At 32.3% G+C, this 539,060-nt stretch overlaps 11 protein-coding genes across 33 annotated transcripts in view; 7 read left to right on the forward strand and 4 right to left on the reverse strand.

Annotated features, from left to right (window-relative positions):
* The window catches only part of LOC145320267 (galactosylceramide sulfotransferase-like), a 16,665-nt gene extending 2,595 nt beyond the window's left edge, over positions 1 to 14,070 (reverse strand). The window contains exons 1-10 of the mRNA XM_080162694.1: positions 13,965 to 14,070; positions 12,291 to 12,402; positions 8,747 to 8,874; positions 7,857 to 7,935; positions 6,753 to 6,845; positions 6,261 to 6,332; positions 5,552 to 5,682; positions 4,736 to 4,786; positions 4,050 to 4,129; positions 107 to 240 (exon numbers count right to left, since the gene is read on the reverse strand). Coding sequence (XP_080018820.1) covers positions 107 to 240; positions 4,050 to 4,129; positions 4,736 to 4,786; positions 5,552 to 5,682; positions 6,261 to 6,332; positions 6,753 to 6,845; positions 7,857 to 7,935; positions 8,747 to 8,874; positions 12,291 to 12,402; positions 13,965 to 14,032 — 948 coding nt within the window. The 5' untranslated portion in view covers positions 14,033 to 14,070. The remainder of the gene's footprint in view (positions 1 to 106; positions 241 to 4,049; positions 4,130 to 4,735; positions 4,787 to 5,551; positions 5,683 to 6,260; positions 6,333 to 6,752; positions 6,846 to 7,856; positions 7,936 to 8,746; positions 8,875 to 12,290; positions 12,403 to 13,964) is intronic.
* Positions 14,071 to 18,569: 4,499 nt separating this feature from the next.
* On the forward strand, positions 18,570 to 19,464 carry LOC145318903 (uncharacterized). Its single transcript, XM_080160588.1, has 2 exons — positions 18,570 to 18,740; positions 19,078 to 19,464. The coding sequence occupies exons 1-2, from the start codon at positions 18,698 to 18,700 to the stop codon at positions 19,362 to 19,364; spliced, it is 330 nt and encodes a 109-aa protein (XP_080016714.1). The 5' UTR covers positions 18,570 to 18,697; the 3' UTR covers positions 19,365 to 19,464.
* Positions 19,452 to 60,319, reverse strand: Tmem131 (Transmembrane protein 131). Of its 6 annotated transcripts, none has more exons than XM_080160584.1 (21): positions 60,109 to 60,319; positions 59,190 to 59,284; positions 58,571 to 58,644; positions 55,001 to 55,124; positions 53,584 to 53,690; positions 45,337 to 45,466; positions 44,596 to 44,673; positions 43,344 to 43,432; positions 42,741 to 42,828; positions 42,286 to 42,444; positions 41,410 to 41,625; positions 40,498 to 40,644; positions 40,097 to 40,255; positions 39,530 to 39,634; positions 37,671 to 37,915; positions 32,711 to 32,777; positions 25,669 to 26,117; positions 22,657 to 24,679; positions 20,578 to 22,061; positions 20,316 to 20,430; positions 19,452 to 20,109 (listed from the first exon to the last, which is right to left on the reverse strand). In XM_080160584.1, the coding sequence occupies exons 1-19, from the start codon at positions 60,212 to 60,214 to the stop codon at positions 20,613 to 20,615; spliced, it is 5,910 nt and encodes a 1,969-aa protein (XP_080016710.1). In that variant the 5' UTR covers positions 60,215 to 60,319; the 3' UTR covers positions 19,452 to 20,109; positions 20,316 to 20,430; positions 20,578 to 20,612. The 6 variants fall into 6 exon arrangements, with proteins under 6 accessions (XP_080016710.1, XP_080016709.1, XP_080016713.1 ...); XM_080160583.1 differs by having other exon boundaries at positions 19,452 to 20,154; XM_080160587.1 differs by having other exon boundaries at positions 20,316 to 20,440.
* A 5,406-nt stretch (positions 60,320 to 65,725) lies between these two features.
* LOC145318904 (uncharacterized) lies at positions 65,726 to 80,714 on the reverse strand. Of its 2 annotated transcripts, none has more exons than XM_080160589.1 (20): positions 80,561 to 80,714; positions 78,836 to 78,949; positions 78,413 to 78,458; positions 77,963 to 78,043; positions 77,648 to 77,758; positions 76,992 to 77,399; positions 75,776 to 75,946; positions 75,373 to 75,516; positions 74,938 to 75,175; positions 74,307 to 74,653; positions 74,132 to 74,213; positions 73,431 to 73,607; positions 70,838 to 70,983; positions 70,386 to 70,535; positions 69,413 to 69,616; positions 68,817 to 68,966; positions 68,503 to 68,637; positions 68,025 to 68,128; positions 67,688 to 67,746; positions 65,726 to 67,010 (listed from the first exon to the last, which is right to left on the reverse strand). In XM_080160589.1, the coding sequence occupies exons 2-20, from the start codon at positions 78,946 to 78,948 to the stop codon at positions 67,000 to 67,002; spliced, it is 2,877 nt and encodes a 958-aa protein (XP_080016715.1). In that variant the 5' UTR covers position 78,949; positions 80,561 to 80,714; the 3' UTR covers positions 65,726 to 66,999. The 2 variants fall into 2 exon arrangements, with proteins under 2 accessions (XP_080016715.1, XP_080016716.1); XM_080160590.1 differs by lacking the exon at positions 80,561 to 80,714 and adding an exon at positions 80,344 to 80,402.
* A 16,359-nt stretch (positions 80,715 to 97,073) lies between these two features.
* Positions 97,074 to 274,246, forward strand: LOC145318909 (sodium-dependent dopamine transporter-like). 4 transcript variants are annotated; one of them, XM_080160596.1, is made up of 20 exons: positions 97,074 to 97,218; positions 98,367 to 98,443; positions 100,573 to 100,639; positions 244,998 to 245,102; positions 246,077 to 246,181; positions 248,509 to 248,605; positions 249,026 to 249,099; positions 251,649 to 251,734; positions 261,392 to 261,463; positions 261,970 to 262,038; positions 262,579 to 262,675; positions 263,201 to 263,369; positions 264,016 to 264,147; positions 264,600 to 264,704; positions 265,928 to 266,009; positions 266,610 to 266,673; positions 268,032 to 268,151; positions 268,665 to 268,757; positions 271,859 to 272,053; positions 273,108 to 274,246. In XM_080160596.1, exons 1-20 carry the CDS (start codon positions 97,150 to 97,152, stop codon positions 273,222 to 273,224), a joined length of 1,995 nt encoding a protein of 664 aa, XP_080016722.1. In that variant the 5' UTR covers positions 97,074 to 97,149; the 3' UTR covers positions 273,225 to 274,246. The 4 variants fall into 4 exon arrangements, with proteins under 4 accessions (XP_080016722.1, XP_080016723.1, XP_080016725.1 ...); XM_080160597.1 differs by having other exon boundaries at positions 244,998 to 245,090; XM_080160599.1 differs by lacking the exons at positions 97,074 to 97,218; positions 98,367 to 98,443; positions 100,573 to 100,639 and adding an exon at positions 181,240 to 181,644 and having other exon boundaries at positions 244,998 to 245,090.
* A 2,846-nt stretch (positions 274,247 to 277,092) lies between these two features.
* LOC145318910 (dnaJ homolog subfamily B member 9-like) lies at positions 277,093 to 280,000 on the forward strand. Its single transcript, XM_080160601.1, has 2 exons — positions 277,093 to 277,592; positions 278,736 to 280,000. The coding sequence occupies exons 1-2, from the start codon at positions 277,502 to 277,504 to the stop codon at positions 279,290 to 279,292; spliced, it is 648 nt and encodes a 215-aa protein (XP_080016727.1). The 5' UTR covers positions 277,093 to 277,501; the 3' UTR covers positions 279,293 to 280,000.
* Positions 280,001 to 288,525: 8,525 nt separating this feature from the next.
* On the reverse strand, positions 288,526 to 391,930 carry Orp8 (Oxysterol-binding protein-related protein 8). 5 transcript variants are annotated; one of them, XM_080160592.1, is made up of 30 exons: positions 391,886 to 391,930; positions 383,501 to 383,548; positions 372,359 to 372,405; positions 345,069 to 345,130; positions 344,699 to 344,780; positions 335,411 to 335,497; positions 332,616 to 332,664; positions 332,332 to 332,414; positions 328,777 to 328,889; positions 328,283 to 328,375; positions 323,380 to 323,417; positions 322,060 to 322,130; positions 321,264 to 321,374; positions 319,217 to 319,282; positions 318,575 to 318,688; positions 310,535 to 310,595; positions 310,124 to 310,239; positions 309,358 to 309,516; positions 308,679 to 308,756; positions 306,015 to 306,182; positions 304,666 to 304,755; positions 304,107 to 304,175; positions 303,558 to 303,613; positions 303,009 to 303,076; positions 301,781 to 301,869; positions 300,597 to 300,680; positions 298,311 to 298,415; positions 290,704 to 290,835; positions 289,464 to 289,553; positions 288,526 to 288,695 (listed from the first exon to the last, which is right to left on the reverse strand). In XM_080160592.1, exons 1-30 carry the CDS (start codon positions 391,917 to 391,919, stop codon positions 288,645 to 288,647), a joined length of 2,514 nt encoding a protein of 837 aa, XP_080016718.1. In that variant the 5' UTR covers positions 391,920 to 391,930; the 3' UTR covers positions 288,526 to 288,644. The 5 variants fall into 5 exon arrangements, with proteins under 5 accessions (XP_080016718.1, XP_080016717.1, XP_080016720.1 ...); XM_080160591.1 differs by lacking the exon at positions 308,679 to 308,756 and adding an exon at positions 308,960 to 309,037; XM_080160594.1 differs by lacking the exons at positions 300,597 to 300,680; positions 308,679 to 308,756 and adding an exon at positions 308,960 to 309,037.
* A 3,115-nt stretch (positions 391,931 to 395,045) lies between these two features.
* On the forward strand, positions 395,046 to 403,537 carry LOC145318911 (BTB/POZ domain-containing protein 7). Of its 6 annotated transcripts, none has more exons than XR_013879584.1 (9): positions 395,046 to 396,029; positions 396,321 to 396,475; positions 396,640 to 398,322; positions 399,536 to 399,706; positions 400,006 to 400,226; positions 400,490 to 400,695; positions 400,829 to 401,006; positions 401,292 to 401,376; positions 403,270 to 403,537. XR_013879584.1 is itself a non-coding variant. In XM_080160604.1 (9 exons), exons 1-8 carry the CDS (start codon positions 395,645 to 395,647, stop codon positions 401,345 to 401,347), a joined length of 3,024 nt encoding a protein of 1,007 aa, XP_080016730.1. In that variant the 5' UTR covers positions 395,046 to 395,644; the 3' UTR covers positions 401,348 to 401,376; positions 402,944 to 403,537. The 6 variants fall into 6 exon arrangements, 5 of the variants coding, with proteins under 5 accessions (XP_080016730.1, XP_080016731.1, XP_080016729.1 ...); XM_080160604.1 differs by having other exon boundaries at positions 401,323 to 401,376; positions 402,944 to 403,537; XM_080160605.1 differs by having other exon boundaries at positions 401,323 to 401,376.
* Positions 403,538 to 403,541: 4 nt separating this feature from the next.
* LOC145318914 (uncharacterized protein B0272.4-like) lies at positions 403,542 to 415,585 on the forward strand. The gene is made up of 10 exons (XM_080160612.1): positions 403,542 to 403,706; positions 404,309 to 404,375; positions 405,051 to 405,112; positions 405,850 to 405,889; positions 407,464 to 407,570; positions 407,754 to 407,909; positions 408,197 to 408,275; positions 408,788 to 408,837; positions 409,677 to 409,814; positions 410,244 to 415,585. Exons 1-10 carry the CDS (start codon positions 403,548 to 403,550, stop codon positions 410,340 to 410,342), a joined length of 957 nt encoding a protein of 318 aa, XP_080016738.1. The 5' UTR covers positions 403,542 to 403,547; the 3' UTR covers positions 410,343 to 415,585.
* A 585-nt stretch (positions 415,586 to 416,170) lies between these two features.
* On the forward strand, positions 416,171 to 430,695 carry LOC145318915 (1-acyl-sn-glycerol-3-phosphate acyltransferase alpha-like). The gene is made up of 10 exons (XM_080160614.1): positions 416,171 to 416,238; positions 417,015 to 417,069; positions 420,687 to 420,764; positions 421,280 to 421,329; positions 425,589 to 425,678; positions 426,908 to 427,000; positions 427,108 to 427,227; positions 427,491 to 427,559; positions 428,163 to 430,297; positions 430,416 to 430,695. Exons 2-9 carry the CDS (start codon positions 417,049 to 417,051, stop codon positions 428,248 to 428,250), a joined length of 609 nt encoding a protein of 202 aa, XP_080016740.1. The 5' UTR covers positions 416,171 to 416,238; positions 417,015 to 417,048; the 3' UTR covers positions 428,251 to 430,297; positions 430,416 to 430,695.
* On the forward strand, positions 430,676 to 482,450 carry LOC145318912 (transmembrane protein 120 homolog). Of its 5 annotated transcripts, none has more exons than XM_080160608.1 (21): positions 430,676 to 430,804; positions 431,376 to 431,438; positions 435,305 to 435,400; positions 436,329 to 436,379; positions 437,474 to 437,538; positions 441,685 to 441,794; positions 444,382 to 444,518; positions 446,876 to 446,955; positions 451,951 to 452,023; positions 453,893 to 453,980; positions 459,834 to 459,937; positions 461,459 to 461,632; positions 471,873 to 471,934; positions 472,408 to 472,474; positions 473,805 to 473,861; positions 477,730 to 477,811; positions 478,235 to 478,328; positions 478,998 to 479,186; positions 479,515 to 479,597; positions 480,171 to 480,267; positions 481,539 to 482,450. In XM_080160608.1, exons 1-19 carry the CDS (start codon positions 430,775 to 430,777, stop codon positions 479,591 to 479,593), a joined length of 1,701 nt encoding a protein of 566 aa, XP_080016734.1. In that variant the 5' UTR covers positions 430,676 to 430,774; the 3' UTR covers positions 479,594 to 479,597; positions 480,171 to 480,267; positions 481,539 to 482,450. The 5 variants fall into 5 exon arrangements, with proteins under 5 accessions (XP_080016734.1, XP_080016733.1, XP_080016735.1 ...); XM_080160607.1 differs by having other exon boundaries at positions 480,171 to 480,262; positions 481,544 to 482,450; XM_080160609.1 differs by having other exon boundaries at positions 478,235 to 478,318; positions 478,988 to 479,186.
* The last annotated feature ends 56,610 nt before the right edge of the window (positions 482,451 to 539,060 follow it).

Below are 539,060 nucleotides of genomic sequence, written 5' to 3' on the forward strand. Positions count from 1 at the left end.
TTGGTATATTCCCTAAAGAGTAGAGCCCGGTCGGTTCAGTGGTTGCTGAGGTCTTAAGCTTCTGACAGACAGACATCTTTCTACTTCGTATTATAGATAACCTTACCATTATTTGTTTGTTATATTCTTTCAGGATATTAATTTCTTTCTCCATTCTTTCCTTTCCAAAATTATTTATCTGCGCGTCAAATTTTTGTTTAAAATAGTTATACAGCTCTATATCTGCAGCTAAATAGGTCTCTAAAATCATTTTTATATTATAACTATAAAATTGTTTTTTGTGATAGATAGGTTAATGGAAGGTAAATTTAACTTAGCCCCTATAATCAAGTAGCATTAAGACTAGGACAAAAAGGTATAGCAATTTAATATGCGAAGAATCTCTATAGTAAAGTCCTAAAAAGTAGGTATGTCCTCATATAGTATCCTATATAATATTTAACCAGTTATCTAGTAAATTTACATACAATTTTGTTAGACTTCTACATATATTAATGTTCTGATACTCAACAAGTGTCAATGTTCGTTTGTCCTACCATATCAGGCTTTCCTTTCATGGATGCTTGGAAAAGGGAATTTGATTCTGACAAACAATTCTAAGCCAAAATTTCCCCACAAGCCCCTTTCCTTATTTCTCCCTCCTTCTTATCCACTTCCCTTTAATTACATCAACAAAAACAAGTTATACGCCAACAAAATATTAATTTTTGGCAATTTCAAATGGAATTAATAGGCTGAATAGCAGCTCCTGCATGGATGTTGTCATCCTTCATGTTAACTAGACAACTAACCGATTTTGCCGATTTTCCTTACATAGAAGTAACTTATGATGTCTTTCTGTCTGTAGCTTAAGATCTAGCTAACTGCTGGTCCGATATAGTTCTCATTTACAGTTAAGCTTCTTATAGGTCCAGGAAAGGTTTATAACTATTTTTGGAGAAAATACCCACACCCTTCCCAATAAAATCGCTCCTAAAAAATAAAAATAACAATTTATAAAACTTAAAAAAAACTTAAAGTTGAATGTCGACTTAATCCTTGTAAAGTACCCCTCTGTTCAGGGAGTACACTGTGAAGATAAGACTGCAAAACCAACACGCACCAAATTTCCTGTGAAAGAAAAGCAACAATCATATCAATCAATTTATGTGCTTACATTGTTTTCTTTTCAGAAAGCACATAAATAAAATGACTGTTGCTTTCCTATAACAGTGGCTCACCTACTTTTGCAAAGAGGTGAGATTTATATTGTAAACAAGTATCTGGGTGTAAACAACTTTAACTTCCCAAGTACTTTGATAGGGCATTCTTCCTATTATAAATCTAACTGTCTTTAAGGGAACCTTATTCCCTTTAATAATCTTCACTATTAACTGTCTATTATGTATTATTTATATTGTATAATTAATTATCCTATTTTTTAGGAACTTTTCAACCTTATTCCTTATGATGTTAACCATACAATTCATTTTTCATACTAAAGAACTAAAGATGTGAAATATGATATGGTACATTGATGTTGAAAGACAATCGATTAGAGGTTTGTTCAATTAAAAAGCTGAGACTCAGGTATGTGTTATCTAGAGAGCAACCTACTCTATAAGCATCATCTGTCTGCTTAGAACAATCCTTCCCCCCTCTTTCCTCAAGTAAATTGATGTTAAATTATTTTTTTGGCTTTTCTTAGCCTCTGCTAGCCGTTTTAGCCGGTCCTGGCTGTGAGGCAGCTGGTACCAGAATTTTGTAATAGTTATTTATCATATTTTCGTAATATTGTGAATGCTAGAAAGGATATTAAAATTATTTCAACAATTTTGGTCATGTGATCAAAATTTGAATTTTCCTTCTACTATTGCCCCCTCTGGGGGCGAAGTAGGTGGAAATTTAAATTTTTGTCACTTGACCTTAATATTGGTGAAATAATTTTGAATGACCTTTCTTGTATAAGCAATATTAATAAAATATGATACTTGGTTTTGTCTCATTCTCTATCTTTTTCTTAAATTCAAAAAAGTCTATCAAAAAATTTACATCATCTAAGGGTGAACAATAAATATCTCTGCCTATTTTTCTCTATATTTCTTCCCCCTCCCCCACTTTTCTGTCTATTTCCTTCTCTCTCTCCTCCTCTTTTGTACGTTCATTTATACAACAGAGATAACCTAGAGACAGCACAAGGGAATTTTGTTTACATTATGTATCAGCTATAAATAATTTAATTTCTTATAATAAAGTTATCTTTCTAAAAATTATATCATTGCAAAATTTAGTTGCAAATAATGTTGCCTATAGGGCTGTATTTCATATACAACAAAAAGTGAACAAAGGTTTCTTTTAAGAAAAAAATGGGGTCAGATTGACCATCTATGTCTAATGTTTATACCCACATCAAATATTAAATTATAACAATGTACAGTAGAGTGGATCAATTTTGGACATTGAATTTGTAATCAACATCTACAGTTTTAACGTCATATAAGAAACCTAAATATAAAAAATTGATTTTGTCCTTGAGGGGAAATGGGGGGAAGGTGTTTCCATGCATTAAAAATTTTAGAAGTTTATTCTGGAGGTGCAACTTTTTTTTCTTTCAAAGTATTGCTTTATGCATCTTTTTGAATTTGTCTTGTTGATTAATATAAGAATATCAAATTGGTTTTAAAAAATATTCATCCAAGCATGAAAAATCTTAAATTAAATGTAAAATCTCTTGGTTTTTAAATTTATTTATGGATTTTTCTTGCTAGGATCAATAGTTTTAAAAACAGATTTTTTATTCTTATTCTACTCTTCAAGACAAAATTGGGAAGGTGCATAAAGCTATACTTTGAAAGAAAAATAATTGCCCCCCCCCCAAAAAAAAAAAAAATTCTCCCCACAAGTGTCTTTCTAAAAGTTTACATGCATCAGCGAGCCTCCCCATTATTCAAAATATTTTCTTTTCATTTTTTGGTCTCTTATATGATGTTCAGACAGAAAGTGTATGTAGTACATTTAAAATTAGAAAATCATTGAAAATCAAGCCACTCTAATGTACAGCATTTATTTCTTCAATTCCACAGTACAAAATTATTCCTGTATTTAAATTTAACATATCATATAGGAAAAAATATTCTTGTATTTAAAATTAAAAATCATGTTGGAATTTTTTTTACAATTTTTTAATTTTTTAATAATGTACAGCAAATTATTTCCTTTTTATCTCATGTTTTGAAATTTATAAGATAGTTAGAATAAATTACAGAAATAATGAAAGATTTAAAGAAGAGAGCGTCAGGGGGGGGGTCGAGGGGGGTCTCCCCCCTCAGAAAAAGCTTGGGCTTAAATCTTCAACAAATAAAGAAAACAAAATTATTTTAAAAATTTCTTTTTTATGTTAAATATTATTATTTTTGTGACACTTGATTTTGAATGACAAAAAATGTTGAAATAAATATTACCCACTGTATGAAATGTTAAATTAGAAATCAATAATGATTTTGGAAAATTTATTCTCATTTTATACTCTGAAAAAAGGAATTGACAAAAAATAATAATTTTTATTCCAAACTTTTAAAACAGCATGCCTATTTCTTATTGGTTGACACTCGAATTAAAATAAAATAATGAATATTATTTCAAGACCAGAAATAAATTTGAAATAAATAATTTTCTTTCCCCTATATTTTTTATTCCAAAATGCCAAGAATTAATTTTGAAATAAAATAATTTTCTTTCCAATATTTTTATTCCTTTTTCTTATTGGATGTCATTTTGTGTCCAATGAGAGAGTAGTGTTTAAATATTTTAAAGCTTATTACAGCATTTATTTTGAATATGATAATAGCAACATTCTCACATTAAATGTGATAAAAAGTTTATTGGTATCATTATTGATGATATTGATCTGAAAATAACCCCAAAACGGCTCAGATTAATTACTCAATGTTTCATAACGAAATTCTGATTCTAAGTGCCATTTGCGCACTGATTACGAGATAGTGGCATTACCCGTCCCTTTCCTTATTCTTTTTTTTAAAGAAAATGCTCTAAAAATATAATATATATTCCTAAAAATGTTCTTATTTCTTGAGATATTTTTGGTTTGCTCTTGGGATTCATTTTATTCAGCTCTAAGCTCACTACATCTCTGAAAAGTTAATACAAGTAAATATATTTGCAGCTCATAGAATTAAATTTTAACAAGGATGAAAACATCCATAAAAACGAAGATCTGAAACGATGGGACAAAGGAACACTAACACTTTTAGAGTGTCAATGTATAAGTCAAAACAAAATTGTAAGTAAATTTGTTGCAAAACTGCATAAAAAAGGATACTGTTTAAGTATATATTTACATTTTTAGGAACGATTATTGAGTTCCTAAACTTCCTATTTCGTAATTGTTATAGGAATCATCATGCAAAGTGTGAAATCGATACCTTAATTATGGAAAAGCTTCGCTTAGTGAGGATGGGTGATGGTTTTCGTTTGTTTTATTCTTTTAGGTCAGAATAGTTTAGGTTATATTGGGAACTGGGTAGCCCTGCAAGATTTGGGAACAATTGATAAATCCTTTAGGTTTAGAGCCCATAGCAGGGAATGGGCATCAAGAAAAAACTTCTATCCCTTTCTATTTATTTTGAAATTAAGAAAGGGAGTTTTGTATTCGCTTGTTGGCGACAGCTATGACGGATAAACCAATGTTTTGTTATACTTGTAAAGTAGCATCGCTCCTGAAATAAAGGATGATAACCTTGTTTCCCAACAAAGTTTATCTTTCAATAGAACCATTGACTCAGCAAACCTAAATAAAATTCCATGAGAATCCTTTCGAAACAAAAAAATGTCTTACCGATGAACCGATATGGTTTTCCTTTACAGGGTAGCCTATTAGGTCCTGGGAAGGTTTATAACTATTTTTGGAGACAGTACCAACCAGCTCATACCAATAACGAAATTAATTCGGAAAAAAATCACGAAACCTATACGTGTTTTTCAGCTGTCGTTGGGGGGCAACACATCGTAAAATTGACGACCTCTCCATTTGCCCCCCAAATATTATTTTAGATTTAATTCCCTTGTTGGTTATACCTTATTCCTGAGTACCACCACCCTCACAATTTAAACTGCCCCTTGAAAAAAATGATCACCGATAAGATTTCATTTTACTTTTTCTTTTTAAAACTTAAATTGAATTTGAAGGGTTCGAATCCCCTCCGTCATCCCAAGTGCCCCTAGAGGTACTTTGGTTACCAGAATAACTATATACAGTTCAATGTCCCCTCTCTTGTATGCGTAGGTGTTATTGTAGCTGCCACACCCGAATTAAAGGTTAGCTGCGCTCTCTCCTAATGTTCGATTCCTTGTTGAAAATGTGTAATATCTGATAATTATGGTTATTGAGTTGTTGTATTAATTATAGCCTAGGATTTCTTCCAAAAATTCAAAATGAAAGGAATCTGACAATAATCCTGCTTAACCCATCATAACTTATAAATACAAAGTGTATTAGACAAACAAACCAACAATTGTACTCTGTAGAGTAGCATCTCTAAATTATAATATTTACCTTTCCCTTATAAGAACCAAATCAAAATCTTGATCAATTTGTCTAATTTTATCGTTGACTTTGTTTGTATTATTAAAATATTTTTCTTGTAAGCCAAGATCTAACAGCTGGGTGTTTTGAAGGATTCCTGTCTAAAAAAACAAAACAAGGATGACATCTATGAGTAAAACACTAAAGTAACAGCATAACAGACGGACAAAGTGAGTTTTGATTAGATGTTCATTGGTCAGTACAATCAAATGTAAAATCAGTAATCTGTCTTTAATATAAGCAGAGAAAATAGAATTTCCCATTTGAAATTATTATCCCCTGGAGCAAAAATACATACTAACAGACCAAATAAGTTAGAGTTTTGTTTTAAAATTGTCTTAAGGGAATAAATTTATGGAGCGACTTTTCTTGGGAGGATGATGCTACACTCTTCCAAAATAGTTATAAACCTTCCCAGGACCAATGAGAAGCTTCCCTGTTAAGGAGAACTAAATCGTTCGAACGGTTAGCGAGATCCTTCAGTACAGTCAGAAAGACACACACACACAAATAGACATTCAGTTACTTTTATTTAAGAATATAACTTTTAAATTCGGTAGGTAGAACTGAATAGGTATAAAGTAATTTTGTTAATAGAATTTAAAAATTGGGTATTTATCATTCCCTTTTTATGTCTACATGAATATTTTCTGGTTGTAAAGTAATCATGCTTTTTCACCTGATTGGGTTTCTTTGTTTGGAGATATTTTATGATAACTTCAAGTGGAGCTTGATTATTGCCCCTTGTTTTCTAGTGGAATATTCCAATATCATATATTTTTTTTCCTATCGTTATGCAAGTGTATCCCATTATCCCCCCTTCCACCATGATTACTTCTTTTGAAGTTATATGATAGAGCAGTTAGAGTTATAGTTAAAGCAGGGGGAATGCCTTAGCCCAAAACAGGCGCATCTCATTGCTATGCACAGTTAAGACTTCTAAGACACAGGTCGTGCAATTAAAGGGTTGGTTGTCTATAGGGTGAAAGGACGCTTTACACAGCAATAAAGAATAGGCGTATGTTTCAAGGTGCATCAAGAGGTCTAGAACCTGAAGTGACTCCAAGTCCCTAGAGGTCATCATCAATACATTATCTTCCAATTACCTTAGGACAACTTTGTTCATTTATAATTTTAATTCTTTTTAATTTCAAAATATTGGAATATTTCCCTTGTATTCATAGAATGATATAAATAAATCAATAGGATGTCTAAGCATAGTAAAATAAAATACTCCATCACCCAGAGTCGCCGAGATTTCATCCTAAAAAAATTCCATCCCTGTCATATTGCCTGGAACTTACATAATAAAAAAATATATACTTTTTCCAGCAAAGTGCTTTGCGAGAACTAACCCCACCATCCCATCCCTCCCCCCCCCCTCCCTTCTCTTATTTTGGAAATAAGATGGAAGGTTTCCTATATTAGGTCAGGTTATATTGGGATGAAAAATAAACACTCAATTGGAATCAGGATAACCCGCTGGAATATGCCACTGCAGGTGTAGAACCGGCATATTTTCCAATTTTAACCATTTTTCATTATTCTTATGGGTATTTGCTTATGATATAATGATAATTTAAGATTTATGATTTTAAAAATAAAAAAACACTTTTCTTCTAAATGGATCTCATTTAGTTACCCATGTATCTGTACTTAAGAGGGATATAAATAATTATAGCCAATTTTTTGACTTTCTGTCTGCACTCATTTGTAGTTGGCCTATTAAAATGTTGGGTCATGGAAAGAAAACAAAGTTGCGGGTTTCATCGCATTTTCACAGTAGCTTTTGAAAGGTTATTTTAGGTTAGGTAAGTGTTAATGATTGCCTTGCAGGGTTAGAAAATAGGCCCTGCAGGGGCTAGAAATAGAAGAAAAGCTACTGTGAAAATGCAACAAAACCCAAAACTTCGGTCCTATGACAAATGCAGAAGTCCCAAACGTCGGAGTGGACAAACGCAGGAGTGAAAACTAAACTTAACATAACCTATTTTTGACCATTTTATAGGTTTTTTAAATGCCTAACCCCTGCAGGGGGCAAATTTGTACATTCATATCTTAACATAATCTAATCTGTATAGAAATACTTATTTAAATTTATATTTTAACACTCCTGCGTTTGTCTACTCCAACCTTTGGGACTCCTGCGTTTGTCCTGGAACCAAAACTTCATTTTCTTTCCATGATCCACAATGTTCTATGTAAGCAAATGTAATAACAATACTACTTATCTCTCTTTCTAACTATCTATCTAAACCAAATATCATCTACCTACCTGATCCCAGATGGCATGAAGACAGAAGATATGATACTCCATGCCTGCCTGTTCCCAAGGTGTGTCTGCTATAAAATTTCTAAGAAAAGTTTATTTTAAGATACATAGTACAGAGTTGGATTTTTAAGACAAAAAGATCATAAATTGATTTTAAGGCAATAAAGTGGTTGTTGGGTGACTTCTGTCATATTGTCATGAGAAAAGGACAAATTGTCAGAAGTTTGACAGTCCAGATGTTTGTATAAAGCAAATTATCTCAGTAAAGGATGTGTTCCTATTAGATTAGGCATTCCATTACAGAAAAAAAACTTTCACCCAACCTCAACTCTAAATCAAAAGAACAGTTTTCTGAAGATGAACACATTACAGGGGCGTCCAAGCTTTTTATTTTGGGGGGGGTAAAATTTTTTTAAGGGGGGGGTAATTCGGTTTTGGGGGGGGTAAAATGGCGCGCGAAGCGCGCCGCAAATTTTTTTTACCCCCCCCCAAATTTTTACCCCGGGGGTAAAATTTGCTTGAGGGGGGTAATTACCCCCCCTGAAATCTGTTGGCAGGGGTAAAATTTGTTTACCCCCCCCAAATTTTACCCCCGAGGTAAAATTTTTGGGGGGGGTAATTTAAATTTTATCAAAAATTTAGTATTAAAAATGCGCGCGAAGCGCGCATAAATTTTTTTTGTTAGAGATTTTCTATTTTGGGGGGGGTATTTACCCCCCCAAATTGTTTGGGGGGGTAAATACCCCCTCATAAATGGTTGGGGGTGCCTACGGCACCCCCAGGGTAGGGGTAAATTTTAAATGGGGCGGGTACGGCACCCGGCACCCCCAAATTCGTTTGGGGGGGGTAATCGCCCCATTACCCCCCCCCCTTGGACGCCTATGACACATTACCTGTTAAATTTCTGGTATTCATCCGGGAAGTAACCATCATTTTCAGCGGCATCCAGAGGGAGGACGACATTTAATTTGTTAGCTAGAGCAAATCTTAGCATGATATTCTGGTTTGTTGTGCTGGCGGCCTTAACATAATAAGATACTAGTATCAAATTATTTTTCTTAGAAATTAGAATTTCCCTATAGGTAAATTGATTATACAAAATAACAATTACTTTTTAATTTCCAAGAAATTTATTAGAAAATTTTTAACATGTGAGCCAAAATATGCCTAAAGAATTGTTGAGCTCACTATTTAATAACAAAAATTTCTTCCTAATTGGCTACAAATGGTATAATTCATACTTGCAGTAAGGAGGGACATGATGCTCATAAACAAAATTTTATGTAAATAAGAACTAAAAGTTTTCAGACAAGAAATTATCAGCTCAATTTTAGTAGTTTAGACCAATAATTAATATTTTGCAGTGTGTGTTTTTTTAATAGAATAAAAATATTTTTTTTACCAACCTACTCCTGACATTAGCTTATTTTCTGATATAAAACTCCTCAAGCCAATAAAGAAAATAAAGCATTTATGATTAATTTATGTCAAGGGTAAGTGGGTTAGATAAGGCATTACATTTGTTCTAACAAAAAGTACACCCTGTAATAATGCACATTGATCCCACTGTTCATCCAAGTAAAACTCATAACTTTGGGATTCTCATTAGGGTTATAATGTAACATTGAGTCCTGTCCCACCAAAGCAACCTGGATGGAATAATGCTATATTTAACCAGGGGTAAATCTTTACAACACAATATTTTATAGTTTAATAGGTACGATGCATGTTTTGAGCGCGTCAAAATCTCCAAAAGTAGAGAAGGTGTGATAGATTAATTTAACTGCCAATTTTTACAAACATAATTATCCCTAAAGATTTGAGTAGAAAGGGTTCTACAGTATACGTTACGAAAAATGAAAACTGTAGAAAGAAAATATTCAAAATGAAAAAATTCCGACCCTAATGTATTTTAATTGAATTTTGGTTAAGCCGAAAAATCATAGATTTTGAGGTCTTGATACATACTTTTTGGGCTTAAATGACTTGTATGAGAGCTAGGAAGTCGGGTAAGGGGTCTATAGAAGCAGAATTTTATGCTGAAGATAAAACTTGACACGACCCCTATGCTTATTTCAATTTTACTATGTGATTTTTCGACTTTAGTAAAATTTACTTTAAAAAATAAGGGTATGAATTTTTTCATTTTCAATTTCTTCTTTTATAGCCTGCTGAATGTCTGAAAATGTTCTTTGAACTAATTTACTGCAAAAAACACCATTATACATGTATATAAAGATCACACATACAAAAAATAGGGTTACAACTTCACTACAGGGGGGGCTAGATCATTTTAAAGACCGGTCATTTTTCGTAACGTATACTGTATATATACTGTTACTTTGTTTAGCCCAATTATGATTCAACGTTTACTACTAAAATGTTCAAAATAATTATCCTCTCATTAAGCTAGGACAATAATGCTATTAAATAGCGTAGCTTTCACAATAAAGTTTAGGGTTTGTACATATTTTATACAAATATACAGTATGACTTATAAATAAGTATTCTTTAGTATCTGCAGCCCATATTTCTCAATGAATTATGAAAAGATGCATATGTCCTTGTTCTATATACATTTCCACATCAGAGAATATAATCAATAATTAGTTTTTTACATAAAATAACAGCAGACATTTTTAAAGCCAAAGTTTGGAAAAATTGCTCAAGAAACTGGACATTGCTAAATGTTTCTTAGTTTTTTATATTAGTAAAATACATTTTGTCAACCAATTAAAAACAAATCTGAAAGAAAAGCAAGTTTACAAAAGATATCTTTTTCTCGTATTCATTCGAAACCGGTGGATAGGAACCGGTTCTCATGAATACGAAAAAACTATGTCTAGCATCGTATTACATCCAGCTTTCTACGAATATAAAAATGTACAATCACAACCCGCGACCGTGGCTCAACACGTAGCGCATCCGCTCGTCGTCGGGAAGGTGATAGGTTCGAATCTCGGTCCGACACCGCGTCATAACTACAGACGTTAAAAATGGTTCCTACTGCTGCTATGTCAGGTGCGCGACATAAAAAGTAAGAGTAGGGGGAATGCCTTGGCCCAAAACAGGCGCAACTCACTACCATGCACAGTTAGAACTTCTCAGACAAAGGTCGTGCAATCAAAGGGTTGGTTGTCTGATGGGCATATGGACGCTTTTCACCGCAATCATAGGGCTTAGGGCTGACAACCCTATCCCATATCCATAAAAAAAGCCACATTGTTACAGAAACACTGACAAATTGTCAGCGGCCTATGCTCCCCCTGTGGAGTGAAAAGGGCTTGTTACTGTTTTTTTACAATCATAAGATTAAAACTAGTTTTTTTTTAGCCGGTGCTTTCGGCACCTCGGGGCTAAAAAACTAGTTTTAATCTTATAATTGTACATTCTATATCCGCGGAAATCCGTTTATAATACGATGAAAGAAATAACTATTATTGCATTAAGAAATGTTAGTTTTAAATATAAAAAATTACTTTTGAAAATTTTGTTGAATGCATTTTTTCTTATAAATATTTACCTACAAACCTTATAATATCCCCTACTTCTTAATATGACCTTGAATGAACCCCTCCCCAATTTATGCTTATGACCGATAGAATTAGCGCAACCTTGACCCAATAAATTCACGCCCACTAATACAAATTATCTAAAGACACACATTAAAATTATTAAAATTGTTAAATTTTAAATAAAAGTTTGTTGCCATAACTTTTTTGTTTTTTAACTTATTTTAATAAAATAAAAAGTGTTTGATTTCTGTTTCTGTAAACTTTTAATCTGATACTATGTTTTATAGGATTTCTTTGTGTAAGGTTGTTTTTGCAGTATACACTATTCTAAAAATGCCTTTTAGAACAAGTGAAAAAAGTGCTTTCGGCATGAAATAAATTTCCTGAAAACATCTTTATATAAGTTTTGAAAAAAAAGTTTTGAAATTGTGAAGAAAACGCGTCATTTCACTTAAAAAAAAAAACATTTTTCTTGAAAAGTTACTTTTCCTTAGCCACTTTTTCAAAACTTTAGCTCTAAAAATCTCAGCTGTTGATGTAAAAAAAAATATTTTTATATCTACTTATGTGGAAATCTATGGAGAACAAGGACATATACATTTTTTACTAATTCATTAAGAAATATATAGGCTGCAGATGCTAAAAAATACTTTGTCGTGGGTCAATCTGTACATATATATTAATTAAGCTTTTTATGATGAGAATTCTAGTTGTAACCAAGATCTGAATTAATTCCAAATATTTATTCGTGAATTTGGGAGGGGGGGGGGGGGGGGTCAACGTTTCGTAGTATAGTCGACCTTTTTATCAAATATTCTTGCTATACCTTATTCTTGGCAGAATTATAAAAAGATATATTAAAGACGGACTTTAAGACATATACTTGTTATATTATAGCTACGCTGCTTAAAAAAAGGCAAACCTTGTGAACTTTCGCGTATCCAATTTTCAGTTTTTTACTACATTGATTTTGGGGGTATTGTTGTTGTACTGTTTTTTCATGCTTCATAGAAAATGCATTTCTCTCTATCATACTTAAAAATATTTAGATAGTAAAACAAGGATGACAACATACATAAGTAGCAAAGCAAATTATAGAGATAAGCTGTTGAGCTGATATAAAAAAGCGAATCTTCACAAAAAGTTTGGCTGTCTAGCTTATATGTTAGCTGAGATAACAGCATTTCCGCTATACCGTTGTGGACGGACTGAAATGGACAAACAGACAAAGTGAATTATAGAGTAGCATCAGTACAATAAAAATAAATAAAACTTGACATATATTATAGTTATATAATTATATCGCATCGTATTACAGACAGCTTTCCTCGCACAGTGAAATGAAAAATTAAAAGATGTATTCCAGTTTAATTTAGCTGGCATTGATTTTATCATTTTTTGTAGAAAGTTGTCTATAATATGATACGATACATGATTTTTCAGTATGGGTGAAAACCAGTTCTAATCCAGCGGATATTGATCGGCAGGAATCTAAATAAATCTAAAATAATATTTAGGGGCAAATGGAGAGGTCGTCAATTTTACGATTTGTTGCCCCCCAACGACAGCTGAAAAACACGTGTAGGTTTCGTGATTTTATCCCGAATTAATTTCATTGTTAGTACAAGCTGATTGATTGGTTTCGAAGCCACACAGGAATAATCTTTACCGAAACTAAAGCAGTAACCTAACCTAACATAACCCAAAGTAATAAACAAACAAAACAAAACCCACCCTATCCTCCTTATTTTCAATTTATTCAAAAATTAAGGAGACGGGGGGGGGGGGTGATTATCAGTGTTCAGCAAGGTACTGTGTGTGAAAGCGCCACAATTACAGTTTAAACTTCCAATGTTGCTTTAAAACCGATTAATATCCGCTGAATTAGAACCGGTTTTTAGTCAAACTGCGAAATCATGTATAGCATCATATTGCAGGCAATTTTTAACGAATATCAAAATAAAAATCATAAAATTAATACCAGTTTTGTTAGTTGGGGCCTCAGGCCCCAGGGGTTATAACAAAACTGGATTTCATCATATAAGTTTTCATTTTGATATCCGCGGATAAATAACTAATATTACTTAGGATTTATATATTATAGTTTTTCTAATAAATATAATTGTTATAAAGATATCACAGTAAATTTATAAATAAAATTACCTTATAGAGAAAAGTAAAGTAAATATCAATATTAATCTCACAAATTCTTTACTAATACTTCGCATTTTATATGCTTTAAACATATCTAACGTTTTAACTATGCTAGCACCATTGAGAGAAATTTACTTTTTAAACAGCGGTTACGAGTATAAAAGTGAAATGGCTAAACCTTGGTTTCCTTAACTATAAGTGTCAGTTGTGTAACATCACAATATTAGTGCAAAGATATTATATGGAAAATGACCTAGTTTTTGCTTTTTGCGCAAGCTGAAAAAAAGTTATAGCGTCCAAGCTTTTTTATTTTGGGGGGGGGAAATTTTTTTTAAGAGGGGGTAATTTGATTTTTTGGGGGGTAAAATGGCGCAAATTTTTAAAAACCCCCCAAAATTTTTACTCCGGGAGTAAAATTTGCTTGGTTGGTACGTACCTATACCTGGAAAATACCTCTTGGGGGCGAGGTGTTGCCTTAGGCTTGAGTCCTTCAGCTTCACCTTGGTCCATTCATCGCTTGTGTGAAACTGCAACGAAACGCGTCCATGAAATATCCTAAATAGTCATATTATAGTATTGATATCCCTGCAATTAAGTTCAACATTGAGATTTAAGGTTTAAGATAATTGATTCTCTATCCGGTGACTAGATATTATTAAAGTTTTAAGATACTTGTCCCTCTATCCGGTGGCTAGATATCCCTGCAATTTAAGTTCTTTATTAAGATTTAAGATATTTGATTCTCTGTCCGGTGGTTAGATATCTCTGCAATTTAGTTTGTTGTTAAAGTTTTAGATACTTGTTTATCTCTCCGGTGGCTAGATATCCCTGCAAATTAAGATTTTAAATTTTAGATATTAATTCCTCTCTCCGAGTACTAGATATCCCTGCAAATAAGTTTCATTAAGATTTTAGGGTTAGGATTTTGGTTCTTCTATCCGGTAACTAGATATCCCTGCAATTTAGTTTATTATTGAAGTTTTAAGATATTTGTTTCTCTGTTCGGTGACTAGATATCCCTGCAATTAAGTTCATTATATTTCTTAAACTGTAACTATCACTATTTCTCTGCTCCTGAAAATGGTTAATATTAATTCTGGTTTTGACTGGTTTTCTATATGTGTTCGTCCGTGGTTGTGTGTTGTCTGTCTGTGTCTCGCCTGAATTGTGCTGCAAGAACAGGTTAGTGGAAAACTTTCTAGCTAAGAAGACAGAGTTAAGATGTCTTGTTATGAGAATGAAGAGTTATGGTTGGTACGTAAATACCCCCCTCCTAAATGGTTGGGGGTGCCTACTAGGGATGGGAATCCGTCGAATTTTTGGGCCGGATTCGGATTCCGGATTCTGAAGGAATCCGTCAAAAAAAGTGACGGATTCTTGCGGATTCCGGATTCTTATTTTTGGCGGATTCCGGATTCGGATTCCGGATTCTAGCAGTATTTTAAAAGGCCGTCCGTCACAGAGGGATAGCTTTTTTCTTTAATTTATCACTATGTTACTTGGTTGAAGCCTTGATTTGTTTAAAGTGTTGACTTCCAGCATAACTAAAACATTTACATCACATTAGTAATTATTAAAATTTGTTATGTAGAAATATTTTTTTTATCTTTGCCTTCAAACAGAGGGAGTTGTAAGAAAAAAGACGGTAATTTTAGCCTACCAATTTAGAATCCGGAATCCGCTATAAAAAACGGATTCCGGATCCGGATTCGGATTCCAAAATTGGCCGAAAATTGGGCGGATTCAGGATTCCGGATTCGGATTCCGGATCCGGATTCCCATCACTAGTGCCTACGGCTCAAATTTTATACATATAATTATTAGTTAAACATCAAGAAGTTTCACCAGGGGAAATGTTAACCCTTGGGGACTGGGGGGAGGGGATGGGGGAAGGAAAGCAATTCTTCCTTAAATCCTATTTTAAGGGGGTTTCCACCCCCTTATGCACCTACTGAACATGAAATTTTACTTTGGATAATCATATTTTTAAAATAATCTAAATTATGCTTAATACTAGTAAGTAAAAAATCTTTTCTAAAGTTAAAAATTATATCTTTAAGAATATTATGTTTTTCAGAGTTTTTCTATAAAAAAAAACAAAGTTTTTGCAATAACCACCCTGCTAAGAAAAAATTATTATTATCATGGTATAATTGTGTACAAAACCATCCCATATCAATAATAAAGCAATTCTTCGCCAATTTTACTCTAATTACACCCTCCCCACTTTCATATTGGATAAAATTTATTGCGATGTCCTACTTTGGTTAGGTTAGGTTGTATAAGGTAGAATATTAAAGGATTTAGTGCTTTATTTACTCATACTAGCGGCTACGCTAGATGGAACTAGTTATGTTTTTTTCGATTTCGGTGGTGGTACCCTCCCCCTAAATAGTTAGGAACCTTCCAGGACCTATGAGAAGCTATCTTGTAAAGGAGAACCCTATATCGGTTTATCGGTTAGCGAGATCCTTTAGTACAAACAGACAGACAGACATTTTTTAGTTTTTTGGTGAAAAAAACCAAAGTCCCCAAAGTTGTAGGCCCAACGAATAAGAAAAAGTTATTATAAAACTTTGGGGACTAGTGTAATAAACAGCCCATTGTCCCCTCTCTTTCTGCTAGAACTACAGACAACTTTTTTTGATAGGGGTGTGTTATTGTAAACGAAAATTTCACAATGATTTCGCATATGAATAGAGAAAGTGGCAATTAAAGATAGAAAAAAATCTAAAAAGTTAGGACACGTTCTTTACATATATTTTTGTCAAAACGTTTATATTTATGTTTTGCACATACTTCAGAGCTTAATTCACTTTTATGGATGTTGTTAATTACAATTTTTAAAATAAAAGGATAAATTAATAAGTAGGTTTTGCAATATGAAATACAAGAAAAGTTTATTTATCTACCTATTAAAACTTTTGCGGGTTTCGTCGCATTTTCATAGAAAGTTTTGAAAGGTTATTTTAGGTTAGGTTAGGCTAGGTTAGTGCCCCGCAGGGTTAGAGCCACACAAAAGGGCTAGAAATAGGAGAAAATCTACTGTGAAGATGTGACAAAACCCAAAACTTCATTTTCTTTCCATGAACCAAAACTTTACAGAAACAATATATATTAAAACATATATGTACATCATTATTTTTGAGAAAAATATCTTATTTATCATGCATTGAGCCCACAGATAAAGAAATGAGTTGATAATTTTGTAATGTCTTACAAGGTTTTCTTTGCAGGGAGGGGACAATGGATCGAATATTCAATTTTTAAGAGTCTCAGACTTTGGGTACTGGCTTGAAGGGAATGTGCACGAATTCAGCAGGTTCAAATCTTTTCTATAATATGAGTCTGAATGAACTCCGTAAAGATTAGCTCTTTTCTTTATTCTAAGCAAGTAGAAATTTTTTATTGAAAACTTTGGTTGATGATTCCTGTAACAATAAGGGTTTAGAAAGTGAAGCAACTCTGCATTCGGTACTTCTGCTTTATAGCTTTAGTTTTTGATATATTGAAGACGTAAGTTTAATGCAAATTATTGCCAGTTTCGCAAGTGCCAAGTCGAGCACATACCCCCCCCCCTCTAATCTCCCGACCTTGAAAAGAGGAAGGGTTAGTTTCTTAATTATGTAAGGTCAGGTTAGGATAGTTTATATTGGGTACCAGGGACCCTTGCAAGTTGATATAAGGAGGGAGGGGTTGTCAGTGCTCAAAAGACGTTTTGAAGGAAAGCACCGAAAATCTTTTATAAGCTAAGACATCTTTTTCCATTAAGTCAATACAAAATTAATAAACAGAGATAAATAATGAATAATGACACATAAAAAGAAAATGTTAAAAATTATCTAATTTTCACAAGAAGAGCTTCTCTGTAGAACTTTCTAGTGGTAACGCTCCTAAAGGACTCTTGGGGCACCTGAGAGAAGGGTTGATCCTCTAATTTTATTTAAATGTTAATAACTGTAACATTCCCTGGATCTATCAGAAACTTCACTGTAAAGAAGAAACAATTGCATACATATATAATAGGGTTGGGCCGATACTTTTTTGGCTGGATACCGGATATCCGGTTGATTTCTAATGACAGATAATCGTTATATGACAAATAACCGGATATCTGGCAAATAACCGGATATCCGGTCGAATAACCGGATATCCGGCCAAATAACATATATTTGCCGGATATTGTGCATTATAAATATATATATATAAATATCCAGTATCCGTCCAAAAAAGTTTCCGGCCCAACCATATCATATATTTTGTATTTGGAAGATTACTTGCTACACCTTCATATGTTATAATTGAGACTGCCCCCATTTTTTTTGGTAAATTTCAGGTATATATCAACACACTTAAATTGAAATTTTGTAAAAATCTTTAAAATTGGAATGGTACAAAAGCCCTTAAAACAGGTTTTTTTTGCAGATTTTAAAAACTTTGCAGTGCTTATACCATCGCAATTTTTGCATTACAGAAAAAATATTTTGCATGGGTGATTTTTTTTCATATATCAACCATATTTTGGCTGGGGGCAAAAATTTTAACAAAATTTTTCAAATCCGGGACGGGGTAATGTATATGTGATAAGTTTAGAATACGGATGAGATAGTTCTATATGGATAAGGAAATCACAACATTTAAAAAACAAGGATGACAACATCCAAAAAAAGTGAAGCAACTATGAATTATGGATGGACAATCGGACAACGTTAGTTATAAAGCAGAAGTTCAGCGTCATAAAAAATAAGAATCTAGATAGTAAAAACTACGAAACCTTTTTACATAAAATGTTCATTGATTTTTTTTGTAGCTTAACAGACAGACCGACGGATAAAGTAAATAATATTCTGGATGGCAATTAATAAAGGGAAGCTACACAAAAATTGTAGTCGTCTATCTTAAAAAGCCGCCGAGAAATTAATATTTAATCCCTTTCGTTTCAGACAGAGAGAAATTCAAGAAGAATCAAAGAGGAGCTTCGCTACTTAAAAAAGACGGAGCTTGTATAGAATTTCCGGAGAAGAGTGAGGTTATTTTTTAGGCTGATATAAAAAGGGTTATTTTAAATCCAGCTATAAAAGCCAGGGTAATTTGGTTTTTCTTACAGTTGATATAGAATTGGCACACCAGTATGAAGTTTCTGACCCTGCTGCTTGCTGTTATCAGTTATTATCAATGTCGGCGTTTCTGCTGCAGCTACCAAACACTGTTATTATGGGTAAACTCTTTATTTTTAAACAAGGATCCATAAAAGCGAAGCTCTGAAACGGTAGTTCAGACGAAATTAACTCTTGTTGAGTGTCAGAACTGAAAAAGCAAAAATTATGCGTAAATTTGTTGCAAAACTTTTTAAATGCAGAATACTGTTAAAGGATATACTTACATTTTTAGGACTTTATTATAGAGATACTTCGCATATAATATTGTACATTGTTGTAATAAGAATTAATAGTAATACTCAATAAATCAGATCAATCGGATTATTACATCACATAAAAATTTGTTGTTAAAAAAAATCTGACCATCTTTCCAACTAAATCTTATTTCTTTTTTAGAAACAGCATACAAACGACAGAAACCCTTGCCTTGCTCTCAATTAGCTCACGTACGTTATCCTGTTCCTTACAGATCCTGGCAACAAGGAAGATTAAGTACAGGAAGATTTAAAAGAGGATTATCCGGACTCGCAGGATTTGAAGATATACCTATCACAAGAAAAACAACCACAGTGCTCCGTCATAAGATTACATTTAGTTGGATAACCTTACAGTCCTTAGCATGTGCTATAACACTTTCTGCCATTTGTAAAATCATAGCTGAAAATAAGAACGATTCTAATTGATGAAAGGAGCTATCCGTTACTAACAAACCTACCCTAATTAAAGAAAAACTTCGCCATATCATAATCAATTCATGAGAAAAAGATCCATTGATTAAAGAACAATATATTATTGGTGTTATTTTCATTTTGTATTATAATCTAACATTTATATGAGTAACATTGTAAAGAAATAATAATAAAGATGAAAATAAACAATTAAAGGATACATTTAAATACAAAATTTCAAACCCTTACTAGAAATGCCCAAATTTCAAGAAATTGAGACAAAATTCTAGATTTAAGTCTGAAATTGTTGGTTTTCTCGATAAAGGATTATTTTCTGTTCATCAATTTACCATTTATACATAATCCACCATTCAAAATCTACTTAAAATATTACATTTTAGGATATTGCAGATTTTTTAAGGCGGTTAACTTATGAAAAAAAAAACATAATGACAACAATTAAAGAATAACAAAAATTGAAAGATTTCAGATAGTGTTGAGTCATTGCCTGTTTAATTTCAATTCCTATACAAAAATAATATAGAACAATGCAGATGGAAAAATGAAGTAAATTACAATGATAATTAAGTACTGAAAAAGTAAAATAAAGCTCGTTAAGAAATCACTTAAGAGAAGCAAACTGAAATAAATGGTAACTATTATCTTTGCATTTTTAAGTTGTTACAGAAAATGCAGTTGTTTTAGGCAGCAGATTTTATGAATTTAGGCTTTTATTTGATTTTTTTTTCTGTTTATTAAACTTTTATTTTTTTTATAGATTTTGGGAAATTGTTCCATGGAAATTCTTAATAAAATTTTTAGTTACAGATGATTCTTTATACCTTGCTTAATATAAATTTATTTCTATTCAATTATTATGTTTTTTTAAAGTAAGAAATGCCAATCCCTTCAAATCAATTTTTTTCTAAATAATAGTTTATGTTCTGATCTTATACATGGAACAACCTCCTATATGACGCTGAAAGTCAATATATAATCTACATCATTAGAATAATGGTGAACCAAACAAGAGTTATAACCACACTAATACTATAATATAATATGTATCAATACAAGTAATCTGATAATAGCTTTTATGTTTTATTGTAGGTTTTTTTATGGACATTTAAGATTTTACATTTTATTTTTCCTATTAGCCTAATATAAGCTAACTAAACAAAGAAGAAAATGTCACTTTTTTCCAGTTATTATAAAGCTATTATCCTACATATGGTTAATTATAATAGTTACAAGGAAAGTAATCTACAGATCTTTATTCTTATTAGTACTGAACAGCGCAGCGCTCCAAGTATTACCAGCAGCCGCCGCCTCCTTCCGTTGCTGCCCAACTTGTTGATTGTTGCCGACACTGTTGTTCTTGGCCCAAATGCTAGCAATTGACAAAGGATCCATGGCGTTGGTAGCATTGATCATTTGTTGTTGTGTTAAAGGAGGAGGAGGAGATGTGTGTTGCATTGCGCTAACACCCCCAAATCCTGATGTCATCAAATTGTTCTGCTGACTAACAACCGCGGCTGCCTGTTGCATCTGCTGGGCCAACGGCGGTGGCGGAACTGATGTAGTTGTAGCTGTATAACCTGCCATATGTTGTTGTGATGCCGTGTAGCTGCTGGGCCACAAATTTTGTCCAATAGTACCCCAACGGCCAAGCATAGCAGCTGTTCCGCTTGGGCTGTTAGCAACTCCTACCACTTGTCCTGCGCTGCTGGTGGGCGCAGCGTGCGAGTCCCACAAACTTTCTAGATAATCAGATCTTAGCATCATGCCGCTGACAGGCTCTGGACCAAATCCGGGCCATTGAGGCGCAGATGGATTGTTGCGCCGGAATTCTTGCTCGCGCATGCGTCGTTCCGCCTGCAGCTCCTGCATAATAGTGAGCCCACTGGGGCCTCCACTGGCACCAGCAGAACCCCCAGGAATTAGACCTGGCAGAGAGTTGGTCAGCGAGGCCGGTGTTAAGCCAAGTTCTGAAGTTTGCGCATGGCTGCTAGCTACATTGCCTGTTGCGGCCATATTGTTTTGACCATCCTTGGCCCAGCTGTTGCCTAATCCTGACGTACCTTGTCCACCAACTTGGTTCGGCTGTGGCTGAACTGGCACTTTACAGCCAATTGCGCCAAACTGATTAACTGGAGCTTTAGGCTCCGGGAATATTATAGCCCGCGGAGGATCAGCACGTTGACTTGTAGAAGTTGGTGGGGCAACAAAGTTGTTAGCCATGTCAGGTTGTGGCGGCGTGTTGCGGCCATAACTACCATTGAAGCTTTCCATACGCGTAGCAGCTGCAACTTGTTGAAGCCGCGGTGGTTTCTCATATGCCGGCAGAGACTGCTGACGTCGCAATTGCTGCTGCTGATGGTCATTACTCGGCGACTCGGCACGATTATCAGCTTGTATCATGCTACCATTATCCTTAGGAACGCCTCGTACTTTAGCCTCCTGCTTTTTTGCGGCAACAGGCGGTGGGGTGGCGGGTGTTGATGAACGCGGGGTTGTTGATGCCGAGGAGCAGGGTGGAGTTGCTGCGCTACTTTTAGCTTTGGCTTTAGTTGACGATGCAGTCGCCAAGTCGGAAAGTGTAGTTTCCTGTTTCTCAGATTTGACTTCAGTAGATTTATCTTTCTTCTTTGGTTTGTTTGCTGTAGTAGTTGCTGTAGCTTGTTTGGTTTCTTTTCCTACACTCTCATCAACCTAGACAAAACAAATTATAAATAAATAAAATCCCTAAAAGCAAAGTTTGAAATCAAGAGGTAGAACAAACGAATATGAACACTTATATGCAGAAGTATAAGCAAAACTGCATGTAAACTTGTTGCAAAATTGCGTAAATACATGATTTTAATTAAGGACATAATTATACTTAGGATCTTCATTATAGAGATGCTTCATTTAAAATATTGTATATTAAGGTCTTCTTAAAATTGATAATTATAACAAAATCTTAAGAATTGGATGTTTATCATTGCATATCTTATAAACACTGCACTAGTGAAATCAAATCAAACCAGGGCAAAATGTCCATAAATAGCATAACCTGCAAAGAAAATCAGAGAGAGAGAGAGAGAGAAAGAGAGAGAAAAAGAAAGAAAGAGAGAGAGATATAAAGATAGATAGAGACAGTAAGAGAATGAGGGGGAAAAAGATCAATAGGGGGGGATAAGACAATGGAAGAAATTTTATGTTTCTCATCCCTGTGCATATATAAACGACTACAAAATTAGAAGTGGTGGAAGTACCCTTATCATTGAGTAGCATCACTACAAAATATGTGTAATAATGTTGTTACCTTGTTCTTCTTTTTCTTTTTCTTGCCGGCGGCCGACTCCTGGCCGGGAAACTCGCTTCCCAGGCAGACAACTTCCGGCTGTTTGTCCTGTCCGTTGCTGGTGCAAGAAACCACAAGGAAATCCTCGGCCGTCGAGTTGTCCGTTGAGGAACTACTTGAAGAACTGCTGCTTGAGGACAGAGATGATGAGGTTGACTCACATTCATCATTCACTGAGCTCTGAGCACTTATCTTTGCTTTGGGCTTCGTTGCTGTTGCGTTGTTGGCTGTTACAACTTGATCTGTAGATGTTGCTTCCTTGCTTTCAATGGTTATAAATCCTTGTCTGTTCACATTTTTATTCTTGTTTGTCTTCTTACCATTGTTACTGCTGCTTAAATTACCTGGATATGAAAATGCCGCAGCCAAATTCTTTTTCTTAACCTGGGGAGTGCTAGCTTTACTACTGGTGGTGCTAGGCTGTAGACTCGAGTCCCCATCAAGTATATCATTGTTGGAGACCGCGGCTTTTGTTTTCTGTCCTCTTAAGGGTGATGTTTTGCTTGTTGTATTTGAATTATGGGATGGTTGTTGTGGAGGGGTTAAATGGTGATTTGATGGCCAGAAAAAATCCATGAGAAAACCAATAATGCCCTTGGGATGCAGGTTCGAGTCGGCAAAGTTATCCTCTGCCAACTCTAACCCTTTAGACTGGTGCAGGCCGGTGCCGACACCATTGGTGGGGGGTTCTTGAGTATTGTTGAGATCAGAGAGTATTTGATTAGCTGCCATGCTTAATGACGAGGCTAGGTGGGCGGCATCTGGAGGTGGAGAAGAGTTGGGTGTACCTGGCGACACTTTTCCAGCTGTCTTTCGTTTGCGCAAGCTCATCGACGGCGAATGGGACCGTTCACGCTCTTTGCATTCTTGCATTGTCTGTCGGGCAACCTCGCGCAGGTCAAGCAGTCGCGCATTTTCCGGCAGTTGCGATTGATTGGCACAGGCGCCGCCCGGCTGGTTAGCATGTGTACTCATGATGTAGCAGTAGCGCAGTATCCGGTCAGATTCCACGACTGCTGCAACAAAGGCACTCAGCAGGGTGAGGACGGTTAACGTGATGACCATAATGTACAGGTAGAACTCCCAGACGGGACGGGGCAGGCTATTGGCGCACACACTTAGTAGATGCGATGGTACCGTTGCTGTTAGGGTGTACTTAATGTCGCCTTTACCTTCTTGACCGCCGGCTAGTGATGTTTTCAGAGTTAGCGAACGGGTTATCTTTGATAGTGTAAAGTCTGGGGTAAATGCTATGTTTATTCGTTTCGAAGCATTTGCCGCCAGCTCGAACGGATCACATTCCAGAACTTTGAATCCATATCCTTCACAGCTGTAGCCGTCTATAAAGAACCCTGTCACCCATATAGGAACTTCTCCGGTGTTCTGCGCTGTAAAAGGCCGTTTGACCGTCAGGCCTGGTTGGTTACGAACACTGGTCGGTTTCTTATCACAATCCTTGAGGTGTTTCTCGGTGATGTCAAATGCATGAAGGCTGGAGCCTGTCCGCTTGTTACCAAACTTAAGGTCACCAACGGCGCCCCGTCCCACTAGATCAACCGTTTGCAGGCCGGTCAAGTTGTTGCGGATAAAAAGAACACTGGATAGCGGCACGGTGGCAACTTTAGGCGTAAAAACTATAGAAATTCTGACGGCCTGATTGGGCGATAATACAACAGGATATGTATTAGGCGCCACGCCAATGTCAAACTTGTCAGAAAAGTCATCACCAAACGTTGCCACCGGAGCAAACGGATCATAAGCGTCCACAACTGACTCAATACGGAACGTCGACGAGTCCTCGGGGTCGGGAAATATTTCCACCTCGTCCTCGTATTTTATCCGGTTAGGCAGGTTGGCCAGGATGTCAGTGGGGTTGGGGTAGGCGGACAGCGGCACTATGTGCACCAGTACGGGCAGCTGGGAGGGATTGATCAGAAGTATCTCCTCCCGAGAACTGTTGCCAATCTGCGTTAATGGAAATCTCCTAAAAAAATACAAAATATTAGAGAAATAAAGAACAAGTTGTAAATTGATGAGAAAGAAATAGATGGAGATTGATTATTATTGCCTTTTCAATCTCTCAAAACAATTCAAATTTTAAGGGGGGGAGAGGCGGATGTGCCACTTTTTGAAACCTAAAGTAAAATGCGCATGATCTCAGCCCATAAAAGAGATACAGCTCTTAAATTCGGCACAGAAGTTGCTTTTGTGGAGAACAATATAGAACTGCGAAGAAACGGCGGCGGAAACGCCGCTTTTGATGAAAACCGCCATTTCAATTTTTTTTCCTTTTTCGCCACATTAGACAGTTCTCAATCATCTGAGATAAACTTTTTTTTCTCATAAAAATTTCCCTTATATTTCAAACATATCAATATTTAAAAAAAAATTGCAAGTGTAAAATCTTATAAGTGTCAAGTGAAAATTTAAGGGAAATTAAGAAAAAAAAAATTTGGCGGGAAACGGCGGTTTTCGGCTTGAGCTGCCGTTCCGCCTCCGTTTCTTCGCAGTTCCATATTGTTCTCCACAAAAGCAACTACTGTGCCGAATTTTAGAGCTGTAACTCTTTTATGGGCTGAGATCATGCGCGTTTTACTTTTGGTTTAAAAAAGTGGCACATCCGCCCCCCCCCCCCCCTCCCTCTTTGAAATGTGGTGGAATCAATCTAAAGAAAAAGACGATAATAATAATAATAAAAAGGAAAACAGATATTTTAAAACTATTATTTATTCTTTTTATGTCATAACAATTGGGAAATATGATTTTTATGACATTATAAACTAACTCATGGAACGGCTATGTTTTAAAATAATTTTTGATTAGAATTATGTAAATTAGCTGAGATTGCTTCGATGATATTTCAAATAAAGACCACATTTTTTTAGGACCATACTTAGTTTGTAGCTATTTTATTTGTTAGTTAGAAAAATGTACATTTAATGTGTCTATTATCGAAGTGATATAAAAATCCACCTTAAAGCGTCCAGACAGAGGATCGGCCAGGAGAGGGCTGCCTTCGCGTTGAAATGGAATCCCTTCACCTCGTTCGTATCCAACCTCAGGGTCACGTTGAACTGTGAGTGAGTCGCCGTGGCCATGCGCATGCGCGACCACAGGATCAGCACCGTGGACAGGTCCATCTCTCCCAGGTTGAGCGGGAGCGCCAGGCCTAGATACCACGGGTGACCAAATTTATCCTCCACGTTAAAGCCAGTGTAGCAGTTCTCCTCCTGCCGACAAATAGCGCCTGGGTCGAAAACTACGTCGCCGATGAGGGAGGTCTCTCCGCCAGGTTTGATGGTTGCATCGTCGGGCACGTGGAAGGAGAAGCGCGGGTCTTGGCCCACCACAGAGATGGATTTGACTTGCATCTGATGTTTGAAGGTGGACTTGACAAACAGCGACACTTTCGAGCTCCGTCCCTAAAATTTAAAAATGCATTAAAATAGGGATGGACAATAAAACTATCTTTCCCCTTAAACATTTCAAGTAGGTAAGCAATTTAAAATTGACAGCTCTTATCATTACTATGTACAATTATCAAAACAATGTTAGGAGCACATAAAAAACTGATTAAAATCACTTTATTAATGCATCACCAATAATGGAATTGCCCTCTTCTTTAAATAAATTATTGGTTGAAAAGTTTGAACACTACTAGCCTGGAACTATCCCATCCAAATTCCAAATTCATTAAAAGTATCCAAAGTTATTTTAAAGCCAACGTGATTAAAAACTCTGAGTAGCAGTGTTATTTAAGTCAAATGTCCCCTCCCTCCCGTTTCTTATCAAAATATGGTGTGCAATCACCTTCACATATTGTTATATCCCCAAGACACATTGGCAGATAGAATAAAAGGGATGTTCTTTGAAGAAATTGACAAAGGTTTTCAGCGAACTTTTTGCCTCTCAGTGCATTGTTGAGCTAAGATACCCTAACAATCATTTTTAAAATAAATAGAAAATAAGGGGGGGGGGGGGGGAGAAATTTACGTCAGTTTTTTTAGGTACTGCGTACTATACCGCCGTTTTAGAACCCGCAATGCTAGACCCCAACGCAGTGGTCAGACGTCATTCAGGGAAAAAAACTTAAACCTCTCCGTTTTTTTAAAAAGGGGACGGAGGTTCAGTGCCTGACAGGCACATTGAGAGAAAGCATCTATACAGTTAATGAAATAATATGTAGTTTTGATAATTTGATAATGTAATAAATTTTGCGGAACTGATACCTCTCCAAAAGAGAGACTTTAAGAAATTATTGAAATTACTTGTCTGTGATTTGCAAACTCTTTGTTTAAAAACGTAAGTAACTTTTTTTTGTATTTCTTACATTCGTAAAAACGTTATAGAATAATTTAGTTCCTAAGTGGCGCAAGAATGGAACTCAAAAAATTATAATTTTTTATTTAACCTTGATAAAAAATCAAACCCCGCCCTTTTAAAACAAAAACATCACTATATTTTTAGTTTTAGGGAAAAAAATTATTTAAAATGCATGTATTTTTTTTTAAAGCTATCTGATTATTTGTTAGGTAGTAATTAAACATTGAAACTCCGTGTAAACTTAGGTATCAAATAAATATAATATGTTTTAATGACCTATTATTAATGTAAGAAAAGTCGAAATTAAGAAAACTTTCAATTTTAAACAATTGCAATGTCTCGTAAGAAATTCAGCTTCCTTTAAAAAAAATCTTCCTAGACATTTTGTAATGATCCCTTGAATAGCTTATCTGACATTAGTACCCCCCCCCCCCCCCGTATTTCAAAATTGTAAAACTTCGTTATTTAACCCATATGTAGCCTATAACATAAGCATATTTTATGTAAGAGGTTTCTTTATGGTCCACTTGCAGTAAAAGGGATATTACCGAAATTTCTGTCATTTGCAAAAAGAATAATATATTCTACAAAGAATATTTTATCATTCGTTGGAAATTAAGCTTTTCGTTATGATAAAATATAAACCTTCTATTACTGGTAATAAAATCCTTATTTGAAATATGACAATAACGATTAAATAATCTACAATCCTTTGGTGAACTATTACTAACATTGTTAAGTTAAGTAGCACCCCCCCCCCCCCGAAACTTTTTTCTTCTTTACTAACAACTTAACAAGTGTCCTCTGAGCCTTTATTATACCTAATCCAAACCATAAAACGCCTGACAATAGTTCTCATTTGGTCACAATAATGAAATTCTTATGAGATCTTAGATATCATTTTTTTACTATATTTTTAAGACTTTAAGTAAAAACTCTTTATAACATTATGCACTATCTGCTAGTGTGTATCTGATTTATTTTAACTTAGTCTTACATAAGTTAACCTATGTCATATTAGATAAGTTGTATAACTGCAAAAACTAATGTATTGTGTAAAAGTCGGATAAAATTAGAGTTTGTTAGATGGGGGAGAGGGGATATTTCCTACATACCATCTTTGTCTAAACAAACATAGGTAGACTATCTTTTCTCAATTTTAAGTGTCATTTCATTTCATGGGTAATTTTGAAAACTTAAGAAACCTCCCAACGCTCTTGGATTGAAAACAAAAATTATATATATAATTACACAAAACCTATCATCAAAATCTGAAAATTGACAAATACTAGATTATTTACAAAATAAATTATATATTTTATAATCATTTTTCCAATTGATTAAATTGGCTAATCATAAAATAGATAGAAATGACTGATGAAAGTTTTAGAGTAATATGGTAAGAACTCATTATCTTTTTTAAATAACTCACTAAAAAAAATGCTTGTAATCTTGATTAACGGCTGAGTAAATATATTTATTTTATCTGTGCACAGCTTCGTCCACCTGTCAGCAGCATATGGCAGCTATTTTTCCTAATATGACGGACGCAGTACATCTATCTCAAAATAAAGTTTCAAAGACTTGAAAAACATTTGCGTTAAGTTTCAGGGATCTAAAGGGATAATACAATGGCCGCTAAATTGATGTACATTCCCAATTCCCACAAAATTACCCCTTCTGCGGATTACAATTAGTAGTTAAAACATTAGAACAATCAACCAATCAAAATTCACTCAAGTTGTTAAGACAACAAATAAGAAAACGGCATTAGGACTAGTGTAATAAACAGCTCATTGTCCCCTCTCTCTCATGTTAAGAATAAAAAACCTAATTTAACTTCCCCATCTAAAAATATAATTTACATGTATACGCAAAAGTTATTCCCAGACAAATAAATTGACCGAGAAATAAGTTTTTGAGTTCACTTCAAAATTTCTCATTTTTAAGAGAAAACTAATATAAAATACAATAAGTTTTACAAGGTGTTTTATATAAAGTTAGGAAGTTTTTTTTGTACGTTAAAGCTCATAGGTCCTGGGCTTTTTTCATACTTTCCCTTCAATGAATGCGAGATAAATATTTCTGAAATTTAACAAATGTAAAACAAATCAATGCCATAAATCTCGAAGTAGACCAAGGGGGGGGGGGGGGGGAGTTTGTACAGTTATAAGAAATGGAAATTCAGTACCAAATTTTGCCCTGGCCGTTTGGGCTTGTTTTTATAGTTATCAATCTAATTCTTCTTTGTAAACTCTCTTATATGATTGGATCTACCTGTAAAACTTTGAAAATTGAATTTTGTGACTTTCTTTCTAGGGGCTTGTGGGGCAAAAGACCCCCCCAAACACTAAAATTTTTAAGTTAAGAGCTTATTTTTTTAAGATATCGAGCTGATTACACATCAAATATTTCATTTTTGAACTTTACCTCTATGGGCTTGTAAGCTCAAAACTTATAAATTTTGTATTTGGGGGGATTGTTTTGTAATAAGTTGAACGTGTTTTAGTGTCTAGAAAAATCACTTTACTATTACTATTATTAAAACGCATATCACATAAAATTTTTAACGTCTTCAGCTATAACGTGGCTTTTGCGGAGACTCGAACGTTGACATCTTTAACATAAGTGACAAGCATAGGGTGTGCAAAAAATGCGGACATTTAAAAAATTCAAATTGCGCGGCTTGTCATTGTAGTAGAAAAGTGTTACGCATACCGTTAGAAACGCTATGAACTTTATTTTTTGGAAATAAAAGAATGGTTTGTGTTACAAATAATACAGGATAGGTGGTAAAATGTCCCAAAATTTACTCGTAAGTCAAGTTTTAAGTCAGTTGGGACATTTTACAACGTAGCTCCCTAACTATACGTAGCACAAGAACCGTTTTTATATTTATAAAAAGCATGGTTCATAACGGTATGTGTGACATTTTTCTACTATTAATACAAGCCGCGCAATATGAATTTTAAAAGTCTGCATTCTGCACATCATTTACCTATCCATTTATCCGTGCATGCCCCACAGAATGTTGGATCGATAAGCCAATACCAGTCAGGTCATAACCACAGGACGACAGGGATACCACAATGGACAGAAAATCTTCTCTATCGAATATTATTCTGCCTTTTGTTACGAATATTTTTTGAAGGAGAGAATGTAAGTAGATTAATTTTACAAATATTCTCTAAATGTAAATAAAACTTCCCTTAATTTTTTCAGAATCCTTAACACTCACAATAGTGTTAATATACACCAAATTAAATAGATTTTTTTTATCACAGCTACTCTACAACCAGAGAATAAGAGTCAGTTCTTGCACGACTACAGTATAAATCAAAATTAAAGGACGATTCTTCCTTGTTTATCGACTATTTTACAATATCCAAGAACATTAATATTAGATCTCAATGCTTTAGAATAAAAATTCATGTTTTAATATTTCATATATTATTATCCGTTTAGTATACTAATTTTAAGTTTGATAATAAGTTGATTGATCTACCTCCGAATCTAGGCTAATATCTGCCCAGGACCCATATAAAGCTTTCTTAATCTGTTAGCCTAGTTGATTTCAACATTTTACTGGACAAACAAACACTTACCCAGATACTTATAAATTTATCCTAACATTTTAATTTTATGTTCCATAAGTAATTTTATGTTCCATATAGATATCTTTTTATTTCCTTTGGTTGTAATATGAAATTTGAGGTGATTTGTAAGAATAGCATTGGTGTTTGATCAACTCAATACCGCAGGTTTCAAGTTCACAATGAACATTAATATTTGTAATTTTGCACCCCTTACATCTAAAATATTAGAAGCGTAACTAAATAAAAAAAGGTCAGTGTAATCCAAATTTAACACTTTCAATGAAAAATAATTTTTTTTTTCTAGCCGGTTTTGATATAAAATATAATCCTGTAAACAGAACATTTTATTGGTTCAATTTATCATAATATACCATATTTGATAAATAGATATTAATATTTGATAAACAAATGCTATTTTTGCACAACTCTATTCAATAGTTAAAAATAAACAATAATTTGGCCAAGTATAACCTGATGGTGTGCCACAATTGCCACAAAATTTCAATGATAAAAAAACATTATATTACAAAAATATTAAATATGTTAAAAACAATAACAATACTTGCATGCTTATTTAATATCAATGTTCTCATAAACATTTTTGAAATGTTTTTGGGTTTGTTAAATTATTTGATAGAATATGGCGCTTCTAATAAACGCAAATATTTTGAAAGTAATGAAGGCAGTAATGAAGGTACACCAAATACAACTATGGAGTGTTAATTAATAATTATGTCATTTGGTAATACAAATAGGGCAGGATCAATTCTATATTGTATAATTGAGGGCGAGAGGGTACATTGGACTGTAAATTAACAGTAAGGGGGGGGGGGTCATTGGGGTGTTTATTAAGCTTGTCCCCAAAGTTTTAAAATAACGTTTTCTTATTTGTTGAATCAAAAACTTTGGGGACTTTTATCGTATTTTTATTGGTGAATTTATTAAGTTGAGAGTTCAAACGTATCAACCAAAAATTGTAATCTACCGAAGGGATAATTATGTGTATTATCATTTGTGATGTATATCAATTTATTGGCCATTGTCTTATCTGTTTTGATCTCTGGTAAATTAATCTTACCCTAAGTTTATATAGCTCCTTATGCTTTAAAAAAATTAAATCTTGATCGAGCTGTACAAACCAACAGTGTTCCAACTTTTCCACCAATAATTTTTATATAGGTACATAAGTTGTAGATGTAAGTTTGTTGATCATGATTAGGAGATTTAAACAATTTATCGTACATTGTCTTATCAGTTGATTTGACAAATGCCTGTATTATAAAAATTAAGGTTTTAATACATATTTTTTTCTACTAAAATAAATAGGTAGAAGGTTTGTAATTCCATTGAATATTAAACACACAGTTATATTCAATATTGAATATAATTAACCTAATTTAAACAAATTCACAACTATTGCCCTTTTTATATTGCAGCTACTCTAAAAGAAAAGTAAGTTCGTAATGTTTCTAAAAGATCGTTTAAGAAACATATATTCCTGTAGAAATATTTTTTTTAAAAAGGGGGATAGGCGGGAAGGAGGTTCCTTTTTCCGGTGGAGATTTCTCTTTTCAGGGTGGAGGTACCCTCTTCCCAAAAATGGTTCTCTGGACCTTTCGGAAGCTTTACTGTAAAAGATAAACATATCGGCTTCGGACAGACACAAAAACATTGTTACTTTTATACAAGGGTTTACTGCCTTCGCTTATTTTGCTTGATAGTTGTTGCTACTCTACTTTTTGACATAATTGTTCTTGTTAATTAAACATTTGTTTATTCAATTGATTTTTAAGTTATTATTCGTAATTAGTAAGGTCAACAAATAAAAATTGCGCCCAGTTTTACTGGTCAATATTACCTATTTAATATCAATTAGAATTTAAATAATTAAAATATATTAACACTTGTATTGATTATATATAATATTTTAAAATAAAAAAATTCATATTTTATTGAAAGGTTTCGATTAGAATTCTCTGTGGATACGAAAATGAAGTTGGTGATTTACATCAATCTATCATCCATTGTCTTATCCCTTATAATCCCTGTGAATTGTAGAGTATCCACGCTCTGGTAAGATTAATAATAAAACTTACTGGAAAGTTTGTGCCGAGATTTATCTCTTCTGGAATAGATGTTAAAGATCCTTTTGCCACCAGAAACCTGAAATTAAATTGTTTCTAATTATCTTTAATGAGGATAAAAACCACATAAGCGAAAATCGAATTCTTAAAAATGTTAATGGAGCATTAAAATTTCCCTTTTCATCATTTGAATTCAATAGTCACTTTTTTAGGTACTTTTCTCTACTCAAATCTTATTTTTTGTTGGAAAAGTACCATTAAAAGTTGTTTAGAAAATTCTTCTACGTAATTCTTAATAAAAATTATCTAAATTTTCATTATTCATTTCTTAAAGAAATACTTTTGAGTTATGCACATACAACGTTTAACTAATTTTTACTCTTTTATCTACCTCATAGAAATTGTTACAAAATAAAGGAAGGGCTTATTAGTGTAAAGATCACAAAAAAAACATTAAATACCTACCTATTAAATCTGTCTTTAGTTTAAAGAGGACTAGGTTTCACCATAGTATTATATCGAAAAAAAACTTTGAAATGTAAAGCATATTGCAATATTATCAAATGTTTTGTTGAGTTCAAACTGTTGTTTAAAAGCTTTGCCGCAAAAGTATATTATTTTGATTAAAATGCATATTTAGAAGAAGGGTTGGTAGCTTGTAATATTTTAAACAGTTTAATTAACTTTTACAATTTACAGCATTTGATGCTTTTATTTTTTTTACTTTGTCATTTGAACTCAACAAAGCATTTGATGATATTGCGTCAAAAAATGGTTTACATTTCAAATTCTTTTCATATAAAACCATGGTGAAGCATAACTTTTTAGTCGATAAACCAAATATTAAACATAAACCTAGTATATTCACTAAAAAAAATACTACGGATCAATGCTGGATGGTGCTTAGAATCACTTGCTCTTGTTCGTCATGGAAACGTTTTAAGCTTTTTTTCTATCCTCCCTCTGCCTCTTAGAATACAGATTCCCTAGAGTGTAGGGGCGTAGCAATTAGTTGTATATAAAGTTTTAGCCTTCTGTAATATTTCATACCTTGGTCTACGATATCTTAACAAATATCCTCCCCCTCCTTATTTTTACATTCTTTTATCCTATTTACATATGATATTATTCTTAGAATAAAATTTAAATATACTGAGAAGAAAGAGAAAGAGTATATTTTTCCCAAGCAAAATTGAGAAAATGTAAATTGACAGTTTTAAGAAAATCAGGGGAAAAGTGATAGGTAAAGATCATTAAATATAATAATTTTTTTAATTGACGAATCTATTTTAAGTTGTAAATTACAGACAATCAACTCTTTTATTACACCATCTTTATGCTTTTCTGATATAGATGCGTTTTATGAAAAGAACAATAAGGCTTTTATTGCATAGTCTTTGTAAAGAAGTTATTATATGCAGCTTTGATGTTTTACGTCTGTTCACACACCCTTGCTACTTATCAAATATATTTTATTGTGCTGTTTTAGCTAAGCTTTAACTCAATACTTATCTGAAAATTAAAGACTTTTTATGACTCATTTATTCATCCCTAAAGGCCTGAATAAAATGCAGTCTTTCCCTCATCACCCAGTAAAATGACAAGAATTTGACTAAAATTGCTTCTCTTTCTTTGCAGTCACACACACACACACACAACTTAACTAAAATTGTGGTTGTCTTCCGTAGAAAATGAAAAAAGGTCACGTGATGAGATCCCATAACCTTCATAAAAATCTTTAATCAAAGGTTTAATTTTCACATTTTATTGAATTTCAATTAGTAGGTACCTATCAAAATAAGCATCCATAAGGGGGGGGGGAAGTTTGTACACTTATAGGAAATGAAATTCAGTACCAAAGTTTGGGAGGGTCGTATGGGCTTGTTTTTAAAGTTATCAACCTAATTCTTTTTGTAGGCTCTCTTATATGACTTGATATACACGGAAAACTTTGAAAATTGAATTTCGGTACTTTCCTTCTAGGGGCTTGTGGAGCAAAAGACCCCCAAAACACTAAAAATATGAGTTCTGACCTTATTTTTAAAGATATCAACCTGATTTTTTCTTTATAATACTTTTTTAACATACCCGAATCAACGAACCATTACAGATTTCATTTTGGGACTTTCCTTCTAGGGGCTTGTGGAGCAAGAGACCCCCAAAACACAAAAATATAAGTACTGGGCTTATTTTTTAAGGTATCGACCTGATTTTTTTATAATACTTTTTTAACATAACCGAATTAACGAACCATTACAGATTTCATTTTGGGACTTTCCTTCTAGGGGCCTTGTGGAGCAAGAGACCCCAAAAACACAAAAATATGAGTACTGGGCTTATTTTTGAAGATATCAACCTGCTTTTTTTTATAAAAAAAAATAATATTTAAACATAACCGAATCTACGAACCATTACAGATTTCATTTTTAGACTTTCCTTCTAGGGGCTTGTGGAGCAAGAGACCCCCAAAAATCATAAAAATATGAGTTGTGGGCTTCTTTTTTAAGATATCAACCTGATTTTTTATATAAAAATACTATTTTAACATAACCGAATCTACGAATCATTACAGATTTCATTTTGGGACTTTCCTTCTACGGGTTTGTGGAGCAAAAGACCCCAAAAACACTAAAAATATGAGTTCTGAGCTTATTTTTTAAGATATCAACCTGATTTTTAAAAAGTAATACTGTTTTAACATAACCAAATTAAGAAAACATTACAGATTTCATTTTGGGACTTTCCTTCTAGGGGCTAGTGGAGCAAAGATTCCAAAACCACTAAAAATATGAGTTCTGAGCTTAATTTTAAAGATATCAACCTGATCTTTTTAAAATAATACTTTTTTAACATAACCGAACTAAGAAACCATTAAGGATTTCATTTTGGGACTTTCCTTCTAGGGGCTTGTGGAGCAAAAGACCCCCAAAACACTAAAAATATGAGTTCTGAGCTTATTTTTTAGGATAACCTGAGAACTCAATTTATTTTGTTTTGGAGGTGTTTTACCCTACTTTCCCCTAAAAGGAAAGTGCCAAAATGAAATTATTAGTGGCTACCTAGTTCAAACATGTGAAAAAAGTTTTCATGATAAAAATCAGCTCAATATCTCTAAAAATATTTTTTGGGGGTCTTTTGTCCCACTAGCTTCTAGAAGGAAAGTCCCAAAATGAAATCTGTAATGGTTTCTTAGTTCGGTTATGTTAAAAAAAGTGTTCTTAAAAAAATCAGGTTGATATATTTAAAAATTAGGTCAGAACTCATATTTTTAGTGTTTTTGGGGTCTTTTGCTCCACAAGCCCCTAGAAGGAAAGTCCCAAAATTAAATCTGTAATGGTTCGTAGATTAGGTTATGTTAAAATAGTATTTTTATATAAAAAATCAGGTTGATATCTTTAAAAATAAGCTCCGAACTCATATTTTTAGTGTTTTTGGGGTCTTTTGCTCCACAAGCCCGTAGAAGGAAAGTCCCAAAATGAAATCTGTAATGGTTCGTAGATTCGGTTATGTTAAAATAGTATTTTTTTATTATATAAAAAAATAAGGTTGATATCTTAAAAAAGAAGCCCACAACTCATATTTTTCTGATTTTTGGGGGTCTCTTGCTCCACAAGCCCCTAGAAGGAAAGTCCCAAAAAGAAATCTGTAATGGATCGTAGATTCGGTTATGTTTAAATATTATTTTTATATAAAAAAAAGCAGGTTGATATCTTCAAAAATAAGCCCAGTACTCATATTTTTGTGTTTTGGGGGTCTCTTGCTCCAAAAGCCCCTAAGAGGAAAGTCCCAAAATGAAATCTGTAATGGTTCATTACTTCGGTTAAGTTAAAAAAGTATTATAAAAAAAATCAGGTCGATATCTTCAAAAATAAGCCCAGTACTCATATTTTTGTGTTTTGGGGGTCTCTTGCTCCACAAGCCCCTAGAAGGAAAGTCCCAAAATGAAATCTGTAATGGTTCGTTGATTCGGGTATGTTAAAAAAGTATTATAAAGAAAAAATCAGGTCGATATCTTTAAAAATAAGGTCAGAACTCATATTTTTAGTGTTTTGTGGGGTCTTTTGCTCCACAAGCCCCTAGAAGGAAAGTACCGAAATTCAATTTTCAAAGTTTTCCGTGTATATCAAGTCAAATAAGAGAGCCTACAAAAAGAATTAGGTTGATAACTTTAAAAACAAGCCCATACGACCCTCCCAAACTTTGGTACTGAATTTCATTTCCTATAAGTGTACAAACTTCCCCCCCCCCCCCCCCTTAACTCATAAATCAATGACAAAAAATGCATAAAGGGGGGGGGGGAAGTTCTGACACATTTGCGTAAACCTGGTGTATAGGCTTTGTCTTTGGACTGAGAGGACAGGTTATTAGGGATAAAATCTTTCTTATATGATGAATTTCCCCCAGATTTAAGATTTTTTGGATAGGCCTCCAGGTTCCGGAGCTCCAGGCCTCCAGGTGGTCTCTGTACAGGTAAAAATGAAAAAAAAATTTTTTTTTTAAAGAGTTAGATGTCAGCTTATGAGACAAAATATGTATGTTTTTTCTTCAAATATGTGAATAACAATCAAAAAGAAGCATATTTTGTTTTATAAGTTAACCTCTAACTCTTCAAAAAAAAAATCTTATTTTTAATTTTTACCTGTACAGAGACCACCTGGAGGCCTGGAGCTCCGGAACCTGGAGGCCTATCCAAAAAATCTTAAATCTGGGGGAAATTCATCATATAAGAATGATTTTATCCCTAATAACCTATCTTCTCAGTCCAAAGATAAAGCCTATACACCAGGTTTACGCAAATGTGTCAGAACTTCCCCCCCCCCCTTGGCATATTAAACTATTAGTAAATGATGTTACAAAGTCAAAATAAATAGCCTTTTCTAGAATGCTATGAACTTTTAGCTTACTGTTATGTTCTAAAATGTTCAACTATAAAAGAAATACAATCACTAAGTGTCAATCCGTTTTTTTTTACCTGAACGGAACAATAAGATCTTGGAACTCCGTGGACACGAATACACTCGCCCACATCTCTCCCTCCGTCTTGCCCGTGACCAGCCCTATCCTGTAGACCACATAGTGGTGCGGGGGCACGTATAACCGGCGCGCTAGTGTGGAGAAATTTGTTCTGGTGATGATGTCCTGTTCCTCCCCCGGAGCCACGCCCATTAGTTCTATCAGGCTCCCGGTTATGTTCCCGCCCCATCCACGTAGCACAACCTAAAATAGAAACTTGTTATTTGCGCAGCTAATCTATAGTTAGGATATGTATTATGTACTAATCATTACGTTACCCATTAAAGAAGTACTATATTTCTCACTAGCGGCTTCGCCCCTAGCCTCTAGGGGCTTTGCCCCAAGAGATGACAACAAAAAAAAATAAAAAAATAAAAATAAGAAGAACTAAAGAAATCTTCTACAATTTCTACAAAAGAAATCTACAAAAGAATTCTTCCAAAAAAGAATATTTCTACAAAAGAATTCTTCCACAAAAGAATATTTCTACAAAAGAATTCTTGTACAAAAAAAAAAAAAAAAAAAAAAAAAATGGGGGGGGGGATTTTTTGTTTTTGGGGGGGTTGGGGGTGTCCCACCCCACAAGAAAATAGCTTAAAACCACCACAGGACCAATAGAAATATACCCTGAAGAGTAGAATCCAATCGGTTCAGTGGTTACCGAGATCTTAAGGGACGGACGGACAGACAGACGGACGGACAGACATCGTTCTACTTTGTATTATAGATTATAAAAATCTTTTCTGGTAATAGATTCTAATATTTTGGGAGGTTACCTAGACTTAGGATAAGGGGGGGGGGGGAGTTTGTACAGTTATAGGAAATGAAATATAAGTATCAAATTTTGCCCTGGCCGTTTGGGCTTGTTTTTATAGTTATCAATCTAATTCTTTTTGTAGACTCTCTTAAATGATTGGATCTACCTGTAAAACTTTAAAAATTGAATTTTGGGACTTTCCTTCTAGGGGCTAGTGGAGCAAAAGACCCCCCCAAACACTAAAATTTTTAGTTAAGAGCTTATTTTTTAAGATATCGAGCTGATTTTTAAAATGAAAGCTTGTATTACATAAAAGAGTTGATTAGCCATCCCAAATTTCATTTTTGTACTTTACTTCTAGGGGTTTGTAAGCTCAAAACTTATAAATTTTGTATTAGTGGGGGTTGTTTTACCCTAAAAGCCCCTAGAAGTAAAGTGCAAAAATAAAATATGGGGTGGCTAATCAACTCATCTATGTAATAAAAGGTTAAATTTAAAAAATCAGCTCGATATCTTAAATGAGCTCATAACTTAAAATTTTAGTGTTTGGAGGGGTCTTTTGCTCCCCTAGCCCCTAGAAGGAAAGTCCCAAAATTCAATTTTTAAAGTTTTACATGTAAATCCAATCATATAAGAGAGTCTACAAAAAGATTTAGGTTGATAGCTATAAAAACATGCCCAAACGGCCAGGGCAAAATTTTATACTGAATTTAATTTCCCCCCCTTTGATAATTATTGTCAAATGCTTTGATTTTGTTAAACTGTATAAAATAGTTGTAAATTTCTATGCACAAACAGGGTATACACCACCTTTGACAAGAGACTACACCCCTCCTGACCCAACCTTATAAAACAGCCAACGGGAGTGTCAAGAAAAAATCACACTCCTTGGCGTCGTTCGCGTGTCTATTTAATTTACAATCAAAGGACAATTGAGTTAGAAAATAAAACCTCTCTTGCTAACTGTTTTACAGCCCAGTGTGTTTAAGGGGGTGTCAAACAAAACTCCTGTGCACGTCACTGCGCACAAACATATAAATAACATGAGCATTAATTTTCACCTTGACAGGTCCCTTGTTGATGAGAGCGAAGTACATTTCCTTCTTTTCGTTCATACCAACTGTTCCAAAGTCAAGTGTACTCTCCCCTGGCGAGCTTGGCAGGAACTAAAACAAACATAAAATTAAACATTTAAAGGTAAGTTTCTACATCAAAATACACCAAAAAAGGCCTAAAAACCCCATTTCCGCAGGATTTTTAGTAACTAACCTAAAGATAATTTTTTTTCTCTCAATATTTTTCATTTAGATTTAGTACATATAGGACTAGGCTTATGTACCAAGTTTTAAGAATCTAGCTCAATATTTAGACCATTTTGCTCACTCTTTAGATGTCATTACGCCCCCCTCCCTTTAATTTTCATTGGCTGCCCTTTTTAACTAGCTATGTCCAAACATTTCATTCAATTTATTTATAGAAGGGGTATTTTTGTTTATCTTCATTGGGGATGTATATAATTGATCGTCCATTGCATTATCCCTTAAGATCCCTTCATTATTCTAACAAATAATCAGACAAAAAACTTACATATTTACATATAGGATACGAACTTAATTATTTCAACTTACCGGCTGAAGGTTGCCATTGAACAGGATTAACGGGACCGTCACACTGGTCAGGTTTGTATGAAGCGTCACTGTTGTGTCCAGGTTGGTGCCAGGTCCGGTTTTGTACTCAGGTTTGAGTCCCACACGTGCTAAGTTTACGGTGTCCCCTGGTTTTATCACCTATAAGAAAAGAAAAGCAATTAAGATTTGTTGATAAAGATATACAAGGATGATACTGTCCATAAAAGTGAGCAAAACAAATGTAAAAATCGGACAAACGAGCGGTAACAAATATAAAAAGTGTTCTATTTGAAAAGAACCCTAATTTATAAATTTATTGTGCATAATCGCACTAGGAATCAAAAAAATTAAATGAAATAGCCCTTTCTTACAATAAACCAATAGGACTGAAAAACTCTTACCCTTGGTTTGAACTTTGTGAGTGTGAAGACCCTGTTGGCCTCAGGGGCTAGCAGGGCACTGTGCACAGCCAATGGTACGGAGAAGCGGTTGGTCACACTCAAGGACCTACTGCTGCTCAAATAGGGCGCCTGGGAAGGGTCGTCAGCCTGAACAGTTATTAGATTGAGGTATAACATACAACCAATAACGAAGTTATAATTAGGGTTGGGCCGGATATCCGGTGTGGCCGGATATCCGGCCATTTTCAATATCCGGCCGGATACCGGATATTGAAACTATCCGGCCGGATACCGGATATTGAAACTATCCGGCCGGATATCCGGCTATATAATTTTTTATACTTTACACCAAAAATCTCTGCTTTTTAAAATTTTTAATGGCTATAACTTTCTTATTATTGAAGCTAGAAGAACATTTTTTATCTTTATGTTTATCTTTATGTAAATTTATATAAGATTTCTGAAAAATTTTTTTTTGCTACTTTAATATGGTAATTTGGCCGGATAACCGGATATTTGGCGTTAACCGGATATCCGGCCGGATACCGGATATCCGGCATTTGAAATCAGCCGGATATCCGGTATCCGGCCAAAAAAGTATCCGGCCCAACCCTAGTTATAATAATAATTTTCTAGGGCAGATGATACAACAAAACGGATAAGGATGAGATTTATTAGTGTCATAAGCAACATTCTACAAATAATTTTTCTTGTTGAATACCAGGGAGGGAGGGGACATTGGTCTGTTTCTTACATAAGTCCCAAAAGTCTTAAAGGAAAGTTTCTTATTAGTTGGAATAACAACCTTAGGGACTTTTATTGAATTTTGATCGAATGGTTCATTTAGTAATTGTAATCTACAGAAGGGATAATTTTGCGTTTCATCATTGGGGATGTAAATCAAAAACTGACCTCCGTATGATCGTTGACTAGAAACTTGGACACGGTCTGATTGACCGTAAGGCTGCCCGCCAGAACCTCAACAGTCCAGGGAATGACCAAGCGGGTCGGGTTGTTCTTTGCCTTGATGATTAGCTTGCCCGTGTGTAGGCCCTCCTTACCCAGGCCTAGGTGGGGGTTGTAGGTGGCCATGGCGACTATTGTAGGCTTTGTTGTGGACGGGGTTACCTACAATAAGAAAATTGAAAGAAAAAAAGAAAAAGTTTGACATTTGGAATAAGAAAGTTGATATTTAACATTTTAAACTGAATTGTGACTTTCGTCATACTACAACAAAATAGGTAGACAACAGTCTGAATTAGCGAACATTAAAAAAACTATGGATTGACAAAAGGAGATGCGGGGAGAGAGAAGAAATGTTCAGTGGCTATAAAAAAAAAGAGAGGAAGGAGAAGAAAGATGGAATATATGACAAAACTTTAAAGTTTTATAACATATCTAGTGAAATCAAGTTATAATTGACCTTCATAATTGAAAATCATTAGCAATAAAACTGCAATTTTGTACAGGACAGACGGACATTCAGACAAACCTTACTTAAAAGATAATCATTAAAAACAGTGAAGGTTTTTTCTCGTATTCATTCGAAATCGATCAATATTTTGTGGATTAGAACCGGTTCTCATCCATACGAAAAAATTATATCCAGTTTTCAACGAATATAAAAAAGTAGGTACAATCATAAGATTAAAACCAGTTTTTTAGCCCGTGCCTTCGGCATCTCGGGGCTAAAAATCCTGGTTTTAAACTTATAATTGTACATTTTATATCCGCGGAAAGTTATTTATAATACGATGCGAGAAATATGACTATTAGGTACTTACTAACCTTAACCGTTGTGGAGGTGAAGTCTATGGACATGGCATCTGTGAGTGGATTTGATACAATACTGGTCACAGTCACGGGTCTACTTCCAGAGTTGAGCAGAGAGATGGGCATACTCACCTCTCCGCCCTCAGAGGGTAACCGACCAAAATTTATCACCTCCTGAACAACATAATTTAATTACATTTTTTCTGCATCTATATAATATTAAAATGATTTTTTTTATGTTGGTCGAACAGAAGGGTGAAGCATAACATTCTACTAACGGTTAGACCCATTCAAAGTATATAACTAATGATAATACCATGGTTTTTCTATTTTTCTTTTGGAAAGGGAAACACCTCCAATAACTAATGACCCCCCCCCCCCCCCCTATCCCCCCAAAAAATGTTAGCTATTTTCCAGATAATAATACTCAAAAGAATATAATTTTTGTCAGGTAGAATAAAATTTGTTACCTGAGTAGAATAAAGACCAGGTACAGATGATACTTCTATCTCTAAAGGAACATAAAGATATTCTCCATCTGTACTGTTTGTCTTTATTCTAAATAAAATAAATAGTTATGTTTTTTTTTTCATTCCAAGCTATGGAGCATTTATTCTCCTATAATATAAAGAAGAACGGATTTTTGTCTTAAGCTAAAGATCTCGAAAGTTTCTTAGATTGTAAACTGTGATAGAGTTGTAATTTTCAGTGAAGCTTACAAAATGTCTAGTGGGTGGTTTGGAACTATATTCCTGACCTCTCCAAGAGGCTAGAGATAAAGCAAATAATACATACAATTATAAGATGTATTACCTAGGTTTTTTTTTTGTTATCGTCGCATTTTATTTTTTTCGTTTTAGTCTTTGGATACCTAGTTAAAAATATTTTTCTACTCTTCCCAGTACCCTAAAACGTGCTAGGGGAGAAGCTTCCAGTATATATATAAAAAAAGATAGAAATACGCCTAACTCGAAACACTAAGGAACTCAGCTAAAATTGAAAACCATTTCAAAAGTCGTCGTCTTCTTAAAATTAGAAAAAAATATAGGACTACTATTTTTTAAAAAAATTACCTGATATAAGCGGTGTTATTGCTCTCCACCCTTCCCCGAAAATTTGCCCTCATCACGTCTTTTGTATGATAAGGTGGTATCTCCCAAGCCTTAATTTATTTGTAGTTATTATTACTGTATTATAGTTCATTGTTCTTTAAAATCTAAAATATTGTTATTTGAATACACTAAAAAGATAATTTTTTCGCGTATTTTTCGTAAAGTTTGCTACAAGCAGGGAAAAGGTAATGATTCTAAGTGAAAATTTTCTCTCAACTCCTTCCCTTTTCTCCCCCTCTTGTTACCCACTTCCCTTTCAGTTACACCAAAAAACAAGTTTTACTTCAAACTTTACTCTGACAAAATATTTAATTTAATTTTCGGCAATTTCATATGGAATTAATTGGCTGGATAGCAGCTTCTAGCTACAAGCTTCCAGTCAAATGAGCTTATTAGATCAGACTGTTCTTGATTATGCGTTTTTATTATAATATGTGGTTGATCAAAATTAAGAACATTTTGACTGGTTGCTTGAATCCAACTTTGCGGAATTACACGACAAAATGGCGCTTCTTGTGCCAATTCTAAAAGTTATGATAAAAAAGTTTTACTAAACGACAATTAATTATGTATAACCAAGATAAACACAAATCAATAATGATATAAAAACAAAACTAGACTTAGAACATGACATTCTAGTTTGTTTCAGTAAAAACCAAGGTGGGAAAAAGTTAACAAAAAGTAATTGAAGATAAAAATGAGGACAATCCATTAAGTGCGAAGTTATCACATACGAAGCTATACCAATGTTATCAATTATAACTTTAACTATCAAGCTGTTTGTGCTGAAACTTGGTAACAGATAACCTAAAGATGACAATTTAAATATGCATAGCAGCTAAGAGAGGATAGATAGCAAAGGGGTAGTTGCACGAAGTGCATTTAACTTTGAATTGATAAAAATGCATATATTTTATTTAATAGGTAGTTTAAACTAAATCTATAGGACATATGTATATTTGAAAGAATTTAAATTTTCTACCGGGTAGTTTTAAAAATATCAAGATTATGCAACATAAATGGCTGTCCTGCTTTCACAAAAAAACAGCATGATGACCATTTTAGTGGTGCCAAATTGATTGCTATTTAGTGTAAGTAATACAAAATTATATATGCTACTGTTAGATGATATTCTTTTAACTTATGCTTGCAAACAAACTTGTTAAATGGACTCTATGCAACTATCCCTTTGAAAGGATAAATAATAATGTACCTGGGTATCTGGCTGTCCACTATCCTGTGGAGGTAATTCCAGATGTAAATCTCCCCCACTACTGTGCATCTCTAACACCTACAAAACAAAATCAAGGATGAACAAATCCATAAGCAACAAATTAAGAAATGATCCAAAATAAAAGCTTTACCTAAGTAGAGAATAATAATTAATAAAAATTGATTAGTTAATAGGTATACTTTTCATTGAATAGTTAATGAAAAATCCTACAGATAAATTAGTTTTGTTGGCCCTTAGGGGCCAAAGGGCCAATTAAGCAATACGGAATAATCTAATTGTCTGAAATACCTAGGATACGATGCATGATTTTTCAGTATGACTTTAAAATGGTTTTAATCCAGAGGAATTAAATCGGATTCGGAGCAAGAGTTAAAAATGTATTATGACATTAATCCCAAAAAATACTCAATGATGAAGAAAAAATCAATAAATGTTATTAGGTTTATTGGTTTAAATTGTCGCAAATGGTTTTCCAGTATGGCTTCGAACTCGTTGGATTAGAGCCTGTTCCCAGCAATACTTAAAATTTTATATAGTATCGTATTACAGACAGTTTTCCAAGAGTATTAAAATAAAAATCATAACATTAATACCAGTTTTGTTATCCCGGGACATCGGCCACTCGGGGATAATAAAACTGGTTTTAATCTAAAAAATCTTAATTAAACTCACCGCGGAAAGCTGTCAATAATACGATGCGATAAATAACTTTTTACAAACCTGAATAGTGGTGGGATATGGATTATATAGTTGTATGACCGGACTAAAGCTGGAGTTGACCGGTAGTTTGACCCCCACCAGCGGGCGCAGCCGGTACGGGTTAGGTAAACTCTCTCCCTCCACGTTATATCTGAAAATTGTATGTTAAAAATAGAATATATGTATTTATATCATGGTTTTATAGACATTATAGTTCCAACTCACTTCTGAATCTCAAATTATAAACTGAAATTAAGAATTAGGAATAAATATTTCTAATGTAGTTTAATAGGCTGTTGACCGTGGATGCGCTAATAAAAATAGTAGTTTAAGGGTTGGACGGTTAATTTTCTGGACTTCAAAGAAAATATGATTTCCCCTGAAGTACACTATTGTTTGATTTTGAAAGAAAATTGGGGGATTCTGTACCGTAAAGATCTTTGAAATTTCATTAAACTTGAGTAATTATACGAACCAACCAACAAACAAGACATAAAAAGGAGCTTTGCTAAAAGTACTTTAATACTAGGACAATAATATTAATAATAACAAAAAGCCAACAATTAACGTTAAAAAAGTTTACTAACTACCGTAGTGTTATACAGAATTTTTTTGTTGTAAATTTTATAATTATTAACTGTTATAAAAGATAGGTAAATATTATTTTTTTGTATGTTCTGACGGAGTAACGTACGGACAGACCATACTAAGTACTATATAAGCTGCGCTATCAATAATATATAAATATTGAATAGTGACAAAACCATTAAATGTCAACGCTATAATTAATCATTAATCAACCAATAATACCAATAATTATTTGTTACGTTCACATGTATGTATGTAGGTACTTATTCATTTTATTAAGGTTTATATTTGTGTTAATTATTAAGAAATATTATTTTGTAATTTTTTATTGGTGAAACAACGTCTTACTCGGGGTAAACGTAAATTGAAATTGGAACATTAAAGGGACATTTAAGTAAAAGAATAGAGCGGGCACAAGCTTAATGTAACTCTACCTACGGGGTGAGGACCCTGTACTGACTTTCAATTGTGTCTTTGAATATCAGCTAGTAGCATCGTAATTAGTTAAGTCGCTACAAAAGGGCAGAGAGCAATTTGCTAGCAGACAAAAGAGATAACCACCACTTGAGCCAAGTAGTTGTCTGGGTTATAAATCTATACTTATACATTTATTGACGGGACTAACAAATAGATAAAAATACAGACTACTTTTTTATATTAGGACTAGCGGCTTCGCCCCTAGCCTCTAGGGGCTTTGCCCCAAGAGATGACAACAAAAAAATTCAAAAAAAAAAATTAGAAGAACCAAAGAAATCTTCTACAAAAGAAATTTTCTACAAAAGAAATCTTCTACAAAAGAATTCTTCTACAAAAGAATATTTCTACAAAAGAATATTTCTACAAAAGAATTCCTCTACAAAAAAAAAAAAAAAAAAAAAAATGGGAGGTATTTTTTTTGTTTTTGGGGGGGTTGGGGGTGTCCCACCCCCGAAGAAAATAGCTTAAAACCACCACAGGACCAATAGGTACATACCCTGAAGAGTAGAATCCAATCGGTTCAGCGGTTACCGAGATCTTAAGGGACAGACAGACGGACAGACGGACAGACATCAAGCTACTTTGTATTATAGATAATCAAATCAATAAATAAAATAATTAAATTCTTTAAAAATATAAATATATTCCAAAACTAATCCAATGAAACCTAAAATATTTTCTTAAATAATATTTGTTTATATTAAAAAGAATTTGAGCAAATAAAATTCACCTAACCCCTTTTTCTCTCTCGCATTGATCGAATTGTCTGAAAAGTTTGAAATAACATTCAGCTAAATATTTATATTTTTGGTCTAGTTTTGAAGTTCAAAGCCTCGTCTGTTTATACAAACTAACAAATACAAGAGGGTCATTTTTTTCGCGTCATTTCGTAAAGCTGGGTGTTGGGTTGTCGTCCAATGCGCCGATAATGTCAAAGTGTTCTTAATCATAACCAAATGTATATATATGAAACAGTCCATAATTAACCCTTACAGACCAGGGGGGGGGGGGTCATATTGACCCCCCCCCCTATAGTTTTTTCAATGTCATTTTTTTGTAGGTAAGATAGAGAGTTGTGACTTCATGACTTTTTATCTGTAAGGGTTAAGTACAGTTTGACTTAATAAGAACATTTGACTACAACCCAAAAACCAACTTTGCGGAATTACGCGAAATAATGACCCTCTTTTTGGATAGGAAGGTAGAAATATATTTGAAAGTCATACATAGCTATCTACAATCACATTTTTGGAAGAGTTTCTGTTAAAAACATCTTATTTAAATGACTGTCATTTATTATTTCTTTATCCATTTATTTATAGGTATCAAACGCTTATGTGTATCAAAACAAAACTTAAATGTCAAAAATTGTCAATGATATTAATTTCGATTAATTTTCATCCTTACAAGATGATTCTAATTGTACTAGATACTTAGATTACAAAAACTCTATAAGATAAATCCTGCCACTCTTTCATCCTTTATGTTTTTTAAACAAATTCTAGCGGCTTCACTCCTAGAGGCCTCTAGCGAAACTTTCTTGGGATATTTTCTTATCGACGATTTCTTTGCTAAGGATAGAAGTATTATTTATAGGTTATTGGATGGAGAAGTAAGAAAATTCCTCTAAAAAAGCTACTACAACGTAGGAACACCTTGAAAGTCCAGTTGAACACAGAAAACCAAATACAAAATTAAATTGATTTTCAGTGTTAGTTGGAGAGAGAGAGATGTTTCAATATTTGGAGAACAAATTAGATTTTACTAATTTTCGCTATAATTAAAAGTACAAGTTAAATTATGTCATTATTCTTTTAATCTTGGCGAAAAAGGTCTCTAAAAGAGGCCGGGTAGGGGTGGGGAGGGCATATCGTACAAATTTTGGCATTTAAGCTAAACTTAAGAGTTTAAACTTTAGAAGTGCCTTTAACCCATTCTTTATGGATGTTACTTAACCTAATATCCTTGGGTGTTTGGACAGAGAAGGGTGCGTAACAGTCATCCTTAGTTCTCCTGGATTGCTGGACCAGGACCTGGACAGTACATCAAGTCGATAAGGTCCTTGACTGCAATCCCGCCCGTACGAGGTAAACCATAAAACCCATTCTTTAGTCTTAGGTCTTCAAAATATCTATAAAAACATGTTTAAACATCGCATGTTTTAATTTATTAATCTTTAGAAACTATTTTGGCATTAGACTAATAAATTGTGGGGTTTATTCATGCCATTAAAGGATAGATCGTTCTTATGTATTTTAAGTAGAGCTCTTTTAATGTAATAGAGTGTATGTAAGTCTATCTGTATGGATTTCTTCTGATGGGCTGAATTTAATTCGGCTAAGGCTACTAAATCTTTTTAATTACTGCCCCCTTTTATTCCTGGCAAAAGGTAGCAAACTTAGTACTTTGACATTGTTTAAGGCTTAAACATAACTTTTAGTTAGCACAACTACTTTATAATTACTTTTAAATGGTTGTTTTAAGTCTAAAGATGTTTAAGAATATAAAATTGATTTGTAATACATCATAGCGACAGCCCTTAACAAAATTTCATAATTCATTGATGACAAAAATGTCAAGTAAAATAACGTTGTTTAAAATTATTTTTATTTAGATAATAAGGAATATAATTATCCAAACCCAGTAACATAAGGCCACGTAATTTATGAGCAAAACAAACATATTATACTATTACTACAAATTGTATTGGATCAATAAATTAAAAACGCATTCAAGTAAAATCTTCTCAAAAAACATCAAGATGCCAAGGAATTTTTGTATGTGTGGAAGAACAGGCAGGTAGAACTGACAAACCCTAGTTATGGAGTGACTGCGCTTTTTCTACTAATGTATATATTATGTTCTCTATTAAGAGAAAGTATGTTAGTTAAAAGTTTTACAAGTTTACATAACTTTGTGCAAGGTTTACAAAGTGGGACTACAAGATACCTTGGGAAGGATCAATTCTTCAGCTAGTTGACCACTATGACACCCCTCACAGTACCTACTTTATTGTATAAAACAAAAGTGTTAGGAAATTGCCATTAGAGTTATATTTATTTATATTCATTTATTATTTTTAGCGATAAGGGGAGCCAAAATCGAACTTAACCTAACCTATAATAAACAACTACACCAGCAAAACTGAAACGTCCACAACCCCACTACTCTTCTTAAAAGTTTTTAAAGTAAGACCAAGAAGCAAGGGGCAAAGCCACTAGTCTTTTAAAGTAAAGTGAATAGTATTTTCAACATGTGTTAAGCTTTAATTAAATTATTCAATAATATTAGTTTTTACAATTGAAGTATTTACATTGGACTTATGTGTTTAACGTTAACAGCTAAGATTGTTCATGTTCTTGTTAATTTCTAAGAGGAATAACATTTCTTAAATATTTTAAAAGCCCATGAAAACCTAGAAATAAGCATGATTTGTCAGTCAATTCAAAGGGGGGAGGCGGATGTGCCACTTTTTGAAACCAAAACCAAAAGTCAACAAAGGAACTCATCTAAAAAAAGAGTTACAGGTCTGAGATTTTGCATGGCAGTTGCTTTATAGGAGTACATTATGGAACTGTGAAGAAACGGCGGCGCAACCGCCGAAAACCGGCGTTTCCCGCCGAATTTTTTTTTGCCTTTTCTCGGCGGTTTTCGGCGGTTGCGCCGCCGTTTCTTTACAGTTCCATATTGTACCCCTATTAAGCAACTGCCATGCAAAATCTCAGACCTGTAACTCTTTATTTAGTTGAGTTCCTTTGACTTTTAGTTTTAGTTTCAAAAAGTGGCACATCCGCCTCCCCCCTTTCTAAATAATAATCTGCTTTTTCTATGTTGTAAAATTGATTACCATTTTAGACATACTTAAAAAGATGATACCTTGTCTAATTGTCCTAAGAATTGCCATTTCAAAAGTTAAATTATTTATGACCTATCATTTCTTTTTTAGTAGTTTAAAATTGAAAAGAAATGACATAAGAGATTTTCTGTAAAAGAGACGGCAACACATTTAAAGAAAAAAATCTTAGCTTTTTCAAATCTGCCATGATTATTTTTGGTACAAAATGAAATGATGGTTAGTTTTACTTTACTTACAGGGAGAGAGGAAATGTGTGTGTGAGAGAGAGAAAGAGAAAAAGAGAGAAAGAGAGAGAGAAAGAGAGAGAGAAAGAAGGAGAAAGAGAAAGAAAGAGAGAGAAAGAGAGAGAAAGAGAGAGAAAGAGAGAGAAAGAGAGAGAAAGAGAGAAAAAGAGAGAAAAAGAGAGAAAAAGAGAGAAAAAGAGAGAAAAAGAGAGAAAGAGAGAAAGAGAAAAAGAAAAAAGAGAAAAAGAGAAAAAGAGAAAAAGAGAGAAAGAGAGAGTAAGAGAGAGAGGGGGGGGGGGGGAAGGAGAGAGAAAAGAAAGAGAAAAGGAGGGGAAGGGAGAGGCCTAGTCGACACAAGGTCAACATGAAGTTGTAATTATTAAAATTAGTAGCGCAGTTGTTATTCTACTATGCATTTTCTACTTGTCTGTCAGTTTTTAACGTTGGACAATTAAATAGCGCAGCAATAACAAGAAAAAGCCTTTATAACACAAAATGTGTCAAGTATCTTACTACATATATTGTATCAGCAAAACTTATAAATTATTATGGTTATCCTTTATAGTAAAGTTTCCTATTGGTCAAGAAAAGGTTTACAAGTATTGAGGGGGAGGATACAACTGCCCTCCAAAGAGAAATTGCCCGCCTAAACACATTTTTAATAACTTAAAGGTAGAAGGCAAAATATAACCCCCTCCCTCAAGCCCCTAGAGACGGAGCCGCTAGCATAAGGGGGGGAGGGGGGTTAATGCAACCATCTCGTAATCAGTGAGCAAATGACACTTAGAATTCGAATTTCGATCTAAACTTTTGCATGAGTAATCTTTGATAGGTCTATTTTCCCTAAATCGAACAAAAAGTTGGAAAAGTAACGGCTAGCGGCTCAGCCGTTCAGCCGTTTTTTGCCTATTTTCAGGGTAAATCCATCATCAATTACGTAGGAATCAACTTTTTGAAACATATTTTTGGTTAATTCATGTTAAATGATAGCAATAACCAATTTTAAAACTTCTAGTACCAACAGCTACCGTCTAGAACCGTTTGATAGCGTTTTGGAGTAGAAAAGAGTATTATGTTGAGAGAGGTTTCGTGGCTAATTTGCAATATAGATATCAAACAAATGGCAAAACAGATGAGCCGCCAGCCGTTAGCCGTTACTTTTCCAACTTTTTGTTCGATTTAGGGAAAATAGATCTACCAAGGATTACTCATGCAAAATTATAGATGGAAATTCGAATTCTAAGTGCCATTTGCTCACTGATTACGAGATGGTTGCATTAAACCCCCCCCCCCCTTATAAAGCGGCTACTTTTATTAAAAAAAAAACTTAACAACCAAGAGCAAACAATGGTAAAAATTAAACAACAAAGAAAAAAGTAAATATGAATCATTGTTTTCGTCAAATTTCCAGTGTATAAAAAATCAATAAAAACTACCAGACTTTCTCATTGGGTGTGCGATAAGTATTGGGACGAGAAAATTTAATTTCCTACTAGTTTGTTTTAACAAGGAATAATAATGTCTAAAGCAGCGCAGACAAACAGAAACATAACACGCGCCACAGAGCTAACAATTAGGAAAAGTTTTTCCATCAGGGGTAAAAAAATGTTTTTCTTCACAAATTATAAACAAGAGGGAGAAAGTTGGGGCGGATGAATATAAGATCAATTAACTGTTAAAACACCGACATCAATTTTTCCATAGTAGCAGGTCCTGCTTTTCAGTAGATTCCATTTGAAATTACTGAAAATTAGATATTTTGTTGGCGTAACACTTGTTTTTTTGATGTAGCTGAAGGGAAGTGGGTAAGAAGAGGAGAAATAAGAGGGTTGTGGGGAATTATTTGTCTAAGGGATATTCCCTGGTCCCTGCATAGTAGCTAGGTATCAGTGTCCTGACGAACGTCTCCTTGCACAAGAGAAGCTACTCTATCATCGTTCAATTTATATATTACTTTCACCATGAGATTTTCCTAATAAAAACACACACAAGTAGGTTTATTAAATATTTGTGCACTTTGACTTTGTCGTAGCATTTGATATTTTAGTCCAATTTAGTAAAATCTTTTTCAAGTATCAAACTAATATACTTGGTCTATGGAGATTATTAAACGATATGGTAATATATATGATGCATTATTTGTAATCAAAGACATTCATTTAAAATTTTAAAATTAATAAAAGGAAACATATCTAAAAATATTCTTTTTAGCTTTTGTTAATTAAAGAGGTTGTTTAGAAGCAACACCCTTGTGTTGAGCTATTTTAATAAATAATTACAGCCAATAGAAAGGATTAAGTGTTTGGTGTTTCATCACATCTGCATATTGTTATTATGAGAGTAATGGATATAAAATATACGTGGATATTAAGACATGGAAAAAATTGGTCGTCAATTCAGGTTGCGAATTTTGAAAATATTTTTTGGTCAGTTCGGTCATCCAATAGGGGGGAATGGGATGAGGGAAAGAGGGTCGATGGGGGTTATCGATATTCTAGCCAGCTTATTAGAGAACATGAAAATCTGGTGTAACATCCAAATAATAATTTATTGTGAAAGTAAAGGCACGAAAATGTAAAATTCGCGATTCTCAGTACTTTACAATAGTGTACATTTAATGAAAGCGATGGTTCACCCTGAATGTTTAGTTTAAACCCAATAATGTGTCATTTACCCAACTCACAGCCAAGCTAGGGGAAAATTATACGTTTACTTTTTAGTAGAGAAGCTGCTCTACAAGTTGAATACAACCGTCAACATATAAAGGTAATTTTAATAACTTTATTCGTTAGAAATAAAAGCTCATTTCGGTGATTTTTGAAAAAAAATTCTAGGTATAAAATGCGCAAATCTGAAGAATACACACTTTCCAACAGTTATAAATCTATCTCAACATTAATATTTAAATAAGTAACTACTGCTGCTTCATAACGAAATATATTTCAAAGAAAAATTTGGATAGCTATTATTTCAACTCAAGACTACTTTATCAAACTAACATCTGTGTACAGGCCAAATATATATTTCAAAGAAAAAATTCAATCGCATCGTAAAAGTGAATCAAGCAATATTAGCTTGGTCGTTTTATTTAATACTTTATTGTTAATAAGGTATAAATATTACCTAAAAGATCCCGCACTGGTGTGAATATAAAGGGTGTTTTCCACTACCCCCGGCTCCCTCCCCAGAAAAACAACCTCAAAAGTTGTATTTCCCCCCGGGGGTATCACCTGAAAATAAAAATGATAGTTAGCAAAGATGATAATTACCAAAAGTGACAAAGAACATAAATTGGAACATTAGACTGCATTTTTGTATAAACACGTTTTCTTATTCGTTAGCTCAAAAACTTTAGATATATAAATTGGATTTTGATTGGTTGGTTCCAAACTTAAATAATAATATTAATATGCAGGAGTTTTGTTCGTTTATCGTCAATTATCTTATCCATTAATATCATTGGTAATTTATAAAGTACTAGCGGGTACTCCCCTAGCCTCTAGGGGCTTTGCACCAAGAGGTAATGAAAATAGATAAATAAAAAAAATTAAGTGTCCCACCCTCCGAGAAAATAGCTTAAAACCACAACACGACAAACAGGTATATTAATACCCGAAGAGTAGAATCCGATCGGTTCAGTGGTAACCGGGACGGACGGACGGACAGCACGCGGAGAGACATCAAGCTACTTTGTATTATAGATATGATCAGCAATTAACATCACAAAACCTTAGTTAACAGACATAGGATTACGGAGTTATAGAGTGAATGCACATTCCTAGCCATGGGAATTTAAGTCTTCTATACTTAATAGTAGTCTAGAAAATCACTTTTATCTTTGATTGAAGGAGCTTTCAAACAAACAAGCAATTGAGATTATAAAGTAATTTTGCTCCGTTTTAGGTCTAAAAAAACTTTAATTAAATAAGGGAGGGTTACTCAAATCTCAATCTTTAAGAAAATTGTCTAAATAAATATTGTGCAAACAAAAATCTATTATCTTTTTTAAATGTAATTTATAACCCTATTACGATTAAATAAAACTAAAATAAGAAAATGAAAAAGACTGTATACAATTTACACGAAAGTTTACCTAAGCAAAATCAATACAAAAATAATGGAAATGTAAAAAAAAGTATTCTAAAGTGCATTTAATTTTAGCATATTAATGCTTTTAATTTGGAAACTTATTACTTACCTAAATTAATATTTTTCGTGATTTTACAAATAAAAGTTTTCTTCCTCTATTCAATAAGATTTTAAATATTATACTACAAATTTAATCAATAAGATTGGTTGAAACCTTAGCATTTTTGTAAAAGGTAGCAGAAAAAATAGCATGAAACCATCCCAAGACTTAACTAAAAAAAGCAGTCTAAAAATGCAAATTAAAAATTCTATAGATTAAAATCATTGGTTAAAAAGTATGGAAACTACCAGCTGGAAACCAACCAATCAAAATTCAATTACTCGGTGAAGAAAAAAAATCTACCAAAAAATCACCAGCCTATCAGTTAAAATATCTACCCAAAGTTATTACCTTATCAGTGAAGAATGAACAGTGAAACTGAACAGTATTACCGCTGATGGAGAGCATCTGAATACTGCTGTGACTGTTGATATTAAATATTCGCACCTTGGCCAGTGCAGGCACACCAGCAGGCCTGAAAATAGATGCTTATTACAAGGATGGCGGAATTATCTAAAATGTGTTCGGATTCCGGATAAATCCGCGCTGATAATCTGAATTTTCCACTGATTTGTGATTCGGATTATGACTGTTGTAACAGTTGGTTCAAAACATGGCCTGAAACGGATTCAGATAGCCATTCCTGATAGGTTGATACTCACAAGGGCAATCCTTTCCACAATTAGCACAAAAACATTTGTTTTGGGCAGGTATGCGCAAAAATAAATATGTTGTAGTATTTCTAGGTGTCTTTCGTAGACAGGCAGACATAAAACTAGTTAGAAATAGCTGCACTCTTAAAATAATAAAATGCCCTAATGACTATTAAGTAATCTCCTCCCCCCCCCCATGAAAAAAAATCTTGATCTACAAATTTTTAAACAGAAGTAAAGGGGGAGACTACAAGTTGCATCCCAAAATATTGATGGTATCCCATTTGACAATCCCCTTTTTTAAGACATCAAAACTTGGAAGAAATTTTTTTTTTAAAGTTGTAAAAATAAAATGAGTAAAATGAGGTGGGACAATAAAGGGGTCAGCAAATTCCTCTGTCTAACCCAATTAAATTCACTTTTATCTTAATCACAATATATGTGCAATCATTCTCAATGTATTTAGTTTATATGTCAGATTATTTTTTTTGAAGTATTTAACACTTAACGAATAAAATAAAACGAGTAAATTCTCATATTTGTTATAAACAACTTTGAGGAAGCTTAATATCCATTCTGCGCAGGATTTATGCTATTTATAAAGTGTTTGGTTGACCTATCTGTAACCTATCTCCTGTTACTTCTTATACTTAATATTAAATTGTATAAATCGCAAATTTTTTTAAGTAGACATAGGAGAATTTGACAAATATTAATTAAAATTGAAATATTTTTACTTAAGAAAAAAATTCTTCCATACATTCCCCTTTCCAAATATCAACCCTAACTTTTCCTTTCTTTATTTACAATGTTTCAGACAAAATATATTTTCAACAAGGATGACAACATCTATTTGTGCCGAAGGAAACAAAATAAGTATCATTATAATTATACAAAAATTGGTTTATTAAATAAACCATCAGAAAATTCATATATTAATTTATCATAACAGTTAAAAATCGAGTTTACCATGGAACGTACCCTACAGACAGATAGATATTTGTACTTATAGATAACTGATAAGCTTTGTCACCAGAACTAATTAGCAAAGATGATTTCTTTGCTAGGTATTAATTCAATTTTAAAACTTTATATTACAATTGAGTGTAAATCTATATAATGTACTTCGCCCCTAGCCTCTAGAGGGCAGGGTATGTCTGAAAATGTCCAAAACCCCCCCTAAAATTTTAAGTTTTCTTGAAAAGTACAACCCTTCGGACCAGCAATTTCCGAGATCTTAGGCTTAAGACAAGAAAATCTTACTATTTTAAGTTTATAGGTATTATATAATACAATTTAGTAGTTTGATGCTTGTGTTTATAGTTGATGTAAACTCTATAAATATATTATATGGAATCTATGAAGCGCAGGGCCTAGGCCACAATAAAAAAATAAAAAAAAACTTTAAAAATCTAGGTAGTTATAAAAAGAAATAAGAATAATAATTCCCCCAGCCACTTTACAAAACATGGTAACAAGAATAGCGAGTTCCCAAAGCAATTATATCCTTAAATAACCCAGTTTAACCTAACCTAATCTAAACATTTAAAGCACAATGGCTACTATTCCAGAAAAGAAAAACTTGAACAACATTGCAACTTTTAAACATAGAGAAGGGTTTAAATTCTAGAAATAACAAATTAGATTTGGGGGGAAAACGGGGACATGAGATGTAAAGACATGCATGCTGGATGTGGGGAGGGGGAGTGTGATGAAGAAAGTTTTGATACCTGATATCTTTTATCTCGAGCTTATCCTTTAATTTTAACATTCAGGGCAAAAACTTGCACTTTACAAAATTTTCTCTTGTAATCATGCAGTTAGAAAATGTTATTTATCTAATTTTTTCTATAATTAGGGTCTGGACGTCACTAAATCAAGATTCGGTGACTGGGTATAGCAGATTTTTAAAATCTTAACCTCAAAAAAAGTGTCTCGCACTTTTTCGCATTTACATGTCTAAATTTCATAGTACGTAAAAAAGTCATTTATATATTATTGGTCAAAAATTATGTCGAGTAGCAATTGTACAATTATAATAAAGTATGTAGGTACTTTTTATAACTTTAACTTTTATATTTGTTGGCCCGATGCTGTTTTTTTTTCATGTAGAAAATATACATCCCTTAATATTAAATGAAGAGCAAAAAGTGACATTTACGAATTTTGTGTTGTAATGATGCGTTAACGATGTAAACTAAATTATTAACATAAACAAGAAAAAGCATAACTTTGATTTTAATACAATTTCCGCAGAAACATTGCTTAAAAAAAATTAAAAATAATACCTACTTTTCTTGTTTTTTTTTCTGTTAATTGTGTTTGTAAATGTTATTTTGACAAATAAAACAGTCTAAATATTAAATGCTCTATTCCTTCAATGTAAAAGTAAATCTAAATGTGTAACATCTCAATAACTGCAAGAATGGATTAATTATTACTTGTATCATTACAGGGGCGTCCAAGCTTTTTATTTTGGGGGGGGGTAAAAATTTTTTAGGGGGGTGGTAATTCGTGTTTGGGGGGTAAAATGGCGCGCGAAGCGCGCAAAAATTTTTTTTATTAGAGATTTTTTATTTTGGGGGGGTATTTACCCCCCCCAAAATTGTTTGGGGGGGGTAAATACCCTCTCCTAAATGGTTGGGGGTGCCTACGGCACCCCCAGGGTAAGGGTAAATTTTGAATGGGGGGGGGGGGGGGGGGGGTAATCGCCCCATTACCCCCCCTCTTGGACGCCTATGTATCATTCTCCTGATTATCATGTACTCTAATAGAGTAAACTTTGTAATGGGCTAAAATAATCATCACCCTCTTTCCCACATCCCCTCCTACTGAATAAACGAACTGACAAATAAATGACAGGGGAAATAGCAACTTTAATTGAAGACAATTTTTACCCTGTCATTATATCCACGTATATTCTACATCCATTACTGCTAGACTGATCAACAATTTTCAGAAAGTCCAATACATGTTAGGTTTAAGTCCTTTTGGTGGCTAAGTCTGTAGTTTATAATAGTGATTTCTCGCATCGTATTATAAACAGCTTTCCACGGATATAGAATGTACAATTATAAGATTAAAAACTGTTTTTTTGGCCCCGGGTCACGGGCTAAAAAAATAGTTTAAATCTTATGTTGTACATTTTTACATTCCCAGAAAACTGGATATAATACGATGGTAGAAATAATTTTTTTTGTATGGATGAGAGCCGGTTCTAATCGACGGGATATTAATCGGTTTCCAATGATACAAGAAAGATACTTACTGATTTTTAAAAGTTAAATTGGGTGGATCAAATTTAATAGGACTCCCCAGCACGGTGATTGTCTCCTCCTCATGCTAGACAACAAAACATTCAACATTCACAAAGTTTTAGAGTTTCGAAAAATAGGAATTTTCTTTGAATTTATAAATTTAGTACCCCTAAATAGTATTAATGCCTTTGGCAAACTTTCGCACAGGGTGTCGGAGCCGTATAATTTTGATGCGGCTCCGGCTCTACCAAAAACGTTGCTGCTCCCGGCTCCGAAACACTGCTTTCGCACATATGAATAGGAAAAAACGTTAGGGACCTACGAATATTATTTTCCCAATTGTCATATCCTTGTATGTATACCTATAGATTGTTTAAAGCATGTACAATCATTTCACATGGCACATTTTTTTCATAGGAATAAGCATAGCAATGACCAATTATACATTAATTCTACCCCCCTCCCCGGCCCCCAATATTCTTTGGGACAAACTTCCTTAGGTAACTATGGGAGTGAAAGTGATGGAACATTAATTATACTGCCATTGCCCAATCCCTTGACTACCATTATTGAAAAATGTTTGAAATTAAGTTGAATAATATAAAAATTGTTCTCAATATTGAAAGTTTCCTGGAAGCTAAAAGTTTGATCTTTAGAAAAGCTCTGAGATAATGTAATACTTGGCTCTTCGTCCAGATAATTGATGTCCCCGGGACCAACAAATTCTGAAATAATAAGATAATTATTACATACCTAGATATAAGAAAAGATTACTGTAACTAATTCTATTTAAAAATCTGAGTAATGAATGAATGTTAGTTACAATAGTGTTCTCATGTCACGAAAAAAAAGGAATAAAGGGGGAGGTCATTTTCTAGTAAATTCCGTAAAGGTGTGTGTGTTATAAGGCCTAAAAATAGTAGTAGAACGATAAGGTGCTCTATATATTTGTATTCCCTATTGAATAGAACAATAGGGAGCACCTTATCGTTCTACTACTATTTTTAGGCCTTATAACACACACACCTTTACACACTTTTACGGAATTTACTAGAAAATGACCTCCCCCTTTTAACTAATTGAATCGATCATTAATTGGTTTATTTAATAAACAATGTATAAGAGCACAAAAAGCATGTTTATCAATTCTAAACAATATATGAAAAAGTACCATTTCATAAATTAGGAGAATAAACTTAGATCACTAACTTCAAATACATATATATATTTAAAAAAACTTGAGGGACATAATAAAACTAATACCTACAATGCTTTATAGACAATAAATGTATTTTTTTGAGATAATTAATTTTCATAAGCTAAAGCTATATCTACTTTTAGCACAGATTAGAAAATATCAACAAATTAATTTCGAAGAAAATTTTAATAACACTAAGTACCTATACTCAATAGAAAAAAAATTAAATTTGTTTAAAAACAGTAAATAAATGAATACAAAAATGACAATGTTTGGAAACAAATTAGTAAATTTTGACATGTTTTCATAATGTTTTTATTGAACAGAAAAATATGAATTTTAATTACGTACCTTTATTAGATTTTTCCGTGTGTCCCACATGCGTACATAGCGTCTCCAAAAAATATATCAATATAAAAACCTCTTTTATCCAACAATTAACACTTATATGAGACATTTTGTTGTATAGTGTCAACTATATGCCTTGCAGGATAGCAAGGCAAATCACTATATGTCTCACTATCTTGTTATCGTGTGCTATTCCCTTAACTAACTAACTAACCACAGCTGTCGGTGTGTGTGTGAGTGTGTGAGTCTGGTTGACAGCTGTTTACACCAGGTTGCCACAAAATCCTCGAATTTTCCTTTTTTTTTTTATAAATCCTCCAGTTTATTTCTATATAACTTTTTTTCTTACTATTTTATCGAACAAAATCAAGAAATGTTGTTTCAGAAATTCATTTCGCAATTATTATCGTTAATCATACAACGAATAGTAATTTCTTTGAAATTATATAATGTATTGAATAGATCCGATAATTTTAAACAGATTATCATTAATTTTTCTATCCTTGCAATGTCTTAAAACTCAAAAATGAAAAAAATATTTTATAGCTTTTTATGAAAAAAGTGATGGAAAATTTTTAAAAGTTAGTTACTCTGACAAAAAACAGCTGTGATAGATTGGCCTAGCTCAGTGCTGTCACAAAATATCGATTTATGTAGCAGACAAAAACAGCTGATATTAAGCGCAGCTAAACAATAACATCAAATAACTTTTATTTTAATTTTTACTTTAAAAAGCCTTCATTTCGACAATTTAAAGATAACATCTCTAGTAAGTTACAGATAATACCATGTATAGATGTCGAGTATACCATAAGCATTTCATTAAATTTCAAAATTTGACAAAAGTAGGTGAAATCTCTAATTGCTTTGGAGGCAATTGTAAGTTGTAAATACTAGGAAGCCGACATTTTACATAGAAGGGAATGTTGTTTTTATAAATAGAAATTGGTATTTAAGCTGTAAGAATCTGATTGGTCCAAAATGTATTGTTTAACTTTCTTGTGTACGAATTTGAAGAGAATTTCATTGGTTAAAGAATGTACTCTTTGATATTATAAGGTCTACTTAAAGTACACAATATAGTTCGCCCCTAACCTTAGCGTTCGGGATGGGAGACCAGTTACGTGCACGCCGTCCATCCTGCACCGTGCATCAATGATCCTAGGAGCTACACCAGAAGAGTCCTAATGTGCTGGAAAGGTCCTAGGGTAGATGCCAGACTGAATTCTGGTCACTTCCCCCAGTTCAGGGGGTTTGGATGGGGCTAACAATCCTTCCCTAGAAAAAACCTGCTCACGTTCAATCTGCACAAAGTAAAGACCAATTTAACTTTGGGCTCGGGAACGAAGTAGAGGTTGGAAACAACAATATGATGTTTGGCTGGGAAACCGCTAAAGGACCAGTCAGGCGGATGATTCTGAATTCCCGCAGACCAGCAAAAATTTGCACCTGGAATGTTCGGACAATGTTTCAGTCAGGCCAGACAGAAAACATTTGCCGAGAAATGCTTAAAGCCAAGGTTGATATCCTGGCTATCACCGAATCAAGGTGGACAAATAATGGAGAGTTTAAACATCATTCTGGCTTGAAAATACTTTACTCAGGCCATATGAATGAGGATCTAGGACATAACCAAGGGGTGGCTCTTATGCTGACCAAGCAAGCAGAGCAGGCCATGATCAGTTGGCAACCCCATGGTCCAAGAATCATGGAGGCTTACTTCAAATCCTCAGATAAAAACATCAATCTGAGAATAATAGTAGCATATGCTCCTACAGAACAAGCAGATACAGAGGTCAAAAACGAATTTTATGATCAGCTTGACTCTGTATTTAAGAATGGTCATAAAGAAAAGGACCTGACCATGCTCCTAGGAGATTTCAATGCTCAAGTGGGGAGTAATAATGAGAATTTAGAAGAAGTCATGGGCAGATATGGCCTAGGCTTAAGTAATGGCAAGGAAAATGACAATGGTGATAGACTTGTAAGTTTTTGTACTGAAAACAAACTTGTCATTGGTGGAACCATCTTTAAACACAAGAAGATTCATACTGCCACCTGGAGATCACCAGATCAAAGAACCTTTAATCAGATAGATCACATCTGTATATCTAGACGTTTTAAAGGTTCTCTCCTTGATGTCAGGGTTGAAAGAGGACCTGATGTTAATTCAGACCATTATCTTCTATCTTCTAAAGTTCGGCTTAGATTTAAAAAGCAGGACACAAAGCCTAACCCCAGGAAAAAGTATAATTTAACAACCCTTCAAAACTCTGAAAAGCTACAAGAGTTTAAGCTCACTCTAAAGAACAGATTTGAGTTGTTGACTCTTCAAGAGGATGATGGAGTTGAAGATATTTGGCAAGGTATCAAAAAAGTTTATAATGATACTAGCCAAGAAAAATTAGGTTTCAAAAAGGCTAACCAAAAGCCGTGGATCACTCAAAGATCCATTGATCTTATGGATCAAAGAAGAGAGGTAAGACAAAAGACACTCTCCAGAAACTCTCCAGAAGATAAAGACCTGTATAAGATGCTCAACAGGGAAATCCAAAGAAGTGTCAGAATTGACAAAAAAGAACACTTGGAAAACCTTGCTATGCAAGCAGAAAATGCTGTGAATCAAAATAGAATGAAAGATGTCTATGAGATTACTAAGAGCATTGCAGGTAAAGTACACAAATCAGGATCACACATCAGGGACAAGGATGGTTCACTCCTTAAAACTGATGAAGATATTCTAAATAGATGGGCAGAGCACTTCACTGAACTGCTGAATCTTCCAGTTCCAGAGGAAGAAACTGAGATTCCACCCTCAGATGCACTTGACATTGACTGTCGAGGGCCAAATCTATTGGAAATCAAGGAGGCCATTAAAAGTTTGAAAAATAACAAGGCCGCTGGACCTGATAACATCCCAGCTGAGGTCATAAAAGCAGACCTAGATACATCTGCTGAGGCATTCCTACCTCTGATCACAAAGATATGGAATGATGAGTTATGCCCAGAGGACTGGAAGAATGGACATATCTCAATACTAGCCAAAAAAGGAGACTTGACCCAATGTGGAAACTACAGAGGGATAATGCTCCTTTCAGTACCTGGCCGTATCCTTAGTAAGATTCTTCTTAATAGAATAAAGAAGAAGGTTAATGAAAAGCTAAGACCTAATCAGGCTGGATTTAGACCAAACCGTTCCACTATTGATCAGATAACCTCTCTAAGAATCATCATAGAGCAATCCAAGGAATGGAACTCTGAGCTTTTTGTAAACTTCATTGACTACAAAAAAGCATTTGATTCTTTAGACAGGAAATCTCTCTGGAAAATCTGCCGACACTATGGTATTCCAGAAAAGATAATCAATATCATTAAAGCTATCTATCATAAAGGAGGTGGAAATGTAATGTATAAAGGTAAACTATCAACCTTTTTTGAGATAGTAACAGGCGTCAGACAAGGATGCCTTCTTTCACCCTTCCTTTTCCTCCTTGCCATTGACTGGATCATGAAGAACTGTGAAAGTAATGATGGCATTCGCTGGGAGCTATTTGGCAATCCCAAATATTTAGGAGATCTGGACTTTGCTGATGATATCGCTTTGTTAACAAGCAATAGAAGTCAAATGCAAAGAAGGACTAACAGGATAGCTGAAACCTCCAAGAAAATTGGACTAGAAATAAATATTCCTAAAACCAAAATACTCAGATTAAATGCAAATTCCCAAGAACCAATTACTATTGGAGACCAAATTCTTGAGGATGTAGATTGTTTTGAGTATCTTGGAAGTAAAATTGATGAAGGTGGAGGCACTTTAACAGATGTTAAAGCTAGAATTAACAAATCTAGGACAGCCTTTGCCAGCCTGAACAAAATTTGGAATTCCAACAACATCTCCATAAAGACCAAGTTAAGACTGTTCAAGTCAAATGTTCTCTCTGTTTTGCTGTATGGGGCTGAAACTTGGTTCCTAAACACAGCAGTGGTCTCCAAGCTACAGACATATGTCAATAAATGTCTAAGGAGAATCCACAAGATCTTTTGGCCAAATAAGATCACAAATGCTGAGCTTCTAGAGCGCAGTGATATGTCAGACATTAAACTGACAATAAAACAGAGAAAATGGAGATGGCTGGGGCACACTCTAAGGAAAGGGCATGATGATATAACCAATCAAGCCTTGACTTGGAACCCCCACGTAGGAAAGAGGAAACCAGGTAGACCAAAAACAACCTGGAGGAGGGAATTCTTAAGTGAACTGAAAGAAAAGAAAATTCCATCTTTCAGCAATGCCTCAAAACGTGCCCAAAAAAAGGAAGATTGGAGAACCATTGTGCATGGCCTACGTTCTGCCGAGAACTAAAAGGCAATGATGATGAACCTTAGCGTTCTCTTTGAAATTTAAGAAATAGTTAAATCCTGCCCCAAAAAGATATAAATGTTTTCCTGAAAATCGAAAATTGAAACGAAAATTAACATAGAAGGGAATGTTGTTTTTTATAAATAAAAATTGGTATTCAAGCTGTAAGAATCTGATTGGTCCAAAATGTATTGTTTAACTTTCTTGTGTACGAATTTGAAGAGAATTTCATTGGTTAAAGAATGTACTCTTTGATATTAAGGTCTACTTAAAGTACACAATATAGTTCGCCCCTATAACCTTAGCTTTCTCTTTGAAATTTAAGAAATAGTTAAATCCTGCCCCAAAAAGATATAAATGTTTTCCTGAAAATCCAAAATTGAAACGAAAATTAACATAGAAGGGAATGTTGTTTTTTATAAATAGAAATTGGTATTCAAGCTGTAAGAATCTGATTAGTCCAAAATGTATTATTTGACTCTCTTGTGTACGTATTTGAAGGGAACTTTATTGGGTTAAAAATGTACTCTTTGATATCTTAAAGTGTACTTATAAGTACACAATATATATTAGTACTAGGTATAAGGATTCGCCCCTAACCTTAAATTTCTCATTCCATTAGATGAGGAAAATAGCGTTAGTCAATAAAATAATGCCACAAAAAAGATATAAATATTCTCTGAAAAACCTTAATTGAAACGAGCTAGCCTATTTAGCTTTAGAAAACTTTTTTTTTTTACACAATATAAGTATAGTAAAACAATGTCATTTGAGGCTTTGAGAAGTTCTACATCAGTTCATGAAATATCTGCTGAACACTTAATTGATACTATAGTGTGTAAGAAGTAGAATGGCAAATTTAACTCAGGCTAGGCAAGACCATAGTTTTTATTGCTTCTGGTAATGTTTCGATCGCTCATATGTCAAGGTGATAAAAAATGTATTCTTTACTGTTATCTGCTATTTTATGCAACTCTTTCAGAGTAAACTATCACTTAATAATCGATACATAATTGGATGCTGCACCAGATTTTCATATATTCTAATTTTATGGCTAAAATAACAAAAAACCTCATCCGCTTCTTCTGTATGAACGAACTGACCAATAAATGAGGTCCACGTAAGCAACCTAAATTTCTCGTCAATATATCTAAGCATTCTATATTCAGTACTTTAGCATCTAAAGACATAAAAAAAAACTTGGCTCGGTAACGCTTCAGGCGACATAGGTAACTGCTGCCGAGCCTGAAAAAAAAACAATTGTAATAATGCAAATATTTATTAACAGTGAAAACAAATTAAACATAAAATTTGTTGTCAATACTTTATGTAAATTTTTACAAATACAATATTTAAATTTTGTAAAACATATTCATACATATGATGATACAATATTCTGTAAATTATGTGCTCTATTCATGAGTAATAATACTATGTTATTTTTTTTATGAAAACAGAAATATAATTTATTATAGTATTAGTCAAGGGTACTTAAATATAAATTTTTAGGATTCTTTGCATAAGTTCTTAAATTAAATAAATAATAAATCTTTGAAATGAAATTAACAATAATAAAAATTAAAATTTTTGCTGCCTTTCAAATTAACACAAAAAGATAAATACAACACACTAATTAACACAAGATTATTATTCTTTACACAATTTAGATAACATCAGAAATATGTAGGAAGTCCTATAGACTGAGACTTTTTTCTCAACATCTATATAATCTGCTAAGTGCTAGCTGCCAAACGGTTGTACGTTTAGGTGTTTATAGATTTGACATTATTATGATTTGGCAGTTCTGGAAGATAGGCGAACATAGCCTGTATAGTATACACTCAGCCGTTTGGCCACAAGCAGACTGTAAATTTTTTTGAAAAAGAATACCAAAGAACTTCCTTCCTATTTCCAACTTGATTCCACATTTTTTTCTTATTTTTTTTTTCTTCATATCTATATTCACACACAAAAATTACATAATGAAACTTACATGCTAAAATACTCAACTCATATATAGGGAAATAAATCAATAGAATGGCCCAGTCTTTAAAAATTTCTGTGATCTTTACATCATAGAACAAATATTCATTGCTCTAAATAGTGCAAGAAATTAAAATAAGGCAGACATAAAAAGCATAATCCAACTGAAAATATACTTTGTGATTAGATAATAAAACATAAGTCCGTTGATGCTTTTGCCTGACCTAAATGAATGAAGACTGACCACTCTTATGATTAAATATACTATACTATATACACACAAATAAAACGCGCCTGATTAAAATTGTTATATCTACACTGCATAGTTAATATGATCATAAAATTGTACACAAATTCCTTAATTTAAATACAAGATTATAAAGGGCATGTCATTGAAATGGGTAGAATACACACACAATAAAATCCTCACATCTAAATTTTTATATGATTTTTTTATGAGAAAAATTAGGTTTGAATTATGATTAACAATAACAGATTATCCAAAAAGATTTAAACTTAAAAAACATTGTTTGTCTTGTTAGCTTCAATATTTACTTCTCCTCTGAAATAAGATTTGAATTAAAAAATAAAATAAGTTTTCATAAAAACCTATGCCTTTTTAAAATGAACAAGGATAACAACATCTAAAGTAGCAAGGCACAACTTGATGAACAGATAAAGGCAGAGTTATAGAGCAGATTTTCAATGAGAAAAAAAAGAAGAGAGAAAATATTTAAGAACACCAAGAAAATCAATGAACCTAAAAAAATAACATTTACTTCTTTTGAAGCATGGCCGAAACCTAGCTCCTAAACTATTTGTAGCACAAAAACTATTATATTTCCAAAAATAAAAGTTCATAGCAGTTCTAACGGTATGCCTAGTATTATTCTACTACAAACATAAGCCGCGAAATTTAAATTTGAATAATGTACGCACTTCTTTTTGCACACCCTTTAGATTAGATGAGCATATGTCATAAGAAACTATAAATTTAAGCGGTCTATTTTTAATAGCAGCAGAGAAAATTTCCCCCAAAGCGTCAGACTGATAGACAAAGTGAGTTATATAGTAGCTGCGCTAATAAAGATAGATAACTATTTTTAGTTATTTAGAACGCCTGAAAATTTGTTTCTGATACTTTCTGTAAAAAAACCGCAGAAAATTGCAAAGATACGCTAATTTCATAAATCCTACTACTTTGAAAATACTACTAACGAAAATATATATAAAAATTACCTAGGCTAGTAAAAGGAGACAGTGGTCCACAATCTTCTTCAACATTCACAAAATCAAAGCTAAAACAAGATTATTTGTTTGCCTTTTTGAAATGAAAAATAGATTATTGTCCTTTCGTGTAAAGACAAAGTTTCAATGTTATTTTAAGATGCTTTAAGCAAAAAAGTCAAAATATAAAATAGCGAAGATAAGCGTTTGAAATAATGCATTGAAAAAATTGTAAACAAAAAGGTTTCCCCCGTATTTGTTACTTTTTGGTCATTATAAAGTAAATTAAAAGTTCAGAAGTAACGCCCAGTTTCAGCAATGCTTTCCTGTTACTATATAAAAACCGTACCTGTTAGATCTTGATCTTCCAAGAGGAACAACCTCCAGGTCAACTTTCAGTGGCTGGTCCAGGCCGCTGCCGGCTTCAACGCCAGTCAGGATATTCTGGTCCTCCTAAGACATATTTTTAAATCTTTAGTTTTATTAAGGAAAGAATAACATCTTCCTCACGAAAAAAATAAAACATGGCTTCCTTAGCTTAGGAGAAATATTAGGATAAAATCAATTTAGTGTTCAAAATAATTTATACTATGACTTAAAACAGCTTGCTGCATTTCTTTTTACAAATTGTAATTTTTAAATAATTTTTGTGCCTCTAAGTCTAGGTATCTATTTTATAAAAGATTTTTTTTGTCTTTCTATATACCCAGGAATAAGGTGCAGTCAAATGGTGCATCTTGTTTTTCTTTGGAAGGGAAGGGGGAGGTTAAAAAGCCCTTCCACCATCTGACCATCCAAATTAATTCACTGTATCTATGTTAATATACCTGAATGCCAAGGACCTCCTCAGCTAGTTGTAGGGCAGCCTCTGGACTAAACTCGGCAAATATTTCTCCTTGTGTGTCAAGAGTCTTGAAACCCAGCACTTCGTAATCTGCTTCTTGTGGACCATCAATGCAAACCTATATATAATAGATTTTTAATGGGAATTCTTGTTCAGTGCAATGAACTGAAATGAAAACGTACGTCAAAAATGTGGAATAAACTAAATAAATAACTAAATGGATTTAGATTAATTTAACTGCCACTTCTCTTACTTATTTATGGGGCACTTGTGTATTTAATTGAAATAAATTTTAACCTCTTTCAAATCATCAAACTTCTCTAGAGAAACTGGGCCAGAATCATTATCTACAATGACGCCATCTTTGAACACTTCTACAGCTTTGTTGTCAGCTAGGTCATCTTTAAATACTTCAAATGCCTCAACTGCCTCCTCAAATACATCATCCTGAAAATAATAAAAAAAATAAAGCAATTTTTAGTACAATTTCATGCACAGAGAGAAACTGCAGACACAACTAAACGTATTCATAACTAAATTCTAGTAACTGCCACAAACATTAATTTAATTATCATGTATCTTTAGAGAAAAGACAATGGACGATAACTTGATGTATGTATGCCCAATGTTGATAATCAAAATTACCCTTATTCATATTGAAATTATTGGTTGATGAGTTTGAACACTGTTAATTTGAACCAACTAATCAAGATTTTATAATTTTAGGCAAACAAATGAGAGAACTTTGATAACCAGAATAATTTTAATGTTCCCTTCCTACTTGTTAATTAGAGCGACTACGATACTTTAATTACTTTCCCCTTTATCATTTTAATTTGTAACAATAACGTTTTTGACAAAAATAAATAAATCACTGCAATTCAAATACTAACCTTTCCCACATCCTTGAGCTCTGTCTCCTTGCAGCCACTGCTGCCCTTCATATATCCCTCCAATTCCCTGCTGGACATGGGCGGGACCATCTTCTTAGTCACGTAGAAGGTGTACTTGACCCCCATGTGGAGGCTGTCATTGGCCTTGGTAGATTTGGAGAGAAGCTTGTAGGTGCACTCATAGATTCCTTCACAGTTTGGTGCCTTAACATAATTTAAAATTAGAGCCAGTATGATCATTACTAGTTAAAATGCAATATAGCAATGCTAAAATTAATTAAAATACATAATCCGCTGAGGGTGTTATCCATTAATGTTTGTGTGTGTAGCCATAGTTTCTTAGTGTTTGGACCTAAGTAGTCATGGAGAAGGACGAGACACTTTTGTATAGCCACTGAGGCTATCAAGCTCCACGCCCAAGTAAATTATGCCTTGATCCGCTGTCTCAAGGGAGCTACTCTTTATTACCTCACCCTTGCTGAGTATGGCAGGTGTCCCAAATTAAGTCACCGTAATGAATGACGCTCTCCACAGTGGAGCTTGGGATAAGGGTTGTACAGATATTATGTACGTGACTATTAAGTATCCAAACCACTTAATTATCTCCCTTCTTACACAACCAGGGGAAGATGTGTGAATATGTTCAACTGAGAATTCGAGTTGCCACATGGGGACTTGAACTCGAACTCTCATCACCGTAACTCAGTGCGTTACCACTGAGCTACGACGCCCCTTATCCATTAATGTTAAAGCTAGGCCGTTAATCTGCCGCATTATAATCTACCTCTTATGATCCACCTTGTCAAATTATAATGTGTTTAGGCTGTTAGTAATCGTATGAAGGAGAAAAATAATTTTACCTGCAATTATCATGTGTAAAACCCTTCCATTGGTAACTTTAAATCATAGGTGGTGAAAATTTGGTGCGCCAATGTCGTATTGTAACCATAGGTGACCAATGGAATAATTTTACCTGTACAGTAAGATTGTTCTGGCTGGAAGTGGCCACCAGGTTCTCTTTGTGCAGAACAGATTCTTTCTGTTTCAGATTTAGTAGCTGACGGTCAGATTTAACCAGGCTGAGGTAGAGACTCTTGTACTGGCCTGCTGGAATGTCTGCAACCTGAAAACAAATTTAGATGATTAAAAAAATCTCTTGGACTTTAAGTCTTACTTTTACGAATAAGATAAACCTTATAACTATAGTTAGTATCACAAATTTTGAAAATACAATTTCTCATTTTTGTTATTTCATCACAATTTATTTTAATTATTTTTTTTTCATGTTGGTTGCTGGCACATTGTTTAAGTTTATTATCTTGATAATTACACCTTAAAACTTAAACACAAGCAACATGAATTTTGAACAATGTTAAAATTGTCCTTTTATGGTTGTTGTCATCCGTGTTTAATGGAGATTGTTACCTTAATTTCAAGGTTACAAGTAGCGCCAGCTTTCACTCTGTATTCCAAGCTTAGCAGGTCTTTTTTCTTTACTGGATAGTTGGCTTTCAATAGGACCAAAGAGCCAGCTTTCTCAGGGCCAGGTGCTACAGGAATTATCTTCATCCCTGTAAAGAAACATTATTTTTGGTGAAAATAGTCAGCACATGCAGAATAAATTGTTAGGTATAAATAATATATATTGAGCTAGGTTATTATATAATATTCTCATCCTTGTTAACTAAAATTAACATTATAAAAAGTTCACAATAACACCTTTTCTCACAGAAAAGTAAAGTTTTTTTCGCACATGACCTATTATTTCCATTTCAAAATCATAACTGATAACAAATCTCAAGTAGTGAAGATACTATTTAATTATAGCTGTTCGTATTAGTCAAGCATTTCAAAACGCAGTTTATATTTTTTCTATACACAGTTCTCTACACGTTTACACACACATTTCCATGTGTAGAAGTAAAGGGATATCTATCAGTCTATTTGTATCCTCGCTAACCGCTGAACCGATATGGTTCTCTTTTAGGGTAAAGCTTCTTTTTGGTCAAGGGGATATTGAAAAATATTGGGAGAGGGTACCTCAAACATTCAGAGAGAAATCGATACTGCAAAAAATACTCTCCCCTCAAAATTTTATTTTATAAATAAAATTCAGAGTGAATGGTTGACTTTTGCGGCGCAGCCTAAAGTAAAATATAAAAATAATTGTATTTTTTTTTCTAGAATAATGTTAGCTTGTTGTACTACTTATGAACAAAATTGTTCTTGTATGATGTTATCTTGCTAAGTAAATAAACACACCAACTCAAGATATATCAATTATGAGTTCAAGGTGGCTATTGACTTACTTCAATCACTTGATTATAACAAAAATGGATAGGTATAAAATAAAAAAAAACGTGGATATTGTGAGAGATACTCGCATACCCTGATAAAATGTTTCTTCCAACTGGATAATATAATACCTCCCACCCCTACCCATTATGACTACCCCATCCCCTCCACTGACCATGGAGGAACGAATCGACCAATATCTGAGTACAATATTAGCCACCTAAATTTATAAAATCCCACTGTCACAATATCTACGTATTCTATATCCATTATAACACATTATTAAAATCAGGTACATAAATTTACACTCATTTCTGTACCTCAAGCAAAACGCTATTCAGGGATAAATATTGCAGAAATAACTAAAAATACTTAAGAACTATTGAATTTATTTAAAAATATGAAATAATAATTAAAATGCAATATAAAAGAAACAGCTTTGTATAAGTAATAAGCTCCATTGAGATATTGGGAGTGATAAAAACTTTTTTTTAACCCCGGCCATCCCACCTTATGACCACAAAGCTTTAAAATTGTAGGGACGCAGCCGCTAGTATTTCATATATTAATCTTCTACCAAAACTATTCGACAGTTTGTAGAAAAAAAGATTAGGAAAGGTGATTGATGTGAAATCTGCCTCCAGTCCATGAGATAAAAAAGACCGCCAAAAAACCTTGATTATACATATACCTATGGGTTATTAGGGTAAAGCGGGGCGAACTCGGTGTTTTTTTCGGTTTTTTGAACCTGCAAATCGTAAAAATTATTTTTTTTTAAATGGGACCAAGACCAGTAGAAAGATCTCGGAAAAGTCGATCAGGTCCTAAAAGGACGTAAACCTAGGACTTTGGGAAGTTTGTCAAAATTTTTTTGATAAAAAACATAAAAATACTACTAGAAAAAATAACTTTTTATGACTTTAAAGGCCTGATCCTTAAAATTCAGGCAATTTTGAATAGATTTGGCCAAAAAAAATTAGTTCTATTAGCAAAATTTCCTAAAAAATAAAGTTGAAAAAAAGAGAAAAGTTTGGCAAAATCTGTGGTCGATTTTCCAGCTTCAAAAAACCTATGACATATTGATTTAATTACAGCATGCCCTAAAGGTTAAAGTTGCTAAATGTAATAAAGAGCATTCACAAAAAAAATTATGAAGATCGGACAATTTTTTCTACAAAAAAAATAAATTTTTTCTAAGTACGAGAAATTTTACTTTTTTTCTCGAAAATTTCACTTTTTTATATAAAATTGAAAAAGTTAGTATAAAAAGTGAAAAAACCGAATTCGCCCCGCTTCACTTTTAGTCGATTTAAGAAAAAACTATACAAACTTTTTAAAAGTTTTAAACGGAAATGGATAGCCTATTAGATTCTTAATAAGTCCCCTGAAGACGTCTAAGCTCTAGCTCTTACCAGTTTTTGTCCAACTTACCGTTTTTCCGACCGAAGCAAAAAAATCGGAAAAAAATTTTTTGTCGTCCGACTTTAAGACCCAATAAGTACCCTAAAAATTCATCTCACAAAAATTTCATTTTATACTTTTTTGTAGGCAATTTAATAAGGAACAAATTTGATTTTATGTTTTTTTCTGTCAGTCGATTAGAACATGGAGAAAAGTGTCATTTAATGAAGGTGGTCAAAAAAATACCGACTTCACCTCAAAACCGAGATCGCCCCGCTTTACCCTATATATTTTTTCTTTTAAAAACATGTAGATATAATACCTGTTTCATATGAGCTCTTCACGGGTTTCCTGCTACCAGGAGCCGGCTTGTACGTCCAGGGATCTGCGCCCGCAGCATATGTGTCCGGATGCTTGAGGGTGGTGGCGAGCAGAGGGATGTATCCATCCTCCTCAAATATATCATTGTCCTCGGAGCTTGATCCAGTACCAGAACAGCCTAGACAATGTTATTTGTTATTAACAAAGTTCACAGATCTAAAGGGATAAGAAAATGTGCAATAAATTGATGTTTAACCCAAATGATGATACACAAAGTTACCCCTTCTGTAGATTACAGATAAAGGTTGAAACGTTTGGACACTCAACTTAATGAACCAACAAAAATGTAATAAAAGTCCCCAATCCAACGAATAGGAAATCATTATTATAAAACTTTGGGGACTGGGATAATAAACATTCCAATGTCCCTTCCTTCCCTGAACGAAATTACTCTATAGTTTGGGACTTTCCGTGTGTATGTCTTAAAGTATACTACCAGTTTTTTTTATCTTTACTTAAAATGCTTAACTTAACTAGAATATGGTTTATTTGAATTAATCCTCTATGCGTATGAACTCGATAAAATATCTACATATTCTACAATGGAACAGCACAATTTAAGATTTAAGCTAGAGTCTGACTTACCCAAATATTAATATAAATGCTATGCAACTATTAACAGAAAAGTCAAGTATTGTCTACCTGTATGGAACTGAGATGAAGTTAGGCTGCTCGTAGTTGACTCTGTCTCACCGTCCACTGAACCGTCAATTACACCAGAATCCTATACAAAAAAAATCGTTTATATTTCTCCCCTGGTTGATTTCACTCAAATAAATTTCACGAATAAGAAAATCTGCGCTTGTAATACAACTACCTTGCTTCCAGAAGAATCAACAGCTGTTCCAGCCCGACCGTCAAGCAGAAGCTTTTTTAGAAAGTCATCAGTAACCACCGGAAACTCTTTCACAGGTGCAATAGGATAATCCTGCCTCGCGGCTATGGGATAGTCCTTGACCGGGGTGAGCGGATAGTCCTTGACAGGGATGATTGGGTAGTCCTTGACTGGTGAAATAGGATAATCTCTCTTGGGGGAAAGAGGGTATGATTTAGCTTCTACGACTGGGTAGTTGGCTATTTTTTCAGCTACAGGATAGTTGGGCTTCAATACTAGAGACTTGGGTTTGTTTATCACGGCCTGGCTTTCAAATTGTCTGTCTTCGCCTACATAGTAAAATACTCGTGATTTTATCTGTATAAAGTAGGCTAACATGAAATAATTTAGTCAATGTTAGGCATACTAAGTTTAATTGAGAAAAAGTAAAAGACACTTAGAAGACTTTTTCTCGAATTCCTTCGAAACCGATTAATATACGTCGGATCAGAACTGGTTCTCATCCATACGAAAAAATTATGTCTAGCATCATATTATATCCAGTTTTCTACGAATATAAAAATGTAAAAAGCTTTTTATACCTAATAAGAGTAGATAAATATTTATTACAAACCTGATGAAGCCGGGCAGCTGTTCCCATTATTCCTCATCTTTAATCCACGGCGAGTGGTGCGTCTGTTCAGAATTGTACGGCGAGACGCTCCGCCGTTCATTGTGGCACTGCCTGATGGGTTACCGCCGCCGGTGGCAGATATCTCGTGGCGGGAAGATGCAACATCAGATTTGCGGCGCTTAGTTAGGCTGGAGAGAAGGATGGAGGCAGGATCAGTAAGGGATTCCCTGCGGGCGTCCTGTTATATTGTAAGTTTGTAAAACTTGATCAGAACAAAACGTATATTTAAGAGGGAGGGAGAAGAAAATAGAGGGAAAATAAATTACACCGCAGTATAAAAGACTGAACTCTGCACATAATAATTTCAAGAAGAGTACTTTAGCATCCAAGGTCATCTCAACGAAAATCAAATACTAGAAATAAAAATAATCTTACCCCACTGGCGGCTGAATCAGCCATAGCAGCTAACCTAGCAGCTGCTGATGGTAGTCTTCTGCGCTGACGGCGGCTCCTTCTTGGCTGCTGATGCTGGGGGTGAAGCCAGTGGCGAGATGATCGATTTCCTTGCTTTGTCAGCTCCTAAAGAAAATTAATTTTCAACACAATGTCCATTTTAGTATCAGTATAGGTCAAGACCACCACAGCTCTGGGATCGGTTCAATATGGTGAATTAAAGTTGGACAAATGACATAACAAAGCATGTGTTGTTGGTTACAATAAGCAAGCTTGGGTCTTATATTAGGACGTTTGACGCATACCAAAAATATTCTTTACATTTTAAGGTTATATCTTATTCCTGCACATGATAAAATAGGTGTAACATAATAAGATATCAAACCTTAACACTTTTTCTAGTCTGGGAAACAGCAGCAGAAGCAGCAGTAGGCAACACTGATTCAGACTTCTTACCCTCACACTCAGATGCAACTTTGTCACATTTCACTTCAGATTTAGCCGCCTTGCTTTTGGCATCGTCCTTGTTTTCTTCACTACGCTTGGCTGACGCATTCTAAAATGCATGTTCCATTAATGCCATGTACGTTGCTGAATTATTAAACATTAAACAAGGGTTTCAGAATATTAATTTTTGCTTTTGTTGTTTCTATAGTAATTTTTCTGCCCTTACATCAGCACCATCCGATTATATAAGCATGGAGCTGATGTAAATGCTAAAAATAGCCTATAACATTTTTAAAGCCAGATTAAGGATTCCTTTTTGACTTTAAAACGGCCATATTTGCGTGGAAGTAAAAGAGAATAAAATAAGTTTAACTTATAAAAAGTACAAAATGATTATTTATATAGTCATCATCAAGAATAATAATAAGAAAATGTCAACTCAAAAAGGCCTGCCTTACATATACACTCATATAATTTTATGAACTATGCAAAACTTTTTTTTTTATAAAGAAGTGAGTGAAAGAACAATCAAGTCAGTCAGTAAGGGACAAGGAGACTTATAGAGATGCTAGACAAACACTTGTATACTCTAATGGCGTAAACACTACTTTGTTTAGTGAATGAGTGTCAAACAACCAAACTTGTAGGATACGCATCTAAAAATGATCACTAATGACACTATTTTTAGTATTTTCTTATGAATAAACAATCGAGATTTTAAAAATCATTTTTAGTTGTTTACATCAGCTCCATGCAATTTTATAATTATAAACATGGAGCTGATGTAAACAATAAAAAGGATTTAAATATTGCCTAAGATAACCAGTCCGTTTTCATTTTCTTATTGTGGGGGGGGGGGGGTGTCCCTCCATCCCCAAAGACGGAACGCACTTGAATGTCCATATTGCCTGATGAATGGGGTATCTAGATTTTGATGATTTAATAGTCATTTTTAAGCCTATACATTCGCTCCACACAATAATATAAACATGGAGCGAATGTATATGCTAAAAAAGGGTTATAAGTTCAGTTGCTGGTAATTTTTAACATCAAGGACGTTGGCAGACAACCTGTAGATACTATAGAACAAATATAATCTACAGTAGGGTTGGGCAGGATATCCGGCCCAACCCTAATCTGCAGTGACAAATTACCTTATTATATTCTTTCATGAAAGCCTTATTCGCCTTTTTTCTTCGATCCTGTCTCAAAAAGGGCCGGGATTTGCGGTTGCGCTGGGGTCGCTGACTGGCTGTGGCGTTTCTGACAGTCAAAACCAACATTTGACTCTCTGGCTCTGTTTCTGCTTTGCTGCAGGTCGTCTCATTGCCGGATTCTTTGTCAGTTAGTTCAGATTCAATATTATCGTATTTTGGCAGTTCACTGTTTACTTTAGATGTTTCTTTTACAATATCTTCAGTAGAATTTACTTTCTTAACTTCGACATCAGAATCAGTTTTGACTGATGGCTTTTTGTCGGGAATAACTTCTTTGTCAGTTGTTACATTGCCAGGAACTTTGGGCTTGCGAGAATTGCGTCTACGTTTCATTTCAAAAACCTCCTAAGACAGAACAAAAATATTATATCATATAAGTCAGTTTTGGCATTAGGTTTAATGTGTTTAGATAAATTTTTAGGTATTTAACAGAAGATATCTTAATTCTAAAAAAAATTTGAGTTTTTTAAAAATCCGAAAAAAATTGAAGGTAAAGTCAGACAGGTAAACAGATCAACGCGCAACTAAAATTCACATCAGACTAGAATAAATCAATATTTCCTTTTCATTTCAATTTCTTAATTGTCTCTTACCTTTGGTGACATCTTGTTCCTGTTTTGATTATTATTAGCATTACTATTAATATTTGTGAGCTTCAGCTTGGCAAGTTTGTTCTCAATTACAACTCCCAAAGATTGCACAACCTATGATTTAAAAGATTATTGAGATAACCGGTTTTTATTTTATTCTAGATTTCTACTTAATGCTTTGTTAAGTATAAAATTTATACTTTTTTACAATTAAAAGCTAACTTTTTTCCTATCTAATTCTAGATAAATTTTTTGTATGTTAATGATTGTTTAAATGAAATGAAAATTAAAAATAAATTCTAGTTTTTCTTTGTTTACCTTTGAGGTAATATCAGCAACCATTTCATCCTTAAATGTCTCCATATAATTCTGGAACCAAAGAGGCGCAGCCTCAATTCCCTAAAAAATGAAAATTTTAAAAATACATTTAAGTTATTGTATCTATTCTAATACTAATAATTTTCATGAAAGTTAAAGATTAAAGATTAAAACGTTACTAGCGGTTGCGCACCAAGCATCTTTGGACTCACAAAGTATGCATAAGTATGAAGGTGGCATAAAAAATAGTCTAAAACCATCCTAAGGCTTAAATCTAAAATAAAAAGCCTAAAACCATTCATGGAACTATATGAAGCTGACCCTAAACCTTACTACTTTACATAATACTAAATCTAGTTATGTTCGAAGGTCTGTCTTGACAGTTCATCAATGCAAAGTTTAAATCTTAAGCAGTCTGTACAGTTTCGACGATATTTCTATATTTTCTACCTGTTCCTCTTTCTCCATCCAGTCGAAAACAGAGGCCAACTCTTTTCTAGAATATAAAAATAATGATTTATTCATTTTGAAACCTCTTACAATTTAAAAAGAATAAAACTAAGATTTTTTTTATAATTTTCCAAGTGAAAAGAGATTTGAAATCTTTAAAAAACAAGGGGGGAGGTAGGTTGTGCTAAAATTCCGTAAAGGTGTGAGTTTTAAGGCTTTTAAAACATTAGTAGAACGATAATATTCACTAAATATGTATCAATATATACCTCTTTTTTTGTCTATGGCTCTATTCATTAAGGAATACACATTACTCATATTAGTGATTATTATCGTTCTACTACTGTTTTTAAGCCTTAAACTCCCACCTTTACGGAATTTACCCGCAACCTACTCCTCCCTTAATTACTCTGCTGAACTGACCTTATTAGAGGGCTAATAGAACCTCTAGTGCCAGAGCTAGGATGTCTCTGAGACTTCCTTCTGCAATCTTGTGGCGGCGTCTCCTCCTTTACTAAATTTTCTTCGTCGCTCATACTGAAATTAATAAAAAGGTTTTAGAATTTAATTTGTCGTATTCATTTGAAACCGATTAATATCCGGTGGATTAGAACCGGTTTTCATCTATACGAAAAAACTATGTCTAGCATCGTATTATATCAAGTTTTCTACGAATATAAAAATGTACAAATGCCGAAGGCACGGACTAAAAAAATGGTTTTAATTGTACATTTTATATCCACGGAAAGCTGTTTATAATACGATGCGAGAAATAATTATTAGTACCTATGTCAACTTGAACAGAAATTTTTGGGGTCAACACAATAACAATACAAAACTTATTTGCAACGGTTATAAAGCAGATACGCTAATAAAATGTAATATAGGCACGGGAGGGACGAGACATTGGGTTGCAAATTACATTTAACCCAATAGTTTAAAAGTTCGGCCATTCGTTGTATAAAAACTTTTTTAAATTTATGATTGGTCAATACAAACTAATAATTGCCAATCTTTTCAACATAAATCTTAATTAGGGTGTGCATTTCTAATTCATCCCTTAAAAATTCTTTAGGTAAAAGTGGAAATGAAAAATTAACATAAATTATAATTAATAGCACAGAAATACCTAAAATATTTGTTAAAAAATAGTAGACTTTCTGAAATTATTTTACGTAAATAAACAATGAAGTAAATGGATAATAAAACTAGTACATACAAGTTTATCTGCCCACTGATAGATGCAAACTAATATAAATACGTCAAAAAAACACAGAGATAACGTAGTTCCTAATTATTCTTTTTTCTTAAACTTTGCATAGAAACAAATTTAAGATAGATATACTAATTAATCTATTTACTTATATAATTAAAAATTAAAGGAAAATTTACAGATAAGCGGAAAATTCATACATATAAACGCAAAAACGTAAGGAAAGCTTATTTTTTTCTATGTACTATTTGCATTTTTTCTTTTGCGTTTCAAATGCGTGAAACGCTTTCCTTTAATATACTTTTTTTAGTTTGAATGAGAGGACATTTTTGATTTTTAACAACATTTAAGAAAAAGGGAAATCCTATTAAATAACATGGTAAGGTTTTTTTATATAAAGCCCAAAATTTCAATAACTACTGAACTGATTTAAACCAATAGAGTTTGTATGCGCCCCCCTAGCTTACCACTTTAAAAAGAGAGCCCATTGAAGCTAAGGGCACAGCCGCCAGTATTATAAAAAGGATAAGAACAAAGGTTGTTTTAAATTTATTGTTTCATTAATTCTTAAAAAATTAACATTCAAACATTAATTATGTAAAAATACATACTTCATATATATATCAATGTAACATTAATGAAAATGTATAAAAATCAACAAAAATTATAAGAACTAATGAAAACTTTAAAGAATAAATCTAAAAAAAAAACTAAAAACCTGTAAACGTCATCTAGCGTATCCTATCCCTAATTAGACTAGCCATCCAAAGTTATTATGTGTGTATTTAGCTTATTGCGCAGTTACGCACTTGCAAGGGAAAGTTCTTTGTATACGCTTTATTTCCGACTTAATTTATATATTTTACACTTAAAATGCGTAAAAAATATGTATAAATACATGATAATTAAATAAAAAATGAAAAAATATGGTTTACCTTTGTAAATTTTGTTAAAAATCCGCAGAATTTCTCCCTTTCTCTCGGTAAATTTCACCTTCAGCTGAAAGCTTGGGCTGGCTCGTCTGTCTGTTTGGAATTTGTGTGTTGACAAAAATCAGCTGTTTCAGTTCCTATACTTTGTTTACACTGCAGTTGCCAAATTTTTCTTTTTTTCTTTTCGCATTATTATTTTCAGAAAAAAATATTTCAATTTTGAAAATTTAAGATTTTTAGAATGTATTTTAAAATTTCAACATTTGTTAAAAATGCTAATTTTTTTTTTAATTTGGCAACGCTGTGTAAGGTTGTTACTAAGACGCGTTACGAGGACGTTTGGGAAGAAGGGGTCTCGAACAGAGTAGGGGAAAAGGAAGGTAGATTGCAATTTAGGCTTGAAATGGCATGAAAAGGGAGAACACCTATAGGATAGGAGGGGAGGAGGAAATAACAAAGTCATAATTGGAAACAGTTACAGAGAGGGGAAAATAGTAGGGAAATTTTACTACCCAGCAAGAAATTTTCTTCAAATTGACGGCTTTTGACGGTTTTGAATATGATTTGGAAATAATGGGGAAAAAACGTTTATGAGAACAGTAAAATTTATAACGGGAAGGTTAAAATGCATGAAATATATAGAGAAATTATTAAAAATGACGATTATCATGCCATAAGCGTAAATTTGAATATATAAAAACAAATAATTCAATCAGATACGGTATATTTATATGCTTCGCCTCAATTGCATGGGGGTAAACTTATGCGCATTTAAAACAATAAATTGTACAAAATGATCCACATTCCATTTTGTTTTTCATTTAAAGTGGCTAAAAAGGACATTTTAGAGGTGGTCAGTAGCCAGAGGGAGGGGAGCAAATGTCCCTAATGCCCCATTAGCCCAGCGAAACCTTTTAAAAAAAAGGTAGCATGCTACCTTTTTCGATATCTCTAAGAGTAGCATTTTGACGAACTTTTGTGAGCTCGTAAGATGGTAGCTAGCTAGTATTTTTGAGCTCCTACTTTAGTAGCTTGCTACCTCATAAATTATTAGCTTTTCTGCTAACTTTGGCGACCTCGAAAATACTAGCAGAAGAAAAAACACGATGTCGCTCAAATGTAGCATTTTACGGTGTTAACACACACATACATCAAACACACAATCAACCCATGATCAAAATTGATAGGGAGAAAAATATAGTTTATAAATTTGCCACTAGGGACTCAAATAATTTTTTAAAGACTCTTATCAATCTTTCTGTTTTCCAACTGAAAACAATAAAAAATGGTAATACATAATGTTATAGAGTGTTGATAGTCTTTGATGAAAAAAAGTAATTTTTAAAAGGCATTCTTTTTTTAAACAACAACAAATATAGAAACATATCTTAATGTTCAGTATATTAAGCCGAGAATGGTAAGATTTCTGCTAAGTTGAAAGTCTAGTCAATTAAGCAATGCGTCTAATAATAAATAAATTGACAGACATGAATTCCTTATGGAGACATGTTCTCTCTCTCTCTCTCTCCCTACGTGCGCCTTCCACTTTTCTCTATGATTATAGCTTCCCACTGTGTTTGGAGCATTTAAGAGTTCGTATAAGAAATGTTTCGAGTCGCCGTCGAGATCTCAATTGACGCATTTTAATTTATGCTACTATTGTGCGACTTCGCCCCATACTCTGCCACGATATCGATGGCGAACTCGCATGCTACCTTTTGTTTGAAAGGACGATTTTCCAACGTTGTTCGCCGAAAAATTAGGTGTTAATTCATGGCGAATGGGATTCGAGGTAGCATAGGACTCGGTACATATATTGCACGGGCTCGTAGGCGACTCTATGGAGAAATGTCTCGCTGGGTAGAACGCACATCATAGGCGTCCAAGGGGGGGGGTAATGGGCCATTTGGCACCCCCAAACGATTTTGGGGGTGCCGTAGGCACCCCCAAAATTTTGTGAACAATACCCCCCCCCCCAAAAAAAATTACCCCTACCTTGGGGGTGCCGTAGGCACCCCCAACGATTTTGGGGGGGGGATTTACCCCCCCTCAAACCATTTTGGGGGGGGGTAATTACCCCCCCCAAAATAAATGTTCTTAAAAAAAATTTTTTGGGGGGGGTATTTACCCCCCCCAAATTGAATGTTCTTTAAAAAAAAATTTTACTGATAGTTTATTTTAGGATAGGTTATATTGGTTTAGGTGATTGCCCCACATGGTTAAGCAATTGGCCCCCCGCAGGGGCTAGAAATAGGAGAGAAGCTTGTGTGAAAAAAACGAAGAAACGCCCCTTAAAGAGCGTTGCCACAAAAGGGACTATACCCCAATATAGTCCAACCAGTTAAAACAGTTCTTAACCATGATAACAAAAATTTAATAGTTTGATCATGTTTTATTTGCTCGGGCCTTTATAAGGGCTAAAACCATCCCGGGGATCTATGATGTAATTGTAAAGCACTGAAGATTCCATAAAATAGATACCTAACTAAATTAAATATTTCATTAAATAATGAAAAAGAATTTCTATAGGCGATTTCTTTTGGGAGGATGTCAGGGTGTCTCAAAACTAGTTATAAAACTTACCAGGACCTATAAGACGCTTCACTTTAAAGTATAATCATATTGGTTCATTGGTTAGTGAGTTAATTATTGTATTTTTATGTTCTAAAGAATGAGATACTACTATATATTTGAATAGTAGTGGCGCCCTTAGCATCTAAGAACTCGTGTTTTCTAAAGGGTAAAAAGGGAGGAGAAAAATAGCCTAAAACCACTCAAAGGATTGACCTATAATAGTGTGGAACCATCATGGGATCTATGTGAAGCTTTCCTAAAAAGGAGAACTCAGTATTAAAAGTAATGAAATCTGAAGCTATAGTCAAATAAACCTTACTTACTACTTTATGTTATAGGATAGTACTTATTAACTTAATAGATTAGGTAGGTGCTTTTTTTACATAATTAAATTACCCCCCCCAAAAATTTTACCCCCGGGGTAAATTAGTTTGGGGGGGGGGTAATTACCCCCCCCAACAGATTTGGGGGGAGTATTTACCCCCCCCCAACAGACTTTAGGGGGGGTAATTACCCCCCCCAATCAAATTTTACCCCCGGGGTAAAAATTTTGGGGGGGGTAAAAAAAAATTTCGGCACGCTTCGCGCGCCATTTTACCCCCCCCAAACACGAATTACCCCCCCCCCTAAAATTTTTTACCCCCCCCCAAAAAAAAAGCTTGGACGCCCCTGACGCACATCCTTGTATATAAAGTAGCTTCATGGTTTAACAAGGATGACAACATCCATAAAAGCGAAGCACTGAAACGGTAGGACAAACGGACATGAACACTTATATAGTGTCAAAACTGAATAATCAGAATATAAATGTAAAAGATTTGAAGCAAAATTGTAAGTAAATTTGTTGAAAAATTTATACAGGATAATGTTTATGGACATACTTACATATTTAGGACTTGATTATAGAGTTGCTTTGCTTATAACATTATACTTTGTTGTCCCAGGAATCAATATACCAAAAATCAGATCAATCGGATGATTAGAAAACATGAAAATTTGTTGTTAAAAAAGTAAAAAAATCAACATGTTTAAAATGGACGTACGGACATTTTGGTAATGATTATAGAGTTGCTACGCTTTCTAAATCGTACCTAACTACTAGAGGAATCACCATGCAAAATTTGAAATCGATAGGACAATTCTAACATGCCTAAATTAACGAAAAAAGCTATCCGTTACGGACGTACGGACGGACGTACGGACGGACGGACCGACCATAGGCGTCCAAGGGGGGGGGTAATGGGCCATTTGGCACCCCCAAACGATTTTGGGGGTGCCGTAGGCACCCCCAAAATTTTTTGAAAAATACCCCCCCCAAAAAAAAATTACCCCTACCTTGGGGGTGCCGTAGGCACCCCCAACGATTTTGGGGGGGGTATTTACCCCCACCCAAACGATTTTGGGGGGGGTAATTACCCCCCCCAAAATAAATGTTCTTTAAAAAAAATTTTTTGGGGGGGTATTTACCCCCCCCAAATTGAATGTTCTTAAAAAAAAAATTTTACTGAAAATTTTTTTTTGGGGGGGGGATCTATGATGTAATTGTAAAGCACTGAAGATTCCATAAAATAGATACCTAACTAAATTAAATATTTCATTAAATAATGAAAAAGAATTTCTATAGGCGATTTCTTTTGGGAGGATGTCAGGGTGTCTCAAAACTAGTTATAAAACTTACCAGGACCTATAAGACGCTTCACTTTAAAGTATAATCATATTGGTTCATTGGTTAGTGAGTTAATTATTGTATTTTTATGTTCTAAAGAATGAGATACTACTATATATTTGAATAGTAGTGGCGCCCTTAGCATCTAAGAACTCGTGTTTTCTAAAGGGTAAAAAGGGAGGAGAAAAATAGCCTAAAACCACTCAAAGGATTGACCTATAATAGTGTGGAACCATCATGGGATCTATGTGAAGCTTTCCTAAAAAGGAGAACTCAGTATTAAAAGTAATGAAATCTGAAGCTATAGTCAAATAAACCTTACTTACTACTTTATGTTATAGGATAGTACTTATTAACTTAATAGATTAGGTAGGTGCTTTTTTTACATAATTAAATTACCCCCCCCAAAAATTTTACCCCCGGGGTAAATTAGTTTGGGGGGGGTAATTACCCCCCCCAACAGATTTGGGGGGAGTATTTACCCCCCCCAACAGACTTTAGGGGGGGTAATTACCCCCCCCAATCAAAGTTTACCCCCGGGGTAAAAATTTTGGGGGGGGTAAAAAAAAATTTCGGCGCGCTTCGCGCGCCATTTTACCCCCCCCAAACACGAATTACCCCCCCCCCTAAAATTTTTTACCCCCCCCCAAAAAAAAAGCTTGGACGCCCCTGGGACCGACCCTAATTATAGAAAAGCTTCGCTTTTAAAAATGTATATATCAATGTATAATCAAATGATCACTACTAAATCTTCAATTCATATAGGAAAAATCAGATTTATCTGACCAACGTGAATATCTGCTTTGAAACTTACTTTGTCCGTCTGACAGTAGCTCTCGATCTGTATAAGGATTCTGCATTTGGAAAATATAGATTTCCTAGCTATCACAAATGGACAAGGACATCTATTCTAATTTATAGTTATACTTTAATTGCCTGTCCATCTAAATCACTTATAATGTTAGTTTATCTGTTATATAAAATGATGTTAGCGCCAGGAACAGGGTATAGCCAACAAGCTAAATAAATCTTAAATAATATTTGGGAGTCAGATTGTAAAAGGTTATCTATATCTCTATATCTATACCTATAAAGGGTTTTCTCTCTCGATTGATTAAAGCTGGATTAGCTTGATTTTTTTTACCAGAGCTGGATCTTTAAATCATTTTAGTGGTGAGCCAGATCGGGGAGAGCCAACTTTCCACTAATTAGAGCACAGCATTTTATGAAATGCCGCGCTGTGATTGGCTGAAATTCGACTCACCCCGATCTGGCTCACCACTAAAATGATTTAAAGTTCCAGCTCAGAAAGTCATGCACTAATATTTTAAATTGGTAGAATCGTCTGCACACTTAAAGCTGTTAATTGACTGGGAAAGTGAATGATTAAATCCCTGAGAATCTACATTAACACTTTTGATGCAATGATGCAATCATAAAGATTACAGGCATAAGCATGGCTTTTGCAGAGGGGTGTGGGCTCGACCCCCCACCCCCTTCCCTCCCGGACATCTCTCTTACTAATTTCAAACCAATTCTATTTGGCTGTTATTATTACTTGTTTGTTTTGTGACTCCAGCTTATAAAATGCAAATAAATACAGAACCTAATTAAAAAGTTAATAATTACTAAACATATGTCCCTGTTTCTGATCTAGATATAAACAATACCGAAAACGATCATAGATGTGTTGATGTATGTACTATGTATATAAAATTAAATATAAAAATTTTAACATATATTATATCAAAAGAGAGAAGGAGAAAATATATTGAATTGATTTTTTATGTGTCCTGTTCCTCCTAAAAAAGGAACACAAAAAGGTCAAAAATTAAAATATTTTAGTGTACTACATATTGATTATCACCACATAAAGAAAAAAATGGAAAAATTGGACATATAAAAACACAAAATGTTATCTATCATGTACTCTAATATATTTGACTTCAAAGACACTCTATTAGCATATACTTCGTTTTTATTGGAAGAAGTCAGTCATTCATGAAACAGCTCATAGTGCCTAATAAAAATGACGTCTTACAATACAAATGACCAATGATAACCTGTAAAAATTTATATTGACCAATGGTAAATGCATACTGGCCTATCATTGGTCATTTGTATTGTACGACGTCATTTTATTCACTCTAATCTGATTCGTCATTCATAAAGGGTGCGTTTCCTTATAGAGAACTACGCATCTTTAAAAAAAATTGGGAAAAAAGTTTTGTAAAGATCACAAACAACTAAATACGTGTTTTTGTGCTAATGAAGCTTTAACAAGAATTTGATGAAACTTATAAGCCCTACATAACTAAAAATTGATAAAATCTGGAGCTGACATAATATCCAACTTATTTGGAAAGAATCAATATGGATTTGGGTAGGAATGGTAGTGTAATTCCAGGGATCTAAAGGGATAAGACAATGGCAGATAAATAAATTTACATCCACAATGTTGATACACAAATTAATCCCTTCGGAACTTACATCTAACTTAATGAAACAGCCAATCAAAATTCAATAAAAGTCCCCAAATTTGTTGAGCCAACGAATAAGAAAACGTTATTATAAAACTTTGGGTACTAGTGTAAAAATATTCCTCCCTGGTAATTACCAGCTACATACAGAAACAGACGATTGTTATTTTCAAATTGGGGGAAAAATAATCTTTATAAATTTGGGGATTCCTTGATTCTCATTAAAAACCAAGTTTCAATATTTAAAAAGTTTTTTTTTGTATATTTTTTCTGACAGCTTTATACATTGGAGTTGCCATAAAACAACCAAAAATATTAGAAAAAAAGTCTATTACGTACCAAATTTTAGTTGATTAAATATTGTTTAAGATTGTTTGGGAGGATGAAAGCAATAAGATTTTTTTAAAATTAAATTTTTTCAATGAATGATAATTTTGATATTCTTATAAATTAGTGGCTTAAAACCTGCCCTCAGCGAATACCAAGCTTTTATAAAAATCTTATATGAACACAATGATGCAACTTTAGTATATAGGATGGCAATTCTTTATTTAGCTGTTGTTAGAATTAGTAAATTTAAAGAATCACCCTTAACAATTTAAGATGTCAAAAAATATCTCAGATAGGATCGCTAGAGTTTAAAAAATCGGCCAAGAAGGTGTTTGTTCAAAACAACTTTATTATAGTTTTGGGTTGGATTATTTCAGATTAATTCCCCCCCCCCTCAAACTAGAGCACTGCCCCCCAATTAAAATTTTATTTGGGTATCAACAATCATCAAGGAAGTGTCATGAACTATCTGGCAAAATCCTGTGAACGCGCCTTATTTGTTATCTAAGTTTAGTTGCCTTTCAATCAATACAGAAAAACTAATCTCCATCAAGGTTTTAGGGATTATTTCCCTTTGACTGGTAACTTGAGCATCAGCCTTGAAGAAAAGAATGTTGTGCATAGGATTTTTCCGAGGGGTGTATGATAATAGGTTAGGGAGTGAAGGGAGGGGTAAAAAGCATAGTAATATGCAATTGTGGGATTTACAATACTCCTAAAAATTTATGCTAAAAAGTTTATTTTAGTAATTTGAAAGTAACACCATGAGATAGAAATCCAACAAGTGTCAAAAAGTTGCTCAAATTTCCCTACTAGAACCAAACTATTGCACTTCGTTAAATCCTGCTGTTCAACTATCTAATAGATAATTCTACCTGCGCCCCTAGCCTTTATAGGCATTTAAATTTCATTACAACAATCAAAAGATGGAAAGAGAGAGCGAGAGAGAAAAGGATAGATAGAGAGAGAGAGAGAGAGAGAGAGAGTGAGTGAGAGAGAGAGAGAGAGAGAGAGAGAGAGAGAGAGAGAGAGAGAGAGAGAGAGTGAGAGAGGAAGAGGGTGGGGGGTAAGCAATATACTTTACAAAAACTATGGGTCAAGCCGTTAGAATTTTCCTACAGCAATGAAAGTTAAAATTTATTACTTATACAAGAAATTATGTAATATAATTTTACTTTTTGTTAAACAAGAAAAAATACTTACATTTGTTAGAAGCAAAGCCTTTTGAACAAATTATAGGAAAGTAGGTCATTAATAGGTAAAGGATTACTGTAGCTGAGAAAATTGGGTTCTTTGGTGTTTTCACTCGAGGTAAAGTTAAGCACTAACACCCCCCCCCCCTCTATAGTAAAATATGGGTGCCATATCCCTCGGGGCTACTTAATATAATCTAACCGGCCCTAAAGAATAAACAAACAAACAAAAAATTACCTCCCCCTTATTTTCCATTTATTTTGGTGTTTTTGATAAATTTAATCAAAATAATATAAATTACACATATACAACATAAAAGAACAAACGTACTTACTTCTATATAAATTGTAAAGCAACAAACCTACAAGCTAAATTGTCAAGTAGCTAAACTACGAAAACAATGAATTTTTTTATTATGAATATTGAATGCAATTTCCAATTATTGATGATTTTTTTTTTTACAACTATGTGTAGTATTACTTAACAATTGATTGTTTACATTAACAAGGATAACAACATCCATAAAAGCAAAGCACTGAAACGGTAGAACAAACGGACACTAACACTTGTATAGTGTCAAAACTGAATAATCAGAATATAAATGTATAAATGTCGAAGCAAAATTTTAAGTAAAATTGTTGAAAAACTGCTTGATACAGAATAATGTTTATGGACATACTTACATTTTTAGGACTTAATTATAGAGTTGCTTCGCTTATAATATTGTACTTTGTTGTCCCAGGAATCAGTATACTAAAAATCAGATCAATCGGATTATTAGATCACATAAAAATTTGTTGTTAAAAAGTAAAAAAATCAACATGTTTAAAATGGACGTACGGACATTCTGGTAATGTTTATAGAGTTGCTACGCTTTTTAAATCGTACTTAACTACTACAGGAATCACCATGCAAAGTTTGAAATCAATAGGGCAATTCTAACATGCCTAGATTAGCGAAAAAAGCTATCCGTTACGGACGGATGGACGTACGGACGGACCGACTCTAATTATAGAAAAGCTTCGCTTTTAAAAAAGGATTACAACATTTTCTAAGATCTTACGGAAAGACAAGCGAACATTAAACACTGCACTTGATTTTTAAATCTTAACAAGATTGCAAGCAAATTTGTTGCAAAATTTATTAAGTACAGGAAACTGTTTTTGGACATGCTTACATTTTTAGAGATACTTAGATTATGGATATACATCGATTCATAGACGTCCAAGGGGGGGGGGTAATGGGGCGATTCCCCCCCCCCCCCCATTTAAAATTTACCCCTACCCTGGGGGTGCCGTAGGCACCCTTAACCATTTTTCTAACAAAAAAAAATACTAAATATTTAATATAACATTATGTATTACCATTTTTATTGTTTTCAGTTTGAAAACAGAAAGATTGATAGAGTCTTTAAAAAATTATTTGAGTCCCTAGTGGCAAATTTATAAACTATATTTTTTCCCTATCAATTTTGATCATGGGTTGATTGTGTGTTTGATGTATGTGTGTGTAAACACTGTAAAATGCTACGTTTGAGCGACATCGCGTTTTTTTCTTCTGCTAGTATTTTCGAGGTCGCCAAAGTTAGCAGAAAAGCTAATAATTTATGAGGTAGCAAGCTCCTAAAGTAGGAGCTCTAAAATACTAGCTAGCTACCATCTTACGAGCTCACAAAAGTTCGCCAAAATGCTACTCTTAGAGATATCGAAAAAGGTAGCATGCTAAAGGGGTCCATATGAAGCCTTGAATCTCATTTTAGACTATGGGTTGCGCTGACAACCCTAGCTAAATCTTCATGCCATTTCCAAAAAGGTATAAAACGTTGTTCTAGCTCAACTGTGGCCCAGATAAGAGCCGCCGTGTCGAAGGGTAGCTTGAAAGATGGGAATTTAGATCCTGCGGCTACTCTCGTCCCTAAGGAAATGTTGCCTCTTAGCAGCCCAGATCTGAATCCATTAGACTATTTGACCCAGAGCTACTTTGAAGCATGCACCAATAGACGTGCCTATACCACAAAGACCTCCCCCATTGCCACTATCAAGGAGAACTTCGCCAGCTTGTAAAGGGACATGTTGACCAGGGCCTGCGGGCGGTTCAGGGGGCGGGTAGGGGCGGTAATTGAGGCTAGCGGCGGTTTTATTGGATAATCTAATAGTCATATACCTATATTGCCTCTCAGTTTTTAAAATTCAATAAAATCTTTAAAATTGACGATTTTATGTTCATTTGTTTACAAATTAGAAAAAGTCCGGATTTATGTGCCGCACCCTGTATTATTGAGAACTTTGCTTTTAACAAGGATAACAAATTAACAATATCGATAAGTAAATTAAAGGAAACTGAATAAGAGAAGATGCACATTGTACATGTACATATTTTCATGAAATTCGGAATGTCTATCTTTAAAAAACGGACTGACAGACATTATCTTTAATTAGTTTCCTCTAATCTTTTATAAACATAAAAACTAGATCGTTACTTAGTTAGTGCACATATTTAAAACAAGGATTACAAAACCCCTCAAAGCGAAGCTTAACAAGAAGACATTTTTGTAAGTAACCAAAAAAAATATCCATTTCGAACCTGAACAAATATTGTTATAACAGATATGTCTCTTAATATCTTATAAACAGGATGTTTGATTTCGCTTATCACTTTTCCCTAATCGTCCTGGTAATTACCTTTCTAAAAATTATGATATTGATAGGACATCTTTATTACGTAGTAAAAGGACGAACTGACCCCTGGATGTAAAAAAGCTTTGTTTTTAACTAGGAAAGCTTCAAATAAAACATTAGTAACCATTTTTTTTTATTTGACATGGATATATAATCTAGAATATTTATTATATCGTATTATAAACAGCTTTCTGCGGATATAAAAATGTTAGCCCCGAGATGCCGAAGTCATTGGCTAACACCCCCCTCCCTCACCCACCAAGCAAAAACAAATAAAGTATATCTTCATGTCTGGACGTCTGTCCGTCTGTCCCGTAGGGTCTCGATAATAACACACTTTCTATTAAACATATTGAATGAAACATGGTTTTACTTCAGGAAAGGGTAGAAAATTGTTAGTAACACCAAGAATTGTCCACAAAGGAGGTATAGGTTGGATAAAAACAAAGAAGAAAATTTGTCTTACATAAGTAGCGCAGCAACATCTTACAATATTTTAGACAAATACAACAATTTTGGTTAATACAGAAGTATTGAAGTATATAAAAATTCTTGTTCTATATACATTTTAATACATGTGGAACAATTAGTCGAGTTTTTTAAACATATAAAAAACATAATCCATTTGCTCTTTGGATTGAAAATATTAATTTTCTTCTTTTTATCCCAACATTTATTTTTACGCTACTTAAACTAGTATATTCTCAAAAAATTGGTGTCCGTTATTTTTAAAAGCGAAGCTTTTCTATTATTAGGGTCGGTCCGTCCGTCCGTAACGGATAGCTTTTTTCGTTAATTTGGGCATGTTAGAATTGTTCTATCGATTTCAAACTTTCCATGGTCATTCCTGTAGTAGTTAGGTACGATTTAGGAAGCGTAGCAACTCTTTAATCATTACCAAAATGTCCGTACGTCCATTTTAAACATGTTGATTTTTTTACTTTTTTAACAACAATTTTTGATGTAATCTAATCATTCGATTGATATGATTTTTTTGTATACTGATTCCTGGGACAACAAATTACAATATTATAAGCGAAGCAACTCTATAATTAAGTCCTAAAATGTCAGTATGTCCATAAACATTATTCTGTATCAAGCATTTTTCAACAAATTTACTTACAATTTTGCATCGACTCTTATACATTTATATTCTGATTATTCCTTTCTGACACTATACAAGTGTTAATGTCCGTTTGTCCTACCGTTTCAGCGCTTCGCTTTTATGGATGTTGTCATCCTTGTTTCCCTTTACATATATGTGGTAATTGGGAGAAACTGTATAGCAATTGTAGACTGCTTAGGGTCCGTATTTATCTAGTAGGACTCAGAACACATGGCTTGTTAATATAAAAGTTTAATAAAAAGTTCTGTCATTTGTTGGCTTCTAATATGAAAAAACTAGGAGTCGAGTGTCTAAACTTTTCCTCTAATAATCTATTTTTATTTATAATGATTGGGAATGTACAGCAATTTATCGTCCATTCTCTTATCCCTGGTTGTGGTTATGTACAAACTTAATTTTGATAAAAATTGTCCTAAAACATAGGAGACTGGTGGGAAGCCGGTCCAATTTTGTGACAGAATCTACCGCGAAAACATTTATATTTTGTCGTCCGTATGTACAAGAAAAAAACAGACATTCAATTGATCTTGCAAATTATTACTACTGAGTATTCCCCTAGACTCTAGGGGCTTAAAATCCCAGGGGAAGTTTTATATGTATTGTGTTGTGTCCCCTATAAATTTGCCTAAATAGTTTCCCTCCCTCCATGAAAAAAAAAATTATTTGTCTTTGTGTCCCCCACCTTAGAAAAGTTGCAAAAAATACAATGTGATTGGTTAGGATGTATAAATACCTCGCAAAAAGAAGAGGTTGTTTGATATGGCTTGGTATCATTTGTTTATTTCTGATTTAAAATTTATCAATTGTATTCGTATTATATATATTATTTTAAATTTTGTCTTTTTATTTAAGACAATTATCCTATTATATGAAAGTAGCATAATGTCTCCTTGTCTCTATATCTGTATCTGTCCGTTTGTAGCTAATGATCTCAATACCACTTAATCGATATGGTTCTCCTTTACAGTGAGGTTTCCTAAAGTTACCTCAACCCTCCCCTTTCTTTTTAAAATCAAAATTGAAAGTGAATGGTCGATTTCGCCCCAACCTCCTCTATGGGCGTATCCTAAAGTCCTATTATATGAAATAGGAAGTGAGGATTTAGCTGACTAAGTTCTGTATTTTGTGGAAGCTTCACATAAAATCGTCCTTTTCTTAAATAATTGTTCTTACATACTAATCTTATTATAAATAAGCTGCATTACTTTAAATAAAATATAAATTGAAAACAGTGAGTTAATACCAAGCCAAGATATATGGCTAAACCATCTGGCGAAATGACCCACACTCACACACGGAGGTGGCGCGTTTCCCTTTATTTTTTACTCGGAGGGGGTGTTTCCTATCCCCCACACCCCTTCTGTAACATAGTAATATTACTCAGTTTATTTTCAATTGTCCGCGAGTTAACGCGCATTTGAAAAATACGTTGACGCATTTTTCCCTCGGATATAATACGATGCTTTTCTATTAACTAGTTAAAGTTATATAGAAAAAACTTTTTTTGTGTGATTACTTTAATCTAAGTGAGAAATATTTTATTTTGTGAAATTAAAATCAAACAAAAGTGAAATGAGAAATAAGTGAAAAGAAAAGTATGTTGATAAAGTGAATATTCTAAAAGTCCTTAGGGAAAATTTTGGTTTTGCTTCTAGATTCCTTGTTACAGTTTTGGTTTAGATTACAATTGTTTTCGGGGAAAGGACATAAAAAGATAAATTCTTCTTCTCCAAATTCTGGTTCTAAATTTTTAGTAAGGTTTTTAGTTTGTCCGTTTGGATATCACTATTGATTGAGTTCTGCATAATATGAGGCTTCACATAGGTCCTAGGATGGTTTCAGGCTAGTTTAAAAAAACATAAGAATAGGAATGATTTAAGTTTATTTTTTTGAGCTTATTAAAATGTCTTTCTTGATTATGATACTTTTATAGTAGTCCACAAATTTGTCATTATCATATTTGTAATCTTTATGACCAATAGCTTCTTTTAAGCAATAAATATTAAACATAGCTAATATAAAATCAGTTAATATCAGAAGGTAGGGTGCAGAAAAATAGCCTAAAACCAAACCAAAAATTAAATTTAGATTTATTCGAAAGGGGAGGGAGTGTGCTGAAAAATAGTCTAACACCATACCAAAACTTCAATTAAGATTTGATATAGAAGATTTAAATTATTCTAGGGAAGCTTCTCTAAAATTAGGAACTCAATCGGTTCAGTGGTTGAGCGAGATCTAAACGGCCAAAAACCATTGATTGATACATTATATTATTATCTTTTCTATTGTGTTTTGTACAATTAATTATATACATTTTTAAATTTATCATGACTCTTGGCAAAGCTTTGTTCTTTAGTCTTTTAATAATTCATAAAAATAGCGCAATTATTATCATGTTTCATTCTTGTGTTTTGATTTTCCAAGAAATGGCAAAATTCCAATTTATGAATAATCATAATCAATAAAGCAAGAATTTCTTAGTAATATTAAAAAGGGATTGTGGCATGCGAAGCCAATAAATTAACAAACGGCTGCAAATTTGAGAAAGGCACAGCATCTCGCTAAAATATGCACAATCTGCAGCCGCACAATTCTTTGACAAACTGCATCCGCACGGATAAATTGCGGCTGGTGTTATTTTAAACCGCAACTGCATTTTTCTCAAATCTTTGACTTTAAAAATATTTTATCAGTCAGAAATATTTCTTTTAAATTAGCAGATTCCAAGCCCTGATTTTAATGCTAGTTGTTCTAATTTTCAAAATGGCTTTCGGCTGAGTAGCAAAGACAATTATGCCTGATTATTTGATTGTTTATAATCATTGGTAAATTTAATTTACTTGGCTGTTATTAATAGAAGTCTTTGAAGTGTCCCATTGAACCCCCATCAATTTGAAATACATTGAAAATAATGGATGGTTGGTGGGTACTTTTATTACTTTATTTCAGATTAGGTTAGGTTAGGTTATACTTGCTACTGGATAGCCCAGCATGGGCTTGGCACAGGGGAAAAAACTACCCCACATCTATTTCAATTTAATTAAAAATTGGGGGGGGGGGGGGGGCGCAATCGGCACAATGAAGGAGAGCACCCATTTTTATGATTAATTTCTGGTTTTATTAGTTTTACTACTTATGAATGTTATCATCCTTGTGTTTTTAATATTTTCTTGTTTTCAAATACTTTTCCTTGAGTTGTGAAGAGAAGTACGTGCGCTAAGGTTTATATATAAAAAAAAAACATTATGTGGTCTTAGCAAGATTTCTTAACAAATTTCTTTTCTTAATACATTTTTTAATTTACTCATTTCTATTATAATTTAACTGCTAATCGTAAACAGAATAGTTATTTATCGCATCGTATTATAGACAGCTTTCAACGGATATTAAAATGAAAAATTGTAAGATTAAAACCAGTTTTGCCAGCTCCGAGGGGCCATTCAGGCCCTGATTAACAAAATTGGTAATATTATGATTTTTATTTTGATACTTGTCGATAACTGGCTTTTAATATGACACGATAAATTGTTCTTCAATATGGCTTGTAACCGGTTCTAATCCAGCGGATATTATAAGGTTTCGAAGCTATACTGGAAAATATATCCAATCACCTTAGTCAAAACATTTTGAAAGTCTAATGTAAAACAGCCAAGTTAAGCCAAGTTTAGTATAAAGGAAAGCTACATTATTAGAGACCACTGCATTAGAGGTCACAAATCCATTACAAAAATTGAAAATTATTATAATAAATGTAAATAATCTTTAAGAGTGTTTAAAATAGTAAAGTCGAAAGAAATAATTTTTAAAAATGATGATTATCCGTTTTAATTACTAAGTTTTGTATATTTAAAGTCTAGAAATGTATATTTATTAAGTAATTTATGAGATCATTTAATGGCTAATAAGCGAGAATTGCTTAATAAGCTAATAATGTTAAAACTTATATAGCAGAGATTTTTTTTGCCACAAACGATGTTTTCACAATAAGAATTTAATTTTCTTTAATATAAACTATAATTAAAAAGAAAATGAAAACTCTTTTTTGTACATGATCCTTTAAAATTTAAGTGTCTTTACTAGTTTTAAAATAGAATATAATTTATTTTATAATTTAATTTAGATATTAGGATTGTTTCTAAAAGCGCATTTATTCTTTAACTACAAGGTATTATTAATGACTGCTTATTTACCCCCCTTTTTTTTATTAAATTGAAAATAAGTGGGAGAGGGGATTACCAATTCCCAAAATAACCTAAATAACCTGAGCTAAAGTAATATACATTACAATACATACAAACGAAAAACTCCCCCCCCCCCCTTATTTTCAATTTATTTCAAATAAAGTGTAAAATGGGGGGGGGGGGCATGCTCAAGAGGTTAATCTGTGCTATAGCAATTTTACTTAGCACTTTTAATAAGAAACTGAACCAAAATTTTCCTTTTTAGCTTATTCTCGAAAAGCAAGCAAGACAATAAATCTAGTGAAAAAAAATTAAATAGTGAAAATAAACAATTTAGTGCGTATAATCTGACAATTGTTAAAAATGGGGGAGAGTACATATCCTGGAATTATTCCATACCATGTCGACCATCAAACACAAGATGTAGAGGAGGTACGTGCACAGGAACAGATAGATAGATATATCCTTTATAAAAGTAACAGTATTTATTTTGTACTGAAAAAATCTCTCTAACTGCTGAATTGATATGGTTCTTCTTTATAGTGTATCTTCTCTGAGGTCCTGGGAAGTTTAAAAACTATTTTGGGGAAGTGTGCCATAACCCCTGTAAGAGAAATCACCCCTAAAAATACCCTCCACCAATTTGTTTTTTCCTTTAAAACTAAATTGAAAATAGGGGGGGGGGGGGGTGGTCGACTTTCCCACATTTCATCTCAAGTTCTCCTAGAGGCCTCTTGAGGCGTAGCAGCTAATAGAAACATATTATAATAGATTTAATTACAAGGATAGACATACAAAAAAATAGTTACTAAAAATCATAGTGAAGAGATAGGATGAAAGTCAGATAGATTAGTAGATAGATAATTAGAAGGTAAGATAGATAGACAGATATTAGGACAGAAATTAAGAGGGATAGAAACAGGATTGAAAAATAATTCTTTGAACAATAGATGGAGAAAAGAATACAGAGAAAAAAATTACAGTTTATGATTGTTGGTTTTAGTTTTCAATGTTACAATTTTACAATAATGTCTACGTCCACTTGCAGCGCATAAATAACAAGCTTACACTAATTTTAGAGAAAAAGTGCCATGTTTATTTTCAATTACTTTCAAATTGTAATTTTAGCAACAGTACCGCCACTGTGTATTTGACAAAAAGTGTGTGTATTTTTTAGGTTCATAAGGTGTATAATAATTGTTAGTTTATTTTTATTTGTAATGATGTCGATTACATGAAACTTATTGTAGTTAAAAGATTAGTTTAGTAGGTTATATGGGAAAGCAATATTTTTAGAGACCTAAGGATAGACCCTAATTATATAAAGAGTAGCTGAGCTGCTTTAAGCATGATAAGTAAGTTTATACTCTATTTAAATCACAAACAAGATGATTGTGGTGATTTTCTAAAGTTTTGTAATCTATAGTCATTTATTTGCTTAACTATGCGTTTAACTGGGACAATACTGTCATTAAGAACGTAAAAAATAACATATAACAACTTTTTTGATGTAAATTTTTTTTGTTATGTTGCAGTTGCAAAGCTCTAAAAAATATATAACATATACATTATTTTTTTAGGTTCCTCGATTGCTGGGACTGGAGCCCCGACCAGAAAGCACAGGACCTCCAAGTGCCAGCACTGTCCTAGGATACAGGTATAGCTTATTAAAGATAAGGAAAGCACAGGACCTCCAAGTACAAGCACTGTCCTAGGATACAGGTATAGATTAATAAAGATAAAGTAAGCACAGGACCTCCAAGTGCCAGCACTGTCCTAGGATATAGGTATAGATCATTAAAGATAGATAAAGCACAGGACCTCCAAGTACAAGCACTGTCCTAGGATACAGGTATAGATTAATAAAGATAAAAAAAGCACAAGACCTCCAAGTGCCAGCACTGTCCTAGGATACAGGTATAGATCATTAAAGATAGAGAAAGCACAGGACCTCCAAGTACAAGCACTGTCCTAGGATACAGGTAATGATTAATAAAGATTAAGAAAACACAGGACCTCCAAGTGCCAGCACTGTCCTAGGATACAGGTATAGATTATTAAAGATAGAGAAAGCACAAGACCTCCAAGTGCCAGAACTGTCCTAGGATACAGGTATAGATTAATAAAGATAAAGAAAGCACAGGACCTCCAAGTGCCAGAACTGTTCTAGGATACAGGTAAAGATTATTAAAGATCTAAAAACGCTGAATTTTGTGCTTTTTTCCAAATTAAATTTTAAATCATTAGGAATAATTTTTTTTTTTAAATTTTACCATACATTTGATACTTTAAATGCACTTGTGATTCTTGTTGTTTATAATTTTAAACATATCAATACTAATCATGAAAGAAACCTAAAACAATTCCATGACATTCAAATGGCATCCTTAAAAATAGTTTTAGAGATCTTTAGCTTCAGACAAACTAACCTTACTACTGTAAACTGGTCAACACATTTAAGATTCTATAAAAAAGTAGCTATTTTTTTTACTAATTTAAAATTCTTCATGGTAATTTTATCCTTTTTGTGTGTAATTAAACAAAACCCTAAAAAGATAAAAACTTTCCTTTTTGATTACAAAGAGTTGTGTTGAGCATAATAGTCAGCAATATAGGGATAGGACAATAGATTTACTTAAGACTTTAATTCTGCATTTAGTATGTAAGGATTACAAGAAGAGAGAGTTGTGGAATATTTTGTTATTGTCCCCTCCTTCTCTGATTTAGAGATTATTTTTGTATAAAATAGTTTTCACTTTAAATTTCGGTGTTTTAACCACCAAGTCTTTTTTAGCATAGCAAATGTAATAGTTGTCAACTTGTCTCATTGCTTGAGAGAGGGGGGGGGGGTGGTATTTTTCTAGACCTCTATGAAGCTTTAGTGTAAAGGAGAACTTTATCTGTTTTGTATTTGCACTAAGATTTCAGAAACCGATGATATTTATTTCTTCATTATTAAGAAGGCTTGAATGGTCTTTTAAAATAATAAATAAAATTTTTTTAAATTAAAAATTTGATTGAAAAATGTATTCTTTTATTCTGCATAATTGAGGAGAGATTTATTACTTAATCTTTTCAAACTCAATTTCTACCTTAATAATAAGATACTGAATTTTTACTCAAAATAAGACAGCATGTTTTGTTGAAACGCAAACTGCGACTAATAATAAGCTGTTCTACAAAATTTTTATTGTTTAGTTTAACCACTAACTATACACATACATACACGGAACGCGCATCTACTTACTTTTTGGGACTTTTCAAAAAAAGTTTATTTTCATTTTAAATTTTAGGTTTGAAAAACCCATCCTTCGTGTAAGTGTTATAAAGACCATATGGATGATGATATTTTATCATTACCGCAAAAATTTTGGTATTTCTATTTTGTCTAAAAGTAAAGAAAATTTAACTTTGATTGAAATTTAATGAGGGTGTACACAAGGACGTCCAAGCTGTTTTATTTGGGGGGGGGGGGGGGGTGATATGAAAAATTTGAGTATGCTGTTTTATGTAGTTGAGTGGGCACCTAGGGTGTTTATCAATTCCCTGGATATTTAATAAAACTTCTCTTGCTGTTTGTATTACACTCCCCTAAAGCTTACCTTACCATCGGTTTTGGTTTAAGGGGTTGCATCTCCTGGAAAAGCCCTGTGTATGCACGCCACTGCATGCACTATATGAAGCGATTTGGGAGATCATAGGGAACAGGCAGACGGAGAAATTTTTTTAAAAATATTTTTTTTTTATAATTCTAAAGTTAAAGAACTATTTATTCTTTTGTTTCAGAACAAGTGAGAAATTATCTGAAGAAGAGTTGAGAGAAAAGTATTATGAGTATTGGAGAAAGCAAAAGGTAATTTTTTTGTACTCAGTTAGGAAAAATAAGACGTATAGAGAGGGTGTCTCATAGTGTAGTGGGTAGCGCACTACGCTGTGGTTGGGAGAAACCGAGTTCAAGTCCCCACATAGACTATGCACTTAGTTGACAAGTGCTGTCGCAATTTGTCAGATTATGATCACGCAACCTTCAGTAAGATGCCCTAGGGTTGAAAGGGGGGAAATTTGTAGGAAGTTAGGACTCTACAAATCAAGCAGCTCTAACCATGCTTTCCCTCATTCATGCTCCCGTATGAGAGTGCCATTAATTAGGGTGGCTTAATATGGAACACCTGCCAAAACTTTAGGCCAGGGTGATGTAATAATTGAGTAGCTTCCACGAGAATTGCAGGTCAGCTTGTAATGTAACATAGAATACAATCAGCTGTGCGCGAAGCTTACCAATCTAAGATTGGCCAAAGGAATTTCACTTCCAGTCTCCGTGTGCATCTGAGTCCTAACTTCAGAGAATCATGGCTACAACAACAACGTATAGAGTTGCTACGCATTTTAACATTAAGCGTTTAACAAGATTGCAAGCGGACATAGCAATCGAGATTTTAATAAAAATTTTGGTATAAAGATTACCAAATGAAAGGAAGAAAACCCATCAATTTTTTAGTATTGGATATGGGGTGATTAAAAACCCATCCTGAAAAACTAAATAGAGACATTTGGAATCATTAAATGTTAAAAGTGATAGGAGATTATCCGATTTAGAAAATATGAATTACTCAATTTTAAATTCTTTAATAATGTTTTGTTTTTAGTTGTGCTATTACTTCCGCTTAGTTCAACACCTAGTCAAATTCACAAAAAATAGAAATTATTACTGTAGCGCAGAAAGTGCTTTACTATCACCATTAACATCCTATCCAAATAAGTTTTCATTTTTACTTTTTGTGAATTTGAAACATTTTTCGGCATTGATGGCGCACCATGTCTTGAATATGTAAATTAAAAATTCATTGCGAGAAGAAATGTGTTAATTTTAGAAATTATTCTTTCCATTAATTTTGAAGGTCCTGTATGAAAACAATCATAAAACATCCATAAGTAGCGAGCACAAAAAGTTATGTAGGGACAAGCGAACAACGCAATTTTATCAATTGTCATACAAAAGAAGAAGAAAATGAAAGAATCATAAAAACGAAGCCATTAGACAAAAGTATTGATGTCTTTTTAAGCACACCGACAGAACAACGCACCAAGTAAAATAAATCGGCACAGGCAATCTTCACCAAAACCTCAGCGGTTTATCTCATTTCCCCCATAGCGTTACAGAGGACTGAAAAGCGGAGTGACAGACAGACAAAGTAACTTATAGAGTAGCTTTGCTATTGAAAATTTAGGGATGACAACATCCATAAATCGCAATATTTTCAGTTGCAAAACTAATCTAAAAGTGTTTGTGTCTGTCTGTCCTTATGTCTGTAATGCTAGGATTGCCAGATTTATATTACTAACCATTCATGATTTAAACAATTGTAAAAAGTATAAAATTGTGCAGCGAGTTTAATGTGACAGTTTTAGAGCGTGTTTATAAAACTTTGGATACTACAATAATTTACAGTTCCCTTCCTCATTGCTAAATCTAATATCAAGCATTTATTTCACGAATTCTTCATAATTATAACTCATTTAAACTGCATTTTCAAATTAAGTTGCAACTTATTTTTGAATGGTATGTCCGTCATTTTTTTATCTTAATATACACACCTTTTTTGCTCAGGGAGAAAAGACATACAGAAAAAATATTAAGAGAAACATTATTTTCATTTTTTGGCCATCTTTAGTCCAACCGTCAAAAATGGTTTTTACTTGAATGTTATATTTGAATCCTATCTAATGTTAAAATTAATCTTTCTTTTCTTTCTAAAGATTCTTTATATGATTATGTGAGATATTCTTCTGAAAATTATTGTTGATATATTCTTTCACAACTCATTATTATTAATGTGCATATTGCATTTAGGTCTTTTTTAGGGATGGGGGTAAAGAATATTTAAGCTATTAACCCCTCCCCCCCACAAATTAAAAAATAAATATTTTGATTTTATCGCACTTCTAAACCCAGTTCTCCCATTAATATTTATTTCTTAAAACAAAACAATTTTTTTTTAATGCATGCGGGATTTTTCTAACCTTTAATTAACCTATCCTAATTTGGAATATGGGAAAAAAACTACCAACTTGTGTCTTATTTCTCGTGCTAGGGGTTCTAACCATGCGGGATTTTTCTAACCTTTACAAAACCTAACCTAATATGGAATACACGAAGGAAACCACTAACTTGATACAATAAAGTTTCTGTACGATCACCAAGTATTTCTATTGCCCCATTTAGTGACAACTATAATTGAAGAAAGAAAGATTCGTGAGTGATAAAAATATTTTATTTGCACCCAGAAGGTCTTTGTAGAAAAGTGTCCATATATATCCGCACAATACATTTATTAAAACAGCCAAACTCCAAATATCAATTATTATTATATCCTTATATGAAAGTAATAGGATCTGTGTCTGTCCCGTAGGATTTCGCTAACCGCTGAGCTGATATGGTTCTCCTTTACAGTGTAGCTTCTCATAGGTCATTGGAAGGTTTGTAAATATTTTTTTGGGAGATTACCCAACCCACTATTATTTGTTTACTTGAAAAATAAATTAATAATAAAAATAAGCGCAGATCGACTAATCCTTCCCCCCCTCTACTCTGCATATTGCTATTATTTTAAAAAGATTATTTTGCTAAAACTTTGGTGTAATATAAATTTGAGCTGTTAATCTTTAGTAGTAGATTTATTTTCCAATATAAAAAAAGACAATAAAATAAGTATATTTATGCGTAAATGAAGGCGAAACCTTTAAATGTCCTCCACAATTAAAACCCAAAAGCAACAGGTATTAAAGGTACACTCGTTGTCTTTAATTTTATGTTGTAAATTGACTCTTTCAACTGTTGGTAAAACTAAAAACCTTTATGATTAGAGGTGAAAGGATATGTAAATTCCTAATAGAAAATGGTAAATTCTGAGAAAAAGTTAGCTAAAATTCTAAAATTATACTGCCGGAATGATTTGGTTCTCCTTTGCATGGGAGATTTTTATTGGTCTAGGGAAAATTTTGTACATATTGTGAGAGGGTGTGTCGCCCCCCCCCCCTCCCTATATACTTAAATTTTTGCTCTGGGATAAATTCTCCCTCCGCCCCTTTCCTTTTTCCGTAAAAATTTTATTATTTTATATTATACTAGTTGCCTCGCCCCCAGCCTCTAGGGGAAGGCGGGAGAGTTCTGGAAAACAGCTTAAAACACCCCCCAGATATTTATAAAGCTTCCCTATAAAAACATGACCAATTCAGACCAGCAGTTTCTAAGATCTTAAGCTTCAGACAAAAAAAACTTACTGCTTTATATTATTAGATTAAATACCAACGGCTAAACCCTTTAAAAGGCCCATATTTTTTTTTGGAAGGGTGAAGATACACCCGCCCCCCCCCCCCCCACAATTATAGTTATAACCTACTCTAAACCTTTAGGTAGTTTCACCGTAAAGATAAACCACATGTATAGCAGTTAACAAACTTACTGTTACTTTTATATAAGGATTAGATAGAAAAGAAAAAATGAAAATATGAGTTAACTTTAAAGTGTTACAACTTGCCTGCCCTGAAACTAAAACATAAAATCATAATAAGGGTCTTTACCAGGCGGAAGCTTAACAACTTAACTTATATGGGCCCTAATGGATATAGAATATATGGATATTGTTAGAGATTTTTGCATACTCTGATGAAATATTTCTCCTACCTGTTTTATACAATGATACCCCCCCCCCCCCCTCTTACGAATCTACCCCATCCACTTTCCTGACCATAAAGGGACGTTTTGACCCTTATGTGAGGACTGTATTAGCAATCTAAATTGAGGAAAAAAATTCTTAAGTTAAAATACCCATGTTTTCTATATCCATTTGGGCCCTATTTATATAATGTCTGGTGTGCCCACATTTCCAACAGCATTTATAAAAAGGACAAAATAGATTAACGTATGATATTCAAAGTTTTATTGAAGCAATAATAAGGCGTTTTTATGTCAAAATATTTACTTATGTCTAGGACAGTGGATATATTGTTATTATGTCAGCCATTACCACTTTTTATTATATTCGACCTAATATTGTTAAAAATTAGGCATTTCAACCATTTTTTTAATAAAGCCATTCTAGTCGACGTAACCCATAGAAATCGAATATTGATAGAATGGAAAGCAGAAAAAAAAACAAATAGCTTATATAAGTTTCTGTTTTAAAAGCAGCTTATTTTTTATATGATTTCAAAACATCAAAAAATTTATAAAAACGCAACTATATCAAATTTTTTTTTATTTTGTATATATAATCATTCGCTTGTTAAAGTTCGATTGGAATTAGTTGTATAAGAAAATAGGATTTTGGTTAGAATTGTTGGCACGTCGTATAAGTATAGGCCCTATCTATCTATTAATGTATGATTATAGGCCCCTATCCATCTATCTTAAAATCTATCTACAAGAACGAACACTTCCAAGATAATAACTATTTTTTCACAAAAAGATACTAATATATATGTATTTTTCTCCCATTTGGCTTCCTACATAAAAAAAATTCTCATTTAAAAAAATTTTTGTTTGATTTTCCTTTTTCAAATCAAAGAAATAAAAATATACATTTGATTATAAATTGACGTAAAAACCAATAAAGTAAATTCTTGAGTGTCTACGCTCCCAAGCATTATGGGCAACTTTTAATTTTAGCACCCAACTTAATCTGTACACACACACACACACGAACACTCACACACACACATACACTCACAAAGAATAAAAAACAGACAAATATAAAGCAAGGACGTTTTTGGTTATCGTTCAATAACGTAAATTTTTTTTGTTAAATTTTATCTATAATACAAAGTAGAACGATGTCTGTCTGTTTGTGTGTGTGTTTGTTTGTCTGTTTGTTTGTAGCGAAGGATCTCGCTAACCGCTGAACCGATCGGGTTCTCCTTTACAGGGTATCTTCTCATATGTCCCGGGAAGGTTTATAACTATTTTCTCGGGGGGTGGGACACCCCCAACCCACCAAAAAATTAAAAATACCCCCCCCCCCCCCAAAAAAAAAAAAAAATTTCTTTTAAAACTAAAATTAAATTAGTTGGGTCGACTAATCCCCCCCCCAAAAAAAAAAAAATTCCCCCCCCCAAAAAAATTTTTTATTTCTTTTATTTTAAATCTCAAATACGAAAAATTGGTTTGACCAAACCTCTTGGGGCAAAGCCCCTAGAAGCCGCTAGTTTATTATAATCTATAATACAAAGTAGAACGATGTCTGTCTGTTTGTTTGTGTGTTTGTTTGTAGCGAAGGATCTCGCTAACCGCTGAACCGATCGGGTTCTCCTTTACAGGGTAGCTTCTAATAGTTCCCGGGAAGGTTTATAACTATTTTCTTGGGGGGTGGGACACCCCCAACCCCCCAAAAATGAAAAATCCCCCCCCAAAAAAAAAAAATTTTCTTTTTAAAACTAAAAATAATAGTGGGGCCGACTTACCCCCCCCCCCCAAAAAAAAAAATAATTCCCCCCCCCCAAATTTTTTTTTTCTTTTTCTTTTTTATTTTAAATCTAAAATACGAAAATTGGTTTGATCAAACCTCTTGGGGCACAGCCCCTAGAGGCTAGGGGCGAAGCCGCTAGTTGGGTATAAAATGGCATTTCTATCAGCAATTCTGTTTCTATCAGCATGTATGAAATGCCAATTTTAAAAGGATTTATTTTTTACTTTTTTTTTGATATAATTGTGCTTTTGTTGACTTTGAAAAAATATCTCATTCTTATGTTTTATATTTTGGTATCGGAGCAACTCTGTAATTCACATTGTTAATCTGTCTGAACTGGTTTTGGGGGAATTTGGAATCAGGATTTTCTCGGCAGAAAAACTACATTGTAACTTACTTTGTCCGTCGTCCGTCCATACTGATCTGAATGAGTTTAGGCTGCTATGTGAGATTGGGTTATAAAATTTCTTGATAAAATTCCCTTTTACTCAATAACTTATTCTGTCCGTCTGTTTGTTATTTTTATTTCTTTTCTTGAGATTCGCTACTTAGCAAAGATGTCATTCTTGTTTTGGGTGGTTGTCATTTTTTTCAAGTTTGTTTGAAAATTGGGCAAATTGACACGTTTTTGATATAAACAAGAACATAATAAGATAATGTCAGAAAAATATTAATTTTAAGATCGACACAGCTCTGTGTATTTTCATTAGTAGAAAAGCTACTATAAAATTATATTTGTCTGTCTGTCCGTCATGGGGAATATGTTATTAAAGATATATGCAGTTGCATATCCGCATACAGAATATTATTCATGATCAATTAACAGCTCATTTTTAAATAACTTTTCCTTATTTTAAATTTTTTTGTAATTTTCCACTTTTTTCATACTATTCACAGTGGGATCCAGTGGGACATCCAAAAAATTTAAAATTGACTTTTATCTATCCTAGGAATTAATAATGGCTGTAAGTAGACAGCTAGAAAAGAAATTTTTAAAAAATATTCATTTTTGGCGGATTTATGCCATTTTAAAAAAAGGTAGTGAAAAATTTCTTTTCAGTTTTGTTGATTTTCCAGATTTTTTTACACAATTTTTTCAAAGCAACAAAAAATACATTTATGTTCATCTTATGAAAATAGTTTTTGATTGAGGTACTTTTCAGATACCTGTACCAATGTCTAATTAAAGAAAAATTTAAAAAAAATATTTTTTTGGTGGTGTAAATTGGCATTTTGTGAGAAAATTTCACCAAAAATATTAAGATTTTTAACCCCAAAAAATCAGTTTTCTCCATTTTACCCAAAAACGGCCAGGATGCCCCGGGTTTTGCAATGATAATATTAATATGCAACATGTATTGTGTTTAAAACAGTTTTCATAACCTGGGGCCTCCTGGCCGTTTTTGAGTAATTGAGCATTTTACATTGCATGGTTTGAACAATTTTGTTCTTGTTAATTTGAAATTTTTCCTCGTTAGAGGGGGAAGGAGTCATTTAAGAGCCCAAAGTCATCTCTGCAATGTTTTCTAACTTTTTGAGGCGGAACTTTCTTTACTTATGCATTATTTGCCTCCGACCAACCGTTTCGCCGTTATTTGCCGCCGTAGGTGTGATTTTTAACGATTTTTGCCGTTCTCGTGGTTTTAATGGACATTTAAGGGAACAAGGAGTCCTTAAAAAAAGATGACTTATAAATACTTTTATTTTAGCAATTAAATTTGCTAAATTTCATGTGTTCTGAAAAAAATTGTATTTCTAACTGGTTTTGGTTCAGCAGAAATTCAAATTCGGGGATTAATTATAATATTGCAAAAACATTATATATGCGTCTGAGAGAGAGAGAGAAATATACGTTTGAGAGAGAATATAATATAAGCAATTATGTTTACATTCTTATACAAACTTTAAATGAAGATAGCTAGACTTAGAATAAAGGTATTAACACAAAATCAAAAGTGTTTTGAAAATTATGTTATTGTTGTTTATATCTGTAAAAAAACATTAGAAAACATGCCATATTAGTGTCCTATTTTACTTATACTGGACCTACCTAAAAATGCCGGGACTCGAACTGGGTGCACCTGACGCTATATTCATGTTCACAAACATTGTTTGCATTGAAGAAATATTTACATAGACGTTTATTTTGTTAAAATATTCCTATCCTAACTAAAGTTATGAAGGTTTATAGATTTTTTAAAAATAGGGTAGCTTCGCTCCTCCAAAACCGCCAGACGTACTTACCAAATGCACATTAGAAGTTAACAGGAGCAAAATTTATGTTATTTTTGAGTTAAAGCAAAAGAAATTACATCATTTCGTCAAATACAAGCTTTTTTATTGATGTTTACTTTTGTCTACCCTTAATGTCCCGTTTTTTGGCAAAAGATCCCACTGTGCTATTGTTTTAAAGAATGTAAAGTAATATCTCATAAAATGCTTAGTTTATCGTCCGGACCATGATTTTCAGAGTCAAGCCTTATTTTATTTTGTGGCAGGTTTTAACCTTTTTTTTGTGAATAGACCGCCGTACTTTCACAAAATTGAATCTTTATGGTTACATAATTTGTCATACAATTTACGAGAAGCTTCATGTTGATCTAAAGCAAGGGAAGGTTTTAATCAATAGAATGGCGTACCGTAATAATCGTCACAGGAGTTTTATACATTTTCAGATAAGCTTCAGGTTTATTAAGAGTAGGTTTTAGTCTATTTCTACAATAATACTGTTACCATTTATATGCCTATCAGTCATAGAAGTTAATACTTTGAGACTTATAGACATCCTGTTACTTTTATATAAAGATAGAGTAGATTCTGTACCGAAAAAATGGTTGTATTAATTATGTTGTACATGGCTGCGTGTTAACAACAACAAACATAAAAATAAATGTTAAAAGGAAATTAAAAATGCACATAGTCACATTATTAGGTTTCCTACCCAAAATTAAATACTTGTATATTTCAGGGAGGGAGGGGACATTGGGATGTTTATTACACTAGTACCCAAATTTTTTTAATAGCGTTTCTTATTCGTAGGCTGCACTTTTAATTAAATTTTTACTGGTTGGTTTATTAAGCTAGATGTCCAAACGTTTCAGCCACTAATTGTAATCTACAGAATATGTAATTTGTGTATTATCATTGGGGATGGACATCAATTTACCGGCTAGTGTGTTGTCCCTTTAGTTCCCTGGGTATATTTAAGCAATTTTCAAAATACTATTTTAATACAAAAGCTTCTCTATAGCTTACTTTGTTGTCTGTTGGTACAATTATATATGAATCATTAGTTTTTCGTTTGTGATTTAAGATAGAGTGCTATTTTAATATCTGTTGATAAGTCCTCTTACTTTGTTAAATTTGCTTAGTAAATTTAGACCTTTGCATATTCTCTGTAACATTCTATGTCCGTCTGTCCGTCAATTACAATTTTTATGGTGGAAATAAAAATCGGCTGCTAAATATGACATCATTTTGAATTTTTTTTGGGGGAGATTCTTCTGATACATAAGCATATGCCATATAACTTTTTTTTTGTCCCTTCGCTGCTTTTGGATGATGTCATCTTTGTATTTTTATCCTTTCAAGGTGGCTGTAGCAATGCGATAATTGATTAAAAACTGTATTTTCTCAGCAAAAAACTTTAAACCCTTAAAACATCGTAATAGCTGTATAATAACTATGAAAATATTTCATAACTAAAATTGCAAAATACAGAAATATTAATGCTATGTTTTGCAAAAAATAATGTTTCTTTTACAGCAGTTTTGAACAGCAAAGTCATTTGTTGGTCAGTCGGTCTAGTGATTTCTGTCGGTAATTCCCTGTAGTATTAAAGAGTATATAGCTGTAGAATTTGTATATTGCTTTTTGCTATAATTTATAATACATAAACAAGGATGACATCCATAACATCCATAAAAGCGAAGCTCTAAAACAATAGGACAAACGAATATAAACAATTGTAGAGTATGAGAACAGAATAAAAAGAATATAAATGTTAAGTCTTAACAAAATGGTAAGTAAATTTGTTGCAAAACTGCTTAAATACAGAATACTGTTTTAGGGCATACTTACATTTTAGAACTTGATTACAGAGAATCATGCTTCGCTTGTAACATTTCATCTTGTGGTAAAAGGAATCAGTATTTCACCAAAATTCAGTTAAATAAGGTAATTAGAGCATGTTTTAAATGGACATACGTACTTTCTAGTAACGATTACAGGGTTGCTAGGCTTCCTAAATCATACCTAATTGTTATAAGAATCATCATGCAAAGTTTGAAATCGATTGGACAATTCTAACAAGTCTAAATTAACGGGAAAAGCTAACCTCTACGGACGGACACACCGACCCTAATTTTAGAAAAGTTTCGCTTCTAAAAATGTAAATTGAAAATTCTGGCATTAACACAAAGGTAAGTTTGATAAAGAATTTATGTTTAGTGCCAATTTTTAAAAATTTACAACAGAGAAAATCATTTAATCACTTGTGAAAATTCAAAATGTATTTTAAGATTAACTTTACCAATTTAAGAATTTCTAAAATTAGTAAATTTTTTGTAATTTTTTTCAGTTACACTGTAATTTACTTTTTTGAACTGCTTTCAACTGTATTTGGGACAATAAATGCCAAATAAGATAATATTTGTGCCTTTTTTGTTGACATTTCATGTGTTCATTCTTGTTAAATTTGGTGTTTCTCCAATGCTGCATATTAGTACTTCATTAAATTCCCCCCCCCCCCCCTAATCTATTTACTACTGTTGGCTTCACTCTTAAAATCTAGACGCTCTGTTTTCGAATGAGGGGGGGGGGGGGGGGGGTGGAATAGACAGAAAAAAAATTAACCATTCCAATAACAAAAAACAATTTCGCGGGCTATTGTTAATTTCCCTAAAATGGAGAACTCAATCAATCAATTGATATCTTAACGGATAAACTTATAGATATCTTATTTTCTTTTATAATAGGATTGTGATTTCTAGCGATTTTAAACTAGGCAATTGTGGAATTGAAAGCACACCAGTAAGATCATGATTATAGGCCTAAATATTTGTCATTGACGCCTTTATGTCAGGATTTCTGGATTAGAAACTATTTTATATTTCTGAAAGCGTAGCTACTCTTTAAACTCACTAAACATAAAACAATTTCTCTTTTTCTTCCCTTATTAATCTTTTTGCATTTTACTAATCTATATTTTTTGATCTTTCCATCCTAGGACGTCCAAGCTTTTTTTTTTTGTGTTGGGGGGGGCGGAAGGTCTCAAGTTTTAGACGGGGGTGAAATCTATAATGGGGATGGGGGCTTTACTCCCGCCCTGTTTCAATTTACATATATCTTTCTCTTATGATTTATTTTTAAAATATATCTATATTCAATTTTATTTATGTCTATATATATAAATACTTATAGGCCTATATATTTATTTGTCATTGTCAACCTTAAGTCATGATTTGAAGCTTAGAAACTCTAGTATCACGAATGTATTCTTTACTTTTCTTTACAGTTGTCACATCAATTCTGATAAATTTATAAGACTATCAATTTTCTAAAATTATTACAATAGCACAAACTGACTCTTTTCCTATGCTTAACTTTCATTATAAAACACCCCTCTAAAACTAATTCGCTTTTTGAACTTTTTAAAATGAAGAAACACCGAGTTTAGTCCCTTTCGTGGCAACGCCTCTTAAGGATCGTTTCGTCGTATTTTCATAGTAGCTTTTGATAGGTTACTTTAGGTAGAAATTCTACCTATTCTAGAAATAGGAGAAAAGCTGCTGTGAAAAAACGACAAAACACCCCTTAAGAGGTGTTGCCACGAAAGAGACTATACCCGAAACACCTTGTGAAGATATGACAGTATGCGGAAGTAAAGGCACACCAAAGGATTATTTCCTTACTTTGTTCACTTTGCCATTTTTATATTGATGATTTTAAACGTATCTACTATATATCTTCTCTGAAATGTTAATACCAAAATAAATTAGTAATTTTCATGGAAACTTTTTGCATAGTTCAATTAACTGCAAATTAATCACATCAAACATGAAAGATTCTATCTGCAGTTATTAGCAAAATTGGGGATAATAAAGGGTTGTTGATTTATTAAAATAACCCAAAATATAAAACCCAAAAGTTTAGTTATAAAGTGGCTTAAAAACTTTGGATACTTTTATAATATCATGATTGGCTAGTCATAAATTTCTATAATCTATAGTAGGAGTTATTGTAAAATTATAATAGAGGGCTCAACATCAATTTATCATCCTTTGTCTCATCCCTTAATATGCCTGCATTGTTCTCTCCTTCTGAGCCTAATTTATGTTATTCATGTTAACATGTTTTAACATATTTCCATAAGGAAGTACAAAAGTAAAAAAAATCTTCAATATTTTAAGTTTCCTCAATGTAACAAAATAGTCATGCTAAGGATCTATTCTGCTTTTCACAGGATTTTTTCAGATAAGAAGGGTACATTTGACTATTAATTACATTAGTCCCCAAAGTTTAATAATAACGTTTTCCTATTTGTTGGTCTAACAACATCGGGGACTTTTATTGAATCTTATTAGTTAGTTCATTAAATTGAGTATCCAAACGTTTCAACCACTAATTGTAATCTGCAGAAGGAATAATTTTGTGTACCATTATTCAGATTTTACATCAACTTACCGGCCAGGCCATTGTCGTATCCCTAATTTTTATTGCATTAATGTTTCCATTTTTAAAAGCGAAGCTTTTCTATAATTAGGGTCGGTCCGTCCGTACGTCCGTACGTCCGTCCGTACGTCCGTAACGGATAGCTTTTTTCGTTAATTTAGACATGTTAGAATTGTCCTATCGATTTCAAATTTTGCATGGTGATTCCTTTAGTAGTTAGGTACGATTTAGAAAGCGTAGCAACTCTATAATCATTACCAAAATGTCTGTACGTCCATTTTAAACATGTTGATTTTTTAACTTTTTTAATTAGTTTTTATCGTTAATTTAGGCATGTTATAATTGTCCTATCGATTTCAAATTTTGCTTGGTGATTCCTGTAATAGTTAGGTACGATTTAGAACGCGTAGCAACTCTATAATCATTACCAAAATGTCCGTACGTCCATTTAAAACATGTTGATTTTTTTACTTTTTTAAATAGCTTTTCTCGTTAATTTAGGCATGTTATAATTGTCCTATCGATTTCAAATTTTGTATGGTGATTCCTATAATAGTTAGGTACGAGTTAGAAAGCGTAGCAACTCTATAATCATTACCAGAATGTCCGTACGTCCATTTTAAACATGTTGATTTTTTTACATTTTTAACAACAAATTTGTATGTGACCTAATTATCTGATTGGTCTGATTTTTGGTATACTGATTCCTAGGACAACAAAGTACAATATTAAAAGCAAAGCAACTCTATAATCAAGTCCTAAAAATGTAAGTATGTCTATAATCATTATCCTGTATCAAGCAGTTTTTCAACAAATTTACTTACAATTTTGCTTTGACTCTTATACATTCGCATTCTGATTATTCAGTTCTGACATTATGCAAGTCTTAATGTCCGTTTGTCCTTCCATTTCAGAGCTTCGCTTTTATGGATGTTGTCATCCTTGTTAATTTTAAGCCATCCAATTAACAAAAAAGATATCTTAACGTTCTTAAATGTAGGGGCAGCGAGACAAACAAAACCCTTTTTATAGAATATCTGTGCTATTAAAAAGGTTGACCAACAAAAGCTGAAATGTAAAAACAACCTTGCACCCATATTAAGTTTAATAGATTCACTTCAAAGTCAAGAATGTTTCTTACAACAAATCACAGGAGTATATTATTTTAATACAAAAATCAAATATATTGTTGAAGAAATTCTTAAAATTATTAAGTTATCCAAAAATTTACTGTTTAAGATATTATATATTGCATACTCTATCAAAACAAAATTGTAGACATAAGTAGAAGATGATTAAAGTCCCTCCACAAATTATATGTATAATAAAATAACTAATGAGAGGCCAGCATAAATTTACCATTGGTCAATTACAGTGTATACTGACCTCTCATTGGCTATTCTATCGTAAGACGTCAATATCTGTGGAGGGACTTTAATCATCTTCACATAAGTATTATCGCCCCAGGAATCATATTCATAAACTTAAAATTAATATCAATTTAATGTTCCTTTCAGATCAAAAATAGGTTTAAAATGAATATGTAATGTTTGACCTCTTGCCAATAAGTAAATGTTGATACGCTTCTTAGATCATATCTTTTCGTTATAGGAATCCTCATTAAGTCTTCAAATCTCAAAAGGCTATGGGCCCTGTCATCAACAAAATATAAAAAGTAACTTAATATTCCACTCGCAAATATATGCAAAAATAATCGCAAACATATCAAGATTCGCAAATGCAAATATAAACACTACACTCATAAATACACAAAAAAAACCGAACATGCACATTTTTAAAAAGCGTAGCTTTAATTAACTTATGTTTTGTTCATTGAATAGTTTTTACTGAAATTTAGACATCTTACGAGTCTTCAAACTTGAGGATTTTTGTGGCAATTAGGTATATTCTAAAAATATTGGTAATTTCAAAATACTACCACAAAGATCTGACATAAAATTTGGCTTTTTGAAAAAAAAAATTCTATGTGCCATATTCTTCTATTTGTCAAATATGGAGATTCCTAAGATGACTATCCAAAGCACTGAACTCTATATTTTTTCGTTTGTCTCTTTTTGCTTCACTTTTATGGTTCATCCGGCCTATGTAAGAACTCAGTATTCAAAATTGGCAAGATTTAGCATAACCAAAAAAATACGCAATGATTGAGCAAAAAATATCAAATATTTTGGTATAACCTCTGAAATCAATGTAGAAACACTCCCCCCCCCCACACTCCCCTAAAATATATTATCAAAAAACCAGGAGCCTTGAAAAAATGTGTGGATTCCTTGAAGGAGGAAAGGGACAAGGGAATACAATTTGAATGTCACAATACTTGAAAGATATTTCTGTGGAGGGGTGGGGCGGGTGTCACTAGTTGCTGTGAGGGATATAACTTGTACTTTTTTACGTGTTTTTCTGCACAAGGGTGGAATAAAATTCTTTGGTATGCAGCAGTTTTAAATCCAAAAACTTGTTCCTTAAAGCTTAAATTCCCCAATTTTATTTGTATTATTTAGTAATAGTTTTTTAATAATGGAAATACAGGATCAAATGTAGAAAGGTCTAAATATTATGGTAACTTTCTCTGTATTTCGCTATCAAGTAATCATAGTTTTCTGTTTTTACTATTTATTCAAACTATTATTACAACTTACCACTTTGCTTTTAAAATAATTTCCTTTTTGTATTATAGCGGCACTTGAGGAAAGAGATGGGGGGGGGGGGGGGGAGTCGACCCTTACATTTTAGTTTTAAAAATGTATTAAATCTTTTTTTCGGAGAGAGGGTATTGTCTCAGAAGCGAATACCCTTCCATTTCTTATAAATTTATTTCTTTTTATTTACAACTTTTTAGCCATTAAAAGAATTGTTTGTTTAAAATAAATCCATGGTCATCAGTCAAAACAATAATAAATTACAATAACAATTTGTTCATATAATGTTTTTTTTTAATTCTGTAAAAATAGGACAATTATGCCCATAAACAGAGTACAAAGTGTTTTCATCTAGCTAAATTCCAATCGATATAAGGAAAGTAAATGATTTCTTATATTGAAAAATATTTGGGCAGTGAAGTAAGTATTTAATAACTTTTTATAGACAGCTTTTCGAGGATATTGAAATAAAAAATTGTAAAATTAAGTCCCAGGTTAACAAAACTGGTATTATTTTATGAATTTGATTTTAACATTATTGGAAAAATAACAAAAATACGATGCTAAATATGATTATTTCAGTATGACTGAGAACCGGTTCTAAACCAGTGGATATTATTCGGTTTCGAAACCATATTGAAATAATACTTCTTTATAACTATTAAAATAGACAGACAGACCCTAATATAATTACTCTACGGTCCAATATATTTGCCAGCAGAATCTTAAAATAATAAGCATATCTTCTATAAATTGTCCACTGAAACACAAATAAAAACATATTCTTCTGTATAAAGGCCTTGCCCAATAATAAGACAATTAATGCTCTAAACCTGTTTAAATAAATTTCAGATTTTCTTGAATGAAAAAGCACCAATTTCAACTAATAAATATTAAGGTCAGAATTAAAATAATTGTCAGGCAATAAATGTCTGAAAGCTACAAAAAGGAGACAGCGTAAAGGGGCACCAAAAAAATGACGTCAAACGATAATATAACCAATGAGAGGCCAGTATAAATTTTACCATTTGGTCAATTACAGTGTACACTGGCCTTTCATTGGACAGCTTTATTGTATAATTATCTGATATATCATCGACATGCTTCTAATGATAAAGAAATGTACAATCATTTACTCATATCTTTGTGATACTTAGGCGAAAGGGATGACACACCCAAAAAGAATAATGCTAAAAAAATGAATTTTAAAAAGCACGGCTACTTTAAAATACATTTTACGTCCGTCTGTCCGTCTCACTGTCCCCAATGTTAAATAAATGATCATTAGATCTTTTCATGAAAATACCCTTTTTCGAATTTCAATCTTCTGCTAACCTAAAAAGTTACTTTAGGGGCCTAGAAATATATGTACAAAATTTCAGCTCTCTATCTCTACTGGCGACCTAGCGCCAGGCATGTAAAATATCAACAGATAACGGTAGCACGGCGGTTTTAACAATATCTCAGTAATGTGCAGGTTTTCAGCTCTTCTGCATATTTCAATTTAAACACATAAGGCCAAAGATATTATATCCAAAAAATCTTTTGTCAAAGTCTACTCTAGACCTAGCGCCAGTCAGTTTTCTAAAATCATGCATTTTATACCTGTGAAAAATGAAATCGCCAGCGCTAGGTGTAGAGTAGACTTTGACAAAAGATTTTTGGGATATCATATCTTAGGCCTTATGTGTTTAAGTTGAAATATGCAGAACACCTAAATTCACCTTCCAAGCCATTCTCTAAGCATTTTAATTTTTTTTTTGAAATAACGGGATTTCAAAACTACCTTTTGAAAAGGCATAAAAAATATCTTTTTTTGTCCCTTTTTTCACTGTATATAGTTACAACTTATTAAGATATTATTCTCAGTTAAAAAAAATTGGCGCTTCCAGCACCAAAACCGGCAAAAACAGGCAGTTAAACTTCTGAACCCCTACTTAACCCCCTGACAGACCCCCCCTCTATCTCGGCTCCTGTTACAGATAGAGACGTAAAACTTTTTTCTGGTTGTTCATGTGTATTTTTAGGGAATTACTTTTTCTAGTCATAGCGGTCAGACCGCTACTTATCCAATTTTTAGCAGCCAGCCGCTAAATATAAAAACAGCTGTAGAGCGGCCAATTTTAAAGCTAAGAAAACCAAATTTTATGACAAACTACTATTTTTTATAATAAAAAAATACCTTTTCGGACCATCGGCAAAAAATGACAAATAACGGAAACCGCTAATTTTGGCAGTAAAACAGCAGTTGGCGGCGCTAAATAATATTTTTATCTGTTTATAGTTACAACTTATTAAGATATTATTCTCAGTTAAAAAAAAATTGGCGCCTCCATCACCCAAACCGGCAAAAACAGGCAGTTAAACTTCTGTATCCCTACTTAACCCCATAACAGACCCCCCTCTATTTCGGCTCCTGTTACAGATAGAGACGTAAAACTTTTTTCTGTTGGTTCATGTGTATTTCTAGAGAAAATTACTTTTTCTAGTTATAGCGGTCAGACTGCTCCTTATCGGCTTTTTAGCTGCCAGCCGCTAAATATTAAAAAAGCTGTAGAGCGGCCAATTTTAAAGCTAGGAAAACCAAATTTTATGACGAGCAATTATTTTTCATAACAAAAAAATGCTTTTTCTGACCATCGCCAAAAAATGACAAATAACTGAAACTGCCAATTTCGGCGGTAAAACCGCGGTTGGCGGCGCTAGTTTTATCTGTTTATGATCACAATAAAGACTACATACAAAAATTGGCTGGTCTAGAGCTGTTTTAGAATTCCGCTACTGGCAGCTTAAAAATGGCAAAACTACAGGTATGAAATAAAAAATCAGTTAAAAATCGGTCAAGGATACTAGCACATAAGAATCTAACTTCGTTTTCTTTCCATGATCCAGAATTTTCTATGAACAGTTAAATTTTGAAAATACATCTTGCATTTGAAAAGGAAAATAAGAAAGATAATATGTAATAGAATGGAAAAGATCATATTGATGTTTTTAATAATTATGGAGATGTGACATCCAAATTTCAAAATTCTTTGAACGTACGAACAAGACTCTTAAAGAAATGCTTCGCATCTAGTCCACTTACTTATATTCTCTATAAATTTAACACCATATATAACTTTGATCTAAATAATGATTGACAAGCCCAGGGATAAGGGATGGGAAACGTAGGAAAATATTATTTCAGGCCTATTTCAAGCCTAGGCCTAATAAACCAGTTTTGGGATGACGCAGTGGTTCGTCCTAAACGCTAATAAAAAAGCTGTGTGTGTGTGTGTAGATAAAGTATAGAATCAAATTCAGGTAGCTAGTTTAAAGTAAAAAACATAACTTTTTATAAACCTATATATTAATGGCTTTTGTTAAAACAAAGTTTTTTCTCTCCCAAAATTTTTTATCTTTTACTTTGGTAATTTGAACTGTCAGAAAGCTATCGTTGGGTTTCCCTCAGACAGATTTTAGTTTGTATTATTAGCATTTTTATTAATGAGTAAAAATTTTATTTGAAAATTTCATTGCTAATTAAAATTCAAAATAAATAAATAAATATGCACTTGGGTAACATTCTATCAAGTTCTTTGGATACTATAATGTAATGATATATCTGTACTGTGTTGTACTGTACAAAAATTAGGGTTAAGGTGTTGTATCAATTCCGTACTAAATTTTTAAAATTCAAAATACAACATCTAATTTATAAACTACCAAATGAAAATTCGTAGCTACCTTCTTTCCAAAAAAATAATCCCGTTATTTTTGTTTTTTCTATATGGCCCATTTTTAATGTTTAACTCTAAGTAGATTTAATAATTAAACTAATGTGATCTAACACCATTTATATTTATTTTTTGCAGCAGACGAAATCATTATTTTTTCTAGAATTGTCTGCTTCTAAAATTTCCACCATCTGTGATTTGGGCTTGTTTTGTATCAACCAATCACCAATTGGCGCCGCCAATTGGTGATTGGTTGATACAAAACAAGCCCAAATCACAGAACACTATTGGTTTAGAGCAGCAGCCAATATGAGCCGTCTGCCAGTAAGGTCATTTAATTAGGCAAATGGTAAAAGTTGCATGATCCCTTTCAAAACCAGGCCGAGACCAAATTTATGGCCAGGTTTCTTATCCCATATCCCTGGACAAGCCATAGTAATTATCGCGCGCACCTCAGGCACAAGACACAATTACTCTGGTCAGCCCTTAGGCACTTTTTATGTATTTTTATGCATTTATTAGTCTATTCTTACCAATAGAGAATATAAGTAAGTGGACTAGATGCGAAGCATTTCTTTAAGAGTCTTGTTCGTACGTTCAAAGAATTTTGAAATTTGGATGTCACATCTCCATAATTATTAAAAACATCAATTTGATCTTTTCCATTCTATTACATATTATCTTTCTTATTTTCCTTTTCAAATGCAAGATGTATTTTCAAAATTTAACTGTTCATAGAAAATTCTGGATCATGGAAAGAAAACGAAGTTAGATTCTTATGTGCTAGTATCCTTGACCGATTTTTAACTGATTTTTTATTTCATACCTGTAGTTTTGCCATTTTTAAGCTGCCAGTAGCGGAATTCTAAAACAGCTCTAGACCAGCCAATTTTTGTATGTAGTCTTTATTGTGATCATAAACAGATAAAACTAGCGCCGCCAACCGCCGTTTTACCGCCGAAATTGGCAGTTTCAGTTATTTGTCATTTTTTGGCGATGGTCAGAAAAAGCATTTTTTTGTTATGAAAAATAATTGCTCGTCATAAAATTTGGTTTTCCTAGCTTTAAAATTGGCCGCTCTACAGCTTTTTTATTATTTAGCGGCTGGCCGCTAAAAAGTGGATAAGGAGCGGTCTGACCGCTATGACTAGAAAAAGTAATTCTCTAAAAATACACATGAACAACCAGAAAAAAGTTTTACGTCTCTATCTGTAACAGGAGCTGAGATAGAGGGGGGGTCTGTCAGGGGATTAAGTAGGGGTTCAGAAGTTTAACTGCCTGTTTTTGCCGGTTTTGGTGCTGGAAGCGCCAATTTTTTTTACCTGAAAATAATATCTTAATAAGTTGTAACTATATACAGTGAAAAAAGAGACAAAAAAAGATATTTTTTATGCCTTTTCAAAAGGTAGTTTTGAAATCCCGTTATTTCAAAAAAAAAATTAAAATGCTTAGAGAATGGCTTGGAAGGTGAATTTAGGTGTTCTGCATATTTCAACTTAAACACATAAGGCCTAAGATATGATATCCCAAAAATCTTTTGTCAAAGTCTACTCTACACCTAGCGCTGGCGATTTCATTTTTCACAGGTATAAAATGCATGATTTTAGAAAACTGACTGGCGCTAGGTCTAGAGTAGACTTTGACAAAAGATTTTTTGGATATAATATCTCTGGCCTTATGTGTTTAAATTGAAATATGCAGAAGAGCTGAAAACCTGCAAATTACTGAGATATTGTTAAAACCGCCGTGCTACCGTTATCTGTTGATATTTTACATGCCTGGCGCTAGGTCGCCAGTAGAGATAGAGAGCTGAAATTTTGTACATATATTTCTAGGCCCCTAAAGTAACTTTTTAGGTTAGCAGAAGATTGAAATTCGAAAAAGGGTATTTTCATGAAAAGATCTAATGATCATATTATCTTTTTTTACGCCATCTATGAAAATAACCATGAAAATTTATTAATACTTTTTTTGCTATTTCATGATTATATTTTTAGTTGACACGACATATTAGATTCACTCATTCACTCATACAGTTCAAATTCCCAGGGATATAGGCATAGGACAATTAAATTATCAGGGATATAGGCATAGGACAATCAAATTATTGTCAAGGGAGGAAGGGGACACTGGGCTGTTACTTACAGTGGCACCCATAGTTTCGATTTTATCTTATATTCGTTTGCTCAATTAAACTTAAAGTATTTTAATTTTAATTGGTTATTTCAAAACTAAAAGTGTCCAAATTTTGTTAATTATAATTGCAACCCTTCAAAATGGGTAATCTTGTTTAATCTACAAATTATAGACGATGAACTGAAAATAGTTGCCGAATGTGTACGCAGTTTCCTGAGTGTTTCCTCATCCTAGCTCAATATTTACTACTAACTAAAAAAGCTTCAAACTTCAAAAAAAATTCAAATTTATAATGTATAATGTATAAATCGTTTATACATTCAAATTTTGATTTTTTTAAGGGAAGTTTGAAGATTTGTAGCTAGTAGTAAATATTGAGCTAGGATGAGGAAACACTCAGGAAACTGTGTACACATTCGGCAACTATTTTCAGTTCATCTTATAGACAGTACACGGACAAGCTGACATACACACAGACAGGAATAAAGGTGCAATAAAAATATTTCAAAATTGATTTTTGAATAATTTTTTAACGCTTTTTCTATATTTCTGAATCGATTAAATTGTTTGCAGGATCTTTTTGAACTAATATATATATATACTAGCGGCTACGCCCCTAGAGGCCTTTAGTGGCACTTTAAATGTTGTTGTTTGTTAAAGTTAATTTTTTTATGTACGATACCATCTTATTTGACGTTGAAGTTTCCTCTAAATTTGAAATTTTTTTGATTTTTTTGTCATTTCTCTTGGGAGGGTGGTGGTACCCTCCCCCAAAATAGTTATAAACCTTCCCAGGACCTATGAGAATCTACCCTATAAAGGAGAACCCGATCGGTTCAGCGGTTAGTGAGATCCTTCGGAACAAACACACAGACAAACACACAAACACAGAGACATCCTGTTACTTTAGTATAAGGATACTACAACTTTGACCACATGCAATATATTAATTTTAGCTATAATTTTTTTAATGTGATTTAAGCTTCTGATAATTCCCTATTTCTCTGATTTGTAGACAATCATACACACACACAAAAACACACACATACACACACACACACACACATACACACACACACACACATACTCACACACTAGCGCGACGACGTATATAAAAGATTACAAGGTCTCAATGATATTATTTTCAATAAATCAGCATGAAATTGTTTTGTTTTTCAATTTATTTTTGACATGGTGATGAGACTTTTTATCATTATATGTTCACTCGCTAGCGTATATTACAATCATTTAATATCAGGGTCTCGAAGCCGCATTTAGCCGCGGGGCTTTCAAGAAAAATTGGCTTAGTTCAGTCTATGTGGCTGTAAGGATATCACAGCCGCTTAATTTACAGTTTAATTTTAATTCAGCTGCAGTAACTCTGAACCATGCAGCTGATAGAAAATCAATGTCATAAAATTTAACTCAGCTGTAGACTTTAATGCAGCCGCGCTGTTTAATTGTTCTCCTGTGCGGCTGCCGAACCTTATTTACTATTTATATTGTTTTTTTTCTAACATTTTAAAACCATGCAATTTATAAATGTTAATTTAATATTTATTTATTTCCTCTCCTACCAAAGATTAAAATACATAAAAAGATATTTTTTTTCTTATACAATGGCCTATCCTTAAATACCTAAAATAACTTCAGAGAAACTAAAATCAAAACTGTCAAATATTTATACCCTTTTTCTGCGTGGCTAGAATATATAGGTTGTTACTATTTTGGACTGTTTTGCCTTCTCGGATCTTGTCTTTCTTGTTAGATGTCCAAAATATTGGGTGGAATGTTTTTGTCTTGAAAACCCGGAAAGTGTCAAAATTAACAAGGATGACAAAAGATATGAAAACGAAGCTCAACCAAAATTATGTCGTTTTTATATCAACATAAATATTTAGTTATAATATCACTAGCAGCAGCGCCCCTAATCTCTAGGGGCGTTGTTTTAATTTAAAAGGATAGAACATAGGCTCAACCAACCAAAGACATAAACCGAAAAAAAATTGACGAAGCCCAATCTGTCCCACTTTTAAGCAAGACGATTCCTATATGACGTCATATAAAGGGAAAAGAAAAAGGGAAGGGGGGAAGAAAATCTCTTTAAAAGAGATGGGAGAAAAGGGAATCGTCTTGCTCAAATGTGGGACAGATTGAGCTTCGTCAAAAAATTGCCTTAAACCACCCCAGGACCTATGTGAAGGTTTTCTAAAGTGGAGAACCCAATCGGTTCAGTGGTTAGCGAGACCTTAAGCTACAGACTAAATACCGTACTACTTTATATGATAGGATTATACGTCAATATGTCGATTTTATGTCAGCCACGACCTATTTTTGTTAAATGAATGTATTCGACGTGAACCCATGAAATTGTATGTCGAGAGAATGCCAACAGTTTTTAACAGAGAGTTTATTCACATAATTAAAATACTAATTGATAATGACAGGAAGTTTTATTAAAATATAAGTCTCAATAAAATTTAATAAATATATAGTTATAATAACAAGGATAATTTTGTCCATAATCATCCAATAGCATATTTAGGAAAAAAAATAACAGCAAAGCACGGTAATTTTCATAATTAGATTATCATTTAGCTATTTTTGTACAAAAGTAACGGGTATACAGTTTGTCTGTCTTTCTTGAGATTTGTGTGTCTGTACTAAAAGATCCCGCTAACAACTGGACCGATTTTGCCCATCTTCAAAGATAAAATTCTTTATGTTCTGGGATAGTACTTACAAAGAAAAAACTCACGAATCGACTATGTGACATAAGGACGTCCGGAAAGTCAAAATATATAAAATATCTGCGCTGCGAACAATTTTCAATGATAATTATTTAGCGCATTAAAATTAGAGCTATTTGTCACACATATGGTTTCTTATAAAGTCTTCATACGATACATCAGATAGCAAGCACAAAAAAAACACGGATGAACAAACGGATAGATTGAGCTATATAGCAGGAGTTTAGTGGTCTTAAAAAAGAAATTAAAAAGGAAATCATAAACCTTTTATATTTATACATATGTGTGTGTTTCTTTTGTAGATTGACTAACAGACCAGGAAAGATGAATTATGAAAGCTCTCATTTCTGGGAAGACAGCCTTCTAATAGTTCTAATATTTTTTGTTTTATTTCAGGTAAGGTGTGCACAGAGATTCCTTTGCAGACAACCTTGTCTACATTTTTCATTGTTTGAAGCTCTTTGTGGTGCCTATTAAAAATGGGGATAAATTTGAAAACTTTTGTCTTAAATATCCCGAGTGACGTCATATTAGAATAATCCATTTATCTTATATGACGTCATACGGGTATTTTTGCAAATTTTTTATAGGCTTTATAAATAGCTTTTCATTGGATATTTTAACCACCTAAAATGCTACTGCATTTTTGGCTAATTGAAAAACTATGCTTGAATATGAGAACAACATTCGAGAAACCAAAATCATTTATTTCAACAATGTATCAATAAATATATAAGACTTGAAATTTCCTCTTTTAGAGAAAATCTTCTCTATAAGTTATACAGGGCGTTTAAAAAAAAACTGCGTTTTCCAAATTTGGGAAACAACCATTAGGAGTACAAAAAAAATAATTATATGTCAATATTCTCTATAAAAATATGCATCGAAATTGTTACAGGTGTTTTTTAATATCTCTGAAAATAACGGCGCATTTTAAAGCCTAAATATTTCAAAAGATGCGCATGATGCTTTTTTCTGGTAGAATTTTGTGCCTTAAGGTGGGTTTTCAAAAATTTATTCACTTGAAAACAACATCTTAATACGGCCAATACAATTTTCTACCAATTACACTAAAAAATTCATTTAAAATTCCCTCACTGAAAACAAATATTCAGTTTTTATTTTTGTTTACTTAAGAAACATGACCTTAAAAATTGCTCATGTTCCCCACCCCTCATTTATTCTTATAATCCTTTAATTTGATTGACAGGTTAAGATATAAACTCATAATTTATCCATAATTTTTAATTAAATGCTTTAATAAAAAAATTCAAACTTCAATAATTTTTTTGTCTTTAGAGATTTTTTGTCAAATAAAAAGGAGTTTTTTTCTTTTTACTATAACCTACGTTATTAAAGAAAATTCTTTTACTGCAAATGCATCACATTCAAGAAATGTGAAAAAATGACAAATTGCAGTTTCTTAAAAATGCTTTTGTGAGGAGCTAAAAAGCATTTCACCTTTAAAACTCATTAAGGTACTTTCCTTGTACCTTTTTCTAAATTAATATTGAAATTCTACGCTTTTTTTTATATAAAATAGAAGAGTTATTTTAATTTTTCTTGCACAACATTTTTCACATAAAGCATTTTTGGAAACTATGTACCTATCATAGAGGCCATATTTTTAGAGATAATGAAAAACACCTGTTATAAATTTGATGTACTTTTTTACAGAGAATAAGGACATATAATCGTTTTTTCTGTATTCCTTCTGGTTGTGTCAGAATAACGGAAAACGCAGTTTTTTCTGAAACACCGTGTATATAGCTTACTCTGTCTGTCCGTCTGTTTAGCTTTTCTTGTTAAGCTTCGCTACTTATGGATGTTGTAATCCTTGTTTATTAAATCTGTACTTTTTAATGGTCTATAAAATCCGCAATACTTCTTTTATCTAGCTTAATTGTAATTTGATGGTAAAACCGCCAATCTCCAGTGGTCTATACTCTATACCTCCCCCCTCTAAAAAAAAACAATTCTTTCCGTGCAGGTCTCGCCTGATCTTTACTTTACCTAACTTAAAAGGACTCTCCACAGAAAAATCAACTTTGGATTTTTGAAAATCTAACCTGAAACTATTATTCTCTGTTCAATTTTAGGCATTTTTTGTTTTTGTGGCATCGCGATCGAAGCCCTTTGAAAATTTTGTCCGCCGCCTATTTGTACTGCCGCTATAACAATATATACTACACTTTCCTCCACTCAATATGTGTTCGCCGCTAAAGAACATTTGCTCCATTGCAACCGGCCGCTCTACGATTTATCCTCTTCCTTGACTGGACAATCCTGCCGCCTCCATTTTGTGTTCGCCTCCGCCAAATATAACCATCTTTTGCCGCAGTTGCCGCATTCATCGCCCTTCTCCGCCGCTACTCCGCTATACATTGCGTACGTAGCAATACACAACACCCCCAGCCTCCATTTAATTTCTGAACAAGGGAGAGGGGAGCATGTATTAAAAAGCGACGTACAGCGGAGTAGCGGCGGAGAAGGGCGATGAATGCGGCAACGGCGGCAAAAATAGAAGCTAAAAATCACTAAAGCAGCACAAATTAAATGGCGGGAGGATTCACTTAAAGGAGGTAAAAAATTTCAAAGGGCTTCGATCGCGATGCCACAAAAACAAAAAATGCCTAAAATTGAACAGAGAATAATAATTTCAGGTTAGATTTTCAAAAATCCAAAGTTGATTTTTCTGTGGAGAGTCCTTTTAACATAAGAGAATCAGCCCAAATTTATTTGGATTATAGAATTTTGAATTAGAGAAGTGGGGTTAATAGTTGACCACTAGCAAAATTAGGGTTTTTCCCGCCCTTTCCGGTGATAATTCATTTGGCAAATATTAAGGTAACATTTGTGATCAGGTTGCCCTACAAACCCGCGGCATTAGCGCGCGCAATTAAAGACGCGCTTCCGTCTTACAGGGAAGTTTTTTAGCCTGTATTGCAAAACGTCATATTAGAGAGGTTAAATAATATACTAATAATTAATGTAACGTCATAAATTAATAAATATCCAAAACTTGAGATTAGTTTCATAGTTTTATTGACAAAGAGTCTATTTAGCAAATTTACTGATATTTTGGAAGGACATATCTATTTTTATTCCATGGGAGTGAAATTATAACAGATAATATTAATTAATACATTTTTTGTTATTGTAGGCAGATAAACAACAAAGGTTTGTTCTCAAACAAAAACATTAAACTATAATATTGTTAAATATGTAAAAATTCAAACTGAATAATACATGGTTAATACATCCCAAATCCACATAAAAGTAATAGAAAGTCTATCTGTGTGTCTTTAGCTTAAAATAGACGATAGTGGCGTTAGTGTGATTGTTTAAAATCTTGTTATGGCTCTGACATTTCTTACAGACCAACACACCAACATAAAGGACTTACATTAGAGATTTGCAATTCAAAAAAATCAAAATAAAATCAAAAGGAATATTTTAGAACACTACAAAGTTAAAGGAAAATATTATTTTGATGACTTTTACTTAATGGTTGTAATTAATACAATACGGTCTGTTTGTGCGTCAGGGTACAGTGTGGAATTTTTAAAAATTGTTATTTACTAGAGTGACTTCTCTGTTATATTCTTCCAATTGGTATCGACATCGTGCACATATTTTAACCATGGGTTGGGGGTGTAAGACCATAGAGGGTGAAGGAAGGCTAACCAAATTTCTATTCGTAGGGGGTTTTGACACGGCCCCATACCACACGACACTGTTTCGAATAGCAATTACAAAAGTGGAACAGCAGTTACTAGCCACTCGCAAATATTTCAAATTAAATGAAGCAACGTATAGTATACATTTTAAATTTGATCAAAATAAATGTTAATAATAAATATCATTGGTCATTTGTTTTGTATGACGTTATTTTTTATTAGATACTATAAGCTGCATCAAATTAAAACATTATATTTAGATGCATACTTTAGGTTAGGTTAAGAAAGATTTCCACAGTAGGATTATAATGGCTATCATACAAATATATTTTTTTTTCAAGGGCATTAAATTATCTTTTGGATTATAACTTTATAATTTTATATCTGAACTTTCCTATTAACATTACTGGGATACCCACCTTATCCCTGTTCTTCTGGCTTTACGCCATACCCTCCCCTAACTAGGGACAAACGCATTGACCAATAGCTGATAACAATATTAGCAACCTAAATTTGACGTCAAAATTTCACGTTTTTTATAGCAATTACATTTACTTAATCTTTAAAAACTTTTCAAATGGAATAGTAGAATCCGTGGTGTGTGAATGAAAAAAGAAGAAAGCAGTATTTCTAATATATTGAATTAGTGGGTTAAACCCCTATTTAGACAGCCACTGAGTGTAATAGCAACTTAGGAGAAGTTTCATCCACTGAAATGTCTCACTGTCATAGTTTAACCAACTTTCCCATATAAGTTCTAATTTTCCCTTTGTAGATCTTTTATTACCAATCCAGCTACATAGAAAGTACGGCACCTCAAATTGTTTACCTACCAGCCGGCGTGCACCTTTTTTATAATTTTATTTTAAGTTAAATTATGAGTAATCAAACTATTTATTCTTAGTTGAATTTAAAAGCTGCTTTAATATAAACAAAATTAAAAAAATTATACCTTTCCTACAATACTACCTTGATGTTTTAACTTTTTAAGAAACAAATATAATGAAATATAATCATTATTAATAGATTAGCTTAAACTTAGAATAAACTATGAAGTATCAGGATGTGTGTGTGTCTCTCTGTGAATATGTTAGTACTGAAATATATCACTAACCGTTCAACTGATATGCTTTTCCTATACAGTGCAGTGAAGTAAACATTTAAAAAAAAATAATTTATGGGATGGTACCTCAACCATCCAAAAAGAAATGGCCTCTGCAAAAAATACACATCCCTACGAAAGTGGAGGTTCATAGCGTTCAACCCTCATTCCTTCCATAGCGTAGCCTATAGTACCCTTAGTTGTAATTGCTGCAATATTATGGGACTTTTTTACTTAATGGCCCATCTAACTAATTCTCTATTGAAGAAAAAATATTTCAGCTGTCTAATAGAAAAATCTCTTAGTAGTCCTGTCAGCGTTTACTATTAGTCTATTATTCTATATCACTTTAGGCTATATACCATCTTTCTTTAGTTTCATAGATTAATTATATCATACCTCGAAAATTTCATTCCTATTCTTTGGTTTTAAGAGTTATTTTTTTCTTTCTTAGATATACATTTTATTAAAAGCAAAGCTTTTCTATAATTAGGACCAGTCCGTCCGTATATCTGCGATTCAGACATGCTAAAAGTGTCATATCACTAATACGATCTAGTAAGAGCAGCTACTATATAATCGTTACCAAAACGTCCATTTTAAACATTTTGATTTTTAACTTTTTGACAACAAATTTTGATATAATACGATCTTCATATTTATCTGTTTTTTTAATAATGATTCCTAGTACAACAAGGTACTACTTCATAAGAGAAGCATCGCCATAATAATGACCTATATTAATGTAAGTATGTCCTAAAACAGAACCATGTATTTAAACAAGTTTGCAACAAATTTACATACAACTCTACTTAGACTTGTAGATTCAAATTCTGTGTATTAATTTCTTAATCTCTAATGTTCTGTTAATCATTGTTTGTTCTAGAGCTTTCGCTTTGTTTTACCTAAAAGCAAAATATTTACATGTGTGTTTGGTTGAATCTATAAGAATATTTCATCTATGTGAGAGGACCTAATAATTTCACTTGAAACATATTTGTAATATTCTTTAAATTTTCATTTCCTCCTGGAAATTTTTCCATTCAAATTCCTTAGCATATCTAACTTGGGGATATATATCTTTTTAGTGCTTACATGCCTTTCCCGGGATGCGAAATAGCCAAAAACCTACCCAATCTCGATTATTTATAATTGATATAATCAACTTCTTTGGGGGCTCTGAATAAAAACGGACATATTTAAAACGGCAATAGCTCCAACACTACTTGACCAATCAGGACGTTTGAGCCCATTTTAAAAAGCTTAGGTAATGACCTTTTTTGCCCATGGAAATTTTGGACGATGGAGGACGTGTACTCCGAGCTGGCCACGCATATTTTTAACCAGGCAGATTCGAAATATAAATTAAAATCATCCCAATACTTAAAAATAAAAACAAAATAGCTTAATACCATCACAGGTCCTGTGTTAAGTAGTTACTGAGATCTTAAGCTTCAGACAAAAATTCCTTACTACTTGATATAATAGGATTGGTTTAAATCGGACTTAATGTAAGTATTCATAAAAGACAGGAGTACAAACTTGAACACACCTTGTAGAAAAGAAATGCATGAAACAAAAGTGAAATATATGACAATACTTATTTTAAATGTGTTAGAACGGTAACTGACACTCTAAACGAGAGGCATAATTTATTTTAAACCTCTCTATGTATTGTTCAGATATCTTTGATGCTTATTTGATTCTAACAGGGACTGCGCCAGTATTTTCTGTTTTTTTTATGGAGTTAAGGGAGGTTTAGGGTAGATTAATAACCACCTCCATTTAGAAGGAAAATTGAGACTCGACAAAGTGTCGGAAAAATGAGCTGTGTGACGTCAATAGATCTATCTCTTTTTAAGTGGTTTCCTTTTCAACTTCTCATCCATCTCTCCCTTTGATGACGTTAAGCGACTCATTTTTTAGGATACTTTGTAGAGTCTCAGGAAAATTGTGGCGGGAGGAGGAGGTCATTTATACCCTCCAGAAAAAAGTCAAACTTGGCACTAGAAATGCATGAAGCTTCTCTGGAAAATGTCTGGTTATTCCAGGAATCTTAAAAACGTAAACATATATTCAAACACTTTTTTTATATCTTTTTATTAGAATTAAAAAACAAAACAATTATTACAAATGGATTTAAAATTATATTTTCAACAAAAATTGCACAAAACATGATTTGATTGATGAAATTTCAAAATAACTTCATGTAATTTTATATTGTAATCATGTTGAATAAAAACCTTGAAAAAATGCAGATTTTCTTTAAAAATCTACATTTATCATTTTTTTTTGTAACGAATCTACTCTTCAATTTTAAAATGTTGTTGTACGCTTGTGCTTGTAAAGTAAAAATCATTTAATCTTTTTATTGGATAAAAAGGGCTTTCTAGTTACTTTTCATAGTATAATTTATCTTCCTTAATTGCAAAGCTACTCTATAACTCTTTTTGTACGTGTGTCAGATCGGACAGAGAGAACATTCAAAGATCTTAGGGAATAAGAGAATGAATTCTAAATTGATTTACACCCCAAATTAAATTTCAAAAGAGTACATATAGTTGTTTGAGCCAACGAATATGATAACTTGATTATGAAACTTTGGGTTCCAGTATAATTTTTAATGTCCCTGCCCTTCTAAATCAAACAAATGAGATTTACTTAGCTCTGATTAGGTAACACTTAATAAATTTCTGCTGACCAATGAGCTAATGGATATTGGATATACAAAATACGTGGATATATTAACAGTAAAAATTTGTCGTCAATTTGCTTGCTAATATTGACCTCATTTATTGGTCAGTTTGTTTATTCAGTAGGATGGGAGGGGATGGGGTAAAAGGGGTGTATCAGCTTATAATTTCCTTGTTTACACCTTTTTAAAACAAGGATGACAACATCCATAAAAGCGAAGCACTGAAACGGTAGGACAAACGGACATTAACACTTGTATAGTGTCAGAACTGAATAATCATAATATAAAAGTATAAGAGTCAAAGCAAAATTGTAAGTAAATTTGTTGAAAAACTGCTTGATTCAGGATAATGTTTATAGACATACCTACATTTTTAGGACTTGATTATAGAGTTGCTTCGCTTATTACATTATACTTTGTTGTCCCAGGAATCAATATACCAAAAATCAGATCAATCGGATGATTAGATCACATAAAAATTTGTTGTTAAAAAAGTAAAAACATGTTCAAAATGGACGTACGGACATTTTGGTGATAATTATAGAGTTGCTACGCTTTTAAAATCGTACCTAACTATTAAAGGAATCACCATGCAAAATTGGAAATCGATAGGACAATTCTAACATGCCTAAATTAACGAAAAAAGCTATCCGTTACGGACGTACGGACGGACCGACCCTAATTATAGAAAAGCTTCGCTTTTAATAATTATAGAAAAGCTTCGCTTTTAAAAGAATCATTAAAGTAATGCACCTATCTTAATTTGAATTGCTTTTATATAGAACTTTTATCATTAGGCCTGTATTGAAAATTTGCGACGCGCCCTTCTTAATTCCCAGGGAAAGAAGAAATTAATGGACTTTAAATTCTACCTGTCCATAAAGTTTTCTTATTTGTTGGCTCAAAAACTTTAGGGGCTTTTACTAAAACGTGATTGGTTGTACATCCATTTCCCCCAATAATTTTAACATACAGAGAAGTTTATTTTTATATTTTATTTGGAGGTGAGGATTAATGTATTGTCAATTGTCCAATACCTTAAGATCCCTGGAAAGTATAAACTTGTATTAGGCCTGGTCAACACAACATAATAGTGTGGCTGAGATGTAACTACAATGTTGCCAAAAAAGCTGTATATCGCCCTGTATTAATTGATCTTTGTTTTTCAGGTATGCTATTCATTACACTCGGGTATACAAATCATAACCTGTTTTATTCTTTAAATTTTTAAATGGTTTGTAGAGACTTTTTTTATTTATAAAACACTTTTGAAATAAATGATATTATTCAAATTATTCAAAGCTCATATATTTAAAAAAAGAAACATTAAAATACATTAGATAATTTTATAATTTTAAAAGGTGTGATTTTTCCAAACAAATCTTCATATTAAATATCAGAATTATACCTTTAAAGGAAGCCTGGTACATAGACATATCAAATAAAATTTCAATTTCAAGGATAGAAAGGCGAACTAGATAATTTATACCTTAGTTGCTGCTTATTGGTCCTCTAAACAAAAGAATTACATCTAATATTTACTGTGTAATTTCCCCTTTTATTTTTTTGTGTTGATTCCCCTAACCAGGTAATACGCTAAGGAATCAAACTGCATTAGTTTGTGACTGCTGCTTTATAGGACTGTAAAGCAGCCCAGAAAATATTTATAATACATCCCATTCATATGCTTGCTTGCTCAATGTCAAGTACAAAAGTCTCATTCTTAAATCAGGAATAAGGGATAAAAAGTTTGTTATTATATAAATTGCGTGATGATATAAATCCCTTTCAAAACGTTGAACATAATAACGACACAATTCTTGATAATGCTGAGCTGGATCTTTAAATCATTTTAGTGGTGATCCAGATCGGGGTGAGCCGAATTTCAGCCAATCACAGTGCGGCATTTCATAAAATGCTGTGCTCTCATTGGTAGAAAGTTGGCTCACCCCGATCTGGCTCACTACTAAAATAATTTAAAGATCCAGCTCTTGTGTTTCGAATATAGAGCACACAAATTTCTGGAAATTAGTTGTGATCTTTTATGTCTGAAACATCCCTGGCACCCCTGCAGGCTTGCCCTCCAAAATTATATGCAAGTAGACAGGGATACGCTACTGGAAAATTCATCCTTTAACGTTTTCAATGCTTCTCATGTGCAGCAAAATAAACAAATCTTAGCTTATTATTTTAAAAAGAGAAAAAAATGTTATCAATAGAGCAAATATAATTGTAAGCAGCCATATTCTAAAGATTTTCATCCGTCAACAAACAAGAAACAGTTGGTTATAGATTTGGATGGATCCCGATATCCCTGAAAAAAAAGGCTTATCCATTTTCAATAGTCATCTGATTAAGTAAAATTGCAATATTTCAAAGTTTTTAAAATAAAAGTAAAAATACTTTTAGGTAGCAAATTATCTATTTTTTTAGAAACAATCTTGTTTTCTTTTTACTTAATTTTAGTGGCTTAGTGTTTCGAAGTGGGGGAAGGGGGGGGGGGGGGGCGCAATGACCTTCCAATTTTATTCAGTTTAAGAAATATGAAATTAAAACAAATCTTTTGCTTTATGCCTAAATAATTGCTAAAACCACATTAACTGATAATCGGTCTTACATAATTTTTTAAAAAATAATTCTCATTTTTATGACTTTTTATTTACACACTTTGAAATTTTGTGTTTGCAATATGCATATGAAATCAGAGAATCATGATTTAGTATTAATTTTACACAGCCACTATGCCACCTGCAGTAGGCTAAATCTTATTTTTTCTTATTTGACATTTTTGGTAGCAAAATGTCTGTCTGTAACGATTGCTTTCTTTAGATATCTAAATTTTACGGAATTTTATTTAATTTATCAATTTTAAAACTCCTCTACAGGAAAGTGCCCAAGAAAACCCCTTGAATTTTATCCTTTTTATAAATAACAACAGGTTTTTCTTTCATGCTAAATATCACTCCACGTTTGATAAGTGTTTTTGTTCATGTTATAACACAATTATAGAGTAGCTGCACTATTCAAAGAATATTCTATAGTTTTTAAATGGCATACATCCAATTTTAAGATGCACTATACAAACACATTTATTGGTATAATCCCTAGAATCGAGCAGTGAACCACAGACCCCCCCCCCCTTCCCCCCATACTTATTTCTAGCTTAAAAACGTGATTCTATCCCGTACGGTATTCTTTATCCCTGTTACTTTGCATAATAATACCTTATTAATAAATAGCGGCTATGCTCCTAAAGGTCTCTCTAGGACTTTTTTCATTCTATATTAAGATCAGTTGTTTACCAAAAAATATTTTTTTCGGCCGCTAGTTGGGATTAGCTATATTTTTTGTTGTACTTTCCCCCAAAATAGCTATACACCTTTCCAGGACATATAAGAAGCAACACAAAAAAGGAGAACCATTTCAGTTCGGCGGTTAGCGAGATCCTTCGGTACAGACAGACAGACAGAGATCCTGTTTCTTCCAAAAGTTTACTTGTGGTACACTGTGAATTGGATAGAAATTGCATATTTATCATACAATTCAAATATTAATGTCATAAAATTCCTTTTAGGTTGAGCACTTCTAGCTCATTCTTGAAGGGATAGATTATATTTGAATTAGATTTAAGAATAATTTTAGATAGGGCTGGGTAAGTGGATTTATTATTACTTGGATGTTAAACCAGATTTTCATGTTCTCTAATAAAGTGAAACTCAAAGCGGGCTAAAATACCTCCAAAAGTACCCTCTTTACCCTATCCTCCCCTCCTACTGGATGAAAGAACTGGCCAACAAATTAGTTCATGTTAGCAACATAACTTGATGACAATTTTTCCCCTGTTACGATATCCATATATATTTTATATCCATTGCTGGTTATACTCATTTGTATGCCTTAATTATATTGAACAGACAGATCGTCATATAACCATATAACAGTTGCTACGCTCAAAAGAGTGTACCATATTGTTACAGAAATCTTAATAAGAAATAATCAATCTAATAAATATAAGAGGAAAATGCGACTTATTTCAATATAAAGATAAATTGAACTATTGACATATTTGATTTCTCTATTATCAGGTAGGGAGGGGACATTCCGCTGTAAATTATATTTGTACTAAAAAATGCCCTAAATACATTTTCTCATTTGCTGGCCTAAAACATTAAGAAAGAACCTTTTTAAAGACTTGATTAAGCTGTTCAAACTCGCAGTGTCCAAACTTTCACACCTATAATTTTTATTCTATAAGGGGTAATTTTGTTGCTCAAAATGTCTTGTTCCTTAAGATCCCTGATTTTATGCACAGAGAAAATAAGGACTATCTAAATTTTTATGCCATTGGAGAAAGGCGTATTGATTTACCTTTTTCCGTCAATTGAAATTAATTAAAATATTTGTGCTCTAAAATGGTGATCTATGATAGTTTGTTTGTTACTATCGGCTTCGCCCCTAGCCTCTAGGGGCTTTGTCTCAAAAGGTTTGATCAACCTATTTTTGTGTTATTTAAATTTAAAAAGAAAAATACAAAAAAAATTTCAGGGGGCTGGGTGAATATTTTTTTTTTTGGTGGGGGGGAGTAGTCGACCCCGTTTTTAAATTTTAGTTTTAAAAAGAAAAATCTTTCCTTTTTTTGGGGGGGGTCTTTTTCATTTTTGGGGGGGTTGGGGGTGTCCCACCCCCCAAGAAATAACCATAAAACCATCCCAGGACCAGTAGGTATATTCCTTGAAGAGTAGAGCCCAATCGGTTCAGTGGTTACTTAGATCTTAAGCTTCAGACAGACAAAGGAACAGACAGACATACAGATATCGTACTACTTTGTATTTAGATATCCTTATGTAAAAGTAAAAGGATGTTTGTTTGTCTGAATGTACCATAAGATTTTGCTCCCCGCTCAATCGATTTGATTTCTCCTTTACAGTAAAGCGTCCAGGGATGGTTTATAACTTTTTGTTGGTGATGGCATTTTCACCCTCCAAGGAAATATCATCCCCCCCCTCTCCTCTCTTTTTTTCTCCAGAGGCCTCTAGCAATAGAACAGTTAGTCTAATTAAATTCAAAGGCGTAAGTTTTATGGAAGCTAATCCTGTTGATTTCCAGTTTTTCTGACCCTTGATCTTGCCTCTCTGTATAGGCGTCACGAATAGGTTCAGATATTTCATTAAATTTATTTTAAAAATTGTATCAAAATGTAATTTTATTTTACAAATTAAGAAAGTCAAATTTAGATAAAATCTTTGAGATTTTCCTTCTTGGCATTTAACGTCTAAAATTTCTCTGATTCTATTGTAGTATGATTTGCAGTGTTTCATCACTCCCGCCAAATGCATATACATAAAATTGAATTTTTTTTGAAATATCAAAAATATCCCCCAAGGCCGTCCAAGGTACATGGCAAAAGTTTATTAAGGTTATAAATCCGTTGCCCTATTACGGCGTTGCTACAAAAGACCAATGCCTACAAAAGACCAACTCTACAAAAGAACAACGCCTACAATAGACAAACTCTACAAAAGGCCAACTCTACAAAAGAGTAACGCCTACAAAAGACCAACTCTACAAAAGACCAACTCTACAAAAGACCAACGCCTATAAAAGACCAACACCTATATATTGTTATATAAACATTAAATTTATTAATAATGTATTACATAATCAATACATGGCCGCAGCGCTCGGCCCCCTGGCCTGCCTAGCCGCGGGCGCTCGGCCCCCTTGCCTATAACCTAACCTAACCTTACCTAAATATTGTAAAAATATACTAAAAATTTAAAAAAAAAATCTACCAACCACTTTTTGTAAAATCCACGATATTCTAAACTATAAATAAATTAATGTACATTAAACATTCATACATATAGGTTAGGTTAGGTTAGGTTATAGGCAAGGGGGCCGAGCGCCCGTGGCTAGGCAGGCTAGGGGGCCAAGCTCTGCGGCTATGAACTTCTAGCATTACGATTTTTTGAATGTTGGTCTTTTGTAGGCGTTGGTCTTTTGTAGAACTGTCTAGTTGGTCTTTTGTAGGCGTTGGTTTTTGTAGAGTTGGTCTTTTGTAGCAACGCCCTTTTATTCTCCCCCCCTCCCCCTCCTTTCCATTATCTTTCTTTAACTCTTACTTTTATTATTTCCTATAATTATTTTATGTTGTGAACATGAGGAAATGATGGCCCACCGTGATTTGTTCCTTTCGAGATATTTCAAATTGATAATAGTGAAATTCTTTGCTTTGTTAAATATTAAAATAATTTTTGAGTAACATATCCACTTAAATTTTTAGTTTGACATTTATGCGTATAATATGCCCAATATTAGCAAACAACAAAAAATACAATACTTTGCTGCTAGAGTTTTAAATCTGAATAAAACAAGAATTGTTACGAAATAGATTTGAAATAATGGTTTTCAGGTTAGGTTAGATTATATTGAAGAACAGGGTAGCCCCGCAGGGATATGATATCGCAAGTTTGACATGCATGTTAAGGTTCCCCCGCAGGGGTTAGGTGTAGGGTAAATAGATATAAATCATGATTGGGTTTTAGTTAAAAAAATTTAATATTTCCAAAAATTAGTGTTTCTTAAATACTTTTACATTATTTTCATTTTGTATATCTTGAATACTTCTAAAAAAATTGTACATTTCAGGGTTAGGCTTCTGGTTTTAAATCGAATGTTTGAATGTGGGTGGTTTCAGGCCATTAAAGAAAATTAAAATGAACAAAAATCTAATAAAATTCCCTTGGACAAGTAATAGGAAAACCAAAGGTTTAATCATGTTATAACTGTATCAAGGATTTGTTTATTATTTTAATCTTATTTCATAAAGTAACTCGATGTTTAACTTCTGAACATGTATGTCCTCTAAGATCTCGTAAACAATTGGACCAGTCAATCAGTTAATTCCAGAAGGCTATTTAGCGGGGATATTAAGTTTGTAAGTCGTCCCACCACCCAACCCCTTTTAAGGGATATTTTTAATTGAGGTTGAAATTTGAATTATAGTTTTAAGCATAAGTATTTTTTCTAAAGAAGAGGTATGATTATGTATCAGTAATTTAATTAAATATACGTATCAAATCAATGAGAACCTTGCTACAAAAAATGCATTTGAAATACGATACCTGTTTACTAACCCATCAAAGTCACTACATTATATCGACAAAACCCCTATAAATCGCCAGTAGAACATTACCCCCCCCCCCTTTTTATAATGAGAAAAAACATAATTTCTCGGCTGCTATTAAAGAAAGCTGCATGAAACTTTCTTTTTCATTTCTGTTTGAGGTAATCTCTGCTTCAAACATAATTTTGTTATTTATTTGACATCCTATCGCCTGAGAATGAATTAAAATGTCAGGATTCTTTTTATTTGTGGGGATGGACGTTTTTACAAAATAACAAAAAAATATTTGACTAAAATATTACCATAACTTATGTGGAAACAGAAATAGATCAAAATGTTTAATACTCTGTCTAAAATATAGACATATTTATAATAACTGCCACAACTATACATCCAACATTTACTTTTTTACATCCATTAACCTCTTGTCTAGTAGAATAAAATGTCTTCTTTGTATCTTAAAATTTAAAAAATTAGTCTACTCTTTTACACAATAACACCAAGAAAGATTATTTAAACAGGTTACTTTATGCGGAGTAAAGCGTCAAAATATTAAGTTAATTTTTTTAACTACATTGAATGAATGTTAACTATTCCTATAAAAGTTGGGGTTCGTTTGTAAAGCGTAAAAAATTGGCTCATTACAAAACCAAGAGGTGATCCATCACGACCGTAAAAATGATTTATTACACAAATATAGCATAAGCATAAACAAAGTGTTTCATTATCTGAACGGCACCATCATAATGGTGTAGGCATAATCTTATTATTTATAGTAGAGATGATTTTTTTTGTCTATTTTCAATAATTACTGATCCATTTTATGGAAGCTTCTTATAGGTCCCTGTAGGGTTTTAGGCTATTTAATTCTTTATACAAAGTTTGGTTTTAGGCTGTTTTCCTATTTTTCTTAGTCCTTAGAATATAAGCTACTAGGAGCGCAACCGCTTGTTATTATATTACGAATTCATTTAGAATCACAATATGCAAGATTTGTAATTATATAAAGTAATAATGAGGCAAAGTAGCCTTTTGTCAATAATATGTCAATTATAAACACTTTTAAGGTTTGCCCTTTGATCGACAAAAACTATCGCGGACATAATGCTTAATTTTATATATAATTTTGTGGACTTGAATGAACATAAAACCAAAATTGTATAAAATTGTTTTAGGCTTTGATGTTACTTTTAGTAACCGAATCAATGGCGTGCACATTATAACACCACCCTTCCCCCACCCATTTTAGAGGGTTGTGTTCCACAAGTCAAAAATATTATTTTTTTGCTGCCATAAGCAACCGTCGAACGTACCCTACCCAAATGGGTTACGTTTTTAGGAGCTGTTCAAAATTGAAAAATGAAAGCGTGGGGAGGGGTGGTCTTTTTACTCCAACATCTTCTCAAGCTTATATACACGCCCTTGGCCGAAATATTTTAGGTTGGTGTAGTTAACCGAAATATAAGCATTGATTAATGAAACTATATTTCCGCGGATAAAAAAATTAAAGTTTTATAATCATCTATATTTCATTATCCGTATATTGTACATGAATTTTAAGAATTGATTAGACCGGTTCTAATCCAGCGGTTATAAATCAGTTCCGAAGCCATACCAAAATATTTTTTCTTCAAATGATATAATAATCCATGTGTAACTTCTTTTCAACATATTTTAAAACAATGGCCTAACTTTTTGCCAAAAACACAATTTTTACAAGAAAATCAATATTTCAAAACAAGACTGGTTATTAGTGACAGGTTTACCAGCCGCAGTTGCGTAAAGCCGCATTTTGCCGCCAAATCTGCAGCTACAGGAAACTAAAAAAAGTAACGGCCACAGCTTACCAATATTTTTTGTTGTTCACAATTTGGTGACTGCTATTTTGGTGAATGATCATAATTTAAACGCAGCCGCCGATATATGCATTGAAATGCATTTGAACTGCGCTTTAACAACCAAACCAACACGGCAGCGGCACACTGAAAATGCGCGGCTGCCGAGCCCTGATTAAGTAGACCTTGAAATAGACTTACAATAATAAAATATGATTGAGGAGAGGGTTAATTTTAGTAGCAAAGCTACACATCAATTAGGGTATATTTGTCTGTCATATTTTCATTCTTGTGATCATTATTTTTCATATTCATATATGTATTATAGCTGCGCTTATAGCTTCTCGCTTCCTTAAGTTTCACTAGAAAAATGAGGATTTGTAATCTTTTGCTTCAAGGGAGGGGGGGATTTGGTTATTGTACATTTTACTCCCCTCCCCCCCCCCCTCCCAATAAAAGTTCTTGGCACGCCTGAGGTGAGAGTTTGGAGGGATATTTTATTTGTAAAAAAAACACCCAACCTGTTACCAACAAGGTTTAGTGATTATTAATTTTCTTATTACTTATGCTTCTTTATGTTTTGGTTAAATGTATGGCTCTTAATTAATAATATCATACCCAGGGATCTTAAGGGATAAGACAAGAAACTATGATATGATTTAAATACAAGCTCAATTCACTAGTCGCCGGAAGGAAAAAGCAGTTTTTTGAAACAGGCTCTCTGAGCTTATTACAGAATCTGATATATACATATATAGACTAATGAAAAATGCAAAAAACAAAATCAAAAGCGTTCCTTCTTGGGAGAAAATCCGAGAAAAAGATTTTAGCTATTTTTAACCTAAAATTCACATTGGCAATCCTGCATAGAAATATACAGACATTTTAAACATGTCACTGCTCAGCACCTAGAAGTGGTAGAAAAATGCTACGCATACCATTGGAAAGCTTATAACCTCTAGTTTCCATATTGGTATATAATGTTTTTGTACATTATTATTTTTTGAGCTATCCTCTGAAGTATACACAAGTTTAATAAATGCAGTTTTTTCTAGAATTTTAAGTTAGACACTTGTTACACAAGCCTTTTAAAAATTATATTGCTTAGCAAATAGGAGTTATATAATTATTTTATATAGGTATATTTGTAGATTTTGGGTGCATTCAATTTTAGCTTAATTAAAATGTGTGTGGTTTGACATTGTAGTAAGAGCCAAGGAGGGGGGGGGGGGGGGGGAGTTTATACACTTATAGGCAATGAAATTAAGTAAAAAATTTTGCTCTGGATGTTTTTGGGTTTGTTGTTATAGTTATTTACCTGATTCTCTTTGTAAGATCTCTTATATGATTAAATCTACCAATAAAAATATTTGAAATTGAATTTTGGCACAATCCTTCTAGGTGCTAGTGGGGTAAAACAGCTCCAAAACACTAACATCTAAGGTCTGAACTTATTTTTAGAAATATTAAGCTAATTTTTTTATCGTAATTTTTTTTTGCATATTTGAGCTAAGTAGCCACTAAAGATTTCATTTTGGCACTTTTCTTCTTGGGGCTAGCAGTTTATAACAGCCCCCAAAACACTAAAATTATAAGTTATGAGCCTATTTTTAAAGATATCAAGATGATTTTTTTAATTTAAAATTAATTCACATAATTGAGATACATAGCCACTAATCTTTCTAGGGGCTAGTGTGGTGAAACTGCCCCCAAAACTACTAAAACTTTAAGTTCTGGGCTTTTAAAAAAATATTGGGCTGATTTTGTTAAATAACTGAACTAAATAATCATTCATTAAAGTTCAACATGATATCTTTGAAAATAAGCTCAGAACTCATAATATTTGTATTTGGGGGATGTTTTACCCCACTAGACTCTAAATGTAAAGTGCCAAATTGAAATCTGTAATAGCTACTTAGTTCAATTATGTGAAAAATGTTTACATTAGAAATATTAGCTTGACATCTTTTAAAATAATCTCATAGCTTATAATTTTAGTGTTTTATTGGCTTTTTACCCCACAAGCCCCTAGAAGGATAGTGCCAAAAATAAAATTTTAAAGTTTTACAGGTAGATCCAATCATATGAGAAAATTTAAAAAAAAAGAATCATTTGATAACTATAACAACAAGTCCAAACAGCCAGGGCAAAATCTTTAGTGGCTATGTTTCTCAATTATAAGAATAAATTTTAAATTAAAAAATTATCATGATAGGCTTATAACTTATAATATTTGTGTTTTGGGGTGTGTTAAAACCCACTAGTACCAAGAAGAAAAGTGGCAAAATAAAATCTTTAGTAACTACTTAGCTTAATTATGCAAAACAAAGTTTACAAAAAATTAGTTTGATATCTCTAAAAATAAGTTCAGACATTAGATGTTAGTGTTTTGGAGCTGTTTTACCCCACTAGCCCCTAGAAGGATAGGGCCAAAATTCTATTTTTAAATATTTATTCTGGTAGATTTAATCATATAAGATATCTTACAAAAAGAATTATGTTAATATCTATAACAACAAGCCCAAAAACATCCAGAGCAAAATTTTATACTGAATTTCATTGCCAAAAAGTGTATAAACTCCCCCCCCCCCCCCCCCTCCATCCTTGGTTCTTACTACAAACTAAACACATTTCAAAGACTATTTTAATTATGCTAAAATTGAATGCACCCAAAATATATAAATATACCTATATAAAATAATTATATAACTCCTAGGTGCTAAGCAATACAATTTTAAAAAGGTTTGTGTAACAAGTATCAAACTTAAAATTCATGAAAAAACTTTATTTATTAAACTTGTGTATACTTCAGAGGATAGCTCAAAAAATAATAATAGTACAAAAACGTTAAATACCAATATGAAAACTAGAGGTTATGAGCTTTCCAATGGTATGCGTAGCATTTTTCTACCACTTCTAGGTGCTGAACAAGGACATGTTTAAAATGTCTGTATATTTCTTTGCAGGCTTGACAATGTGAGATTTAGGTTAAAAATAGCTAAAATCTTTTTCCCGGATTTTCTCCCAAGAAGGAACGCTTTTGATTTCGTTTTTTGCATTTTTTATTAGTCTATATATAAAAATATCCGAATCTGTAATAATCTCAGAGAGCCTGTTTCAAAAAACTGCTTTTCCCTTCCGGCCACCAGTGAATTATGATAAACAAAACCATTAGAATTAAGATTATCGGTGGAAAAGTAACCAAAAACGTTTTGAACATTTTTAACTAACATATAAAAGAGCCTATTTACATTGCTTTACCTTAAAACAGTTGAATATAAAGTTACAATGTTGCTTTTTGTATTCTTGCAAGTTTGAAAATACTTTCGGACCAACCAACATGCTGAAAGAACATTATCTAACTGTAGAAATACTTTGCTGCTTGAAAAATCCATATCTAAAGTTCAATAGAAAAAGATATTTTTAATCTGAAATTTTTGGCCGTTTAAGAGATCGAAAGCAAAATTACAGTTAAGGAATTTCAATATTAGACTTTTTTTTGCATAAACCAAAATATATGTAATGTTTGAAACCATATTGTCAACCATAAGTTCATAACTGAATAACAGTTTAGGGTTTTTACGAGTGTTTTCACATTTATGTTAATTTGTAATATTAGCAAATGTACTTTTACTAGATTTAGAGACTCTGTTTTCAAAGAGAGGGAACAATACAATATCCTAAAACCCTCCAAAGATTTAGATTTAAAATTAAAATAGCCTAAAACTAACCCTAGACCTTTATGAAGCTTTCTGAAATTGGAATATCTAATCGATTAAACAGATAGCAAGATTTTAACAAACAAATAAAAATCCTACAGCATTTGAGAGAAGCCGTTAGCGAGATCCTTTGGTACACACGTCACATATGTACATTCAATGATAATGATATTGTTTAAAATATCTTTTCTTTTATAATAATAGGATAATACTTTACTCAGGCGGGCATGTTCAGAATTGCCATATTTGTTAAAAAAAAATGGGACAACTTTAAATGAGCGTATTCATTTAATTTTATGATTTAAATCCATTTTGAATAAAGATTACAAATGTTTCTTCGTAACCACTAAATATACGACTGGTAAATTCTACTTTTTATAATGCGCGTTTTTTCCCCACATAGATTGAATAACATAGGCATATTTCTATTTGCTTCTCTCCTAGCCTCTAGGGGCATCATCCCATGAGGTGATGGGTAGTCCAAGTTACCGCAATTATTATGTTAAAAATAGTTTTTGTTGGGGTTATTTTTATTACTTTATAGACTAAAACCTTCCCTTGAACAGTACTACATTTCCAATAACAATGTGAAACGTTCGAGTAAGCCGTTTTTGATATCTTAGCGGACAGACATACCGAAAACTTACTACTACTTAAAAAGAGATAGTTTAGGCTTGCTTTTTTTGGTTTCTATGTGGTTAAACCAATTCAAAGCTAATTGGCATATTTAAAACTGTAAACTCAGCCTTTTTATTCAAAATTCATTCATATTGATGTCAAGGGACGATGTTTTATAATCATGTCTGTACGTCAGTAATTGTTATCGTTTGTTTGTTTGTTTAGCCCGACATCTACTCATCCTCCATCATCATTTACATCTGTTGCCAGATTTAGAAATCTGGCTGCTTCCAAGGGTCGGGTCCAGAGGTCTCTGGTTGTAAGGTTGGTCCTATTGTTAGGACATTCAAACAGGTGTCGAGTTGTGTGAGAGTGTTGGTTGCAGTTGGGGCATACATCTTGAATAGTAGGGTTGATTCTGGCCTTGTAGCTATTCAGAAAGTTACTGTATCCAGAGCGCAGCTGGGATAAAGTGGCTCTGGTTGCTCTGGGGAGACATTTCTCTGACTTGTGAATTTGGGGGGGAGGGGCAAGTAACACCTTGTTAGGCTCCATGGCATTGAGGGCCTCCTTGACACTTTTGGTGTGTATTAGTTTTAATTTAGACTTAAAGGGTGTTTAAAAAAAAACCAATCGCTTCACTCTTTTCAATATAAACCCTACAGTTTTGGTAAAAAACTAACAAAAAATGACCCAAATCATGTCCAAGCAATGATAATGAGAAAACACTATTGAATTTTGATTTCTACTCACCTGTCCTGAGCACTACAGCTCGAGTCCTAGCCCTTGTGGAATTTTTTCCCTACGTTGAGAATGCATATTCTATTACAAATCAAGACAGTTTTGTCTTTTTTTAAAAAGAATAAACTGTCTAAAGTACTTGAAATCTTGCAGATAGACCCCATAATGTTTTGAGTATTTGATGAGGCATATAAAGACCTTTCTATAGACGCCTTAACCAGATTTCTGATTCAATCCTTGCCAATTTGGCATCAGAAAGACAGACCAATCAAACAATGAGACATGACTGCTCTGTCTTTTAAAAAAAAGAACAAACTGTCTTAAGTACTTAAAATCTTGTAAATAGAACCCAAAATGTTTAGAATTGTTGATGGGACATATAAATATCTTTCTATAGACACCTTAATCAGGTTTCTAACACAATCTGAGCCATTTTGACATCAAAAAGAAAGATCTGTCAAACATCAAGAACTAGAGAGACTTTTCATGTCTAAATGTTTGATGGTTCTGTATTTTTTATGCCAAATTGGCTAGGATTGAGTTAGAAACCTGGTTAAGGTGTCTATAGAAAGGTCTTTACATGCTCCATCAAAGATTCTAAACATTATGGGGTCTATCTACAAGATTTTAAGTACTTAAAACGATTTGTTGTATTCTAATCTCCATGTAAGGAAAAATTCTCCACAAGGGCTAGGACTCGAGCTGTAGTGCTCAGGAGATGTGAGTAGAAATCAAAATTAAATAGTGCTTTCTCATTGTCATTGCTTGGACATGATTTGGGTCATTTTTTGTTAGTTTTTTACCAAAACTGTAGGGTTTATATTGAAAAGAGTGAAGCGATTGGTTTTTTTTTAAACACCCTTTATATACATCCTCTGGGAGGTCAGGGCGAGACATGTGCCTGATTTCTTCTCCAAATCGAGAGGACAGGGTTTCTTTCATCTGGCGGGGGGGAGGGGGATCAGACAGGTTCACTCTGTTAGGATGGTGTGGCTTCTGTGTAGCTAACAGGAATTGCTTACTGAGCATTTCACAGTGAGGACGGACCTTCATGATCTTGGTCTCATTGTGAAGGTGATCAATGTCTGTCATCCGGTGGCAGCCAGTGGCAGTCCGCAGGGCTTGGTTCTGGGCAATCTGAAGATTTTTCCAGGATGTGTCACTTAGGGATGGAGTCCAAATGTTGCAGCCGTAATTTAAAAGGGGGCGTCCTATGGCTTTGTAGGTGTTAATAATGGTTTCTTTCTCCATACCCCAGTCGGAACCAGCCAAGGCCTTCAGGACATTGTTCTTAACTTGGACCTTGGTCTTTAAGTCGGTGGCATGTTGTTTAAAGGAAAGGAGATTGTCAAAAGTTATCCCTAAAAACTTAGGTTTCTTGACTGTTGGAACTTTTTCTCCATCTACATCTACACAACATCTAGTTCCGTGTTGCACTCATTTGAGGCCGTTGTAAACAACGTAGCTGAGGATTTGGAGGGGGATATCTCGAGGTTGCGTCCTTTAAACCAAACAGTTAGGGTAGCCAAGTAGGTGTTGATTTCTTGAACTACTGGGTCAATAACTGGGCCTGAGTTTAGGATATTGGAGTCATCAGCATATGTCTTGAGAATGATGTTACCAGGAGGGGCAGGCATTGATGACATATATAAGTTAAAGAGTACAGGGGAGAGAACACCACCTTGTGGGACACCCTGTTTCATCTTCCTGTATTTAGAGTTGGAATTCCTAAATACTACATATGTGTATCTGCCTCTCAAATATGCACACAGGAAGCGTTTTATGTGGTCATTGAGGTTTAGCTTCTCGATGTCGCTGAGAAGGATGGTGTGGTCGACCGTGTCGAAGGCACGGGAAAGGTCAATGGCGACACAAACTGTTCTGTGAACAGGTTTCTTCCTGTTAAGACCAGAGTTGATATGGTCTAGGATGCTCTGTAGTGCTGTACCTGTAGACCTGCCTTTACGGAATCCATGTTGATGGTTGGCAAGTTGGACAGCTTCTGTCACAGCTGGAAGCAAAAGTGCCTCAAGGATTTTGATAGCTGGGGACAGAAGGGACACTGGGCGGTAGCTGGGTCCTTTGTCAGCAGGTTTGCCAGGTTTCAGCAAAGGTATGATTTTGCCAGTCTTCCAGATGTTGGGGATGACTGACTCTTCCAGGCATCTGTTGAAGATATTGGTCAGGTAGTTGATGGCATTGGGGCCAATGTTCTTCAACATAATTGGTGACAAACCATCAGGTCCTAAGGCCTTAGAACTTTTTGATTTGTTAATAGCAGCTAGGGTCTGGGCAGGGGTAAACAGTATCAAAGGATCTTTTGTCTTCTTCTTCAGAGAGCGAAGCGTCCGTCTGAAGGGTTGTGATGACTTGGAATCCTTGGGAGGTGTATACTGTTTATTGAAGTTGTTGGCCATGGCTTTGGCACAGTTGGTGGTTTTATCGTTAAAGCTGATTCCTTGATTTTCAGGTTGGACAGGGTTATTGTTTAAACTTTTGATGGTATTCCAAAGCTTTTTAGATCCAGGTTGGCAGCAGGCAAGATGTTCCTTCCATTTAGTTTTCCGATGGTCTTGGATCTTTTTAGTGATCTCTTTGTTGAGATCAGAGATTCTAGGGTCTGCAGGATCATTCTCCCTGATTTCATCCCTTTCATTAATCAGTCTGGCTGCTTCAGTGGGGAGGGCGTTGAAGGTTTTGGGGATTCTGCCGGCAGGAATGTGAAGTTTGGCAGCTTTTTGAAGGGTGTGTCGAAAGAAAACTTCAGCTTTATGGATGCTAGTAATATCTCTAGCATGCCTAAATTTGTCTTCAACGTGTTTTTGGAAAGCAGGCCAGTTAGCTTTCGAAAAGTTAATAAAAGTAACATTTTTTGCATTAAACTTTTTGAGGTCAGCAGTCATGTTGATAATGATGGGGAGATGGTCCGAGCTCATCTTATTTCTGATCCTCCAGGTGGTGGTGGGGATGAGATTAGAGGAGACAATACTAACGTCAGGAGCAGTTGAAGCCAGGTTGGTAACTCTGGTTGGTAAGTCCTCGTTTATAATGCCGCAGGTTCGTCCTGTGATGGTGTCTGCCAGAGCTGTACCTCTGGTATCATTTGTGGCCTCTGAGTGCCAGAGTTGACTGTGGGCATTAACATCCCCGAGGATCATGTATGATTCACCAAGGCCGTCAAAAAGATGGTCAAGGGGAGGTTCATACTGTGGGGTGCAACTGCTTTGTGGTGGAATGTAGACATTACGTATGTAGAGGTTTTTCTTGTCCACGCCAGGTATGCTGATGGTTAAGGTTTCTGTGAACGGGTCCTGTTCCAGGATTCTAGGTGTTGGTTCAATGGAGAAGTTTAGATCCTTGTGTATCAAGAATGCTAGTCCTCCTCCCTTGTTGGTGCCTCTATCTTTGCGGACAAGGGTATAGTTGGGAGTTTTGAACGGCTTTGATTTATTTGTCAGCTTAGTCTCTTGAATTGCAGCAATGGGGATGTTGTCCTTCTCCATGTTGTGCAAGAGCTCGTCGATTTTCCCTAGTATACCGTTGATGTTCCATTGTAGGGTGTTGAGATTAAAGCCATGAAGAGAGAAAGGGAGGTTTTGATTTGCGGGGGGAGGGGGTGGGGGTGGAGGTGGAGGGGGCGAAGAGGGGGTTGGGGGGGGTCTACGAGTTGAAAAAGATGGGGATTGAGAAGGGGGTCGAAAAGGGGGGTTGTTATGAGGGGGGGTTTTTTGGGGGGGTTGTTTGGCTTACAGCATGGTCCAATCCAGGTTTTAAGTTTTCTTCTCTGAACTGATGTTTTAAATGGAGAGCATTTGATGTGGAGCCAGTGTGAGCAGCTTGAACATTGGACGGCTGTAGATGTTAAGATTCCATTACATATGATACAGTACCAGGTTTTGGGGCCTGGGTTTTGTTCAATTCCAGCTATTAACAGAAGAAGCCGAATAAGGTTGGCTGGTGTTTCCTTATTCTTTGTCAGGTAAATTAAAAACTCGATTCAGCTGAGGGAGAGTCCTCGTTGTCTGTGATGTTAAAAAACCGTTGGAAGCATGGTTGATGTAGATGGTAAGGTCGATGATGGTGGTAAGGTAGGTGGGAGATTGTAGGTGTTTGCTCTTGGCTTCTTCTGTTGCTGCTGATGTTGTTGCTGCTGCAGTTGAAGGTGGATCCGCGGCGTAGACACGGCAAACATAGGATCCAAAATTGTTATCGTGAAAGAAACGTCTGATTGTTTGAAAAGTTAATTGTTAATTTTGATAATTTCAACATTTGAGCCACCAAAGACTTATGTAAAGCTATCCTAAAAAGTAGAACTCATTCGGTTCAGCGGTTGCGCGATCTTAATGAACAAAAAATATATACTGCTTCTTAACATGTTTATTTTAAATTGATTTTTATCAATTTGTAATACACATATTTTATACAAAACGTCTAGATGTAAGGAAGTTATAATCAATTAGTTCATATAAAAAATATTTTTAACTAAATTAAAATATGAAATAATTTTTGTTTTCTATTCAGACCTCTTTAATAAAAATTTAAATGTACTTAGAAATGAATAGAATAACATTTAACTTAATTATGTTATGTTTGTTTTTTATCTGAATTGAATATTTTAAGCTCCTTGTTATTTTAGTAGCGAGGATTTTATTCTGTCCGACTTAAATTTTTAGAGAAGACGACGATAAATACGACACTGCACTGAAAAATTAACGCACTGAGGGGACTTTCGATTTTTAAAAGCGAAGCTTTTCTATGATTAGGGTCGGTCCGTCCGTCCGTCCGTCACGGATAGCTTTTTTCGTTAATTTAGACATGATAGAATTGTCCTATCGATTTCAAATTTTGCATGGGGATTCCTTTAGTAGTAAGGTACGATTTAGAAAGCGTAGCAACTCTATAATCATTACCAAAATGTCCGTACGTCCATAGGCGTCCAAGGGGGGGGGGTAATGGGCCATTTGGCACCCCCAAAATTTTGTGAACAATACCCCCCCCGAAAAAAAATTACCCCTACCTTGGGGTAATTTTTCTTTAAAATTAAATTTTGGGGGGGGGGTATTTACCCCCCCCAAATTGAATGTTCTTTAAAAAAAAATTTACTGTCCAACCAGTTAAAACAGTTCTTAACCATGATAACAAAAAATTTAATAGTTTGATCATGTTTTATTTGCTTGGGCCTTTATAAGGGCTAAAACCATCCCGGGGATCTATGATGTAATTGTAAAGCACTGAAGATTCCATAAAATAGATACCTAACTAAATTAAATATTTCATTAAATAATGAAAAAGAATTTCTATAGGCGATTTCTTTTGGGAGGATGTCAGGGTGTCTCAAAACTAGTTATAAAACTTACCAGGACCTATAAGACGCTTCACTTTAAAGTAAAATCATATTGGTTCATTGGTTAGTGAGTTAATTATTGTATTTTTATGTTCTAAAGAATGAGATACTACTATATATTTGAATAGTAGTGGCGCCCTTAGCATCTAAGAACTCGTGTTTTCTAAAGGGTAAAAAGGGAGGAGAAAAATAGCCTAAAACCACTCAAAGGATTGACCTATAATAGTGTGGAACCATCATGGGATCTATGTGAAGCTTTCCTAAAAAGGGGAACTCAGTATTAAAAGTAATGAAATCTGAAGCTATAGTCAAATAAACCTTACTTACTACTTTATGTTTTAAGATAGTACTTATTATTAACTTAATAGATTAGGTAGGTGCTTTTTTTACATAATTAAATTACCCCTCCAAAAATTTTACCCCCGGGGTAAATTAGTTTGGGGGGGGTAATTACCCCCCCCCAACAGATTTGGGGGGAGTATTTACCCCCCCCCCAACAGACTTTAGGGGGGGTAATTACCCCCCCCCAATCAAATTTTACCCCCGGGGTAAAAATTTTGGGGGGGTAAAAAAAAATTTCGGCGCGCTTCGCGCGCCATTTTACCCCCCCCAAACACGAATAACCCCCCCCCCTAAAATTTTTTACCCCCCCCAAAAAATAAAGCTTGGACGCCCCTGCGTACGTCCATTTTAAACATGTTGATTTTTTTACTTTTTTAAATAGCTTTTTTCGTTAATTTAGTCATGTTAGAATTGTCCTATCGATTTCAAATTTTGCATGGTGATTCCTGTAATAGTTAGGTACGAGTTAGAAAGCGTAGCAAAACTCTATAATCATTACTAGAATGTCCGTACGTCCATTTTAAACATGTTGATTTTTTTACATTTTTAACAACAAATTTGTATGTGACCTAATTATCCGATTGGTCTGATTTTTGGTATACTGATTCCTGGGACAACTAATTACAATATTATAAGCGAAGCAACTCTATAAACAAGTCCTAAAAATGTAAGTATGTCCATAATCATTATCCTGTATCAAGCAGTTTTTCAACAAATTTACTTACAATTTTGCTTTGACTCTTATACATTCGCATTCTGATTATTCAGTTCTGACATTATACAAGTGTTAATTTCCGTTTCAGAGCTTCGCTTTTATGGATGTTGTCATCCTTGTTTATATAAATTTAAGTAAAATTAAATAAGTAAAATAATTATTTTATTTCATTAACAATAGACAAATTACCTCCACTCATTTCTGAGAAATATACAGGGAGAGAAGAAAAGAGTTTTATGAAAACAAGGACAATTATGCCTATTAGTAGGGTGCCAAAAACATAAACATACTAATAGACCCTAGTTATAGAATAGCAGAACTTACAGGGCAGATATCTTGGAACAAGAAAGACAACATCCATAAGTTGGATAACTCATAAAAATTCCAATAAGAGGAACAGAAATAAAATGTGAGCGTAATAGATAGAAAGACGTACATAATGAATTGTAATTACTCCTTTTTTCCTGAACAAGTTAGGATAAATATTGTTTACAATTTAATTCCATTTGTTAATTTAAATCTTTGGAATACCTATCCCCACACAATCCCTAGGAATTTTGAGATGGGGGTAATCAATCTGACTTTTTTGTGTTTAATTGGCGAGGGGTCTTTTTTAAGCAATACCACTACATATTACATGCCCCAATGTATGTATATATGTATTTGCTTGTTCAGGGATAGGTTATTTGAATTTTTTTTTTAGTTTTCGTATAACAGTACGACAATGGCAACGCAACAATAAGTGTTTTTGTGTTTGTATGTACTGGTCGGTTGAATCGGCAAAGATCATATACTAAATTTACTACTTTTGGACCCTTTAGATAACTCTGCTATACACGGTAATTTCCATGCAGGGCTCATACTATATTCACCCAAACCTAACCTAATCTCATCTAACATATGTAGAGCATACGAAGTATTATATATTATTCCAAAATGGATTAGAAACCGATTAATATCCACCGGATTTGAACCGGTTCTGAGCCATACTGTAATATCATGTATTGTATCGTATTATGGTAAATTTTTTATGAAAAATAACAAACCTGGTATTTATCTTGAATGTTTTAAATCTAAAAAAATACGACATGATAAACAACTATTATCCCTTAACTTCCTGTTCTCATATTTAGGTAGGTAGGTGGGCCTTATTTGTCAACACACACGAGATATTAACATGCGTAGCAACTAGAAAATAACTGAGGGCTGTTGGTTGCAATTTTAACTATGCGTTCGAAACAACTTAACATTTGCCATCAGTATTTTGTAAAAAATTCGCAATATTGGGAATTTAAAGTTTAATTAGCAGAAAAAAAGACATGGACCCATTCCTAGCATGTTTTGGACATGAGCATTACAGACTTCTTAATAGAAAAAAAGACGAACCCCAAACTGTCCTACTTTGAACAAGACGATTCCAGTGACGTCATATACGTTTCGGGAAAGAAAAAGGGAAGGGGGGAAGAAAATCTCTTCAAAAGAGATGGGAGAAAAGGGAAGAGATTTTCTCCCCCCCTTCCCTAAACGTATATGACGTCACTGGAATCGTCTTTCTCAAATTTGGACAGATTGGGGTTCATCGAAAAAAAACCGATAGACCAACGCAGATGACTTGTAGATAAGCTTACCTCTGTTTTGTGAAATTTAAGAGATATTTCACCACAGAAAAATCAAAATCAATTTTTAAGAATTTCTTTTAAAGTAACCAAAATGTTCCCAACCACTCCTTTCAAATTTTAACCACTAAACCAACTCAAAAGAAACCAGATATAAAACAAGAAAATTTGGAACTAAAACTCTCTTTGAAACCAAACAAGGATGTCAATATCCAAAGGAAGCGAAGCACAAAAGTCTATATTTGGACAAAGTTTAGAAGTTAAGAAAGGGATGGTCGGCAGTCAAATAATAGGGATAAGACAATGAATATAAAATGATATACATACATCCATAACAAGGACGTCCAAGGGGGGGGGGTAAGGGGGTGATTACCCCCCCCCCCCCAACGAATTTGGAGGCCCCACAATATTTTTTATTTTATCCCGCCCATTTAAAATTTACCCCTACCTTCGGAATGCCGTAGGCACCCTAACCGTTGAGGACCCCCTCCTATTTAACCCCCCAAAATAAAAATCCCTAGCAAAAAAAATTTTGACTACTAAATATTTAATAATATTTCAAAGGTAGGTACTTTTTTACATAATTAAATTACCCCCCCAAAAAATTTGGGGGGGGGGGGTTAAACAAAATTTACCCCTGCCAACATTTTTGACAGAGGTATTTACCCCCCCCCCCCCCAAGCAAATTTTACCCCCGGGGTAAAAATTTTTTTGGGGGGGGGTAAAAAAATTTGCGGCACGCTTCGCGCGCCATTTTACCCCCCCAAAAAGAAATTCCCCCCTCCCTTAAAAAATGTTACCCCCCCCCCCAAAATAAAAAAGCTTGGACGCCCCTGTTCCATAATGAAAATTTTTCCTTCTTTAGATTACAATAATTGGTTGATAATATTGGACACTGTTAGTTCGCAACAGGCAATCAGGTTTTGGTCAACCATGAAAAAAATACTGGCCTAGTTTATATGTCCCCTTCCTTTCTGCTGAATACAAACTACAAAAAAGTGATCTATTTTAAGTATGTCCATGCATGTAACCTTACACTCTCAAGATAACCCACAAATGTCACAAAGATTTAGAGGGTTCCTTTAAATATAAGAATTTGATAAAGCCGTCTTCCTAGAATACACTGAAATTGAGATGTTATAATACCTTGACAATTGACTTCAGAAATATCTATTTAACAAAGTCAATCTTTGCTAAGCCACAAATTTCTTATTGTCTCAAGACTAATTCTAAAATAAACAAGGATGAAAACGTCCATAAAAAATATCTTTCTTCAATGGCTGATAAGAAAAGAACATTTAGTGACTGATCTACAGACCAATTTAGTTATAGCGTAGATGCTTAATGGGCATCAGAATCTCCATAAAAAATAGCATAGATTATTAATAGTAACACCCAATAGGACGGACAGTCAAAGTAGATTATAGAGTAGTTGCGCTACTAAAAACTTTGTATATTTTCTTATTTGACCTTATGAATAAAATTACTTTATCGGACATTTTATGTTAATAAATCCCACAATTATGGAATAATTATAATCACTTAAGCACATACACACACACATACACACACACGCACACACACACACACACACACACACACACACACACACACACACACAAACACGAAGACGTTCCAATCGGTCACATGATAGTTCTAATGACTTTGGTTGAAGGTCATTTTTATTGATTCTACACTTTAAATATACTTCTATAATACTACCAACACTTAAAAGGATAATCCTTTGTTTGAAAATATTTGCACGATAAATAAAATTTTAGTAAAAAAAACATTAAATTATATTAGATTTATGACATAGAATTTCTTCGGAGTCTGTATTTTATGTTTTATTTTTTTTTAATCAAGCAAAGAAAATCAGCAAAAATAATCTTTTTTTTTCAGTATTTTTGTGTTTTTAATTTTTCTTATTTGTTTTTAACATTTTGAGAATTACTTCCTATTTATGAAATTTAAGATCTTGCTAACCACTGAACTTAGTTCTTCATTTGGGGAAGCTTCACACAGGTCCTAGGATAGTTTTACTGCTCTTTCTTACCCATATGCTGGGGGTGCAGCCGCTAGTGTCTTAACATAGAAAAAGAGGAAGAGTGGCTTTTCAAATGACTTTTTTTACTAAAAAGTTTTTAAATGGTAGTCTGGGATAAAGAGACAAGTTGTTAAAAATATGATACTAGCATACTAGTATATTTAGTAAATGTTTAGTAGAAAAAAGTTTATTTGCATTAAGTGAAAGAATTATCTGATTAATATCAAACTTGATATAATTTGCCATATGTAATTATCAATTTTTATGGAGTTTGCTTTAATTGATTCAGTCATTCTTATATTTCATACAGCGAACCACTTTGAAAATAAGGGTTTTAAACGGAAGAACAGACGAACATGGTTACTTTTAAAGTAGATAATAATCATTTTTTTAAAGAACATACTTCTTTCAGCGACGGTATGAAATCTTAAGAAAGTCATTACCCTTGAAAATAATATTGTCATTGTTGTTTCAACATGGTAATTACAATATAAATTATTCCTATAAAACCACCAAAATAATTATCTATTCACGCGTTTCATTGTAATTTAGAATAACATAATGCCCCAACAATTTGTTAAAATAGTTTTATCAATAATAATTAAAAAGATCATGTAATTTTTGTCATAAATTTAGTATTAAAATTGTTTTAAATTTAGTTAATAAAATTAACAATTATGTTTATTTTAATTCAGTAAATCATTAAGTCATAAAAAAATAGCATTGAACCAGGAACCTGCCATATTAGAAAAAATACAAAAATCCTTAGGCTTATAAATTATTTTATGTTGTTTTGTGTCTTAACTAATATTGAAATGGCTAAATGGTCATTTATAGTTTTAGAGAGAGAGGGTTTGATTATAATTAAACCAACATAAGTACTTAAATTTCGTTTTAGTAGCGAGGCGGCTTTTTCAACTCAATTTGTCCGTACGGATATGTGGAATACGTAAAATGATCATTTATAATTTGGGGTGGGGTTTAATTGTAACTAAACTAATATAATTGCTTTAATTGGGGTGCTGCCACTTTTACCACTAGCAAAAATACAGTTACTGTGTTTTTGACAAAAATTGGGTGTGTTTTTGTCAATTTCGTTTTTAGCTGTATTTTTGGCAATATTTTTTTATCCACTGTCAAAATTACATCTTTCCACTGTCATAGACACAGTTTTACTGTCAAGTTCACACCCAGGAAATTCAAGTATACTGTCAAATTCACAGTTTAGATGACAAAAATACACCTACTTTTGAATTAATATCAATTATAAATATTTTGACCAAGTTGTTAAAACTTATAACTATTAATAATAGTTAAATCAATCTACACAACAATAATTCTAAACTTTTCAAAAGAAGGTAACAGACAAATATTGGATATTATAGAGTAGTGTTGCACTAATATAGAAAAAATCTTGTTTTTATTTAACACATTTATTAAATATATAATTAATTTTGTCATGATAATATAAAATCATATAAAAGTTATGAATAAATTTTATTTACAAAATACATTTCAATTTTGTGAAGATCCTGACATTGATAGAGTAACCATTCTACAAATAGGCTTAGCAAAGTCATCAACAAGTTGGGAGCTCATGTCTCCACTTCCATAAAGATTGTGTTGGTGAGGTGGACCATAAAACTCCCCAACTTGGTGACAACTAGGGCCAGCTTGTTGGATATCTAAAATTGATCTTTTAATGAGAAAACTTCGTCTTCTAATTGAGAAAGAGTTATTTCTGAATCAGTGTTAATAGATAAACCTATATCAAAGGAGAAGAAAACATTTCTTCCCTCTTCTATGACAGCATCAGGATCTAGTGGTGATATAGGTGCAGGTGTAGACGTCGGAATTGAACTATGTCCAGGTTCAGGTACAGTTTTAGGTACAGTTTCAGGTACGGGCACAGGTACAGGCACTGGTTTACAGATTGTAATATGTTGAGGTAATTAGGTACTGGAATATTCCTAATTACAAGAAGGACATGGTTTTCTATCCCTCACAGAGCTGGCACCACGACCACGTCCACGACCATGATAACCTTCACTGATACTTTGCAGAACATGGCGCTCTCTCTCAAGCTCTGAGACTCCAGCTGAAGCAGCATTTTCCCTTGCACACTGTATTATAAATTTTTGATGAATATCAATTTTGCTCATGGATAGTGAACCCATACTTCTCAAGAGTTTTGTAAGGGCAATATATCCTGAATCAAGTGTTTCCCTTAGACTCGACCTAACAGATTTAGCTTTAGCTCTATGAACAATGGATATTTTGTAGTAGATGTATTAAATATTATGGATAAATAAGTAGGTATAAATTTGATAGATGTATATTTGTCAATATGTAGGTGCATAATTGACAAATTATAAATTTAATAGATGTATTTTTGTCAATATGTAGGTGTATAATTGACAGCAAAACTGTGAATATGCCAGTGCAATAACTGTATTTTTGTCATACCCCCTAAAAACGCAGGTGTGAATTTGACAGTAAAACTGTGTTTATGACAGCAAATCACTGTGTTTATGACAGTAATATCACTGTATTTTTGCTAGTGGTAAATCTGCCATGTACCCCTTTAATTATCTGTTAGTAGCGTTACTACTATTTTCTGAAAGTTTGTCTGTATGGCCCAATCATAAGGCCTTGTAGATAGATGGCTAAAAGTCTATGATGTTTTTTTTACCAAGCACCATTTCTACAAATTACTTTGTATTTCCGTCGATGACACTACAGAGGCATTTTATTATAAAACTGAATATGATAATATTTTGATATTTCGGTACGCCGTTTAAATCTTTTATTGAAAATTTTAATATGCATCTACTTTAGTCTGTCTGTATATCCAGCTTTCTAAGATCTAAGATGATAGATTTGGTTGTTGTTATCCTTGTTTCACAAGTTATATGGTTTGTGGGGGGAAGGGGGAGAGTTACTCCTTCGTTTAAAAATGCAATCATTTACTAAATATACAATAACTTTTTGAATGAAAACTAAAGAACAACAATAAGCAATATTTACTTGTTTTAATTTATCAAAATATTGTATATTTTCAAAATAATAAATAACAAAATGCATTTAATTAATTATAATGATTTATAAACGTTCTATGAAAATTGTATGTCCTTGCAATCAAGCCCCTATTAAACTTTTGTTGACATTAGTTTATGAAGACTTAATAACTAAAGATGGTTATAGCGGACATATTATACACAACACAAGTTTGGATTTACTTAATGCATCAGTATTTAAATCGGATAGGAGAAGCAGAAAAATAGCCAATTTTTTTCCTGGAATTATGTGATGTGGGGAACTTAATCGGTTAATTATTTTAGTAAAAAAAAGGGGGCACGTGTTAAATGTATGTTCACTGAGTGGAAACCCTGTACCGACTTTAAAGCGGGTCTTTGAATATTATTAGCCAACAGCGTCGGAGTATTAACGCAGCCAAGTAGATACAAAAGAGCAGAAAGCAATTTGCTAGCAGACAAAAAAGGTCCCAACCACTGGAACTGGGTAGTTGTCTGGGTTATAAATCTAATACTTATACATTACAAACAATCTTATCACTTTAAATCAAACGATCAACAATCATGTTGATATAATAAAGAATCAAAGTTTAACAGGGGGAGATTACATATAATAATTTTAAGCCATTAATACACTTGAAATAAATATTAAGTAGTCAATACAATTCAACAAATAGACCATACTTGCCCCCCTTTTAAAATTAGATCTTTAGATTAAAAAAAAAATTATCAAAAAAAATTATTCTTTTTGCTGTGCATCTAGTCAGAGAAGCAATAAGATGGTCCTTGGCAGGTTTTTACCATCTATATTAACCTTACAAGAGAAATTGACCCTGTAAAAGAAATTTGTTTGCGTTTAAGGGAACATAACCAGGGAGTAAGGGAGGGGACAATGGGCAATTAATTCAATTTAAGAGGGTTCGCTGAAAAGCAATGAAAACCAGATTTATCAAGAAAATTTTACCAAAATTGTAAAGGGATCATGGTAACCTAATTTAGAACAAAATTAGTTTTAAGAAAAAAATCATTTACTTGAAAATTAAATCATCAATACATTACAATGTAGTAAACATTCTATAATTTATCACTAGAAAAATCTTGTTTAGAACTACCTCAACCCTTCTCATATATTTATAACTGACACGTAAATTCAAGCGGTTCTTAGATTATTTAATACATAAATATCACAGTAGAGTTTCTGTACATGAAATGACATTTTCTTGGGAAAAAATATTTGTTAAAACCAGCCATTAATAACAAATTTTTCTGTCTGCATATTCAAAACTAGCTCAAATAGTTAGCGGGGCATTGATGCGCAAGTACCCAAAGTCAGTCAGAATCTGCTATATTCGTGCACATTCCCTTTAAGCCAGTATCCAAAGTCTGAGACTCCTAAAAATTGAATATTCGATCCATTGTCCCCTCCCTTACTCCCTAAAACATAACCCACTGTCTAAATAAGCTAAACCTTTATTTATTTATTAGTAAGTTTGAATAAACACCAATATTTAAACTTAATCCTTTCTTAAGTTGGAACATAATTTATTTATTTATTTACTTGTACTTCCTGCTTTTCATGAGGCATTGTCTTTTAATCACTCTTGTATTGGTTTTCAGTTACGCTGCTTCTATATGACTATCATAGCATTACAGACTGACTGTCCGACCGTCAACCATTGTTAGATAAGTGACTGTATCTTTCTTGTTTTATTGGAATTTAAAATCTTTAACAAATGTTGTTTTAAATTCAAGGTGGCTTATGACGTTTTAATGACAATGCATGCCAATAAATTATTGTGATATTTCACCAAAATTAAATCTTAAGTAAATGAAATTTTAGTCTTTTGTTGACAAAACCTAAAAAATACCCTACGGTGGTGAATTAAAAAGTATTTTTATTTTGTTATTGCTGCGCTAGCTATGAACAAACTTGTAAATAATGAACAAACATATTTTCCTGATCTATAATGCATTTAAACTATAAATGTATGGTTAGACCACCCTTTAATATATTAGAAGATAACTAAATCTTTTTTCATTTTTATAGGTATGTTACGAAGCTTCCAACATCAAAGCTATAGAAATAATTTAAAACAAAACTTGGAGGGAAGTACCCCTCTCAAGGGCGAAGCCACTAAACCTATTAGAGTTGCTAGGGTTACAAAAACTACTAAAATGTTTTTTTGATATTTGTTCTAGAATTTATTAATAAAAATATCTGATTACATTTGAACCCCTTCACAACATTTTCATCGTTATGAATGCTTAAAAACATAATATTAGTAGATCTGTAGATCGCTAATCAGTAAATTATACCAATAAGAACACATCGGAGGAAAAGTTTAGCTTTATTATTATTTAGAAAATGTACAATAGGTGAATTATTTTTTCAATACATATAGTTGAACTGCTTAGACTACAGCTAGCTTCGAGAAATTATCAAGTCCAAAAATTTTATCTCGGGTATTATTGAAATGAATCATATTTGACTAAACATAAACAGAAGTACTTGTCTTTTGTAAGAAATTCCTTATTTTAAGTTGGAAATATAATTGTGTCTGATAGTCCATCTAGAGTAATAAACTTATTCTTATAATATAGGCACTCCACAAAAGAATAAGATCATAGACGTCCAAGGGGGGGGGGGTAAAGGGGTGATTACCCCCCCCCCCCCAAAAAAAAAAAAAAAAATTATTTCAAAATCTACCCCACCCCCCCCCCCCCAAATAAAAAAGCTTGGACGCCCCTAAATAAGATAGGGATTGCAACATCCATAAGTAACAATGCAAAAACTAAACAAAATATATTATAGAGTAGACACTACGGAATTAAGGAGATTTCAAATAGTTCATATAGCAGACGAGAAATTTAAATATCCCCAAATTACTTAAAATTGCCGCCATAATGTATTCTATATGAATCTTCACAAAAAAAGTTTAGCTGTATGTCTGTCTCAAATTGTAACCACGAAAACTCAATTTGCCACCTTTAGCTGTAATATAACATAGCTTTGTTACTTAAAAGGAAGGGGGGTTAGGCATATAATTAGAAAGAAATTGAAAATTATAATCCTATATCGTATTTCATGTGTTGTGTTTTACGGATATCTCAACCGTGTGTGTTTTAATCTCGGCCCCAATCGTTAATATCTAAAGACGTTAAAAAGTGACTTACTGCTACTATGTCCAATGCGAGATGTTTAAAGTATAAGTTGCTATAACTAGAGCAACTTATTAACATACAAAGTTAGGACATTTCAACAAGGATCGTGCAATTGGGTAGTTTACAAAACGTTGAAGAACCCGGTATTAGTGTCTTAGAAATTATCTTAGTGACGTAAAAAAAATAGGATGTGTCGATACTACTAGGATTTTTAAGAATTGTTAATATAGGCCTGAAATCAAGATTTGTTGTGCTTTTAAAAAATATTTAAAATATTTCTAAAAATTCTACATTATTTTTGCTCACTTTTAAAAAACCAAATCAACTTTTTTTTATTTTTTTTTATAAAATTATCTTTCAAAATTGAAATAAAATCTTTCAGCTGATATTGTACTTCTTACATAACTCAAGAGTTGACTTACAATGTGTAAATATTTTATAGATTATTTAGCAAAATAATAAAAAACCTATATGTAATTTCGCGATTAATAATTGGCTTAATCTTACATTAAACATTGAATGATTTTAAATAATTTTCAAATATTTGCTTTTATAATTATACTTATTGTATAAATCCCTCATAAGTTAGCGCAAGCTGCTATATATTTTATCACATATGAGCTATTTTTTAAGCCAGCTTTTTAGTCAAAATTTCAAACCAATAACAATTAAATCAAAAGATATTAGGTTAAAACTATATATAAACGAGAGTAAAGAAATAAGATATTGCTATCAACAACAACAAAAAAGGGTTTTGTCTAGTTTTTGGTAAAAATAACGCATATTTATCATTTTAAATTAAAGCTATCTTTTCAAGATTACATCTATAAATTCGTCTGTATTTTATAACTTATACCTGTTTCCATGAAAAATCAATTGATTTTCCATAATAATTTTATTTCTATATTAAATTTAGAGACAGCTAATTTTTCTTTAAATATAATGAGATGTTTATCAGAAATTTTTAATTAAGCATAAGAATGTATATATAAAAAAGACAATTACGAATAAAAACAAAACAATCAATTATTAGATTATTTATATCAATAAATTTAACGGAATTTGAACGTAATTGTTAAAAAAGCTAGCTTAAACAGTTTTGCCATTAAAAAATAACCTTCTTTATGAATGGTACATTCTAACAAGGGTAATGATATCCAGTAGAGCAACATATTTAACAAATATGTCTTTAAATAATCAGTCTATTTAACAAATATCTTTTTAAAATGCATAAGTTATATTACCTCTCACAAGATTGTTTAGTCCTTTGACACTGTACATAATTATTATTTGATTGATCTATCCTTAATTTTTATTCATATTCAATTTTATTGTTTGTATATAAATATTTAATACCTGTATTATAATACGGTTATTATTTTTTTTGCTATGTTTTTATAAAATAAATATCTAAGCAAATGTTACCAATTCTTATAATTATCTGGAATTGAAAAGAATTACTTTCATTCGGTTGCTAAAAAGAGGAGAAAAAGAAATGTATTGAGTCAGATAGTAGCCTTAACCTGTACAGCTTTACATTTATTTCATAGATAAATTGAAATTGAAATTAGATAAAATTATTAATTGATTTTAGATTATTAAACAAGACATGTTAGAATTATCCTATCAATTTCAAACTCTTCATGATGATTCCTATGACAGTTAGGTATAATTTAGAAAGCAACTCTATCATTGTTAACAGAAAGTCAGTACGTCCATTTAAAACATGCTTTGTGTGTTTTTTGGCTGCTATTGAAGAAAGACAACTGAAATTTTAAGTGAAAAGGTCTTTTAAGAGGTGTTTTAATGTATTTTTTTACAGTAGCTTTTGATGGATTATTTTAGGTTAGGTTAGGTGATTGCCCTGCAGGGTTAGGAAAATGGCCCCGCATGGATAGAGCCCCCCCCCCGCAGTGGCTAGAAATAGGATAAAATCTACTGTGAAAATACCAAGAAACGTCCTTTAAGAGGCATTGTCATGAAAGGGACTATACCCAAGATATATGTGCATCTACTTAACGACTTCCAAAATTTGAGGGTGCCCTCAAGTAATCACCCCTTCCCCCCCCCCTGCATCTACTCTATACATTATTTTGTCTGTCTGACTGTCGGTCATGCTTAAAAAACCTTATTGTTGGAGAAATGTTATTTTCTTAACTGCTTTTTTAGATAGCCAGCTGTAAGTTTTAGTCAAGATACCTTATATTTATACAGATCTGCTCCATATATTTATTGTCTGTCTGTCTGACAGATATACTTAAAAGGACAATTTAGTTTTAAAAGAAAAAAATTTAAAAAATGTTGGTGGTTTTTTTTCTAAGCGCGTGAGGGTGCAGGTACCCTATCCTAAAATAGTTATAAACCTTCCCAAGACCTATGACCTATGTCCCTGCAAAGGAGAAGCATATTAATTAGGAAGATCCTTCCATATAAATAGACACACACACACAAACATTCTTTTACTTTGATATAAGGATTAGCATTTTGTTACTGTATCCTATTACTAGCGGCTACGCCTTAGAGGCCTCTTGGGGCACTTGAGGAGGAGAGAGACCAATTTAATAAACCAATTTATTTTTCTAGATTTTAAAAGAAAAAGACAAACAAACAAACAAAGAGACAGACAAATAGACATCCTGTTACTTTATTATATCCTATTATATAAATTAGTAAGCTAAGCTTTTTTTGACTGTAGCAACGGATCTTGTTAACCGCTGAACCTAAAGGGTTCTTCTTTACAGTGAAGCTTATTATAGGTATAGAGAAGTTTATAACTATTTAGGAAGAGGGCTCTCCACTCTCCAAAAAAATAACACCTAGAAAAAAAGTACCATCTCCGCAATTTTACTTCTTTGTTTTAAAACTTAAATTGAAAATTGGAAGAATGAACTTTCCCCCTTACCACCCTAAAAGCTTCTAGTGATGTTACTGCTAGTGATAATATATTATAGTTTATATCAACATAATATGCGGATTTTAAGAAAAATTTAATCAAATATGCGGACTTTTTTCAACCTTTTTTTGACAACATTTATTAGACATATTAGAATTATACTATTGATTTCAAATTTTGCACGGAAGTATGTCCTTTTACTGTATGCTATATTTACGCAATTTTGCAACAAATTTATGTGCAATTTCATTTAGACTTCAAAATTAATATTCTGCTTATTAAGTTCTGACACTCTAGCTATTGTGCGTTTGTTCTACCTTCTGATTTTTGTGCTTCGTTTTTATGGATGTTGTCATCCTTGTCTAGAAAATACAAATTAATTAATCTATGGTAGAAAGTACAGAGAGTATAAATTATTTCCTACATTTTCTTTATCAATTATCAATTATCAATCACCTCTATTATCCATCTCTTTTTTAGGGGTTACCTTTCCCACCTCCCCTCTAATCCCTCGTTTTTAGTTACGTCACTAAGATAATTTCTAAGACACTAATACCGGGTTCAACGTTGAAGCTATTCCCAAAGACACAATTAAAGAAAGCATACAAAAATCAAAAGTTTTTAAAAAAAATTTTAGAACTTTAAGAGCTCCTTAAATCTAATCTTTTAATAAACGCTCAAAACACCTTAATGAAAATTTTTAAAACAAAGTAACGTCACAAGATTTTCATTCTATTTACCTTAGTAAATTATATGTATAATAGCTACACTTCTAAAAAAAATATGTATTAGTGTCATCATACGTCTGAAATAGAGCAAAGGAAGATATATTTATGCATTTTTATGTTTTGTCTAATTCCAAGGATCTCGCAACTAAAGAAACTATGCACAGTAAAACAAGGACAATTATGTTCTTGAGATTCAAAAATTTAACAAGTTTGGTGGATAAAATAAACAGTAAAAGACGGATATTTGGAAATGTAGAGTAGTTTTATAGCTAAAATTACCCTACCTAGTATATTTTGGGTAAGGAAGAGGTTTTATAATTCGTTTTCTTAACATCTTTGGTGACTTTTACTAAATATTAATTGGAATGGGTAATTTTGTGTATCATAATTGGGGTTTTTACATCAATTTATCGGCCATTGTCTTTTCCCTTTAGATCCTAGGGAAATTACAGTAGTAACCAAATTTTCTTAAAACACGATATCCCATTCGTTGGCCATAATCATTTATTAAATATTGATCATTTTATACAAACTCGCAATATCCAAACGTTTCTAACAATAATTTTAATCTAGATAAGAGGTAATTATGTTTATTAAAGTTGGGGGAATGCATTATTTTCTCGTCTATTGTGTTATACCTGAATTTTTGGGTAAATTTTGTATCAAATATCTACTAGAAAGGTATTAAATGCCTTATGATTAAAACCTATTGTTTGTTAAATTCATATCCTGTGTTGATAGCGTTTATACATTCTTACATAAATTTATTCTATTTACTAAGGGGCTGTGATTCAACAAATAACCTCCATTTGAAATTGCCTAAAATAGGATATTTTTGTAATGTAATGTAGGTGTTAAACTTGTGTTATTCTGTAACCCTAGGGAAGTGGATAAAAAGGAAGTGGGGAAATTTTCACTTTGAATTGTTTGTCAGATTTCCGGACTGTTGTTCCTGATTTTACAAAAAAATGCCTGATACAATTATCTATATCTGTTCTATGTTTCTTTTAATTTAACCTAGTTAAGAACCACCCCCTTTCTATATTTTTTTTATTAAGTATTAAATATATTTCTAGCCCCTGCGAGGGGCTAAATCTCTACGGGAGCTATCTTCTAACCTAAGTGGCACGTTTTTGATCCATTTGCGATATAAGGAAAACTACCATTTTGTTTTGCTCTTTAAAAATATGTTGATTTTTATAAACTTACATTTATTGTCGGTAAATGTTGTTTATTTAATCCATGGCAGCTTATTAATGCTATGGTGTGCGATCACATCCGTTATTATAATTCAAATATTATTAGCACATTATCAAATTATCAGAAACGCAATATTTCGACATCAAAAATAACCCATCTGTCCGAAACAGATTTTCATTAATATTAAATGTTAGAAATATCCTATCAATTTTAAGCGTGGCATTGTGATTCCTGTTACGGATAGGTAAAATTTAGAAAGCGTAGCAGCTCCTTACACATAGCCGGAAAGCACGTATGTCTATTTTTAAACATATTGATTGGTTAGATTTTCCGATACAAACTTCTCAACAAAATAATTATTTTTTTAATTGAATTTTGAATGATTCGTAGGACGTTAAGGCAAATATAAGCGAAGCTTCGTAAGTATATCTGTATAAAGCATTATGCATTTAATTCTTTGATATTCAAGGTGCTGACATTCTATATTTGTGCTTATTCGTTTGACTGATTACTTTGATTATTTTAGTCGATGTGTTGTCATCCTTGGTAATATAAAAATATGAAATTATGCGAAATTGATGGCACACAATGAATATAAAATTTATTAGTAACCTTTTATACAGTTCATGTACTTGCATTTATACCTTATGCAAGTATGACAACATCAACAATCTATAAAGTGAAAAGCTTTTCTGTTTGTCCGTTTAGATCTCGCTAACAACTGAGCTAATAATTTTTTTTATAGGTTCCTGTATGTTTATGGGATATTTTATTTTAATATTTTAGGCAATTTTTTGCACCCTTTATCCTATTTTTAAGAAGGACTAGACCCTAGGGCACAGTCTCTTATATAAAACAAGAAAAACTATGGGGTATAGTCCCTTTCGTAACATCGCTCCTTATGGGGCGATTCTTCGTATTTTTCACAATAGCTTTTCTCCTATTTCTAGCCCCTGCAGGGGGCTCTAACCCTGTGGGGCCAATTACCTAACCCTGTGGGGCAATCACCTAACCTAACCTAAAATAACCTATAAAAAGCCATTTTAAAAATACGACGAATCGCCCCTTATGGGGCGATGTTACGAAAGGGACTATTCCCAAACGATGTCCTTCTGTATGTTTAAAGCTAAACTGAACTAATCCTGTATTCCCGTTAATAAAAATAGAACTCATAGATAAGGGAGGGGACAAAATTATTTAAATTATATAGGGTATAAAAAAATAAAATTTACATAGAGAAATATAGGAAGGATTAAATTATAGTTTATTGTCTTATCCCGAAACAATCGACTTGCATCGCGTGATTTAAAAAATATTTTGAAACATCATTACTTGATCTTTTAACAGTTAAAACATGTATGGATTACTATGAATTGAAACCCCTAGTTTACTATCGTTATTAATTCTTTTTTTTTTGTATGCTTTTGAAACTATTCTTTTTATTTTTTAGCAGATTTATAGCAATTTATAGCAATTGATTAGCAAAATAGATATATTACAAATTCGACATTAATTTTTTTATCCAAAGCTTGGTGATCTCTTTAAATTTGTTTTTAGTATATTTCACCACAGTAAGGTTGGCAGAACAGTACAATATAAGAAATAATAGCCCTATACTAAATTTAAAGCAATGTTATAACAGGATAGAAAAGAAATCACAAATAGATTTGATTTTATCCAAAAAAAACAAGAAGTTTTAGCCTTCTATCTTAAATAGCAGCTGAGAAAATCAAATTTTCACCATAGCGTTACAGTCTTACTGACTGAGGGACGGAAAGACATAGTGAATTATAATGTAGCTTCGCTACTAAAAAAAACACAAAAACACTACTTTAGCTGACATTCTTAACATTTCCAATACAAAGTAATGCAAATATGTATCTAACCAATGCTTAAAATGTCTCATGTAAACAAGAACAATTGTATCAAAGGTAGTGTAACAAAGTGTAGCAGTGGTGTGAACAGCAATTCATGAAGAAGGTGTGAAACTATTAGAGGATGAAAAACGGGGAAGATAAAAATCTTTCAAAAAAAAATATATTACTATTTCAAATGCCTCTTGTATCTTTTTCGAGATTGATATTTATGTATTTCAGCTATGCAATAATGTTCCTTCAAATATTACACCCCCTTCTATAATAAATTTTTGGTTATTATTATTTTATTTATGAAATGTTTATATTTCTAAGAAAAAAACAAAATCTGAATTCAACGTCTCAAATAAGCTATAGAGACTTTTATAGAAGCTTTGTGTTGCTCTTATAAATCCGTTGTTTAAGGTGACGAAGGTTATGTAACCTTTTTTAAGTGACAACAATAGATTTATTATCAGACATGATGAACCGCCTAACATATAACGATTTTTTTCGCAAAAGATATTGTTTAGTTACATATGATTCAATCCAATTAAATAAAGCTAAAAAATTTATCTTTGCAGCTGACTTCTATGATTTGTATAAAATGAAGAATAAAACTTTTCTTTCGTATCAATATATTTACAATATTCTCTTCATATAAGGGTATATTGTCTGTAGCTTAAGATTTCGATAACTAATTAACCATTTGAGTTTTTCTTTTATGAAAGCTTCAAATAGGTCTCGGGATGATTTTAAGTCATTTAAATTAATTTAAGTCTTAAGATGGGTTTAGGCCATTTTTTCTAATTCTTTGAATACATAGCCCCTAGATACGAGGAAGCAGCCGCAAGTCTAACCTTTAATGTGTTCACATTGATCCTGCTCTGTGTTTCTATTGGTCCTATTATGTAATTGATCATCTAGACTTTCTATATTTATTGTGACAACAGTAGACTTTCAAGTGGTGCTGCTTTACTATAATAATATACTAGCGGCTGCGCCCCTAGTATCTAGGGATAATAGAAGGGACATGAAAGTGCAGAAAAATAACTTAAAACCTTACAACGATTTTTTATAAAAATTAAACAGGACTTATAAGAAGCTTCACTCTAAAGGAGAACCATATCGGTTCAGCGGTTAGCGAGATCCTTCGCAACAGACAAAAAAAGCTTTCTACTTTATATAATAGGATTCCGTAGTTATACTCTCACTAATTTTTTTCAATAATAAATAGCCTAAAACCATTCCAAGGCTTAATCAAACCAAATTAGGACCTATATAAAGCTCCCTTAAGTTATAATATATTATGGAAAAATTAAAAGGTTTTCAATTATCAACATTAATTACAGGATTTACTTTGTAATAAAAGTTAGTTCGTCCATAATTTCTTCCAGTTTTTTTTTATAAAGGATGTTATCATCCTTGTTAATATCAATGACAGCACTTTAATTCATGATGTAATACACACACATACATTTAAAGTGCATTTATTTCCGTTATTGGTTACATCACCTAAAAGTGCTTTTCTATAGCTAACTTTTTTTATTCAAAAGAATTGTTATTTAGTCCTTTTAAAAATTAAATTTGATATTCAAAGTAAAGATAAATTGATATTTTCTTCTTTCCAAATAAAAATAATATTTTAACAAATTTTCTTTAAAACAAAAATTAAAGGGGAATGTGAGGGGGGTAACCTTCTTCCCTCCCAATAAGGTGTTAAATTTTGCTACACATGATTGCTTTATTTAGAATTCGGTTTTTAACTACAATTAATTAAAACAAATTAATAAAACCAATACTTCATACTATATCCAGAACAATTGATTTCACCCCTAGACTCGAAGAGATTTAGTCTTACGGGTGAGGGTGGAGTCGTTCACCCTCTCTCTTTGAAAAGTTCTTAATATAGCTTAAAACAGCCTGGGACTAAAAGAAAGCTTTCAAGTCCAACAATAATTTTTGGGAAAAGCACTTTTTCGAATAGATATTTTTACAGGCTTAGAAAATAAGTTTCATAATTATGTTATGATAAAAAAATTCAAAGAAAAAGAGAGGAGAAGGAGGGGGTGGTTAACTTGCGAATAATTGGATTTTGTCAAATAAAAACAATGTTAATTGTGTGTTACTTTTTATGCTATCTTAATATATCGCATCAGTAATTACAAAATGTATTTGTAAAATGATACAGTAAAAAATATCCAGCAATTTTAAACCATATATACCATATTATGTGTGTGTTTAACCAATTTTCAATGGTCTTTAGGTCATACATTCTAAAGATTTATTTTATACAAAATAAATAAAAACATGGACGTGCACAGATATTTTCTAGGTGGTGTTAACCATAATAAGGGGATTTTATTGGGGGCGTTTACACCACTTTTCCTTTCCATATATCAAAATCGTTTAAATCAAAGAATAAAAGTCAAAATCCTATCAAATCGAAGTTTAATCAAAAGGTTATATTTGATTAATGTAGTAGCTTCACCCGCGACCGTGGCTCAACACGTAGCGCATCCGCTCGTCGTCGGGAAGGTGTTAGGTTCGAATCTCGGTCCGACACCGCGTCATAACTAAAGACGTTAAAAATGGTTCCCACTGCTACTATGTCAGATGCGCGACGTAAATAGTTAGAGTGGGGGGAATGCCTTGGCCCGAAACAGGCGCAACTCGTTACCATGCACAGTTAGGACTTCTCAGACAAAGGTCGTGCATCACAGAGAGTTGTTTGTCTGTTAATCTACTGTATTACGGGTATGAGGTGAAGGACCAAGAGTCTGGCCTTGAGTTGACAAGTTGACTGTTCAGTCCAGGTGCAACTCACCCATACGACATTAGCATTAGCAATGTAGTAGCTTCTCTATAATAAATACTTGTTTGTATTTACTTTCTCTCTTTTGCCTTATTTACATAATTTACAGTAGAAAATGGGATGACAACATCAATAATTACACAATTTGCTAAAATATTTTTTTAAAGTCAAACATACGAACACAGTAATAGTGTCTGACTGATTATGACGTAACAAGAAAAATTAGCCAATGAGAGGCCACTATAAATTTTACCATTGGTCAATAATGGCCTCTCATTGGCTAATTTTTTTTTGTTACGTCATAATTAGTCAGACACTATTACTGTGTTCCAAACGAACAGAAAAAAATTATTGTTTAGGAGTAGAAACTTAATGATCATGAAATTTCATACATCTATCTTTAACAGCAACCGAGAAAATCAAGTTACTACTCTTTCATTTTCCTGTTTCTTATTTCTGTTTGGATCAAAATAAAACACTTTACCAATGCATGTAACTACTTATGAATTTATTTGTCCTTGTTCAATATTTTTACATATTAATTGGAAGGACAGATAGAGGTTTTTTTTATGAATTTTGGTAATTTAGGACACCTAACTTAGTAAATATATACAGTATGACCCTCAAAAAAGTATTTTTTAGCATCTGCAGCCCTTATTTTTCAATGAATTATTAAAAAATGTATATGTCCTTGTTCTCTATAGATTTCCACATAAGTAGATATAAAAAATTTTATTTTACCTCCATTAACTCCGGAGATTTTTAGAGCTAAAGTTTTGAAAAAGTGACTGAGAAAAAGAATTTTTTTTTGTTTCTCATAATTTTTGGATGGTTATATTATGTTTTTCTTGCAACTGAATAATGATACACAAAGAAAAACAAGTTAACTAATTATTTCTTTTTTATTCCACCAAAAAATATCAATTTTTAATGGCAAAAAATACTACTGAATGAATTGATTATTTGCAAATTTTAGGTTATTTATTTACCCTTATTTATGAAAAGGATTAGTTATGACAGTTGCTCCAACACACAAAAAACTGTCCCGAATTTGTATTAATTTTGAGGAACAAGACTCCAGTTACGTCATATTTTTCTTTCCCGAAAAAGGGAAGGGGGAAAGAAAAAAAAGGGAAGGGGGGAAGAAAAAAGAGATGGGAGAAAAGGGGGTTTTCCCCATCTCTTTTGAAGAGATTTTCTTCCCCCCTTCCCTTTTTCGGGAAAGAAAAATATGACGTCACTGGAGTCTTGTTCCTCAAAATTAATACAAATTCGGGACAGTTTTCTGTGTGTCATTGCTCCGCCCCCTTTTCTGACATCTCAATCATTTAATAGGGGGTTAATTAAGTTTTTTAGACTAAAAAATCATTATGTAGTAATTTTATTTTCTTTATAACTTTTTTGTTATTAAAGTTAGGATTATGAAACAAAAACAATTTTCCTACTATATTCATAAAGATTTATTTGGTTTTTTAATCTAAAATAATTTTGCCTAATAAGTAAGTTTTTCAAAATATCATTAAAGTAAAAAGACTCAAAAAATATGTGTAAAAAAATGCTTTTTACTCAAAACCAAAATTTTTTATTTCATTTTTGTATAAAGTTTCTGCTAGTAACAAAAATAAAAGGACTTCAACCTTAATTTTGCTAAAAAAGTCGTTTCATGTTAAAAGTTACTTTTTCCTTAGTCACTTTTTCAAAACTTTACCTCTAAAAATCTCCGGTGTTAATGGAGGTAAAAAAATATTTTTATATCTACTTATGTGGAAATCTATTGAGAACAAGGACATATACATTTTTTAATAATTCATTGAGAAATAAGAGCTCCAGATGCTAAAAAATACTTTTTCGAGGGTCATACTGTAGATATTTATCAAATCTAACTCCAAGATACTGCTGTGGTCATGAAAGTCTTTAAGTCAAAACGTCCATACATGTAGTTATTTTTTCAAGGAATGATCATATTTTTATTATGATAATTTTACGTGAAGATTCTAAAGACTACCCTGGCTATAAAAACAATTTTTATTTTGATAAGTCATAATCGACCTAAGGTGAATTTTTAAAAAAAATTTGCCTCACTAAAATCAGTTAGGTTCACTAAAAATTTAGAGGGGATAATATTGCATCACTAAAATTTTAGGGAGGCAAACTGATTTTAGTGAGGCAAAAGTTTTTTTTAAAAGAATTCACCTCTGGTTTTGTTGAATAGTCCGAAAATGCTTAGATCTCAATTTGTTACTTTGACATGGTTGTTTGAATATGCTTTTTAGTTTAGGAACAAAATATTATTATTATTTGTCACTGGTGTCCTATCACTACCGCATAAGAAGCAGTTGATAGAATTTGTCATATGCTAAGAACAGCAAATTAGAATTAAAACGCAATAAGCTAAAAATCCAATCAAACTTGTAGCCAAAAAGTTATAGATTTATATATATTCTAGCGGCTGCTAGAAATCCTTAATATCCTTAGACTTAAATCTGTTATTAAAATAGCATAAACCCACAATGTGATCCATGTGAAGCTTTCCTAAAATACAGAACTTAATTGGTTCAGTAGTCATCGCAATATTAGGCTACAGATTTTCATAAGATATACAGTAAACTATACCAATATAAAAAAAGAACAATAAATTGATAAAAAATAAAATAAGTATAAGTATATTTATTATTGTATTTATATAAATATCAAAGTGGAATTTATAGCACTTCTTTGTCACTATATTATGTGTGTAAGTTTGTGTGTGTGTGTGTGCATGTGAGTGTGTGTAAGTCATGCTTTTTGAATAGTATAACTCTTCCTTTATTTTATTGCTCTTGTCCTCGCCCCTAGCCTTCACAGTTTTCTCCAAAAGGAGGGCGGTGGGTCGGTACAGTAACCTTCTACATTTATTTCCCGATTTAAAAAGAAAAATAGGGTATTTTCTTCTCGGGAGTATTTCCCTTTTTTGGGGGCCCCCCTTATATCTCTCCCCCTCTGCCCCCATCACCCACCTTAAAACCTGCTAATTAACAATGGTTAGCAATTCTAAAATTGTGTTCTGATTTAGTTTACTGTTTTCTAGATCTTACTGGAAACATATGAATGCAATTAGCTACCTAAGTTTATAGGAAATTCGTATATGTAAGTATGTTGCATATAGAGGTGCTATGCATCTTTTAATCAAAATTTGAACCCTTTCTAATCATATAAAACGTTTACTGTTGCTTTTGTGTTTACAATTCTAAGAAAAATTTGTATAAACATCCGTTTTTAGCAAATTTTGAAGGGGTTGTTTAATTGCAGCTACTTTAAACTATCCTTATACGTCCGTCTTCTGGAAAAGGATAGCTCTGTTTTTAAAGAAAATCTAGATAATATAATCCATACTTGCAAGACAAGACATTATATGTAAAATTATATTTTAAGTTATGGGTGGTATTTTTTGATATTGATATTTTGTATTTTGGACTTCGCTACCTCAATGTAAGTTTCTTGTTGTAAAAGGTTCTTCATCGGGGAGGGAGGGAAAATTGGTATATTTATTACACTAGTCCCCAAAGTTTTAAAATAAAGTTTTCTTATTTGTTGGCTTATTGACTTTGGGGACTTTACTTTAATTTTGATTGGTTAGTTCAGTAAGTTGAGTGTCTAAACGTTTTAATCACTAATTGTAATGTACAGAAGGGGTAATTTTGTGAATCGTCATTGGAGATGTAAATAAATTTTTCTGCCGTTGTTTTATCCCTTTATATCCCTGGTTCTTCTTATAAAATATAAAAATGTAAATTAATGAAATAGGATAAGTCTAGGTAGCTTTAGTAGTTTCATTTACGTAATAAAGGGTGCTAAAGCAAAGCTCTTTATAGTGCATATAAAAAATTACGTCAAATTAAAATATTCCATTATTATAGAATAACGTTATTCGGAATTTTTCGGCCAAAAATTTTTAAATTTAGTGGCTAGAAAAAAGGGGATAAATTTAAAAATCTTGAATTACTTCATAATAGAATAATGTACTAATATGATACTATTTTTTATATGCACTATAAAGAGCTTCAGGTTAAACAATCGCTTTTATTGAGATCCTATTTATTTATGTTTGTATGTTATTATTAAATTAACCTATTTAGTAATTTAATTATTTATTATGAATAAAGGTGTAACTATTTTGAGTTAGGTAGGTATACATACTATACCTTGTAAGGTAGCTCAGAAGTTTTTTCTATATGTAAGGGGACGAGAGGGGCTGACTTGATAAAACAAATTTGCTTTAAAAATTTAGACTAATTGACCTAATAAATATTTAAACATACATAATCTAGCTTCTTTAGTTTAGAATTGACTATAATGTAATAAATATTTCCTTATGCCCTAGTGGTTACCCGCATTGAGAACTCTAAATTTACATTCTAGTTTATAATTTGTTTTTCGTAACATTAGTTCATTTAGACCGGAAAGGAATGGTGTAGAATCTAGATGAGTGGTTTAATCAAATATAACAGGTGGTTACAATCTAATACACTTTCTTTAACTCATTTCCTTTAATATTTCAGATTTTTAAAACATTTTTCTTTTCTTATTTTTATCAAATATTAGTTTTATTTCCTTTTATTTTCCTTTATCTCTGAGTTTTATTAGTTTCTTATTTGTCTTTTTTTTATTTTTCTTTGTATATAAACTTTTGTTAGTGGAACTACTCAATACATTGACTTCCCGTCTGTCTGTCCGCACAACTATGGAGTGGGTTGAGGTTAGGGAGGGATGATGTTTTTTAGCTGCTATAAAAGATAGAATGCTAAGCTTTGCGACTCTTATTTTGTCCCATCGTTGCATAGTATTGTTTACAATGGATCTTGAGGGATGGGACATTGATAAATTGATATACACACACTCCAAATTATAAAGAACAAAATGATTCCTTTTGTATATTAGGATTATTAATCAAAAAGTTTTGACTCTGCCAGTTTGTACCAAACAATCAAGCATAGACGTCCAAGCTTTTTATTTTAGGGGGGGTAAAAAAATTTTATGGGTGGGTTAATTCGGTTGGTAAATTTTGTTTATCCCCCCCCCCAAAATTTAACCCCGGGGTAAAATTTTGGGGGGGTAGGGGTAAATTTTAAATGGAGGGGGTAAATTGAAAAAAAATTTAGGGATGCCTACGGCACCCCCAAATTCGTTTGTGGGGGGGTAATCACCCCATTAACCCCCCCCCCCTTGGACGTCTATGCAATCAAGATTTAGTAAAAGTACTCAAAGTTTTAAAGTCATCGAATGAAGGAACGTGTTGTAAACTGTTTGTACGCAATGTCCCCTCCCTTCTTACCTGCTTACTAACTCTGATTTAGAAGTTGGAACAGGTGGTAATAGGTAACAAAAGAGATGTTCAACCACATCCGCATATTCTTATATGCGAAAAGTATTTCATATTTCTAAAAATAACACAATTATATAAAGTAGTAATGTTTTTTTTGTCTGATCTTACTAACCGCTGATTCGTTTGGTATCTCCAATTATAGAGAATTATGTAACTGTCGGGATGGTTTTAGGTTATTTATTTTAAAACACAAGGATTGGGATAGTCTACTCCATCTCTTGGCCTTTTAATATAGAGACCCTAGATGCTGGGATCGCATTTTAAAATGAGAGTAAAGTGTAATGATAATTTTGTGCTATAGTAATAAATTGCGATTTTTTTGTTTAATTTGTGGAAATAAAGTTACACCACGGAAGGTAACCTTACTTACTCTTATTTCCTTTTCTGATTTTATAACTACTCCCAAATTCTATTTTCACCTCTCTCTTCTCTCTCTCTCTCTCTCTCTCTCGCTCTATCTCTATCTATCTATCCATCTCTCTTTATCCATCTCTTTATTATTACATGTATTTTTGTTATGATATTCACTATATATGAACTAAATTTTCCTTGTTTAAAATTTATTAAATGAAATAATATTTTGCAACACCACTTCTCTTCCCTATTTTCTTAGTTTTGCTTGGAAAAACTTGGAGCCATAATATTTAACCATATTTTTCCAATGAAAGTTATTTTTTTTTTAGCTGTTGATAAATAGATAAAGTTGCTTCCTCCATTGGTATTTAAAACATCTTTGCTTTCTAAATATAAATATTTTCCAAAATATTAAACTTCTGGCGGTTGCGCCCCTATCATCTAGGAGTTCTGTATTTGAATGGAGATAATGCAGAAAAATAACTTAAAACCATCCTAAGATTTAGATTTAAAACTATTATAGCCTAAAACCATCCCAAGCGGCAGAAAACATCTATTAAATAGAGAACTGGATCAGTGGTTATCAAGAAAAACTTTACTACTTTATATAAAAGGATACAGCATCAAAACAATTTCAAAAATACGAATTAAAGTAGAAATTAAGTTGGTTGTATCTTATGGATTCTTTCTTGATTGTTAAAGCATATCACAATTTGATGACGGGTAATAAAAATCTGAAAATATAAATGACGCAAATGACGCCAATTCTGACGCCAATTCTGACGTTTATCTAAAAATGCAACATATAATAATAGCTATTAAAACAATTTTCAAGCATAACTTTTATCTTATTAGGATAACAATTAAATAAGAAAAATATTTTTACCATATGAAATTCGTGATCAAACACCTAATTGAAAAAAAATGCAAGACATAGCTTTTATTTTAAGAAAGACTAGGGGCAACGGACGCCCCCAAGAAGCCTCTAGGTGTTCTTAAGGTGGGAGGGGGATAAGTCAACCGCCCTTCTACTTTTTAATTTGAGTTTTAATAAGAAATATTTAGAAAAAAATTTGGGGGTGTGATTTTAAATTGGGAGGGTGGAGATACGCTCTCCCAAAATAGTTAAAAACCTTCCATGTACCTAAAAAAAAGCTTAATTGCAAAGGAAAACCAAACAGATGTCATTTTTTAACAATTTTATAAAAAAAAACATTGGCGCACTTGTATAAACACCTTATCGCTAACACGTTTTGGAAAAGATAATCCAGAAACATCCAGTTTAAAGGGAATGAAGAAAGAGAGGGGGTGAATCTATCCGAAAATAGTTATGATCGAGATCTTCCTTCATCCACAATTTTACCACCTTCTACATTTAGTTTTATTGATATACTAGTGGCTGTGCCCCTAACATTTAGGGAATCCTTCCCCAAACTCTTATTCATTGGTTAAATAGTAGACCATTATTATTTGTAGTTTTTGAGATCTTACTTTTCAAAAATAAATAAAGCGCATGACTTAAATAACAAACCCAAAAACGAGAGAATTAGATGCAGTTTTATTATGGGGGAGGGAGGGGGCGGGGGGGGCGGGTGTTGTAAAGGTTTGCATAATTTAATTAAGTTACCAAAGTTTTTAGCTAAATGTAGAGACTAGTAAAATTTAGTGAAACTAGTAAAAAGCAGTCTGTTTATCTTTTTTTCATACTACTGGTCTGTCTGTCTACTTCTTAACTTTATAGATACTAGGGGCGCAGCATCTAAAAGACCGCATATAAACAAATTTCCTGTCTTTCTTGATTTTCTTACATTTGATCAGTCATGCGTGCTAATTATATCGCCAAGACATCATTTACAAAAATCGGTGGCGCGCTAGAAAAAAACTTATGTTAGGGTATTTCCGAACGTCCATCCAGATCTGATTAGGCTACATTAGAATTGTCCTTTTAAATTAAAACCTTGTACAAATTTGAAAGTGTAGCAATTCTACAAAAGAATGTTCCATTTTTACATGTTAAATTTTTAGCTTTTTTGATTTGATAGAATTATTTTGAGAATTGGTAATTCCTTGGAAAATCAGGCTCTATGTTTATGGATCTATGAAATTTCGATTCAATATATAAGTTCGTTCTTAAGAGTCCCGTAAAGTTTATAAACACTTTCTGTCATTCGGTGGATTAAAACTTTAGGGTTGAATTGTTATCAGCCTGTACAAAGAAAAATGTTAATTGATCATAATTTTGGGCAAATTATATTTATTATTAATTCTGACATCCCTTAAGACTCCTGATAACAAGGATGACAACATCCATAAAAGCGAAGCGCTGAAACGGTAGGACAAACTGACATTAACACTTGTATAGTGTCTGAACTGAATAATCAGAATATAAATGTATAAGAGTCGATTCAAAATTGTAAGTAAATTTGTTGAAAAACTGTTTGATACAGAAAAATGTTTATGGACATACTTACATTTTTTGGACTTAATTATAAAGTTGCTTGGCTTATAATATTGTACTTTGTTGTCCCAGGAATCAGTATACAAAAAATCAGATCAATCGGATATCAGAATATAAATGTATAAGAGTCGATGCAAAATTGAAAGTAAATTTGTTGAAAAACTGTTTGATACAGGATAATGTTTATGGACATACTTACATTTTTAGGACTTAATTATAGAGTTGCTTCCCTTATAATATTGTACTTTGTTGTCCCAGGAATCAGTATACAGAAAATCAGACCAATCGGATAATTAGACCATATAAAAATTTGTTTTTAAAAAAGTAAAAAAAATCAACATGTTTAAAATGGACATACGGACATTTTCGTAATGATTATAAAGTTGCTACGCTTTCTAAATCGTACCTAACTACTACAGGAATCACCATGCAAAGTTTAAAATCGATAGGATAATTCTAACATGCCAAAATTAACGAAAAAAGCTATCCGTTACGGACGGACGGACGGACGGACCGACCCTAGTTATAGAAAAGCTTCGCTTTTAAAAATATAATGTTAACCTTGCTTAATCTTTGTTTGTCGGTTTTAATTTCCTCGAGCTTTGCGTTTTTGGATGGTTATATATCGCATCGTATTATGGACAGCCTTCTGTGGATATTAAAATTTAAAAATATAACATTAATTCCCAATTTATATTAGCCTGGGCTTTGCCCCTCGGGGTCAACAAAACTAGTATTGATATTATGATTTTTATTTTACTATTCATACGATACATGATTTGTCAGTATGGCTTAGGAACGGTTCTAACCCAGAGGATATTAATCGGTTTCGAAGCCATATTGTAAAATACATTATTTTATCAACAGATACCTTAACCAATTAATGAATTTTAGGTATGTTTGTATTGGACGGCGGGGCCTTGAAATCCAACTTTTTCCTGGGTTAATCTTGTTTGTTAAATAAGCGTTACATGTAGCGCTATTGTTAAAATTTAGTTAATACCTCCGTTCCTCTTAGATGGGAGTAGGTACTACAGTGTTTCTATAATGATACAAAAAGGTTCTTTTGCTTAATACCAAACTGCATAATAGCGCAGCGTTAGCAAGATTGATACATTTACGATCAAAAAGTTTGAAGTAAAAATAGTAATTTAAAACAGCTATATCTTAAAATTGAATAGTTATAGAAATTTTTAAATCAATAAACAAATGCGCTACTAAGTTTATTGCGTTTCATTTACCATATCCTTTCTTATTGACTATATTAAATGTATTAAGCGATGATGAACGAGCGGACATTTTGAATTATAGAGTAGTCTTACTACTTTAAAAAGTTAAATGTTATTGTTTGAGAATAAGAAGTTAAATATTGCTATTTTTTTTAAAGTTACAGTCTTGTATTAAATGATACACTGATTGTGTGTATGTGTGTGTGTGTGTGTTTCTTACTACAGCACCTATATAGTAACATTTGCGCGTATGTAATAAAGCGCGCTGTTTACGTTTGTGCGTTACGTCTAAATAACATCCGTTGTTCTACTGTCCGCCTGTTCGTCCGTCGTCGCTACCCCACCCCTTCCTCCGTCCGTCCGTCCGTCCGTCATGCATTTGATTTGTGAATCAGTTGTAAATTGTCCCTTGTTATGTGAACATCAACATTATTGAAACTTTTAAAGTTTAAAAGTTATTTTAATAAATATTTTGTTAGAATTAAAAGCAGAGTAAAAGAGTTATCTTTAAAAATAATTGACAAAAAAGTTACTTTTTTTCAAAAAAATGGTTATTATTACCAAATAAGTTTTCAAATTTTTGTGAAATTTCTGTAACAAAATTTTTTTTTGAAAGTGGCTAAACCAAAGTTGACAAAAACGTACACAAAATGACGTACCGAGGTTCGTACGACACAGACAGCTATGGCAATTATTTGGCGTACGCTGCAGCCGCATCCGACAGGTCGGCTGCCTATGCCGGCACCTCGGAACGGACGGTTGCCCCCAGACAGATTCAGATTCAAAATGTAAGTAAATCAACATGATTTTTTAAAAAGTTTTCCCCTTGAACGTTTATGCTGTTATAAAATCAGCATAATTATGTAGCCACTAGAGGCTTCTATTAATCGGAACAATGATTTGCTAGATATCAGCTTATTACTTCATTATTATACATAAAATTTAATTTTTCATGGATGACATATTAACGAAATGCATTTTTTAAAATGATTTTTTATTATGGTTCCGAATGAAAATTATATCACGGCTGTTTCTATGATCTTATGCACAAAACATAAATGATTTTATATAAATTAATTATCTGTAACACAAGTTTTTTGGTTATGCTATCTAGCGAAGAAAAAAATAATGTTCCTATAGATTTTGTCTAAATCAACTTTTTTTCAAAGCGAATCTTTTCTATAATTGTTCATAATTGTTTAGACTTATGCATTAATATTAAGCTCATTCAGTTCTGACACTCTACAAGTGTAAATGTTTATTTGTCCTACCGTTTAGGGCTTCGCTTTTATAAATGTAGTCATCTTTGTTTTACGTTTCCTTCAGACTTGATACAGTTATTCAAATACAAGATTTTTATGGTGTATCTTCACTTCCGAATGATGTTATATTGGCCTACCATTGGTCAATTAAATGTATACTGGCCTGTCATTAGTAATTTAGTCGTTGTATTGGCCTATCATTGGTAATTTGAATTGTATGACGTCATTTTTTATAGGCACTATAAATAGCTTCCTTTGTTATTGTTCATGTTAAATTCTCTTAAAAGCAAAACTGCCCTTTTCTCTTTTGGTTTCATTAATGCTATCTTATTTAACGCCAAGCTCTTACAATTAGGTTCGGTACGTCCATCCGTCTGTAACGGATAGCATTAATTGTTAATATAGGCATCTTAAAATTTCAACAACAACAAAATAATCCATATCTTAAGCAACAAAAGTGATGCCACTCTATGTTTATCAATGTTTGATTTATTTAGCTTCATTATTATGGATGTTGTCATCCTTGTTTTTATATATCTTTTTGGCCATTATTAAACACTAACAGTTATAAGACTTTGGTGGAAAGTATAGCACATCGATTTTTATCATCGTCTCTTTGTCGATTATTCAATATAGTGAGAAAATATGATCTTGAAATTTTGCAAAGAGTTATTTCCATGAATGGGATTTCGGTAAATCTTTTTGCTTATGAAGAGTCACAATTAATTTCATTTCAAGATGTTTTTTTTGAGTGGGGGTTACTATCAAAATGACTATAGTGCATTTACTGAAGTTCCCTTAAATTGATATTTATTATATTAACAAAAGGCAAAATTATGCGATAAAAATAAAAACTGCTGATTAAATGATTTTTACAAATCCATGTTTTAACATACTGAAATCTAACCCTATAACGCTTGTAATATAAAACCTACCTTCTTCTGGAAGGGAGAGAACAATGGCAATTGAATTAAAATACAACCCCTTTTTTTCTTATTTATTGTAAGTAATATGAAACTATCTTTGAATAGTTTATAAGGATGATTATAAATTAAAAAATCAACAACCCTTATTTCTTTATAACAGTTTTTTATCCAAAAACTATATATAGAATTGTAAAACTTGTGGAGAATTAATATAACGTCCATTGTCCTATCTCTGTTCCTCTGCTTTTCTTAATACAAATAAAATCTAATCAATTTTAAGGGATTATTTTCATGATTGGTAGCATAGCTACTTTATAATTATATGTACCTAATGAGTATCTGTACGTTTGTCCGTTATAGAGGCCTTATATTTCTCATGTTCTTCTCAAGAAAGACATATTTTAATTACCTATAAATCGTGACAACAGTTTTTTAAGGGAGGGAACATTTGACTGTAAACTTTTCTTGTCCCCAAAGTTTTCGCATTTGTTGGCTTGAAAACTTTGGGGTCTTGATTGTACCAAACTTTTTCATTCAAAATTTTAATTCAAAAAAGGGGTAATTTTGTTTATTCTCATTTATAAAGTTCTGGTAATATTTGCTGTGAGGGAGAATAATGTTTAGATTTATTTAGCCTCTATTATCTTATCCCTCCTTTATTTTATAGCAAAATAATTAAAAGCAATTAACATTTAAGCTTTTTTGTTTAATTGTACGGCTTAAACTTTTCAAACAGGCCGTCTTAGCGTAGCTACTCTTTTCATATGGCCTGTCTCTACTTCAAAATGTCAAAGAAAGCTAGGAAATTTGAGTATAAAGATTCCTAGTAACTTAATGAGTTTTGGATATACAATACATGTCATAAATAGTGATTTATTTACAATACCTACCAAAATTTTAAAACTTTCACCTTACAATTATCGAACTTTTTAACAGTACTTTAATATTCATTTAATAAATTTGTTATTGCTGCGCTACTAATAACATAATTGTTCTACTTCCCTAAAATCTCAATAAAAGAATTGAAATTCAAATTTTGTTGAAATATAAAACCTGCTTTTCTTGCATAATTGATTAGTATTAGCAGAGGGACAAGGGACCAGTAATCTGACAAAAAAATTTAAGTGAAAAATCCACTTATCTTATCCACTTCCCTTTAGTTACAGATCAAAACAAGTTTTACGCCAACATTACGCCACACAAATATTTAAATTTAAATTCACCCTGAATACCATTGAAATAGCGCAGCAACTCTATAAAAGGCAACCGATAGTATGTGAAAATATTCTAAATATCAATAATTAAAATCTAACGTTCCTAGCATCTAACAGCTAGAAGGGAAGGTGGGGCAAGGGGAATAGAAATAGGCTAAAACTATCTAAAGAAGAAAATCAAATCGCCTAAAAGAATCCTAGGACCTAATTTGAAAAACCTTCCTCAAATGAAGAACTTAATCTTTTCAACGATTAGCGAGATCTTAACGTCCAGACAAAAACTTCTAACTACTTTGTATAATGGTATTACAAGTAACTGAGCCCATAAAATCAGAAAAATATTATTTGTAATTTTATGAGGAATAAGCCAAAATTTTTAATTTTATAAGCAACAAGTAATATTAAACCATAGTTTCATTACTGATTAACTGATATAAAAACATTCCTATATTCTAACTAAAATACGTATTTAATTTAGAAACATCAATATTTACAGAGAGAAAAGAAGGGCAGGAATAAGGTATAGCCAACAAGCGAAATAAATCTAAAATAATATTTGGGGGGCAGATTAAAAGGTTGTTAATTCTAATAAATGTTTCCCCCCAACGAAAGCTGACAATAACGAATAGGTTTCGTGAATTTTCCGAATTAATTTCGTGTTGGTATAAGCTGGGTGTCAAATTCCACTTAAAATTGAAGGTATGCCTTAAACCTTTTCACCCCCTAAAGTTAAAAGTTCAAGTGTGCAAAACCCTGTGGACGACACCGCCTAGGCTCCTATAAAATAGATTAAAACATAATTTGTATGAAGCTTCCATAAAAAGGGAAAAATACATGTAAAGAGGTTTATGAGATCTTAAAGGTCATACATATTACATACATATATCGTATTATTTTGTGGTTTTGTAGTCAAACTGATAAGCATTAGTTTGAAGGCGCCTAAGTGATTTATTTTCCACCTCAAATAACAAAATATTAAGAAACTTTAGAATCATTAAAGTCTGTTAAATTCAATGATCCACGTACCTTCTATTTAGGTATCTTAAGGGATAAGACATTAGAGATAAATTGATACATATATTCCCAATGATGTTAAGCAAAACTATCCCTTTTGTAGATAAAAATTGTTGGTTAAATAAGTTTGAACACTTATAGAAACAATCAAACATATTTTTTTAACGAATAAGATAACACGTGTAATTTACAGTTCAATGCCCACCCCCCCCCCCCCAAATCTAACGCAAAATGACCAATCAAAGTAGTAAGATATATATATGTAATTGTGTCTAGTAAGATCCTGAAAACAGCTGTACCGATGAAGTTCACAATTCCAACCCCCCCGTCCCCATTAATAATATATTAAAACACCTTTCCTTGTATTTGCTCACTCTAAGTACATTGTTTTCTAATGTTTAAATATTGCTAGTATCATGATTAAAACCATTAAAAGTATTTGTATTTACATATTATTCAGAGATTTCGGTTCCTTTCTTTAAAAACATTAAATTTTGAACTTTAAAAATCATTAATTAGTTATTAATTTAGACATGTTTAGAGTAGCCCTATCGGTTCTAAACCTGGCATAAATGTATATTTTTGACGTACAATTTTTAAATTATTACCTTGATATTAAAGTCTTTTATTTGATTCCTTAGAAAAATAATCATAATGTTATAAGTGATCCATCTTTATTACTGCGTTATTATATGTGTGTTTAATAAATTATGCACTCAATAATTTAAGTGTTTTCACAGCATATTTACATCAAATTTTTGTAAGGCTTTATAATAGTATTAGCTGTCTGATTTATTGAGTTTCGCTTTATAAATATTGTCATACTTGTTTTTTATATTTTTCTAAATATAATGTTAAATTTTATCTATCTTATACACATAGAGAAGCATTAAATGGTTGTGTACATTACTTAGCTAGAGGCCTTAGGTCAAAATTTATACATTTATTAGGCATCATGATAATCAGGGCTCGGCAGCCGCGCGCCAGCCACCTTTAACCCGCATTAAAATCATTGTTTAATTACTTCAAATATCAGCTCTTTGTGTCTAAACCTTTAACTAACATGGCAATTCCAATTATGGCTCATATGCTACTACTGCTTGGCTGCCGAGCCCAGATAATAACCAATAATCACGAACATTGCCTAAATCTAAATTATATGTTATATTTAAATATTTCTTCTTAACATGATAATTATAATTTTCAACATATAATTCTATCCCATTCATTTAAACATTTTAGGATAAGGATAACTGTAAATTTTCTAGGAGTGAGAAAACTCATTGGTCTATAATTGTTCATTAAACAGATAAGATATATTTGTTTTCAATTTTCCCATAACAACTCGAATATTACTGTTAAAGGAAGGGATTGTTGCTCAAGTATAGGGGGAAAAGTTGTTATAACTTCTATTGTATTATCCCCAGTAAATTGCCTATTTTAGACTTTTCTAAATCTGTTTAAAAAGCCTATTATTTTTTACAGCAATTTAAAATTAAATAAATATTCTTATTATTATCTCATTCTAAAGAAATAAAAAATCCCTTTTTAATTGGTCAATGTTGGTTATTTTGTCGACGTAAATATCATTCATGTTATCTCTCAAAACAACACGTCGATAATTTATTAGCGATAGCTACAAAATCCCGTCTTGGGTAGAATACAATTGGATGAAATAACATTTTACATTACATTTATAATAATAAATCAAAAACCGAGAGAGTCCTGTAATAAACGGTGTTTTTAAATTAAGCTGCTCCTTCATAACATAATAATGGCAATTAGTATGTTTTTAGGCAGTTTTGTGCCCATATATGCCTAATATAGCTACAAATTAGGATTGCATACAAAATAACAATTTTTTAAAGCATATTTATAGTAAAAAATCACAGAATTTTAATAATAACAACCGCCAAACAACCAACCATTGATTATACAACTTTTGGAATGTGTAAGTCTATATTATGAGGGTTTTAGGCTATTTATATTTAAAATTTAGTCTTGGGATTGTTTTAGTATATATAATTTTGCGCTCCTATCCCTTGGAACACAGTACATATACTATAGGGGCGCAGCCACTATAGGAGTAAAAATAATGAGAATATGCTATTATATATTTTCTTTCCTACTTTGCCGGCACACCCAAATTATTACCACAGTGTCAAAATATTGATCGATACAACATTGGCCGACTTTACCCATTTTTAACGGTAACCAATTTTACTTTTCAGTAGTTATCTAGCTTTAAGAACTAAAAATCTCTAAAATCGTTTAATAAATAGGCTCTTGTCTGACAGATACATCTAAAAAAGAAATTCATTGAAATAAAACAGATTACGTCCATAAAAAAAACATACTAAATCATAAAATGAACAAATCAAATGTAAGCGCCTAATTTCTAAATCTATCTTAAGATGAGCTGAACGTACATAAATTAGAAAAACGTACAGACATCCTTAGCGTTGAAAATCTTTGCTTTAAAAAAAAAGTATTGCTCTACTAAACAAGAGAAATTTTTATAGCTTTTTTTTAATGTGATGCCTTTTTATTTCTCAAGCACTAGTGTTCTTTCAATTTCGCATAAAATTACATCTTTGTGGTTGTTTTTGTAAAAAATTTAAATAGAAAACAGATAAAAATATTATAATAATATGCTATACAGAGTATTTTACTATGTAATACTTGTGTGAGAGTGAATGCACACCGCTAGTTTTACATCATTTATGTTTATATGATCTAACAAATTTGAAAAAAATTCTATTTTTCGCTGCCTACTTCTAATGCTTTGATTACATGATCTTTGTCGGACTACAAATGAGTAGCCCCTGCTTATGAGTCAAGGCAACCCTTCCGCTTATATTTTTATGCAATTCAAAGCTATTGTGATGAAGCCATGATATCTTAATAAATAGACATACAGATGAACACGAAGCTCTTTATAGTGCCTATAACAAAATGACGTAAAACAATACAAATGACCAATGATAGTCCAATACATAGATTAAAATACGAATGGCAGGCCAGTATAGCAAACATTTTAATTGACCAATAAAATGCTTCGAAAACACCTTATTTTATAAAACCAGTACTGCTAAAATTGAGAATTAACAGTATTGTATAAACTTTGACACCCTTCACTTGTAAATAACAATAGGACAACTATTATTTAATATATGTCAAAGTGGTGTCCCAACTCTAGAGCCATTAATATATCATTTAGTACTTGTAGCTACGCCCCTAACCTAAAGGGTATCTTAGTAATAGGAAAAGGGGGTTTCCAAATAACATAAATGTTTTAAATGTAGCAGACAGAAATACTTTTCGTTTTTGGTGGATTAATTTTGTAGCTGAATTTGTTTTTTTTAAATTTTGATAATTTCTATCAATTTATGTAGTCTTGTTTTATAACCATACTCAGGGATATTAAGGGATAAGACAATAAAAGATAAATTGATTTACACCACATATTATACTAAAGAAAATTGCCCCTTCTGCAGAGTCAGATTATTGGAAGAAAAGTTTAAACACGCCTAGTTTGTATTACCTGATCAAGATTTAATAAAATTTTATAAGCCAATAAATGAATATCAGTTATCAGAATATAGCAGGCCTCAGGAACTTGGGCAGCTTCGCCATCTTGTCCAAGGCAGGGACCAAACTCATGCTACGCACTTGTCCACAGACCCTTCTGCTTTGTTTCCACTGTTCTTGGCTAACAAACCTAAATAGTATAAGTTAGCCTTCTCTTGTTGTGACATGGTGTCCCATGTCCACCTGTAATATATGTTTACTCTAAATTTGTGTGTTTAAACTATAAATTTTCCTGTTTTTTTTTATGAATTTTAGGATGTGCTTAAGGCTTAGGGTATGGAAGTCTTTGGTCCGTATGGTGTTGTTACCAAATAGCTCCAGCCTGAGCTTGTTGTATCTGGGGCAGTTGCCGATGAGGTGTTCAATGGTTTCCTCATGGAATCCACACTGTTGAATAAATGAATAACATGCCTACAAAAGTCTGGGGACCAGTTTAGTTTAGAGTCCAATATCCCTATCCTTTCCCTGAACTGTACTAGACTTACAGGTTATAGTTGGATGCGTTTAATAATTATAGCAAAAATTATTTTTAGTGTTCTTATTTAACAGCAGAAAAATTATTTACAATTATATGCCAGACTTGTCTTATAACGATTTTAGACACTTACATACAATCAGGAAAGGAGGGGAAATTAAATTGTAAATTAGACTGGTCTCCAAAGTTTTAAAATATGTTGGCCTATAAACTTTAAGGACTTTTTATAAAAAATCTTAATTGGTTAGTTCAAATAATTTTAACATCGGTGTTCAATCTAAAGAATTAAATATCCTTGGTATTGATTATTGGAATGTTCAATATCATATTATAAAAACATGCAAAATCTAAACTTTTTGCTTTAATTTCGAGCATTCTGATTGCCTACATTTTAAATTTTTTTTAGTAGCAAAGCTGTTTTATAATTCCCTTTGTTTATCGGTAGGACCGTCATTCCGTAACGCTATGGGGAAAATGTGATTTTCTTGGCTGCTTTTAAGTACGGCTGAAGTTTTGGGTAATGATTCCTTGTACCAGATTACTTTGTCCGTCTGTCTGTCGGTCATGCTTCAAAAATACTCAAAATTTCTCCATGTTATTTGGTGCTTCGCTATTTATGAATGTTGTCATTCTTATTTTACATTCCTAAAGAACAAGGATGACAACAACTATGAGCAACGGAGACCTAGAAAAGTTACAAATAGAATAAATAATCATAATTTTAAAGATATGTTAGTTGATGGGGCTTTTTCTTCGCAAAATAGCCCAAAACATGTTTAAAAACGATAATATACATATTTTGTTAAAAATACATACACATAAACAAATAATATTATATATCATATAAGATTAATTTGTCTACTTAAAAGTTTAAACTCAATGCATTGATCGACATTATGATTGAAAGCCTTAACGAATGCCAAAATTATTATCCAAAATATTACTGTTTATTATGAAACTGAGTTATCTATCAATGTAAGTTTTTCATAAAAACATAAAAAGATATAAAGCAGTAATATTAATTGCCTTTGGTAAAAATATGAAACAGTTATTGCAATTTGTTTATGGTACGTCTATTTAAAATTCAAGCAATTTATTTTGAAGTAGCGCAGCTATTTTAGGATTTACTATGGACTGTACGTATTTCCCCAAAGTACATATTGGGCAATGAAATCCCCAATCTTTTTTTTAAAAATGAAATAAAAGGGAGGCAGTAGTAGATGATTTTCGGTTTTTATAATTATTTAGTGCATGCTATTTGCCTTTGAGGGAAAGTGCCAGGAAATCATACTTGAAAACAATATTAACGTTGATAGAGCCATAATAAAGATCTTACATGAAATTCAATCATTCACACAAATAGACACAAAAGTTTCGCCTGATGTCATTAAAATTAATGATGATATTTATTTAAACCATTTTATAAGTCATTTCTTGGCTTTGCTGCTAGTTTTATCGTTATACTTGTCTAAAACCTCTAGATTAAACAAAGCTCAAGTCCCTAAAGGCCAGGGGCGTGATCACTAGTAGTAAATAATTAATACTCTACAAATTATTTGAAAAGGTTAAACCAAATGTGTATGAATGAATATAGGAAATAGATTTGTATTTTTTTAAAGCGTATTAAAATGAAACATGTCATATATTTGTTAGTTTATAACAGTATGCTTTCACAAAAAAGCTAAAAAGTTAAGCGCTTTATAGTGCATATAAAAAAAGACGTTATACACAATACAAATGACCAATTATAGACCAATAATACACAGACTAAATGACTAATGGCAGACCTGTATAAATTTTAATTAGCCCTGTAAGCCAGTATGACGTCATTTTTAAAGGCACTATAAAAGGCTTCCTAAAAAATGACAAATCTGCTTTTTGTCATTTATAATTTTTGGGGAATAGAAAGGTTTGTAGATTAATTTCATAGCCTTTTCTCGCCCTGGTTACTCAGTACTATCGGTTAATAACTGACTGACAGACCTACCAACTATCAGCTTGAACTAACAGTGGACCAAGAAATATTTGGTATAGCTTACAAGTGGCCAATTGAGGCCCCCCAATCCCTTCCACCCCTTATTTGTTATTTTGAAAATAGTAGATTTATTTCTATAAGTCTAACCATTGCGGGGCCTTTACCTGCAATGCCCTAACCCTGCGGGGCTAACCAATATAAATAAACCTAACCCGACCTAAAGTAATAATCAAACAAATTGAAAACTACCAATCCCAGTATCATATTTTTTAAATATAAAGATGGTCTGGGGGTTATCAATGCTCAAGCAACTACCTTGTGTAAAAGCTCCAAATATTTTTATAAATATTATATGAACATCTTACTATACACATATTTTTAATTTGGCTCGCTTGTTGATTTTAGATAGAATAACAGACAGAATTGTTGATATAAAGTAGCCCAGCCAATTTTATATTCGATTTCAATAGGATAAAAAAGACATTAAGCAAATAGTTTAGATACTATTTAATTAGCTTCAAGCGCCCCTAGAGGCATTTGAAGGAAGGGGAAAGTCTACCCTTTACTCATTTTTCGGAAATATTTAAAAAAAACTTTTTTGGAGGAGGGGTGGTATTTTTTCTCAAGGTAATTTCATTTTGGAGGGGAGTGATCCTCTACTCCCCCAAGAAAGTTATAAACCTTCTTTGAAAATATAAGAAGCATCAATGTAAAGGAGTTACATATTGGTAAAGAAGTAAGCGAGATTCTTTGCTATAGATTAATCAAAATAAATCCTGTGACTTTTATAAAAACCTAAAAGTGTGCCCATATGTTCTTTAGACTGCGGTACAAAAATAGAATATAAGTTTTATTTATGTATTTGTTCTCAAATTGAAATTATAAATATTTTGAAAAGTTTAGAAATTGTTATTTATCGCATTGTATTATAGATATAAAAATTTTAGGATTAAAACAAGTTTTGTTAGTCCCGAGTGGCTGAAGGTCTGGGCTAACATTAAATATTATGATTTTAATTTTAATATTCATGAAAAATTATCTGTAATACGATGCTATACATGATTTTTCAGTATAGCTGAGAACTGGTTCTAATCCAGAGGTATTAATTGCTGTCGAAGCCATACTGAAAAAGGTATTTTTTATTCTTCAGAATGACAAACACATAGACAAGTAAAACTTGAAGAGTGGTTTCGCTCTTAAAATACAATCAATTCATATCAGGTTTAAATACAAATGGTTATAATGTCTATCTATGATTATGAATAATAATGTTTATGGGTTTAGGAATAACGGACATACACACGGAGAAAGGAGGAGTTAAAGATATAATAGCAATGCAAAAATCAACATTTCAGTAGGTATTGTCAATAAAACAATTTTGTATCTAGTATTTTGGTATTTGTTTGTTAGGGGTTATTAAATAAACAGGTATCTTGAAAGATAAGACAATGATCAATAAATTGATGCATACACATCCTCAATGATGATATACTAAAATATCCCTTCTGTGGAAGAAATTCTTGGTTGAAAAGTTTGGACACTACTAGTTTGGAATCAACCAAACAAAATCTAATAAAAGTAACCAATATTTTTGAGCAAACGAATAAGATTACATCGTTATAAATTTTCGGGTACCAGTGTAAATACCATTAAAATCCCTCTAAGAGAATAAAGATAGTTGGTTGGAAGAAATCCTTCATTTAGAATCCTGGTTTCTTGCCCCCCGATAAAAGAAAATATATTTATCATGGTTCTTCAGAAATAGTCAAATGAGACGTTTTTACGGTCTCGTATTTTTTTGTAAGAATAAAACTATCCGTTAAACCATGGATTTATATATCATTAAATATGCAATAGCCATTTTATATTTCTTTATTATTCCAGCTTACACTAACTTTTTGAAGCCAAGCATCTTTGCAATTAATATATGTCGGTATGCTATAACATCTTTTTACAAAGATATATTTTTTTAAATTTATCAATACAAGACATGATTTGAAAATAAATTCATTGTTTTTATGCTTTTTTGTGTATGTCTACGCGAAAATTTGCCGATCTTGGCCATTTTTCATCAGAATTTCAATTCTTTTTTGTATGAAGTATTAGAAAATAATTTCTAGAAGTTCTATTTGTTTGTTTGTACACGAAAAGGCAGTAATCTTTTTCATTAAAAAAAAACACAAGTCTTACACCTCATAAAAATGTTGTGAGTTGGGGTGATTAATCCAAATCCATTATTTCTCCTAGATATCTAGGAATCAAATCCATTATTTCTCCTAGATATCTAGGAATCAAATCCATTATTTCTCCTAGATATCTAGGAATCAAATCTCAATTATTAGATAAGTCAATGATTTGCTTTTTTCATATAAACCTTTACTACAACCTTTTATATAGTAAATCATCCAGTAATGTTAGATTAGATAGCGAAGCTACTCTATATCTACGGTATGCCAGAGTTTATTCTCTACAAGTCATAAATTTTTCATTTTGTTTAAGTTATTTAAAAATCAAATTTTACTTACTAATAGACGTTAATGATTAAAAAAATATTTAACCATGTAGTAAAAAAGGGAGCGGTCATTGGATTTTAAATTATATTTGTGGTTAAAGTTTTAGAAATACATTCGTTCATTCGTTGGCTTAAAAACTTTTAATAATCTTTAAAATCTTCATTGGTTAGTTTAAAATATCAATTATCATCAATTATCAATTATTATCATTAGAAAAATACATTTATTTATCGTTCATTACCTTACCCCTTAAGATCCCTACATATAGTAAATATAAACTATTTTTTCATGTTACTACTGCGCTTCTCATGGAACTAGTTGATCTTGTTATATTATGTTAAGTCATTTGTCTATATAGCGGTTTGGTTTTATTAACAAAACATGACATATGTAATATGTATGTGTAGAATGGAGATCATAAAATATATGTATATAACATAAACCGACGTATATTTGGCCATTCTAATAGTTTTTTTAGTAGCGAAGCTACTCTATAATTCACAATGTCCGTCCGTCCGTCCGTCCGTCCGTCCGTCCGTCCGTCTGTCTGTCCGTCCGTCCGTCTGTCCGTCCGTCTGTCCGTCCGTCTGTCCGTCCGTCTGTCCGTCCGTCTGTCCGTCCGTCTGTCCGTCCGCAATTAATGAATTGGGGGAAACGTGATTTTCTCGGCTCCTATAAATTTTTCGAAATTTTTTCAGTTAAAGATATCAAAATTAAATTTCCTGTCGTTTGAAGAAACAACAATGACAGTCAGACTGCCTTTTTGCAGGTTTTTGGCTATTTTTATATTTTTCACATTTTTACCCATATCTTTGGTGTTTATGGTTCAATTTTCATAAATTTTTCAGTTAAAGATATTAAAATTAAATTTCTGGCGTTTTATGAAAAGAAACAATGGCGGCCAAACTGCCTTTTAGCAGGTTTTTGGCTATTTTTATATGTTGATATATTTCCCCATATCTTTGGCATTTTTGGTCCAATTTTAAAACTTTTTTGCATTAACAGTTTCAAAAAAATTTTTCCCATTGTTATGTGCATCTAGTATGTAATTTACTTTAACCATCTTCGTCATACAAAATAAAACAAGGTTTCATGTTTATTTTCTCCAATAAATCTATTATTGATTTTAAATCTACTTCTACGTATTCCCATCCACAATTTTTGTGCTTCGCTACTTATGGATGTTGTCATCCTTGTTATCTCATGACTTGAAAACAAGTTGCTTAATATTGGAATACTTTCGTACGAGACTTGAATGCAAGAATGCCTAAACACCCCAGGAATCTTGATATCTATCATATTTTAAAAATATTCCTTGATAAAGTCTATCCTTTATAGACAGACTGACTATAAATTTATGAAAGCTTAAAATTTAAAAATTTTGTTATCTTTATCCTGAACCATTTAAATTTCTTATCGGGCACAAGAAAATTATTTTCTCATGAAAGTGATATACATATTTGTGAAGATATGTATAACTATATATTATACATACTTGTGGAGATAGTTAATCATCTTAATAGTTAATCTTAGTGTGTATTCACTTCCGCACATTATCAAGTCACAAAAATCGCAAAAAAACGGCATTAAAAAACTTATTTTTACAGCCCACTTATTTAAATCATTGGAATATAGTGGAGGGAGGGCAGGGGGGGGGGGGAGTTTTTCGTTAGATTTTCAATTCCCTTAGGTCAAAGATTATGTAAGGTTTTATTGGGCACTAGTTAGCCTCGCAGGTTTAGATCCCCACGTCTAATCCTGCAAACGTTCCACTATTTTTTATTTTAAAGGGGTTAAAATAAGGGTTTCAAGGGATTGAGGAATGTAATATACCTACTGTATTTTCAAAATTTTTGGGGGATTAAATAAGTCGTTTCAAAGTTTCCCCCCCCCCCTTATTTTCAATCTATTTTAAGGTAATTTGTGTGGAATTTGGTATTGTGTCTTTTTGCGAATATGTTTCTCTTTACAGATGTGATAATATATGGTTAAAATTCTTACAAGAATAAACCATTAAAATTTTTGTCTCATAGTTTATCTCAAACCTTTATAAGTAGATCATTTTAGTCATATTTTGAAATAGTACACAGCATTTATAATTAGTAATTTTCTATATGTATATTGTATAATTCTAACTTTCAACATGAAAAATGGACGTACGCACACTTCTAATGATTCCAGAGTTTTGCTACGCTTCCTTACATATTATATTTCTTTTTTTATAGGAATCCTCATGCAAGACTATGTTGGAGTTTCTCGTTACAAACGGACGGACAAACAGACAGACAAACCCTAAAAATATAATAGCTTCGCTTTGGCAAAGAGAATTTAAATAGTTGTTGAAACTAAGATGTCTTGGTTCTCAAATTCTAATGTTTCTCTGTTTAATTAACAAAACAAGAATGGCAACATTCTTGCGTAGCGAAGGAATCTAGGAAATATGATAATAAATTTGTACTACATTTAGCAAATTTAATTTATCATTTCGACATGTATAATCTCAATGTTTTATGTCAACTAAATATACTTTAAGTGTAGATAGGCATAGTTATCGACATGCAGTTTTTATGTGGACTAATGGCTATTGCATGGTCTTGGCTGACATATTATCGACGTACGTAAAGTCTTATGCTGATATAATAACTACACATCATTTTCTGGTTTTTCGCACCATTCTAAAACAGCACCTAATTATGGATAAATTTGAAATCAAATTTATTTTTTTACATTGACAAAATTAGCTACTAATGTGTAATAGCTTCGCTTATTTAAGTATTTGTTTTGTCCTTAAAATTTTGAAAGCAAATATTATTTTAAGTTTTATTATGTTGTAGGAAAAGCATATTTATTTTAGTAGCGCAGCTACTCTTTAAGTAAGGTATATATTTATATACATATATACATTAAAATCAGTCAAAGGAAGTGTAAATGAAACAAAAAAATGTCGTATTAAGTGATTTATTGACAATCCTTAAAAAAATACTTTTCGTTTCGTAGACATCCTTTTATGATTGCATTTTTAAAAAATGTTTTTTTTGAAAGTACAATGACTTTTTTCTCGGGGGTTGTGGAAGTCCCAACCTCTAAGAAAATACCTGAAACCAACTCAGGACCAGTAGATATAGTCCCAAAAAGTAAAAAACTTGTCGGGTTAGCTATTACATAGATCTTCAGCTTCAGCTTTTTAAACTGTTACGGATATTACTATGCTTGTTTTATTATCACTATTACGCTAAAATGTTGTATCTACAAATGTTCTTTTGTCACATGAGGCTTTGATGCTTTTAAATGCACAGCTACTCTATAAATTTTTTTGCTTTCTGTTGATTGTTAATCCCTTTATTACTAAGGATTTAAAGTATAAGACAATGGACGATAATTTTATATAAAAACTTAAAATTTTGATAAATTTTATATTTTATACGAATTTAAGTTCAGGTTTTAACTTGAGATATGTCCGAACGTACGTTGATGAGACTGACCGACAGCTCACTACTTTTAAGTAAATTAACTTTAACAATTTTCGTGTCTGAAAAACAACAGATATATAGTATAGATGTATATACAGACAACTATGCCTCCCTTCCTTTTTCAAAGACTTCTTTCGTCTGCTTCTAAGTTATTTTCTGCTACTTGGCTGTGTTAATATAAGCGAAACTATTGGTTGATTTTCAATGGCCCAATAGAAAGGTTGCACAAGGCGGTTGCGATGGGGATTAACAGTTATTTAACACTTTCTCCCTCTACTGTTTTACTCTAATCGAAAAACATAATTAAGTTATATAGACAATATCTTCCTTCTTTTTCAACTGTTTCCTTTTTCATATGTAGATTCAAAACATAATTGTCCTTGTTAAAATATAATTTGGGATGTGTGTATTTGCTATTCAGTGACACAAAGATAGATAAATGAAAATGAAAATTGTGTACTCCGAAATTTTTTTACAGATACAGTTTTGTTTATTTAATATGTATAGAAAAAAAGAGGGGTTAATTTTATTTTCATTTCCCTATTCACGTATCCCTTATACTTTTAGACAATTTTCCATAAAATTATTTTATTTTACATAATCTAGTTCATGACAATTTTGTTGTCATTTTCAATTTAACAATTTAGATTTAAATTGAATTTATTTTATACATTATTTATAAATTTTTAGGTAAGTTGGATTAGTGTTATAGAAAAAGATTTGGAAAATTCCTTCATTGTATGTCAAGAAAAAAGTAAAGCCATGGGTATTTTTCCTCAAAGTACCTTTTTTTAATAAATTGGGCCCGGGGTAGTAGTTTTACATGTTTTTATTACTTTAGTGTAGGTATAGGCACCGTGGGTAAGGTCCTCCCAGCGAGGGATAGGTATAGTAGTTAAAAAATACCCCCCTCTCCTTATTTAAAAAATTTCTAGACAAAGGGGTTTTCAGTGCTCAACCAGCACTTTGAGAGAAAGCACCAAGCAAAGAATAAAAATTATATTAGACAGGTGCAAAAATTTAGTATTTTATAGATTTGTAGTACTAGCACAGTAACAGTACATTTACGGCTGCTATTTTTGTGTGATTTTATCATTTTTATAAAGTTTTAAGAACCTACAATACCATGATATAATTTTTATGGTTATTATTTTTATCAAAAGATTCCTTTCAAGAGTCATTCATAATTTTGTCAATGGAGTATCAAACAAAAAAGTCAGAATAGCTACACCTTATTTTTTTTCTACATAAGTTGCAGCCGAAGCCTATTTATTAATTTCATTAATCTGCACTCACAGCCAATCCCCAATTTAAAGATAAATTGGAATTTTAGGAAACTGGTTTTTATTAGGCGCCTTGATTCAGCAAATTAATTCCATTTCAATTGCTGAAAATTTGTAAGTTTTTGTGGGGTAATTTTGGCTTAAAACTTTTTTTTGTTGCATAATAAATAGAAGTGGGTTAGAAGGAGGTAAAAGAAGGAAGTTGGTTGGGTGGAATATTCATATAGAATTGTTTGTCAGAATCCTGATCCCTTGTCCCTGGTTTTTACCTTCAAGTCTAGGCAACTTTTAAACTCCCTAAAATACAAATATCGAGTTGAGTGCTACTAGTTCTGTAAGTGCATCATGGACAAACAAAAATTATGGAATTTTTAAAAAATTAATAACGCAATACTTGATAATCTTTACAGCAACTATTAAAAAAATATTTGCGGTTAAAAATCTGATTTTCTTTATGGTCTAGAGAAAAATATTTTATTAGGCTTTATTTCTGCTATAATTATTGTAAAATTGTACACAAATTTCTGGTACATTAATTAATTGCTGTAACTTTTTATAATATATAAAAATATTAATTTCTAAAGTCTAAAATCATAAAAATCTAGAGATTTCAAGGAATAAGAAAATGGACAAAAATTTAAGTAATCCCCAAATTGTAAAAACTTTTAAACCGTGTTTTAGATTAAAATCAAAGGTTTTGCTTTTTAAGAGAGTTTTAAAAAGGTTCTTTGCAGATTGTATTTCTTTGTAGTATAGGTTAAGCAATATGGTCTATTGAAAATGATATAAAACATGCTGTGAAAACGTCTTTAGTTGCATCTAATTATGCTGTTTTTTTTTTCAATTTAATGTTATGAAATACATACATTAATCGCTTTAAGAAATTGGGTCTATTTAAAATCTTGTAAAAACTGCTGGAAAACAGACTTTATTTGTATCTGATTATGCTGACAGTATAAATTCTTTTATAGCTCCGCTACTTAAATGCATAATTATCCTAGTTTGACCAATGATAGATTGACAATTGCCTACCAATCATTTCACACACTTTTTATAAGTAAATACCGATTAACCGACCAAATCTAAGGTGTTTGCTCAATCCAATTCTTGAAACGAGTTCTTAAAAGATTCAGTTACAGAAGAATCACAATTCATAAGAATTTTATTCTTAATGTTAAATTATTACCAGAAATAACCATAGAACCATTATTATATCTTTAGGCATTTTAGCTGTGAAAATTTTTGAATTGCATGTAATAGTATTGATACATGTAGCAGATCGGACGTAATAGATAGCTTTTTAAAAACTATTAAAGCCCGCCTCGAGCGGTGTGGCGGCACTTCACGTTGGAATGGTAACGTTGTGGCTGAAGCGATCCAAGAGCGAAGCAACTCGTTCCCTTCGTTTGTACGTCTCCGCTAAGTTAAATAACGAATACTACACGCAAGTACCCACAGGGGATTTTATATGTTTCTGGATAATTAATTGCAGCTATGATTAGCTGCCCACAAATTGGAGTTGATACTCTACTAACAACTGTTTGTGCGGAACTGATGTATTTTCAATAGACAAGTATAGTTTACACAAAATTAATGAATACATATTATATCAATATACATATAGGAAAATTACAGAGAGTATTGAAGTATTGAGGGGGCGTTTCTGATCATACAGGGATGGCAAGGGATACACGTAGGTCTGCGTAGGATATATCAGCAGGCCGGAGTGTATGTTGAGTTTCCCGTTTAGTCACGTTCAGTTGTGCATGGAAAATCTCCGTGATGCATTGAGGATGCCAAATCCCTGGATAACTGGAGCTCTCTTCTACAAAAGTACATAAGTTAAATATCGCCTAAAACCTACACGCGTAGATGATAGAAAGGTCAAATATACATATAAATGCGGAGCATTATATGTACATTGATTTCTTGGAAAAATATGGCCTCATATGAGATATCACAAGATTATCAAGATTTTAACAGAATATAATAAGTACAAATGTTTCATAATTAAAACTTGAGATCCGTCATTTGTGGGCTTAAAAATTCAAATAAAAGAAAAATCAATAGAGAAAAATTAACGCTTTAAAATGGTACTAATTTCATAAAAATCTGTCCACTCGTTTAGGATCACGAAAATGCCATTCTGCTTATTTTACAAGTATCTCAAGTAAGACCCACTACATTTTCTCCCCTTTTTATCTGGCGAACAGACGTGCCAGATAACATAACGCTCAAATTGGCAAAGACAATAGACTGGTCGGCCAATATTACCTATTGCGATGTCATGGTATTAAGGTTGATAGCCTAGATGTTTTAGTCGCAGTGTTGTATGATGGCAAGGATGCAGGATCTAACATGATGGGCTGTATCTCTGTCATCTGGATCTTCGGGGTTGATGTCGTTGGTAATAGCGACGTTGTCTCTGCGGTTGTCGTAGGTTCTCGCCTCTCAGGTCTGGTGTCGGCCTTCTTCTTTCTCATAAGCTTCTGGTAGGAATGCTTGTTATAAAGATAAAGGTGAGCAATTAAGGCGATGGCGGCTCCAGGTCCTACACGTAGAAATGTGAGGATAATGCATATCAGATCAGTAATAAATTTTAGCCCTAGGATGACCAGGCATGCGAATGCCATTAGGTCGCCATATTCATGGAGCCAGCTCTTGACGCTGCTCCACAAATCAAGTTTGCGTTCCATGTCCGGCACTAGGTTCTCAAGGGTATACAGGGGTAGGTTGTTGGTGGAAAGCTGGTTACAATTTCCATCTCCGATGCAGAGTCCGTAGGTGATCTCCTTCAGGCTTGCCTCGGTGTAGGAAGGGAAGGTGAGGGTGTGTAACCATTCAGCTCTCTCTCTTTCCGTGTAGATTCCTCCATGGCTGAAATCCGTCCAGTTAACTAGAGGGGTGTCGATGGTCATTTCCATGGGGGCCTGAGTCTTGATGATGGCGGGAGTCAGCTGAATCCAGCCTTCTTTAGACTTGACAGTTAGGGGGAAAGTTGCTGAACACGTTACCCTTGTAGAATGCAACTTATAATGTTTAGTTGCAGCATCTGCATAACCATCAGGATCTAAAGGTATATCTTGATAGCAATTGATGTCGTCCTTGATCTTCTGAGTCCTCTTGGTGCACTGGAAGGTCATCAACAGGTCTCCCTTCAAGAGTCCGTAAGTCTGCTCGTGTAGCAGCACTGGTTGGTCTGACTTTCCATGGTAATGGGTTTCGCATATGGTCTTCCGTAGTGTTACATCTAGTTGGCTGAAGGTCTGGCGCATACTGTAGGCTAGATAATTTAAATGTACTGCAGCTTGAAGATTTACATCTATTTGTCCGGGGTCAATGGTGGCGAGTCTGCTGAGTTCGCTGGTCTTGCCCAGGTAGATGCCGTCGTGGTCCGTGGTGATGACATTAAAGGGGCAATGCATTAATTTCATTGCGCCTGTAGTGTTGAGTAAAACTTGCTGCTGGTGGTCCACTAGGTAGGTGTCCATGGTGGTGAGGGGGTTGATGGTGTTGACCATTTGTAGAGTGCAGGAACTGTCGTTGATATTCCAGACGAATGTCGCGGCGCCAGTGATGCACTCCCCTTTATGATATGGACATGGTAGAGATAGATGATCCGTTTCACTCTCTACCTTGTTGTTGCTAACCAGAAAAGTTTCTTCTTTAAGGAGAATCTGGTACTCAGCTAACTTCAGGGTGTTGTAGTGGATGGTGTCGCCCATGCGGATGGTCTGTCCAATGCAGGTGATCTTGTCGTCTTCCATCTTCAGGGATCCGGCCAGGGTTGCCGAAACGTAGGTTGGGCGGTTAAGTTTCACTTTGATAGGGTCACCGTAGCCAGAAATTTGATATTCCTGCACTAGTGACATGCGGCGGCAATTTTCTGCAGTAATTTCTTCGTGCCTCATAGTTTGGGGTACCTGTTGTAACTTGAGGTGGCCCCAAACTCCGCACTTGAAATGGTATAGGGATACCCTCACTTCGCAGGAGTATCCGTGTACCTTCGTCAATGTTGGCCTCTGTAGAATTGTGTAGCGCTCCTTCACTGGAACTTCTTGTGTAGGTTCCTCTGCTCTGCATATCGTTTCCTTGTTGAATTTCTTGATGGTGGAAGGGTTTGTGCAATCTACTATATCTATTGAATATGCCTTACTGGTTGGTGCTACCGAAGCCGTTAGCACCGCGATCAGTGGTAGGAAGATTATCGACATGATAAAATTCCACCTCGCGAGTCTCTAGGATCACCGCTTGACACACTCGTTGATTCTTGTTGAACTCCACTGCTTCGGTACTCAAGTTCCAGAAGACTGCTTGTATCTCGCCGGTGTAGTCGCTGTCCACTAATCCTGCCAGTAAAATTACTCCCTCCCGTTCTATGCTTGAACGGCCAAAGAGTTTCAGAAAATATCCGGGGGGTACACGGGTGTGTAGCTTGAGAGGGACGCAAGTCTGTTGCCCAGGGGGAAGGATTGTGTGGGCGGGGCAGTATATGTCATGGCCCGCACTCTCTTTTGTACCCTTGTACGGCAGCTTTGCTCCGCGTTTGACGGGGATTCTGATTGTCCGCGCAAGTGTAGCCACTGCAGGCGGGTCCATATCCTCGTCCGAGCTATCTAGCACCTCTTTGCTCTCTTCCACTTGCTGTTGCCAAAGTGTCCCACTCCTCTGCTTCTTTCCTCCGGATTTAACCCTCTCCCCTTTTTCGGGTGAGTCCGTGGACGGCTCTTCATTGTCGCTCAGAGCGCGCTTCTCTACCCGGGGTGCGGAAGGGTATGTGTACGTAGCTCGCTCGCGCTCTCTATCTCGGCGCGGTGTCTGCGGGGGCGAGCTTCTTCTCGGGCTTCTCTCTCTATCGGGGGTTCGCTTGGCATCTCTCCGTTGAGTGCCCGAACCGGACGGTTCGCAAGATTGATCTCTCTCCCTCCCTCTCCTCTCACTCTGTTCTCTGCGCGGTGTGCGCTGCATCGTTGGTGATCTGGGCGGTGGTGTATCCGGTAGGGGAAGGTTGAGGGGGTCAATGTTGGGCGGTGGTGGTGGTGCTCCTCCCGGTCTATTGGGGGGTCCTCCCTCATCATCGCTGTCATCCCCATTTGAGAAATCAACTCTTGGATTAGGCGGCTTCGCCTGCCTTTCTGGATTCAAGGGAATTTGCTCCCCTGCCTCATCTCCGTCTTCTTCAAATGGTTCTGGGGGAGAAGTTGGGTCTCCATCTGTCATTGCTGGGGGGTAATATGGTTTTAACCGACCAACATGTACAACCAAGTCCTCCTTTTCTCCCGCTGGTATTGTCTGAATCTTGTATAAAACGTCGGCACACTTCTCGGTAATTAAGTATGGTCCACTCCAATGTTTGGTCATCTTCCTCTTTGCTTTACCATGGTTGGGTGCCAAATAAAAAACTTTGTCGCCTACTCGAAATTCGCGACTGCCGTGATACTGCAAAGCATTTCTTCGAATGGTGCTTGCTTGACTCTTCGCCATGGCTTCATACATGGTCGTATATCTGTCCAATAAATTTCTCACGGCTGTGGGAATATCCTTGTCATCGTCAGGGTTGGGTAACCGCAAAATCAAATCCGCGGGTAGAGTAGCCTCTCTACCCTGGAAGGCAAGAAAGGGGGTCACGCCGGTGCTGCTGTGGATCCTCGTGTTGTACGCCAGGACAACTCCAGGTAAGTACTCTGGCCATAGAGTCTCCCGTCCTTGGATCACGGTTCTCAGCGTCTCTTCCATGGTCCGGTGCCACCTCTCTATAAGGTTGCTCTGGGGGTTCGCCACGGGGCCTAGCTCGTGCTTAACACCGAGCTTCTGCAGGAGTTTCTTCATGATGGTGTTGCAGAACTCTTTTCCCTGATCACTGTGGAATGCCTGTGGGCATCCAAAGGTACAAATGAACTTGTCCATAATCGTCGTGGCGACCTCGTCGGCGGTCTTCTGTCTCAAGGGGTACGCCTGAACGAAGCGTGACCATCCGTCCTGTAAGGTCAGGATAAAATTGTATCCTTCTGTAGTTGTGTCGAACTTGCCCACCACATCCATATAAACTGTCTGGAGCGGGTACCCGTTTTGAATGGGTACGTGCGCTCCTATCTTGATGTTGGCCTTGATGTTCTTCTGGACGCAGTCATGACAGACGGCGATCCTCAGGCGGATGTCTGCTTGATGTCCCACATAATAAAAATTCCTCAAAAACTTCGATATGGTGGAGTGCATGCCAAAATGCGCTCCTGTGGTAGTTCTGTGGCAGTGAGTGAACACCTCTTCTCTCAGGGACAAGGGGACCATGATTCTGCGTCGCTTCCCTGTGAAGGTGTTGATCTCCTGCTCAATGACTCCATCTTCTGCAATGCGCAGAGTGTCGAAAATCTCAGCCAGCCGGTGCACGTCCCTACTCTCTCCACGCAGAGTTGCCTTGTCTGGTGCACGCCGGTCAACGCCTATCCATCTACGAACCTTTTCCAAAATAGGGTCGTCTAACTGATGCCGGTACACTCTATCTCTGTACCGTTCTCGGCGGTCAGGAAGCTCGTCAGCAGGATCATCCACAGCTCCGACGTACTCTTCCTGCTCAGCCTCTTCCTCGGCTGTGGGGTCTGGCATGTCAGCATCGGTACGCCGGCTTAACGCGTCGGCGTTGGTATTGAGTCTCCCCGGCCGATGAACCACACGGAATTCGTAACCAGCCAGCTCCTCAGTCCACCTGGCCATCATGCCAGTGTTCTTCTTCAGTGACTTCAACTGCTTGAGGGCGCTGTTATCCGTATTAATTTGGAACGGCTTGAAGCTCAGGATTGTCCGAAACTTTCTGATGCCATAAATAACTGCGGAGGCTTCTCCTTTCCATGAGGGATATCGCTGTTCCGCGCCAGTCGTCTTACGTCCCATGGCGGCGATCAACCTTTCGGCGCCATTCTGAACCTGACTCAGGATCGCACTGATTGCTCTTCCAGAGTAGTCGGTGGTCAGTTGAAATGGGGTATCCGCTTCAAAATCAGGCACAGCGCGGATGGGGGCATTCTGGAACTTGTCCTTCAACTGCTGGAACTGCTCATCCATCCCTGGGGTCCACTCTAGATTCGTGGCTTTCTTCTGTGCATTCATCTCACACGTCAAGTCGGCGTACTCCGGTATGAAGGTCCGGTAGTACCCGTAAAAACCAAGGACACTATTCAACTCGGCGACAGTTGAGGGCGGCGGCCAGTTCTTGATACGCTCCACATACTCTGGCACCATACCGATACCCTCGTGACTTAGCATGTGGCCAAGATACTGGATCTTCTTCTGGAACAGCTTGCTCTTCTTAGCCTTCAGCTTGATTCCAGCCTTGCGGTGGGCCTCAAAAACCTGTCGCATCTGTGGTACATGATCCGCAACTCTCAGGTTGTATGATATTACGTCATCGAGGTAGCATTGCGCTACCTCGCTCCCCAGCGGGTTCATTGCGGTGCTGATGAATCTGCTGTATACCGCTGGTGCTGTGCTGATGCCGAAGGGCATGCGGCGGAATTGCCACAAACCCGTTGGTGTGGCAAAAGCCGTCAGCTCCCTGGATGCTGGATCGATGGAGATGTTGAAGTAGGCGGCTGTGGCATCTAACGTTGAATAAACACGATGTCCTCCTGCGCGGTCCAATAGCGTCTGTATCCTCGGCAGCGGGTAACTGTCTTGCTCTAAGCAACTGTTTAACCTGCGGAAGTCCACTGCCCATCTGATCTTTCCATCCTTCTTGCGCACGGGAACAAGGGGGCTCGCCCACGGCGATGAACTCGGCTCGATCACTCCTTGGTTGAGCCAGTCGGCCATCTGTGCCTCCAGATCCTTCAACATCTTAGGGTTCAACTCCCTGTATCTCTGCCTGATGGGCTCCGTCCCTGGCTTGAGCTTCAACTTCATTGTTACCAGGTCTGTGTGCCCAGGGGCCTCTCGACTGAATATGTCTCTGTATTCGTAAATGAGCTCCTTGACTTGCTTCTTGACATCGGGGTGCTCGTTCAGTAGCTCGTTGTCCTCCATCTCCAGGTCCTCCCAGACTTCCTTGAACGTGGGGTTCTCCATCTGCTCCTTCGTCATGGGCTTGGTGGCGTCGCTCGTCTTGTTCTCGGACATTGACTGAATAACTTCATGGGGCTCTCTCAACACCAAACTCTCGGTGTTGATCACCATACTGCTGTCCTCACAAATCTCGGCGGTGAACACACACCCGGCCGATGCAATGCACGGCGCCTCCTGCAAGTTGACGACAGGGATGCGGACTATCCCATTCTGCTGGGCTCTGTATACTCCTTCCAACACACGCACTGGACTATCATCTAAAACGGTCTCTTCTACCATGACAATCGCTTGCGGTCGGAGTTCTCGGCTAGGAAGAAAATTCACGACAGACACTGACTCTGGCGCGAGAATCCTAGTCGCTTGGACGGACAAACGGACAGGACGCGGCCGCTTACCTACTGCGACGGTTTTCAAACGAACGGCCGGCCCTTGGGAATTACGAAGCGGTCCCTTGACATTACGTGTCCAAACGTTTTTGCGCTCAAAATCTGCTTTTGCTTTGTGCTTAAAAGAAAGTTGCGCAACATATGATTCGACGGAATCCGGTTTAAGGGCTAAAAACTCACGTGAATGGTGCACATTACCATTCGCAAAATTATCTTCTGCTTTACATAAATCTTTAAAAGTGGGCGTACAAACATTTACAGCATTACTATAGCTACTTATTTCTGCATTCAGCTCCTCGAAGGCTCGTAATGAAACACTTATCTGAGGGTTGGGGGGCGAGTGCTCCCCCGGCGGTTTTCCAGACCGCTCTTCGTCTTCTGAGGTACTTGGAACCTCGTAGTCGATGGACTGCACAAGCGGGATTCTCGTCTGCTTCACGACCAACGCCGCCTGCACCGGTGATGAGTAATCTAGAACTCCACGAATCTCCTCGACCCATTTGCACCCAAGATTGATGGGGGTGCGAAGCTCAGGTATAACCAAGGCCTCTCGAATGTAGCTAGGACAGTCGTCTCCCAAGATAACGCTGATGTTGTACACACGGCCGATGACGTCCATATCGCCGCCATTCGCCGCTGTTCCCACTGATAACTCGCAAGGAACGATCGGCAACTGTAGTTTCCGGGCTAACTCCTCATTTACGGCGACTCCTTCGTGCAACTTGTTACCGGTATCGATGAGACCATAGGTCCGCACAGTCGGTCCATTTGCACGCAGGCTGATCTTAACCATGGCCCGGGCGCCTCGTCGTCCTTGCATCTGATTGAGGGTGGTAGGGTCTACAGCTGCTGAGGGACTCCGACCTACCGACGGGAGCCCTCTCTCACATTTTTTGAAGTCTTGCTTCTGTGGCCAACTGCTTCCAGACAGTTGACATCTCCGTAGAACTGCGCCTGGTCATCATCTCCTACGCCACTGTCCGCGTCTCCCGGTTCGTTGGTACGCATCTCTCGCACGGCGTGCCGGCCACGATCTTGATATTGTCGGCCGCGTCCGCCGCTGTTGGCGTTCTTCTCCTGGTTCCTCTTGCGCACGTTCGCCAGCTTGTCCTCAGGAATAGTACACGTCTTCTGCCAATGGCCAGGCGTGCCACACCTCCGACAGTTGCCTTTCGGTTTGTCTTTGGTGGCACCGCCCGTACCCTTACTCGCTTGCTGTTTCTTCTTAGGGCAATTACGCGAATAATGGCCTGTCTGGTTACAATTGTAGCACTTGACGCTACTGGTTCCATCTCCGACAGCGTTGACCTCCATATCCTCGGTGCCGTCGTTGCGATAGATGACACGGTTGGACGTGGCGAGGCCATCCATGGAGGTATCCTCAGCATCTCCATGGTGAATAAGTTGGCGCTGGGTGGCAATCTCGTTCATAATAACGTTCCGTAGGACACCCATGCTGGTAATACTAGGTAGCTGACAGAAAACTCTTTTTCGTACCTCTCGATGGCGTAAACCAAGGGTTACCTCTTTCCGGAATTGGCCTGGATCACGGTTGTCTGGGGAGTAGGCCTTCAACCACATCTGCTCTTTCTTGGCAAGATACGTCTGCGGAATCTCGTTCTTGCCCTGCGACAACTGCTTATACGCGTCCTTGTTGATGTCTGAATCTGATGGTGCTAGGAATATGGCATCCAGCCTATCCATTACCTGCTCAAGGGTGAGCGCATCTTGGTTGTCAGCGACTTCTCGGGCCATCTGGAACGCTTCTCCGTCGAGACTCTGGATGTATTGGCCTTTCCTGCCCTCTTGATCCGATGGGTGATGACGGGCAATTCTAAACGCATTGGCCATCTTAGTCTTGTGGCCATCCCAATCTTCTCCGGCACGGTTGCAAAACCGGGGAAAATTCTGCTTGTTAAGCTTCCGACGCTGGTTCTCCAACCAGGTTTCGCCTAGCGCAATGAGTTGAGCGTTCTCATTCGGCGCTCCTGCTGCCTGTGCCTCTTGAATAGCACGCTGCAAATTCAACTGCTCTAGATCAGCGGCCTGTTGAGCTTGCGCCATCTTTGAAACTTAACGAAATTTCTTCAAAATTTAAGGAAAATTTTACCAAGTTGATGTCCCAGACGTCAGAATGGCTCCACACTGGTCTCCAAACACAGGGGTTTTCGTCCTTTCTGATCTCAGTTCTCATAAAACTCGTCTGGATGTACACAATCGTCCGAAATTACCGTAGTTCCTCTGGGTAATTTCCTCGTAAATCTCCTGTTGAGCACTGCGGTTTATCCAAGCACAGCTGTCACCAGTTTGACTGTAGCAGATCGGACGTAATAGATAGCTTTTTAAAAACTATTAAAGCCCGCCTCGAGCGGTGTGGCGGCACTTCACGTTGGAATGGTAACGTTGTGGCTGAAGCGATCCAAGAGCGAAGCAACTCGTTCCCTTCGTTTGTACGTCTCCGCTAAGTTAAATAACGAATACTACACGCAAGTACCCACAGGGGATTTTATATGTTTCTGGATAATTAATTGCAGCTATGATTAGCTGCCCACAAATTGGAGTTGATACTCTACTAACAACTGTTTGTGCGGAACTGATGTATTTTCAATAGACAAGTATAGTTTACACAAAATTAATGAATACATATTATATCAATATACATATAGGAAAATTACAGAGAGTATTGAAGTATTGAGGGGGCGTTTCTGATCATACAGGGATGGCAAGGGATACACGTAGGTCTGCGTAGGATATATCAGCAGGCCGGAGTGTATGTTGAGTTTCCCGTTTAGTCACGTTCAGTTGTGCATGGAAAATCTCCGTGATGCATTGAGGATGCCAAATCCCTGGATAACTGGAGCTCTCTTCTACAAAAGTACATAAGTTAAATATCGCCTAAAACCTACACGCGTAGATGATAGAAAGGTCAAATATACATATAAATGCGGAGCATTATATGTACATTGATTTCTTGGAAAAATATGGCCTCATATGAGATATCACAAGATTATCAAGATTTTAACAGAATATAATAAGTACAAATGTTTCATAATTAAAACTCGAGATCCGTCATTTGTGGGCTTAAAAATTCAAATAAAAGAAAAATCAATAGAGAAAAATTAACGCTTTAAAATGGTACTAATTTCATAAAAATCTGTCCACTCGTTTAGGATCACGAAAATGCCATTCTGCTTATTTTACAAGTATCTCAAGTAAGACCCACTACAATACAAAACAACATAATTTCAAACATAGGAAACAGGCCCAACAAGAACACTTTAATACACAAGTAGCGCAGTAATAATTATCCAACAAAATTCATAATATCCTAATATAAAATTAACATGAACTCTGTCTGCCTGTTTGTACCGAAGGATCTTGCTAACCGCTGAACTGATACGGTTCTCCTGTAAAGAGTTCTTAAAGATATTTTTTGTAAAACAGCTGATCTTAATATATATATTAAAAAGAAACATTTTAAGTGTCGCTAGAGGCCTCTAGAGGCGTAATCGCAAGGATATGAATAATTTAGTATTATAAAGTGACGTAGAGAATACCCATCGTATACATGCTCTAATTATATTGTAGCTTCGCTTTAAATTTTACATATTTAAATTTGCTAAAAAATTTAAACACCTTTGGAACAACATGAAATATCCATTTTAAGAAATATCATTACTACGTTTCAAATCCTAGAATTGCAAAGCTAAAACTGTTGTCTTAAAAAAATAGCTATAGTAGCGAAGCTACGCTATTGATTACAATGTGTTTGTCAGACCGTTCGTAACACTACAGAAGATGTCAATTTTCTCTGTAATTATTTGGGATGTCTTTGTGAAGATACTTTTATGCACCTGAAGAGGGTTAAGATTTCTTTTGAAGAATCTCTTGGCAAACAAGCATCTACTCTACAACTTACTTTGTCCGTCGTCTGTTTTTATTTAACAAGCATATTTATTATATTTCATAGAGGAGCTAAATTACATGATAGGCTAAGTAAAGCTAAAAGTTTAAGGATCGAGGACTTTTTTGAGGGGAAACAATCGACTTAGAATTTAATTTTGTGGGTCGTGTCTTTGGTGTCCACGCCCCCAAAGTCAAAATGGGCGGGGGGGGGGGGGTGAGTGTACATGTACACACCCTCAAAATTCTAGTGGTTGTTCCTCACTGAAAGATGAATTATCACTAAAGATCTTTCTTTTTACCCTTCTTTAAAAGGTGTAAACACAAATACTAAATTGCACCCATTATTAAGGTTAAGTTGGATTTCGAAGACATGCTTTCGTTGGAGTTGGGTTTAAGATCTTTAATTTTTTGGAAAAAATGTCTCCTTCACTGTTCAATATTAAGCTAACGCTACAAAATGGGCATTGAGAGGTTAAACTAGCAGCGCTAAAAACACCGTGTATACCATTTCAAATTATTAAAGGGATGAGGGTGAGAAAAGGCCTGGATTTGACTGTTTTGTACTCCTACGTTTGCAGAACTGTTCGTTAATTATCCGAGATGCTACGAACAGTGGCGTGCACAAAGATTTACCAGGGGAGTGTGAAACCATTAGAAGGTAAAAAAAGGGAAAGCCTAGCACTACTGCACGTCACTGGTACGAATCAATGTTTAAACTAAATTTTAGATTTAATAAAATCATTACTTTCTGCTGCTATGTCTGACATTTAAAGTAAAAGTACTATATAATAGGCACAACCCATTACAATTTCTAGTCACAACTTCAAAAAAAGAGTGGGTTGTCTAAGGTTGTTTAAGAGTACAAAAAGAGGAAATTCTGAATTATTCCACCAACAATCTTTACATAAGGGGTAACAAAATACTAAACACTCACACACACAACAAATAAATACAGTTACAACCTATTTGCTTTTTCGCAATTTGAAAATTTTATTTAAAAGCTTTTAATTACAATTTCTAAACCTTCAGATCAACTCTTTATGAAAATGTAGAACCCGGTATTAGTGTCTTAGAAATTATCTTAGTGACGTAAAAAAAATAGGATGTGTCGATACTACTAGGATTTTTAAGAATTGTTAATATAGGCCTGAAATCAAGATTTGTTGTGCTTTTAAAAAATATTTAAAATATTTCTAAAAATTCTACATTATTTTTGCTCACTTTTAAAAAACAAAATCAACTTTTTTTTATTTTTTTTTATAAAATTATCTTTCAAAATTGAAATAAGATCTATCAGCTGATATTGTACTTCTTACATAACTCAAGAGTTGACTTACAATGTGTAAATATTTAATAGATTATTTAGCAAAATAATAAAAAACCTATATGTAATTTCGTGATTAATAATTGGCTTAATCTAACATTAAACATTGAATGATTTTAAATAATTTTCAAATATTTGCTTTTATAATTATACTTATTGTATAAACCTCCCATAAGTTAGCGCAAGCTGCTATATATTTTATCACATATGAGCTATTTTTTAAGCCAGCTTTTTAGTCAAAATTTCAAACCAATAACAATTAAATCAAAAGATATTAGGTTAAAACTATATATAAACGAGAGTAAAGAAATAAGATATTGCTATCAACAACAACAAAAAAAGGGTTTTGTCTAGTTTTTGGTAAAAATAACGCATATTTATCATTTTAAATTAAAGCTATCTTTTCAAGATTACATCTATAAATTCGTCTGTATTTTATAACTTATACCTCTTACCATGAAAAATCAATTGATTTTCCATAATAATTTTATTTCTATATTAAATTTAGAGACAGCTAATTTTTCTTTAAATATAATGAGATGTTTATCAGAAATTTTTAATTAAGCATAATAATGTATATATAAAAAGACAATTACGAATAAAAACAAAACAATCAATTATTAGATTATTTATATCAATAAATTTAACGGAATTTGAACGTAATTGTTAAAAAAGCTAGCTTAAACAGTTTTGCCATTAAAAAATAACCTTCTTTATGAATGGTACATTCTAACAAGGGTAATGATATCCAGTAGAGCAACATATTTAACAAATATGTCTTTAAATAATCAGTCTATTTAACAAATATCTTTTTAAAATGCATAAGTTATATTACCTCTCACAAGATTGTTTAGTCCTTTGACACTGTACATAATTATTATTTGATTGATCTATCCTTAATTTTTATTCATATTCAATTTTATTGTTTGTATATAAATATTTAATACCTGTATTATAATACGGTTATTATTTTTTTTGCTATGTTTTTATAAAATAAATATCTAAGCAAATGTTACCAATTCTTATAATTATCTGGAATTGAAAAGAATTACTTTCATTCGGTTGCTAAAAAGAGGAGAAAAAGAAATGTATTGAGTCAGAGAGTAGCCTTAACCTGTACAGCTTTACATTTATTTCATAGATAAATTGAAATTGAAATTAGATAAAATTATTAATTGATTTTAGATTATTAAACAAGACATGTTAGAATTATCCTATCAATTTCAAACTCTTCATGATGATTCCTATGACAGTTAGGTATAATTTAGAAAGCAACTCTATCATTGTTAACAGAAAGTCAGTACGTCCATTTAAAACATGCTTTGTGTGTTTTTTGGCTGCTATTGAAGAAAGACAACTGAAATTTTAAGTGAAAAGGTCTTTTAAGAGGTGTTTTAATGTATTTTTTTTACAGTAGCTTTTGATGGATTATTTTAGGTTAGGTTAGGTGATTGCCCTGCAGGGTTAGGAAAATGGCCCCGCATGGATAGAGCCCCCCCCCCCCCGCAGTGGCTAGAAATAGGATAAAATCTACTGTGAAAATACCAAGAAACGTCCCTTAAGAGGCATTGTCATGAAAGGGACTATACCCAAGATATATGTGCATCTACTTAACGACTTCCAAAATTTGAGGGTGCCCTCAAGTAATCACCCCTTCCCCCCCCCCCTGCATCTACTCTATACATTATTTTGTCTGTCTGACTGTCGGTCATGCTTAAAAAACCTTATTGTTGGAGAAATGTTATTTTCTTAACTGCTTTTTTAGATAGCCAGCTGTAAGTTTTAGTCAAGATACCTTATATTTATACAGATCTGCTCCATATATTTATTGTCTGTCTGTCTGACAGATATACTTAAAAGTACAATTTAGTTTTAAAAGAAAAAAATTTAAAAAATGTTGGTGGTTTTTTTTCTAAGCGCGTGAGGGTGCAGGTACCCTATCCTAAAATAGTTATAAATCTTCCCATGACCTATGACCTATGTCCCTGCAAAGGAGAAGCATATTAGTTAGGAAGATCCTTTCATATAAATAGACACACACACACAAACATTCTTTTACTTTGATATAAGGATTAGCATTTTGTTACTGTATCCTATTACTAGCGGCTACGCCTTAGAGGCCTCTTGGGGCACTTGAGGAGGAGAGAGTCCAATTTAATAAACCAATTTATTTTTCTAGATTTTAAAAGAAAAAGACAAACAAACAAACAAAGAGACAGACAAACAGACATCCTGTTACTTTATTATATCCTATTATATAAATTAGTAAGCTAAGCTTTTTTTGACTGTAGCAACGGATCTTGTTAACCGCTGAACCTAAAGGGTTCTTCTTTACAGTGAAGCTTATTATAGGTATAGAGAAGTTTATAACTATTTAGGAAGAGGGCTCTCCACTCTCCAAAAAAAATAACACCTAGAAAAAAAGTACCATCTCCGCAATTTTACTTCTTTGTTTTAAAACTTAAATTGAAAATTGGAAGAATGAACTTTCCCCCTTACCACCCTAAAAGCTTTTAGTGATGTTACTGCTAGTGATAATATATTATAGTTTATATCAACATAATATGCGGATTTTAAGAAAAATTTAATCAAATATGCGGACTTTTTTCAACCTTTTTTTGACAACATTTATTAGACATATTAGAATTATACTATTGATTTCAAATTTTGCACGGAAGTATGTCCTTTTACTGTATGCTATATTTACGCAATTTTGCAACAAATTTATGTGCAATTTCATTTAGACTTCAAAATTAATATTCTGCTTATTAAGTTCTGACACTCTAGCTATTGTGCGTTTGTTCTACCTTCTGATTTTTGTGCTTCGTTTTTATGGATGTTGTCATCCTTGTCTAGAAAATACAAATTAATTAATCTATGGTAGAAAGTACAGAGAGTATAAATTATTTCCTACATTTTCTTTATCAATTATCAATTATCAATCACCTCTATTATCCATCTCTTTTTTAGGGGTTACCTTTCCCACCTCCCCTCTTATCCCTCGTTTTTAGTTACGTCACTAAGATAATTTCTAAGACACTAATACCGGGTTCGAAAATGTATATTTTTTCACAAACTTAGAAAATCATAACGGGGGGTTTGATTTTTTTAACACCTGAAACTGCAATTTATCTTCTATCACTCTCATAATATAACACCATTCTTATTTATTTCCTATTGCGTATGAAAAAATGTACTGATATGAGAATATACGGAAATGAAGAAACACCATTGAATAATACAAAATAAGCAGGTAACTTCAGAGATAAGACTATGGATGTACTGTGGTATTCGGCAACCGTGAGCCATGCCTATGGCACCCCTGACCGGGGTTCGGGGAAGGGCCAACGGCCCTCCCCCGAGTCCTGGGGAAGGGGTCTGCCGACCCCCTCCCTATGTCTAAAATTAATGATTGAATATGACAAGCTTTATTATGGTTAAAACTGTATTGTTAATTCCCCCACCCTTTCCAGGGATGGGGGATCATTATTGCCCAAACTGACTATTGTATATGTATTATAATGCTTTTATGTTATGATTATTTATTCCTATCTGTGTAGTTATTGTTTGTTGTATATAGCTTTAGTACTCTTTAGACCTTCAATAAAGTGACAACTGAAATAGATGTTGATTATTATCTAGTGAATGCTAGAGAAGCGTAGCTTCTCTATAGTAAGGTGTCCACGTCTGTTCACACTGCCGTAATCTAATTGAACTCCGGTGTCTGCCATTTATCCTCGGCGGATACCACAGTACATCCCAAATGATGATAAACAAAGCCATCCCTTCTGTAGATGAAAATTATTAATTGAAAAATTTTTAGACTACCAATTAAGATTTATCAATTACTCAAAGTTTTTAAGGTTATAAAGAACATGTTTAAAACTATGGGTACTAGTATAGTTTTATGTTCAATATCCCTTCCTTCTCGGATAATAGGAAACAAATATCTAAATTCATATATTGTGTGTTTTTATGGTTTGGATCATGGATTAATATTTTTTACTTAAGCGGATATTCTACTATTTTGATGGTAAAAAACGGAGATATTGAATCAACGAGTTTGAAATATATATCTTGAATATAAAATAAGAATTATATTTCAACAAGGGTACAAGGATAGCAACACTGAAAGAGACAGTTATATTGGGGTTGGAAATTACATTCTTGGGCGCCTAGGATATTACATTCTCACTCCTAGCAATCAAACTGTTACAATTAGAAAATTCAAAATATGATCATTGGCCTGGGAATCTTCATTGCTATTTATCTTATGTAGTAGATAAGAGAAAAGTTTTTCTGATTATCCAAAAAGCCCTAAATATCTCTAAAGGACCATTGTTAAAAAGACGATTAAGTAAACCCAAATCCACTGGTAACCCAGATTGGTTAAGGTGTATGAGAACAGCAATTACTTTTGAGGATTACCGTTTTCAAATTGGTGTTATTTGTTGTTTTTATAAGCGTTTGTGGTACGTCATATTTCCAAATTTAGCACTAGTGGCTTTGTTCATTTCTTTTGGGAGGGGGGGGGGGGGTTATATTTCTTAAAAAGTTGACCCATCCCTCCAATGAAATAGTCAAAAACTTGCCCTTGACCAATATTAATCTTTTCCAAAATTTGTTGACTGATTGATTTGGCCGTTTATGAGATTTTGTTGGATTTGTAGCCAATATAAATTTATACGGGGTTGTCCAACCCCTACTTACAATTACAGATTATTCATTGTATAGTATTCTGTAGGCCTTAAAATAATTTATACAAATTATGAAATCATTCATAATAGTTATGAATCTATCACCCTGAAGCCATTATAGTAGTTTGTCCTATTTAAAATTCACCAGCTTTCATTGTTTAAATAACAAATTACGAGAATATATTTTGCATATAATACTTGGCAGCCGCAAAATCATACATAAAAATTCGCAGCAGCCAAATTTTGCACAACAATCAGCACAATTCACAAAATTAAATAATGCTGTTAGATAGATGCAAAAATAATTTTCACAGAAATAATCAGCAGCCTTAATAACCTTATTTTTAGGTCAGTAGCTGCAGTTTTTTTTCTTGATTTTTAGCCATATTACTATTTTCTGTAAAAATATATTTTTCCTTTATATAGCAGTTTCTTTAAAATATTAAACCTTTACAACTTGGTTGCAATTTAGTTTTGCTTTTGATGCAATATCTACCTCAATATTTAGCCCCCCCCCCCCCAAAAAAAAAAAAAAACTAATTATCTCATACACAAAGAACTAGCGTGATTTTTTTGGTTCTTTTGTGAATTTTGTAAGTAACCTTTACATTTTACGAATTTCTTCTGTGAGACAAAATAGTGTTTTTACTTTTACTTGGCTTAAAATACTAAACAGGGACAAGTATTCATTAAATAAAAAGAATAATGCCAGTAGATTTTGATGTTTTTACAATTTAATTTTTTTCTCCTGTGACCTATCTCTGGACCTTTTTATTGTGCTTTATTATCAACAAATATCAATAGTAATAATTATTATTAAGCTTAATATCGATAATATGTCAGCCACTAACACTTATAATATTGATAAACCAAAGAAATACCATGTCATCATAATGATTTTAAGTCTAACTATAAAAAAAGAGATATTAACAAGTAAAAGGTATAGACTTTTTAGGATGCCAGTTAAATTGATTTGCAACATTCAAAAAATGAAAGTTAGAAAAGGGAAAATGTCACTCAAAGACTTTGGGGGAAGATTATTTATTTTTATTTATCCTGAATCCCTGAGATGTAAATTACTGGATGACGGGCAGTATTTAATCTTTAAACTTTAAGCATAACCTTCAATACAAAAGTATTTCAACCTCTCTGCTGAAAAATGTATTTTAAAATCATGAAGCAAAATGTATGCTTCTGTAACCACTAGACCCACTAACTTAGGCTCCTAGCCCTTGCAGGAAGCCTTAACCTTGCGGTAGCCTAACTATTGCGTGGTAAAATAACGAAAAAAAAATTATAGCTGGACCTTAATTTCAAAAAGACATATTTACATATATACATGTTAAAATACATTTATAAAAACTTGTTTGGAAATATTAGGTTAAAATTAAGAGAACAAATATTTATCTTACTTACACCTTGAATTGATTAGTGCGAAGCTCTTTCTAGTGCTTATAAAAGTAGGGGATAAATTCTACGTCATTCGAGATACTACGGCCAAAAGTTTTAAAATCTATCTACTTTTTTTCTAAACGCACTATAAAGAGCTTTTTGCTATTAAAAGTAATTTGTAAAATAAGAGAACACCAGAGACTGCCTTGGGTGTGCCTTGCTCAGTAATTGTAGTAGCCTAAAATCAGACGCGTGCATAGTTTTTATAGGGGCGTGTAGTATTAATCCACAAGGGGAGTGCTAACCACTAGAATTCCAATTTGAAAAGATTTAAAATTAATGAGGGGTGAGGGTGATAGTTTTTTTTATAGTTTTAATCACTCACATTTAGCTAGTTTAGGTTAGGTTATATTAGGAACAGGATAGCCTTGAAGGGTTATGGCTCCCCGCAGGGGTTAGGCAAAGAGAAAGAAAATCTACCCCACCTTCTATTTTTTTTAAATAAGGAGCAGGTTTCTTTGATTGTAAAGCAAGTAATTTAAACTAAATTATCTAAATGATTTGTCAAAATTTAAATATAAGTCTTACAAAAGCTAAGAAACATCAAATTAGATAAAGCACTACCAAGCTCGCCCTTAGTATCTACTAGAGGCTCTGTATTTCAAGGGACAGAGAAAAGCTAGATATATAGCTAAAAACCATATCAAGACACTTTCTTAAATTTCAAAAAGCCTAAAAACATCACAGGACCTATGTCAAGCTAACCTAGCTGAAATAGAGAACCCAATGGGTTCAGTAGAGATCTTTAGCTACAGAAAAAAATCTTAATAATTTATATCATAGATTATTATTGTTTAAAAATCAACTTGGAATTAGTCATTCTTGTTTACATGTAGCCTTGATAAAATAATTCCTTTCTTGAAGTGATTTATTTTCATGATTTATTTACAAAATTTTCAAGGATTTTTTAGTTAAAAAATAATTATAGTATGATCTATGATTGACATTTTGGATATTGAATGCAAAAACAAGACTCAGTTAAACTTTTATGCTGATATTATATCAACACAAGAGTGTTCTTAAAAGATAGATAAAATCCACGTCAATAATCCTATTATATAAAGTACTAAGCCTTTTCTTGTCTGTAGCGAAGGATCTCGCTAACCACTGAACCGATATGGTTCTCCTTTAGAGGGAAGTTTCCTATAGGCCCTGAGATGGTTTTTGGATATTTTTTTATTTTTATAACTATGTCTTTGTATGGTTTTAGCTATTTTTCTGCCCTTCCTTATCCTTTCGAATTTAGAGCTCCTAGATGCGAGGGGAGCAGCCGCTAGTATTTCATATAGAAACAGCATAAAGGACCGCCAAAAAATGCATCATAGGCCAGTATACAATATACATTGTAATAGACCAATGGTAAAATTTATTATGGCCTCTCATTGGTCATTTTATTGTATGACATCAATATTTTGGAGGCACTTTACGCTGTTTCTTTCATATAGGGTAATTTGTATGTATTGCAATATAAGTGACATTTCAATCAATTCGAATCAGCCATAACAACTTTTGATTCACACCCTTGAAAGACCAATCTACAGAAAAAATTATTGGTGAAAAAGTTTGGACAATGTTAGTGTCTAATAAACAACCATAATTTAATGAAATTCTCAAAAATTTGTTAGAATACGAATGAGTCATTAAAAACTTCAAGACAAAATTTTTAATCAAGAGAACCATCACGAATTTATTTCAAATGATCCCTCCCACTACAAGGTCTACCTATTATAAAAGATAGGTATACCTAACTTTTTTGTGAATAATTTTCGACAGATAACAACAAATGAAATTGTTATGCTTTGTTAATTTCGAATTAAGTCAGATATTAAAATATTTGTCAATTTCATATGATTTTGTGTATTGTTTGACTTAGTGGCAACATAATTTTTTAAAAGTTTAAAACTTATAAATACCAATAAGTGGGTCATTAGCCCCCCCCCCCCCCCTACTTTAAAAAAAATTAATGTTCCTACCTAGTTCGCAGGTTCCCTAACTCTGTAGTACCTATTCCAACAGGCCTCTTAGTCCTTACGTATTGATTAGCTCTTTTTGTTAATTTGTACATGTCAGAATTGTCCTATCAATTTCAAACTTTACATGGTGATTCTTATAATAGTCAGGTACGAATATGAAGCGTATCAACTCTATGATCTTTACCAAAAAGTCTGTAAGTACATGCAAAACTTATTGTATGACTTAATTATCCTTTTCTTCTGATTTTTGGAAAAATGTTTGCTAGGACAGCAAGGTACCATATTATAAGCCAAGCATCTCTATAATTGAATCTTAAAAATGAAAGTATGTCCTTATAAAATATACAGTATCGCGTATTTACGCAGTTTTGCAACAAATTTATGTTTATATACTTATTTGCTTAGTCCTGCATATTAGTTTCTACATGATTGGACAAGATTAATCTCTAACCATGCAATAAATATTATTAACAAAATAAACAAAAACTTAAATTTTATTAAAGTTGGGGCCGCGAAACTATCCTCAATAATAAATAAATATGGCGCATATTTCAAAATTTCCTTTTGAACTTGTAGAAACATTAAATTGATGTATATCTCCAATTATGATAAACAAAACTACTGTCTTCTGTAGATTTAAATGATTGGTTGAAAATTTTGGACATTGCAAGTTAGTTAAAAAACAACCAAACATGATTTGGTAAAAGTATCCAAAGTTTTTAAGCCAACGAAAGAAAACCGTTTTTATAAATCGTTTGGGTACCAATAAGATATGCAGTCAAATGTCCTCTCCCTCTTTGTTAATCCTAGACTTTCTGTAATTCATAGGTTGATTGACGCTAGCATGCCCAGAATTTAACAATACAGTACATGAAAATCATAAAATTAGTTTTGCGGACCCAACTGATTGGCTTTAAAAGTCTTTGTCCTTTATATTGCTAAAAATCTTTTAGACATTCAAGCTTTTGTCTTCATTGTACTACTGCGCGTGTAGAATAGCTTCTCTTCTCATAATGCTGATCGATGAGGGAGCAGTTGTTCAACTCATCGTTTTATACACAACTTTCCGCGGATAGTAAAATTTATGAGTTTAATTCCAGTTTTGTTGGCCCCAAGTGGCTCAGGCTTACAAAAGTGGTATTTAAATTATCGTTTATATATTAATATTCGTAGGAAATTGTCTAAAATACAATACATCCGTTTGGCTTAGCTTACAATCCAGCGTATATTAATCGGTTTCGTAGCCATGCTTCAAAAGGATTTCAATATAATCCAAATAAACCCAAAATGTTGATGGATTTTTACCAAAAATGGAGGTGTGAAATAAGCTGTGCAGTTGATAAAAGATGTTTCTTCACTTTCGCGTAAAAAACAAGGTAATTAGACCACCAAAATTGTAATAGTTAGATATTAAATTATCATTTATGAAAGTTTCATAAATAGGAAATAACTGCATAAATCATATGGCAAATACTCAATTATCATTAGTTCATTGATGATGCTGCATCACAAAAAATCTACAATGACCCTTGAAAAATATGATTTAATATTTGATTAATATCTGCTAATTATAAAAGATTATTCGATGTTAATCTTCCTAATTTTATTAAAGTCTCAGCAAATAAAATGTTTGATTTTTCTGAAACAATCAGATAATTTTCTGATTTCGGCAGGTATATTACTTTGTGCTGTTTTTTTGCGGTAATGATGGCACACTAGTGAAAAAAAAATCTTTTAAGAAATCATTAATTTAGGTCCAATAAAACAGCAAAATAGAGTTCAAACTAAATTTAATCAAGGTTAAATATAATGTAAAAAAAAACGATAACCAATGGACCCTTTCAGTTACACTATTCATGGGGAGCTTCATATTATTCCCAGGATAATTTTCTCTCCATATTTGCCACCTGCTAACTAATAAATAATGATATAACTAAGTAAATAATAGTTTTTATAATGTTGTTTTGTTGAAATACCAAAGAAACAATTTTTGGCCCCACCCTTAATTCATCAATTGCGGAACCCTAACAGAATATTTTTTGTATAGGTTGCGCAGGGAGGGATGAAATATATTGGACTGTATTATATTATACTATTCCAATTTGTGAAAACACGTTCTATCATTCGTTTGCCTATAAAGTTTAGGGGCTTTTATTGATTTGCATTTAGAAAATGATTTATTTTGTTGCCTTTTTTTAAAGGACGTTTTTGCCAATAAAAGTATACCCAAAAACTCATTATGTCTAGCTATGTCAACAATTTTATATTTAATTGTTATTTTTAAAGAAATTTCAAATTATGCTAAAATTGGCTAAAAACTAATTTTGTTTTTTTTATAGGTAAGTTTATTTCTGAAAAATATTCTGAACGGAAATGCTACAAAATTACAATACAAAAAAAATGATTTGATTCTTTTTCAGTAAGATTAAATAATTTAAGTAATAGAACAACAGATTATTTATGATAATTCGTCATATGTGTTGAATCTGAAAGTAGGTCTTTAAATCAAATCTGACGTTGCCCCATCCCTTCCTATATATAATGATATTTCTATTGAAAACTAAATGTATTGGAAATTTTTCATATATATTGTGTAAAAGATGATCTAAATCTAAATAGGAAGAATAGGAGGGAGGAGACAATTTTGGTTCAAATGATTTACAACCTTTCATTACCCAAAAGCAAAATTTAACAAACAGATCTTTGTTGGAGGGGATAGGAGTGAGTTGAATTGCAGATTATTAGCATAAATTTTCTTTATTTCCGAATTACTTGCTTATGAAAATTTTTATTATTTTAAAATTTTTAAAAACAAATTCTTTATTTATCACACTATACTCCTTTTTTATTTACTTTCCCATTTTAAAAGTTCATCATCTTTTTTATGTTATTCTTTATCTTAAAAAGCTTTGCTACTCATAAACAAAATCACCATTGTTATATGTTGTAAACAAGCAAGTAACTGAAAAATGCTGTGTTATCGAAATTTGATCACATTTAGCAAATAGGTAGTCCATTAAACTATTTGTTCTGCTTATGTATGCTTATTTTAGTAGCGCAGCTACTACGTACCTAAGTATGTCTGACTGTCAACAGCCGTTTATTTAAAATACTAGATTTCGTCCTTTTCTTACTTTGTTGAAACAGTTGAGGCATTGCTTCAACAACCTAGCCTAAAACAATCCATATAAACATATTAAACTTCCCTGAAAAGAATTATCCAATTAGACCTGTTGCCCCACTTATAATATAATTGTCCTTGTTGATTTATTGTTTTATTGAGTCAACATTTATATGGTATAAATTGCTTACTGTTTATTTTAGATAATACTTAATAATAGGTAGACTATGAGATTGCTTGGATAGACACAAATTTAAGAAAAAAACAATACAAAAGGCAGGGCGAAGGGGGATAAGGCAGGAATGAAGGCTACTAAATTTAAAAAGTATAACACATTTAAACATGAATGACAATAGTAACAATGTACAAGGGCTACAAACAACAAGTAACACTTTCCAACAAATCACAGCCAATATTTTCATCCCACGTACATAAAAAATAACAAATTATGACTATACACTCAAAGCTATAAGCCCTTCAGCCTGTCTTGTCCTTCTGCCGCCTTCACCCAATCCCCAACCTGAAAAACAGAACCAAGTCGTGGGTAAAGCTACAAAGTACCAAGATACAGTGTAGTGCCATGAATCTTACCTAGTTATATTTTAATATAAAATGTTGTAACTGGATATGTAAATTGTATTCATTATTAAATCCTAATGTACTTTATTATTATATAATATGTAACTAGAGGAATTGAATAAATCTTTCTATCTATCTATCTAAAAGACCTTTCTCTCAAAGTGCTTACCGAGCAAAGACACTTTGCACTCCTTTTATTTCTAACCATGTTAGGCCTGTTCCTACAGTGCCCAAACCCTGCGAGACTTTCTTTTAGTCAATATAACCTAGCCTAAGATAACAAGTAATACCAGAAAAAGAACTTACCCTGCCCAACCCCTCCCCTTTATTTTCAATCTACTTCAAAATAAAAGAAGAGGGATTTCTGTGCTCAACTGAGAATCTTGAGGTAAATCGCCTAAAAAAGAAAATACAATTAAAAGAAGTAGGGGTTAAACTTGCCTTGCCTTGTCAAGATTACAATAAAGGCTAGGATTGCAGGGGCGTCCAAGCTTTTTCATTTGGGGGGGGGGGGGGGGTAAAAATTTTGGGGGTGCCGTAGGCAACCCCTAAGCTCATTTTTGGGGGGGATAATCTTTATATCATAGAGGGAAGCTATTTTATTTGAGGGGGGGGGGGGTAAAATTTGAAAATCCAAAATTTTGGGGGTGCCTACGGCACCCCTAAATTGACTTGGGGGGGGGGGGGTTAATCACCCCTTTACCCCCCCCCCTTGGACGTCTGTGCTTGTGAGTGATATTAATGATTAAAAACAGAATAGATATTCATTGAATTATTATTTTTTTGCTAAAAATCAGAAAATAGTATGCAGTCGTTTTACGATTTATTAGGATGTAAACGTAAATGTTGTAATTTTAGAAATAATATAGCTTTCCTTAGTTTATTTGTTGTTATTTTGTGTCTAAAAATCTGTTTTTATGGTTATTTAACCAGAACTTTAAAATATTTGTCCATTGGCTCATCCCTGTATCCCTGCTTAAAACCTACTACAGTATAAACTTTGTGTGAGCTATCAATTTTAATTTCTTTTTGAAAGCGTCACGTCCCACTAATATAAATAGGTTCAAAACATAAATTCCCATACAATTAGAATTTATTAAAGTGATATAAAGGAAAACCAAAAAATGCTGTTTACTTTATTCTAGAGGCGAAGCTGCTGCCATCTGCAATTTTATTCTAATCATCTTCAGCTGCAAAGAAGGCAGTTTGTGGAAAATTCTGCAGCCAAAATAAACAACTAATGATAAACAAATTTTAAAGAAACTTACAGTATAATTTCTCTAGAAATTTGCTTACTTATTTTCGTTAAACGATGCACGGACCTACGGGCTTGTCTGATAGAGTAGCAAATGTACATTTGTCTTTTAAATAATTTCACATGGATTGTTTCTTATTTGTTTTATTAGTTTACAATGAGAAATTTACATTTTAAGAAAACAAAGCCTTTCTTTACTTACAATCCAAGCTCTTCTGTAAAACTTATATTATTTAAACTTTTGCGTTGATATTAAATCAGCATGATTTCAGTGAGGAAGGAAACTTAAATAAATCTTTTGTGTCCAGAGATTTCCACCAATTATTTCAACCTTTAAAAGGGTAATTTTGATTACGGCACATTGTACATCGATTTTACGTATTTTGTCTTATCCCTTAAAGTCTTTATCTATAATACAAAGTAGAACGATGTCTGTCTGTTTGTGTGTGTGTTTGTTTGTCTGTCTGTTTGTTTGTAGCGAAGGATCTCGCTAACCGCTAAACCGATCGGGTTCTCCTTTACAGGGTAGCTTCTCATAAGTCCCGGGAAGGTTTATAACTATTTTCTCGGGGGGTGGGACACCCCCAACCCCCCCAAAAATTAAAAATACCCCCCCCCAAAAAAAAAAAAAATTTTTTTTCTTTTTAAAACTAAAATTAAAATAGTTAGGTCGACTAATCCCCCCCCCCAAAAAAAAAAATCCCCCCCCAAAAAAAAAATTTTTTTTTTCTTTTTTATTTTAAATCTAAAATACGAAAAATTGGTTTGACCAAACCTCTTGGGGCAAAGCCCCTAGAGGCTAGGGGCGAAGCCGCTAGTTATCAAAATAGCATTATACTATTCTATAAGCAATAATTATTGTTGGCCAATAACCATAATAATGACGTAAATACCTGGTATAAGGGTGTTGCTTCATAAGATCTACACAATCACATTCACGATGTATATATAATATATATAGTTTAAATACCAGAATATTAACATTATGTAACATAAAGACTGCGTTTTTTAAGAATGAGGGCTTTTAATTCAAGTTTATTATGAGGTTGGGGGGATTGGTCTATTTTTTTGTGTATAAAATTTAAAAACTCATTTTGAGTGGGTTATACTTCCCCCCCCCCCCTCTTCCATCTTTGTGCTTGGTTCTCGGAGTGCAATATCCACTATATTCTGAAATATTATTATCCTTGTTGGTTATTCATGCTTTCATAAAGTTTTTTTTACCGTTTCTCTCATGCTTTTTAATAGCGCAACTACTCTATGAATAGAGTTAGTTCGTAACTATGTAGTTATTCTGCAGTATTTTTAAGCAATTGGCCATTTTCATCATATAATCCAAAAACGAACTTTTCGAGAGAGAAAAATATGTATAATAAGGTTAAGTGAATTTAATAGCCCCCCAATGGGTCTAGAAATAAATAAATTTGTCTCGTTTTCAGTGGTTCAAAGTAAGGTTTACGTGAAAGCACCGATTTTTCGGCCATATTAGATTTTATTGTATTTATCTAAATATTAATAAAAATAAATTGCTACGCTTTTGAATACAATATTATTTTCGTTAATTTCTGACCATTCTTTTTTAAAGTAAAGCTTTTCTATACTTTTGTTTGTATGATTTTTAAAAATGACACTCATTTCGTTATTTTGAATTTGATATATTCATTTGTGATTCGCCTTTAAATACAAAAACCTAATCGTCTCAGAAATGTACAATTATAAGAGAAAAACCAGTTTTGGCATTCATAGAAAACTGGATATAATACGATGCTACACATAATTTTTTAGTACGGCTGAGAACCGGTTCTAATCCACCGGCCTGGAAAACCGCCTAGTAAAATAAAATGGGTGGATAAATTCACTTAGGTTTCCACGCCCATACGGCTCCCCACCACACCCCCTTCGATTTTGGTTTAAGGGTGGGAGTTAAAACTCGTAAAAGGTGTTAAAACTTCGTTTCGTGCACCTTGGGGTTGCAAAACCAATTGCACGCCACTGTTTGAATGAATGATATGAAATGGCAATTATGATAATGTATGAAAGTAAGGCTGAAATTAAAAATACATCGATAATGATAATAATGTAAATGTGATAGCAAAAATTGTGAAAACTATACGCTTTCCAAGCCTTACAAGTGTTGCAATAATCATACAAATTTGCACGGATTAGCCTGAACAAAAATATACACTATAAACTAACTTTTGTGCTCTTTTTATATTTATCTTGTATAAATTAAACCCTATAATTTTAGTTGTTTTTGTCGACGTTATGTCATTATAAAAGATGAAATGAAAAGTTTAGCAATTTTGCTTAAACGTTAAAATCGCGTGGGAATTCTTGTAAGTTGTGACGCAATCCAAAAAATGCGTATATATAATACACAAAGGCTCTAGCTTCTTATAAAAGCGGGAAGTTTGTAAATATTTTACTCAACACACTAAATCATTACAATTTTCATGAGAAATACGCATTTTATAAGGCATACAAAACGCTCTAATTTTCGTTCTATTTAACGTAATTTTGTAATTTTTTTTGCTGGTTATTTCATTTTACATATACTTTTATCATTTTATCAAAAAAAAATTATCTTTTTTCATCATTTTTTGGAGAAATTAATGCTTAAACTAAGGGTATCTTTAAACGCAAAATTGACGCACTTAGAACAAAAAATGCGTATTGAGTACAAAGGGGGGATAATTTCAAGTCATGCATGTTCCAAAGATATCTTTTTTTCCATAAAATTTTAATGTTTAGTCCACCGGAGATTACCCTGAAAATCATATATCAATTTAGGAAGGTAATTTTTGTAGAATAGTTACTGAATTTACAACTTTATGTACACTAAAAGTATAGTTAAGATCAAAGGCGTGCAAAAGGTTGGTGTAGGGGTTGTTTACACCACCCTTGTAAAATTAAGGGGGATGGATACACCTCCCTAGGTGTCCACCCATGTCCACCCTCTTGACAAGAGCCTACACCCTCAGATACACCCCTCTATAAATTCCAAGGGGGTGTAAAGGAAATAAATTTACACCCCTTAAAATAAAGAGTGGGGGGGGGGGGAGGTGTTTAAGGCGGGTGTATAAAATTAAGCCACTGATTAAGATAATTCTATGCTATCTATTTTTAGATAAATTAATCATTAATTTCCATAAATAACTAAAAAAAATCTTGCAATATTCTGTACAACTGTACTGTACAAATTTTAATCAGTAAATAAAAGTGATTGACACAAGAAGGAGCTCTCATACATATGTAATTAAACCACAGTTAATACCTCTAAAGATCTTGATTGATATATATTTATAACTTTTAATATTGTTTACAATAGTGATTAAAGTTAATGTTGGGGAGGGAGATATTTCCCAATCCTCTTTTTAAAGTTTGTAAAAATGTATTACTTATGTAATGAAGTTTTGGTGACATACTTAAATAAACTATCCTTGATTTTGGTTAAAGGGAGCTGTTAAAAGTTGTAAGTGTCAAAAAATTTAGGTGGTTATAAATTAATGGAATATAACCTGATATTATTATCATTTATTTATGTACAAAAAGATTATAGATACAGTATTACACTTTTTTTCATAAGTAAATTGGATAATTTTTTTTATTTTTTATTGCAACACAAGGTTATTTGTTTATCTCCTGGTACAAGATTCAACATTATTATTAGTTAAATCTAATTTTCTATTGAAACAAGCATTCAACCATTTTTACAGTATTATCGATTTTAATATGAATTATGAATTATTAAATATGTATTATTAACCCTTAACAGTCGGGCCCCTTGCCGCACCTTAATCGGTTGGTGATGGGGTGGGCGTTCAACGCTCCCCCCCTATTATCTCAGTTCCTATTAGACCTAGAGGGCTAAATCTTTTTTGTGCAAGTCCCCTGTTTGATAATAAATTTCCGACTTTTTATAAGTCAAAGTCAATTTTTGCTTAGTTCACCTTTTTATTTGACAACCTTTTTTACTTAAAAATTTTAAACGGCTGTAATTTTCTTATTTTTGAAGCTAGAAGAACAATTTTTTTACAGAAAATGTTTATCTTTAAGTAAATTTTATATTAGAAATATCAAATATAAATTTCAGCGGCCGCAGCAGGCGTTCAGCAGGGAAAACGGCTGCGGATCTTTATGAAATTTAGATATGTTATGTTGACATATAAGAAAAGCTTACGTTTAAAAGGGGGACGTAACTGAAGCTTTTTTGATGCTGGGGGGGGGGGTTCTCCGGAACCACTTGATGAACCATGCAAATTTTTTGGACTTAAGCTTTTAGGGGTATGAACATCTTATGGTTTCAAAGTCAACCCCCTACCCCCATCCCCTAGCCCCCTGGGGCTCAAAACCCCCCTAAAAATGAACATAACCTTAATTTTCTCAGAAACCATTTGACCAATAGGGATGATTTCTTAAACTTAAGCTTTTATGGTTATAAACTAACTTCTAGTTTAGAAGTCACCCCCCTGCCGCCTACTCCTAGCCCTCCGGGGCTCAAAAAACCCTAAAAATGAACCTAACCTTAATTTTCTCACAAACCATTTGACCAATAGAGATGAATTCTTAAACTTAAGCCTTTATGGTTATAAACTAGCTTTTGGTATAGAAGTCACCCCCTGCTGCTAACCCCTAGTCCTCTGGGGATCAAAAATACCCATAAAAATGAACCTAACCTTTATTTTCAAGGGGGTGACTTATAATCTAGGAGTTAGTTTATAATCATAAAAGCTTAAGTTTAAGAAATCATCCCTATTGGTCAAATGGTGTCTGAGAAAAATAAGGTTAGGTTCATTTATAGGATTTTTTTAAGCCCCGGAGGGCTAGGGGTTGGTTGCAGGGGGGTGACCCCCCCCGACTGATTAAGGTGCAGTAAGGGGCCCGACCGTAAGGGGTTAATTAAGTGAATCAGTCTGTTAGACCAATGGTAGAAACTCAGCAGATAGACGAGACAGACAGACAGGCAAGAAGAATGATCAAATTACAGTTTGACCATAATAGACAATTCATTAAATAAAATCCAATAGAGAACCTGTGAATGATCAGACAGATGGAGGGATAGACAGACAGACGGACAGACAGACAGTTTTTGAGGCATTAACAAATTAGAATTAGGCTATGCTAGATGATTCATTGAAATCCGAAAAAGAGGCAGTTAGACAGATAGACAGACAGAGGGACAGACAGACAAAGGGGTATTGCCTAAAAACAGTTTGGCTGCTATATGAATCATAAACCCACCATAAAAAGAAATTTACATTAGTTTCATTATTTCGATACTCAACGCCCCCCCCCCCTCCCCAACTCAAAGGGGTTTATTATTTATTAATAAGTGACTTCTCAGCATAATAAAATTGAAAATACTTTTTATTTCATCAATTTATCTTAAATAGAACGAAAGTTATAATCATTTTATTGTCTACAAGAAAAATGCTTTGAGTAAAAATCAACCTAATTGTCAGTAAAAAACGTCATATTTATGCATATTTACACAGTAAATAAATTTTAAAATTGTGTTCTATTGTAATGAATAACTTAAGGGGGTTGTATGAATTATAAAAAACCTAAAAAAAACCCTAATTTGGTTAAATTAGTCCACGTAAAGATTGATTTAGTACAGTACGTATGAATAAGTTGTCAATTTCCTGCCAGAGTCCTTGTGAATATTAATCATAATATTTTACGCTTCACTCTTAAAACTTAATTTTTTTCCATGTCCTTATAGGCAGTTGCCAATGTTAAGCGGCTGGTTTGTGAAATAAAAGCGGAGATGACCGGCTGCAGATTAGTAAAAATATAAATGTATGAGTCTAAGCAAAATTGTAAGTAGATTTTTAGCTAAACTGCATAAAAATACAGGATATTGTTTATGGACATACTTACATGTTTTGGACTTAATATTATACAGATGCTTCTCTCATAACATTTTACCTTGATGTAATTGGAATAATTATTCTATCAATCAAGATGAATAGTATAACTATAACACATAGTTTTATTAGGCAAATTTCCTGTTCTGAAAAAAGTCGTCTACTTAGCTTCAAGATTAGAAATATATTTTGGCCAATCGACTGAAATAAAGATAATTAACTATTTTCGAAGATAGGCGTACTAAGAGAAAAATATGGAATACTTTTGCAGTCTAATTTTGAGTTAAATGATATAAAATTAGAAATTTATTTTGGCCAATTGATTGAAATAAAGATCAAAAGTTAACTAACTTTTTTCGAAGATAAACGTAAAGTAAATATAGAATAACTTTGCTGTCTAATTTTAAGTTAATCTATATGGAATTGGATTAAGTAATAAGAATTAGACAAGCAATAGGCAGGGAAGCTTCAAGCATTTTGGTTTATTGGAGCCGAGGAAACTACATGTATTGACAGATATGCGAACAATAAATGTAAAAGATGTATAACCCATACAACTACCTGGCTCCAGTCTTGGGGACCTTTTTCGTCCGCAAGCAAATTGAGTTCTGCTCTTTTGTAGAGACTTGGTCGTGTTAATATTTACGATACTATAGGCTGATATTCAAAGACCCAATTGAAAGTCGGCAGAGGATATACGGGGTTGGGACATACAGTTATTTAACTCCTTTCCTCTCTATTGTTTTACTCCAATAGAAAAACAAATAGTTAAAAAGCAGCCATGAAAATCAAGTCCGACGTAGATAACGGACGTACGGACGGACATTATAAACCATGGATTAGTTTCTCTGCAGATTAAAGTACCATATGGATTTAGCTATAGCAGAAATTATAGGGTTATTATCTATTAACAAATCAAAGTTTAATTTCAATTATAATTAAATTGCCAATTATTACCTCCTTGCAATGAAACTATATTGTGCCCAGGGCGTGGTGTGTAATAATCAGTGTTCCTCTAATCTAATAGAAAGAAGAAAAATGGCAAAAACCTGACTAATAAATTATATGACTTTTAAATATATACTTTGAATTTATTCTTTTGAAAGTACTAGCTATGCCATCGCCCCCCCCCCTCACATTTAACTATAACTCAAATAGGAGGAATAAAAATAGCCTAAAAACACGTACATTTGGAAATGTAATAGCCTAAAACCATATCAGGACCTTTGTAAAGCTTCCCTGTAATAAAAAAATAAAGCGGTTTTGTAGTTAGCGAGATCTGAACGTAAAAACAAAAGATTTGCTTTAAATATCCCATTTTAAATGGAATATTGTATTGCCGCCAAAAGGCGTTTTCGATAGAAGTGATTTTTATTATGTTGTTTCTTATTTAAAATTTTATCTTTCCAAATATATAATATATGTATTATATACATATCTTCGAAATTATTACATATTATGTAACTTTTTCCATTCTATTTCTTACCATAATATTATAGTTGACTATATACACAGAGATATTAGATAAAGAGGAGTAATATTGTACATTTATGAGTAATATTGTACATTTATTTCTTATCATAATATTATAGTTGACCATCTACACAGAGATATTAGATAAAGAGGAGTAATAGTGTACATTTATGTCTTATTTCTTACCATAATATTATAGTTGACCATCTACACAGAGATATTAGGTAAAGAGGAGTAATATTGTACATTTATTTCTTATCATAATATTATAGTTGACCATCTACACAGAGATATTAGGTAAAGAGGAGTAATATTGTACATTTATTTCTTATTTCTTACCATAATATTATAGTTGACCATCTACACAGAGATATTAGGTAAAGAGGAGTAATATTGTACATTTATTTCTTATTTCTTACCATGATAATATAGTTGACTATATACATAGAGATATTTGTTGAAGAAAATTTTTACTTTATTTTCCTAATAGGTATTAATATTACCTTTTTAAAATAATTTATACTAACTTATTATGAATTATACTCTTATACTAATTACTCTTAGCCTAATTTGACTGAAGTTTCCTACTTTTAGTACACTGTGTCCAAACGATTGTGCAAAAGATTTTTACATATAAAAATAAGAAGTAATTACTAGAGTAAAATTACCCCTTTCAAATTACAATTTGTATTTTATTTCTCATTTGCTACCATTTTATTTTGCGACTGTGTATGACTTTATTATTATGTTAAATTTGCGGCAACGCTAAAGCACCTTTGTTCACACACAAATTTCTAATTTAGTGGGAGAATTTTACAGAATTATACATAATAGCCCGGGCTATTTTTCATTACTTACAAACGTTCCTATATTAATACTAATCTTTCCTATAATATAAAGTAACACGGTTTTTTGTCTGAACTCAATATCTCTGAAATTGCTGGTCCAAGTGTGTTGTACTTTTCTGGGATGTTTTATGAATGCCCTGGAATGTTTTTAGGCTTTATTCTTGACCTACCCCGCCATCCCCTGGAGTCTAGGGGTGAAGTGACTAGTATATTTAGAAGTAACAGGATATCTGTAGGTGTGTGTCTGTCTGTTGATTAAGATTGATTGATTGTTTACCGTCTGAACTGATATGATCCTCCTAAACAGTAAGGCTTTGTATAGCTTAAAGGAAGGGTTCCCTATATTTGTTTGTCTGTCTGATTTTTTGAGCTTTGCCCCTATTGATGTTTTCATACTTTTTGCCAATAAAAATCCAGGGATGGAGGGAAAAATCAACCTCCCACAGCATTTACATGCCCAATATTAATTAGGGGTAGGGGGTATGGGTGAATCTTTGTAACGTTCTTTTATTGACTGCTTTGTGTGCTATTGTTATATTGTTCAAATGTACATAGGCTCTGATATTAATAGGAAACTTTATATACCTCACACAGGGATAGGAGCAAACATTTTCAAATATATTTCAACATAAAAATCAGACATATGTCTACTAGAAATCTATTCAATAGATCTTAGACGATGGAAATTTGAAACTGTCGGGTCAATATTTCTTTAATATTCCCCCTATTTTCGAACTGTCCAAAGACGTTTATAATAATTAGGGAAAGGGTTGAATTTGGACAGGAAACCTAAATATTAAAATCTTTTCTAAATTTATACGATCCTGAAAGTTAATATTTACTGATATTTTCCAATAAATTTTTTCGTTTCGTCAAAATTTGGAAAAATAGCCAATATGGCTGTCTAGAAAAAACACGAAACCTCTACACCTAATATTTTCTCAGTGTTTTTTTTTACTTTTTATACAATTTTTTTTAAAAATTAAATATTGATGAGTTTTTTATTTTTATAGAATGAATTATAAAAAAAATAATATTGGTTGATTGGTTTTTGCGATATCAGAACTCAGAACCATATCAGTTTTACTTTTAAACAATTCAATAAATATGAAAACTTAGATATAAAATTTGTATAATAGATAAGACTTTTAAATAATTTATTCTCCCCTTTCTTTATTCCAAAAATCTCGATTTTTCTTTCATTGTCATATCCTAGTATTTATTATGTGTATTTGTATTGTGTGAGTATGTGTGGGGGAGGGGGTTGTAAACAACTTAGGAGATAAGACAATGGATGATAATCTTGTTATCCTTGTTTTATTTAGATTACATTTAATAGATGCCTATTGAGTATAGGACATGTCAAAACATAAATACAAGGATATTTTAATTGGTTGGTTAAAACTAGCAGTGTCTTCACTTTTTAACCAAGTGAAAATTTTAAATATTACCATTGGGTATATCTAACATTGGCTCAAATAAAAGTAAAATTTAATTTTTGTTTCTATAAATGCTCATATTTAAACTTCCTATTGCAAAGGATTATGGGGGTGGGGTGTTCACAGAGATTTTACCCCCCCCCCATATTCAATTGAATATGATTTACTTTACTACCATTCTCCGACAAAATAAAAATAGAAGGTGAAACAAGGACTATAAAATCTAAAATAATACATTTAGATAGTTCTTAGAAGCGAAGCTCCTCTATATAAGACAATGAGCAAAAAATTTATTTACATCCCCAAAGATAATAAACTAAATCACCCCTTCTGCAGATTAAATTTTGAAGTCAAGTCAAGATTTAATAAAAGTCCCCAAAGTTTTTGAACCCCCCACCCCCCCTACGGGGAAATGCTAATAATTAGGACAATTCTAACATGCCTAAATTAATGAAAAAAGCTATCTATCTCATTCGTACGGAAAAACCTAGCTTTTAAAAAGGGAAAATGAAGGAAACCTCCAAATAACACCTTTATACAATTACTATATTATTACGGGATAAGACAATGGACGATAAATTGATTTAATATTTTATTTTTAATTGTAGAATTTCTTTGCTGTTTACAATGAGCAAAAATTTAAATTAGATAAAAGAATAGTTATTTCTCGCATCGTATTATAAACGCCTTGCCGCGGATATCTTATGATTGTATATTTTTATATTCGTAGAAAGCTGGATATAATACGATGATAGACATAGTTTTTTCGTATTGATGAGAACCGGTGCCTAACCACTGCACCGGATTTAAATGAATACGAGAAATAATTTTAAAATACTTAAATAAATTATTAAATAGAAGTATATATATTGGCGTTTTCACTCGAAGTACCCAATTGTGCAGATAAACTCCCCTTCTCCCATAAAATTGAAAACAAGGGGTAGCGAAGCTTTTCTGTAATTAGGGTCGGTCCGTCCATACGTCCGTCCGTCCGTAACGGATAGCTTTTTTCGTTAATTTATGCATGTTAGAATTGATTTTTGGTTTTCTGATTCATGGGACAACAAAGTACAATATTATAAGCGAAGCAACTCTATAATCAAGTCCTAAAAATATAAGTATGTACATAAATATTATCCTGTATCAAGCAGTTTTTCAACAAATTTACTTACAATTTTGCTTTGACTCTTATACATTTACACTCTGATTATTCAGTTCTGACATTATACAAGTGTTAATGTCCGTTTGTTCTACCGTTTCAGAGCTTCGCTTTTATGGATGTTGTCATCCTTGTTTTACTATAAATATATTTTTTATGGAATAGGAATCAGTATTTTAAGAATAAGATAAAGAGGATTATTATATCTATTAAAAAATTTATGTTATAAAAGGTAAAAGGCAAAGCTTTGATACTAATATTATGCATGGTTAAAAAGTTAGATATTTTAATAGCTTTATTCAGTGGTCTGTTTATTTATATGTCCATGAAATTTTGTCTTGTAAAAAATCTGGATCAGTTTAAAATCCAATGGCCGGCTCTTATGGTTTAAAATAAAAATACTCTAATTTTGATTTAGCAACAAAGCTTCGTTAGTACTTGACGTCATCGTTCTTGTCTATATAACAAGAATGGTTATATTTTGACTAGCAGCTAAATTTGTTTAATAAAATTTAAAGCTGTAATTAACGCTGTTTGATACTACCATTTAAGCTATAAAACAGGGATGACATAAACTCCCTAAACTCGAAGGTCTGGGACGGTAGGATAAACGAATATTAACACTTGTAGAGTGTCAGAACTGAATAATCAGAATTTAAATGTATAAAAGTAGAGACAAAATTGTTAGTAAATTTGTTGAAATACAGGATAATGTTGAAGTACATACTTACATTTTTAGGAATCAATTTTAGAGATGCTTTGCTTATGACATTGTACTTTGTTGATATGATAATAATTAGGGGAGGGGGAAGAGTTGTGAAATATTAACTTTATGAAAACAGAAATATATTTTAAATTAAAATTTTCCATGACTCTATGAGTCTATACATGTTTGGCGTGGGGGGGGGGGGTAATATTATAAGAGATTAAGGAAAAGCTTTTAGTTATCTATCCAATAGGGGTAGGTAGAGGGGGGAAGGGTCATATCATACATGTAAGATGATATGGGAAGGGGTGTTAATTATATCTACTGCTGTTAAAAACAAAGCTTTTCTATAATTGGGGTTGGTTTCACGTCCGTCCGTCTGTACATCTAGAACAGATAGATTAAGAAAGTGGAACAACTTTATAATATTAACTTATAATTCTGTTTATACTTATACATTTATATTCTGATTATTCAGTTCTGACAATCTACAAGTGTTACTGTTTGTTTGTACTACTGATTCACTTTTATGGATGTTGTCATCCTTGTTGATAAACCCTCCGATTTCCTTTATTTGGCTAAAGTTAAACAGAGTTGCCCCCCCCCCCCCATATTCAATTGAATATGATTTACTACTATTTTCTGCCAAAATAAAGGTAAAAGGTAAAACATGGACAATAATAGTTATTTCTTTCATTGTGTTATAAACGGCTTTCCGCGGATATAGAATGTACAATTATAAGATTAAAACCAGTTTTTTTAGCCCCGAGGTGCCGAAGAAAAAAACTAATTCTATATTCTAATCTCCCTCCCCCCCCCCCCAAAAAAAAAGTTGCTCTTAAGAATTCATTTGTAGTTCAGGAAGGGAGCAGAGAAAATAAGAACGGCTTGCTTTTTTCCTATGCCTTGTAAAGTAAATCATATTCAATTGAATATGGGGGGGGGGGGGGTTAAAAAACCCTGTGATCACACCCCACCCCCCATAATCCTATACAATAGGAAGTTTAAATATGAGCATTTATAGAAACAACAAGGATGACAACATCCATAAAAGCGAAGCGCTGAACTGGTAGGACAAACGGACATTAACACTTGTATAGTGTCAAAATTGAATAATCAGATTATAAATGTATAAGAGTTGATGCAAAATTGATTATAGAGTTGCTACGCTTTCTAAATCTTACCTAAGTAATTCGCTTTTAGACAAATCACTCAAATTAAGCAAAGAAGACTGTATTTCAAATTGGAATAAAAACAACCTGCATGCCCATACAATTCTCCTAACCCAATTTTCCTTCAAACTGTTACAAAATGCAGGGCAAGAAACTAATTTTATCTCTGATTTTCTTGAGTTTTTAATAACACAGTGATTCCTGTTTTTCTGATTAATTTCTAGCTACTAAGCTATGTTGATGTAAATAAAAGTCTCGTACTATAATATGTAATTCTGTATGTATATGTCTTTTCTTTATGAAATACATATCTTTAAAACAAAACAAACTTTCATGTGAGACAATGTTAGATATACCTTTGTAAGAATGTGTTTCTAAGGACCAATTTTTAAAAGCGAAGCTTTTCTATAATCAAGGCCGCTCCGTCCTTTACTGATATCTCTTATCATAATTTTCTTTTCTATAATTGGGGTTGGTTGCACGTCCGTCCGTCTGTACATCTGGAACAGATAGATTTTTTAGAATTTTTAGAATTTAGGCTTGTTAGTATTGTTCTATTGTACAATTTAGAAAACATAGCAACTCTATAATATTCACTTATAATTTTGTTTTTACTTAAACATTTATATTCTGATTATTCAGTTATAACAACAGACAAAATACAAGTGTTAATGTTTGTTTGTACTACCATTTTGCTTTTAAGGAAGTTGTCATCCTTGTTTTTTTATCTCTCATTTTATTCTTAATCCTCTCCCTCCCCCAAAGAAAATATATGTTGTTGACCCGTTTAAGATGACCCCTTCTTAAGTTACAAATACAAACCCCTTCCCCCCTATAATCCTATAGTCAATTTCATCATCGATTCGTGGGATAACTGTTAAAGAGGGGGGGGGGGTGAAGTATTATCATGAGAACTTCATAAAAAGGAGGGAAATTTAAACAGTATAATGTAATAATGGAGCATGTATGAGATCTAAAGGGATATGACAATGGCAGATATATTGATGTACAACCCCAAAGATGATACACAAAATTACCCCTTCTGTAGATTACAATTGGTGGTTGAAACGTTAAGACACTTATTGAACTAACCAACCATTATTCTTCAAAAGTCCCCAAAGTTGTTCGACAAAAAAACTTTGTGGACAAGTGTAATAAACAGCCCAATGTCGTCTCCCTCCCTGGTATAATATAATAAGGGAAGATGTATGTAGCCTTGATGTGCATAGGTCTTACAAGTTTTCACCAAAAATTTTAGCTTTCCATTTTAATTAGCTATTCGCCTGTCTTTAACTTAAGAAAGATATTTGGTATAGCTTCAAATTTCCCTTGTTTGTGAGCCTTGCATAAAAAAATCAAAAAGGAGAAAATCGTTGAAAGTAAATTTATGTTGCTATGGAAAAATTAAAACAATGTGGGGGAGTTTTGGGGGGTTTGGTGGAGGAAGGGGAAACATTCTCTCATTAGGAAACAAGTAGACGGGGGGAGGGGGGGGGGGGGGGGTGAAAACTTCATAGACACAAAGTTTACTATTTAGCATTATAAAACACAAACATATATTCAGCACTAATTATAATAATTATACCCATCCTCTTAAAAAAAATTTTATCCCCCCCATTTTTCAAATTAACCCTATAAGATTTGGAGGGCAGAATGAGGGGAGGGGACATTTTTTTGATCCTTTTCAGTTTTGATATCCTGGTGCACATTTATAATTCAAACAATTAATTTTCTCTTGGGAGGATGGTAGTACCCTCCCCCCAAAATAGTTATAAACTTCCTAGGACCTATGAGAAGCTACCCTGTAAAGGAAAACCCGATCTGTTCAGCAGTTAGTGAGATCCTTTGGTACCCACAAACAGACAGAAAAACTAATACAGACATACAAGGACGTACTTGCTTTTTTATTTGGAGGGGGTAAAATTATAAATGAAAATAATTGAAATATATTTTTAAAATGTGAATTTAAAACTTTAAATCATGAGCCAACAAGTTTTAAATGAAGCCATGTATGTATCTCCCCTGTGAAAATCATACACATTATTTATCATTCCTTTTATCATTTTAACAAAAGTAATTTTGTAAAGTTGTATAAATAATAAATATACTATTGAAATGTTTAGACAAAATTGTATTACACAACTCATAAAACAGACTTTGTAAAAAGTGATAAATATAGAGAATATAATAATGTATGATTTCAAGAAAGGAGATAAGACAAAAAAAGAAGAATGTGTGGGTAGGCATATCAGAGTATATGTGAACGTGTTTGTGTGTGTGTGTGGGGGGAGGGGGTGCAAGGTCACTCAGAGTAAAGATACAAAAATCACCCTTCTTCTATCCCACCCCCATCTATCTATCTATTCATTCTCTCTTACTCATATGGGTGTGTCTATAATTCCACTTATTTTTTCTAAAAAATAATAATTAATTGCATTGAGTGCTTTCCTATGAGAGGCGCCATTTAATTTTATGATAAATTGAAAATAAGGTAGGGGTAGGTTTTTCTTCAATACCTAACCCCTGCAGGGCATAATTCTAATCCAGCGGGGCTACAAATATAACTGATATAACCTAACCTAACCAGACTTAAAGTAATGATAATAAACAAAATACAAAAAAGTAGGAGTGTACAATGATGAAAGAGAGGCAAAGTATAAGGTATAGTTAAGACTGTTTTAACAACTAGCAAAAATGAAACTATTGGGGGAATATAGACACACCACACATGAAAAGTGTTTTGGAGAAAATGTCAACTTTAATTATCCCCATAAATATGTTAAAAAAGGGAAAGTTATAAAAATTACACTTGACAACACAAAAATCAATTTTGTGTATCATGATTGGGGATGTATATCAATTTATCAGCCATTGTCTTATCTCTTTAGATCCCTAAAAAGACAAAGAATATAATCAGTTTAATTTTCTTTCTTTATTTCATTCTTTCTCTCTCTCTCTCTCTCTCTGTTTTTAAAATGCTTTCTTTTGTATGTTAAATATTTTATGTTATTTCTATTGGATATATTAATAAGTGGATGTGATAGCACACCGTTTCGGAATACGTTTGTATTCTTTCTCTCCCCCCCCCCTCTCTCTCTTTCTCTCAATCCCTTTTGGAAATACCACAAAAATTGACTTGAAAATCCTTTTCTACATCAAGGGCGTGTCCTTCTATCCGTTAAAATTGATTAATATCTGCTGGATTAGAACCAGTTCTCAGTCAAAATATCCGCGGAAAGCGAAGCGTTAAATAACTATAAAACTCAGGGATCTAAAGGGATAAGACAATTGCCTAAAAAATTGTGTAAATCCCAATGATGCTACACATAATTACGCCTTATCTAGATTACAATTTGTGGTTTAAGCATCTAAAAATTTGTAATTTTTTAATGCTGCACTGCTCATCAAAAATAATTGTCCTTGTTGTGTTAAATCTTCCCTTTAACACTTTAACATATACTAAATATTATTATGTCTTTGTATGGACAACACATTAAGTCAACGCATTAAAAATTCATTTGACCTAAAAAATAAAAATTACACACAGATAAATAGACATATATATAGATAATAGATAGATCATAAATGCAAGGATCTAAAGGGGTAAGATAATGGCCAACAAATTGATGTCCATCCCCGATCATGATACACAACATTAACCCTTCTGTAGCTTAAAATTAGTGGTTAAAACATTAAACACCCCATTTAATTAACCAACCAATCAAAAAGTCCCCAAAGTTGTTATGCAAGCAAACAAATTTTTATAAAACTTTGGGAACTAGTGCAATAAACAGTCCATTGTCCCCTCTCTCTGTATTAAAAATATGTGTATTATTATTTCTTACATATTTAAAAAAGGGAAGGGGGTAAGTAATGTAGAATTACAAGAAAAGGAAAGAGTTTTCTAGTTCACGGATATTTTGCAAATTTTGAACGGAAAATTGAAGAGGGGACAGCCGATCAGATTATATTACTCTTCTCAGAGAGAGAGAAACAGAGAAAGAGAGAGAGAGAGAGATGGAGTACTTATCAACATTATTTATGTTTTTTAAATGTTATTTTCACATATGGTAAAAGTAATGGAAGATGTCTAAAGTTCAAAATGTCTTTCTTTGATTAATCTAGACTTACAAATACAATTACAAACTATTATAAGTTAACTTTAATATATTTCATTATCGTTATATACTTTTTTTACGTAATGCAAAATTATCCTTTTTTAATATTAGGAAGAATTTTTATTTTACCCTGTAAAAAAAGCAATGAAAAAAGTAAGACGTCTAAAATGTCGTATTCTTAACAGGTAGACTTTTTGGAGTAAGGAAATTATGTCATCACATTAATTTCATAGAAAGAACCTAAAAGTCTAATATATCTAGTAAATTTTATTTCGGAATTGTTTAAAGAACATACTTAATTTAAGATTGCGTGATTTATTTCGAAATAGAAATATAAAACGTAAAAATTTATTATTTTTCAAAATCTTCTATTTATTTACCAAGTACTTCGTATATAAATATTAAGAAATTTGAATATTTAGAAAAATAGAAATAGGGATGTATTTTTGAACGAAGGGAGAGGGGAATTAATATCCTATTTTTGAAATAGAATTCTTGCACACGTATATAAATATTCCCCAATTTCAATATTTTCATATGTCTAAATTCCCTTCCAAATTTACTCGAAATACGATACGTTTAGGGTTTAGAATAGTTAATATTTAAAATATCTAGTAGACACATCATTGATAAAAATAGATTTTAAAAGATAAAAACATATTACATCACATATTTATAAAGCATTTTATAAATTGCCTAATTATCAATTAATTATACATTGAAATCAGATAACAATAGATAGGCCTAAAGTCTCAAAGATGTAATTATAGTGATGCTACTCCAGTAATTTTATGCCTCGTTGTCGTAGGAAGCGATGTCAATATTTAATAGGTCAATATTTATCAAATTTAGCAGTCAATACATTATTTTTTTGTAATTTTGATTCTTATTAATTGTAACACTAAATAAGAACTCTAAAAGTGAAAAATTGACAGATTTAAGATTCAATCTAAGCTTTCATTTTCCATATACAGGTTTTAGACTATTTTTGAGAATGTGTGTCCCTTTCCTTATATAAAAGTTATGGCCTTATTCATGGTCATTTACATTAACTTACTTCCTCTCATTTTATAATCATTACAAAAATTATTAATATTCGTCTGATTAATATTAATAGATTTTTTTATTATGATTATGAAATCGATTAATATCGGAAATCCGCTGATTGTAATATAGACAATTTTCCACGAAAAAAAAATAAAAAAGCTATTTTGTTGGTTTGGGCTTCGTAAAACAAAACAGGAATTAATTATATTCATTTTTCTCGTATTCATTCGAATCCGGTGGATAGGAACCGGTTCTCATCCATACGAAAAAACTATGTCTAGCATCGTATTATATCCAGATTTCTACGAATATAGAAATGTACGATTATAAGATTAAAACCAGTTTTTTTAGCCCGTGCCTTCGGCACTTCGGGGCTAAAAAACTAGTTTTAATCTTATAATTGTACATTCTATATCAGCGGAAAGCGGTTTATAATACGATGAAAGAAATAACTATTATTTCATTTCCATAGACAAATTACTGTAATAATTTTGTTGGTTCCAAACTAGAAGTGTCTAAACTTTTCAATCAATAATCAATAAATTTAATGTACATATATCAATATTCGCCCATAGTTTAACCCTCATAATAGTAAAAATTTAGCTTAATTTTTCACTTTATGTTCGTCAATCCTATTATATAAAGTACTAAGCTTTTTTGTTTGTAGCGAAGGATCTCCCTTACCACTGAACCGATATGGCTCTCCTTTAGAGGGAAGCTTCGTATAGGCCCTGAGATGGTTTTAGGCTATTATTGAATACTTTTGAATATAGAGCCCCTGGATGCTAGAGGCGCAGCCGCCAGTTTAGAAAAAAAGTATAATTTAAATTTAAAGACTTTAACGATAGATGTAAAGGAATCGTTTGAGCAAAACTACTCTTTAAACCACAAGATTCTTCCGTCAGTCTGTCCCTTAGACTATCTATCTATCTATCTATGCGTTGGAAGGATAATCCGTCCATTTGCTTAACTGTTCTTGATATTTTAATAGAAATGGCAGCACTTCTTATTGTTGATTTAATCCTTGTTAAATTATCAGAATAAAATTTAATTAATTTAATTATTCCTAAAGAAACTTAACCTTTCAAATTATTCTAGCGCAAAAAAATATCCATGAGAATTTTTGACAAAGGACTGCCAATCAAACAAAATTAATTGTTTTTTAAATTTAATCAATTTTCAAAATTACTTTTAAAAATTTTCTTATGTTTATTCTTAATTTAATGATTATTTTATATTTGAAATTATTCAAAGAAACGACTATTTTATGATTTTTTTATTGTTTTGACAAAAAACATCCACACAATTGGCTGTTTTTATGCTTTATTTTTGTATGAGATAAAAACTGAAAAATCTCTTCAATAGAGATGGGGAAAACCCCCTTTTCTCCCATCTCTTTTTTTCTTCCCCCCTTCCCTTTTTCGGGAAAAAATTATATGACGTAACTGGGAATCATGTTCCTCAAAATTAATACAAAATCGGGAAAGATTGTATTGTGTCAAAAAAAATAATTTCTTTGTATCTATCCAAAGGCAAAAGCATTCGTCCTATTCTTTTTATCGGGGCTCGGCAGCTGCGCATCGGCAATGAATAAGTTTAAAATTAAAACCCGTTTGGATGATTTTAAAATTTTATCAAAAAAAAAGGATGTGCCACATTTTGGTTATGTTTAGACTCAAGCTAATTTTTTTTGTAAAAGGTTGATTTTCCTTACAGGCGGCTGACGCGCGGCTACAAAGCCCTGCTTTCTATCAAATTAATGTGATTGACATTAGATATCATTTTTAACGTCTCTAGCCTTCTTTTATTTCCATCTAACCCTTTGTGTTATATTTCAGAGCCGTGAGAGTTGGATGGGCGGACGCTACACTGGTCACGACACTTCCTCTGAGTCTCCGGGTGGGTCACAGGCCGCCCTTCTTTCTACAAAGGTAATTTTTAAGGTAAAAAAGGTTTGTATAATATAACTCTACAGCTTAAACCAACATTGAAATTAATTCGAAAAATATCACGAAACCTTTACTTGATTTTCAGCTGTCGTAGGAGGAGTTAGAATAGACGACCTTTTAATTTGCCCCCCAAATATCATTTTAGATTTAATTCGCTTGTTGCCTATACTATATTCTTGGTAACTTTATATCAATTTGATTTGCCTATGCAGAAAAAATTTCTATCCCTAAATTCTATTCGTTTTGAGCTATATCTATATAGGATATGTATTGTCCGTCCATACATAACAAAGTCTAATTCTATTCTTAGGCATTTTAGCAACGCTAGTTTGAATTTAAATCTTGCTAATAACAATAAGGTATGGTTTCAAAGTCTAGCTACACTATAACAATTTTGGATCATCTGTAGTTCATGGTAAAATATTCTTGGTAACGAATATTTCCAAAAATCTATGCCAAATGGCTGAACGAACAGATAATTCCCGCACACTGTTTAAGCGGCCTACAAATAATCTGGAATAGCCATAAATCAATAATGCTTAATTATCTCGCAGTGCATAGAAATGCGCGAAAAAGACCTATTATACGCGTTTTTTCTTCAGTGAAGCTTTCCCTGTGCATCATTGGATCTTGGCTATTCCAGATTAAACCTTCTTATGCCGCTTGAAATGGTGTGCGGACTGCGGGTATGATCTGTACGTTTAGCCGTTTGGCAGCTAGCAGCCTTAATAATTCATAGATTTTTGGAAATATTCGTTACCAGGAATATTTTGGTCCAAAAGATCCGATAAGGCCGTACTTTCATTAAACACATGTTGATGTTTAAAGATGTTGACATAATGTTAATTCCTAAGAATATTAGGCACAGTTTTATAAGAGATGCAACTAAATTACGATTTACAAAGCACGTTTTATTGCTACCAACGTTGTTTTAGGGTTAAGCTAATCCAATTTTAATTTATTTTTAGGTTCGGCAAGAAAAATGGAAGCATGCCGCAGACTTCTTGGCCGCGAGTTTAGCATTCTGTCTGTCCCTGCATTCTATATGGTCTCTACCTATAGCAATTCTACAGGTAGTTATATATCAGTCTGAAAACTTTAGCACAAATGGCTTACTAAAAACTCTTGAAATTTGAATCCTAAAAAATCTTAAGATATTTTTTTAAAGACAATATAGTCCTGGTTTGTTTAATAATAAAATCCTTTTTTAAAAATATTCATTAAAATTGACATAAAAATTCAAAACTTTCATCTAAAAACTGTAATTATTGTCATTTTTTAGAAAGTTTTTTTTGACAATACATGAGTGATAGTGATAGAAAAATAAACTAGGGTTGTCACAAAAAATACAAATATTGCAAGATTTTTAAAACACAGATAATTTTCCAAAAAGATTTTACAGTGAATTCCTAATAAAATTAATGTTTAACATTCGTGGAAAATTGTTTGTATTCATGATTTTTTTGTATGGCTGTCTCTAATCCAGCGGATATTTGTCGGTTTCGGAGCCACAATGGAAAATGTTCTATTTTAAGAGTGGCAACATCAATAAAAGCGAAGCTCTAAAAGCAGAATGTAGAACAAACGTACATTAACACTTGAAGACTTTCAGAACTTTATAGGCACAATATTAAGACAAGAGTCATTATTCTGTATGGTCGGACGTACGGACGGGCTGTCTCTCATTATAGAAAAGCTTCACTTAAAAAATTATGTATGTACACTGTTTCATAGTTAATCAAAAAGTCAAAAAAGCCCCAAGGCAATTTAACTGTCGTTTTAGTGGATTTGAAAGTTTTGTTATTCAAAAATTAATAGTAAAATCATTTTAGGGGATTTTTAAAATTCAAAAAAGGAGTTTAATTGTTTTTTGGGGGTTTATCGTATCTAATTCGGTACATAGGATCTGTCTACTAAAAATAACTTTCACGTAAGAAAATCAACTAAAAACAGAAGAAAGAAAATAACTATGACATCTTCCCACAATTTTCTTAAGAATAATTTTGAAAATGTCAAAATTAAATTTAAATTTTTAGTTGAAATTAATACTACTAGTGAACAAAAATCAAGTTAACTGTTCCTTAAATAAAGAAATTTAAATTTTTTAATTTCATTTTTTAAAAATTCTAAAAAAAATGAAGTAGATTTTAGGGTACCTTCTTAATGAAGCTTTGTTTTTAAAAAAATACTTTAGGGGGTTATCTACCCTTCTTCCACCCCAAAAAAATTTAGACTTCAGACTATATTTGAACATTACATTCCTAAATAGCCAGCCGTTTATGAGATATTACTGGACATCACTTTCCCTTCTGTAGTACATAGGATAATTTCATGATGAACCACAAAAGTGGCCAAGAAAATGAAAAATTAACCTTATAATTTGACCAGAATATCAACCAAAATCAACTTTTAATTTTATAATTTACCTATTAAAAAGATTATAAAATCATCATTCTTAAAATTGACCTTTGATTGGAATTTGATTTTCTAAAAGAAATTGTCTTTTTTTGTGTGGGGTAGATAAATAATCTGAAAAATAAATTGAAGGGAGAAATATTAAAAATCAGAATTTATTGTGGGGGCTTTTCTCTCTTTTGCTTTTTCTCCTCCCACCCCACGAGCCTCCCCACCCTTTACTCTCCAAAAATAGCACTTCTAAATATGCAGTTATTTCTTAGATTTAGTTGAACACTTATATACATACATTAAGGTGGGTCGATTTTGGACATTTTTTTTCTGAGGCCAAAGCGGGGATATGCAAATGATTTGTATGAGTATAATACACCTCTGGATGATTTAAAATTTATCCTAAGTCTTAAAACCGCTGACGACCAGACATTCAATTATATAGCTATTTGTAAATTTTTTTTGAATTAGAACTATGGCTTCATGGTAGGCATTGAGGAGTAGAATCAGGAACTTTTGACCGTTTAAAAAATCTCGTTCCTAGCCTGAGAAAATCTAAAAAACCTCTACAAATTAGACAATTCTCAATAAACCTTAAAAAATCGTGGTTAGGCTAGGAACGAGATATTTTGTAACAGACCAGGGAGCAACATGAAGCCATAGTTCTGATTCAAAAAAAAATTTGAATGTCGTCTTTGCATATTAATAAGTAATGAAATATATTTTTTAGTGGTCGCGTTCTAAAACTCAATTTTTTAAAATTCTTTTTTGGTCAGAAATGTTTTTAAGGTTAATTTTATCTGTTGCATATCCCCTCTTTGTCTAATTCCGATATGAACCCGCCCTAACATACATATTTAGACAAAGCATTGCTTTAATTTAAGGGGTTTAGAACCCAATTGCATTTTATTATTTTTCAATCCCCGCCTAACACAGCTTAAAACATACACTTCAATTTTAGAAGTAAATATTATTTAATATGTATTTATTTCAGAATGGAGGAGTAACATTTTTATTAATGTATTTTGCCATGCTCATTCTACTAGGGGGACCTGTCATCATTCTAGAAATGTTCCTCGGTCAATATTCAGGTAGGCTGTTCTTCGGTCATCGGTCATAAATAGCTAGTTATTAGCAATGGGGAAATCGAACTCTAGAGTTGTTCATCAAAAATATTCAGATAGGCTATTTTTTGGTCAACAGTCATAGGCAGCAAGCCTAATTGAAGGATTTTAGAGATATACCCTAAGCAATATCCAGGTAGACTGTTTTTCGGTCATTGGTTAATGAAACATATTGTATATAAATTACAATAGAAATGTTTCTCTGTCAATATCAAAAGGTAGATTCTTCTTTTGTCAACGGCCAAGATTTTTTTAACATGAGGTATTTTTATTTCAAATAGAGATGCTATTTAGAAAAAGCTATGTAGGTCATGATTCTTAATAGAAATAGAAAAATTGCATCAGAAGGTGTTTTACTCATAAAGTATTGAACTGTTATTTTTTAAGGATTGGCGCCTGTCCGGTTATTCCGTCATCTTTGTCCCATTCTTTCTGGTCTGGGCCTAACCATTTGTGTACAGGTAAAGCATGTTAGAATAATCCTCTTAATTTCATACCTTGCTGTGTCCAATGGTGGAAATGAGAAAGAAGTCCTATACTTTAAATATAACAACAAATTTTATTAATACATTTAAAGAATATTATATTTCTTTAAAGCAATATTTTATGGTTTTAAACAAGTTTTTAAATAGTTCAGTAGTGTTGACATTCTACAATTAAATGTCGGAATTATCCTTATGTTCGTCTGGCTGTTTGCACGTCAAACAACCTTTTTATTTCTTGCTTAAGCATTTTTATGTCTGATATTATCATCTCATCCTTAAAACTTTTTTGTTGCTGCGGTACTTTTGCAAACAATTATTCTTTATCTTATTCAAAACCAAATAAAAAATGAAAAGCTTTCTACAAACCACATTCCAATCTTGTAATTTAGCATAAAAAAATTGTGCAAATTTTAAGATGAAGACAATATCGTTTTATTTTATTTGTTTCTAGAGGCACTTGATGAAAGGGGTAAAATCGTCCCACTGCTTATAATCTTAGTTTTTAAAAAGAAAAAAATGTGTTGGGGGCGATTTTTCTTGGAGATTGGAGTTAGCCTCCTAATAATATTTAGTTATAAACCTTCTGAGGACTTATGAAAAGCTTCAGTATAAGGAGAACCATATAAGTTCAGTTGATTATCCCCCTACCATTTGCATATTTTATGTCTATTTTCCAAAATATCAAATACACCCAACATAATTATTTAAAAATAAGGAGAGGTGGTAGTTTTGGTCAAAATAAACTAGAAGGATATTGCCTATAAACTTAAAGGTTGGATGCATACTAACACCAATATTTTTTTTATTTTCTTTGCATTACAAGTGGTCAACCGTTTAATTTAAAATTAAGAGAGGTGACTCAAAGAAACTTTTTTATTGAAGATAATTATGTCCATTATTATTACTTCCTGGATAGAATACTTATTAATAATTATTAATAATGATTTTTTTACCGTCAACCTATGTGTCATTGCCAGTCACAGACAAATAGATTTATTCTAATTTAACTTTATACCAACTTATTTCCCCCAGACATAATTAACTGTGCTACTTGGGGATTAGAAGATATTTATAGTTATAGATATAGTTTTCTTCTTCAAAATATTTTTTTCCTTGTTTTCATTTTTGTTTTTTGTATCACCAAAAAAAATTAGGACTTTTTCTGTATTAGATATTATTGTTGGTTAGTAATTATGACGGCTGAATAGCAATACCTGCACCACTCTTCCTGTGAATACTAGTTGGAACTCTGCGAAAATACCCTGAGCTGGGATGGTTATAAAAATCAGTTTTTATTGAAAAAAAAACAAGAAGTTTTACAAGTTAATATTTCTTAAATGTTTTTTAACCCTGTAAGGAAAGGAACCATCACCCTTTTATTAAAATAAAAAAATGCTAAACTCCAATTTCCCAAGGTTTACTTGGACTTACATAGATTTAAGAGGAATATCCAAGTTATGAAACCCCCTTAGGCCATTGTGAGACATTTTATAGGTTAGGTAATAAGCTTACAATCAAAACTATTTGTTCTTTCCACGAATATATGGATACTTCTGGTGATTTTAGCTTCAATCTTGTTGAACCTTGTAACAAACTTTATATGCCTTGATTCGGGTACTTTCACCGAGTTCAAACTCTAAATACAGGGAGGAGTGACTGAGCTACACACGCACACTTACATACAAACCTGACATATCCTAATACTGGACATGCTCCAATGCCTATAAGACAACCAACCAAATGTCTAATTAATGGAACGTATGATAATTTTTGCATAAACAAAAAAGTCATCATATTTTTTTGCTTGTTCTAACATTTTGAAAATTAGTTTATGTTTTTTCATTATTCATATTTTAGCATTTGAAGGAAATTGGAAATTGAAAATTTAAATTATCAAGCGACTAAAATCCTAAAAATGCACTAAAAAGAAACTCCCTAGAAAAGAAATGGGGTATAGGGAATTTCCTGACGTCAATAGAATAGGTAGGCCAAAAGCAGAGATTTCTATCCCCATTTTGCTAGGACACTATAAACAGCTACATACAAGATTCATAAATGGATATATTATTACTTGGATCTTGCAACAGATTTTCATATTATCTAATAAAGTGAAACACGCAGCGGGATAAAATAACGATATCACCCTTTACCCTATCCCCTACCCTCCTACTGGACGAACTAACTGACTAATAAATGAGTTCCATGTAAGCAAGCTAAATTGACGACAACTTTTCATAATATCCAGGGATCTAAAGGGATAAGACAATGGCTGATAGATTGATCCTCAATGATGATACAAAAAATTACCCCTTCTGTAGATTGGAATTAGTGGTTAAAACATTTGAACACTTAATTTATTGAACCAACCAATCAAAATTCACTAAAGTCCCCAAATTTGTTAAGCCAACGAATAAGAAAACGTTAAAATAAAACTTTGGGGATTAGTGCCTTAAACAGCCCATTGTCCCCTCTCTCTCTGATTCTGCATACATTGTTTCATATTTCTAAACAAGATTTACTTGTAGGCGTGTATGAGAATGTTTCTCGAGCTGGGAGTCCTCACATGGGCCGGTCAATCTCTTTTCCTGGTTTTCTCAAGAGAACAGATTACGTGAGTAGATAGATAGATAGATAATATGGTAGATAGATAGAAAGCTAATTTGATAATATGGAAGAAAGATAAAAAGCTAAATGGATAATATGCTAGATAGATAAAAAGCAAATTAAATAATATGGTAGATGATAGATAGATAGGTAATTAGATAATGTGGTAAATAAAGGATAGTTAGATAGATAGATGATTAGAGAACCTAGTAAAAGTGTCTGACTCTGATTAAGACGTAAAAAAATTAGCCAATGAGAGGCCACTATAAATTTTACATTGGTCAATTACAGTGTATAATGGCCTCTCACTGGCTAATGTTTTTTTTACTTCATAATCAGAGTCAGACACTTTTACTAGGTTCTAATTAGATAATATTGTAGATAATGGATAGTTAGATAGATAGATAATTAGATAATATGCCAGATAATAGATAGATATATATATTTAGATAATATGGTAGATAATAGATAGTTAGATTGATAGATAATTAGATAATATGGTAGATAAAGGATGGTCAGATAGATAGATAATAGATAGATAGTTAGTAATATGCTAGATAGATAATAGATAGTAAGATAGAAAGATAATTAGATAACATGGTAGAAAAAGGATGGTTAGATAGATAGATAATTAGATAATATGCTAGATAATAGATAGATATATATGTAGATAATAGATAGTTAGATTAATAGATAATTAGATAATATGGTAGATAATGGATGGTTAGATAGCTAGATAATTAGATAATATGCTAGATAATAGATAGATAGATATTTAGTAATAGATAGTTAGTTAGCTAGATAATTAGTATTATGCTAGATAGATAATAGTTAGTCAGATAGATAAATAATTAGATGATATGCTTGATAATAGATAGATAGATAACTAGATAATATGCTAGATAATAGTTAGTCAGTTAAATAGATAGATAATTAGGTAATATGCTAGATAATGGATAGTGAGAAAGATAGATAATTATTAACATGGGCAAGTCTATATCTTTTCCTGGATTAAAAAAGTATAAACTAGAAAAAAATGGATAGATGAATTAATAGATTGTCCGAATGATTATTGAGTAAATAATTGATACTACCTTGACTAAATGGATAGGTAGATAATTAGGTAGAAAGATGAATAATTATACATATAATGAATAAGTTAATACAGATGGATAATAAAATAGGTAGATAGAACCTTAAATAAATCGTTAATTAAGAAATCGATTATAAAAAGTTAAAATAGACGAATAGTAGAACCTCGTAAAAGTGTCGAACTATGACGTCAGAAAAAAATAACAATTAACCAATGAGAAGCCAGTATTCACTGTAATTGACCAATGGTTAAATATATAGCGGTCTCTCATTGGTTAATTGTTAATTTTTTCTGACGTCATAGTCAGACACTTTTACTGGGTTCCGAATAGTAACATAGACAGACAAACAGACTTAATAGATAATCGAGACGCTTTTAATCCTTATACTAAAGTAACAGGATGTCTGTGTGTTTGTACCGATCGGGTTCGCCTTAACAGGGTAGGATCTCATAAGTCCCGGGAAGGTTTATAACTATTTTGGGGGAGGGCACCACCACCCTCTCAGGAGAAATCGCCCCTAGAAAAAAATTACCCCTCCCGAAAAAGAGACTTGAGCGAAACATAAACCAATTATTTCTGTAATTAGATATTTTAAATAAAAAAAAAACATTTAAAGTGCCACTAGAGGCCTCTAGGGGCGTAGCCGCTAGTTATACAGATTGCGTGTCGACATTAGGTCCGTGATTTCAATTAAACATAACAGACAAAAAACTGTTTGGGGGTTAGCGAATAAATCAGCTAAAAAACTTAGCTATGTATAGTTTTTTCAATGCTTTACAAAATTATTAATGATATAGCTTAAAAATACAATTTTCATAGCGATTTTATGAGCCTTCCGAAAAGAATTTATCTTTATTTGATTTTTCTACGATTATTGGTTTTATTTTTTTTTACGTTTTAACTCTGCAATTTTGACCTTCATATGTATCTTAGACAAAAAACTTCATGATTAACTTAGAAATTCAAATATGAAACAGATTGGGTTTATTAACTATTCAATTCATGACTATCACAATACTTTTTGGCCTCACTCTTTTTAGTAACAGCTTACTTCATGGAACCCGGATAGGTTTACAATAATTAGGAATGTTACTTGCAAATGTTTTGTTCTGATTTTAAATGTAAATACAATTCAGCTAAAGTTTTAAAATAGCAGAATGTATTAGTAAAATATCAAGAATTATATGGAGTAGCACATCTAAACAATAATAGGGTTATGTCCATCAGGGGCGTCCAAGCTTTTTTATTGGGGGGTAAAATTTTAAAAGTAAAAATTTTGGGTGGGTAATCTTTATTTCATAGAGGCATTTTTTTATTTGGGGAGGGGGGGTAAAAATTGAAAATCTAAAATTTATTTGGGGGGGGGGTTATCACCGCTTTACCCCCCCCCCCTTTGACGTCTATGATGTCCATATTATCTCCAGTTTGTACTAAATGAGTTTTAATTTTTTCTTTGGGGATTTTTGTTTAAGCTGAAGTTGTTTCTATTGAAGATAATTCAACAATTTATTGACAAAACCTACCAAAAAATACTTTTTTAGCAAATTAAAACAGACTAACTGTGTTTTTTAAACAATAATAGTGGTGGTCATTGATAGAATGAAACATTATCTAAGACAATAAACTATATTTGGGTTAAGCTTCACCTTCAAGCATATTATTATATTATTTATACCTAAGTATGACCGAAATGTTGCTGTTCTACTTATTTAAACAATTTTACAAAGTTGCAACTTTGAAAATACTTTAATTTAACTAAAAAAAATTATTTCTCTGCTTTACATGAACTCTTTTTATAAAAATGCTGCTAATTTGTCTCAGATTCTGTGTGAATCAGTGGAAATTTGTAATTTTCAAGGATGAGGGAAAAATATGAAAAAGACAATCTTGTCCAAAAAAGATGTAAATTAAAGAATGGGGGGTATATAATTGAAAAAAAATATATATAATAATTTGTCATGTTAAAAGTTAAATTTTTCTAAGCAAGAATGAAGTTGATTTCAATAATAAAGTTCAACAAAAAATTCATTTTAAAAAATCAGCCAATAAACAAGTAATAAATATTTGATTTGCTTAAAAACGGATTTATGTATTGACTTTCGGACTTACCCTATTTATAAGGTCATGTAATAAATTTTCTCGTATTCATTCGAATCCGGTGGATAGGAACCGGTTCTCATCAATACGAAAAAACTATGTCTAGCATCGTATTATATCCAGTTTTCTACGAATATAGAAATGCAAAATCATAAGATTAAAACTAGTTTTTTTAGCCGGTGACTTCGTCACCTCGGGGCTAAAAAAACTAGTTTTAATCTTATAATTGTACATTCTATATCCGCGGAAAGCCGTTTATAATACGATGCGAGAAATAACTATTACTGAATTAAACAAGAAAATATATAATGATAAACTTAAATAATTAATACAATTTTATTTTAAAAATAATGTTTTAACTAGATATTATTTTGTATAATAACAGATTAAATATTAATCAACAACTTTTTATTTTAATATCAATTAAATCACATATTTTATATGAACAGCATCTTTTCCAGGAAGACCATTTTCTCCATCAAGGGCATCTTCAACATTCAAACCATCCTTTCCATCATTACCTTTAACACCTGGTTCTCCATCTTTACCTGGCTGCCCAGTTTGGCCAGTATAGTAAACCTCCTCTGGATCCATTTGACTTGTCAGATCTGTGCATGGATCCTGAACAACCTGTTCATTTGAGGAACAACCCATAAATCCATGGCAACCAGCTGTTTCATGCCAGTGATCAATAGCATCCCACAACCGTCTTTGTTGATAAGCTTGTCCAGGTGCTCCAGGTCTTCCTTTCATACCGCCTTGTCCACCATCACCTCCTGTTCCTTTTTTACCTCCCTCAGCACCTTGACCACCAGTACCACCTATTCCAGGCTTGCCACCTTTTCCTCCATTTTTAGTAAGGATTACTTGTAAAGTTGTGTTACCTATGTAAAACCATTCCCCTGCTACTCCTCCAGGTCCTCCATTACCCCCTTTTCCTCCATTAGTAGGAGGTGTTGCATCAGTCCCATCTGTTCCAGGCGTACCATTAGTTCCTGGCTCACCATCTGATCCATTACCTCCATTTATTTTTGAATCATATGGAGCCTGATAAACCTTATCTAGTTTTATGTGTTGGTAGTATTTATAGGTGTGGGTACATCCAGTATTTACTCTTGCCTCCAATTCAGCCAACTTGCCTAAGTATCCATCCACTGAGGCATCATAAAAGCAACAGCAATGCCCTTCCCTACCATATTTAGTTATATCTCCATATCTTGCCCCTCCATATGGTTTAATTTCGTTACAGTACCTAACATCTGTACTGTGATCAGGATGAAAGTCTATCCCAGGAGAACCATCATTGCCATTTGCACCTTGTTGTCCATTGACACCATTTTTACCATTGACCCCTGGTATTCCTGGGTTTCCGTTTCCACCATTACCACCATCTCCCCCTTCTCCACCATTAAGAGTAACTGCTAGGATTGTAGATGATGAGGTTAATAGGGAATTAGTGAGTGTCAGTGTTATGCCTTTTCCTACCTTGCCTGCTTCCCCATCTTTCCCATCAGCTGAGGCCATAGCACTTGATCTCCCTGAAGCTGCTTTAGTTGGAGCCTCTTGGATAATATGGTAACCGGAGGAAACAAAAAGATTGCTTGTTTTGATTGTTAGCAAAGAATTATGTACTAATGTTGTACCACACATATGAATGGTATCACATTCTACAGTAATATCTGACCCTACTTCAGTGTTAAATTTTTCTTGCATTTCAGATATGTCACAAGTACCTTCAGAAGTCAGCCCTGAAGTTGTCTCTAAACACAGGTTTGCCTCCTGCCATGGCCTGATCATGTCATCTATAAGAGAAGCTATATCTTGTTTTACTTCAGGTCTGTCAACGCACAGCAAATCAGCTTCAGTCACTCCTGCAGTTACAGAATTGTAGAGTTTAGAAGCAACATCTTCAACAGCTTTGTTTCTGTATTCACACACACATTTGGAACAAGCCATTCTTGACTCTTCACATTTTCCATTTGTTGCTACTGATAATTCAGAGTCCATTCTTTCAATACCCTGTATAACTTGTTCTTTGTACAAGCTAAAAATTACATTACAGGGATCTGTAAGATCAATTTGACCCTGATTGGCTCCATCTATCAACAACCCAACAATTGTTTCAGCATTTGTGGAGTTCATGGTATATATTTCTTCACCAATCTTAACCTCCTTAGGATCTTTAGATTCAATTATCAGCTTGTTTGACAACTTTTTAAGGCCATTTACAAATCTTGGATACCTTTTGATTACCCCATATCCAAACTGTTCTCCTTCTTCAAGATGTACCAGTGGTAACCCTACACAGGTTATTGACTTGAATCTCAGATTCATCTCTGCTATTGTCAGATCATCTTCATCAGATTGTCCCCATGCCAAAAGGTTGGCACAAAGTTGTTCATCAGAATAGTCCTGGTCAGAATCTTGCATTTTGTTCAGAATTACCACAAACTCACCATAGTCTTGGCCCTGGTTAGAGCCTTCAGACAAGCTGATTCTATCTAAACCTTTCAAGTAATGCCTAAGTTCTTCAAGAATATCAGGAGGTCGCATTCTGCCCTCAGTAATCCAAACTATTACATTAGCAATGATGGCAACAGGTCCTGTAGTAACAAAATCAACCTCATCTCCTCTGAATTTCATACCCTCACTATCTACCAAGAATAAAGGTTTATTGCCAACTGGCTCTTCCAGAGAAACTTCCAGTACTTCTTCAACTCTTTGTTTATATTCTATTGCAGGAATTATTGTTGAAATATCTGCGCCTAGTGTTGTAGTGCCATGGGAACTTGACTGAGCTACAAACATAGTATCATTTCCTGACAACAAAGAAGCAACAGTTGATTTACCCACTCCAGTTTTTCCTACACAAGAAACTATTGTCAACCAGGTGTTAAAATCTTGAATTGATTGTGTGCTTCTGAAAAGAGAACGAGCTTCTTCTTGAAAGGTACCCATAATTCTTTTAGAATCATCAAGTGTTGACAATTGAACTTGCCATAGAACTGCATCTCTCTCCTCTGAGTTAGGAACTTCTATGGTTACAACAACATTCCCTCTAATCTGTTCAATTATGGGTTCAATGGAGAGAATACAGTAATCAGAAGCATAGGAGGAAAAATCCATATCATCAACAGAGCATGCAATAGAAACTGGATCTCCACCACCACTTGGTGAAGCTTGGACAACCATGTCAGCTTTGTCTGTAAAAGGATTACCCATCATGGGAGGTGGATCTTTTTTTCCAGGCTTGACCATTATAAAGATAATGTCAGTATCTACCTTTCCATTTTCGTCTGTCATGGGAAGGTCATAAACAACCCTGCCCCCTGGATGAAGAACAAGCTGTTCTTCAGGTAAGTTGTTTGCTACCTCCAGGTCACCTAGATCTGGAACCCTAACATCTACACCACCATCAAGTGAGATTCTATTGTCAGATGCTGAAGCTGGAAACCTTAAACCAAAAAATTCTGCTGTCATAAGCTTCAGAGTAGGCTCTGTGATGTAGCTTTGTCCGACACACAATGAAGGAAGAAAGAGAAAAATTAACCTTTGTATTCTCATGTTCAATTTCTTTGCCAATGAAATGAAAACTGTTTCTATCCATGTTTATCTTCACATTTTATACTCCATAGTGATAAGATGTGTTTATTTGTCAATGACTTAAAAATAAACAATACTGCATAATTTTAATGGAAATTTTTGTGACATTGGCAAAATCATTTAATTCAGTTGAATTGTTTTCTAAGAATAAAGGGAATAATAAATTATATTAAAATAGGAAAAGGACATATGCACATTTTTTGGTATTTCTTTATTAAGAAGAAGCGCTTAATCTAAATAGTATAGGTAACATTTGAATTGCAGCACTTTTCTTATTTCACTTTTAAAATATAAATTCCAAATAAGAGATTCTTTTTAATTATCCCACATGACTGCAACAAAAAATTTTGAAATTCATTTAACAACAAAATTTTGAGAAAAAAAATCTGCACTGTATTTACTTGAACTTTGTTCTTAATTTATAATGCCTTATGTATTCAACACGTGAAAATATAAATCTAAAATAGTTTAAAATCTATCTTTCCATTTGTCAATCTGCCAGAAAAAAATATCAACTGATAACCTATTTATATTCTATTTTTGGTGTGGTGGTTTTAGGCTATTTCACAAGTAGAATAAACACTAGCAAAACAAGGATGACAACAAGAGTGTCAATAAATAAGCAAAATATTAATACATAAGTCTAAACAAAGTAGTAAGCAAATTTGTTGCAAAACTTCTTAAATACCTCCATTATTCTTTTTAAGGACATACTTACATTTTTAGGACTTGATTATAGAGATTCTTTGCTAATAACATTGTACCTTGTGGTAATTGGAATCAGTTTTCCAAAAACAAGATGAATATAGGTTAATTATAACATACAAAAATTTTTTGCAAAAAAGTAAAATAGGCATGTTTTAAATGAAAGCATGAATTTTCTAATGATGATTGTAAGTTGCTACGCTTCCTAAATCGTTCCTGATAGTAATCAGCATGCAATATATGAATTCGATAAGAAAATTCTAACCTGTATAAATTAACGAACAGAGCTAACTGACCCGGACGGTCGATGGACATACCCTAATTATTTTAAAAGTTAAATTAGTAAACTAACCTAAAAAAGAAAATCAAATGTCACAAATATCTTCATAGTCTTATCATATTTTCGTAATATTCAGCATGCTGGAATGAGTACTCCAAATGTTCTGGAAAAGTTTTATTACTTGGCAAAACCTGAAATTTCTCTCTCCCAATCGTGAACAAACAAGGATGACAACATCCATAAAAGCGAAGCACTGAAACGGTAGGACAAACGGACATTAACACTTGTATAGCGTCAGGACTGAATAATAAGAATATAAATGTATTTGTTGAAATTTGTTGAAAAACGGCTTGATACAGGATAATATTTATGGACATACTTACATTTTTAGAACTTGATTGTAGAGTTGCTTCGCTTATAATATTGTACTTTGTTGTCCCAGGAATCAGTATACCAAAAATCAGATCAATCGGATAATTAGATCACATAAAAATTTGTTTTTAAAAAAGTTAAAAAATCAACTTGTTTAAAATGGACGTACGGACATTCTAGTAATGATTAAAGAGTTGCTACGCTTTCTAAATCGTACCTAACTACTACAGGAATAACCATACAAAGTTTGAAATCGATAGGACAATTCTAACATGCCTAAATTAACGAAAAAAGCTATCCGTTACGGACGTACGGACCTACCCTCATTATAGAAAAGCTTCGCTTTTAAAAAAGCGGCAGAAATTATAACTTTTACCATGTGATCACTTTTTTGACAAAATAATTAAGAAACCTATTCCCCTATGTGCAGTGCAATATTACAAAAATGCGATACCTAATTTTGACGTATTTAGGCGAAAATTTATTCATTGTAAAATGTTCTTATCTTATTACTTAAAATAAAACAAATATTCTTTAAAAACATTATGAAATTAAACTTCATGGAAATGACAAATTAACAACAATTAATTTGAATTAATGTTTAATTTAAATGTATTTTACCAATTAGAAATAAAACAAGGTAGATAATATGTAATATCCATTCAAGTTTCGAGCTCTTGCTATTCTGTTTTTCGCTCATTTATTATGTTTTTTTTATATGTTAGGTGAAGATTAGTTTTGTGGGCCTTGCAAGCAATATTTCTCCCTCAGGGTTAGTTCAACCCTAGAGGCTAAAATGAGTTTTTGAAGAAAAAAATTTACTAAAATTTATTAATTTTGGAAAATATCTTTTAATAAGAAAATGTCAATCAATTGAAGAGAAATTTTGATAATTGTAATGAAAAATCTATCAAAATTGAAAATATTTTAAGATGTGTATTTTCACATGAAAAAAACGGTGGTTTTTGCTGTTTTATTTAAAATCAAATAACTGTCAATGTATAAATTCAATTAAAACAAGATATTTTTTTTAAATTAAGAAGTAACTTTTTTTGTAAAGAGGAGGGTTGGTTTCATCTACGACAATAATATTTCTAAAGTTTTGAAAATTGTTGAATGTTTGTGCTATTTAAATTAATTTTTAATCTGCCATACGAGCTGCAATTGACGGCTGGCCGACCTCACCTAAAGCCTCAAAGAACCAAAGACCGCTTCAAAAGTTTTCTTATTATCCTTCTGTTTTGTAAAGTAATAATCTTTTTTTGTCTATATCGAATATCTCTCTAACCGCTTTACCTATATGGTTCTCCTTTACAGTGAAGCTTCTAGTAGGTCCACGAAAGGTTTTTAACTATTTTTTGGGAGGATAGATATCTTCACCCTTCCAATAAACGATGAAGTGATAATTAGATGTAGATAGGCACATTTATTCGGAATATTATAACAGTTGATGAAAATTATTTGATTTTTTATTCGAAAGATTTCGTGATTTTTAAAATACAAATTTTTTCAGTGATGGTTTTTTCTACAAGGAAGTTTTGAACAAGGACTCCAGCTCTAGTCTGGAACAACTGGGAGAAATAAGGTAAGGATAATAATGGATATAGGATGTACGTGGATATATTGACATGGGGAAAATTAATCGTCAATTTACCTTGTTATATGGAACTATTTGTTGTCAGTTCGTTAATTAAGCAGCAGGGGAGGAAATTGAGTAAAGAGGGTGGATGTTATTTTAGCCAGCTGCGAGTATCACTTTATTTTGTACATAAAAATCTGGTGCAACATCTAAGTAATAATATATCAATTATGATATTAAGTTTTGTACATGTTTTTATTGTGCCATAAAATCCGGGTTTTTTCATATTGATGGTTGAATTTTTGCCGACAAAAATGGATTGTCATGGGAATCACCATTTTATAAATTAAGTTAATAGAATAATTCGTATCAATAAATAATTTGTGTAAATGTTCAAAAAATAATTATTAAAATTGTGAAGCTTTTGTAATTGCTATTCTTTTGGTGGATTTTACCATTCGGAAAATAATTGATTTTAATGACTAAGTCTAAATATGATTAATCTACTTTAGTGGACAGACTTGCCTGGTGCTTGGAATTGCCTCAATCCTGACATTTGTTCTCGTGGCCGCTGGATCCAGGTAAGGAATTGATTAAAATATAAAAGCATCAGGATGTCTTGTGGTAATCACTGGACTGGTATGGTTCTCCTTTACAATGTAGCTTCTCATAGGTCTTGGGAAGGTTTATTACCTAGGTCGATTTCCATCCCCCCCCCCTCTTACCTCAGGTGCCTTTAGAGGCCTCTAGGGGCGTAGCCGCTAGTATTTACATAAGATAAATCAGCATTGGATCATATCCTTCGAGGCTTAAAATAGTTTCCATCACAAAGCAAAGACTTATGCGAGTTTAAATACAATAAGCAGGGAAAGGAAATGATATTCTGACAAACATTTTAAAGAAAAATTTCTCTATAACCCCTCTACTCTTTACCTCCCATTCTTACCCACCCCTCTCCAGTAACATGAAAAAGCAAGATATACCCCCAACTTACTTCCAATGGTTTCGTGATTTTTTGTAGAATTGATTGTTAGAATAGCTAAGCCTGACAATAAGCTTTAAGGGATAGATTGAAATTTATTTAGTAAAATTGGGCATAAATTTTTTTAATCTTTCTTTAGGTCCATCGGTAAGGTGAGCATGGTGTTGATTCCTCTGATGTTCATGCTCCTTGTTTCTCTCACCATCAGAGCTTGTATTGCTCCTGGAGGCATGCAGGTCAGATCATTGTTTCATTTTCAAATTAATTGATTACCTATTCTTTTAATGTCAGGAACTACCCTATACCCCATCTCTTTCCTAGGGGGCTTCTTTCTCCCTTCCCTTTCTCTTTCCCTCTGCAATAAGTTTATTTCAAAGTTCTAGAAATGAAATTATTCTGCATTATATAAACAATTTTTACTGTGATTGTTTGATTTAATTGCAGATTGATTCATAAATAGATTTACTTATTAATAGATTTTAATGATTTTTTATAAATGTAATATAATTTGAAAATTGGAGTAAAACGCTAAAGGGGGAAGGGGTTAAATAACTGTATTTCCCTATCCCAATGACCTTGTGCAGACTCTCAATTGGGTCTTTATAAAACCAACCAATGGTGTTAGGAATATGAACTCAGCCAAGTAGCAGAAAACAATTTGCGAGCAGACGAAAAAGGTCATTGAAAAAGTTGGGAAGGTATAGGTATAAAATATATTTAGATCTGTTATTTAAAATAAGATTGAAATATTATATATTTAGGGAGTTGCAACTTTGCTTGCACCAGACTGGCGTGTAATGACCTCTCCGACAGCCTGGCTGGAGGCCACTAGCCAGGTGGCCTTCTCTCTGCAGCTCGGCATTGGCGCCATCATGAGCTACGCCAGCTTCAACAAGTTCCAACAGAATATTGTTAGAGATACCATCATCGGTAATTTCTTCAATTTTTTTCTTATTTATAATTTCAAATAAGAATATTAACAAACGAACTTTTTTATGTGCATTTTCTTTGGACGTGTGCTGTCAGTTTAAGTAGGATGAGAAAGTCACTCAAAATCATCCACGTGACGTCATAAAAATGAGGGAGATGAGAGGATAAGTCGGAAAGAAACCCCCTAAAAAAGAGATGGATAATCCTACATTTTTATGACGTCACGTGGATGATTTTTGAGTGACTTATCCCCCTACTTAGTTCATTGTTTTGTCTAGGCTTTTCTAGATATAGGTAATAGATATAGCCAGTTTTAATTGGCTGAAATCTAGGATGTACGGCTAGCCGGCATGTAAGCAGCCTTCCAAATTCTTCTTCTCTTTGCCTGACCGGATTTTTGAGATCTTAATGAAAGTACTGACACATACATATATGAACAAATAAGTATAGTCCCTTTCTTGGCAACGCCTCTTAAGGTTATCTTAGGTTAGGTGATTGTCCTACAGAGCTAGAAATAGAGGATAATCTACTGTGAAAATACGACGAAACGCCCCTTAAGAGGCGTTGTCACGAAAAGGACTATACCCGAACAAATCATTGCTTAAGTTTTTAATATTTTGGCTAGAAATAACATGAATTATTTCAGTGTTGATCAGTCACTTGGTGTGGGTGTTGCTGGGTGTCCTGCTGGTGCTGGCTCTCCTTGGCCTGGCACACAACAGCCAGACTATCAACATTGGCAACCTGGCCTCGGATCCTGCTCTAGTTTCCATTACAGGTAAACCCATATTTTTTCAAGTATGGCTTCGAAACCGATTAATATCCGGTGGATAAGAACCGTTACTCAGACACACTAAAAATCTTGTATAGTATCGTATTATATACAGTTTTCTACAAATGTATAAATATACAGTCATAATTTTAAAACCATTTTTTAGCTTATGACTTCGGTATCTTTGGGCTAAATTAATAATATAATTGTACATTTTATATCCGCGGAAAGCTGTTTATAATACGAAACGATAAATAACTAGGGGTTTTACCAGAAGCAAAAATACAGCCACTGGGTTTTTCACAAAAATTGGGTGTGTTTTTGTCAATTTAAAAAAATTTGCATGTTTTCGGAAATTTTCATCGAATTTTCATTGTATGTCTGAACACAAAATGACATTTTTTGTAAAAAAAAAACGTCAGTTTTCATGAAAACTAATCTTGTATCTTTATTTGCAGGAAAAGGAATTTGGCTGATTGGAATAACAGTTTTGGAGAGTGCCCTCTCCCAGATTTCTTATGGGTGGCTCTGGGCCGGACTTTTCTTTGTTTTCCTCTGCCTAGGTAATTATATGACATTTTATCTATAGTGTTCACATGAAATGAAATATTTATTTTATGACACATACAAAAAAATATATAAACATAACATGGTATAATCACAAACAAACAATAAAATTGATCATGATTACTTACAGTTTAATAATAAAGATAATATTATTCACATTCAAAATTCGTGTCGTAGGACTAAATAATCTCTCTCGAGGTAATATTAAGTAGCCTTTGCAAATAAGAAAAAATTATAAAAAAAATAATAGATAACATGAAACTTAATTATTTAAAACAAGAACTTACGCAATGATATATGATGGGGATTTAAATATGGAATTGAAAGGAAAGGAATTGGAGGGGAAAATAACATGATGTGCGTTTGTAATATTGACTATACACATTTATAATTAATAAAGAAGGGTAAATCAGTGAAGACTTGTAGAACAGACAGAATAAGAGTTTTACATTCTTAGGTGGCAAGAACGGCAAAGAAGGCATTTTTTTAGCTTACTCTTAAATTGATCGTCAAAACTGTTCCATGTCTATGGAAATGAACAAATAGGAAGCCTCTACCACATGTATAGGGATGATTCTTTTTATAAGCTTAAAGTCCTAAAATCAGATAAATAATTAAATCTCTATGTCTATCATAGTTGTCGGTAAGGTGATAGGTTCGAATTTTGGCCCCACACTGCGTCATAACTATAAACGTTTAAATGGTTCCTTCTGCTGCTGTGTCAGGTGCGGGATATAAATAAAGTATGGGGGAATCACTTAACCCAAACTAGGCCGCAACTCATTAACATACACAGTTGACAGACAAAGGTCGCGCACCCAAAGGCTAGGTTGTCTGAAGGGCGTATGACCATAAAATCATGCTCTTATTAAGAAATATGTGGTTCAAATTTACATTAAAATAGGATCACGTGGTGTAGCCCGTCCTCATAGACTATCCTAGGCTATACGATTGCACTAGTTCTTTAATTTTTACTTTCATGGATGTTATCATCCGTGTTTTATAATTAACTTTGTACTTTGCCTTTTAGGGCTTTTTTTGTGGATGGGGGGGGGGGGGGAGGGTTGAATTTTCCGATCCAACACTTTTTAAACAACCTGAAACTTTTGACCAGGGGGGGGTGTTTCTTAAAATACAGAGATCCTATGCTAAAGAGACACAGACGGACGGACAGAGATCATTGTACTTTAAATTATTGATAATGTTGCTTTATTTTTAGTTTGTATATCATCAATCCTGGGATACGTGGAGGTTATTACTGGAAGCATTGTCAACATTAAACCTGGCCTTATTTCTTACAGGTTAATATTTTCCAGTATCGCTTCAAAACCGATTAATATCCGGTGGATTAGAACTGGTTATCAGCCATACTTAAAAATTATGTATAGCATCGAATTATATCCAGTATTCTACGAATATAAAAATGTACAATCATAAGATGGAAACCAGTTATTTCGCCCGTGTCTTCGGCATCTTGGGGCTAAAAAAATATTGTTTTAATCTTAAAGTTGTACGTTTTTATATCCGCGGAAAGCTGTTTATAATACGAAGCGATAAATAACTATTCATACCTTTCTTATGACCACGGTTAGTGTTACTCTATAATTAGCAGGGAGTAAGAGGGAACATAGGACTAGAAATTACACTGGTACCCAAATTTGGATATAAAACATTGAGAACTTTGATTATATCTTGGTTGATTGATTCAATAAGCAGTGCCAAAACTTTTCAACCAATAACTTTCGGCGTGTACATTTTCTTGACTATTTTCTTTTCCCTTAAGTCCCCTGATAACTAGAGTGTTTCTGATTCAATAAATTCCCTCACCAAAGTATGTATAAAAAATTCCCGTACAATAGTTTATTGTTCTTTTGTTGTTTATAATAAATTTATTTGTTTAGGCCTCTGATAACTTTCTGTGTGCTGATCGCATTCTTCTTGCTCGACATCTTCATGGCCGCACAGGTAAGAGGATGGTAACTCTGTTTAGTGCCCTTGGAAAATGGGGATAGATGTCACTGCTTTTGGCTTACCTATTCTATTGACGTCATAATAGAGGGAAAGAGAAAGAGAAGGGGGAAAGAGAAAGGAAGGGAGAAAGAAACCCCCTAAAAAAGAAATGGTGTATAGGGTATTTCCTGACGTAAATAGAATAGGTAGGCCAAAAGCAGTGACATCTAACCCAAATTGCTAGGGCACTACTGCATCTCCTTTACAATGTAGGTCCAGGGAAGGTTTATATCTTTTTTTTTTTTTTGGGGGGGGGGGTACCACCATCCTCCCAAGAAAAATATTACACCCTGATCCCCAATTTTTTTACTTTTTAAAAACTAAAAAAATTAAAAATGGGGAGTGCCAAATTTGCTTTAACATTTATTGTATTAGTTTTAAGTTAAATGTTTTGGCCTACCAATCAACCATATAGAAAACCCAAACTTAGACATTTTTCAGGCAAACTTTACACCTTTTTAATCCCCTGGTTATGGGGTTAATTCGAGGAAGTAATTATAGCATTTAGATGGTGTGCAATCACTTTCTCACATGTATCATATTAATTCATCAGCAGAAACGCGTAATATCGCAATTGTATAAAACACGATTCTTCCCTTTTGCTTCTTTGCTTTATTCTCATCATTTTAAACAACCATCTCTAATTTTTTACTTGTATGTATTTTAGCGAAAATTAAACATAATCTGTGCGGAAAGAAATACACATCCTTTCTTTTATATTCTTTAATATACCATAGTCACTGGTTTTATCAGGGATCGTAGGGGATAAGATAACAGACAATAAATACATAGATCAACATCCCCAATGATGATGAATGATCAGATCATTGATTGAAAAGTTTGGATACTGCTAGTTTGAAACAACCAATCATAATTCTATAAAAGTATTTAAATTACGAATGAGAGTAATGTTTATAAAACTTTGGGTACCAGCATAATTTCCAGTCCCTGAGAGTACAAATTACGCGCACGATTTAGACCTTTATAATACAAAATTATCACCTATGTCATAGGCGTCCAAGGGGGGGGGGGTAAAATGGCGCGCCCCCTAAAAAAATTTTACCCCCCCCAAAATAAAAAGCTTGGACGCCCCTGACCTATGTACGTATGTACAGGGTGGCCGACATAGTTTTAAATTATCCCTTAAGTATGTTTGTTTATGTAATTGTACAGGTCGTCTAGGAAAATTTTAAAATTATAATTTATGTAATTATGTACAAAGTGGCCATAAAACTTTTAGTACCAGTCTAATTTTCTATCCAATGTCCACTCCCTCTTTGTTATAAAAATATATTTACTTTTACATTTTTCAGGGAGGCATCCACGTGTACCATCTGCTGGCCACCTATATCTCCCAGTGGCCACAGTTGCTCATTACCCTTCTCACAGTACTGCCTGCAGTTCTCTGCCATGGCACCAGAAATATTATGAAGGTAAACAAATAATTTCTGGACCGACATGGTTATCCTTTCAAGCTTCTTAAATTAGTCCAGGGAAGGTTTTTAGATATTTTGGGGGAAGGTAAATCTTCAAGAGAAATCACCCCTCCAAAAAAATACCCATCTTCACAAAAAAAGGTTTACTTTTTAAAAATAAATTGGAAAATGAAGAGTCAACTGCACCCCATATTTAGTAACTTATATAAAAGTATTTACCCTTTTAAGGTGCTTTTGACATCGTTATTCCTAAACATTCTAGAAATTGATATTACAATTATGTTTAGAAATAGTTAAAAAGTTAATGTTAACATAGTTGCCATGATGTAAAGATTATTCCTCATTATTTAGAAATCTTCATGCAAGGTTAATCTACAGGTGAATATATATAATATCAATCTTCAATTATGCATCAGAACTTTCTGTGATACCGTACGGATGAACGTTTATGAACTTGAACATGCCCTAATTATAGAGTAGCCTTAGTACTAATAATGTTTATATTTTAAGGATCTTTCTGATATGAGCCGTGTGTGTCTTCATCATTTTATATCCAGTCATCTATCTACACTCTACTACACTGTTATCCCTATTTTGATCACGGTAAGCTATTCTGTCATTTGTATTTCTTCTTGTCAAAGTTATATAATTTTATCACTTTAAACATGCATCGCGATGTTTTTAGGCCATTTTACTTTCCTTTCATTCATAGTTGCAATCGCTAGAGGACTAAAGCGAATCTTATTAAATAAATATTTTTTTTTCTCACAATGAATTCACACTTAGCTTGCATTCTTATTACTTATGTGTTGCATAATACTTCACAGTCGGGTTCCAGGGACAATTTCATATAGTATTATCACTTCAAATTAGACAGATAAAAATAAAGATATTTATTTAGAGATCTATAAGTAGCGCAGCAATGCAGTTAAAATTAAAGATATACAGTAAAAGAGAATTGTTATATTCAACTGATGTTTTAAAATTAACTAGTGGTTGCACTTTTGTATCTAAGGGATCTTTATTGAAAGGGGCTAGAAAAATAGCATGAGACCATCACAAGACCTAAAACGAAAAATAAAATAGCCAAGCTAATGGGGCAAAATTGTTTTCGTAAAAAAATCCTCCAAAATCACATAAAAATCTACAAAAATCCAGCGATTAGTGGGGCAAATTTTTTTAAAGAATCCACCTCAGTTCAGTATTTATTGAGATATTAAGCTTGAGACAACAAACCCTTGCTACTTTATATAATAGGGTTAGCGGCTACGCCCCTAGAGGCCTCTAGTGGCACTTTAAATGTTGTTGTTTGTTAAAGTTAATTTTTTATGTACGATACCACCTTATTTGAGGTTGAAGTCTCCTCTAAATTTGAAATTTTTTTGATTTTTTTGTCATTTCTCTTGGGAGGGTGGTAATACCCTCCCCCAAAATAGTTATAAACCTTCCCGGGACTTATGAGAAGCTACCCTGTTAAGGAGAACCCGATCGGTTCAGCGGTAACCGAGATCCTTCGGTACAGACACACACACAGACACACAGACATCCTGTTACTTTAGTATAAGGATAATTAAGAATATATCATCAAAATTATTGTTGGGGTTTAAAATAAATCATTGAATAAATAAAATATTGTTAATTTTTAAAATACAGCAATTAACAAGAAATATATTTATCCAAATTTGGTAACTTACACAGACAAACTAACCCTAGTTTCTGAGATACTATCTTTGTGATTCAAATATTTTAAGAGACTTTAGAAATAAACTTTAACTGATTGCATATCAATGTACTTAACTTCACAGAAGTGTATTTATACAAAGTAATAAAATACAAGTATGAATGTTTTATGTGCCAAGTAAAATCTTTGAAAAAGCTTGACTATTCGGTACAAAGTTACTTAAATCAACTTGATAATATATCAGTCCTCTGAAGAGTATAAAGAATTATAGGTATTTGATTTTATGGAAATAAATTAACAAATCCAGGGCTTGCAGTGTAACTTCGCTACTTACTTGAATTTTTTTGGCGACATTGAAATGACGTACCATTCTAGATGTCACACGCATAAATCATCGTATGGTCAAATTATAAGGTATTATCCCTATCATTTTAAAGTGGACCATTCCTCCCCCCCCCCCCTTCAATATTTTCTTATCTTAACTTGCTGTAGCAAATCTATATGGCTTATGTCTAAATAAAAGTAATTATGACTGATATATTATTAACATAAAATTATTCAAATGACACTATTAATGTAGACTATATAAAAGTGGTCCTGGCTGACATATAATCAACATTTCTGGATCTGCTCTGTTTCACGATTAAGAAAAAAATATTTTTCCCCTCAATATGTAAGGATTAAAGGAAGAGGGGTATTTTTCTTGTTTTCTAGGAGTTTGAGGGATATTGTCAATAATAACATTATTGATGGAAACTTTCTAACGTTGAAAGACTGAAAACTTTTTGCTTGCTTACATTTTTATACATTGACGTTTAAGGTTAGAAATTTTGTAATACGTAAATGGGGCAAATGGTCTGTTTTATATTTGCTTTTTTGAGAAATCGTTATATAAAGCTTATGATTAAAGATTACCTCTAATTGTTTGAAGAGAGAGAATACAGATTGTTTTTCAGTGTAACCAAGTACAACTATACCTGAACCTAACACTGCAGGGCCACCCTCTGTATCTAATATAACCTAACCTAATCTTTGACTTATCTCCTCGTCAAAATAGCATAAAAACTGGGCAGGACCAAAATAAAGATGATCTGAAAAGAAATTGCCAAATAGGAACATTGGTTTCCTAGATTTTACTATAAACATAAACATCCAGCTACTTTAGCATATAGGATAAACTTAGATATGTAACTTTTTGCACATTTTTACGCAATTTATAGCTTATAGTTTTAAGTTCGCGTTAGTGCAAATGCAAAATGTAAATATAAAGAAATTAAATATCAGAAAATTATGGTGCGCCATCACTTCAGCAAGATAAGCTTTAAACCAAAAGAGCAAATCATTTTTTTAGAGGGGGGGGGGGGTATTTGACCTCCCCCTTTTTTAATTTAGTGAAAAATCATCACAGGACCAGTAGGTGTATTCCCTGAAGAGTAGAGCCCAATCGGTTCATTAATTACTGAGATTTTAAGCTTAAGACTGACAGACAGAAATCGTTCTACTGTGTATTATAGATAAAAAAATTACCAATAATAATCCAATAAACAGACTAAATTACCAATGGCCAGAATACATTTTATTTACCAATGGTAGGCCAGTTTAACGTCATTTTTTATAGGCACAAATAAAAGCTTCCATCCTTTCTCTACATGATCAACTCGCCGCATAAGAAACTTCCTTAGATTTATTTGCTATTGAAACACTTTCGTATATAACAATACTCGAAAGAAACTGAAAATTATATAAAATTAAGGATTAACAGAAATTCGATACACTGTATAATTATATGCTTTTCAATTTTGAGTTGGGTAATTCAAAAAAATCAAATAAATAATATCCTAATAATCAACAGATTAAAAGAAAAAACTGTCCTTTTGTGCCTAAATGTGAAAATTTTTTAACCATTGTTCTTACTGGTTCAATTACTTAATTGATTATCTAGACTTTCTATATTTATTAGATAATCAATTTAAGCCATTTCCTCAAAATTTAATATTTTTGTATTTAACATAATTTTTTTTAGGCTGCTCTGTGTTGGAGCTTAAGATCCCTGGCTATCGAGCACCTCATTGATCCTCTGGCCACCTTCTCCATGTCCCTGCCTGCGTCCTGGGGCGTGCCCCTGGGTCTGTCCCTTGCTGTCCTCCCCGTGGCCCCCATAATTATTGGTGGCATTGTGCATCTGCTGTTCGGCGCACGCGGTGTCCCTAGAACGACGGTGAGTAAAGATGATCCCAGTATGGCTTTGAAACCGATTAATATCCGCTGGAATAGAACCGGTTCTCAGACTTACTGAAAAATACAGCATCATATTACAGTCAATTTTCACAAATATCAAAATAAAAATCATAAAATTAATACCAGTTTTGTTGATCTAAGTCATCGGTTCCTCGGATTTTTTTTCATTTTAATATCCCCGGAAAGCTGTCTATAATACGATGTGCAGATAAATATAAGTATTCTAGTGTAGGAGCAAATTTATTCTTTGGAATCGAAAGGTTTCGTGATAATTTATAGGTAAAATTGTTGAAAAAGAATATCATGTTTTTATACCCTTTTCAGGGAGGCTCCTATTATACTCTAACTTAACGGATCATAATCTGCAAAACAATTTATCCGTTGTTATAAATTTTTCACAAAAATTAGAATAAAAATTAATAAATTTATCAGCCTCGGACTTCGATACCTCGGTGCTAACAAAACTGGTTTAAATCATATATTCATTTTAATATCCGTGGAAAGTTGTCTATAATACGATGCGACACTTAACTATTCTCAATAAATCTATAATACAAAGTAGAATGATGTCTGTCCGTCCGTCTGAAGCTTAAGATCTCGGTAACCACGGAACCGATCAGATTCTACTCTTCAGGGTGTATACATATTGATCCTGTGGTGGTTTTAAGCTATTTTCTTGGGGGGTGGGACACCCCCAACCCCTCCAAAAAATAAAAAATCCCCCCTCCGATTTTTTTTTCTTGCGGAGAAGTTAGGTTTTTTTTTCTTATGGAGAAGTTAGATTTTTTTTCTTATGGAGAGGTAGATTTTTTTCTTATGGAGAAGTTAGATTTTTTTCTTATGGAGGGGTAGATTTTTTTCTTATGAAGAAGTTAGATTTTTTTCTTATGGAGAGGTAGATTTTTTTCTTATGGAGAAGTTAGTTCACATAAAACTACTTGCGGCAGCACCAGTAGTACTTAATTTTTTTTTAATTACCTCTTGGGGCAAAGCCACTAGTAATATATAATATAATAATTTTTCTTTTTTTTCAGCATATAAAGAGATCCTTGAAGCCAACAGACAGATATTACCGCAACGAACATCTGGAAATTCAAGCAGAAGCAACAAACAAATACACTACAGCCAACAGAGATGTTTCAGTAGTTTAATTAGTTCAACAATTAATTGACAGATGTCTCTTTTGTAATGTGGTTATTGCTTATAATGTATAAATCTATACAGTTTGATTTGATAAGCCAACCAGCTGCTTGGAATTTGTTTAGAAACTATTAAAAAGATATCCCTCGTGTGTTTATGAAAATTTCGTTCACCTATTTTTAGACATAAATGTCTCAATTTAAACTTCAAACAAAGATTATATGCTTTGCAACTGGTGTTAAAGACTGACTAATTATTTATTAGTCAAAAATTAAGTTCCCATCGATGTAAATTTAGTTATTATTATGATTTATTTGTAAATACCACCTAATAATTCTCTAATGATTTCTTATCCATAAGTTATATCTGTGCCTTAAAGAGTTATCAAAAAGTTATTTATTGTATTGCTTTGATGTTTTGATGATAAGATTTTTTTTGTTGCTTTAAATAGACTTTTTTCAGTAAAAATTCTTTATTTTTGCGTCGTTTTCCTTTTTCTAAAATAATTAATAAATACTTTTAATCAATGAGATGCTAAAATCAATTTATTTTGTCTTAAAAATAAATTTTTGCAAAGGTGAAAATATTTTATTTATTATACCTTGTCAAATTTAATCATTATCATAATGATAAAAGACTTTTAGAATGTATTTGAATAACCATTAAAAATGCAATTGAACCCAATGTTTACCAAAGATGATTTAGCATTGATTAATTAATTAGCTTGTAGCAGTTATTTTGAACAATAAAAGTATAATTGAATTTTTAGAAGAATACAATAACAAAAAAAATGTATTTTCAACTTTTCCAATAAATTATAATGGAAATTTCAACTTGGATTTTCTTGATTGTCGGCCCTCGGGTTATTTTTGTTAAAAAATACTTCAAATTTTTCTAGTCGTTAATTTTACATGTAATGATGTACCATAGTGTTTTTTTATAATTGTATTTTGTTTGTAAATATTGTTCTATAAATAAACAAGTATATGTAAATATTTTTGTACTAAATATACCTATATTGTTACTTTATAAAGTGTTATTTCTCTATAAAAAGTGTTTACTTTTCTTTAAAAATTGACCCTCAATGGACGCTTTTGGGACTGTATAGATTACTTAGGAGGTAATATCAACCTCCATGAATTCAAAATAACGCCCTTCTTCTTGTCTATTATTCACCCCGTTAGGCCCACGTAATGCAAGATAGACTGCTGATTTTTTGTCAGGGTTTTGCTGACAAGTTAGAATCAACTCTTTGAATAATTGATCCCAAGGTCTGTATTGCCGTTTGGGGGACAGAAAAATAGGGGGCAGAAAAATAGCCTAAACTCATACATAGGCAAAAAAAATGGCCAAAATAAAATGGAAAACTGTTCAGCAGTTTTTAAAATCTTTAGCTTTAGAAAAACACAGATATATACTTCTTTAAAGTATATGTTTTACTTTACTAGATCTTTTTTTATAAGCATTTAATTTTACTTTTGTCCTTTTTAGTAGCGAAGCTACTCTATAATTCACTTTGTCTGTCCGTCAAACAGTCAGTCAGTCAGTAACGCTATGGGGGAAACGTAATTTTCTCGGCTCCTATTAGAGATAAACAGCTGAAATTTTTAGTGAAGATTACTATGACATGTGCGCATCTAATCTATACATTGTTTTGTCCATTTGTCTATTAATTGGGGTGCTAGATCGATTTCTAGATTTTTACTTTTCTGCAATTTTCTCAATTCCTGTTCAAGATGAATGGCTGGAATTTTCAGGGATTAAATAAATTCAAATTCTACATATTTCCATCAAGTTTTATTAAGATGCCTTTATTGGTTGTGGTGCTAGATCGATTCCTAGATTTTTAGGTTTTCTTGATTTTTTCGATCCCTATACAATATAGACTGCTGAAAATATTAGGGATTGAATAAGTTTAAACTCTACATATTTCATAAGGAAAAAGGATAAGAGGATGAATACTCACCCCAATTTCATTGTAAAATATTACTTCCCCCCTACTAAAATAATTTGTCTGCTATTTATCTAAACCGTCCGCGGCTTTTTGCATCTTAATCATAACCTATTCTATATATGTAAAAAAAATAAAAAAAAATTTATCTTATTAATTATTATTTTTTTTCTGTAATTTATTATGTTTTAAAAAAAATTAAAGAAAATATTTAAAATACAATTTGATTTAGAATCTTAAAAAACAAACAGCCGCGGACGGTCTTAGTGCAGCAGAAAAGTATGTTTCGCCTAGTTTAAAAATAGGAGGGTTCACCTTTTATGATCAAAAATTTATTTTTTTTCAAATTAGCCTAAATGTAATATTTAAATCTAATTAACATGATAAAACTTTTAAATGTTTACTAATAAAAAATTAATAGTTTAGCTCTCAGCCACCAGGTTCGCTAGTTGTCTACTTCAAAGACATACATTAAAACTAAGGCTAAATAATAAATAAAAAATTTCATAACTGAATAATCTAAATAAGTGAATAATCTGTAATGCTATCTATGTTCTTTCTCAGACAATACTCGTTTTTACAATATTTTTAACATTTTCAAGTGATGTTATTTACCCCTCAGGGTTTGGCCCTTTAGTGACAAAAATCCAAAACAAGAAAAATACAGGCAAAATAAAAATTGATGAACGCTTTGATATTCTAGTTCTATATCCAAAGCTAGATGGCACTGAAAAACTGATCATTATAATTTACAATCAAATGTTCATATTAAATTTGTAAAAACGTTTATTTATTAAAAAATATAAGTTAGATAGACTGCAATATAAATCTTATAAGCTGATAATGAGTGTTATGATTAAAGTCAGTAGCAAAGTCATGAAAAATTAATAATGATAATTTTATATTCTTTCATTAGGTTTCATCAGAATGGATGATAATTCAAAATATTTCTATATCATCCCTTAAAAATTAGATTTATGCTTCAAACAGCAACTATAACTGTCCTGAAATTATACTTAATTTTAAGATATTTTCATTTTGAAAAGTGGTGGAATAACATTAAAAATTCAGCGCGGCAATTGCTCAATATAGGCCTCTAGGCCCACTGCCTATTTTAGTCCTTCAAATACCTCGATTTCTCTCTTTTATTATTTTCTCTATGACATATTTCCATCAAGTTTTATTACGATACCCTTATTAGTTTGGGTGCTAGATCGATTCCTATAGTTTTTAAAGTTTTTGTGATTTTCTTAACTCCTGTTTAAGATAAACGGGTGGAATTTTAAAAGGTTTCGTGATTTTTAGTATTGAAGTTTTTTATAACATACTCTATAAATCATTTTCCCCAGATGTCTATTCATAATTTTTGAGCTTCGCTACTTATGGATGTTGTCATCCTTGTTCTTTTTCAATTGGTGGAAAAATTATCAATAGAAATTGTAATAAGTAATAATTACTAAAAAGTCACGAATTTGCAATCAACTAGTAGAATTAATATCAATGCAATATCCTTATCTCAGCTTATACATCATATAATTGACGACCTCTCCATTTGCCCCCCAAATATTATTTTAGATTTATTTCACTTGTTGGTTATAGGTCCTTATCTACTTTCCCTTTTTTTAAGCAGACAAATAAATGTAAACAATAACAAAAGTATTAAATTTTCTGACATTTTTACCCTTATATCAACCCTAAGAATGGTAATGGTCAATAGTTAATTTTTTTTCATGAAACAAAGTTTTAAAAATAAAGGATATTTTTAAAAATCTTTCAATTACAATTAATTTAGTATTATATAGCAGACTTTTAAATTAAGTAAATTTTAAGGGAATATTTTGTTAAGAATTTTTTGTCCAAACTAGGCAAATTCGCGGATTTTTCTGTCTGTTGCTGTGACGTAATAGCAAGACTAGTCGCGTTCCTATTGGTCAGAGTATTATACTTCCTAATTTCTCATTGGTTCACGTTACATAAGTTTGTTTTGGTAAAGATGTTGCAACTTTTAGTATTTTATATTTTATCAAAATTATTTGTAATTTCTTTTCTGCAATATAGTATATCTAGAAAAATTTAAAAATGTAAAAAAAACTTCTAGAAAAATAAAGAAAATTCTAGATGTTTCTAGAACATGTTTATATTATAAAAGTTGCACCGTTCCTTTGTAAACAGATCAGTTACTTCTCACTTTCATTAGGCTGAAAATATTTTGAATTACATGACTTTGAAAATACGGTCATAAGCGAAATAGTCGTGTGTCTAAACACATGTCTCGATAGAATGACAAGAACTTAGAACAATAAAATAAAAAAAATTAAATAGTGAAAAAGCCTAAAAATGAATCTATTTCAATGCCTAGCTGTGAGTTTCATCTGTGGAGTTATCGAGTTCGATTCTGTATTTGCCAAAGATTACTATAAAATATTAGGTAAGTCATTATATTCTTATTATTTCGTAGAGCACAGCATAAAAAAGTCATGCACGTACAAACTGTTATAGAGCAGTTGTTTTAGTAAAATAAAAGAAAGAGAGAAAAATGAAAAAAATCCAATTTTCATCAATAGCGTTACAGTCGGACGGAAAAAGTGAATTATTGAGTATCTTCGCTTTCAATTATATTAGTAACTTGGAAAATAAAATGTTAATAAGTATTTCTTTTGGCGATTTAAGAGATATTAATTTTGTAAGATGGTATTTATGTTTGGAAAGTATTGCGTCATACGTACGTACAATGATTCAAAACACCTGTAAATTTTGACATTAGATTATGACTATGTCAACCAAGTAAAGCAATTATATTTTTATCAACGATCGATGTGTTCATAGTATTGATCGGAGCAGTAAAAAGCTAAAATATGTAATTCTAAAGAGACTGTTATCCAATATTACAAAGCAGTATTTTTTTACTTTTGTGTATGTATTTAGCTGAAATCTTACAAAGGAATGTAGGGCGAATACTAGACCTTTCTCTTACCCTACAGATACTTTAATATGTTCCAAAAATGGACCAAATAAGAGCATGTAGAAAAATCACGAGTTTGTTTTAATTTTTGTCACATGATGTCCTTGCGTTAATGAATGTTTACATTTAAGGATTATTATTTGAAGCTAAAAAACATTCAACTAGAAAAAAAATATTCCTTATTTATTATGCGCGTTTTGGTAAAATATAGAACAGCTGTGCTACCAAATTTTGAGTTTTTGGGGGTGCAGTTTTGTAGGAGTTTACTTTTTTTTCCCACAGAGTTTCTGCATTGATAACCCTTTTTATCTGAATGTCTGCCCTTTGAATTTTAGATTTTAAAACAGCTTCTTTTTATTAAGTTTAATTACGTAAGTAATGTTATGTTGGATATTATTTATACTTGTGTAACTTAAACACAAATATAGCCATGACCTAACTTCGTGTCTTGTTATTCAAACTCGAAAAATCTCTAATTGGCTTGTTATTGAATCTCTGCTCTTAAGGAACTTTTTTATGACTTAGATATTTGTATTGAAGAAATTATTTGGATAACTTACGAGTTTGTTTTCTAAATTCTGAATATTAATTTTTGTTGTTTTATTACAGGAGTTCCAAAGAAGGCAACAGAGAAGGAGATTAAGAAGGCGTTTCGAGGGTTGGCGCTGAAATACCACCCAGACAAATCCTCAGAACCCGACGCTGTTGATAAATTCCGCGAAATCGCCGAGGCCTATGAGGTTCTGGGTGACCAAGAAAAGCGGCGGCAGTACGACCACGTAGGACACAGCAATTTTAGTGAGTCCACGGGCTACAAACCCGGAAATTATGATGATATTTTTAAAGACTTTGAGGATCTTTTCAGAGATATGCCCCAGCATAATAGCCAACATTTTAAGCAACACTTTGGTGCTCATAAATTTCACCATGACAAAGCGTCTGGAGGTGATTTTCAATTCGGACAGGATATTAAATTTGAAGAGCTTTTCGATTCACCTTTCCTGAATTTTCATGACTTTGAGGATATTAGTGACTTCCACGTAAACCCCACCGGCCACAAGCGGCGCACTAAAAATCGGCGGAAGGCGAGCAGTGGCAGCCAAAGTTGTAGAACAGTAACACAACGGGTTGGTAACACCGTTACTACTTACACTCAATGTTCATGATACCATTTAAATCAATGATTGCCACTTTAAACCAGTTTTAGGAAATTTTAATATTTTTGTTCATCTGAAAGTCCCATAAGACTTTTTGGCCTACTCATTAACTTCTTGAAAAAGTCCAGAAATTAGTAAATGTGATAGTGCAATTTAAATAAACTTTTAAAAAATTACCAGTGCTGAAAAATGTAGTATAGATCTAATTTAAAACAAAAAAAAATATTTTAAAAACATGTTTAAAACATTGTTTTTAATTTACTCTTTACCTTCCTCTGAACTGTGATATTTTCGTTCTAATCAAATGTTTTGTATTTGAGAAATAGGCTTTCCAAAATTATTTAAGTTTCATGTCATTAGTGAAAACTCAAAAGTCACAATTAACTTAAAAGTTTTAGGATAGAAAAATCAAGTTTACATGCAAAGGTTATATTAAATTTTTTGTCATATTATTATTTTTTGCTCAATTACAAATTGATAAAATAACATTTTCCTAAGTTTTAAAATGTGATATTCATACTTTAATCTGACCTAGTGATTATTTTGTTGCCATTTTTTACTGAAAAAAAAATTTAAATGTCAGAATTTAAAGCATAGTTTTAGTCATTATTATGTATAGTTATTTAATAAAGTCTTATAAGACACTTTTTTGTTAAATTTTGTTCAAATGTTAAATTATTGTTAAAATGACAAAATAAAATATATTTATTTCTTGTATTTTACTCAGATATTTTAAAAATAATGAGTGAGCTACTTTATAACTTATGTTGGTCCGTTTAAATATTGTAAATCATTATTACGTGTAGATCAAATTAAATCTTTAACAAAAAAATTAACCTTTTTAAAAGCGAAGTTTTTCTATAATTAGGGTCGGTCCGTCCATACGAGATAGATAGCTGTTATTCGTTAATTTATGTATGTTAGAATTGTCCTATCGATTTCAAACTTTGCATAGTGATTCCTTTGGTAGTTAGGTACGATTTAGAAAGCGTAGCAAATCTATAATCATTACAAAAATATCCGTAGTTCTATTTTAAACATATTGATGTTTTTACTTTTTTTAACAACAAATTTTTATGTGACCTAATCATCCGATTGATCTGATTTTTGGTATGTTGATTCCTGGGACAACAAAGTATAATGTTATAAGCGAAGCAACTCTGTAATCAAGTCTTAAAAATGTAAGTATGTCCATAAACATTATCCTGTATCAAGCCGTTTTTCAACAAATTTAATTACAATTTTGCTTCGACTCCTATACTTTTATATTCTAAATATTCAGTTCAGGCACTAATCAAGTGTCCGTTTGTCCTACCGTTTCAGTGCTTCGCTTTTACGATTGTTATTATCCTTGTTTAGAACAAATTTTCATCCTATGACAAGAAACAAGGGGGGGGGGGGGAAGTTTTGACAAATTTGCGTAAACAGGGAGTATAGGCTTTATCTTTGGACTGAGAGTATAGGTTATTAGGGATAAAATCATTCTTATATGATGAATTTTCCCAAGTTTTAAGATTTTTTGGATAGGCCTCCAGGTTCCGGAGCTCCAGGCCTCCAGGTCCTCTCTGTACAGGTAAAAATGAAAAAAAAAAATTTTTATTTGAAGAGTTAGAAGTCAACTTATGAAACAAAATATGCATTTTTTTCTTCAAATATGTGAATAACATTCAAAAATATGCATATTTTGTTTTATAGGTTGACTTCTAACTCTTCAAAAAAAAATTATTTTTTTAATTTTTACCTGTACAGAGAGGACCTGGAGGCCTGGAGCTCCGGAACCTGGAGGCCTATCCAAAAAATCTTAAAACTTGGGAAAATTCATCATATAAGAATGATTTTATCCCTAATAACCTATCCTCTCAGTCCAAAGATAAAGCCTATACTCCCTGTTTACGCAAATGTGTCAAAACTTCCCCCCCCCCCTTTTTTAAGCAAAGCATGCATACAATCAAGTCCAGAAGAAGTAAACAAATTTACTTTGGATTTTGTTCAAGAGATATAAATTTGTATCCTACTTATATAAGGTCTTAACATCTTATTTAAATTTTCTGACTTCTATAAACAGTTATGATAATAGCCGTAAGAGAACAGCCTAACAAAAAAAAAGGTTTTGACAAACTTACGCGAAACCAAGTTTTAATGACATTGCTTTATATATTGGCATACTTTCATTTTAAGGGTTTATTAGAGATTTTAACAATTTGTAGGATATGGTCACCTTTTAAACAAGAATAATTTTTATGAAAACTGATGCCATTTTAAAATTAAAAAAAAGATCATTGCTCTTTCATGTAAATTTTGAAACTTGAAGACTGAACAAACTGGTATTATCCTCTTGGGATTTTTTCAATTTATAATTTTTTTTTGTACATTTCCTCCCCCAACACAACTATGAGTATAGCAGCGGCGCTCGGCCCCTTGGCATAACTAACCTCAGCGCTCGGGCCCAAATCTTGCCTAACATAACTGAAGTTAAAGTTTGAGTAAATGGGACTAACATACACACAAACTTTTTGGAGACCATCGTTTTAGATGCCCAAAGGACGAGAAAGCAAGAGATTTTTTTTAAAAATTGGTGGAAGAAGTGAAAACTTCGAACCTTTAACGTAGTGTTATTAAAAAAGAAAAAACGCCAGGACCCAAAACAACTATGCTTACAACCAATGATATCTAGAGCGAGTAAAAAATGATTTGTTTAATATTTATTTCACATTCAAACTCACTATTTATGGAAATACGAGCAGTTTTTTATTAGGGTCAAAGGCAAAATCAATTTAGTTTGAAACACTACCATTTTTATTAGCTAGAAATTTTACAGACCATAAAAAACAAGCTCGTATCACCTAAATCAAACAGTTCTACATAAATAAAATTTCATAAAACATAATAATACGCATATTAATCATAATGTCATTTTTAAAATCAACAATAATAAAATTATTATTTGAGGGTAGAATTATTAATCATTGTATGTACAAATAACAAAATATATTATTATAATAATTAGAATCAAAGTTCTAAATGCTTTAAAACATTTGGTGTATTCAGAAGTTAAACAGATAAAAACATATTACACTTAAAATAAAATTTTAGAGCATTACAAGTTTAGGCTCAAACAAGGTGGGCAGTCAAAAGCGTATCTGACGCAAAATTTACGTTTTATCGTATTTTAGACGGCTTTCAGCGAATTGTAAAATAAAAAAACAAAAGATTAATTAAGTTAGCCTCGAGAGACCAAAGGCCCGGGCAATAAACTGTTATTGATTTTTATAAATCATTCGTGGAAAATTGTCTGTAATACGATACGGTACATGATTTTCAGTATGACTCAGAACTAGTTTTAATCTTGCGGATATTGATCGGTTTCAAAGCCACACTGGAAATATATATATTATGTATTTCTTAATTACAAATTTCGCTTGTAATGAATCAATCACATAGAAAATTTTGAGTCAATTGACGCTTATGCCTTTTCCATAAAATCTTATAACAATTTCTTTTTATCTCTTAATGTATATGAAAAAAATGTATAAGTAACAAGTACTTTCCATTCAAGGATAAGATGATAATCTAAAATCTTGTAGAACAGAGCACCTAATTATGTTAATACAGATTCAAAACTTCATCTCTGTTTCAATGATTTCGCATTAGGTAAAAAAAATATTTCATCAAATTAAAGTTAACCCTTGGGACATTTTAAGAGGTTTAAGGAGATATTAATTTTTTTCTTTAAATAACGGAAAATCACAACACTGAAATCTCATCTCACACTAGATTGATAGATAAATAATTTTTTCCCCTTATATTATGAGATTTTAGGGATTTTTGTAGGATACTTTTATAAAAAAGGAGTGGTGCTTTAAACAACGATTGCCATACTATTGAAAATCATTTTTTATTTAAAGTAACGGACAAAAAAAAAAAATCTCCTTCCCCCACCCTCTAGATTTGCAATTAAATGCTCAGAGTTAAAAGTGTAGAAGAGTTTTTAAGTACATTTATAGATTTTTTTTTTTGGGGGGGGGGGGGAATGTCCCACAAGTTGTGTCAAAATTGTTGAAAATAAAGGCCAACATTCTCTTTTTATCATATAGTGTTCAATAAATTAAATAACTTTTGACAAACCAAGTAAAAAGTCTTAAGTTCCTTATCTTATTTGGATTATTTAATGAAATTTTGATTATCTTAAGCTAGTAAATAACATTTTTAAAACTACCTACTCTATGAATATCAAATATTATATGTAAATATTGCATCAAAATTATTATTTTTAAAAATAATTAAAATGTATGTTTTATAATAAATAAATACTTTCTCTAATATTAAAATTTGATAAATACAATTGCAGACTGGCCAGCCAATTTTGAAAATAAAAAACGTACATAACGTACACAAAAAAAATACGTTACGTACATAAAAAAAGTAAAAAAACGTACAAAAACGTACATTCCTAATAAAAATAAGTTAAATAATTTCCTAGTTACCTATTATCAATATATTTAAGTCTACTAGCAGCTACCTGTAAAGGAGAACCATAGCGAACTGACAGACACAAGATATCCTCTTACTCTATTTAAAAGAACTAGCGTCTACGCTCCTAAAGGCCTCTAGGGGCACTTGAGGAGGGGAGAGTTGAATTCAATAAAAAAACATGGATGACAACATACATAAGTAGCGAAGCTCAAAAGTTATTTATAGACATCTGGAAAAAAAGGGGGGGGGGGGGGTTTAATGCAACCATCTCGTAATCAGTGAGCAAATGACACTTAGAATTCGAATTTCGATCTGAATGCATGAGTAATCCTTGGTAGGTCTATTTTCCCTAAATCGAACAAAAAGTTGGAAAAGTAACGGCTAGCGGCTCAGCCGTTCAGCCGTTTTTTGCCTATTTTCAGGGTAAATCCATCATCAATTACGTAGGAATCGACTTTTTAAAACATATTTTTGGTTTAATTCATGTTAAATGATAGCAATAGGTAACCAATTTGAAAACTTCTAGTACCAACAGCTACCGTCTAGAACCGTTTGATAGCGTTTTGGAGTAGAAAAGAGTATTATGTTGAGAGAGGTTTCGTGACTAATTTGCAGTAGAAATATCAAAAAAATGGCAAAATAGCTGAGCCACCAGCCGTTAGCCGTTACTTTTCCAACTTTTTGTTCGATTTAGGGAAAATAGACCAACCAAGGATTACTCATGCAAAATTATAGATGGAAATTCGAATTCTAAGTGCCATTTGCTCACTGATTACGAGATGGTTGCATTAAACCCCCCCCCCTTAACTTAAAATCAGTGAGCAATTAAAATTCATTTTTGGGGGGAGGAGGTAGTTTTTTTTCTAAAGTCAATTTATCTTGGGAGGGTGGATGGTGACACTCTTCCCCAAAATAGTTATAAAACTTCCAAAAACCTATGAGAAGCTATCCTGTTTAGGAGAACCATATCGGTTCCGTGGTTAGCAAGATTCTTTGGTACAAACAAACAGACATCCTGTTATTATGTACAAAGTATATCCTATTATAAGGACCAGCGACTACGCCCTTAGAGGCCTCTAGAGGAACTTGATTAGGGGGGGGGGGGAGTTGAATTAAAAACCCATTTTTTTATTTAAAAATAAAAAGTAAAAAACAAGGATGACAACATCCTTAAGTAGCGAAGCTTAAAAGTTATGAATGGAAATCTGGGAACTATATAAACTATAGAGTAGTGTCGTAAAAAATAAGCATTTAACTTATTTAAATAAATTACAAAACCTTTTAAAAATATATAATATCGTGAAAATCTAGAAATAAATTCAGGCCCCCAACCAATAAGCAAATCTCAATGAAATTTAGTGGAAGTATTAAGAATGAAAACTAATACAATCCCTGAAAATTACAACCGTCTATCAGGAATATGAGTAGAGAAAATCACAAAAACCTATACATCTAGGAATCGATCTAGCACTGCAAAAAATAGACAAACCTTAAAGAAACTTTTTGAAAATATGTAGAATGTGAATTTATTTATTCCCTGAAAATTTCAGCCGTCTATCTTGAATAGAAGTCGAGAAAACCATGAAAAAAAGAAAATCTAGGAATAGATCTTCTAGCACCCCAACCAAAAGGCAAATCTCAATGAAAATATGTAGAATGTGAACTTACAAACAAGGATGACAACATCCATAAGTAGCGAAGCACAAAAAAGTGGATGGGAATACGTAGAAGTAGATTTAAAGTGTAATTATTAAAATCAAGAATAGATTTATTGGAAAAAATAACACAAAACCTTGTTTTATTTTGTATGATGAAGACGGTTAAAGTAAATTACATACTAGATGCACACATAACAATGGGAAAAAAGTTTTTTTAAACAGTTAATGCAAAAAAGTTTTAAAATCGGACCAAAAATACCAAAGATATGAGGAAATATGTCAAATACATAAAAATAGCCAAAAACCTGCTAAAAGGCAGTTTGGCCGCCAATGTTTTTTTCTTAAAACGTCAGAAATTTAATTTTAATATTTTTAACTGAAAAATATTTAAAAATTGGACCATAAACACCAAAGATATAGGTAAAAATGTGAAAAATATAAAAATAGCCAAAAACCTGCAAAAAGGCAGTCTGACTGTCATTGTTTCTTTTCTTCAAATGACAGGAAATTTAATTTTGATATCTTTAACTGAAAAAATTTCGAAAATCGGACCATAAACACCAAAGATATGGGGGAAAATGTGAAAAATATAAAAATAGCCAAAAACCTGCAAAAAGGCAGTCTGACTGTCATTGTTGTCTCTTCAAATGACGGGAAATTTAACTTTGATATCTTTAACTGAAAAAATTTTGAAAATCGGACCATAAACACCAAAGATATGGGTAAAATTTGGAAAATATAAAAAATAGCCTAAAACCTGCTAAAAAGCAGTCTGACCGCCATTAATGTTTTATAGTTAATTGTGCTCCTTAATGATGGTAATGTTGTCAAAAAATTTCAGCTCTCTATCTTTTATATGAGCCGAGAAAATCACGTTTCCCCCAATTCATTAATTACGGACAGACGGACGGACGGACAGACGGACGGACAGACGGACGGACAGACGGACGGACAGACGGACGGACGGACGGACATTGTGAATTATAGAGTAGCTTCGCTACTAAAAACAGGAGCCGAGAAAATCACGTTTCTCCGAAAGCATAACGGACTGACAAAGTGATTATAGAGTAGCTTCGCTAATAAATTTTTTAGTGAGGGAGGGGGGAGTAGACCACCCCCATTTCTGATTTCAATTTTAAAAAGAAAGAGAAAATAGGGGAAGGGTGGTGATTTTTTTCCAAGAGTAATTTCTCTTGGGAGGGTGGTTGTACCCTCTCCCAGGACCTATGAGAAGCTACCCTGTAAAAGAGAACCATATCGGTTTAGCGGTTAAGGAGAACCTTCGGTACAAATAAACTGACAGAGAGACATACATCCTGTTATTACGTACTAAGTATATTCTATTAAATAAAGTAGTAAGTTTTTTGTCTGATTCTTAAGATTTTCATAACTACTAATACAGTTACCGAGATGGTTTTAGGCTATTTTTCTACCATTTTGAATACAGGTTCTTGAAGGGATATGGAAAGACAGAGAAAATAGCCTACAACCTCACAATGATCATGTCGGTTCAGCAGTTAGCGAGATTCTTCGTTACAGAAAAAAAGGATTTATAGGATAAATATATAATAGGATATAGGGTTATTTTGTCTATTGCTAAAGATCTCAGAAAATACTAGTCTTTGATACAAAGTAAATCAGTGCCTGTCTGTCTAAAGCTTAAGATCTTGGTAACCACTGGACAGATTGGGTTCTAATCATCAGGGAATATATCTACTGGTCCTGTGGTAGTTTTAGGCTATGTTCTTAGAGTGTGGGAAACCCACCATCCAAAAAAATCAACCAACCCTCAATTTATTTTTATAAACTAATGCAAATCAGCGGGGTGGGGGAACCACCACCGCACCCTGGGGCGAAGCCTAAATAAAAAAAATAATCACAATCTTTTTTTATATTTTTTTTTGGACAAATTTCCAACAAACGATTCTATAAAAGAAGGGACGAAGCCTCTAGAGGCTAGGGGCGAAGCCTCTAATCCTAGTAGAAAGTAAAAAGCTTTAAGTGTCCCTCCCCCAAAGAAAAAAAAAACACACAGGACTATTAGGTATATTCCATGAAAAGTAGAGCCCAATAGGTTCAGTGGTTACTGAGATATTAAGCTTCTGATATACAGACGGACAAGCAGACGGACAGACATCATTCTACTTTGTATTATAGATAATACACTATTTTTGTAATACTTTTTGTACAAATACAAATAAATATACAAATACTTTTATACTTATATTTGATTCTTATTCTTTAAAAACTGAAGATACCAAAAAATAAGACTTCTTAATCCTAAACTGAGCACCATATGATATCTCGGAAAATTTACCCAAGTATATAAAGAATTTGAAAAAAATTATCATAAAATCTATTAAAGGGGTAGTTGCATGAAATGCATTTAAACTTGAATTTAGTCAACTGCATATCTCTTTCTGTTCAATAGTTTAAACTAAATCTATAGGACATATATTTCAAATCCATAAATTTAAACTGTAAGTTTTAATAACATATATGCATAATTTACCTACATATTTTTGTTCTATGAAAATTTAAGATAATATTGAATTTATTTAATATAATACACCTATAGTTTTTGTTAAAATTTTCGTACAAAACATACAAATTACTTTTCTGCTAATATTTGATTCTTATAATTTAAAAAAAAACGTAAAACGTACAAAAATACAAATTTCAAAATACGTTACGTACACATATCAAAATAACGTCCAGAACGTACACAGATTCGATGCGTAACGTACAAAACGTACACTCTGGCCAGTCTGCAATTGATGTTCTAAAAGGACTAGCAGATCAGCATGCACTAGGAAAGTAGAAAAAATCTTCTAAAAGGAAGGGATCATTATTGAAAAGATCTCGTAATTAAAATACTCTGGAAAGGTCTAGATGGTTTTCTATCGTTCTTTTATTACGAGATCTCTACAGTAATCATTCTCCCCTAATAATAAATTTCGAATATTAAACCTTATTCAAATATTTAGTAAATTATATTCTATCCCTTGTCATAACAGTAGAAAAAATTATTCAATAAGCTTTGATATTACTACCTATAAAATTGCTTAAAAATTAAGTAACTTTTGAAAAGTCTGTGGACTAAGGGATGTAATATCTTTTGTAAAGCTGGATAGACAGCAGATAGGTAGGCAGGAAGGATGGTAAGGGTTGCACAAACCGCAGGAAGATGGAAGGGAAGAAAATTGTATAGCAGCTGCGGCTGAAACTTATCAGCTTGAGCTGCGGCTGGCTCGGTCTGCCCAGACCCAATTTAACATTGCCTAAAACAGATTTAACATTAATTTAATACACTGTAATTAATGTAATATATTGTAATTAGTTACATCTATTTTTAGCCAAGCCATTCCCATAACACTTACTATTTAACACTAATTCAATACAAATACAATGTAATTAATGTAATATATTGTAATTAGTTGCGTCTAATTTGAGCCAAAGCATTCCCTCAACGCTAACTACATATTAATGTTGTGGAACTGACATAGCAGAATTATACAGTGTTTGGCTAAGATTAAGATCCAATATCCTCTCCACACAACGAACGGATGCGCTAAGTGTTATGCCACAGTCGCGGGTTGAAGACACACACATACAAGGATTACTAAAAGGACAATTATTCAAAAATGTTCCTGAAAGTCAGTGTTGCGGATCTGGATCCGCATTTTTTTGAGTCCAAGGATCCGGATCCAGATCCGCAAAAAGATGCGGATCTGGATTATGGGGTATAAATTTAAGGAAAAATCGACCTAAATTTATATAAAATAGTCACTTACAAATTTTGAAATATCTGGTAACCTTGTTAAGATCAGCTGATTCACTCCCACACTCTTCTCTCTCACATATTGTATATAATCTCCCCTTCCCTTTTCGTATACCCCTGGTCGGGAAAAATTTGGTGATTTTATTTTTATTGTCAAGGATCCGGATCCGCACTGACCAAATTTGGAGGATCCGGATCCGCATACAATCAATGCGGATCCGCAACACTGCTGAAAGTAAATGGTAAATCTAAAATAAATCTTCTTTACCTGAATCATGACAACTAAAAGAACCAATAGAACCAAGTCTCGGTTAATATTTGTATTTCCTTCTTTTTCTTTCTGTTGGTATAACACAGTCTAAAATTATAAAAAAAATATTGGAGTTGCTTTTTCCAAGTCTTAACATCGTAGGAATCCTGGAGTTGCTTTTTCCAAGTCTTATCATCGTAGGAATCCTGGAGTTGCTTTTTCCAAGTCTTATCATCGTAGGAATCCAAAGGTTGTAAGCGGATGTGCCAATTTTTTGAGAAAAAGACAGAGAGACTCAACCAAAAAGAGTTTGACACAGCAATATAATTTATCATGACCGCAGCTTTATGTTTTACAGTGTGAAACTGTGAAGAAACGGCTAAGAAAACGCTGCTACAGCAGCAAATTCTCTTTGAATTAAACAACTTAGAACCTTTCAAGACAAAATTATCTATTTGAAAGAAAAAATTCCCGACAAATTAAATATTGACTGGTAGAAAAAATATACTTAAAAAAATGAATATTTGCACTTAATACTCAAAATTGTAATCTTAACAGACCTTGAGTATCTTTCAGAACTATCCGTAACTAACGGACAATTCATATTATACAAAACTTTTTAAAATCGTCTTAAAGCATGGATTTAATAATGTAATTCTATTCTGTATTCAATGTACAAGATAAGAATATAAGATATAAATAAAGCAAAATGGGTTATTATGCTATTACAATAATTTGCTGTTTTGTTAATGTGCTACATGTGAAGAAATGACTGAACACCGGTAAAATAATTGAGTATCTAATCTTTTTACTTTGACATTATTTTGTTTTCTTACAACAAAATAATTTACTTTTTATAACTTTTAGTGATCAGAAGCGAAGCTGTTTCATAACTGCATTTTAGTCAGCCTTTCAGTGATTATAAGAGGAATATGTTAATAACTTGGATGTTATCAAAGATAACTGGCTTATCTTTATAATTTCAATCATTTATTAACACATCAATCGCATTGTAACGTCAAATTGACAAGTGATACATCAATGGCCGATAAATTGGTGTACATCCACAATGATGATGCACAAAATTACCTCTACTGTAGATTACAATTAGTGGTTGTAACGTTTGTAAACTCAACTAAATGAAACAACCAATCAAAATGTCCCCAAGGATTTAAAGAAGAAAACGTTATCATAACACTTTGAGGACGGCCTTATGTCCACTCCCTTCCAGAGACACTCCAGTAAGTAAAATACACACCTCTATTGAATGATTTAATTTTCCAATTCTTTCGTTGATTTTCTTTTGTTCGTCTAGTATGGGGCGCAGTGCTTCCTGTATGTTCGGTATCTGTCCAAGATTCGTTTTAGAACCACCTCTACCTTTCACCTCCTACAAAAATTAAAAATAATACAATTTCCAGTAGGTATGGTTTCGAAACCGATTAAAACCAGTTCTAAGCCATTGCTAATCATGAATCGTATCGTATTATAGACAATTTTCCATAAATAATAAAATATAAATATAAGATCAATACCGCTTTGGCTGCCCAAAGCCTTTTCATTTTATTAACCGCGGAAAGCTATTATTTATTTAGTTGACTTAAAATACTTGAACTAAGCGGACGTGTCTTAAATGTCTCGCTTTTAACACATAGTTCAAGCCAGAAGGGACAAAATTTGTTTTAAAAAATGTCGGACAAAAACCGTTTTGCAAATCTTCCTATTGAGTTGACAAGTGAGGATATCTCCAAAGATATCATGGAGGCTATTACTAAGCTTACGGAAAAACAATCCTCCGACCACAAGCAAGTGATGGATAAGCTCAACAGCCTGGATGATTTAATACAAAGGGTCCATGTCCTTGAGGAAAATTACAAGAAGGTTCTACCCCTTATTCAAAAATTCCCACAAATTGAAAAGGATATTAGCGCCATAAAGGTTGTTAACACAAATTTGAAGACAGAGATGGAGAGCTACAAATCTGAAATCAAATTGCTAAAAATCAGGCTTGATGACAGAGAACAACACAGCAGAAACGAGTGTGTAAGAATCAATGGTGTACAAGTTGATAAAGATCTGGAAAAGTCCCTTGGCCACAATCAAGCAGCCATGAAAGCAGTTGAAGAGGTCCTCAAACCTCTGCTAGAGGCGAACAAAAACCGTCTCAAAATGCCCACTGAACCAGGTCAATTCATCAAAAATGCCCATATTCTGCCTATACCGAAAGACAAGAATGGATCATACAAAGTTCCACCTATAATTGTAAGGTTCCATAGTCGCCCATTGAAAGATTTTATCCTCTCAAACAAAAAAAATCTGCCTATAAGAGAAATTGACGTCAAAAATGGTGTAGAGAGATACTCGATAAGCGCCGACCTCACCAAAATGAGGTATGATGTAATGCAGAAACTGATCAGAAGTAAACAATTCTCTAAATGCTGGCACCTGGATGGTAGAGTGATCAAATATATTAAGAACGAAGGAGACAGGATACAATCTGTGAAGTTTTTTGATAAATCATGCAATGAACTAATGAACAATTAAATAGTGCTCAAAGTTAGTTTATATAATAGTAATTATGACCTAATCTTAACCTTCTAAATTAAACTAGTAATTGAATTTTATTCAAAATAGTATTTCTTGCTATTTTTTTTTTCCCTCAATTTTTAAAGATGTCCTTCATACACCCTAAATATCTTATTTCAACAGGAAGTTAAAATATTCTCACCCCCTCTCTCATTCCCTTCCTTAATAAAGTTTCCCAAGTTTTCTCACATTTTACAAATTTTACAACATTTTTTATGTGCTATTTTTTCTTTAAATTTTGACTTTTATTAATTATCTAAATGAATGTTTTGCTGATAAATTAAATAGTGCAAATCAAAACGAAATTGAAAGCCCGTATCTCAGTATAGATTTAAAATGTTCCTATTTTGACAACACACAACTCATTAATAAATTTAAGAATTGCAGGAAGATAAAATTCTTAAGCTGGAATCTTGGTTCTTTACCCTCGAAATTTGATGAATTTAAAGAATATATCAATTTTCTTCTACAAAACAACATTTTTTTTGACATAATTTGTATTCAAGAAATATTTTCAATTATTGATCAAGATCTATATAAACTTGAAAATTATAATTTTGTATTCTCATCTAGAAAAAAGGGGAAGGGAGGGGGAGTTGGAATCTATATTCATAAAAAACATAGATTTACTGTAATTGATGATTTATCATATTTTGAAGAAAATCTTTTTGAATCTTTAACATTGAAAGTTATTACTGAACAGAAAAAAAGCAATATAATTAGTTGTGTCTATCGTCCTAATTCTCCAATACAAGGCATGAGTTCTAATGATCAGATGGAATATTTCATTGATAAAATATCAAATTTACAAGCAGCAATGTCATCTTATAAAGGTGACTCTTACATCATGTCTGACTTGAATTTAGATCTCCTTAAATTTGAATCTCATTTAAAAACAAATGATTTTATAGAAAACACTTTATCTAACGGGTTTTTGCCTTTAATTACTAAACCAACTAGAGTTACACATGCTTCATGTACATTGATTGATAATATTTTATCTAATTCTTGCAATAATACATATGAATCTGGCGTTATTCTGAACTCAATTTCCGATCATTTCCCTATTTTTCATGTTAGTTCTCAAACACAAAAAACAGAAAAGCCTAAAACATTTATCAGCAGGGATATAACAAGTGAAAAAATTAATCAATTTAATGCAATGTTAAACACGAACAACTGGGGTAATGTTCTTAATGAACTAAACCCACAAATTAGTTTTGAAAACTTTCATGAAGTATTTGATTGTGCTTTTAATTTACATTTTCCCATCAAAGAAGTTAAATTTAATAAAAATATTCATAAAATAGAGGGATTTATGACGGGAGGGCTTATGATTTCTAGACGAAAAAAACTTGAGTTGGGGACAATTTATTCAAAAAATAAAACACCAGAAAACAACATTGCATATACAACATATAGGGACATTTACAATAAGGCAATAAAAGATGCAAAGAAAATTTTTTACAGGGAACAACTTAATCAAAATAAAGAAAATCTAAGAAAAACCTGGCAAACTTTAAGACAAGTAATCTCAAAATCAAATGACAAGACATCGTGTATAGATGAAATAATTGTCAATGATACATCTTACAGTAATAATCATGATATTTCTAACAAATTTAATACTTATTTTACTTCAATTGCTGATGAAATTGCCAGCCAAATTAACCCTTCCCCACTTAATCCGTGCGACTTTATTCCTGATACAGACAGTGTATTTAAGCTAAGAGAAATAAATATTCATGTTCTTTTTAATTTAGTGAAAAAAATGGAAAATAAAAAGAGCTCTGACATGTTTGGATTATCAAATTGTTTATTAAAACAAATTATAAATAGTATTGCCGTACCTCTTGTTCACATTATTAACCAATCTATTAAAACAGGTCAAATTCCTTCACAATTAAAAATTGCTAAAGTTTTGCCAATCTATAATACAAAGTAGCTTGATGTCTGTCCGTCTGTCCGTCTGTCCGTCTGTCCGTCTGTCTGTCTGTCTGTCCGTCTGTCTGTCTGTCCCTTAAGATCTCGGTAACCACTGAACCGATCGGATTCTACTCTTCAGGGAATATACCTACTGGTCCTGTGGTGGTTTTAGGCTATTTTCTTGGGGGGTGGGACACCTCCAACCCCCCCAAAAATAAAAAAAATCCAACCCCCCAAAATTTTTTTTTTACATTTTTTGTAAAATCTCAGTAACTGCTGATCAAATTGGGCTCTACCCTTCTGGGAATATACCTACTGGTCCTCTGGTGGTTTTAAGCTATTTTCTTGGGGGGTGGGACACCCCAACCCCCCCAAAAATAAAAAAATCCCCACCTCCAAAATTTTTAATTTTTAAAAATTTTTGTAAACAAAAACCAGTAATTGGGGTGGGGGAACCCCACTGCAACATGGGGCGAAGCCCCCATGATTCCCCCCCCCCAAAAAAAAAAAAGATTTTTAATTTCAATTTTTGTGTATGCGAACAACCTAGGTTTAATTTTTACGAATTAAAATTTTTTTGTACAAATGAAAATTTTTGTGCATAAACCGCACAACCTGGGTTTAATTTTACCACAGAGTAATTAAACAAAGAATAATTTTTTTGAATATTTCTATTAAGGAGGGTTGACTTCCCATAACTTTATAGGGCGAAGCCCCTAGAGGCTAGGGGCGAAGCCGCTAGTTTTTAAATATAGTAACAGCTCTAAAATGGATAAATGTAACCCTGGCAATTATCGTCCAATAAGTTTGCTACCTATTTTTTCAAAATTGTTAGAAAAAATTGTATCTGAACAACTCACAAGATATCTTGAATTTAATCAAATTATCTATGAACATCAATATGGATTTCAAGCAAAAAAATCTACACTACATCCTATGATTCACCTTTTGAATTATCTAGGACAAGCAAAAAATGAAAATTTAATTACTATAGGGGTATTCTGTGATCTTGCTAAATGTTTTGATACAATTTCGCATACAATTTTATTAAAAAAACTTAAAAAAATTGGTATACATGGATTAGAATTAGAATGGTTCAAAAACTATTTAAGTAATAGAAATCAGTTTGTTTATACAAATGGCGAAAAAAGTGATTTATTAGGAATCAGCAAGGGTGTCCCACAGGGAAGTATTTTGGGTCCAATTTTGTTTCTAGTTTATATCAATGATATTAAAAATTGTACTAGCTTAATGACACTACTCTTTGCAGATGACAGTAATTTTTTGATATCAGGAAAAGATTTGAATGAGATAATTGAAATACTCAACATTGAACTTAAAAATATCTGTGATTGGTTTCGTTGCAATGAAATGTCTCTTAATCCAACTAAAACTAAATTTATGATCTTTAATAAAAGGGAGGATTCCATAACTTGGGAACAAATTAAAATTAAATTAGATTTTAATAATGAAAATGAGAATGATACAGATAAAATTAGATATTTGGGTTATATCAACCAACAGAGTGAAATTCCTGCAATTAAATTTTTGGGTGTGTTTATTGATTCTCAACTTAACTTTAAATACCATATTGAATATTTAAGGAAAAAAATATCTAGAAGTTTGTTTTTAATCAATAGAGTTAAGCATATATTATGTGAAAAATCCTTAGTAACACTATTCCACTCTTTTATAAATAGCCATTTATTGTATTGCTTGCCAGCATGGAGCTGTGGCTTAGAATCATCTATTAAGCCTTTAGTAGTTCTACAAAAAAAAGCTATTAGAATTATACACAAATCCGCTTATAACAGCCATACGCCACCTTTGTTTAAAAAAATTAATGTTTTGCCTATTAAGGAGCTATCTATTTATACAAAACTACTATTTTTTTATGATTTTATTCGCTGGAGGCTACCAAATTCTTTTGATGGTGTATGGATTAGAAATAATCTAAGAAATCAGAGACAACTAAGAAATTCTAGTGAGTTTTATATTCCAATAGCCAAATTTAAAAAAATTGAAAGGTTTCCATTATTTTCATTCCAAAGACTATGGAATAATTTTTGTCATGAAAAAGATCTTTTAAATGAGAATATTCCTAAAAAAACATTTGCATTAAATCTTAAAGATGAACTTTTTAAATCTATATGTAATATTGAAGAATGTAATGAATGTACTTAAAATATATTGATTTGCCTGGATTTATTAAAAACCTTACATCATTAATTACAGAAATGGTTTTAAAATTTAAGAAAAACTAGCCTTAAAATTTGTTGTAACCCTTCTTTCCTTCTCTTTTTCCCCTGTCCATTTAATTTTACCTACATTTATTTTGACATTATTATTTCTTATTTTTCTTATTAACCTAATGCCAACCTAAAAAAGGCAATGCAAACATCTCGGATACGCATATTCCTACTTTTAGGGAAGCCTAATCAGTGCCACACATAACATCTAGTGTTAGTCATGCAATTTAAATTTATAAATATTATGAAAAATTGTAAAGTACACCTGGTACTAAGCAGTAGCTTGGTGTACTATTGTATGTACTGCTTCGTAAGACGGGGCGTAATCTGTCACTGAATAAATGTTTTTTATGTTTATGTTTTTATAATTCTGTGCGAATAATATTTATTAATCAACCTACTAATTTATAAGAGAAAGAGACGTCTTCAGGGATTGGACAATTAACGATAAATTGATGTACAACCTCAAATATAATCAACAAAATTACCCCTTCTGCAGGTCAAAATTATAGATTGGAATGAAACGTTGATTGAGTTTTAATTCTATTAACCTAATATAACAAAAATAACCTAAAATAGTTGTTCGTAGTTGTCGGGAGGGGGGAGGGGGGTACTCAAATTTCATTCCAATCTAAAAGAGGATAACGCCAAATAATCGTGTAAACAAAACTATGATTATAAAATTCAAATATTTTGAAAATCTATCTAATATATTATCTGTCTATTCTATACCTACCTTGGAATGTTATTCATAAAGGTGGATACATTGGAGTAAAATTTTTTTGGGCGGTTTCCCTTAAACTGCGTAGTCGAACACAGACCCAACCGCAACCTCTTTTGATTTTTTAAATTATTTGAACATAAGTTAGTGTTGTACTTTAAGTTAGGTTATATTTGATAAAAGGTAGCCTTACAGAGATCAGGCACCGCAGTTATAAGCCCCTCAAGGACTAGGAAAGTAAAAAATTCTTCCAACCCACACAGGGGGTTCTGTGCTCTGTAGGCACATTAAGGGAAAGCCCCGGTCTTTTATTTTGAAAAGGATTGACAGGAAATTTCTTTTTAATAATTCTAATAAACAAAAAAATTACAATGAAAACTTTTTTATTAAAAAAAGTGCTCTTAAATAAAAAGAGCGCCGTTACCCAACTCGAAAAATCTTGTGTATATGAAACCTTGAACCCTGCCAATCCGCTTGAATATAATGTTAAAAGCTTGTGTGTGTGTTTGCTGTATTTTCAACTTGAATTTGTCAAATATTACAATATCAAAGGATAGCTTGTTCTACCATTAAAATATTTGTGAGTGAGTGTGTACTGTGTATGTATATGTGAGAGTGTGTGTATCTGTGAGTGCGTGTTTGTGTGTGTGTGTGGTGCATCTGTGTGTCTTCGGAAGCTAAGCTTGCATGGACGTAGATAATAATAGTTATTTCTCGCATCGTATTATAAACAGCTTTCCGCGGATATAGAATGTACAATTATAAGATTAAAACCAGTTTTTTAGACCCGAGATTCCGAAGGCACGGGCTAAAAAAAACTGGTTTTAATCATATGATTATAGCTATTAAACTCACCATAACACAGCCAAGTGTGCTAGTATCACTATCTTGACTCCTATTCAGAGAAACTATCTAACTCACCATGACTCCGCCAGGTGTGCTAGTATCACTATCTTGACTCCTATTCAGAGAAACTATCTAACTCACCATAACCCCGCCAGGTGTGCTAGTATCACTATCTTGACTCCTATTCAGAGAAACTATCTAACTCACCATAACACAGCCAAGTGTGCTAGTATCACTATCTTGACTCCTATTCAGAGAAACTATCTAACTCACCATAACTCCGCCAGGTGTGCTAGTATCACTATCTTGACTCCTATTCAGAGAAACTATCTAACTCACCATAACCCCGCCAGGTGTGCTAGTATCACTATCTTGACTCCTATTCAGAGAAACTATCTAACTCACCATAACACAGCCAAGTGTGCTAGTATCACTATCTTGACTCCTATTCAGAGAAACTATCTAACTCACCATGACTCCGCCAGGTGTGCTAGTATCACTATCTTGACTCCTATTCAGAGAAACTATCTAACTCACCATAACTCCGCCAGGTGTGCTAGTATCACTATCTTGACTTCTATTCAGAGAAACTTCCAACTCTCTTGTCTTTCTCCGTCTAGTTATGCTTGAGACACGTTCAGGCTGAAAATAAAATTCTTATCTTTATTTGCAAGTAATCATTTCCATAAAATAGAATAAGAATTAAAAAAAAAATTAAATAAATATCTCACTATCAAATGAAAGATAGGGGTCGGATTTTTTTGTGTCAAGATTCAACTTCATCCGTCTGTCTGTCCAACTAGCTATATGATGAAGATTGAAACTTATAGCTGAAATGTTATTAGGTTAAGGTAAGTAATTTCTAGTAACTTTTTCCATATGACTAATAAGCAACTACCATATGATGACTCATTTTCATAGACTGTTTTTCTTTCAAAATAAGGCAGGAATTCAATGAGAAAAGGATTAATTTATAGCTCCTCTTAAAGATAGATTTTTTGTCTGTCCCCCATGGGTCTGGCAGTTTTAGCAATTGTTTCTATATTGATAAGCTTAGCTAAAAGCTGATGTTGTCATCCTTGTTAATGTTTTTTTTTTATACATTAGTCAAAACGTTAGCTAAGTCTAAAACAAATAACTGAATAATTTTATTTGCCCATTTTTATGAACCAAAAGAATTTTTTATTATAGACTACAGTATACCTATTTATATATTAGTAACTTTACAGTTAAAACCATTTTTTTTTTGTTATTTATCACCAATTATAAAATTCCCGTCCGTGTATTTATTTACAATGCTATCTATAGTAGGTACCTATTGAATTTATTAAATGTTATAAAAAACAAGGTAATTAAAGTAAGTTTAACAAATCAAAGGGGACTATCCACGAACAAGAGCAAGTGATTCTAAGCGCCTTCCAGTAGTTATTTTAGTGAATATACTAGGGTTATGTTTACTATTGTTATATTAATTTTAAAAGTTTAGTTTTACCATGGTTTTATATGAATAAAACTTTTAAATGTTAAACATTTTGTGACTAAATATCATCAAATGTTTTGTTGAGCTTAAACTGCCATGACAAAAAAGTAGGTAAACTTTTTTGATGAAAAATGATAATTTAGAAAAAGGGATGGTAACTTGTAATATTGTAAACAGTTTTATTAGTGTAATTTCGTAATTTATAGCATGTGATTATGTTTTAGCGTAATATTTTATTTGAACTTTTAAACTCAACAAAACATTTGATGATATTTTGTCAATAAATGCTTAACATTTAAAAGTTTGATCTAGAGAAAACTACGGTGAACCATATTTTTTTAGTCATTACAACGATATAAAACATAACTCAAGTATATTCACTAAAAAAAATTTGAATTACTGCTGGAAGGTGCTTAGAATCCCTTGCTCTTGTTCGTTGATAGTCCCCTTTAGTTACGGGAGAAGCAGAAATGTTCTAATTAAAGAGTAGCCACACTACTAACAATCAGCAAATAATATCTGTTAGTGCCATTACTAATACAGTTTTTAATTTTTATAACAATTATCATTTACAATATTATACAAAACTCCTATTGTGCGACAATAAAATGTGCAATAATTTAATTTAATTGGTGCAGTCAGGAAAACTCAATTATTGCAATGATGGATAAGGGTTTAACATTAAAATAAAAATAAATAGAGGGGCAGGGGTCAAATAGCTTTATGTTCATGGGAGTGGTACCATGTTCTGACTTTCAATTGGGTATTTTAATTTACCTTTCTGATATACTGTTTGATATAACAAATATAGTACCCCCCCCCCCCCTAAAAAAATTTACCCCTGGGGTAAAATTTTTAAAAGTGTAGAACTTATATATAGAGCTTAATTAGGTTTATATATAACTTCACAATTTTAAAAGACTAGGGAAGTATTTAAAATGTATTCCCTTCAAGTGTAGCAGTATTTAAAGGCGCTTGAAATGAGTTAATATCAAATTTTTAGACAATATCTGCTGTTTTAAATAACCTTTTTGAAATGTGTAGCAATTTTTTGGATTGTTTGCTATGAGTTTATGTTTAATGAAGTTAAAAGGGCAGCACTTAAAAAGGGTGCTGCTGGATGTGAGTTTATTTCTAGGACTGAAACAATGCTTTGTGTACAAATCATTATCTTGTAGCATTTAAAATGAGGCAACACTTACCTTTACAATGTCTTTTGACTGTCTCTAATGTTTTTTTTTTGTATGGGTAGCAATTTTTTAAGGCGCTTGCAATGAGCTTATATTCACCAATTAAAAAGTGCAGCACTTAAAAAAAGGCGCTGGCTGTAAGTTAATATTTACCTTTCCAATTTCTAGGACCGAAACTACGCTTTGTGTACGGATCATCGGGGTCTTGTGACGGGTTTTAGTGCACACCTCATAATCCTACACAAAAATTTTAACATCCAGTTTAGTTGAAAAAGGAAAATACAAATATTAACAGGTTATTGAATTTGGTTAGTTAGTTCTCTGATGATAATATATTCAAATATGGAGTTTAAAAATATGGTTTTTCAAAAAAAATTCTCACTTTTAAAATTTTAATTATCTACCAAATTCAATAGTATATTATCATAAGAGAGGTTATCTTAAAATTTATATTCAAAGTTACTATCACAAAAGAAATTTTGTATTTTATTTTAAAACAGAAGATGTTTCAAATCTAAGCTAGAAAATAAAATCTCGTTCGTGATAAGTCATTTACTTGTTTTACAATAACACAACACAAAATTGTTTACAATAATAAATATTTATGTTTATTTATAATTTTTTTATTTGATAATTTGCGAATCTATAATTTTATATTTTTAAGATTTATTTTAAAATGTTAGTGAAACACTGAAAGTAAAACAAGATATGAATAATATTTAGAATTAGGGACAGGGTCCTACCCACACCGAAGATGAATAAGAAAGTTACTGGAAAAAAGATAAATACATGGGTTTAAAACAAGTCAAAATCAAAGGGGATTGGGGGATTTCACCATATTTGTTCTTTATACATCAAAAATTTCATATGAGACATTAAGGTATGGTATTGACTGTAAAATTATAGAACTTTTCCAATATTATATTTATTTTACTTGTTTACAGTTTGCCTACCTGCCCCCCCCCCCCCCCCTTTAAATTAAAGCAAAAACTTTTATTTCAAAATAAAAATGTTTAGTTAGTTAGTGTTAAAACTGTACAGGTTTTAATTGGTATATATTAATGTTTAGTGAAATTAGGACACACAAAATTTTAAGACTTACTTATTTACAATTTATTTTTTTACATAAGAAGGTGTGGAGGGGGGTGTGTCTCCATTTGGCGTAATCAATGAGCTATTAAAAAAATAGAAATTTCTTTTAACATGGCAAAATTTGTTTTAACAGAGTAACATTAAATTCAAATCTTAATAATTTTGTATTCTATATAGAAAGCTCAATGTTTACGCCAAGCTCAACCTCCCCCCCCCTAACCTAAACTTTAATAGAATGTGTTTACCTTTTCATACTGGAACAAATCATTTCTTGGATCCCAAGGTCTTTCATCCGCGTTCTTATAAACATATTTAGGAACTGAACAGTCAGGTCCTAAAAATAATAAGAGTCACTATACCTATAGTTTATGGTTGCTATGTTTCTATCATCATGAATTCAACGATTTAAAAGTACTAGAGTTGGCTCGATATAATTATCTCCCTATTGGCTAGTTTTCTATATGCATATCTATTTCTAAATACATCTATTTTCCTCACCAGGCATTACTATCTAAAAGAAAGTAAATATTTAATAATCTAAATGATTTTAAAAAGATTTTATAAATTATATTTTTTTTTACATTACCATCACCAAAGGGTTAATGATGATGATTACAATTTTAGTTTAATATTTGAACACACAAAGTGTCGCCACAATCGAATTCTTTTAAAACAGAGTTTTCTTAAATTTATTATATTATAAATTTAAATTTTCTTTTTTATGATTAGAAATTAAATACATTGATATAAGGTAAATAGCAACATGAAATTAAAAAAAGGAATTTATTTTTAATAAAGTAAAATAATGGGTCTTATCGTTCTGGGCAATGAGAGTTTATTATGGATTATTGGAGCACTATGAGTTTTAAACAAATATTCCTTGGAAAACTTGAGCTCGTTTATAGACATTTATTTCCTATATAGATCTGACATGGATCTTGAAGCAATTAAGCAGGCCGTTTTGTACATGGTAAAAATTGGAAGATTTCATTAAATAAAAGTTATCGCAAGTTAGTAAATGATAATTGTAATCTTTCAAATTTTTTAATATAGGTACCCACTTATATAGAGTTTTCACATGTCCTCTAATTTGACCTAAAATCTTGCTTACTGAAGACATGTAATATCTCTAAGAATTTCTAAATATTAATTTAGTTAGTTTGTCCCTGATCTGAGGTTTTTATCTCCGCTTTTTGTAAATATTGTCATTCTAGTTCACATGAAGAAAACTTATGTTAATATCTGACTCCATTTACCCCTCAATTATTACTACAGCTGCACCAAATAGCAAATACTAATTCTGTATTTAAAAGTGACAGGACGTCCATCTGTCTCTATTTACATATGTCTACTAAACGACTGGATCGATCGTTTTTCTGATAAGTTTTACATTGTCTAATATGTGTTTAAGACTATTTAAATGCTAGTAGGAGCGAAGGAACTTTTTCTTAATAATGATTTATGACATCTTACCAATTAAAATTCCAGGCTCTTCTTGGAAAAGTTTTGTCATCCACTTGGTTCCATTTGCTTCTCTTTCTCTGAAAGTATATCATACTTGTTAGCTAAGATATAAAAAACGACTTCATTGTTCTTCTCACTCCGTTGTATGAAAAACAAAGAATTTTTTAATTACTTTGAATGCATCTTACGGTTAAACGGCTAGCCGCACAGCATGAACTATATAATGCACAAACAGCACGCAGCATACGAAAACGCGCGACTTTTTTTAGCTGTGTCATCTTTGTTTGTTTAATATTATTAGATATCGGTTACTTCAGATAATTTGTAGATCTTTAGATGCCGGTTCTAATGAACTCAGGATCAGGGAAAAAAGGATCTGTCCGTTTTTAAAAATATTGAGGGGGAAGAAGTCCTCCCCCCCTCCCCCAACTCATTTTCAATTGTAGTTTTGATAAGATAAAGCAACCCTGTAATCGGTTCAGTGGTAAGCGAGATCCTTTGAAACACAGACATATAGACACACACAGATCCGTTTTTTTAAGTGTTGTATAACCATACCTGTAACCAGCTCGCTGTGCCTCTTCTAGTTTGGTTTTCTCTTCAGTAGCACCAACCTATAAACATATCATAACTAAACTAAGCCATTTAAAGAAGAAACGAGAATAAACATTTCACAATCACTTTGATGCAATTATAACGATCTGGGTGATTAAAAAAAAGAAATATATTATGCATGAATTCTAACCAAAAAATCAAATATATAGTTTTGCCTTTAGTAGCATGCAATTAATCTCATTAAAAAGTAAGGTTGCAATCCAAATCCGAAATCCGCCCAATTTTTGACCCAGAATCCGAATCCGCAATTCCAATTGCGGATTTAGATTGTTAATTGTTAGGACTTTAGTAGCACTTAAATGGCTACTGTAGGGGCTAGAATTTTTTATTAGAATTTATAACGAAAAGACCTTAAAAATATTGCTAGAATCCATGGGTTAATCCGCTTTTTGGTGGCGGATTTTTGTAAGAATCCGAATCCGACTTGAAAATTGGGCGGGTTGCCAACCCTAATTAAAAGGATTGAATAGTAAAAGAAAACAAAAAAGTTACCTGATCTTCATTAATAATAGCTTGACTAACATGTTGCCATAATCTCGCACTCTCCCACTCTGTTTGATCCTAAAACAAAGGGAAGGCATCATTTAAAAGGTTGGGTCATCTAAAAAAAAATGCACCACTTAGAAAATTCCTACTATATTTTTTTCCAAAAAAAGTTGTTTTAACAGCGTTTAAATATTAGGAGAGTTGTTAGATATACTTAAAAATTGTATAGAATTTTGTAAAAATAAGCCAGAGGTGAATTCTAAAATCAGTTTGCCTCACTAAAATCAGTGAGGCAAACTGAATTTTTACAGGGGATAATTTTGCCTCACTAAAATTTTAGTGGGGCAAACGTTTTTTTAAAGAATTCACCTCAGGTATATAAATTGCATAGGTATATCACAAGAATACGATTTTCAATTAAAATCCTTTCAAATGTATGCCCTATAGATGTAGTTTAAACCATTGAACAGGAAAAAAAATATGCGGTTCACTAAATTCAAGTTTAAATGCATTTCGTGCAACTACCCTTTAATTTTTTAAACAAAGAATTTGATATAAGTTTAACCTGGATAGGAACAGTATATCTGGGCAGCCTAGAAGATTTTATTTCTGGAGTCACCTCCCACAGTACTTCTGTATCACCGGTCTTTTTATCCTAAAAATTATTATTAGTAGAGTTGTGACACCTGCTATGAAAGTTTAAAATCTTACTTTTATATGCAAATTTCTATCAGAAGATTATATACGACAGAACAAAACGTGTGTTATAGTGATAATACAATGGACGTTATATCAATATCCCCCACTACAAACTCTCAATTGTAAGATTCTGCCACATGCATGTTTCAAAAATTAAAAAGAAGGTGGGGAAGAGAGAATTATAGATCAATTTAACCGCCATTAACCTCTCCCTCTTTTTGTGCATTGCATTTGATTTTACTTTTAGCCAATCTATTTGATTTGCTTGGTAAATCTATTAAATGCATCCACCCCGAGAAGAACTTGCTAATAGTATTTGCACTTTACATTTACTTTTGGACAGGGAACATTTCTTACATAACTGTTTTGTTCTTCATGCATAGTCAACAGTTTTCTTATGTATGGAAATAACGCATTCATTAGTAGAGATAACTAACGCTGCTCTATTAGGCTTTCATAATCCTATAAATTCTTACTATTTCAAACTCAAATTCATTAGAAACAGCACCAAACAGCAAACTTTAAATCATGGGGGGGGGGGGGGAAGTTTTGGCACATTTGCGTAAACAGTGAGTATAGGCCTTATCTTTGGACTGAGAGGATAGGTTATTTGGGATAAAATCATTCTTATATGATGAATTTTCCCAAGTTTAAAGATTTTTTGGATTGGCCTCCAAGTTCAGGAGCTGCAGACCTCCAGGTCCTCTCTGTAAAGGTAAAAATTAAAAAAATAATTTTTTTTGAAGAGTTAGAAGTCAACCTATGAAACAAAATATGCATATTTTTGAATGTTAATCACATATTTGAATAAAAAATGCATATTTTGTTTCATAAGTTGACTTTTAACTCTTCAAAAAATTTTTTTTTTTAATTTTTACCTGTACAGAGAGGACCTGGAGGCCTGCAGCTCCTGAACTTGGAGGCCTATCCAAAAAATCTTTAAACTTGGGAAAATACATCATATAAGAATGATTTTATCCCTAATAACCTATCCTCTCAGTCCAAAGATAAAGCCTATACTCACTGTTTACGCAAATGTCTCAAAACTCCCCCCCCCCCCCTTGTTTCCCTTTACAATATACTTTTTAAAAGAAGACTTTTATCTTTTTTCTAAACCATAAAATCAAAGTGTCAAAAAACATCGAGGCTAGTAAAGTTAAAGCACGTACAATTTTATAGTCAAGTAGACAGCAGTTATCAAAATATAATGCCTACCTTGAACATAACCTTCTCATCCCAATGACCGTCCAATGTGGCGAGGGTCTCCTTGCCAAGTTTTAGCCTCCCCGACACGGCGTTGGTGAGCTCTCCGCCCCCCAGGAAGGGGCGCAGCTTAAACTCCATCTCTGTGCTGTACCCTGTCTTCTCACATTCAATGGTAACCTTAAAAGTAAAGTATTTTTTTAGTGCTTTCACTCTTTCTGGGCCACTGTAACCAAAGGTTTTTCCCTTTATGTGCCTAGTTGAGCACAAATAATTAGGGAAAAAACTAGGGTTGGGCCGGATATTTTTTTGGCCGGATATCCGGCCTAATTACCGGATATCCGGCCGGATAACCGGCCAAATTACTACATATTAAAGTATCAAAAAATTATTTAGTCCCTTTCGTGGCAACGCACCTTAAGGGGCGATTCGTTTTATTTTTTAAATTGCTTTTAATAGGTTATTTTAGGTTAGGTTAGGTTATATTTGGTAAGGTGATTTCCCCGCAGGGTAAAGCAATTGGCCCCGCAAGGTTAGAGTCCCCCGCGAGGGGCTAGAAATAGAAGATACGCTACTGTGAAAATACAAATAATTGCTCCTTAAGGGGCGTTTCCACGAAAGGGACTTTTCCCGCAAAAAAAATTTCTTCATAAACTGGTGTTTTATATTAATTATACTAGCGTCTGCGTCCCTAGTATCTAGGGATATATATTAGAAAGGAAATGAAAGTGCAGAAAAATAACTTAAAACCTTACAACGTCTTTTTAAAAATTAAACAGCCTAAAACCACCCTGGGACTTATAAGAAGCTTCACTCTAAAGGAGAACCATATCAGTTCAGCAGTTAGCAAGATCCTTTGCTACAGACAAAAAAAGCTTAGTAAATAAATCTAATTAACTATTACTACTCTCGATCTGTAATATCAATCTCTAACGGTTGGAGGATTGGCGGGGAGGTGGCGTTGAATGCCTCCCCCCCCCCTCTGATTTTTTTCTATCCCATTTTCTGTGTATAAAAGGTAGAGGGCTATAACTGAGTGACTTTCGAAATATGGGTATGACACATAACTGAGAGTTGAAATTTTTTAAATACCTCCTTCCTGGCAAGCACAGGATACCAGCAAATCTGGTAAGGTCATTTAGGTAAAAAGTAAAAATATTTTTTTACTTAAACAAAGCATGTCTAATCATGTCTAATTCATGTTATCTAATACTAAAATATCCTATAGTCGTACATCCTCATATGTAATATAAGTGTTCAAGTCGATTTCAGGTTCCAGGTATAATCCTGCAAGTCCTGAACCTCCAGGTCTCCAGATATCTTTAAACGGTTCCTGTGACCGCAAATTTTTACTTGAAGATTTTTACACTGTATTCTATGTAATAGAGTTTAAATGACATGATTAGTGAATGAAATATTTCCTAAACTCATTAAGCCTTTTTGTGACTATATTAAAAATAATTTATTTTGTTTTATATTGTTTTTTTTATTCAAATATTTGACAAAATTTTCCCTACGTCAATAAAATAAAGTCAATTTTTTACTGTTTCCAGGTTTTTCTTTATAATTATAACAATTAAATATAATATAAATCTTCATTATCTTTTATTTGAATTATCATACACATTAAAATGTAAAGTATAAGCTAGAATAGCACTTTTTTCAACGAATACTTTAATGACATTATATCAAAATAATTCCTCTTAAATATCACACAACATATGATTGGGAAGTATAGCCATTTCTTGGAGGTATAATATTTACAAAAATACCATTAATTCTGTTTTTATCAGAAGTTAAAAAAATTTAACAATTCTAAAACAATGGTTGGCTGTCTAGATATTGAGTACACTAAGACTACTATTGAAATAACGTTGCAAAAAGAGGGGTTCTGAAAGTAATCTACCTAATTTTTTTTAAAGAACCAACAAGTATTGTCAATATCTTTTTTCTTGTAATCTAGCAGACAATCAAATCATAACACAATTTTCATGATAAAATATTCAGGTTTCTACTTCACATAATATGTTGTAATTCTTATTTTAAAGTTACATTTTTATCCCTGACAAAATCATAGACGACTTTTAAAGGCATCTTATCTAAACTTTTTGAAGAAAAACTTAAAAACGTTAATTAAGTATGAAAACCATTTTCTTCGATTTTTCTGAAGTTATTATCGCATTCTATGGGTTTTTTTAGTATCATTTACTTATATCGAAAGTGCCAAACATTGTACCCTAAATTATTCATTAAATAAAAAACCAACCGTGATATATTATCTTCTGCTTAATCCAATCTAGAAAGAGCATAATAAATAATCTTTTTTAATAAAAGCTTCTTTATGTTCCAGTGTCCACTTTCACTGATCTAGTTGAGTATAAAATGAAATGTTTTACTTTTCCCCCCAGCTCCATGGTCATAGTTCCCATCAGTATTCCTTTACAGTGAGCAAATGATATTGTCATCACATAGTTCTAAATATATATTTACCTTTTCCCCCAGCTCCAGTCATAGTTCCCATCAGTATTCCTTTACAGTGAGCATATGACATTGTCATCACATAGTTCTAAATATATATTTACCTTTCCCTTCAGCTCCATAGTCATAGTTCCCATCAGTATTCCTTTACAGTGAGCATATGGCATTGTCATCACATGGTTCTAAATATATATTTACCTTTCCCCCCAGCTCCATAGTCATAGTTCCCATCAGTATTCCTTTACAGTGAGCATATGGCATTGTCATCACATAGTTCTAAATATATATTTACCTTTCCCCCCAGTTCCATAGTCATAGTTCCCATCAGTATTCCTTTACAGTGAGCATATGGTATCGTCATCACATAGTTCAAATATATATTTACCTTTCCCCCCAGCTCCATAGTCATAGTTCCCATCAGTATTCCTTTACAGTGAGCATATGGCATTGTCATCACATAGTTCTAAATATATATTTACCTTTCCTCCCAGCTCCATAGTCATAGTTCCCATCAGTATTCCTTTACAGTGAGCATATGGCATTGTCATCACATAGTTCTAAATAAAAACATGCAGTGAGTAAAATATGCATTTTCCAGTCTGGCTTGGAAACGGCTTAGTATCCACTGGACAATTTTAAAAATAATACCAGTTTTATTGGCCCGAGACTTCGGTCCTTATTATCACCCAAAAGCTGTTTTCAGATAACCCTTCCGGTTCCTTATATAAAACTACATTAATCATATTTCATTAATATTTTACTTAATTTTAGAGTTAAAACAAACACCTCATTTAAGAGGTAAATCTAAATAAGACAAAAATATTTCAAAAAAATCACAAAACTTCTAATGCATTCACTGCTTTAGGAAAATAATTACCTCTCCCCTGGGCAGCAAAGAAAGGGTGGCCGCCCCGTCCAGAATGGCAGAGGTTGAGTTTCCGTAAAATTTAGATTTTGCCAGGATAGTGCCGGAAAATGTGAATCCCTCCTGTCTGTTCGTTGCATAAAAGGCGGAGATAGGCGGATGGTGGGACACCTAAAAATTAAATACTTTATTTTTTCTTTTAGGCGAAACTTATTGTTGCTTTACTGTCGAGCACTTACCCTTATTTTTGAGACAAATTGAAAATAAGTAGGGGTTATTTTTTCTCCTATGCCTAACCCATGTGGGGGGGGGGGGGGGGGGTTTAGGCTAATACTACGCGGGTACCCGGTACCCAATATAACCTAACTTAAACTGACCTTAATTATAAATAAGAACCTCCTAACTTTTATAACTACCTATGCCTGTATATAAAATATCCAATTTGACCTACATATACTTGTATCAATTTCTGGAATACATTTTTAAGTTGGAAACTAGGAATTCTCAAAAGACCAGTTTTTCTAGCAAATGTAATGAATAACAAAATTGTTACTCTAACTCGATTGAAGTTAAGTTTTTGTACACAATTTTATTGCTTAAAGGAAAAAAAGTTTTAAAGCTTCTCTTTATTTGAGGTTAACTGTCATATTTCTCCATTCCAGTGAAGCTTCTCATAGGGTCAGGAAAGATTTTAAACTTTTTGAGGGTGGGTACCCAAGAGCAAGCTCCTCCCATCCCAACCTTCTGGTGGCACTAGAGTCTTCAAACAAGAACGAACCTGTTCAGAGATGTAGAATGTCTTGCTACCACTAGGATGATGCCAGTAGCAACGGAAAGTTTCTCCCAAGATGGGGTTGTACGGTTTCTTTAGACCCTTCGGTTTCTTGTAAAAACCTAAACACAATATTGTCGTCATTTTTTTGGCAATAATCTCAAACACAATGAAATGTACATTACAAAACAATTTGCCCTTAAAAATATTTGTAATTTTGGCGATTTGAAATAGAATTAATTTGCAGAATCACGGTCTCTGGGCCATTTTATTATAGTTAAAGTAGTGCTTCTATAGGCGTTTACTTGATTTTAGATTTAAAACAATGAGTTGTGGGTATGAATAAAAGAAATTAAAGAAAGGAACTTTTTCAAATGACAGAACCTATGTCCCTATCCCTGATATTAAAAATATTACCTGACAAATACCATTTGATAACATGTTTCATTCGAACAAAAGGATCATTCTCGTTTACAGCCTGAAAAAAAAATAATTATGATTTCCTTCCAGTGCACACTGGTCCGGAGGGGTCAACAATTCAATTTTTCCTACCCATCAATTTAGACAAAAGTTGACCTGCCAGCCTTCAAAGACATCCTGGGCCACCTATATTTTAAATATCAACCCATGTTAATAATATGTTTTTTGAAATAATTTGGGGCCAAAGCTGCAGAACTCTAAAATCTAAGAACGTATTATTGACATTGTTAAATTGGCTATACTTGCTTAAATCTGATAAAATCAAATATCCGCATGTTGGAAATTGTCCAACTAAAATAAGTCCTACATAAGTTCAAAAATTATTTATAACACAAAAAATGGTACAAAATGCAAAAATGTGTTTTTTTTCCTCAGTTTTTAAGATAAGGGTAAGTTTGGCAAAATTTTCTTATTGAGTACTCTCTGAGCTTTTCGCATGTTTATTAAAGAGAATTTGTTGGTATTGCAATTAGCTTAATATTTCACGATATTTATGGCATCCGGTTTTGTTCGTTTTTTGCATTATCTTAAAAACTAATAGATCGATTAAATTTCATCGATGTTGTAATTTAGAATTATTCCGACGCACGTAGAGGGGGGAAGGATCTATTTTTGCGGAGTAATATCTAATAAACAAAATGAAAACATACGAAATAGCTAAATAGTATAAAAATCTGTTATATTTCATGTAGGTTAGTTAAAATAAATTTTTAAATGTCAATTTTATTGTTTTATATTCATATAATTGATATTATTCTTTCAGCCTACTCTTTATGTTTCTTCATGTGTGTGTGTGTGTGTGTGTGTGTGTGTTTCGCGCCTTGTTATTTCGTAGCATAGAGTGAGGAGAAACAAGAATACACACACACACATTCAAACACACAAACAAATGCATATCCTTATAAAAATATGCCATAATTTTATAAGCCTCTAGTAAGATGAAATAACAATGATTTAAAATATTTTCTAAATGGATAAAATCAAGAAAATTTAGATAAAATAATCAAGATATTAAAAATTAAAAACGCGCAAATTTGAAATTTGCAGCTGGTGAAAAACTGGTTATACTTACAAAAATTTTTACTTCACATGATATTTAGCCAATGCAATTGTCTACAAAAAAGTATTTCAGAGTCTTCTTGATTCGACAACTCCTTCCCGCCCTAAATGTCCAATAAAACCTCGGGAACGCCAAAAATTAGACTTTAAAGGTCATTTTAACGGTCTTTGACCTTCGAGGTCATGTATTTTTTTTTTCATAAATGGACTCCCCGACCCATAAAACCCCTAATTTGCTGTATTGGGCATTAAAATCGGCCAAAAGACGGCTGAAAACGAATTGTTGACCCAAAACTGCGTTTTCAGACCAGTGTGCAGTGCACGTAATGATTTAGACGTATGACTTCTCTTTATCCTTCAAGTAAAAGTTATACATGTGACACATGTTCATTATATTCTGAGAATGGGGGCTAATTCATAACAATCTTTGTGCCACTTTAACTATGATTACATGCCTCTTAGAAATCTGTAAGTATGGTATAATCTTACATTAGAGCTGATTCTCCATAGGAATCTTATAGGATAAGATTAATATAAAATAATGAACAACACCAATGATGATATATAAAATGTAGCTTAAAATCATTGGTTAAAAATATTGGGCACTGACTATTTGAACCAACCAATCGAGATTTAATAAAAGAACCCCCAAAGTTTTGAAGACAACCTATTTTTCAAGTCATTTTTTTGTTTCTCTTAGAAGTAATCATCTAATTTCTTTAATTAAATACATTTAAAAACTAGTCTTAACGCCAAAAAAAAGGATTCGTTTCTATATCAATTCTTAGAGTCATTGTGCCCAAATGTGTAAATTAGACAAAGCTAGTAAGAAATACCCCTCACCCTGAAATATAATACATTTATGTAAGATTATAATAATATAATATGGAATGGAACAGTTGTACTAATGGCTTCCAACAAAATGAAATTGACTTTATTCTCAATTTATGTACATAATATACATAAGAGAGATACAGAGAATAGGATACTAAAAGACTTCCATGAGTACAACTTTGTTCGGACAATGCATTGTCTTAGTTTTAAAGTATTGCCTAGTATGGTTTTATAGACAATTTAAAGCGGATACGTAATTATTAAAAATATTGTATTTTCATTCACAGCTAGAATTTAACAAAGCATTTGATTAAAATACAATATCATTATTTCAAGTATGGCTCTGAATCTGACCATTCTCCTCTGGTTTAATACCGGCTCTAAGCCACACTTAAAACATGTAATTCATATCATAATTCTTCTTATCCGATCAGAGTTGCTTTAACCCTTTAAAATATAATTTAATCCTATTTCCAATGGCCCACAAACAATAACAGGGGTTATGAAGAATTAAACTGTTTAAAGATTCAATTTCTTAATAAAATAGTAGCAATTTCGGCCTCAGGTATAATCTGGAATAGCCAAGATTACAATTGAACGCGGTTTTTTTTCCAGACAATCTCACTCTTCATGTGCCTTATTGTTAATTAGAAAGTCTTGTTGTGTTAGTTCTGATAATAACCGAACGTAAACTGAGCAGCCATTCTTTTGGCCATAAGTCGCCTCTAAAGTTACCCAGAAACAATTTCATTACTTTTATTTGCAATACAAATTCCTACTTTCAGCAAAAGCTGTTAGAGAGACCAGAGGCCATTTGAGGAACAATAAAAAGAACAACTCCGCCATTTGGTGACAGGAAATGGTTTAATTTTCATACATTTTGTCTAGATTATAGTTCATAAGCAATAATGAAAATATCAGAAGTTAAGTATAGTTCGAAAATGAATAAAATAGGCAAAAATAACTAGGGGAGACTGGCCATTATCTAGCATCCTGTAAAACTTTGTGTTTTAAGACTTTAAAATAGGACTAGAACGCTAAAGCTAGGCATGAGGTAAAAGGTAGAATTGTGAAGAAACAGCGATTGAACAGCCACTGCTGCCAATTGTTAAAAACTATTTTTTTCCCAATTAGACAATTCATTTAGGCAAAACTTAATAAAGAACATACATTTGAATATTATAGGGTAGCTTTGCTAGCCACAATAATTTTGATTATATCTAGATTTTAGTATTAACATAAACATAACTATAAAAGAATTTAATATCATTAGCTTTTGTGTCAACAGAGAAATTTTATGTCAGGGATGTGAGACTAATATAAGAGTTTGAGATATAACTGCAACTCATCATACTAAAGATATTAAGAATAGAACTTTATATTGTTATGTCAGGGCTTTTTTCTAATGCTGTTACCCTTAAAATAGACTAAAACCTATCAAAATGGATTTATTATTACTTGGATAATACACCAGATTTTCATGTTCTATAATAAAGTTAACTCTGTATCGGGCAAAAAAAACCTATCAAAATGGATTTATTATTACTTGGATAATACACCAGATTTTCATGTTCTATAATAAAGTTAACTCTGTATCGGGCTAAAAAAACGATCTCAACCATTCCATTCTTCAACCCCATCCCCTCCTCTCCTTCTACAACCATTCCTATCAAACCCAATAAAAAATATAAATTTGAGATATTACAGGACACACTAATCTAAATACGTTGGTATATAGATACTATATCCAAGGATTTCATTCAATGGAAACCATGATAACAGTAATAGTCAAATTAATTTTATGTTTATGTTTTTAAACATTAAAGCTTGTAAACAAGGACAAATATAACCAGACCATCAAAGGAATAAAAAAGCCATTTGAAGCTTTTAGAGACACAACTTTTTGAGGCCCGTATTTAGAATTTCTTACAATAGTCATTTTAAATATTTAAAATTAAAAAGTTTCTTACTACCAAAGCTTTCAACAGCTTAAAGTATCAAAAGGTGTGTTGAATTCAAATTGTATCTGTGATTATTTGTAGGGTAAAAACTATTAGGTAACTACATTAGCTGTAAAGCAGTTTGGGACTTATAATATTACCACAAAATAAACCTATCAAGTTTTCAAGGATAATACCTACCAAATATTTTTAAGCATCTGTTATCAAAAACTAATTAATTCTTTTTTAAATCACGAAACTTTTACGTGAATTTTGTAATTTTTCACTTGTTGGCTATACCTTATTCCTTGTTTTTGGGAATATTTTATTCCTTCCATACCCACAGACATAATTCAGGATTTAAAATTAAATTTTACATAATCAAAAACAAAATTTCCCCTTCAAACTAAAATCGAATAAAATGTATTGCCTTTGATTAATTAACCTAATTCAGTGAGTTAGAAATTTTTCATTCTAAAATTCAGATTTGGCTGAACGAAAAATTAACAAGATTAGTTTATATGAAAACTGATGCCTTTAATTGAAAAAACCCAAAGACTAAAAATAACTTAAAGATATTCAAAATCAGTATTAGTATTATTTGAAGAAAAAATCATTTTAGAAAACAAGTTTTTTAAACTAGGAATTATAATTATTGGTGGAAAAGTCTGGACACTGCTAGTTTGTATAACCCAATCAAGATCAAATAAAAGTGCCAACATTTTTCATGCCAACTTATAAGAGAACATGAAAGTTAATGTCCAAAGTCCCCTCCTTCCCTGTCAAGGTATTACCTTGCCAATAATGTAATAACATTAATATTTTGGATTAATAGAAAATGAAAAAAAGGTATTAACGTTTTAACATTAATAAAAAATTTAAGTTTAATAATGTAAGGTTAAAGTCCTAATAAGTTATTTAGTTTAAAATATTTAAATTTCTATATTTGCCAAATTTATGTAAGTGTGTATGTGTGTGTGTGTGAGAGTGTATTTTGGTGTATGAATTCTGCGTGTAAGACAAATATTATTTTTCTAAATTGATAAAATGTCAAAAGATTTGTGGGATTTTGAATAATTTTAGTGTAGAAAGCCCAAGGATACATGGATAGGGAAATGGACATTAAAAATTCTTTTAAAATTCTAAGGACTTCAAAGTATTGATTATAGAGTAGCTACAATATCTAAATCGTAACTAACGGATGCAAGAATCTAAATGCCAAGTTTGAAATCGATTGGACAAATCTAACTATGGAAGCTATTCGTTGTGAACGGACAAACGAAAACAAACCTATCCTAATCATAGACAATCATTGTAAAGATAATATGTCTAATTAAATAATAAATATTTCCTAGTAAAATTGACACCAAGGTTTAAACAAAGGTTTTGATAAACAAATCATTAATTATAAAATGATTGATACAGTAATATAACTAGTAATTAGTATAAGTTAGATACTATTGTTTATGAATAAAATTATTTATATTTTTCAGAAGCGCAGCTAATCTATATTTATGAATTAGGATCTGGTCTGTATGACTAGTCATTTTAAAAATAAAATAAATTAATGTCTGATTTTCTTTAGGTGTATTTCCCAAAAATGTATAACATGTTAATGTTCAGACAAACACTTGATTGCTTTTTAAAAAAAAAACTGCTTTTGTGTTTTTCTTTACACGAATTAAAAATTATTGCTGCGCTAATTACAAACAATTTTTCTATTCTTTATATCCATGAAAAATGACTGCATTTGTGTAAAGCGTTCCTAAATGTTATTCCTCGAAAATTTTCAATCTTCTATCCATATCAGAAGTCTGGTAAAAAATTATCCATCTTGCCGGGATAAGAGGAACATTTTTTTTGTCTAAAATTGTTTGGTTTTTGGGAAAGTTAAAATTAAAAGAATGTGTCTTTTGCTATTTAAGATCAAAGAAACGGGGGAAAATTAACAAAAAAAAGTAGGTAATGAAGCATTAACTAGTAAAAATAAAGAAAAATCAGAGAAAACAATATTAGACATTTCTAGTTAAGATAAAACTAAATTGAATTTAATTGATGTGAATTTTAAATTTCATCAATAAAAAAAATAATAGTTATATCAGTAAAGTGTAGGCCACGGACGGAAAATGGATAATGATATGTCCTTATAACGCTGTAGCTATATTTGATTTAAAACTCATTTACCTTACTGATTACGCCTGAAACTGCGAAAAAAGATAGATGAATGTTTGGAGTGGGCCCCCTTTAACCCCCCCCCCCTTCTCCCCCAAGGATGTTTGGAATGGGCCGTTCGACGAATCTTTCAAAACAAAACTTGAATTTTATGTAAAACATTTCAGGGAGAGGTGGGTGGGGTAATGAAAGAAAATAAAATACAACCCATCATCACCTCTTACAATTATAAGCTAATAAAGGATATAAAATTTAGGTGAAAAGATTCTATATTATCCATTGACCAATCCATGTAAACATTTGCATATCTTCGACTGAAGAATCTCATCAATATAATTTACAATTAATTCAACAAAAACTTGTCGAATAGGATTTTGTATATACATATAAAGATTGGCAGTCTTTAAATAAATAATCTTTGAAACAAGGGCCTTAACCAATTGGAAACACATCAAACGAGAATTTTTCGGTTAAGCCCAAGTTAAAAATGTTTCATCATTAGATGAGAGAACTTCTTCTATTTAGTAATTTTGTTTGTTCGAGCTTGTGATCATCTTTTGCTGGGCTTCGCTTTTAGGGAAGCTGTCATCCTTGTTTTAAGAAAAACAAGGATTTACAAAGTTGTGTCCTTCTAAATGAAAGTCAGAAGTTACTGAAACAAGGAAATGTTTCACCATCGATAGCTGAAGATTTTTGTTAATAATAGGCCTATGTAAACCGTATTTCTGAAGCTAAAGACCTCGAAAATGGCTTGTTTTTTTTCTTTCGAAAAAAATCTTTGAAAAAGAGTTAAGGCTATTTTCTAGACAACTTCTTCTTTTTCCTAAAAGACTAGCAACGAAGCAACTATTTTCTAATATATTTTTGTATATTAATATGAATAAAGAAAAAAATGGCCCTTGTGAAAACTTTTTAAAAACTATTTTTATAAATAGAATTCCCCTCTGTCAAAGTTCCTGATAGTAATAGAAAATAAACTTTGGCGGTACTAGTAAACGAGATACACTTGTAGAGCATCTGAGCACCAAACAAACCCTTTGATGTTCTACTCACGGATTAAATGTGACTACAAGGACAAGGTTTATCTTTAAGCCGCAGGGATACAAGGATAGGACAAAGGACAATTAATCTCTTTATCTAATTTTCAAATGTGAACAAGTTCTGCCTTTGAAAGCTAGAAAATTTCAGGATTTCACTTGCGGATATTTGATACCAACGTACATTCAGACACTTTAGCATTTCCCAAGGACTATCATTTCAACTATTCTTGATAAACAACCCTTTGATTGCACAACCTTGTCCTCACTGTGCAAGTTTAGTTGCGTCTATTTAGGGCCAAAGCATTCCCCTAATCTTATTTAAGGAAGAAGAAAGGATGTTAGGTTAGTTTAATATTATGATTCTTTCCCTCCATGATATACTTAGGCTAGGTTCTAAAATCCTGTAATACCAATTCTATCACGACTCAATTCTACTAACCAGTGAGGGAGTTTTACTGTGTTATTACAAAGAAAAAGGTCTTTAAAACTCTAACTTTATCCTGTCCCTCCTTATTTGTAATTTCTAATGACATCTTTTTAAGCTCAGGAACTTTTTTATAGAAGCATTCAATTTTGTTTTCCAAAAGATATTTTTTGTTTTATTTGTTCATCAAATGCTTTATTATTATCAAACTGTCTTTACAGCTTTAATATCAGAATCATGTGACCAAATATGTTTCTTAACAAAATTAATATTCAAGTCGTTAGAACAATCGAAACTTTAATTCCTACACCTTTCCTATTAATTATTTTATTATTTTGCTCTATAATCTCGCTATCAACTGAGTTTTTGGGTTATTTTGATTTATAATTTATGTCTTGGGTTGGCTTTAGTTTTATTACTGCCTCTTTGCTTCCAAGCTCTTATATTCTAGGAGGACAATTTACTAAAGCTAAGAGCCTAAGACCTTTTCCCAAAGAAATGTGGTTACCTTAGATACAATATCAGCATGGTAGTAATAATCTGAAATTTTGTCCAGGAAGGATCTTGGCTCCAGAATAAAGGTTGGCAGGACTACGCGGGACAGGTCCATACCTGGCCGAACCTAGAAAATGCTTATCAATACTAATATCATAATTTCTATTGTTCTAATACTGTTTTATGTCAAAATGACAGTTCATTAAGAAAATAAAATATTTTCTTATTGAATTTTATTCTGATTCCTCGAATTAAACTCTTATTTCAATATTAGCGCCGAAATTACAAGCTAACTTAATTTTAAGGACAAAAGAATAGTCTAGTATAATAAAGTAATACAATAGTAAAGCAGAATAAATTTTTCTAGGTAGAGTCAATAAATTAATGAATATGACATGTAGGCCAAGCAATTTTCGAAATCCGTAAAATACATACAGAGGTCTTCTTAATAAACGTGCTAGGACGCGACGGAAAGACAAAAGTACGTACGAAAATCCTCATAGTTTTATTGTACCTCTGAATTCCATAATACCAATTTAAAGTTTAACAATGCAACAGATCTATAGTAGATATATATATACAGATAATTACCTCCCCTACCCCTTTTCCAATGACCTTTTTCGTCTGTTAGCAAATGACAATGCAGCAAAGTTACCTGTTTAACAAGGAACCAAACAATAGATTTATTTTCCTCACTAAATTCTTCTGTCTGATTCTCCGTCTGGAATTAATAAATGTTTTTACAATCGAATACTCCTATGACGATAAGGTATTATCTTAAACGTTATTTTTTGCTTTAGAAACTAAACTTTGACCAAACATAATTGTACATCAATTTTAATTTTAAAATAATTCCTAGCACTATAAGGCATGTATAAGAGTAGCATTTTTTGATAATTCATGACATATTAGGTACCTAAGTATTTCTTTTAGAATAACTTAACCCTTAGAAGTCCAAAACTATTTTGTTAAGGAATTAGGAATGCTATCAAATTTTTATATTTTTAACCTTAAAAAAAAAAATCTTGATAATATTCATTCTTAGGTAGCAACCTGAGTTTGTCAATTTAACAAGCTCACTTTTTTCAGATTTGCATCATTTAACTTTACCAAAATTAACCCTTTAATATATTAAAATATAATATTTTAATTGTATCTCTGAACAGGATCTGAACCCAAAGTTTTTCTTCTTGTTTAAATATAAATTGTAAAAATATTTTTGACAGGTGTATGATAGCCCCACGGGCTTAAAGCTACGCAAAGAGGATAGCTAAAGGATATAAAAAAATTAAGAGGGTTCTAGAATTGTTATTAATGAATTTCATTCCTTAAAATTCGAACCACTTACATAAAAAAGTAAATAAATATTAATGATATCAATGTATGACCACCAAATTTGAGGTAAAAATGCATAAGATATTTATTTAATATGGGGGATACTTTGATGGGGGAGGGTGAGGGGGGGGGGCTGTGGACCATGGCAAATGATTAAGTGCACTTTTTATCAGGATAATGAGCAAAGTTTATCTGAAAATCACTGAAAATGTGAAATATCTACTTTTTTGCAAATCAAAGTACAAATACTTTTGTTATAAACCTTACTATAGCATAAATCATTTTAGTCCGCAAATTATTTCTACCCAGCCTATACCTATAACTAATTTAATTCGAGAAAAAAAAATACGAAACCTATACGTGGTTTTTAGCTGTCGTTGGGGGGCAAAATATAGAAAAATTGACGACCTCTCCATTTGCCCCCAAATATTATTCAAGATTTATTTCACTTGTTGGTTATACCTATTTCATGATTTCTATCCCTTCCATTAGACTAACACACGTCTTTTTTGTATTTTTTTTGCTAGGTTGAAGGTAAGTCATGCTATACTTAGTGTCTATTAAAGATATAAAAACACTTGCATTTTTGAAAACTATAATCCTTGTTAACTTTGATATGTATCAGTGATGGTTTATGACTATATGATGCATTTAGAAAGAGGAGAACAAGGTTGACAACAAACACAGGTAATAAGGCTCATATCATATAAAAATTAAATAAGAACAAGAGCAAACAGAAGTTAATGCTTTATGGTCATGGGAATCTTCACAAAAAAATGCAGCCGATAATTTTACATTATCTTCCAAAAAATCATGCAGACAAACAAAGTATTAGAGCAAATGCTGATTGGTCCGATAAAAATAAAAAATTGCATTTGATTAAAATTAATAAAATTGCACTTTTATTCAACATAGCAATATAGAACGAACAGAAATAGTGAATTAAAGAGTTTCATGCTCATTGGTAAACCTCATTTTCAAAGTGCATTTAAGATATAAATATGGGGATATTTATATTTTATCTAGAGAGGGGCGAGGTCCTCTAAGACCTTCATACTTTTTGCTTGTAAAAGTGATATAGGGCATGAGTCAATATAGCTGTAACGTGTTGTTCTGTCCCCAATCAAACACAATGGTTAATAATGCCTTACTTTCATGGTATTTTAAGTACCACCCCCCCCCCTCCCCCCACCAAAACGAGATATTGGTAAAAATTGTTCTCACATAATCATGGGGACTCGTTTTTCATATTAAACACAATTAAGGTAAGTTTTTTTTCTCTTTAAGTAACAATCCAAACAATCTCATCCATATAAGAATTTAATCACTTTTAACGTAGCTGCCCTACAAAAAGCGTATGTACTTACTGTTCCAAAGACTTCCATCTGATCACAGGTATAGTTTGTGGAGGGTGGTACGAGTTCCGGGTCCTCAATCACAGAATTCTCCTCCTCCTCCTCGCTTACCTCACCGTTATCCTTAACAAAAAAAGTAGTACGGTTTTTATGCCTGAAGCTTAAGATCTCAATAACCGCTAAACGATATAATTATCCTGTACAGTTAAGCTTCTTATAGGTCCAAGGAAGGTATTTATATATTTTGGGGGAGGTTATCTCCACCTTCCCAGAAAAAAATGACATCCCAAAAGTCAAATTGAAAATTAGAGGGGGCCACTTTTCATCCTTTCGCCTGAAATGACCCTAGAGGCTTCTAGGGGGCGTAGTCGCTTGTCCTATTATATAAAGTAGTCAAGTTTTTTTTGTTTGAAGCTTCACATCTCAATAACAACTGAACCGATTGAGATCTCTATTTTAAATAAGCAAATATAATTATTACTTTAGATGCTCTGACAGACAGAATAATCCGTCATACAGGGGGAGGAATTATGACTCCGTAATTTTTTTTGGAAGTGGGGGGGGGGATGGGGAGGGTAAAATCGTATATACTTTTAAAAATTATTTTGTGGGGGAGGTTAAAATCACACCTTTCCCCCCTGGACATTCTTCCTTTATCTCATTTAATACTTATAATTGTAGTATTATATTAGAAACTTATAAAATACCTAATTGTCCAATAAAGTCAAAAGACACAAGAACTGCAACAAGAAAGCATATATTTTTTTCAAGTATTTTAGCTTAAAAACTTAAACTTCCCAAAAATTACCTCTTCCTCTGATTGATCTTGATTTGTGTTGTCCATATCATTATCTGTTACTGAGCCAGTATCATCAAAATCTAAATAATATAATATTTTTGTTGTGTTGACTATAAGTATATAGTGTTCTCATGTATTGGAATGAGAAATAACCTTATTGTCTATATAATTAACTGTTACTGAGCCAGTATCATCAAAATCTTAATAATATAATATTTTTGTTGTTCTGACTTAAGTACAGGAATGAGATACAACAAAATTGCCTATATGATTAACTAATACTGAGCCAATAACATCAAATCTAAACAATACAATAAATAAAAATAAGTATTTTCATGTATAGGAATGAGAAACAAAAAAATTGTGTGTATAATTAACTGTTACTGAGCCAGTAACATTAAAATCTAAAAAATATAATATTTTTGTTGTTCTGACCATATTGTTATTACCTATGAATTTTTTTTTAATAAAATGAGACTTTATTTAGACTTTGAAACCTAATGGTATACCTAATAAATAAAATATGATAAATTATTTTGTTTGCTTAACAAAGAAACCTAATACCCGAAAGTATTTATTTTCTACTATACAAACAAATCATGCAATATCATATTTATATATGTATTTATTTTTAATTATATAAAGCACGTTATTAGAAGCGAATCTTCTTTACATTCCATAATAATAGCATAATAATAAAAGAAAAGCTGGGTTGTTGTGTAATCTTCAACATTCATTATTGATCTTAAAATAAAATTTTTCCTATGCCTACTATGAATATGAGTTTCACTTTCTAGTCTATTAATATAAGGGACCTTAAGGGTTATTGATGTTAAACTGATATACTCCTTAATGATAAAAACAAAATTACTCCTTAAAAAGTTAGAAACCAACCAATCAAAATTCAATAAAATGTACCCCAAGTTTTTATTGTTTTGATTGTTCTCGTTATTAGAGTCATCTCTTGAGTGCGTTAGGGGGAGGAGGTTAGAAAGTAGACCCCCTATTTTTAATTATAGCTTTAAAAAGGAAAAATATAAATATTTTGTTTTGAGGGGTGATTTTTTCTAGGAGCGAGTTCTCTTAGGAGTGTTGTGGTGCCCTCCCCCAAAATACTAATAAACCTTTCCAGGACCTATGAGAAGCTACCCTGTAAAGGAGAATCATATCAGTTCAGTGGTTAACGACATCCTTCGGTACACACAGACAGACAGAAAGAGTCTTTATTATATGAAGGGCACTCATAGATTTAGTTTTTTTTTAGGCAAACGTACAAAGCAAGTGATAGAGTAGCACAGCTATTATATAATCAACTACTACTGTAGGTACCTCCTTTGAAGTGTCGCTCCACATCTGAATCGTTCATTCTAACCATTACAAAATCCATCAATTAATATTTGATTAACAAATTCCAAGCCTAGCTCAGTCAATTGGAAACTAACAACCAAATTGATAAGAAATAATTATGTAATAAAAAAAAATAATATTTTTTTTGCCATGAGCAAACGACAACTTTCAATGAAGAACAAGACCGACTACGGCCATAACACACAAAATTGATCAATTATTACACACTAGTTGATTTGTCCTTAGCCTCTGGGGAGGGCGAACTAGGCTAGGAAAATAGCATAAAACAGAACACAGACATTCATAAAGCTTCCATGAAAAGTTCAATCAATATGGACCAACTGTTTCTGAGATATTAACCTCTAGAGAAAAAAAAAATTCTTCATAGTATTGGATTAAACAATATTATTATTATTAAAAGACTCATTTAAGGGGCAATTTTAGGTATCCATAATGCGAAAAAAGAAAATTAAAAAAAATATAATCTTGTAAATAAAAGCTATCCGAACGTTCTTTTTCTTTGGCATTGTCTTTACTATCTACCTAACTAATATTCTATTCTATCCAACTGTGTGATTTTCAATTAATAATGTACACTCTAAAATTCAGGAAATTACTCAACCAAGAAATAGAAATGTGTAGGGACTTTGCGTCTGAAGAAAATAAATAACTCTAACAATATCACTAATGCACTCAAATTTCCTTCAAATAACCCATCTAACCTTTTTCCAAATTAAAACGCTTGTTGGTCAAAGCTTATCTTATAGGTATGTAAGTAACATGATGTGTGTTTGTCTATTGTGTCCAGTAAAATATAAAAAAAATGGCTGAACCAATCGTTCAATAATTTTCACAAAAATTATTTATTGGTCCACAGAAAATTCTTTAGTATTTGGAGGTGCGTCCCTTCTCTCCCCTTAAAAATATGGTCTAGAACTCCCCCAACACCATCTTGGGGAGAAGCCATAGTATAATTATTTAATCCATTCTCTACGTGCAATGAATAGATTGCACAAATTCAAATCTAATTTCAGGTTATGTCAAAATTAAACATATTAAGGACATTTGGCTTGATGTATAATTTAACTTGTTTAATATGATTTCTATTTTAAAATTATATAAAAAATAACAAAGGAATTTCAGCAATATTATACATTAAAAGCATCAAACTTACAATTGAATCAAGTTCTTACAATCAAAAATATTTCTGTAAATGAAATATTTTTCTACTTGATAAGTTTGCTTTGAATTGATGATAGGTATACCATGCGATAAAAGAAATCTAAGAAACGTCTAATACTTAAAATGATAACATTATAGAATTTTTTTTTAAAGGGTACCACCACATTCCCAAAAGAAATCACCCTTAAAATACCCATAAAAAATAAGTAAATTTTGTTTTACATTTCTAACGGATGAAACATAAATTTCTGTGAGTCTAACAAATTTAAGGGTTGGACTGTTACAAAATGGACTATTTTATTTTATTATTATTTAAGGATTGGGCATTGAAAGAAAAAGATGAATGTAAAGGAAGGGAAGATAAATGTTTATGAATAATGCAAGATATTTATCAATGACCAAGACTATGCATTAAACCCTTATGACAACTAATGTGCACTAATAATAAATACAATCTGCATTTAGTGTTGACGAATGGGGTATAACATTTTCATCAGATATGCTTGCTCTAGGGGTGCAATAGTTATAAATGATGAAAATTAAATATCCAATTTATAACTACTATGTAATGTATACAAATCGTATAAAACATTAGTTTTACTCTTAATCATTATACAACTCCGCATGATGGAATGGGAGGAATATTGGATCTAAAAAAATGGAAGCAAAAGTTTTACATTAATAATATACTCATTTAATCTTGAATAATAATGAGATATGCCATGGTCTTTCAATTATAGTTCGGTGTTTCATATAAAAATCTTTGGAAGCCATATTCTGTACCAAAATCTATTTTTTGTGACCAAAGACAAAGGAGTATTTGATTTTTAAATGTTATATCCATAGATATTATAACCATTACAGGCATATAAATAGATGAATCAGTGTACTGTACACAATTTGCTTGTTTGTGTGCGTTCTCCAGTGTGTGTTTGTGTGTATAAGTAAGTAAACAAGGGTGTACACAGGATAATTGTCCGGGCATATCAAGTCTTGAAAAAAAAATATATTAGAAACAATGTAAAATAAGCTTCTAAAAAAGTTTGATTTGAAGTCCAGTATCTGTTGAAGTGAAATGGCCAAAAAAAGTATTCCTGTTCATGAGTCCATGATTCATCGGGTGTGTAGTTGCTAAAGAGCCCCCCCCCCCTGGTAACTTCCATTTACAAATAATTTTGGTAAGTAATAACATCTGTAACTTGTTTTAAAAGGAAAGCAAGGGGAAGCGGTAACTTGTGCTGCAATAATCATTTGCGTTTCTGGTGATTTGAATATGACACCAAACGGAAGTTATGACACACCCCTATTTTTGGGCCAAAGTTTTCGGGGATCTTATTTTATTATGCATTGCTTAACATAATGGTTACTCACTATCCATCAATACAGAAATAATTTGCTTTTGTACTGTAAATAAAAGAAGGAAGGGAATAAATATTTGAAGTACGGTTGGCAATCCGTATCCGAATCCGAGATCCGGAATTCGCCCAATTTTTGGTCAATTTTGGAATCCGAATCCGGAATCCGTTTTTTAATAGCGGATTCGGATTCTTAATTGGTGGGCTAAAATTAGCGTCTTGAGTTTTTTTCTTTCAACTCCCGCTTTTTAAAGGCAAAGATTATCATCATTATATATAAAATCTTTTAAAATCTGGTTCAATTCTCGGAAGTGAATTATAGAAAACACCAAAAACATTGATTTTTAGGACATATGTAGCACTTAATTTTTAAAATCTTTTTAAAAAGCTTTTTAAAATATTTCTAGAATCAGGAATCAGCCAAAAATAAGAATCCGCCATTTTTTTGGACGGATTCTTGTAAGAATCCGAATCCGGTCCGAAAATTTGACGGATTGCCATCCCTAATTTGGAGAACAAATAGTTTTCGGGTAGCTTAAAAAAACAACTTAAAAAATACTTATTATATTGAATCTAACTATACTATAAGGCACTAAGGTTTATAAACGAATGAAAAGATTGAGTTCTCCATTTTTGGGAAAATTAATTAATATCAGTGTTGCGGATCCGGATCTGGATCCGCAAGGATCCGCATGTTTTTGAGTCCAAGGATCCGGATCCGGATCCTGGGGTATAAATTTATGGAAAAATCTACCTAAATTTATATAAAATAGTCACTTACCGGCTCAAGGAGGACATCATCTCAGACATTCTCGTGATGAGAGCCAATCTTTAAGGTTTAGGTTCAGACTTGAAAATTAAAAGTATTTTTGACTTCGAGATTAAAGAATAAATATTTTTTGAAAAATTTGGTGATTTTATTTTTATTGTCAAGGATCCGGATTCGCATTGACCAAATTTGGAGGATCCGGATCCGCATACAATCAATGCGGATCCACAACACTGATTAATATCAGGGAATGTTTTTTACCTAAGTGAAATTGTTTTCCTTAAAGCTTAGGGGAGCCTCTGCTAGTAAGTTAAAAAAGCATTAAGCTTTTTTTTTGTTTGAACCAAATGCTACACATAAGAGGGGGGGGGGGGGGGGGAAGTTTTGACACATTTGCGTAAACAATGAATATAGGCTTTATCTTTGGACTGAAAATTTAACATTTAGAGGTCAACTTATGAAACAAAATATGCCTCTTTTTAAATGTTATTTACATATTTGAAGAAAAAAAAATGCTTATTTTTTTAATAAGTTGACCTCTATCTCTAAAAATATTTTAATTCTTATTTTTACGTGTCCAGGGACCACCCGGAGGCCTGCAGCTCCTAAACCTGGAGGTCTATTTAAAAAATCTTAATACTTAGGAAAATTTATCACATATAAGAATGATTTTATCTTTAATAACCTATCCTGACAGTCCAAAGATAAAGCCTTTATTCACTGTTTACGCAAATGTGTCAGAAATCCCCCCCCCCCCCTCCTCTTAATAGGCTGTTTGTGTTTTTTAGGGAGCTTAGTTTAAGCCATGGGGTGGTTTATAGCTTTGGATCATGCATCCCTTCACCAAATTATTAGGCCCCTAGAAGATATTGACCCAGCTGTTTGTACTAAAATGCATCAAGTTGGCATATGGATTCTTTCAATAAAAGCTTTAGACCTATTCAAGCATACGTCTGGGTTGGGTCCCGAAAGCTCAACTGGTACAAACGTTAAATCCACAACTTATTGCTGCAAACGGCTATTAAGAAACAAAATTTATATTTTAAATTACTGAATTAAACACCTGATTTAATTGATTAAAATTTATTTGTTAGGTTTTCCTGATAAAACCAATACATTAATGACGTTAATCATTATATTTTGTTTTGCTTTTAAGTTTAACACTTTGGGATAATGGTCCAGAATCCTGGCGAACAATACTTATTAGGTTATTTAAATCAAACCAACTTGCTTTATTTTCTTTCTCGTTGATTTATCTGACAAGATGATAATTTTTAAAAAAAAAATTCACAATTTAAAATAATGAATGAATAGCTACCATTTTTTAATAAGTAAATTAAAAAAGTTTAGCGCGGGAATATTTTAAAAATTTCGTATTTTTGGGCGATAATTCTTGGAAGCGTTGTGGAATCCTCACCCAAAATGGTTATAAAGCTTTCCAGTACCTATGCTAAGCTACCCTGAAAGGAGAACCATAGCAGTTCGGCGGTTAGAAAGATCCTTTGGAACAGACAGATAGAAAAACAGACATTCTGTTACTTTATTATAAGGATTAAACCTATTTTGATGAATTTTGTTCCTATTAGAATCACTGGTAATATCGTTTCCATCGACTGAGTCTCCTGCATGACTTTGTCGGGTGGTTATATTCTTTTTCAACAAGGAAGAACACCTGCAAAAATATAACATTTTTCACCATGACACTTTGTTACAAATACATCACCTACTATCTTTATCTTCCTATAAACAAATCTGGGTACTTTCTCACAAAGTACCTATTAAGCACTCAACCCCCACCCCCCTCATTTTATGAATAAATTGAAAATAAGAGGGAAAGAGGGTTATTTTTTGCCCTCTGCACTGGCCCTAACCTTTCATTGCCTAATCCGTCGGTGTCCTAACTCTGCGAGAAAACCCCTTATCCTAGTGTACCTAACCTAAAGTAATGAACATATTTCAATTTATTTAAAATATTATATAGGGGGGTGGGCGATTATTTGTGAAAACGCCAAACTTTGCCTCAGCATAAATATTAACCGAGGACAATTAAAACTTCACAAATGGCAACGTTACCTTAAGGCAAGTTCCAGAGCGTCCATCCAGCATTTGCCAGCAGCGTTTGTTGGGGCCCGGAATATCAGGTGGGAGGTGGGCAGCGGTTGTACAACAGCGCCGATATTTTCACCCTGGAAAAACAATAATTTTTGATACTCGTATGACTACCTGACCCTTGATCTATAATTATCAATGTTTATATGATACTCATACTCGTGCTCAATCATCGATCAATCAAACAACAACTTTTCCCCTTACAAGTTTACAAACTTTTAAATGGAATCCCCCCCCCCCTATTCCTTGTTTTCGCTATCTCTCTATCTACTTTTCTCTCCTTCTCTTGTCTATATTCTCTCTTTCCTCTTTTCATTTATCTTCCAAAAAGAGAAAGAGAAATGCATTCTGATAAACAAAAAAGATTAATTTAAAATGTCCAATTAAATTTTCAGTCATTTCTGTTATGCTTTCTCTCTTTTATAAAAGTAAAAGGATCTGTGTCTGTATGTCGGTCTATCTGTACCAAAGGATCGTGCTAACCGCTGAACCGAGATGGTTTTTCGTTACAGTGTAGCTTCCTAAAAGTTCTAGAAAGTTTTTTTAAAAATCGATTTTGGGATAGGGTACGACCACCAAGTTAAATAGCCCTAGGAACTTTTTTTTTGCTTTTTCTTGTTAAAACAAATAGATTCAATAGAGGCCTCTAGGGGCGTAGCAGCTAGTCTTCTCATCAAGAAACAGGGGAAATATAACTATGTAAATAAAAGTAATAATTTCTCTCCTAACCTTAGAATTACAATCCATATCCCTACTATTCATATAGGTCTATGTTTGTAAATGTATGTGCGTGTGTATGTGTGAGTGTATTTGCATGGTATATAGATGAAATGTGGATTGGATTTATGCAAGAATAAAGATTCCTCTCCAATAGTTTCTTAGAATGGCTGACTTTAAAAACACCGATAGTTCCTTGAAATGGAGGGTTAAGAGTGCCACTTTTCCAAACACAAAAAGGAATTCGGTTCATAAAAATTGCCAAAGTAGTTGCTTTTATTGTGTAAAATAAACAGTAGGTGAACGCCTATTTCGAGGTACATAGACATTTAAAACATATTATCTTATCCTTATGTAATAAATATCTATTACTCTGGTTTAAATGCTAGAATGCATCCATACTTTAAGTGGTTTAAACTAAATTTTTAAGGATTTTATTTCATTAATTTTATCAATCCATTCTATTTAATTAATATAGGCGGTCTGTCCACAAAAAAAAGACATTAAGAAAGTTGTATCAAAGGATAGTTGAAGTTAATAAATTGCATTTTTATCTAATATTTAATGTAATTGTGCCAAACTAAATTTATTTTATTGTATTTTCAACCTCAATAAAAAATAACGTGGCAAACAAAAATTACAGAATTTTTATTTTGCATTGTAGTTGCTCTAAAGTACTTGTACAATGGGTAACTTTACCATATAGGGTTATTAATTTTTAACATTAAATCATGATATTTAATGAATAATAACTTCTAACCAGCCTATACGAACAACAAAATTAATTCGGAAAAAATCACTAAACCTAGACGTGGTTTACAGCTGTCGTTGGGGGGGGGGGGGGGGGGCAACACATTGACGACCTTTGATCTGCCCCAAAATATTATTTTAGATTTATTTCGCTTGCTTTTAATACCTTACACCTGACTAACTGTTCAAACTCATATACAAGCAATTTTATAATTAATAGGATTAATATATATACCATGTTGTAAAACTGTACACATAATTACAATAAATTGGTAGGTAATTTATTTCTAAATCAATACTATGCATAGGTAAATTATTTTGTAAATTAACACTCCGATTAGTGTTCATTCAATTCCACACATTATCACATGCGTTAGTGCTTTTTTTAAGTAAAAGACAAAGCAGCAAAAAAAATTTAAAAAGTTGAAAACCACCGATTTTTTTTTTGCTTTTTTATCGCCAAACTATACATTTTAAAATCATTGGAGACGAGCTTATATATTTGCCCAAGAAAATTTCCCTCAAATTTGCACTTGACACTAAAAATGAAAATATTGTCTCAACTGATTTAAAATGGTCTATTTTGACTAGAAAAAGTAGACGAAAATGTGAAGGTTTAGCTGCCGTTTTTTACATTTGTAAATTGTACCTCAACAAAGCAACTGCCATTACAAATCCCAGCGCTGTAACTCTTTATTTAGAGCTAGCGGCTTCGCCCCTAGCTTCTAGGGGCTTTTTTCCCCCAAGAGGAAATAAAAAAAATGATGCGAGTATTACCTACCAAGCCGAAAAAATTGCGAATGAGTCGCCAATCCCAGCCAAAAAGATTGCGTATGAATCGCCAATTTTCGCGAATGATTGGCGAATACGTAGAATATATGCCAAAAAAATTTGTGGGGGGGTATTTTTTGTTTTTTGGGGGGTTGGGGGTGTCCCACCCCTCATGAAAATAGCCTAAAACTACCACAGGACTAGTAAGTATATTATCTAAAGAGTAGAATCCAATCGGTTCAGTGGTTACCGAGATCTTAAGGGACGGACAGACATAATTCTACTTTGTATTATAGATGAGTTTCTTTGAGTTACTAAAAGTGCCCCCCCTCCCCCCAAAAAATTTTCTTGCACAAAAAGGTTTTCTTTTGTTTGTATAGAAAACCAGGCAGTGAAGCAAAAACCAAATAAGAGAATTATAAATATTTAATCATGTGGATATTTGTTTTCTGTGTTACTATAGGTCTATATTTGTGTATGAGTGTATATAATTTGCGCAGCAAATCTATTCTATTAATCCTTAGCTTATTTAATTTTGGGCAATAATTGGTGGGAAAATAACTTAAATTCTATTGTAATATCTCTGAATAAAGAAAATGTAAATTGTGTTTGCATATATTTCTATTAGTTTTTATGTAGAAATGCAAGTTTTAGATTCAAATTATCAAATTGCCCCCCAAAAATACTTTGAAATAGAAAAAAAACTAAAACAATTTTACGGTAGTTTTCTCAAGCCACGCGTGGCCTGTACATAATTGAATTTCGGATATTCTAGATTAATCGGATGCCTTATAATGCAAGTAGATTATACCAGTATAGTATACTTTTTATATCTCTATTTTTCCGTTTTGGCACTTTTTTCTTATTATTTCTTTTCACCATAACTAATATTAAATAACTAGAGGTTTCGCTCCTAGCATCTAGGGGCTCTATACTCTAGTCCTGTGTTAGTGAGGCCAGGGACAAAAATAAATCCTAAACCATCCTAAGACTTAAATCTAGAAATTAAATACCTAGTCTAAAACCAGGTTGGACCTATTTAATTGAAGTTTTCTTAAAATAGAGAATTAAATCGTTTTTTAAGATATAATCAAAAAAACTTACTACTACAAGGTTATATAATAGTCCTAGTGGCTTCGTCCTAGCGTCTAGACTAGCCCCCCCTTCCCAAGAAAATGCCCTGAGAAGCAAAACATTGTCGCTTTAGCAGTTACCGTAATATTAAGCTTCAGACGGACAGACATTTTTCTACTTTCTATAACAGAAAAAGCTAACTGTAACCTCTGGTCCTTTAGAAGCCCAAATACTTTGGTCCATAGGATGAAACAATTTGAAGCAGAATCCATCTTTTTTACTTGGACGCTCTAAAATAAAAAAAAATACATTTTTAAAACAAACATAGCAAGCTGTCTCATAGCATATATTCAACAAACGGAGAAAAATATACCATTATTTCTTTATTGTTAAGACTATAAAACTGAAGTTATTCTAGTTTATTCATGTGCGGACAAACGTAAGAATATACCAGTAATTACAATGAAGCAACGAATCTAAAAATGTCTTACCTATAAGCTCACATGTAGATAGAATAATGGTTCCAATCCAGTGGCTACTCTGAAATAGAATAAAAATAATAAGTAATGTAGATAAATGTCTTTTTTCAAGAATAACAATACTCAATACCTTTCCCTAGCTAAGGTAATGTGAAATATTTAAGTGCAGAGTAAAAGTAGCCTCTCTAAACTTAATTAAAGTCTAGACTAGCAAAAATACTTGGGAGATGGGCTCCTACAGTGAACAAGGACAATACTAAACAGATGGCGTAAAGAATCAACAAAATTCCAAATTGTAGTTTGTATTTAATTTAATATAGAACTTCACCCCCATGAGCAGAGATGGCATAAAAAAAACCACGTGGTTTTAATCAAGTGGTTTAAACAAAAAAAAAGCTTTAAAAAAACAAAAAAAACCAAGGTGGGATGGTTTAGATGGTTTTTTAAAAATATTTATGCAAAGGCCTATCTTTCCAGTTATATCTTTTTATAACGTAAATAATACAGTTAATAACTGTCAGTCAGAGTTGTCAAATCGGGCGGGCACTTTTGGGCGGGCGGTTTTGGGCTGCCATTTTTCGGGTCCTTTTGGGCAGATTTGGGCACCCCCCGTTTCGAGGGTGAGAAAAAGGGGGAGGGGGTGAAAAGGGGGAGGACAGGCCTATAATTTGGATATCATTAAAAAAACCAAAAAAACCTGGTTTTTATAAAAAAAAACAAAAAAAAACTGGTTTAAACCAAAAAAAACAACTGGTTTGATCTTTTTAAAAAAAACCTTGGTTTTTTTCATCTCTGCCCATGAGGGGTTAATTCTTCGAATATCTTAGGAGTAATATTTCTACCCCCACCCCTCCCTGCTCCCATTCCTACAAACGGTTTTGTAGTTTTATTTTTAATTAATTAAATTTAATTTTTAAGAATGGACAACAAATAAGAAACTTTCCAAAAATTTCAGCAAGAAAAAATGATTCCAAATTTATTAATATACAAGATATTTCAATTTATCACATAATGTTAGAAGAGATGCGCTTTTAAAAAGTCAATTTAAAGATACAGCAAAGAAGCAGAACCCAAAATCTACTGTTATATTTACTTTAAAAAGCTAAGAAACCAGTTTCACTTTTTACCATAATTAAATACAATTCAAAATGGAAGTAAGCAAGTGCTTGGAAAGGAACTTTAAAGTTAGAAAATAGAGACTATAGGACAACTATTTTCGTTTTCCCACCACTGAGTTCTTAAATATTTTCTTAATCTTAAAAGTACCTATTTTTTTCTTTTTCTTATTCAAAATTCCAGTACTTAATAAACATATTTAAGGTTCTTCACTTAAAAAAGCACTTTCTTTTTATATAACTATGGATGAAAAGCAAATAGCTAATTTTTTAATTAAAAGTTAAATTTATTAAATCATGAATGTAAGATATAGTTATTAATAACTTTTATTAGTTTATAGGATTTCAGCATAATCATAAAATCTTCTAGTTGGCTATTGTTCGTTTTATCATGCTGTTTTAATTTTAATTAAGAAAGCTAAAGTTAAGCATTTTCTTTACAAAAATTGAATCCATTCATCAATCAAAATCACCTTTATGAAAGGCTGTCAACAAGAAAAATAATGAGGTATTCATTCATGGCATATCAATTTTAAATTTAAAATAAACAGGAATATTTTTTAACCAAGCTTCAAAAATTTAAAAAAAACAATCTGTTTAATTGCATGACATTTGTCTGGAAGTCTTAGAAATAGTTCCTGTTACAGAGCCATATAAATTGTATTTTAGAGCTTACAAATGAATAAGATATATAATAAGTATAAAATTTCAAAAAGCTTCAGAATTATTTTATTAGGTATTTCTATTAAAATTATAGAATTCATATTATTTTATTATTTAGTGCCTTGTTTCTATAGAAAGAATTGCATAGAAGAAAAGTTTGAAATAACAAGAGAACTAGAAAAACTTGGACCAACCCCAAAAAGAATTCTCAGAAAACTGCTAAAAAACAATGTTTAAATTATTTATAACGAAAAACAAAATTTGATAATTTGGAGAAAATAACATTAGATACAAATCATTGAAACTTTATCTTTTGCTTTTTACTCCATTGCTTCCATCATTGGGAATATTCCCTTTCGTGACATCGCACCTTAAGGGGCGATTTGTCGTATTTTAAAAATGGCTTTTTATAGGTTATTTTAGGTTAGGTTACATTGGGTTTGGTAATTGACCCACAGGGTTAGGTAATTGGCCCCGCAGGGTTAGAGCCCCCCGCAGCAGGGGCTATAAATAGGAGAAAACCTACTGTGAAAAATACGAAGAATCGCCCCTTAAGGTGCGATGTCACGAAAGGGACTATACCCCCCATCATTTTCCATTTCTTGTCTATTGGCTAAATAGTAATTTACCGAAAAGTATGCGCACACACCAGTTCAACTTTGCCGAATTAAAAGAAGAGAAAAAGTTTAAATTTTGTCCATCAAGACATTAAAGAATGAAAATAGAAGGAAATAACTATAAATAGACGTGTTGCGTAGTTTTTACTTTTATTATAGAGGAGGCTTTAGAATTGTAAAAAGTAATAAAAAAGTTAGATTTCAAGTAAATTAAAAATTAAGGGAGGAAGAAGGGGGTGATTCTTGTTAAGATCTCGTAATCAAGGATATTTTTTAGATTTCTTGGAAGCTACAAATAAAATTGGGACTTTCTGGGAGACCTTCATACCTTGAATTTACAGATTATACCTCTACCTACAAATTATTGAATAAAGAAACAAACGTTTCCAAATCTACTCTACAAGTTTATTACCTTAGCTTTTGGGGATCTATAGAGGATGAGTAGTCCTGGTTTCAAAACACACCATAATTTTGTCCAACTCTTTAGGGAACCTCGCACCTAAAATTATTAAAATTATAGTCTAAAAAATACAACAGTGTTGCGGATCCGGATCCTGGGGTATAAATTTATGGAAAAATCTACTTAAATTTATATAAAATAGTCACATACAAAGGGGGGAGGCGGATGTGCCACTTTTTGAAACCAAAACTAAAGTGGCACATCCGCCTCCCCCCTTTTGAAATATCTGGTAACCTTGTTAAGATCAGCTGATTCACTCCCACACTCTTTTCTCTCATATTGTATTCGAGATTAAAGAAAAAATATTTTTTGAAAAATTTGGTGATTTTATTTTTATTGTCAAGGATCCGGATCCGCACTGACCAAATTTAGAGGATCCGGATCCGCATACAATCAATGCGGATCAACAACCCTGAAATAAAAAATAATAAAATAATAAGGATGTCAATATCATATTATCTCTTTATAATTAACTAGAGGCTACGCCCCTAGCATCTTGAGACTCAGTACTTAGTGGCAGAGAGGGGCTAGAAAAATAGCCTAAATCCATCACAGGACCGATATGAAGCTTACCTAAAATTGAGAACCCAATCGGTACAGTAGCTATTGAGATCTTAATCTTCAGACAAAACCCTTGTTGCTTTTTAAAGATTGCAATTTAATAAACAGATAGGAACACACTTATTACAACTGTAATTACGCTACTATCGCTGAATTATGTACCGTTTAAATGAATTAATCATCTAAAGTTTCGAATATTATCATTTTATTGCCTGTTGGTAATTCTATTGCACCAACCTTTCCATGACTTTATTTTGGGAGGGAAAAGATGTTATTAAAATAGTTACAGCCCATGTAAAAGTGTTCATAATGGAAGCTGTATTTAACGCATTTTGTCAGTTTTGCACCAAACGGGAATATAAAGATAAAGTTATAGGCTTGTACTAAGTTTCTCAAATTGTCTATTTAACAATAATTCTATTTAACAAATTCAATTCTTGTAATTAATAGTATTAATATTAGGAATACCAATTTTTATTGGTACCTTATTTTTAGAATAAACTAAGGCACCACAAAAATTGGTCATTAAGCTTATAGGAATATTTCATTTTTTAAATGATATGACCTTCTTTCTTTGCACAAAGGTTCCTAATAAAATTACAACATAAAAAGTTATAAAGCGATAACATGTTTATCTATAAGTGAAAATTCTAATTAAAATATCTGTCCATTTACATATCCTTTCATCCCTGACTAAATGATGGGGCTCAGCTTGAAGATAATAGTTATTGCACAGCGCGGCATTTAAAATGCAGCAGGGCTTGTAGTAATTTAGTAATTTATCTATTGGCAAACATGGTTATTAAGCTGTTAGCATAAGTGTCATGTTTTAATTTAGTTAATTAACCGGGGAATGGAAGGACAGAAGTGGGGATGTGGTAATTTATTACTGTCTTTAAATTTTACACTTAAATTTTTACAATTAAGTAAATTTACTTTTACATGATGCGATAAATCAAATGCTCTGTTTAAGTCAAACTGTTCAAAACTATTCTGACCGGAAAATTAAATCAGACTTGACGTTAAACCTTATTCATGTTTTCTTAAACAAGATTTGTTTGATAAGTTTTGAAACACAAATTGAACAAAAATAACAAAGCTTAACCAAATTTTATGATTGTAACATACAAATATTTATTTTAGATTTTAATGATCTCAGGATAAGACAATATTGTTTATTTTCCAGAAAGAATACTTACCTAATTAATTTTAAAATAAATGTAAAATTAATTCATGTTATATCAATTAAAATACATCATAAAAATACAGCTTTAATTTCATGTAACCAGGGACAATTTTCGTGTTAGGTGAAAGTTTTATCAGAGGTAAAGGAATTTTTAAAATTTAATTCTAAAAACGTTTTGAATGATAAATTGTTTACCTATCATAGCGCAACAAGTAAAGATATTTTCAACTTAAAAATAACAATAAAATAATTAACATCAAGAATACCTAATGATTTTTAAAAAACAATCATAATAATTCTAAATTATACAGACAATAAATGTAAAAATGTAATAAATTATGAATATTTTGAATTACTATCTTTATAATAAAATTTAGAAGGGATTGCATTACACTTTTAAAAAACTTCAATTCAATTTAGGTAAATTACTGTTCCATTTGCGCTAGAATTTAAAAGGAAAATTGCAATTGAACAATAAACTGGAATGATGAAAATAATTTGCACGCAATAAACAGGACAATAATAATAGAATGGGATCTTTACAGCAGTATATAATTTAGCTAGGAAATTTATCTTATTTGTTAACTATAAAACAGAAGTGCTTGAATCAAATTAATTTTCCTTTAAAGTAAAATAAATCAACTACAATGCCCCTTATCTTTGGTAATCTTTACCCTATTGATATATTTTTACAAAACAATCATGATGCCATTGCTTTGTAAGAATAATAATAATAATAATGATAAAACTATTATTGTTTACTTCATTCCAAGTTTCTGGTATTCTGTTTGTGTGCTAGGCTAATAGATATAATATCAACAGACAAATCAATACAATAAAAGGAACTTTAATAAAGAAGTAGTTAGGCACTTGCTCTAAATTCTAAGGTTAACAGTTCGAATCCAAGACGCCATACTATTTAACTTAATAAACATCTATGTTGAAAATTTATATACTCCATAATATATTCTTTTAAACTTCAGATTTCCCCTTATTATTTTTCTACTTCATAAGGCAAATGGAAAAGAGTTATCTTCTATCCATATTTCCAGCATCCATTTTAGTTAAGGTGAGGTAATACTGGTGAAATATAATGGTGCAAATAACTCGAAGGTTAGAAAATGGAAGGCTGTAATATTATTGAAAACAAATGGTAGTCAGGGCAGATAAATATTGTTTACTAGCATAAAGAGGGACATGAAAGGGGTTTCATATAAAACAAGTAAATTAAAGTAGTTCCATTTTATAAAGAGTTGTATGACCGATCCAACAAAAAATTCAGGTATTTAATAAAAAAAAACCTTAATGAGAGATTTCATGATTTAATTTCTTGAAGTTCCAAATATATAATTATCATACTTTGTTTTAATGTGTACATAGATACTGCCAAAATGCTGACCTAGGCACTTTTTTAACATCAACATAACCATTTAGTCATGCATACAATTTTGTAAAATAATATACAGAAAATAGCAAGAACTTTTCATAGGTCAATACAATGTTACCTTTCAGAATATAATTCTTCACAAAAAAATAATAGGTATTTAAATGAGAAATTTGAATTAATGGCTGTTTCAACAATATAGGTTAACTGTTAACATAAGAACATATTGGTCACAAAAATTTAGGCAAAGGTTCATATGTTATTATGTTATTATGAAAGTGAAAAGAAAATTAAAATTGGTTACTGTAAAGGGAAAAAATGTGATAATGTACAGTAAATAATGTCACACATTAGTTGTGGCATTCTCTTCAATGGAAGAAAGGGCTATAGATTAAAACACTAATTTTGTTATTGAAAATAAAATCCTTTCCAATTGACATTAATATAATTAAATCAAATTTGAATAAATCTCCACTTTAGAAGAGAGAATAGTTTTAGAATTTGGTAATTTACCAATTAATGATTAAAATTTTAATTACATCTATCTAATGCAATTAAATCATTTTTCAATTATCTAACAAGTCTATTTCAAATTAAACCAATTATTACAGTTTAAATATATATTTTTATAATTGTTTTATTAGATAAATAAAAAAACAGAACATTCAGCGATGGTCGAATTGTCATGCAATTTGAATAATCTTGATTGTCTAATCTTAACATTTAATATGTTCCTTATTTCTAACTTATCAGAATCTAATTCAATGTTAAAATGAAATATTTAAATATATACAATAAATATACACACACACACACACACACACATTGAGCACAGAAAATAAATATCTGTATTGATATTCTAAAAGCTGAAGATAAAAGGAAGTAATTTAATAAAAAAATATTGGAACATCAGAAATGTTGAATATTGGATGTCTCACTATTTCTATTGATAGCAGAATATACAATACTCCCAGATATCAGGAATATTGGTAATAATGATAAGGAATTTTTTATATATTTTTCTTATGTATCTAATAAAAACATTTTCATTTAATAAAACTACATTTTTTGAAATTTTTAAAATTTGGTTTGAACAGTTTATAATAACATTTCAATAAAGACTGAAGGGCTAACAACCTTTTATATCATAGCCAACTATATTTATACCAATAAAAGAATCAACTTTTTTTTGCTGGCAACAAATTGATAATACATGAACATATTTTGTCAACAGGGAACTTGCCATATTTTTAATAAATAAATCTACCACTTAGACTAGTTTCTCAGACTCTTTTATTCTATTAATAGATTATTCTTCCAAAATGAGATAGGCAGAGTGCTAACAAAAACATTCCTCTATCTCTCTAATATTTATTTATAATAATAGAACATCTAATAATAAAATAACAATTCCTATTAGTTATATATTTTTATTTTTAGAACAAGGAAAAATACTTGTGGATTATAAAAATAACTTTACAACTCACATAAGTCTTTATTACCTATCTTAACTCCAAGTCAGTTCAGCACATGTATATTTTAGTAAAATAAACATGTACTATAATTATAACATTAATGATTTGAAGAGTTTCTAAAATATCTTTCTTTAGTTTTCTTAACCAAAGTGTAATTTGGTTACTTTTTGTTTCTTTATCTGTAAATTAGTAGAAATCACTTGCTTGCTCTTTTGTCAACTAGTTGTTTGAATGTTATTTCAAGATCCTTTCCGGCTTATTATCTTTTATTATAACCTGATAATAGGCATAAGCCAAACAGTATATTTTTTGTAAATCAATGTAAGATAATCCAAACTCTTTTCTTTATGTCCAAAGTTAAAACACACTTCAAAAAGAAATCGAGGAAGATGGTAATATTAGAAAAAGTAAAAAAAGATTGGATAGGTAAGAATTCTTTAGTTTCAATCCAACAACAAAGGTTCTAAAATATGAATTATAAGCCTAAAATTGATTAAGTGTTATTGTAAAGTATCATAATGATATAAATAAAGACGGTTATTTGTAAAAAAAAGGGATAACTGTCCACAAATCTTTGACTTACATATATTTTAGGAGACATTTCACTATCCCAGAGTGTGTAAAAGGAATAGAAAAAAAGAGAGAAAGAGAGTAAAAGAGTTTGGCCAAACTAAATAAATCTTGTTCTTGTAAAAGTTGAAGAAAACTTGATCTTTTAAACCTAGTTTATTGGTTACAAGGCTTGCAGGATCAAGGTTTAATAACATTCATGCATGATTGTAACAAAAAAAACAGGCTTTGGAAATCTTGCAATATATATTAATCAGAAAATTGTGGCTGGCAAACAATCTGAGTTGACAACACAGGAATCAATATTATGTCTAACTACATTTGAAGAATGCATCTGAGACTGAAAACTAATCACCTGCATTAATAACATTGGAGAAAATATTCTGATATCCTGATAGGTGACCATAAAATAAAACTTTGCATTGCAGCAAGAAAGTATGTCAACCAAGAAAATCAAGTTTCCACAATGTTGGAAATAAAGAGCCTCAAAACTATAAAGGGTATATAATAGTAAAGCTATGTAAATAATGTACAACATGGAAAACATAAAATCAAAGGACCCATTTGCTTTAGATTTACTGTATGTTTGAAGAGTTGAACAATACTGGCTTGGAAGTGTGACTACATCCCAGTTTATTTGTTCATTTGTCTAAAATAACCTTTATACAAAGAAAACCTGTAATCTATTTTCTCGTATTCATTCGAATCCGGTGGACAGGAACCGGTTCTCATCAATACGAAAAAACTATGTCTAGCATCGTATTATAAACCGCTTTCTACGAATATAGAAATGTACAATCATAAGATTAAAACCAGTTTTTTTAGCCCCAAAGTGCCGATAATACGATGAAAGAAATAACTATTCTTATTTTAACATAAGGCTTAAAGCATTTACAAACCAATATTCTTTAGTTTACTTTATTATTTGACAAATTAAAAGATGTTTTCAGTGTCCTACACTAAACTTCCTCTTTTAATACATCTCTTTAAACTGCACTGCAAAACAGTTTTATTTGCCTTCTAAAACAGAAGGGGGTAGAAGAATAGGGATAAACACAGAATTTGTAGAAAGAAGACAAAGATTGAAACACAAAATCAATAAAAAAAACAAATATTTTTAAACCTAATAGTCACATCTTATTTGACCATGCAACTTTTATAGGATTCCAAATCCTTACTACAACTCAAGTTAACTTTATTTAGTGACAGATAATTGGTCAAATAATGGATGGTAGGTTAGACGATGTCTATAATAAAAGTGTTAAGTTGCTAACTTTTCAAATTTTCCCTCTATTTTTTAAATATCTATTGATTAGATGCACATATGTAAATTTATGTTTCCTCTATTCTCCTTCACATTTGAAGGCATAGTCCCACTATCCACAATTTTAATCTACCATAACCCAACGACCCCTCCCCCCAATTCACACATCCCTATTTAATAAAACAAGCATTGCTGTAATCATGGGTCTAAGGCAGTTAGGTCTATATTCGATATTCTCCATTGTTTTAGGGCATAAATGATATAGAGGATAAATGATATTGATAAATAAAAGATATATATGGGTTCTTTATAATTAAAACCTAGGTTAGTTAGTCCATTCTGCTTTAATTATATTTGGTAAGGTGAAAATCTAAAACTTAAACAAACCTTTAAGAAAATATTGCATGGGGGGAGGGGGGGGGGAGAGGTTTAATAAATGCACCACTTTCAAACCTTCCATCCATTCTTACAATTGAAAGAAAGACAATAAAAGAGAATCGGACTTTGCTTGGAAAAGTAATGGCCTGGTTGTTTACTAGGACATCAATAAGTATTCTAAAAATTAAAAAAGAAATTTGCATAAATTTAGAACAAACTAAATCAAGATAAAGTTCATTAAAGGAAAATTGGAAAATGGTGACTTTTCAATTTTCATACATTAAAGGTTTGTCAACTTATAGAAGTGAATCCTATTTTGATATTGGTATAAAATTAATTATAGCAAGTTTATATAAACAGGTTAAAAAGTAACTGCGTTTTCAAAGTCTTAAACTTAAATCTATGCATTACTTTAAAGAAAGCATACTTTTCCCATATCTATACTACAGAATTGATTTAAAGCATAGCTTTTGAATATTTGTTTCTATTTACAGCAATGAATTTAAATGAGAGAACTTTAAAATTGAAAATAAACTAAGGTTATTTTAACTTCTAGGATTTAAAAATCAAGATCATATACATATGTATACAGCTATGATAGTTTGCTTTGCTTTTATGAATGTTGTCATCCTTGTAAAAGGTACTCTCCTTGGTACCATTAATTTTGTTAATTGTCTTTAACCTGGCACAGTACTTAACTTAGATATGCCTTCAATTCCGCAAATTGATAAAAACTTTTATATTTATGTGTATGTGTGTACCTAGCCATTGTTTTCTTAGTGTTTTGACCTAAGCATTCATAGAGTAGGATGAGACACTTGTAGCCGCTAAGGTCAGCTCAAGCACCAAATTTGTGACTTCACCTGCTGTCTCATGGGAGCGTTTTTTTTTGTATTGCGACTAAGAAATCCGCGTTGCCAAAAGGGACTTGAACTCGAACTCTCACAACTGTAACTCAGTGGGTAACCACTGAGCTTCAATTCAACACAACTTTGCTTAACATTAAACATAGCACACAAAAGCAAATATTATTAAGGTTTTTTAATTAAAGAAAATGTGCGCTGCAGGAATTGTTAACGGTTCTAATGATTCGAATTTAAGTTACACTTTGCAGAATTGATGACACAGTCCTTAACTTGCTAGGTATGTATTGCCATTAATATTTTACAAGATAAAGTTACTTCTTATTTAACTTATCCTCATATAAAAAAGGCAATATGTCTGTCTGTACCGTAAAATCTCGATTACCGATATCCCATATTTGAAACTAAAAAATCGAGAGCATAAGTATTTAAATACTTTAGGATATGTTTCTCCTTTACAGTGAAACTTCTTATAGGTCCAGGGAAAGTTGGGGAAAGGTATCTCAAGAGAAATCGCTTTTAGGAAAAGAAATATTTAAATATCAATACATCTAACTCTTTTCTTAAGTCTAAAATACACTAAATATATACTTAAGATAATTTTTAACCACCTTTTGTAAGTGATATATTTACACGAATAGTTTTCAGTAAACTTAAACTGTATAGTAACAACGCTTTAATATAAAATAAATACAGTGCGCCCCAGTGGTCTAAACTTTAATAAACTCAGGAATGTAACACATAAGGACATATTATTATATCAATTAAAAACATCATTACGTCAAATTGAAAATGTTTTCTTCTAAGGACGGACACAAACTAACTTATTTATTAGAGAAACTGCCGTTCTAATGATCAGGATCATTGAATGTAAGCAAAAAGCTTTGTATTGCACACTGCATGCCGTATTTAATGATTTTAACCACGAAAGAATTAGTTTTTCCTCTAGTTCCTTGTCCCTAAGTTTCTGAAATAAACTCAGTTGCATTTTGCAACTAAAATCAACAATTTGGCTACACAACACAAACCAGTAACTTGACAGGACACTCCCGACTTAAAATCTTTAAACTTCACTTCACAATTAAAAGACATGGTAATTTGCTCTCTAATAAGTTTTAGACCATAATTTTACTTACATTCTTGTAATATATGATATAACATATGGTTCATGTCCCAAAAAATAAATTGAATAAAAGATATATTTTTAAATAACAGGATGTCTGTTTGTCTGATCAAGCTAACCGCTGAACTAAATTTTTTCTTTTCTTTCTTTACAATGAATGAGGCTTCTTACAAACCCAGAGAAGGTTTACAGTTATTTTGGAGAAGAGTAGCACCACCCTCCTAAAAGAATCGCCTCTAGAAAAATCACACCGCAATTTTTTCATTTCCTTGATTTAAAACTAAAATTAGAAGTTGCGGGTCGGCTTTCCTCTCCCCCTCTCCCTTTTTTACTTAAGTGCCTCAAATTGCCTCTATGGGCTTAGCCGCTAGGTAGTCTTTTTTTAATAAATAAAATCAGGTTTGTCCTTTTTCATGGGATTAAAATATGAGCTTACCTTTAGCCAATCCGCGAGTACTATAATAGATTCATCTTTGAAAGTGGATAAAAGCTCTTTTTCTACTCGCTTTTTCTCTTTTCTAAATTGCAGATAGTTAATTATCATTAGGTAGACAGAAATATAGATAAGAAATGTATTTTAGTGCATTTAGATAGATAATGGCCGAAAAGTAAAGTTGATAAATCTTTAAAGATAGAAAGTCCTATAACTGATCGCTTATTCGAATTTAAATGAAAGGTAGACAAGACTTCTTTCTAATAAAGTAGAAAGAAATCAAAAGTGAAAAAAACTTCATAGTCATAACTTGACTTTGTATGGTTGTTTCTCTAGACATGACAACCCTATAGTCAACACAGCAACAACTTACCTGTATATTCTACGTTGGGCTTTGTAGCTTTCTTTGCGGTCAAGTCGACCTGATTCCCTGCCCTGAAACATTTAAATCCATCAATACAATATCATATAAATTATTAAAGTGTTTAGAAATCGTGGGATATTTCAACAAAGTGAAGAGGGGGGAGGGATCTTTCATGAAATATCTCGTAATCCGAGTGGTGTACCTATACTTATGTCATTTTAAGGTATATTTTATGTTTTGAAACAAATCTCCAATTTCTCTAATCCTGAGAAATTACTTTTATTTTGAAATTTTTTTTTATGGTATTTTTGATGACAGATTCTGGTGCATTAATCAAAATTAACCACTACTTTTGTATGCTTATGCTGATTGGTTTGAAAATTATAAAAACAAACACAATAAATTAAAATATATCTATAAAACATTAAAACGTATATGAAAACATAATAAAGTATTATCGGGTAATAAAATATAATTTACGATCAACTATTACCTATCTTATAATATTTTACAATAGGTAAGACATAATGTATTTTCATCTTTTACAAAATCATTTATAAAAGATAAATTGGTGAGAGCACAAAAGTTCTAAAATCCTTCTAACTATCAATCAAACAACAATCACTCTTTCAATCATTCAGTTTTGAGTTCATTCATTATATGTTACTTTTCAATAATGAAAAGCTATCTACCTTTGCTGTCTGCTGTCTAACTTATTATCCAAAATTAATGGAAGTTCATTAAGTACATTTCTGTGGGAGGTTTAGTATTTACACAAAGTAACTATCACCTTTCTAAGGAGTTATAATTTAATTTTCTGGTATGTTACTAGTTCATTATGACACTTCAACAATAAATAAAAAAAATGAATTAAAATGAAGATATGATAAACTAGCAGTAAGTTAAATAATAGACAAGGCTATATAATCTCATCCATATACATAAGACTACTATAGTCAAAACAACAACAACACCAGTGTATATCTTTCTACCTGGTAATGACCGCTATCGCTACCCCCATCCGAGCTTTGTGAAGGTAATCTCATTTTTACAATGTTAGGAATCAGGTCGCATGCCAATTTAGACAACTTTCCTGCAGTGGGCAACAGTTATATTTTGGTCTGGTCATGGCTTTGGTAACTAGGGCTTAATAAACATTTCACCAAAGGAATTTATAGCCAAGTTATTGTGTTATTTTATAATTTATGATGAGAAAAAACTCAAAATTGAAGCTTGGTTCAAAATATTAAAATATTCAAGTCAAAGAAAGAATTTAAAAAAAGTTTTTCTTGTGATAATATTTATAATAATTACAATATTTCTAAAATCTACATCCACATGTTAAATAAAACTCTGTACCAAAAAGGAAAACAAAGAACCAAGAAAAACTGTTGAAAACTATGTTGTTTAAATATTTAAGAATGTAAGAAAATGTTCTAAATTACACTCTGTCTGTCCGAATTCCCGGAAGAATAGTAATAAAACTTTAATTTACAACTTTCCAATTTGTTCACGGGATATCAAGACTTTCAAAATTTTTCTTTTAATATGCAAATATGATTTTTTGACCCTGTTAATGATTTCTTTTATGGTAATGTAAATTTCGGGTATAGTCCCTTTCGTGGCAACGCACCTTAAGGGTCGATTCTTCGTAATTTTCACATCAGCTTTTATCCTATTTCTAGCCCCTGCGGAAGGGCTCTAACCCTGCGGGGCCAATTGCCTAACCCTGTGGGGGCAATCAACTAACCCAATATAACCTAACCTAACCTAAAATAACCTCTAAAAAGCCATTTTAAAAATACGACGAATCGCCCCTTAAGGGGCGTTGCCACGAAAGGGACTATTCCCTAAATTTCTTCAAGCCTCACAAATTAAAAAGACAAAAATAGAAAGAAGAAAAAGAAGAAAATATTTTTATAGATTCTTTATCACTGCCCCTTCCAAAAAGTTTTGTCGCGTATTCAGACCGACCAAGCTTCCTGAGGGAGAAACAAGTTTGGGCCACACAATTAAAGTCTCCACAACTCAACAACAATATATATAAAAACCAGTTCCGCCAATATCTCTGTACTACACATTTTTATTTTTAATTTAAGTTCTATGGCACCATTAAGTTTACATTTTAATTTATTAGTCTAAAACATTTTGTGATATTTATATTATCTTATATTTTAACAACTGATAAAACTATGAACATATATCAAATGTTATGCAAAAGTCATACCGACACTAAGTTAGCTGTTTTTAAAAGTAAATTGTAACATTTATAATTTAAACTAACAATACTTTTCTGTATCTGTTCTAGCCTTAATCCAAAATAATATCTATAAGTAAAAGTAGAAGCTGGGGAGCCGAGTCTGACATGAGGTTGGTTGTTTATTTGAATTAATGGTTACAGCAGTGACCCTGAGAGAGGTTACTCAGCTTTTACAAAATATCTTATCACTATCAGTAAATAACACAGTGGAAAACAAAACAAAAAATTAAAAAATTCTTCAAATATCTGAATATTTCTGTAAATTAACTATATGAGTTTTAGTAAAGTGTAAAAGCAGCTTTAAACATTTTAAATTCATATCCTATCTTTTATGAGATAGAATGATGGGTTTGCTTAAATAGAATAAAATAATATCCAAATAAAAATAACATTATTTCAAAAAATATATATTTCTAAAAAAAGGAAAAATAAATCAGAATAAAATGAAGATAAATTGTTAAAATCCTAATGGAAAAATTACTTTATCTCTCCATAATATGGCCCCAAGTAAAATAGCTGGGGATTGTGTACAAAATAAATTATGATGGTATAAGGCGGACAAATGTTTGTGTGTATCTCTATAGGCCACAGAACATTAGAGAAACACCATTTAACCTCAGATATTTGTATATAGCAATATGTTGCCAAAAGGTTTTTATACAAAATACTGAAACTGGCTAACAAAAAGATATCAAAATTATTATTATTTTTTTTGTTTAAGTAGATTTAGAACACTGCTTAAAAATATTATCAATATAATTCAAAATGAAATAATTAAATTCAATTAAAATGGCCTTTAATACCTGCATTTTTTTAAATCAGTGTTCCTAGAAAGGAAGGAGACAATGGACTGTTTATTACACTAATCCCCAAAGTTTTATAATAACGTTTTCTTATTCGTTGGCCTAATAACTTTGGAGACTTTTAATGAATTTTGATTGGTTGGTTCATTAGGTAGAGTGTCCAAACATTTCAACCACTAATTATAATCAACAGAATTGATAACTTTGTTTATTATTAATGGGGATGTGCAGCAATTTATCGTTCATGTCTTATCCTTTAAGATCCCTGGTGGTCCATAATCAAGTCTTGTTTTAAAAGGTTTGCTTGTACTTAAGACAGTGTTTTATTGAGTTTAATCCTTTTTTTTTATAATTTACATTACAGTTTGATTAATTGGGTATGTTTATTTTTAACATCTAAGCTTAAGTATTCTTTGATATGTATGTGGTGTACTGCAAACAAATATAACACATAGAATATATGAAAATAGTTCAAAGCCTAACCAGCAAACATTTATTCTCAGGCATAAAGTTATACCTAAAAATTTTACAAAAAAATAAACAAATTCCTAAAATATTTTAAATATTTCATAATTAAATTTACAGCTTTTTAGCGTATGTCCCTACTGCCCTATCCTATTTTTTTTTACCAATCCATATGATAGAATAACATGGAGAATAAGCCAAAGTATTGTCAAATTAAACATTATTACCTCATATTATTTTCTAGTTTTACTTATCCTTAGAATCTGTTTTATTCACAAACATGAATTATAATCTCCATTGTACTAAACACAAAATTTGTCTGCGAGCAAAAAATTACATTAGGCCTCTTTTGATGAAGGTTTAGCTTGGTTTTGGAAATATTCTAAAATACAAAGTAGCTTGATGTAAGTCCGTCTGTCCGTCCGTCCTTCTGTCCCTTAGGTTTTGGAAACCACTGAACCGATTCTACTCTTCATGGAATATATCTACTAGTCCTGTGATGGTTTAAAGCTATTTTCTTGGGGGGGGGGGGGGGGGGGACACCCACAACCCCAAACAACATAAAAAAAATTACCCCCAATTTTTTTAGACAGGTAATTAAAACTTTGGTGGTCGCACCACAACTGTTTTTTAAAATTATATCTTGGAGCAAAGCCCATAGAGGCAAGGGGCGAAGCCGCTAGTAATATATAAAGTAGTATGTGTTTTTTGCTGAAGCTTAACATCTTATTTACTACGGAACTTACGTTCTCCTTTTTTGGGAAGCTTTAGGATGGATTAAGAGCATTTGAATTTTAGATTTAGGCCTTTGGATGATCTTAGGCTATTTTTCTACTAATTTCTTATATCTTTCAATAAAGAGACATTAGATGCTCGAGGCGCAGCCGCTAGTTAGAAATATTTCAGCAAAAAGTAATTTACAAATTAGAGGGGGGTGTTGTGGTTGAAAATTACGGGGAAGTTGGGTGATTGGTATTACAATGGTATTGATTGGTATTTCTCTAAAAAATATTACCTTTATGTAAGTTTCTGTGTTTCTAACTTTATGTTATAGGAAATTTCTTTTTCAAGTTTAGTCATAAAAAGTTCCTTTTTTACTGTTAGATAAAAGAATAACAATCTTATTGTTGAGATAAGTTTCTAAAACTTTTCAATAGATTTGTATAATAAGATTAATAAGATCAGCTAATTTTAGCTCACCATTGAAAGTAGCAATGATGCTGATAAAAACGAAAAAACATCCATTACTCTATTTTATACCAAATAGCATTACAATGTTTTGTATACAAATTTCTTTAGTATCAAATAAAAGTATTATTGAGTATCCTTTAAGATATTTGCATATCTATTATTTTATGTAATTTTAGAATCTTTGTCAAAAATTCTTAGATCTGACACATTTTCATAATAATAGTATATAGAATCATAGAAAAGTTTTTACTTTTTCTTACACATTCAAAAATACTTATGAAAAAAAATATTTTTCTAAGAAATATAGAAAATAAATAAGGTGTACAAAAACCTTAACATATTAATCATTAAATCTTAGAATGTCTTCAAAATCCCACAAGCTTTTCTATATCATAATCATTATATGAAATTATCAAAAATGAATTTTTCTATAAAACCCAATTTATGTTAGTATAGGCTACTGGCACTTAAAATAACTTAAACAAACTACCAATAATAAAGAAACTTATCCTTGCTAATTCATAAAAACATCACAAATCAAATTATTTACATAATAATGGTAAGAGATATATTTTATAACATGTTAAAATACAAGCAATTTCCTACAATTTGCACAGACACACAAATTGTAATCAGTTTTTAGTTCTCATACTCAATTTTGATCCAAAGTTAAAGATTTTAAGCAAAATATTATGAAGCAAATAACTAACTATTTTTTGTCTATCTGTCCTGAAGGGGGAATATGAATTATTCTCCTGCTATTTGACCATGTATTTTCTAGTGTTATATATTATAGAAGGCTGCTTTCTTGGTAAGATTTGCTAAAGAGCATCTACTTTTAACTCACTTTGGCTGTTGTCATACTTTCTAAGAGAGCTTTGCTACTTTGTACTTACAGTTATACATTACATGTATAAAAGAGAAAATACTGTAAAAAAAAGAGAATGGGACATCATTTGACTGATTATTTCCTCTATATTTGATCATAATCTGGATAAATATGAATACAATTTACTTTTTATTCTACAATTTTAGGGGGGATTCTGATTTAACCTCTTCTAAAGGAACTTCCTTGCCACACAGAAAAAAACTTAAACCTGCCAAATTAAACAGAATACTGTTCTAAGTAAAATTACAAAAATAGTTCTTACTTAAATATTCCTAAAATTATCCAAGGTATATAAATACAACTGATAAAATGAATAATTTCTTGGTGAAAAGTGATCAGTACCAATTTGTATTACAAGTTAACAATATATTAATGTGATAACCTTAATAATCTGACAAAAAAAGCCTAAATAGTGAAGACAAATGTCTGGTTCTCAGTCAGTCAGAATCAGTCAATCAGAAATAAATAACAAGATAATGCTTTTACCACACTACGCTAGCATGCATAAATACAAGCTATAGATTTATAGCTAGGAATTTTATCAATGTACTGACTGGACACAACAAGAATATCAGAGTATCCTACCAGGGATCTAAAGGGATAAGTCAATGGCCAATATATGGATGTAGGTCCCCAATGGATGATACACAAAATTACTCCTTAGTATTCGTAGTTGATACGTTTCAGACACTTATTTAATGAAACAACCACTTAAAGTTCAATAAAAGTCTCCAATATTGTTAAGCCAACGAAAAAGAAAACGTTATTATAAAACTTCTAAGTCTAGTGTGATAAACATCCCATTGTCCCCTCCCTCCCTGGTATCTTACATAATAATAATGTGAATGTGCTATTAGCTTTCAATAATTCCTTCATTGAAATATTTTTTTTTTTATAAAATACACAGATTTTAAGTAGTGATCAGTTTCAATTTGAACCCTGTTATTTCAAGCCACTTAGTCTCTTTTCTATATGAATCTAGCCATAGACTGAACATAAACAAAAAGAAGACAATATTTATATTTTTGGCTTCAGTACCCACGAATAATAATAATATGATATGTGTAATGTGTATGGAATGTATTGAATTATCATACTGTCAAATGTTAAGCTGGATTCTTCGTTTTTTCATAAAAAGCAAATATCTAAAAGTTTTAAAACCTTTTTTGCTTTTTTGGCATATCAAATAGTTTTGACACCTAAGTACTTACTAAAAGTATTAAATATTTTTAACATTTTTTTACTTATTATCAGGCATGAAAAGTTTACTGTGAGATCAGCTTTTTATTACACTAGTCCCCAAAATAGTTGGCTTAAAAACTTTAGGGACTATTATTGAATTTTAATTGGTTGGTTCATTAAGTGTTCAAATGTTTCAACCAAAAAATGTAATCTACATAAGGGGTAATTTTAAATATCATCATTGGGGATATACATCAATTTAACAATCATTGTCTTATCCCTTTAGATCCCTGGCTTGGATTATACCTAATATGCTTGTTCATAACAAATCATTTTAGTCAAATATCACTCCTAATAATCCATTAGGATTCATTATCAAGAAAACTTATTCCAGTTCCTAATTTGTAGGGAAAACCTGGCATTAAGTGAGCCAAACTATTCATCCATAACACTTATGCTGATTCCTAAGCCAATAATTATCATTTAGTCACATATTAATTAGAGAAAATAACAACAGATATAAGTGATGGACTCTTGTGTTATTTAGTGTAGCTAAAAAACTAGATCTCAGCCTAAGATCCAAAAGATCAGTGTGTTACTATTCCTGTTTTGGCACTAGTACAATATTCACATATCTGACAAGTATTGGTTTGGTTGCTATACTTAAATTGTTACAGAGACATTAATCAAACTTATAAATACATTTTGGAGCAAATCTTCATTAAAAATTGTAATTAGATAAAAAATAGGTCATTCAAATGATACATTGATAAAAACATTGAAATTGTAAAGTTATAAAAAGGTCATAATAAATTTACAATTTAAGAATGCATATGCCACGCTATTTATATTCATGCCCAATCTTAATTTTCGACTGCTCAAAATCAAAAACTCTATACAAATATTAATTCCTGTCCTTGGGTTGAAATGTTGCGGCTTAATTGGTTAAATTTAAAAGTTTGGATTGCAAATTTGTTGGGTGTACTGTAGAGTGTATGAGCAAGAACAGATAAGAAGATTCTAAAAGAAGTTGTTAAACACAGCTGCTTTGGATAATATAGATATAATTATCAATACACTTTTTATATTTCATAACTAATATTCAAAACTTAGTAATTCTTATTTACTTTTATTCCTAAAAAAAGTTATAATCATTCCTAAAATTTAAGTTAATTGTTATTATATTGAATACCTATTCCTGTCTTAAAAAGTATTGGGAGTGTTGCTAAAATCACACCCTTTACTTTCATATTAGGAATATATATATAAAAAGCCCAAATTCTATACTGAATATGAAATCTAGTGATATGTCCAACCAAGAAGGGCTAGATATGGTTATATAAATGTGTTTCTAAAAGTATTAGGATATATCTGTCACATACAGATACAGGAACAACATATTAGAAACTATTTGTCATAACAGAATAAGGAAAATAATGAATATATTGGTCAATAAGTAATTAAATTAGCAACATAAGAATTTATTATGACAGGCTAAAAGATATTTTTGCTAAGAAAGCAACTTTCAATTACTAGGTTATTCTATTGAACAAATATAACGTGTACTTCTGACTCTTTACTTTCTTTTAACAGCATTATTAATTATTAAAAACAATATAAAATCTGAATTTTTACATTAGGTAACACTTTTTTAACACTGTAGCTCATTGTACTGTGACCAAAATAAGGTTTAACACTAAATATTTCCTCTGCACTGCACTGGTTATAGTATATTATTTTCTCTAACACTGACACATCTAACACAATGACAAAAATGCAATTTGCACAGAATGATACAAAATATATCAAGAAATAAAAGGATAATTAAGTTTGCAACAGCTGTTATATATGGTTTCAATGCCATTAATATATTTAAATATTCTAACATCTATGATTTTAAGATATACAAATTCACTCAATATGATTAATACAAATCCTAAAACTAAGAATTAAGAATTTTTTTGCTATTACTTAAAAACAACTACAAAAGTCTATAAAACCCTAACAAAAATCTAGTCTGCTTACTTTGAACATTGATTTGCCATTAGTCTAAAACAACTTCAAAAGTCTGTATCACTTATAAAAAACTTTCATAACAATATTATTATCACTATAGCACTGGTTATATCATCGATATAATCCATTGAGATGAAATGATGATACTATTTTGTCAGAGTAACATGACACCACTATGATTTTATTTTTACTGCCTCATGTCAAAACTGGTGTAAAGTTTTATATATCAGCATAAAATAAATATATTATGCATGGAGTAAACCCACAAAATATAGATATAAACATACATAAGCACAAATAAAACAAACAAACACACACACACACTTACTGGGAGTTAAGTTTTACTTCTCAACCCTCAACTGTCAAGTATTTTCATGATATCAGGGGCGTCCAAGCTTTTTACTTTGGGGGGGGGGGTAAAATGGCGCGCGAAGTGCGCCGCAAATTTTTTTTACCCTCCCAAAATTTTTACCCCGGGGGTAAAATTTGCTTGGAGGGGGTAATTACCCCCCCTGAAATCTGTTGGGAGGGGTAAATTTAGTTTACCCCCCCAAAATTTACCCCCGGGGTAAAATTTTTGGGGGGGTTAATTTAAATTTTATTAAATATATAGTATTAAAAATGCGCGCGAAGCGCGCAAAAATTTTTTTTATTAGAGATTTTTTATTTTGGGGGGGTATTTAGCCCCCCAAAATTGTTTGGGGGGGGTAAATACCCCCTCATAAATGGTTGGGGGTGCCTACGGCACCCCCAGGGTAGGGGTAAATTTTAAATGGGGGGGGGGGGTAATCGCCCCATTACCCCCCCCCCCTTGGACGTCTATGCATGATATAATTCATTAATTTTAAAACCCTTTATCACATCAATATATTAATAAGTCACAAGTGTAATATAAAATTGCTTGATATCTTAAGTTAATTTTATGCTACTAATAATTTCTTATCTATGAATTTAATAGATATTATACTAACTAGTATATCATTTTCAAAGCAAGTTCAAGTCAAGATCAAAGTCCATCTGATGTTTATTATTTTTGTAATACTTAGTTTATTAATCAATTGAATCACTTATTATTTCTTTTAGTGGATTTAGATTTGTTAAACTACTAATTACATAAGTATATCAAAGATAACTGTACTTATAAAACATAAATAGCAAGGATAACACAAAGCAAGTTATCCTTAATAAACATAAAATGCAAAAGTGCAGCTACTATACATATATTTTCTCTCTCAATACTGAGTTGTTTATATTAGTTAATGTCAGTAAAGGAATTAAAAGGGATATAATACTATTTAAGTATTCTCCCTCCCCACGTTGACAATGATCAGAAAGAAATGAAAAGAAACTTTTCCATATAATTTTTTTTTCATTTCTAAGTACCTATACTAGTGATGAAAAGTCTTCTCAAGGAGCATGAATTCTGAACTTAGTTGTGCTTGTTATATTATGTATTCTGTCCATACATTGAAAACAAAAGACGTGTCCTAGAAGCTAAAGAAAATGCAAATTCTTGACCCTCCTCGGACTTAATTAAAACACTTCGTCAACATAATTTATTTGAATTCTTTTACATCACTAATATTATATTAAGAAACAAAACAAGGAAAATCAATATGGAAATTTTCTGTTGTCTTAACAGGATTGTTCTTATGCATGGAGATGAAATAAGCTGAGAATATTTATGTTATTGTTTGTTAAAATGACTTATTTAATCAAACAAAATTTAGCATATATGAATATTTAAATCCCAAGGTAATAAATGATCGAGCGATAGATCATCATTTAATACCGTAATGTATGTAACAAACTATGTTTTTTAAATATAAAGGAAAGGTATGAAATTCTTTAATTCTAAATCCATGATAAATTAATTTTTAAATCAGGGCGACTGTATGTTTACGAAATTTCTTTATTCATCAAAATAAACTTTTTAAATTCAGTTTACATTAATAATTTAATTAGTTAATTTAGTTAAAAATTGGAGCAACTGACCAACTTCATAGAGTTTGCTAATTCAGGTTCTGTATTAAAAAAAGAATAAAAATTTAAACAACCATCATCAATCAACATTGGCAAATAGTCAAAAGTAGAAAAATCAGATTGATCGAAGCATGTGTGTAAATATTTAGATTGGAAACAACCGATATTGCAATACTTTAAAACCAGAAACTATCTTTTTTACAACAATCATTTAAATCACAAAAGACAATGAAATGATTAAATTCTGACTTATTCTGCCACTTATTCTTTAGAAGTCATGTTTTTTTCGCTGGAAAAAATTTACAATTTTGCAAAGCATTTAATTATTAATAACTTAGACAAAATTTGTATCACGAAAATATCAATATATTTATTGTACACTATGACATTGAATTTCACTTACACCGACGTCAATTCACTGTCACGGCAAAGAAGCAAATGCATGCACAATTTTCAGCCTTTTACATTTATGATTGAAATATGTAACTAAAAGGTCTTGGGGAGAAAACACATTTGTGACGTCGGCACAGTTTTATCAGTGCGTCAGGGCTTAAGGTAACCCTGCAGGGGAGGGGACAGGAGTAAAATAAAAAATTATTCCAACAAAACCTACAAAAAAAATAGTAAAAGTTTAAAAGACCTAAGTAAAGCAATCACAAAATTATTCCAATAATTGCATATTTTTGAATATATGTTCTTGTCTCTTTGGATTAGTGTGGCCATATATACTAATATTCTTACGCATGGAAAATCGCGTGTATAAGTATTTGTGGCTCAAAAAACTTCAGAGATGAAACTACATGTGTCTGTGTGTATGTGTGTGTGTAGCGTGTGGTGTAGGATAGTCTGCCCGATTTGTTACTGTTTGTTAAAACATTAAAATTGTGTTCTTACAATATGGAAAAAAGAAGGCATAGATTTTTTCCAATAAAAAAGAATATTAGAGATTTTATCTTAGTGGACAAAACAGTTCCCAACTAGCAACCTGGCACAATATTAAGCTACCTGGATACCCTATTAATGAAAGGTATATCAAAAGCCCATACATTGATTTATCTGTCCTAGGTCTGGCTTACTGACAGTTTTTTACTAGGTGGCAAAAGTCCTTTGATAATATGACGAATTTTTTAATCATTCGTCTTAAATTGCTACAATAGAAACTAATTTAACATCCTTAATATGACACTTTTTCGCCCCTAATAGAAAAGAGCTGAGCAGCAAAAAGTTTTAAACATCATAATAAAATGTAGTCTTTGCTACAAGTGTTAATAGTTTTATGACGATTTTTGAAAACACTTTTTCACATAAAAAGATGCTTTCTCTTTGTGACATAAGGATAAGCTCAAATATACTTTTTTAGGGGATTTTATGTTATTTCACCTTTTTCGTCGCTTTTAATTAAATGTAAATAAAAAGTGCTAAGACTCTCATAAACTTTAAAACTACAAAATATTATTTAAATAAAATAAAGAAAGATTAAAATGATTACATGATTGAAAAGAATATTTGATTCATTTAAAATTCGTAGCATGAAACATTATAGGTCAAGGTTCATTCGACTGTAAAGGTTAAAACATACTTTTATGATTTTAAAGTAATGTAAACATGTAAATACTTTATCTGATAAAAAAAAGTTTTGTATATTTTGTCGAATATGGCTTTAAATCCGGCACATTTGTGATGAAATAAAACCGGTTTCGAGAACTAATGAAAAATCATGTATCGTATCGTATTATAGAAAATTTTCCACGAATAATAAAGTCACAATACTATTCCCTGTTTCGTTGTCCTGGGCTTCCGGCCCCTCGGGACAACAAAAATTTTTAAATATAATTATTTTTAATTTTAATACCCGCAGATAACTGTCTATAATACGATGTGATAAATAAATCTCGTCCTTGGCTTTTTAAAGCATATCTTTAGCTTTCCGTTATTTCCACTTTTACGGGTTTCACAATAAAACACAAGATAATAATTTAGAAAAACACAAAGTAAAGCTAAAAAGACATATTTTGAATACAAAGCAAAATAAGTGAGAAAATGCAGGAATTCAATGATATACTTATTTTACCATAAACTTAAACCCTTTGTTACTTATAATTCTGGTTTTAGGGTACATTAACTTACCTATTATTGTCCTGTCCCTTTATCCCTGACTGTTCTTGATTTACATTACCTTTTAATGTTCTGCTGTAAATACATTACTTTAAAAAAATCCTACAAATTAAGCGTATCAAATGCGTATAAAGTCACTATTAGAGTGGCTGCGCAACTAGAGGTGAATATTTTTACGCCAATATGACAAAACTTGCAGCTAACATAAGATTACTATACTGCGTTAAGAATTGACACATGTTAACTTTCCTATTATGTGCATATTAGGTTAGGAATTAAAGGAAGCCTGCAAGAAAAACGCCGCTTTATCTGAAGAAGACTGCCACAAGTATTAAGACTCAATGCCCCAAATTTGGAGCCGTCAGCTTTAATAACAAAAAAGTTGAAGGCATTTCTAAATTACATTTTAGATATATGAAAATTTTGAAAGTTTTCCATTGTTCACGAGAGAAACACCCCTTTTCATAGTCAAAATATCTTTTAAATAATAAAATAATGTAGGTATATAATAATAAAGTAATGATGAGACAACCAGAAAACTAACATGGTATAATAATGCAGTAAAAACACACATAATAACTAACAAGGAAATAACAAAATGGATCTTAAAATACATGGATAAAACATTTCTAGTAGCGAAGCATTTTTTAATATAGTCACTACCTAGCTATGTTGTACAAAGATTAAAATATCTCAAAAAATATATAAATAAATTTATTTATGTAATTTCTTCTGTGTTTTTTTATTATTTTATTTCTCACTTAACCTTCGGGCAGTGAGCTCGTTATAGATTTTTCATTTAATATGATAATATGGACAAAAATAGAAATAACAAGCACAATAACCAATGTGAAAAGAAAATTGTAACTGCTTATCATATTTTCCTTTCCCATTCTAGGTTAAATACAGTGGTGGCCCACACATGTTTTTTTACCAAGAAAGGGGCAAAATATTGATACCCTCTTGCGATTTTTGACACCAAGCCTAAATAAAAATTGTGAGAAGTGTAGGGGTGTGTTAGCTTTATAAGAATGTAAGAGGGGTGTTATTTCATACTTTAGAAAAACGGATTCGACCTAGGGGGTATATCCAACCAATATATTTTCGTCAAGTGGGGCGGGTGGATACACCCCCACCATTTGACACGCCACGGTTCGATAGCTAAACTAAACTAAACTGTGCCATCATAAAGGTTTCAATCAGGAAACATAATTATTATTCTCTTACTTATATTACAAGACTGAAGAAAAAATAACTATAGAGCAGTAAAAATTTAATTTGAATATTTTGTTTATTTAGGATGACATATTCATTAGAAAAGATGTAATATAAACATTTTTATGCTTTTTCAGCATTCTTAAAATTCAAATTTTTAGACTTATTAATCTGTGTAAAAAACATACCGAAATTTAAACAAGTATGATTAAGTCAAAAAGTTAATTAGGTACTCTTATAACCATTTTAAAGCTTTTTATATGCAGTATTATGAAATAAAATTTAAAATACCTGTACAGAAAAATGTATGAAAGACCATATCTTTACTTATAGAATATTGTAATTAAAAAGAAATAATTTTCTCCAAAAGTTTGAGTAACTTCCGACTGTTTTATTAAGTAATGACTGACGTAGCACTGTTTTTGTATAGTAGCAAAGTTTCTTTACAATTTACTTTTGTACTTTCAGTTGTTACTTTTTTTACCGTGAAAACAGACGTTAAATAAGAATAAGGATCAAATATAGCTTTGAGAAGCAGGTATTCAATTATGGCTACGAAACCGATTAATATTCGCTGGATTAGAACCAATTCTCCTGAGTTATACTAATAACAAGGGCCAACAAAACTGGAATTAATCTCATAATTTTCTTATTATTATAATATTATATAAAATAAATATGACTCATAACATTAGAGGTTCAAGTAATTGGTTTCATATGTATTTTGAATTTGCCTTAACATGTCTACTTTTTTTACTATTTAACTGGTTATGGTTATTGTCATTCTTGTTTATTACTGACGTAATAAAAGTTTTATTTTAGATCATTATGTCTAAATATAAAGATTGATAACATCTTTATCACCCTGTCCCTTAATATTATCAAGCTTTTATCACCAAGACACCTTAAAGGACCAGCAACATTTGAAACTTTAGAAGAAATTTCAGTATCTAACCCTACCAGATAAATGAGTTATAAAAAACAACTGCAATTTTATTGCTAATCGAATATTTGTTAATGTTAGCAAATGGGATAAGACAATGTCTATCAAATGATGCACAAAATTACCCCTTCTGTAGATCACAATTAGTAGTTGAAACGTTTGGACAATTAACTTAATTAACTAACCAATTAAAAATAAAATTACTGTTTGAATAGAATTAAGGAACTGCGTGAAAATACATGTTATATTTTACGTTAATAGACAGAACAAACTTTTTATTGATACAAACTTTGTTCCTGTGTAGTTCCTGTATAATATTCTGTGTCCGTATGTTGTTGGTTTTACTATAAAGTAGTAAGTTGTGTATTTGAATGTTTGTTATATGTCTAATAATTGTCAGATTATAAAAATTAAAGAATAAACGCATTACTCGAAATTTAACCAACTGTTATTATAAAAAAAAATTTACTTTTTTTATTATCACATTTTCATTGTTTGCTTAAGATAAGAGTTAAAAATAAACACTAGAATTTTAATAAAGATAAAACAAATTAATGTTGCTATTTATAATTTTTCATTATCTGCTTCGCTCCCAGCTTCTAGAGGCTTTGCTTCCAAAGTGGGATGCGAGGGGCAGAACAAACAGCCTATACCAATCACAAGACATTATACAATATTTTTAAAGAAAATAAACAAGGCTACTTCATTTACATAGTAGAGAACTATGTCTTTCTGCATCAATCTTAAGATCTTAGTCACCGCTCAGGCGATTGGGCTGCTCTTCCTATTTAACCTATTCTTTTGAGGTGCGAGGAGGGAACAATCTCCTTTCCCCCTGAGCAAACACGAAATCTTAAACAGCAAAGCTCATTTACTCCTGCTGTTTTACATATTTTAAGTAAAACTTAAGAGATATTCTACTAATGTTAATAATTCAATAATTTCTATTTCTACAGTTTTCGTTGTTGCATTAAAAAGCACCTTAGCTTTGTTTGCGTGCTATTTTAATGGGGAAAGTGTTTTTAGCCAGCAGCTAAAAAATATTTTTTTATCTAAATTTAAATTATCACATTTAAATTTCTTATGCACCTTTTTTTATACACCAAATTTTAGTTCTTTATAGATAGCGCACCTACTTTAATAAAAATAGGGTTCTTTGTAAATCTGTTCGTCTGTCAGTCGTGATCATATTTTAGTCACCCTACCCTCTATTCGGGTAACCGCTTTTCAATACAGGTTTCAACTCCAAACATTTAACATTTAATACCTATAGTAAAAAAAACTGCCTAGAATTACTTGTTCATGTTTCCCTATCCTAAAATATTTTCAGTATTGTATAAACATTAATACCTAGTAAAAAAATCTTTGAGGAAATTTGAAACTACAGGAAAATGCACAGAATGACAGCATTAAATATCAGAATTATTCAATAATACTTAAATTTGGACAAAATACAGGTAAAGTCAACGCAAAATAAATGGATAAAATATTTTAAATTACTAAATACAATTTTGAAAAGGTTACAGAATTATCAAAAAACATAAAGGAACATGAGCTTTAATTATTTAGTTTTTATTTTATTTTATTCTAAAATGATATCGATTTAGTTCTTAATCTTCAAAATTCCTACTATACTTACATTGCTATAAATGATTTTTTTACACTATCAGGAATGCCTATTCCATATTTATGAAATCCATTTTCAAAAATGAAAAATAATAATGGGTAGGTAGTTTAGCAAATTGCATGATTGAAAAAATATTATACTAAAACGTATTTTATGCTTTTCCCCATAAAAATATATAAAAACGCAGAATCAAAGATATGATGTTTTTTTGTTAGGGAAGCTACTTCATAGGCACTTATTCCACATCTCATATTATTCATTCAAGTTAAAACGTTGTAGACTTCAACAACAACAACAAAAAATCAGAGGCGTGCAGATGTTTTTGCACTTCTATAAAACAGCCAAGAGGGTGTCAAGAAAAAAAAATTCAAACCAACCTTTTACAGTAAAGTGTGAAAAAAATTGCGAACATCTAGGGCGCGGTACATCCCCCTCCCTTACATTCCCTAGATTTTGGGGTGTCAAAATTAGTATGAAGACTGTCAAAATTTTATGTATGCTTCGCGCACCCAACTGCCAAAACCCTGTGCTCGCCACTGACTATAATGGTATTCTAACCTAATTGTATTTACCCAAGCCATAGCTACTATTGCACATGCTTGTTTTTGGTTTGTTGTAAAACAGCAGATTATGCCATAAAATGTCATGACTTTTAAATATGGGATACAATAGAAAAATATCGTTTATGTTGTTTATGGTCAATTTTCTTTAATGTAGAAATACTTTTACAAAGCGTAAAGATTTTAAAAATAAAAAATTATATCAGTTTGTCTTTCGCTTTAGATCTCTCCAACTTCTGGGCCGATTTGTTTTTACTTTTTTTATGATGAAGAAATTCTTTATTCTCTAGGGAAGGTTGGGGGGGAGGGGGGGGGGGCGAAGTATATTTAGGCAAAAAGTAAATTCTTAAGTGTGTATTTAGTGTAAAACTAAAGGTTTTTTACAAAGTTAAAAGGGAAAAAAATACAAGATTTATGAAAAAACAGATAAACAAGGTCGTCTAAAAAGTGCTTTGCCGAAAGAAACAAAAGACAAATTAATACAAATTATCCTGAGTAGGAGTAAATAAGTGTATTCAAGAGAAAAAGATACGGAAAAATAATAATAAAAAGAAATGAAATAAAAGGATATTTTTTTCTTTTAGAGTTCAGTTAATATATTTTCTATGTAAATAATTAAAAGGGGATTACAGATTTACATGCTCCATCAAGGGGAGGTGTAATCTCCCCCTTTACAGACGACAAGTCTGTTTAGTGCTTGAATCTTTGGTGATTAACAGAGAGACAGACAAACATCATATATAAAGGAAAAAGAATTAAAGATAAATTTGAATCTAAATATTCAAGAAGGATACAGAAGAAATAATTTTATAATCGTTTAAATCTTTTTCTTTTTAATGTGAGTTTTTTAAAATATATTTTAATAATATCTAATCCTTTCCCGGAAGTACATAAATAGTAGGATCTAGTGAAATTCACGGTACACTGCTCCTGGGTACGATTATTTCCAAAAAAAATCTATTAACTTTAACGGCTGCTAACGGCCAAACGGTGGAACTTATAGATTATGGTCGCAGAAAATTTCAACCGAGAAAAGAAGGCCCAAAAATAATCTGGAATAGTCATTACTCAATAAGGCACAGTTATCTCGCATTGTACATATCTGGGCGAAAAATACTTACATTACTCTTTTTTCTTAAGTGAAGCTTTTCCTATGCATCATCAATTTATCTCGGCTTTTCCAGATTATTTATAGGTCTTCTTTTACCCCTTACATGTTGTACGGGACACGTACGTTCAGCCGTTTAGCAGTTTAAAAATCATGGATTTATGAAGATAATCGTTACCACGAACACTTTACCGTGAAGTGCTTGAGATTCAAAAGATTAATATAGCCAAACTAATCCCAGATAATTTGGAAACTTGAAACCATGCTTCTCTTTTACATTTTTCTGCTCCTTAGTAAAACGTTTTAATGAACTTTCAGAAGCGCAGCTACTCTTTCAAATATGGTGTGCACAATTACATCTTCTTTTAATTAAGGGAGTAAATAGAACCCCCTAATAAAAAACCTTTACAATTTAGTATTATTGTTTACATTTTTAAGCTTAAGAATAGAAAAGAATAATGGCTGGAGTGTGTGTTATTTATTTATCTCCAGTATACAATGCTAGGCGTTCTTCAGTTTTAATAAATATTTGATCAACAACATATACAAACTCTCTTTTCTTGTATTTTCCTAGCAAATCTACTCTACAACCTTGATTAACATTTTATGACAGTTAAGTATAGTCTGGGGGAAAAAAAGTGAGTTACAAAATAACTCAAAGGGGAAAGCCACTTAAACAGTTAAAGTGTTCCTCAATATTTTTCATTTACTAAAAATAAATTGTTATTCTTTATTTCTTTTGTTTCATTATTAGTTTAATTGGAAAATAATAAAAGGTAAATATTATCTTTTATAATTTATCTTTATTCTGATATTGCTAGAAAGTTTAAACTGAACATTAAAGAACTTTGTCGGACAGTCATGCTTCTTTTTAAGATTCATTAAGAGACTAAACCCTGTGCATGCAACTATTTTTCAGTAATTAGATCCCTTATATTCCTGACTTTAATAAACTTAGAATTACTAATCCAGACAAATAACATGATAAATGTTAGGAACACACAAATTTCGAATTAAAGATAAGCAGATTAAAGAAGTTACTAGGTATCTCATGTCATTATTATATGGTTGCATATTGCAGATCTGCTCAAAATAAGCATGAATCATTTATAGTTTCAAGTTGAACTTAAAATCTTATATATGAAACTTTCCCAATTAATGATTAAATATTTATCAGAATACCTAACCTCTCCGCTTAGAAAATATACATAAATGATTTATGTACATGTATTTGGATAAATAAAGTTGTATGTAATAAATCTTAATTTTGCAGTTCTCATGTAAATACTGCCAACATTTTGTCAGGTTCATATTTACAAACATATATACATTAAACAGGACAAAATATTTCTAAGAATCTAAGTTGTTTTTGCTAGTCTTCTTATTATCAGAGGTAGAATGAATGTGCCATTTAAAAGATCTTACTAACCATTAAACCAATTTTTTAGTTTTGAGGAATCCTTCAAAATAAGTGCGGGGTGGGGGAAAACTCTAAAACTCCCAATAAGGAGAAATGGTTAGAGAAAGAGCCACTAGTTTAATAGTAAATCTTTTCCATTAAAATTTTAAATAAAGAAACCAATTTAAATTTAATCAATCCACCTTTTACTTGAAGAGAAAATTTAATACAGAGTCAAAAGCTCTTGCTAAATCATAAAACAATTTAAATTAAACCAATTTCCCCTCTTACTAGACATCATAAACTAACTTCTCAATAAAATTAATCTTGTTCAACAGACAAGAACATGCAAAGAGGGTGTTAGAGAGGGGTAACTACCCCTCAAAAAAAGATAGCCCCTTAATTGAAAAAGTAGTAGGTACTCTAGAATACTTTTCACTTTCATAATTATTTTTACCTCAATAATAATTTTTATGTTATTTTCTTTTATTGAAAAATCCACTCTCCCCCAAATAAAAAGTTACTTACTACGCCCTTGGTGAACAAGAGACTAGACAGACATAAATTCCAAAATTAGTTCCTTTATGACGCAAAATAGCCAGAGAAAGTTAATTTACTAAGAAAACATGAAACAGATACATATAAGGAATACTACTAACCCACAGATTAATTGTAGATAATATTTGATATCTTTTTGCAAACCTTTTTATATACTATGAATTTAATATATTAATATTCTGTGGATATAACCTCATACAGACAAATTGGCATTAATATTAATAAACAAGCAAATTAATTATATTTTCTATCAATGAATTTTAGAATATAATAAAAATGAACAGACTATAATGTGCAACAAAAAAAGTTATTGTAGCACTATCAAGTTTTTTTGATGAACTTAAATAAAATTTTTAAATACTACAGTTAACGTTAAAAAGCTCTGAAAACAGCACTGTACTCGAAACAAAATAAAAATGTAATTTAATTAGAAGTGTGTAAAATAAAATTTATTGCACAATATAATCTATGTATATAATCCTCTAACCTAACTCAACAAAATAATAAAGTTATATACAGTAGGATACCTTCAAACAAACAAAAAAGGTCGAATAATACTTTTAAAACCTAACAGTTGAACAAAACGGATTTTAAAAGGTTTTTTTAGGTTTTCTTTTTTTAGTTTCACTTTTACCATTACTACGTTAAATTGAAAACCTATTTTCTATCATTTATAAAAAAAGATACATAATCATTCTTAATAAGCTGTAACCAAATGATAAATTTACAAATCTAATAAAATATCACAAAATCTAAATTAGATATCGTATTACCTCTCAATTAAAATTATGAATAAAATTTAAGATGACAAAAATATTTTAAACAAGAATGAAAATAAGCCAAATCAAAAAGTATAAAAATAAGTTTATATAAAGCTGTTAAAAACAAGCCAAATCAAAAAGTATAAAAACAGGTTTGTATAAAGCTGGTGCTCAAACACTATCCAAAACCTTTTAAAAGATATTAATTCGCATGAAATGCCAGATTAACATACTGACAGTAAGATCAGCCTATAGAGCAGAACCTCTGCAATTCTACCAACTTTAAGATAACTCCATGTTTGTTTTGTTGATAAAGTTAAGTTGAAAATAATAATAATAAACGGCTAAATATAGCTCTTGCGTGTTGCTAACAGAATGAAAACATAATATTAAAATTTAACCATCGTCGTTTACAAAAATCCCTACATAATAATTTTAATAAATTCTAGACAAAAATTATTGGACAAACTGTACTGTATTTTTCCTAAAATAGGTACTTAATTTAGAAAAAAAAATTTTATTGTGCACTTTTTTGCATACTATACCATTGTAAACAAGGTATGTATAACTACTGTTGTATGGATCTAGTGTATATCCCCAGAATAGAAGTATATTCAACATCGGAGCATTCAGTACTCCCCATCCCCTCCCCCACACACTTCTCCCACTTCTCATTATTCCCTCTTGGAGCCACAATAACCTCTCTTTCTTCCTCCCTTCTCTATTGGTACTATGTGGGGGAATGCCCTCATCCCCATGGAGCTGCCCATTTTTCCTCCCTTAACCTCACTCACGTCCTCCCATCTCTTGTTCCTTTAGACAAATCAGAGTAACCATAACAAAAAGTTTATTAATTTTTTATTAAAACATATTTTATGTAAAAAAAACCTCCACCTTTTGCTCAAAAAAATACTTACTTATTGTTAGTTAGACATAAGCAAAGCGTTTAATGAACCACATGCTCAATAAACACATTTTATTTTATGTATGATATAAGCTTGGCTACAAAAGGTAAAAATGTAGGGTAACATTGTAAACAAAACCAAAATATTTTGTTCGGCCTCTCTGACTTCCCCCCATCCCCCATATTAACTCTTATAGAACAATTCTATCTTTCCCTTTACATACAATAGTAACTCCCTTTTCTTTCTTTTTACATTACTCTCCCTCCTTCTACAGTGCACTCTCTATCTATTCTTTTACCTTACTCTTTAGAAAAGGAATTTGTATTTTGAAAACAAAAAGAAAAACAGGACAGAATTGGATTTATATACAAAATAAAGAAAAGTTTTGCTTTCGTTAAAAAAAGAGATGGCGGGGGGGGGGGGGGGGTGCAATGAGCATTTCTATGTGACCTATGTGATCATATGATCCTATTAAATACCAAATAAAACTAAGATATGAGACTCAAATTCAATCATTCAATCAATATTTAATAATAAGGACTATAAAGATAAAGATGCAGCTGTAACCAACAACTGAATTGATTCGAAAAAAATATTTGTAATTTTAGCTGAATTTTGGGGGGCAATATTTCGTACTGCAAAGATGTTAAGAATGACTATTCCCCCCTACCCTATTTATAATCACATGAAAATTTTAAAAAATCATAATCATCTACACTAAGAAAATTCGAAGAGTTAAACAAAAGTATTTTATCCTACTCCCTGAACAAAAGTCGATTTATGCAATAATGTACTTACTCATGATATAAAAAAGATCATTTTTTACTTTTGATATTCATATTACAGATTTATGTCCCTAATTTTCTCCCCCTCTCCTTCTTCTTTTTGGCCTCTAAAAGGGAGATGTTAAGAGCGCAGAGTGATACTACACTACTATCAAACTATCTTTCTTTTTCTCTCCTTTCTACTATTTCTCTTTCTCTCTCTCTCTCTAAAGATGAAAAGATGTTTCAGGAATAATGGAAAAACAAATATTAGAAGTATTAAAAAGAAAAGTTGTATGTAAGGTTAATTAACGATTTAAACTGCTTATAGTGTAAGTTAAATTAAAGATGAAGAAAGTAAAGTTCTGAGGCAAAAACTGATACAAAAGAACTAGGTATGTAAAATGAAAACAAAATGAAACCAGAGAATGAATAAAATTCTCTAATAAATTTCCTTTAACCCTGAGCTTTGGGGTTGGAATAAGACAGATCTAGGGCGAAAATGAGATCTAAGACGGGGGCTGGGTTTAAATCAAAGTATGAGAGAGAGAAACAGAAAGAGAGTCTCCCTAATCAAAGACCGAAAAAATTAAAGAGGAACAAAGGTAAAGGTTAGAAAAAGGAGAGAAGGGTAGGGGGGTATAAAAGGTGGATTATCTCTTTTTATAAAAATAATATTTTCAAAACATAATCTTTAGAAAATACATTATTATAATTGAATATTAGAAGAGTAAGTTAATCCCCATAATATTTAGTCAGAGAGGTTATTAAGAGACGAAAATATAGGTTAAGAGGTTATAAAAGGTATGGGAAGGGAGATGATGAGAGGGGACCCTTGGAAACTGTACTGTAACCTGGTACACCTCATGGTAAATATAAAGTGGCTCTTTGTGCTATTGAAACCGCGTATTTACAGTTAAGTTTATAACCTGAGGAGTCCTGCTCTTGTGATGTAATTGTACAGTTTACTTTTTTTTAGGCATCATCTTTCAGCCTCTTTGCATTGCAGACAAGAAAATACAAATAATATATTTCTTTTAACTCCAAATATCTTGGTTAGGATATATTTAGCACAGATTTTTCTCACTTTAAGTTTTTCCAACATGCTTTGTAATTTTTTTGTCTTAATATGTATAACAGCTTCTATAAAAGCATCATTTTTTGAGGGGGGAGAGGGGGGGGGGTTGTGGTTTTACCCTGAAAAAATTAAGACAAATAATGGGGGTTACTCTGGGTGCGAATTATAAAGGGATAAAAAAAAACCAGCTATAAATACAACTAAAAAGTTATTTTTCCATCGAAAAGTTCATAATCTATTACACAAGCATAATTCCAGACATAAAGTCAAAAGCTAAGAAAATGAAAGTTTTTTTTTTTGTAGCGAAGCTACTCTTTAATTAACTTTGTCCGTTCGTAAAGATAAGAGGTTATGGGAGTTACTTACCTACTTTTATAGCTCGACCTCTCATTTTTCTGCAACATTCCATTTATTTTTGGGCATATTTAAGTAGGTATAAAACATCCTTAGCAGTCGGATTACTTTTAAACAGCTTTTCAATTTTCCATTGTAGTGTACCTACAAATCAACGCTGTTTTAATTATTAGTTTAACATGTGAAAAAGTGTAAAATTATTTTCATAATCCTCTTGAATCTGTAGTTACTGAATCCAAAGAACACGAAAATTACATAAATTAAATCGACTAAAATCTCAGTATTTTTGTATTTCCTTCATTTCTATAAATTGATAGTACCAAACAGTGAAAATATTATTCATGTTCTTAGAAATTGTGAGCCTTAGCTTTGTAATTATCAGAAAGTCTTTTTGAACAATTTACTATTATGTACTCAATAGATTTTGAGTAGCGTAGCTACTCATAACTAGTATTTGTTTACTACACACTCTAACCACACACACTCACGTACCTTATTTTTAAGAGTTGAATAAAGTAGGACACTTGTCATACTCTGATCAATGTTAAGTAATAATAATCAAACTCTGAATAAAATAACAATAAAAATTCTTCTTCAGATATCAAAACAGAATTAAAACATCAACAACGTACATTCGTTTTGTAGTATATGAAAGTAAACTGTATGTTTAATAGCCAGAAAAGGACAATCAATCTGGCTTTAGTCTGCATGCAATAATATTTGCTGCAATGAAGGTTTTACAAGGAAACTTAGCTTATACAAAAATTAGAAATATCAAATATAGATAACTTAAACTAGTAGCTATGCCCCCTAGAGGCCTCTAGAGGCACTTGAGGAGGGGAGATCCAAAAACCCATTTTTTTATTAAGGATTAAAAAAAAGTTTTATAATTTTTTTGGGGGGGGCAAAGGGATTCGACCCCCCTCCCCAACCCTTTATTTATTCTAGTTCTTTAAAAATATATTTTTTGGGGGGGAGGGGGGAAATTTTTTCTAGGGGCTATTTTTCTTGGGAGGGTGGTGGTACCCTCCCTCAAAATAGTTATAAATCTTATCAGGACCTATGAGAAGCTACCCTGTTAAGGAGAACCCGATCGGAACAGACAAACAAAAAGACATCCTGTTACTTAATTATTAGGAGATGTAACCAAACCAAGTACCTAATGGAACTTTTAAAGTAATAACCAATATAAAGTGTGTTACTTTTTTATATGTTTCATCAATATTTGGCCACAACTCAGTCAAAAATGCTTACAAAATAGACCTTTTTCGACCTAAGATGCTCAAATAGTTCCTTTACAAGCCCCATCAATCAGTTTTGAGATATCTCCATATTTCAAGGAAAATTTACAAAAAAGGCAAATTTGGGTGTTACTTTTTTATATGCTCAGATACCATAAAATCAATATAAAAATACTTATTTTCACTTTTCTTTCATTTTTAAAGTTTGCTTCTGTTAAAGTAAATATTTTTAAAGGGATTTATGCATTGATTTTACAGAAACATAATATTTGGTGGAAATAAATGATCTTCAAAAGAATTTTTTTTTGGAAAATAAGAAATTCAACCCCCATTGCCCTAGAGGACAGCTGTTGACCTCTAGTGTTCATGGTTTTGTCAAGTACATGTTAAAGAATAAAAATAGCCAAAAAGGTACATAAAAAAGTATCTTAATGTGTTAGAAAATTAAATTGTTTTACTTCAAATTTGGGGATGCTGACCTTAAAGATGCTCTTACTAGTGGTGATGGTGACCCGGAAGGCATTGAAGTACATGAGCATTATGGCAACACAACTATTGATCTATGTTCTGATTTTTAAATTTCTAGCAGCCTCCAATATAAAAATATAACAAGAACTTTTCAAAATCACAGTATTTACCTTATGAATTTGAGAATAAAAAAATCATTTAGGGATTTCTCTTGATTGGAGGCTGCTAGGAATATAAAAATCAAAACATAGATCAATAGTTGTGTTGCCATAATGCTCATGTACTTCAATGCCTTCCTGGTCACCATCACCACCAGTAAGAGCATCTTTAAGGTCAGCATCCCCAAATTTGAAGTTAAACAATTTAATTTTCTAACACATAAAAATACTTTTTTATGTACTTTTTTGGCTAATTTTTTTCTTTAACATGTATTTGACAAAACCATGAACACTAGAGGTCAGCAGCTGTCCTCTAGGGCGATGGAGGATAAATTTCTTATTTTCCAAAAAGAATGCTTTTGGATACAATTTATTTCCACCCAATATTATGTTTCTGTATAAATCAATGCATAAATCCCTTCAAGAATATTTACTTTAACAGAAGCAAACTTTAACAATGAGAGAAAAGTATAAATAAGTATTTTTTTATTGATTTTATGGTATCTGAGCATATAAAAAGGTAACACCCAAATTTGCCTTTTTTGTCAATTTTCATTGAAATATGGAGATATCTCAAAACTGATTGATGGGGCTTGTAAAGGAACTATTTGAGTACTTTAGGTCGAAAAAGCTATGTTTTGTAAGCATTTTTGACTGAGTTGTGGCAAAAAAAATGATGAAACATATAAAAAAGTAACACACTTTATATAAGTAGCAAAGTTTCTTTAAACTGAGATATTTTCATTAGACTTCCTATCCAACTTATAACAGAAGATTATTTAGAATACTACAACTTCAGAGCTTAGACTTCACAGTATATATGAAGTTCTAGCAATAATAAGTATATACGCAAAATATATCATAAGAAACACATAAATAACATAATAACATATTTAAACCAATCAGCATAAACATTTTTGAAACTAAATAATATGAAATTAAAATCCTTTAATTCTCACTTCCATCTGTAGTATAATTGTATAATTTTAAAATACAATTTCCATCATGGCTTTGAAATCGATTAATATCTGCTGGATTAGAACCGGTTCTTAGCCAAATTGAAAAATCATGTATCGCAATAAATCCAGTTTCTACGAATATGAAAATGTCAAATATAAAAACTAGATTGTTAGCTCGCTCGTGCCTTCGGCATCTCGGTGCAGTGCTGACGAAAACTAGTTATAATCTTATAATTGTACATTTTTATATCCACGGAAATCTGTTAATAATATGACGCGATATAGAGCTATTCCTACCTTTGAAGCAGGGTCTACGATGATATATTCATGATTAGTTTCTTCTCCTAAAATAAAGATAAAATTAGACTTTATTGATGTAAATTATCATTTCAAATAGTGAAAGAATATTTAACTATTTATCTACCTACTAATGCTGGAAATATAAATTCTAAATAATTTTTATTGTAAGTGATTATTCAATTATATTTGTTGTAAAAAAAACTTCGAGAAAATACTTCGTAAGTGTAAAACTTAAAAACAATACACCCCTTAATTAAAAAGTATTACTTCTGGCCTTTTTGGGAGCTTTATCATTCGTGGCTTCCTTATTAAGAGATATAAGAATTCCGGAATTGTAATGTAGGGAGTATATTTGAAATCTGCATCAAATTTTAAGGATTTTTTATAAAATTCATTTTTTGTATAATTCTTTATCTAAAAGCGGAAATACAAATTAAGTTAATTAATTTTGGCATCTGTGATTGGTGGATTTAAAAAATCTGCGATCTGATTGTATGTCGTACATCATTCAACCAATTAGAGCGCAGGTAGTTTAAAATCCACCTATCCTATTGGTCAAAATTAATTAACTTAAAATGTATTTTCGCTTTTAGATAAAGAATTTTACAAAAAACGAATTTTATGAAAAAACCTTAAAATTTGATGCAGATTTCAAATCTACTCCCTACATAAAAATTCCGGAAAACTTATATCTCTTATTCCGTATAGCCATTACTTCACCTTACTTAATACTTTTGTATATATATTTTTCACTAGGAAAGGGAGTAAGATATACATTTCTTGCCATCTTTGTACTTTTTACATACTTTATTGAATAAAACTTTGCACTAGACAAAATGGACAAAGGTGGTAAAATTTAACACCTCTCCCCTCCCCCCATCCTTTCCTATCAACTTTAAGAGTAAGTGAGATCTATTTTTAATTTACCCAGTAACGCTGTCGAACAAACTAAAAAAATATAACTTATTATATTTAAATATTTTTTAAAAAAACTTACTTTGTGCTTAAATATTAATTAGGTATATGCTATATTCATATTATCATATATAAGCTACTTTGAACATAACATACTTGAATTTCTAATATATTTAATACACAATATACTAAATATATTTAACCTATATTAATATACAGGGCGACCACTCCAAAACAAAAAAAATATAGTATTTTTATAGTATATTTTTTAAATCCATATAGTATATATAGTATATTTTTTTGAACACATATAATATGATATAGTATCGGACTTAGAATTATTTAGTAATACATAGTATATACATCATCATTAATAACTCAAAGCAAAGCTGTTATCAAAGCAATTTCACAAATAAGGGGCTTACTCTGTGATTATTAGGCTAGGTATTAATGTGAGACTATAGGTTATTTAGGATAAAAGTTTACTTTTGGTTAGTATTTCACATATATTTAATCATTTTTTGGATAGGTCTCAGGTTAAGGTGCTACAGGCTAGCTGGAAAGTGGTTTCTGGACAAGTAAAACAAAATTAAAATTTCTGTTTGAAGGGTTAGAGATAAACTTATAAAACAAAATATGCATCTTTTTGGATGTTATTTAAATGAAGAAAAAGTTTAAATAGGCCTCCAAGTTCTGGTCTTACAGGCCTGCAGGTCCACTCTGGTAAGGTTATAGATAATTTTTTTAGTTGAAGAGTTAGAGGCAAACTTATAAAACAGAATATGCATCTTTTTGAATGCTATTTACATATCTGAAGAAATCTAAAATCGGCCTCCAAGTTCTGGTCCTGTAGGCCTCCAGGTCCACTCTGTGGACAGGTGAAAAATTCAAATTTCTTTTTTAAAGAGCTAGAGGTCAACTTATAAAACAGAATATGCATCTTTTTGGATGTTATTAACATAACTGAAGAAAAAAAATCGACCTCCAAGTTCTGGTCTTGCAGACTCTGCATGGAGAGTTGAACAACAAACTTCCCTTAATTGAACAGTTAATGGTATATATTTGTAAACAAAATGAGCTTATATTTGGATGTTATTTATATATTTGAAGGAAAAAATAAAATTGGCCTTCAGGTTTAGGTGCTGCAGGCCTCCAGGTGGACTCTGGACACGAATAAAATAAAAATTTTAAATTTAAGGAGTTAGAGGTTAATTCATTTAACAACATAAGCATCTTTATAGATGCTATTTATATGTTTAAAGAAAAAATGACAATTGACCTCCAGGTTTTGATGCTGCAGGCCTCCAGGTGGACTCTGGACAGGTAAAAATTTAAATTTCTTATTTATAGAGTTAGAGGTAAGTTTATAAAACACCATAAGCATCTTTTTAGATGTTATTTACATATCTGGAGAAAAAAATACATTTGGCCTCCAGGTCCAGGTGCTGCAGGCCTCCATGTAGACTCTGTCCAAAGAAGACCTGAAATTGATGGGGGATTTTAATTTTTTCTTCAGATATGTTAATAACATCCAAATAGATGCATATTCTGTTTTTAAGTTGACCTCTAACTTATCAAATTATAAATTTGAATCTTTTACCTGTCCTGAATGAACCTGATCTTGGATCCCGATATGTTAATATTATCCAAATAAATGCATATTCTGTTATATAAATAGACCTCTAACTCTTCATCTAAGAAATTTTATTGTTTACCTGTTCAGAGTGGACCTAAAGGCCTGCAGGACCTGAACTTGGAGGCCTATTCATATTGTATTTTCTTCAGATATGTTAATAATCCAATAAAATACATATTCTGTTTCATAAGTTGACCTCAAAAAATAAGAAAGAGGGGAAGGCGGATGTGCCACTTTTTGAAACCAAAACCAAAAGTCAACAAAGGAACTCATCTAAAAAAAGAGTTACAGGTCTGAGATTTTGCATGGCAGTTGCTTTATAGGGGTACAATATGGAACTGTGAAGAAATGGTGGCGCAACCGCCGAATTTTTTTTTTCCTTTTCCTCGGCGGTTTTCGGCGGTTGCGCCGCCGTTTCTTCACAGTTGCATATTGTACCCCTATAAAGCAACTGCCATGCAAAATCTCAGACCTGTAACTCTTTTTTCAGTTGAGTTCTTTTGACTTTTAGTTTTGGTTTCAAAAAGTGGCACATCTGCCTCCCCCCTTTGATATTTTACCTGTCCAGAGGGGACCTGGAGGCCTGCAGGGCTTGACCCTGGTTGCTAATTTTCAATTTTTTTCAGATATGTTAATAAAATCCAAAAAGATGCATATTCTGTTTTATAGGTTGACCTCTAACTCAAACAAAAAAATTGAATTTTTACCTGTCCAAAGTGGACCTGGTGGCCTGTAAGACCAAGAATTGGAGGCCAATTTTAATTTTTTCTTCAGATAAGTTAATAACATCATAAAAGATGCATATTCTGTTTAATAAGTTGTTCTCTAAATTAAACAATTTTTCTACCTGTCCAGAAACCACCTTTTAGCCTGCAGCACCTGAACCTGGAGACCTATCAAAAAAATTATTAAATATAAGAGAACTACTACCCAAAAGTAAACTTTTATCCCAAATAACCTATAGTCTCACATTAATACCTAGCCTAATAAGCGAAAGTGGCAAAACTACCCCTCACCCTTAATTTAATTATATGAAAAATAACTGATATTTAAATCATAATCACAAACAAAAATATATTTTAAAGGATTTTCTTCATCTCTTTCTTACTGTATAGCTTTATGCATTTATTTGTCGTATCACAGTATATAATAAGCCCCCCGCAGGGGCTAGAAATAGGAGAAAATCTACTGTGAAAGTTAGACAAAACGCTCCTTAAGAGGCGTTGTCGAAAAACTGACAATATTCGTTTTTTGTTATATAAATGTAATATTATATAGTATATATAGTAAATTTTGTTCAAATAAAGGTAATAATATATAGTATATATAGTAATTTTTTGTCATATAGTATGATATAGTATCCAAATTCATCCTATATAGTATAAATAGTATATATAGTATGCAGTGGTCGCCCTGAATATAAAGGGGGTTTTTTTTAATGCAACCATCTCGTAATCAGTGAGCAAATGGCACTTAGAATTCGAATTTCCATCTGAAATTTTGCATGAGTAATCCTTGGTAGGTCTATTTTCCCTAAATCGCACAAAAAGTTGGAAAAGTAACGGCTAACGGCTGGCGGCTCAGCTGTTTTGTCATTTTTTGGATATTTATATTGCAAATTAGCCATTAGCAAATCTCCACATAATACTCTTTTCCACTCCAAAACGCTATCAAACGGTTCTAGACGGTAGCTGTTGGTACTAGAAGTTTTAAAAATGGTTATTGCTATCTGTTAACATGAATTAACCCAAAAAGGTGTTTTCAAAAGTTGATTCCTATGTAATTGATGATGGATTTACCCTGAAAATAGGCAAAAAGCGGCTGAGCCGCCAGCCGTTACTTATTCAACTTTTTGTTCGATTTAGGGAAAATAGACCTACCAAGGATTACTCATGCAAAAGTTCAGATCGAAATTCGAATTCTAAGTGCCATTTGCTCACTGATTACGAGATGGTTGCATTTAAAAAAAACCCCTTTATAAAATGTATTTTATATCAATTTATTAATTCTATTTTAAAATTACATGAAATACTACCTAATTGGGTATTTGACTAGTTAACTGGAGAGGGGTTGATTTTTGTTGAGTTCTCGTAAGTCAAAGTATAAAGTACACACAGAAATAAAGCAGTTTCTTAAAATTTATGTACATATAATTGAATAATGTCAAAAGCCGCAAAAAATTAAAATAGTTCAAAAAGTTTTGGGATTGATTCTAAAATCGATTCTAAAAATACACTTAATAGGAAGCTTTTTTGCCTTTATAGGTGAAGGTGGTTCTAAGTGGTCTTTATACCCTGATTACAAGATATTTACATTAATCTAAATTCTCCTTTATTACATAATATAATGTATTTACTTCTAAGTTTAAATTAATTTAGTAAAAGCATTTGACAATTTACAGAATAAGTATCCAATAAAACAGACATGATTAAAACAGTAATTTCCTAATTCGTCTAATTTGTAGATAAGTAAAGCAGTGAAAAGTAATGGCATAATAATTTAAATAACACATTTATTGTGGATTATTTCTGTTGCAAGCGTGTTTGTATGCTTGCTTGTGTAAGTCTAAACATTTGGTTTAAGGTGGTGTTTTGATTGCACTATCTTTATATGGTAGTTCTGACGGCGCATGATAATGATTACGCCGTTTTTGGCTAAGGCATTCCCCCTCGTCTTACATTTGACATAGAGGCAGTAAGTACAATTTTTAAAGTCTTCAGCTATTAGTCTGTTTGGACCGACATTTGAACAAATCACTTCCCTAATTACGAGCAGACGGTTTATGCTACAGTAGTCTGGTTTGATTGTAATACTAAAAATAATAATACTTCTAATTATTATACACTGCTTCTACAGTGTGTTTTTTTTATGAGAACTTTTTTGAAAGCAATTTTACCCCACTTATAGTTATCAGAATTTAATGATTAACGGCTTATTTTCTTCGTTTTTTATAACCATTTATAGAACATCAAAAAAATATTTAAGTTTTTATTAAAAAAGTACAATAAAATCAAAAATTCAAAACCTGGGTGTCAACATCTAAAAATGATTTTAGCGCATTTTTCTCATGCTCAAATCTTCTACCCTTTGCAAGAATGGCTGCAAAACGCTTTAAAGTTGAGATACAGAGTTAAAAATTGATGCAGATACTTTTGGGGACATGTACTAGAACATATCTAAGTTTGAAGGCCATATCTCAACCAGGGAGGGAGTACTGGCCCCCCAAAGTGGACTACTGAAAATCCAATTTTTTTCTTGCAAAGAGTAGAAGTTTTGAGCTTAAGAAAAATGCGCTAAAACCTTTTTTAGATGTTAACACCTAAGTTTTTAATTTTTGATTTTACTGTACTTTTTTAATAAAAACTGAGATATTTTTTTAATGTTTTATAAATGGTTATAAAAAACGAAGAAAATAAGCCTTTAATCATTAAATTCTGATAACTATAAGTGGGGTAAAATTGCTTTCAAAAAAGTTCTCAAAAAAAAAACTCACTGTATAAATATAATAAATAAATTATATTTCTATAATAGTAACAAAATAAGGTTCTTTTGAGTACTAAATATTAGAAAAGTATGACAAAAAAATTAACTTTAAAAAGAATTTGTTATGTAAAAAGTATTTGAAAAGCCATTTTTTCTTTACTCAAATCTTTGACTGTTCTGTTCTAATATTTTCAACTCAAAATCCATAATTTAGATCCTTTCTTCCAGGATATAGGGATAAGACAATGAGGTGTAAATTAATCTTTCCACACTTTTCTTGGTGTTATAGATTAGTTTATGCGTCATTATCCACTGCCTTCCTGTTTGAATGTGTATATACCAGTAATTTGTAAAATTTGAAGCAGTGAATATGTTTGTCCGGTGCCGGGCGCAGCAACACTAGATACTATCACGTCACTGTCGTGGGAAGAGTGACGCCGATAACGAACATTCCTTCAAAATAACCAAGCATTTTAAAAACGTCACCTAGCGCTTTTATTACATTAGCAAATTAAAATTTTCGAATATGTATTAAGCAAACTATTTGATTAAAGTAACAGTATACAAGATTAAAGAACTGTAAAGTAAAACGTTTTAATTTAAGTTATTTAGACTTTAACAAAACATTTATCGGTATTTTGTTTGATTATGATCTAAAATCTTAAATAACTGATTGCATATGCTAGAAAAAAAATAGTTTATGAAATACTGAATCTTTTGCATAGAAACAGCGAATTGTATTTTTTGCAAATATTTAGAAAATTAGATGAAGAGATGGTCAACTATTAGATGTATGCCAAGGAAAGACAGACACACAAGCATCCTACAACTGGAAATTATCTACTAGTCACAAAAAATCATGTATAAAACAGCGAAAAAAAACAAATTTTAAAAAATGTGAGACACAAAGACAAACTTTAGTGACCAACGTTTTAGAGGTATTTAAAGCCATAAAAATGAAGAGAAAGCATTAAATAATTTAATTGATGGAAAAGCTTAAAACAATATGCCTTTTCTAAACACTGTACCTTGCACTTTCACAGGAGCTATTTCTTTTACTCACACAGGGTGTATTTTGAAGAGATCTTAAGTATCACTTTTGCTAGCAAATTTTCAAGAAAGATCCACAATTTTCAGGTAAAAACTAAAGAGAAGGGAGACGGGGGATAAACCCTATTACCGCCTAATCTTATAATAACCCTCAATAAAAATGAAAATTTACATTTTAGAGATTAAGTTTCATGATGCTTTTATACATTTTTTACACAAATTACCAATAATTTATGTAAAAAATTGATAAACAAAGGTGTAGGGAAGAGACTAAATAGCTTTAAAACATCAAGTGTGTATTTATGTTCATCACATTCAAGTGCCAAAACATTAGAAGCATAATTCCTTGTTTTAGGCTATTTTCAGATTCTTTTATCCTTTATAATAAAGAAATGTCAAAACCAGAGAATAATGTTGAGCTGAGCCAGAATAGTGCATGCAATCTTTTTAACTTTAATAATTCACAAACAATTATGCTTTTCTGCTTTATATTTTATCATCAGCTGAGCCCCTAGCATTTAAATAAAATAGCCTAAAACCACCAAAGACTTGAATCTATTAATAACTTAGCCTAAAATCATCCCAGAACCAATGTGAAGCTTCCCTAAAATGTAGGACCGAATGACTCAATCAGTTCAGTAGTAATACAAATTTTATGTTACAGACAACAAAAAACTTGCTACTTGATTACATACATGATTTAAGAATAAGATTAACATTCTTGAAAATATCCTACAGTTTCTTTGATATCAACTAATTATAAGATTGATATTCCTAACGTCAAAAAAAAAAATATACAATCTCATTTTATATCTTAATTTTCAACTTATACTTGAAAATTCAAATCCCAATGCCTAGCCCATTTATGTAAGTGATGTACAGAAGTTTAAAAGGGATTTAATGTATTCTATTTAGCTGCTAACTCAGAGCTATATCTCGAATTGAGCTAACAAAATTCCTGTGCTTTTTCTCTCTCCTTCGAGTAGGACATGGAGACCTTCATTTTTCATCATATTCAAAATATTATAAGCAACTTTATAAATGCACTGTTTAAAAAATTAGGAAGAAGTTAATTAAGTTATTTAATGTAATAAAACTTGTATGTTTAAAGTAAAGCCATTAGGTAACATCATATAGATTTATAAAAATAAGATAGTCTTTCGAGAGAGGTTTACAAAAGACAAAAAGAGGGGTATTATTGGTGTAAGGGGAGGGGATACACCTCCCTTGGTGTCAACCGATCTTCATGATGAACATACTGGAGTGCAGAGGGGTGAGGAGCCCCAGTGGACACCTAGGGGATGGATACACAGGTACCCCTTCAGTATGTAAATGATAAACGAATGTACTTGCCAATATAAGGCCTTGTAGCTAAATCTATTTGAATCTACTTAAATTTTTTTGTGTGTTAGCAAATATTTAAATAGCGTTAACCAAATTCTTAATAGTAGCCTTATTATGTCAAGATTATGAGCTAGCATTACTCATATAGAATGTTAATGTAACTAAATAGACAAGACATATAATAAATTAATATAATTATTGGAATGAATGATACACACACTTCCTACGTGGCATCCTTCATATGCGTTCAATTCAGTAAACTTTACCAAAATGAAACTATAAAATTCCTACAATGAATAGTTACACATAAGGTATTTTATGAGTTCTACTATTAATATTAGTCATCCATGAAATATTTGTTTGATAAAATTGAAGAAACCCATTTAAAAAATGTTGATGTTTTGCTGCAAAGTTTAGAGTTGATTTAATTTAAGTAAAATTGATTGATAACAGATTACAAATATACTATTAAACCTTAACATTTTTTATAAAAAGAAAATTAGTTGTTTGTAAGGATTAAGTTTCTGCATACTTCATAGAATAAATATCATCTAATATTATTTTAGTAAAGTTTTCTGTTACTATCTTCATACAGTATGAAATAATATTACTCCTGGACATAATATTTTTTAGTAAAGTCTGTCTATTACTATCTTCATATCCAGTATGAAATAATATTACTCCTGGACACAATATTTTTCAGTAAAGTCTGTCTATTACTATCTTCATACAGTATGAAATAATATTACTCCTGGACATAATATTTTTCAGTAAAGTCTGTCTATTACTATCTTCATACAGTATGAAATAATATTACTCCTGGACATAATATTTTTCAGTAAAGTCTGTCTATTACTATCCTCATACAGTATGAAATAATATTACTCTTGGACATAATATTTTTCAGTAAAGTCTGTCTGTTACTATATTCATATAGTATGAAATAATATTAATCCTGGACAAAATATTTCAGTAAAGTCTGTCTGTTACTATATTCATATAGTATGAAATAATATTAATCCTGGACAAAATATTTCAGTAAAGTCTGTCTGTTACTATATTCATATAGTATGAAATAATATTAATCCTGGACAAAATATTTCAGTAAAGTCTGTCTGTTACTATATTCATATAGTATGAAATAATATTAATCCTGGACAAAATATTTCAGTAAAGTCTGTCTGTTACTATCTTCATACAATATAAAATAAGATTAGTCTGGATTTATTAATATTCACGAACACTTGAAGCAATATATAGCTGTCTGCATTGGTTTAAGTATCATATTCAGAAATAAAAGAACTGGCCATACAAAGATGAAAGTTTATATTATCACTGAGTAGAGGATTAATTCAAATACACATTGGAAGATGAAAGATTTCAGGCAGAAAACAAATTAAGTACGACTGGACTTGTATATCATTGCTTATGATATGTATATCATTTAAATCTTCTTATGTGGCCAGTTTAAAATTATGTTACAATTTGATATATCTTTTATCCATTGGGATGTCGACAGTTGTAAGCGGATACGGAAATAAATGAAAATAAGGTGCTATCTAAACTTGTATTTTGTGAAATAAAAAAGCGGTGTGTTAGGAAGTACATGAAAAATTTGGAGATATGGCCGGGCAAATACTCAGAAAAACTACTGACAAAGCTGAAAGAAACCAGTTTAAAGCGTTTGTTATCAGTTTTCAGAATATTTGGCAGGTCCTTGTCACGCCACGAACAAAAAATACATTGATATACAACTAAATCTAAGGTTGAATACGATATCCTGCCTTAGAAATCTAGACAAAGAAGGCTTCCAGTCTCCTAAAAAGTCATATCAACAATCATTATTTGTTCATTAAGTAGCGTAGCAATAACAAGATTACAACATCTTTTAACAAAATATCATAATGAAAATTAAATCATCAATGCATTACACTTAGAGGACATGTCTAAGTGAAAAAAAGTAATAAGCACATTTATTCTGTTTGTTAGCTAAGTAACTTTTGGGCACGGACGGACGTTAGAACAGACATAGCCTAGTTATTGAGAAGCTGCACTAGGTACTAAAGATTAAATAATAATATGGAGAGAAACATATCTTGTTAAAACTGTTATTTGAAAAGGTACTAGGTACTTTCCTTTTAAAAGAATTTTTAAATTTTATGATTATGTTTTTTATTCTTCATGATACTTTTCCCTTCCCTGTACGTCATACATGTAAAATATAACAATAACTAAATACAATACATTCAGGTATAAAGAAATATAAAATAGATACATTATATGTAAGGTTTCGTGATTAAGAAAAAAATATATAAAAAATATCATACAGAAAACAATTTTAAATATACTTATACTATACAGAAATGACATTTCTATGTAAATATTATTGTTAACGAATTTATAATATGGTTTTATCTTATCATATGATCTATTTCATGCGAGAATATTTCATTGCCTACTCTTTGATTAAATTTACATATTTTTAATATCAAAATAAAACACTTTATGAATTAGATTAGGTATAAAAAATAATATTTTTTTTATAAATATTTGACTGAATTGTTTAAAAACAATGGCTACTATAAGACAAAATTATCTGGTAAAATTTGGTACAATACATAATTTTTCAGTATGGCTGAGAACCGGTTCTAATCCAGAGGATAATAATCGGTATCATCGGATCAAAAATGGAATTGAAATTATTCTCTAACCTGACATGTCCTTCTCAGAGCCTGAGGAAAATTGATCATCCTTTTTCACTAAAAATAATAAAAAAGATTAGCTTCCATGGGAACTTGTGAATGTGTATTAAAAAATAGCAAAAAAAAACAGCGGTGTGGAGCCGGAGCCGCCATATTTTAGAGGAGCCGGAGCTGGAGCTGGAACCGTTATTTTCGTTAAAAACAATCAATTATAATTTGATAATTCTGTTTTATCAAAAATTGAACTTTTAAAACCTTCAAAAGTCAAAAATAGATTTGGCAAAAAAATATTATGAGTTCTTCTTAATTTTAGGTCGGAGTCGGAGCCAAATCCAAAGCCGGTGGCAGAGCAGGAGCCGCACCAACATCAAACGGCTCTGCCACTCTGAAAAAAAAACCTATAAAAGGTTGGGATCACCATTATTTAAATTACGAAAACATTTTAGAATCTAATAATAAGCCTAGTAAATGCTATTTTTTAAAAATGTTTCAGAGACCAGTGGCTGTGCCGCTAGCATTTGAAAGCTCTATATTCTAAAGTGGTAGGGAAAGGAAGTAAATAACGAAAAGACATCCTAAAGCTTAAAATCTTAGAATCTAAAAGCCTAAATTCCTCCCGGGACCAATGTAAAACTTCCTAACTTCAAGGACACATTTGGATCAGTAGCTATTAAAATATTGAGATACAGACAAAAAACTGACTTCTTTTTGCAATAGGAGAAACCTCATACAATGCAACGACTGGAAACTACAAAAAAAAATTTCAAAAGAGTTAAGCTAATCAAAACTATAGGGACCACCGTTTTTGAGATCATCAACAAAATTAAAAAGACATAAAAGCAAAATACGCTTTTTTACCATTTCTTAATACAATATGAAAAACTAGCAGCATCTATGGGCTTTATATTCGAAGGGATATGGAAGCGCAGAAAAATGGCCTAAAACCATACACAGGCATATAAAATAAATAGCGTAAAACCACATCAGAATCATTAATAAGCTTAACTGTAAAGGAGAACCATATAGGTTCAGCGGTTAGCAAGATTCTTCGCTACAGACAAAAAAGCTTACTACTTAATATAATATTATTATATGTATAAACACATTTAATTTTTTTAACTATTTATTTGCGGAATACATATGTTTCTCTATAAAAATAGATCATCAGTTCCAATTAGGATGTATAAAATAAGAGTTAAAAAGATATATGTCCATGCATTTTGTATCCTTTTTAAAGACTAACTAAATGAGAAAGAAGTGTTAGAAAATTGTGCCCCCTGCGGGGTTTTTTTACTGCCTATATCCTCTTGGGGTTGGGGGGGAATTAGCATCTTTATATAAAAAAGGGGGGGGGGGGGTGTTTAAAGGGAATCTGTAAATAGACAAAATTAGGTCATATTTATCATTTGCAGTTTTACAAATTAATACATATTATATAAAAAATACTGCTTTGAATATGTTTCACGTCATGCACTTTGAAAGAAGGAACTTTTCTCTGTGTGGACACTTGCTGAAGATTTCATTTCTGGTGTTTAAAGTTTGTATGTTAGATTTGAAAGCTTTCATTATTTCGAAGCTTTCTGTCAAGCAAAGATTGCATTTTTTGGAATTTTGATTGTAAGGGTTTGCTAGTTTTTCAATTGACCATTCAATTTTATCATCAGACGCATCTCTCTTTTTGACTGTGAAGGCCAGAGAATACGGACACCTTGTTCCTCTATGAATTCCTGCTGTCTTTAGCAAGTTTCTCAGCTTCTCCCCATGTTAATTCCAAATTAAAGAGATCCTTTTCAGTGCTCCGCCTCCAGGTCATTTTTGGTTGTCCCCGATTACGTTTACCAGTGGTGGGGTTCCATTTTAAGCACTTTTTTGGAAACCTATTTTGTTCCATTCTGAGCACATGTCCTAGCCACCTTAGTCTTTTATATTTCACTTCTGCTTCAATACTATTGCACTTGGTCTTAGCATACAGCTCAAGGTTTGATATTTTGTTTGGCCAGAATATTTTGCAAATTCTTCTTAGGCAGCTATTGTGAAATGCATTAAGATGATTTGTTTCAGTTTTCACAGTTCTCCAGCATTCCGCTCCATAGAGAAGAACTGATTTCACATTACTGTTGTAAAGTCTGATTTTTGTTTTCAGAGCAAGTTTCTTTGAATTCCAAACGTTGTGTAGACTGTTGAAAGCAACCCTAGCCTTATCAATCCTGGTTTTAATATCAGCCTTTGAGCCATTTTCACTGCTGATAACACTCCCCAGATAGGTGAATTTGTTGCTTTGTTTCAATTGTTCACCATTTATTGTTATAGTTTGATCAGGGTTTGTAGGTATATTCATAATTTCAGTCTTCTTGACGTTAACAAAGAGCCCGACTTGTCCTGCATATTTGACTAGTCTATCTGTCTTAGCTTGAAGATGTTTAATTGTTTCTGAAATCAGTGCCAGGTCATCAGCAAAGTCCAGATCTTCTATGTGTCCTAGTATGCCCAGCTGGAGACCACGTTTTTTGTCCTCTGTGGTTTTCTTCATCACCCAGTCAATGACCAATATAAATAGAATAGGTGATAAAATGCATCCCTGTCTAACTCCAGTGCTTATTTTAAAGAAATCAGATGTCTTATTGTTTCCAACTGAAACACAGGCTTGGAAGTTGTCATAAAATTTAGTTATCATAATTATCATCTTTTCTGGTATACCATAGCTTCTTAGTATTTTCCAGAGTGTTTGTCTGTGTATGGAGTCAAAGGCCTTGGAGAAATCAACAAAATTTACGTGAAGTGGCTTGTTAAATTCAACACATTGTTCAATAACTGTCCTAAGGGTGAAAATTTGGTCAACACAGCCCCTTCCAGCACGGAATCCAGCTTGTTCTTCTCTCAGTTTATTGTCAATTTTCTCATCAATTCTGTTTAAAATAACTTTACATAGGACCTTGCTTGGGATAGAAAGCAGCATAATTCCTCTCCAATTATCACAATTGTTCAAATCTCCCTTCTTAGGTAGTTTTATGATTATACCTTTAGACCAGTCCGTTGGTATCTTTTCTTGCCTCCAAATTTTATCAAAAAGATCAGTTAGAGTCCTAGCAGAAAGATCTATGTCTGCCTTAAGCATTTCGGCAGTTATCAAGTCAGGTCCTGGTGCTTTGTCATTCTTTAGGCTATGTATAGCAGCTTTAACTTCTTGAATAGTTGGTGGTCTTATATCTATGTCTATTTCATGTCCTGGTTCTGGTTCAGCAGTAATTTCTGGTTCAGGTCTGTTCAACACTTCTTCAAAATGTGATTTCCACCTTTCAGCAATTTCTTTTTCTGTAGTGAGTAATTTACCATCTTTAGCCTTGATAGTTTCACCACTCTTTTTGCTATATTTGCCACTTAATTGCTTGGTTATGTTGTATACTGTTTTCATGTTACCAAAGTCAGCTGCTCTCTGCGCCTTTTCAGCCAGATTGTCAATGTAATCTCTCTTGTCTTTCCTTGTGCACTTTTTGACTTCTTTGTCTTTAGCAGTATATTCAGCTTTTAAATTGCTCATGTCAGCCAAATGTTGAGCATTATGGATTTTGTTTTTGAGCTTCTTTCTCTCTTCTATTTTGATCCATGTTTCTTCCAAGATCCAGTCCTTTTTCTCTGGTTTCTTGTGTCCTAGGATTTCCTTAGCAGTAGATTGAAAGTTTTCTTTAATTGAAGTCCATGTGATCTCAGTCTCGTCATTTAGGTCCTCTAAGACTTGAAATCTATTTCTGAGTTTTAAGACAAATTCATTCTTTATCACAGGGTCCTTTAATCTTGAAGAATCATATTGTCTACCAATCTCACTCTTTTTATCATCGCCAGTACGATTCAGCTTTAATTTAATCTTACTGACAACTAGTTCATGGTCACTAAATATGTCGGCTCCTCTATAGCTCCTACAGTCTTGCATTGATTTGACCCATTTTCTATTGATCATAATATGGTCAATCATGTTTCTTGTTTGTCCATCAGGTGTTGTCCAGGTATATTTGTGAATGTTTTTGTGTTGGAATAATGTACCTCCTACAACCATATCATTATTTAAACAGAATTCAAGTAAAAGTTCTCCATTTTCATTTCTTGTACCTATGCCAAAGTGTCCCATTGCATTCTCCACTCCAGTCCTGTCAGTTCCTACTTTAGCATTCATATCTCCAAGAACTAGGCACATGTCATGTTTGGGTACTGAGTTTCTGATTGATTGCAGTTGATCATAAAACTCTTGTTTTACTTCTTCATCTTTGTCATTTGTTGGGGCATAGCATTGGATAATGGTCAACTTGCAGTGCCTTGATTGGAGTCTAGCCTTAATTATTCTGTCTGATATAGGTTTCCAGTCTATTAGTGAATTGACATGTCGTTTTTGAATAATTATAGCAACACCATACATATGTTGGCTTTCATGACCAGAATAAAGTATTAGGTGGCCATCTTTGGTTGTAGTTTGTCCTTGTCCTGTCCATCTACATTCTGCAATCCCAAGTATTCCAATATTGTAACTTGTCATTTCTTTAACTACTTGAGCTGTTTTAGTTGACTCATACATTGTTCTTACATTCCAGGTTCCTATCTTACAGCTTTGCTTAGAACTTATTGGTCCTGTCATCAAGTTGATAGCTTCCTTTCGGATTTCACCATCATCTTTCATATTCTCAGTAAACTGAGCATCAGTTCCAACGGTTCTTGTTTCATGCACACCTCTGGCTGTGTGAAAGCCTTTAGTGTTTGAGGTTCTGTGGGTGTTTTCTTGAACTTTTTGGTTTTATTGGTAGGATAGTTAGTCCTACGCAAACCTTCCATATCCCTGGAAGGATGGGTGACTGGTAAGGGGAGGGACGTCAATATCCCCCAGTACTTTAAGAAGTACCTCCTGCCCTGATTCAATTTTATAGTTTGTGTTTTTTCTGTCTTTGTGTTTTGATGAAATCAGATAGCTTTGTGCAAGCTGTGTCTCGTGCGAAAGAGGTTTTGTGCCTACTATATCTTTGCTTGAAAGTTGCAGAGGTTAGGCCAATATATTGATGTTGGCTCTGGTCTGAATCTAGTGTCACAGTGGCTCTATAGACCATGTTTGAAGTTTTGCATTAATATAATAGGAAGACTATGATTATATCTTTTAATCTTTTAAACAATGATGATAAATGAAATGTACTTGATAGATAGTTCATTAAAAATAAAGTTTTTTACCTAAAGAAACATGTATTAATGAAAATAAACTATTCTTCATTATCTGTTATATAGATAAAGTTAACATATTTTATTGTCAAAGTACTTCATAATAAGGAAGACACGTTGATATTAGTTTAATATTTTATGAAAACTTTGTAACATGAAAACTCGTATGGCAACTTTTAACTTGAAAATAAGTAACTTGTACTAATGATTTAGAATAATTTTATACCACTGACAGGCATAAGAATTATCAGAAACAACAGAGACAAAGATGATTGAAGATTTGATAATTTCATATAAGCGTACAAGAGGAAGGAGTCAACATCCCCTTAAAATTAAATTCCCCTTTTTTACCCCACTAAAGAATACAACTACATGGCAAAACCATGTGCACGCCACTGATTTCAATATTATTTAAAATAACAACTTTCTTTGCATATAATACCTTTTTACACATTCTTATTATAGAAAATATTCGCTGAATAATGTACCTTGGTAAACCAAACATTTTAGGTATAAACCAGATAATTGTGAATTATTTATGTATAGTGTAATACTGAAGAAGAATAGTTTCCTACTGACGATAATAAACAGAATGATGCAAAGTGAGGTGTGATATCATATCCGCGCAAAAACCAGTTAATAAGGACCACAAAATTTATCAATTTATGCCAAACTTCAAACAGCAAATGATTACAAAACATAGACATAAAATTTTTATAGTAGAAGTGATATACATAGTAGCATACTAGCCAAATAAAAAATATAAGTATTTACCTATTTTGTTATTGTTCTTACAAGTAATTACTGACCAAAATAAATTTTGCATTCTAGTAAGAAGCTCGTTTTTGCTAGAATAACATAAAATTTGCGCTGTTGCTATTTGGGTGGCATTGATTATCCACTACAAAGTGACACAGTTGCCATAAAATGCAAAGATCTGACCTATATTTTCTTCAATGGATTTATTTATTACAATTCTCTTATTTTTGCATTATTTGTATGGCTAATTCTTAGGCCTTAGATATTGATTTACAACAGCCAATTTCAATCCAAGGATTAAATTAAATACAATAAACAAAGAAACTTTTACTGTATATGAAATGCTAGGAATCTTTAAGAGCAAAGGTTTTCTAATACTAGGTTATGTGAGTCAATTTTTTTAAACGGGATTACAAATTAGGGTTATTTGTAGGCATATATGAATTGATGCACCTTAAAACAAGATAGCATAATTCTTAAATTATTTTTATTTTTTAGACGATATGTAAACAAAAGTAGATACTATGTGATTATGCTTTCATTTAAAGTTAATCACTTTTTTTGAATTGCTTAGGGTTCTTTTTATTTTAGTCATCAGGTTAATTTTACAGATTATCTTATTCAATGGCCAAAGGTTAATTCTATTTACGTATAATTTAGCTTTTATGTATGACATCATCCTTGTTGAACCAAAATACACAGAATTAAATTATTTTTAGAAATAGTTTTTTTTGTAAAGATAAATATTCGGCATCTGTGTATAAAATATTTCTATAATAAACATATAAATCTATTGAAGCCATATTTTTTTATAATTCACTAATCGGAATTCATCCTTAATAGATAGATATGGGATAAACGTAGTTTCAGAATGACATCATTATTCAAAGTAGGAGCGTGCGAAAGATGCTGTTAGCACCTCCTTTATATCCTAAACTAGCGACTTCGCCCCAATTTGCATCTAGGGGCACTTCAGGTAGGGGAGGGGAGTCGTAGTAAAGATCAATCATATCGGTATAGCGGTTTAGTGAGATCCTGTGGTACACACAGACACACAGACATCCTGCACATCTTCTTTATCACCATCTAATTGTGCACTCCCAAGACAAAATTCTGTGCACGCGCCTGATCCAATGGAGATTCCATAAATGCAGAACTTATCAAAAGTGTATTGTATCATAATATAAATGCCTTGTCAATGTAAAGTTAATAGGTTAATAGTGACTAATAGATGATTTTCAATAAAATGCAGCAAAATTATAAAATTTTAAACCTAAATAACATGGGGCAATTCAGGTTAACTATCCCTTCCTCAAAATGGATAAAACCCTACCCATAATCAAAAAAATGATATATTTAGTACAGACAGATAAGTGGTTTTCCTCTAAGCGGTAGTGTTCTATCTTAGGCAGGGGCGTCCAAGCTTTTTTATTTGGGGGGGTGTAAAATTTTGAAAATTAATTTTTTTTTATTTTTTTTTTTTTGGGGGGGGGGGGGGTAATCACCCCTTTACCCCCCCCCCACCCCCCCTTGGACGTCTATGATCTCAGGTTAGGTTACATTGGGTGAAATGGTAACCCTCAGGGTCAGGGCTTTCCTCCTAAGAGATTAGGCATAAGAAAAAAACATGACGTTTAAAATTAAGGGGGTGAGTGTGTTCGCTATGCACTTAGAGGTAAAGCCACGACAAACATACACATAGACATCCAACCATATTTAGATAAATATTAAAAGGAAAACTTATATAAAATGGCATCCATGAGAATTAAAGGAAGTTATACAAGGATGAAACAGATACCTGACCACTGCTAATATACATACATATATTAAGAGGATTACAATAATATCATCATGTTATTTGAGTAGGTTTGGATTAGAAAAAATCAGAATAAACACGAAAGAATGAAAATACTTATATTCTTAAAAAGATAAGCATTTGTATAATTAAGGTTTGTACGTCTGTCCATCACGGGTAGCTCTTTTCGTTAATTTAAACATATAAGTATTAAGCTATTGATTTGGATGATGATTCTTGTACGCTTTAAAAAGCGTAGCATCTAATAAAATATGGCGATTTTTTACTTGCTTGAGAAAAATGTGCAGACGTATTTTTTTCCCTCCATTTAGTAGTCGTTTGATTGATTAGGTAAACCTTTTCCCCAAACAATTTTAGATACAGTAGTAAAAACTAAATCAATATGTTTGTGGTGGGAAGGGAAGTAGCTTAATTTTTACACCGTCGCGTTCCTTCTTTTTGGTTATGTATCGTGAACCAACTAAAAATTCAAATCCATAGATATCTATTGTAAGGTTCTATCTACAGATTTAAAAGTCTAAAACTAATGCATGAGACCATATCATCTAGATAATGTGTACATACGGACAACCATATTTTTATATGAATTAAAGATCAACTAGGTATATGCTTCCAAAATTACTTACTTGGTGAATCATTTATTGAGACATTTTTGCTCATGATAATTGTTAAGTCTGAAATCATAAAAGTAAATAGGTATGTAACTTAATTTATCATGTAATGTAACAAATTATCAATTTTTGTTAAAATTATTTCTGTAAATAAAAATTATTAAAACAAGGATCACAATATGTTAAGTGTTTTTATAAATCAAGAATTAATTTGATGGAAAAAAACACGAAACCTTACACATACCTACCTTTTAGGTATATATTTTTGTAGTATGACTGACAGACCGACGTGGAAATATAGGTATTGGACGCTCATTGGTAAGGGAATCCCAATAATTAAAACCAATTGAGTTTAGATTGAGAACAGTGGCGTACAACGAGTATTACTAGGGCAGACCCGAAATTTTTGACAACTCCCTTAAATCAAAATTGTGGAGAATATAACCTTTTTTTCCAAGAGGGGGGGAGGGGGAGTTTTGACATATTTGCGGAAACAGTGTGTATACGAAAAATTATATAAAAAATTATAGCAGCTTCTGAACCTGGAGGCCTATCCAAAAAATCTTAAAACTAGGGATAATTTTTCATATAAGAATGATTTTATCCATAATAAACTATCCTCTCAGTCCAAAGATAAACACACTGTTTACGCAAATGTGTCAAAGCTTTCCCCCTCTTACTTTTCCCGTGGATGCATTAAGAGGATGTACAACATGTAGATCCTCATCAACAGACCCCCCCCCCCCCTTAATTTTGCCAGGGGGTGGGTGCATTGCCTTCAATTTTGGTTTAAGGGCGAGTCAAAAATCGTAAAGAGGTGTCTAAGTTTTCGTGAGCACTTCGCCTAGCACTTGCAAAACTATCTACATGACATTGTTCATATAGACTTTAATTTAAAAAGAAATGGTATATACCGGCCATCACACAAGACAAGAGCTATTTGAAACTTCCCTAAAAACGAAAACTCATTTGGTTCATACATGCAAACAAAAGACCTAAAAAGGGGGGGGGGGGAGTTGTACACTTGTATGAAAGAAAATTTTGGTATACAATTTTGCACCCTGAATGTTTGGGCTTCATTTTATAGTTATTAATCCAATTCTTTAAGCAAAATCTCTCAAATGATCTACCTGTCAAACTTTGAAAATTGAATTTTGGCACTTTCTTTCTAGGGGCTAGTGGGCTAAAACACCCCCTATAACACAAAATTTTTAATTTCTGAACTTATTTATAAAGATGTCGAGCTGATCTATTTATTGGAAACTATTTTCACATAACTGATATACAGTGTGTTTTTTTTTATGAGCACTTTTTTGAAAGCAATTTTACCCCACTTATAGTTATCAGAATTTAATGATTAATGGCTTATTTTCTTCGTTTTTTAAGGGAAATTATGAAACAACAAAAATAATTACAGTTTTTGTTGAAAAAGTACAGTAAAGTTGAAAATTAAAAACTTAGGTGTCAACATCTAAAAATGGTTTTAGCGCATTTTTCTTATGCTCAAATAATCAACCTTTTGCAAGAATGGCTGCTAAACACTTCAAAGTTGAGATATAGAGCTATAAATGTATACAGATACTATTAGGGACATGTACTAGAACATATCAAAGTTTGAAGGTCATATCTCAACCAGGGAGGGAGTACTGGCCCCTCAAAGTCGACTACAGAAAATCCATTTTTTTAAGAAAAATGCGCTAAAACCATTTTTATATGTTGACACCTAAGTTTTTAATTTTCAACTTTACTGTACTTTTTCAACAAAAACTGTAATTTTTTTTTGTTGTTTCATAATTTCCCTTAAAAAACGAAGAAAATAAGCCATTAATCATTAAATTCTGATAACTATAAGTGTGGTAAAATTGCTTTCAAAAAAGTGCTCATAAAAAAAAACACACTGTATATATAAGTAGTATCTACAGATTTCATTTATGCACAACCCCACAATTAAATTAAAATTTACAAGTTTTGAGCTCGCACGCCCCTGGAATTAAAGTGCCAAAATGAAATTTGTGGTGGCTTCATAACTCATTTTTATTATAGGTATAAAAGGTTCCATTTAAAAATCTGCTCGAAAACTTTAAAAATAAGCTCATAACTTATAATTATAGTATTTGTGGAGGTAATTGTTAGCCAAAAACTTGCAAAATTAATGTTCAAATTTTAAAAGGTACCTAGGCCGGGTTTCTACAAATGCGTATTTTGACCGGCAGTAAAAAAACTGAAGCTGTCATGATCGAGCGTACTTTTATGAAATCAATGTGTTGAAATTTAAACAAATACAAATATATAAGAGGGTTGGCACTTAAATAGATAATCAAAGCAAAAACAAACATTACTACTATTATTCCGTTATCTTTTTTTTTTCAAGCATAATGATATTATGTATACTGAATATGTACTTTTTTCACTCATTAACTATTTCATAGATAAACAATGTTTAAAAGACTTGTCACCAAAACTCGTTTAAGGTAAAACTTTTAAAAATTTAATCAATAATCACGTAAAAATCACATTGACACTGATACATATGAATAGAGGTTTTATCAATGTATATCATTATATGTATAATATGTTCCACTAAATTCATTATTAGGCTTCTTCCTTCATCTCTCCCTCTCATATCACACAATTTCCTCAGTCTCCTCTCCTTCCAACATTTCTCCACCTCGCAGAGCCACAATAAACAGACAGAACAGAGACGACTTATTTCAGAGTGAATAACATACAATTTTGAACTCAAAAAGTTTAAAAGAAATTTTCTACAATTTATTGTGACTTTTTAAGAAATATGATAGCAAAATTGTAAAGAAAATATTGCTAAAATTATATAAAAATGTATTATTTAAACATTGAAAGGTATATTTAATAATAAGTATTTATGATTGTTGTGCTGGCGTCGCTGTTGACCAAAACAATATTAAATAATACGCGGCATTATTTTCCTTACGGCTTTTAGCATTATGAAATATTTATCCATAAATAGGATAAAATAATTGTTATATCAATTATAAAAAAAATAAAATAATTATATTAAAGTAATAAAGTGTAATACTCATCATTTTTATAATATTTTAGAATTATTTTACAAATTTTTTAGTTAAAAATATAATGTTTATTTTTCTGATTTATTATAAGCCGAGCAAGGTTGGATTAGAAATGTCAGCTGTTTTATTTTTCTTTCAAACTTATCTCGTTAATGAAGGATGTTACATAATTTAGACAATCAAAGCCATTGTATGCTTAAATGTGTAGTATTAATGACCCAAATATTTATTCCTGTGTATAATTCATATATTAGCCCCTAAGTGTGTCTTAAATTTATTTTCAAAAAAGATTTCAATTGTAAATTAAATTCTAATTAATTTTTAACTTTCAAAATGTATGACTAAAAATAAACAGAATTTGGCTGAAGTCAGCCTTGCAAAGTCAAAACATTCACAGAAGTTCTAAAATGTTGATATTGATACCAATAAACAACAAATATCTTTTGAAGATCAATTTTTATTATCAAAAAAGATTTTTCAGTTTGATATACTTTTAAAGTTCAAAATATATATAGGTATTTGTGCACCAGGACGTTTTATAATCTTGAGTTTGTTTCAGATAATCATGTGACGTTTAATAAATCTTGCCAAATGTGTTAAAAAATAACACGAAATGATACCTAGAATTCAATAAGACAGATATATTCTGGTTAATAAATCACTGTTTTATCTTTAGCTCTCCAAATACGGGTTTATTCTCTGTTAACAGCAAGAACAAATTAGGGCCATGGGTGTCGGATCATCTCACGAGCCCACCAGCAACTCATGCAGCTCCAGTTCCCTGGTCAATCTCAGGTCCTTTCGTGATCATTCCTACAAAGATTTGGCAGGGGCTGCTGGACAACGCGGCGGCCTTGGCATTGCTGATGACATTGCCATTGGCAATATAAGTGGCGGCAGCGGGATGTTGAACACGAGTAGAGACAAGAAAAAGCAACGACTGCCAAACTTCAACTCATTTAAAAAGCGGATTGTGAAGCATAAAAAGGCGGCGACGGCTGCTGATCATTCAAAGCAGTTCTATGAATATTTTGCGTCGAAATCAACTTCTGTTTTGTCATCCATGTTGGAGCATTATGAAGTATTGTTAGTCCTTAGAGATCTAAAAATTCAGGAAAATGATTGTTTAATTGACAAAATAAGCTAAGGTTATGTAGATCCCATAAAAGTAAAACCAAGTACATTTTGAAACATTAATTCATTCATTCATGTAAATCATACACAAAGGTCAATAAAAAAGATATCCAGATCTTATTATTAATAGTTTTTCAAATATTGTTGTTTTTATTTATTTGTTATTATACTGAGTCTCTTTCTTATTATCAATGCTTGTACAATGAAAAAATTGTCTTATTTTTCGATTATTCCTCTTTAGAGACAGAAACAATCATTTGCAATATTGTAGGCTGACTTGGCTCGCCCTCCTGCACACACCCTCAAACAAAATCTGGAGTCCTTGTTTGTCAGATCTTATTGTCCTGACTTCAAGTTGTTATATCTGGACACAGTTTTTCACGTTCACAAGTCTATTCTTTGGACTCGTTGCCCTTACTTTAAGGTACCTATATATTTTTAAAAATGGCAACAATCATTGCATATAAAACAATATTTATAAGTATCAAACTTTAACCGATTTTAGATGGATATTGAAAAGCTGCTTTGCAAATATTAATTTAAATATTTGTTGTAAGATTTATTATACTAATAAACTTTATTTTTTAGGAGATGCTGTTAGTAGCCGGAGCCCCATCATCAGAACTAGTAGTGAGACTCCAAACACCTGGAGTTGACGTCCCAATGTTCAGCAGTCTGCTCCGTTTCCTGTACACAGGAGAATATCCCAGCCAAGAAATGTCCCCCCGCCAAATTGACATTCTAATATCCCTGGCCCGGGAGTGTGGTGTGCCTAATCTACTGGAAGTTGATCTAGAACATTTATACTTGTCGTGTGAGTATACAGACTGTATTCTAGTCTTTACTCAGGACAAGACTAAAAAATGTGATGGAAGTACACTGCACAATACAGCAAGTACTTCTACAAATAAATTATCAGAATCATCAACAAGTAGCAGTTCATTTATAGGAGCGCAAGCTACTGCATCATGTCACATCGAAATCTCTTGTCATAAAGCCTTGTTATGCGCCAGATCACCGTTTTTCCGCAATCTAATTCTGCGCAGATTACAGTCAGCTGATGCTGATGGAAATGCCACTGGCGCCAACAACAAGGGACCAGCTTTAACAACAGCAACATCTGTTGGTGTAGCACCTAATGTACCTGAACCCATGAAACTTGTCCTAGACGAGTCTGTCATACCAATGAAGTATGCTAAAGTGTTGGCACACGCGCTTTACGTGGACACAATCGACTTTGACCTTGTAGTAGATGAAAAACATGCTGAAAGTGTGGATCGTGTCAAAGACGCCATGGAGCTGTATCAAATTGGAAGATTTTTGGATCTTGACATTATGGCACAGAATTGTGAGGACGCTATTGTTCAGCGGTTGAATGAGACAAATGTTGTTGAGGTTCTTGAGTGGAGTGGTCAGCCGCACGGCTCTGCCTGGGTCCACCGCCAAACTATGCAATATTTGCTGGAGGATTTTGTCCATGTAACCTCATCCGCGTCCCTTGAATGCATTAGCAAGGAAACACTAAAAGCAATCATATCCAGCGACTTTGTACAAGCCAGTGAAACTGATATCTTAAAAGCTGTGATAAAGTGGGGCGAATTAATTGTAGCGCGGCGTGGAGAAACAGCCGCTGCCGCGGCTGCCCTAGCTCTTGGCGCAAGTGCTAGTGGTCTAATAGCGGTTGGCAATGCTAGTAGTAGCGGCGCTAGTGGCAGCAGCAACAGCCGCTCACAGTTGTTGTCTTCTAGCACGAGTGGCGGACGGCACAGACAACGCCAACGCAATATAGGAATTTGTGACAGAGAAGTAGCAGAGGTTGTGCATGATCTCATGAGTTGTGTTAGATTAGAAAATATTTTAGGAGAGAGTGATGTTGTGAGACAGGCTATAGAACGTGGCCTGTTGACCAGACCAAAATACAAATCAAATTCAGCGGCCTACGGCCGCAGCTGCGAATATATGATTGGTTGTGATACGGCAGGAGCCGCCGATTTGTTTGGCTCCCTTGGACATTTACACTTTAGGCCTAGGTTATTTATTCCCCATTATGAACAATGTAAGTTATTGCACTCCGAGAAGACCAGTGATATGAGCACAGATGCAAATTCATTCAACTTTCACAGTATGACCACAGACATGCCAGACGCACTGTATATGGTTAATAAGCCGCGTGGAGTGTGTTTTTCTTCTCGCACCCACAATCACCAGCCGATTCTGCCTGATAATGATAATATCGAGCAGATGGTGGCTAGAATTCATAAACTTTACCAGGTAATAGATTTAGATTATAGGCAGCTAGTAAAATCAAAGAAATAAAACTTTCCAAGAAAAATAGACAAGTTTGATGTCTGTAATCTTGAAGAATTGATAGGTATACCATTTTCTTATAACAGACTTACTAGCTTAAACGTTTACGAATGTTTATAACTCAAACAAGGATGACAACATCCATAAGTAGCGAAGCCCAAAAATTCATGGATGAGAATACGGTTGTTTTCTTAAAACGACAGGAAAATCAATTTTTATATCCCTAACTTAAAAAATTTGGAAAATTAGACTATATACATAAGAGAAATGGAAAAATAAGGAAAAAATTAAAAATAGCCAAAAACCGGCAAAAAAGGCAGTTTGACTGTCATGGTTGTTTTCTTTAAACGACAGGAAATTTAATTTTGATATCTTTAACTGAAAAATTTTTGGAAATCGGACCATATACACCAAAGATATGGAGAAAAATGTGAAAAATACAAAAATAGCCTAAAACCTGTTTAAAGGTAGTCTGACTGTCATAGTTGTTTTCTTTAAATGACATAAAATCTAATTTTGATATCTATAACTGAAAATTTTTTGGAAATCTGACCATAAGTAACAAAGATATGGAGAAAAATGTGAAAAATACAAAAATAGCCTAAAACCTGTTTTAAGGTAGTCTGACCGTCATAGTTGTTTTCTTTAAACGACAGGAAATTTAATTTTGATTTCTATAACTGAAAAAATTTTGAAAATCGGACCATAAACACCAAAGATATGGAAAAAAATGTGAAAAATACAAAAATAGCTTAAAACCTGCTAAAAAGCGCTCCGACCGCCATTGATGTTTTATAGTTAATTGTGCTCCTTATTAATAGGAATGTTGTCACAAAATTTTAGCATTAGATCTTTTATAGGAGCTGAGTAAATACCATTTCCCCCATAGCGTTACGGACTGACTGACTGACGGACAAAGTGAATTATAGAGTAGCTTCGCTACTAAAAAGGTGCTATGTACATTACACATGACATTACCTAGTTGTGGAGTATGTTCCCTTTAACTAACCTATATAGGTATGAAAATTGAGATATAAAAGAAAATTTTATGAATTTTATGAAATAAAGGCTTTTGTACATAAGGGATTTGTATGTCTGCAAGGAGATCAATCTTTTTATCATTTAAAAATTGCTCTGGTTCTTCAAAAACTTAATCTTGTTTTTTATTACTTTTTAGTCCAAAGCTGTGCAGCGGGCACTAGGCTCCTCGTTGGCCGACCACCACCAGTTCATGCTTCAGCTAGAACTGCGGGTGGTCAGGGAGTTCAACCTGCCAGACACTTTCGTGTCCGTCCTGCAGAATGCACTGGAGGGTGGCTCTGTCATGTATGACCAGGATGATGATAAGGTTTGCAATGTTGCATCTTTTAAGTTTCTCTATATTACGTTACCCCATCTCTAAAAATCGCCTCTTTTCTTTTCGCAAGCAGAACTTTGAATGCAAATTTTTATCTTTTTAATGACCAACACATACAAGAAGCAAGTTAGGAGCAGACAAATTTGTGTCAGTCATAAGAGTTTATTAATAAAGTTCATTCCAATTTTATTTATCTACAGAAATCTTTTAAATGACAACATTATAGTTTGAAATTTTTTTAGATACTTTTTTTCGTATTGAACAATATATTCTTATTTTAAAATTTGCAGGACAACTATGACTCCTATCCACGGTGCGGAAGTAGTGGAGGAACTCTACAAATGTCCTCTGGTTGTTGTACACCTTGCTCAAGCTCCCAACAGAGGGAGTCCATAATACCCGACATAGCTATGGCCTCCTCCTCCATGAGTTCCTTGTGCCTGTCGCAGCAGCACAAGGCAATATCTATATCGTCGCCATGGATTTCAGGAGCTGGCTCTTCTAGTAGTAGGTAAAAGGATTTTTTCATGAATGGAATTTTAAGAACTCTTCTGAAGTTTTTATAGTTGACTGGCTTAAAAGGATTGGCTTATATAAACAACGTTTAATGTTTAATTGTATAAATGTTTGTTTTTTGTAGGTATTCTCTCATTGTTAAATAGATAATCTGCCCTTATCTATTGATTACAAAAATAGAGCTTAGATATAAATATTTTGTAAAGCATCCTAAAATTAAACCTTTTGCATTTAATTAAAAATAAATTATTTTTACAGATGTATGTACAGCAAGTCTTTCAAACCCAGTCCAGATCTTGTCGTTGGCACTGTTTCGGCTGCCTTCACCGGAGCAACGGGCGGCGGTTACGGAGCCGTCGGCGGCGGCAGCTCAACGTGTACAGTTGACACAGTGATGAGTTCGAGTCTTACCATGTATTCGTCTCATGATCTGTCTGGACTTAGACAAGAACACAAGCATCAAGGTATTTGGAAATAAAAATCTAGATTAGCAAAAACGTTGATTTTTTTTTATTGAATTAAACTTCATTGTCCCAGAATCTACAAAATTATTAAAAAGTATGTACTTTATAAAAATAAAATTCTTTAACATTACAGGATCACGAGGTATGCCTGGAAGCGGCGACGGCGTCATGCGCAGGCATGCCTCTGCCCAGCTGGATGACATCCCCACGGGGGCTAACCTACACATGGGTCAGATCTCACCGGGTGGACACAACCCGATGCGTATTCAAGCACATAATCAAAATCAGAAACATAGACACCACCCACATAGGTTTTGTTGACATAGATTTTAAAATAGGATTTTTAAATTTTTCAATCCTAAGGTTCTTAATACTTTTGGGGATAGATAGATTGCAGTCAATTGCCTATTTTGTTTCTGAATAATGAAATAACATACAAAAAGGTAAAGATCTACGTGAGAATAATCTACAAATAAGCCAAAATTAATCATCCCCAAAAGTTTTCGGGGTCTACTTCTTTCTCCCAAGATATCCCCAACAATACCCACAGTCTTCTGGAGTTGTCATTATTTTACAAAGAAATCCATTAATTTTAGTCAACACAACCTTACACTCACCTAATAACAGGTTTTTTCGTTTTTGCTTACCATAGTAATAATTTAAATATAAAATATCATGTAGGTATAGTAAACTATGCAAAATTCAATTTTTCACAATTTTATTGTAAAAATTCTCTAAAACTGTAAGATAAAATCGACTAAACATTGTTTTTCTAATAAAAACTGAAACTCATTGTAAAGGTTGTGAAAATCAAACATAGCTTTCCTCGTTAAACTGGCTTTAAGTCTTAAAAATTAAATTAAATAATAATGGATATATCAATAGCTACCTAAAAAAAAAAAATTTTGGAAGAAATTAAAGTTGCCCTCTAAAAAATTAATGTAAATATATATAAATCAAATTTAATTAGCACAATACTCCTTATGCTAATAAATTCTTTTATTTCCAGTCAAAGTACTTTAAACCTATCTAAAATTAAAACAATGTATGTATACCCTAGGTATAAATTGTAAAAAATATAAAAATGTTAAATTTTAGATAAGACATTAGATTTAAAATAGCAGTTATGTTTTAAAAATTTTCAAGGTAAATTGATAATAATAGGGCATAAACTTCATTGTAAAAGGTATCATACTACATATTTCATCTTTATTATTAGTACTCATTTAAATATTACCACATTGTCTTCATACCTTATTATTGCTATTTTTCTAATTGTTACTTTTTGAAACAAAAACTTAAATCGATAGAAATTATAATATTTTCATGCTTCAAGAAAAATTTTCTCTGATATCAGTGAATATGTATGCCTGTTTAGCGAGAGAATCACCATAAGTTACCTTCCTTAATTTCTCATCATAGCTAGCTAGGAACTGTTACCCTGTTGGATCACCTTTCCAGCCTAACTTTAAAAAAAGCCACAAATATATTTAGAAATAAAAAAAATATCCATGTGAAACGTCTCCTTTTTCCCCTCAAAAAAACTAGGTACTAACTCGATTTAGGAAACCAGAAAAGATTGTATATTAGTTTTATCCTTATTCCTTATGAAAATAATAAGAGTAATGTTATAAAAGAAAAAAACTTGAAAATACTAACAATCTATCGATTAAACTAGTTTTTGTTTTACTGTTTAGAATTATAGAATCTCATGATGTGATACAGACATATTTGATTAATCCCAAACCTCTTGTTATAAACTTTATAAATACCAGCAGAATCTTTCGCCCCCCGAGGCCTAAAACACCCTCATATCTTTAATTACCACTAGGCCTAGAATGCACAACTTAACCTAATCTAAAAAAAAACAACATTACAATTTCAAAAATTTTCATGTTTTTGATTAATATTTACAGAATTTACCTAGATTCCTTTAAAAGTTTCATTTTAAAATATATTTTCAAGATAAAAGAGTTGCTGTGCACAACTGTATGGTTACTAAATATTCCCTAATAATATATTTTGCCAAAATCATAAATATTATCAGAAACTCTACAAGTGTTTGTCATGTAATGTTATTTTACCTAGGTACTCGATGCAAAATCCCTTTTCCATTTTTTAGCAGGAAACCCCATTTTTATTTACCGCAAACATTGCTCGATTTAATTCATTAGCAAAAGCTAAATATCAGAATAAAATTAAGATAAAATAAAGTTAGTTATTTCACTAAGTGTTATTGCTAATTTAGATAGACTGACATCTTTACTTCATCAAATGTGATTCGTAAGATTTTTATATATTATCTGTATGAATTAAGTAAGAATATAAATATTTCAAGCATAATTTTTTAGACAGGTTTTAAGCCATGATTTTTAGTTATGTTTCCGCGGTAAAACCATATAATTCCATATGAGATCCAACGGATTCGAAGCCGTAACGGAAATTTTTAAAACTCTAATTAATATATTTCAGTGATAGAAATTCACAAAACCTTTCCTTTCACGAAGATAAAGAAATATTTTTTTTTAAAATTTATGTAACTTTTAATGTTTCCTATGATAAGTTTATTGCTAGTTATTTTTTAACAAAATGTATGTAAATAATATCATTCATTTTATCCTATACAATTTTAGCTTTAGAAATTACATAATTTAAAGACTTAAAAAGTTTTATTGTAAAAAAAATATACCAATTAATAATATTATATACAAATTTTAATTATCATTGTTTTTTATGAAAAATTTTTGAATTGTAGAATTTATGTAAATCCTTTATGATTATAAATATTATGTATGAAAAATTAATAAAAAAGATCCTTGCAATCTGACAAGTTAGTTGCTAGTTTTCAGAAAATGTTTGGTGGAAGTACAGTACAATGTTTGCGACTAAGTGTACGGTTACACAGTTCAGTTCAGCTGAATTGTACAGCTGTGGCCAATTTTCATACATCAAGTGTCATATTTGGAAGCCCAGCAGATTCTTTGGGCAAATTCAATGCTAAGCTAGTCAAGGTAGAGTTAAGTTTTTAAAAATAATTATATTTCAACTAAGGGAAAAAACATTTATGTCTTCATCTCAAAAGAAAATAGCAGGGTGTCGGAGCCGTATGATTTTGATGCGGCTCCGGCTCCGCGGAGCCGTATTTGGAAATACGGCTCCGGCTCCTACCTTAAAATTAATATATCAATTTTTTTTTCATTATTGAATTTGATAAAATAAAATAAATAATATAAAATATTTTGCTTTTATTTGATTAAAGCTATATAAAAGTAGAAGGATGTGTGTCTATTTGTTAAGTAACAATAGTTTTTCAGTTTATTATATGGAAATAGACCGTTGCCAAATTATAATATTACTTAAAAAAATCATTTTTAGCTAGGCCGGAGCCGTTTTTAACAAAAAATCCGGATCCGGCTCCGGCGCCACCAAAAATGTTGCTGCTCCCGGTTCCGGCTCCGGAACCCTGGAAAATAGATTGCAAATTGAAATAAAAACAAGTTAAAATGTACCCCATACCAATTATTACCTACCAAAGTACCTATTTATTTTTAATTTCAACTGTCTTTTATTTCTGAAATAGTATTTATTGTTTTGACTAAGTAAATATTTTAAGGTTGAAAAAAAGAACAATGTTACAACACTAACTATGAATGACCCTAAGAAGTTAAATGGATGGACAGGTTACTATTTTATTTGGTAGAAAAAATGGTGGATACACCAACCCTTTTCTTGCGCGCGATAGATAAAGGAGGGGATAATTTTTCCGAGAGTTTCAACCTTCCCAGTATAAAAGCATACAATTATGGGTCCTTACCAGGGTTTCGGATCCGGATCCGCATGGATCCGCATATTTTTGAGTCCAAGTATCCGGATCCTTGGACTCAAAAAAAATGCGGAAAAGATGGAAAAATCTACCTAAATTTATATAAAATCTCAGACATTCTCTTGATGAGAGCCAATCTTTAAGGTTTGCGTTCAGACTTGAAAATTAAAAATTTTTGACTTCGTATTAAAGAATAAAATTTTTTTTGAAAAATTTGGTGATTTTATTTTTATTGTCAAGGATCCGGATCCGCACTGACCAAATTTTGAGGATCTGGATCTGCATACAATCAATGCGGATCTGAAACCCTGGTCCTTACATGTGGATGAGAAGTTTCTATAGCCGTCTTGAACTCGTGTCTAGCTCTACACGTTTAGATTCTACAACCCAAAACGTTTCTATAGTAGAATGGCTATTACTTCTGGAAAAGCTGAAGCAAATTGGTTCAGTCGTCTCTATGGATCGGTAGGTTAAGGGGTTCACGTGTGCTTCACTAACAGTGTAAGAGATTCTACAAAGTTTTCTTGTTTAGGTCCAATGATGATTACTGTGCGTCAGTTGTTCAAGGATTACGCAAAAGATGAGGAAACTAAGGTGTGAATCTTTAATATCTCTTGATCGGATGTGTATTTTTACATCGTTCACCTATATGAAATAATTTTCATTGAAATAGCAATTAATTCCCAACAATATACCTTAGAGTAAAGACTGAAACTGTTTGACATATAAAATTCTAACAGTGGGAAAAAGACCCCTAAACTTTGAAGTAAAAATATTGGCATTTGGTTTTCTTTATTGCTGGAGACTCGAGAGAAAAAAAAATACGCAAAAAGCGGCTTAGATACAAAGATATACCTTATTAGGTATCTATCAAATAAATATTCTTGCTGGAAAGACTTGTCACAACCAAATTCCATATGATGTCTGTCCTTTCCCTCTCACAGTGCCCTCTTTACCGAATAACCTTTAAAATGAATAAAAAGATTGGATCAGTTGCAGTTCGCTGTAAAATGTTCCTAGGCTCGATTATCTCCAAAAATCTTATGAACTTTAAAGGCTACTAGCAGAGAAACGGGGCTGAACGCACAAAATTCTAATTTTACGCGTGTTTTTTTTTGCAGTGCACCGTTTGATTTAAGCTATTCCATAGTATTATAGACCTTTAATGTCTCTTATAACGATGGGGTGCGAGTATAACTTGTACATTTAGTCGTTTGGCAGTTTTTAGAGATATGAAGATAATCGATCCCAGGAATAATTTACCGTGAGCTGCACCAGATCCCAAAATTGCCCTTTTATTTACAATGTAATTAAAAAAATATCATATTTAGGTACTTGTTCTAACCGGGGCAGATCCTTATTATTGTGCAGGTAATTTTAGAAGGAAAAAACAACGATTACAAAATCAAAGTTGGAGAACAAATAAATTTACAGTATTTATGATTTTGAAGAAAATGAATATTATTGAGAAGATTAAACTAATATATATATAGAGTGATAAATAGCTGTGTAACCCTTTCCTTTTTCAAGGGCCTTGTACCGTCTATGGGTTGGGTCTTTGGTTTCAGCGGAATCTTTCAAAAATGTAAATATAGCCGGGTGCCGACAAAAGAACATAAAGCAAATTGTAAACTAATGTGAACTCAAGGACGCCTTTTACTTTGAATTGGGGGTTCCATACGTTCAAGAGGGTAATCTAACGTATTTTTAAAAAACTTTTGGGGTGTTAAAAAAGAGGTTTCAAAGTCTAAAGGGGTAAACACCCCTTTACTTGGATATCTATGTGTGAGTTATAATGATTTCTGCATTTTTATCTAGTTAAATTTGTTTTGCATTTTCGTTTGCTGAAAAATATTTCGAAAATTATTTATTGATCTCTTAAAACTGACAATAACTTAATTACTTAAAATGAGGACATAGTTAATTTGCCACCACCTCAGGGAGAGTTCAACCCTTTACAGAAAAATAATTGAAAACAACGTAAATTCAGGCAAAAATTAAATTTGGGAACATCTTGATAATTATGATTTGCAAGAAAATATTCACATTAATAGAAAAAATGTTTTGTTAATCACAAATAACTAGATTTAAAATGCAGTTGTGTAAATGGAAAAAAGGAAAATTGTCCCTTTCTTTTCAAAAAGAAAAAGTAAGCATAAAACAGCTGAATTTAGAAAGCAAAGTTTAATAGAATTATTTATCGTCTGCAGAATTTTAGGTCTTTGCAATTGGAAAGCATTTAGTAATCTGTTTATACATCTATTCTATAAATTTATTTTGAGAACATAGAGAAAAAAATAAAAGAGAGGAATCGAAGCAACTAGAAGACGAAAATAGGCAGTGGGCCTAGAGGCCTACTCAGCGCTGTTGCCGCGCTAAAATTTATTGCTATTCCACTACTTTTCAAATGGGAAGATTAAAAATTATTTTAAAAATTTTTTTTTTACTTTTTACTATTTCCATATTTAGGGCAAGAATATTAGATTAGATATTTTCGTTTTAATGTTTTAATTAAAAATTACATAGAATTTTATTTTTTATTTAAAAAAATTTGTTCATGAAAGATGAATCCTTCTATTTCTAAAAAGGGGAAAATTTTTTTTCATAATGAACATTCAGCTGATTCTGACCGCCCACGGCTGTTTGCTAAATATCGCTTTTCTTTTTATTCACATTATTATTTATGATTGACTTACAAAAAGCCCTGGGCGGCTTTAATTTAATTAACATCTTTAAAAAAGACGTTGAGTCTTATAAACTGATTATAGGTTGCTACGATTCCTATATTGTACTTTACTGTTACAATGATTCATCATACAATGTTTGAATTTGATAGAATGATTCTAACAGAACATTAGGATTTACGGAAGGACACAGAATTTACTACAGTATTTTCCTAACTACTAAGCATACAATTACACAGACTCAATAATTTAACTTTGAAGGTGTAAATCTAGCAGCGACTATGGCCCCAATGCACCCAAAGAAACTTAGAGAAACAATCAGAGTTAATAATCAAGCCTTGTTCGATGCCTTCCTAGATTTTCCTAAGGTAAACATTACTTTTTTTGTTTAAAAAAAATTATATACCCAATACAGTTAGTTTCTTAAAACAAATATTACTCTTTAAGTCGAAAATGTGAAGAATTAAAAACATATGATGTTTATGATTACTTACTGGACTAGCTGGGGAAATTAATTAAATAGAATTGTTAGAAATCTTATTTATTTTTAGCCAATTTTGATAGCAGCCAACGGCCCTGCCATCGGGGCCAGTGTTACCTCTGCCACAACCTGTGATGCCATACTGGCCTCTGAGAAGGCCACCTTCAATGTACCTTTTGCAGCCCTGGGCATTCCTCCAGAAGGCTGTTCTAGCATTCATTTTGAGGTAAGTTTCCTTTCGTAAAATTACTTAAGTTATAGCTCAAAGTTAAATTGTGCAGTAAAATGTCAATTAAATTACACCAAAGAAAGTTTAATTTTTGGGACACCTGTCATATCTACCTAATTAAAGCAAAAATATAACAGGAGTTAAATCGCCAAATAGTTGTTTATCGTCAAAACTACTCAGTATACTAAGAAATGGATGTAGAATATACGTGGATACATTGACAGGGTAAAAATTGTCAATTTAGATAAATAACACGGACATCACTTATTGGTCCATTTTTATAGAGAATGATGGGTAAAGACGTAGCTGCTAAATTATTAAACGAAGGCTGGAAACCTAATGGCAAGGAAGCGGCTGAAATAGGTAATCTATTATACAAAGTGAAAGTAGAACGATGTATGCCTGTCTGTCTGTTTGTACCGAAGGATCTCGCTAACCGCTTAACGTATTGGGTTCTCCTTAACAGAGTAGCTTCTCATAGGTCCCGGTTTATAACTATTTTGGAAGAGGGTACCGGCCTCCCAAGAGTAATCGCCCCCAGAAAAATTCACCCCCCCCCCCCCCTAAAAAAAAAAAAAATGGGTTTTGTGATTCAACTCACCCCTCCTTAAGTGCCCCTCGAGGCCTCTAGGCCCTAGGGGGGGGGGGGGGGGGGGGCGCTAGTTGAAATAAGATACTGACTGTTATTATATTGGTGTTACTCATTATCAAATGTTATATTTTAATGCCATTTGGGTATTATAAAGTAGGTACTTATATGCAATCGAAAATAGGATTTACATTATAATTGGCAAATATTTTTGTGTAAAAAATAATATTATAGGTATAAGAAGAATAAATAGAAACACAATTATAAATATTATTATCTGTTGCAGGAATGGCCATGGAGGTTGTTGCACATGAAAAGTTAATGCCAAGAGCTCAGGTACCAAAATTTATTTTACCAGAGTTCCAGCAAAGAAGCTTCTTGCTCTTATTTCACATTTCAATTTTCACCTTTTAGTGTTCGACAAAGGACTATGGGGCTTAATTTATTTCACTAGATCCTGTTTATTTATCATAATTTAAAATGTGAAGAATCATTCATTAAATGTGAAAATAAAATAGCCTAAAACCATCACAGGGCTATGTTAAGCTAACCTAAAATAGAGAACCTAATCGGATCAGTAGTTGTTGAGACTTAAGCTTCAGAAGAAAAAAACTTTCTACTTTGTATACCTAACTAACGGCTTCGCCCCTAGCCTCTAGGGGCTTTGCCCCAAGAGGTGATAAAAATTTTTTTTTGGCGAAATACGTAAAAGGACCAAGGAAATCCCCTACCAAAAAAAAAAAAAAAAAAAAATGTGGGGGGGGATTTTTTGGTTTTGGGGGGGTTGGGGGTGTCCCACCCCCCAAGAAAATAGACTAAAACCACCACAGGACCAGTATGTTTTCCCGTAAGAGTAGAATCCGATCGGTTCAGTGGTTACCGAGATCTTAAGGGACGGACGGACAGACAGACAGACAGACGGACGGACGGACAGAAAGACAGACGGACAGACATCGTTCTACTTTATATTATAGATAATGGATTAAAAGATAAACATATACTTGCTGTGTACAAATATTACTAAAAATTTCCTGAAAATTGTAAACTAATCAGTCTTACTGGATTCATATACATAAATGCAAACATTCATTATTAGCATGTAGCTACTTCAGTATAAAGGTCATACACTTTCAATACTTACTACAACCTCTAACTAATTGTTTTTTAATGTACAGGAAATAGCCGAAAGTTGGGTAAAATCCGGGAAAAAGAAGTCAATTCCCGGCGGCGGGACTGTTGAAGAATATAAGAAAGTTAATGCTAAAGAATCTGAAGATTTGGCGGATGCTTTCTTGTCCTACAAATTTCTTGATGTAAGTATTAAGTAGCGCAGCTACTCTAAAAGCGTGTGTGTGTTTCATATGTTTGAGTGTAGTAAACTACACATTAGCATATATAATAATTAATAAAGGTATTGTATCACATATAAGGTCTATTAATGTTGGACTTTTCAACTTATTTATTAAACCTTTTCACTTTTAAGATTTTGATTCAATGGTTCTTATTATTAGTATAGTTTTGAAAACCTCCTAAACAGCCACCTCTAAAAAATTTGTTTGATTGGCAAACTTTATATATATCTACGCTATCTAGCCTGGTTCCATTTTTTTAAAACTATACTGGCTAAAACTAACACAAACAGTCGTATTTGGGGTTTTACTCCTTTATAGAAGGAAAAGTTAGCTGTTTCCATAATGAAAGATAGAAATTTTTGGAAAAATTATCTTCTCTCTTATTTTTAGGCTCAATATAACTTCCTGATGTCGAAGGGTAAGAAGAGTAATGCTCGAGTATTTTGGTGGGTCAAAACCCTCAGACCAATCTGGGGAAGAATGCTGTGATAGAATCATCCTTCGTTAGAAAAATTATTATTTAACCATTATTGTTACCAAATTTGTCACTTTAAAGAAAGGTTAGGACTTTTCTTTTTTGACCCAAAAAGTGTCTAAATTAAAAATATTTATTTAGCTTTATTTCTAAATCATAAATTAATAAAAATGTTAAACTTTTGTTGTTTATTTTAATAATTTTGGATGAAAGTGTTACTCCTTGCAACCAACAGAACATTTTTTATTTAGTAGTTTCCCATCATTGCCCTCTTTAAAGTAAATGTCTGGAAAGTCACAATGTTTTCCTTTTATGTAGGTTTCAAAAAGTGACCCTCAGCCTTTGATAGGTAGTAATAATACAAAATTTTGATACATTTTTATCCTGATAAGATTTAGAAAAGGGAGAACAAATACTCTAAATTAATCTACAAACCTTTAATTCCCAAAAAGTTTTTATCTTCGAAAATCATAATTTAACAGTCATCCATTTGGTGGAAGATTAATTTATCGTTCAGTGTTCTATTGTTGAGTAAAATGGATTTTTTGACGCGATTTTTGTTCGACAAATTTAGCCATCTTTACTGATAACTATGTATTACATAATACAAATAAAATAATGAATTTATAACTTGTTTATCTTTAAAGTTAAAACTTTTTTTTTTAAGATAGCAACAAGTTTTTTTTATCAAAACTAAATTTAAGTTACAAGCACATAATAATTTTTTTATGAAGCGAAGTTTGTAAAATGCAAAATACTCCAATATATTGTTATATAAATGTATTCAAAATACATATACATATAGTCAAGTTAATATTTTTCTTAATAGATAATAGTTATACATTTATTTGCCATATTTAGATTTATTTATAGTTGCATTTTTTTGTTAAAAATTAACTTTGTTAGTTTACTTTCAACCATTAATAAAATAGAAATGATATATTTATATTTATTTATCTCCACTATTTTCAGATAAATGTTATAAAATGAAATAATGTATTAATAGTTGTTTATCGCATCGTATCATTGACAGCTTTTCTGATATTGAAATTAAAAATTAAAACCCGTTTTATTAGCCGTAATAGGCCCGGTCTAACAAAACAGGTATTAATTTTATAAGTTTTAATTTTAATATTCTTATGTATTTTATAATATTTTTGTTATACGATGCTATGCATGATTTTTCAGTATGGTTGATAACTGGTTCTAATCCAGTGGATATTAATCGGGTTTCGAATCCATACTGGTTAGTATTTTTTGGTTAAATCATTATTATGTACGGCTTTTTTTGTTTAAGCCTTTTTTCAAAAGATTAGGTAGTATTGTCCGTTTTGTGTAATTCAGTAAGCTGTTAAAGCGATCGATTAGGACAGACAACTCCTTTAGAGCATGGCTTCGAAACCGATTAATATCCGCTAAATAAAACCGGTTCTCAACCATAATGAATAATAATATATAGCATCGTATACAGATAATATTCCACCAATCTTTAAAAATTTCATATATGAAAGTGTTGTTAACCTGGGCCTTTAGACAATCGGGGATAGCAAAACTGGTTTTCAATCATATCAATATTTCATTTTAATATTCGCGGAAAGCTGTCTAAATAAATATTAGGTACATATATTAGATTTAGTACCTATTAGTTATTTGTTTTCTTAAAAAATCTCGTGTTCAACTAATATCTAAGTTCTTATCATAAACGTGCATATTATAGTATTATGAATTTACTATTCATCCGTCCACACCTTTAGTACACACTATTAGAATAGCAGAATACTACAAAACTTATTTTCTATCAAAGAATGAAGAAACTAATTTTTATTAAATACAATAAGATTTTTAGGACTTGAAACTATCTTTTTATGATTTATTTAACATTCTTTTTAAAAAACCAAGTAGCTGCGCCCCTAGCATTTAGAGGCTCTATATTCGAAGAGTTAGTTAAGGGGGCAGATGTAAGTCCTAAAACTATCTCCTAGTGGTTAGCAAGATCTTGGCGGACAAGGAAACTTGTGACAGGTGTAGTCATTCACAAAAAAAATTAATGATAATTATACTGCTGAGATTAATGCCCATTACCGTTCTCCCCCCCCCCCCGGCCCCCTTCCTCCTCAAAAGCCCTCCTTTAAAACTATGTGCACGCAACAGATTTTCTGTCTATTCTACAAAATATAACTCCAAGATCTTATCTAAACAGTGTTTATAAGTTTTGATAAAGAAACTTAAATAACAATTTGACGTCTTTAGTTCCATCTTGATAAGAGTTTTAGTGAGGTTTTTAAATTTATAGAAAAATTTATAAATTGAAGAATTTTGACAAAGCAGCAGTAATGGGGGTATTTTTAATGCAACCATCTCGTAATTAATGAGTAAATGGCACTTAGAATTCCAATTTCGATCTGAAATTTTGTATGAGTAATCCTTGGTAGGTCTATTTTTCCTAAATCGAACAAAAAGTTGAATAAGTAACGGCCGGCGGATCAGCCGCTTAGCCGTTTTTTTTGCCTATTTTCAGGGCAAATTCATTATTAATTACGTAGGAATCAACTTTTTAAAACATATTTTTGGTTTAATTCATGTTAAATGATAGCAATAACCATTTTAAAATTTCTAGTACCAACAGCTACCGGCTAGATCCGTTTGATAACGTTTTAGAGCGGCAAAGAGTATTATGTTGAGAAAGGTTTCGTGACTAATTTGCCCACAAGATAGCCAAAAATTGGCAAAACGGCTGAGCCGTTAGCCGTTACTTTTCCAACTTTATGTTCGATTTAGGGAAAATAGACCTACTAAGGATTACTCATGCAAATTTTCAGATGGAAATTCGAATTCTAGAAGCCATTTACTCATTGATTACGAGATGGTTGCATTAACCCCCCCCCCCCCCTTTAATTTGGGTAGTACTCCATGGGTATGTCCGAACGTACGTCAAGTTGTCTCTGAAATACTTTCTTTATTGAAATATAAAGTTGTAAAATCTGCTCCTTATAAAAGTAAATGCTGTTTGGTCGATTTAAATTATTAAACACACCTGCCAAAAAGTGACAATTTAGTTCATAGCTTGACATTATATTAGTGGACATAGTTGATTATGCCATAATCTATTTAGATATTTCCAAGCTATTGATCTATATTTTAAATGTAATAGGAAATCTTATTTGTAGTCAAATATATCAAGGTATTATGTGTATTATAAGTTTCTGTGAGTTCTTAAAATTATGCATCGAATGGTTGTATGAAAAGTGTGATTTTATACCAATTGTAATCGAATAAATATGTGATATCTAAATGAAGTGATATTCTGAATAACAGTAGAAAAAAGTTTCAATAGATAGTATGTAATGTCAAAATTAATGTTTAAGTTCACTATAGTGTGCTTTAATTAACTTTTTTTTATTTTTTTTTATGGTAAATCCCTCCTATATCTTCCTTTACACACAGGAATATGTATAAACAACAAGCGAAATAAATCTAAAATCATATATGGGGGGGCAGATGAAGATGTCGTCAATTTTACTGCGTATTGCCCACAACTACAGCTGAAAATCACGTTTAAGTTTCGTGAATTTTTTCGAATTAATTTCGTTGTTGATATAACCTTTTACAACTACTACACCCTTTTTATACTGTACCCTAGCTTAAACTAAGTAAGCATAACAAATACGCTTTTTTCTTTAAAAGTAAAGATTCTTAATAGTCATGCATTTAAAACTGACAAAAAAGTGTATTTAGAAAGTAAAATGAGTGCTGACAGTAGATTCATATGCTGGATGTTTGGAGGATTTATTCTAGCATTTCTGCTTTATGTCTCACTAGTTCCCTTCATTTTGATGGCTGACAATCCTGAATAGAAATAATACCTTCAGGATAGATTTAAGAAATTGTACAAATTTACCTGAAAGAAATATAAAAAGTGCCTTCACATATCATACCTATTCAATTTATTTTTAATAAAAATTATCAGTTAAATAAAAATGTATATAAAAATATCATGCGCTCAACTTATTCAAATAAGAGAAACCCTTTTAGTTTCTCTAATGTGTTTTGATGCCGTTTAAATAATAAAATCTAAATTATCATCAAATTCTAGTGTTTATATTTCTAATGCTTATAGCTTTCAAACATCTAATGTAGTTTTAGAAAAGACTTAAAAATTTAAGTTGGTACATTAACATAATTTCATTATATGAAGCTCATGAGTTTTTTTAATTGGAGCTTATTTGATTGACATCAGAGCTGGATCTTTAAATGTGTAGCCGTTGGCGTGGCTGTAGCCGTGGCCGTAGTCATGGCTGTAGTTGTAGTTGTAGTCGTAGTCATAGTCATAGTCGTAGCCGTAGCTGTAGCCGTAGTCGTCGCCACAGTGCTGCTAATAAAACATGGATTTTTAAATGATTTTACAGAAGTGCAATGCCGGCTATCCTAGAATTATGGATATCTAAAATCTTTTATGGCCCACCTAAAAATAAATTATTTTCATCAAAGAAATGAAACTATAACGTCTAATTTTTGAAGTTTTTTATACAAAATTACTATTTTAATAATAAACTTTAAATGTTTTGAGGTTTTTACGTATTATTACTATCATTTTTACAAAACAAATTCAAAAAGTGGTTGTATGAAGGTAGTAAACAGTGTATAACAATAATTTGATTAATTTAGCCCTCTAACTTCCACAGTCTCCAAACAGTCAAATTAATTAATAAAATTGTTTACTAATATTTTTTAAAAAGAAATAATTTTCTTTTCTATCAATAATATTGTAGTAATAAATCAAAAAAAAGTGTATTTTAAGTATAGTATTATTTATTTTAAGTTGTCCCTTAAAAGGCTAGACAGGCAACATGAATGGCGGGTTGGGTCATTATTTTTCTTCATTATTTATACATTCATTTAATTATAATTCATATAAACTTCACTTTCAATAGGTTTACGTTAAAATTATCAAATTACTTGTGGCTTTAGCAACGCTTTAGCCACACTAACGGACTGTGGTCACTTTTAGCATGGTTAACCACGCTATGACTACGACCACGCGTTGCCAATATGATTTAAAGATCGCATTTTTTTTTGTGGCCACGGCAACGCGTGGTTAATATGATTTAAAGATCGCTATTAGGTTGGTGGCTGTAACTCTGACCACGACTACGGCAACGGCTACGCTTTTAAAGATCCAGCTCAGTATTAAATTGCTTAATATTTTAGTACATATTTAATACTTAAATTAATGTATATTTTTATAATGTTTCAGAAATGATGTCCTCAGATACTTGGTTGATAGCTCTGCTAACTTTACCTTTAATCTATATTTTATTCACAAAATCTTCAAAATTCAGATATATTGTCAAGGAATAAGTCATTTTTTTATGAAAAATAGTGAAAAAATTCATAAAGTAATGCCATAAAAAAAGATTTAAAGTGTGATAACTTTAAGTTCTTTTGACCTTAAAATCGCTTGTGTTAAAAATGCAATAGGTTCCCGGCATAAATACAAAGAGGAGAGAGGGGTTATTAGACTGAAAATTATACCGGTCCATAATTTTATAAACACCATCTTTATTTCATTTGTTTAAAATTTTAGTACTGTAATTTAAATCTTGATTGGTTTGTACAAACTAGAAGGGGCAAACTACAGTATAGGTATGTATATTAAACTACCTAAAAGCAACACCAAGTCAAAGTGCTGTAACACTTAATGTGTTTCTTTAAAATTGGTTCTTTAAACCTCTCTTACTCCCTCTAGTCTACATATGATACCTATGCAAGTTTTGGGTATAGTCCCTTACGTGGCAACGCACCTTAAGGGTTAAATGATTAAAATGACTTAAAAATTGTATTTAGTTTGGATATTTATTTGTCTCGTATACGGCCATCACACCAATACTTGCCTTACTTTGCCTTCCATGGGCGAGGAATCGTCTTTATTCAAGTTTAAAAGCAGCGCAGCTTCTCTACAAATAGCTGAAAGATGTGTATGTCTAAACAATATTTTTCAATCTATCAAATAAAATTATCTTAATTAATGCATCAGATTTATATTATTCATGTATAAGTGACTAGGATTCTGACAAACAATTCCAAATAAAATTTTCTCGCCACTCACTTTCTTGTCTCCCCCCCCCCCCACTCTTCTCCACTTCCCTTTAGTTACAAAACAAAACGATTGGGTTTAAAATATTGCCACGGTCGTAGCGGTCTTGCGTCTTGCGTCATATTGGTAGGGTGACGCAAATATTAGATCTCAGTTTTCGCCGTTTGATTTACTATTTTTCTCTATAAGATAAAAGCGATGCTTGCTAGATTGTCTAATTCGCTTTAATATAAAGATAAATTTTTCTCAATTCGCCAAATCTGGGGTCTGAAATTTGCGTCACCCTTACAATCTGAAAGTGGGGAAGAGAATAAGGGATGGGGTAGAACCAGTTATCATAATGTTTTATCTTCATGACTTTAAGTTTACTCTATCAACAAAACAAGTTTTACGCTATCATCATATATTCTAATTTTTAGCATTTTAAATATACATTAACTAATTTTATATTAAATATGATATTTATTCTTGTTACTGCATTAAAGTTTATTAATCATACTAATTTAAAGTATTGTTTCGCTACTTGAGAAAATATTGTCCTTGTTGATCAGATTTATAACTTGAATAAAGACTTAAAATATTAAAACAATAGGAATCCTCAAAATGGAGCTTTCATATCAAAGATAATGAAACCAATAAATAAAGTGGTAAGTTTTCTCTTTTTTAGTGCAAAGTACAATTTATTACAAAAAAAAGTTCACAGTCTCCCCTGCTTAACAATCAAGGGGGGGGGAAGTTCTGACACTTTCGCGTAAACGGTGAGTATAGGCTTTATCTTTGGACTGAGAGGATAGGTTATTACGGATAAAATCATTCTTATATGATGAATTTCCCCCAGATTTAAGATTTTTTGGATAGGCCTCCAGGTTCCGGAGCTCCAGGCCTCCAGGTGGTCTCTGGACAGGTAAAAAAAATAAAAATTTCTTATTTGAACAGTTAGAGGTAAGTTTATTAAACAACATAAGCTTCTTTTTATATATTATTCATATATTTGAAGAAAAAATTACAATCGGCCTCCAGGTTCAGGTGCTGCAGGCCTCCAGGTGGCCTCTGGACAGGTAAAAAATCAAAATTTCTTATTTGAACAGTTAGAGGTAAGTTTATAAAACAACATAAGCTTCTTTTTATATATTATTCACATATTTGAAGAAAAAATTATAATCGGCCTCCAGGTTCAGGTGCTGCAGGACTCCAGGTGGCCTCTGGACAGGTAAAAAATCAAAATTTCTTATTTGAACAGTTAGAGGTAAGTTTATTAAACAACATAAGCTTCTTTTTATATATTATTCACATATTTGAAGAAAAAATTACAATCGGCCTCCAGGTTCAGGTGCTGCAGGCCTCCAGGTGGCCTCTGGACAGGTAAAAAATCAAAATTTCTTATTTGAACAGTTAGAGGTAAGTTTATAAAACAACATAAGCTTCTTTTAATATATTATTCATATATCTGAAGAAAAAATTACAATCGGCCTCCAGGTTCAGGTGCTGCAGGGCTGCAGGTGGCCTCTGGACAGGTAAAAAATCAAAATTTCTTATTTGAACAGTTAGAGGTAAGTTTATAAAACACCATAAGCTTCTTTTTTTTTATATTATTCATATATTTGAAGAAAAAATTACAATCGGCCTCCAGGTTCAGGTGCTGCAGGCCTCCAGGTGGCTTCTGGACAAGTAAAAAATCAAAATTTCTTATTTGAACAGTTAGAGGTAAGTTTATTAAACAACATAAGCTTCTTTTTATATATTATTCATAAATCTGAAGAAAAAATTACAATTGGCCTCCAGGTTCAGGTGCTGCAGGACTCAAGGTGGCCTCTGGACAGGTAAAAAATCAAAATTTCTTATTTGAACAGTTAGAGGTAAGTTTATAAAACAACATAAGCTTCTTTTTATATATTATTTAAATATTTAAAGAAAAACTTACTATCAGTCTCCAGGTTTGGGTGCTGCAGGCCTCCAGGTTGTCTCTGGACATGTAAAAAATCAATATTTCTTATTTGAACAGATAGAGGTATACTTGTAAAACAAAGTAAGCATATTTTCAAATGTTATTTATGTATTCCAGGTATAAACTTAAAAATATTTACCTTAATAATTGAAAATAAACTCATATTTTTATTATATTACCTACTTACCTCATTGAAACCAAAAATTTAAACTACCATCCATATTTTATTGTAATGACCATTGCAGCACCTGAACCTGGAGGCCGATTGTAATTTTTTCTTCAAATATATGAATAATATATAAAAAGAAGCTTATGTTGTTTTATAAACTTACCTCTAACTGTTCAAATAAGAAATTTAGATTTTTTACCTGTCCAGAGGCCACCTGGAGGCCTGCAGCACCTGAACCTGGAGGCCGATTGTAATTTTTTTTTTCAAATATGTGAATAATATATAAAAAGAAGCTTATGTTGTTTTATAAACTTACCTCTAACTGTTTAAATAAGAAATTTTGATTTTTTACCTGTCCAGAGGCCACCTTGAGGCCTGCAGCACCTGAACCTGGAGGCCAATTGTAATTTTTTCTTCAGATTTATGAATAATATATAAAAAGAAGCTTATGTTGTTTAATAAACTTACCTCTAACTGTTCAAATAAGAAATTTTGATTTTTTACCTGTCCAGAAGCCACCTGGAGGCCTGCAGCACCTGAACCTGGAGGCCGATTGTAATTTTTTCTTCAAATATATGAATAATATAAAAAAAGAAGCTTATGGTGTTTTATAAACTTACCTCTAACTGTTCAAATAAGAAATTTTGATTTTTTACCTGTCCAGAGGCCACCTGGAGGCCTGCAGCACCTGAACCTGGAGGCCGATTGTAATTTTTTCTTCAGATATATGAATAATATATTAAAAGAAGCTTATGTTGTTTTATAAACTTACCTCTAACTGTTCAAATAAGAAATTTTGATTTTTTACCTGTCCAGAGGCCACCTGGAGGCCTGCAGCACCTGAACCTGGAGGCCGATTGTAATTTTTTCTTCAAATATGTGAATAATATATAAAAAGAAGCTTATGGTGTTTTATAAACTTATCTCTAACTGTTTAAATAAGAAATTTTGATTTTTTACCTGTCCAGAGGCCACCTGGAGGCCTGCAGCACCTGAACCTGGAGGCCAATTGTAATTTTTTCTTCAGATTTATGAATAATATATAAAAAGAAGCTTATGTTGTTTAATAAGCTTACCTCTAACTGTTCAAATAAGAAATTTTGATTTTTTACCTGTCCAGAAGCCACCTGGAGGCCTGCAGCACCTGAACCTGGAGGCTGATTGTAATTTTTTCTTCAAATATATGAATAATATAAAAAAAGAAGCTTATGGTGTTTTATAAACTTACCTCTAACTGTTCAAATAAGAAATTTTGATTTTTTACCTGTCTAGAGGCCACCTGGAGGCCTGCAGCACCTGAACCTGGAGGCCGATTGTAATTTTTTCTTCAGATATATGAATAATATATTAAAAGAAGCTTATGTTGTTTTATAAACTTACCTCTAACTGTTCAAATAAGAAATTTTGATTTTTTACCTGTCCAGAGGCCACCTGGAGGCCTGCAGCACCTGAACCTGGAGGCCGATTGTAATTTTTTCTTCAAATATGTGAATAATATATAAAAAGAAGCTTATGTTGTTTTATAAACTTACCTCTAACTGTTCAAATAAGAAATTTTGATTTTTTACCTGTCCAGAGGCCACCTGGAGGCCTGCAGCACCTGAACCTGGAGGCCGATTGTAATTTTTTCTTCAAATATATGAATAATATATAAAAAGAAGCTTATGTTGTTTAATAAACTTACCTCTAACTGTTCAAATAAGAAATTTTGATTTTTTACCTGTCCAGAGGCCACCTGGAGGCCTGCAGCACCTGAACCTGGAGGCCGATTGTAATTTTTTCTTCAGATATATGAAAAATATATAAAAAGAAGCTTATGTTGTTTAATAAACTTACCTCTAACTGTTCAAATAAGAAATTTTTTATTTTTTTACCTGTCCAGAGACCACCTGGAGGCCTGGAGCTCCGGAACCTGGAGGCCTATCCAAAAAATCTTAAATCTGGGGGAAATTCATCATATAAGAATGATTTTATCCGTAATAACCTATCCTCTCAGTCCAAAGATAAAGCCTATACTCACCGTTTACGCGAAAGTGTCAGAACTTCCCCCCCCCTTATCATTTTTGTAAAACATAACATAATGTCTAATAATCCAATAAATCCATATTCAAAAAATCAATCATTAATTTAGAATTCATCTTAATGTTAAGATTGGAGTGAGTTGGTCTCTGGAGGGAGCTGAAAATTTGCGCTGTGAATCAGGAGCAGTCGTTATTCTCAATCATCAGGTGATTATAGGAAAGCTTGAATACAAGGTGTAGTGGTTAGTAGGTCGATTTGACGATTTTAAACGCGTTAAGTTTCTGTTTTAGATTACCTAGTCATTAATAATATAAACAAACTAAAATGAAAGTAAATTATGTAAAGAGAGGGGGCGGAAGTGACACTTTTTGAAACCAAAACTCAAAGTCAAAGGAACTCAACTAAATAAAGAGTTACTGTTCTTTCTGAGATTGGGCATGTCAGTTGCTTTAAAGAGGTAGGTACAATATGGAACTGTGAAGAAACTTGCCGTTTTCCGCCGAATTTTGTTTGGCCTATTTTTTAAATAAAACTAGAATTAACTCTTACTTTGCTTATGTTCTTATCTCTCTCATTGACTTTAAATATAACTCTTCGTTCTTTTGCTTAAAGGTCTCTTTAAATATTATATACCTTCGCTTTAACTGCTTATTTAAAATTACTTGTATGATATTTTTGGACGAAATTGTCCCTGTAAATATTGAAATTATTGTTATTTCAGTCTGTGATAGATATTATGGCTCTGTTTGAAATCTGGCCTCACCTCAGAAAGTAAGTGGACAATTGAAGCTTTCCGTTTTCGAGATCTTACAATCTATCTGTTTGAAAACTAAAATTGATAGATTCAGCGTGGCCATATTCTTCAGTATACTGAAAATCTTCAGTATTCTTCAGTATTTGGAAATTGGGGCTTCAGTATTTTCAGTAAATACTGAATATTCAATATTTGAAAATTTTATTCAGTATTTTTCAGTTTTTGGAAATTTTCATGATTCAGTATTTTCATTATTTCTTAAATTCCAAAAATTTTTGCATAAATAAGATGTTTTTTCAAGTAGTTGATGTCAGATTTTTTTCGGCGCTTCGCGCCTCACTTTACTTTCCTTTAAATTACCCTATAACTTTGTACATTAATTTTGTTTTTTTATGGTAATCATAGACGTCCAAGAGGGGGGGGGGGGTAAAGGGGCGATTACCCCCCCAAATTTTTTTTCATTTTACTCCCCCCCCCCCCATTTAAAATTTACCCCCAACCATTAAGGAGGGGGTATTTACCCCCCCCCAAAAAAACAATTTTGGGGGGGTAAATACCCCCCCCCCCAAAATAAAAATCTCTAACAAAAAAAAATTTGCGCGCTTCGCGCGCATTTTTAATACTAAATATTTAATAAAATTTAAATTATCCCCCCCCCCAAAAAAAAAAAAATTTTTACCCCAGGGGGTAAATTTTGGGGGGAGTAAAAATAATTTACCCCTGCCAACATATTTCAGGGGGGGGTAATTAACCCCCCCCAAGCAAATTTTACCCCCGGGGTAAAAATTTTGGGTGGGGTAAAAAAAATTGCGACGCGCGAATTTTACCCCCCCCCCCCCCCCCCCCAAAAAAAAAAAAAAAAACGAATTACCCCCCCCCCTTAAAAAAAATTTTACCCCCCCCAAAAAAATAAAAAGCTTGGACGTCTATGATGGTAATATACATTTTTTTTTTCAATTTCATCTCAAATATAATTTTTTTAGATATTTGAGATGCTTTTATACAGTATTTTTTTCAGATATTTTTTTTGTCTATTAATAGAATGAATAATCTAAGGTGAGTACTTTGCATGATTATTAAAGGTAAAGTTTTTTAGCATGCTCTTAAATTAACTAAAAAGTATTTAAGTTTTGTAATGATTTAAAATATTTATCAGTCATTTTCTGCTTAATTGGTGCAAGAAAATCTAAGAGGCAAAATTAAAAGGTCTTTAAAATATCCCCCAAATTATTAAGGTATAATATATGAAATTTTGAAATGAGGAATCATATAAAAAAAATACTTATTCAGTATTTGTATTTTTTTGTTCAGTATTTCAGTATTTTTTCTTATTTTAGGATTCAGTATTTTCAGTATTTCCTTTTTTTTCTTCAGTATTTTCAGTATTTTTTCTTATTTTAGGATTCAGTATTTTCAGTATTTCCTTTTTTTTCTTCAGTATCAGTATTTTTTTGGTTGTGGCCACACTGTAGATTTATGTCTATTGTTTGTATGTGTCCCATTTCTCAATTTTCAATGAAACTTTGTACTGATCTAAGTCAGATTTTAGGCTAATTATCGGCAAAATTTTTATTTATTGAAACCATAAGGTATCTGCGAGCGTTATTCCATCCCCTCCACCACGGTTTTTTCTTGGAGGTTTAAGCTCAAATAACTCAATTTTTTCCTTTAAAATATTTAGACTGAACAATATAATAGCCTAAAACGTGAATCAAAAAGTTCACTAAAAATTGCAGTGCAGATAGGTTGAGATTCAAATTGACACACAATTTTCTGCTTCATTGAATAAACCGTTGCTAATAATTTCAATTCACCCCGATCAACCCCATTCCCCTTTTCAAAAAATTTATGATGATTTATAAATTGATTTTTTGTTTGATAGATTGTCATATTTTTGCAATTCAAATGTTTGCTCTTGTTAACTGAATTCTACGTCGAGGTGTAAGTTCACAACCGCACATCTATTAAATTGTTACCTAAATCCTTATCAGGAATGCAAAGTTTAGATGGGGGTAAGAGGGTAGGTTGGTGTGTAAATCATGTATGTACAAGACAAAGATTTTAAAAACCAAATGTTTATTGAAAAAGAAGTGTTTTAGTGGTGTTGGTACTTATACTTTTTAATTTTGCGTAAATTATCGGTCTGTTATTTCTTGGAGGCGGCCTATAGGGTTCATGAGGTGGAGGGACGGAGGTTGGAATTCGACCCGACATCCCCCCCCCCCATTATTGTATTTTAGACTTATAAACGTAACTTCCCAGTACTTATGAGTGATAAGCTATATTGCAATGGAGAACCATATCGATTCAGCTGTTACAAACAGACAGACAGGCATTTTGTTCCTTTTATGTTAAGAATTGCTATTTTTTGTAGGGAATATGAAGAAGTGAATTCTCAGGTCTCGGGATCAGTTTCATAATAATATTTAATAATTAGAATCAAATTACTTTCTTCTGGATTAATTTGGCGGCATTGTTAACTTTGATTAAAATATCAAATAATGGATTTCTTTCTTTAATTAAATTTTTGGTTTATATAATTTTTTATGAAGGGGGGGGGGGGGGGCGTAATGACATTTAAACTTAAACCGTGAGCAAAATGGTCTAAATATTGATCTAGACACTTGAAACTTGTTATATAAGCCTAGTCCTATAGGTACTACATCTAAATGGCAAAAAAAATCAATTTTTTTTTTATTTTTAGGTTAGGTTAGGTAAGAAAAACCCTGCGGAAATGGGCGAAAATGGGGTTTTAGACCTTTTTTGGTCTTTTTTATTTAGAAACTTACCTTTAATTGTTTTATTAGTTTTTTTCCCTTGAATACACTGTGTCTATACACAAGGGCATTATTTAAGAAGATTCAGCAGCTAGGTGGGTTGCTTGCAGGAGTAAAGTGCATTTTTTCTAAAGTTTGTGTGTGATATATATCAAATATAGGTTTTTTGAGTTTTGGTCCCAAACTTGCTGAATCATCTTTAAAATAATGTCCTTATGAAATTGAATAGACATACAGTATTTAAGGAATAAGCTTAAGAAAAATTAAGGGGGGGGGGGGGAAGTTTGTACAGTTATAGGAAATGAAAATTCAATATCAAATTTTGCCCTGGCCGTGTGGGCTTGTTTTTATAGTTATCAACCTAATTCTTTTTGTAAGCTCTCTTATATGATTGGATCTACCTGTAAAATTTTGAAAATTGAATTTTGGGACTTTCCCTCTAGGGGCTAGTGGGGCAAAAGACCCCCCCCCCCCCCCCAACACTAAAATTTTAAGTTATGAGCTTATTTTTAAAGATATCGAGCTGATTTTTTAAATAGAACCTTTTATTACATAGATGAGTTGACTAGCCACCTCATATTTCATTTTTGCACTTTACTTCTAGGGGCTTTTGGGTTAAACAACCCCCCCAAATACAAATTTATAGGTTTTGAGCTTACAAGCCCCTAGAAGTAAAGTGCAAAAATGAAATATGGGATGGCTAATCAACTCATCTATGTAATAAAAGGTTCCATTTAAAAAATCAGCTCGATATCTTTAAAAATAAGCTCATAACTTAAAATTTTAGTGTTTGGGGGGGTCTTTTGTCCCACTAGCCCCTAGAGGGAAAGTCCCAAAATTCAATTTTCAAAATTTTACAGGTAGATCCAATCATATAAGAGAGCTTACAAAAAGAATTAGGTTGATAACTATAAAAACAAACCCACACGGCCAGGGCAAAATTTGATACTGAATTTTCATTTCCTATAACTGTACAAACTTCCCCCCCCCCCCCCCCTGAAAAGTGAGTTTTTACATCAAATTACACCAAAACAGACCAAAAAGGGCATAAAAATCCCATTTCCGCAGGGTTTCTTTACCTAACCTTAATTATTTTTTTTCATTTAGATGTACCTAGCATCTATAGGACTAGGCTTATGTACCAAGTTTCAAGTGTCTAGCTCAATATTTAGACCATTTTGCTTACGGTTTAAGTTTAAATGTCATTACGCCCCCCCCACTTTTATTAAAAATGTAATTGGATACGAATTGAAAAATCAATTTTCTTACAAAAGAGTCATATTAACTAAGATATTTGAGGTTTAAAACAATAGGATGGTCTTCATGACATGAAATAATTAAGGTTTACGTTTTTTTTAACTAAAAATGGATGGTCAACCAAGGCATATGTATATCATATGTAGTATATTTTTATTTTGACTTGTGAAAATCTTATTAATAATAAGAAAACCTAGTTATAACGCTTAAAATCTTGATCTTTGATTATTATTTTATTTTAGAGCTGCGCCAATAGCAAAGCGGGAAATTCTCTATTCATCTGGGCTTTTTGGTGTTTGCTGTTGGCTTGTTGGTACTGTTTTCATTGACAGGTAAAAACAAACATATCTGATTTTTCCTAAATTTTAATTCTTGTGTTATTATATAAACCTGAAATTTTCATCCAACAAAATAAAGATAATTTTCTTAATTAGTTCAAATATTGGTGTAGCAAATTACATCTCACCGATTACAAAATTCATATTTAAATAATACACACCCAATAACAAATATACTACGCATTAGACCGACTCAAAATGCAAAAAATTTAGGCGCGCAATTCTAACCTACTTCTTTTATGATATATCATATACCTAATGACTATTGATGATACCAAAAAAAGTGTTCTGGTAGCTTTTTTCATCAATATGTCAATTTCGATTTTCATGCAAAAGTGGAAGGGTTCCCCCCGGCCCTGGGGAAGAAATTTTGTTTTCTTTCAAAGTATGGCTTTATATACCTTCCTTAATTCGTCTTGAAGAGTAGATTAAGAATCAAAAAACGATTTTGACCTTAGCAAGAGCTATCCTCAAAAGGCTTACAATTTTGGCCATTTTAGTAAAATCAGCTGATTTTGACAGTTATTTGATGATAACTTTTGCTAGGGTCCATATTTTTAAAAATCTTTTTTTGATCCTTAATCTACTCTTTAAAACGAATTCAGGAAGTTATTTAGGTAAAGCCCTGCTTTAAAATAAAAAAAAATCACCCCTTTTTTTTATGAAAATCGAATTTGACAATTTGCTGAAAAAAAGCTACCAGTACAATTTTTTTGGTATCAATGGTCATTATATCATGAAAGGAATGGATTGGAATAGCGCGCCCATTGAATTTTAAAAAAGTAGTAATTCTGAGTTGGTGTACTACACATGTTTTGAAAAGTCTTGCTACTCCATTAGTTTCCTTTATTGTTTTTTTTGGTATAACTCATTTTTTATAATTATCCAACAACAGAATTGAAATTTAAAAAAAAATCTTTATCACATAAGTTCTAAAATTCCTAAAAAGTATTGGCTATTTTGAATGGTTTGGATAATCTAAAATTGTGCACTATAGGCTAGCAATTAGTACTACTTTCGGATATGACACAAGATGTTAATATTTTGTTCAAAAGAGACAAATTAATAACTCCATAGTTTAATTGGTATAATCTTATTTCGTTAAATTAATTGAATATAGATCTTCTGCCATAAACATTCTATGTCATTTATAATTGTATTTCATTTCTATAAATGGAAACAACAATAAACAAAATAAATATGATATGATTTTTTTTATTTAGATCAAGTGCAACAAGTCGTGATGCTGTTAATGATGCCGGTAAGAGGGCTATGACAACTGGAACAAAACTCATGATCTTTCCAGAAGGAACCAGGTATTAATAAAAGTTTTTAATTCTATAGATTTGTAAAATCATACGAAAAGATTATTTGAAAATGCCACTTCTGTTTCTTTTTAAATCAAATGTCGTCTTTTGTTTAGAAATGGCGCTAAAGGTTTGAAGTTGTTGCCATTCAAGAAAGGAGCTTTCCACGTGGCAATTGCTGCTAAAGCTCCCATCATACCTGTTGTTGTTTCTCAATATGACTTCTTGGATTACAAGTAAGTATGAATTAGAAATTAAATAAAACCTGTGATGACAAATAAAAATTACTGTGTACATTAAGAGGATGATTTCTCAATTGAATCACATAACTGATCCAAAGATATTCCTTTCAAAGATAATTTCTATTTGCATATTTAAAGAAATATTTTATTTAACGTCTATGACGTGATCGGACATTTTATTAAATTCAAAATTTCTCTTTAAAAATTTCTTAATAGATGGTTTTTAAGTTCTGTTACTTTACAAAATTTGATTACAGGTTCTGGCAGTTTGATTCTGGTGCTGCAGTTATCCGGGTGCTACCTGCCATTGACACTGAAAAATATGACAGGAAAAGGATTTTAATTATAATAATAGTTATTTATCGCATCGTATTATAAACAGCTTTCCGCTGATATAAAAATGTACAATTGTAAGATTAAAATCAGTTTACAGAACGTGCATAAATTGTACGACTTTTTTAAATATTGTGGATAATTGGCTGTAATACGATGCTATGCATGATTTTTTCAGCATGGCTGAGAAACGGTTCTAATCCAGCGGATATTAATCGGTTTCGAATCCATACTGGAAAATTAAATCATGTTACCTGGATTGCAGACACACAATAAAACTTGATTCTAATGTTTTTATGAATATATTTCCTATTTGAATGAGAAACATAATATCATAAAGTTTTATTTCTGTATAAATCTTCGTTTATCACTAAAACTTTAAGCGGTTGCGTCCCTTGCCTCTAGAGTCTAGAGTCATTCAAGAGGTATTTGGGTTAACTTCTAATAAACTATTGAACCTTGAAATTTAAAATTGTGATAGAAGAAAAAACTTATAAAGTACATATACGAGAAACACTCACTTATACACATCCAGTTTCTTTAGTATAAAGCATAATATATATAAATTATAAGAATCTAAAGCCTTTTTTATCCTCCAGAGCGCACATTGATGACCTGATAAAGCTTGCTCATGACCAAATGCAGGACACCCTCCAAGAGTTGGCGGCTAAAAAGGATCAGTAAATCTGAACACAGTGGTAAAAAAACATCACTTACTATGACGGGTAGAAAAATGAGCGTGGTAAATTATAATTGATTAAAAAAATGCGGCAGCCAAAGTCATGTAACTTTACCAGTGTTTCTTTTTTTCTAAATTTGAAGATTTTTATAGTTACCACCAAATTACTCTTCTGAGATTTAATTGAGAGCTTCAATTTGAGTTTAAACAGTTTAAATAAACTTGTTAGGCAATATTTTACTTAATTTTTGCTTCATTATGTATTGAATTATTAGTGAATTATCTATTTATTTTGTTTTGGAACGTATCTGGTGATAATCAGGGACAAGAAAGATTATACAAGAAAACAGAACAGGGATACGGGGATATTCCACGTGGAAAGAAACAGTTCATTTCTAATATTGTTTCAGGGTGTTTTGTTAATAGCAGAAAGAAATGACAAAAAAAGAATTAATGCAAATGAATGTTTTACCTATTTTCTGTTGATAAAAATATCCTAAATTTATACAATGAAACAGATAAAGTTGGAAATATACTGTAAGTCAAATCGTGAGCTATAATAAAATTCATGTCTCTGTTCAAATATTAATAATGGTTGTGAAATTTGTAATATCAAAGATAGGGATGACTATTGTAGAACATAGAATGTAGATACATCATAAATTAAGGTTTCTATAATACTTCTTTCTATGGTACTTTATAGAAAAACTTGATTTACGAAATATCTTAAAAACCAACCATTCATTACTTACTCCCTTGCTTGAAGTAAACAAGGATTTTTTAAGATGAAAATTCATAAAAAAAAGATAATTGTATGTATAAATAATATTTATTATGTTGATATATATATATGTATATTGTATATTAACTTATGAAACCTCATCACATTTTTATCATTTCACAGTTTTATGTATATTTATAAATTGATATTTTAAGCATACATGATATTTTTATTATTATTGATGAATACATTACACAAAGTTGCCTTCACTTCTCCTGGGAATATTAGTTTGAAAACTGGAAAATAACCTGAGTACGGTGAATGTTACAGTTACTAATTAAAGTTTTAGCAATAGAAACTAAGATAATTCTCTTTAACATTTATATAAGGTTACTTTTTTTATCTAAAGCTTGCTTCTATGACGAGAATTATATATGTCCCTACTTATTTTCTATAGCAATTTTCTAAACTGTATTCTAGAGAGGGGTGCCTTGCCTTATTCTATATATTTTAGATAACAGGATAGATGTGCCTAAGCGTATTTATAACAACATCCTGTTTCAATTTACAAAATAGTTTTAAATTGTACTTTTTCTCCATACTTGTCTTTAAATACCGCTAAAATAGTGCTATTTAGTTAAACCAGTGCCATTATTATTCATACTTTAAAAAATTAATAATGTATAGCTTTGCTCTTAAAATTCACTTTAATTCAGAGCATTATTAAGAGAAAAATAAAGAATACTTACAGGGATAGGAACAATTGATAATAAATATATGTTTCCCCTAATAATAATATTGAACTCCTTTTTTAGTGGACGAAAAAGTTTTTCCAAACATTTTCATATATTTTCAAGTAATCTTTCATAGAAATTTAATACATTTGAGGAACAAACTCAAATCTAATCTCTTTTCTATAAAAATGTTTTATAAATGTATTTTTTTTTTGAATTAATTAACTCTTTTAAGTACATTGGCTGAAGTAAAAGTAAAAAGAACAATGATCTTAATTTAAAATCCTGTCTGAAAAAATGCCATTGAAGAAATTCTACCGATGAATACAATTTTTATTTTAATTAACAATTTAAGGAGAAAGGGTGAATCAAGAAGTGTGTCTAATTCATTTATTAAATTAATAGTTTTTTTTTAATCCACATCTCTTTATTTATTATCTTATAATATTTGTTTGTAGATCAAAATTTATGCCAATTTGACGTTCGCCGAAAATCAATTTAATTAGAAGAATTTTGGCACATTTGTATAAATCATTTTTTCTTTCCTCTCTAATTTAAACAAGATACTCGTTGATTAAAATTACTTAAATATAATAGGTATTTAATTTAGAAATTCGTAAATAATATTTTTTTTTATTATTATTAAAATTTTCATTCATTACATTTTTAAATTTTAGGATAAAATAAATAAAAAATTAACACTACATTATTTAAGATGAATGTAGGGCAAATTGACAAAAACATAAATAATAGATACATTGTTTTTTTTCATTTGTTGTAAATTGGTAAAACTAATTAGATAGCAGATTTAATGAGAAGACTTTATATTTTGTATAATAGACTTTTTAAAGTTAATTCATTTATTTCTCATTTCACTGGTTCATCTTAGATGTGTTTAATAAATTTAGGCTTTTTGTGATCATATTTTTAGTTTTCAACGTAATTTATGTACAAGAAGTACAAATGAGAAATATATTTTGATAATACTTTTCAGAGTTATATGCTAAGGTTGGCGGTGCTTCATATAGTTATCAAGGTTGTATGAACAGGTTGTGACATAACAAGTGCGCAATCATGCATGAAAAACTGGAGGCTTGTCTAAAGGCAAAAGTTGTTTCTAACAATTATTATTAAAAGTTATAGTAGATGTGAAAAAATCAAAAATAAACTATCTGTTGATAATTGAATGTATTAAGTCTTTGTTCATACAATGTTATAACTAAACAGTGAACATTAATTCTTTCTACTGCTGCTTTGTCAGATGTGTGTAAAAATAGCTTTGTGGTTTTAATAATACCTTATTGACAGGTGCAACTCTTTATCTTACCTCTCTAGAAAAAAAAAATTGTTTAGGTGCAACATCCTTGAGTTTGTATCTTTTGTAATTGAAAAAGAATTAATTTGACAAGAATTATATTTTCCACAGTAATGATTAAGGAATTAGATTTTTAAAAATCAATAGTTTCAAACTTAATCAAACAAGTTGACCCTATCAGAAAGCTTATCACAAAAAATCAGATATAAGGACATGTTTCATCCATTGTATATAACGCCTGTAATATTATGAAATTAGGAAGTTTATAGAATAAACTGGAAGATTTTTAAATCAAACAATCTTACCCTTTGAGATGCAAAAACAAAAATAAATTGATAGAAACATACTTTGAATTGTTAGGACTGGTCAGATTTAGCAGAAGAATATCAGGACTTGGAGAGAAAACACAAGGAATACAGACAGGTACGGTACATGCAGAACAGACAGACAGGTATGGTACTTGTAGAACAGACAGGCAGGTACGGTACATGCAGAACAGACAGACAGGTATGGTACTTCTAGAACAGACAGACAGGTACGGTACTTGCAGAATAGAGAGACAGCTACATATGGTACTTGTAGAACAGACAGACAGGTACGGTACATGCAGAACAGACAGACAGGTATTTTACTTTTAGAACAGACAGACAGGTATGGTACATGCAGAACAGATAGACAGGTATGGTACTTGTAGAACAGACAGACAGATATGATACTTGTAGAACAGATAGACAGGTATGATACTTGTAGAAGAACAGACAGACAGGTATTTTACTTGTAGAACAGACAGACAGGTATGATACTTGAAGATCAAAGAGACATGTATGGAACTTGTAGAACCAGACACGGTACCTGTAGAACAGCAAAGCGCCATTTATATATTTAAGACGCCAAAGAAATTGTTTTAGAATATGCGCCACTAAATATTATATGTATTTTGAAAAATATTTTTAAGATATCTTGATAATGAGAGCATCGATATTAATATTAAAAAGTATCATTTACAAACTAATAATATCTGAATAGGAAGAATAGGGAAGAATCAAAGAGGTCTACCCTGAGATTCCTACTGAGGCTGCAAGAAAAATGGAGGCCAGGGATAATCTAAGATCCACAGATCCTACTTCTGAAGATATAAAACGTCTAAATAATGAAATTAGCTCTTTGATTTTTGATCACAAAAAAGAAAAATGGCGAAAAACTGTGGAAGAAATTAGGCCTAGCTCTTCCAAACTTTTCAAACTAATCAAAAGATTAAACGGCAAATCTGCTAGCACTGGCAATAGACCAATCAAATTTAAAGGCAAATATATTTCCTGTCCTGTAAAAATTGCAAATAATTTCAACAAACAATATTCAGCTGTAGTTCATCATAAAAGTTCCAGAGAAAGCAGAATCATCACAGATAACATCAGGAAAAACAACCTTGATAACCAACATGCTCACACTGATGACGAAACTAAAGAAGCCATAAAGAAAAGTAAAGCATCAAAAGCCATAGGTCCTGATAACATCACCAATTTACACCTTAAACACCTAGGAAATAAAGGTATTTCTTTTCTAACCAAAATATTCAACCTTTCCTTAAATTCCAGCAAAATACCAGCAATTTGGAAACAATCAATAATCTTCCCACTTTTAAAACCTGGCAAAGATCCTTCTGACTCTAAATCCTACAGACCTGTGTCCATCCTCTGTCCTGCAATCAAGATACTTGAGCGCCTTGTGCTTCCAACCTTGGATCACCATCTTAAAGTTCCAACTTTTCAACATGGTTTTCGGAAAAACCACTCTACCATCACAGCTCTACATGATTTCAACGAACATGTATGTAAAGGTTTTAATCAGAATCTACCCCCTGACAGAACTCTGCTCGTGCAACTTGACCTTTCAAAAGCATTTGATATGGTAAATCACGATAAGCTTTTGAAAGGACTTAATGATTCTGACCTTCCACCACACCTTAAAAGATGGTTAAATTGTTACCTGAGAGGTAGACAATCTAAAGTACAGTTTAGAAATAAACTATCAACATCCAGGAATGTCCGCACAGGTGTACCTCAAGGGGCAGTTACCTCCCCCCTTCTTTTTTGCTTTTACCTTGCAAATATTCCTGACCCACCAGAAGATATCTATATTATCCAATATGCCGATGATATCTCCATATACACTTCTGGCGTTGAAATCCAGGCTTTAACCATCAAGATAAATGCATACCTGGATAAACTACTTGATTTTCTGGATGAAAGAGAACTCCTGGTTTCTCCAGAAAAATCTACAGTCACTCTTTTCTCACCCGATACCAAAGATTACAAAATACACCCTCAAGTCTTTCTCAGAAATAATTTAATCTCCCTTGAAAACAAGCCAAAGTTATTAGGAGTAGTATTTGACTCGCTCCATAAATTTTGTCATCACACTCAGTCTTCCATTAATAATGCTAAACCAAAGATTAATATCCTGAAATGCCTGGCTGGATCAGACTGGGGACAAGATAAAGAAACCCTAGTCAACACCTATAAATCTATTGGCAGAAGTGTCTTAGAATATGGGTGTCCCATCTGGAGCTCTATAATTAGCCCTAGTCAATGGCAAAATTTACAAACTATCCAAAATCAAGCTCTTAGGATAGCTACTGGCTGCTTAAAAATGTCCAGCATAGATCATCTCCATCAAGAAACAAAGGTTCTACCCCTACAACCCCATGCTCAGCTTATTACCAAACAATTCCTGCTCGCTTCACACTTACCAGGCCACCCTGGACAGAAACACTTGGATCGCCCCCCAGACCCAAGACAGATGAAAAAAACTGCCCTTCAATATAAAAACGAAATTAGACGCATTACTCCTATTACAAATAAACCAGAGTTAAAAAGAGGCCTTAAATCTCTGCACACAAAAACCGTTGCAACTGTTAAAAGCAAATATAAGAACAACAGAGTCCTCAACTTCAAACCCCCAGAAATTAGTAAATCAGAGAACACACTAACTAGAAAGGCCCGCTGTTCTCTGTCCCAACTCAGATCTGGTTTTAGCACTAAAGTGAATGACTACAATCACCGTATCAACGAAGAAATTGACAACAAATGCCCAGCTTGTCAAGTTTCCCCTCATGATGTCCCCCACCTTTTCAACTGCAACTCCAACCCTACAGATCTGAATCCTATCGACCTTTGGAAAAAACCGAGAAAAGTAGCAAGATTTCTACAGCTAGATGGCAACCCTGAACCAGACCGATGAAATGGCTACACACACACACACACACACATCTGAATAGGAAGACTAAAAACTGATACCTATTTAGTTCCTGGTAGATACTACTGTGTCCAATCACTGAACATTATCTGTATAGTGTTTCATATTGCTAAAATTATAATGAAGAGGGATAAAGAGAGTGTCGGTGATTTTCCTTAGAATGCTCAGCGAGCACAGAAACCCCTTCCCCTCATTTTAAAAAAAATACCATCACCCTGCGGAGCTACCTGGTTTCCAATATAACCTAACCTATCCGGATCTAAAGAAAAAGAAAAAAATGACAAACTTTTATAGAATGGGGGGGGGGGCAAGGGGTTTTTGTGCTCAACTAGGCACTGAAACAGTATGCCTAAAGAAAGTGGAATTTACGTTTTGCAATGATATTTGGTTTTGATGATTTGAAACTGTTTTGATCCACGTGTGGAAGTGAATGCCCATCGTTACATTGTATAAAAATGTAATTTAATCTAAAAGTAATTTCAACAATTTTCCCATATAAACTTGAGTGCTCTCAACAGTAACCCTCCCCCCCCCCCACACAACAAATAATCTCTAACACGATTTCTTTTCTTAATATTAGCGCAGCTATCATGAGATTAAGACTTCAGCAATTCTTATCTACAAAACAAGGGTGACAACGCCATAAGTAGAAAAGCACAAACAAACCAATAGATGGACAAACTTGTGCACAAAGTTAGTTATATAGCAGATGTTCAGTTGTCATATAGGAAAAGGAGAGAAAGAGAGAAGTTGTATGATAAATTTTAAAATCACGAAATCTTTAGAGACAAAAGTATTTTTGTCTTTTTGAAGCATGACCGAATGACCAAATGAATTATGCTCATAAGTACAAAGAATCTTCAACAAAATTTCCAACGTGTATCTTAAATAGCAACCGAGGAAAGCACATTTCGCATAACGTTACAGACAGACAAACCAACAAATTGAACAATAGTGTTTTGCTTAAATAAACTGTCTGATTTAAGTGGGCCATAAAAATCAAGAGGGATTTTATTGTAATCTTTTATTTTTAGGTATTGGATAAATCAATATCATGGCAGAAGAAATGTTTAAGCGGAGTAACTCACCAAAAATACAGACTCAATGTTATCAAGAAGCTAATGAAAGAGGTGAGTTGTTATAAGGGATAACCTACGACCGTGACCCAACACGTTGCGCATTCTGGGACCGACACTGCGTCATAACTAAAAACGTTAAAAATGGTCCCTACTGCTATCAGTCCCTATCAGGTGCACGACATTAATAGTTAGAGTAGGGGGAATGCCTACATTTTTCTTCCCCTAGGAGTTAACGCACAATTATGACAAGAAAAGCAAAGATTATTAATTTAAACTTTTGAACCAGGTTGCAAGTTCTTCGTAAAACCACTCCTAAAGGGAATTAATCAATGGCCATTTTTTTATCAGGAGCTTTGCTAAGGTAACGGAAATTCAGTCTTAAATAAATCATACATAGGGGATAAAATTTGAACTTGAAATTTTCAAACTTAAATTTTTCAAAAATTAGATTTCGTTGGATTTTCTAGTTGCCAGATATGAAATCTACGCATCTTGTATGGCTAGGTGGCAGTTGTCTGGTTAAAATTGGGAATTTCAAATTAAATTTCTATAGTAATGAACTTAGGCAACTTATTACCATGCACAGTTAGGACTTCTCAAAAAAAAGGTAGTGCAATCAAAGCGGCGCGGATGTTGCCCTCGAGTTTCCTAGTGGATCTGAGGCGTGAGATTTGGGATTCCCATGCAATTCTACACACTTTCAACATATAAAATATCGAATTGTTTGGCAAATGTGCAAATACAAATGTGCTATTAATTTATTGAAGAAAAGGTTATCCTAAGATATGCGACAATTTTTAGCTGCCTCATAATTAGAACGGAATTTAAAAATTATGCCCTTACGTACCAAGATGTGTAAAATGTTTCAAGCTATGAGATGTCTTGAATGAATCTTAAGTATTCTTTTATTGGTTGATTTAGACAACATGTCTCTTGGTTATCTCTATTCAATCCTATATGAGAAAAAAAACTTTTTTAGATCGAACCAACCTGCAAGGAGGAAGAAGGTGAATTAGAAGACCTCAGAAAGGTTAGATTATAGATTTAATACACAATAAATGGCGTGCAGTAGGTGGGTATGTGAAGTGTAGTGTCAAATACTGCATAGCTTGATTTTGTCCTAAATTTCCTGTTTCCACGCGCTTTTCTCCAAATTACAGTTTTCTTGATTTGTGTATTATTTATGGATATAGGGGACTATGTACGAACGAGACCAAGTGATTCTAAAAGCATCTTCCACCTTGACACTTAATATTTTTTTAGTGAAAATACTAGGTTAATGTTTAATATATGGTTTATCGACTGAAAGATGTTTTTTATTTAAAATTATAAGCATTGTTAAAATATCATCAAATGTTTTGTTGAGTTCAAACTGTTGTTTCAGTAGCTTTCACATAAAAAAGTATTATTTCGATAAAACTTGTACATTTAGAAATTTAGGGTTGGTAACTTAAAATATTTTAAACAGATCTCAATTAATGTACTTTTGCAATTTACAGCATTTGATGAATTTTTGCCGTGTTATTTCATTTTGTACTTTGAACTCAATAAAGCATTTGGTGATATTGCGCCGAAAAATGCTTAACATTTCACCAACAAAATTCATATAAAACCATGGTGAAACTTATTATTTTAGTCGATAAACCAAATATTAAACATTAACCTAGTACATTCACTAAAAAATACCAAGGATCAATGCTGGAAGGTGCTTAGAATCAATTGCTCTCGTTCGTGCATAGTCCCCTTTTCGTGGGGAATTCCTGAACACACAACTGTAATTGCTCTTCAAAAAGTTTATGCAGCTTGACATTTACAAAACATTTGATATTTATTTATTTTTTTGAACTTTGATACAAAAAATCTACGTTTTTCTACATTTGGAATTTACCTTACTTCCTTCCGTCTTTAATTGATGCTTTACTATAGAATTTGTTAGTTTTTTTATAGAGTAGGTATTCTTTTGTTGAAAGGCCGCGATGTTAAAAAAGATTTTAAAAGGTTATGCCTTAATAACTTAATAATAGGCTGGACAGGGGAATTTTGTTTAAACTTTATAATCAACTCATGACTTCTAGGCTCTGCATTATTCCCGCTTTTATGGATGTTCTTATTCTTGTTATTTAGGACATACTTCGGCGCCAGGGTCAACTCAGTCAAATGATGGAATCTCTACCCACCAAATCGGGAAGGTAAATCAATAGAAACTTGGAAGTAGTCCCTTCCGTTACAACGCCTCTTAAGGGGCGTTTCGTCGTGTTTTCACAGTAGCTTTTGATAGTGTTAGGTTAGGTTATTGCCCCGCAGGGGCTAGAAGTAAGAGAAAAACTACTGTGAAAATAAGGCGTAAAGCCCCTAAAAAGGTGTTGTTACGAAAGGGACTATACCAGAAAACTTTACAATACATTCTTAATTTCACACATTTCTTAGCCCCGCGCGTCGTGAAGCCTTTACCTTCTTGTAATCTACTAAATCTAGCCTTGCCGTAAGACGCATAGGTAACATGGACTATGTAGCGAAAGGTCACAGAAATATAAAAGATATATCTTTAAAGGCTAATATGTAAAATACTGCCTTTAATAAATATAAAACTTTTGAAAAAAAGCTTTGGTAAACTTGGATTTTCCCCTCCCTCACAGTAAACACGTATTTTTTTAATTATATGATTTTTAGTTGTCATCTAGCAATTATATTTTCCTATTAATTCGTCCTTATTTATTTGTCATACGTAACAAAAAAAGGATCTAGATCGGTAAACCGTGGTAAGTGGCATAATAATGCCTATAAATAATTTGGAATAGCTAAGATCGAATGACGTATATGAAAGAAAAAGCGCATTCATGTGCACTGATAACTGTGCATTATTGAGAAATGGTTATTCCAGAATTTGTAGGCCTTCTTTTGTCGGTTGAAATTTTGTGCGAACATAATCTAATAGTTTAACCGTTTGGCCGTGACACAGCTATGATTTTTGGAAATAATCGATAAAAGAACTGATCCCAAAAAAGGTTTAAATAACATATATTAATATATTTTGTTGATATTTTTGTAATGATTTATAAAATACGTGTTAATGATTAATATTTTTAATCTATCAAAAAAACACGTGTTATTATGCGTTATCAAAAAGTTGATTTTATAATCATACAATACAAATATAAATACACTATGGTGTTATAACAAATAGGAATTTATATTCATTAATATTTATCATGTTTGTAAAATTAACCTTTATCCTAGTAAAAAGTAATACCTTACAATTTAGTAAGGGTTTTTTTTAATGCAACCATCTCGTTATCAATGATTAAATTGCACTTAGAAATCGAATTTTGATCTGAAATTTTGCATGAATAATCCTTGGTAGGTCTATTTTCCCTAAATCGAACAAAAAGTTGGAAAAGTAACGGCTGGCGGCTCAGCCATTTTGCCATTTTTTGGGCTATCTTAAGAAAATTAGTCACGAAACCTATCACCACATAATAGTTTTTGTGGCTCAAAAACCTTATTACACAGTTCTAGCCGGTAGCTGTTGGTACTAGAAATTTAAAAAATGATTATTGCTATCATTTAACATGAATTAAACCAAAAATATGTTTTAAAAAGTTGATTCCTACGTAATTAATGATGAATTTGCCCTGAAAATAGGCAAAAAACGGCTGAGCCGCCAGCCGTTACTTTTCCAACTTTTTGTTCGATTTAGGGAATATAGACCTACCAAGGATTACTCATGAAAAATTTCAGATCGAAATTCGAATTCTAAGTGCCATTTAATCATTGATTACGAGAAGGTTGCATTAAACCCCCCCCCCCCCCCCCCTTTTAAAAAATAAACAAGACAAATTGTCCTCTCCCTTCAAAAGAATAAAAAGAATGTTTTAGTTCACAATCTTAGTGTCAGTTAGGGAATCGGATACTTACAGCGATGCTAAGCATTTTAAAAAGATTAAAATTATAGTACTTTATTAGTTTACATACAGTAGTTTTAGTATGGATCAGAACCGTTTTTAATCCATCGGGCATTAATGTGTTGGTACTTTATTAAATACTTTTCCTATATACTGCTTTTTTAATATGTACTTTGTAAATATTTCGTAAATGTAACGCTTTTACATCGTCTAAAATACAAACAAAAGACTTATTCTTGTGCTGAGTGGCTACTTTAACAATCATTTATGTTTGTCTGTTTTTTGGTAATGCCCTTAGTGCTTTATATAATGACTAATATATTTTTCCAAAGAATGAATAATGTTACAAAAATTTAGGGTTGGCAATCCGAATCCGGAATCCGCCCAACTTTTAGCTAATTTTGGAATTCGAATCCGGAATCCGTTTTTTAATAGTGGATTCTGATTCTTAATTGGTAGGCTAAAATTAGCGTCTTGAGTTTTTTCTTTCAACTCTGCCTTTTTGAAGGCAAACATTATATCTTTTAAAATCTGGTTCGATTCTCGGAATTGAATTATAGAGAACGCCAAGAACATTAATTTTTAGGGCATATGTAGCAATTAAATTTTTTTAAAATAATGCTAGAATCCGCCAAAAATAAGAATTTGGAATCCACCTTTTTTTGGACGGATTCTTGTAAGAATCCGAATCCGGTCCTAAAATTTGACGGATTGCCATCCCTAAAAAATATAGTGCTAAACTAATCCGAGGCTCTTCCTCGAAAGTGCTAGCGAGCACAAAAATTCCCCACTATAATTCTAAAATTAATTGAAAATAAGAGCATGGGAGATGTTTTTTTCTTGTTTCAAATCCCTATGGTGAGGGGGCTTAACCCTGCTTGTCTACCCAATGTAACCTAATTAAAATAAAATTTAAAACAAACACACATAAAACTAGCCCTCCCTCCCCCCTTTTAGTTTTTCTCAATATCTAAATGAGGGAAGAGGTTTCTTTGCTTGACTAGGCTTTGAGGACAACTGCCATTAAAAAGGCGTTAATTCTAAGATGTTTTGATTGCCAAAAATGAACGTAATTATCCTTGTTTTTGTTGGTAAAAATATACATAATTTGATAATCTTAAATGATTCTTTTGTTTCATTCAATCTATTCATTTGGAATACAATAAACAGGTGACATTATAAAAGTGTTCTTTTTTACTTGGATGGGAATAATTTTTATTTGAAATACCTAGGTGTAGGATGTTAGTTTGTATGTCTGTACAAGCAATTCGAAGGTTTAAGGGCAGCTACGCCCCGGCTTTCCGTCGATGATATATACTTAACTAGCCATTTATCAATTAGGTTTTGTGTTATCGGGGAATCATCACAATGATTTAAATAAATTCCATTTTAGACCCCTCCCACCTTCTCACACAACTGAAAAACTATTTCACCTCCATTTTTATTTGTCTCTTCTAAAGGGGACAGCGAAGGATCCTTTTTCTATAACCCTTTTCTCTCCGCTAATATTAGAAAGATTAAATATCATCCATTGTCATATCCCCATTTCCAACTTTAAATCCTTTTTTGTTGATTTTTGTCATTTTCCCTGAATTTTTATTCTAACATATTTTTATAAGCATTTACTTTCATAAACAGTTATGGTTATAAAGGCGTTGCGTTTTCGGAAATTAGTTTTTTGTTTTATCAAGAAAAAATGGTTTCTCTTTCAAAATAATATTCAATTTCCTGCGACGTATTTTTAGGAATATAATATCATCCTAGCATTTTTTTTTAAAACTTCAAGTGTATTTTCAATAAAGCTTAATATCCATTAATGCATGTTTTATATTGTAAATAATATGGACGGACTGTTAATATTTTAACAATGGAGTTACATCCAGAATGTCGTTACTTTACTCACAAATAAATTGCACGTTGACATTAAGCAGGGTTGTTAACCCATATACCCAAACCCATTTTTTTTGTCGGTTTTGGTAGGTTATAAAAAACCGCGGTTTTTTGGGGGGTTTTATTCTATATTAAGTTAGTAACAGATTCCTACAATTGTTTTTACATTTAGTTGAATATTTTCTATCTAATATTAGCTAGAAGTTAGACATTAGAAATTTTAATGAAAAGAAACATTTAAAATAGATAATCAGATTCATTCTCTTTTATTTTGATCATATTTGTATGTCTAAAACAATTAATTTTCATCATTACATAGTTTATTTTAAAGCCCTTTATTCCTACAAAAAAACGGGTTTTATGAAAAAACCCGAGTTTTTTTCGGGTACCCGGATCGGGTTGGGTCAAACTTCTGATTTAAGACCCGTGTTTTTAAGAACCCTGACTTGAGGATTCAAAACTATACAAATATGAAATTTTCCAGATATAAAAAAGATTATCTTGGCTCCGAAAACAAAATACCTATTTGATAATCTTTTTTAGATATTTACGAGTTATTATGGGTAATGTGGATGTCTCTATCTTGGATAAGAATGAGAAGTACAGATACAAAGAACAATATGAATCTTTCAAGCTCATTGTTAATCTTATCGGTAAGTTTTTATCATTTTTCTCTGGTAAAAAGGTAAGTTATCAGGGATCTTTATGGATAAGATAATGGATGATAAATATTAGGGATAAATGATTTTCAATTGTCTTATCCCTTAAGATCCCAGTGATCAGTCCCAGAAATTTGGTTAGAAATAGCACCTAATCCCTTTTATATGTTATTTTTAGTAGATATATGCTTACAAAAGTCATAGATTAGGGATATTTAATTTTTTGGATCTACTGCAGTTCACGGTAAAATATTGCTGGTAAGCAATATTTCCAAAAATCTATGAATTTTAAAGGCTGCTAGCTGCCAAACGGCTGAACGTACAGATCATGCCCGCACAATGTTTTAAGCGGCATAAGAAGGCCTACAAATAATCTGGAATAGCCATAAATCAATAATGCATAATTATCTCGCAGTGCAGAGAAATGCGCGAAAAAGACCTAATTTACGCGTTTTTTCTTCAGTGAAGCTTTCCCTGTGCATCATTGGATCTTGGCTATTACATTACCGTGAACTGCAGTAGATCCTAATTTTTTTTTACATAATTGTCCTTGAGTAAGATAATGCATATTTGATATGTGTGTGTGCTTATTTTCCTAAAGTTTTGAACGTTGTGAAAGTTTTGCATTATAAAACTTGTTGAGTGAATTTCAATGTTGAAACGTTAGAAGGTAATTTTATAATGTATGGAGATTAGGGTTAAGCAGAAACAATGAAATGATAATAAGAGAAAAAAGAACAAAAGGATTGCTTAATTAGACCCACTTACCCTTGACAGAAATTTTCTTTATTGCATTGTAATGCATTAGAAAGCTTTTTGCCGGTTTAAAAGAAATATTACTTAAAGCTTGGAAACTTGCCTGGTATTGTTTTTATCTAAATTTTCAGGCCATTTAATTAAGTACCAAGAAATGTCCTTCATTTACTCTTTATGATAAAATACGAGTTGTTACATATGGACATAATTATCCTAATTTTTATTTTTAGAATTTAATTTGCAAAGTAATTTCCTTGTATTTAAAAATTTAATTGTATAGAGAATAATTTAAAATATCCGCCAAATACATAGAAGCTGTCACGTTAACGCAAGTATGTGAGTGAACAGAAAGAATGAGTGGCTGAGGAACCAGGGACAGGGAGGGAGGGGACATTGGGCTGTTTATTACACTAGTTCCTAAAGTCTTATAATAACGTTTTCTTATTCGTTGGCTTAACATCTTTTAGGACTTTAATGGAATTTTGATTGGTTGGATTATTAAGTTGAGTGTCCAAACGTTTCAACCACTTATTGTAATCTACATAATGGGTAATTTTTTGTATCATCATTGGGGATGTACATCAATTTTTCGGCCATTACCTTATTAAATTTCACCTTAAACAGCAACACGGCGGTATGCTATCCCTTCTCCCAGTTGGAATTGTAATCGGATTTGGATGGAAGGAGGGAACATTTAGGATGAACCCAGAGTTGGCAGGAGTTGCAGAGGAAGGCACCAGTGGAGCGGGTAATATTGCGGGAGCAGGTAGAACAGGGGTATTTAGGGCCAGGATTTGGATGGATGTCGCCAGAGAGGATGAGAGGAGGAGGGGGAGGGGTGTTAGAGGGTTGGAGTTGAAAGGCCTCCAGAGCTGACAGGGGCTGACTTAAAAGCCTATTAGGCCAGCCCCTTGGTGGAAACCCGGACAGGGTGAATGGTTAAGCAGGTGTGTTTGATGCAGGTTTGCCCGGGGTCTTCTTCTCCGTCTCCCCGGATAGGACCACTCCGGAAAAGCTTGCATCCTCGGTCCTTTCCTTTTAATCAATTTCAAATTAAAAGAATTTTCAGTTTATTTACATAGCCATGTATTCCATGAACAGTGAGAGAGATAGAAATGGATAGATGGCAAAAGTTTTAAATGGATTTTTCTCTAAGGCTAGTTGGACAAGTAGAAAAGGAACCAAGAACGATCTGATACATTTCCAATCGTAGAGAAGCTTTTGTAAAATTATAGAAAATCTTAGCCCCTAATTGTTGCAAAAATAATTGGAATTGTTTAGTATAATGGATGTATCAATATACCTCCAAATTATACTAAACAAAATTAACCCTTTTGTTTAGTTATTGGTGGAAAAGTTTGGACATTTTTTGCACAAAACAATCAATAATCAATCCAATCCCTCGAACGTTTGTAAGCTAACAAATGTTTAGAACGGGTTGATAAAAATGGTGGACAGTATAATCATTTTAGTCCGTTTCACCTTCCTACCCTAAAATTGCCTTTTATGTAATTTTTATTATGTGTATGTACAGTACAATGGCAATTAAATTATATTTTAATATTTCAACTAATAATAACAACCAGATTGTACTTTTTGAGTAGCTTCGCACTTAAATATTTGCATTGCTAGGAATATATTTGCATTTTTCTCACAATTTTTTACATAATAAACATTTTTGCTTATACAAATTGTAAGAGCAAAGAGTTAAAGTTGAAGATTTTGTACTTTTTTACACACAGAATTAAAGCATCATTTTATATCAGTAAGTAGAGTTGTTTAGGTTATCTTACTTGACACATATACAGAATTTTTATTGTTACAGGTGGAATTCTGGCAACGACCAACTTTTTCCTGGGGTATCGAGTTCTAGACCTGGTGTTCTTCTTCCTGATTGTCTGGTACTACTGCACACTCACCATCAGAGAGTCAATACTCATTGTTAATGGATCAAGAATTAAGGTAAAACTTTTTCTGTTTTAAATTGGGGGGGATTTCCTTGCACAGTAGTCTAAACAGCTTTGAAATTACTTAGGAAGTCTTACTTAAAAGTTGTTAAAAAAAACTTGTTATGAAGATAGCTTCTCTAAAACGAAAAACTTACTTTGTCCAATAATAGCAAAAAAATTTTTGGATCATGGAAAGAAAACAAAGTCATTCCTAATTAGGACAGAAGTCACTGGAAATTGATCTAAGGAAGGCTACTTATGTCCTTCATCTAACAAAATCTAACTTAAGGGAGGTGACTTATGTCCTTTGTCTGACAAATTCTTACATTAGGAAGGCTGCTTATGTCCTTCATCTTGCAAAACATAGCAAATTCTTGGAAAACTTAGCTTTTCTGTCCTTCACATAGCTAATTCTTGCAAAACATAGCAAATTCTTACAAAACATAGCAAATTCTTGCAAAACATTGCAAATTCTTACAAAACATAGCAAATTCTTGCAAAACATAGCAAATTTTTACAAAACATAGCAAATTCTTGCAAAACATAGCAAATTCTCGCAAAACACAGCAAATTCTTGCAAAACATAGCAAATTCTTGGAAAACTTAGCTTTTCTGTCCTTCACATAGCTAATTCTTGCAAAACATAGCAAATTCTTACAAAACATAGCAAATTCTTGCAAAACATTGCAAATTCTTACAAAACATAGCAAATTCTTGCAAAACAAAGCAAATTCTTACAAAACATAGCAAATTCTTGCAAAACATAGCAAATTCTTACAAAACATAGCAACTTCTTGGAAAACTTAGCTTTTCTGTCCTTTACATAGCTAATTCTTGCAAAACATAGCAAATTCTTACAAAACATAGCAAATTCTTGCAAAACATTGCAAATTCTTACAAAACATAGCAAATTCTTGCAAAACATAGCAAATTCTGGCAAAACATAGCAAATTCTTGCAAAACATAGCAAATTCTTGCAAAACATAGCAAATTCTTGCAAAACATAGCAAATTCTTGGAAAACTTAGCTTTTCTGTCCTTCACATAGCTAATTCTTGCAAAACATAGCAAATTCTTACAAAACATAGCAAATTCTTGCAAAACATTGCAAATTCTTACAAAACATAGCAAATTCTTGGAAAACTTAGCTTTTCTGTCCTTTACATAGCAAATTCTTGCAAAACATTGCAAATTCTTACAAAACATAGCAAATTCTTGCAAAACATAGCAAATTCTTACAAAACACAGCAAATTCTTGCAAAACATAGCAAATTCTTGCAAAACATAGCAAATTCTTACAAACCATAGCAAATTCTTGCAAAACATAGCAAATTCTTGCAAAACATAGCAAATTCTTGCAAAACATAGCAAATTCTTGCAAAACATAGCAAATTCTTGGAAAACATAGCAAATTCTTGGAAAACTTAGCTTTTCTGTCCTTCACATAGCTTATTCTTGCAAAACATAGCAAATTCTTACAAAACATAGCAAATTCTTGCAAAACATAGCAAATTCTTACAAAACATAGCAAATTCTTACAAAACGTAGCAAATTCTTGCAAAACATAGCAAATTCTTGCAATAAGGGTCCCAAACTCAAAAACAAATTTTCAGCGCGATCCGACCACCGGTTCTTGAGATACGGTGACCTGGTGTCCTTGGTACCGACTGTAAGATTTGGGAAATGGTTCGAATCCTTAGTAAATTTGGCTAAGTCCAAAAATATTTTGACACTTAGTCAAATTTTTGAAGAAAAAATACCCAGGTGACACCAAGCGTACCTACTGAGAGGACACCAGGTCAAAAATATTCTAAGTGTCAAAAAATTTTTGGACTTAGCCAAATTTACTAAGGATTCGAATCATTTCCCAAATCTTACAGTCGGTACCAAGGACACCAGGTCACCGTATCTCAAGAACTGGTGGTCGGATCGCGCTGAAAATTTGTTTTTGAGTTTGGGATCCTTATTGGGACGTCCGTTTTAAACATGTTGATTTTTTTACTATTTTAACAAAAAAATTTTATGTGATCAAATCATCCGATTGATCTGATTTTTGGTATATTGTTTCCTGGGAGAACAAAGTATAATGTTATAAGCGAAGCAATTTTATAATCAAGTCCTAAAATGTATGTATGTCCATAAACATTATCCTGTATAAAGCAGTTTTTCAACAAATTTACTCAGAATTTTGTTTCGACTCTTATATATTTATATTCTGATTATTTAGTTCTGACACTATATAAGTGTTAATGTCCGTTTGTCCTACCGTTTCAGTGCTTCGCTTTTATGGATGTTGTCATCCTTGTTTGTAAACGCACAAGTTTTGCCTTATTAAAGAATATTTTTATTACCTACTTTTTAAAAATTACAGGGTTGGTGGCGTGCCCATCACTTTGTATCCTGTGTTGTTGGAGGTGTCCTGCTAGTCTGGCCAGATGGAGTTCCATACAGGTACATAAATTATTGTTGGAGGTATCCTGCTAGTCTGGCCAGATGGAGTTCCATACAGGTACATAAATTATTGTTGGAGTTATCCTGCTAGTCTGGCCAGATGGAGTTCCATACAGGTACATATATTATTGTTGGAGGTATCTTGCTAGTCTGTTCAGATAGAGATCCACACAGGAACATATATTGATATGCAAGACTACTATATACTATATACTACTACAAGACTAGTAGAAGAAAAGCTACTGTGAAAATAAGAAGAAATGCCCCTTAAGAGGCGTTGTCACGAAAGGGTTTTATCAGTTTTTCACCCTCCCTGAAAAAAAAACACAAAACAATTTTGTGTTTTGTGACCATATACTGTCAATAAACAAGTATCATAACTTCCATATAAGCCAAATGCACAATGCTTTCTAAAAATATTATTTACGGGGCACAAATAGAATATTTAATACAAAAATTCCTTACCATCAATAAACTGCTATTTACTCGTGATTTTTTATATCAAGTGATATTTCGTTATTAATAAGCCGTTAGTAAGAGAAACAATTTCCAAAAATTATAAAAAAAACTCTAATCAGTTTAAGATCTAAAACAAAACAAAAATAAATTCAATTTATAGAAGATTCTTCAGTTTTTAAATACAAAATAAAATAAGCTAAGACGTTAGTACACGTCATAATTATAGAACAGCATTGCTTTGCTTTTACAAACTTGCTGATTCTTGTGAAAAATTGTGCTGACGTTTCTTTGTTTCCATGTCTCTTCAATTTAAGCAGTGGCGTGCACTTTTTTTTACAAGGGATGTGGTCCTTGAGGCGAAAAAAGGGTAAAAATGGCCTTCCAAATTTAAATTTTAAGGGGTATGTTAAACCACTCACTCACAACCCCGCCCCTGTTGCACGCCCATGATTCTCGGGATTCAATTTCATATTATTTGAGTGTTTTAACAAAGAAACTTAATAAAATGGTAAGTTATTCTCAATCAGTTTGATCAAATCATCTTCAAAACCTCGTAGCTGTTTAAGCTCATCAAACTGTGGGACACTTCTGTTTGATTTGAATCCATAGGTTTCTTTACTTTCTGTATCAGAAGGGTAACAAATAAAATACCAGGCCCATCTTAGAGTGTTAACAAATTTTTCTACCTTACTGATTAGCTGCTTTTTGTACTGTAGTCTTGAAGGTATTGGTATGTTCTTCAATGAATATGGAATATCAAAACGTTTCATTGTTGTTCAGAAGTTACCTCGGTGAACAGAGTGCTCAACTGTAGCCAGGAGCCAGGACAAATGTTGGTTTCCAAGGTAGACAAGAGTGCTCTACATAGAGTATTCTATGGAGCCCATTACTTAAAAGTAAAACAACATTTTATCTTAAATTTTTATTTTCTTTTACTCAGAGTTTCATGCTTCTGCAATCATCAGAAAGAGACTATTTTTTTCATTAAAAATAAATACGTTGATTTTTTACAAATGTTTTAGAGGATTTTCAAAAAAATTGTATTACAATATATAAAAAAGAACTATATTAAACAGCTACAGTCTTGCCAAAAGATGATTTCTTCTATGAATACATTTAGAGAAAATTTCATGCCGCTTGTTGATAGATGAGTTTTTGTCAGAATTGAGAATTGAAACTTTCTCCATTAAGCAAAGCTGACACTTGTTAGATCCAGGATCAAAAGTAGGTTGCAAAGAAACAATATCCCATTTAATATTGTAAGGTTTTTGTTCTTCTTTCAAATTCCAAATAAAACCAGAAAGCCGTGTACTTTTTTGAAGATGGAGAAGGTTGAATGAAGATTTGTGATTATTGTATCTTGTTTTGAATGTTGTAGATGCTTGACCAATATAGGTTGATGATGTCTGGTCAGATTCTACAGTAGCTTTGTAAATTAAGGATTCAGTAAGACATTTACCATCTAGCGGACACACTGTTCCTCTCCTGCAATTACATCCAGCTTCAGTCAGGTTGTTGGATTGACCCAGGATCTTTTTGTTGTGGCTGGAGATCACACTGGACATGTTAGGCATACAGCTGTAAGATATCTTGACGGTATTTCTGTTAAAGTATTTTTTCATTTCTCTATTGTTTGAAAAGTGTTTATCTACGAGCTTCAAAAATTCTTTGCCAATGTTAGTAGCCAATGCTGAATTGTAGGGAGGACAAAACCAATGAACTTTTCTGCTCCTTTGCCGTCTATTTTGATTTCCTTGTTGAGCATTATTGTTTTGATAGTTGAGAGTTTTATTGTAGCCTGATGCCTTGAGTGCGTCTTCATACTGTTGTTTTTCAGAATTGAAAAGCTCTTCATTACTGGAAAGATCAAACAACCGTTTTTCAACCATTGTAGGCAGGTCTTTCTTGGTAGATGGTGGATGGCAAGACTTGATGTTAATGTAGTTAGGTTTGTCGTTCGGTTTTCTGTAGGGTTTAAAGTTGCCCGATTCCAGATCCAGGTTGACATCTAAGAAATTTGTGGTTTTAATGTTTGTAGTTACTGTGATTTTTAAGCCTTCTTGTCCGAAAATGTTGATAACTTGTTTTCTGATTCTGTCTATTTGTGGCCCAGACACCGATAAGACAGCCAACCCATCATCTCTGTACAAACCTACATTTTCTTGGGGGAACACTGCTTCTAGCTTGTTAAGAAGGTACAGCCCAACTAGATCTGACACTTCAGCTGAGTCATATCCACCCATAGGTACATCAAAGTTGTCGCCAGTTTTCTTTACCCAAGGTTCATTATGTGAAAACAGGAATGTTTTTCTGGAGTGAAAAATTATTTGTTTATCTTGATCAGAAATGTTAACAAATTGGGACCCAAAAACAATAGCTCTGTTAAGAAGGCTTTCTGTGATGCTTGGATAAAAACTTTCAATATCGAACTGGAAGAATTTGAGGGTATTCTTGTTCTGTAAATTGTTGAACCAATCAAGAGTGTCTTTTGTGCTTCTCCACTGGTTAGAGTTAGTACTTGATCTTATGCATTTATTTATATTGTCTAAGATTTGTTTTGAAATCATACCAATTTTTGTTTTAGCTGGATTGATCAATCTGCATTCTACACGTCCAGGAAAGCTATTTTTATGATCTTTAACGGTTACATAGCTGGAAGGTTTGGCTAGAACTTCGATTCTATCAGCAAGCCCAAGTTCAGTTGCTATCTCGGCTGCTTCCATGTTAACTTCATCAATGTTGTTGGCATCACACTTCTTATAATTGTTAGTAATATTATTTTTAAGTAGTTGATTGTACTTGGCCACAGGAATTTCATACAGGTTTGAAGTTTTATCTGCACTCACTATGACATCTTTGCTGTCTTTTACTTTTTTACAATCATCTTGCAGCTTTTGTTGAAATTGGCTTGTTACAGGTTTAAATTTAATATTTTCAATCAGTTTGATCAAATCATCTTCAAAACCTCGTAGCTGTTTAAGCTCATCAAACTGTGGGACACTTCTGTTTGATTTGAATCCATAGGTTTCTTTACTTTCTGTATCAGAAGGGTAACAAATAAAATACCAGGCCCATCTTAGAGTGTTAACAAATTTTTCTACCTTACTGATTAGCTGCTTTTTGTACTGTAGTCTTGAAGGTATTGGTATGTTCTTCAATGAATATGGAATATCAAAACGTTTCATTGTTGTTCAGAAGTTACCTCGGTGAACAGAGTTATGTAGCGCAGCAACAGTATTTTTATGTAAAAAGAACAATTGGTAGATATTCAGAATATATTACTACAAACGATTTTTCTCTATTTAGAATCTTCTTAGAATAAGTCTTTTAGGTTTTGTTTTTTGTTCTGTTTTTTGTATATTTTTTGTATTAGCTTTATTGTATGCGCAACTAATTCTGACGAATTCAATAAATTCCAATAGCTTTTATTTAAACCAAGAATTTTATAGTTGAAATAAATATATTTCAAAGATGTTAATAAACATTGTTTTGTTTTAGACTAAAAAAAAACAAAATAGACTATTCGACGCTGGTTGTTATATATTATTTTTGTCTAAATTGAGAAAAAAAAATAGCCTTAAATAAAGGAATAGTTGCATGAAGTGCATTTCAGAAAAATAATTTCAAGCATTAGTTACAAGTATACAATCAAACATATATAATTCTGTATTACAAACAAAGGGGGGGGGTCGGATCTGACACTTTTGCGTTAACAGGGTGCATAGGCTTTGTCTTAGAAGTGAGAGGATAGGTTATTAAAGGAAAAAGTTTACTTTTGGGGTGTATTTTTCTTATATGTAAAACATTTTTGGATTTTGCCTCCAGGTTCAGGTGCTGCAGGCCTCCAGGTTGTCTCTGGACAGGTAAAAATGAAAAAAAAAATTTGAAGAGTTAGAAGTCAAATTATAAAACAAAATAAGCATCCCTTTGAATGTTATTAACATATTTGAAGATAAAAGATGCATATTTTGTTTATAAGTTGAACTTAACTCTTCAAACAAAATTTTTTTTCATTTTTACCTGTCCAGAAACAACCTGAAGGCCTGCAGCACCTGAACCTTGAGGCCAAATTTAGAATTTTTTTAATATAAGAAAAATACACCCCAAAAGTAAACTTTTTTCTTTAATAACCTATCCTCTCAATCCTAAGACAAAGCCTATGCAGTGATGCACCCTGTTTACGCAAAAGTGTCAGATCCGACCCCCCCCCCCCCCCCTTATACACCTCCTAATTAGTGGAACTGCTGTTTTTGTGAAAATAAGTCAGCTATATATAAGTGGCATATATCACAAGAATGCGATTTTCAATTCTCAATAATTTTTTTAAATACATGCTAGAAAACTTAAATTCTTTCAAATATAAGCTCTATAAATGTAGTCTAACCCTTTAAACAGGAAAAAATATACAGTTAACTAAATTCAAGTTAAACTACATTTCGAGCAACTACTCCTTTCTTCCTTACAAATCCCTAAAGTTATTTGCCATTTCTTAAATGCAGTAAAATATCCACCCCCCAATATTTATTTTATTTTTAGAGCTTTTCGTGACCAGAATATGTTACTCAATATCTATGTTGCTTTCCTGCAGTACCTTCAATATTTATACCAGGTATATTCTGGAAGTAGCATAGCTACTCTATAAATTGGGTTGTGTCTTTAAGTCCAATATGTCCTTCATAGACGTGTTGAAGTGTGATCAATTGCTTTGATGTATTTCTACAGTATCTATGATATTATGTTTAATTAAGTAACGTTTCTTTAAAAAGTGCGTGTAAATTGTAAATTAATTTGCTTAAAGTTCTCATAACAACAAATTTCTTTAGTGCAATAGATTTGATTTTATAAATGAGACATACAAAATTCTTATGACTTTTATGTATCTATTTTGTAATGCTTTTATTAGGTAATTTTTATTTAAAATCTTTTTATGTTTTTAATTGTTGTGTCATAAATTTTAAAGAATGTAAATATTTAAGATACTTCTCTTTTTGTTTCTTGGGAAAGGTATTTTAAAAATTTATAGATAATCAGAAAGTTTCAAAGAATTGCTGCTCAATACATAAATCTACAACGTCTTTTCAATGTAATTTTAAGGACGTACCTACGGAAAATTAATAAACTTTGTGTTCTTTAATACTAATTTGGCTATTTTACATTCATAAACGAACTTTTTTTAGAGGAAAAAAACGCAAGGCTTAAAGAAGGGATAAGTGCTGGCAGGGTTATTGCTCCCTGAAGGGATATTTTTAAATTGAAAATAGAGTAGGTGGTTTATTTTACACTTAATGATCATTCGATAGAATATTAAAGCTTAAATAAATAAAAGCTTATTTAAACGTGAATAGATGAATTTTCTTATCCTCGATTTTTTATCCTATTCTTAGGAAGTGTTTTGTAAAAGATCTTGTTACACTTTTTATATCTAAATACCAGCGCAAAGTGGTATAATCCTTAAAACCAACCTATAAAGTATCAAACTCCTTCCTACTAAATTTCCAACTTTTTATTAAACAATTTTCTAGCCTCTTCTCAGTTATAGATTTACTATATTGACCCTTGTTTATGCAAATCAAAATAAGTTTTTTTTTCAAAGTTTTTAATAAGGGGGGGGGGGTTTAATGCAACCATCTCGTTATCAGTGAGCAAATGGCACTTAGAATTCGAATTTTGATCTGGAATTTTGCATGAGTAATCCTTAGTAGGTCTATTTTCCCTAAATTGAACAAAAAGTTGGAAAAGTAACAGCTCACGGCTGGCGGCTCAGCAGTTTAGCCATTTTTAAAAATATTTTCAAGGGAAATCATCACGAAACCTATCTCCACATAATACTCTATGCTGCTCCAAAACGTTTTCAAACGGTTCTAGCCGCTAGTTGCTGGTACTAGAAATCTAAAAATGTTTTTTTTTGTATCATTTCACATGATTTAAAGCAAAAATATGTTGCAAAAAGTTGATTCCTACATAATTTATGGCAGATTTGCCCTAAAAATAGCCAAAAAACGGCTAAACGGCTGAGCCGTTAGCCGGAATTTTTTTTAACTTTTTGTTCGATTTAGGGAAAATAGACCTACCAAGGATTACTCATGCGAAATTTCAGATCGAAATTCGTATTCTAAGTGCCATTTGCTCACTGATTACGAGATGGTTGCATTAAACCCCCCCCCTTTACGAGTAGTTTGATGGACCATTCCCGATAACTAGTAAAACTTTAAGTGTTTTTCTCGTAGATTGTACTTTTTGTGTCAATTATCTTAAAATGGATATATTATTACTTAGATTTTATACCAGATTTTCATGTTCTCTGTTAAAGTGAAACTTGTAGCGTGCTAATATATCGATACCCCCCCCCCTCTCATCCAACCCTCCTCTCTTAATAGATGAAAACCTGACTAATAAGCGTGATCCTTGTTAGCAACCTAGATTTATTCCCTGTCTTATTATCCATGTATATTCTACATCCATTATCTTATATTTTTAGAAAGGCTGCCTGTATCGGTTGCGAAGTTTGGGTGAGAGAAATGAAATGGATATAACAATTGACGGATTTCACTCGTGGATGTGGAAAGGTACGTGATTTTCATCAATTTCAATCATTAAATGTTTGCCATATTCCGACCCCTCGAATTTGTATTGTGGCAAGAATTGACAATGTTGCAAAAGTAAAATTATGTTAATCTATCTAAAAAGCTATGAAATAGTAATATTCGATTTTCAAAAAATCGTCAAAAATATTGAAAAAAGAAAACTAATGATAAAATATTTGATCAAGATTTTGTCCTGATTTTTTAGCAGTTGCCATTCTCGTTAAAAGTATATTGGAACATAATATTTTGCAACAAACAATATAAACAGATACTAGAACCTAGATAAACACAAGGTTTAAAGGATACTCTTCAATTTTTATTATTGCCTGCAGTAAGTGATATTGGAAACAATTGTGTGATCAAAATGTCTAAAAATAAAAAGTAAACTTATTTAGTATAATATAAACATTTCTCGCCAATCCAAGGATTGCTTTTAAACTAAAAAAAAATTTTATTTGTAATTGCAAAATTAAGAGTGGTTGATCTTGATACACCCCCTAGATGTACACCACTATATACCTCCTTGACAAAGGTCTGCACCCTCCTAAACAGACAAGGGGGGTGTCAAAGTAAAAAGTCACACACCTCTTAAATTTAAGAAGGGTATAAAAAAAATAGGAGCGCTTCGTCGTCTATTTACGGCTTTTTTTAAATTTTGTATTTTGTTACCAATGTCCTTCGTTTAATAAATAATTTATTATTACTTATATACATCTCTTCCAATATTTTCTTTTAAGTCCAATACAAAGAAACAAAGAAAGCAACATAAAATGTTGCTAAAATATTCTAATAGTCTCCTTGAGACAATGCTTTGGTGTTTTGTTTATACTCACTATCACATTTTAAAAAGCGAATTTTTTAAGATGTGGTGGGAGGAAGGCATTTTCACTGCCTTTCAGTTTCTAGCCTATATGCCAAAGGATTGAACGTTATCAAAATTCTTAATTATATTATCAAATGAGTAATTTAATCAAAGAATGTGATAAATATCCACCACTCTTTCCTAGTTTATTGAAAAAGTAACAAAATAATATTCACATAAGATTTATATATTTTTTTAGTACAATTCTTAAAGTCTTACAGTCATTATGTTAAATAGTCAGTCACTAACTTCTTCTATCTTGGTTAGTTCCCACAATGCATGAATCCAGATCCAGTGAGAATGAAATTTCAAAAGTAATAAAGTTTGTTTGTAAACTATAAAAACCAAAGACTATTCTTTTAATGTTAAAACTAAAATCAAATGCCATTTAGAGTGTACAACAACATTTGTAACATTATTGTATGAAGACTGATACTTTCAAGTTGAAAATATGAGACATTAATGTCTGCTACACAAATATTTTCACATGTTCAATGTACAGAAAACAATTGTGCCCCTCTCATGGGTAGAGATAAGTTTTTAATGAAATTGGTCATCATCATTAAAATCGATTAATATTGATCATAGCCAATAGTGCAATATTGCTGGCTGTATCTTAACATCTTTTTATTAGCTAAAATGTCATGTTTATGCCTCAAACATAATATACATATATAGACACAATGTTATTCAACAAAGATTAAATTAGGGGTTGCGGATGTGCTTCTTTTTGTAACCAAGGGATTGTTGTTGTTGTAGCCATGATTCTCTGAAGTTAGGACTCAGATGCACACGTAGACTGGAAGTGAGAATCCTTTGGCCAATCTTAGATTGGTAAGCTTCGCGCACAGCTGATTGTATTCTATGTTACATTACAAGCTGACCCGCAATTCTCGTGGAAGCTACTCAATTATTACATCACCCTGGCCTAGAGTTTTGGCAGGTGTTCCATATTAAGCCACCCTAATTAATGGCACTCTCATACGAGGAGCATGGATGGGGGAAAGCATGGTTAGAGCTGCTTGATCTGTAGAATCCTAACTTCCTACAAATCTCCCCCCTTACAACCCTAGGGCATCTTAGGGAAGGTTGCGTGATCATAATCTGACAAATTGCGACAGCATTTGTCAACCAAGTGCAAAGTCTATGTGATGACTTGAACTCAGTTTCTCCCAACCACAGCGTAGTGCGCTAACCACTACACTATGGGACACCCCGTAACCAAGGGATGGTTTAGTTCCTCTGTGTTCTAGATCTCATACATAACCCTCTTCCGCCCCCCTCCCCTCCCCTCTTCCCCTTTTATGCAGCATTTGTTATTACTATTGATCGCTTACAATGAATATGTTTTATATTTTTTTTAAAACTCTTATTAGGTCAGGTTTTCCAAGATTATATACGGAACGGTCATAATATAAAAAATATATTTTCAATTGGCTTAGTATAGTAAATATCTTGATATTTATAGGACTACAAAAAATTTAAGTGCTCTAGCTTAACATTCTTATACCGTTGAAATTACCATTAGAAACTATGGAAATATTTATTCAATTTAGTTTTCATAATACAATTCCCCTCAACCTTTTTAAGTATAAAAGGTTGTCTTAAATGGGTTGGAATCAATTTTTGGAAACAAGGAAAGTCATTTTAATACAAGAACAATATTGTCCATTAGAAGAATTAAGCAGCTTCTTGTAGTGTTGGTGAAATGCAACTTGAGCAACAACCATTGTATATTCATAACACATTTGATTGAATTATAGTTGCAATATTATTCCCGTCTTTTTATTTTAAATTGGAAAGAAAAAACTTTTTTGTATGCCAAAACATATTATACATTTAGACGTCAGTAATACTTTCCTGTTACAAACTCTTCAACTTTTTTTTATGGAAAGATCCCTTTAGTTATATATTTGTATCTGAATTGTAGAAATAAATTATAAATAAATTGATGGCACACTATTCCCAGGATTATGAAAAAATCTATAAAAATTATCAAATCAATTTCAAACTTGGCATGATGATTCCTGTATCAGTTAGGTGCAATTTAGAAAGTTTTGCAACTCTAGAATCTTTACCAGCATTCCGTTTTTCCATTTTCTTTGTATTATATAATACTAGCGGCTTCGCCCCTAGCCTCTAGGGGCTTCGCCCTATGAAGTAATGGGAAGTCAACCCTCCTAAATAGAAATATTCAAAAAAAATTATTCTTTGTATAATTACTCTGTGGTAAAATTAAACCCAGCTTGTGCATTCCCATACCAGTAAGTATATTCCCATAAGGGATGAGCCCAATTTGATCAACAGTTACTGAGATTTTACAAAAAATGTAAAAAAAAAAATCTTTGGGGGGTGGTTTTTTTTATTTTTGGGGGGGTTGGAGGTGTCCCACCCCCCAAGAAAATAGCCTAAAACCACCACAGGACCAGTAGGTATATTCCCTGAAGAGTAGAATCCAATCGGTTCAGTGGTTACCGAGATCTTAAGGGACGGATGGACAGACGGACAGACATCAAGCTACTTTGTATTATAGATAAACATCCTTTTTGGTAGATTTTTTAAATAGGGATACTTAGAACAATTGTTTATAATGTTACAAACTAACCATCTCTATGTCTTCTGTACATTAAGCAAACTGTAAATAAGAAATTTTGGGATAGATGTTAGCGGAATATTTGTTCGAATTCCGAATAATGTTGATAGTGAAATGACTTATTGCTGTTTGTTTGTCTGTCTTATTTCTTAAGCTTCTCTTTCAGGATAATGTCATCCTTGTTTTGTCAAGAATTTGTGTGAATGTCCTAAAATGGATATAGCATAAACAAAGCAAGGATTATGATATCCATAAGCAGACAAACATAAATATAAAAAATAGATTATTGAATACATTTAACACAACCTAATGGTAATAATTCATTTAGAGTATTGTAAACTTTTTATTGCTCTGCAATACTACTGAAAATATTCGTTCTTGTTTACAGAGACTTTATATCCAATTGTCTATAGTTACACGTGACCTTGATTCCAAACATATTTTGATAAATTGAAAATGAGTATGTAGAGAAGTCCTGCATTTTAGTCAAAATTACAATTTAGCCAAAAATTTCTGACTACCTGTATCATTACAACGGATGTTATTATGTTTAATGTGGACAGTTTGAATTTTTAAATACAAATTAAAACAACTGGCAATTCTACATATGTAAAATGCACTATATTGATTAATAGGATGTATTTTGAATTTTTTTTTATGATTTTTCTGTAATAATAAAAGGCAACTTTGAATTATGATATATTTTTAGGGAGTAAGGGAGGGGACAATGGGCAATTAATTCTCATTTGAAGAAATTATGTGTTCATTGTAATCTGATTAGAAAAAATTAGTTCTAAGAAAAAAAGCATTTACTTGAAAATTAGATTACCAGTACATCCCTTATACTATTAGAGTTTTAGATTGTTTATTACACAAATATCACAGTAGAGTTTTTATCTATGAAATTGTATTTTCTAAAAAAAATAATTGTCTGAACCAGTCGGAAAATTTTATTCCATATAGATTTTTTTTCTGCTAGAAATTGCATTAATTATTTTTATTGATTTTTTTCTGCTAGGATCATAACAAATTCAGCGGCAAATGTGCGCTAGTCACCAAAGTCCCTAACATCTTGCTAAATCCTTTACGAACACCCAAGGTTTAAAACCCCTATTAATTGAATATTCGATCCATTGTCCCCTCCCTTACTCACTGATATATTTTACATTCCCAAAGGGAGAAATATAATCTATATACTATATGTATACTATTTCATACAATATAGGTTTAATTTCAATAAAATAAAGACCATATAGAAATGATAAGATAATAATTCTTAGTATTATGGACTATAGAATGGGGATTTTTTTTTTAGTATTTATACATATGTACATTTAAGTTTTTCTTTAAATGCTAATTTTATAAGAAAAGTTTCCTTACCTACTTAATTCAGAATTTAATATTTAACACTTATTAGAAAAGTATTTAAGGCTTCCTATGTTTTTATACAGTTTTTATGAAAACAACATAGAATAGATTAAAATTTTTTTTAGATTTATTATTAGAGTAAAACACTATAAGGGGAAGGGGTTAAATAACTGTATGTCTTCATCCAAATGACCCTGTTTCGACTCTTAATTGGGTCTGATAATCAACCAATAGTTCCGGGAATATTAACACAGCCAAGTAGCAGAAAACAATTTGCTAGCAGACGAAAATATCCTTGAAAAGGGGGGAAGTTAGTTATCTGAATATAGATCTGTTGATGTATTATGTATAAATAAAATAAAGAGGTAGGTTTTGTTAAGTTATTTGAATTATTAATATAGGTGAAGAGCAGTTAGTCATTTTTATTTTTAAATCTTTTGTCCATACTTCAGTGTCCCTGTTTAATTTTATTATGAATTTATGTACTATATAAAAGATCATTTAGGTGCTATTTTAAATTTATAAAACAATTTTATCAGAAGTTGTTTGCTTAAAAATGTAAGTCTTAAGATAGTTTTAAGCTATTTTTCTCGCTGATTTCTGGCTTTATTAAAACAGAGCCCCTAGATGATAGTGTCACAGCCGCTACTATTTATATTATGCATTTGTGAAAAGATACAAAATTTCCTTCAAAAAAAAATTAGGGTCAGTTAGAGTTCTCATATTTTATTAGGCATCTATTGTTATTCCTCTGTTGAATTATTAATAGATAAAGTTTGTTATGGGACATCTGTGGTAGTCAACATTGATAAACTTATTCCTTTCATATTCAAAACATCATATGTTTCATAAATAAACTTTCAGAGGTCATTGGTCATATTTACTTTTATATTATTTTAGTGGTTCGTGTACATATTTAGCTGTCCCAATTTGAACAAATTTACCTATCTACAAATCTTTTATTTTCTTTAATTTACTTTGAGTCTTGGTTAAAGATCTATATCTTGTTTAGGACTTGGATTTCTGTTACCTTTCCTGTATATTGGTTACTTGATGCAGATCTATAATGCCTACACTCTGTATGTTTTATGTGATCACCCTGAGGCTACTTGGCAGGTATCAACATTTATAACAAACAAAAATTAAAAGACTGATGGGAGGATATCTCAGAAAACCATACACCAAACTATAAATTTCATATAATCATCTTTTTATAAACAAGAATATCATAAAAATCGAAAAATTCTCAAATCAGATTTATATTTTAGTGCACCAATAATCGGCGAAGAATTGAACAGCAAAAACATTTGCTACTAGGAGCTAAAATCCTTGTCACCACATTCATAATTATCTATCTAGGTACCAGTTCTGTGTGGCCTTCTTTCTACTAGTATCTGGAAATCTTTTCACTATATACATGACTTTCTATCTAGGACCAGTTCTGTGCGGCCTCTTCTTGCAACTAGGAGCTGGAAACCTTGTGACCACGTTCATAATTATTATATCTATGTACCAGTTATGTGTGGCCTCTTCTTGCTACTAGTATCTGGAAACCTTGTCACTACATACATTATTATCTATCAGGGTACCAGTTCTGTGTGGCCAATTCTTGCTACTAGGAGCTGGAAACCTTGTGACTACATTCATAATTATCTATCTAGGTACCAGTCCTGTGTGGCCTCTTCTTGCTACTAGTATCTGGAAACCTTGTCACTACATTAATTATTATCTATCTAGGTACCAGTTCTGTGTGGCCAATTCTTGCTACTAGGAGCTGGAAACCTTGTGACTACATTCATAATTATATATATAGGTACCAGTTCTGTGTGGCCTTCTTTCTACTAGTATCTGGAAATCTTTTCACTAGGACCAGTTCTGTGCGGCCTCTTCTTGTTACTAGGAGCTGGAAACCTTGTGACCACGTTCATAATTATTATATCTAGGTACCAATTCTGTGTGGCCTTTTCTTGCTACTAGGAGCTGGAAACCTTGTGACTATACATATTCATAATTATTATATCTAGGTACCAGTTCTGTGTGGCCTCTTCTTGCTACTAGGAGCTGACAACCTTGTCACTACATTCATAATTATCTATCTAGGTACCAGTTCTGTGCGGGCAATTCTTGCTACTAGGAGCTGGAAACCTTGTCACTACATTCATAATTATCTATCTAGGTACCAGTTATGTGTGGCCAATTGAATTCTTGCTACTAGGAGCTGGAAACCTTGTCACTACATTCATAATTATCTATCTAGGTACCAGTTCTGTGTGGCCAATTCTTGCTACTAGGAGCTGGAAACCTTGTCACTACATTCATAATTATCTATCTAGGTACCAGTTATGTGTGGCCTCTTCTTGCTACTAGGAGCTGACAACCTTGTCACTACATTCACAATTATCTATCTAGGTACCAGCTCTTTGCGGGCTATTCTTGGTACTAGGAGCTGGAAAACTTGTGACTATATTCATAATTTTCTATCAAGGTACCAGAACTGTGTGACCTATTCTTGCTACTAGTATCTGGAAATCTTGTGACTATATTCATAATAATCTATTTAGGTTCCAGTTCTGTGTGGCCTCTTCTTTCTACTAGTATCTGGAAACCTTGTGACTACATTCATAATTATCTATCTAGGTACCAGTCCTGTGTGGTCTCTTCTTGCTACTAGGAGCTGGAAACCTTGTCACCACATCGATGACCATCCCCAAGAAGTGGATGGAAAGCAAGACATCAAGCTTGAAGTACAAGTTTGTGAGGCTGGACAAATATTTCTGGTCACACAGACGCAGGAGAACGACTATTTCTCAGGTACATTTGGTGGGACTAACTTGAAGCTTACTTGTAAAGCATCTATTGAAGTAAATATCGATGGCAATTAATGTTAGAGAAAAGAATATTTCTTATTCCATTATTTCTTTGTGATTTAGCACTGTATTTCTTAGAATTTACTAATGAAGAAAAATTACAAATTAGTTTTCTTTACGGTATGCATTCAATTCTTCATTTACCAAATTATCAAATCACCATAACCGCAAATTTTTACAACAGCACAAACTGCCCACATCACATTGCATTACTTTTATTATTTTACACCTACTTAATTTAATTTGCTTTTTTTTAAAGGCAAATATTAAACTATGGTGTGAGCACACCTTCTTTTCAATGAAAATGATAATAGTAGCGCAACTACTCTATTACATTATTGTTGTCATTTTTACAACGACCAAAAAATCCAATCGCTGTGTTTTTGACAAAGTGGGTGTGTCTGTGTTTTTGTTAATTGCCTTAGTTTGTGCATGGCTAGTAAGATTACACCTATGAATTATGATTCCACTTGTATAATCTTAGGGTCTTATATCCGCTCGTCCTTCAGTATTGCTGCGTAAGTTATTTGCACACATCTATATTAGGTTATTAATAGATCATTTAAAGGCTTCCTTTCCCTAAAAGTTTGCAGCTTTTTGTAGCTGCTCTACTTACGGAGAAAATGATTCTTGTATTACTATTATTATTATATCTCTATTTTACCTAGAAAATCAGTACTTTCAAATATACAGTAAGACCAACGAAAAAGTATCTTTTAGGGTGTAGAGCTTTTATTTCTTTATTTATCATCAAAAGTAGCATATGTCCTTGTTCTCTGTACATTTCCACACAAGCATATATAAAATATTTTTTACCTCTATTAACACCAGAGATTTTTAGAGCTAAAGTTTAAAAAAAATGTGACTGAGCAAAAAGTAACTTTTAACATGAAACAACTTTTTTAGCAAAATTAAGATAGAAATCCTATTATTTTTGTTACTAGCAGAAACTTTATACAAAAATGAAATAAAAAATTTAGGTTGTAAGTTCAAAGCATTTTTTACACATATTTTTTTAGTCTTTTTAGTTTAATGATATTTTGAAAAACTTACTTATTAAGTGATTGAGATGTCAGAAAAGGGCCCCCCCCTTTAATAAGTCATAATTAATCCTTTTCATAAATAAGGGTAAGTAACCTTAATTTTGAAAATAATCAATTCATTCAGTAGTATTTTTTGCCATTAAAAATGGATGTTTTTTGGTGGAATAAAAAATGAATAATTAGTTAACTTGCAGGGTGACCACTATGTACGTTATGTTCAATATGTTCATATTGAACACCATTTTTAGGCTTTTTGGTACGTTTTTGTTCGTTATTGATTTTTGTGTACAATATGAACATTTCAGTATACGTTATTGTACGTTTTTCTGTAATGTATGTTTAGTATTAGTAATCATTAATGTTATTGTATTTCATAAAAACTATTTTTTAAAAATTTCTGCGCGCTTCGCGCGCCATTTTACCAATTTATCCCGGGATCTATGACGTCATTGTGAAGCTTCCGTAAAATAAAAAAAAAACAACTCAATCAAGTATTTCATTAAACATAAAAAAAAATTCCTCTAAACTAATTAAAATTACAAACCTTACCAGGACATATGAGAAGTTACACTTTCAAGGAGTATCACATTTGTTCATTTGCGAGATCATTTTTAGTTGATTTTAATGTTTTCATGTACTTATAGGAATGAGATACTACTTTCTGTAATACAAAGTAAACAATGTCTGTCTGTCTGTCTTAATCTTAAGATCTCGGCAACTGATGAACCGATTGGGTTCTGCTTTTCAGGTAATATACCTACTGATCCTGTTGTGGTTTTAGGCTATTTATTTGGGGGTTGGGACAACCCCAACCCCCCTAAAAAAATTCCGCCTCAAATTTTTTTTTATATTTATTTTTGTAAAATATAACAAGTAAACTCCCTTTAAAAAAACTCACTCATAAGAGGGGGACTTTACAATACCTCTTTGGGTGACGCCCCTAGAGGCTAGAGGCGAAGCTGCTGGAATATCTAATCGTACTTAGATAAATGAATAAAAAACCTCATTATTAGGTGGTACTATTTACAAAATCTTACTACTTTATATAATAGGATATCAATTCCCTGAAGAGTAGATCCCAATCAGTTCATAGTTTACCGAGATCTTAAGCTTCAGACAGACCGAAAGACATCGTTCTACTTTGTATTATAGATATATGTATATTGTTTATGTGGTTTATGGTACGTAATTGTACGTTATTTTTTCAAAAAATATACGTTATTGTGTTCATTGTAATTTTTTTTGTAGTACGTTATTTACAATATTAATATCAAAAAGGCGGTGGTCGCCCTGTGTTTTTTTCTTTGTATAATTATATCATTCTTCAGTTACCAGAAAGACATGATATAACCATCCAAAAATTATGAGAAACAAAAATAATTCTTTTTCTTAATCACTTTTTCAAAACTTTAGCTCTAAAAATCTCTGGTGTTAATGGAGGTAAAATTAAAATTTTTATATATGCTTGTGTGGAAAAGTACAGAGAACACGGATATATGCTATTTTTGATGATACATTAAGAAATAATGGATGTAAACCCTAAAAGAAACTTTTTCTTGGGTCTTACTGTATAACTTCATGGATAAAAAATGGAATTAAAAAAGGATGACAACATCCATAAGTTGCAAAGCTAAAAAATGGAGAGACAACTGTTAAAAATATCAAAGGGGAGATCGAACCAGAATGGTAGACAAAATGAGTAATTGTGGTAATAATCTTCACAAGAACTTACAGACATCTGTCTCTAATAATAATCATAAAACGTAGGAAGGGAGGGGATTTTCTCTAATACTTTGGCTAAAAACCAGTGTTCCGGAGCCGGAGCCGGGAGCAGCAACATTTTTATTGGAGCCGGATCCGGAGCCGTATTTTTCGTTAAAAACGGCTCCGGCTCCGGCTCCGGATTAGCTAAAAATGATTTTTTAAAGTAATATTATAATTTGGCAACGGTCTATTTCTATATAATAAACTGAAAAACTATTGTTACTTAACAAATAGACACACATCCTTCTACTTTTATATAGCTTTAATCAAATAAAAGCAAAATATTTTATATTATTTATTTTATTTTATCAAATTCAATAATGAAAAAATTATTTATATATTAATTTTAAGGTAGGATCCGGAGCTGGATCCGGAGCTGTATTTCCAAATACGGCTCCGCGGAGCCGGAGCCGCATCAAAATTATACGGCTCCGACACCCTGCTAAAAACTTTTGGTTTTAAATATTAAAGGCCAAGGGGAAGTTTTGTTTATAATGATTAGGGATTTACAATGTTCATCAATTGGATTCTTTAAGATTTACGTGAATCTTCTGTCACGTGTTTATGCTGCACATCAAAATCATAAAATATTAATTTGAAAAACACATATTTGACGTTAAAATGTATAAAGTGGTTCCTTTTAGATTTACGTCAAACGCCTAGATTAAGTCAAACTGCTATTACTTAAACTGCTAATCTATTCATTTTGATTTAATTTAACAGATAAATTTTTTTTGTTAGAGAGTGGGTTATTGACTAAAGGTTGGTAGATTAAAGAGGTGTTTACTGTTTACCCTCCCTACAACTAAGAGAGTAACACCAAAAAATAAAATTGCTGATATGCCATGCTGACAATTACCACATTCTGGGGGACAGTCCAAAACCTGCGCCCCATGGTTTAATGTCCTTATTTTTTTTTAAATCAGGTAAATTTTTGCATTTAACTCCCAAACAATATGGTTATCACACTTAATTTTTATTAACATTAATCACCTTTCAAATTAAAATAATTTCTAATCTTAGTTAATATCCACTTATTTCTATGTAGAATAATATATGTTTTTATTGTTTGATTCAGATTATTACTACATATAGATAATGTGTTATTATTACAGACATATTAATAAACATTACATACATGATATCTTTCTTATATAGAGATAAAGCTTCTAAATCAAGAATAAGGGGGAAGGATTGTTACTTTATGGTTTTACTAGAGGCCTCCAGGGGCACTTGAGTAGGGTTTAAATGATTTTTTAGGGGGGATTTCTCTTGGGAGGATGGTGGTACTCTCCTCCAAAAAAAATTATAAACCGTCCCAAGACCTTAGAGAAGCTACCCAGTAAGGAAGAACCTTATCGGTTCAGCGGTGAGTGAGATCCTTAAGTACAGACAGACAGTGAAATATACAAAGATCCTGTTACTTTATTATAAGAATTTTTTTATTTTAACTTAAATGGTGCGATATTTCTATGATAAGGACTTAAATGAAGCTGTACTGTAAAGAAAAGTGTCCAGATCTTGTGTTGCTAACTTTTTTTTTGTTGAAAATTTATCCTCATCTAAATCTGATTGTACTTACCCTCAGACATTATAAATGCTGAATAATATCTTATTTTTTTTTCTTAGCTTTATTTTCTTTTCCTCAAACAAAACATCTAACTAAATAGTGAAAATAAGAGCAAATTTTTATGTGCTTAGAATCGCTTGCTCTTGTTCGTGAATAGTCCCTTTTGGCTCATCTTTCCCCCTCTTTTGGAATATTACTTAATTTAATAAAGGAAATATATTTTCTATTACCTAAATTTGGCTGTTACTATACATCGTAGAAACGAAGTGTTTTGTTTTCTTATAAGATGATATTTTTATTTTTTTTCTGTAGTTTGTTATGCATATAAAAATAATAAATAAATAATTTTTATTATTCTCTCATATATTATTATGTAACTAGCGGCTTCGCCCATAACAGATTTTATAAGAAAAGGATAGAGTATACCTGAAAAGCAAGCATGTCATAGTCTATTTTTAACAATTCATCTTGCATTTAATTTTGGGGTTTTCGTTTTTCCTTAAGTGCCATTTTAATTTATTTTACCTCCTGTTTAATTCTTTGTACCCTTCTCCTTTGCCATCCTTTGTATTAACCAATAACCATCCTTGATCAGAATTTTTTTATGCATTAATTAGAAGTATATATGCAACTGTATTTGTTTATGTATAAATGATTTCTAGAAGTTCTATAGGGTTTGTTTATCTGTTTACATAAGGACAGTAAACTTTTTTTTAATTAAAAAAAGCACCAGTTTGCATTAAAACAAATTTTACTTAGTCTTTTTTTAAATGGGTCAATAGCCTGATGTACTATTTTTTCTATTTTGACCAACTTGCTTGTTTTTCGTACTTTTATTAAAATATTATATACTTACATAAATACAACCAGTATTACAGGATTTACTTTTCTAAATTTTGAGAAGATTTGAACAAAACAAAACAAAAATGTTAAATATTTAATACTTTAGTATATGACAAAGTACATATGGTCGTTGTATTGTAAGTTAAGGGTTCAATCTCGACTATGGCCACTTCTTAACTTAAGATATTAAAATTGGTAGCTACTGCTGTTATGTCAGATGCTCAACGTCCTAATAAAGAAAAAAATAATTAGATTTCCCAAGACTTGCCCATAACATTACTAACCATTTCAATGTCAAGACAATCAAACAAAAGATGTGAAATCAAATAGTTTGCTTCTTTCAGGTCATATATCTGTGTTTCTACAGGGTGTTTTTTTTTAATAAGACAAAAATATTACTTAATTTAACCCACTTGCCATTGACAGAAGTTAATGATCTATATCTTAATTTCTTCATTGGGTTGGGGAGTTTTGTATAAGAAAAAAAAACTTAGAGATTTTCAACAAATTATGCCTTAAAAAACGGTTTTTCCAAAGTACCTATTTTTGGAAGATTTTTGGATCATGACAAATTTAAAGGGTGTGCAAAAATGCATACATTTTAAAATTTAAATTGCCCAGCTTGTGTAATAGTAGAAAAATGTTATGCACACCGTTAGAATCGTCATAAACTCAGGTTTTTAGATATTAAAGAACTATTCCTGTGCTACGCATAGTTCAGGAGCTACGTGGTAAAATGTTCCAACTGACGTAAAACTTTTCAACATTTCTCACATTTTCCAACGTAGCTGCTATACTACAAATAGCATAAGTATGAAACATATATTTCCAAAAACTAGAGTATATGACGATTCTAACGGTATGCATAGCATTTTTCTACTAATAACACAAGCTGCGCAATTTGAATTATAAAAATGTATGCATTTTTGCACACTCTTTAAATTTGTCATGATCCAAAAATCTTCCAAAAATATGTACTTTGGAAAAACCGGTTTTTAAGGCATGATTTGTTGAAAATCGCTAAGTATTTTTTTCTTATACAAAACTCCCCAACCAAATGAAGAAATTAAGATATAGATCATTAATTTCTGTCAATGGCAAGTGGGTTAAATTAAGTAATTTTTTTGTCTTATTAAAAAAAAACACCCTGTATATCATGTTTTCTCTATTTGTGTGTTATTGAACATTTTCTTTTTTCAGTCAACCAAGTAAAAAGTATACATACATACAGTTTCCATTGATTTATTTTAGCCATATTTCAACCCGATTTTTGTAATTTTAAAAAGTTCAATGACAGAAAGTTTATTCTATTAATGCTTGTTGAAAGTGGGCATTGAATTTATATTGTATTAAATAGCTATTTCTCACCACAATAGGTGCATTTTCTCAACTAATTTACTTTTTATGCAGAGCTATTGCAATAGAATGATTTTAAAAACATTGAATGTTTTGGGTGTGTTGTATGTTTTTTTATTTCTTTTCTAGGGGTGATTTCTCTTGGGAGGGTGATAGTACCAAAATAGTTATCAACCTTCCAAAGATCTATGGCAAGCTACAATGTAAAGGAGAACCATATCGGTTTAGGAGTAAGGCAAGATCCATCGGTACAGCCACATACACACACACAGACAGACACACAGATCCTGTTACTTTATTACAAGGATTTAAAAACAAAACCGGATCAAATGAAATAGCTAGGATCATGAAAAATTCATTTATTGTATTTTGTGTAGGTCAATGGTATCGTGCCAATTTACTTGATGGCATATATTTTTCTTTTTACAATTTTACTTTTCAGTTTTCTTTTTCCTACTGGACGCTAAATAAGTTACAGGAATTTTAACGGATAAGAGAATAGATTTCGCATCGTATCAATCTTTCCGCGGATATTAAAATGATATTTTTAATATGTCTAATACAGCGTTTATTAATCAGTTTCGTAGGCATACTAAATGTATTTTCATACCCAATGCTGATTATAAAATTACCTCTTTCGTAGATTAAAATTATTAAAAGCACCCAAATGTGTGTACTGTACAACGAATAAGATAATGTTACACAACTTCGGGTACCATTGGTAGGGATACCCTCTACATATATTCTTTGTTAAAATGAATAAGATTTTTAAAAATTATTGCAAGGATCATATTTTTATGTAAATCTTTAAGGTAACTGGAGGACCAACCACTTTTTAAATGAAATAAAACTGCATTAGACCCTTACTAAAAATTAGAAATGGTTGATCCAGCTGATTACAAAATCTTAGAGCGCATACACAATAACATAACATAACAATTTGTTGTAAATGATTATGTTGTCATTGGACTTTTTTATATATTTATTTGTGGTAGGGTTGGGTCGCCGGATACTTTTTTTTGCCGGATTCCAGATATCCGGCTTATTTCTAGATATACCACATATTAGGTTTTGGCCGGATATCCGGCCATTTTCTATATCCGGTATCCGGCCCAACCCTAATATGTGGTATATCTACCTTCCTAATTTCTCCGTCTTCTCCAAGGTTTACAATCCCCTGGCAAAACCCTCTGCACGCCTCTTTTTCTTCTGCAAAACCTACTAGGACGTACTTATAATATTCTGATATTTCAGCATAAAGGTTAAAAGGAAGATTCAATTTCTAAATTAGAAATTAGAATAATGAAATACTTAAACAAAACATAAGGTACATTTCAAACAGTTCTATTATAGCAATTGGACTCATAGAGGTATTAATATTTAGCTATAACTTTTAAAATCGGGAAAATAAAGTTAATATATAGTTGGAGATCGATATTTGTTTGAATTGTACCTCGTAATACCTGTATTATCTTTGGTTTCTTAGTGTTTTTAAGTTGCCTTCATAATTTGATCTACGAATTCTCTACAACAAAAACCCTGGGAGGGAGGGGAAATTTGGCTATTCATTACATTAGTCCATAAAGTGATAATATTTTCTTATACGTTGACTTTACAACTTTGGGGACTTTTTTGATTGATTGGTTCATTAAGTTGAGTGTCCATTTCAACTACCTATTGTATTCTACAGAAGGGTAATCAATTTATCGAACATAGTCTTATCCCTTCAGATCCCTGACAAAAATCCCCTCCTTGTTTTTACGACATTACTAACCTATAGAATCACATATAATGCCATACACAAACAAACACACATGTACACACACACACAAACACATATGTACACACACACACACACACACACACACACACACACACACACACACACACACAAACGAATTATGTAAAGTACAATACAGCCACAAAGATGATTACAAATTGGGAAAAGGACCAATATTCTTTAAACTAAATTGTATTTAAAAATAAACAAGGATGACAACATCCATTATTAGCGAAGCACACAGATATAAAACAGTTTACTAAAACAAAACCGGCCAAGAGAACAAAGTCAATTTTTCTTTAGAAAAATCTTTCCATACATATATCATAAATAGCAGCCGAGATAATCGCTTTCCTCTAAATATACCTAAACATATTTTGTTTAATATTTTTATTTCTGTTCTCCTATGAGTATATCATTATCCATGCTCTTGATTACAAATAGTTAGGCAGTTTGGCTTCACTACAAAGGCCTAATGGAGACATATAGGCACCACATTTCCTAATAGGTGTCATAACACTGCCGCATATTGTCATATCGTAAAATGTTTCTTAATACAAAAAAAAAGACTCAATCTACATGTAATGCAAATTAGCCTGTCCGTCCGTCTGTCCATCCGTCCTGAAGAATCGTAACTACTGAACTAATTAAGCACTACTTTTAAAAAAATATACCTGCTGGTATTACGAAGATTTTAGGCCATTTTAGGCCATCGAATGATAATTTTTGCTGTAGTTAAAAAGAAGGTCATTTTTTTCGCTAAATTCTGTAAAGTTGGGTGCAAGCTTACAATCAAATGCGCTTATTAGGTCAAACTGTTCTTAATTATACTTTATCAAAATTAGGAATAGTTTGACCTAATAAGTGCATTTGACTGGCAGCTTGCACCCAACTCTACGGAATTACGCGAAAAAATGACCCTCTTGTATGATTTTGCGGCAGGGAAAAAACACCTGTTATAACCTATATACAGATAAGTGTTAATACAAAAATACCTCAAAAAATGTTATTAAATCTTGATTATAAGAACGCAGGATAGTTCAATAGGATTTAGTTGTATAGGGCATCTTATATTGCAATTTTTTATATTTGTAAAATTTACTTACCGGAATGCATTGGACTGAATATGCTTCAATATCCTGGGAAGCTTCTTATTTGTCCTGTTCATCAGGTTTTATGGTATTTAACCCCCCCCCCCCCCCCCTCTACACACATTTTCTATCTCGAAGAGAAGCTACTTGTGATTAAATTAAATAAGAAATATTACTATAACTGATCAATTTGATTTAATAGTTCAGTTCCTAAGAAAAATATGTATGTATATTGTATATACTATATAGGTAGATTATATAATATGAATAGAAGACAAATGTTATTGTATTACATATAGATAAATTACTTCCTATTTCTTACCTATATTCTATCTTCTTTGGAGACATTGGATTGTGTAAATTATACTGCAACTCAAAGTATAAACACGTTCTCTCATTCGTTGACTTTAAAGGTTTGGATATTTTATTAAATCTTGATTAATTGAATAAGAGCAACATACCTAATCTTATAAATCTAATCTGCTTCAAGTTTGGCTTTCTCAAAATCTGACGTTACATTGCTTCTTAATTGCCTAAAAAACAATTCATTCAAAGAGTTTAGACCATGAAACTTTAATTTACAGTGAAACTACTAGATGATGTGTCGTATATCGCAAAAAATCTGAAAATTTCTTTCTAAGACCTAACTCTTTCTGTTTGTTTTTATAACTTTGTGATGTACAAACCCTAATTACAGAAATGCTTGATTTTTATAATTCTAAGATATTTTTTTTCAGGCTAACCCCGAGTTTTCAGAACACGTGGACAGGATCCTTCGACGTGGAAGCTCAGAATCAAGGCATTAGTCCTTAAGACAAACACTAATGTATAACTTTGCCCACCTTGTTCTTAAAAAGAAGAGTGATTTTCTCGGCTGCCATTAAAGATTCATCTGTCCTATGAGAATCTACTTTATAACTCACTTTTTTTGTTAATAAAAGCAAAGCTTTTCCATAATAATTTCATAACGCTGTACCTAAATCTTTTATTTTTTTATAACGATGAGAATTTTAATTGCTTTTTACCCTGATAGATATGGATTAACTATGCCATACTACTTTTTAAAAAGTGAAAATGAGTGAAGGAGAACTTTTTTCCTAATCCCTGGGGTGGGAGGGGGGCTCCTAACCCTGCTGGGTTACCCAATACCCAATATTGCCATCATTGTTTTCTTACTTAACAGGCATCGCTCGAGTTTTTTTTTTTAAATTACTGTGGATTGTTTTTTATTACTATTTGTTTACCTAAAGGATTAATATTTTGTGACCCCAGGGTTGTACAGGCTGATCTACTACGCAAATCCTATTCAGACACAAAGAAAGAAAGAGATATTATACAGGTGATATATTCTTGTCATTAGCTATGCTCCTAGAGGCCTCTAAGGGAAAGAAGGGGGAATCTACCCTACGCTTTTTTATCCTTACCTACATAAAATAGTTTTAAAAATAAGAGTTAAAATATTTTGGGGAGATATTTTTTTCTAGTGGTGTTTTCGCTTGGGAGGGTGGAGATATGATCTATGAGAAGTTTCATTGAAAAGTAGAACCATACGGGAAAATCCTTGAGTAGGTCCTAGGACAAACGCAGGAGTCCTAAACGTCGGAGTAGACAAACGCAGGAGTGGAAACTTAACCTAACCTAACCTATTTTAAACCATTTTTTAGGTTTTTTAATTCCTAACCCCTGCTGGGGGCTTATTTGTATATTTATATCTTAACCTAACCTAACCTGCATAGAAAAACGTGATTAAATTAATATTTTAGCACTCCTGCGTTTGTCCACTCCGACGTTTGGGACTCCTGCGTTTGTCGTGGAACCCTTGAGTACACACAAACAAACTTATTGCTACTTTCATATAAGTATAATAAGTCAACAATCTTTTCATATAGATTTGTCATAAACGCTCAGACCGACATCGACACGTATGGCGTTTTTCTTACCTCCCCCTTAAAAGTTCTTAGTTTTTTTTAGAGATATTCGTTACCAGAAACATATTACGTGAATTTTACTTGATCCGAATATTTTTAATGAATGATTAATCGTGTAAAATAGAAAACATTAGAAAATACGTCAAAACATATTTCAAGGATTTTTTTCACATCCGTTTATAATTTTACATTTATTAATTAAGGTATTTTTTTAAAGAGAATTACGATTTTTTATAAAACAATAGAAAATTAAAAATTACGCACATAAAAGTATAAATAATAACAGATTTTATATGCTCAATAATGCTAATAAAGCGCAGATCTGTACAAAAAATTCTGTTTTGTTCTCGTTTTCTTTTGCCGTGCATTTCCTATCAATTGTTTGGTCTTGGCTATTCCAGATTATTCGAAAAAATATTTATAAGAGTTTTTTTGTGTGTAGGGAAGGATCCCGCTAACCGCTGAATCGATACCGTTCTCCTTTACATTTAAGCTTCTCATAGGTCCTGAGAAGGTTTATAGCTATTTTTGTAGAGGGTATGTTCACCCCACTCCCCCACCCCACTCCCCCACCCCCCGAAAAAATTTCATCTCTAAAATTTATTTTACTTTTCTGTTTTAAACTAAAATAAAAATTGGTTGGTATTTAATCACCATCACCTTAAGTGCCTCTAGGTTCCTTTAGAGGCCCAGTATCAAATAATTTCCCAGTATAATAATAAGGCTTTCTTTGTTTTTTAGAAAGTTGAAGAGGAGGTGAATTCTTATACATCTGATGAGCCAGATGATACTGTCAGGGTAAGTTCATTAGTAGTCTGACAGACAGACAGACGGTCGGACAATAAACCAACATGACGGATGAAGCGAGAGACAAAGTAAGTTTTTTACCAAGACAGACAAACAAAATGAATTTTTAAACAATAAACATCTTTTAATAATAATGATACAGCCGGGTGTGTCCTCACTTACGGACGGACCGACAGAGAAAGGTTAAAGACAATCTTATAAAAAGGGACAGACAGACAAACAGACGGTTAAATGAGTTATAAATTTAATGAATATCGAAAAGATTGTGAAAAATATTTAAATGCATTAAACAGACAGAATCGATATATAATTTCTTGGATGTTACACCAGATTTTCATGTACTCTAATAAAGTGATACCCCGAAGGCCGAGATGGCTACAAAAAACGATACCTCCTTCTCCATCCACCCCCTTTACTCCATCCTCTCCCCTCATACTTGATGACCAATAAATGAGGTCCATTTTAGCAACCTAAATAAACGACACATTTTCTTCTGTCAATATATCCACGTATTCTATATCCATTACAGACAGACACTTAAAATATAATTAGATAAAAATTCGGTATGGTCTTAATTAATTACGCCAGATCCTAATTGATTTATTAATAATCCGGGTTTTTACTAATTCTTAAATTAATTTTGATTGAAAACATTGGTTACGTCATGTTTTGCAGTTCTAAGTATAAATTCGTATTTGAAAGCTTTCTTTGTTTATTTTTCTTAAAGGATTATATTTAGAAACAAATTTAATTGTTTAAAATAAAACCTGATAAAACAAAAGCATTTTTATCATAAAACATTGTAAATATTGTCAAATTAAGCTTAAAAAAAATGTTTAAAAAAGACACACAGACAATTATCGATTATCACCTCTTTCTAAACTGTAAAACTTTTATACAAGAGTTATCATGCAAAGTTTAAAACAAATAGGACAAATCTAATCTAAGCTATCTATTACGTAGGAGAGGTACAGCCCGTAGATGTAGAAATGCTTCGCTTTTAAAATTTTTGTTTAAAAGCAAACTAGTTTTAAGAAAGTTTATCGTTTTGGGAAGACAACTCGTAACAGGCAAAAAATAATATTCTAACAATTAAAAAATATTTTTAGTGTTACTTTTTAACCACTTCAAAAGAAATCAGCCTCGACAATATCTAAATGATGTATTGTGCTCCACTTCATTTGATTGTTATCAGTTACCCTTGTTTTTACATACATAAACTGTTCCCCGATAATGATAAAAAATATAAAAAGAAAAACTTGTTCTCTGTTCTGATAAAATTTGAGTTATCTAACTAAAATTAACTTGAAAAGGTAAACTTTGTTTGAAGTTATTTCTCTTCGTAAATAAAACAAGAATGATAACTTTCTAAACATGAAACAGAACGGTGCAATATAGACTTTTTTGATATAACAAATTATTGGGCTTTTTTACATTAAAGCAGGGGTGAATTCTTTAAAAATATTTGCCTCACTAAAATCAGTGAGGCTCACTAAAAATTTAGAGGGGATAATTTTAGTGGGGCAAACTGATTTTAGTGAGGCAAAAGAATTTTTAAGATTTCACCTCAGCTTTATAGGTAAAGATTTCATCAACTTCTTATTCACTAGTTTTATATGTTTTATTCATCTTTGATGGTTTTAGCCTATTTTTTATTATTTTTATTAGGGTGAAGCTGAGTGGCACTGGCAAACCCGCCGATAAATTAGAATTAAATATAAGTATATATATGTTTTTAACAGGGAGATCTGACGTACAGCATAATCAAATTAAATTTTAGCTTCGCTACTCCTAAAATATTGATGATTATCTATCTAGACAACATTGAGAACAGAGATAATTATAAGGGGCAAACATTTGAAAGAAGTCATGTCCTAACAAGGATGACAACATCCATAAAAGCAAAGCACTGAAATAATAAAACAAACGAACATTAACACTTGTATAGTGTCAGAACCGATTCCTGAATAAGCAGAATATAAATATATAAGTTTGTACTAAATTTTAAGTAAATTTGTTGCAAATTAAATATATATTAAATACTTTTGATCCTAGGACTTAAAGAAAGGCTTCTCTTATAACATTGTACTATATTGTCCAGGAATCAGAATTAGATGAAATAAGATAAATAGGATAATTATGACATAAACTAAATTTTGTCAAAAAAAATATATAATATTTTAAATATACGTACGGACTTTCTAGTAACGATTATAGAGTTGCTACGCTTTCTAGATTGTACCTAACTGTTTTAGGAATCATCATGAAAGTTTGAAATCGATATGACAATCCTAGACAATGTATACATTAATGAAAATTGTTACCTTTTACGGACGGACGGATCGACGGTTTGAACATGTTAGATTTTTTAACTTGTGAACCTTGCTTTTATGTATGTTATCATTCTGTCCCTATGTTGTTTTCTGAAAAATAGTCTCTGGACTTTGTAAGACAGGGAATAATACATTATACAAGTTTTGATGTAATTTAGAAATCAGAAACAATTTAAGTTTGTGTTCAAACTTTTCCTTGAAATTTCAGCCAGGTATAATGGGATAGGCAAATTGGGGTTAAATTAATCCTCCCCTAATTCTTTCCTGGCCGATATAGTTCTCCTTTAGTGAAGCTTTTTATATAGAGATAAATGATACTAAAAATTATTTTAGATTCTTTAAAACTTTATTTTATTTTTCTTCGTTATTTACAAAAAAAATACTTTTTAGTCTGTCTTTCATTTAACTAGATAACCAATCATTACAACCGTGGGTGAAGAGTGTATCCTAATTAATTTAAACTTTGTCTTCCATCCCTGGAATCTTACATTAGTCTCACACAACTTATGGTCAGGACTAGGGCTCGGCACCTGCAAGCAATCTGGCGCCGTGTTACCATTTTTAACATACAGCTAGAGGCCTAATAAATGGATGGTTAGCTGCCGATCACTTGAGAGTACTAACAAGAGCTGAATCATTTACCCTTAATGATGTTAAATGGGTAGGAGTGACAATAATAAAATGAAACCGACTCAAGAACTAAAATCTTTCTGGTTAAGCTGTATCTTTGGCTTTAGGCTTAATAGGATAGAATTACTTTTAAAATTTAGTAAATTAATAACAAACCTTTTGTTAGTTACTAAGTAGCATTTCTACTTTTGAAGTTGTTTTTTTTTAGAAAAGTTTTAAATAAATGAATTATTTATTACAAAAATAAAATACCAGTCGTAAAAACACTCTTAATTTTAGATATTTAGCATACCTTTAAGTGTAACCTCACTGACTGACTCGTATACTCTAATCGTCAGAAAAGTATTATGAAGCATAGAAATATCCTAAACGTAATAACTTGATTATTGTATTCTGATAATTTAAAAGGCATCTTGTGCTGCTCTTAATAATTTGCAAAATGAATGCAAGCTGTGTTTAATGTTTTGATTTTAGTAAAGTACCCTCAATGCTTTACCATAAACTAAGTTAGATCCAATTTTTCTGGTATAAGTATAATACTTATTTAGGATGATCTGGTTGCACGTGCTATAGCTGAGGCTGGAGAGAGTGGAGAGAAAGATAATAATTCTACTAACCATATAGTTCTTATTTAGGATGATCTGGTTGCACTTGCTATAGCTGAGGCTGGAGAGAGTGGAGAGGAAGATAATAATTCTACTAACTATATAGTTCTTATTTAGGATGATCTGGTTGCACTTGCTATAGCTGAGGCTGGAGAGAGTGGAGAGGAAGATAATAATTCTACTAATTCTATAGTTCTTATTTAGGATGATCTAGTTGCTCGTGCTATAGCTGAGGCTGGAGAGAGTGGAGAGGAAGATAATAATTCTACTAACTATATAGTTCTTATTTAGGATGATCTGGTTGCACGTGCTATAGCTGAGGCTGGAGAGAGTGGAGAGGAAGATAATAATTCTGGAAAGAACTCAAATCCTGAATCAGGGACGTGGACAGTTATTTTTAAAAAATAAAGGATATTCTTTCTTGGGTCTTAATTTGAACCAAGGTATCCCAATTGCTCTTACTTCATTTCACCACTCTGTGCTTGTTTTGGCGTTATGTCTGTTATTATTACTCTTTTCTTTTATTTATGTGGCTGTTCAAATATATGTAGTCATCCTTATCTACATATTTTCTTATTAAGAACTGCTCTTGGTCGAGACTGCCATTTTCATATCTGGCAAAAGTACAGTAGATGTATTTTCGCCAGTTCAATTTAAAAAATATTATTTATGCTGTCAATACATCCATGATTTATTAAGAAAGATGAAAACCTTTTACTTTGATTTGTTAATCAATCATTAACCAAGAAGTCTGCTTCAATTTATATTCACAAAATAAAAATTGTCCTTATCCATTAATCAGATGCTGATCAAAGTAGTCTAGATGAAGAAGTACAGTATATCAAAACTTCCTCCCCCATACCTGGCAAGAATACCACCGGTGATACCACAGGAATGAAGCCTTAAATATTTAATTTCTTCTTTGTGTCTTTTGTTCTATTAGATCTTATCCTTCTTTAGGTCTCATGAATTAAGGCCTTTTGTCAAATAGGTCTTATGTTGTTTTGCTTTGCTTTTATGGATGTTTTCGTCCATGTATTTTTATCTTTTAGCTGTAAGTTGGGAAAGATTTCGCTTTGTTGAATCCGTCTTTTTTTAGCTATAAGCAGATAGTTCTGTTCAAACATTTATCCTAATATAAATATAATGGTTCTACTGTACTTTGTAGGTCCGGTGAGGTATATAAATATTTTTTAGGTACCACCTATCTCAGAGAAATCGCCCCTAGAAAAGAAATACTAAAATAGTTATTTCTTTCATCGTATTATAAACGGCTTTCCGCGGATATAGAATGTACAATTATAAGATTAAAACCAGTTTTTTTAGCCCCGAGGTGCCGAAGGCAAGGGCTAAAAAACTGGTTTTAATCTTATGATTGTACATTTTTATATTTGTAGAAAGCTGGATATAATACGATGCTAGACATAGTTTTTTCGTATGGATGAGAACCGGTTCCTATCCACCGGATTCGAATGAATACGAGAAACTATTTTAAAGAGCCGCTAGATGCCTTCACTGTCATAAGAAACACTCATAGAAATAATTAAAGGTTCTCACCTAGACGTTGTTATCTCGAGTACCACAGAACCGTCAACTACCACAGTGACAGATTCAGCTAAACCCAGGCTGAAGAGTATATTAGTGAATAGTAGCGCTGCTGCTCCTAATATAACTCCTGATAGTAGTACCACTGACACTAGCAACACTGTGGTTAATAGAATTGCTGGTCAGTGCATACAAGAGCTTAATAGGAAAGATCTCTTAACATAAATTGGACCATTATATTAATCCTTAACCCCCAAAGAAAATTTTGTGTATGTACGTGACTAATGAGTATCTAATCTATTAAATTATCTCCCTTCTTACACAACTCCAGTGAGAAGTTGCGTGAAAACAATGCGACTGAGAAATTAGAGTAACCACATTAGGACTTAATCTTGAACTGTTACAACTACAACTCGGTGACAACACCACATACGAACCTACTCATACTTTCAATATAATTCATTTCATACAAAATCTTGCTAATTGGGGTACATTTTGTTCCAATTGAAAATAAGAGATTTTCCCCGATATTAGTTTGGTAGAGGATTGTTTGGGGGATGTAGTAGGCACAAATCTTCAAGATTCTACAGAACTTAAAAAGGATAAATAATTAGGTAATTATATAAAAATCATTTTTATTATCTGTTTTCCTTTAACTTTTTCGCCAGTCCAACAATCAGTTGTTCAAGTACGGAAAGACTTCTCTTTAATTCAGGAGTAAGGTATACATAGCCAACAAGCGAAATAAATAAAATATTTGGGGGGCAGATAAAAAGGTCGCCAATTCTACTAAGTGTTGCCCCCTCAACGGCAGCTGAAAATCACGTATATATGTTTCAGGATTTTTTTTCCAAATTAATTTTGTTGTTGGTATATGCTGTCTTTAACTATAATATGTGCTTCTAACTGTGAACCACATTTACTTATATTGAATATGATGTCCCCGTATTTTAAATCTATGAAAAGCTTTTTTATTTGGTGTTAGTAATGATCATCCTTATATCAAAGAAACAGGATCTGTGTCTGTCTGAACAGTTATGGTACTCATTTACTGTGTAGCTTCTCATTTGTCCTGAAAAGGTTTATAACTATATTAGGGAAAGGTACCACCACCGTCCTGAGAGAAATCGTCCTCTAGAAAAAATGACGTGGCCGCTAGATATTATAAAAATACACATTTTTTTCAGAAGACTGCAATTTAGTTCATCAAAGAAAATTGAAATTTTTAGTAAAAATCAGATAGTCAAATAATAAAATTTATATCAAATACATGAAAATTGTAAAGAAGTTGTATCAACTTTTTTGCTTTTTATTTAAGATAGCTAGCCGGTTCTTTTAGTAAGTAGTAGATGTAAAATTTTTCATAGAATTCAGATATGCAATCGTTTTTTTTGTAGACCTCTTATTTTTTAAGTAATTTAAGTTTAAAAAAAAAAATAATTAAGTCGGTTTTAAGGTACTAAAACGCAACAAAATAAAAGAAGAAAATAGCCAGTATGAACAAAAATAGTAAGATCTTTAATTTGACACCTTACTTTTAAAATTCTGTTGAGTAATTGTTAAAAAAATCTATTTTTTTAACCTCGGTTTAATCAAAACATTAAACCTAAATATTTTCTCATACAGACATAAAAAATATGGGTTCATATATACCATTAGAATGAGAAAAATAATATGAATCTATTCTAAGCAAAATTAAAAAAGTTTAAAAAAATTGTAATAAAAAATAGAAAAAATAAAAAGTTTATTTTAAGAATTGTAACTACTAAACTAGCCAATCACAAATCGCAAAAATTGACGAATCGGGAAGCTCAACCTATAAAATTAACCTATAGAATTGCCAGTAAAAAAGGAGAACGTTCATACAATATATACAATAGATACTACAATAAATATAGTGATGTTAAAGAACATGTAAAGAATGAAAAATTATGAACAAATATGCATCAGTCTGTTTATAAACTTCAAAACAATGCAGTTAAAAATACATTATTGTTTCTTGTGTTTAAAAAATATCTGCTACATTGCATTGTCTTTTGTTTAGGTTTGGTTCAGGTTTAGTTCAAGCTAACCCTTTAAAGCCGAAAATTATGATTCTTAAATTAAACTTATTTTTTTTATTATAGTTTTATATAACTTTTTCAATTTTGCTTAGAATAGATTCGTAATATTTTTCTGATTCTAAAGGTATATATGAACCCATGTTTTTTATGTCTGTTTGAGAAAATATTTAGGTCTAAAGTTTTTATTAAACCGAGGTTAAAAAAATAGATTTTTTCAATAATTACTCAACAGAATTTTAAAAGTAAGGTGTCAAATTAAAGATCTTACTATTTTTGTTCATACTGGCCATTTTCTTCTTTTATTTTGTTGCGTTTTAGTACCTTAAAACCGACTTAATTATTTTTTTTTAAAACTTAAATTACTTAAAAAATAAGAGGTCTACAAAAAAAACGATTGCATATCTGAATTCTATGAAAAATTTTACATCTACTACTTACTAAAAGAACCGGCTAGATATCTTAAATAAAAAGCAAAAAAGTTGATACAACTTCTTTAGCTAGTTCTTTTTAGATATTTAAATGAAAACCTTAAAATCAAAAATTCTTAGTGCCATCCAATTATTTGAAATAATTTCATCTTCCTTGGGCATTTCTCAATTAAAAATTTGGATCATGGAAGGAAAACGAAGTAGAGGGTTTCGTCGTATTTTCACAGTAGCTTTTCTCTTTGTTTTTCTAGCCCCTGCGGCGGGCACTAACCCTGCGTGGCAATCATTAATATTGACCTAACCTAAAATAACCTATCAAATGGTACTGTGAAAATACGACGAACCCCGCTACTTTTATTCTTTCCATGAAACAAAAACTTGGCTAAATTCAAAATAAATTAAAGTAAAATTTATGATTACGAAAACTTTATGTTTTTAAAGTAATTTATTAGCAGCTTGAATTTAGTAAAATATTTGAAACATTGAATATCACGTTCAATAACATGTGCCCTCTTAATTCAATAGCAAAGTTTCTCAATAACTCATTATATTTTTACGTCCGTTGATTATTCTGTAGTGCCTCAGGCGAAATGAGATTTACTTGGCTGCTATATGAGGTAGTTATTGCAAATATTCTCAAACACACTAGTCGTGGAATCTATTTATTTCTGTGCTTCGCTACTTATTAATTTTTTCATCCTTGTTATTTCATTAAAATAACTTTAAATATTTTATTTAATTCTTTGAAGTTACCAAAAGCAAAGCTAAAAGAAAAGTTTAAATTTAAATGCTCTCTTGGTATTAGGATTCTTTACATTTTTAAGTTAATTTTTTATATATTTGTGAATTTAAACTTAATTTATGTACATATAAATATGCATTGTAATGTGATTATTTTATACAATAAACAAATAAATTATATTTTAGAAATTAAGTAATGAAACGAAAACTGAAATAAAAATATATGGTTTTAAAATTTGTGTAACTACTTTGTTATTAGGTTATGCACGTGACCTATTATTAAACGGCCAAACGTTCTACAGACAACAAACTCTTTGATTGCATGACCTTTAATTGTCTTGAATTTCGCCTTATTATGGCCAAGGCATCTTCCTACTCTAGCTAATAATGTTGTGCATGAACAATCAGATTTAAATAAAGAAAAACCTTTAAACCGTATATTTATTGAAACTAGGAAATAAAATTTATGTTTTACTCTTTCCGGTGTCAGGAAAGATTGGCCACATTTCTACTATACAAAAAGTGGTACAAAACACAAAAACTTTACAAATCCGAATTTAGCCATTATATGATAGCAAAGACTAATATGCGACTAACTTATATCTCTGATAAATTTTTTTTGGAGGCGGGAACCCACACCTCCAACCTCCTTGGACGTCCCTGATTTCTATTTACAATTAGTTAATCTAATAAAACGTTACTTTCTGTTGGAGGATAATTTTTGCTTTGCCAAATTTGTTTATCTCCGAAAAAATAGAACACAAAGTAATGGATAGGATGGTATAATATAATAAGGATGACAACATCCATAAAAGTGAAGCTCTGAAATGGTTGAACAAACAAACATTAAAACTTAATAAGCATAATTAAGGCTTAATTTTGAAAAAAAAATTGTAAGTAAAGTTGCAAAACTTCTTAATTACAGGACACTGTTAAGGACATGCTTACATTTTTAGAACTTATTTATAGAGATTCTTCGTGTTTAACATTGTACCATGTGGCATTATGAATCAGTATGAAAAAAAAATATAACATACAGAATTTTTCTTATTTGGCATGGACTGGATATCATGAAACCATTTGTGTTTTATGTGTGGTTCTCTAAAACAGCTTTCTTTTATACAGTAATTATTTTTCTCGTATTCATTCGAATCCGGTGGATAGGAATCGGTTCTCATCCATACGAAAAAACTATGTCTAGCATCGTATTCTATCCAGCTTTCTACGAATATAAAAATGTACAATCATAGGATTAAAACCAGTTTTTCAAGCCCGTGCCTTCGGCACCTCGGGGCTAAAAAAACTGGTTTTAATCTTATAACTGTACATTCTATATCCGCGGAAAGCCGTTTATAATACGATGCGAGAAATAACTATTATTTAATTAGTTTAAAATTGTTGAATACCCGTTCCTATTTCTATAATGTTTCTATAGCACTCGGGTTGACGAGATAAATGCAGGGAGGGAGGGGACATTGGCAAGTTGAGTGTCCAAACCTTTCAGCCACTGATTTCGAAGCGATACGGGAATAGTTCTTTCTCTCATCCTATTATAAACGGCTTTCCGCGGATATAGAATGTATAATTATAAGATTAAAACCAGTTTTTTTAGCCCCGAGGTGCCGAAGGCACAGACTTGAAAAACTGGATTTAATCTTATGATTGTACATTTTTATATTCTTAGAAAGCTGGATATAAGACGATGCGAGAAATAACTATTCGTATGGATGCGAACCGGTTCCTATAGTTTATTTGGTTTTAAGCAAGTTTTAAAATCCACACATGAACAAAAAAGTTAGAACTATTTCATATAAATTTCGAACTGCTCTTAAAAACTTCGTATCAAGCCTAAAAATTTGTCTCTCCTTTTACAGACGTGTCTGTTTGCCTCTATGGCTCGACTACCAAGGATAATTCTTTTATATATACAAGTTACAATATTACATAGGTTTTTATTGTTGTAATTATTTTGTGCACAGCGTTGATGAAAATATCAGGTAAAATAGTGGCAATATCCATCTGTTGGGTTTAATGTTAGCAATCGGTAATTTATCGTATTCTAAGTTTAAAAAGTCTGTATTTTTTAATAAGTTGTTGACTAAATGGGAGTGATACATACTTCGGATAGGTTTATTATGGGGAAGGTTAAAATCTAATATAATTTTTTAGAGAGGTTAGGGGCCATTGTCCCTCCCCAGTGGAATTAATATCGACAGAAACTTATCAATTGATGACATAATTATCCATTTTACTTGAGTGTGTTTTTATGAAATATAAGTATCCTATTTTTAGGCAAATTTTTGACATATTTAGTATTTACATAAATTTCTTTTTAGATGTATAATTTCGTTTTATAATAATGTATGTTCTACTGTCTGATTTTCATCCTTGTTATTTCTAACCTTATTTCCAAACCTTATGGTAAATATTTCTTGTATTAAACCATTTTTTTGTCTGGTTATCCCATACCTAGTTTACATCTATTATAAATCAAATAAATTGTTGCTGTTTTTGAGATCTTATCTAAATAGAAGTGGCGTGAACAGAGTTTGGAAAGCTCCCTTTCGATTTTTCTCGCCCCTTTTAAACTTAAATCTAGGGGGTGAAAAACAAATAAAGCTTTCATATATTGCAACATTTTTGAGAGAAGCGCGCATATTTTATTTTATTTTAAGAGGTTTGTGACTTTTTATATGACACCCTACTTGGCAATTTTAAGAAGGTGGCCTTTTAGGGCCTAATTTTGTCTGGGGCTTTATACACAATCTTTCTTCAAGCCGCGTTTCCTATTTCCGACCTGCTAATCCTGCAGGGTCTTAAAAACTTCCTGTCAGATTGCCATACCATTCTTTTACATCTCATAATCTATAGTTTTAATAGAATATATTTCTATGGTATAAAAATATAGCCAATTGTTCATAGTTTCGACGGAAATATCTTGTAAATTATTCATAAAAATGGCATGACTAGTTTGATGAAATGCTATTAGATCGACAAAAACTATTAGAGAAGTATATCGACACAATGTCAATATTAGAAGCATCCTGTCAGTATAAAAATTCCAAGGTTTCAAAGTGGTCATTATATTGCCATACAATTTTTCTATCACATCATTAACTACAATATATTTATGTTGACTTTGTGACATTAAATTAAAGTTCTTTTTGCTGACATATTATCGACATAACACTATTTTAATAACATTACGACCACTATCTAATGTGAGATGGCTTGAACCAACCTAATAACATGAACAAAGTACAGTGTGGGTAGAGATATGAAATTTGAGTTTGTGGTTATCTCCATGGTCTGTGTTGGGGGGAAAGGGATATGTTTAGGAAATGGTTAGACTTGTGATGGGGGGGGGGGAGGGGGGGGGGTATCTCATTCACCGAGGTCAGCAAAACCTTGACGGTGTTCGCATAATAATCCCTAAAAGTCTAAATAGCAATTTTTAGAATTGAAGATTCTTAAAAAAATGATGATCCTGTTTTAAAAAAAGATCTTATTTCAAGCATGATTTTTTGGTTACAAATAATTGTTCAATTAATTGTATTTAAAAATGTTTCCATGGGAATGTATTTACTTAGATGAAAGCGTAACCATATTTCCAGTATGGCTTTGAAACCGAGTAATATCCGCTAGGTTAATACCGGTCCTAAGCAATACTGAAAAAACATGTATCGTATTTTAGCCAGTTTTCTACATATATAAAAATGTTATGTTAAAATCATCATCTAGGGACTAACAAAACTGGTTTTAATTGTACATTTTTATATCCGCAGAAAGCTGGTTATAATACGATGCAATTAATAACTAATACAATACTTATTTTAGACTTTATAAAAGGATTATGCATTAAAATGGTCAGCTGCAAACCTTGGATCCTGCATATGAAATGGGTAAAAGAGGCACATGACTTTAGACCGTAAATGATACTTAAACACTTATAAACACATTATCTTATTCGTCAGCTGAAAATCATTGAATCTTGATTGATTGATTCACAGTAGCAGTGTCCATGGTTTTCAGTCAATGATTTTAATCAATTTATCAATCATTGTCTTATCCCTGAATGAATATCTCTTGAAATGATAATTGTTGTTTATATGGAGGTTAGAAAATTTCCCTCTGGTCAGAATTGAAAATTCTTAACTTACCAAACTTAGTTTTTATCTTGTTGTAATGTGGAGACACCCAACCTTGGCGTCTGCAAAGCATGGTAACTAAACTCTCGATGGGGTTACAAAGACCCATGAAAACAACAGTACAACAGCAAGCATTGGGGTATGAACTTTTTTGTGATTCCAGATATGATACAACTCTAGAATACACTTTATGTGTCTGGCCTACTTTTAACATTTATATGAAAGAACACACTTCACTTTTATTTTATTTTTCCCTTGAAGAAGCTTTTATCTTTCATCGATCCAATTTAGATGATTATTATGATGATAAGGCACAATTTTATTTCATTACTTTTTAAATAATCACGCATTAAAAGGCAAGTAGGACTATATTTAGGGTATCATGCATTTTAACTTTTAAGCTACGATTAATTAATATTGTACTATACTTTGTATGTCACTTTGTCAAATTTGTTTAGCCTTCCTTTTATTGATGTTGTCATCCTTGTTTCAACCCATATATAAAAGTTACAGGATGTTTGTGTGTTCCTAAGGATCTCGCCGGTATGGCTATCCTTTACAGTGTATCTTATCAAGGACCATTCAGGCCTTATGGGGCGTAGTCACAAGAATTTTATAAAAGTAAGTAGTAGAGATTCTTTTTCTGGATTTTATTAGGACAATGAACTTTCACGACCCCAAAAGAAATGTCGGCAATTTCCTCATAAGGCCAGAGGAAGTTCTAGGACCATCCCTCCCTTTATTATGACCCTCACATCTTTCTTCAAGTGTGAATGGAAAACAAAAAAGGTGTGCCCTATAAAAAGAACACAAAAGTTTTAGACATTTATATCAAGATTAAATCCTGAAATTTTCAAAATATTCTAACGAGGGTTTTTTGAGAAAATTAGATTTGAAAATTTCAAGTTCAATTTTCATCCCCTAGGAGTTACAGCATAATCATAACAAGAAAAGCAAAGATTATTAATTTAAAATTTTGAACAACTTTGCTTTTATGAAGTCTTTCATAAAACCTCTCTATATATGATTTATTTAAGGCTGAATTTCCGTGACCTTAGCAAAGCAACTGATAAAAATTGCCATTAATTAACTCCCTTCGGAAGTGGTTTTATGAAGAACTTTATAAAAACAAACTTGTTCAAAATCTATAACAAGATGGTTGATTTAGAATTTAGAAGAAAATGTTTTAAATTTGTGATGATATGAACTTAGCCTATTTTTCCTCTTACTGCACAGAATATAAAGGAGTGACATTAGACTTCCGAGTTTTAGAAAATTTTATTCCATTCAGTATGGCATCGTATTACAGACAATTTTTCACGAATATTAAAATATGTAAAAATCATTAAATGAATACAAATTTTGTCAGTCCGGGCCTCATATCTTAGAATATTTCATTCTAATTTCCACAGAAAGCTGTCTATGATACGATGCGATAAATAGCTATTAATGATTGTCTCGATTTGTATGTAAGTATTTGTATGTCTTTACTATACCTGTTGTTAAAGAGTAGGTTCGTTTGTCAATCTGACCAATGGCTTGAAAGCCTATTAATATCCGCTGGATTAAAACCGGTTCTCAGCCATACTGAAAAATGATGTATAGCGTCGTATTGTATAAAGCCGTTTATAATACAATGTGATCAATAACTATTCTTGTTTTATGGCGGATTTATGTTTTTTTCCTTTATTGCATCATTTCATTAATAATGTTTTAGTACTGAAACCACTTTAGGTCGAAATTTACCCAAACTTTACTATGTTCAAAAGAATTGAAAATCATTCGCTTAATTTAAGCATTGAGTCTAATATACCTTAATCTTTCCATTCCAAGGCCATTAAGTACAAACGTTTTTAAGGTTGAATTTTTTTTACATTTTAGATTACTCCGTAAGTCATCCACCCTTTGATTAAAAATATAGAGACAAATAATAAAATACTTTGCTTTTATATATATGTATATTTTATTTAAAACATTTGAAACGTTTTGTATTTTGTTTACACAACACAGAAAACCATTAAAAAAATTAATTTTATGTAAAACATTCATTCTTCTTATATCATAAATATATAACAAGGACGATTTTTTTAAGGTGGCAAGCCAGTTACATAATGCTTGACTTTCCGCACTCTGCTTGTCAATATGCAAGCATGTGTGTAACGTGTACCTGTACCTGTACCAGCTCTTCATTCCACCTGGGAACATAAGGCTGCAACAAGGGCTCTCCATCCATTTCTATTCTGTGCCTCTGTCTCTACTTCATCCAAGGTTAGGTTAGCTTTTTGAAGATCAGCTTCTATAGTCCTTCTCCACGTTCCTTTTGGCTTTCCCCTTTTCCTCTGTCCTTCTGGTACCCATTTAAAGGTTTGTTTAGTAAGCCTTCTATTGCTCATGCGTAATACATGTCCAAGCCAAGAAAGACGTTTTTTCTTTATTTGTAATGACATTGCTTCACTATTTGTTCTTTAATTTAATCTCTTTCATATTTCCCAGAAAAGGACGGGGTAAAGTGGTGCAACTACTTACCCTCAAAAAAAGTTTAAAACTCTCTAAAAAGTTTTTAAAATAATATTTATTTCTCCCCCCAAATCTGTAAAAATCCCTCCTTTTACCACCCTCAAAATAAAAAGCTTGGACGTCCATGCGAACCTCATTACATTTCTCAAAGAAGGTGACTCTTATTAAAAGCTAAACGGATGTTGGGGCGATTGAGATATCTTGGAGACACAGCCCATTTTATCTCGAGGGGGTGTAGTTAGATTGTCAACACTAATATCCTCCCACCTCTTGTCCTGTTTTGGTCGTCCAAAAAATATCAAGCGACAAACAAATAGACTTAAAACAGAGTAGCTTCGAAACAAATATGTTTTAAAGTTTTCCTAAAGTAATGTAAGTGAATATCTTTATTAATTTTAACTTTTTAAAGAATGTTATAAAATTACATTTTTATAACACTTCTCTTTTTAGTAGCGTAGCAAATCTTTATCTAGAGCCTGTCCGTACGACAATGCGTCCGAGTAAGTTAAGGATTTGACTAAATAATTGTTTATTGTAGGATTTACGTTTTCAAAAGTTAATGAATTAATTTTTACTAGAAATAAATCTACAATAACTGCCAACAAAAAAAATCAATTGAATTTTTGTTTGATTTCTCTTAACATAACTGTTTTTTTTTTATATATTTTTATTGTTTATAACTTGATAATGCTGCTTTACTTGTTTTGAAAATTTAGGTTTTATACAAGTTTTCATTAGCCCTGACAAACTTACATGAACATAAGACTGTATTGTATTGTCATAATTTTAAATTGACGAGATGGATCAATATGGGAGGGATGGTATATTGGGCCGTAAATTATGCTGGTCGCAAAAATATTATAACCATTCTATATTATTCGCTGGATTAAAAACTTTGTTACATCTTGATTGGTTGGTTTAAACTAGAAGTGTTCTAACTTTGTAGCCAATAATTTCAATCTACAGAGAGGGTATTTTTTCATCATTGGTGATGTACATCCGTTTATCGTCCATTTTCTTAAGAACCCTCTTAATATATCTATTATTGCATTGCAGTTAAGAGGTTAAACCCATTATAATAGTAGTAGTAATATATATTAAGATTACTTTTTTGCCCGAATTAATGTATTATTAATTAATATTTTATATGTAGACCGCTCTAGATTTTTAATTAATAATTCACCCGTTAAAAAATAACAAAAAAGGTAAAACAAGAGGAATAATTATTTTTGTCTGTTACTGCTATTAAACATAATTTCAATATTTTTAGTTTTTTTTTATAGCTATAAACATTAAAAAAAAAATTAAATTCCAAATTTGTATTGCTTGAAATGGTATAATAGGATATTTTATTTCTCTACGATAATTTAGTCTGAACCTCCTAACTGTGAGCAAGCGGTAGACTTATTTTGCTTGTGAAGTAAAACAAAAACATACTAAAGCATTATCCTTCAAGCTTAATGAAGGGCTTTGGATGTTGGGCACAATATAGTTTTCCTGACACCATGGAAACTGTCCCAATTTTGTATAACTTTTGCGGAACATGTTCCAGTTACGTCATATTTTTCTTTCCCAAAAAAGGGAAGGGGGGAAGAAAATCTCTTCAAAAGAGATGGGGAAAACCCCCTTTTCTCCCATCTCTTTTTTCTTCCCCCCTTCCCTTTTTTTCTTTCCCCCTTCTCTTTTTCGGGAAAGAAAAATATGACGTAACTGGAACATGTTCCGCAAAAGTTATACAAAATTGGGACAGTTTCCATGGTGTCAGTTTTCCTGTATAGTGTAGCTTCTCACTTAAAGGGAGGGCACCACCCTCTGATCAAAATAAAACGTCCCTAGAAAAAAAATTAGACCCGGCCAATTTTACTTTTCTTTTTAAAAACTAAAATTAAAAGTGGAAGGTCGACTTCTCCCCCCCCCCCCCTTATAACCTCAAGTGCCCCTAGAGGCCTCTAGGGGGCACTAGGCGTAGTCGGTAGTCATTATATATAGTGATATAGCCTTAGAAATAACGAATCAATGATTAATTGGGTATAGTCCTTTTCGTGGCAACGCACCTTGAGGGCGATTGTTCGTATTTTTTCACAGTAGCTTTTTCTCCTATTTCTAGCCATTTTAAAAGTTATTGGAGTTAAAACAGAGAGAGTTTAGAAAGGAAGGGAAACAAAATGTGTGACAAATAAGATCTATAATAAAATATAACTTGATGAAATTAAAATATATATAACGAAAGATAAATAGTGAAAGATGTGTTATATGTATTGGCGGCTGCACCACTATCATCTAGGACTCTGTATTCGAAGGGGTAGATAAAAGTAAAACATTAATAAGATCAATAAATAGCAGAAACCCATTCCAGAAACTTTGTGAAGCCTTCCTAAAATGGGAAACTAAATCGGTTCACTGGTTAATGAAATCTTATAGGCAACCAAAAAACCAGAGGATTTACATTACGCTGTACAGAAAAAGGGTTCAATTTAGCTGACCTGGATTTTACCTGAAACATTTATCAAATCTCCTGCTGAGAATAGAGAACAATACTTTTCTTTTTATTATTTTATTATGAGCTCAAGTTTATAGAAAAACATTACCTCATTTATTAAGAGCAAAGATTTTCTGTATAGTCATCACTATATGAACAATATGTTCTGTAAATTTTCTATAAAAGTGACGCCTCTTTACGCCCCTAGTGGCTTCTAGGTGCAATTGGAAGACCACCCTACCCCTATTTTGAATTTTAGTTTTAAAAGAAGGAAAAAAATTAGTGGTAGGGGTATTTTTTTCTAGGGATATCTTGGGAGGGAGATTATGATGCTGTGAGTATTGGTGCAAAAAATGGGGACATGATTCCAGTGACGTCATATTTTTCTTTCCCGAAAAAGGGAAGGGGGGAAGAAAATCTCTTCAAAAGAGATGGGGAAAACCCCCTTTTCTCCCATCTCTTTTTTTCTTCCCCCCTTCCCTATTTCGGGAAAGAAAAATATGACGTCACTGGAATCATGTCCCCATTTTTTGCACCAATACTCACAGCATCGAGATTATTCCTCCTCCCCCCCCTAAAATAGCTACAAACCTTCCCAGAACCTATGAGAAGGTACATTGTAACGACGAACCATATTGGTTCAGTGGTTAGCACATATCGAAGTCTCACAAACATTCTGTTACTTTTATAAAAGTATATCTGCTTTACATATATATCATAAAAGTTTTTTGTTGTTTATCTAAAAACTTTGCACTTACGGATATCATCCTCCTTGTTACACTATCAATTTATTATAAACCATATGTGGAAAAAAAATGTAAAGAAAAAGAAAAAATCTGCAAACAAATAAAACAGAATTTATTTCAGAATAATACAGAACTAGATCATTAAAAAACATGAACAACTCTTACAAAACAAAAAAGGGATGTATCTCAACAACGGTAATACAATCAAATGGTCAAAAATTATTAAAAACAAGGATTTCAACGCATTTTGAGGATATTAGTTTATTTTTGTCTAGAGTTTTTAAAAATCCAACATGTTCTTACTAACTTTTAAAAATGGTAGTTACTAGAAATTATACCAAGAAATCTATGTCAGAAAGATTGGCTTTAAACTATAAATTCCATCAAGCCTTTCTACAAACTGAAACACATTCTTAAAGTGTCAAACATTTTACTAAAGTCAAACTAACAAAATAATATAAGGATGCCTTGCTGCATTATTAACCCATTAGTGCCGAGCGCCACTTTTATGGTCCGATCGAGCTGAAAATTTTAGGGAAGCTTTGTTATGGTAAAAACGGAATTCCAATTTTTTTGTTTTGCTCTAGTGGCGTGCACAGGAAAGTTGCAATAAAACCCGGTTCGGCGCGATTAAAGAAAACCGTTCGGCATAGGTAACCGTTTTTGGCGTTTTTTGGTGCTTTCCCCCGGCTTTCAAGCCCGGTTTTGTCCTAAATACACGGTTTTATTTGCCCAAAAAATTTAAGATGTAATTTTTGAACGTCCAAAGTGAGTTGTAGAGTAGCTAATACTACGATACGATCCGTAATTGAAAACTACATAACCTCATATGTAATTGATAGAGCTACAAGTAAGATACGAAACGATTTATATCACATTTAAGATTTTGGCTATAGGTACCGCCCTTTTCGGGTAATAACACTCATTTTTGTTGTTGTTGTAAAAAGATCTATTAGTCAAACCGGGTAATAAAAATTTCAGACTTTTCCCCCATATGCCGAGCCGGGCCTATATAGAACGTAAAAAAACGATAAAAAAATCATATAAAAAATAATAATTTGAATAAAACGAATTCACAAATGGATGTAGTTGGCAATAAACTTTAAATTTCACGAAAAAAATCAGCAACTTTACTACAGAAATAAAAAAGTTAGAAGGGGTATTTTAAAATCACCTCGTTTTTCATGATTTTCCAATTTTGTTGAGCTACACCAGCAAATGGAAGTAAGCAAAACTGCCTGCTCTAGGGGGAAATGAAAACTAGGGTAATAGAGGGGGAATTCATACTGTCAAATGATGCAATTAAGAAACTAGGAACCAGTTTTTTTGGTTTTCTGGAACCGGGCGATAAAAACAGGTTCGTCACTAATGGGTTAAGACCAGTAGGAAGCTCAACTTATAGGTAAAGCTTTTTCTAGCCCTTTGAGGGAGGACATAAAGGGAGTAATATCCTTACAGTTTTCTAAATTTCTACACAATAGCCTGACTTTTATTTAACTTTAAATAAAATTTAAAATTATATTACAGAACCTTTTCATTTGATGTATCTACTTTCAAAAGATAAGTTAGCAGAATTTGGTTTAGAAAGTCTAAACAAGATTACATTCTTTAGTTTAGGATCAAAAGCATTCCAATTTACCAATTCTTTGATGGGCAGGGATTCTCAAGCACAGAGATGATTACTCGCCGATTTAGTATAATCCCCTGGACTCAATGAACTTATTGTTCACTCTGTTTTTTAACTCTAAAGCTAGAATCCTTCGTGGTCCTATCTCTGTAAGACCCTATTCCTACAGGGCCCCTATTAGCATTAGTGGGCTCTTCAACTCTGAATTAGCATAACCTAAACCATAATAATTTACAAAAGTTTGTTTTTGGTCTGATATGAGTGGAAGAAAAATTACTAGTGATTTTAATCAATTTGAATAAAAGTTTATTTTGTGCGAATTTAAATACTTTGAATTATTTATTATTTTGAATTATATAAATACTAGCGGCTACGCCCCTAGAGGCCTATAGTGGAATTTAAATGTTTTTTTTTATTTTAAATATCTAATTTGAGAAATAATTTGTCTATGTTATCAGCTGTTAAATTCATGCTTCTACGCAGCGAGACTACGCTAGCGACACTATGCGGCGGAAATATTTAAATTTTTTTCGATTTTATTGTGATTTCTCTTGGGAGGGTGGTGGTATCATCCCCAAAATAGTTAAAAACCTTTCCGAGAATCTACCCTGTTAAGGAGAACCCAATCGGTTTAGCGGTTAGCGAGATCCTTTGGTACAGACACACAGATACACAGACAAACATCCCGTTACTTTAGTATAAGGATATGATAAAGTTTTACAAAAATTCAATTATAGATTTATCATGTAATAAGACTGAAGCTTTTCTTATTTTTTTTTTTTTTCATATTTAAATCTTGCCTTTAAAATAAAATCCCAACTTTTCAAAAACTTTGATCGAAACTTACTACAAATTGTGGCGTAGAAAGTTATGTCTAAGCTTGTAATTCTCATAAAAAAAAGATGGTAGAATGTTAGTTTAATTTCCCTACAGATATCCCTAATAGCTCTAGCTAGACGCAAGGACATCCAAAGGGGACGGGGAGGGAGGGGAAATGGGTGTTTACCTCCCAATAAACTTTTAGAAATATGTTAGATTTAGCAGCCCCCATCATAAAATTTTTCTCTTTAGTTAGGGGAGCAGTTTTAGTCAAATTTCTAGCTTCTTTTTATGACTTAAAATTTATTTTACAATACTATTTATTATTTCCAAGGAATTAAACCTCCTAAAATTGCAGGGCGCAGCCACAAGTAAGCAAATAAAGAAATATGAGTAGACATTCAAGAAACCAAAGATAGGAGCAATACAAATACCAGGAGAGTGATATGGATTCTAAATAACAATTTATTGAAACAAAGCATAGCAAAAAAATAAGACAACTTGATGAATAAAAGTGTTTTTCATGTTAAAAAATGAAGTCTATACTATATGTAAAATTACTTCTAATTCAGAATGCTTATAAGGCATACAATTAATTAAACATACAATGAGAAGCCAATCTTTTATTATTGTGCCTTATTGTCTCAGGAATGAAAGTTAATATGTCAAAAAGGATTGAATTTAATTCGTTTGCAGATTATATGTCTATGTTTTTTATCTGAAATACAATTTGTAATATCTTATCTTCTGTGTCAGTGAACATGTTTGAATCTGGGCAAATTCTGTGTAGGTTTGTGTGTATTGTATATTTCTCTGTATGTTTGTGTGTGTGTGTGTGTTGTAGAATTTTGTGTAGGTGTATGTTTGTGTTTTAGAATTCTGTGTTGGGTTTATGTGTATGTATGTTGTAGAATTTTGTGTAGGTGTATGTTTGTGTTTGAGAATTCTGTTTAGGTTTACGTGTTTGTTGTAGAATTCTGTGTAGGTTTGTGTGTATTGTAGAATTCTGTGTAGGTTTGTGTTTGTTGTAGAATTCTGTGGCGGTTTGTGTGTTTTAAAGAATTCTGTGTAGGTTTGTGTCTGTTGTAGAATTCTGTGTAGGTTTGTGTTTGTTGTAGAATTCTGTGGCGGTTTGTGTGTTTTAAAGAATTCTGTGTAGGTTTGTGTGTGTTGTAGAATTCTGTGTAGGTTTGTGTACATGTGTTGTAGAATTCTGTGTAGGTTTGTGTTTGTGTTGTAGAATTCTGTGTAGGTTTGTGTTTGTGTTGTAGAATTCTGTGTAGGTTTGTGTCTGTTGTAGAATTCTGTGTAGGTTTGTGTCTGTTGTACAATTCTGTGTAGGTTTGTGTCTGTTGTACAATTCTGTGAAGGTTTGTGTCTGTTGTACAATTCTGTGTAGGTTTGTGTCTGTTGTACAATTCTGTGTAGGTTTGTGTCTGTTGTACAATTCTGTGTAGGTTAGTGTCTGTTGTACAATTCTGTGTAGGTTTATGTCTGTTGTACAATTCTGTGTAGGTTTGTGTGTGTGTTGTAGATTTCTGTATAGTTTGTGTGTGTGTGTTTAAATTTCTTTGTAGGTTTGTGTGTGTGAATTGTAGAATTCTGTGTAGGTTTCTGTGATTGTTATATAATTCTGTGTAGGTGTGAGTGTGTGTTATAGAAATCTGTATAGGTTTGTGTACATGTGTTGGTTAATTCTGTGTAGGTTTGTATTTGTGTTGTAGAATTCTGTGTAGGTTTGTGTGTATGTTGGTTGTAGAATTATATATAGGTTTGTATGTGTGTGTTTTAATATTCTGTATAGGTTTGTGTCTGTTGTAGAATTCTGTGTAGGTTTGTTCTGTTGTACAATTCTGTGTAGGTTTGTGTCTGTTGTACAATTCTGTGTAGGTTTGTGTCTGTTGTACAATTCTGTGTAGGTTTGTGTCTGTTGTACAATTCTGTGTAGGTTTGTGTCTGTTGTACAATTCTGTGTAGGTTTGTGTCTGTTGTTAGATTCTGTGTAGGTTTGTGTCTGTTGTACAATTCTGTGTAGGTTTGTGTCTGTTGTACAATTCTGTGTAGGTTTGTGTCTGTTGTACAATTCTGTGTAGGTTTGTGTCTGTTGTTAGATTCTGTGTAGGTTTGTGTCTGTTGTTAGATTCTGTATAGGTTTGTGTCTGTTGTACAATTCTGTGTAGGTTTGTGTCTGTTGTACAATTCTGTGTAGGTTTGTGTCTGTTGTTAGATTCTGTGTAGGTTTATGTCTGTTGTACAATTCTGTGTAGGTTTGTGTCTGTTGTTAGATTCTGTGTAGGTTTGTGTCTGTTGTACAATTCTGTGTAGGTTTGTGTCTGTTGTACAATTCTGTGTAGGTTTGTGTCTGTTGTTAGATTCTGTGTAGGTTTATGTCTGTTGTACAATTCTGTGTAGGTTTGTGTCTGTTGTTAGATTCTGTGTATGTTTATTTCTGTTGTACAATTCTGTGTAGGTTTGAATCTGTTGTTAGATTCTGTGTAGGTTTGTGTCTGTTGTACAATTCTGTGTAGGTTTGTGTCTGTTGTTAGATTCTGTGTAGGTTTATGTCTGTTGTACAATTCTGTGTAGGTTTGTGTCTGTTGTTAGATTCTGTGTAGGTTTGAATCTGTTGTTAGATTCTGTGTAGGTTTGTGTCTGTTGTTAGATTCTGTGTAGGTTTGTGTCTGTTGTACAATTCTGTGTAGGTTTGTGTCTGTTGTTAGATTCTGTGTAGGTTTATGTCTGTTGTACAATTCTGTGTAGGTTTGTGTCTGTTGTTAGATTCTGTGTAGGTTTGAATCTGTTGTTAGATTCTGTGTAGGTTTGTGTCTGTTGTTAGATTCTGTGTAGGTTTGTGTCTGTTGTACAATTCTGTGTAGGTTTGTGTCTGTTGTTAGATTCTGTGTAGGTTTGTGTCTGTTGTACAATTCTGTGTAGGTTTGTGTCTGTTGTTAGATTCTGTGTAGGTTTGTGTCTGTTGTACAATGCTGTGTAGGTTTTTGTGTGTTTGAGTATTCTGTTTAGGTTTGTGTTTATGTAATCTAATACAAAGCTTCTCCTTTTTATTTTTTTTTGCTTTGTATCATCCTTGTTTACAGCAAAATTTATATGATTAGGTTAGGCCTATCCATACGTTCATATTAGATAGCTCTAATCGTTAATCTAGGCATGTTAGAATTATTTTATCGATTTCAAACTTGGTATGATAATTTTATTAAACCTTTGAGATTTGAGACTCTACAAACTGTCCGAAAAAATGAGCCATGTGACGTAAATAGATTAATCTCTTTTTAGGGGGTTTTCTTTCCCACTTCTCCTCTTATCTGTCCCTTTTAAGACGTCACACGGCTCATTTTTTCGGACTCTGTGTAGAGTCTCTTTAGATTTATATTCTGTTTATTAGGGTCTGACACTTTAAAATTGGAAATGTACGTTTGTCCTACCAACTCATTTTAGGGTTTTGCTTGGTTGCCACTCTTGTTTTATGTTACAGATACGATAGGAATTTTTGTATTGATGGCACATTTTTACGATACTAGATACTATAACATACAATAGTTGTCAGGATTTCACTCTGATATCCATGCCCTTGAATGACATTTTTTACTCTAACTACATGTACCATGCGAAAAAATTAGGGAGGGAGGGGACTTTAGACTATGATTTATACTGGTACCCAAAGTTTTGCTATTCGTTAGCTAAAAAACTTCGGTTATTGTTATAAAATCTTAAGCCCATAGCATCAAATAAAGTTCTACATTTTTAGGTACGGTTAGATACTAGACACACTTCATCGGCATGTAGTCAAATACTTTAATAATGTCAAACTAACATCAATAATAATCTACCGTTTTTTATCCTTTTATAGCTTTAGTGATTGATCATTTAAATTCAAATCATATCCATAACATTTAGTCAAGTTAGAAAAAGGTGTCACGAATATAAATATAAATTTATATACTTTTACTACATAGAATAAACAAATAAATTGTACAAAAATGGAATAAAAGGTACAATATAAAATACCGGAACTAACTAGTAAAATGTTGTTTATATACAATAGGACAAAATTGACAAATTTAGGGAATATTAGACCGTCTAATTTAAACGTGGTGCAATTGAAATCTTTTAAAACTTTCCATAAAATCCACATAGCAGATTTTTTTCAAGAAAAAAAAATCGAATTTGGGAATAGGGCGAGATAGGTATAGGTACACGACTCTGATGCATAAATGCATTTTAATAGCAAGGATGATAACCTCTATAAGTAGCGAAGTACAAAAAATCACGGAAAAAATTATTTAAAAGCAGACTGCAGTGGTCATAAATAAAGAATAAATTTATTGGAAAAAAGGATGACAACATCCATAAGAAGCGAAGCACTAAATCTGTCTTTTCATGCACGACTGACGGAGAAAGTAAATTATACATTTGTTGCTCGTTGATACAGAGAATCTTCTTTTAAAGATTTTTAAAGATATCTTCTAAAGCAGTCGAGAAAATCACATTTCCCCGTAGTGTTACGGACTAACTGACGTTTGGACAGACAGACTGATAAAATAAATTTTAAAGCTGCTTTTCTGGTAAAATTAACTATATTTTGTTTAATCGGTCAACAATTGAAAATGTCTTGACCCTGAGAGGCTACCCTATATTGAACTATTCCTAACTTTAATATTAATGTTATGACCTTGTATGTATCCTATATTTTTTTTCTTCTCAGAATCATAGATATTATGGTGATTATTTTTGTTAATGTTGTAATCTACGTGGCTTTGTGTCTGTGTGTTTCTACATTGAATAGAGGGATAGGGCTTGTAATAAAATGTTTGTACTGGCAGCTACGCCCCCTAGAGGCCTCTAGAAGCATTTCAGATGATGGGGTATATTTGAATTTTTAGATATTACTAAATTATGTTTAGTACCTTTTAATTTTTAAGGGCCATAAAATTGACCCTAAACTATAAAGATAATGTGTGTGTATGGGGCTATAGCACTTACACATCCAGCAAATTTACAGTTGATGTATTTTTGGCAAAATGTTTTCTTCCTTTTTCTCATGCCAAAAATACATCCGACACTGGCATTTACACATCCATACTTTTTCAATTATATGTCATAAATACATCCAACACTGGCAAATACACATCTAGATTAATTTATATGAATATTAGATTTTGTACAGTTTGTATAGGTTTAATTTTTTTTGCCCTATTTTAGTTACTCTCCCCCTATTTACTTCCTTCCCTTTTTCTCAAGTTGCTCCCTCCAAAACATCAATACCTTTGAGCAAGTGGTCAATTATTTCTATATAAAATGATTATTTAGATATTTATTATTAGTTTATAGTACTACAGTAATGCGTATCTTAATAGACATATGGCCATTTGTCCATTGGCAGCAGTCACATAGCAGTCAAATGTAGAAGCTCCATTACTTGATACTGAAATTTCATGTTTTGAATTAAATGAAAATCCAGATGTAGAAATAACTTATTCCCAAATACAAGATGATATTTTTTTTCTGGAAAGAAGTATTATGTATATGATACCAGGACCCAATACAGGGATTCAAGGGACAGGACCTCAAAGACCCCACAATTAATATGAAAGTGGGGATATGTCCGACTTATTGATTGATTATTTTGGTCGACCTATAGGTATATAGAATTGTGACAAGATCAAGATCATTACAACAATCCATCACATAATTCTTTTTAACTTGACCAATATATTATAATTTAAATCTTTATAATGCTATTTATTCTAACCTGACAAATATATTTTATCTCAAATAATATACAAGTGTGTTGTTTTCTTATCACTTTACATTAAATTTCTATGGATGTATAAATGTCAGTGTCGGATGTATTTATGACATATAATTGAAAAAGTATGGATGTGTAAATGCCAGTGTTGGATGTATTTATGGCAAGAGAATCGATTTTACTGTCATTTATACAGTAAAAATTCAGTTTGTCATAAATACATCCATTGCACTGGCAAAAACACATCCACTGTAAATTTGCTGGATGTGTAAATGGCAGTCCCCCGTGTGTATGTCCGCTAAGATCTCGGATACGGTTAGAACGATTGTTCCTTAATTTCAGGTTTTGTATCGGCCCAGGGGGGATATGGTGATTTAGAAAAAATAATTCCTAGATGCGAGGTGAGAAGCTATCATTATGATGAAATAAAAAATGTAAAATTGTGGGTTTTAGAAAAACGAGGATGACATCACCCATAAAGGCAAAGCTCTTAAACAGTTAAACAAACAAACATTAACACTGGATAAGCAGAATATTCATAAATATGTAAGCCTAAACAAAATTGAAAGTAAAATTGTTAAGGAAATTTTTAGGACTTGATTATAGAGATGCTTTGCTTATAATATTGTTCTTTTTGTCCTAGGAATTAGTATCAGATCAATAGGATAATTCTATCACATAAAAAACGTTTTCTAAACCGTACCTAACTACTACAGGAATCACCAAGCAAAGTTTGAAATCGATAAGACAATTATAACATGCATAAATAAACAATAAGAGATATCCGTTAAGGACGGACAGGCCCAAGTTATACAAAATTTCCGTTTTATGAAAGGTATGGTTGTTGAATTTGTGACTTGATTTTAAAAACAATTCTTGACTTAAGTTCTAATCTAATACTACAAATAAAAAAAAACATTATTGTTGACCTATCCCTAACTCCCCGACATGAAGGCACCCACTAACCTAATGAAACGTAAAACATTTATTTCGGGCAAGTATTTTAGTCACCAAGCAAGAGTACTATGACAGCAGAGCAGTAGGATGAATTAATCCTAATTTCTTGTGTGATGCTATTTGTTTAAATGTTTGTAGAAATCCGCTTTTTGTGTTGAACCTACTTTTTCCTTCCGATCTCATTTTTATCAAGGACTTGTATCCTAAAAAGGCCGCAGTATTTGAGTAAATAAGGACAATGCATCATACTAGAGACGTTTAAAATGTCAATCACTTATAGTAAGATTAAGCAGAATGTGTTTTTTCATAATGAGACGAACTCTTTGCTATATAAAGTTTGTACTTTCAGATAAAGGCGTTGTTAGGGGTTGTTTTAGGCTTTAATTGTTTTTATTGTATATTGTTTTTAATACTAATTATTCCTTGCCATATTTTTTATCTCTCTCTCTCTCCCCTTTAATTTACACTACCTTTCTCTCTCCTTCCCTATCTCCACTTTTTTTGGTGCCTTTTTCTCCCCCCCCCCCTTTTTTTTTCTATTCCTGCCGTGGTAATCTATTACAGGTTTATATTCGCCAGAGATGAAGGGATAGAACAATAGACCTAAAAATAAATCTTCTTTAAATTCCAATGTCTTTTTATTGATAGTAAATGCCATGGCGCAAGGTGAAAGTATTTGCCATTGTCCTCTCCCTCCCTGATATTCTCCCAAATATAATAGAAAAAGTTGTCTACGGTTTTTACATTTACACCAACAAAGCTGTTCTACAAGACCTGCATCCGTCGCCCAATACACTGTTTTTAAAATAAGCGACAATAAATTAGAGAAAGGGGAATACAATGGATCAAAAAAGGCGCAAATCATTTAAAAGCAAGCACAGTTAAAATTTCCAGACAAAGGCTGTGTAATCAAAGAGTTGGTTGTCTGATGGGTGTTTCTTATCCGAAAACCCTGGGTGTTTGGACAAAAAAATAAAATTGGCTCCCCTTATATCCTTAGTTGTTGGACAAACCTGGAGTTAAAACGTAGCCCGTACATAGTAATTGACAGGGAAACAAGGATGACAACATCCATAAAAGCGAAGCTCTGAAACAGTAGGATAAATGGACATTAACACTTGTATGTATATTAAGAATATAAATAAATTAGAGTCAAAGCAAAATTGTGTGCAAATTTGTTGAAAAACTTCTTGATACAGGATAATGTTTATAGACATACTTACATTTTTAGGACTTGATTTTAGAGATGCTTTGCTTATAATATTGTACTTTGTTGTCCCAAATACAATACCAAAAATCAGAACAAACGGATAATTAGATCACATAAAAATTTGTTGTTAAAAAAGTAAAAATCAAAATGTTTAAAATGGATGTACGGACATTCTGGTAATGATTATAGAGTTGCTACGCTTTCTAAATCGTAACTAACTACAACAGGAATCACCATGCAAAATTTGAAATCGATAGAACACTTCTAACATGCCTAAATTAACGAAAAAAGCTATCTGTCTCAGACGTACGAACGGACGGACGGACAGACCGACCATAATTATAGAAAAGCTTCGCTTTTAAAAAGTGCTCTAAAGAATATCTATCCATCACTATTCATTTGACATTATAATAACCTATTCAAATATGAAGATATTGTTCATACCTTTTTTAACCTAAGAACACAAAACTATTCCCATTGTCAAAATTATTAAAATTTCTGTAATATATAGCAACAATGGATGTGTAAATTTTTATGATTTATATAAGAATATAATATCTCGTTACATTTCTTTAATTATTTTGTTCTTTACCACAAAGTGTCTTCTGAGCACTGAAACACCTTACATCTGTTTTTATAAATAAAATGAAAATAATTGTTAGGTTTTTGTTTGTTTGTTTGTTTATTACTTTAGGTCAGGTCAGAGCACTGCAGCCATAGCCCATGCGTGGGTTAGGTAGACATAGATAAAACATTAGATTTTAAGTATTGATTACTCTTTAGATAAAATTATAATATATAGAAAAACTTTGAAACTTTCACATCCTTGTTAGTAGAATGATTCTCTGAAGTAAATTTGTGCCTAATTACCCAATAAGAACCAATATTTCTATATCTTAGGATTATATTTCAAGAGTAATTAATACTGATATATAAAGTCTAGTTCAGTAAAGTACATGGTCCCATTGAGGTAATTGGAAAGAGGAGGAAGTTCTATCCCCTCCCGACTAAGCTATAAAAATTGGAAAGAATTTTAATGAATATAATAGATTTGAAATCTGCATAAAATTTTAAGGAATTTTTATAAAATTAGTTTTTTGTATAATTCTTTATCTATAAGCGCAAATACAAATTAAGTTAAATAATTTTGACATCTGTGATTGGTGGATTGAAAACTATCTGCGCCCTGATTGGAGAAGCTTAAGTGACGTACATTTTTCAACCAATTAGAGCGCAGGTAGTTTCCAATCCACCTATCCTATTGGTCAAAATTTATTAACTTAAATTGGATTTGCGCTTTTAAATAATGAATTATATAAAAAACGAATTTTATAAAAAAATGCTTAAAATCTTATGCAGATTTCAAATCTATTTTATTCATTAAAATTCTTTCCAATTTTTATAGCTTACTCCCCACCCCAAAGTATTTTATGTCTCACTATTAAAATTACCATAGAGACATTTAAAATGATTTATATTCCTTCTTCTTTTTTAGTTTTTTTTCGTCACTTTTACCCAAATCCCCCCCCCCCCCCCCCAATTAGATATTTCATACCAAGGATAACATGGCCTCCTTCCCCCTTCCCCCCACAAAAATACCAAGAATAATTTTTATAAAAAGGATTATAGAAAAACTTATTGTCAGTTTGACATTATCAAAGTATTTGTTAAAATGTCCTCTTATGGCTTTGCTCCTTTTAGAGTAAAAAAAAACGACTTTAACTTATATAATACTAGCGAATTCGCATAATATCTGCAAAAAAAATTCTAAAAAAAGAATTGGTGGGGTTGGGGGTGTCCCATCCCCAAAGAAAATAGCCTAAAACCAACACAGGGCCAGTAGGTATATTTCCTGAAGAGTAGAATCCAATCGGTTCAGTGGTTACCAAGATCTTAAGGGACAGACGGACAGACAGACAGACGGATAGACGGACGGACAGACATCATTCTACTTTGTATTATAGATTTGATTTAAAGAAATGAAAAAAAAGCTAACACCCTAAAACCTGACCAAGATACCAAACTACCCTATACAAGTTTTAGATATTACAAATTTAACAACTTTTCATTAAAACTTTGATTTTAGAAAATTCCGAATACTAATTTAAGTATAATGAATGTACTATCATATTATTTTGTACATCCACCTACGTGAATTCTGAATTAAAATTTTCTCGGTATTTATATTTGATGAAAAGTAAAGTTTTGTATAGAAATAATTAAGTGAAATATAGTTCTTAATAACATAGCAACTATGCAGTTAAAGGATGTACTAAATAAATATAATTTTTTAAAGACAAAATTGATAAAAAAAAGTCCTTTTCAAAGTGATGTTATTACACTAGCAACTTGACCTGCGATCATGGCTCAATACATAGAGCATCCGCTCGTCGTCGGGGAGGTAATATGTCCGAATCACGAGTTAACACAGCGTCATAACTAAAGACGTAACAAATGGTTCCTACTGCTTCAATGTCAGACGCGCGACATTACTATTAAGAGTAGGTGAAATGCCTTGGCCCAAAACAGTTTGGGCTTCCAGATAAAGGTCGTGCAATCAAAGTGTTGGTTGTCTGTAGGTTTTCGCCTGGGTGTTTGGACAGAAAAGATGATTTTTGGCTCCCCCTAGTTATCCTTGGTTGTTGGATCTGACGTTAGAGTGTCATGGACAGCAGCCTCATCCGTAATTTAAAAAATAACGAAATATCTTTATAGATATGTTTGAAAATGTAAGTATGCCATTATCAGGTGTCCTGTATTCAAACAGTTTTATTTTAATTTTAATTCCGAATTCTAAATAAAATTCCGTTCTATCAAGTGCTGACACTAAAGTGTCCGATTGTCAAGATCCGCTTTTATTGATGCTGTCATACTTGTTAATAAGAAATTTAGGAGGTAGGACAAACAATAAAAAAATCCTAATTTATTCCTATTTATGCTGGAAGATAAAATAACAAGGATGACAACATGACAAGTACCGAAACATTAAATAAAAGGTGATTTAGAGAGTATATGTTGAAATCAATAATAAATTAAAGGGTAAAAAAACCACAAACCTGTTCATGAATTTTTACATTTCTGACAGACCGACAAAGAATCACCACAAATAATTCAGCCTTTTATATTAAACAGCAGCCGAGAAATCACATTTCCTCCTCAATATTGTGGCATCGCTACTAAAAATGATATTCCATAAATATTTATTAAATACCAATGTAAATGATAATGTTAATACAGTAACCTATTAGAAATATATTCAGAGGCGTGCAGAATGGGAGTGTAGGGGGGTGTATCCACCTCCCCAGGCAAATTTAAGTCGGATGTAGTACACACCCCACTAGACATCTACCCCCCTTTATAAGAATCTTTACGCCCCTCATATAATTTGAAAGCGAAGTATTTTTATAGTCATTTTCAGAGAGGTATGTTCTTAAATTTATAATCTGTAATGATTTTTATTTTTTTTGATTCCAATTTTTATCTATAATACAAAGTAGCTTGATGTATGTCCGTCTGTCCGTCTGTCCGTCTGTCTGTCTGTCTGTCCCTTAAGATCTCGGTAACCACTGAACCGATCGGATTCTACTCTTCAGGGAATATACCTACTGGTCCTGTGGTGGTTTTAGGCTATATTCTTGGGGGGTGGGACACGCCTAACCCTCCCAAAAATAAAAAAAACCCACCCCCCAAAATTTGTTTTTTTTACATTTTTAGTAAAATCTCAGTAACTGCTGATCAAATTGGGCTCTAACCTTCTGGGAATATACCTACTGGTCCTCTGGTGGTTTTAAGCTATTTTCCTGGGGAGTGGGACACCCCAACCCCCCCCCAAAAAAAAAATACCAACTTCCAAAATTTTTAATTTTTCAAAATTTTTGTAAACAAAAACCAGTTATTGGGGTGGGGGATCCCCACTGCAATTTGGGGCGAAGCCCCCATGAATCCTCCCCCCCAAAACAAAAAAAAATTTAAATATTTTTTTTTTTAATTTTAATTTTTGTGTATGTGAACAACCTAGGTTTAATTTTTACGAATTGAAATTTTTGGGTTTAATTTGTACAAATTAAAATTTTTGTGCGTAAAGCGCACAACCTGGGTTTAATTTTACCACAGAGTAATTAAACAAAGAATAATTTTTTTGAATATTTCTATTAAGGAGGGTTGACTTCCCATAACTATATAGGGCGTAGCCCCTAGAGGCTAGGGGTGAAGCCGCTAGTATATCTATAATACAAAGTAGCTTGATGTCTGTCCGTCCGTCCGTCCGTCTGAAGCTGACCCGATTGGATTCTACTCTTCAGGGTATATACCTACTGGTCCTGTGGTGGTTTTAGGCTATTTTTTGGGGGGGTGGGACACCCCCAACCCCCCAAAAAAACAAAAAAATCCCCCCCCTATTTTTTTTTTTTTTTTTGCAGAAGACTTCCTAGGTCCTTTATTTTTTTTTGCAGAAGATTTCCTAGGTCCTTTATTTTTTTTTGCAGAAGATTTCCTAGGTCCTTTATTTTTTTTTGCAGAAGATTTCCTTGGTCCTTTTACGAATTTCACCTTAATTTTTTTTGATCACCTCTTGGGGCAAAGCCCCTAGAGGCTAGGGGCGAAGCCGCTAGTCCTATTATATTAAGTAGTAAGCTTTTTTGTCTGTAGCGAAGGATCTCGATAACGGCTGAATTGATATGGTTCTCCTTTACAATGAAGCTTCTTATAGGTCCTTGGAAGGTTTTTAACTATTTTAGGGTAGGGTATCACCCATATTAAGTGCCCCAAGAGGTTTCTAGGGGCGAAGAAGCTAGTGTAAGTAATAGTATTGAGCAATTTTATTACAGGTTACCATCAAATTGTTGTCAAGTCTACAAAATGATATTTAGTCAGTATTAAGAGTGGTGTAGAACTAGAATAATATTTATTATGTATTAATGTTAATAAAACGACTTATTATTACAGATAAATATTTTGTATTAATAGATTATCATTTATAGAAGCAGGAAAAATTATTCAGAAAATAAATAAGAAAGTATAATTGCGAAGCCACTTTAGAACTATAGCCTGTATGTTCGTACGAAGGTCCGACTATCAGTCCCATATTTAACAAATTTTATAATATAAAGTAGTAATTTTCTTGTCGTTAACGAAGGATCTTGCTAACTGCTGGACCGATATGGTTCTTCTTTACAATGTAGCTTCTCATAAGTCACGAATTTTTAAAAACTATTTTGGGGTAGGGTACCACCAAGAATTTCAAGAGAAATCGTCCCTACAAAAAAATACCTTTCCTCAAATTTAAAAAAAATTCTCGGTGAGAGTTTGACGTTCGTGGACCTAGAGATCTCTAGAGGCGTATTCGTTAGTGTTTTATATGGCAGAGTCAAACTCTAAATTGCATCCATTCTATCTAGATTTAGATTCTAAAGGCCAAAATATTCTTATATCTGTTGTATATTCAGACAGACATTCATTACTTTCGAGAAGCCACGGTTCAACAAGGTCGACAACATCCATGGAAGCGAAGCTCAACAATTTAGACAACTAATATTCGATATATTATGTTCAAAATGGCGAAAAATATGGGATGCCTAATATAGGTGTAAATACATTTTAAAACTTGATTAATACTTCACATAGAAAGTTGCTCCAAATTGTCCTAGGATTCCCCATTTGTTACGCTATATACCTTATTAATATAGAGATATCCTTATCATAAAAAGTTTCATATCGAAAGGACGATTCTAGCAGCATTAAATAAACACTTAGAGCTATTCGTTATGGACGAATATCAGACATAGCCAAAAGACAGAAAACTGTTCTACATACATACACTTGACAGACAAGTTCTTCTAAACTAAAAATAAAAAATATTAATAAAAACAGCCAAATTGTTAATATTGTAATGTGATGTTGTATTTGAATATTTTTGTCTTTCGTCTAGGACAAGTTTTATGCTATTTTTGTGTATATGTATCTGACTCTCTTCGAATCTATTTTATGTCATTTGGATCACAATCTTACACGATGATTTTCTAACAGTTTTTTAAATATTGTTCTTTTTTTCTGTCTTTCTACTACCTTTTCTTTCTTTTTCTGTCTTCCTACACCCTTTCTTTTTTTTCTGTCTTCCTACTACCCTTTCTTTCTTTTTCTGTCTTCCTACTACCCTTTCTTTCTTTTTCTGTCTTCCTACTACCCTTTCTTTCTTTTTCTGTCTTCCTACTACCCTTTCTTTTTTTTTCTGTCTTCCTACTACCCGTTCTTTCTTTTTCTGTCTTCCTACTACTCTTTCTTTCTTTTGCTGTCTTTCTACTACCCTTTCTTTCTTTTTCTGTCTTCCTACTACCCTTTCTTTCTTTTTCTGTCTTCCTACTACCCTTCCTTTCTTTTTCTGTCTTCCTACTACCCTTTTTTTTTCTGTCTTCCTACTACCCTTTCTTTCTTTTTCTGTCTTCCTACTACCCTTTCTTTCTTTTTCTGTCTTCCTACACCCTTTCTTTCTTTTTCTGTCTTTCTACTACCCTTTCTCTCTTTTTCTGTCTTCCTACTACCCTTTCTTTCTTTTTCTGTCTTCCTACTACTCTTTCTTTCTTTTTCTGTCTTCCTACTACCCTTTCTTTCTTTTTCTGTCTTTCTACTACCCTTTCTTTCTATTTCTTCCTAGTTCTTTTGCAACCATCATTCTCTTTATAATTTTAAACTACTTTACAACTACTGGACGTAATCGTCCTTTTTTAATAGGGAAGAATTTAATCTAATAAAAGTTACCTCTCGTAAATGTATAGGATGTAAAGGGCATTTCTCTCTCTTTCTCATTTTCTCTCTCTCTTTAACTGTAGCACACTTGTCCTTTTCTGTTTTATATCTCTATTACATTCCTCCTCTCTCTCTCTCTCTCTCTCTCTCTCTCTCTCTCTCTCTCTCACTCTCTCTCTCTTTCTCTCTCTCTCTCTCTCTCTCTCTCTCTCTCTATCTCTCTTTCTTTCTATCTACCTATTACATTGAATCTCCTATTCTCTTACAATGCGGTTTCTATGGTTTTATAAAAGGTTTTCATACAGAACAAATAAGTCCATAACTAGTGCAGTAATAACATGCTAATCAGCTTTTTTCATAAGTAACGCTGTCCTAACTTTGATCTAACTCTGTCCTACCTCTGTCCTAACTCTATTCCAAATCTGTCCTAACTCTATTCCAAATCTGTCCTAAATCGGTCCTAACTCTGTCCTAACTCTGATCTAACTCTGTCCTACCTCTGTCCTAACTCTATCCTACCTCTGTTATTGTCCTTACTACTCTGTATTACCTCTGTCCTACTTTCTCACCTCTGACCTAACTCTGATCTAACTCTGTCCTAACTCTGTCCTTGTCCTAACTCTGTCTTACCCCTGTCCTAACCTTGTCCTACCTCTGTCCTGCCTCTGTCCTAACTTAGTCCTAACTCTATCTTTCACTCTGTCCTACCTCTTTTCTACCTCTGTCCTACCTCTGACCTACCTCTGTCCTAACTCTGTCCTACCTCTGTCCTACCTCTGTCCTAACTCTGTCCTATCTCTATCCTAACGCTGTCCTACCTCTGTCCTAACTCTGTCCTAACTCTGTCCTATCTCTATCCTACCTCTGTCCTTCCTCTGTCCTACCTCTGACCTAACTCTGATCTAACTCTGTCCTAACTCTGTCCTTGTCCTAACTCTGTCTTACCCCTGTCCTAACCTTGTCCTACCTCTGTCCTGCCTCTGTCCTAACTTAGTCCTAACTCTATCTTTCACTCTGTCCTACCTCTTTTCTACCTCTGTCCTACCTCTGACCTACCTCTGTTCTAACGGTACACCGACAAACGTCCTAATACGACAAACGTCCTAATGCGACAAACGTCCTACGCGACAAACCTCCTAAACGACAAACGTCCTAACGCGACAAACGTCCTACTGCGACATCTCTTTAGTAAAACGTCCTAAAAATTTTCAAAAATTATGAAATAAAAAAAATCTTCCAAATTTAAGGACAAAATCCTCTAATTGTAAGAATACTTATCAATATAAAATTCAAAATGGCGATAAAACACAGGAAAATAATCTTTGACTGAAATTTATTTTTTGAATAACTTTAACCATAGGCTAAATTTTAAAAATCTGTCCGACAGTTTTCCCAAAGTCTGTGTTGGCTATCAAATGGTATGGTTTCGAACCCGATACATCCTTGCATTACAAAATTCGACCTTTAAATTTTTAGGACGTTTTACTTAAGAGATGTCGCAGTAGGACGTTTGTCGCGTAGGACGTTTGTCGTAGTAGGACGTTTGTCGCGGTAGGACGTTTGTCGGTGTACCGTTCTAACTCTGTCCTACCTCTGTCCTAACTCTGTCCTACCTCTGTCCTAACTCTGTTCTAACTCTGTCGTACCTCTGAGAGCTTTGCACTGGAAATCCTTATATTACTCTGTTCTGAGATAAACCTTCCATTCTCATCCCCATAATCCATAATTTATCCCCTTTTTATCTCCCTTCTCTACTTTATCTCTGCTTAAATATTACCTCTCTGATCCCTTTTCTTCTTTATCTCTCTCTCTCTCTCTCTCTTTGGTGTTAGAGAAATCCAACAAAAATTATTTTATAGCAATATTTATTTTTTTAGGTTAAAATAAAACAAATACGATTTTCTAGGCAATTATTAAATTTATGCATTTGGAATTTTTTAATGAAGATTCCTCTGATAAATGAAGATTAATCCAATAAATATACTTTCAGGACAGAAAATGACGGAGTACTCCCTCAAAGTTCCTTATTGAATACATTACCTTCCCCTCACCTTCACATCGTTTTAAAGAAAAAAAAACATTAATAGGAAAAGGGAAGGGGGTGCTTTTTTGATTTATTTGTTTATTACTATAGGTCAGGTTAGTTTATGCCGGGTAGTCCCCCATGATTTGGGCGCCCCAGATGTTATAAAAATGCAGGGAGAAGGGGGGGGGGGGGGTTGAATGCTAGACAGGTATTTTGAAGGAGAGCACCAAAAATACAAATATAAACTCCCCGTTTTGAATCAGCTTGTCCTACTTAATGATAAAATAAGGGCCTTTTTATTGATTTGTAGTATTAAATAAACACATTTTGCTCTTCTCTACGTATGTGTGTGTGTGTGTATGTATGTGTGTGTGTGTGAGTGTGTATCTTTCTAATTTTCTCTCAGTTACGCTAGAGGATGTGAGGATGGCAGGGACCCTCCATCACTCTTCTCCGTGTGGCCAGAGCAAAACCTCCGCCACCGGTACCATACTAAATATTAATTAATAACATGCTCAACAAGTTACACAAAACGTTATAAGTGATGTTAATTTATAGTTTTATTTGTACAAAAGTTTGATGGTAATGAAATAATTTCATTTATGTTGATAGAGAATTGTTTATATTTTTTTATATCCTGGTGTTTTATGTTAAAACAGGTAATCTTTTTTCTCCAGGGATTTAGGGATAAGACAATTTGCTATGATAAACAGTTTTATATGTAAAATCATCCATTTAGTAGCTTTTAGATTCCTGTATTTTCTAAGACACAGATCTTGGGGCTGTCAAATCCTTTACTGGTGTATGTAAAACAACCATGGACACAAGAACTAAAACGTAATAAATAATCTGTCCTATGAGATGTTCATAAGTGCTCTTAAACGCGCAGCTGGTCTGCATTTTTTATTCTTTTTTCACATGCATATCCATATGATCCGTGATTAATTTAGAGTGTTTGCGTTTTGTATAAGGTGAGTGTATGTATATGGATATACATTTATGTATGTTTAAGAGTATTTTATCTATGTTATTTTTATGTTTATTTATGTATATCATACAAACTATATATACCAGCAACTTCAGTATATGTAGTATACAGACATTTTCAATTGGTGTGTCTATAAAGGTCAAAAAGTACAGAGTAGAAATTTCTCATCGTAGACATAGCTTTAATTTTTTTAAATGCCTTTTTAAAATAAATACAGATTTTTAAAGCTTTTTGTGTTAAAAAAATATGACTTTTTTTACCAAGCCAGTGTGAATAAAAATAATTAGCTAACTGATTCTTCATTTTTAGTGGCCTAATTTTGTTGATTGACAATATATTAAATTGGGAATCCTCTCGAAAAAAAATCAGACGCCTTTCATTAATAAAATCATGTTTGTTATATGCTAAAGATAAACATGGACATATTGAATTATAGTATTGGTTTACTACCATCAAAAAACCTTTCTTTTTAGTAAGAGAAAAGAAATTTTCCGAATATTTTCTTTTCCCTAATTTATTGATTGTATCAACTTGCTATAAGGTCAAGAGGAAATAAAAATATTTTAAATGTCAAAGTGAGCTTTAATACAATCATTTCATAACTATATTTTTTCTCTTCTTAAAAACAAGGATGAAAAGTATGCATTCATACAATTATAATAGTATTAACAGTAAATTGTCATACAGTAATTATTGAGTTACTAAAGAATGACAGACTTTAATTCTATAGAGATGCTGTGCTGAAATCCGTAATATTGCTATAAATCAATAAATGGTGATTTTAAAAAATATTTTGAAACCGATTAATATCCGGTGGATTAAAACCGGTTCTCAGTCATACTGGAAAATCATGTTATATCGTATTAAAGACAATTTTCTATGAATATTAAAATGGATAAACATAAAATTCATATCAGGGCTGTAGGGCCGGGCCAACAAAACTGGTTTTAATCTTTTAAATTTCTTTTCAATATTCGCGGAAAGCTGTCTATAACACAATGCGATAAATAACTAAATATTATTTTGCATAATATGATATAAATTATGGAAATGAGGAAACACCTATCTAACTAAACATAATCTAAATACAGATAACTAACTACACATATAACTCAAACTTAGTTCAAACTCAAACTTTTCTAGTTAGCGCAAATTTCTATAGCTAACTGTAGATTTGAATTTGTAAAGTTGAATCAATGACGTTCTAACTATCCTTTCAGTTTTAGATTCGCGGCTACTCTAAAAGTATGGTATGTCCGTACGTCTGTCACTGTGTATTGTAATTTTATACAAATTTTCTAAAACCTCTCCCTCTATATAATAGAAAGATTCTTACCCTTAATTTTTGCCCTTGATCGGGAGAGATATGTCACTCCATCTCTTTCATTTTTTAGTTTTTTAAAAATATTTTTTCTAGGGGGGAGTCATTTTTTTAGGAGCTATTTCTCCACGGAGGATCGTGGTACCTTCTCCCAAAATAAGTAAAACCTTCACATGAGCTATGAGGAGCTACACTGAAAAGTAGAGCCATATATATTTAGCGGTTAGCGAGATCCTTCGCTACAGACAAAAACAACCTTAATACTTTATTTAATAGGATAGTTAGAATAGGCCAGGCCCTGGCCAGTAATAATTAATTACTATATAGCCGTACTTTTTATCTATTTATACCATTCCTTTCATGAAAATAATTGGTCTTGTGAACTATACTAAATTAATTAGTATATTTAGTTCCTAATACCTAGATACCAATAAGACGTTAATCCCAAACATTTCTTTGGCAACTGATAGATAAGCAAAGATATAAAGGAATAGATAGTTATTTTTTTAAAAAGAAGTGGTTGGGGGCAGTGGGTAAATAACCTCACAAAATTTTGGCTATCTAATGTTATGGGTGGGAAGGGTAAACTTTTAAAAAAATTAATTAAACGTCCTTATTATGTATTAGGTGGTTTAAGAATAATTTTATATGGTGGGGTTTTAATTAAACTTCCTCCCATTGAACGTCCATTTTTGAAGGTATAAGAATAAGGAGATTGAATATATTCTTATTATGATATTATTTGAAGAACAATTTCGCTACCATAAGACGGGATATTTCTTGTTTTTATAATCTATATGTTTTATAAGTCTGAGTTAAAAAGAAATTAGTTAAGCTAAGATTATCTATCTAAAAGCGCACAGGTCTTTATACAAACCCCATAGTGTTCATTCCCTTCAATATTTTTAAATCATCAGAACTGAGCTGGATCTTAAAATGTGTAGCCGTTGCCGTAGCCGTAGCTGTGGCCTTAGTCGTGGCTGTAGTTGTAGCCGTAGCTGTTGCCACTGCCAGTGCTGCCAATAATGGATTTTTAAATGTTTGAAGTTTTTACGTATTATTATTATTATAATTTTTCTCATATTTTTACTGAAAATTCAAAAAGTGGTTGTGATTTAAATATTTAAAGCCGTGGCCACGCGTAGCCAATCTAATAGATACATTAAAATTATAAGTTCAGTTAAATAACAAAAAATGCGGCATTTCTAAAAAAATTCCGAAATTGAATTCAATGAATAGATTTAATATTATTCTATTCCAGATATAAAATTTTGATTCAAATTTTGAAATATATTCATAGAAACTTAAATCTATTCTTATTCTAAAGAATTTCAATTTGTTTACAAAATCCCAAGAGGAGACATTTTTGGTGTTCCTTCACTCCCACACATAGAAATAAAAATTAAAATCGCGAAAATTAGAATATAATGACACATAAGCTGAACAAATCAAACGATCGAACAAACAACCGGACAATAACCAAATATAGAATGTATTTGAACTAAAAATTTTTATTTATCCAAACAAAAAGTTAAGTAGATCTATTTCATATTACATTTTAAGACTGAATTTTATAAGGTGCCTAATAGTCTATGGTTCTATTGAATAAGGAATACACATATTTAGTGAATATTATTATTCTACTACAGTTTTTAAGCCTTCAAACTCACAAGGAATTCTAGCACAACCAACCTCCTCCTTTATCTTTGGATACTTATATATTTTATTTACTACTTTTTTGATTTATGATTATGCTTATCTCTACCTAATGACGTTGATTTTATACAGTAAATACATACTATATACTATGCTATTTATTGGTAGCGCAGCTACTTTATATCTTGCTGGGTATGTCCGTTCATCAATATGTTACTCTGTTAATTAAATGGTAATTCCTAGAATGATCTTTATAGTAACGTTTATAAAAAGATATTCAGATTTTTCAATATGCATAGGGTTGTCAGTCTAGAATTGATAGTGTTCAGTTCATTTGTTCCAGGGACCCTTAAGGTTGAGACAATGGAAGAAAAGTTTATGTACACCCCCTAAAATTACATCTTCTGCAGGTTTCAATTATTGGTGGAATCATTTGTACACTACTAGCTTAAACTAACAAATAAAGTTTTATGAACCCAGTAATAGTGTCGGACTGATTATGACGTCAAAAAAAAAATAGCCAATGAGAGGCCATTATTGACCAATGGTAAAATTTAAAGTGGCCTCTCATTGGCTAATTATTTTTTTGACGTCATAATCAGTCCGACACTATTACTGGGTTCAAGTTTTATAAACAATAAAGTTTTTAAACCAATGATTATGATAGTTGCAGAAGGGGGGGGGGGGTAACACACCTGTTAGATTTAAGGTGGTTAGATACAATCCCCTATGGGTCTAATATCCTCTTCCTCAAACAGATATCTATAAATATATCAGACCGACAGATATTTAGACTTTAAAGTAGATTCGTTGTTAAAATAAAGAATAGAATAAAGTACAATAGATTTATCCAACCCTCTATTTTATCCAGGGATCTAAAGAGATAAAACTTTAAAAGATAAAATCAACATTCATCCATAATGATGATAAACAATGTTAACCCTTCTGTAGCTAAAAATCATTTATTGAAAAGTTTGAACACTACTTGTCATACAAATCAATATTCCAGAATAGTACCCAAAGTATTTTTTACTAACGAAAAACTTAAAACTTTGGGTACCAGTGTAATTAACATCCCAATGTCTCCTTCCTCCCTGATCTTATCCATTGTCAAAAGAAATATCCACCCTCGCGCTGTATCAAAAAAGAATTTTCTGAAAATCATATAAATATGTATGGAGAAAACGATAAGTAAACGGTCTTTTAAAGTAATGTTTTCGATATTTTAAAAAATATTTTTGAGAAATATATATTCAAATAAAAAGTATAAAAATTGTGAAACTGTTCAATGAGAATATAAAAAAATTGTCGGGGAGGTGTCTGGTTCGAGTCTGGACCTCACCTTGTCATACTAGAGACGTTAATACTTGAACCCAATGCACCTGTATCAGATGCGTGAGATGTATTGAGTTAAGGTTTTCAGAAAAAGGTTGAATAAGTAATTTTTATTCATTTTAAAGACTTTTTTATTTCAATTACCTTTCCGTTTCTCCAATTTTTATGTGGGGAGAGTACTATTTTATTTGTTTGACAGAATAGAAAAGATATTTCCAACTGATAAGGGGTAGCTACCAGGGATATAAAGGGATAAGACAATGATCGATAAATGTATGAATAATCTCCATGCTGATACACAGTATCATACCATCTGTAGATTACAATTAAGGTTGAAACGTTTAAATACTCAACCTAATGAACCAACCAATCAAAATTTAACATTGTCCAAAAACTTGTTAAGCCAACGTATGAGAAAGCGTTCTTATAAAACTTTGGGGACTACTGTAATAAGAGTTTAAGATATGTACCAAGTTTTGTGAGATAAATATTAAATTATTTTCTATTTGCATATCCCTGTTTCCATGTTGACAAAATCCAGTGATATCAAATAAAAAGAAATCATAAAGTAATCTTTAAAGATAGAAAAACAGTTAACTTTCGAATTGTATTATAGACAGCTTTCCACGGATGGTAAAATGAAAAATTATAAGATTGATTCCAGCTTAGTTGGCCCGAGCCTTGGTATTAATTTTAAGATTTTAATTTTTTCATTCATGGACAATTGTCTATAATACGATACCTACTAAACATGTATTTTCGGCGTTTTTCTTTGTTCTGTAAAAAGTTTGGTCCCCCCCCCCCCACCCACCCCGACAGAAATATGACTATGGCAGAGAACAACTAATTTATGTAAGGGGACCGATCGCCTGCGGTTAGGCAGGCTAGGGGGCTGAGCGCTGCGGATAATACCTTTAATGTGGATAATAATTGGTTCCTATGCCAAACTAGAATATGATTTTCTGACAAAGCCCAAAATGACTCAAAAATCAGCCATATGTCATAAAAATGAGTGAGTTGAGAGGAGAAGTGGAAAATAAAACCGCTAAAAAGAGATGGATAATCTTTTAGTCACTTTGGGCTTTGTTGATTTTCTCAACAAGACTGATGATATACACACGTTCACACACACACAAACAAAATTATTATTTTCTATACTCTAAAAAGAGCTTTGCTTCTTATGAACATAATTGTTCTTGTTCTCTACAAAATTTTCTTGGAAAATCATTTTCTCATACCAGGAACAAAAGTTAATTTTTCTTCTGTTGTGGGAGAAAGAATGTGAAAATGTCAATGACACACACACACACACACAAGTAGTTTAAAGTTTTTCTATTTAGTTATTACTAGCTACGCCTATTTTTAAAAGCGAAGCTTTTCTATAATTAGGGTCGGTCAGTACGCCCGTCCGTTACAGTTAGCTGTTTTCGTTAATTAAAACAGGTTAGAATTGTCCTATCGATATCAAACATTGCATGATGATTCCTTTAACAGTTAGGTACGACTTTGAAAGCGAAACAACTCTATAATCGTTACCAGAAAGTCCTTACGTCCATTTAAAACATGCTGACTTTTTACTTTTTTGATAACAAATTTTAGTATGCTAAAATTATCCGATTCATCTGATTTTTGGTATACTGATTCCTTTTACAACAAGGTATAATGTTATAAACGAGCCATCTCTAAAATCAAGTCCTAAAATCGTCAGTATGTCAAAAACAGTAACATGTATTTAATTAGTTTTGCAACAAATTTACTAATAATTTTGGTATATTCCTCTTAGTATTATTTTTAGCGATTTCGAAAATTTGAGTACCCCCCCCTCCCCCCCCCCCCCAACAAAATAATAATTTAAGTAAACTATTATTAGGTTGGACAGGAGGAAGGGAGGGAGGGTATATAAGGCGAGACACGAGCCTTGCCTTGCCTCCTTAGTCAACCATGCCAACCAGTTTAGGATCTCAGTCCCTCGCTACAAGGCAATCTGTAGTCGACTAACAAACAGCTTCAAGCTTTCAGTCTATTTATATACAGAATTCTTACTGTATTGTTTTCCCCTTTCCCCTCCCATCTGACCAACAACCCCCTTATCCCCGCCCCCTTTATGTTCTCCCTCTCGTCCGCTCCGTGTCCGCGTTTTTTAACTGTATTGTTTACCCCTTTCCTCTCCCATCTGACCAACAACCCCCTTTTCCCAGTCCCCTTTATGTTCTCCCTCTCGTCCGCGTATTTTTAGCAAGAACAATTTTATTTGTGGGTTGCGTAGCAATATTTAAAAGAAATAGCCTAACCTAAAATAGTTTTTTGAAATTTAGAAAATTAAAGTACCCCCGACAACGAACATCTGTGGCCGCAGCGCTCGGCTCCCTAGCCTATAACCTAACCTAACCTAACCTAAAATAGTTTTTTGAAATTTAGAAAATTAAAGTACCCCAGACAACGAACATCCGTGGCCGCAGCGCTCGGCTCCCTAGCCTATAACCTAACCTAACCTAACCTAAAATAGTTTTTTGAAATTTAGAAAATTAAAGTACCCCAGACAACGAACATCCGTGGCCGCAGCGCTCGGCTCCCTAGCCTATAACCTAACCTAACCTAACCTAAAATAGTTTTTGAAATTTAGAAAATTAGAGTACCCCGACATCAAGTTGTGGACAAGGGAAAAAGGCAAGCTTCAATTTAATTCAATAACGTGTCCGTGCTGTGGAGAAGCCTCGCTTCGCTCGGCTTCCCCACACAGCACGGACACGTTATTGAATTAAATTGAAGCTTGCCTTTTTCCCGTGTTCAAATCTTTTCCTCCTCCCGCAGACTATCCAGACTGTCGGGGGGGGGGGGGGGGGGGGGTACTCAAATTTTCAAATTGATAAAAAATTTTGTAACAGGATAACGCCATAATTTTGTATAGACATGTGCATTAATATTCAGTTTATTCAGTTCTGACACTCAACGAGTGTTAATGTTCGTATTTCCTTTCATTTTAGAGCCTTGCTTTTATGGATGTTGTCAACCTTGTTATCTCTAAGGACACTTGAGGGGAGGGAGAGGGGGTAAGTCGTTATTTGGATGTAATATCCTAACAAAATCAAATTAAGGATTGATCATCTTGGCTCTCTATATTTATTATCCAATGTTAAGTAGTAAAAAAAGTATTAGGCATCTAAGCCATTCTTTACTTGCCAAAATACCGAAAATTTGCTATTTTGAGTTCAAAACTGTACCCTGTATTATGTTAGCACATTACATGTTTTTATAAAGAACAGATAAAAAATAATTATTTCTTTTTCCATTTATATAATTAGTTCAGAATTAGATAGAGATGTTCATAAAAAAATATCTAATCAATGACATAAATCATGAAAATATTTCATGGCGTAGAGCATAAAACCTTTGCCCCTTTTATTGTTACCTTTTAAAAATACAAATTGCTTAGCCCCATTAGATGATTAAAAGTCCCCCTTAAAAACTTGATCGATATCACAAAAAATTCCCCTTATTGAAGTTACTCTTTGGAACAATTTATGGTTGTCTCTTTTTATAAAATTTTGCATATCTTAGCAGTTTTTTTTATATTTTAAAGTTGCTGGACCCAGGAACTATAAAAGCTTTTTTTTAAGAATACCATAGTTTCTCTAGATTATCTAGGTTTATGATTACAATTATCAGAGAAAGCTGAAACCCAATGCATCATTTTCATAAGAATTCGTAGCGTAGCCCCTCTGCAATTTCATTTTCCTACAGATTAATTAGGCAGATGCTAGGGTATATTTAGACATTTGAGAGATAATATTTGACATAAAAAGGTAACAAACCTAATCATTGAATTGTCATTTTATTAAAACAGAGGAATGTATTCATAATAATAGCCTAGACCACTATGAAAATCAATTAATGCTATCTAGAAATTGTTTGCTTTAATTATAAAACCATACTTCTTCGAAGCGCTGATAAAGGAAACCACTAAAAAAGATATGGATTTAGGTGTATTTTTATGACGTCATACATGACACTTTCCAGCTCTTCTACTTCTTCATTTTAGAGATTTCACAATGAGATGGAAATTTTCTGTATTTTCCTTAATGTGCTACTTTAAACCAACAAACAATATTGTCCTTGTTTTTCCCAAGAAAATAATATTAGTGTAAAAACTAATTTTACCTTATAAATTGGTCATCTGATATATTTTAAGTGGTCAAGTTCTTCCCGCCCCCCTGAAATTGCCAATGAAAATTTAATTTTATTTAATTAGTGTGTCATTTTCAGCATTGTTCAGAACCGGTTGTAATCCAGCGGCTTTTAATCAGTTTTGAAGCCATATTGGAAAAAGGCTTACTGTTGTTTTTTGGTGTATGTCTTTTTTACTATGATAAAAGAAAAGGTTTAATGAGAACCATTTTACTTTTTCTCCTCTAAATATTTGTAGCAATATCTAAATGTACAAGTACTTAGGATAATCTTTTTACCTGGGCTTACCAAGGTTTTTAGTGCAGGGGCAGGAAGAGCTACAGATATTTAATAATTTTTAGCAGTTTTTTTTTTTTTATAAATTTAGTCATGTCTGTTGAAGCATCTGAAGCACTGGAATCTGTCATGTGTGACGTCATAAAGATACATTATATTTTAGGGGGTTTTTATGACGTCACACGTAACACTTTCCAACGCATCCTCGCACCTAGAGGAGGAAGGTGCACTAAACCCACCCTAGGTCCTATGTGAAGATTTCAAACTGTGTACGGTACGTATAATAGGATAAACCTGATAATATAGTTGCTGCGCTACTAATAATGTAAGTACAGACATACCCTAGTTGTTAGGAAGTTGTTAGTATATCCACTGGATTAGAACCGGTTCTCGGTCATACTGTCGTGTTACAAAAATTTTTCCACAAACATCAAAATAGAAATAATATAATTAATACCTGGTGTTTATCTTATAATCTTTTATCTTAATTTCCGCGGAAAGCTGTCAATGATATGATGCAGAAAAAATAACTATTTTATAATTTTTGTTAATAAAGTTATTTATTTATTTATATTGTCAGGAAGAATAATTTTTTCTATCCAATTTTGTATCCTGCATCCCTGTATGTAAGGCGAGGGTATGAAAAATGCCTATATTGGTAAAAAGAGACGTATTTATTGCCTGGAAGAATCCTGCACAAATCCGACCAATATTTCAAACTTTTATAAATGGAGCATGGACAATTAATCTCAACTCAGGAAGTTCACTCAAAGTTACACGTATTCACTCGTTTGCTAATATAGTCCTTCCTCAGATATTGGTCAATACTTGACTATATGGTCAGGGAGGGGATGGGATGGGATAAAGTCATAAGGGTGGGGGATATGTGGGTATCGTTAGATCTCCAAACATCGTGTTTTCTAAGATAGTTTTTTTTTAGATGACCCATAATAATCAATAGTTTATGAGGTTAAGCAATGGAAGAACTCAATGGACAAACTTAAACCTTATCTAACATCCCTTACAATCTTTATTGTAGTTTTTTTATGGCAATGGACACTTTGCAGATAGTACAGTTTATATCTTTAGATATCTGTTCCTTTATTTGATTTACAAAAACAGAAAGTGATAAAGAATAAAAACAAGGATGACAACATCCATAAGTAGCGAAGCACAAAAAATCGTAGATGGGAATACGTACAGGTAGACTTAAAAGGTTTTTACTAAAATCAAGAATAGATTTATTGGATAAAATAAATATGAAACCTTGTTTTATTTTGTAAGATGACGATGGTCAAAGTAAATTATATTAAAGATGCTCATAACAATGGGAAAAATTATTTTGATACTGATATCCCATAAAAGTTTGAAAATTGGATCAGAAAAAACAAAGATCTTGGGAAATATGTAAAACATATAAAAATAGCCAAAAACCTTATAAAAGGCAGTCTGGTCGCCATGGTTGTTTTATTAAAACGACAAAAAATTTTATTTTTAAATCCTTAAAAACTTTAAAAATTTGGAAAATCGGACCATATACACTGAAGATATGGAAAAAAGCGTTAAATATATTTATAAATAGCCTAAAACCTGCCAAAAAGGCAGTCTGGCCGTCATGGTTATTTCCTTTAAAGACGGGAAATTTAATTTTGTTATCTACAACTGAAAAAATTTTGAAAATCGGACTATAAACACTGAAGATATGGAGAAAAATGTTAAAAATACAAAAATAGCCTAAAACCTTCTGAAAAGGCAGTCTGGCCGTCATGGTTGTCTTCTTTAAAAGACGGTAAATTTAATTTTGATATCTATAACTGAAAAAATTTTGAAAATCGGACCATACACTGAAGATATGGAGAAAAATGTGAAAAATATAAAAATAGCCTAAAACCTGCTAAAAAGGCAGTCTGACCTTCATAATTGTTTCTTTAAACGACAGGAAATTTAATTTTGATATCTGTAACTGAAAAAATTTTGAAAATCGGACCATAAACACTGAAGATATGGAGAAAAATGTGAAAAATATAAAAATAGCCTAAAACCTGCTAAAAATCGGTCCGACCGCAAATGATGTTTTATAGTCAAATGTGCTCCTTAATAATGGGAATGTTGTCAAAAAATTTCAGCATTCTATCTTTTATAGGAGCTGAGTAAATCCCATTTCCCCCATAGCGTTACGGACTGACGGACTGACGGACTGACTGACTGACGGACTGACTGACTGACGGACGGACAAAGTGAATTATAGAGTAGCTTCGCTACTAATAACACTGTATTTGACATAAACTAATTGAATATAATATTCAATAGGAATAATTTATGTTTGAATTTAAATCAGGCAACATTTTTATTCACAGTGCATTTTATTATCCGGTTAACTTCAGATAGCGGCATTCACTCGCGTTCCCCTGAAATGCTTATTTACTAAGTATATTTGCGATAACTTTTATTTAATGAAATCTTCCAATTTTTAACATGTACAAAACGGCCTGCTTAATTGCTTCAAGATCCATGTCAGATCTATATAGGAAATAAATGTCTATAAACGAGCTCAAGTTTTCCAAGGAATATTTGTTTAAAACTCATAGTGCTCCAATAATCCATAGAATATACCCATTATTTTACTTTATTAAAAATGAATTCCTTTTTTTAATTTCATGTTGCTATTTACCTTATATCAATGTATTTAATTTCTAATCATAAAAAAGAAAATTTAAATTTATAATATAATAAATTTAAGAAAACTCTGTTTTAAAAGAATTCGATTGTGGCGACACTTTGTGTGTTCAAATATTAAACTAAAATTGTAATCATCATCATTAACCCTTTGGTGATGGTAATGTAAAGAAAAAAATATAATTTAAAAAATCTTTTTAAAACCATTTAGATTATTAAATATTTACTTTCTTTTAAATAGTAATGCTGGGCGAGGAAAATAGATTTATTGAGAAATAGATATGCATATAGAAAACTAGCCAATAGGGAGATAATTATATCGAGCCAACTCTAGTCTTATTATATACAGAAGTAAAGTAAAAACTACTGTACTATTTAGTTCTCCATTTAAGGGAAGCTTAATATAGGTCCCAGGATGGTTTTAGTATAGGTAATTTTTAGATATAAGACTTGGGATGGTTTTCATCAATTTTCTGTCCTTCATAACTCATTTGAATATAGAGCCCCAAGATGCTAGGAGCGAAGCCGTTAGTAACTTCATAAAAAGTTGCTTCAGTTTTCCCCCCAAATAGCCAAGAAAGGTAAAAAGACATATTTAAACCCATTGTACTATCCCTTTACACGGCCCTGAGACATTTATAGACAAATATCATTATCATGATAAGCAGTTATTAATACATTCTGTAACAAGGACATTTATGTTTATTGCTTAGATAACAAAGCAATTTCAACAAAGCTACTATTTAAATAGAAACCTGGGAAGGTTTTAATCTATTTTAAGAGAAATCATTTCAGAATAATACAACCTACTACCCGAAAATTTCAATAATTTATTTTATATTTTAAAAAATGTTTTTAATTTTGCTTCAAAACATTTTTTTGGTCAGCTTATACCAACAATGAAATTTATTCCAAAAAATCACGAAACCTATACGTATTTTTCAGCTGTCGTTGGGGGGAAACACATTATAAAATTGGCGACCTTTCCATCTATCCCCCAAACATTATTTTAGATTTATTTTGTTTGTTGGTTATTTCTTATTCCTGGCTTTTGGTGTTTAACAAGGAAGTTTGAGAAAAACTGAAATCTTTTATAGATAGACGCACATTTTATTATGTAGAGCAGACGGGTATCTTGTAATAAACCTTTAGTATGATTAATATTATACATTATACATTATTTGTAATAAATATGTCAAGATAACAGTAATATAAAAATAGACTCTTAATTTCTCTACTTATTACATAAACACAAGATAAAGTTCTTATAGACCAATCATGAAATCATATTTCTTTTAAATTAGCCCAACACATCAGTTAAGTCTCTTTGTAAGATATTCTGTATGAATGGATATAAAATATTCAGGGGAAAAATAAACCTTATTTAAACCATTAAGAGATTGGCAAGCAATAAGGAAAAAGAACTGTAAAACTGGGACTTAGAAGGGGGACGAGGGAAACCTCCATCTCCTTAACATTTTTATTGAAAATTTAAAATTTACTGAACTGTAAATGAATATTCTCACAAAAATATACAAATTTGTTCTGTAATTGGTTAGTTTAATATTGATGTTTGAAAGGTTGGGTTATAATGGTTGGACAAAGAAAAACCCAAACGTTCCCTCTAAATTTTTAAAATCTATCAAAGGGATGATTTAATTTTTTCATAACATAATTTTAGCTTTCATCGTTTAATCCCTTTATTCCTGCGTAAATTCTTCTACATTTATTATTATGATTAATTATTATACCTAATCTTTTAAATAACCAGAATCCTCTCTTTTTCAGGTGTGTGATGTGAGAAAACATTTTGGTAATGGCCTGTTTACATATTTTTTATAATTTTTCAATTTTATTAAAGGGAACGGAAGAGTTTTATATTTCATCTGATTATCAAACATTTACTTTTTCTTATTCATTATATTAAAAGTGAGTAGAAATACTTTCTATTCCCTAAATAAATTCCAAATAGTTCTGCAATTATTTTGTATCTGCAAATGCCTCTATCATATGCTAAAATACTCCAGGAGCCTAACATCTGCGCCTAACCCAGCTGGTAAGAAACCTAACCAAACATAGTCATTACTATTTATAATACTAGTGGCTTCGCCCCTAGCCTCTAGGGGCTTTGCCCAAGAGGTTTGATCAACCTAATTTCCCATATTTTAGATTTTAAAAAAAGTTATGAACCTTCCCGGGACCTATGAGAAGCTATCCTGTAAAGGAGAACCCGATCGGTTCTGCGGTTAGCGAGTTCCTTCGGTACAAACAGACAGACAGATAGACATCATTCTACTTTGTATTATAGATGAATAGGGTACAATGTTTAGCACAAAGACATATATATTATGTTTATTGATAAAAATCACAATAAACTAGCTTATTGGTCCAATTGAAATAAAGAAGAAAGTGTTATAACATTTGTATATAGGAAAAGCCCATGATATGATATTTATTACCTAGAGATGTTTGTATTATATTTATATTTATCAATTTGTGTAGGAATATTTTAGAGATATCATAGAATATCCTATCATATAAAGTGTTCAGGTTTTTGTATGTTTGGTGGTCGAGATCTCACTAAAAATAAACTAGTTGCTTCGCCCCTAGCCTCCTGGGGAAAGCAGTGTGGTAAAGAAACTAGATCAAAGCCACCCCAAGATACTTACTAAGCTCATTGAAACTACAACCAATTTGGACCAGCATTGCCGAGACTTTTAGCTACAGACAAAAACAAACCTTTATATAATAGGATCATTATTCAATCATAAATGCTTATTATTTTGATAAGTTTGATTTCTCTAACTCTAATACACATACATATGTAGATATATATGTAAGAAAACATAACATAAAGTAACCTAAATACATATTATATATGTCTAGAAGTCTGTAACACAATATTTAGGAATAATGTATCAGAAGAAATAATATTTTGCCCCTCTTTTTCTGCCTTTTAAACTTTGTATGGCTAATTGGTATTTATTCTTTAATTTAAAAAAAAGCTTCCATTAAAAGTACAACAAGGACAAAATTCCTACTAATTTACATCTTAAGATAATTATTAGCGGTTTCCATAAAGTGCCAATCGAGCTTATTTAACCCCTCCCCCACCTTATTTCATAAATAATAATAAAGAGAAAAAAAGTGGGTGGCGGGAAGGTAGTTTTCTTTTGTTTGTTTATAACTTGAGGTAGGGTTTGGTTAGGTTAGGTTATATTGGGTAATAGGTAGCCCTGTAAAGTTAGGAACGACAGGTTAGGGGTTCAGTGCTCGATAGGCACTTTGAGGGAAAGCAACAGATCATCTTTGAAAAATATTCAAGAGAAATGGTTCATTTTTGCTAGCGGATATATTAATTAGGTGGATGGACAAACAGACACAACATTAGAATTAAGAAGCCACTCTTTTGAAAAATAATATATAGACACCAGAATGAGATCTACAGTTTCTGTTACTTTTAAAGGTCATTTTAGTGCAATTTAATTTTATTTTTAGAACATTTTTGTACTTTTATCAAACATTTGAAAATGGAAACAAGGATGACAATGCCCCCACAAATCACTGCATTAACTCTAAATATATTTAATTAACAGGAGGAGAATCTTCACAAGAAACTCAGAAAGCCTATCTTTTATAATAGCTGAGTAAATCCAATCTCCCTGAGATAGCTTTAGAATAGCTTTGCTACTAAAAAGATAGAATGAAGCTATAAATTTAAATCCAAGAGAAAGGTTGACAGATTGGTGCTTTAAAATTTGTTCTTGTGCTTATTATTGCTATTTACTGAACATATCAACCATCAAGCCAAACTTTGAAGAAAATTATATAACATTATCCAAACTTATCATAAATGGGAATTTATGTCAATTTATCTCCATTGACGTATCTCTTAAGGTCCCTGAGAATTATTGTACAATTATTATCTTTATAGCCAATTATAAGCATCACAATAACAATTCTTATAATTACCAAGTAACGTTATTCTGATAATGAATAAAAACTTGTTGCTGTTTAGAATAATAGTTGGTGTGTGTAGCAACGAGTTTTTATAAAATGCTTTCAATTACTTTATCTCTGTTTGTATCTGCAGACAAGACAAGACACCTTTGCTTCACTCACAAACATAGATTTAAACTCTTACAATTATTTAATACAAAGGCGTTTTCCCACAAAGTGTCTTGATGGTGTGATGGCCCACAGATTTAAGGCATAGGAAAAAACTAAACAAATCTCTGCCCTCTCAATTTCAATTTATTAAATAACGGGATAGGGGTTGGGGGGTCGGGGGGTCGGGGGGTCGGGGGGCGGTTATTGCTCGACAGGCACTTTAAGGAAAAGCACCAATATTTTAATATTACTCATTTTTAAAATTTTTCATGTTATAGCTGCGCTGTTGAAAGACATGTTCTTTTTAAATTCAAAAGAAAGTTGAATATTATTTATTGATATCCATGCAAGGCGCCTTTTTATACTGCATTGGCAAAAGTAAGATTATATTTACATTAGCGCAAATAAGGACACAAAAATAGATCTTTGGCAAAAATTAATTGTATTAAGCAGTTTTTAAAAACACAATGCCTAATTGTTCTAAGATTTTCACGATGTACTTCCAAGAGATGCAATTTTAATCACTTATCCCCCCTGAATAGCCTAGAACCTTAACTGCATCAATTGAAATAATTAATTTTGTGAAACGGGCGGCCCTGCCGTTTACAATTTCTTAGTGGACACACAGACAGACATGTTGTTACTATAGTATATAAAACAGGATAAACAATTATGCGTTTTGATGATCAATAGAAAATCTGCGTATTCCCTCAAAGTGCTTGCTAAGCACTAACCCCCCCCCCCCCCGTATATATTCTTTAAAAAAATACATTTATTATGTTAATCATTATAGGTCAAGTTTGATTAGGTTATATTTGGTAATAGGGGTATCCCCGCAGATTTAGGTACCGCAGGGTTGGAGTCCCCCGCAATTAAAAATTCAATTCAATTCAAAAATAAGGTGGGGGTTTCAGTGCTCAACCGGTAAAGTAAGGGAAATCACGTGAAAATGTAGACCCTAATATATTGCTATAGATTTAAAAGAAAGACATACAATTAATTTTCTGTCTTTTTCTCCAATCAATTCAGTAAAAGTAAAAGCATTTACGTTAGTTGTCATGGTTGCTGTAGGGCTCGATTCTCGTCATAAACGACGTCAAATTGTTTTTATATCTTGAATCAGAGCAGAACATCGTATTATGGCCAGCTTTCCACTGATATCAAAATGAAAAATGAAAGATTAAAGCCAGTTTGTTAGCCCCTAGGCGCCGAAGGCACAGGCTAACAAAACTGGTATTAATTTTATGATTTTTATTTTAATACTCGTGGAATATAGTCTATAATTTGATGCCATACATATTTTTCCAGTATGGGTGAGAACTGATTCTAATCTAGTGGATTTTAATGGGTTTCGAAGCTGTACTGGAAATTGTTTTACAAACGAATATGTTATATTTATTTACAAAATCTTTTAAATTTAATTTTGTCCATGGTTCCTTTCATTTTAAAACATCAATTAACTAAAAATATAATATCTTAATAGACAACTTTTTCCATCTAACCTTTTTTTAGCTTGTTAATGCTGTGCTGTTCATTATTGTCCTTGTTTGTATGTGTTTGTTAGATTGAAGATATTATCCTTGTGATTATTTGTTGTTTGTTTCTCCTGCCGTTATCTTCAATGGAATAGAGACTTATCTAATCCTAGGTAAAAATAATAGGATCTGTATATCTGTGTTTCTGTTTGTACCGAGGGATCTCGATAAGGTTCTCCTTTGCAGCGAAGCTTTTTTTAGGTTCTGGAAAAGTGAATAAATTTTTTTGGGGGAGGGTACGACCACCCTTCCAAGAGAAATCAGCCCAAAGGCATCTAGGGCAGGTCTGTGGGCGGAGCCGCTAATTCGGAATAAAACAAAACAAAACAGAATAACGGTAGGACAGATAATGTGGGATATAAAGCAGCTTTGCTTCTATCTATATAATCCGACATCAAGCTTTTGTACATTTAGGGTCGGTCCGTCCGTCCGTAAGGATACATTTTAGGCATGTTAGAATTTCCTGATTGGTTTCAGGAAATACAAACTTTTTCTTGTACAAACTAATCTTGTTGTATTTGATTAGAAGAATGTTTGTCTCTTATCCTAGTTGTTCCCTGTACACACATGATATAATGAATAACAAATAAGATTTGATGCGTGTATTGGCTCAAACCTTGGGTACAACCACCACCAACCTCTCGTTCAGAAAGGGTTTCCACAAAACACCAACATTTTTATCACGCAATAATGTAATGATTAGCATTCCTCACTCCGTGTGTATGTCTCTCTGTCCGTAAATATATAACGTAAATGGAACGAACTGACCAATAAATGATGTCCATGTTACCGACCTAAATTAGCGACAACTTTTTCCCTGTTCAAATATCCACGTTTATTTTACATCCATTGTAACGTAGGTTTTTTCAATACTCTGTTGCTTTGATGTACCTTTACGTACAAAGGTCAAAACCTAGCAAACTGAGATAAAAATCAAGTACCAACCCTTTGCCAAGACATCTAACTTACAGATATAGATAGTTTTTTGAAGATAAATAAAAAGCTTTCAAGTTTATAATAATTAATTAGGGTCAATATATGTTTTTTTTATTGTTTTAAAATCATATGAATAGCGTAGCCACTTTATAACAAAGTCAATGTAATGAAGAAAATGGCTGTTTTGTAATAATGTATTGGACATAAAAACAACAGCAGTACACAATACATACTTAACATTCATATAATGTTCACATTAAGCTTTATTCTTGGAGTATATACTATACTAGCAACTTTGCCCCTAGACTCTAGTGGCTTTTCCCCAAGAGGTTTGATCAACCTAAATTTTCGTATTTTAGATTTAAAAAGTAAAAAAGGGGGGGTGGGGTGGGATTGGGGGTGTCCAATCCCCCAAGAAAATAGCTTAAAACCATCACATTACCAGTAGGTATATTCCCTAAAGATTAGAGCCCAATCGGTTCAGTTGTTACTGATATCTTAAGCTTCAGACAGACGGACAGATTGATAGACAGACAGACATCGTTCTACTTTGTATAATATACATATATATACAGGGATCTAAAGGGATAAGACAATGTCCTATAAATTGGCCCCGTTGATGATACACAAAATTACCCCTTCTGTAGATTACAATTATTGGTTAAAACGTTGGACACTTAATTTAATGAACCAACCAATCATAATTCATTAAGTCCTCAAAGTTGATAAGCCAACGAATAAGAAGTCGTTATTATAAAACTTTGGGGATAAAGTGTAATAAACAGCCCAATGTCCCTTCCCTCCCTGATATATATAACAGTTAAGCTTATCTATAATTTTCAATGTATTAGACTTAAATAGACTTTGGGGAATAACATGTTTTTTTTTTGATGTGTGATTATTTTCTAATTCGATGAGCATCCGGTCTATAACTCACTTTGTCCATTTCGCTATGGTTGAGTTGGCAATTCTGCAACAGAAATGTTAGTTTCCCCGCTTCTATTTAAGATAGGTGTTTGAAAATTACGATTAATTCTTTTTTTGCCCCTGTCAGTCTGTCAGTTGACAAGGGATCTTCTTAGATTTTCTCAGCTCCTGTTAAAGATAGATGACTGAAAATTCATCCGTTTAATCAATGGATTTTGTCATACTTGTTATATATTATATTTTTACTGGCATAATATGTATGTCAGGTTTTTTTTCTATGTCTATACTGCACCTTATTTATTATTAATCTGTCTTTATGTGTGTGTTTGTTTGTGTGGGTAGGTGTGTATTTGTGGGTGTAGTTAGTTTTTCAGAGGCAATTTGTTTTACAATTTATAAGTTGATTTTTTCGTGCTATCAATAATGATTCAACAAGTAGTGTGATTTTCTTGTGCCTATCAGCTAAGTTTTTGCCTGTTCAGTAAAACCACTGGACCATTTGGACAAACTTTGTATGTAGTGCAGGTTTTTTAGCAGTGGGTGGGATATAATACATGTAGTTCTAATGAAAAGAAATCAATAGAATTTTCAAACCGCTGAATCTTAAAAACAATGTGAGACCACGTCAGACTGTTAAAGACTTCAAAGCATTTTGCTTAAACTTAATATAACACTAAATCAGCAGTAAACAGGAACGTGGGGATAAGCCAATGGATTATAATTAATGATTATATCCAATTCACATGTGTAAATTTTTTATGAAAATTAGTTTGTATGACAGTAAATTAATTTATAATATATAAAACAATCATAAATGCCAAGATTAATATTTTTATGTTTTGTTCTTAGAGCAAATCTTTTCTGTATTTTAGATTATTTTTATTTTCTAACATCTAGAAGGGAATTGTAGAAAATTAGCCTAAAACCTATTCAAGACTTTAATTTGAAATACAAATTAGCCCAAAACCATCTCAGGATCTATGTGAAACTTTCCTAAAATAGAAATTCCAATCGGTTCATTAGTTATAAAAATATTTATAAAATCTAAGCAAAGTTTTTCCAGGCTAGACCAATTCTTATACATACAAAACCTAATCTACTTTTTTGCCACAAAAAATGACATTGAATGGATTAGGGAAAGAAAAGAATTTTGTACTTTTCCTTATATGTAAGCTTATTCACATCTATCTTGAAATAAATTAAGACAAAGTTAGTTGGTACAAATGAATATAAAACACAAGCTGTAACAATTTTAACTAATTATGCTAAATTTTAGGAATAATATTTGAGTTTCTGCTTGCTTTTAAGGAATATTTCAAAAATAAATTAAAGAAGATTTCAAGCATCATCAAGGTCAAATAAATTCATAATACTTCTATCCTAATTGTAGTATTTTAAAACATTTTAAAATTAAACTTATTCAAAACTAGGAGTAGAAAATATATATCCATTCCTACTCGTCTTTTTATCTTTATTAATTTCTAGACAGTTGTAATCTATGTATATATATGAGTATACCATGTGAATATATGAAGATACAATGCAAGAGGGCATGAAAAGAACTAGACCACAGACATATCACATTATTAATATGCAGTCAAAGTACATGAAAAGAAAGATTATGCAATGGAATACATTGTATACACTGTACTGTGTCTTTTCTTCAGAAAAAAACTATAGGCTAATATAAATAATTTATTCCTTGTCTTATTTACAACCTTTTCATTTCCTAAAGAGCAGTTAATATGATACAAAATTTTAAAAATGTGGGGAAAGAAAATTTGTAAATAAAATAAATATTGAATGATTCAGCTAATGTATGAATAAAATATACATAATATTCTCTGACTTCAGAAGTTCAGACACTAATTTGCATATATTTCACTCTCTTTCTCGAATATCATTTGGAAGGTCATTATGTATGCTTAATAAATAGATGGAACTTTTTACATTATCCTCATTTTTAAATTATTTTCTATACTAGTCATAAATTGTTTACAAAAATTTATTATTTTTAAAATTTATATAAAATGATTATATCAAATAGATATTCTGAATTATCATTCATTATGTCTGTCCATCCGTAATGCTATTAAATTTGTCTAGCCCTCAGTCTGAAACGCTATAGGAAAAATATGATTTTCTCTGCTATTATTTAAGATAGATGGCTGAATTTTAAAGTGAATATTTTATGACCTTTGTACATCTAGTCTTTACATAGTTTTGAATGATTGTCTAATTTTAAAAAGTTTTGTGACTTTCTTTGATTTTTTTGCAATTATCTCCACATCCTTTTCTCTTTTGGCTAATTCATCATCTGCTCTAAAACTTACTTTTATGCTTTGCTACTTATATTCATGGATGTTATAATCCCTGTTATATAAATGCAAGGTACATACAAAAGCATATAAAATTACATTAAAATTGCTTTCTGAGATTTTGGTTTATGCTAATGCAACATTTCTTTATAATAAGTGATTTTTAAAGCTGTTTTGAAAAATTGGAAAGATTTTCCAGATATGCAAATATGTACAATACCTACCACTTATCTTCAAGTGATATTTGACTGCATTAATGAAGTTTCTAAATCAACTTAAAATCTGAGGATAATTTAAAATGAATTTCTGTTATTTGATGTTCTAATGGAGTAATTAAATTTTCATTTGAATAATCTCTAAATATTTTATCCTTCTCTTAACTTTTAAAGTTATTTGTGCAAATTTTATTCGTAGAAAATTACATTTTATTAAAAAGTAAAAAGTATAATAAATATATATATAACAAGTGAGAATGTTAAGAACAAACAATAGTCAGAAAATATAAATAAACAAGGATGACAACATCCATAAAAGCGAAGCGCTGAAACGGTAGGACAAACGGACATTAACACTTGTATAGTGTCAGAACTGAATAATCAGAATGTAAATGTATGAGAGTCGAAGCAAAATTGTAAGTAAATTTGTTGAAAAACTGCTTGATACAGAGTAATGTTTTTGGACATACTTACATTTTTAGGACTTAATTATAGAGTTGCTTCGCTTATAATATTGTACTTTGTTGTCCCAGGAATCAGTATACAAAAAATCAGATCAATCGGATAATTAGATCATATAAAAATTTGTTGTTATAAAAGTAATAAAATCAACATGTTTAAAATGGACGTACGGACATTTTGGTAATGATTATAGAGTTGCTACGCTTTCTAAATCGTACCTAACTACTGCAGGAATCACCATGAAAATCGATAGGACAATTCTAACTTTCCTAAATTAACGAAAGAAGCTATCCGTTACGGACGGACGGACCGACCCTAATTATAGAAAAGCTTCGCTTTTAAAAAAGTTTGGATTGCTTTGAGCTGTAAATCATACTGACTACAAAAGTTAATTAATTTGTTCTATAATTTGTTAGTCTGTAACTTTATTAAATTGTACTAACTAATTGTGTTCAAACTTTTCTACCAACAATTTTGATTTGAATACATAAGTATGAAGAATCTTTGTTTCTTTAAAATGTTGTTTTGTACACAATTTATTCAACTTACTAGCTATCTTTATCAACCAAAATCAAATCTTATATAGATCACTTGAGGAAACGTGAAAGAATATATAAAAATAAATTATTAGAGTTAACCAAGCTAAATAAATGAAATTAAAACTTAAAAAATTAATCCTGTTTAGTACTCATGAATGTCAAAGAAAATTCTATGTAAATCTAATTAAAGAATTTCTTGGAATTTCTCCAGGCTGAGATTGATAGTAATGGTCTATTCTAGTATGGTTATTATATTTACATGAACAATGAACATGGCTAGACAGACATAAGGAGGAATGTAATTGAAAATGGATGTCACTTTCAGATAGTAACAGACACATCTAAGCATACAACCAAACAATCATATCTGTTCTGGTACTTGATGTTAACTGTTTCCATGGATTACAATAGATTATTGGTCAGGTAGCCAATTACAAACAGCTGACTAACTTCGAAAAATAATTAAATGTATAGCTTTATATTCTTACCAGCGGCTTTGCCCCTAGCCTGTAGGGGCTTTGCCCCAAGTGGTAAAAAAAAAAATAAGTACTACTGGTCCTGCCAGTAGTTTTGTGAATGTGAACTACCTTCCCCATAAACAAAAAAATAGCGGGGTTGGGGGTGTCCAACACCCCAAGAAAATAGCTTAAAATCACCAATGGATCCATAGGTATATACCCTGAAGAGTAGAATCCGATCAGTTCAGTGTTTACCGAGATCTTAAGGGATGGACAGACAGACAGACAGATGGATAGACCTCAAGCTACTTTGTATGATAGATGTGTATTATTATTATTCTACATAGGGAAAAAATAAGCTTTTGAGTCTAAAGGAATTCATTTTAGAAGCAGTTTATAGTGCCTTTAAAAGATTATTTTATAAAATAATAATGACCAATGATAGGCCAGTATACATTGCGATTGGCCAATGGTGAAATGTATACTGGCCTACTATTTTGGTCTTTTGTTTTGTATGACTACATTCACTTATAGGCCCCATTAGCTGCTTCTTCATTTTAGTTTAACAATATGAACTATACTCTTCTTGATAATTAGTAGCAGCTGCGTCCACAGCCTTTAGGGAAAAATAGATTTTACAAAGCTTCCCAGTAAAAAACAAACTGACAGAAACTTTATCTTAGAATTGTTATTTATGTAAAAAATTTATGTTCATTGTTTTCTTATTGCTGTGTGAACCAAAGAGTACACTTAGAAAAAGAAGAATATGAGAATATTCCAAGTTGGTATAGATGTATATAAATTGTTCATGTTTTGTTCCTTGAATTCAAATGGGTAAATTATTTCATGTTAACAATTGCTGAAATGATTTTTTGGTGCAAGATAATGTTAAGTTGTTATTAGTTTGTTTTATGTCAAAAGTTTTAGATAATTTTATTAAATTCTTATCTTTATTTGTCTTTTTTTGACATTAATTATGTGTCTTTGCTTCTGTATGCCTGTTAAAGTTTGACAGGTTGTATTTTAAAATACCGGTCTATAAATATTTTATCTCTTTGCTATTTTTTTTAATATGATATAAAACAAAAAGTATGGGTAAAACAATTCATCATGACAATATTTTTTTGCAAATTAAGGTTTTATTCCTTATTCATTTCATTGACCTTTTATTTCATTTAGAAATCAAATAATTTTAATCAATTATAATTTGATAACAAAGTTGTCAGTTAGAGTTAAGTTAAGTAGTGAAGCCTGAAAAAGCCTGGATGGTCAAACTGACAAAGTGAGTTAAAAACCCTAGATGTTAAGTATAAAATATGTAAAATATAGAATGATGATGACCTAACTGTCAGTTAGAGTTAAGTTAAGTAGTGAAGCCTGAAAAAGCCTGGATGGTCAAACTGACAAAGTGAGTTAAAAACCCTAGATGTTAAGGATAAAATATGTAAAATATAGAATGATGATGACCTTATGAGGGCGCAGTGATGCTTCTGGTACAAGTTCTTTCCATGCCAATTAGAACTTACTCTGGGTTTCAATTGTATTGTAACGCGCACAATCACCCAGGGTATTAGGAAAGGTAACACACAATAGACTTCCAACTCTTTGATTGCATAACTTTTGTCTAGAAGTCCTAATTGTTTATGGTAATGAGTTGCGCCTATTTTGGGCCAAGGCATTCCCTAAACTCTAACTATTAATGTTGTGCATCTGACATGGCAACAGTAGGGACCATTTTTAACATCTTTAGCTTTGAAATGATATTTAGCTAAGAAATGATCCCATCACACCTCCCTGATGAGTGTATGCACTATGTGTAAAGTCACGGACACCAAAAAAGGAATAGGAAAGAGAGAAAATTTGCTATATGTTTATTGGTTAAGTTGTAGAAAACTAGCAATATCCCAGTCAAGGATGTGTTTATTTTCATCAAGAACAGTTTTACTGGCCTGATTAGCTAAGTTGTTATTAAATTTTCCAAGTTCCAACTAGTTTATATCTAGACCACAACATTTATTCACATTTGTTGCAGAATATTGTTGCATGTGTAGTTATGAAGAGAGGCTTTTTTACACAGTGTCAGGTTTGAGTCTGAAATAAATCATGTTATAAAAACGTTGGTGCTTGTTGTTGCTATGCCTAGCATTTTTACCCTATAATTATAATTTATTGAAAAACTTTACTAATAAGCTCTTATCAGGGCTCAAAATATATCCCCGTGTAATTAATTAAGATAAGACAATGGACGATAATTTTATGCACATAGGACATCCCAAATGATTACAAACAACTGCAAGTTTTGAACCAACCAATCAAGATTTGATATAGGTAAACAAAGTTACAAAAGTCAATGGATGGTAGCAGAAAAATGATCAGTTCCATGTCACCTTCCTCCCTGGTTTCATCAATTCATCCTAATTCTGAATCCTTACTCTTAAGTTCCTCTTACTTTAGTATTTCCAAACCAAATATATAGATAGATACGAATCTCCCCATCCTACTATTGGATCTCCTTTCTATTTTACTCTCTTTTACACACTCCCTTCATGTTATCTTATTTGTTTACTTTTTAAAAAATTTTCTTTATAGAGTAAGCTTTTAATTTTAAAAAAAATAGAATATTAAGAAATAAAACGTTTAAATCTGTATAAAAATAAGAATTATCATTTTCTTATGGTAAAGCTAGCTCTAATTAATCGGTTAAAAAACAACCATAAAAAATCCCCACCCCACTCTCTGCGCTAGAGTTGCCAAACTTTGGTTTTTTAAATCCCCCTTTTCCTAATTTGAGATTTCGTACGACGTAAATAAATTTTTGAAATCTTTTATTCGTATTAAGTTTTAATTTTGTGTTATATTAAAACAGGAATATCTAAATTTTAATTAAAAAATTTAAACTTTTACATATAAAATTTATCTGTCTGGGAAAATAAATATTTTGGGGACAAATTTTAAAAGAATTTTTGGCCGCCATGTTCTGTCTGTAAATCACTGATAATAATAATAGCAACAAAACTAAAAACATGAAGAAAGGCTTACAACAAACAAATACGTTTTTTTAAAGTAAACAGTTATATGCCAAAATTGACATTTTGTGTTAAATTAATTATTTAATAGTTGCAATTTTAACCTGTTATTTTGTATTTCAGTTATTTTATTATCAAACTTAATTTGTACACTTTAAAAAGACGTATATATATAACTCTTAAAAAGCTTCACATATGTATACATACATATATGTACTTTTTGAATATTTATACATATATATAATATATGTGTACATATATGATATTAAAAGGGTGTGTTTTTTGCTGATGTAATGGCTTTTGACCATTTATATATGAATAGATATGGATTTTATGTATGTGTACTTTATTAATATATTTATATTCTAAAAGCGAAGCTTTTCATTCAATTCTTAGGATTAGTCCGTCCGAACGAAACGAATAGCTCTTAACGTTAATTTAAGCATGTTAGTCCTGTCTACTTTAAACTGTATATGATGATAAAAATTTATAATTGCTTTATAATCGCAGCCACTCGATGGAGTTTTTAGGTTTCTTTATATAGAGTTATTTTAGTATTTTATGATTTATTGGATCGACACACCCATTTCATAAATGTTATTATTTATGTAGAGTATTACTTACCTATTTATTTATTGAAATTGCAATAAAATTAATTAATTATACTAATTCATTTACCTTTTTTTTCTTATGGTTAAGTAATATGAATTAATGAAAAAGGGGGAGGTCATTTTCTAGTAAATTCCGTAAAAGTGTGTAAAGGTGTGTGTGTTATAAGGCCTAAAAATAGTAGTAGAACGATAAGGTGCTCCCTATTGTTCTATTCAATAGGGAATACAAATAAATAG

Source organism: Acartia tonsa, chromosome 5 (assembly GCF_053477335.1).
Source record: "Acartia tonsa isolate MP-2025a chromosome 5, ASM5347733v1, whole genome shotgun sequence".
Taxonomy (NCBI): Eukaryota; Metazoa; Arthropoda; class Copepoda; order Calanoida; family Acartiidae; genus Acartia; species Acartia tonsa.

What these genes read in the sequence shown, in the direction of transcription:
- LOC145318903 (XM_080160588.1), top strand. Translation starts at nt 18,698, where the DNA reads ATGTCGGCGTTTCTGCTGCAGCTACCAAACACTGTTATTATGG. An exon ending in ACCAAACACTGTTATTATGG is followed by an intron (nt 18,741 to 19,077) that starts GTAAACTCTTTA and finishes TTTCTTTTTTAG; the next exon opens with AAACAGCATACAAACGACAG.
- Tmem131 (XM_080160584.1), bottom strand. Translation starts at nt 60,214, where the DNA reads ATGTCTCATATAAGTGTTAATTGTTGGATAAAAGAGGTTTTTATATTG. An exon ending in GTTCATTCTTCACTGATAAG is followed by an intron (nt 53,691 to 55,000) that starts GTAATAACTTTG and finishes TTTTATTTTCAG; the next exon opens with GTGATACCCCCGGGGGGAAA. An exon ending in CATATCCCACCACTATTCAG is followed by an intron (nt 44,674 to 45,336) that starts GTTTGTAAAAAG and finishes TTTGTTTTGTAG; the next exon opens with GTGTTAGAGATGCACAGTAG.
- LOC145318904 (XM_080160589.1), bottom strand. Translation starts at nt 78,948, where the DNA reads ATGAGCGACGAAGAAAATTTAGTAAAGGAGGAGACGCCGCCACAAGAT. An exon ending in CAGCTGCCCGGCTTCATCAG is followed by an intron (nt 74,654 to 74,937) that starts GTTTGTAATAAA and finishes TTTACTATGTAG; the next exon opens with GCGAAGACAGACAATTTGAA. An exon ending in TTCATCTCAGTTCCATACAG is followed by an intron (nt 73,608 to 74,131) that starts GTAGACAATACT and finishes AACATTGTCTAG; the next exon opens with GCTGTTCTGGTACTGGATCA.
- LOC145318909 (XM_080160596.1), top strand. Translation starts at nt 97,150, where the DNA reads ATGGGGGAGAGTACATATCCTGGAATTATTCCATACCATGTCGACCAT. An exon ending in CTTTGTTTTCCTCTGCCTAG is followed by an intron (nt 264,705 to 265,927) that starts GTAATTATATGA and finishes CTTTATTTTTAG; the next exon opens with TTTGTATATCATCAATCCTG. An exon ending in GCACCAGAAATATTATGAAG is followed by an intron (nt 268,152 to 268,664) that starts GTAAACAAATAA and finishes TTATATTTTAAG; the next exon opens with GATCTTTCTGATATGAGCCG.
- LOC145318910 (XM_080160601.1), top strand. Translation starts at nt 277,502, where the DNA reads ATGAATCTATTTCAATGCCTAGCTGTGAGTTTCATCTGTGGAGTTATC. An exon ending in AGATTACTATAAAATATTAG is followed by an intron (nt 277,593 to 278,735) that starts GTAAGTCATTAT and finishes GTTTTATTACAG; the next exon opens with GAGTTCCAAAGAAGGCAACA.
- Orp8 (XM_080160592.1), bottom strand. Translation starts at nt 391,919, where the DNA reads ATGAGCAAAAATGTCTCAATAAATGATTCACCAA. An exon ending in CTCAATAAATGATTCACCAA is followed by an intron (nt 383,549 to 391,885) that starts GTAAGTAATTTT and finishes TATTATTTTTAG; the next exon opens with TGAAAAAGGATGATCAATTT. An exon ending in TACTCGCGGATTGGCTAAAG is followed by an intron (nt 335,498 to 344,698) that starts GTAAGCTCATAT and finishes TAATAATTTTAG; the next exon opens with GTGCGAGGTTCCCTAAAGAG.
- LOC145318911 (XM_080160602.1), top strand. Translation starts at nt 395,645, where the DNA reads ATGGGTGTCGGATCATCTCACGAGCCCACCAGCAACTCATGCAGCTCC. An exon ending in CTCGTTGCCCTTACTTTAAG is followed by an intron (nt 396,476 to 396,639) that starts GTACCTATATAT and finishes TTTATTTTTTAG; the next exon opens with GAGATGCTGTTAGTAGCCGG. An exon ending in ATGACCAGGATGATGATAAG is followed by an intron (nt 399,707 to 400,005) that starts GTTTGCAATGTT and finishes TAAAATTTGCAG; the next exon opens with GACAACTATGACTCCTATCC.
- LOC145318914 (XM_080160612.1), top strand. Translation starts at nt 403,548, where the DNA reads ATGTTTGGTGGAAGTACAGTACAATGTTTGCGACTAAGTGTACGGTTA. An exon ending in AGATCCTTATTATTGTGCAG is followed by an intron (nt 405,890 to 407,463) that starts GTAATTTTAGAA and finishes TTAACTTTGAAG; the next exon opens with GTGTAAATCTAGCAGCGACT. An exon ending in CAAGGAAGCGGCTGAAATAG is followed by an intron (nt 408,276 to 408,787) that starts GTAATCTATTAT and finishes TATCTGTTGCAG; the next exon opens with GAATGGCCATGGAGGTTGTT.
- LOC145318915 (XM_080160614.1), top strand. Translation starts at nt 417,049, where the DNA reads ATGAAACCAATAAATAAAGTG. An exon ending in ATCTGGCCTCACCTCAGAAA is followed by an intron (nt 421,330 to 425,588) that starts GTAAGTGGACAA and finishes ATTTTATTTTAG; the next exon opens with AGCTGCGCCAATAGCAAAGC. An exon ending in GGTACTGTTTTCATTGACAG is followed by an intron (nt 425,679 to 426,907) that starts GTAAAAACAAAC and finishes TTTTTTATTTAG; the next exon opens with ATCAAGTGCAACAAGTCGTG.
- LOC145318912 (XM_080160608.1), top strand. Translation starts at nt 430,775, where the DNA reads ATGCATGAAAAACTGGAGGCTTGTCTAAAG. An exon ending in TCAAGAAGCTAATGAAAGAG is followed by an intron (nt 435,401 to 436,328) that starts GTGAGTTGTTAT and finishes AAACTTTTTTAG; the next exon opens with ATCGAACCAACCTGCAAGGA. An exon ending in AAGAAAGAGATATTATACAG is followed by an intron (nt 472,475 to 473,804) that starts GTGATATATTCT and finishes TTTGTTTTTTAG; the next exon opens with AAAGTTGAAGAGGAGGTGAA.